General features: G+C 39.1%; 3 protein-coding genes and 2 long non-coding RNA genes across 30 annotated transcripts in view; 3 read left to right on the forward strand and 2 right to left on the reverse strand.

Annotated features, from left to right (window-relative positions):
- The window catches only part of TEX35 (testis expressed 35), a 9,504-nt gene extending 3,486 nt beyond the window's left edge, over positions 1-6,018 (reverse strand). For 5 of the 12 annotated variants that reach the window (XM_050783581.1, XM_050783610.1, XM_050783572.1 and 2 more), the window contains exons 1-6: positions 5,886-6,018; positions 5,277-5,342; positions 4,919-5,077; positions 4,362-4,430; positions 3,225-3,281; positions 2,471-2,530 (exon numbers count right to left, since the gene is read on the reverse strand). In XM_050783581.1, the coding sequence (XP_050639538.1) occupies positions 2,471-2,530; positions 3,225-3,281; positions 4,362-4,430; positions 4,919-5,077; positions 5,277-5,342; positions 5,886-5,924 (450 nt within the window). In that variant the 5' untranslated portion in view covers positions 5,925-6,018. The remainder of the gene's footprint in view (positions 1-2,470; positions 2,531-3,224; positions 3,282-4,361; positions 4,431-4,918; positions 5,078-5,276; positions 5,343-5,885) is intronic. The other 7 variants (XM_050783639.1, XM_050783649.1, XM_050783629.1 and 4 more) reach the window with 3 other exon arrangements.
- A 56-nt stretch (positions 6,019-6,074) lies between these two features.
- On the forward strand, positions 6,075-6,884 carry LOC126950337 (uncharacterized). The gene is made up of 2 exons (XR_007724166.1): positions 6,075-6,471; positions 6,825-6,884. It is a non-coding gene; the product is annotated as an uncharacterized LOC126950337 (long non-coding RNA).
- A 14,695-nt stretch (positions 6,885-21,579) lies between these two features.
- Positions 21,580-40,529, forward strand: CLEC20A (C-type lectin domain containing 20A). The gene is made up of 8 exons (XM_050766745.1): positions 21,580-21,642; positions 24,240-24,596; positions 26,484-26,549; positions 28,617-28,982; positions 30,423-30,530; positions 35,705-35,809; positions 36,586-36,671; positions 39,243-40,529. The coding sequence occupies exons 1-8, from the start codon at positions 21,603-21,605 to the stop codon at positions 39,321-39,323; spliced, it is 1,209 nt and encodes a 402-aa protein (XP_050622702.1). The 5' UTR covers positions 21,580-21,602; the 3' UTR covers positions 39,324-40,529.
- A 3,972-nt stretch (positions 40,530-44,501) lies between these two features.
- On the reverse strand, positions 44,502-413,358 carry RASAL2 (RAS protein activator like 2). Of its 10 annotated transcripts, none has more exons than XM_050766785.1 (19): positions 409,524-413,358; positions 221,571-221,698; positions 207,899-208,025; positions 131,130-131,236; positions 99,281-99,390; positions 79,591-79,744; positions 77,567-77,665; positions 75,963-76,517; positions 73,538-73,682; positions 67,530-67,674; positions 66,625-66,861; positions 64,633-64,834; positions 62,387-62,586; positions 60,745-61,606; positions 54,829-54,963; positions 53,132-53,334; positions 51,833-51,920; positions 48,220-48,250; positions 44,502-45,862 (listed from the first exon to the last, which is right to left on the reverse strand). In XM_050766785.1, the coding sequence occupies exons 1-19, from the start codon at positions 409,723-409,725 to the stop codon at positions 45,720-45,722; spliced, it is 3,873 nt and encodes a 1,290-aa protein (XP_050622742.1). In that variant the 5' UTR covers positions 409,726-413,358; the 3' UTR covers positions 44,502-45,719. The 10 variants fall into 10 exon arrangements, with proteins under 10 accessions (XP_050622742.1, XP_050622758.1, XP_050622777.1 ...); XM_050766801.1 differs by having other exon boundaries at positions 62,387-62,565; positions 409,524-413,357; XM_050766820.1 differs by having other exon boundaries at positions 409,217-413,357.
- A 53,341-nt stretch (positions 413,359-466,699) lies between these two features.
- LOC126940756 (uncharacterized) lies at positions 466,700-497,612 on the forward strand. Of its 6 annotated transcripts, XR_007720896.1 has the most exons (8): positions 466,700-466,811; positions 466,907-467,011; positions 469,922-470,018; positions 471,326-472,863; positions 473,743-473,826; positions 478,174-478,357; positions 481,564-481,792; positions 496,222-497,612. It is a non-coding gene; the product is annotated as an uncharacterized LOC126940756 (long non-coding RNA). The 6 variants fall into 6 exon arrangements; XR_007720895.1 differs by having other exon boundaries at positions 466,907-470,018; XR_007720899.1 differs by lacking the exon at positions 466,700-466,811 and having other exon boundaries at positions 466,874-470,018; positions 471,326-471,988; positions 472,754-472,863.
- Positions 497,613-533,259: the final 35,647 nt, after the last annotated feature.

Below are 533,259 nucleotides of genomic sequence, written 5' to 3' on the forward strand. Positions count from 1 at the left end.
CCCAGGCAGCCTTGCGAACAAACACCTGCTGGGCTAAGCTTTTTGAAGTGCTGCTCCCAGCATGTTCTTTGATTAAGAATCTCCAGAGGCCTCTTGCTGCTCACAGAACCAAGTCCTAGCTTGTCTGCGTGTCTTTCAAAAGCCATCATTACCTACAGCCTTTGTGCCCATTCATTTTTTTTCCCCTCAGTTTCCCCCAGTGGTCCCACTTCATGACTGATCCCCGTGCTGACCACCATATACAATAGCTCCTCCTGCCTCCTGCCCTGCTCAAGCTGTTCCCCTGCCTGAAATCGCCTCCTTTATGCCTTTCCATACCCAGCCTCCCCACCAACAAAACACTTACTTTGTTTGGATTTTAACAGAGAAATAATTAATGCATGTCCTTTGTAGAAAATTTGGACAACACAGAGGGATATAAAAGTATGAATATTCTCATCCAGAAATAACTGCTATGAACCCCTTTGGTATATTTTTTTCCAGTCTTTTTTCCGTATATTTACTTACTTTTTTTTTTTTTTTTAACCTAGCTGAGATCAGCCTATGTATATTACTTGCATCTTGTCTTTTTAGTTCTCATTATAAATATTCTTTCTAAACATTTTCTTTAATAGTTCCTAACTTTTATTATATAAATATTTCATAATTTATTAGGCTATTCCCCTACTGTTGAAAATTGAGGTTGTTTCCAAATTTTTATTATTACAAATAATCCTGTGATGAACGTCTTTTTATGTATACCCATGATGGCATTTCTGATTATTCTCATAGGTTAAATTCTGAGAAGTGAAATTGATAAATCAAGAGGTTGATTTTTTTATGTCTAGTATCTAACAATGTTCCAGTTTTGTACAAATTTGCACTCTAATTAACAGCATAAGAGCATTTATGTCTTGTACTATAATTGTCATAAATTAAAAATTTGCTTATTTGAGTGTAACAATAATTGTTCATTTGCATGTATTTAATTATGAGGTCAGGCCTTCGTTAATATGTTTATTGCTTTTTAGTTATATTCTCTTCTGTGGATTGTCTGTTCACACTCTTGTCTATTTTCCTACTTAGTTCTTATTGATTTGTGTGAACTTTACATGTTATGGATAAAAACCTTTTTTCTGTGCTTACATTTGTGGAAATATGTTCCCCCCAAACTGTTTTTTTAATTCTGTAAATATAAATGATTTTTGTGTCATAATTCTTTTAAAAAATCTTACATAGCTAAATATATCAATATTTCCTTTGTAATTGCTTCCATTGTATTTATATTTAGAACTTCCATTTACATATTTACTTAAAATTTCTTCTTATTGGTTTTTATTATTTAAAACCACTTCATAGACTATTTAACTTTACAGTGTTACGTGGCTTAAGGTTTTCCTTCATATAGTCAAACAATGTTTCTAATATTAATACCTAATCCTTTCCTTCTCACTAACATCAAAAAATCACCTTTATCATATTGTAAATTCTATAGAGCTGTGGTTCTCAACCTTGAGTATACACTGGAATCACCTGGGCAACTAAAAACCACTGGCGCCTGGACCTCATTCTAAGAGCTTTGACTTAATTGTTATGAGGTGTAGCCTGGACATGGGGAGGGCGTAGGTGAAAGCCTTTCCAGGTGATTCTAATGTGTAGCCAAGGTTAGTAACTGCTGCTAAAGTGTTTAGGACCTGGGTCTCATCCACGGGCAAGCATCTGAATCAAAACGGAGTTTTAAGCAACTCCGGCCCACCCTGGAGATGTTTATTCAGTTCCTCCGGGAAAGGGTGTCAGTAAATAGAGTTTTAAAATTCTCACAACTGATTCTCATTACATCCCAGGCAGAGAGGCTGTGGAGGCGTTATCTATCCCATTTCATTCATGTGTTTGGTTATCCTTGGACTGATTTAATAACTTTGTTTTTATAGTGAATTTTGATATCTGGTAAGGCTAGTGTCCCCTTACAGCTCTTGAAAAATGGGTACCTATTTGCTTTTGCCAGTTAATGCTTCTACATCAGTGCCTCTCAATCTTTCCCCTGGGAACTTGTCTAAAATACAAGGGCTCAGCACCATCTGAACATGAGCCCAGGCTCTGTTTTATTAGTGTTCCAGGCGATTCTGAAACACACCACATGTTGTGAATCACTGCTCTAGAATCTAGTTCATCCTAGTAATTTTTTGAGTTAAAAAAGAATCTTATTGGGCTCTTGATGAGATTTGCATTAAGCTTCCGATGCAGTCTTCAAGGCTTGAGACTTACTTTCTCTGTAAGGACTTCGCTGCTTACTCCAACTCTCATTCAGTTCTCACGCCTCTAAGCCCCTAACTAGCAAACAACCAATTAAGTATTTGGCTTGCAATTCTGTCTTGCAATGGAATTTGGGACTACTAGCAGATAATAAGCTCCTGGAGGGCAGGGTCTGCTGGTATCTCTTCCACAGTTTCCAGTATGACTGGTCCATGGAAGGCACTCAAGTAATGCTTACCTTCATAATTTCCACAAATTCGTGAAGTTTATCAAAATCCTTGTCCATTAGATCCTTTATCTAACAAGGAAGAAAGGCATGGCTTGACAAAGCACAGAGCGTGTTATTGAGGTTAGTTGTGGCGTCTTTGGGGCATTTTAAGCAAAGGGCAGCAGCTGCTCCTCTGGCATGGACTAATAACGGCCTGTTAGAGTCACTTTCTTCTCAAGGAGTCTGTGAAGGGACTAGGGTGCAAGCACCATCAAGTCAGCACCGCCACCAGCCTTGGCACCGCTTAGATCTGGCTACTGCAAGGCTGCATGTGGAGCTCAGACCACAGCTTCAATTACACTTTCTTGCTTGATTATTCCCTTTTTTCCTAAGGATGCTACAGGTGTTGGTTGTATCATAGAAATGAGAGGGTTCCTGCTTTGCAACTTGCTCGGGGGAGGCGCATAAGGAAGACGGGGTTGGTCCCTGACTACCCCTAAATTCACTTTCCAAATCAGCCCCTCTCACTCAACTTCATCACTAAGGTGACGTCACCCACCCTTATCAAAGGGACACTTTAGGGAGTCCTCAGTCACTCAAAAATTGGGTTTAGGCATCAAACAAGTAAGAAGTGAATAACCTAACACTGAAGCTCTCTGGGTATTAGGACTGAGTTACATTTTTCCATGCAATTCCTGCTTTCCTTCACTATTCAAAGTTAAGGATTGCATTTTTCCTGAAGCTACACTTTTCCTCCATGATATGGAAGGCCTCATCTCGTTACCTGTTTTATCTCCTCCATTTTCTCCTTGAGCTCTTCTCTCACTTCCCTGAGTTCATTCTGAGGAAATAAAATGGAGAAGAGAAGGAGGAAAGAAAGATCTAGGATGGAGGGGAAACTGTCAACAGGAGGAAAGAAAAGATCCCGGGGCATTGTCAGAGAAAAGCTTCCAACAGGGAGGAAACAAAGGATGTTGTTGAGACAATAGGATAGACCAGGTGCACTGGCTCACACCTGTAATCCCACCACTTTGGGAGGCCAAGGCTGGGGGATCCCTCGAAACAAGGAGTTTGAGACCAGCCTGGGCAACATTGCGAGACCCCCCCATCTCAAAATTAATTAATTAATTAATGTTTTAAAAAGACTATAAGTGGGACCTACAGGCATCATGTCTCTGCCAAAAAATGCACAGCCTGAATCTCATCATGAGGAATCCAACAGACAAAGCCAAATTGAGTGTTATCCCACAATGTAAGTGATCTGTAATCTGTAAAAATGTCAATGTCCCTAGACCAGGTGTGGTGGCTCAAACCTGTAATCCCAGCACTTCAGGAGGCCAAGGCCGACAGATCAGCTGAGGTCAGGAGTTCGAAACCAACATGGTGAAACCCCATGTCTACTAAAAATACAAAAATCAGCTGGGCGTGGGGGCAGGTGCCTATAGTCCCAGAAAGTCGGGAGGCTGAGGCAGGAGAACTGCTTGAACCTGGGAGGCAGAGGCTGCAGTGAGCCGAGATCGCACCACTGCACTCCAGCCTGGGTGACAGAGGGCAACCCTGTCTCAAAAAATAAAATAAAAATAAATAAATGTCAGTGTCCCCAAAGACAAAGAACTGTTCTGTTCCAGATTATCGAAAAGACTCCTGGTAATTAGAGGCAATGTGTGATCCTGGATCAGACCCTGGACCAGAAAACGTCTCCTTTCTGTTGTTAGGAAATACACGTGTGGGACAACTGGTGAAATTAGAACAAAGGCTATAGATGAGTCTTGTCTCTGAGTTAACTTCCAGATTTCGGTAATTGCACTGTGCCTACATAAGAGGATATTCTTGTATTTAGGAAATAGGCACTGAGGACTTGGAGAAAACTTACTCTCAAGTGGTTCGGAGTATAGACATGCCTCCGAGTTCACGCACTCACCTTTAGGTCCTGTGTCACTCCTGCTTTGGTAAACCGCCCTTCTTGTTTGACTGCTTTGTAATCAAATGTCTGCGGATTGAAACAGGAACACAGACTGTTGGGAATTGCAGAGGGGGTGGAAGTGCAGAGGCAGAAGAGATCCCCCGTGTTTCTGTTCCTCCCTTATGGTTAGGGCAAGGGGAAAGCTGGGGGCCCCACCTGTGCAGAAGGTTCCTCTCTCCTCCTCCCTCTTTCAGCTCATCTGGTTCCACTCCCCTGCTGGCCCACAGGGCCTCGGCTCCTTTTGTCCCAGGCTCATTCCTACCTTGGGCCTCAGTGCATGCTGCCTCCTCTGCCTAGAAGGCCTTTGCAAGGCCAGCGTCTTGTCCTTCAGCTCTCAGCTCAAAGGAAGGCCTTTCCCTACCACCCACTTTACGGCAGCCACTAGCCACGCCTCCTGTCTTCATTCCCAGAAGAGCAGGTGACACTGCTGAATGAGTCCTGGTTCATTTATGCATCTGATTGGTTACAGTGTGAAGTTCTATGAGAGCAAGAACTCTCAGTGCATCCCCCAGCACCTGGCACAGGTCTTGGCCACTAGGATCAGCAAATGACCCCTGACTCCAGGTCACTTCCCCATGGATCTCAGGCCTGGCTGCTGGCATGGCCTCAAAAGAGCTTCTTACTTTGGTCGGCTCTGGCTTCAATTCCAGGCAAACTGCCTTGTAGTTCTTGCTCTGCCAAAAGAGGAGACTGAGATTCAGCCTGGCAGGCATCAGGACTGGGGAGGAGAACATCTGGCCCTTGCACGGGAACCCTGCAGCCCCGCCCCCCTCCCCGGCACCCCCACCCCACCATGCAACCCTGCCTGCCCAACTGGCTTGAGCTCAGGCTCACAGACCCCGCAGCACCCGGATCCGATTCCTGACAACTCACATCTTGTGGTGCTGTCCTCTTCCTATGGGCGTGTGTCTGCCTGTTTCCCAGGCAGCCCTGTCCCTGCTGGAGGGGCCAGCGTGGAGACAGCACTTTAGGACAACTAGAAGCAAGCCCCAGAGTGTTGTTTCCAGAGCAAGGGCTTCGGCCACGGGCAGATTTGCGCTCTAATCTCAGCTGACCCCTCTACCAGCTCTGTCATTTTGGGTGAGTTGCTTAGCCTCTCTGAGCCCCCATTTCCTCATCTATAAAATCGAGGTGATGATCATACTTATCTAATAAGGTTATTGTGAGCCTTAGCCTTGCTGGTTAGATGCGGGCCTGGCAGGCCTGGCCTGGGCCGTGGTACCATGAGTGCTCCCTCAGCAGTGCTCCTCGTCCCCAGAGGGAGGCAGCAGAGGCCTCTGTCCTTCCCACCCCAGGGCCAGGGATTAATCTCACACCCTGTCCAGACAGAGAGGCTGCTTTATGCTCAGAACAGAGAAAAAAAACAAAAAAAACAAAAACCAGAGATTCATGGGAGTGTTCTCTGTATCCCCTGCCCTGCCACCATCTCCATTCAGTAGGAGCTCAGAGAGGACCCACACTGTCCAGCCATGTCTCTTTTACCAGATGTGTTTTCTTCAGTTCTGCCCTCTTGGCCGACATGATGGAGGAGGCCAGGGTGTTCTTCAACTCCCCACAATAGCCCCCGGGACCAGGCCACTGTCCTAGGCAACATACAGGTCAAGGTGAGGGCAGGGTGACCACCCCTTTGTGTACGGAACAGCTGAGGTCACAATGCCCAGGACCCACATGGTGGTCCAGAGTGTCACCACAGCTTCAGGCCTGGGGGGTTTTGGCCACTGAGATGAGGGGCTCAGGCCAGGTTTCAGAGTCCCACCAGGCCTCCCTCTTGCAACAGGAAGAAAGTCCACACTGAGGGGGACCATAGCCTGCTACGGCTGAAGTGCAAGGCACATGTCAGAAGCAGAGGCTCCTTCTGCAGCAGGACTCACCTACTTACTCAGAGGGACATCCTCCAGGGACAGCCACCTCCTCCTCTGAGTGCACAGCCATGTCCTCTGCTGTGCACTCCTCATGCGAATGGACCCCACCTCGGACTGGAAGCCACCTTGGGTTGGCGGATGCCCTGAAGTCGCTCTGGTTCAACGTGCATGCACTGTTTGACTTAACCTGGGATACTCTGTATGAGGTGGGGTAGCCAATCTCAGCAGGACGGTTTCTGATGCCTCTGACCTCACACTGCCCCTGTCCCACAACCACCCCCCGAGCCCTGCCCACCTAAAAAGTCTATTTTCCTTGTTCTTCTATCATCCTGGAAGAGAGCTGGGACAGAAGCTCAAGATAAGAAGCTTTTGGGGCAAATAAAGAAGAATACTAAAGAAAAGGCCATTCTGAGGGTAGCCATAGTTTGTGCTAAAGTAGACAGTCAGGGGAACATGTCACCCCATGGGATAAAAAATCACTGGGGATCTGGATTGGTGAAATTGATTTCTCTTTCCTCTTATCACTGGGCATTCACTTCCTTCTTCCCTCTCATTTCAGCTGCTAGTTGCACAGAAAAGGCCAGCATGGACATCTGAGGACAGACAGCACAGGAGTACAGGAACTAATGCAAATTGCATGTGAATGACATCTCCACACAGGCCGCTACTGATCACACTCACCCTCCCGTTTCACGTGCCTGCTTGGGCCTATCCTTCCTGGAGGCTGCTGGCACCTCTGGAGCCACTGCAGCGCTTCTGATGCATTTCCTCGGTGGTGATTTCCCAGCCCCGACACTGGTGACAGCTGTGGGTCTTACTCCACCGCAGCCAGAGGAGAATGTGTCTGCCACTGCATCAGGGGAAGGAGAGGGAGTTGGGGGTGGTCACCAGCTTCCCAGGCCTCACTTTCCCCACTTATAAATGAGGGGCTGGAACTTTTCAGTTTCCTTGGACCGTTTAATTCAGCCCTCCCAGATCTGATGGCTTCGTGGTAGGAATGCCCTTTCTCCAAGGGAATTACAGCGAAAACAACTGACTCCACCTCAACATCCACCAGCCCCGTGAAAATGGGCACCACCTCCTTCTGCTAGTTTTGGCTTGGGGGCCTCCTGGACCTGCAGCAGAGCTTCCCTTGCTTGGCTGAGCAGTTGTTAAATGAGCTGCCTTCTAGCCAAGCATAGGACATGAGCCCACTGGCCTATCTATTAGGAAAGAAGGTCTAAGAGAAATCAGTGTCTCAATGCAAAACCACTTTATAAAGCAAAAAATTATCTATGTATGTACACACGGTATTATCACTTGGGCAGAATTTTAACTACAGACCCACAGCTCTGGGCTTGTGCCTTCTCACAGCGTTTACTATTTATGTTTTCAAACATTGTACACCATTGTTTTATCAATATGTTCTGGAGGGACTGGGGAAATCCATGCGGCGATTCTGAATAATGATTATTTACTTATCAAGAGACAGGATCTTGCTCTTCCTCCCAGCCTGGAATGCAGTGGTATGATCATGGCTTATTGCCGTCTTGAACTCCTGGGCTCAAGAAATTCTCCTGCCTCAGCATCCTGTGTAGCTGGGACCACAGGCATGCATCACCCCACTCCCAGCTAATTTTTAAAAATTTTGGGAGATACAAGGTCTCACTATGTTGCCCAGGCTGGTCTCGAACTCCTGAGCTCAAGGGATCTTCCCACTTCGGCCTCCCAGAGCCACCATGCCCAGTCTGAATAATGATTCTCATATTCTTGCAAGAAGCTTTTGCACCTGCAAGAGAAACTAGGTTGAAGCAGTGTTGCAGTGTTGGTATTGCTGTGGTGTAACTTTGTTCTAGGTAAGCCATAGGACGTTCTTACTTGAAGAATGCCAGACACGCTTTTCCTAATCTCCCTTCAGAGCAAAACCCATCTGTACCAGGGCAAGCAGCGTAGAGCCCACTGCTGTTCCATCAGAGTTTGGGGGAAAAGGAATATTCACAACAGACAGAAAGAAGAGGCCACCTGTCTCTGTTCTCCAAGTTGATATCATTTGGGTTTCATTTTCTTTACCAGCGTCCTGCTTTGTTTTCAGTTTTATGGATACAGTGTTGTGTGGGGAGGGTGCGGTCGGGGGGAATTTTAAAATGGTCTTAGGCCTCTGAGTTTGGCCTCCTGTGATTCTGGGTCTGGCCCATGATGAGGTCCTGGCTCAGCCACTCCCCACATCAAGGCCCAGAGAACATGAAGAGAACGTCACGTGTGCCGAAGGGCCTATTTGACCACTGGGGGACCAATGTTCTAAAGCCCTTTGATTAGGGTGGAACATTTCATAAAGACCCAGAATCCCACAGGCTTTGCTGTCCAGCCAAACTCAAACAGACACGGCTCAATACATGTGACCTAGACGACTCACACTTAGAATGCCCTGGCTCTTTACATCCCAACGGACTGCAGTATCTGGGTGGCTGCCCTCAGCCAGAGAGGATCTCTGGCTCGCAGCCCCGAGAGAACCTCTTACATACCATTTTTAGAGATCTCACATGATAGATTCCTGTGTTGTCCTACTTGACTGATTTGTAGACACCTTGGAAAGCTTTACTCTGTGCAGGGTAGAGATAGCTTTTATCATTGGCACACTGATTACTACGCAATTTCTGATCATTTTGATCATAGTGTATCAGACCTTGGCTAGAATCATAATCCTATTATGTTGTTTCTTTGGGAAACTTATATCCAGTTTTTATCATATGAACTTCCCGGTACCTCCATTTCAGGAACAAAACAACATAACAGTCTGAACAGATCATTGTAAATCTCCGGCTATTTCAATACAGCCAATGACAAGTGAAAATTCTGAGCAAATGTATTGTGGAAGGATCTTATCTTCTGTAAGTTCACCATGAACTTACAGAAGATAAGCATGGCACATGCTTGCCAGGGCCTCCCAAGACCCAGGGGAACCTGTTACTCTTCCCACAACCAACCATCACAGGGCACCTGCCGTGTGAGATAAAGCCAACACCGCCAGCCAGCAGAGGCTCTCCCTGCTCCTGCCAAACAGGGCTCCTGAGGCCTCCTTACTTAGCCGGTTCCCTTTACCCTCTTTGGATGGAACCCAAAGAGAGTATGGCAATGATTTCACGCCTGTCTCTCTCAGCTTCCCTGCTGGAAGGTGCTCTGCAGTTGCAATTCCCTCCCCTAATAGCCTCCTCTCCATCTCTGACAGCTTCAAATTCCCATCCATCACCGAAACAATCAAACTGAGTGGCACAGTAGCCTCTTGGGACTTGCCTTGTTGGGGGACTGTACTTCACACGGGGTCCATGGAGAGTGGAACGTCTCAGATGGGAGGGCTCCTTGGGTTAGTCCTGGGAATAGCCCTCATCTCTCCCACTCACATTCCTTTGGCTGGAACATAATCGCAAGGCCGTATCTCACTGCAAAAAGGCTGGGAAATATGGCCAGTTTCTCCCAAGAATAAGAGGAGACAGGCTGATGGGGCAGGTAGCTAATCTCGGCCATGCTTTCCTGACACATTGCGTCTTCCTTATTCTACTCTAACATGTCTCCTCATAAAACAACTTGATTTAGAGTTCTTCCGCTCTTAGGGTAAAAGGGAGGTAGCTTACAAGGTCCAAAAGGGAAGCCAGTAGCTGCATGTGGTGGTGCATGCCTGTGGTCCCAGCTACTTCAGAGGCTTAGGTGGAAGGATCACTTGAGCCCAGGAGGTCAAGGCTGCAGTGAGCTAGGATCACACCACTGCACTCCAGCCTGGGCAACAGAATGAGACCCTGTCTAACTAAAAAAAAAAAAACAGGAAACTTACATTGGACACTCAAACAGAATGAAATCTCCCAGCAAATGTGAACTGGAAGAGTTAGGATTAGGGTTAGGGACTTGCTTCTGTGTCACCCGAATGACCAGTGGGCTGGAGCATTGAGACAGAGACTGGAATAATGATCCTGTTTGTCCAGGGCTTTCCCGTGCAATAGTTCCAGTATATCTCAGTCTCAGTCTAAGCCAGTCTCATTTTGTGGAAGGCCCTGCAAACCTCCCTCCCCACCACAGGCTTCTCCCCTCCTGCGGCACGGAATGTGGGTCTGGTCTACACTTCCCTTGCTGTTCTAAGCCCTCTGAGTAGCACTGAGGCCCAATCAAGTTGCCTCAGCTTTGCCGGCCCCTTCCTGGGGGTTGTGCCCTGCTGCTGTCCTCTTGGCTGAGAATCCATAATCTGCTTCAGCTGAACCTTTGTGTCCAGCCCCGTGAAGCCATCTGAACTTGATTCCTGCCCGGAGATGCCAAATGCTGGGCCCCACCCACCAAACATGGCAATGACTCCGATTGAGCCAAGTCTTTCAGAACCTGGAGATACTGACTGCTGATTGGCATCCGGTGGGGTCAGCCTGGCCATTGACTCTTTTACATCTGGTTTACATCTGGTTTCCCTCCTTCCCTTGAACGTTCTGCCCCAGAGGTCATTAGGACCTCAGAGCTGAGCCTATGTGAAGATTGGCCCAAGAAGTTTGAATCTTCTTCTCTTGGTAGGGGTTTGGGCCTGGGCTGGAGACAGAGCATCTTTTTTTTTTTTTTTTTAATTTGAGACAGAGTTTCACTCTTTTTACCCAGGCTGGAGTGCAGTGGCGTGATCTCAACTCACTGCAACTTCCACCTGCCAGGTTCAAGCTATTCTCCTGCTTCAGCCTCCCAAGTAGCTAGGATTACAGGAGCCCACCACTACGCCTGGCTAATTTTTTTGTATTTTTAGTACAGACAGAGTTTTACCATGTTGGCCAAACTGGTCACAAACTCCTGACCTCAGGTGATTCGCCCACATTGGCCTCCCAAAGTACTGAGATTATAAGCATGAGCCACCGTACCTGGCCTAGAGCATCTCTTACCTGGGGCTGTGGGGTGGTAAAAGTGAGGAAACTTGTAAAGCCAAGAGTCACGTAGAGAGCTGAGGTCAATGTACTAAAGAAAACTGGTTAAATGTGTCTCCAGAGGGGCCAAAGGCAGACCCTGAGAGCGCTGGTGAAGAGACTCAGGGGAGACGAGAGAAGTGAGGGAACTGATGCTGGCATAGACATGGCCAGCCTGGGAGGTTCTCATTGGTGACTGAGGGGTGAGTAGGGAGAATCCAGGTACATTTAAAGACGAAGAATTAAGCAGCTTCCGAGGGGGTTTGATCCTTTCTTCTTGTTGCATCACTGAGCCCCGTGTAGGGCTGTGGAAGAGGCGTAAGTGACATTACTCTTCTGGGTGGCAGCATGTATGAAAATTGCCCCCTAGGGAAAGACAACTTGAATTGAATCGAACACTAGAGTAAGCTGCACTCATTTGCCAAATCCCCTAAACACACATGTGAATTTATTTTTATCTAATTATTGATTAAACCCCATTGATCCCCTTCTTGATCTCCTTCTTCGAGGGATCCCCCATCCCTCGAAAGACCATGATGATCATCCAGAGAAACCCAGCCAGAGAAACACGGATCCTGGCGCCTGCCTGGCTCTCAGCCCCACAGCTCGCCGGCAGGCCCAGGCTCCGGGCCAGGCTGGTCTCAGCAAGCAGCTCTAGTTCAACATGCAGGTGACGCCACACCCACTCCCCTGTTCATTCAGCACAGGCTTCCTGAGCATTTACCTTGCACCGAGCACTCTGCAAGCCACCAGAGGCACACGGGTAATTAAGACACGGTGCTGGCTTCTGGGAACTCACCATCCATGAGGCTCACAGAGGCATCATTGGACCATTTTAGCACAAGATGGTGTGATGCTTGTGGTAGGCCCAGGGAACTGAGGGAGCCCAGAGGAGGGCACAGCCCAGCTATTGGGGCTGGGTCTCTGCCATGTTCATCTGGACCTCATTCCTGGCCTGGTGAGCTTCCCAATACCCTAGCTCCCTTAAATCCTAGCTCCTCTAAATCCTAGCTCCCCTAAATCCTAGCTCCCCTAAATCCCAGCTCCTCTAAATCCCAGCTCCTCTGAATCCTAGCTCCTCTAAATCCTAGCTCCCCTAAATCCTAACTCCTCTAAATCCTAATTCTTCTAAATCCTAGCTCCCCTAAATCTTAACTCCTCTAAATCCTAGCTCCCCTAAATCGTAACTCCTCTAAATCCTAGCTCCCCTAAATCCTAGCTCCCCTAAATCCTAGCTCCCCTAAATCCTAACTCCTCTAAATCCTAATTCTTCTAAATCCTAACTCCTCTAAATCCTAATTCTTCTAAATCCTAGCTCCTCTAAATCCTAGCTCCTCTAAATCCTAGCTCCCCTAAATCCTAGCTCCTCTGAATCCTAGCTCCCCTAAATCCTAACTACCCTAAATCCCAGCTCCTCTAAATTCTAGCTCCCCTAAATCCCAGCTCCCCTAAATCCCAGTTCCTCTAAATCCCAGCTCCCCTAAATCCCAGCTCCTCTAAATCCCAGCTCCCCCAAATCCTAGATCCCCTCAATCCTAGCTCCTGTGAATTCTAGTTCCCCTAAATCCTAACTCCCCTAAATCCTAGCTCCTCTAAATCCTAACTCCCCTAAATCCCAGATCCCCTAAATCCTAGCTCCCCTGAATCCTAGCTCCCCTAAATCCTAACTACCCTAAATCCCAGCTCCTCTAAATCCTAGCTCCCCTAAATCCCAGCTCCCCTAAATCCTAGCTCCCCTAAATCCTAGCTCCCCTAAATCCTAGCTCCTCTGAATCCTAGCTCCTCTAAATCCTAGTTCCCCTAGATCCTAACTCCTCTAAATCCCAGCTTCCCTAAATCCTAACTCCTCTAAATCCCACCTCCCCTAAATCCTAACTCCTCTAAATCCCACCTCCCCTAAATCCTAGCTCCCCTAAATCCCAGCTCCTCTAAATCCTAGCTCCCCTAGATCCTGACTCCTCTAAATCCTAGCTCCCCTAGATCCTAGCTTCTCTGAATCCCAGCTTCTCTGAATCCATTGCAGGAGCCAGGCTGGGCCACTGAATGCCAGGCTTTGCCAGTGCCAGCCCCTGCCTGAGCCTCTGAAGATGGCACACCCCCTCCGCTCATTACGGGGAGCTCCTGTCCACGCTGAGCCCTGGGGGGCAGTGTGCACTTGTCGTATCAAATGGCTCTTCCTTCCGGCAGAGACTGCTCACCTGTCCCAGCAGGCATGCTGCATACCAAATCAGGCCTCTGTCTGCTCCACGGGCCCAAGCGCACCTTTGCCTGGCCTTGTCACTGCACACAGCAGTTTGGATGGGACGGAAATCTACACATCCTCTAAGATTGTTGAACAAGAAGGTGTTCGCTGAGCTGTGTGTGTGTCAGACTGCTGTTTCACCACATGGGGGTCTGGGCAGCTAACATATTTTTGTTTTTGGAGGTCTTATCGTTCCTGCCTCAGGAAATGATGGGCTTTCATAAACACAGCAGCCCTTGGATTCCGAGTATTGTCTCCTTCAGCTCTCAGTGCTCAGAGAATAAGAAAAATGGGAGCCGGCTGGGCACAGTGGGTCACACCTATAATCCCAGCACTTTGGGAGGCCAAGGTGGGTCACCTGAGGACAGGAGTTTGAGACCAGCCTGGCCAACATGGTGAAACCCCATCTCTCCTAAAAATACAAAAATTAGCTGGGCATGGTGGCATGCACCTGTAAACCAGCTACTCAGGAGGCTGAGGCAGGAGAATGGCTTGAACCCAGCAGGCGGAGGTTGCAGTGGGCCGCGATTGTACCACTACACTCCAGCCTGGGCAACAGAGCGAAACTCTGTCTAAAAAAAGAAAGAAACAAAAAAAGAGAAATGGGGGCCACAGAAGTCCACATGAAGGACACTGTGCAGTGCCGGCCTGGCCTCCGTGAGACTCCTCTCACTGACGCAGTGACCTTACCTGGCCTTCCTCCTGCTGCTCCTCCGGCCTGGCCTCCGTGAGACTCCTCTCACTGACGCAGTGACCTTACCTGGCCTTCCTCCTGCTGCTCCTCCGGACATCCCACTGTGCCTCCCACTTGACCCGTCGCTTCATCTCCTGAGCAGAGCGCATCTCCTCCCTCAGCTGTGGCACTCACGGCCCGGCCTCAGGGTAGCTGACCACCGGGTGGACTACAGGACCCTCCTCTGCTGACCCTCCTTCCCGGGCAGTCCGAGCAGCAGCTCCGGGGCTCCCAGGCACCTCCACTCAGACCCTGTCCCCTGGCTGTTGGGATGCCAGCTCCTCTCTTCCTCCCTTTGTCCTTGCAGTTCCCCCAGCCCCATGGCTCCTGATACCAAGGCAAAGTCTCCCAGAAGGACATTTCTCCGGGCTCAGCGATAGGAATGGGCGCATTCAAAAGGCCCCACCTCCTCCTGCTTTCATTCATGGTGCTTCCTCCCCTGGCACCTGGCTCATATGAGGGTATTTGTCCAAACCTCACCCCCCACACTTTTTTCCAGGATGAAATATCCCGTTTTTCAGATTCCCTTGAGCAGCCCTCAGCCATAGCTGCACCCACCATGGTCCCTCCTGAGCTCACTCTCAGACGTTCTCTCGAGTGCAAACCCCAGCTCCAGGTACGGCCCCTCCCGGGGAAGCCCCCAGCCCCGCCTCTGCAGCCTCCTACCGCCCCTCAGTGCGTTTCCATAGCTTGGCTCACGCCAAATGAGAGAGCAGCTTAGGGGCCAGGGACACATGACACCATTTCCTTGTGGAAGGGCGGATGGCTCAGGCTTAAAGAGATGCTGATCTGTGCTGTTGCTTGATGAGGAGCTTGGGCTTGCATCCTCTGGTTCAGTGTGTTTCGGTGGCCCTGCCAGTCTTCTTGCTTGTGGCTCCCTAGAGTCAATGGTTTGTCTGCTGGGATACAGGGAACCACTGTCATAAACCACGTAGTGGCTTGAGCAAGCATTTTGTGTGTGTGTGTGTGTGTGTGTGTGTGTGTTTCTTGGAGACGGAGTCTCGCTCTGTCGCCCAGGCTGGAGTGTGGTGACATGATTTCAGCTCACTGCAGCCTCCGCCTCCCGGGTTCAAGCAATTCTCCTGCCCCAGCCTCCCAACTAGCTGGGACTACAGATGCACACCACCACACCTGGCAGTTTTTTGTATTTTAGTAGGGACGGGGTTTCACCGTGTTGCCCAGGCTGGTCTCGAACTTCTAATCTCAGGCAATCTGCCTGCCTCCGCCTCTCAAAGTGCTGAGATTACAGGCATGAGTCACCACGCCTGGCCTTGTGTGTGTTTATTTAACCCACATGACTACCCTAAGAAGTAAACACTGCTGCTCTTCCCATTTTGCAGGTGAGGAAACTGTTTAACTCAGAGGCTAACTTTTCTGAAGTCACAGCTCAATGGGGGAGGCATGGCTACACAGCCAGCACGTTTGCCCTGCACCCCAGACTCTCCCCGGAGGGGCACATACCCTCTGCCTTCCTTGCCTGGGGAGTAGAGGAGTGGACTGTGTTGACCGCTGCACCCTGTGACAGCATTTCCCACTTGACATTTGTAAAATTGTGGCTTAAAAAAATGAGTAAGTAGACACGATCCCTGCTTTCCCAGGCCATGCCCCGCTGCAGGAGGGTCGCCTGCACAGTGCAGACGGAGGGACTCCATTCTTTCCCCCTGATGACTCAGCTGCCCTGAGGTGGGGCCTGGAATAGCAGCCTTGAGAAATGAGCCTGGGCTGTAACATCACACAGCCCTGCTCTAAACTCCAGGTCCTTGCCATACCAGTTACATGGCCTTGGGCAGGTTTCTTAACCTCTCTGAACTTGTGTCCTCACTTGTAAAATGGGATATTATACAGTACCTACCTCATAGGGTTTTAACATTTTATTTATTAGAATTAAACAAGGCAAAGTATGTAGAGGGTGTGGCACACGCACCTTGTGAACCGTAACTGCCCCCACAGGCCCCTAGCTCTTGAGGATGATAGCGTCCAGTCCTTACTCCTGCGCCAGGATCTCTCAGGGTAGGAAGTCCACTTAGCAGAGACACCAGTGATTCCCTTTTTGAATGGCTCCACTCCCACACCCAGGGCTCTGGGCCCAGTTCAGAAGTATGTTGGGGTGGGGGTTGGGGGGTGGAGGAGGCTTCAGGGACAGGTGTTCATGTGGCAGTCCCTGCATTGTCCCTGAAGCCAGCTTTTTCAGAGGCACCCATCACATGTGGCATGTACCCAACCCATCCCCTCCTTCCCCCTTCATGACTACTTGAAATAAATAAAACATTGAGAGGAAAGTAATCATGTATCTACAAAGCTATTGGATGAAATACTTGCTGAAGAAAATTACATGAAGCAGAACAGAAAAGACCAAAACAGTTATATAAAACAAAAGGAATTTAGCAATTTGAAAGGCAGGAGGATCAGAATCAGAGATAATATACATATTAAGTTAATGGGAAGAAAAATAGTCAAATGAGGTAAGTAATATTAACTCAATATTTGGTTGTAAAGGAATCAAGTAGAATTGTTTGCATTTAAGACTAGTTATTAAAACAGCACTTAAACCAGGGGAAGGGAGTGGAATAAATGAAAGATACAAGCAGCAGTAGCTCAGAAGGCAAGAGTTCACCCTTCCTCTCCCTCCCCAACCGGCAAAAAGGGCTCTTCAGGTTGAAGGAAGCAGGGCTGGCTGCCCAGTACCGAGTGCTTGCCCCTAGGGGGCGCCCAAGAACAGAGGCTCTTGCCAAGGAATCCAAGTGTCCCAGAAATACCCCAGTGACCTGCCCCAGCTGCTCCCCCTGCTTTCCCTGCCAGCATAGGGATTTAGAGAAGAACTTTTCCCTCGGGCAGAACTGGCCCCACGAGGCACAGGTGACTTCACGGGTCATGTCCAAATCCACACAATCATCAGCAGTAAATCATTTTTATCCAACCATTCATTCAGTCAACATATACCGACTGCCCCTCCTTGCCAGGCACTGCAACCCACACTTACAACAGAGGATGTGGAAATAGATTTGGGTTATAAGCCGAATAAACAGTTCAGAGCAGGGAGCAGGAATAAAGGGAATGAGCTCCCCACCGCAGACACCCTACCTTTCAGGGTGGGCAGGAGCTCCTAAGAGCTGCCCCTCCATCCAACGGGACATGGCCTGTGGCTCTGCAGTGTCCACAAAATGAACAAAGTGCAGACGAGCTCGGGGTCCAGCGGTCCTTGAGGATGATCGCAGCCCACGCAGCTGACAGAGGCTTCTGAGGACACAGGTGCTGTCCCTGTACTGCCCTCAGAGCACAGTCCTGGTCTCCAGTTCACAGTGCCTCCCACAGGGAGAGGAGAAAACCTTCCTTTCTCTGAAGAAGTGGAAGGAAAGCTAGCTGAGCCTCTTCTATGGGTCTGGGATGAGGTTGAGTGCTTTATAGACATGAGGCAGGATAAGCTTGTTAGCCAGTGATTTGTGTTTTTCCCCAGAGCCCTAGGCAGGAGTAGGACCTCAGAAAGTAGCAGCCGTGTAGGGGTCCCAGATTCTCAGAACATCCTCCGTCACTGGGGTGGCTCATCCGTGGCAGAGCTGGCTGACCTGAAGTGACCCTAAGGACTGGAAATGGGTGTCTCAGTGGTGAGCAGTGCAGACAGGCCCAAGGCAAGACCCAGGCTCTTGTTCTTTCTCTACAGTCTGTGAGTGTGTGTGTAAGACAGTGTGTGTCGGGGGAACAGTCCTGAAAAAAGAGGGGCTCTAATTTCTTCCTTGCTTGGCAGGGTGAGCGCTCAGAATGAAAGCTAAGTTGCTTTACTTGTTACCAAGGTAGCAGAATAACTGGGATTCTCATACACTGGGGTAGGAGTAGAAAATGAGACAGCCACTCTAGAAAAGAAAGTGTTTCCTGCCCACTGGAGTTTGTAAAGTGCATCATAATCATAGCAAAGAATCCTCACGATACCATAACGCCATTGTCAAATAGCTATGATGACTCTCATCTTGTAGACGAAGAATCAAGGCTCAGAGAAAATCACTGACGCTGGCCACAGGGCTGTTTCTACTGTGCCTGCTCCAATGGTTGGCAGCGGTACTGCGGCCACGGTACACAACTTTAGCAAGAGCACTGTGGGAAACACAGCTCCCACGTTGGGAATGCAGATCTGGTGGTTCTGGGAGAAAAGGTGTGGACTGTAGGAAAGTGAAAGTTGTCTGTCTATAAAGAAGGGTTCCTTGAGCCTGGGTAAAAATGGCATTCCCATGTTAGGGGATAGGAAAAGAGCTGCTGGGAGTTTCCCTGAACCGTTTGGCTTCCTGTAGCTCATGCAAACCAAGTGTTTGTTCCTGGGCCGCTTAGGAAGCCTGCTCCTCCCTCACTCTTGGTTCCTTTGACCCTTGCCTAGATTTCCTGGCACAGCCACCAGTGAAACTCACATCCTGGGAGCCAGGGCTGCCCTCCCCCGCCCTCACCATTGGCCCTCTGTGTCTCATCCAAGCCATCGCCTTCATTCGTGTATTTAAGGTCTCTATGTACCAGGCAGAACACTGCGTAGGAGCTGCGATCCAAAGAGAATAATCATAGCAAATGCTACTGTAGTAGTCAGGGTTCTCTAGAGGGACAGGACTAATAGGATAGATGTATACATAAAGGGGAGTTTATTAAGGAGTATTGACTCACACGGTCACAAGGTGAGGTCCCACAATAGGTCGTCTGCAAGCTGAGGAAAAAGGAGGCCAGTCCAAATCCTAAAGCTGAAGAACTTGGAGTCCAGTGTTCGAGGGCAGGAGGCACCCAGCACGGGAGAACGACGCAGGTTGAGGCTAAGCCAGTCTAGTTTTCCACATTCTTCTGCCTGCTTTTATTCTGGCCGTGCTGGCAGCTGATTAGATTGTGCCCACCCAGATTGAGGGTGGCTCTGCCTTTCCCAGTTCCACTGACTCAAATGTCAGTCTCCTCTGGCAGCGCCCTCACAGACACAGCCAGGATCAATACTTTGTATCCTTCAATCCAGTCAAGTTGACACTAATGATAACCATAACGCTTGTCATTTACTGAAAGGTTTTGTTGGGCTTGTGAGGAGCGAGTGCTTTGTGACTTTGGCACAGTCCCTGCTCTCAAGGAGCTCACAGTCAGGAAGGAAAGAAACGCAGGTGGAATTTCAGCCTGGAGTTCCTGTGCTGCCCTCAGGGAGTGCTGGGCCTGAGCTGGCGTGAGGCTGCAGGGCCCTTCCTGGAGAGACTTGAGGGAGACGCCTGGGGGAGTGGCTCAATGGAAAGGTCGCTGGCAGGGCGGCATCTTCCACGTCAGGATTGTCAGGTTCTCTTCTGTCTCCAGAGAGTGGTCCTGGGAGGCCCTGGCCCAAGCAGGACCTGCTTCTGGGAGGAAGTCATTCAAGGCCACTGCTGCACAAGGGAAACTGTGGCAGGACATTTTTGTGGCTGCATGAACAATTTCTCCCCTCTTTCCCTTTTGCCCATTCAGAGGGGCCGTTTGCCCTTCCATCAGGGAAGGGTGAGAAGGGGTGGAGTGCAGGAAAAAAGAGCCTTCCAGACTGTGTTTCCGAAAGCTTTGCCCTTAGGGCAACAGAGAGGGTCTTGCCCTGTCTCCCGGGCTGGAGGGCAGTGGTACAATCACAACTCACTGCAGCCTCAACCTCCCAGGCTCAAGCGATCCTCCTACCTCAGCCTCCTGACTAGCTGAGACTACAGACGTGTACCACCATGCCCAGCTAATTTTTAATTTTTGTACAGATGGAGTCTCACTATGTTGCCCAGGCTGGTCTCAAATTCCTGGGCACAAGCGATCCTTCTGCCTTGGTTTCTCAAAGTGCTGGGACTATAGGTGCCTGCCACTGTGCCGGCCCAGTCCTGTGCTTAATTTTGGAGCCAGAGCCTCGATGGGGCGTGGGGGTCTCTGACCGTGCAGAAGCAGAATTGTTGGGGCCATCACCTCCCAACCTCATGTTTTTCAGTGTCCTAAGCTTGAATTGCTGTCTCACCACTGCCTGCGGGGTAGTCCTGAGCAGGCTTTCACTTCTCCGAGCCACAGTCTCTCCCCTGGGAACCAGGGAAAATGGCAGCCTCTCCCTCATGTGGTTGCTGTGAGGAGGGGTAGGAGGTGAGTCTAGCAAAGCGTGGTCCACAATTTCCAGCTCCTTCTCCCTCCTCACCTCCTTCTTCCCCTTCCTTCCTTTCTGCCCCTTGCTTCTCTGACCCTGAGGACGCAGGGGTCAAGCCTCAGCCTGCCCTCTGCTTCCCTACTCCCTTTCTCCCCCAGCAGCCAGCCCCAAGGATGCGTTCCTTCCGTCCCCGATCTGCTTATTAATTACCAGATCCATGTTGCCTTCCTTCTAAGTTGCAGGAGGACCTCTGAAGATGCTCTGAAAAATCAACTGGCAAAAGGCAGATTAATTGGAGGAAAATCATACAAATTTATTTAACATGTGTCCCCAGGAGCCTTCAGAAGGCAGACCCAAAGATAGAGGGAGAAATTGTTCATTTTTGTGCTTAGGTTCATCAAAGTGTGGGCAGCTGTGTAGAAACATGATTGGACAAAGGGTCTGATCTAATGTGAATAGACTGAGTGGGGAAACCCGGCCAGGCCTGTCTGTCTAGTTTCTTCTCGGTCTCTCTGAGCATGAAGTCCTTCCTTCTGGGCGTGGAGCAGGGTCCTCTCTGGAATGGGGGTTTCATGACCTACAGTCAAACGATGATCCCTTCAGATCATTTCTTTTTTTTTTTTTTTTTTTTTTTTTTTGAGACAGAGTCTGGCTCTGCCGCCCAGGCTGGAGTGCAGTGGCCGGATCTCAGCTCACTGCAAGCTCCGCCTCCCGGGTTCACGCCATTCTCCTGCCTCAGCCTCCCGAGTAGTTGGGACTACAGGCGCCCGCCACCGCGCCCGGCTAGTTTTTTGTATTTTTTTAGCAGAGACGGGGTTTCACCGTGTTAGCCAGGATGGTCTCGATCTCCTGACCTCGTGATCCTCCCATCTCGGCCTCCCAAAGTGCTGGGATTACAGGCTTGAGCCACCGCGCCCGGCCTCAGATCATTTCTTTACAGCCAGTTTCTACACAGCAAGGCAAGGGTAAGTTAGAGTAATATTTTTAGGTTTTATGGCTGACTTGGGGAAAAGGGGTTCTAGTTCCTATGACTGGCTTTGGGGAGAGTGGGGCTGAGAGCCAGGAAAGCAGGAGAAGGTCAGAGAAAAACTTTTGCTTCTGAGGCCTTCATTTTCGGGCACCGTTTTCTGAGTCCCCACACAGGCCTCTCTTCCGCATCCTCCAGGCTGCAGCTCCAGCACCTCACACCCTGCTGGCAGCAACAGACACTGGATAAGTATTTGTTTAGTAAAATCCAGCAGTTTGGGTTGCAAAGAGGAAGAGAGTAAAGAGCAAGGAATAAAAGGCCAGAAGGTCAGACGCAGCCTCTGCCACAGTCCCCGCCAGCTCCGGGGCTTGTCCCGTGCCCAGCCAACACCCAGTCATCGCCCAGCCAGTGCCCAGCCATGCTGCCCCAGGCGCTGCTGCTCTCCTTCTGTGCAGCAGGTGAGGCCCCCCGGCCTGGAGGAGGGTGCCTGGCTCCATGCTCCCCAGGGCTGGAGGCTGAGGGAAGGCGGCACTCCCCTGAAGTTCCCAGATTTCCAGGTTGGAGGGGAGGCAAGGTAGAAAGAAATGAAAACTTTTCAACCCTCAGAACAGGGGTGGGAAGGGAGCTTCGCCCTCATCACCCCTGACCAGACAGTACTCAGTCAGCACCCAGAAGGCAGCAGTCAGAAACAGTGCGGCTCCAGCAGCTTCCATTCTAGCGGGGCTAAGACATTCCTCAAGGAGACGGCCTCGCAGGCCACTTCAGAAGCGTGTGTGATGCAGGGAAGAACATCACCAGGGTGTGGACAGGGACGGGCATTGTGGGGGTCTGTGGACCAGGGGGCGGCAAGGGTTCTCGGAGGAAGGGAGCCGTGGGTGAGTCTGAGGGAGAGAAGGAGCCGCCAAGACAGCCAGGAAAAGCCCTGGCTGGGAGGGTGGCGGCTGCTGATGCGGGTGGGAGGGGAGGGCGAAGGGCCCCATGGCTGCGGCCCAGGTGGCAGTGGGCGGTCAGGTCTTAGGCCCTCTGGCTGCAGAGCGGGGGTGTGTGGGGACTGCCGAGGGTAGAGGGGCCTCGGGCCCAGGTGTCGGCAGGCACGCAGAGAAGGGCGAAGTTCAAGGCAATGGAACTGACTAGAGGCCACAGAGAGACAGAGGTTGCCACCAGGGCTCCCGGGTGGGGCTGGAGAGGCCGGTGGGAGGGGCACCCTGCATGGCGCTGGGGGGCGGGAGTGGACACCGCCCTAAAATCAATTATGTGGGCCACAGCCAGTCATTAAACAAAAAAATAAGCAGAATGCTTTTCTCAGCGACAGGAAGCATCCTCCGCTGTGGTGGGTGTGAGGAGCTGGTTCTCCTTGGCAAGTGCCTCCTCAGCTCTGGCCCCTGGCTTTGCTGCCACGGCCTGTGCCCAGCTCCTCATTCTCATTCTCCTCTCCTGGGGCATCTAGCTTGAAGGGTTCCTTGTGTCCCGGACCTCCAAGGTCCTAGCACCAAGCCTTTCATTCCTCTCTGCCTCCCTCCACAGGCAGACCCAGGGCAGAGCAGAGCAGCCTGGACCAACCACATTTACTGGGACCATGGAGTCAAGGAAGGAAGGAACACAGATCTTGGGGCTTAGGGTGGCTTCCTGGGAGACGTTTGATTTGCTCATTAGTTCCTCCCTCCCCTTCCTTCCTTCTTCCCTCCCTCCCTCCCCACCTCCCTTCCTTCCTTCCTTTCTTCCTTCCTTCCTTTCTTCCTCTCTCCCTTCTCCCTTCCTTCCTTCCTGTCTTCCTCTCTCCCTTCTGTCTTCCTTCCTTTCTTCCTCTCTCCCTTCTCCCTTCCTTCCTTCCTGTCTTCCTCTCTCCCTTCTCCCTTCCTTCCTTCCTTCCTGTCTTCCTCTCTCCCTTCTCCCTTCCTTCCTTCCTGTCTTCCTCTCTCCCTTCTGTCTTCCTTCCTTCCTTTCTTCCTCTTTCCCTTCCTTCCTTCTTTGCTTCCTTCCTTCCTTCCTGTCTTCCTCTCTCCCTTCTGTCTTCCTTTCTTCCTTTCTTCCTCTCTCCCTTCTCCCTTCCTTCTTTCTTTCCTTCCTTCCTTCCTTCGTCTTCGTCTCTCCCTCCTCCCTCCCTCCCTCCCTCCCTTCTTTCCTTCCTTCCTTCCTTCCTTCCTTCCTTCCTTCCTTCCTTCCTTCCTTCCTTCCTTCCTTCCTTCCTTCCTTCCTTCCCTCTTTTTCAATACATTGAGCCCTTGTGGTCAGCATTGTGCTTGGCCCTAGGAATATAATGATGAATACGGCTCGTTCTTTGCTCCTAAATTGCCTATACCAGGTGGTACAGATAGACAAACAAAAAGGTCTCTTCCCTGAAAGCTTTTAAAAAATTCTGATGCTAGTCCCAGCGGCAGATCTTTGCTCTAGGGTGGGTCTGGAAATTGGTGTATTTGAAAAGCTCCCTAGGTGATTCCAGGGTGCAGCTCTGGTTATGGGTCCCCGATGGAAGGGCAGTGCCCTGCCATGGATATGGGCCTGGAGCTGGGAGCCTGCCCAGGGTTCTTGAGTCTGGGCTGTATTCCTTCCCACTGGGTGGCCTTGGCTATGCCTCTTTAACTCTCTGTGACTTGGTTCCTTCATTTGTAAAACAGGCAGAGTGATGCCTTAGGCAGCTAGAAGAATCCCGTGAGCTGATGGCACATGGCGGGTACTCAGCAAGCTTTGTCTGTCGTTATCAAGCACTGACAAAGGTGCACTGCAGCATATAGGAAAGGCATCTCACCTTTTCTGTAGAAAGGATGGGGCAGAAGGGTGAGGAGTTAGCTGGGCAAAGGGACTGGGGAGATGAGGGAATGGGAGAATAGGAATTGTGGGTTGAGGGAGCTGGAGGAGGTGGCTGGCTCTTCAAGAACAAGAGAACAGCTCATGCCAAGGCTGGGAGGTAGAGCTGGATATGACTGATGGGCCAGCGACAAAGCACAGAGTGGGCAGGAAGAGGCCGGGAAGTCCCACCAGGGTGTGGCTGAAAGCTCTTTGAGGGCTAGGGGCTGGGCTGGGGACAGCCGTGCTGTGACAGCCTCTCCTGCTCCAGCCCTGCAGCTGGTGAGCAGTAAGAGGGACTTGGTTCTGGTGAAGGAGGCGCTGAGCTGGTACGACGCCCAGCAGCACTGCCGGCTGCACTACACAGACCTTGCTGACCTGCAGCCAAGTGACCTGTTGAATCTCTACTCCCTCATGACCAGCACCCAGGCTTGGATTGGCCTCTTCTTCGACGCAAGTACTTCTGGCCTGAGATGGTCCAGCGGCTCCACCTACACAGCCCTGGAGTGGGTTCAGACGCTGCCCGAATTCGGGGTGGGCATCTGTGCCACGCTGTACACTCGGCTGAAATTCCCCTCCATAGGGGCCAACTCCTGCACAGCCCAGAATCCCTTCTTCTGCTACTATGGTGTGTTCACATTCATATTTCAGGCTTGGTCTTCCCCCTAGGGGCCTCGCTCTGTTGCCCAGGCTGGAGAGCAGTGGCGGGATCATAGCTCACTGTAACCTCCAACCCCCGGACTCAAGTGATTCTCCTGCCCCAGGCTCCTGAGCAGCTGGGACTACAGGTGCCTGCCACCACACCTGGCTAATTAAAAAACAAACAAACAAACAAACAAACTTAATAGAGACAGGGTCTCACTATGTTGTCCAGGCTGGTCTCAAATTCTTGCCTTCAAGTGATCCTCCTGCCTCAAGTCTCCCAAAGTGCTGGGATTATAGGCATGAGCCATTGGGCCTGGCCCAGGGTTGCTTTTCAATAGCAAGTGATGGGGCAGGGAGAGAGAGAGAGAGAAGCGCCCTTTCAGAGGATAACTGGTCATGACTTTACTGTTTTTGCACCATCACTTTCTCTCTGCGGCCTCTGTTTCTATTTCCTCTGCATACCTACTCTGAACACCCCATTAGAAAAAATGGGTGTAAGTCAGGATAGAATAAAAATAAAATCTGGAAAGTTCCTTTCTTGCCAGTTAAGGATTTGGAGGAAGGAGAAAAAGAAAGGGAGCCAAGAGGGAAAGACAGGCTGGCGTTCGGGGGATGCATGTGTACCTATGCAGAAGCAAGAGCAGAATTCAGTGTCTCCTTCTCAGAAAGCACAGGTGGACGGTTAGGGTCTCAGAGCTGGGCAGGAGGGGAGCAGCCGTCCTCTGGGAGATCCCCTGCTTCCCGCTAAGTGGGGAGCGGGAGCCAACTCCTCGGGCATCGTTGCGGGAAATCCACCATCGGTACGCCATGCGCAAGGCTCCAGCTGTTGGAGAACAGCAGCCGCCTCCTTGTGTTCCACCGGGCCCCTCTCTGTCCCGGCTACCAGTGCCTCTGACTCCTGTCTTGTTGCTGTTGGGCAGATCATACGTGGGCTGGTTGTGGCATGCACAGCACTTGCCCGGTAAGAGTGTCACTTCCTGCTTTTCCCTCTGTCGGCCACGGCTCAATCCAACTCTGTGCCATCCTCACCTCTCAAATAGGGTTATGGAGGACCAACCTCACATATGCCCAACACAGCCACATGGCGCCTGCCCCGGGACCTTGAGAAGTAGCAAGTGGTGGCTGCCTAGATTTAAATGCTGGGTTCCCAAGGGAGCAAAGAGATTCCCACGGGTGGTAAGTGTGCCTCGGACCAGGAGGCCTGCAAAGGGAGGGGTGTGCCTATGGGGTTGTCCCCTGCTCCCCACACTGTCCCCACACTCCACCAAGATGGGTCCTGACCCCTCACCTCTCTCCAGTTCTGCACCTCTGCTGCTAGCACATGGGGTCAAGTCAGCGCTGTCTCTCCTCTGGGTCTGCCCTTGCCCCCTAAAGTCTGTTCTCTACACAGAGTGAGCTTTTAAAAAGGTTAATCAGATCACTTCCCTGTAAACAAAAGAATCAGTAGGCCCTGACAGCACTTAGAATCCTGTCCTTCTTTAGCCATCGGGCCTCGCCTCCCCTCTTTGGCCTCATCTCCTACTCCTGCCCCAGCCACATGACTTCCTTCGGCTCCTTCTCACTGCAGAAGCTTTGCTGTGCTCTGCTTGGGCAGCTCCTCCCACCTCTCTGCAAGATTTGCTCCCTCTCATATTCTCTTCAAGAGCAAGGACTCTGCTTGTCTTATTTCTGTCATTTTTCCCAGGGCGTAGAATAGCGTCTGCGACCCAGTAGGTGCCTAGTATTTATTGAATGGATTGAATCAATGTAGAAAGGGATGGACGAGCCTGTCTGCCCCCGAGCTAGGTTTTTCCCAGCGGTAACTGGGCAGCTCCTGCCTGCAGAGGATCCTGGGCCTCCCCGTAACTCATGGTCTGTTTCTGTTTTACAGACCCTGACGTCGGGCACCTCATCTCCACGAAGCCCTCTGTCGGCCTGACCACCTCTCCAAAGCCAGGTACACACCTGCTCCCCATTCCCTTTTCTGGGAATTTGGCTTGTTTTGCCTTGGACCTCTCCATCAGGACCAACCAGCAGGATCCCCACCCCCAGGGCCCCTCTGTTCCCCTGACTCCTGCCTGGCTGTCCAGGAGGGATTTCCAGGCTTTGCTGTCCCCTGACTGAACCCCACGGAGACAGTCATTGTCTTTATTTTGATTTTTTATTTTTTTAAGACATGGATGGTCTTACTCTGTCTCCCAGCCTGGTGTGCAGTGGCACACTCACAGCTCACTCAACATTCCTGGAGGGTGATCCTCCTGCCTCAGCCTCCTGAATAGCTGGGACTACAGGCACATGCCACCATGCCCAGCTAAGTTTTTGTATTTTTAGTAGAGATGGGGTTTTGTCATATTGCTCAGGCTGGTCTCGAACTCCTGGGCTCTAGCGATCCACCTGCCTTGGCCTCCCAAAATGCTGAGATTACAGGTATGAACCACACAGCTGGCCATTGTCTTTATTATTCTGATGGGCCCAGAGGGGAGGGTGACTGGCTCAAAGTCTCCAATCAGAGACTGAAATCAGAGAGTGCATGAGCCCTTGGCTGCAGCCCAGCTGTCACTCTGGGGTTGGGGACTGGGTGGTTTCTCTTCACAGCCCAAGTACTTGCTCATCCATCTGGGGGTGGGGGCGGCTTCTCTGAAATAGTCCCCTCCGGTATTACTGCCTTGGTATCTTTTAAAAAGTTTCGTCCTATCTGATACGGATAAGTTCTATGACAGAGGCGATATACTCACTCACTCTGCTCTGAGGAGTGGCTTTTCTGCATGGTACGGAGTACAGAGTTGTAGAGTGAAGATGGCGTGGGCTTCCCATGTTCGAATCTCTAGTATGGCCCGAGTTCGGGCAGGTTGTCGCCTCCCTCAGCCTCCTTCTCATCTGTGAACTGAGGTTAATGACACCAACTTCTCAGGATAGTAGTGGGGTTTTCAAAGATGACACAGGCCACATGCATAGCTCAGGGCTGGCACATACAAGGGGTTTAATCAAGAGTAACTTTAAAACATCAGTTGAGATAGGGAAAGTGTTAGGGAAATTGGAGGCAAATCTTGATGGGCTTAGGTGAAAGGCCCATGTCCAAGTTTGGGAGGCTCCATTTGAATCTGAGGATGTGACTCCCGTCTCGGCAAACAGGAGTGTTTCCTCTTCTGGGCCCCCAGAATCAATGCCTCAGGCCGAGTCCCAGCCACTCATATCGTTTCCAATCTTCCATTGTCTGGAATCTCAGATGTGTGGGCTCATGTGCTGCAAGATGGGACAGGCCCGGCGAGGAGCTGGGTAGGCTGGGCTTGTCCTACCTCAGGACCTGGCCCAGTCCAGCCTCGGGCAGGGACTGGCAGAGGTGGCTGTGGGAGGCCGGCATCTCAGTCTGTCCGGCTCCCCCGGAAGGCAAGGCCACTGAGCCTGCTCCGCCTCCTGTCTACCGGGCCCGTGCCTCCAGGCTGGCCTCTTCTCCCTGGCTCTCCAGGCACGGTGAGCCTAGGAAGATCACACTCTTCCTCTAGTCTGCTCAGTCCTGAATTCGCCTGAGAGCCAGTGGGGGCAGGCACAACCCCTAGAAATCATACTCGAGGGTGACCCCAAACCAAGATTATTCTGTCTTCCTCATAATCTCCCCCGAAATGGTCACTACCATCTTGCCAAGTGCTTACTATTAATATATCACTGTGCTAAACCATTTGTATATATGATTTCATGTAATCCTGACCTTAGGTACTATTATTACCCCATTGTATAGATGAAGAAATTAAGACTTAAACTGAACTTGTGAGGCCATGTAACTACACGAACTCTTAAGCCCTGCTTTCCCTAATGTCTTCCTCACCTGCCGCTATATCTCATCCATTCTTCCTACTTGGTATTTAGTCTACCTATAAAATTGTTGTTGTTTTGATCAAACCTAACACTCAAGGACGAGGGACAAGGGCCCATGTCAGACCAGAATTCTATCCCTAAGGATGATGAGGGCTGGGCTGTCAGAGACCCAGACCCTCAGGCCTGTGAGCTCCACATTCTCTGACCCCAGCTGTGGTCCAGATTGGTGGTCAGACCTTCACGCGATTTGACCAAGTGATGACATGGTCCTCGGCCCTGCTGTACTGCCGCAGCCACCACACGGACCTGGCCGACCTGCAGATGGTGACAGACAAGACAGGCAAGGAGGCCTTGAGATCCATCATGAGTGAGACTGAAGCCTGGATTGGCCTCTACCTCAATGCGAACTCTGGATCTCTGAGCTGGTCCAGTGACCTGGGGGCCAGCATCCCCTCCTGGCTGCAGGTGCCGATGATGGTGAGAGGACTGTGCGCAGCTCTCGGCATCTATATGACCTACTCCCCAAGAGTGTACTCAGTGAACTGCTCTTCCCCGCTGCCCTTCATCTGCTTCTATGGTGAGTGAGAGTCTGCTCTTGCTGGCCCTCGGCCCACTGAGGGTAAAACGAGGTGGGAAATGGGTTTATTTGGCAGCAGGTGATATTGAGGATAGTTCCAAGGAAGCACTTCTAGACTCTGAGGGAAACTGAGTTCTGGAGCAGGCTCCTGAGAACCTTGCATTATAAACTTGTGAGGAAGTTGTATTATTTTAATTCTGGGGATCTTTAAATAATGGAACAGACTCCATCCAGGCTGAGGGCACTGGCAATTAGCAAGAACAATTCATTATTGGACAATGAAGTTAAAAGTCTGAGCTTTGGAATCAGACAGTTTACCACTTGCTAGAAATAAGGTGGGCAGCATCTTGGAGCTTCCTTCTCCTTATCTGGGAAACCTATTGAACAAAATGAATTGAAGGCACCCACCTTATAGGATGGCTTTGAGGGCTGAGTGAGAAAGTGAATGTAAGGCGTAGAGTAGAAACCCTGGCACAGAGTGGGCCCCTGGTGGATGGGAGCCACTGTCATTGTTCTGTCCCTGTGAATGCATGGGAGCCCAAGCCTGCCTGGCACCCGCATCCTATGTGATGGGCGTCCTTCTGCCTTGCTCTTTCCTTCTCTCCTTTCCCCTTCCCCCACCTCTCTTTTTTGTAAGTTTTATTGAGCTATAGTTCCCATCTTAAAATTTACTTTTAATTTTTAAATTAATTAATTAATTAATTTTTGAGACAGAGTCTCACTCTGTCTCCCTGGTTGGAGTGCAGTGGCATGATCTCAGCTCACTGCAACCTCCACCTCCTGGGTTCAGGCAATTATCATGCCTCAGCGTCCTGAGTAGCTGGGATTACAGGTGCCGGCCACCACGCCTGGCTAATTTTTATATTTTTAGTAGAGATGGGGTTTCACCGTGTTGGCCAGGCTGGTCTTGAACTCCTGACCTCAGGTGATCCACCCGCCTTGGACTCCCAAGGTGTTGGGATTGCAGGCTCACGTGAGCCACCGCATCTGGCCAAAATTTACCTTTTTAAAGGGTACAATGCAGTGGCTTTTAATACATTCATCAGTAATCTAATTGTAGGACATTTTCATCACCCCCCACCCCAAAGAAACCCCTTACCTGGTAGCAGTCACCCCCTCCCCTCCCCGGCAATCACAGACCTACTTTCTGTTTCTGTGGATTTGCTTGTTCTTGGCTGTTTCTTTTTGTGTTTTGGATTTGATGAGACACATGATCCTTATCCATAAAGACACTCTTCCTCCCTGAGGGGCTGCTTGCTGTGAGGATTGGAGATGTGTCTCCTGCAGGGATTGGCACATGGCAGGTGTGCAACAACTGTGCCCTCCTGAGTTTGGCTACCATGATGGGTAACCAAATGCGGGGCCATCAGAGCCTGGGGTGGCTGCTCACCTGCTGGGTGTTGCAGACTCTGCCCTCACACTCACTCTGTTTTCTTGCAGACCCCTCCACTGGACACCGGGCATCAGCAGAGTTGCCTCCACTCTTCCGCACTTCCCCAACTTCCCCAACAGAAGTGACAGAGGAAACAACTTACAGGCCAGGCAGAGGTGTTTTGAGCCTGTCCTTGGCTGGATCTGGGTCTTCAGGGTCTGGGGAAGTGGCAAGGGTGGCTTGCAGGCTGCATAGGCCCCTCCTAGAAGGGCCAGTGAATGCCTAGAAAAGGGGTGAGCTAAGGGGGCAGCAGTCAAGGGCCACTTATACAGACGGGAGTTTCCCTCTGCTTCCCACCCTGCTGGTCCAGCCAGGGATGGGGGAAGGAGGACTGGGCCACATCAAACTCCCTTTTCTTGGAATTGGGCCACTGAATTTGCAGCTCCAGGGCCAAGAGACCCAGGAGAGGCTGTACAGTCTCCCAGGTGAGAGGATGAGATCCTGGCTTGGGAGACCGAGGGGAAGACACCCGAGCAGTACTCCTGAGGAGGAATCCTCAGAGAGGTCCTGAGGCTCAGCATCAGAGGGAAGCACTGCAAAGTCCCTCCGAATTGCAGGCTCCTCTGCAGGGAGAGGATGAGGGATGAGCTGTTGTCATTATGTGTGGGGAGGTGGCTGGGAAGGACAGTGACCGCATTCCTATAGCACTTTAAAATTCCTGAAACATCTTCACAGCTATTACCTCATTTTACTTCCCAAGAGTTCTGAGGCTAACTAGAATAATTGAGGGCAAAATCACCGTTTTCCTGGCCTTCTTACAGATTCCTGTGTCACACAAAGGGATTATTGCCTTTTTTGAGCACACAGAGAAGTGAGGGCACTTGATCAAGGTCGAGCAGAGCCTCGTTCATTCACTCGTTAAAAAGTGTGGATGGAATCTTGTGCTAGCTCAGGCACAGCCACCAGGCAAGATTTTGGGGAGGGAAGGCTTGTTCTGAAGCTTCTCACCGCCAGCTGGGAAGAGGCTGGTGCTTGGTATACTCACAGGTGTGGTGGGGACACTGAGAAGGGGAGCATCCCTCCCCTATAATTGTCCAGAGGATTTCCCGGAGGAGGTGACTTTATAACCATCGGAAGGATGAGGAGGATTTAACTTGCAGTGTTGTGGGGTGCGGGGCTGGGTGAGGACTGCAGGTGGAAGGAGCTGCAGGTGGGGTGGGGACAGTCAGCACTGGAGAGTGTGGGAACCCAGATCCTGCCGGCCGGGCCCTCTGTGAGTCGCCAGGGACCTCACCCTGAAAGCGATAGAGCCCAGGCCGGCCGTGGTCAGATTTGGGTCAGAAGCTGGGTGACAGCCTGTCTTCTTCTCATCTAAGTCTATCCTGGCACCTGCCTGGCTGCCCCAGGCTCACCGGCCACCTGGGCCGCGCTATGGGGTTCAGGAGGCCCTCCCTGCTCGCCCCTGTCTGCACTGGGTTGGGCAAGGCCAGGCACGGAAGAGGCACAGGCCCGGGGAGCCACCGCGCGACGCCACTCGTCACTCGTCGGCGCCCTCGGCTTTGGGAGGGGTCCTGGGCGCAGCGGACCCCACAGAAGTCTTCTCTCCGGCCCTAGGGACCAGCACCGGCCTCGTGGGCGCCTCGCGGGGCCCGGCTTCAGCCGCGCGGCTCACGCAGAGGGGCAGCCTGGAGCCCCGCGAGCCCGGCCCCCGCACCCCCTACCCGCGCGCTTCCGCCTCCGCGGGCTCCGCGGCCCTCCAGCCCCAGGGGGCGGTGACATCCGGCCCTCCAGACAATCTCGCGGCCCCGGGGAGCACCTTGGTTCCCGGGGAAGGACCCAGGAAGCCGGCGGTCACTGTCCAGAATGGGTCTTCGCACCCCGCACCCTCGGCGACCCAGCCCCCCAGCCCTGCTGCGGCCTCTTGGGGGAGCCTCTCTGTCTCCCAGGAAGTAGCTGCGACTCTTCTGGCCTCTGCTTCGAGCCCCACGCTCGACTCCACCCGCGATGCCCCAGCTACTCCCAGGATAGCAGCACCCCCTGGGTCTGCCACATCCAGCCGGACCAAAGAAAGCATTTCGGACTCATTTGGCTCAGGCAGCCCAGCTATGCCCCAAAGGACAACTGCACCCCCTGACTCTGCAGCCCTGAGTCAAAACACCCGCCCGGAGGCAGCTGGGAGCTCGCCAGAGACCCAAACAGGTGCCTGTACGCCTTGCTGTAAATTAGGACCTCCATCCCAGGCAGGCCCAAGCACCTCGGCGAGTTCCTCTTTTGGGGCAACCAGGCCTGCTTCCATGCATAGGGTGCAGGCCAGGGAGTTGAGGATGAGAGGTGGAGTGTGGTGTGGGGGCGTTGTGTGCTGGGACACAGTCTCCCCACTCCGGCTGCATTCCGGCGCATTCTACAGGGGTCCTGTCTGGCCAGAGCCAGCTCACTGTCTCGTCCTCCCTGGGTAATTTAGGATGGAGATGGAGGTGAAGTGGGGTGATCTGGGGGAGAAATAATCCATTTTGGTTCTAAAAGCGAGTCTGACAGTCAAGAGTGGGAATATATTGGCTCCAGTACCTACTGTGTGGTCTTACGCAATTTTCCTAACTTCTCTGAACCTTATTTTTCTCATCTCTCAGTGCCTGGCATCTGGCAGACACTCAATAAATGGTAGTTATTACCATTTTAATCTCAGTTCTCTAGTGAAATGTATAGTGACTCATTCCTTCTCCCACCTCTCTCCTTACCTTAATATATGGGGCTGGCCTCATTCTCATTTTATTAATTATAAATGATTACAATTATGAATTATTGAGATTGCAGAATCTCACAGGGCAGGGGCTGTTCTGTATTTCTTTGTATCTCTCTGGGGACTAGGATAGTGCACATTGGTAGATAATTTAATTTGACAATAATTTCCTGAGTACTTGTTTTGAAGAAGGCATTGAACTGTGGATACCAAGATGAGCAGGGCTGTTTCCTGTTTTTAGAAGCACATGGTCTCCTAGGAACTAATGGAGACCGTCAGGACAGTTTGGAAAGTGCTGCACCAGAAGTGTGAACCAAGAGCTGTGGCAGGAAAACAATTCATTTCATTCTGCCTGGAAGGTGGTAATAGGATAGAAGGTGTAACAATGGAGGATTTCATCTGGCAGAAAAGTATAGAAAGTTCTTCCTGGCAGAAGGAACAGCATGGGTAAAGACAGATGTCAAACTGTATGGTTTGCTAGGGAATGACAAGCAGTTTGATGTGACTGGTGTAGGCCACATATTGGGGAAGGGAGTGGTAGGGGATGAGGAGAAAGGGGTACACTGGGGGCAAAATCTGAAGGAGTTGATCCCCCAGCCAATGGAGCCATCAGAGGTTTACAGCAGGTGAGCAAAATGCTCAGATCTGCATTTCCAGAAGCAAGGTGCTTAGGATGATGTAGGACAATGCTTGTATTAGGGTGCTAAGGGAAAAAAGCATTATCAACATTATGTACATAATACAGTCACAACAAGGCTGAAAGGAAATGTCAATGCTTAGGAATCAAGTCTGGAAGAAGATGTGTGACAATGTTAACAGTGACTATATTCAGGGGATGAAAATACGGATGTTCCCTCCTCTTCTGTGTTTCTGAATTTTACACATTTATCACTTTATTAAAGAAATTAATGATGCTTTGGGTGGGGAAAGAGGCCTTTGAAGGCACAGCCAGTCAGAAAAGGAGAAACAGGAAACGTGTGTGTGGGGAAATAATATTGCACAGTCTGGGTAGGTGGAACCGAGGCCTGCTGTGGAGCACTGGAGTGGGAAGGGACATGACAGGGAATTGATTTTACATTGTTCACGAGTGACGTTAACTGAAGTACCAATACAAATACATTTTTAAAAATGCTCAGCTTTGTTCACTGAATCACACAAATGCAAAATTTATAAAGATGGTTACTTTTTATTGCTTTTTGTTTTGTTTTTGTTTTTAGAGACAAGGTCTCACTCTGTTGCCCAGGCTGGAGAGCAGTGGCATGATCATAGCTCACTGCAGCCTTGAACTCCTGGGTTCAAGCGATCCTCCTACCTCAGCCTCCCAAGTAGCTAGAACTATATGCATACACCACCATGCCTGGCAAATTTTTTTTTAAAGACAGGATCTCGTTATGTTGCACAGCTGGCCTTGAACTCCTGGCCTCAAGTGATCATCCTGCCTCACCCTCCCAGTGTTGAGATTACAGGTGTGAGATTACAGGTATCCAAAAGATGCAGTTTTAAAATTTATTTTTGTACTTACCAGTGTAGCAAAGATTTGAAAGGTGATAATGCTGAGAATGTGGGAAAAACAGTGATCTTGGCACAGTAGGTATGCCGACTGGGGCTATTACTCTGGTATCAGACTTTGTGTCAGTTTTAACATGTGCATAATCTTTCATACAGAAATTCTACCTTTGGAAATTGATTAAGGAAATAATAATATGAGGTACACACATACATATGCACCCTCCACACACAGGGCTGCTTGTTGCCGCATTGTTTATTACAGTGCAAAGGTGGAAACAACGTCATGTCCACTGAAAGCAGATTGGTTACATAAGTTATGGTACATTCAGTGAAATACTACTAAGCAGCCTTTAAAGCAAACAAGAGAGATCTTTACACATTCAAATTAACAAATTCGTGAGTGTGAAGGACCTTCTACAGCAAAGTGTTAATCATGGGTGTCCCTGGGTTGGGGAGGGGATAAATTTGCTTAAATATTTTACAATAATATAGTCCAAATAAAAGGATTATTTCCATACTTGAAAGAATGAAAAGACATCTGCAAGGCACTGACAGGACTTTGGTGACTGAACATGAGAGCAGGTGAGACGGAGCAAGGGAGCCACTGAGGACACCAGGGCCTCTGGCTGGAGCGCCTCCGGGCATGGCCAGCCATACAGGAAGAGAGGGGGTGCTGGGGGAGAGCCTACACTTGGTTTGGGATAGAGATGGCGATGTTCAGGGTCCCTGGGTGCCATGGTGGGGGCTTTGTGTAGCTGGCAGACAAAATAAGGACATTAGGCCCTTTGGAGCATAGGCTACTGAACAAAAAAAATTTGATGAGGAAAAACCTCCTAACATTGCCCAAGCCCCACAGATCCTGCTGCCAGGGGTGCTTTCTGAAAGATGATAGTGTAGCAGCTCAAGTGCTGGGTTACAAGAGCCTGTGGGGGTGAGTCAGGGATTGGCAGGAATTGAGCTTCCCACATCGCTGGCTTCTGCAGCAACTGTGTGCCTAGCAGTGGCTGTCCTTTCCTGTCTTGTAGCTCAGGGGCAATCACCAGCATCAGGCCACCTTACTCCTGGCTGTATTTGCAATAAATCTTCTATTTTCCTTTCCTGTAGCTGTGACCAGTGTAGGGAGTGGCACTGATAGAAGAGATACAGCCGCTGCCACAGAGGCCCAACATCTGAGTTCAGAATCTAAAAAAACATCAGCACAAAAATCAGGTAACTGCTTCTGTCTACCAAGTTCCTACTCTTACCAGAGGAGCAGTTAAATCTCGACAGTCACTCCTTGGCACAGGGCCCTTGAGACCTTTTCATGAAAGACAACACGAAATGTTGGGAATAGGGATAGGAATAAAGAGGTGGATTCTAGTTTATGCTCCGTGACTATTATGAAAATTTAGGGGACAAGTCTCTGAATTTCTATTTCTCTTCTGCGAAGGGGATGTGGAAAAAACGACCTTGCCTATACCATAGGGTTGTTGTGAGCACCCAATGAGATAATTATAAACTTCATAAACAATAAAATATAATGCACATACAGTCTTATTTTGAGATTGTAGTTCCTGTAATGATTATGGATGGCTCATGGGCAAAGGCTGAATTTATTTAAAGAGTCAGAGAACTTCTTTAGAATTTTCTGTGGTGGGGAGCTCAAGGAGAGGTGAGTATTTCCAGGATGGTGTGGAGTATCCACTTACTGGATTAAAATAAGGAGAAAAATACAGAGGAAACAAAAAAGAAAATAATTGCCTGACGGGTAGCCAGGCTGTGGAAGAGCCTGCATTACCCAAAGCCATGGGACTCTTTCTTCAGCCACTAATTGGTTGATCCTAATTGTGGCTAAGCATTCTTCTGCTCAGCAGTTTCTTTCTTCTTTTTGAAATCCCAAATCGGCATGTAGCATCTATGGTGTCCACTGGGTACTCCTGACTGTTAAGAGCTTGAAATGGCAATAGGATAATATTCCCCCGAACAGGCAGCACCTTCTTTTCCAGGGCACCCTTTTGGAATCCTGAAAGCAGACTTTACCATCTCAACTCTGATGGACCCAGAAGAGATGAAAGACCAATTTCTGAGACAGGTGAGACTTCTGCCCACTCTTCTAATTCTGATCAGTCAGATGATTTGACATTGCAAGACAATCTTAAAAAGCCAATATATTAAGGTGGAAAACCTGTGGAATATGACCTCATCTTGCTCCACTGCCATCACTTTGGCTCATGGTCACAAGTTGGTTATGTGGCACGATCTTTTTGGATCTTTTCTTACCCTCTCCAATGTCTTTCCTAAGCTTTTTTTTTTTGGTCAAGACAGCACAGAGGGATCTGAGTTTGGGTCTTAGTTTTGCCCTTATCCATTGTGTAGCTTTGGCCAACTTAGTCTTTCTGAGCCTCAGTTTCCTCATGAAACAGGAATGATAATGTCTAACTCATATGGTTGGTGTTATGATTAAATGATATATTCCATATAAAGTGCTTAGCCAATAATCTGACACATAGTTGGTGCTCAATAAACATTAGCTATTATTTTTGAGTCAGGGTCTTGTTTTGTCCACCTTGGCTGCAGTGCAATGGTGCGATTATAGCTCACTGAAACCTCAAAGTCCTGGGCTCAAGCAGTCCTCCTGCCTTAGTCTCTCAAAGGGCTGGGATTATAAGCGTGAGCCACTATGCCTGGCCGGCTATTATTATTATCAACATTATCACTGTAGTGTTCTGAATATATACTTATTCCAGACTTTTTTGGTTCTTAGAAACTATTGTGCCATGGGAGACTGTGAAGAGGAAGAATTGTTCCTAAATACTAAGAGAAAAGCTTCAAGCTGGTTTTTAAACATGGTCTAAGGACACATTTCTCAATTATATCAGATAATAACCACAGGATATCAGTGCTAGAGAGTACCCTATAGACTATTTAGCCACAATCTTAATTTTATAGAAAAGGAAACATTGGCATTTATCTGTTAGTTCATTGCAATTTATTCATAGGCCAAACAAATATCACCCTGGCAATTCATTCTAGAATTTCACAAAATCAAGTTTCTAGAAAGACCAGCAATATGTGTGTGTGAGTATATAATGTATATGTGTTTATTATAAATTTTACTGATATAAAGAATGTATAGCACACAATTTACAAATTATAATAAAATATACAATACTCTTTATTGTAATTTCATAGAACCAACTGAATCTTACAAAATACTCATGATTTTGGAAAATTCACATGAGCACATGACTGCATGCTTGCCAGGAGTGGAGGGGGGACTGGAGAGCTTTCAGTACATTTTGCTACTGAAAGGACAAGTACGAATGGTGTAATTTAGCATCTGATAACTTTCAAGTAATAAGACTTCAGTGCTGAATATTAGGTCAGAAAAGTTAAGAACCTTTTTTTTTTTTTGGTAGGGGTTGGTAAGGTAGACAAAGGAACTTTGAGTTCTCTATGTTGTTTACTTTTTTTTTTTTTGAGACGGAGTCTCCCTCTGTCGCCCAGGCTGGAGTGCAGTGGTACGATCTTGACTCACTACAAGCTCCGTCTCCCGGGTTCACGCCATCCTCCTGCCTCAGCCTCCTGAGCAGCTGGGACTACAGGTGCCCGCCACCACACCCGGCTAATTTTTTGTATTTTTAGTAAAGACGGGGTTTCACCCTGTTAGCCAGGATCTCCTGACCTCATGATCCGCCTGCCTTGGCCTCCTAAAGTGCTGGGATTACAGGCATGAGCCACCGCGCGCGGCCTGTTGTTTACTCTTTAAAAGTCAAATGTAGCATATTTGATTCTGGCCTGGGTCCTTCAGCACTCCTCAAGGGTATACTCATTGAAGCTTCTGACACCAAACTAGAAGCCATCTACCTTCTGCTTTAAATTGAAGCCAGTGGGGAAACTGAGGTCAAAATAGGGAATTCCGTCTTCTGGTCAGCTTTGTCAGAATGTATCTATTCCATAAATGGGATGACCATGTTAATGGAGAGAATTTCTACATCACAGACTTAAAGGACGGCTTGGTGGGGACAAGGCGTATGTGGGGGAAGGCTGAGTATATATTGTCAGTTTTAGTAGAATTTTAAATTCCAAATAGAAGGTAAGGAAACACCTGTAACCAGCTTACCCTAGTTTCAGGATTGGGGACAGAAAACATTTTCAGACACCGATACACAGTGCTCACAGCTTGATTTGGACTAGTGGTTCTTACCCCCTGGCTCTTCGGAATCCTCTGGCAAGGTTAAAAAGAAAAAAGAAAGAAAGAAAGAAAAAAAAAAGCCTAGCCTGGTCCAATCCTTAGAGAGATTCTATTTAATTGTTCAATGGTGGAGCTCAGGAGGTACTCCTGTTTTTTTTGTTTTTTATTTTTTATTTTTTAACTCCCCAGTGATTCTGATGAATAATCAGGATTGAAAACCACTAATGTAGTCATCTGTTTTAGTGTTCTGTCATTAAATATATATATATATTTTTTGCTAACAAAATTGATTTATGTATTTTCCTACTGGTAAAATGCTAATAAAAAAAGTCAGGCAGCTGGAGGGAGGCTAAAAACAATTACGGGGTATGGATATGCATAAAGCGTATATGGATGGATAGTTTATGGCTAAGAGGACCATGAGGTAAAAAGACCGCATCGACACTTTCTCTCTTTTTGATGTTTCAGATCCAGGAAGTCTTAAAGCTTACATTAGGTCACGAACAATTCAGACTGAAATGGGTCAGCTTCGAAGTGAACAAAAAATAGCACAGTTCTATGGATATGCGGTTTCCCTTTCATGAAATCTTCTCTGGATTTTGAGTAAATTTTAATTTTGTAATCCCTAGTAGAACAAGATTAGGAAGAACTCGAGATGTGCCAAAAAGCATAGAACTACAACTAACACAAAATAAGACTACACATGAAACCTGCATCCCTGGATTTTACAGAATGAAACAGGGATGCAGGAGAAGATGAGTGTATTTGGGAACAATAATCTTGGGAATGACAAACGAACTTCTATTAAGAATTTAAAATAAAAAACCTGAACCAAACACCAAAAATCCTGAAAACAAACTCCATTAATTTAACTAGAAAATTACAAGAGGATGGTAGCGGTCTAGGAAGCTAAGTGGGGCTACACTTCCTAATAAACCAAAGGAAACTTTCTTTACCTGTCACAAGTTATTAAAGAGATTTCAAATTCTGCAGAATTTGAAAGTAACAATTTTATCACAATACATGTTAATGCTAGTTATTTTTCCTAAATTGAAATCTTACTACATGGAAGTTGGAAAATTCTAAGACAGACTGTTCTTAATGTTAAAATATATTTTCAGAATAATATTCTGGCATACATTTCCTTTCTTGTTTCTCTCCAAGTGTCCTGGTCACCCAGGTGCACGCTAGAAGACAGCAATATGTCAAATATAGTAGCAACTTTAGTCTGAAATGTTTAAAGTTAAAGTTTATTTATATTCTTTGTAGGAATATCAATAAAAGACCTCAAACGTATCTATATCTGTACATGTACAAGAACCGTCAAAAATTATTCACAGAACAAAAATAAATCTTCTTTAGAACAAACCCAGGTAATGAAATGCAGATATGGATCTCACATACGGAACAATCTAAATGCTACTAGCACAAAAATATGGCTTTAAAAATAAAATAAAATCTTGGGTTTTGTTTTTCTAAGGTGTATTTCTCTTTCTTGAAATAAAAAATAAATTATTTAGAGCTATCATTGTAAAACAGTTGTGTGTTAACACACTCTTATTAAGGCCCTGGAGATGAAAAACAAAATCAAATTTAGAATGTAAATTCCTCACCGGTGTAACTCAGGTTAATGTGTTGCTGTCTGCTTAAGTTAATTTAACTAGGAAATGTCTAAGCACCAGTCAAAATTTAACCTAATTTACTATTTAACTTTTCTGAAGGTGGTCATTGAGTCAATTAGTATTTAACCTTTTGTTGAACTGGGAAATTGAAATGTTTCCCTTGAAAATTTGGAAATCACATAAAATGATATTTACACATAAATATCTGTACCCCCACAAAGATGATGGAGGTCCGTAAAACACAACTTCTGTGGAAATCTCTCTACAACAACAAATAAATCTGGTTTTAAGTCTCAAACTAAAAAAAAACCAAAAACTTTCTAGGGTCAAATGAGGGTATTTAAGTGGAAGATAGAACTGAGTAGGAAATGAAAATGCATGCTGAAATGCAGGCAAAGACTACCGCTTTCCTTTCCTCGGGAGCTCACTGCATTTCCCAAGTCTTGCTGTGTTGGTTACTCAAGCACTTGAGGCTTAACTGATCAGGAACTGAAACTACTTATTTCTGGATCCTACTCTCAGATCAGTGATATTCAACTTTATTTCTATGATTCCCCATGGTATCAATGATATCTAGGGTTCTTGAGACAATGCCAAACCAAGTCAATTTCAAGTCACTTTAACTTATATATACATATAACACATATACTACATTTTTAAGGATGATAGAATGACTGTCATAAAATCTAAAAAACGAGAGCACAAAATCTGAAAATCTCAAAGTTTGGGAATCATTGCTCAATAAAATGGATTAACATTCAGAAAAAGGAAGCGCCAGGAATTCTGTTTTGTGTGGGTGTGTGCATGTGTTGTCTACAGAGACTGCCTTTCTATGTATCTATGTATTTTAAGAGTGGGCAAGGGATATAAATCTTCCTGTTTCCTGGAAACTCTGGGCTACTGAGAAGGCTCTGCTTATGCATTCATTCCCTTATGGGTCATGTCTCTTCCTCAGGTTCTTTCACTCCTCCTAAGATGTTTATTCTATCTCATGCAAATTTCATCACTTTTGTCCTTCCTAAACCCAAGAGTGTACATAATTGGGTCATGACAATGAGAATGCTTCTAGAACTAGTAACAATCATTCAAACATGAAAAGAGACTCTAAATAGAAATTCAACACTCCAACACTTCTTGCTTTTAAGAAACTAAATCCTTCAACTGACGTATTGAAAAAACAAAGTATCTCAAATTATTGTAAAAAACAAAGTATCTCAAATTATCGGCCCCCAGGTAAGGGGTAGGAAGGCAACTATTTACTGCTCTATTTACTGCTGGGGTAAGCAGGAGATTTCACTATTAGACTTGAAAAAGGGAAGGGGAATGGAGAAGGGAGCCCTTTTGGCTTTCCACAGTTGATAGGAGAAGGTGGCCTCCAAAGGTGTAGCTGAAAATGCAGTGAAGCTGTGGCATGTGGCTGTTGGGTTTGGCCCTGTGACAAGTCTAGCCTGGTGTCAAGCATGTGTGGGGCTCAAGGTCACAATGGAGTAGACTGATGGGACTGAGGTAATGCTGAAGAGGGTTCCTTTCCCACGCTCAGTCCCATAACCAGCCTTCTCAGGAACTCCAAGCTAGAGATGACTAAAACTAACCCTTGATGGAAGGGGAAACAAATATGAATGCAAACTCACTTGATGGCAGTAATTTTGCTCTGGGACTTCCAAAGAAGAACTCTGTTCTCAATCTGGTGTACCTCTGAGAACACAGTGAAAGCCAGGGGTCTACAGAACCACAGACGCATAAACAAAGGCCCTGGGTAGACTAAGATCTGAAAAGCTGTACTTCCAAAGTCAAGCTCATTCTTAAGGGCATATAGTTAATGCTCATAGCAGTCTTAGGTAATCTTTCTTTTTCTTTCATAGTCTTAACACCATCACAGAGAAACACAGAAGCAGACCAGTCAGGGAAAGCTAATTCTGACCAACTTGATACCATATGAAAAAAAGCAAAAAGCTATAGCAGCATGATTACCTCACTTTACCACATTTTTCTTACCGTTAGACTGCCATAAATCCAAACAGTACCTTGGTGATAGTGCTTGGAACACGGTAAGTGCTCAAGTGCTTGTTATAGTTACCTAGTTATAATCTCTCCTCTGACATGGCTTTTATTGCAGAGACTCAGGGAATATGAGGACCTGATGGAAATGTGACTCTTTTTGCTGCTTCAGCTCAGATTGCTTATTGCTTCAGTAATATAAAAGGGGAACATGAAGCTCTTTTCTGACTCCTACCAACACTGTCCTCATTAATGGTCAAGTCTGTTGTCAGCTTGACATGCACTTTACAAGCACTTCACCTGAATTCCAAATTCCACTCAACCCTCATCTATCCTGCGACCCACAATGTGGTATTGTTTTGAGGGAAACAGGAAGTGCAAGACATTGCTATCTTAATCTATTTGCCCCTCTTCAGCCTTGTACCTCCTCCCAGCAAAACAAAGTTATTTGAACTGAGGGAAAGCCAATTAAGAAATAGCTCCATAAAAATTATCACCTGTTGGTGGCTTCTCTTCTTAAAAAATCCTTCAGAGTAAGTTCTACAGATTGCAGCATTCTCTAAAGAAATACTGAGAAAAATGTTTGGACAGGAGTAGGCTCACAGGATAACCTAACATTTAACATCTGTCAACAACTCTGAACTTTTAGTTTACTTGTAATGCTCTTACTATTATTATTTTTTGCTATTTCTTCTTCATTCAAGATAACCTGCTAGTAGAAGGCTGCATAATCTGTCCAAATGTTTTGGGCATTAAATCTTCCAGTGAAGACAGCCCTCTAAGGAGCTCCCATAATGCTAATAAGATACATTCTATCCATCAAAAGCACATTTGATTTTTTTTTTGGGCTTCTCTCAATTCCCAATATAGGTAATTTTATCAGCCCTCTGTAATCCATAATCAGCACTTAAGAGCTTCCAAACCTCAATGGCAAGACATCACCCACATTACATACTTAAGGCCAATGAAACTGACAATTCTCTTACCAGGTTTTCTGTGGCACAACTGAAGGCTTTTACAAAGAATGAATTAAACATGGCTTGAGCTGAGAATAGCCAGAAACAATAACAGATCTATGCTTACATCCCTCCTCCTTCAACAAAGGACACTACACTTTGCAAGTTAGCTCTTTTTCCTAATAAAGTAAGTGATTTTGACCACAGTGTGCCCTCCGCTTGGAGAGAAGGTGTAAGAATTTGCAAAACAAATACCAAAGGTGAAGAAAATGTAAAAGTGCCAAAACAGCTGGATATAAAGTGTGCAGATCAGATAAACACAGTGAGAAACTCCCATTTTAGATCTCTGTCTGGCAGAAACAGGGATTGCTATGAAATAAACAGTTTTAAAAGGTTGTGGCTTATGTGGCCATGGTGAGGTTGCTGAAACATAAAGTCCAACACAAAGATCCACCTGAGAGAGGGCAGAGATCAAGAGGTTGGAATGCAAGCCTGGGACTCGGTGAAAAGGAGGGCTTGGTGTCTGTCAGCATCACTCAAAAGAGGGCACTATACATGTTCCCTTATAAATAATCTGTTATGGGGAAACACTCACTTGATGCATATGGCTCCCTCAGGTCCTTTTTTTTCCATCCCCTTTTTCTAGAAAAAAAAATTCTTTAAAGCTTATAATTTAAAATCAACATCAACTTATTCGAGAAACATTGTTGCTTTCTCAATATTAAACAACTGCTTAGATCTTGCTTAAAGAGGTTCAGGACCCTTTTAACATTATATCTGAACAGCATAGAAGGCATGAACTTTTCCTATTTGTGCAGTTATATGTACATATGTATGAATATATATGTGTATATATATTTGTATATATAATGTCTGTTTAACATGTAACACGCCATACTTCTGGTAATCAAGGTTGCATTCAAGATGATATTTCACACCTTTGGAAAAAAGGAAATGAATTCATTTCCATGACTTTTTCTGTTCTATAATAATAAGGCTATAGATGACAAGTGTTGAAACTGGGTCATTATTGTCAGATCTACCAGCATGGGAATAACAATTGGAATGTGCCATCCTGACACTTTCAATTTTTTTCTTTTTCTTTTTTTAAACATGAGCAATCATCACTTTTAAGAGAGTGATGCTTCAAATTTGGATTTCCTTTCTTTATTGAGGGGATAAGGGGAAGAAGCACTTTAAAAGTTAAAGATGGAGATAAAATTACCCCCCATAGATTTGCTAGTACAATGGATAAAGTCTTTATCCCAAACAAAAATTATAACGTAACACACAGAAAAAAATTTTAATAGGAAATATTCAGAGATTCCAGCTATGGTATGGTTAGCCCTTTTCTGTATGGAAGAAAGGGTGTTGATTTGGATGGCTTATGGACAGCTATTTAAATAACCTCTCCAGGGGAGAGTAAACCCTGTTGGTGACGACAGCTCCCACCATGGGGAGGAAAGCGCAGTGAATGGGTGAAGATGAAGATGGTACGTGGAGAGACAAATATTTATAGCTTTGTAAACTCTAAAGAGGAAAAAGAACACCCTTTATTACCATTGGGGTTAAAAAAAAAAAGCCCCTATCTAAAAGAGAAGATTCCCATCTGCTGTAGACAGAGGAAATAAACATATTGACAGGAGTTCCATCGAAATTACTCCTAAAGTCCAGTTTTGATGCAACAGCTTTTGTCTGTGTCCTCTGAAACAGTGAATCCCCAAATCAGATTAGCTTCCAACCAGAACCAGTCTTGGGTGATCAGTGGAATAAATTATTGTTTTGTATGGATCTTGGTATTTGCATGTTTTCTGAAAGGACAAGGGGGCCAGAGTGGGGTTTTTAAACTAGTAGATGAATCCCTGAAAAATTCCTTCTCACAATGTCCTATTGCACTCCATGTGCTTCTATCAGATAGATGCTTGGTCTCTACCTACTGAACCTACAGGCTCGTGTCTCACTCACACAACAGTTCCTACTTTACTTCCTCTAACAACTGCAGTGCTTTCAACAAGAGGAAAATAATAATAAAAATAGCAATAATCAAAAAGGTAATCTACATTATTAACTTCCTTTTGGTATATTACAGTGATATTTTCTGTACATGGCCCAGAACTAAGTTCCCTATGTACATAGAGATGTGGGGGAAAAGCATTGACCTTGGAAGTCACTGCCTTATGCCCTGAAAGACAAGGTTCCTTTCTTCATTCAAGAGTTTCTCACCACATTGCCATTGTGAAGTAGCAACATTCTGTAAACCTGGAGGGGCTAGGTAAAGGTCTGGGGATAGGAGAGTGGATCAGTTTCCTTCTGTCTCCTTCCACAGTCTGTCTATTCACAAAGCCCGTCAGCAGCTGCTGTTTTTGAATTCACCATTCTCCGTGATGGAAAGCTTGGTGGGGTTGGTGGGGGAGATGCCATTGCGGACCTGCATGCTGTACCGCTCCTTCACTTGGGTCAGCGCGCTCATCAGTCTGGTGTTGGCTGAATCCAGGGACACGATCCGTTTTTCCTACAACACACCAATCATGCCTTTATTCAGGCTATAGGCAGGAGGTAACACGCTTTCTTTACTGAGTGACTAGTCCAGTGCTTTCTCTCAAAACAGCCGTATGCATGGTGCTTCCCAAATGGAACGTCTCTGCCTCTTTCTCCACACTGGTCAGGTTCAGCTTCCCCTGAGCCCAATGGGTCTGTTTATTTTTTGTCTCTCTCTCTCTCTTTTTCTTTCAGCATAGCAGGGCTTTTTATTAAAAATCTCTTGGGACATTAGACTTTCATGTAAAAGTGATACCATGTGTTACCTGAGACTATGCAACAGAGGTATCAAGCTGCCTTACTTACTATACTAAGTGCTTTAGGTCAAAATTGAAACATGGAAATTAGGTGGCAAAGAAAGAAGCACCAGAGGTTTCATTTCGTAGAGGAGAAGAGCATGTGATCTATGGGTTCTTAGCCCCCAAACAGGGCATATCAGTCACATTTGGAAAGAATTCACATTGTGCTCAAAATTAAAACAATACATGGTGGCAGTGTAGAGTCACCAACAAGGTGAGGATGCAACAGCAAGAGGGGAAAAAAGCAGCCAAAAAGCTCAGACCAAGGAGTTACTTGAATATGGGGAGGGAGATGTGGCCGAAAAGGGAATGCCATCAACATAACACATGAGAACAAACAGAGAACACAGGCTCCTAGACCCATTCCAGCTCAGAGTTACTCCAGGAGGGCTGCCCAATACGGAGATTGCTTTCATTTTACTTTTGAGTCTCTGAAAAAAAATGCTTTAGAAACAATATTTGGAAACCAAGCATTGGTGAATATACACACACAAAAACCAAGGGGGAAAAAAAGAGGGAAAAAAATAGGCAGTCTAACTAAAGGAAGTAGGACTACCTAAAATTTTTTAATAAAATCATTTAACCAAAACATTATCAGTCTGATAAAGATTAGGTTAGAAGAGATACCCTAATCTTAGCTTCAGCAGCTCAGCAAATCATTCCAGAACCTTTCTAACATGAAGTCTATAGTTTTCAGAAAACAACACAGGAAACAGTCTTTACCTATGCCTGTAAAATTAAAAAGAAAATAGCATATGGGGAATACCTCCAAAGCCAAAAGGAGCTTTACTACCTTAGGGGTCTTTTAAATTGACCCTGAGAAAAGCATGGTAAAGTTTAGTCATGGTAAAGTTCACAGAGGAGGTAGCAGGGCTGAGGGCTGGTGCTGCTCCTTGCTATTAAAACAGCAGCTACCCAGGGCTGTCACGCAGTGCTACACTTTGGGACACATGCTACTGGGAGCAAGAAGAGTGAAGACCACGGCCCTGGGGGAAAATCTAGGTAAAATCACGTACCACCTGGCATCAAATAATACTTCCCTTTACTCTCCTGCTTTCTAGGGGCAGGAAAGCAGGATCTGTAAGGTAGCAGTGCTGGTGGTCACAGTTTCAAAGTATATTAAAAAAAAGAAACAACAACAAACTAGCTCTTGCTTGTCATTATCACTTAAAAAAAAAATCTTTCTTTGCCTGATGGAGAACTCAAGTGGTAAGATATACAAAATCAGCATTATTAATGACCCCATGCATCTGGTATAAAATGCTTTTCATTTTGGGAAAGTAATTCATTTTAAGGATAGGCAAAACTAAAGGAAAGAGCTGCAAGGCTTCTAAAAAATAATAATTAAAAAAATTATAACCAAAGAAGTTTACTGGGATAACAAATACAGATCTTTGAAAAGCCAATAGGTAAGAACCGGCCAGTGAATACTAGAAAACAAGAGGTAAGAGCTAAATATGATATTCCCCCCTCCCTACCCGCATTATTAGGAATGATCTCTAAACTGAGTAACTGATAATTTCTTGAATGATTAAAGAAAAGATATTTCAGAATTGGGATAAATTATAAGGCCTCAATACTAAGGAAATTAGGATTCTCCAGGGTTCATCCAAAAATAAATCATTCATGAAAAACTTGATTTTTAAAGGGTCAAAAAGAAGGCTAAGAATGACTGTAATTATTTATTGCCTAAAAAGGTAACAACTGAAGACAAACAGCCCCACTACTAAACAGCAGAAAGTTTCCACATAAAGAAGCTCCCTTTGTATTTCCCCCTATTGCCAACCACTCAAAATAAAACAAAATAGTTAAAAAAAAATCAAATAGAGACTTATGAAAGTCAAGTTCAGTTGGCAAAAGATGCTCGGATATTTCAATTCTGCCTGGATTGTAAGGGAAAGCAATCTAGTCCACACCTGACAGGAAGGATTTCCATGTGGGGAGTGGCAGGAGCTGGAATGTGTAGGAGGCCAGTGCACTGGACCAGGGCTGGGAACTGCTCAGCTAGAGAACGGACGCGGGGTTTACTTGCCTGTTTGAATAATCTCATCTCCATTTATGACCTGTAATTTAACACAGCGGAGATATCACTTGCAACAGTAACTAGGCAGCTGCTTTGCTTCTCATAGGAGGAAGCCCTTCTCTGTTCTCCACCTGAGTCACATAGAGAGATCCTGGGAGCCACAGTGTCTCCTCATGCTCAGGGGTGAAAGGTAGCACATTCTCTGGTCTGATATTTAAGAAATGTATCCTTATTATCACCACTAGGATCCCTATGGCCCCTAAGCTACAAGGGGATAGGTGCTTCTGCCACTCACCAAAAGGAGGGCTCATCCTTTTGCAGTTCCTGTTAGAAAGCGGCTGATGCAGGCCTGTGCCTTGTAGCATGAAATGACTCAAGAAGAGGCAGACCTTGAATTCAGGGACAAGATTTTCCTGGTGGGAGCACAGGGCTGCTGACAGAGATGAAAACCAGTTTACTGGGCACCTGTCTGGTAGTGTTTTGGGAAGTGTTGACCTAAGAGTTACTTCTCTGGGAAGCTTTCACACCAAACATGTCTTCATTCTATTAAATGATGCCAGAAGGGCTGCTCTGCTCCATCATTCACTTAAGAGAGAAGATTTATCCTTACAAAAGAAAGGATCTGATACAAAAGTCATTCATTACAAAGAATGCCAAAAGATGTTTAAAGTCATTTGCTATAATAAGATTTTAATGTATCAATAAGCCAACAGTTGGAGTTGAGAAACCTTCCTTTTAAGGACATTATAATTTTTAAAAATTTAACTATAGTATTTAGGATTTGTGCTATGCATGGTGCAGAGGTTTTCCAAATATAGTTTAGTGAATTCTCCCAACTATTCTCTAGGGATCCACAGTGGGTTTCTGGTAGAATAATTTATTATATAGTAATATCTGTGTTTGGGTAGGTAATTTATTATATTTAACCAATCATAGTATGATTTGATTCATTAGTTGAGAGTGGTCCTTGCTGTTGAGTGGTCAGTGGAAGCAGCTGGATATTCATCTATGAAAGGTGCCTTGATTCTACCAAAATAGTCCAGAGAACCAAACCATTTCAAAACCACTGCCTTGAAGTATGGACGCAAAATATTAACTAGCTTAGCCAGACGACCAGTCTGACAGTGACTGATGGTTTGAGGATAACATTTCTCCCATTCCTGCACATGACACCCTCCTGGTTAACTGAGAGACAGTCCTTACTTCCCAGAGCATTTGAGTCCTAATAAATCAGATTCCCTCCCTGGCTTTTACCTCCTATGCCTAGCAGGTGACTTCTGCTCTGTACCCAGTCGCCTAGCCCTAATATAAAATTAGGGGGTGGGATAGAAATCTTCAGGAGCTAATCATGAGGCTGTCCTGTCAGCCCGTGTACAGAACCACAGCTGTGGCACACCCAAGCTCCCTCTGCTTAAGACTATTTTTTTTTTTTTTTCCAAGACAGGGTCTCACTTTGTCGCTCAGGCTGGAGTGCACTGGTGCAAATACGGCTCACCACATTTTGACCTCCTGGGCTCAAGCTATCCTCCCACCTCAGCCCCCCAAGTAGCTGGGACTACAGGCATGAGCCACCATGACTGACTAATTTTTGCATTTTTTGTAGAGATGGGTCTCACCATGTTACCCAGGCTGGTCTCGAAATCCTGAGCTCAAGCAATCTGCCTGCCTCAGCCTCCCAAAGTGCTGGGATTACAGGCATCAACCACCTTGCCTGGCCAAGAATGATACTTTTAAACCAGCTGAAATTATTTTTATTTTTATTTATTTATTTTTTTTGAGACGGAGTCTCACGCTGTTGCCCAGGCTGGAGTGCAGTGGCGCGATCTCGGCTCACTGCAAGCTCCGCCTCCTGGGTTCACGCCATTCTCCTGCCTCAGCCTCCTGAGTAGCTAGGACTACAGGCGCCCGCCACCGCGCCCGGCTAATTTTTTGTATTTTTAGTAGAGACGGGGTTTCACTGTGGTCTCGATCTCCTGACCTTGTGATCCGCCCGCCTCGGCCTCCCAAAGTGCTGGGATTACAGGCTTGAGCCACCGCGCCCGGCCTGAAATTATTTAAAAAGTATTTTATTGCTTAGCACTAACATCTCTCCTTGTGTGGTTATTGATAGAACTTTTCTTGCTTTATATTGCTATATTGAAATTTCCAAAGTGAAAACCTACCAACATTAGTTTTCCTGACTCAATTGCCTTATTTATCCAGGCAGTTTTTCTTAAGTCTCTGGGATGAATTTTTATAGTGTGAATAGTGAGACGGCCTAGTCTCCACTACCCTTACCTCACCTACCCTGGGGGCATCTAGAAAGATTTCTTTCAAAGGACCAAGTAAGATAATTACTACAGACCTTTCTTCTGATTCTCAGCATGTCTACGTATCCAGAAACAATAGAGTTCAAGAATCCAAAATATTTTAAGGAACTGTGCTGATTGAGACAGCATCCTCACAACTCTCACCTGACTTCCAAGTCTACTGTGTTTAAAGAAGTGTGAGGCCCATGAAGCATTCTTTCCATGACTGCGCTTTCAGCCTCACTCTCAATTTTGTTGAAAAATAAACCCCATTCCACATGGACTCTGTAAGGAATCTAGACTGTTAAGTACATGTTTAAGCATATGGGGGACTCTAAAATATGTTGATTACTAGCTGATACCTAGAGAAGGGAGTAGGCTATCTATGCATCAAATCCTTGCTCTCATTTTTTATTTCACAGCTTAGGGTTATGATATGGCATTTAAGGTTGAAAAATGCAAACCTAGATTGGCTATCTTCAGGGAAGCAACACATTCAGTGGCTAGATCAGCCACTATCAAAACTATCAAAACTGTACCTGCTTTTTGTTATTTGCTTCACCATAAGAAATACAACCATATTTTGCAATGATAAAATAAAAAGGAGTTAGAAACATTTCTTGCCTCCTGGATTTTGTTCTAATCATTGACATGTCCCTATGAGGTACTCTTGGCAGCCTTTATCTCATTGGTGTCACAGGTGTGAGCTACAGTGAGCGGAAGCCTAGGTTCTGATTTCAACAACCTTTTCTTTTTTTAAAGTTTTATCAAAAGATGCTCTCTAAGCACAGCACCAACAAAGAAGAGCGGCCAAGCACATTCCAAGCAGCAATGCCAAACCCTAAACCAAAACAACAACAAGGAAAGGTACCTTTTTACAACCTTGTCTTTCCCTGGCAATTCCATTACTGTCTGGGGCAAAAGGGTGATGGCAGTGGACGTGACTGACAAGACCATGAACAGCACAGCCAAGCAATGGTCAGTGGAGGTCACAAGCCAGACACATGCAGTGCACTTTTCACAACTACCCCCTTAGAAAATGCCGTCCTTTCCATAAGGAAAGAAGCAAACCGCATCATGCACTAGGTTGAGATTTGTCAAGCAACTGCACTAAACACGCTAATACTTTGCTGAGTAAACAGACTTCTCACCAGTGAAAGAAAGGAAAAGTAATGGAGGTCACATAGACACTCATTTAATCTTCAAAACGTAATGTCCAGAACTTTTCAACGACCCATTTTCTGGTACCTGCCTTGGCATTTGCAAGGGTGTGAAGTCAGGAAATAATAGTTATTATAAACAAGTGCCTTCTATTAGATTCAAAGCCTGCTTACCTGTGCATCAATTATTTTCTGCTTTGCATCAATAACTGCTTGCATCTCAGCATGATCCTTCTTCAGTTCTTCTTCCACAGCCATTAGCCTAGAATGTGGCAGGGAGGAAATATCAACATCTTCAAAGAGAGGGCTAACTAGTGTAGAGAACAGGAAAACTCAATATCCTCTGCCCTTCTTAATAAGACACCTGCAACCATCTTTTCTTTCTTCTCTGCCACCTTGGAATAAGACATCTAAGGTCAATTTTTCTCCTTGTGCCTGGATCCCACACATTTTCATCTCCTTTGGAACAGTAATCCCATAATCATTTCCTCCCTCATCTCTCTCAGATTCCTTCCTGAGCACAACTTATTTCATCTTAAAATATCAAATCAACAAAAACCAAACAACCCTCTCAATCTCAAGTTACCCTATACCTGGCCCACTTTCTCTTCCCTTGCACAGCTAAGTTTCCTCAATGAGTACTCTATACGTAGTATGTCTAGCTTGTTTCCCGTCCACCATTCACATCTTAACTCATTGATGTTTAATTCTGCCAGTCTACCCAAACACCTCTCAGTAAGATGGTCAAATTACCTCCACACTATTTAAACAACAAACAGTTCTGTTTACTTGACTTGTCCATAGCATTTTACAAATATTGAGGCATAGTGGTTATGAGCATGGAATCTGGAGTCCGGGGTTCAAATCCTGGTGCATCACTAACTATGTGACCTTGGGCAAGTGACTTAATGAATTTGTTGCCTGTTTCTTTATTTGTAAAACGAGAATAGTAATGCGTAGGTGGAGGCTGTGATAAAGATTAAACAAACTATTATGTGTAAAGTGCTTAGAAAGGTGTGTGTCCCATGGTGAGTGCTATACAAGTGTTTGGTAAACTTTACCCTCCCTTTTTCTCCCTTGGCATCTGCAGCACTCTCAAAAGAGGTCCTCTGGCCCCAAAGATATTCCATAAAATTCCTTTCCATATTTCTGGAGTCATTTTGAAAGATTAATTTAGTCTTGGGCATTGGATATTTACATTTTTAAAACCCAGTTCTCTAAGATTTCTCAAGTAAATCACCAAGTTTTAGTTTTTTCTAATTGTTATGGTTAAAGAAAAACAGATTACCTTCATAGGAAGTGCCCAAGGTCCCATATTTAGGATATTTTAAGAGATACAGTCAATCATCACATTTGTACTCAGTAAAACAAGGATAAAAATAGCTTTTGCTGCCATTCCTTCAAGGTTCTGTGGATCATCTCAATTCTTTGTCTCCCTAACTAGCCCACATCTGCTGCCAGGTGATGTCTAACCTGCTGATGATGCTTTTCATCTGGCTGTCCTTCTCTTCCTGCTGTCTTCGGAGCCGCTCCTCGCTGTCCTCCAGTCGGGCCTTGTATTCCAGCAGCAGCTTCTGCATCTGCTGCTCCTGCACCAGCAAGCGGCGTTCATATTCCTCCAGTCGCCGGCTGGACACTCTCAGGCGCTCCTTCAGTTTAGTAATTTCTTGTTCATACTAGGGCAGACGAGGCAAGGAGAGAAAAACTGGAGTTACATTGCTTTTAGAAATCAATGATTTTCTTTTCTTTCCTTTTTTTTTTTTTTTTTTTTTTTAACAAAAGAAACCCTAAGCAGTGTAGCTAGATGCTGGCTGTGCTGTCATTCCCTATACTGTTCTTAATATTCTTTAAAATTATCAACTGGCATAAATGTTAATGGAGCATTGCCTTCCTTACTAAAATTACATTTTAAATCTTAACTTGGCATTCCAAATTCTACATATGTATGTATCTCTCTCTACACTAGGCTACCATTGGTATAAGCCACATCCAATCTGTGACGGTATCAAATGAGAGAGGAAAAAAAAATAGATGAAGTACTTAAAAGTCTGACAAATCACTTAAAATAAGCCAAAAGTCAGTTGTCCATAAGAGAAAAAGATTCTGTGTCATCATCTGCACTGTAGGATCTCTGACGTGTCTTAGCTCATCAGACTGCCATTCCTTTGTTCTACTAGAATCACCCCTTTAGAGAACAAGCAACATTTCTATAATGTTAACCCTCTAAATCAATAAATAGACTTTCATGGCAGAGGTTATTGCTGCTTTCTTCCCAACTATAAAAGTGTAAAATATTCCAGTCACAGCACTAAACAAAGGCCTACATGTTCTCTAGGGCCAATTAATATTGCTTCTTGGCCCATTTTCATAATATGACTCACCTGCCCAATTTTGTACTGCCTGCTGGAACATACATGTCTGTGTTCTAAGAAGCTTCACATAAATTCAGTGACTCCATTAGTTACATGGCCCTTTCCTGTACTGTAGTTGCTGTGGCTGGGGTTTGAGTACACTGGAATCATCATGCTGATAAAAAGAAGCTAATTGTCTGGTTGTCAATTAAATAATACAATTCTATATATGATGTCAAGGTTCTTGTTTGATAACCCCTTTTCTCCTTGTCAACTTTTCTTTAAAAAACAAAAACAACAAAATCTAAACAACAGATAATATCCTTTTAACAATCATCTATAGAGTTATACATTCTTTATCCAGAAAAGGCAAAAACAAACAAACAAACAAACAAAAAAACGAAAACAAAACAAACTAAACTAAAATCAAAACCAAATTGTTACCAAGATTAAAAAAAAAGTCTTCCCCTAGGGTGATTTTGTCCTTGGGTGAAGACCAACAAGTTTATGGAAACATGAAATATTTACCTAAAATGACTAGAAATGAATAGCAAGAGTGTTCTCTAGATTAAGGCATCTACATTAAAAATAAAAATAGTAGCTGCCACCTCCCAGCAAGATGAACATTTTCCACGTATATTCACACACACACATCCACACACACCATGGACCTATTTTACATAGATATGTGTAGGATGATTAACATAAGGGGTAGAGGTGAAGATGGGGGTGGGAGGAGTTTATGTTCTTAGCTAGATAATCCTTTTAGAGGCCTGCCATTTTGGGATCAGTAAGTCAATGAAGCAGACTAGGTTCTACCTTCTCAGCATGCTTGGCTTCATCTTGATTTTGCTCAGTTTCTTCCACATCCTCTTCATACTGCCCATTGTTCAGAACCCAGGCTGCTGTCCTCTCTACTGGGGACATTGTGGCAGAGTCCACAGGTGACTGAACCTGCATCAGAAACAGTTATTAGCACTTCCCCTAACAGCTCACCCATGTGCTATGTTTCACAAACAGCTATTCTTGGAAGATGTTAACTGTGATCTCTCAGTTTTCTAATTAATGCTCTTAGCTTTAAGTATTATTTTACTAATGCCAAGGCTAGGGGTAGGGAAAGAGAATATACATTTATATAAGTGCAAACCATTCTGAATAGAAAGTTGTATATAACATATCCAAAAGGCATCCTTATTCTCCCTCTAAAGAAAGTCAAAGCCTTAAAATTGTTAATTTGCCCAGTGGTGCAAATACTGGTAGGTAACAAATTGCGTGCTGAAATTAATAAATGACCTCTACCATAAAAGTCTATTGATGATAAAATAACAGGAAGAAAGCATAACCTGATGGTCAAAACATCTGTTTAGCCTAGACACAATCAGAAACCAAAAAACTGATTAGTGCTAAACAAACTCACAAAGTGCCCATTTATAATCAGAATGGCAAATATTAGGTTGGTGCAAAAGTAATTGTGGGTTAAATGGCAAAACCCACAATTACTTTTGCACCAATCTACTTAGTTTTCATATTAATGATTTAGAGAAAAAGAAGGACAAGTGATGCTGGTTATCTTTACAGAACACTGACTTCATGATGGATTAAGACCACTCAAAGGTCCTTATACTGGAAAATTTCTTGAATACAGGATCAAAACGATGGATACTGGGTAGTCTATTTTCCTAATCTACTGAATAGAGATACCAACACTGTCACTACCACCTATCTCGATCATCTCATAGGGAGCTGTGAGGATAAGACAATATATATGAAAACTCTTTGGAAACTTCAGAGTGCTACAGAGAGGTTAGATGTCAGTCATTACTATATTTATGTTTCAAAAACTGGCACTAGATATTACAATTTATATTAGGCTACTGAACATTAGTACTTTCCCCACAAACAATGATGGAAACACACAATTTTTTCCCCATCTGTCCTGCCTCAGAAAGAGAGAGTAAGCTACAGAGAGAGTGCAAAACTTGGCATGTGAGTTAGCCTTTTATAATTAAATAGAGGGATTTGCATTTTGAGGACCAGAATTCTATAATTTCATAATTGAAGGGCATTTTCTCTCCCATCACAGCTATTACATCTTAAGGATCTTTATATCATTCTGAAATAGAACTCAGTTAAACTCTAAATAAATATTTTAAAAGAAGGGGTATTTTGATAAACTGGAGAGTGAGGAAGACCAGATTAAACAACTGACTGCAGAGACTAAAAGGTTATCAGAGATGGGTTGGGAGAGACTTTAAAACTTGCACATGCAAAAGTAACACAGGGACATTTCTTAAAGATGTGAAGAAGGATCTGGTTTAGCTGATTTACAGATTACTGATATATATCAATAAAAATAGCTTCATGTCTGAGGATGGATGTGCACAGTTTATATAAATAGACATGTACACACTAAGCAATTGTGAATGAACTTCTAGAAATTTCTACTATTTTATTGGTCAAATCTTATTTTCAGCCACTTCCTAATATATCCTAGCACTTTCCTTGGCATACAGTAGGTGGTCAAAATAATAAAAATAAAAGTGACAAAATAGATCAATCCTAACTATTCCTTCTATTAATGATAAAGTCTTCACAAAATTGTAAAAAGGCTAGAAATATTGAATAAATAAAAAATAGTTATTGTGCTGGATTGAAAGGAAACAGAGGTGATTTTTGTTTCATGATTTTTTTTTTGTTGTAATATGTTCTTCAAATGAAAAAACTATATACTATCTTTTATATATTCTTGGTCTTATAAGTGTTGCTCTTATTTTCCAATTAGTCAATCTAATGGGCATCATATCATACAGTTCTTTTAAATGATACTGACTAGTTAAATGCACAACAGATACTCAATAAAATATTATTCATTTATTATTCTGGATTATCTTTAGAATTAATTACTAAAATATAATTTATTACTAAGAGAATATTCTCTGTTTTTCCCCTAATCCTTTGGAAGGGCACCAAAGGATTCTTTTCAATGATTGTTCCATCTCCTTATAAGCCGGATAAACAGCAAAAAATATCTCTAGTTTATAGTCCAAGAAATTGAGGGAGGAGGTAAGTGGTTCAGATCCCATCTTGCCTAGGAATAGCCTTAGAAAGAGAATTTATATCCACTTTCAACATGATCATCAAAGATAACGAAACAAAAACAACAAAATCTAAACAACAGATAATATCCTTTTAACAATCATCTATAGAGCTATACAGCAGGAATTCCCATTAGGAATATCTTCCCTTTGAGATAAAGCTGCATAGGGTCTCCCTGGAAAAACAGTAATGCTTTAGGGCAAAAGAGCCTGACGCAGCAGTTTCACTGAGACTACAATTAGTCACAGCCTGGCTATGCTGAGGCCAGTTCCTTGCTCCTTGCTAGTATTTACTAGATATAAACAAGACCAATTGGTTTCAGCTTCAGAGTGTGAAATAGTCGGATTCCTATAAACGAATTTCTGCTATCAATACCAAAGAAAGGGCTGATTAAATTAATCCATAAACTTTGGGAGTTCTTGAAGAGGTTGGTTAGGAGACAGCTCAACAAATCCAAATGTGAAAACTGCAGCATCATATTAATAGACTTGTCAATTATCTATTTTAAAAGGTCTCTTCAAATTCAAATTTCTAAGATTAGGGTACATGATAAATCTGAATGACTCATATATTATACAAAAAGTCTATTATTTGTACAAAGTACATGATACATAAAAAACAAAATAGAGAGGAAAATAAGAAAAAAGCAATCCAAACAGAGGCTGAAATGGGTTAAAAAATTAAGACAGTTTCTTGAAAAAAAATTTATCTGTAAATTTTTTCACCAGGATTTTATTTCCTTCCTACTCATTAGACGTAGAAGACCGAAGCCAGTTACTGTGCAGACAATGGCCACTACTTTGTGCTGAGATATAAATGGAATTTGCAGGCACAAAGCTACTGATAATTACAGCCACCTACAGAACAATCCCCACAAAGAAATCCTCTAGTTTCTGGGAGAGAATTCCCCAACACAATTTGCAATTAAAATATGTAAAGGAATTTGCCTTAAAAATGTGCTGATTATATAGAACTTCAGAGGCTTCATGGGAGTGAGATGAACAAAGCAAGTAAGAAACAGAAAGATAAGAAATAAAAAACTATGCCAGGCGTGGTGGCTCATGCCTGTAATCCCAGCACTTTGGGAGGCCAAGGCAGGTGGATCACTTGAGGTCAGGAGTTCGAGACCAAGCTGGCCGATGTGGTGAAACTCTGCCACTACTAAAAATACAAAAATTAGCCAGGCGTAGGGGCGGGCACCTGTAATCCCAGCTACTCAGGAGGCTGAGACAGGAGAATTGCTTGAACCCGGGAGGCGGAGGTTACAGTGAGCTGAGATCGCGCCACTGCACTCCAGCCTAGGCAACAGAGCAAGACTCTGTTTTGAAAAAAAAACAAAAAACAAAAAACTAACGACGTAAGTTCAAAACAATGAACCAAAAGCCAGTGTAGGAAAAAAAAAAGAAACTTGAACAATCAAAATAAAGTGATTTATGCTTCAACTGATATGACAGTGGCACCACCAGCAAAAGTATAAACTAAGATTAATATTCAAAGCTGTACCTGGACATCTCACTGTGCCTGTACCCCACTTCATGCCAAAAAATATATATGTGACTCATTAATGGCTGTGACACAAAAACTAATTTTTATATTGGTTGTTTGGAGACTGTATGCATTTCCCACCTCCCATCCATCCAGGCAGTCCTCTATTTATAACCCACAGAAACATTTATTAAGTGCTTATGTGATAGCTATTACATTTTCCTAAAGAAAAAATGTTATAAATGACAATTGGCTCCAGATGACCACAAAAAAGGCTATGTAATTTATAATATTAATAAACAATCAGCCTGAGTCATGGGCCTTCATGGAGTCACAGAGGACTCCATGATACAGAAGGAAAGGGTAAGCAGAATAAAAAAAAGAATCTTTATTTTCCTTTTCTGTACAGGGCTGGGCCTAAGCACACTTTTGAAAAGCAGGTGGAGGACACTTTTCCTGTCCTGTCCCTCTCTGCCAGATCTCATGCCCTTCACTAATCTTATCTTCAGTGCCCTTGTGCTGCTTTAAGTCCCTGAGTAGATATGTGCTTCTACACAGTATTCTGATTTCTAAAATTATGTATTTTTCCTTTCTCCACCCAATGAACACCTTAATTTTCTGAAAGTAGTTGATCTCAACTAGAGTCTAGCACAAAAGTGATGGGAGGAAACTACTTCACAATAAGGTGGGCATGACTGATAGCCTCCTAACACATACATTTTATGTTTATATATACACACACATTTATGTATAAAAAATACATATGATACATATAAAAGATACATATTTTTCCTTTTCTTCAAATACAAATGCTTACTAAATCAAACAATTTGGTAAATCTTTGGGAAATATAACAAAATAAAAATGAAAAATTTAAGACTGTAGAAAAACTTTATTACTCAGTAAAAAATGACCAAGTAGGAGGTTTAGCCCAGGAAGTCTGCTTCCAGAAACAGTTTAAGTTAGTCATGCTTTTCATCCCTTCTTCTATTTCTGTATCCAAGGATTCTATAAATAATCCAATTAAAAAAATCAAAGTAGGTGTAAGGGGCTCTGATCATAGCAGACTGGAGGCAGACGCAGCCATATCAGTAAGTGCCTAAACTGTAAAAATGCAAATATATTACAGATACAAATTAGGATTTTATTGCAGTCTCCCTCCCCAGTTATTTTGCTGCATAAAAGGATTTGTCATAGAACTCTTTTAATCTCAAACTTTCTAGTACTATCATTAGGTTTCAAAAAAAATTCAACTAACACAATGCTTTTTCAGGAGAAAAATCTTTTTAGATGAAAGATATAAAAAGATATATATTATATATATGAAAAATTACATGAATGTGTATATATATATTTAACAGTAGTTTGTTTCAAAGGGAAAAATATGTATTGATGCTTCAAAATGTAATATGTGAAATGAAATTTCATTTCACAAAATGAAATTATGTATTAATTTCTGGGCAAAGCTTTTTATTTGTCAAGAAAAAAATCAGAAAATCTTATATTATGATTGGATGCGATGTTAGCTGGGCTTGTCCATGTAAATAGAAATGTAAGGGATCTGCAAATGTTCAGAATACTTCCTTTTCCACCTGTGCTTCTATCTTTTTAATCTTTCCTTTACCTTGACTCTCTATGTGTTCAAGTGTTTATTTTTCTAGCCATTTCCAGGAAAAGGCACATGGGACTTTGTATTTCCAGAGAGAGTTGAGGGATGGAATGGAGAGCAGTCACATTAAACTCTTGGCTCAGAATGCAAACCTTTATTCTGGAAGCTTAAGAAAAAAAATTAAGAGGGATTAATTTTCAGATTCCCAAAATAATAGTTGGTTTTGCCTACAGATTTTAAGTATCTAATTATTCATTCAACATCACCGATTTGTTCTAAGTGTAAACTGAGGTAGTAGCTCTGCTGCTTGAAGAGAAGGGGGCCCCTGCGTGTTTGTTAGACTTTTAAGGGTAATGAGTCAAACTTCATTCTGCAGTCTCACTTAGGCAGAAGCTTCCCCAAATTTTCCTTTCCTCTTTCCATTTAAAGGTTGCTTTTAAGTGGAAATATTGTTAACAATAGGATTTCTCAATGATTTACGTATAAAGAACCAAAGAAACAGATGGACCAAGTAGAAGCCACGCCCCTTCAGCACTCGTGCCTACCTGCTGTGTCTGTTGTCTCTGGATTGCTCTCACTTTGGGAACAGGGCTCTCTCTGGAGGAAGAGGACTGCTGCCGGGACCGGCTCCCATTCTGCACAGGTTCGGCCACCAGGGCTGCGGACACCACTGACATGCTCCCAGTGCTACGTAAGGAAGCACTATGTGGCAGGGATGGTGGGGCTTTGGCTCGGGCACCTAACCCACCCTGGTCCACTTTTCGGATCTGGGCCTGCCCAGTACTATTTTGTCGTGGCAAAGCAAGAGGTATGTGTCTATCTGGCACAGTGTGCCGCCTGGAGAAGTCCTCACTCTGAGTGCTACGTTTAGTGAAATCTTCCATGCTGCTATTGCTGGGTCCACTAAGCTTGAAGTCTTCACTGTTACTTTGGCTTCTGGAACTGGCAGTGCTTAGGTTCTCCAAACTGGAATCTATAGAGGCCTTTGGCATTGCTGGAATTGGGTTATTGAGGTGATAGACAGGGTTCTGGAATGACAAGGGCTGAAGGCCACCTGGCTGGTTCAAGGCTGGGTGCAGGGGCCTTCTCACTTGGGGTGCACTTTGGGGAGTGCTCTGGGTTTCCCGCAGCTGTTTGATGCTGGCCACCTGGGTTATGGAAAGCTGGCTTCCGGTCAAGCGTATAGGCACATCAAGCATGACAGATGCATGCTCCACTTGAGCAGCATGAGTGTCCTGGAGGTCCATGAGGGAGACGCTCCGACCATTAGGAAGGCTACTTTCCCTTTCATCCTTTTCAGAATAAGTCATGCTCTGAGAGGAGGCTTGCTGAACCAGCAATAATGTTTTCCCTCTGAAGTAGCTGTCTGTGTTGTCCTGGCTTGGAGATTTTAGTTTATGCAAATCACTGTGGAAAAGGAAAGGACACTTAATTTCTCTTGAGACAACTTCAACATGGCTAAGATGCCTCAATTCAGGCATGTGAACTCCTCTGAAGGTTCTTATGTGGATACATACATTTCTTTGGAAACTCAGATTTTATATAATTAGGGAATTATTACAATTGTTAGAATAAAATCCAGCATTTTAACTTTTTCCCCAAAAGTAGAGAATAACACTGTAGATACCAACCCATCACTGTCTTCAGTTTTAACCAGGATTCCAATAATTTCCTAGTTAGGTTTTAAACCTTCCTGAAATATTCCAATTCATACTTACTTATCTAAACCTTCAAGAGAAGTTCTAAGTACACAACTGCAAGGTCCCTGCTAAAGGCACAAGTCTTGCCAATCCATAACACAGTCTAAGCATCAACATTGTATCTACCTGTCCAGCTGACATAGCCAGCTATAAAATGGTTTTCACCGAGGTTCTCCATAGTTTTTGAATGCTATAACGTATAGAAACATGAATTTCATAAAGCCTTTGGTCTTCCACTAAGCAAGACAGAAATTTTTAAAATATGCTGGGGAATATATTATAGCTCTCTATACTACCATTCTAGAAAATAAGTTATCCCAGATCTTGTGCATTATAATGACAAATAATTGAACTGCTCTCAGGTCAGATGAGTCTTCAATTGCTCATGATTTTAAACTTGTAAATTCAAAAAACAGGTTGAATATACTTCTGCTAAATCTGAACATTATATTTCTCTGAGATATTGGTCACGTCCTCTCTTTCATACCTGTCAGTGGGGTCTTCAAATATTTTCTGCAGCCCAGAGGAGAGGCTTCCACTGACATTTGGACTGGAGTTATGTTCAGTGAAGCGTCTCAGTTGCTGTTGTATTGGCGTAGGATTAGTCAATGACTTGGTAATATCAGCAAGAACACGAGGGAGAGGCCCCAATTTTGCCACGGTCGCCTGTAGGAAGGAATTTTCACCCTAATTGGATAATAAGCATTGCGACATCCACCATAGATTGTTTTTGGCACAACGATGGCCATTGATGGAGGGGTGCAGGTTGGAGGGAAGGGTAGGTATTTGCATATGGGAGTGGCAGGTTCATAATGCATTGTTATGGAGCAGCAGAACCATGGCGTCGAGATGAATGGAGGAGGCGAAACAGGGTGCAGCAGACATCGAGGAAAGAAAGGAAATTGAAATCAGGATTATGCAAATAAAAATTAAAAGACATGCTCAAAACTACCAAACTAATGCCATTCCAACTAAAATAGACATGCGAAGCAAACTAAATCTCTGGGAGGCTAGTAGATCAAGGTGGGGGAGGGTAGAGGAAGAACCAAATTCCTTCTAACCAAAAGAACTTCAAGACCAGAGGATCAGCTAGTATGACAAACTTTCAAAGAAAAGGGATCATGTGAGAAAAGAAATGCATGCCAACATATAAGAAGGTGCTGCATTCAGGAATCCAGAGTACTGCAGGGCACACAGATGATACTGCCATCCACTATCCCAGTCAATCTCAGGAATCCCGACCCACTGCCAACTGAGTTTCCATCAGAAAGACAATTTTTGTTGTTAATTTAACAATAAAATCAGGTAAACTTTCTCTATGAGATATGTCTAGATGTATTCCTGGTTCCCAGGACCAAACACAGATTAAAAAGGAGAAAGTGTATTTACACAGCAAAGTGCGTTAAAAAGACCTTGATCCTGAATAAACCAAGCCCATTTCACAGGAAAACTGAACCTGCATCCCACTGAGATGCAGTTATTCAACAAAGACTAACTCTTTAATACTTGCTTTATCCATTTCAATCATTTTTTTCTTTAGGGAATTCTTACTCTCATGGGGTCTTAGGGGTCCCCTTCAACTGTCAGTCAGTTTGACATAGCTGCCTTTGGGTCTCTGCCTTCTCAACAATCAACAGACTCTTTCACCCTACTCAAACAGGTATAGATGCCACCAATGCCTTTACTTGCTCAACAATGTTGGGCTATGATTCATATGAAAAGGATTTACCTTTGGCATAGTTGCAACTTAAAACTCTAGCTAGCATTTCTAAAAGTGAAAAAAGGTCCTCAAGAATAAGGAACAGTTTACTGTTTCCCAAATGTTTTAAGCATTGGAGGACACACTACCACTTATGTTTCCTCAGCAAAATGGCCTTTGTTAATACGTTTTATTCCCCTTCAAATTTTACTGGTATATCACTTTTATTGATAGGAAAACAGAGGAAAACAAATCATTATCACAGAAAAATAACTGTCTTTTGAAGTTATTCTAACATACCACCACACATATTTATAAAATGCCTGTAGCAAACAAAAACATCAATAAATAATTATTGTAATAAGCCTAGCCAAAGTCTATTAGACTATTTTTTACTACCAAATCTATTCCTTTTTGTTAAATTCCAGAAGGAAGAAAATGATTGGCATGGTGTATATTTATTATTAATACGGTACATAATAAAATTCTTAGCAAACAAATGATTAAAAATAATTGTTTTCTGTATTCTTAATTCACATCTGTAAAGAAAAAAACAGTGATTTTTAGCACTAATAATTATATGAAACTCTATGACTTGTATAGTAAAAAAATTTGTTTCATGGGTAAAGTTACTTAAAACATGATAAACCTAGTACTTTCTTAGCTTAATCTACACTTTTATTAGAAGTTACTATATGAGGTTTCATCTTATCCTGTTAGACATGCATAAGGCTGTATATACCAATATATTAGTTTCTAATAAAGTTTTCAGATATGCACTCTGTATATATAAATTTAGAGAAATATACTCCATTAATTCAGATAAATATTAAAAACATATATTAATAATGTCATGGTTTTCTAGAATTTCACGGTTGTCGGTCCCATATTTTACTCAGAAATGATGACCACTCTCAGATTTCTAGGGTAAAAGGTTGCTTTCAATTAGCAGAAAGAGTGAGTGCTATCACTCCATAGGTACTTTCCAGAATTCAGGTACATTAAAGTCTCTATCTTCCGTCAACCTACTTTACCTTATCAAGTTGGGAAACTACTTCCCACAGTAAGGAATGCAAAACTGAAAGCTCTCGGCCCAGATCAATGTAACCATCAAAGCCTGGGGTGTTTGAGATGGTGTCTGGATTAGAGATCTCCAAAAGAAAGCGCTTCATTCCACCCCATTCATGTTCTAAAAAATCATTCATGAATGCCATGTATTCCTCTTTGTTACCAAACCTGAAGTAGAGGATGAGAAAATGAGAAAGAACATATTCAAGAGAGAGATGATCATTTTGCTTTGACTTTACACAGAATTATGACATTTTTTTTTAATTTTGTGGAGGGAATGACTAATTTTATTATCTATAAGTAATAAATGCTATAACATACTTTCTTAATATCACTTTAATATTCCAATGCTTTGAATAGCTTTCTATTCTCTAAAGGGTAAAGCCAAACCTTTTTTTTTTTTTTTTTTTTTTTACTTCTGGTATTTGAATTTCTCTGTAATATAGGCCTCACTTACCTACCAAATGCTCACCAGTACAAACCTTCAATACTGCTAGTTTCTTCAAAGTCTCCCAAATATATTATACATTTTTGTCTTCTCCAAGCTTTTGCCCATGCTATTTACTTGCACTAGAGAAAAACTTCTTTCCTTTGCCTATCTAGATTCTACCTATCTTCAGGGCCTAGTTTAAGTCCATAAAACCTGTTCCAAAATAAAATATAAATATTTTTTAGCTCAAATATGGATAAATATGTGTATTTCTGCATTGGCTTATATATAAATTATACAAAATTAAAATAGTACACCTCTAAAAAGCCACTATTTATACTAGAAAACAATCTGCTTGTTTTTTTCTTCTTCAATACATTGCTAATAGAAACTTGTTTTTAAGCATCAATATTGAATAAATCTTGGTCAATTTTGTAAATGTGAATTCCTTCCCAGACATTTCTTTAACTTATTTTCTATAAATTATAAAAATAACATAAACTTACTGAAAAAAGTTTGAAACAATGAAAAGTAGAAAGAAAAAAGTGTGGATGTCTCATTCAAGCTACCCAAATATATCTGCTGTTTATATTTTAGTACATTTCCTTCCCAACTGTTTTCTCCTAATTTTCTTTTGAAAAATTTTAAACCTACAGAAAAGTTGAAAGAATATACAATGAATACCCATATGCCTTTCATCTACATTAACCAACTGTTATTTTTGCCAAGTTTGCTTTCACACCCTCTCTTTCTATACAGATTTTTTTTTTTTTTCCTTTCTGGAACCATTTTAAACCAAGTTGCAGACATCACCTCTAAATAGTTTAGTGTCCATTTCTTCAGAATAAGGAATATCTCTTACATAAACCAATGCCATTATCACACTAAAACTTTTAAAAACACTATTCACGAATTATCTTATCTACAGTCTATATTTAAATTCCACCCATTGCCCCCAAAAGGACATATATTTTTTCCAACTTAAGATCCAAATAAGTTTCAAGTACTGCATTTGATCTCTTTTAATCTAGAACAGCCCCCCTCCATCTTTTGCATTTTTCATAAAATTGTCTTTTTTGAAGTGGTCAGGATAATTGTCTTAAGACAATGTAACCACATAATTTGTCTTTTCTTCCCAACTTTTTTTATAGTTAGATTTTTGTATTTTCATATTGCTGGGGTAACAGTATACATACCACTTTTTATTCTGCCCTTTTTTTCCCTACTAAAGCATTTTTATCAGCACTTTTCATTTAATTTTCTCTTAATGCTCTATATTATTGGATAGTCTTTGTAAGCAGCTTGTAGTACCTGCAAATATTCCATTGAATGCATGTATCATAGGTTACTTAACCACTCCTCTACGAAGTGATTATTTAACTTGTTTCCAATTTTTTTGCTATATTTATTAATATCACAGTGAAAATCTGGTAACATGAGTGATGAGGTTCCCAACCCTCATCCAAATTTTAGGCCTCGAGTATTTTTTAAACTGTGTTTTTAAAGTGGTTACAATAGTATCACCTACTTGGCAAAGTTGGCCAGGTTCTGAATGACCTTGGCAATAAGAGTTAGAGTCCGAGATGTGCGGTCATCAGGATACTCCTGCATAAGGTTGAAAAGACTGGGAGACATAATGGCTGGACACAAAAAACGGAGAAATAATGAGGCACTGATGAGCCTCTCGCTGATGTCTTGCTTGCCACGGTTCAGGCACTGCTGCTTCCATGATGCAAACACTTCTTTCAACTCACGAGGGAAAACACTAGGGAAGGAAAAAAGTACCAAAACCTCTAAACACAGTACCAGAACCCAAAGCACAAGTGATTCCACCCTGATCCAACATATCTCTGCTTAAGAGTCAGGCTGTGAGGAGGACCTAGTAGAAATTCTGGGATGAGGTTTTACCTGATTCATGGCTGAGAGGCGGTGGAAAAATTCACAGAGGCCAGATGGAGACTGGAAACCCAAGGCTACAAAACTCTGGATTAGTTTAAATTTAGTTTTGCAAAGTGGGAAAATGGCATGAGGCTCCTGACTAAACCATCTGGTTTAGTATAACTCACCATAGTCTCTCTAAAGACTGTTCATCAAAAATCTTCCAAAGTTTCACCAATTGCTAGAGTTAGTGCAATGATCAAAATTCATGAACACATCTGTTCAACACTAGTAAATATTTTAGAAATAAAAAGAAATACTTTTGATATTAGAGGCTATAGTACTAATATTCTGGGGAGAGATTATATTTATGTAGATAGCCAGTTAAAAAGTACTTCTGCTTACAATGGAGATTTCAATTTTAGATGGGACTGTATTCGGGAAACTTTCAATTTCTCTCCAAGACCCTCCCCTTTGGTTGTAAAATAATTGTTAACATTGTGATGACTTTTACATGAAAAGATGTTCCACAGGCAGAGGATGAGATAAGCTCACCAGTAAGAGTTGATGATCTTGCAGAAAGCCAGCTCACAGCACATTTTCAGGTTGCTCTGATGGTCTATCAGTTCACTAGATGAACATTTGCTGGGATCCACTTCACAGTTCTCATCTGACTCATACAAAGCTTTGATAAACTCCCCTATTAGAAGAGAGAAGATGAAAATATAGCTATAAACAGTGTCTTCCTGAATATAATAAAAGGACTTATGATTTCTGTCCTAAAATGTATAATGGGGAATTCTTTTCTAGATCTGACAGGGAGGGCACAAAAGATGGCCCATGAAGCCTCATTGCTTTGGAACCCAAGAGTTGTCACATCCTACATACCATGTTTATTTTTCTTATCCTGGAAGTGGAATAACAGCAATCACTAACATCATCGTCATAGTATTTATAAAAATGGTAATGATACTACTTAAAAAATGTATTAAACTAAATATATGTTTAATTAGTCATAAACTCGTTATTTGTTTTAAGGCTCGCTCTACTTAGGGGACTATTATTGTTATTGCAGAAGAACAAATGACCCAAGCTTGATTGAATAGTCCACTGAAGGTTTTAAGTGCTAATGTTGGTGCCAAATACAGATGCAAGTAAGGTTCTCTATGCTTACCTCTTGTAACGGAGACAGTCATTCAACACTGCACAATATTACAGCAGATCTCCTTACATAATCTGTATATGCTTTTCCATATAAATTTAGTTTAGAAGCCCTGTTCATATGGCCTATGTTCTAGAAAGATACACCCACTATTCCCTGAAAGAACAAATTCCTACCTTACCTGTTTATCCTCTAGTACACACCATAGCTTGTATATCTTCGACTACTTCGTATTTCATATTGTTTGTGTTTGTTTCATTTCTAGGATGAATACCTTTGGAGATTAGGTACTAGGTTTTATTCATGTTCAAATCTTGACTCTTCTGAATAGCTCCCAAAATGTTACAGGTGCTCAATAAATATTTATCAGAGATGGCAGTATGTATTCTTGGTTTTTTATAGGTCTTTATGAAAGAGGAGTGGATCTTTCAAAGATTCTCCTAAATATGCGTTTATTACTTGAGGTTCAGGCTAGTTATAACAGACTTCATGAAAGTGAACAATAATGCCTGCAAAACTAAGTAGCAGCAGCAGCAGCAGCAGCAGCAGCAGCAGAAAGAGCATTTCTATCAAAGCAGTTAGTTTTTAGATAAATGAAAGCTTTTAAAAATACCTGTGACAGGGGATGAGAAGTGATAATTTTGAGGAAAAATGCTTAGAGAACAGGAAACAATGTGGTATACAGAAAGGAAAGTGGTGCACAGAAAAATTAAAGGCACTGAGTTCAGACACACTGACTGTGGGCCTTGGAAAAGTCACTTAATTAGTCTGAGTTTCAGCTGTCTTATTTGTAAAACAGTGTTAATAGTAAACACCCTGCAGAGCTGTGGTGAAGAACAGACATAATGCATGGAAAGCATGTAATATGGCACCTGGCTCTTAGTAGGAGCACCATACAAAAAGTATTTTAATGTAAAAATCATGCAACTTTTGAATAATTTTTTGTCAAGTGAAATGGCCAAAACTAATAAGAGGCTTTTAAAAATGTTACCAATTCTCACCAGATATGTATTCAATATGTTCTCTATGTCTCCTGAGCTATGTTTCCACAAATGAACTTCATTTAAAGAGTACCTAAATTTAAAACTAAGAAATCAGTGTCAAATATCCCATGTAAAAACTGGCCAAACTCTACACCTGTATCCTAAATATTCTGTTTAGTGACTTCTTTTAGGTTATATGTATTCAAGGGAAAAAATACTAATATTAATAAAAAACATGAATATTAACAATATTTTTAATTCTTCAAGAAAAGCGCCAGATAGATAACTCCAGGGACCAGAAGTAAATTAATTGTCTATAGTACCAGCATAAAAAGTTTTTGTCCCTGATTATTACATATTTAAAATGCTCCAAAATAGAAAAATAATACTTTAACTGTTGAAACAATAACCAGTGTTTGAACATGTAGAATGTACCATATTGAAAGGAGAGGCTTTTATTGATTTGTAACTAGAAGGTGCTTAACTGAGAAAAATTACCAAGAGAGATTAAAAAACCCACTTGTTTGCCTTCTTGCATTTGAAAAAAACCAGAGCCAAAGGGGGTGCTCGTTATGTTGTTTACATGTTAAGTTTGTGCCCAGAATGTTCTATGACGTATTTTCTATGTAAATCATTAAGTCATTATTATCTAGCATAAAAATTACACATGTAGGAATAAGTCAACAAGGATGGACATATTACTGCTGAAAGGAATTTGCCTCCATTGCTAAAAGTGGAAATCAGGTCTTCTCAGGGCTTTCTTTTGTATATCTCACAGATAGTATTTCCTGTGTGTCACAGGATACCAAGGTGCAATCTGATTTCAAATGGAAAGGTAAAATAGGATAACAGATGGAAGATTTAAGTCTAAACAATGCAGAGTCTGTGCAGAAAGAGTAACGCTTTAATTAAGATAAGGACTGGCTAAGAAGCAGACAGATATTGTACAATATTACTGGCACCTTTTAAAATCAATTCTCTCTGAAAATTCTTCAAGCAGTCTGGAAACAGCATCTATTTTCTGCCCAAAGTATATGAAATATAGCAAAACTTTAATGAGAAGACAATACAGCCCCTGTCCTGAAGAAGCTTACCAATTAATTCTGTTTATGCTCTTAGAAGCAGCAGCCATTTTTACTACTGTGGCCCTTGCTCTTGGATTATAAATATTATTACAGAGATTTCTGAGGGGTTACTTGAATTTCTTCCCATATCCACTGAATTAATTTTCATGCCTCATTGAGCCCAACGGCCATTTAATCATTCACTGTCCTATCAAAGGACTGGTACCCACTTTTCGTTTTGGAAATTATTTCATTCAGAAATCCTGTTTAGCAGACTGAATTTTCAAATACGAATATTTGATTTCAAAGAAGCAGGTAGTCAATAAATATTCACTCCTATCTCCATAGAATGGAGAATACGGTTTGAGATGCTTTTTTGTTTTTTGGTGGACTTTTATAACAAAACACAAATCATTAAAGCAAATCATGAGATATAATTTATGACTGTAATAAGCTCTTTATGTAAATGACACTATAAACTTCTTTGTACTTTTCTTAAGCTCTTTATACCATTCTTAATGTCTATATGATTAGAGAAAAAATATGACGATAAACAGGAAGACAAAAAATCTACTTCAGAGCAGAAACTAATTGTAGTAGCTACTATAATGTGTCTGCTTCATGTAAACACACTGATCCTGTTTCTTGAATGGCGACTCACTCTATTCCTTACAGCCTGGCTCCTCTCCTCCTGAAACCAGTGTGAGCGACCAGCAGTGATATTTAAAGTGCCAAATGCAATATCCATTCTTTTTCTTTACCTTCCATAATTTTCTATTGATGCTTTCTTCTCTATTGGTGTCTAGACTCAGTATTTTCCTGTTTTCTTTCTTTTTGGATGCTCTCTCTTTCTCTGATCACTTCTCTGATTCCTCTTCTTCATTGTACACCATAAACCCAGGTGCACTCTAAGATCTATCCTTGGCCCGGTTCTCTTCCTGCTCTGGTAATCTTGCAGCTTCATTTAACCTCTCCACGTTTGTAAATTAGTCTCAAATTTCCAACAGCCAGCTAGACAGGTATCTTAGATTTCCTATCTAAAACCCCTGAGATTTCCTACTAGAACTTCAAATTGAATATATATGTAATTTCCCCTGTTTCACGCCTACTACTTCTGTGGTTTCTATTCCTGTTAAGAATCTCGTCATCCCCCTAGTCACTCACAAAACCCCACAATTCTCTGTAATATTTGTTCCCTCCTTCCTTCCTACAAACTGAAAAATTTGCCAAGTTCCATCAGTTCAACCTTACTATTTCTCATATCCATCTTCTTCTCTATTCTTACTTGCGTGATTACCCTCATTCAGAGTCTCATTCTTTCTTATTACAATGGCTTTTTTTTTTTTTTTTGAGAAGGAGTTTTGCTCTTGTCTCCCAGGCTGGAGTGCAATGGCATAATCTTGGCTTATGGCAACCTCCACCTCTCTGGTTCAAGCAATTCTTCTGCCTCAGCCTCTTTAGTAGTTGGAATTACAGGTGCCCACCACCATGCCTGGCTAATTTTTGTATTTTTAGTAGAGATGGGGTTTCAGCATGTTGGCCAGGCTGGTCTCGAACTCCTGACCTTGGGTGATCCGCCTACCTTGGCCTCCTAAAGTGTTGGGATTACAAGCGTGAGCCACCGCACCCAGCCTACAATGGCTTCTTAATTGATTGGCTTTCAGTAGGCTTTCTTCACCTTTTTTTTAAAGACAAGGTCTTTCTCTGTCACCCAGGCTGGAGGGCAGTGATGTGAACATAGCTCACTGCAGCCTCGAACTCCTGGGCTCAAGCAATCCTCTTACCTCGGCCTCCCAAGTAGCTGGGACTACAGACGTGAGCCACCATGCCTGGATACAACTCGTCTTAGTCTGCTAAGTTAATTCCACTGAAAACACCCTGCTCAAAACTTTCAGTGGCTCTCCAATGATTACTGTAAACTTTAAATCTTCACCCAGGCATTTGAGGTATTCACAAACTCGTTCTAATTATTGTTTAATCTTTTTGTTTATTGTTCACATGTTTCTTTCATGTCTTTTTCTAGCTAAATGGTTTTATTCCACACATTCCTGGTTCTGTTCCACCTCTATGTCTTTTTGTTCATGTGTCCTTTTCCCCATGCTACTTCTTATCTTATCTGCTCTTGCTCAATGTCTATTTTTAACCTTTCTATTCTTCAAACTACATACTAACATAAATGCATTTCACACAAAGTTTGACAATTCTATCAGCTGGATTCAATTTTTTAAAATTCTTTGCAAGAACACAGAATGTCTCTTTTTGGTACAGAGATATCCCTAATGTTATATCCTTATATTGCAAACTCCTTGAGGGTAAAAATCTCTCTAATCATTCAACATATTTTTACTTTCTACTCTTGATAGTCACACGTGGCTGCTGAGCATTAGAAATGGTTTATGCAAATTAAAATGTGTGATACATGTGAAATACACACTGATTTTCAAAAAGAATAAAAAAGTAAAACACCTAATTAATAACTTTTATTCTTTTAAGCCATTAAATAGTATTTGGATATACTGGGTCAAACGAATTATGTTATCAATTTCACCTGTTTCTCTTCATCCTTTTTAATACTGTGACTACTAGAAAATTTAAAATTACTCAAAAAATAAAAATAAATAAAATTACTCACACATGGGTCATATTATATTTCTATTGGACAGTGCTGCTCAACAGTCTGTGCAGGTAGTGGGGATATGGAGGTAAAACAAAGGGCTAGTTTCTTCAAGGAACTCACATCTGCTCTATCGGGATGTATATTAAAGTGACCAGCACAGTGCCTTACTCTAGTGGTTAATGCCTCAATTTCACGACCAAATCTGGAACTGCAAGTGTGTAGCCTAGTCAGCAAGAGCTACTGATTGGACAAAAATTAGTTATGTTAAAAATTCTAGAAACCTCAAAGGCAGAAATTTGTGGGGGAGTTGTGGGAAGTGGCAAGACTTTCTTCACTTTTGATTAGAGTTTTCCATGCATGATAACAAATGTCAGGGTAACACTCTCAAGCCTAGGTAATATCATCATCATATAAACACCCAACACTTTGGGGAAAACAGACCATCTCAGATCTATCAATGGACACTGCTGATATTACTGTGCATCCTGGAATCATGAGGCTGGGGACCCAGAGTAGCAGTGTATGCTGACAGGGTTTCTGTTTCTACATTTATTGTTATTTCTCCACTGGTGAGTACTGCAGAGACTTCTTATGGCCACGATTCAAACCTTAACACCTGAGTCAACTAGAACTAAATAACATGCAGAATTTGGGCTCAATTCATTTGTCTCATGGGGGTGAAATAACTTAAAATCGAAAGGTAAAGAAAAGAAAATAGATGTTTTTCTCTTTCATACCCAGTGCGTCATGAAGATACTGTTGTCCCACCAACTTGAGGTATTCCTCAATGGATTTGGTGGCAATAGTGTTCTCTCTGAAGATCAAGACATCATGTTCTCCACAACGATCCACCTCAGACATCACCAAGTCAGTCAGAAAATCCTGGTAGAATAATGTTCAATAAGGCAGAAAGCAACTGAATAAATAATATACATTAGAAGAGACTGCTGAAATATCAGACATCCTGGAAATGTTGCTTTAAAACTAAAGCTATCAGATTCATCTGAAAGGAAAAAAAGCAATCAGGATAAAATCTTAGGTGTTACTACCCCTACATTTAAAATTTCCTCAAAGATTTTCCATTGCACTTTTGATAAAGGCCATAATTCTCAATGTAGTCTACAAGTCCCTATATTTTCTGGTTTCTGTCTACCTTTCAAGACTTGTACCTTTTCTTTTTAGGTCCTTTAATACACCAAGCCCTTTCTAACACACACAATGTTCTCTATTTACCACAAAGCCTTTTTTTTTCCCCCCAAATACTGTTTTCAGTTCTGCTCTGCTCCCACCCTTGCTTCCACCCCTACTATCATGTAGCTCATTCCTGGGATCCTTTGGATTTTAATTCACACATCATTTCCTCAGTGAAGGCGTCCCTGACCAACATTGCCCCTGAACTCCATTAGTGAGCTGCACTTGCTCCATTTCATAGTATCATCTCTCTTTTTATCCTCTGCAGTTCTCACTGTAATCTTATTTATTTCTGTAATTACTTGATTAATATTTATTTTCCCCAGAAAACCAGTTTCTGTTTTTGTTTACCACCATATCTCCAGTACCTAACAGTTTCTGGCATATACTAGGTGTTCAATATATAATAGCTACAAATCGGTCCACAGTGTCAATGTAGAGTCTACTGAACTCATCACTTGAAGTCACTGTCTAGGCTATCTTTCTGTCTGCCCGCCCATCCATCCAACCAGAAGGACAGCATAAGGGGAAATAAAGGTGCAAAGAAACAGCTGCTTCATTCCTCAACAGTCTTAAATAACTTCTTGTAAAGCTCAATACTGGTTGTTCAGTTTGAAATGTGATAACATCGTATATTTTGAATGCTATATAATTATTGGATATTTCAAGGGCTGCAAATGCCAAAATAGGAGGAATATGCTGATTTACTTTTACTTTAAAATTAAGCATTTTAAACGTCAATGGGACTTACTCTGGGGCAGTTTGACAGTATAACAGAGTTGTAGACTTAGGAATCACTATTAAACTTAATGCTAAGAGACAGGAGGAAACTCTTGGGGGTAACGGTAACATTCTGTATCTTGATCATAGTGGTGGTTTCAATGGGTGCAAAATCAGTCAAAGCTTACTGAACTTTTCCACTTTAAATGGGTGTTTATTCTACCTAAAGTGTATGTAAATCAATATTGTTATTTAAAAAAGCCTTACATATATTCTGAACCTTGAGCAACTGAAAAGTAGAAACATATCCATACAATTCAAAATTTCAGTGACACCTCGCTCCAAACTTGTAAGTTTTTTAAATGACAGAATGCCCAAGATTATCATTAGTAGATTGAAACACAAAAGTTATAATCCATAGAAGCCAGATAAGAGACTAAATATTGAATATATCGATATATTCTGACATATCAAGAAATAGTAATAGTACTTTATTTTGTTTGGTTCTAAATACATTATTCTAGCTGTGAATTTCTTTGGATCTGAGATGTAATTTTATCATGACCAGTTTGCATACAGTATAATGGTAACTCTTCGTAGTTAAGTGAATATCCTTCATAGGTCAAAGACTCTCTCAACTGATTTTTGTTCTTCCTATAACCAGCACATTTCTCCTTTAAAAAAAAATATTCCCGAGTTTTTACTTCTATCCAACGTGAAGTAAGATAAGTGTATCATGAAACAGCTACCAATTGTATAATATCCCTTGGATTTTTATTCTAAATATAGATTTTAATCCCACAAAGACTCTTGCTAATACCCAATATGCTTCTGGAATACCTCCTTCTGTGCCTAAAGGATAGCGCCATCAGTTAATCTTAAACAAAATACAGTGAGGAAGAAAACCACCATACAACACTCTAGAACTAAATTAAAGGTAAGGAACCTTGAACATGCTGTAGGGTTATCATGCCAATTCTACTATTTATTTTGTCAGACAAGAAAGAGCTGGCTGTGTTGTCTATGTTTCATGCAAATGGACTTTAAGTATTTGTTGGTCTCTCCATTTTACTTGTTTAGTTTTCTAATCTTCGTCTTTTCTGGATCTAATAGGTTTTCTTCTTAATTCTTCTTGTTTTTACCAGTAGTAAAGCACATTTCTCTAATTTGGGTTTCTACAGTATCCATTATTTTGGTTTATGAAAGGTAGGGAAGAGATTTCAGGTACTGCAATCCCCCTTTTTTACTTACCTTGGCTCTGCCAGTACTTTGAAGAATGTGCACTAAGGCACAAGCCAACTCCTCTTTATTTCTCACACTAATTACTGGCTCAAGGACAGAACACAGCATGGTGTAGTTGCTGGTGACAAATTCTGCAAATTCTTTATATTGCTCCATAGGCAGAATGGTGATAGTTTGGAAACGTGATTTAATCCGAATAGAAGGTCCTCCTGTCTTTCCTTTGTTGGGTGTAGGTGTACTCACCGGATACCACTTTTCTACAAATTGGCGACCAGTCACACTGGCAGTGGGGATGTTGACTAGCCCTACATAATTATTCTTGTCTTTTTTTTTCTTTTTTTCCACATCCTTGTAAATGTGAACTGTGATACTATGAAGAGGTGGAAGGCTGAAGAATTCAAAATGTTCGCCCCAGAAAATATTGTCTGCTTTGGTCTTGCTGGTTGTACGAGCAAAGAGGGTATCATCAAGGCACAGTTCGCAGAAATATTTCTTTTTAGGGGCAAGGTCCTTGGCTTCAATGATCCATAAACGAAGAACATTTTCAGCTCGCCTGCAATTGTCCTATAAAGAAGCAACAAAGTTGAATTTCAGAGCTGACATTGCAGGAAAAAAAATGTTTTTTTCTTAAGTTGGCAATGTTCATTAGGTACTCTATTAAGGGGAGTCAACAAATAATGAAAGGGATTGCTATCTCATTGCTTAGGTTAACGGCAAGCTCTAAACAAGAATGCATTAGAATCTTGAAGAATTACATATAGTTCATTGTATATATTAGTTCATTACATATAGTTCATTCTATTTTATTTACTTGGGTTAAGAAAATATCATTTTGTAATGGTAAGTTTTCATACAACCAGCTTAATTTCTGCAAATAAAAGAGATAAATTGTTAAGAAGTTTGTATTCTAGTCCCTCTTCTATCATGTACTAGCTTCTGACATGGCTAATTCACCTAACTTTTCAGAGTCCTTTTATCCATGCTGGTAGAACCATGGCAATAATATTTGCCAATAATATCTGCAGTAAGACTATTTTTAGCTTAGAATGATAATACAGTTTGGATATTTGTCCCTGTCCAAATTTTATGTTGAATTGTAATCCCCAATGCTAGAGGTGGGGCTTGGTGGGAGGCGTTTGGATCATGGGGGCAGTTTCCACATGGCTTGGTTCCATCTTCCTGATACTGAGTTCCTGTGAAATCCGGTGGTTTAAAAGTGTGTAGCACCTTCCCCCCAAATCACTCACATACACATTGTCTCTCTCGCCTTGCTCTTGCTTTCACCATGTGATATGCCTGCTCCCCGTCTGCCTTCTGCCATGACTGTAAGCTTCCTGATGACTTCCTAGAGGCTGAGCAGATAACAGCACCATGCTTCCTATAAAGCCAGCAGAACTGTGAGCCAATTAAACTGCTTTTCTTGATAAATTACTCAGTCTCAGATATTTCTTTATAGCAATACAATAATGGCTTACTACAAATGGTGTAACATATAAATGTGCTTTAAAACTCTCAAGCTGTAGACAAATTAAGGTATTACTACCACACTTACCTGCTATTAACTAACTGCTTACAAAGTTATACATTTTTTTGATACTTGAAGCTACTATTACCTTATTAGGTTGAACTGTCCTGCGAAGGTTTTCCATCCACTTATCTCTCTCAGAAGCGGAGTTACAGCTGAAACATTTACTTCCACTTAAGTAGGTAACCTTCAACATAAAAATTAGACATAAGAAAAAGAAAACACTGGATTTCAGGGCTCTATCATTTGGGTTCATAGCATACCTCTAACTCTTAAATGATAAGGTCAAAATGTCCTGCAATTAGGATGGATAGATGGATGGATGGATAGATAAAAAAAACATGGTCTCAGATCCCGAACTACTCATGCTGTGGTTAGAAAAATAACATAATGAGCGACATCCTTACCAATACTAAAAAATTAATATACTAATTTAGTGTTATTGTTAGTCTCGTCCTCTGATGAAAATGTACTAAGAGTCCAATTTTATTGAAAGTAGACAGGCCAAAAGGAATGCAGAGCTGTGAGTTAGACATATGCTATGAACCCAAATCATACCATAAGAAACTAAGATGATCTTTACTAGTTTTTTGATACCTATATCTACCTCTACATCTGCTTTTTGGTTAGGTGGCATCCACATCCATTTCCAGGTATGAGAACAAAGGCCATTTTAAATTCAGCTGAGGAAATTAAAACTGGCCTATGGTTCAGAAAATCAAAATTAAAGGCCTTTTAGGCAATACCTTAAATTACATGTTCAACTTTTAGTTAATAAAAAATAGGTAATAAAGGATGAGAGTTTCTGAAACAGCTTATCAGATTTCTTGAGACTGTCTTCACTATATCATAGAAGGGTACTAAATGAAATCAAAGAGTTACTAATATTGAATTACTATCTTTGGAACCCATTTTTCCTCCACTAGGCAACCAGCCTGTTGATTTCTAGTCATTTATTAGGTTAAGCTGACCACTATTAACATAGTCCTTTAAAAATGAAATATGTTGTTATATACTTAGCACCTAACTCTGGGCTTGGTATACAGCCTAATGTACTGAGTTCCACAAACATGAGAAAGTTCAACTGATTTTTATAAAAAAGAACACCAATAAATGTCCTGCCTAAATTGCTGAAGTTTGCTCACTTATTAACTCAATCTCTGGTCACAACCTAATAAATCCAATCAGATTATATGTTCTGTCCAACACAGCAGCTACTAGCCTCACATGGCTATTCCAGTTGAGATGTGCTGTAAGTGTAAACACACATCAGATTTGAAGACTTAGTTTTAAAAAAAAGGAAACAATTTCTCTGATAGTGAACATGTTGAAATGATAATATTTTGGATATGCATGCAGCTTGTACTATATTTCATTTGGACAGTGCTGGTCCATCAGAAGAGGAACCAAACATCTTTTGACTTCTACAACATCTAGTATAGGACTCATCTCTAGTCACTTAGTAAGCTCTTATTAATTAATCAAGTCTCAGCCCTAATAATTCTATGTATGTATAAATATATGTATATATAGTTTTTAAATTTTACTTGTAACTGGCCAGTAGTATATATTTGAAAGGGAAAAATTACCTTATGATAGTTGGCAATTTTGTTTATCCAAAAATCAGGCACCTGCAATGTGCTGGGGTCTGGGTTAGGTACAGGGGATTTCAAAAATACATAAGACATTTAGGTCAAAATGTCCTGGATGGATGGATGGATAAATAAGAAAAACATGGTCTCAGATCTTGAACCACTCATGCTGTGGTTAGAAAAATAACATGATGAATGTCATTCTTACCAATACTAAAAATTAATATACTAATGTAATGTTATTGTTAGTCTTGTCCCCGATGAAAATGTACTAAGAATCAAATTTTACTGAAAGGAGACAAAGCCAAAATGAATGCAAAGCTATCTTCAATAACTTTAGCTGCAAATGTGATTAGATGAATAGATTTCTAACTTTTTCTCTGTAAGTAGATAATTTCTAGCAACTGAAAACCAGTTAATTAAATCATACAACTGCACAGTAATGAAATCGCAAAATTACTAGACAGAAAATCCAATTGTTGTTTAACTATTCTTCCTTTTTTCTACACTTTATTTTTACCTCAAAGCAGAAGTCTTGTCCAAGGATGCTACTATGAAGTGGTTTCACTGATACAGGTTCCCCTCTACCAAGATCTAGACATTCCACTGCGCTGCATGGGCTCAGCAAGGATTCATGGGAACGTGACTCTTTTAGTTTAGGCAGCCCACGAGACCTAAAAGTAGAAAAAGATATTTAAGATAGTGTAACTTGGCCAGCAAGGAAATGAAGGTCTAATGCAACGGAGGATAACAATAAATGTACAAATGCCTAAGGGAAGAAATAAAGGAGGAACAAATTAATAGTTAATCTACAGTTACAGTAATAGTAATCATATTTATGTGGCAAATATATTCTCTCTATAAAACTATGTGAGTACACACACACTTTTTTTCAATATGGCATAAAAATATACTATAATTTTACTAGTCTTAAGTGAGCTTCAAATCCCATTACAGACATTGTTTTTTATTCTCATTCCTACCTTGGAAGATGGAGAGACATACACTCTTTTTTTTTTGAGACGGAGTCTCACTCTGTTGCCCAGGCTGGCGTGCAGTGGCCGGATCTCAGCTCACTGCAAGCTCCGCCTCCCGGGTTTATGCCATTCTCCTGCCTCAGCCTCCCGAGTAGCTGGAACCACAGACGCCCGCCACCTTGCCCGGCTAGTTTTTTGTATTTTTTAGTAGAGACGGGGTTTCACCGGGAGGATGGTCTCGATCTCCTGACCTCGTGATCCACCTGTCTCGGCCTCCCAAAGTGCTGGGATTACAGGCTTGAGCCACCATGCCCAGCCGAAACATACACTCTTTAAGGTTATCTTATATATTCTTTCTTATGCAAAGGTATTGCCAAAAGACAAATTATTTCTTTTTGTTTTTCATGTTATAGCTTTATCCTCTTATATCACTGACAAAATAGTAGTGGCTGAATCTTCATTTTGTTTCTTTCTACTTTGGCAGAACACACACACACACAGAGTCAAAGCTAAGCTTTTTAGCACAAGACCTTGTCTTTCAAAAGTCCTGATTTCCCTCTCAATATAGAATTCTTTTCTGGCAGGCTTTTGGTTCTATACATGCTTTACTGTATAAGTATGAATAAAGAATAAAATGCCTTGAAGAAACCTCCCACCATGGAAAAAAAGGCCCAAATTCTCATCTAGAAGAGAGATCTTTGTCAGCACCGTTCAGTCATCCTGGCTGATTTTGTTTCCTAGTTGTTTATAAGAAGAATGCTAGGAATCATGACTCTTGGCACTACAAGAGCCAGTACTTCACTGCCTTCCTCTTGAAAGAATTAAAGGAGTCAAACATATGAAGTACAATATTCTTGAATGCCAAACTGGATGGCCATGCAGTTTGACTCAATAATTATAGTATCTGTTGCAGGAAACACCCAGAGTTACATACATATATTTCAAGCAGAAGTACTTAGTAATAAGGATAAAAAGAAATGCCTTGTGTAAAGACAATCGTTTTTATAAAACACAGTAAATAAGCAGCTTCATTAAATTCCTTGAAATAACTACATTAACACTAAAAGGAACTTAAATATTTAATGTCAGAATAGCTTTTGGTTAAATTACAAAGTAAAAAGATATAAGAAACTAGCACTAAGGCTGCTTTCTCCTTTCTACCTTTATTCTAACATTGTTTAATCAAATTTCATAAAATAAGAAAAATCTTAAGCTTACAAGGATTTTAGTTCTTCTTTCCACACACACACAAAAATAAGCCACCATTTAAAGTTTAGGCTGCAAAACATGTGTTCTGATATTTAGTAATTTTTAAAGTAAAAAAGTCAACATTTACATTTCTTGTTGATAGTACAAAGTATGCGCAAAAGGGACAAATGCTACCTAATGTTTTGTATTTTAAAATGACAATGTTTATTTTTCTGATATTGGTCAAGAACAAAAAATTAAAATATTTAAAAATAAAAAAACAAAAAAATTACAGTGTAAGCTCCATATTTATTTCCCTTTGTTCTATGTATAAGACAATGACATGTTATGTACTGCAAATATAGTACCTCAACTATAAATAATTAAATGTTAGAAAGATTATACTTTAATTATCATATAATCTTTCCCAATATGATATATGGGAAGCCTGATTCAGGAAACTGGACACTGCAATCTTTCTTAAACAAAACAACAATTCTAGCCCATTTTTCCCAGGAGGAGTTGCTGGACGGAAAAATCCTCTCATGCTCTGGGGTGAGCATTTCAACAGGAAAGATTAAGGCATGTTTAAAACAGAAGGAGGTATGACAAAGGCTTACTTTTATTTTTTAAATTCTCTAGGAAAAATTTCTAAAGCATAAATTAATTTTATTTCAAACAAAATAAATGTCTACCTACATGAAGCAATGGTAGAGCCACCTGGCAGTGCAACCCCAAATCATAGCGATGCCACATGTCCCGGTATACCAAGTCACTTTCTGAGCTATATGTCAGAAAACAATTCTCTGTTTAGAAGACGAGAACAAATAGAAGATGGCTTCTTTGTTGCCTTTGGTTACTGATAACATCTTTGAATAAATGTTTTCCAGGTGTTATTTCAAGCCTTCCATAGAAGCAGAAGAGAAACACAAACAACAGATCAAGACTTCATCTATCCAATTTGTAGGATAGGTAATATTCCTTCAGGCTGCACCTAGCCCCTCAGGTAACAAATAAGGCACCTGGGCTCTAGGCTGGGCCTGTTGCCATGGTGCTACACGTATAAGGAGATTAGAGCTGGAAGGCACCAAGGAGAAACTATGTTGAATAACGCAAGGGGCATGCTCTGCAAACGTGGCAAAGTTGACTACTTTAAGACAGGAAGGAATGGTGAGGCTTCTATCCATTTCTATGAACAAGTTCACAGTAAAAGGCAATAGAAAAGAGATGAGGCCAACTCTAGGAGTGGAAGATAATCTCTTATTAAAACCTCTACTAGGTGGCTCACGCCTGTAATCCCAGCACTTTGGGAAGCCGAGGTGGGCAGACCACTTGAGCTTAGGAATTCAAGATCAGCCTGGGCAACAAGGTGAAACTCCATCTCTACCAAAAATACAAAATAAATAAAAAATAAAAAGTAAAACCTCTGCTAGGAACTAACCTGAGAAACTTTAGCTTGCTTCATATACAATTCCCACGCCTTTACCAGAAGCTATTTCCTATATCTCATCTTGCAAGTACAAAGCTTTCTCTCACATGTGTTCTGTTTCCTTTACAGTGCCTACTGGTGGTTTAATGTTTCTAGGTATTATTTTACTGAAACTTACCTGGGTTATATATATTTTTTTCTTTTAGAGAAAGATGGTGAAAACTATTTTTTTTTCACTGCATTTCCAGTGCTGAACAAGTTTCATTTTGATACTTAGGTCTAACTTCAAATGTAGCCATAAGAGGATTTAAAACTAAGCCACTTGGAACTATAACTCCAAACTCCTCCTAGTTACCAAAATTTCAATTAATACATAGTTCAGAATCTCATATTTTTTAGCATTTTTATGTGTGTGTACTGAATTGAAAACCAAAGTTGCTAATATGTTCAACATTATTACTGAATAAATAAGCAAGCCCTCCCTGTATTGGGAAGAAAGTGTCTCCGAGAAGACAGAGTAACTCCCAGAGAAGCATAGTAAACAGGAAGATCAAACAGCCTGGGAATGGCTTGGGACAGGGGAGGCATTATTTATACAAATATTTCAATATAATAGCATTAGTAACCCCAAGTTTCTTCTAATTCATGTTTACCTCCTCCTGAATTGGTTTTTCTTAGATCTACTAACTACAGTTTTAGTAGTCCTGTGTGGCACCAGAGTTTACTCCTCTAATGGAAAGCAGAATGTGGATTTATTGGGAGAATAATGAGTTTAAAATAACGATTCCCAGTCCAATCTGACAATGGCCTTCATCAAAAAATCTAACCCATCCTTGAAAGTGGACTTTGTGAATCCCTTGACTACGGGCCAGGTTCTCTCCCTGACTATTTTCCATACTGCCCCATCATCCCAAACACCATGTAAGAATAATTCATGTATTGATTTAAATGAAAAAACTGCTTCCCAGAGGCAGTTTTACTTCTAATTAAGGAACACCATATTCTTTATATTCTTATCTTAAAGTGAGCAGACAATCTTGATTTGTGTGTAAACTTCAAGACCTCTAGCAATGTGATAGGTAATGGTTAAAATCTAATTGCTTTGCTGATGAAAATTACCTGCTGCTTCTGACTTATTTAAGAAATAAACTACAAGGCAGGTGAGGCTTTCTATTACTCACTAAAGTGAATGAGTATTATACTGCTTGAATCCTTACCACTATACGAATCTGTCTTAAAAGATAAAAGTGAAGGGCTGGGAGATGGGGAGCCAACATACACATAACAGCAAATACACTGGTGAAGAAAACGGGAATAAAATAACACTGATTAGTGCAATTTTAAGTAAAACACAGCTGGATTTTCTCAGCTTAACTGGCCAATTTTTCAAAATGCCACATTTCCCCCACAGCTCCAATGAGGCTTGGTGGTGCTAGCTCAATCTGCCACATGTTTACAGATTTAGTTCCAAATTTAGGAATTGGGAAACTTTTAATTAAAAATGCTTATTGCCACATAAAATCCTGGACTCCAGTGCAGGTGAGTTTCTGCTTGGCTTGGCAGTTATGATTCCAGACTGCTTCAGTGAATTCCTGATGAGACAGCTCAGCCAGTAAGCTGGGTGCAGCAACATACTGTTGTATTTATCAGCATGCATTTCTAAGGCACTCACCTTGTTTGAAAATGTCCTAGGTAGTAATTAACAAAATTGGGTATCCTAATACTCTATCAGCAAGTTTATATAGTGTCTAATCAGTTTTTTAAAAATTGAATTTGAGCTTTCACTTTGGGAAAAATGTAGCTTTACCTGCTCCCTGGATTTTATTATTTTCCAATTAAGTATTTTGTGAAAATATTCAACTGATGTTTGCCATTTGAAAGTGCAGATCCTTTCTTGTATCATAATTTTAAAGGTTTCCCTCCCTGGATTAAAAAAAAAGAAATTAGAACTCATTTACCAGAGCTCTACTTATGTGCAAAGACTTGTTCGCCCTGAGGATCCTGACAGCACCGGCTGAACTGGTTTACCTGCTGTAGTTAAAGCCAGTAGTCTCTACTGCTTATATTACTCACTGATTTTTATGTTAGCTTAAAAATACACACCACACCATTCACACTAGAAAGCTATTTATGGAAACATAACATATAGGTCCTACTTCTCCCTGCTCTCAACCTCTAGGACAGGATGGTCTAATGGGACCAGCTGGTAATGATGAAGAAGGATGTCAGCCTGAGTTGTCACTCAGAATGAGAAACTCATGGTAAAGAAATGTATCAGCATAGACAAAAATATCCTTACTTACTTTGTACTTGTTACATATACATGTAGATATACAGTGAAGGTGGATACAGAAGGAAGACTAGATTATAAACATTAAGACATGTTCTAGGGAGTAGAAAATCCAACTTGCCTCCAAGATGATAGACACTAGGGAATAATTCCTTTACAGAAACTATACCATGTTATAACACATCTTTTTGTCCTTAAATTGCAAATGTAATATAATCTACTAGTACCTATTAAACAAATTCAATATAAACACAACTATATTGAATTTTAAAAAACAGAAACTAAACCAAACCAAACCAAACTTGTAATCCAACTCAAGTAACATACCAGTAACAGTGGACAGACTATAGCTTTTATTTCCTTATTTCTGATTTCAGTTGCCAGACTTTTAGTCTCATAATTGCCATAAAAGTAATGGGTAAAAGAAGGATAAGAGAGGAAAAAAACTGGTGAAGTTCAATAACATTGACTTTTTTTTTTTTTGAGACATAGTCTCACTCTTGTCGTCCAGGCTAGAGTACAGTGGTGCAATCTCAGCTCACTGCAACTTCCGCCTCCTGGGTTCAAGTGATCTTCGTGCCTCAACTTCCCAAGTAGTTGGGATTACAGACGTGCACCACCTCTCCCAGCTAACTTTTGTATTTTTAGTAGAGACGGGGTTTTACCATGTTGGCCAGGCTGGTCTCGAACTCCTGACCTCAGGTGATCCTCCTGCCTCAGCCTTCCAAAGTGCTGGGATTACAGGTGTGAGCCAACATGCTTGGCAACATTGACTTTTTAATAATTCCTAAACTCATAAATGACTTGCTTTCCCATTAGTTTCTCATTTGGTTGTATACATGAATATATGTAAGAATCCATCAATCTAACCAATAATTAAGTGGTGTGCATTATGGGTCAGGCACTATACTAGAGGTAGATGCAAGGAATACAAAGGCGAAGACTTAAAGCATGGTCTGTGTACTCACACACAATTTATAATCTAGTGAGTTAACAATCCATTATAATACAATGTGACAAGACTTATGAAAAAGGATGCCAAAAAAGGCTCTATGAGCACTAAGTAGAGGATTTTAAGGTGGGGGTGGTTCAGAGAAGACTTCTTGGAGAAAACAGTAACATAAAGTTGTAACCATCTTCATGGGGAGGGGATGAATTTCATTATATGCAGGTGTGGAGATCTAGAGACAACGCATAGCATGTGAAAAGGCCTGTATGAGAGTATGCAAGGCTGTGGTGTTCAGACAGTGAAAGAAATTCAGCAGCGTGGTTCTACTATAGTATGGATGTTAGAAGGAGGAGGCTGGGGTGTTGCAGTGGGTGAGGCCTGGTGAATAATGAGGTTTGAGAGAGATCACAGACTTGTAGTCATGTGTGGGTATTTAAATTTGATCACAATACCAGTAGATGTACATCGGAAGGCTTTAGGTGGTAGAGGGGGAATTACATGGTAAGATGTGTGTCTCAGTAAAACTACCTTGGCTAAGGAGTGGAGAAAGAAAGGAGTACACAGAGAGTGGAGAGAAAAGAAATGAAAGACCTGGAAACCAGTTCATTGATTATGGTAGTAATCTGAGTAAAGATAATGAATTAGACTAACAGATATGGGGACGAAGTAGATGGCACAGAGAGAGATTTAAGAGGTAAATAGGCTTTGATGACTGGAATGCTAGAGGAACTGGGGAGAGGGTAGAGTCCAGGACAACTGCTCATTTCCAGCTTGAAATACTGGGTGAAAGACGATGATGTCCTTCACAGGGATAGGAAAGAGGAGGCAATGCTGGTTGAGATGACAGTACAAATAAAATCAAGTTTTATACAAGTTGAGTTTGAGGTTCCTGTGGGGGTAGATGTGAACGTGAAACAGAACACACATATTGAGAAGACAACCTAAAAACATAACCTGAGGCATGTTAACATTTAAAGCTACAAAACTGACAAAAGACACTGAAGAATTTGAGAGAGAAGAAAAACCACATGACAGAAGGCCCGGAAAGAGGGGTCTCAAGAAAGGTGGCCACTGAATTTGAGAATTGAATTTAGAGGTAATTGGAGACGCTGGCAAGAGCAGTTTCAGAAAAGAGGACAAAAATGAGATTTCAGTGGGTTGAGAAAATGAATGAAATATGAGGAAGTGAAGATTAACTCCACAAGTCTGATTGTAAAGGGGTGACAACAGTAAAATAAGTAGAGGGAGACATGGGTTTGAAACAGTTTTTTAAAAAAATTAATCATCTTTTAATTTTTCTCCTTAAACAATAAGTGATAAATACTCTTGGCAAAAAATTCCAGGAGTTCAGAAGGATAGAAGGTAAATAATAAAAAAAGGGTACCTCCCACAACCTCCTATAGAAAGGAGGCCATTAACAGTTTTTGTGAACCCAGAAATATTTTATACAAAGGTACCCATATATGTATATAATTATATAAATATATGTAATACATATTACATATATTTATATAACAATATATTTGTATGTATTTAAAAATATATATTTAAATATAAACATATATCTATATATACATATTCATTTACATAAATGGGATGGTACAATACTGTTTTTAAGAGAATATTTTGGACTTCTATCCATATTGGAACATACAGATATACTTTGTCTCTTTGTAATGACCACATAGTATTCCTTTACATGAACTTGTAATAATTTACAGTCCTTGACGACCATCTAAGTTTCCTTTTTTTGTGATTAGCAACAAAATTCAGAATATCTTAGTACATATTATCTTCATGCACATGTGCATATATTCATACTTTGAATTCTCAGATGTGAAATTGCTAGATCCAAGGGCATATGCATTTAAATTTCTGATACAGCTCAATTACCCTCCATAAACACAACACCAATTTAAGTGTCTATCAGCAGTGCATGTTTCTACATGCTATCTTCAACATGAGATGTGGCTGAACTTCAAAATCTCTTGCCTGTATAATTAGTAAAAAATGGTATTTGATTATGGGTTTAGTGTGCATTTCTTTAATTATGAGATTGAGGACATTTGTACATGTTTATTGGCAATCTCAGTTCCCTTTTCTGTGAATTATAAACTGCTATTCCATGTTCTTTTTTTTTTTTTTTTTTTTTTTTTTTTTGAGACGGAGTCTTGCTCTGTCACCCAGGCTGGAGTGCAGTGGCCGAATCTCAGCTCACTGCAAGCTCCTCCTCTCGGGTTCACGCCATTCTCCTGCCTCAGCCTCCCGAGTAGCTGGGACTACAGGCACCCGCCACTTCGCCCGGCTAGTTTTTTGTATTTTTAGTAGAGACGGGGTTCCACCTATGTTAACCAGGATGGTCTCGATCTCCTGACCTCGTGATCCGCCCGTCTCGGCCTCCCAAAGTGCTGGGATTACAGGCTTGAGCCACCGCGCCCGGCCGCTATTCCATGTTCTTAAACCATTTTCCTAATTGTTAAAATTAACTGATATGTAAACACTCTGTATATTAAGTAAATTAGTTCTTTTTCTGTCATATTTATAATTATTTCCCCCCAGTTTATGTTGACAAAGAGTTTTTAAATTCCAAGATCATAAGAAATAAGCTATATTTTCTTTTAGAGTTTTAAAGTTTTCATTCAATCCATTTGGATTTTTTGGCAGAGGAGGAGAGATAAAAAGAGTACAGTAAGGAGTCAGCTTTATATTTTTCCAAATTGCAAAAATATGATCATAAATTGGCTCAATTATTACTGTACAGTATTCTGCTGGTATAAGAGGGGTGTGTGTGTGTGTGTGTGCGTGTATGTGTGTGTAATTTTTTGCCTTTGTTTTCCCCTTCTTTCTTATTTTGTCAGCAAGTTAGGATTCCTATCAACACACACAACAAAGAGTATAATAGAAAAAAACACTCAAACTGAAGCCAAAAGCCCTACATATTCACATCAGCTCGAACCACTTATTAGCTATGTGACATACAGTAAATAATTTATTCTTTCTGAACCTTAGTTACCTCATTTAAGATATGTGTAGATAATGTGGATAATGATTTTTCTTCTTATATCTCACACAGTTGTGAGAATCAAATGCAGTAATCTATAATTTCACATCTATTTCATAAACTGCAGTACAATACAAATGTGAAGAAGTATGATTATAGACATAGACTTTTCTTGCAGTGATATGATATGCATTAGTTCATTTTATGTAAATTATTCATCTGGTTGAGATCAGGAAAGCTATTCTTGAATACACTCTTCACTGGAAGAATACAAAGATGGAGTAAATGTATAGAAATATTTTTTTCTATTAAGATAAAGCATTCTAATGAATTTAAAATGCTATCATGATGCAATTAGAAACTTCAATTGGGTTTTAGTTCATAAAAGTAAGGGATCCTTAATTGGCCCAAGGCTGTAAATCTGGAATAGGAAACTCTATAATCGATAGCTAGCCTGTATTGATTAATTAATGGCCTGGAGTCCAGTAATTTCTGAGAAGCTGTCATATCCACATAGACCATATTTTAAAAGATTGTAATTCTTTATTATCTGGAAGTCAGTTTTGACTCTCCTCTTCTGTTTCAGGCCAACAAATGTGTACTGAGTTCCTCAATAGGACAGCCATTGTGCTAGGGGATGAGGATACAAAGATTGTATCCTGGAGGATCTTTCAATCTGCTGCAGTAAGCAGACATATGAAAAGATAAATTCAATAGGAAGCAGTTAGTCCTAGAATAAAGGATGCAGAGTTGGCCACAGGTAGTTGGGGGGGTGGCGTAGGCACTTAGTCTAGGATGGTATGTGGGACGAATACCAAAAAGAAGGGAGGGAGCACGTAACTCCTGACTTGGGTACTGTTGCATGAGGATAAACTAGAAGTAAGCTTGACAAAGGACAGGGTACAGGAATAGGAAATGGCATTTGGGTTAGAGGAGACAGTAAGATCAAAAGCAGAGAAATAAGAAGCAGTACGGCAAGTATAATATTATAAAGAAGACTTTTGGCAGGAGTGACAGGACACAATATTGAGAGGGAAAGACTGAGCCATGCTGCATTTTGAAAGGTAGCTAAAGATTACAGATTTATAGAAGTATTACATACAAAGGCAATGAGATATGAAAATTGAAGTTTCAATTGAGACACCTAGATAAAACAGATTCTGTATACCAACGTCAAGTATCAGACAAACTGCAGCATTTACAAAGGAAATGTTTTAGAACCAGTTCCACTACCTTGATCCTCTCAGTTATGTCAAGACTATAAAAAGTGGTCAGAGAATGGAGAATGGGAAAGATTTTGTGAGAAACAATTTTTGAAAGAAGTTGTGAGGCGCATCCTCCTGCTACCTACAAGGAAGAAGATTTGTGGAGGTTTCCTGTGGACCGTAAGACTGTGTGATGAAGAAACTAAAGCATCAAGAACTCCTTGCTAGAAAGGATTCGCAAGTGAGCACTTTGAAGAGAAATGTATTTGTCAAAGTCAATAAAACCACAGGTGAGAGCTCCTCAGGGATAAATCTCTGAAAAAGTCCCCAAATCGCCCCATGAGAGAAAAGTCAGCTTTAAATTTCTGTTAGGCTCAGAGCATTATGGAAGGCTAAGATAGTAGTAGTAGGATTTTCTTCTCCTCTTTCTCATCTTTTTTTTTTTTTTTTTTTTTTTTTTTGCTTCTCCTTCCCCAAAACCTGGAGGGTACCTAAAAACATGGTTAGTAGGCTAGAGGGGAAAAGCAGATGAGAGAAGAAAGTAGTCTACCATACTTCCTTCTCCAAAGGCAGGCAGACTGCCTGTAAGTGGTTTGGCTGGGGCAAGTTTGTAGTTTTGATTGGAATCTTGTAATATCTTAAACTGGGCAGGGTGCCATGGCTCATGCCCATAATCCCAGCACTTTAGGAGGCTAAGGCAGGAGGCCTGCTTGAGCCCAGGAGTTCAAGGTTACAGTGAGCTATGATGGCACCACTGCACGCTAGCCTGAGCAACAGAGCAAGACCTTGTCTCTTAAAAAAAATATATATATATATTTAATATATATGTAGAATATATATATATTTAATATATATGTAGAATATATATATAGAGAGAGAACACCAATAAGTTCTGAATTAAGATCTTTTATTTAAAGCAATCACAGATGAACTCTAAATGGATCATAGACTTATATATAAAAATTAAAATCATAAAACTTCTAAAAGAAAACATAAGTGAAAATCTCTTGGGACACAAAAAATTCCCCTGCAAACATTGCTTATCAGGATGTAAAATGGCACAGCCTCTCTGGAAAATAGTTTGGTAGTTTCTTATAAACCTAAACATGTACATACCATAGAACCCAGCAATTATACTCTTGGGCATTTACCCCACAGAAGGGAAAACATGTTCACAAAAACCTGTATCTAACTGTTCACAGCAGCTTTATTCATATGAATAATAGCAAAAACTGGAAACAACCCGAGTCTTTCAATGGGTGAATGGTTAAACAAACCGTAGTACATCCATACAATGAAATACTACTCAGCAACAGAAGAAACAAACTACTGATACATGTAACAATTTGGATGGACCTCAAGGGTATATGTTTAGCAAAAAAAAGGCAATCTCAACCAATTATATACTATATGATTCTATTAAACACTATTCTTAAAATGATAGAACGATAGAGATGAGAAACAAATTAGTAGTTTTTTAAGAGATGTGATAGGTGTGGGGAGGTGGATATGATTATAAAGGGGTAGCAGAGGGAGTTCTTTCTTGGTAATGAAAGAGTTCTTTATCTTGATCACGGTAGTAGTTACACAAATCTATACATATGATTAAATTGGACAGAACTACACACACACACACACACACACAAATGAATGCATGTAAAATTGATGAAAACTGAATAAAGTCTGCAGTTTATTTAATATTACCATACCAATGTCCATTACCTGGTTTTGATATTATACTACAGTTATAAGACCTCACTATTGGGGAAAGCTGGGGGGAAGGGTCTGCAGAACTCTATGTACTATTTTTGCAACTTTCTTCATATAATTTCAAAATAAAAAGTTAAACAATTCTAATTAATAAGGAGAAACTCAAGAAGCAAAGAATATCGTTCCATAATTCCACCTACCAATGAACACCATACTTACTTTCAGGTATCTTTTGACAATAGAAAAAGTAGACTAGTTAAAACCATACTTTGTTAGCAGGCCTTAGAATTGAGAACATTACTGTGAAGGTTTTTATTTGAGGGAAGTTTGGAGTGGGTGAGAATATTCTATTCCATATGCTCATCTTTACCTTTAGTCTTTGGTAAATTTAAGTAGCACTTCCAAAGCAAGGCTGGCAAGAGGCATTTGGAATCTTGGAATGCCTGACAATATAGTACCACTGTTTTCAGTCATTTCCTAGTTTTAAGTGCATTTGAATGAAAGGCAGAAACATCATAGAGTCTTTTTGTGTCCCAACACCCTCCTACATGACATGGCTTTAATGTGGAAATGCTGCCAATATTGATTCTAGGAAATCACTTTACTGGCTTTTATCTGATTAGATGGCTTTGGAACAATGATGACTTTGTGACATCCTATTGATTTTGCCTTTAAAACGTTCCTCTTATCTTGTCTCTGCCTCTCCATTTCCACCGCTACTATTCGCCTAGGAGCCTTCAATATATCTTCTTATAGCTTTTTGTTAACTGGTCTCTCAAACTTAGTATCTGCAAACTAAGTTACCTGAAATTCCACTGCTGGATTAATCCATCCATAGCAAAACTCTGATTAGGCCATTTCCTTGATCAAAAATGTTTAAAAGGCTCTTTGTTGCTTATACGCTAAAATCCAAACTCCTCAGTTTGACATTCAAGATCTGCTCTGGGTGTGGAATACTGGATTGAAAATAATTTCCACTCAGAATTTTCAAGACATTGCTCCACTAACGTCTGGTTTTCATTATTTCTACTATGAATTCCAACATCATCCCCTGATCCCCAACATTCCTTTGTATGTAACCTATTTTTTCTTTCTAGAAGATTTTAATATATATTTTTTTAAACCTTAGCATTCAGATATTTCAAGGTGATACATATTTATTTGCCTATTCTTGGCATTTCCATTTCTTATACATGGAATCATACAATATGTAGTACTCTGTGACTGACTGGCTTATTATTATTATTATTATTATTATTGAGACATAATAATGTCTCCCAGGCTGGAGCGCAGTGGCACGATCATGGCTGACTGCAGCCTTGACCTCCTGGGCTCAAGCAGTCCTCCTACTTCAGTGTTTTCAAGGTTGAAAACATGTATACACATTGCAACATGTACCAGTACTCTTTTTATTGCTGATGAATATTCTATTGTATGGGTATATCATGTTTTTTTTTTTTTTTTTTTTTTTTTGAGACGGAGTCTCGCTCTGTCGCCCAGGCTGGGGTGCAGTGGCCGGATCTCAGCTCACTGCAAGCTCTGCCTCCCGGGTTCACGCCATTCTCCTGCCTCAGCCTCCCGAGTAGCTGGGACTACAGGCGCCCGCCACCTCGCCCGGCTAGTTTTTTGTATTTTTTAGTAGAGACGGGGTTTCACCGTGTTAGCCAGGATGGTCTCGATCTCCTGACCTCGTGATCCGCCCGTCTCGGCCTCCCAAAGTGCTGGGATTACAGGCGTGAGCCACCGCGCCCGGCCTATATCATGTTTTTGTATATCTATTGATCAGTTGATGGACATTTGGGTTGTTATCACTTTTTGCCTATTATGAATAATGTTGTTATGAACATTCACACACAAGTTTTTATATGAATATATATTTTTATTTCTCTTGGATCTACGTAGGAATGAATTTATCAGCTGGGATTTTAATAGGCAAAAAGGACCTACAGATACAAATGTAGCTATCTGTAGGTCCGTTTCTCCAGGGTGGTTCAATTTCTCCAAACTGCTATGTGACAGGGGTAAGTCTGGCTGCTGACTTTCTAGAGTTGGGTGGAAGCTGAACCTTTCCAGAGTAGGTGGGTAAATCAACTTCCTATGCAGAGACTGATAGCTGTCTTACCAATGTCCATCCCTCTCTCTTTCCTTAAGAACAGATTCCTATATTATTGGGCCCACCAATATATCCAGGTATAAAGTTTCCCAGGCTCCCTTAGAAAAAGGTGGCAATGAGACAAGAAGTCAAAGTCAACTAGGTATGGTTTCAGAGAGATTGCTTTAAAGGGAGATAACTCAGCTGGAAGGCATGTGTCTTTTTATGGGCCCATCTTTTCCGGTATCTAAAACAAATATGTTATGGTTGGAGCTCTAGTAGCTATCTTATGTCTATAAGGAGATTCTTGAATATCCTAAAGATGGCAGACTTGAACAGGACTGTCCACTTTCAGACAGAAGTGAAAAAAAATTTTTTTTACCTTGTTTCAGTCATTTCTATTTTGGGTATCTGTTAATTGGCAACTAAACTGAATCCTAAGTATAGACTTCTTTTTAGAATTTCCTTTTGTAGGTAACTAATCTGTTTGTCCTCTAAGTGAGAATTATAGATTAAATAATCTATCCCTCATATTTTTCCTAGTTTCATTAAAGATGGAGTTCATATTTATTTCTCATATTAAGTAATTTTTAAGACAAAAAAGCAGAACTGTTTTCACCTATTAAGTTAAAAACTGGAATTTTACCTTTCCAAACTTATTTCCTACCTTGCCCCTTTACATGTTAATACCTTGAACTATTCAGTAATTCTCTTCAAGCTCCATAATTTCCTACTTTCTACTTTTGCTCATTATTTCCATTCCAAGGAAAGCTCTGTGTGTGTCTATTTCTATGTTGAAAGTACATAGACCTGTAAGATCCAACTAACAGGCCACTGCCCTCTAAGGTCTCTCCTGATCCACTCAACAAGAAGTAATTTTATCTTCACCAATACCATTTCTTCCTTGACACTTACCTGTTTTACTGGACTCCTCGAGGTTGAGGCCTGTATCTTTGGTTCTCTATGCTATATTCTCTGTAGCATACGGCATAGTAGCTTGTACATAACTGTCACATACTGAATGTGTTACTGTATATCAACACATTTGGATTTTAGAAGCATTATTTGGTAAAACTATGGTATTTTCCACAGCTTGCTTTTTTAAGATAAAATTAACTGATTTAAAAATGTTTTTCTGCTATCTTAAAGTGGTAACTCAGACCTCCAAAGAATAATTTTATCTTTTAAAAATATGAGGGCTGTGCATGGTGGCTCATACTTATAATCCCAGACTCTGGGAGGCCAAGGCGGGCAAATCGCTTGAGCCCAGGAGTTTGAGACCAGCCTAGGGAACATGACAAAATCCCATCTCTACAAAAAGCATAAAAATAAGCCAGGGATGGTAGTGTGTGGCTGTAGTCCCAGCTACTCAGGAGCCTGAGGCAGGAGGATTAAGTAAGCTTGAGAAGTCCAAGCTGCAGTGAGCCGTGATTGTGCCACTGCACTCCAGCCTGGGTGACAGAAAAATACACTGTCTCGAAAAATAAAAATAAAAATGTTATGAGTGAAGATAAGCTTTGTGGTTTATCTCAAAAACCTTGAAGATTTCTGGCTGGAGGCAGTGGCTTATGCCTATAATCCCAGCTACTCAGGAGGCTAGGGCAGGAGAATTGCTTGAACCCAGGAGGTGGAGGTTGCAATAAGCTGAGATTGCACCACTGCACTCCAGCCTGGGCAACAGAGTGAGACTCTGTATCAAAAAAAACCAAAAAACAAAACAAAACAAAAAAAACAAAAACAAACAAAACCACACACACAACACTTTGAAAATTTCAAAATATCATGTCCACTATTTCATTATCCTCTGGATTGCTCCAGATAGAATATTTCTCCCTCTTGAAGAAGGGAAAAATAAAGTGATTTGCACATCATCATAAAGAAGAATGTAATAAGAAACAGGTCCCTCACCTCTTGAGTTCAGTGTTCTGATCAAATTTGATCAGATAAGCCCCGCTTCCCACCCAAAAAGACTGACATATCAGAGAAAGGAAAATTGAAAACTTCCATGTAACTTGAAGACATGATTTTAAAACACAAGAAACAGATGGGGAGAAAATTTTTAGCAACATGCATAGTAGTGGCTTACTATCCGTAGTAATAAAAAGTGCTATTCCAAATCATAAGAAATAGGATAAACAACTCAACAGAAAAATGGGCAAAGGAAACAGGTAAGTCACAGAAGAAGAAAACATATAACAGGATATTCAGTATACTAAGTATTATCAAAATACAAATTAAAACAAAGAAATTACCCCCCCGTCCCATGTTTTAGAGAGGTAATATACAGTAAAGGTTACATATACAGACTCTAAAGCCAATCTTCCTGGGTTTGAACCTCAGTTCTCTCATTATCCAAGCTCTATAACCTCAGGCAACTTATGAATTTCTCTGTGTCTCAGTTTTCTCATTTTCAAAATAGGAGTAATGACAGTGACTATCTCATAGGGTGGTTGTGATGATTAAATGAGTTAGCTTATATAAAGTACTTAGAATATATCTGTCACATAATAAATACTACATAAGTGTTTATTATTTCTATTCTTTCAATATATTGACAAAATGGAAAAGGTTGTCTGAAGGATAAAAGTAACCTTAATTTGTTGGTGGGAAAGGTCCTTTTTTGAAGGAAAATTTGATAACGTACATACTCTATACCAAGCAGTGCTACTTCTGAAATCCAACCCAGCCACTAGTACAAAAACGCACATGTTCAAAAATGTTCATGACATCTCTATTTTGTATCAAAAAAGGGAAACAATGTAAATATCCATCAATAGAGAAGTGACATACATTATTATAAAAACACTGTAGCATACAAATATTCAGTTGTTAAAAAGAATGATGTGGACTGACATTTACTGACATATGGAGAGTACAAAATATTTATACTAAAAAGGAAGTCACAAAGTAATATGCATAATATGATCCCATTTATATTAAAATATGGAAACATATACTTGGGTTCCCTTTATGTATGGAGTTTTAAAGAGGTTTGAAAATATAAAAATTGTTAATAAGGTTATTTATGTGGGGAGATAGGAAAGATAAAGAGGGTCTTTAGTTCTTTTTATTTATATACTGAAACATTTTCCCCTCCAAAACAACAAAGACAAGTGAGTATTTTAATTTATAATTTAAAAACAGAAAAAAAAAGAGCTGCTTACTACCTCTAACTGGAGGTTCCACAGATTGGATAAAAGAATAGAAATGTTTTGCTACTTAGATTTAGACACTGTATAACATTTTGAAAGAAGTGGCTGACTTCAGCAATTGATGCATCTGACCCAGGAAAATCAGAGGTCTTCAGAAAATACTTGGTCACACCTATAAGGGCACTAATTCAAAGAACTCAGCTGATGAGTATCTTGTACCTTAGCTCTATTTATCTGACTGTTCAAACGATCTGAAGGCAAGAGAGTCTTTTTTAAAACTGGAACACATTCAAATTACATTGAGTACATCCCTATACAAGAAAAAGTTTTTTGAAAAATTTCTGTATAGGAAATCTCTGCAATTCAAATGGAGTTGATAAATTAAAAGGGTTACTTAATATTTGAGATTTACTACCACTTTTTTATTGTGCTGTACTTAAGAAAGAAAGACTTTGCTATTGATTAAAGCATAACAGCATAAAAGTCACAAATAATACATTTCGATCACTGGAAAGGCTAAAAATACAGTAACCATATAATAGAAATACAAGAGACTCTGGGAGAAAATGATCTCTTGGTAATTCAGTCAAACAATTCCCATGAGCAACCTAAAACAAAATGAAATAGGAGAGAGCCCTTTGTTTGAAATAAAGAAGTTAATATTTAGTGCAAGGTTAAAAAATAAGGTAAACTTATAAAAAAAACTTGTCTCCCAAGTTTCTACATGATGCTACAGGATTTAAGAAAATGGCTATTGAATTGGGACTGTTTTATTTGCTGCACAACATCTTTGTTCTTAAGAATCAATAATCTGAAAAAAATTGTTATTCTATTTTTTGAGACATTAATAAAATGCTTTGAATTCCTGGAATGATGAAAATTATAGAATAATAGGAAACTAAGAAAAATATTTCAAAAATATTTTTTTATGATTACCTTAAAACAAAGAGGTATAAAAGAGATAATAAATATACTGCAAATTGGGCTGACTTGCAAATTTCACAGAGCACCTTTAATGTAGTTCAAGAAGGGCTAATAAAGCAGTAGTCCCCCATCAAGTTCCTTCATTTACAAGATAAAGACAGTAATCATCTGCTCGGCAAATCTATAATTTTATTTCTGTTTTCTAGGTAGATAAGTGAAAAACAGTCACTTACTAGAAAAAAAAAAAGTAAAACATAAATAAGAGTATCAAATATGAGAGGCAGACCTGAGTTCAAATCCCAGCTCTACTACTTACTAGCTGTGTGACCCTGGGCAAGTTTCTCAAACGTTTTATGCCTCAGTTTCTCATCTATAAAATGAGGATAATAATAATATCTAGGGTTGTTGTATTACATGAGACTACATTTAACATGTGTGGCACAGAATAGGTACTTAATAAATATTGGTGGTAGCGACGATGTGCTGATGCTGATACCACAAGCACTACTTCCAAAATTCTGAACATTATCGAGACATGACGTGTCAAAAATGTGTCAGCACACATTCAATGATTTTTGAAGGATATTATCCTTAGGGAGCTATATATTTGAGGTTTACTCAAGCTAATCGTCTTAATTATTGAAATCCATCCAGGCTTCCTTTTCAGCACACGTCTTCTAGATGTAATTGCAAACCAACAAGGCCAATTTCATATGCTTTACATACAGAACATAGCAGTAAAAAGCATAGACTATGGAGCCAAACTGCCCAAGTTCAAATACCATTTTTGCTATTTACTAGCTGTATGACCCTGGGCAAGATTATTTAACCTCTCTGTACTTCAGATTCTTCATCTATAAAATGGTGATAATAATAGTATTTATCATATAGAGTTATTATAAAGATGAAACAAGATAACATGTATGAAGCATTCTGTGACAGTGCTAAAACTGTTTAGCTATCATCATCATCATTCTTTATAGTCATTCTACCAAAAACAAAACAAAAGATACACCTCCGACCACTATAACTTGATTCTACAGAAACAGCTTAACTGACCCTGAAATTAGTTTTTATGTATCCACAAACTCTCCAATATTATAAGATTCTTAAACTGGTTGGGTATTTGAGTCAATATTTTGCATCTTGCCTTAATATGAACGTGACATAAAAGTCAATTTTTTATTGTATTTTTCTATTTGTCATTGATTGAAATTCAGAACAGACCAAAATGCCTTAACAAAATTCATTCTCAAACTGCTTTTTTTTGTTTTAAGAAAGTTAACTTCCTACCTGTCATCTGTACTGCGAAGGGATGGAAGCCGAAAGCTCGTGTTTCTGTCAAGCTTTGACTGACTTTTGGTCCTCTTGATGGAGCCTTTCAGGCGCTTGCTGAAGAATCCCTAGAAGGAAAGGCAGAAGGTGATGGGAGAGAGAACAAAAAGGGAACGTCACTCTTCCACACTGTCTCTGCAACAGGTATTTAGATTTGTACAATAAAGACCAGAAATAGAACTTAGCTTTTAAGCTCTTCAATTTTGTAAATAAGAGTTGCTTGAAACCACCTGGCAATGTGATGAGAAAATTTTCTTCTGTGAGAATTGGGATAATTAAACTTTCCAATAGCACCTAATTTCTTATTTCTTAATGTTTATATTAGTTATAGAAGAAAAAAAAAACTTCTAATTTTACTGGTAGATTTCCCAAAGCACAACAATATAACATAGACAAATATATTCCTTTCTATGAAGATGGTACCAACAATTTCAGTACAAATGACCTCTAGTGATTTCCCAAACTAAGGGAAAACAGGCAAAGAAAATGGCATGTGCAAAGGCCCCCAGGTGAGAAGGCACTTGGTGCACTGGAGAAATTAAAAGATACTGATAGAAGAAAAAAAGCTTTATTCTAAGATATGTAAAAAGGAGTTAACTAAGTTGTAAAATACAATGTATTGGTGGTCTCGGAAGTGTTAAAACTCGGTCTGTGTCACCTTGGATATGGCATTATAAAATTAAGTAATGAATGTGGATAAACTACTTTAAAATGAAGTATAGATAATTTATGAAATTGTTAAAGCTTCCAGACTTTAACAAAGTGCTTTACAGTCTTTGGCCCCTGCCTGCCTCCTGCCAGTTTTACCAAACTATCTAGAGTTCCCTGAACATCTTCCTTGACTCTGCACCTGGCAAATAATGAGCACTTAACAAAAGTTTGTTGAATAAAAGAATAAATGCAAAAATGAATGATGGTCACTACTTTCAAGAAATTTACAATTCTATCATTGGCAGGTGAAAGGAATCTTATAGAAGCATATTAAAATTTCTCAGTCAGACATGGTGGCTCATGCCTATAGTTCCAGCATTTTGAAAAGGCTGAGGTGAGAGTATAGCTTGAGGCCAGGAATTCAAGACCAGCCTGGGCAACATGGCGAGACCCCATCTCTACAAAAATAAAATAAAATAAAATAAAATTTAGCCAGCCATGGTAGCACATGCCTGTAGTCCCAGCCACTCAGGAGGATGAAGTGGGAGGATTGCTTGAGCTCAGGAGTTCAAGGCTGCAGTAAGTGACGACTGTACCACTGCACTCCAGCTGGGGCAATAGAATGAAACCCTAACTCAAAAACAAATAAAATAAAATAAAATAAAATATCTCAAGCAAAGATTCTAATTCAAAGAAAAATACTCTGACACATGGCGAATGACTCTAATCATCTTGAGATGAATTCATTTTATATAAGCTGTGTACAATAAACATTTCTGTAATGAAGAAAAAGAAATACTAGGCCAATATTAGCACATCGAATCTTTTATATTCCTTTAGTAACTACCAAAGCCCACTGTTTTGGGGTGAAGGCTATATTTATCAGGATAAGCTAGGTTATGCTTATCTAATTACTCCCCAATCTTAGTGGCATAAAATATGTTACATGTCCATGAGCAGGTCAACTGGCAGTTGGGGGAGTTCCTGTCTATGCTGTCCTCATTCAGGAACTTAGGCTAAGGGAGGCTCTCTATCTGGGCTTCTACAGTTTTTGCAGCAGGATAAAGGTAAAATAGCAAATTATGTACATGTACTAGCTCTTAAAGCTTCATGTCAATTTTGGTCTCATTTCACTGACAAAACAATCACATGACCATATCTAACTTTAATGGAGGAAGGGATATACAGTACTACCAGGTACTCAGAAAGGGAACTGAAAATACTTGGTGAACGTCAGTGTAGACTGCTACAGTGTTTTACCAAGCCAAGTTATTTTTTAAACATGCAGGCATTTGCTCCTTTGATTAGAGGAAAATGAAAACAAACATACCCAATCAGAAGCAGAACTATTTAGATTACTGAAAGGTAATACTTATAACGCTATATCCTATTGTTTTGGCCACCCAAGGAGAAAGTGTAAAAACTCCTAGTATATATCACACAGACCTAATACCCTAGAGGCTGTTTTTCACTCCAACTTATTATAGGTATGTAGAGATTGACTGAAGGCAAGGGAAAAAGGCTCAATGTGAAGATGATGAGGATGAAGATCTTTATGATGATTCACTTCCACCTAATAGTAAATAGTATATTTTCTCTTCCTTATGATTTTCTCAATAACACTTTCTTTTCTCTAGTTGACAACTTTAAGAATGCAACATACAATACATACATCATGCAAAATATGTGTTAATTGACTGTATATGTTATTGGCAAGGCTTCCAGTCAACAGTAGGCTAACACTAGTTAAGTTTTGGGAGAGTCAAAAGTTACATGAAAATTTTCAACTGCACAGCGGGTGGTGTCTCTAACCCCCATGTTGTTCAAGGGTCAACTGTACAATTTTGGTGTCATTAGGGAGAGTCACTGTCATTAGTCATAGTCATTAGTACATAAAGGCAAAGGCTTTATGTACTATTTTCTATGACTCAATCAGAATGAGTCACCACATCTGCTAATAAATGTAGTCAGCAAACCAGGCTTAAGTTTATAGAATTTTAATAGGATTGCTTAGTGTTGTTTCAAAAACCTAGGTTGAGATCCAGGCCAAGGAGTCGACCAAAAATGATACATACATTTCTAACAAAAATGCAGTTAAGCATTTGACTGAGACAGTATTAGTAGACGTTCACTTATCTAGTAATTTAATTCTACCTTTTTTGTGGCACTTTTTTTTTTTTGAGACGGAGTTTCACTCTTGTTGCCTGGGCTGGAATGCAATGGTGCAATCTCGGCTCGGCTCACTGCAACCTCCGCCTCCCAGGTTCAAGCTATTCTCCTGCCTCAGCCTCCCGAGTAGCTGGGATTACAGGCATGTGCCACCACACCTGGCTAATTTTGTATTTTTGATAGAGATGGGGTTTTCCCATGTTGGTCAGGCTGGTCTCGAACTCCCAACCTCAGGTGATCCACCTGCCTTGGCGCCCCAAAGTGCTGGGATTACAGGCGTGAGCCACCACATCCAGCCTTGTGGCACATATTATATCATACCTCATATGACAGAATATGATATACTGTATTTAATAAAATTTATGCCTATTTGTTGTAGAGAACTCTACTAGGAGTTGTAAGGAAATCAAAGATAAACACAAACTCTGCCCTCAAGGAACTTGTCATTTAATACAGAATTTAGACACTAAATATAAATTTATACACAGGCTTATTAGTAGACTGGACATGGCTGAGGAAAGAATCTCTAAGCATGAGGATATATCAATAGAAACATCCAAAACTGAAAAGCAAGCAAACAAAAATACCCAGAAAAGAATATCCAAAGACTACAGGACAACTACAAAAGGCATAACATGTGTAATGGGAATACCAAAAGGAGAAAAGAGAAATAAATAGCAGAAAATCAGAAACAATAATGACTGAGAATTTCCCCAAATTAATATACCAAACCAAAGATCCAGGAAGCTCAGAGAATACCAAGCAGCATAGATGTCAAAAAAACCCCTAAAAGAAAAAAAATCCCAACCCCCAAAACTACACTGAGGCATATCATTTTCAAACTGCAGAAAAACAAAGAGAAAGAAAAAATCCTAAAGAAGCCAGAAGGAAAAAACATCTTATGTACAGAGGAACAAAAATAAGCATTACATCTGGCTTCTCCTCAGAAACCATACAAACTAGAGAATGGAGTGAAATATTAAAGTGTTGAGAGGGAAAAAAAAGAACCCAGACTATCAACCTAGAATTCTATAACCTGCAAAACTATCCTTCAAAAGTGAAGGCGAAATAAAGCTTTCTCACATACATGAAAAAATTGAGGAAATTTGTTGCCAGTAGACCAGCCTTGCAAAAAATGTTTAAAGAAGTTCCTTAGAGAGAAAGAACAATATAGGTCAGAAATTGGACCTTCTTAAGAAAAGGAAGAGTATAGAAGCAATAAGTGAAAATAAAACAACCTTTTGCTTTTCTTCTTAATTGATTTAATATCAAAATAATAACAATAATGTATTTAATTATGCATGCTTATGTATGTATGCTTATGTATATATGATATATATGCTTATGTATACTTATATATAAGGGAAATGAATACTAATGATACAAATGACAAGATGGAAGAATTAAGATTATTTTATTATAAGGTGCTCATACTATCTAGGAAGCTGTATAGTGTTATGTGAAAATGGACTTGGGTTAGTTATAAACTTAAAAAACTGCAAGGGAAACCACTAATTTTTTTAAAAAATAAGCATAACTGATATGCTAAGAAAGGAGAGAAAATGGAATCATATAAGTCATTCAGTTACAATCGTGAAAGGTTATAACAGTGGAAGACAAAAATAAGGACACAGAACAAAGGCAACAAATAGAAAACAGTTAACAAATATGGTTAGAAACCCAACTAAATCAATAATCACTCTGAATGTCAATAGTCTAAATACACCAATTAAAAGAGACTGTCAGTGTGGATCAGAAAACAAGACCCAACTATATATCATCTACAAGAAACTCACTTTAAATATAAAAGCACATAAAGATTAATAGTAAATGGATGGAAAAAATATACTATGCCAACACTAATCAAAAGAAAGCAGGCATAGCTATATTAATTTCAGACAGAGCAGATATTAGAGCAAGAAAACTTAACAAGGATAAAGAAGGGCATTACATAATGATAAATGGGTCAATTCTCCAAGAAGACAGCCTTAATGTACACATGCCTAATAACGGAGTGTAAAGAGACATGAGGTAAAACTGGTAAGAGTTGCTAGGAGAAACAGATAAATCTATATAGTTGAAGACTGCAACACCTATCTATCAGAAATGGACAGATCTAGCAGGCAGAAAATCAGTGAGGACATAGCTGAACTCCAAAACACCATGTAATCAACTGAATATAATTGACATCTATAGACTACTTTATCCAACAACGCAGAATAGAGGTTCCTCAAGCTCATATGGAACATTCACCAAGACAGATCCAATTCTGGGCATAAAACACACATTAATAAATTTAAAGAAAAGAGATCATACAATGTCTTCTTTCAAACCATAATGGAATTAAACTAGAAATCAGTAATAGAAAGATGACTAGAAAACCCCAAAATATGTGGGAATTAAACAACATACTTCTAAACAACACATGACTCAAAAAAGAAATCTCAAGAGAAATTAAAAAACACTTTGAACTGAATGAAATAAAAATGAAAACACAACATCAAAATTTTGTGGTATGCAGTAAAAATAGTGCTTAGAGGAAAATTTATAGCATTGAATGCATATACTAGAAAAGAAGAAAGATCTAAACCCAATACTAAGTTTCTACCTTAGAAAACTAGAAAAAAAAGAGCAAATTAAATCCAAAGCAAACACAAGAAAAGAAATAAAAATTAGTGCAGAACCAATGAAATTGAAAACAATAAATCAATAGACAAAATCAATAAAATCAAAAGTTGGTTCCTCATGAAGAACAATAAAATTTGTAAGTCTCTAGCCAGGCTAAGAAAAAAATAGAGAGTACCCAAATGACTAATATTAGAAATAAAAGAGGGGACATCACAATGGGTCTTATGGACATTAAAATGGTGCAAAGGGATTTGATAATCTAGGTGAAACAGATCAATTCCTTGAAAGACACGATCTGCCAAACTTATACAGGAAGAAATAGACAATATGAATAGGGCTATATCTATTAAAGAAATTGAGTCAATAATTAATAACCTTACAAAACAAAAGCATTAGGCCCAGATGGGTTCCACTGGTGAATTCCATTAAATATTAAAGGAAGAAATGATACCAATTCTCTACAATGTCTTTCAGAAGATAGAAGCAGAGAGAATATTTCTTAACTTAGTTTTAGATTCACAGCAAAACTGAATAAAAGATATAAAGATTTCCAATGTTCCTCCCCTTCCCTCTACACATGCATAGCCACTCCTACTAACATCCCCTACCAAACTGGAATATTTGTCACAATTGACGAATTTACATTGACATCATCATCACCCATATTCCATAGTTTACTTTAGGGTTTCCTATTGGTGTTGTGCATTCTACAGGTTTGGACAAATGTATGGTGACATGTATCCACAATTACAGTATTATGCAGACCACATTTACTACTCAAAATCCTCTGTGCTCTGCCTCTTCATCCCGCAGCACCTCCCACACCCCAGCCCCTGGCAAACAGTGATCTTTTTACCGATTCTATAGTTTTACCTTTTCTAGAATGTCATACATTGATAGTCCCCCATTTAAGATGGTTTGAACAATTTTTTGATTTATGATGGGTTTATCAGGATGTTAAATACTTTCCAATTTAGGATATTTTTTACTTACAACGGGCTTATTTGGACATAACCCCATTGTAAGTCAAGGAGCATCTGTGGTTGGAATCATATTGCAGCCTTTTTAGATTGGCTTGTTTCACTTAGTAATACGTACTTAAGGTTCCTCTGGGTCTGTTCTGTTTTTTGTTTTTTGTTTATTCTGCAGTCTTCTTTTTCTTTGCTTTTCAGTCTTGTCAGTTTCTAGTGAGATGTCCTCAAACTCAGAAATTCTTTCCTCAATTGTGTCCTGTCTACTAATATGCACATAAAAGGCATTCTTCATTTCTGCTACAGTGTTTTTGATTTCCAGCATTTCCTTTTGTTTCTTTTTTATAATTTCTATCTCTCTTCCTACATTGTCCACCTGTTCTTGCATGCTATCTGCTTTATCCATTACAGCCCTTAGTATATTAATCATAATTGCATTAAATTTCTGATCTGATAATTTCAATATTATGTGAGGCTGGTTCTGATGCTTGCTCTGTCTCTTTAAACTGTTTTCTGCCTTTTAGTATGTTCAGTAATTTTTTTCTTGCTAGCTGTATATGCTGTACTAGGTGACAGGCACTGCAGTAAACAGGCTTTTAGTAATGCAGTAGTAAGGTGGGGGAAAACATTCTGAAGTCCTGTTAGATCTCAGTGTTTTAATGAGTCTGTGTTTCTGGACTGTGAACTTCGTAAGTGCTTCTCAGTGCCCCTCACCTCACCCACTCCACTTAGGTGGAAGGGGATGGCTAGAGAGGGCTGGAATTGGGGATTTTCCTTCCTTCGTATCAGTTAGGAACCTGGTAGGACTCCAGGAGGTAAAATTTTTTAAAATTGTGGCCTCTCCATTAATGAATACCCCTGCAGTTTTTATCTCTCAGACTTGGACACACAAAGCCTCCAGTATTTCATAAATTACAGTTGAGGTTTTCCTATCTGGAAACAAGAAGTCTTGCATTTAAACTTTTGAGGAGATGGCATAATGTTATATTTACGTTAACATCTACCACAATGTCTAAACTTTAGTAAGTCCTTGACAAATATATACATGAAATTATGGCTGATTTAGGAACACAGATAAGAAAAAGGTTAAGATTGTACAGAGTGGTCAGTAACACTTCTTGGAGGTAGTGAAACCTTTCAAAATTTTGTGGCCATCTCCTTGAGGTAAATGAAGCATTTTTTTGTTTGTTTGTTTTTTTGTTTTTTGAGACGAGTCTCGCTCTGTCGCCCAGGCTGGAGTGCGGTGGCCGGATCTCAGCTCACTGCAAGCTCCGCCTCCCGGGTTTACGCCATTCTCCTGCCTCAGCCTCCCGAGTAGCTGGGACTACAGGCGCCCGTCACCTCGCTCGGCTAGTTTTTTGTATTTTTTTAGTAGAGACGGGGCTTCACCGGGTTAGCCAGGATGGTCTCGATCTCCTGACCTCATGATCCGCCCGTCTCGGCCTCCCAAAGTGCTGGGATTACAGGCTTGAGCCACCGCGCCCGGTCGAAGCATGGTTTTAACCCGAGAAACTGTTTCTCTCAGAGCTCTAGTTAGTTGAAGTTTTTTCATTCTCCATTACCCAATATTCAGTGGTACCCAGGAAGAGGTAGCTGGACTTTACCTAGCTTACCATGACTGTTTCCAAATCGATCTTCCATGAAATAAATCATGGTTTGGAGTAAATGCATATTTTTTAAGGTACACACCATCTTGATTTAGTATTCTTCATCTCTCTTTGTTGCTCTCATGTTTCAATCTCTCTTTCACTTTCCTTTATTCATTAAGAACTTTAGCCCCTAGCTTGTAATATTTTTCTGTCTCTTAACACCATGCTAGAAAATAACCAAATAGTGATGTCTAGTACCCTAGCTTCATAATTCCTTGACTCCATTACTCAGTATCCTCCCCTTCAGCCACCCACTTTTTTTTTTTTTTTTAACACGATGGCAAATTATTAACAGAAAATAGTTTGAGGAGTCCTGTTCACAGACTGTGACCATGGCAACCCCACTTTCCATGGGTGCTGTCAGAGGGGATGGGGGTGACGTCCTCAATCCGCCCAATCTTCATACCCAAGTGGGCAAGGGCTCTGAAGGCCGACTGGCCCCAGGTCCAGGGGTCTTGGTCGTATTTCCTCCTGTGGCCCAGAGTTTGATGTGTAGGGCAGCGATACCTAGCTCCTTGCACCTCTGGGACACATCCTGGGCAGCCAACATAGCAGCACATGGCGAGGATTCATCTCGGTCTGCCTTCACCTTCATCCCACCAGTCACATAGCAGATGGTTTCTTTGCCAGAAAGATCAGTGACATGGACAAAAGTGTCACTGAAGGTTGCAAAAATATGGCAGACACCAAATACATTTCTCTCCTTCAGCCACCTGAGGTGTGCCATTTCTGCATGTCGTCTCTCCACCCACTCATTTTTTTAAATTCAATTTTTATTTTTATTCAATAGTTTTAGGGCAACAGATCGTGTTCGATTGCATGGAAAAGTTCTTTAGTGGTGATCTGTGAGATTTTGGGGCACCCATCACCTGAGCAGTATAGACCGTACCCAATGTGTAGTCTTTTTTTTTTTCTTTTTGAGATGGAGTCTTGCTCTGTCGCCCAGGCTGGAGTGCAGTGGCAGCATCTCAGCTCACTGCAACAATGTGTAGTCTTTTATCCCTCACCCATCTCCCACCCTTCCTCCCAAGTCCCCAGAGTCCATTATATCATTCTTATGCCTTTGTGTCCTCACAGCTTAGCTTCCACTTATAAGTGAGAACATACAATGTTTGGTTTTCCATTCCTGAGTTATTTCACTAAGAATAATGGTCTCCAACTCCATCCAGGCTGCTGCAAATGCCATTATTTCATTCTTTTATTTCATTCCTTGTGACTGAGTAGTATTCCACGGTGTGTGGAATACTTTTCTTTATCCACTCATTAGGTGATAGGCATTTAGACTGGTTCCATATTTTTGCAATTGTGAATTGTGCTACTATACACATGTGTGCAAGCGTCTTTTTCATATGACTTCTTTTCCTCTGGGTAGATATCTAGTAGTGGGATTGCTGGATCAAATGGCAGTTCTACTTTTAGTTCTTTAAGGAATCTGTATATTGTTTTCCATAGTGGTTGTACTAGTTTACATTCCCACTAGCAGTGTAAAAGTGTTCCCTTTTTACCACATCCATGTCAATATCTGTTATTTTTTTATTTTTAATTACGGTCATTCTTGCAGGAGTAAGGTGGTTATCTCATTGTGGTTTTGATTTGCATTTCCCTGATAATTTGTGATGCTGAGCATTTTTTTTTCACGTTTGTTGGCCATTTGTATATCTTCTTTTGAGAATTGTGTATTCATGTCCTTTGCTCACTTTTTGACGGGATTATTTGTTTTTTTTTTTGATTTAAGTTCCTGGTAGATTCTGGATATTAGTCGTTTGGCAGATGCAGTTTGCGAACATTTTCTCTCACTCTGTGGGTTGTCTGTTTACTGATTCTGATATCTTTTGCTGTGCAGAAGCTTTTTAGTTTTATTAGGTCCCATCTATTTATCATTGCTTTTGTTGCATTTGCTTTTGGGTTCTTGGTCATGAAGTCTTTGCCTAAGTCAATGTCTAGAAGAGTTTTTCCAATGTTATCTTCTAGAATTCTTATGGTTTCAGGTCTTAGATGTAAGTCTTTGATCCATCTTGAGTTGATTTTTGTATAACGTGAGAGATGAGGATCCAGCTTCATTCTTCTATATTTTAGCCACCCACTGTTCTATCTACACACTAGATTTTATCATCATTCAGAGATCCTCAGACATCTTAAACAGCAATTTTTTTTTCTCTGATTTCCTCCCTAATCACATGTCTTTCATATATCTCTTTCTCCACATTAATCTACTCTTGAACCTAACAGAAACCTTCACTTTCTGGACCACCTCATTTTCTCCCTGTCCCTTGTTTTTTCCTGCTCTCTTTTCCTTCTCCCTAGATTCCACAGCTAATCATCTGACGCTATTCAATTACCAACACCCTCTATTTTCTTAATGATTAGCTATCCAAAATAAAAGTTAAAACAATGTTTAAGTCAATCTTCCTGGTGCCATGACAAAGCTCTTTAGGAAGACCACACAGCTGTACAGGATGAAACCACAAAAAAATTCACTGTTTCCAAGCTTGGTTTGGCTTCTACTATCCCTCCATCCTGGACCAACCATGTAATGAGCCTTCCCGCATTATCCTCTTCTGTGAAACAACAAAGTACATGTCAAGCCCAGTTGCCCATTGCCCCCTTCTGAGCAATTCCTTACATATTTAGGTCACTGTGCTTTCTGCCATGCAATCTTTCTGCCCTGGATCCATCTGACTGGTGAAGGGATGGATAATTAACCCAAAGGTACCTAAAAGCAGCTAAGAATGGCCCTGGTAAGAGTTCTGCCTATATTAGAGTATCATCTGGTAACGACTTACTATTCCAGCCTGATCCCTGGTCATTCCACTTCATACTTCATCCTCCACTAACTTGAAATACCTGCAATTCTCTATATTCACCATGCATGTTTACCACTGCTCATATTCTCTTCCTTCTCCCTGGCTGAATCATTCTTTTTGATAGAGTTGAGGAAAGATCTCTTTTAGGGTGTCTTTTTTGACATTACCTGACCCTGCCCTAGATTACGTGCCCCTCTTCTGTGCTTTATAGAGAGACAGCCTTACATTTAGCACAGTGCATGCCCACTTATGTGTCATCCTCACTAAACCCTGCAATCTTTGTGTTCCCAGGGCAGGTCTGCTACCTGGTATTTAGTAGGGGCTCAAAAATTGCTTTCAGAACTGAAAAATCATATGCCGTGTGTCCTCAGATCATCTGAGAACTCACTCACTCACTATCATGAGAACAGCATAGGGGAAATCCTCTCCCATGACGCAATCTTCTCCCACCACCTCCCATGGTTTAAAAGTGTAGCACTTCCCAGCTTGCTCTCTCTTGCCTCCACTTGAAGAAGGTCCTTCTTCTCCTTCCGCTATAACTGTAAATTTCCTGAGGCCTCCTAGTCATGCTTCCTGTTAAGGCTGTGGAACTGTGAATCAATTAAACCTCTTTCCTCATAAATTACTCAGTCTCAGGTAGTTTTTTATAGTAGTGTGAAAACAGACTAATACAGAAGATACATGACTTTACCAAGGCCACACAGATGCTAAATGGCAGAGGAGAACTTTAAGTCTACGTAGCCCCACATTGGAACCCTTCCTTTCTAACCACTGTGCTATATGAATTCTCGACATTCTAATTCCACATCAAATACTTTAAGTACTATAACAACTTATTTTCTCCATATGTATTATATGTAACTTCTACACATACCTTATTATAGAATTATGTATCATAAACAGCCAGAAATGTAATATGACAATTCAAAATATGAGGGAAAAAAAGAAAAAAAAAAACCCCACAAAAAACCTAAAAAACAAAAAAACTGCTAGTGTGGCATTTGACTTACAAGAATTTGCCCCAAGGATTCCTAGCTATATAATTAAACTGAAGTAAAATCAAAACCTTATTGAAATGGCTTTTACATGTAACTGATTCTGTGGTCACTGAGTATAAAATTTTAAAATCCAAATATAAAATTTAAAAATAGATGGATACCAAGAGAAAAATGCTTTTTTCTCTTTCACAGTTATGAACGTAAATAAACTGATTTCATCCTTCTGACACCAACCTAATCTGAAAGCATACTAATCAAACACTCAAAACAAATCCTACTCTATCCAATTTTTTGAAATGCTGTTGCTACCATTTACAAGTCTTAAAAATAGTAAAAAGCTCATTTTTTTAAAAAAAGCTACATTGTCATAGCAATTGATACAACTAAAATGATTTAATTTTAGTTGTATTCATTATTAGTTGGTACTCATTATTTTCTTTCAAAATAAGGCTTAAAATTAGCAACAGTCAGTGAAAGAAAAAGCCAAATATTGCCTTTCTCTGGAGCTTGGTAAATGTTAAGACAATGATAACTGAAGTTGTTGGCCACCTGCAAACTGGAGTATTCCCTGAAGACTGAACTTGGCTAGCTGGGAATGACTGGTAACTGAAATAAAACTGCTGCTATGCAACTGCTCTCAGAAGCCTCAGTGGCGGTAATAAGGGACACTGCCTTGCCAGCATCCTAGCAGTGCTGTGTTCTCTTAAGACAGGGAGAAGTGGAGACAGAGAAACATGTTATCACCTTTCACATGAAAAATGTAGGGATATGCAACAAAACCCTGCTTTAATTCTGCTTGAGACTTTTTCACATCAGTGATCACACAGGGATTAGGGATAATGTTATAGCAATTCTAAGTGGTTAAGTATTTTTAAATGGCAATTTCTCAAAATGTTACCTGATTCACAGTACAAAAATGCCACCTTGTCAACTAGAAAGGACCCAGGTGAGAACTGTTTTCATTCTTGCTTTTCAAATTTTAGTTTATTAGTATATTAAAATCTCTATGTATTTTACATATTTTAGTTTGTTTTATTATGGATTGTAAATACCTGAGAAAAAAAGCTGTGTCATATATAAATAATTCCCTTCCTTGCTCTCTTAATATAACTTAGGAACTTGTAGATATTCACTAAATGTTGACTAAAATGTAATTCTAAAAAATTAACAAGGAAAAAGGAGAAGAGTAACTAAAAACGTTAAAGTTTACTTTCTAGTCTTTATATTTTACTTAGTTTGTCTTCTGGTTATTTGGAAGTCCAAACAGGAAGGGAAACTGTAGATGACAAGAATAACAAAACAAGAAATAGTTGCAAAGTGCATTATAGTTTAGTTTTAGTATGGGTAGTTTATCCTCTGGCAGGCTTTTTGTTTTTGTTTTTCAAATTTAAGCATCAAAAGGAAAGAGAAAAGGTTCTGTCATAAATCACAATTGTTTTTCTAGCCCAGATCTGATATATCGGAATCTTGGGGATTGGGGCACAGTGATCTACATTTTTAACAAGCATTCAATGTTATTTTTTTAATTAAGCTAACTAAAACTTTTACTATGAAACTTTTAAACATACAAAGCACAGAAATTAATAAACACATATCCATTAATCAGATATAACTGATGTTGACACATTGATGTCATTATGCTATATTACGTATAATTATTGTTAAAATATAAAACATATATTATATTATAGGTATTATGTTATAACATGTTAAAACACATATTGACATGTTAAGATCTGCTAGAGGGACCAATGGAAGATATCTAGCATACTTTATTAACTAACTACATTCTTAGAGATTCATTTTCATGCATGTGTCATGTCAGATTTTTATTACCTTCTTGTTACATTATTTCAAACCTTTTATGTCCAACTTTTTATGTATTTTGTTTTAAAACATTTCTTTTAAAACAGGTTTTTTGAGGTGTAATTTACAAAACACAAATCTCTATTTTTGCATGTACAGTTTGATGAGTTTTGATAAATGTATGCTGCACCAATACAAGTGAGATACGGAACATTTCCATCACCCCAAAAGTTTTCATGCCTTTCTGTAGCCAGTCAATCCCTTCTTCTCACCCTCAGCCCCTGGAAACCACTAATCTGACTTGTTCCTATAATTTTATCTTTTCCACAATGTCATATAAATGGAATTATGCACTATGTAGTCTTTCTTTACTTAGAATACTGTTTTTGAAATTTATGCATGCTGTTGCATGTATAGTTTCCTCCTTTTTATTCCACTGTAAGGGTATACCAAAATTTGTTTAACCATTTCTCAACTCATGGACATTCAAGTTGTTTCCAGTTTTGGGATATTAAAAATAAAGTTGCCATAAACATTTACAAACAAGTCTTTATGTGGACATATAGTTTGGGAACCACTGAGTTAAAAGCTTGGTTGGAAATTCACAAATAACAAGACGACATGGCAACTTTTTAAGGGGATGTTAATGAGGTAGAGTGGGGAAAGGACACTGAGGAGGGAAGGAATCCTTAGTTATTTTTCCTTTAGATATGAAGTAATTTCAGATTTACAAAAAATTTGGAAAAATAGTATAGAGTTTTCCCTTGCTGAGCTTCCCCTAATGTTATTATCTTATATAACCATAGTATGATTATGAAAACTAAGAAATTAACATAGGTACTATACTCACCTAAACACAGCCCTAATTCTAATTTCACCAGTTTTCCACTGTATCATTTTTCAACTGCCATTTTAACAAATTAAAACAAATGTGGTTTAAACAGTACAAATTTATGATCTTACAGTTCTGTAGGTTAGAATTCCAACACAGGTCTCATCCGGCTAAAATCAAAGTGTCAGCAGGTCTGCATTCCTTTCTGAAGCCTCTAGGGGAGAATCTGTCTTATGCCTTTTCAAGCTTTTAAGGCCACCCACATTCCTTGGCTCATGGCCTTTCCTCCATCTTCAAAGCCAGCAATGTTGCATCTCTATGAAAGCTTTTCAGCTTTTAAGGTCTCGTGATCAGACTGGATCCATCTGGATAATTTAGGATAATGTTCCTATCTCAAGGTCCTTAGTCTTAATCCTAATTACAGAAGTCCCTTTTGCCACGTAAGATAACATATTCACAATTTCCATGTATTAGGATGTGGACATCTTGGGAGATGGGGGAGGAACCACTATTCTACTTTCCACATATAGTTTAGTCACCCTCTTATGAATGTGCATATAGGCTGTTTACAATATTTTGCAATTAAAAAACAATGCTGCATAAATAACTTTGTGCATATGTATTTTCATAATGGTGGAGATGTACCTTCAGCTTGGATTCCTAGAAATGGGATGCTGGGTCAAAAGGTAAGTGTATATGTAATCTTGCCGAATCCCCTCTAGAAGGGTTGTACCAGTTTGCCTTCCCTTCAACAATGTATGAGAGTGTTTGTTTCCCACAACCTTGCCAACTGAATCGTTGTCATCCTTTATAGTCTGTGTTAGACTGAAAGGTGAAATAATATTTCTATGTTGTTTTAAATGTGCATTTAAACATTTAAATGTTTAAATGTTGTTTTAAAATGTGCATTTCTCGGCTGGGTGCTGTGGCTCATCCCTCTAATCCTAGCCCTTCAAGAGGATGAGGCAGGAGGATTGCTTGATCCTAGGAGTATGAAACCAGCCTGGCCAACATGGTGAGACCTTGTCTCTACAAACAATACAGAAATTAGCTGGGTGTGGTGGCGTGTACCTGTAGACCTGGCTACTCAGGAGGCTGAGGTGGGAAGATCCTTTGAACCTGGGAGGCGGAGGTTCCAGTGAGCTGAGGTTGTCCCACTGCACTCCAGCCTGGGCGACAGAGCGAGACTCCAAAAAAAAAAGGACCAGGCGAGGTCGCTCACGCCTGTACTCCCAGCACTTTGGGAGGCCAAGGCGGGCAGATCACGAGGTCAAGAGATTGAGACCATCCTGGCCAACATGGTGAAAATCTGTCTCTACTAAAAATACAAAAACTAGCTGGGCGTGGTGGTGCGTGCTTGTAGTCTCAGCTGCTGCAGAGGCTGAGGCAGGAGAATCGCTTGAACCCAGGAGGCAGAAGTTGCAGTGAGCCGAGATGTCACCACTGCACTCCAGCCTGGCGACAGAGCGAGATGCATCTCAAAAAACAAACACACAAACAAAAAATTGCATTTCTCCGATTATAAGTGAATTTGAACATTGTTTTCATATGTTCAGAAACATTTTTACCTATTACCTATTCATGTCTTTTCTTCAGGAAAACTTTTCTTCAGTGTTCCTATTGGGTCTTAGTCACTTGTACCTTAATTTTTTTTTTTTTTTTTTTTTTTTTTTTTGAGAAGGGGTCTCGCTCTGTCAACCAGGCTGGAGTGCAATGGCACGATCTCGGCTCACTGCAACCTCCACCTCCCAGGTTTAAGCAATTCTCCTGCCTCAGCCTCCCAAGTAGCTGGGATTACAGGTGCCCACCACCACGCCAGCTAATTTTTTGTATTTTTAGTAGAGATGGGGTTTCAGTATGTTGGACAGGGTGGTCTTGAACTCCTGACCTGGTGATCTGCCTGCTTCGGCCTCCCAAAATGCTGGGATTACAGGCATGAGCCACTGCGCCGGCCTTAATAGTTTCTTATATGTTGTAAATATTTTCTCCCAATTGATTCATTGGTTGTCTTTCAGCTTTAACCTTCTTATACTTTTTGTCATGCAATTATTTAAAAACTTTCTTTTGTGTAATCAAATTTATCAATCGATTTTTAAAAATTGCCTCTGGCTTTTCAGTAACCATCATAGAAAGTTTTTCCCTGCATTAAGGTTAGAGAATTCATCCATGTTTCCTAGTAGGTATACTTTTTTTTTTCACATTTTAGATCCCTAATCCATTTGGAGTTTACTCTTGTGTAAGGTATGAGATATACATCTAATATTACCTTTTTCCACATGGTTACTCAGTTGTCCTTATATTATTTATTTCAAATACCAATTCCTGAGAAAACCATTCCTGATTACTGTAATGTCTCTCACACTTGTGATTATGTAAACTTTTTATTTATACTACTGTTTTCCCCTATCTTGACCTATAATTAATTCTATTCCTGTTTTATATGCCCTATGAATCTTAACTCCTGAAGGCAAACAGAAAACAAACACATTGAGCTCATCTTTGTATTTCTGTAATGCTTTGCATACAGTGGACTAAATACGTATTTGCAGAATGCTGATAATGATTAACATGAATTATTAAGAAAAGTTGAATTCACTCAAGAAAGTAGGGAAATAACACACAGGAGGGAAAACCCCTTAAAATTATTAAAACAAAACTAAATCTGGTGGTTAAGGAAGAAAAGTTTAGTATCTGGAAAATTCACTTCTGTAGAACACTTCAGTTCCTGATAATGAGGTATACACTGATTTTTTAAAAATTTTATTGTAAATTGAATGTCATACTCTATAGAGTATAGTATGTTGATTTTCTTATGACTAACAGAGACTGTGCTAATCTCACTCAAGTTCACAAAGTATGAATATTAAGGATGATGGCTGTAATGAATATAATAATGAGAAATGATGGGTCAAAACAAAGACCTCAAAGTGAGGTCTATTAGCCTATTGGACAGTCTCTCAGAGGTTATCATGGAAGGCCTGAAAAAAGCATTAGATAACATAATGTGAAATACATTTTTTTCGTTGTCAGGGGAGATGGACTAGATGAATTTAATTGAAGTTTTCAATCTATCATTTATAGGACTCTAAGAATAACAGCATCAGAGAAGGAGGGGGGCTTTTGAGCCTATTAGTTATTGAAAAAGATAAAATTCTTACTGCCTCTGTTGAAACAAAATGTACCAAAAATCCACATTATGGATGGTCATGAGCAAAAGGTATAATGTGAAACAATGTAATTACTGTTACTAATGTCTATCAGGATAGGACTTTTTTTCCCTAAGGATATAAAATGAAGGGGAAAAGAAGTAGGGAAATGCATTACTGAAAAGACTGTATTAGACATATTTTATTACTTCTAGAGGCTATTTCCTAACTATACTCTTTGTACTGTTTGTAATACTGCAGTTTTTTCATCGTAAATTCGGCACCAAAATATTAACAAATTGGTCCTTAATATATATAATATATATGTTGGTCCTTTTTTTTTTTAGATGAAGTCTCGCTCTGTTGCCCAGGCTGGAGTGCAGTGGCGTTAGTTCAGCTCACTGCTCACTCCAGGTTCAAGTGATCCTACGGAGTAGCTGGGATTACAGGCGCATGCCACCACACCTGGCTAATTTTTTGTATTTTTAGTAGAGATGGTCTTTCAACATGTTGGCTAGGCTGGTCTTGAACTTCTGACCTCAAGTGATCTGCCCACCTTGGCCTCCCAAAGTGCTGGGATTACAGGCATCAGCCACCACATCCAGTTTATAGTATCTTTTTATCTGCAAACTTCCAAAGATCTTAAAATATTTGTATATTTCATTACTACAAAAAAATCATAGGTGTTAGAGGAAGTCAAACAATTTGCTCTCGATCATACAAGTGAGATGCTAGCTGAACAACAGTAAAAAATACAGTTCTTTTATCATTCCTTTGCCTATTCTAGGTACAAATCCTTGAAAGCTAATAATATGAAATCTTTGTTCTGACACTCTGACAGAGTTAAAAAGGCAGGGTGACGCAGGCCCTAAATCTTATGATCAGAAAAGCTCAGGGTCTTTTTCAACTGTAACCACCTTATTTTAATGAAAAAGTTTACGAATAACAACTGTCTCACTGACTGCATAATATGTAAGCCCAGGTAGCTAGGACAGATTATCAGGTTTTCATCTTCACTTCTGCTGACTGTATTGTCTTTTTTCCCCATTTACCTTAATTTATTTATTATTAGTATTAGTATTTTTTAGAGATGGGGTCTCGCTATGTTGCTCAAGCTGGAGTTCAGTGGCTATTCACAGAATGATCATCCGCACTACGGCCTTGAACTCCTGGGCTCAAGTGAACCTCTTGCCTCAGGCTCCCAAGCAGCTTGGGACTACTGGCATGTACCACCATGCCCAGCCCCATGGAACTTTTAAAGAGTTGAGAGGCAGACCACATTCTTACACATTCAATTATACCTTAAATGAGAAGCAAACTAAGATACTCTCCATGAGTTTCTCTATCATTATTCTCATAGGACTTCCAAAGAAGTTCTTGCTACACACTACATTCCATCCTTCTTAATTCTATTTCACTTAACAGATTTATTGTAGATCCTTTATAAAAACCAGTACACAATGTTGATTAATTAAAAACGACCAACTAATGATGAAGAAACTATGGCATAAGAGGTCAATATCTTTGCAATGTGCATACTTTCGGTAATCATGAATACCACCCATATATTAAATCAGTTTTCATAAACAGATTAGGAAAACTAAAAGGTCAGTGCTGAAGTTATGAGATGAATAAGATACAGTTCTTGTCTTCTAGGAGAGTGGTTTCTAAATTATTTTGACTATTGGCTGGGTGGGATGGCTCACGCCCGTAATTCCAGCACTTTGGGAGGCCGAGGTGGGTGGATCACCTGAGGTCAGGAGTTCAAGACCAGCCTGGCCAACACGGTGAAACCCCGTCTCTACTAAAAATAGAAAAATTAGCCAGGCATGGTGGCACGTACCTGTAATCCCAGTTACTCGGGAAGCTGAGGCAGGAGAATCGCTGGAACATGGGAGGCGGAGGTTGTAGTGAGCTGAGATTATACCACTGCATTCCAGCCTGAGTGACTGAGACTCCGTCTCAAAATTAATTAATTAATTTTGACTATGAAATAAATAAAATATTGTTGAGTGTGCCTTCCTAATAAAATATACTTATAAAATGATTTTCTGATGTATGACTATAAAACATTCAATAACATAAAATTTTTAAAGAGCAAATTAAAAAAAAAATCAAACATATATTTCCTTTCTGCATCCCCCTCAAATGAATTGTCTGTGTATCCTCTGAAGTATACACAACCTATTCTGGAGACCACCAACTAGAATATCACAGAGGAGGAAAGACAACCCTACCATATAATAGTATCGGTGCTATAATGGATAAACGTACACTCCTGTGGAAGGACAGAGACGGCCAAGGTTAATGCTGCCTAGAAGAGGTAAGGAAACACTGGAATTGAGTCTTAATGGATGAGAATACTTTTAGCAAGGATGGAAGGTGAACTTCCTAGGCAGAAATGTGTAAAGAGACCATAGAAAACTTGCTTGGGGAACTCTCAGATTTGGTAAAGATGGAACTCAGGACTGAAGAGAGTTGGGGGTGAAAATGAGGATACTGTGCATTAGGAAATGAGTCTGGAAGGGCAGTAAAAAATTAGACAATGAAAGCTCTCAGTGCCAATTTAACTTTGGTTTTATCATCCTGCAACACAAGTTCAACTCAAAAGCCTTCAGCAGGTGACTGACACTTTTTGAAGTAAAAGGTAGTTCTGTCTGAAGACATTCAAATGACGGGAAAGAGAAGGGGAAAGGAAGAGAGAGGAGGAAGAAACCACTGAGCAAGCCAAATAAAATGTATGAAACTAGTCTTGTTCATGGGCATGGAATCGTAGAGAGCTAAAAGACATCAAGCAAGGGAGGCCCAAGTAATGATGGAGTTTAGATTTTAGAGACCACTCTGGTAGCAGAGCGAAGGCTAAAGTTGATGAGTAGGAATTGGAGACCAGGAGATGAGTTAAGAATCTCTATTGCACTAGACAGGACCTGCAGCGTAATTAGAGGGGCTCAGTGCAAAATGAAAAGCTGGGGGTACTGTTCAAAAAGCAGGAAGACAATGTCATTAAACCTACTATTATAAATTAGGAAACTTTTCCCTTTCTTCAGTAGTTTTTGTCTCCACTTGCCATGCAGCCTTATATTTACTATTTAATGTCACATTTCCTCCAGTACCAGGAAAAACTACAGGTAAGTATAAACCTTCAGAGGTGCCAGGGGCCCCAGACTATGACTCAGCAGTGGGTGTCTACTGGCTACCAGGTTCCACCATGCCAGCCACCAAACCTGTGTGTCATACCATGCAGGGAGGCTGAGGCTTCTTCCCTTCCCGTGGCTGCCCCTGCAACTCACTAGGTACCTGGCTTGGAGATAGGCAAGAGGCTTGTCCCTTCACTCCCCCGCCCTACCCCCACTCCCCCAACACAGCTGTGGCTTCTGTCTACCTGTAAGACATCCCTGGAGATGACAGGCAGGGGCAAGGACTGCCCTTACCAAGCCCTGCTCCAAGACACCATGGGTTGTGCTGTCTAATCCCTATCTTTCTCGCACAGAGAGAGGGAGGTTGAATGAGATCGGGAGTGGGGAAGTGGGCAACAGATAATTCATTCCAGGAAGGCAGCAGGAGGTGGTACCATGCCCAAGGTCCCCACGAATGCTCCATTGTCCCATTTAACTTCACTTAGAAAATACAAATCCAGAGATCAATCACTAAGAACTTTGAGATGGCAACCATACAGCATTGAACTTCATGCATAGAGTCTTTCTAAGTGTAGGCCCTGTGTACTGCACTAGTCTCATGCTTACAAAGCTGACCCTGGTACTAGTTCAGGGAAGGAACCACAAGTACTGACAAGTGAAGTCAGTAAATGGCAGTGGGCTGGAAAAGGGAATGAATGAATTTGAAGAGAGGTAGACAAGATCTGGTGACAATATTTGAGAGAAAGGGAAGAGTATTTATGACTCTTAGGGTTTTGGCTCTCGGAACTGAAGAAATGTGCAGCTCTACAAAGGGAAATTCAAGGGAAAATTTTTTAAGAAAAACATAAAGTAAATACAGTTTGGGGCAAGCTGAGTTTAAATTACCATGGGACATTAGAACCAAGCCATAGTATAATACAGAGGACTGAATGAAAGAATGTTTGCCAAAACAGCATCCTTTTCTGTTTCCTGATTTGTTGATATTAATTTCATTGCTATACAAATATCATAAAAACACTCCTCTAATATGAAATCTCAGCATTATCCCATTAAACAAACCCATATATAAGACATCTTATAAGAATGCAGAGGCACAGGTGGACTATATTAAAAATACAAAAAATACAAAATAAATTTCAAACAATTTAACAGCTATGAATTTGTAGAAGAAACTATAACATATGCTATACAAATATGAAGACATAAAAATTTGTTGATAATTTGTAAAAATTAAAAAATATTCCACATATATTACACTACTGTAAATTAGCTTTTTTCTCTTTAAACATTATGCTTCTATTTCTACATCCTTGAGTAAAAGTAGATAGTACTATCTCCCTTATAGTAGGCCAAATTATGGTAGTTTGTATAAAAATGCAAATATGCAAAGTATCAGTAATGATTACCTAAAAAAAACTGTAGAAAATAAGCAGCCAATATGTAATATATTACATATCTAAAATATATCTAAAACATTATTTCAATTTATAATCAATAGTAAAGTGTTAATAATATTTTCAAATTTTTTATCCTAAGTCTTCTAGGCCTGGTGTTTTACTTTTTAAAAAGTTTTACTGAGATATAATTCATATACCATAAATTCACCCTTTTAAAGCGTGCAACTCTGTTGGGCATGGTGACTCATGCCTGTAATCCCAGCACTTTAGAAGACCAAAGCAGGACGACCGCTTGAGCCCAGGAGTTTGAGACAAACCTGGGCAACATAAGCAAGATCCCATCTCTCCAAAAGTTTAAAAAAAAAAAAAAATTAGCCAGGTGCAGTGGCATGCGCTTATGGTTCCAGCTTCACAGCTGAGGTGGGAGGTTCGTTTGAGCCTGGGTGGTTGAGGCTGCAGTGAGCCATGATCGTGCCATTGCAGTCCAACCTGGGTGACAGAGCGAGACCCTATCTAAAAAAAAATCAGTAAAAAATAAAAGATGCAACTCAGTGGTTTTTGTATATCCCCAAAGCTGTGCAACCATCACCACAGTCTAATTCCTGAACACTTTCATTACCTAAAAGGAAACCCTATGCCCATTAGCAGTCACTTCCCATTTCTCCCTCACCCAGCTCATGAGAAACACTAATCTCTTTTTTGGTCTGTATAGATTTGCCTATTCTGAACATCTCATATAAACGGAATCATATAACATGTGGCCTTTTGTGTATGGCTTCTTTCACTTAGCATAATATTTTCAAGGTTCATTCATGTTGTGGCATGTATCAGTATCTCATTCCTTTTTCATGGCTGAATAATAAGCCATTGTATGGTTAAATCATATTTTCTATATCTGTTCTTCTGTTGATAGACATTTGGGTTATGACTACTTTGTGGCTATCATAAATAATGCTGCTATAAACATCTATGTACATTTTATGTGGACATATATTTTCAATTTTCTTGTGTATATACCTGAAAGTAGAATTGCTACATCATATACAAACTCTATATGTAATGTTTTGAGGAGCTGTCAAAGTGGCCATACCATTTTACATTCCAATTTCTCCACATTCTCACCAATACTTATTATTGTCTCTCTTTTTGATTGTGGTCGTCCTAGTGGGCATCAAGTGGTGTTTCATTGTGGTTTTGATTTGTATTTTCTTAATGACTAATGATATTGACCATCTTTTCATGTGTGTATTGACAATTTGTATATTTTCTTTGGAGAAATGTCTATTCAAATTCTTCTACAGCCTTTTTTTTTTTTTTTTTTTTTTTTTTTTACCAGCTACTCAACAATCTGACAAAAAATTTTGTATTGATATTATAATCAAATAATACTGTTGGAATGAAGTTTCTTTAAATTGAAATTAGTAGATGTTCAATATAAAAGAAACAAAGCATTTAAAAATCCAGCGGAATGGTACCGGCATTGGTTATGAAATTAAAGGGCCTTATGGTAGAAAGGCACACCACAGGTATTATTGTTTACCAGCAATTCTCATACCTTGCTGAGTATAAGTACAGCTGAGAAGAGCAAAATATATATATATATTTTTGCATAGCTAACTCTAGCTTAATCATGAAGGTGGCAAATTTTATTTTCTACACTCTGGCTTCAGAACTTCTATAAAAGAGGTTATACTTAGTAGCTAATATATGCTCCCTTAAGTGGGCATTAGGCCTTCAAAGTGTTTATTTCTCATTGTGAAGTGAGAGGTCTTGTGTTTCCCCTTGCTCATTAAAGCTGAGGAGAAATATCTTTGCTTTGAGAGGAAAGGGGTTTATGGTACATCTTCTATAAGAATGAGCTGTAAGTGAGTATCATCCTCTCTCTCAAACAGCCCTCTTCTCCTGGGTAGGGTAAGTAGGAATCTCCAGTAGTTAGTGCTGCTGCAAGCCCATTTCTAGGAATTACCACAGATTGAGGAGGGCTTCCCTCATTCTTTAATTCTTTCAAGTTTAGAGTCTTAGCAGTATTTCCTAACCAAGACTGCTCTCTTTTCCTCCAGGTATTTGCCAGTTCCCACCCTGTTTCCTTAAGGAGTTGTATCTAGCCTTATTCTTTTTTTTTTTCTCTGCTCTGAGCCCCTTGGTTCTAAATTATATATTTTCTAAGATATTTATCATTAGAGGATTTTAAAATTATGCCCTTTCTGATTACAAAATGACTTAAAGATATAGTTAATATCTACAGGCCATAATTTTCTGACATCCCCATGATTATTATATGATTTCTACCTTTGGTAATAACATTTTCATAGACATACGATGAATATATTTATATTTATATATTCATACACGTGTGTGTGTGTATATGTGTATATATGTGTGTGTATGTGTATGTATATATATATATATATATATACACACACACACATACACATACACACACTGTTCATTAAAATAGGTCTCACTGGAGGGCAATCCTATTATGGATTTTAACTCCATGCAGATGATTAGTGAAAAGAGGGAAGAAACACGGATATAGAGTCTTTGAGCATCATGGAAAATAAGTTTTAAATATCCTCCTGGAATACAATAACACTGAGAATACGAAAGTTGAAATTGTATTGTAGCTTGGATGCTATGAATTGAATTTCAATATTTCACCCTAAAATCTGAGATTCTTAGGCTGGTCAGAGGTAAAGCAAGTATTTTGTAAATTTACATTGGTCATCTGAACTGATCATGGCAAACACAGAAGGGCAACTAATAGGCAATGCAGCAATTAGTATATCAGTAACAAAGGCCACTGAGAAAATACTGCTTCTTAGTTTCTTATGTCAGACTTGAAGGTAGCAAAGAAAGCACTGATATTCACAGGTAAGACACTGACTAAAATGAGTTCCTAATACTTTATCAATCATTTAGACAAATGGTTTACAACCCTAGCTGCATATTAGAATCATCTTGGACCTTTAAAAAAATACAGAAGACTGGGCTCTCATCTAGAAATTTTGATTTAACTGGTCTGAGGTGGAGTCTAAGCATCAGTATATTTTTTGAAGTTCCTTAGGTGATTTTTACATATGGCCAGAGTTGAAAACCCCTAGTTCGGACAATGGACACTTATTAGTCTTTATTAAATAGTGGACGTGAAGTTTTCTGTCTCTTTGTTTAACGTGGAAAAACACTTACATAGGATCTTATAGAGGATTCAAAACAGAAACCAATAGCAATTGAATCTGATCATCTCGATACTTAAGACACATTTCTTTTTACACAGGACTTTAGTCTATATCTTATTTCCCAGGGCTTTACTTTCTTCTAAAAACTATGTAAAGGTTTGGTTTTTTGACCAATGTTTTGTTTCTAGTATATTTATTTGATTGGGAATGCTTAGGTGTCACAGTGACAAGAGCACAAGGAGAGTTACACAGGAATACTCAGCTACTGCCTTAGTTCAGTTATGCTTTCTGGTTGTCTTGGCATAATTTTTGGTGCCTGAATTCTTTCAGAGCCAAGCTCAAAGCAAACACAAACGAAGCAGCTGCAACTGTATTATGTTATACTTACATGAAAGGCCAACTTAGACTATTGTGTTATGAAAATCAGAACACTAAACCTAGCACCTGGCCCAGAACACAAGCAGCTCCCCCTTAGCCAAAGCCAAACTGATGGTATCATATAAGTAGAAGTGATTTAAAAAATCATAAATATCAATAGTCACTTTATAAATAGAGTATAAAGAAAGAAGCCTGTTCCAAAATATCAGGCACTGTGAAACAAATATACACAATCACAAGACATAATCATTTTCTCTTTCCGAATTAAACTTAAGTATGTACCTGGATAACTTTTCATTATGTATTCAATTGTTCCTCATCATCCCAGTAATTTCATTTAAATGAAAGTCTAGCATGATATTAAAGAAAAAATGAAAAATGATCTTTCAAAGAGGAGAAAATGTCAAATGACTAAAGCTGTTTTTGAAGAACAGTCAAAACTCAGATGTGCAAAAACATTGTGAATTTATACATATGTATAACACCTGAAAGGTTCCAAGAAATAGCCACAGAAACAAATCATTAAATAATAAAGATTTCTATGTAGTTTCAGTTACCAATGTAAGTAGACAAAGTATACACTATATAACTAAAACACCATAGTTCTGAATTTCAAATATTAATTAAAATGTCTCTTTAAGGAAAAAAATCTATCCATTCTGCCGGGTATACTCTTATCCCACATGATCTCTTATTAAATGTTTATTAAATGTAATTAAATATTTAATATTCCATTTGACTAGAGACATTATCAGTAATATCAAGAGAATATATGTGAGATAAACTCATTTGATTCTGGTCTTTGATAATTCATGCATATTTTATCTATTCAACAATTATTTGTTGAATGTTTGCTCTGTGGGAGGTACTGTGTTAGGCACTGGGGTAGTTATGAAGATGACCGGAACAGATATCTGTTGTCTAATAAGGAACAGAGACCTACAAACAAATAATTGCAACTGGAATTACGGTATGTGTGAAGAAATATGAATGAGAATGAAGGAAAGAAGAAACTCTCCTGTAGACCAGGGGTCCTCAACCCCAGGGCCACGGACCAGTACTGGTCTGTGGCCTGTTAGGAAATGGGCAGCACAGCAGGAGGTGAGCGGCAGGTGAGTGAGTAAAACATCATCTGTATTTACAGCTGCTCCCCATCACTTGCAGCCTGAGCTCTGCCTCCTGCCAGATCAGCGGTGGCATTAGATTCTCGTAGAAGCACATACCCTATTGTGAACTGTGCATGTGAGGGATCTAGGTTGTGTGTTCCTGATGAGAATGTACTGCCTAAGGATCTGTCACTGTCTACCATCACCCCCAGATGGGACCATCTAGTTGCAGAAAAACAAACTCAGGGTTCCCACTGACTGTACGTTATGGTGAGTTGTATAATTATTTCATTATATATTACAACCTAATAATAACAAATAAAGTGCACAATAAAGGTAATGCATTTGAATCACCCCCAAACCATCCCCCACAATCCAACCCTGGTCCGTGGAAAAACTGTCTTCCACAAAACTGGTCCCTGGTGCCAGAAAGGTTGGGGACCACTGCTGTAGATCACTACTTTTTCTTACGGCTATGATAGATAAGAGTACAAATACATTTAAATATTGCTGAAAACCAAGACACTGCGTTAACTTATAGGTTCAGTAGCCAAATAAATTTCCTCTTCTTCCCTCATTTTGAATGTTACTATACATGAATACCCTGCTGTACCAGTTGCCTATTTTAAGTTTTTAAAAGCATAAATTTTTGTGAATGAGGAAGACTTACAAAGGTTTTTCGGGGTTCCCTGCTTTGAGCTCACTGTTATAGTTATTCTTCTTTCTGCCTTACTTGGCATCAACCAGCAGGATATGAGTGATCTTTACCCTCTGGCTTCTCCTTGATCTCCTTAAGGCTAAATATTATTCTAGAAAAATCAGTAGTATCAGCTGAAAGGCCAGGGGTGAGTGCTGGGCTGGCCTTCTATTGAATGATAGCCCCTTACCTATCACCCTGAGTTGGAATAGTGACAGTAAGAGGAAAAAAGACTCACTTAGGAGAAGAGTCAAGTAATTTACCCATATTTCACAGTATTCATGCCACTTTGTTTAGCTTTAGAGCCAAAGACAAATATTCCAGTAAACACATCTTTAATGCTTCAGCAGCAAGTATAATTTAGTTAAGTTTGATGAACAAACTCAATCACAGTCTTGCCCCCACCTACCTTTCCGGTCTTCTCACCTGCCATTTTTGCTCACATACTTTTCAATTCCTGTCTCACTGAGTTCTTTCTATAATCCCTGGAAGCACCAGTCATCCCATGACTGTGTGTCTATCAAAAAAGCCATTCCCGCAGCCTGGAGTACTTTCTTCCCCTGTCCATTAGTTTTTTTTCAGCCTTTGAAACTCTACTCAAATGCTGCTCCTTGTCAAAGCCTTAACTTACACATTGGGCTGCTAATAACTTGTGTTACCATGCTCACCTACCTCTTTATGAATCTGGTCATTTTTCTATCTCGTGCTACTAGGCTATACATAGGGTCTCAGAATGGAAAACTTTGTTGTACCAAGCACAATATGCCAAGAAGGTATCAATTGATGAATCGTCAATACTTTGCCCAAAGTAAGCATTCAATAAGTGTGTCATTGTAAATAATTTCATTTAGGACTTGTTAAAATCTATTTTATCTGCTCTCAGTAAGTCTGAAAATGGAGCTCGGAAGAATAAGGTCCTTTTTGAGGGTCCACTACTATAATTTTGGGGTCCAATTGATGAGTGGTAAACCTACTGCTCACCATAGTAATGACATCTGAATCCTGGAACCACTGGTACTTGTGGTAAAATACTGGTTCTGTCTCTTCATCAAGTTAACATAGAAACGATCTGAGATATTGTATAAACAACTCTAAGTTAAATATCTCAAAGTCTGACTCCTTTTTGTACTGCTTTCCCAAATTCGGAGAGTACACTGTGATATTAATTATAAATGTATTGTGTGTTGACCTGAAAATTAGACATTCTTCTAATTAGTAATATATATTTAAGTGATGTAAATCACACTACTATTGGTATTACATGAAAATTAAAAAAAAAATACAATGTATTTCTACAGATATCCAAGTACTGCAGTGCCTCATTTAGCCAGCATATTTTGATTTCTCTTTAAAAAACATATAAATTATTTATCTAGCATGATCAAGGAATGAGGTACTTCACAAACCACTTTTCTGGATAACAAGTTTTATAAACATCACATATCTTCAACATTTTAAATATTCTCAATGGACACATGTCATATAACACAGTTCCACTTTTTAAAAAAATAGCAAAATAAATATAATCTCACTTTTTCTTGATGACTCAGGATCATTATTATCAATGTTAATTTCTGCACTATAGACAACCCTGGAACACAGCAATATCCTTAAGGTCTAATTTAAATGTAAGGCTGTTTGCCTTTATCCTAAGTGAATTCGGATTGTTTTTATCATTCTCTGCTTTTCATTTTCCCTGCCTCGTCCTTTTACTTAGTGACATTTCTTTGTTGTTGTTGTAATCAGTGTGTTCTAATGGTTATTTTTCAGAAAACTCTTTAGGTGAGGTCCTGTGAATGGTTACATTCTCCTGGAGAGTTAAATGCATGGGTGCATGGGCTTTGTGACTGTCATTTGCTAGTCAGAGGCCCTTTTCTTCCCTCATTATTTCTAAATCTACAACATGGCTGAGACTGCCAGAAGAGTAAGTGGTTTGTAAGTAATGTTAGCTTTCATATGTGTTTATCATTATGTTTATAATTTTCACTCAAGAATTATTAGTCATATTATTAAGATACATCTTAAATTAGTCATCAACTTAAATAAAAATTATGGTTCTTAATTAATTCAGATTTTCAAAGCCTGGCCATGAACTTTAGACTCAATATAGGATATGCTTTGATGTTACCATATTGCAGAGGGATATTCATCCTGTTACCAACTTTTTCAAAAAAATTTAAGAGTCACCATTCCATTCTAGCATGATGGTGTGAAAACTTCAAATTCTAACTCAATCCTTTTCACCAAACTTTGCATACTGACAGTCAGTTTTACTCTATTCTTTCTGCATCATCAAAAAACAAGAGGAGGAGGTGAAAAATAAATGTTTTTCTTCATTCATGAGAAAAATAAAATAAAAAATAGGTAGCTATGTTTATGGAACAAAAAATTTAGTAAAAGACACTAAATCTGATATTTTAAAATTCCTGTCATAATTTGCTTAGAATATTAATCCAATACTTGCTTGTAATCTTTGAAAATGAGAACATTTGTAAAAATTTGAAAGGTGTCACAGTAACTGCTATTCATAAACTCTTCAAGGTCCTGAGATACAACAAGGGAAAATCTTGCTCCTCAGGGTTAACACAAAATAAAACACTCATTTTGGTTATCTTATGAATGAATGCCGATTTATATATGTCAAAAAATCAATTCCACTTAAAAGGTCATCCCAACTTTTAAAAAAGTATTAGAATAAAGACAGGCTATACCATATTAATTTGGCTGAATTAAGAGAAATCTTTTTTATTCCAAATAGAAAAGTCTATTTCTACCTTATACTGATTTTCATTGTGCCTAGAATAATGACTAATCTCATGAAGCAATTCTTTTCAAGTATAAAAATAATTAATTTTAATAAAATGATATGATTAGGAAATAAATATATTTCTTATCCAAGAAAATAGGTGATTTAAAATATTGGTTACTCACAGTTATATCAAAAAAGTCCAAAATAGGTCTGTAACTGATAGTCAGCTGACCTGATCACATATGACCCTTCCATCTTAGTGCTTTTTTTTCTTTAAAGAGATGGGGTCTTGTTTTGTGGCCCAGGCTTGAGTGCAGTGGCACAATTATGGCTCACTGCAGTCTTGACCTCTTAGGCACAAGCAATCCTCCTACCTTGGCCTCCCCTGGGACCACAAGCACACACTACTATGCCCAGCTAATTTTTTTTTTTTTTTCAGTTTTTATAGAGGCAGGGTCTCACTATGTTGCCTAGGCTGGTCTTGAACTCCTGGCCTCAAGCAATCCTCCCACCTCAGTCTCCCAAGATGCTAGGATTACAGTGTGAACCACTGAGCCCAGCCTCTTTTGTATTTAATGCTGATTCTCAATACTGCCTGGTCAATTTAAGCAGTTACTTTCTTTCAACGTATTTCTTAAGCACTTCCATGGTCATCTAAAAGATAGCTTAAGCAAAGCGCAGACCAAGTCTTAGGATTAGAATTCACAATTGTCTAATTCTCTGTGAATTTAGTCTGCAACTTTATGAGTCTCAGCACTCTCTGCTTATGCTCCAGCTTTGAAAAATAAAAAAAATTACATCCCATTCCTAAAAAAACCTCCCACCAGCTTATTTACAGCATTGTGATAGGTTTTTGCTAGCAACTTGATAAAAAAATGTCTGCAAGGATTTGAACTCTACAGTTGAAAGGAATATGAACTTATTCATATTTTGTGAATATTTTTACATATTTTGTGAGTACCCTGTGAGTAAAAATAATATTCCCTAAAACCTCATAAATATTATACTGAAAGTAGTGGACAGCCGGGCATGGTGGCTGAAGCCTGGAATCCCAACACTTTGGGAGGCCGAGGCGGGTGGATCACTTGAGGTTAGGAGTTTGAGACCAGCCTAGCCAACGTGGTAAAACCCTGCCTCTACTAAAAGCACAAAAATTAACTGGGCATGATGGCATGCGCCTGTAATCCCAGCTACTCTGGAGGCTGAGGCAGGAGAATTGTTTGAACTTGGCAGGTGGAGGCTGCAGTGAGTGTTATTGTGCCACAGCACTCCATCCTGGGTGACAGATTGAGACTCGGTCTCAAAAAAAAAAAAAAAAGAAAGAAAAAAAGAAAGTAGTTGATATTAACCACAGTTGATTTATACAAGTTGATGAGTCTGTCCTTTAATCACAGAATTATAAAGAAATTCTTGAAGAGAAAAATGTTTGGATTCCTTAGTAGCCTATGTCTCTAACTCTAAGAAGAAAGGAGAAAAGTAAAATATTCTTATAAAGAAGATAAACACTTACTGGTACTTTGAAGGGTGAGGTATTTGCAGTGTCCATGGAGTTGGGTTTCTCTGATGTACTGGTCCCTGAGATACTGCGTCTACGAGGGGACCTTTCTGCTGGTACCTCTGGAAGAAAGGAGGAAGGCTGAAACATCATTAAGAACTCCAAATTTAGGATATTCCACTAAACTGTAAAGTTATTGGTTTTTCACAACAAACCAGCATGCTTTAAAGGTACATTATATTCTATCTCACATAATTTGTCTATCTTTGAGGTGCTTAAACTATCAAGACACTAGAGAGACTTGGTCACAGTTAAGAATCTGCTTTAGTGTGACAGACTATATTTTCATCTGAGCACATATAAAAATAATTTTCTCTGAGCTATGTTTAATATCTTTAAGTTCACTTAGTAGTTGTATCTCACAGTATATAAATCTACTTCTCTATGTGTTAGCAATGTAGGGGTTAATAGAATAAAATGGAAATTCTAATATTCTTGTGAACAAAATAGAGTCTAATGTTGCATATGATTTGATGGTGTTTGCACAAAGGTCAAAGTTAGTTCTGTGCAGATAAGATGATTCACCAGACTGCAACAAAAGGGCCATGAGAAGACTGAAAGCTGCTGCCAAGATAAAATAACATATATGCCTATGCAGATATAAAAATAGATCAGCTTCTCCTTGTTCTGGCAATATGACCTTACTAAGATCTTACTCTGGAATCCTAAATCTGTTCAAACTGACCTAACAAGCTGAGGAATTTTGCAGATAATGTGATCTTCTCCCATTTAATTACTATATACTGTATTAAGGCTACATTTTTAAGATTTTTTCATAGTGATATATATATATACATGTGTATATATATATATACATACACACGCACACATAGATGATAGATATATAGGTATTATACCTTTATCACAACTGCTTCCCATCGCCACTTCAACTGACAGACATAAAGGAATCCAGCTTCTCAGATAACATTAGATAATCTCAACATGGACAAGGAAAAAAAAAGCCACATCCTAAAAAAAGTATTCTGTGTTATCTTCCAGATCTTAGAAAATAAGGAGTAAATTGTAACTCCGGAGACTGACATTTTGATTCCTGCTGTTCTCCCTTTAAAAGATAGATGCAGTTTAAACTTCCATTTCTGGCCTCCTGGCCCCTGGGATCCGTGCTACTTCCACTTAAGAGAGAGCGTTTTTTCTCTCGCTCCCTCTCTGTGTCTTGCTCTTCCCCCTCCCTCTCCACAGCTTGCAGAGAGAGCAAGCAAGAAAGAAACACACAGGACTGCAGCTATTCAATCAATCGTTCTGACTGCACATCCTCATTAGTTACTTTCGGGCTATTAACAGACGCCCAACCACTGCCTTCCCTCAGTTACTGAAAATTTCACTGTATTACACTAATCTGCAGCAAGCAAAAAAACATTTACTGAAATGTATATTCAGCTAGTGCCAAAAGGACACCATTTTACACAGACCCAGTAATGCACACAAATCAATTCCTCCTATGAAAATTTACTATCTTTGCATGCTGGACACTGATTTTCTTTTCCATGACTAAACATACCTTCTCTGTGACATCTTGACTGGTAAGGCATAAGCCAAATTGGAACATTCCTAAAGATTCAGAGGCTGACAACATAGCATCTTATATGCTTGCAGTACAAGAGAGTTCCATACTACTACTGTATTTTAAAATTAAGACCAGTAACTCTAAGTCCCTTAACTTCTCTCTAACCATCGCTAGTTAAATGAGCCTTAATGTACAAAGCCGTTTTCAGAATTAGGCACACATGACTTCTAATGCACATCTCTGAAAAATGGCAGCATAATTAGCTCAGATTCATGGGAATGGCACAAAGCACTGAATTTAAGTAAATCAGCTTGTTGGAGCACATTGAACAGAAAGACTTCCAGACTTCAGGAATATGACTTTACAGAGTAATTACCTAAGTTAGATGACTCTACGTGGCTAGGGGCAAGGCAGGCAGGGAATGGGGCTGGTGAAGGTAGAAAAAATATCTCACCTTTCCTCTAATAATTACCTATAAAGGTAACCTCATATCAAATTAGAAGATATTGGAGATTTAATATTACAATATAGTATGTTTTAATTTCTGAATAATTGACAGAGAAACCAAACTGGAAGAAAAATAAGTTTCATTAGCTGGGATAAAATGATCTAGTAAACCATTTCCTTAATTTGCAATGTTCTGGCTAAGGAAAAAAACTGAAATTAATTTCCTCACTTTCTTCCAAACATCCAAGTTTAGCTTTCGGGCATACAAACTCATTAAATGAATATGTTACAAAGCTTTTAATTATTTGAAATTATATTGACTAAAATTAGTGGCCACATTTCAAACTCCAATAAATATGGTATTGTTATACTTCTGTTTTTTTCTCTTTTTAAATTCTCTTTCTGTATCATGGGAAAAAAATACAATGCTGATGTAGCTTATAGGATGCATTATTGGGTCCAGAAAGAAGATATTAAATCATTTCTGAAGTTTGAACAATTTCCACTAAAGAGGGGAAAGAAAAGAAATAAGGTAAGCTAAATTACCTAACGAAAAGAAGTTTACAGCCGCTTTCTCAACCCCCACAAGAATACCACTCATCTGCTCGTGTAGAATAGGCCATTGGAGAATCCCAATTCTTTAGTTCTCAGAAGATTCATAACTACTTCAAAGCATACAGAAAAATAAATACCCCAAGTACCAATGTCCACTTAGAAGCAAGGTAGCAGCATTAGCAAGAGCGGAAGGAGCAACCTGCTGGATTAGTCACAGGATGGACTGCATATTAAACTTGTGCCTTTAACTTGAAATCTGTAAGCAGAAAGGAAAGTTGCTACTATGCTCTAAGAGCTGCATTTCTGCTCAGTTTGAAGGAAAATCTATACTAGTTCCAGTAGACCAAAATTAGACAGCTGTATCCTCTACCCTCACTCATGCTACATACTATTGCATTATTTTCACCTGCTGTAAAATTAATATTCTTTTCATAGTGACAATATTTAATTACAGTCATTTTAAAATATGCTCATTCTCTAAGACTGATGAGACAAGAGAGATACAATATTGTTTCAGATAAAGGCCTGAAACTGCCTCACTTTCTCATCTCTAAAAATAATATTTTTCATCTTCAGATTGAAAGGCAAAAAGAGTTATAAAAAGCCTGGTTAAGTTTTAAATTTATCTCTTCATTTCCTTTGCCATTGGATATGACCTCAGATGATGTGACGACTTATATTGATGAGAGATAACCTCCAATAGAGCCGCATATAGAATGATGTATTGAACAAAAAGAACATCTGGATGTTTTTCTTAGCAGCTCTACCAATGATATGTACGATTCTGTGTAAGCCATTTCACCTTTCCTGTCCTGGTCTTCACCATTTAATAAACTGGGTTATCCAGACCAAACAGAGATAAAGACAAGATTAATGAGTTTATATGCTTTGATGCAAAGTTAGCTTTCTGGGAGGAAGAACCTTTTAAAATCCAAAATAGAGTAGTATCATTTCCTCAACATACACATTTTCCTCTATGTCAATGCGCTTTCTTTGGAAAGTGTGGCAAAGAAATTGAAAACTGGATAATTATAGGGGCAAATGTACTTTTGGTGGAGGATATTCCTGCTCAACAAACAGGAGTCAATTTCTGCCTTAGAACCTAATAGTGTATACACTGCCTTTGGTTCACTTACCAGGGAATAAATGCCAAAAATTCCTATCATGTATTTCGGAGGACGCTAAGGAGTAAGTTAGAAGGTGACAAGTGTTTTGGGGGAAATAAAAAGTAGTCAGGGAGATGAAGAAGTAGAGTAATTTTAAATAGGTAGTTGCATTGCAAAAGTGAGGTATGAGTCAATACTTCAGGAGGTAAGAAGTCAGCCTTGCAGGTTTAACACGGAAGAAGACTACAGGTAGAGGGAGGCTAGCACAAAGCTTCTAAGGTAAAGTGCAGCAAAGAGGCCAGTGGGATTGATGCCAGTGAGTGGGAACAAATAGTAGGAGATAAAGTCTGAGAGGAACTGGGGCAGACGTGTTCAGATAATACTGGCCAATATAAGGACAGTGACAGAAGAAAATGTATATGCTAAGGAAATGACATTATAATACTATTACATTTTAGATTTAAAGAACCCCTTTCTTCCAGAAAGCTAATTTTGCACCAAAACACATAAACTCATTAGTCTTCTTTTGTAAGGTCTTTTTTTAACTCTAAAAGAAAAACCACTTGCTCAGACATGTGTCGCCAAAAGGTACTAATCATATTGAAAGTCCATAGATATACACTTACTGGTATTTCTTAACTCTTTTATTTGTCTTTCTTTTTTTTTGAGACAGTCGCCCAGGCTGGAGTGCAGTGGTATGATATGGGCTCACTACAACCTCCACCTCTGGGATTCAAGTGATACTCCCACCTCAGCCTCCTAAGTGGCTGGGACTATAAGTGTGTGCCACCATGCCCGTTTCTAGAGAGGTTGTTTCATCATCTTACCCAGGCTAGTCTCTAACTCCTGGGCTCAAATGATCCACCCGCCTTGGCCTCCCAAAGTGTGAGGGTTACAGGCTTGAGAGCACTGCACCAGGCCAATTTTCTCTTCAGGATTTTGAATAATGAATGTGATTCAGAATAAATCTGGAATATTATTATGTTTGGAAAGAGAGTAAAGTGAAATGTTTATCATATTAACTGAGGGTTAGGTTCCAAAAGCCTCTGAAAATATCTTAAATGAGAAAGGTATCTGCTATACAATGTCATTACTGTATGGTCAAATATCTATAGGCATCAATTACATTAATTACATTTACTTTTTGTTCAATCTTGTTTAACCGAAGTTCATATGCCATACAATATTTGCATATACTTAACTAATATAAATAACATAAATTTCTTATAATGTCTACCATTTTTAGAATTAGTTACCATAGTGTAAAAAACAGGTAAAGATAATAATTTACTTTTTTTCTTTTAAAAGAAAGTGTTATACTATAAAAGCTATTTAAGCACCTCTTTGTGAATAATTTGTCTAGGGAAAATATTTTTATTATAATTTTAGCTCGTATTGAGTTTGTGTGTGTGTGTGTGTGTGTGTGTGTTTTTAGACACGGACTCAGTCGCCCAAGCTGGAGTGGAATGGCGCAATCTCAGCTCATTGCAGCCTCTACCTCCCATGCTCAAATGATCCTCCCACTTCAGCCTCCTGACTAGCTGGGACCACAGGTGGGCACCACCACACCCAGCTAATTTTAGCTCATGTTGAGAATTTATGTGCTAAGTACTGCGTCTAGTATCTACCTTACTTAATCTTTACTTAGCCCCTGAGATAGTAACAATTATTACTCTCTATGAGGATGGAGGCAAAATTTAAAGGGGAATAAAGTAAGTTCAGATAATTCAGCAAGAAAGGTAAATAAAATGTAGAAATACATTTATAGCTTTAATTTGGTGAACAATTACATAAGAAACTAAAATATCATAGTAAAATTCTCAAGTTATAATAGAACAGAAAAATATTACATGTCACAGATGCAGTTTCTTTGGCATATATAGGATGTCTAAGCACTTCACATTAATGGCAACCCGAAACAATTCCTAGTAATTTTTTGCACAGAATTATAAAACATGAATAAATGTGAATACTTTTTCAATTATAATTATTCACATGCCTCTTTAACATTTTTGATATCTGTAGGTAGCAAACAAATTTCTAATGTTTTTCTCATAAAGCAAATTCTTCAGTTTACTTCAAAAGCCTTTTTAAAAATCAACATTTCAACAAAACATGATAAAACACTGAATACAAACCAAACTGTGTTTATGTACCCATTCAAGTCACTGAAATTTTGGCATATATAGTGTTGCTGTGAATGAGGCCACTTCACTATAATCTATTTTCCCTTGCATTGTGTAAATAATGACAACATTAAATAGGATGTGGTAAGTCGGTGGCTCAAGTTATTAATGAATGAGATAAGCAAATAACTTCTCTCTCCATGCTGTGAATTCTGAATTAGGAACATTCTTCTTCCATAGGATGCACAGAAGACATTTAAGAAACAGAATAGGACGGATGAAATAGGAGGAGGAAACGGGTTTGTAGCTCTTCAGTAAAGAGGGACTTTAATAACAAACGGCAAATTGTGAAACAAAAAAGGCTTTCATGAAAATGAGGTTTCATATTTTTTTGCTGGAGGACTCCTAAAGCTAATGGGAACTTAAAAGACAGAGTTAGAAAAATATTATAAAGAAAAAGTGACAAGAGCAAAGAGAAGAAAATCATATACTGCATTTATATGGCTGCTAACATGATAGCACCTGGGTGTTTTTATAAACTTCATCCACCATTTTCAGTAGGATACCTTCTGCTGTATCCCACTTTCATTGCCTTAAAGCCTATGCACTGTCAGCCACAAGCATTCAGCTGCTCTGAAATACAAATCCCCAGAGCCACTTTAATTCACCCAATTTGTATCACTCAGACTGCAGTACTTCACTCAAACAAGTAGTCCTTTCAAGTTTGCATGCCCCACACTTCAATATGCACAAATTGGTGCTAAGTACATAAATGTGGTAAATTCTTATAAAGTAAAGCCATCCAGTCTCCCCACCATTTCCTTGCTTCAGTAACTTTATTATTATTTTTTAAAAATATTTCTTCTTGTTAACATAATACAAAAACAATTTTTTTCCCGGTCAAGGAATCTGAACACCACCCACAAGTATTTCATTTCTTCAACTTAGGGCTTCACACGACAATATTGGATGAGATGGTAGAGAATACTTTCAGAGCAAACAACATTCTCAACTGAAAGGCCAAGAAAATAGCTCAGGGATGTTTATGTGTTATCTTAAGTTTCAGATAGAAACATATATCTAGTTCTTAGTGATGACAACTGGGCATCTTAATGATGATGATAAAAACATAACAATGATAAGTACAACACCAAATTGTCATGTTTGGTGCAAACGTAATTGTGGCTTTTAAAACTTAAAAAATGCGAAACCACAATTACTTTTGTACCAACCTTATATTATGCCTTATTATTTACTACATGTTTTATATAAGTTATCTCTTTAATCCTCAAAACAATCCTTTGGAGGTGGAACTATCAACCTTATTTTACAGATAAAGAAACAAGATGTTCTATTACTCTGCCCATGTTTGCACAGCTGGTAAAAACGGTAGGGGCAGGATAAGAATCCATGCAGTTTGGCTTTAGAGACTGCTTTTAATTGTCATGCATTCTATCCTGTTCTCCATGTGTTTTGTACAATGGGCTGCAATGGAGAAAAAAATAAGATGAATAATCACGGAGACTCCAGTTTTCTTCATATTTTAAAGAGAATTAAGTCATACTCTTAAGGTGTTTTCTGCACAAAAAACCTATAAAGAAAAACTCAATCCTTGAATGCTGATGTTGATAAAAACATTGTAGCCAAGAAACACAGAGAGGTGAGGCAAAACAATAACAAGGGACAAAAGTTTACTAACTTAATGACAAAAGTTAATGGTGAAAAAATGTGAACAAAACAGGAAACAACTTAAAAAGAATATCTACTACTGATCCCTTGAATAAAAAAGTGACGAGTCCTCCAAAATAAAGCATGTCTTTCAATGAGACTAATCTTCAGTATACCTATGTGGGGAGATAAGTACTTAGATAAGCTGTATGAGATGAACAGAGATAAAAAGCATTAAGATTTTAGGTTTTGCAAAGAACAATTACTAAACAACAAAGCTTTGCTCAGCATAAAACGACTATTTTGAACATGTCAGTCCAATTATTTATAAGGTATTAATCTCACAACTTCAGTTTGGTGAGTTTTATTTTGTCATCAGCTGTGGAAGATAATCTCTTCTAATCTATAGATAGGGTCTAACACCTTTAAACATTTTCTGTAACTGATTTAATAATATATACTCATTATTAATATGCTTCATATATAACTTTTCCTGTAACTGATTTAGTAATATATTCTCATTGTTAATATGCTTCATATATAATTGGGAGTATAATGATAGGTTTATTCATACCATCATTTTGGTATTTAGTGAACACTAAAAAAAAAAGATTTAGTCTTGATTATGCCAGAGCCTCTGTTTGGGTTTTATTTCCCAAACAAATATTAAGAGAAGACATTAAAAAGTGAAAACATACAAATATGTAAACCTGTAATATAAAGATGAAAACTTAATAATTTACCGAGAAGTAAATATGCACATGACACAGTACAAAAACAAAATCGTTTACATTCAACATCACCCATTTGTGAAGGTAATAAAAAAGAAAGGAGCCTATGATGTTATTTGCCCCCCTTTAGCCAACAAGCACTGCTAAGTGTCTCTTCGAAATGGCTGTTGGCTTCGTTTTGTCTTATTTCCACTACCACCCACCATCCTAATCTAGGGCTTTTTATCTTCTCATGCAGATTATGGCAGGAAGCTCCTAACTGCTCTTACTGACTGACTCCAGTCTCTCCCTGCTTAAAGCTAGCCTACTCATCATTACCAGATTAATCTCCCTAAAACATTACTTTCTTGATGAAATTTCCTTCCTAGAGATCTTTAGTCAGACATTAGAAAAAAATCACCTGGCCCTACTTTGCATATTTAGTCCTTTCTGCCAACAATTTTTAACAATTTGTCTCAGTCAGATGATCTCTAATCTCAAACTGGGATTCTCCCATGTCTACTTTTGCTAATGGTTTTCACTTACCTATCTGCCAACTCTTAGATGACCTTCAATATCAACTTCGATTCATCTACTTCCACAAAACCAGGCCTAATTACTCACATTTCTTTGATTTCCAATTAATACATTTATGTAAGTTTAAATTATTTGATTATATGTTTTCTAGTTTTGGGTACCAAACTAAACTATATTCCTGACTAATATTGATACTAGTGTTCCATAATGGAGGTCTTATGTCGTTGCAAGATTGGAATCATCTTGTGATCGTGTCTAAATTTTTAAACAAATTTTAACAGGTAGAATTCTCTCTGTTTTAAGTATTTCTCTCACAATGTTTTTTTTTTTTTTTTTTTTTTGAGACGGAGTCTCGCTCTGTCGCCCAGGCTGGAGTGCAGTGGCGCGATCTCGGCTCACTGCAAGCTCCGCCTCCCGGGTTCACGCCATTCTCCTGCCTCAGCCTCCCGAGTAGCTGGGACTACAGGCGCCCACAACCGCGCCCGGCTAATTTTATGTATTTTTAGTAGAGACGGGGTTTCACCGTGGTCTCGATCTCCTGACCTTGTGATCCGCCCGCCTCGGCCTCCCAAAGTGCTGGGATTACAGGCGTGAGCCACCGCGCCCGGCTCTCTCACAATGTTTTTATAAACCATTTGCACCCATTCTTGCTTGTCTGCAGGGAGTATTAAGATAGAATAAAAGATAATAAATAATGGTAAATACATTTTAACAACTAAAAAATAGTTAAGCGGCCCGGCGCGGTGGCTCACAGCTGTAATTCCAGCACTTCGGAAGGCCGAGGCGGGCGGATCACGAGGTCAGGCGATTGAGACCATCCTGGCTAACACGGTGAAACCCTGTCTCTGCCAAAAACACAAAAATTGGCCAGGCGTAATAGCGGGCACCTGCAGTCCCAGCTATTCGGAGGCTGAGGCAGGAGATTGGCACGAACCCGGGAGGCGGAGCTTGCAGTTAGTCGAGATCGCGCCACTGCACTCCAGCCTGGGCGACAGAGCAAGACTCCGTCTCAAAAAAAAAAAAAAAAAAAAAAAGCATACTTTGTCCGGACACTTTCCCCTACCCCCACTCAACAGACACATATGCTTATAATCATGACTCTATTAGGTAAAGCTATATGGAACTGCCTTTTTTTGGTAGATTAAAATGGTAAAATACCAGCAATTTCATATGGTTCAATTTAATACACAATACATTCATTTTCTAGTTACCTCTAACACATGGAATTAAATTCTACCATCTGGTTGAGTTTAAGACCACTCTCCTTTATGTATATTAAATTGATATTTTTTCTTCTAATTTTTTTCTTTTCATTTTGATCTTTCTATTGGTAGCAAGGCTATCAAAGAAAAATTGAGATTATGATAAATAAGCCTCATGGGAAATAGGTTTAAAAGTTTTGAGGATTTTCCTTCTATGCATCATTCTATTTTAAAAGGTCACAAATTGGCTGGGCACGGTGACTCATGCCTGTAATTCTAGCACTTTGGGAGGCTGAGGCGGGTGCATCACTTGAGTTCAGAGTTTGAGACCAGCCTGGGCAACCTGGTGAGAAACCCCATCTTTACAAAAAATACAAAAAATAGCTCCGCGTGGCGGCGTGCGCCCGCACCTGTAGTCCCAGCTACTACGGGTAGGGGGCGCTGAGGCTGGGGGGCAGGGCGCTGAGGTGGAAGAGGCAGGGCTTGACTGACAGAATGAGACCCTGTCTCAAATCGAGTCACAAATTTCCAAATTTTATTGAGAAGCACACTTAAAATATAATTACATTTAAGTCTTCATATTCATTTTCTTTCGATATCTGTTCAGCTTAATTTCCTTTAGTTTTTAAATTTTATATCCCTAAAAGGAAAATTTTTGCAAGAACATCTTCTGTTCTACACTTTTTCTGTTCTAAGGAAATCCCCTAAACAAAGGATGTAAGACTTAAAAACTCTAAGGGAACCATGTCCACCTGTGAGACTCAATATGGATTCAATAGCCATACTGAGGTACTTTCTGTTTTTAAATTTAGATATCAGAATGCTAATTTATTCACTTGCTATGAAAAACTGAATTATCACTGATTGGAAATATTAATGCAAGTGTGCTTTGACATTAATTACTTTTCTGAAGTCAAGCTGTATGAGAAATTAAAACATAAACAGTGGTAGTTTTAAACTACTGATTTCATTTCTCTTTCCCTTCCTTCCCTCACTTCCCTCCTCATCCTCCCCTCCCTCCCTCCCTCCCTCCCTCCCTTCCTCTCTCTCTCTCTCTCTCTCTCTCTCACCTCTCTCTCTCTCTCTTTCGAGACAGGGTCTTGCTCTGTCACTCCAGCTGGAGAGTAAAGTGGCAGGATCACAGCTCACTGCCTCAAACTTCTGGTCTCAAGTGATCCTCCCAACTCAGCCTCCCCAGTAGCTGGGACTACAGGTGTGCTCCACTATGTCTAGCCTCTATTTCTTTAACGGAGGTCGCAGGCCTAATTATTTTTTTTTATTGCTTCTACAATTTTAAGTTACATTTTTCTTAAAATGTCCACTTGTCTAAATTTCCAAATATATTATCAATAAGGTTTTTTTATTTTTATTTTTTCAATTCTCTATAATTATACCCTTTTTCATGTCAACATTGTTTATATATTTTCTTTTTAGCAAATCTTGTCTTTATTGAACAAGGAACAACTCTTGGCTTTATTGATTCTGTTTATTTCTATTTTCCATTTCATCATTATCTACTCTTATTTTCATTTTCTTTCCCTAAACTTTCTTTGGGTTTATTAGTTTTTTAACTTGTTGAGTTAAATGCTTAGCTCATTAATTTGTAGCCTTTGCCCTTTTCAATGTAAAAGACTATACATTTCATTTAAGAATTATTTTAGTAATATTCCACAAGTTTTGATATACACTATTTTCAGTATTGCTTAGTATTTTATAATTTCCATTATGTTTTCTTTTTGACTAACAAGTTATTTACAAGTAACTTTAAAACATTCCAAAAATAAAGGTTTTTAATGTAAATTTTTGTTACTAATTTCTAACTTAAACTGTTATTAGAGAATGCAATTTGTATAACTTTGAAATTTGTTGAGATTTGTTTTATGACCTGGTCTATTGCCAGTTTTTATAAAAATTCTGTATGTGCTTGAGAAGACTAATTGTTGGAGTCAGGTTTCTATATATGTCCATTAAACCAAGCTTACTGCGTTTTTGAATATTCTCTATATCCTTACTAATTTTTATAGATAAAGGATTGTAGAATTATCCATTTCTTTTTATATATCTGCCCATTTTTGCCATATAAAATTTGAGGTTTTGTTATTGGGTACATGTAAGATTGTTAGGTCTTCCCAGTGATTTTTATATTTTATCATTTTTAGGGACCTCCTTTATTCCAGTAACTTTTTTGATAGTCTTATTCTATTTCACTGGCTACACCAGCTTTCTTTTCCCAAGCCTTTACTTTTAACTTTCCTAGGTCCCTGTGTTTTAGATCTCTCTCTCATTCATAGCATTAAAAAAATCCAGTCTGACCATATTTATCTTTTAACATTTTCACATATAATTGATGATATAATTGGATTTTATTTTTACCATCTTACTGTATTTTCTATTTATTTTTTCCCATTTTTTTCCGATTTTCTTTTTTTAAAATCAGGTTAAAAAAATTCCATTTTCTTCTGTATTGCTTTTGAAAATATACACTCTATTTTTTATTCTTTTAGTAGTTGTCCTTAACATTTTAACACGTATACTTAAAGCCTAAAGTTAATCACGATTTCTATCCTTCTCTTGAATAATTCAACAATCTTAAAATACTTCAGTTCCAATTACCCACTTCCTATCTCTGACATATTAATGTTGTCCACTGTTTCAGTTTTACCTTATCAGGACTGTGATTATGAATTCTCAGGATGTTTTCCCCCTCCCACTTCACCTACCAGTCCAGGTTAAGATAAATAAGATTTGTCTATATTTGTCAATGAGATTTTTTTCTAACTTCCACTTTCACTGAAGGTGTAACTCATTCAGAGGCCCAGTCCTATGGGGAAGAATGACATAGGCCTTTCAGTTCCAATTCTTCACTTTGTTAGACCCTTGGCCCATCTCCTATATTATAGCCATTAAAACTTACTCTAAAATTCTAAAATTGGTAAATGCCCCCAGGAGAGTTTACTGTCTAGATTTTGAGGTTTTTTTTTTTTTTTCCCCCTCTCCTTAGGGACTTCCTTTCCTTCCTGAGAGTTCAGCCGTTTAGTTAAAAGTGTTTGTTACATTAATGTGACATTTCTAATTGTCTCTATATTATTTTTGAGGGTATCTAGTCTGGCATGTTACCAGAAATTAGAGTTTCAATTTTTGAATATGTTTCTCCCTTGATGTTAGGTGTAATTTTGGGAATCAGATAATAGTTGCCAATGCCAAATAATTAACTATAGTCAACAGAGTCATTTAGAAACTTAAAATGTTTAGGATTTGTCAAAATTACATTATTCGTTCATAGAACTATTCTATCACATAAATTACTTCACTTAATGAAGTAAAATGAAATCATTTAAATTCCATTTAGAAAAGGCAAAGTGGAAAAAAGTATACACTGAGTATTTTCCTTCTTATTCTAGAATTTGGAAAACGCAATCATTATCCACTGAATAATAATTTCAAATGTTATCAAAGTACCTGAAATGGTTATGAGAGTAGAGAATACTAGTAGAATAAGAGGGGAAAACAGCTGGCTCTGACAGAATAATTTCAATAATTTTGAAAAGGCCTGAGTCTCAAATCTTTGGGTATCTGGAGAGCATTCATTCATTCAAAAAGTATCTGTTAAGTACCTATTCGGTGCTATTCTGGAAGATGCCAAAATATTAAGAGAAGATCCTTCTCATCTGGCAGTAGCAGGGAAGTATTTGATGGGCACACAAATAACAACATAAATGGGTACACAAATAGCTAACTCTGCAAGACTGGGTGTGATAAATGGCAGAAGATTAATACAGTAGCTGTTATCTCCCCATCTCCCTACATTCCATTGCTAAATCTCGGCATGCATATTTGGTTCCTGTATGAGTTTTTCCTTTCTCCCTTCAAAAAGTTAATCCTATGCCTTTAATTCCACTCTCACCTCCAAACCCATATTTTGTTTTCTTAGTCTTTATCCTTGTAGGTTCAAGATCTTGCTCTCTCCTCCACTTAAAAATATGTACGAGTCTCCTCAATTTAGTTTTTAAAAGGGTACATGCTTCTGTCAGTCACAGATTTCTTCAGGCAAAAGGCTTAACCTGTGATTTCCACTCTCTCACCTCCTACTGTCATTCTCAGTATTATAAAATCTGACTTCTCCCTCTTCAACTTTACTCAAATAGCATTAACACTTTCACAGGTTATCAATAGTCTCTTACATTATCAAGCCCAGTGGTTTTTTTTCTGACTTCTCTTTGGCTTTTTTTCTGACTTCTCTTTGGCTTTTGTAACCACTGACACTACTGACCACATTGTTAACCTTTTCTACCTTAGCACCTGTGATATCGCACCATCCTGGCTTTCCTCCCACATTTACGGTCATTTGCTTTGTGTCTCCTCTTTTTCTCCACCCACCCCCAAATGTTGATATTCTTCAAGTTTCAGCTGCTGCCCTCTCTTTTTTCTTGACAAGCTCTCGATAGTAGATGACCTACAGATGCTCAGAATATCAACTATCTTTCTTCTCTAGATGAACAGCTCCTACCTGTGACTTCATTTCTAATTACCAGACCTGTTTTTTCTGTCTAGATGTGGATTAGTCTTCTAAAACTCAAAATATCTCAACAGAACTCATCTTACTAAAAAATTGGCTCCCTTTCTCAACTTATTTCTGCTAATAGTACCACTATTCTTCCAAGTTCAAAAATTATCTTTGATTCATTTTGTTCCCCATTCCTCTGCACAAACATTCATTTGCACAAGGAGTATTCCAGGTGCTGAAAAGACAGAGGATTAAGCCCTCCTTGTGAAGGCATTCACAGTCTGGTTTTAATACACAAACCAACAATTATAATACACAGGAATAAAAAAGTAGAGGCACTTATTTCATACTTTTACTATTGCAATAGCTTTCAAACCGATTTAACTGCTTCTAGCCTCTTTCCCTTTAGTGTCACTTTCAGATATCTAAAAAAATATTTTGATCATATCTTCCTCTTGCTCAAGGATCTTTCATTCTTCTTTATGGCTTTCAGGATAAAACTGTCACTTATTAGCCTGTCTCATTAGTCCTACACAGTGAGTTTCCAAATACCCTTCAAATGTTATCTCTTATTCCTTCTTTACATGAATTCTGAATTCTTCTTGAGACAGTTTGCTCATCGGACATGAAATTATTTAATATTCTTCATGACACTGCTTTCATACAGAAAACCCCACCATTTCCATAAAAATCTTTTAGGATTCAGATTAAATCCTATCTCTGTAAGGTAATTTTCAATGTTTTTAAATGTCCTTTCTTCAAACTCCCAAAGCAATTTTTACCTGGATAAATAATTTCACAATTAGGAACTGCCTTATATTCGTTTTCTCCATTGTTGTCTGAATTAACATTTAATTTTTCTCATTTAACTTGTTCATAGTTCATGTTTTCTCCCCAGCCAAACTCTATGCCTCTCACAAGCAGCTTTTTCCTACACTTCTCTGTATCCAGCCACAGCATCTAGCAGTGTCTAGAACATTGTATTTGTTTATAAGAAAGTTTTGAAACAAGGGCAGAGTTTTAAAAAGCTGAATTTAGAAAGCTGAGTTTGAACACTGCTGACAGAAGAAACAAGGTACGAAAGGGCAATATTTGTTCCAAGATAGGAAGGAAATCAATTTGGTTGGAAGGGAGGCTTGGAGATTTTCTCCTCTAAAATGAATAGAGAGTCAGGTGTGAAAGGCCAAACTAAGTTTCACACTAAGGTGTTTTAAATTTATCTGACAGGTGATGAAGAAACCATGGAGGGTTTTTGAACAGCTTAATAACAGTGCACAGTTGTATGAAGTTTCATCAAACTAGCAGTGAGCTACGTTATTAGGAAGGCCTGAATATCAGTTAGGTGGTTACTATACAGAAGTAAGTAGTAGATCCTAACCAGCACAAAGTACTTTTCTTGCATCGCTGGTTCTGGAGGGAAATCTGCCTTAAAATTCCTTAGGCAAACAAAGCATAATTTGAAAGGTACCAAAAGACACAGTGTCTCTTGTTTCTACTCATCCTAGATTCACCATAAAGTTGATTTAGTTTTCTTGTTTTTCTCTTGGCATCTTCATTGGGAAAAGCATATTGTCATTAATGGTAATTACATTAGCAAATGACTCAACACAAGGGTTTTACTTAATCCTCGAACTACCACAAGTTACATCTCAGATAGTTTTGATCCTCATTCCTGTGGAGGAGCTCAGTAAAATTCCTGTTTATCCACAGATGGAGGTGTTTGCTGCCTATGGTCAGGAGAGAGCTTCAATCCTAAAAATAAGATTTGCTGACTTTCACAGCTTAGCACTGCCACAGCAGAACATGGGATACATTGCTATCTATTCACTCAGCAACTAAACTTATTATGGTCCTTGAGCAGAATCAGGACTCTCACTTACTTATGTTTTTATCTATAATCTGAAGGTTCCATTAGGTGGATAATTGGGAATTGACTACCCAGAAGTCAACATCATAATTTATGGACATTTGCATTTTTTTCTTCTAAGCAAGTTCTAACATTCTTCGTCTTTATTACCTCCATTTATCCATCTGTGGATAAATAGGAATATACTAACTCCCCTAATCAGGGGACAGGAACAAGGATGGGTGGGGGCACTACTCATCTTTATTAACCAAATTCATTTCAGGTACAGTGGGATAATGCCCTCCCCACAAAAAAAGGATAGAAATAAATTAATCTTTAGGCTAGATAATTAGAATTCATAAAGGTATGCCAGAGCACAGAAAATATGTTTAATGATAACTCTGCCTTCCTTTCCCATGATGTAGTAGAGTCTAAGTGGTTGGTTTTACTTAGGGGTATCTGTATTTGTTTCTTCACTGATGTTTCTCTATGTGTATGTATGCGTGGGTCAGGGGAGAGGAATGGGAAGCAAGCAGAATGAGATAGACTTCAGAGAAATGAAGGCTTAAGAGGTACACATATTTCTTAAAGTCATCCAAATGCCCAAGATAAATAAGGCCATGGTAGACAAATTAAGAGTCGGATTAATATCTAAATATATGTACCTAGGAAGACTTAATTAGGATGAACCTTTACATCTAAACTGCAAAAAAAAAAAAAAAAAAAAAAAAAAAAAAGAAGCAGAATGCTAAGATTGACAAAGGAATTGAAAAAGAAACTTATGCTAACTACAAGAAAGATTTTCAAATAATAGTAGAGATATCTTTTGGACTGGCAGAAGACTATCCATAGGTCATACAGAATATTCATGAGGAATAAATTAGAAAATTAGAAGATCAACTGAATTTTGTCCATTTATAATAAAGGCATACTTATATCTAGGAAAATATAAGATAAAATTTATAAGAAAGATAAATTTGAAGGCTATAATTAATCTAACGAAAGTATTCACAAATAGGCTTTTAAATGAGTATCAAGCTCTTCTATCACATTTAAGATATGACTGGATTTACAACCTAACTTTCCTAATAATTTGTTTATTATATCAATAACCCCAAGACAAACAATTGCTTTACTTAGAAATTTATTAGAAAGCGTTCATAAACGCAAAGTTAAAGTAATCGGAGGTCCATGTGTCCTATTTTATATAGTCAGTAGAAATCATATATAAACATTACAAATATTTCACACCTTGCATAAAAGCTACTTCTCGATTTGTACATTGGCTTTTCATGCACACAAAGCCTATTCCCACTCTCACATAGCACGCCTCACCATCACTGTATTGAGAGTAAAGTAAAACAATAATATTATTTTGGTTGGCAGAAGTTGTCTAAATACCACGAACAGCTGGCCAGATGACATGGTAAGCCTTGAATGGAGCTAGCACTCTTTGTTAAGGCAAAGCAATCTCTCTCTTCTCATAGCGAGTGTTGGTGGCACTATTTCTATAGACAAGCAAAATTTGAAAAGCAAACGACTTAAACATATTCCCTTAATTCCTCTTCTCCTTTTAAAAATGCAAAAGTGAATTTAGAGAATTTGGGGTCCTATTCCCAAAAGTAAGAAAAGTTCAGACAATAAAGGGTTAAAAGAACAAGCAAGCCCTACCGTACCCAGAAATGACAGAAGGCTCTTCTCTTCTTCGGTGCTACTATCCAACCACTCCGCCACATCACCGGGGGAAAGGAGACTCATTCTCCAGCCAGAAAACTTTTCCATACAGAGCACAATTACTGAATGATGAAGTGAGAAAAAAAGGATACAGAGACTAAATTCTTGGGGGTCCAACACTTAAATTGCTGGCTAGGCAATAATGATGAAAGAGAAAATGTGATCCTCCCTCCACTCTGAATTCTGTCTCTGTGACATCAATCTAATACAACGGGGGTGGGGAGGGGGAAAGAAATAGGGTTAAAAGAGGGTGGTATAAGAGAAGAGAAGGGAGATTTGTCCTTCTGTCTCTTGGTGTTATGCTTCAGTCTGAAAGAAAAAGCCAGGATAACACTGAATAATGAAGTGTGTTTAATGACAGGAAAAAGCATACGAAAATAAAGAATAAAGACACTCAAAGAAAAAGAAACAGGTTCCTACACTGGAAGCAGCTTAGATAACCAGACAGCACAATAGCTAATCAGTTAAGTAAAGCATATCAAACAAAAACAAAGACAAAAGAACAAATTCAGCATTTTGTTTTGTTTTGAGGAGAAAGGTTTTCAAATTTCCTTCCAGTTCTCCACAAGAACTGAAGCCCCCTTCCCCTTCCTGCTTTAGCTATTTCAACAGCCCCCTTTACGAAGATTTCCTGCAAGAAAAGGCAGGTTGATAAATCTGTGAATAGGAAGCTCTCATCCCTCCTTTCTTCTCCTCCTCCCATTCCTCCCCCCACCTCGCATGGCGACTGCACTGATCGACAATAATGGAATCTGTAACTGACTGCCAACAGCAACATTAAGGATATTACAAGTCCACTTCATAAGAATTCGAGCTGGTGGTCGGAACTTGGGGGCAATTCTGGGCTTCTAGTCAATAGCTGTCTTTCTTTGCGAGGAAAGAAAGGAAGTGTGAGTGCGCGCGCGTGTGTGTGTGTGTGTGTGTGTGTGTGTGAAGGAAAGAAGGCTGAAATCTGAAAGAAGTAAGAGAAGTAAGCTTGTTGGGCTGAAGGTACAGAGATCAACATAGAGAATGACTGTTCTGCAACATCACTGTGAAGGAATCAGATTCAGATGAATTTTTTACATCATTTACATTACATATTTTCATGGTTTGACTTAAGATTATTTCACAGGTTTATATCTTATTACTAGGCAGAGAAAAATCAAGCAGAAGAGGTATGTTCACAGATCCATAAATCATTAATATCCTTGTTCTCTGGAGATTAATTAGGCTTGTTACTAAGAGAAAACAATATTCTTAATAAAAGATAGAGCTTTTTTCCCCCTGTATTAGCAAAACATTAGCTCTTTTCCTAAGAATCCGATCTTTGCTTCTATTCTAGTAGTCTGCTTTCAGTGAGAGATTCTCATTAAGAGTTACTACCTCCTTAACATATCCTGAATCTATACCCTTTTCTCCATGTTTACTTCAGTCTTATTTATTTTTAATCTAGACTCTAGTTCATTCTGACTGTAAGTTACCTGAGGACATGGACCTGGACCTAGTTTTATATGAATCTTTGTAATCCTAGTGGCTAGAGCAGTGCTTGGCACTTAGATGGCGCTCATCAAATACTAACTGAAGTTTTAGATGGCAGCTCTAGAAGTTTTACCAGGTTCAACACTGGCAGGAGATGCCAGGCTGAATATTTTAGGACCTCATTTAAAAAGTAATCATTTTGACAATTACTTAAAAGTAGTTACAGTGACAGTACCACACGATTGAGAAAATAAAAACTGTCGAAAAAGGTATTATGAATTCATATGTTTAAATGACTTTCTATTACTGAAAATAACTATAAAAAATTGAAAAGTAGTATAAAAATAGGTGTAAAAGACATTTTATTAAAATCCACAGGCTATGCATGCTTAATATCAAAGCATGAATTGCTAATTCCTTTGTAATAACTTCATGATGTACCAGTATCTCTGGAGCTCTGGGATTGGAAATCAGTAGCCTAAAGGATTACATTCAAACTTCCTGGTGTGACGGGGCTTCTGCTTTTTTCTTGTCAGGGACCCCCAGACTCCTCTCGACTCAGTCATTCTGTATTATTTACCTCACGAAAGTGGCAGGAAAAAAAGTCATGTGTGTTTTGTTCATTTGTCTAGAACAATTAGACAACGGTTTTGTTTTGTTCAACTGCCTAAAACATTCTCTGACACACAGTAGAAGCTCAAAGATTTTTGCTGAATGACTTTGGTACCTCTTGTGTGGTATCACTCTACCATACACATCTGACAATACTGAACTGTTCCCTTGAGACTCAGCTCAAACGTCACCTCTCCAGGTCTTCCCTGACATCTTAAAGTAGAATTAATGGCTCTCACGTCCGTACTTTCATTGTTACTACTATTATTTTATTAAAATTACTTGTTTACATGATGTTTTTCTCAACAATATCTCATACCTTTAGAAGACAAAATTTCTGTTCTACTAAGTTTTTAAAAAATTGTAATGCCTAGCATATAGTAGATTTACAACTGTTTACTAAATTATTATTGAAAGTGAGATTATAATTCCATGTATTGCAGATATCTTAATACTGAAGAATCACACATATTCCTGATTTAAGGATTCATACCATTGGTCTTCACATTTAACAACCAAAATAACTTTGTTAAGAAAAAATTAAATCTCTTATTTATTTTAACAAAGAAAACACTGTATAGTTAGAAAGGTCATCAAAATAATCCAGCCCTATGAATTTGCCTTCTGTATACTGACAGTTAGAAAATGAGGCACCTAGGCCAGGCGCTGTGGCTCACGCCTGTAATCCCAGCATTTTGGGAGGCTGAGGCAGGCAGATCACTTGAGGTCAGGAGTTCAAGGTGAGCCTGGCCAACATGGTGAAACACTGTTTCTACTAAAACTACAAAAAAACTAGCCAGGCATGGTGGTGCACGCCTGTAATCCCAGCTACTTGGGAGACTGAGGCAGGAGAATTGCTTGAACCCAGCAGGCAGAGGTTGCAGTGAGCCGAGATCGCGCCACTGCACCCCAGCCTGGGTGACACAGCGAGACTCCATCTCAAAAAAAAGAAAATGAGGCACCCAAGAAAAAGTTCTAGATTGAAATTTTGTCATAATATAATATATAAGGCATTACACTGTTTTCCTCTTTTTATAATCAGAACATAGCATGAATTAGTCCTTCCTTAAAAATAAAATATTGAAACTTACCTGAAAATGTAAAACTCTATAGTGGGCTGTACATTTTGCTAAAATGTGAGTCAAGGGCATCAAAATACTGTAAATAGGGCTGTTAGAAATAATGCTTGAAGGTTAGGCATGGTGGTTCATGCCTATAATCCCAGCATTTTGGGAGGCTGAAGAACCCAGGAGTTTGATAACACCATGGGCAACATAGTGAGACCCCACTTCTACGAAAAATACAAAAATTAGCTGGATGTGGTGACACATGCCTGTAGTCTCACTTACTTGGGAGGCTGAGGCAGGAGGATCGCTTGAGCCCAGGAGTTTGAGGCTGCAGTGAGGTATGACTGTGCTACTGTGCTGCAGCCTAGGTGATGGAGTGAGACCCTGTTTCTAAGGGGGTTAAAAAAAAAAGAAAAGAAAAAAAGAATGCTTGACTATAATTTTCTACATAAAAAACAAAATCCCATACATTTTGGCAGTTTATCATGGTGTCTTATGTGTAGTAAGTACTTACTATTTAACTTTATTCATTACTTACTTAAAAATATAGAAAGTGTCTGGAGAATGACTGGTGACTTACAGTTCCTATTTGAGGGCACATGCATTTCCTGTGTGTACACACATGTCTGTATATATGTATATACACATGTGCATGTGCTACTTACTGGGTTGTCATTTACTGTTTACTAGGCACTTCACTAAGTGCTTTATACACATTATCTCAGTTAAAATTCTTAAGCAACCATGTGAGAGAAGTATTCTATTCATTTTCAGATGAGAAACCGAAAATCATAGAACTTAACTTGTCCAACAGAACACAGCCAGTCCAGGAAATGAAATGTAAACTTCTGAAGGTTTGGTCATGATTCTCTACTGTATTCCACATTCCATATTCCACAAAGACCAATTTAGGCAGGGGTCAACAAATGCACTTTTTCTGTGGAGGGCCAGATAGTAAATATTTTAAATTTTGTGGGTCATATAATCTGTTGCAACTACTTTAACTCTGCTATTACAGCACAAAAGCAACCATAGAAAATACACAGACTAATGGGCATGGCTGTATTCCAATACAAATTTATTTACAAAAATAGGCATGGGCCATACCTACATGATCCCTGATTTATGTCAGCACTGCCCGTTCAGGCAACATATTTTCAGTACTTAATGTATGTCTGGATATCTACCAAGTCCTTATCATTGAAAAGTAAAATAACTATGATCTGCCTGGGTCAAATAAAGTTTTATTTTCATTTTAATAACTGAATGATTGTCTTTATTATTTTGCTTTCAAGACACAAATTATTGCTTTCCTTCTACTCCTTTAGTTTCATGGTCCCATGAGATACTTAATTTTTATTTTAATAAAGGGCATAAAATACGTAGCCCTTTCTTCAATTACTTAGTATTCCTGATTTTTGTTATAGCTGCCTGTACTTACACTTTCAGATTCATTCATTCAACAACATCAGTGCCAATATGTGCCAAGCATTATTTTAGGCCCTAACATACAGTTGTGAACAAAAGCAACAAAACCTCTGTCTTCATGGAGCTTATATTTTATGGGGAAGAGAAATAGCAAGATAAAAAAGTAAAATATATATTGTGTTACATGGTAAATAATGCCAAGGAGAAGGGTAAAGCAAATAGGTAATTTGGGGGAGGTTTACAATTTCAGAGAGGGTAGCCAGGGAAAGCCTTGCTGAGAGGTTGACATTTGACGAAACAGTTAAAGGTCGTGAGTTTTAGGAAGAAGGAACTACCAATAAAAAGGCTAGAGGCAAGAACAGCCGGGAGGCAGTGCAGCTAGACCGGAATGAGGAGGGAAAAAGTAAAAGGAGATCAGACTGTGGAGTAATAGGAAGCCAGATCACGTAATGTTAGGGGTCTTTGGCTTACCTTTAATTACACAGGAAGACTCCGAGGCAAGAGTGATGGGCAAGGTTTTACTTTTTAAAAATAAGAGCTATATTGAAATATAATTCACATACTATAAAATTCCTCCTTTTTAAGTGATTTTTAATACATCCACATTTATGTAGCCATTACTACTATTTAATCACAGAACATTTTCATGGCCCGTAAAAGAAACTCTGTGTCCATTAGCAGTCACTCTGTATACTCCCCAGCCCCTAAGCCCCTAACAAATACTCATCTAACTTTTGACACTATGCATTTGCCTATTCTGGACATTTTATACAACTGAAATCATATAATATGTGGTCTTTTATGCCTGGTTTCTTTTACTTAGGTTCATCCATGTTTTAGTGAGTACTTCATTCCTTTTTATGGCCGAAAATATTCCACTAATGGACATTTGGGTTGTTTCTACCTTTTAATATTATGAAGAATGCTGTCATGAACAATTTGTGTACAAGATTTTGTGTGGAAGCCTTATATTTCAAAAGGATGTCCAAATAAGATGTTTTCTATAATCTGTTTTTTTTTTTTGTCGGGGTGGGGGAGGTACCAAGTAATTTTAAAATGTGATAGCGGATCAGTGTTATCTTCTAATTTTACAATCAACATATTTTCTTCCTAACTCCTCTGGGATTTCCATCCTTCTTGAAGAAACCAAAACCATTAACTCAGTCTCTTTCCTCCTGCTTTAGTATTCTTGCACATAGGAAAATATTAATGCTAGATATTCAAGAATGAACAAAGGCAAGTAATACGTGATCTTTTCCTAAACTGGTAACTAAAGTTGAAGATTTTTTAGTAACTTTATATAAATAGTATAAGAAACTCCTGAATATCTTTTTTCCAGATTTACCAACGGTTTACATTTTGCCAACTTTGCTGAATCACTCTGTGTATATTTTTATTATATATATGCATTTTTCCTGACTCATTTGAGGAAGCTGGAGACATTATTCCCTTTACCAGCAACTGTTTCAGTGTGCATTTTCTAAAACAAAGGACATTCTCTTACAAAACCAAGAACAAAAATTATAATCGAGAAATTTAACTCTGATGTTGGTTGACATTTTAAGGATAAAATTAGGTATGCTACTCCATGCATAATCTACTATACAAATTATATTTCAGTATCATAAAAAGACATTTATTTGAACAACAAAGTGTCTTCAAGCAATGGTGACTGAGAAATCATGGGTACTGATTGCAAGTATAATTCAAAGTAATAATCTATATCATATTAAAATAATGTCTCAAATATTTGGAGGATTACTACTGAACTTATGGACATTCAATACACTATTGTGATAAAGGATTGGAAGCAAGAATAACTAGTTTTCTAAAAGGCAACTAGGCCGGGCACGGTGACTCATGCCTGTAATCCCAGCACTGTGGGAGGCTGAGGTGGGTGGATCACCTGAGGTCAGGAGATCGAGACTAGCCTGGCCAACATGGTGAAACCCCATCTCTACTAAAAATACAAAAAATTACCTGGGCATAGCGGTGTGTGCCTGTAGTCCCAGCTACTAGGGAGGCTGAGGCAGGAGAATCACTTGATCCCGGGAGACAGAGGTTGCAGTGAGCTGAGATCGCGCCACTGCACTCCAGCCTGGGTGACAGTGAGACTCCATCAACATAACATAACATAACATAACATAACATAACATAACATAACATAACAGGCAACTAGAGGATAGATACAATGATTGCATCCCTATCTTGATACTCCTTTGTACACATACAATATTTTTCCTCAAAGAAGCTTAAATATCAAACTATAACTTTCCTTGTATTTTAGTGAGGAGATACAGTATTGTATGATCATATAAGGTATTATATGATTAGAGCCGATGAAACTAATGAAGCTAAGATGAATTTTCATTTATCTAGATTTAGGAAGCAATACTTAGACATGCAGAGCCACAGTGTAACAAGGATGTTAGTATCAGAAGAAGTATTCCCATCATATGAATATTTAATATATACATAGAAGGTGCTTTGATTTCAGTGAAAAAGGGCATCAAGATGTAAAGTAATAAAAAAAAAAGCAAGGTAGTCAACAGTATTATAAAACATGTACTCAATAGAAATGTTCCATTCAAAGCTAAAGGCAGACTCTGAAGATGTTAATGACTATCTAAAATTAAAGATAATCAGATTCTTTAAATACTAAAGCTATTCTTCTAAGAAAAAACTGTAAATAAAGTGACAGCTGTTGTTAATGAACAGATAACTCCTTCTCAAGAAGACCCAGAAAGTAGCTAATGCAGAATTATTCTTGAAATATTTTTTCTCTAATATAAAGTTAAATTTTACATTTTACTCATAGTATATACAATTCTTGAAGCCTATCACTTTTAGCACCTAACAAAATACCAAGCAAATAGTAGCTAGCTAATATTTATTGAGTAGATGCGTAGATGGATATATAAACCCAATATATCTATGATTAGCACCGCTCTATAAGTAATTAGGGTAACATCTCCTGCAGTTTGTCTCTAGGCCTAGCAATAATTTGAATATTTGTATCAACAATAATAATAGATCAAATGTATTCTGCATTTACAATGTACTAGGTAGTACGTGAGGTGCTATTAACCTCTCATTTACTCCTCATAGCAACCCTATAAAGTTGTAGTAACATTTTTCCCATTTTATAAGTAAGTAAACTAAGGTTTAGAGAAAACAAAGGTTTAGAGAAGTGACGAAGTCATACAGCCAGTATTGGAGGTTGGGTGAAGACTTAGATATTCTTATTTCAGAGCCGACACTCAGAACCACATTCCATATTGGAGTTTCTTCTATAACATTTTTAGATATTTTGGGTGAGGTATGAAGGGTGAAGGTGAACAGTTATTTAATGAGAAGTAAAACTCTTCCTTGATCAGTGATCTGAGACACTACAACAGAGTTAAGTAAATTGTGTAGGAATCCAGAGTCAGTGGCAAAATAAAAAGGCCAGACCCCATAGTTTCTAATGTGAAGAAATGGAAAAATTAAGTTGAATTTTATAGCATATAGATGTTTGTTTTACTCCTTGCCACCAATAAATAACGTTTATAGTCTGTTTTTCACAAGTATCTCTTAACAAAAGGATTTCACTGAACATTAGTCAACGCTGGGCACATAGTAAGTGCTTAATATTTGTTAAATAAGCAAAATTTTTCCATACCTGATCAGGGTATTTGACACGGTTATTTGCTCCTATGAGCGTTTAATGAGGCTGTTTAATGCTTTGTCTAATTTTACATTGAAAACTATGTTAATTTAAATCTACCTTTGGATGTGTGGAACAGGATAAAAGTTAATAGCCTTTTGCACAGCAAAGGAAACAATCAACAAAATGAAAAGGAAGCCTACAGATTAGGAGAAAATATTTGCAAACCATATATCTGATAAGGGGTTAATATCAAAAATATATAACAATGCAATGCCAAACAATTGAATAACCTAATTAAAAAATGGGCAAAGAACCTGAATAAACATTTCTCAAAAGACATAAAAATGGCCAACAGGTATATGAAAAGATGCTCAACATCGTTAATCACCAGGGAAATGAAAATCAAAACCACGATGAGATATCACTTCACACCTTTTAGGATGGCTATTATCAAAGAGACAAGAGATAACAAGTGTTAGTAAGAGTGCAAGGAAAAGGGGACTCTTGTACACTGCTGGTGGAAATGCAGATTTGTGTAGCCAGTGTGGAAAACAGTATGGAGGTTTCTTAAGGAATTAAAAATAGAACTAGCAATATGACCCTGCAATCCCCCCTCTTCTGAGTATCTACTCAAAGGAAATGAAATCACAATCTTATAAAAATATCTGCATTCCCATATTTATTGCACCATTATTCACAACACAAGTTATGGAAGCAACTGAAATGCCTGTTAATGAATAAAGAAACTATGATGTGGGTGGGTGTGTACGTAATGAAATATTATTCATCCTTGAAAAAGAGAGAGATCCTGCCATTTGCAAAAACTTGAATGAACCTAGAGGACATTATGCTAAGTGAAATACGCCAGACACACTGCATGATCTCACTTATATGTGGAATTAAAAAAAAACAAAAACAAACGTAACAACGAACATACAGCAACAAAGAGCAGAATAGTGGTTACCTGAAGCAGAGAAAATGGGAAGAATTAGGTCAAAGGGTATAAAGTTGCAGCTATGTAGGCTAAATCTAGAGATCTAGTGTACAACATGAGGACTATGGTTAATAATATTTTATACTGGAAATTTCCAAGGGAGTAGATTTTAGATACTCTTACTACAAAGGAAAAGAGAGGGGAAGAGAGGGAGGGAGGGTGGGAGGGAGGGGGGAAGAGAGGGAAGGAGAGAAGGAGGGAGGGAGGGAGGGAAAGAGGGAAGGAGGGAGGGAGGAAGGCATATGAGATAACAGATATGTTAATTTGCTGGACTGTAGTAATCATTTCACTATGTATATCAAAACATCATGTTATAGACCTTAAGTCATATACAGTAATCCCTCTGTATCCATGGAGGATTGGTTCCAGGACCTCCTACAGATACCAATATCCATGGATGCTTAAATCCCTGATAAAAGAGGGCATAGTATTTGTACATAACCTATGCACAACCTTCCATATACTTTAAATCATCTCTAGATTACTTGTAATACCTAATACAATGTAAATCCTATGTAAATTGTTACTATACTGTATTATTTAGGGCAGGGATCCCCAACCCCCAGGCCACGGACTGGTACTGGTTTATGGCCTGGTAGGAAGTAGGTCACATAGCAGGAGGTGAGTGGCAGGTGAACAAGCATTACCGCTGGAGCTCCACCTCCTGTTAGATCAGTGGTGGCATCAGATTCTCATAGGAGCACATACCCTATTGTAAACTGTACATGTGAGGGATCTAGGGTTCGTGTTCCTTATGAGAATCTAATGCCTGATGATCTGTCACTGTTTCCCATCACCCCCAGATGGGACCATCTAGTTGCAGGGAAACGAGCTCAGGCTCCCACAGATTCTACATTACGGTGAGTTGTACAATTATTTCATTATATATTACAATGTAATAATAATAGAAATAAAATGCACAATAAGTATAATGTGCTTGAATTACACTAAAACCAACCCCCACACCCCACTCCCTCCTGTCCATGGAAAAATTATCTTCCGTGAAACCAGACCCTGGTGGCAAAAAGGTTGGGGACCACTGGTTTAAGGAATAGTGATGAGAACAAAAGTCTGTACATGTTCAGTACAGATGCATTTTTTTTTGGAAATTTTTGATACATGGTTGGTTGAATCCACACATGCAGAACCCAGGGATATGAAGGGCCAACTGTTCAATTAAAAAAAGCTAATGGGTACTAATGGCTATGGAAAATGTATACATTATTACAGAAATGTTTTGGCAAATCAAAAAAAAGTCAAGGGTTTTCATACCTTTCTTTTTTTACATTAAAAGCTGCAACTATCAAAAATGTTCAATACATTTATCACCTGGATTGTTGTAACACTATATCTGATGTATCCAGAAAACACCTCTGACTGAAAAACAAACACCACAATCAACTCATTAATTTCCTTCTGGTTAGTATTTGAATCTGTTGTAAATTGGGCTGTAGTTGGATAAAACAGTTGCACCAACAGATATGTAAAACATGCCCCATTTGATCTTGAATGAGTTTAAATGGCAGAACTATTTTACAGAACTACATTATTATCTACTTCAGAAATTCATTAACATTACAATAAAATACATTACATTTGTGGAATATAGAGACAAATTTGAAAAAGATTTGTTCTCAAGAAGCTCATGGTCTGTACTTCTTAAATATTATATCAATAGAAAATTTAACTTCATATCTCTAGTATATTTATTCATAAATGATATACATGGGCTCCAAATCTATAAAGCAAATATTAGTGAAGTATACTTTTCCTTATTTCAGATAAAAACCAAAGGGATAAAAGTTTCATTATTTTCTTCCCACCCATACCTACAAACCAATGAACACCAAACATTGCCAGCAACCCACTGAAAGCAAGGTGAAAAGGTATGCAACAGATTCGTTCTCACAGCCCTCTGAAGGAAACAACCCCGTTGACACCTTCTAATCTCCAGAACCATGAAACGATACATTTCTGTTGTCTAAGCCACCCAGTCAGTGGTTCTTTGTTATCGCAGCCCTGGTAAAATAAAACCCTGAACAAGGTACTACAGTGGAGCAGCCTGTAACCTTGGGCTGATTGGAAGAACAAGAATGCAAAGGAAAGATATAGTTGATTACTATGAGCTAAGTAGACACCAAAAAAGAGAACCAGGTCTATATCATGGATGCTGGATCTCCAACACCAAAGAACTATACAGTGGGGATGCTCCCTATGGGTCCCTCTGAAGAGTTTGCACCCTTCTACCTATAAGAGAACCAGCATTGGAACACACACAGAAGGCATTAAAATTCATGGCCAATGTTAGCTAGAAAAGCAGCAATAACCAACAGAGGCTTGTAATTTCATGTCTGGGTAAGTAAAAACTGTGGCATCAGACCAGAACGCCTTTTCTCCAATCCTGTCTCCCTACTCCAATGCCAGAAGGGTTAGAAGTTGAAGAGGGTAGAGCAGGGGTGGTGGAGTGAAAGAACTGGCTGGATATCTCCTACTCCATGGTGGGGGTGGGGGGTGGAGTTAAATAGGATATGAGACAAAATTTTAATCAAATAGATTAAATTAACTTTAATTATTGAAAGTAAAACAAAAAACTATTGGCTCCCCATCATAGAGATCAGCTTTCTAGTAGTGATAGCACAATTGTGGGCAAGAACTGGGGAAAATAAAACCCCCACTCTTCACCCCTTATACCCAGAGGCAGACTCATGTGTTGTGGGACCTGAAGCTTATACAATTTGTGAGTCCATATTTTAAAAAAAACCACAAAATTGCAAACACGAATCTTTTTTTTCTTCTATCATTGATTAAGGTCTCATATGCTAAAAAGATCTTAAGGTTTGTGGTCAACAGAGGCTGCTGTAAGAGAGAGGAGAAACTAATTCAACAACAGTAACATCAAAGGTTTATCAAAGATCTACAGTCATTTATAATAAAATCAGAGTTCACCATCATCATCTGATTACGGCATAGAATAAATGGTAGTAAGTTGCTGCCTTGCTTTCCTTAATTGCATCTTCATTTTTCAGCAGTCGTGTAATTAGTCGGCATGAAGAGAGACTCCAAGTTTTTCTGCACAGAGTTAATAAATAACAAAAATTTAAATATCTTAGGAAATTCCAAAATGATGTTTTGTAAAATGAAAGTAGATAAGCCGAGTAAAAGGATAAGCGCGAGGTCAGTGTGCTGGATGACAAAACACAAAAAATTCTAAGGCTTTGAGAATACTGCAAAGAACAAATTTGTATTTTCGATGACCTGCTATATTTAAGTTTCCTGGCTTTACTTTTGTGACTTGGGAGAAATGAACAAATATTTTAATACAATATCATTATGACACTGTATTAAGAGATTAAAACGTAAAAACAAAATGATTATATCAACACATGCTGAAAAGGCAACTGACAAGATCCTGTACCCTTTCTATTAAGAAATCTCAGAACATAGGAAGATTTTGTAAAGTATACAAAATTACAGCTAGATAAGAGGAGTTAAGTTCTAGTACTCTGTACCACTGTAGGATGACTGTAGTTAACAATAATATAATGTATAGTTCCAAATAGCTAGAAGGAGGATACTGAATGTTCCTAAGAGGAAGAAATAATAAACGTTTGAGATGATGGATATGTTAATTACCCTGATCTGATCACTACACATCTTATGTATCAAAACATCACTATGCACCCTGTAAATATGTATAATTATTACATGTCAATTTAAGAAATAAAATTAAAATTAAAAAAAGAAATCTTAGAATACAGGCATATGTGGCATACTGAACTGTATATAAGATGGTAGTCACATAAGATTATAAAATCATATTTTTACTGTACCTTTTCTGTGTTTCCATTCACAAATACTTATCATTGTGTTATACCTGCCTACTGTATTCAGTATAGTAACATATAGTACAGGTTTGCAGCCTAGGAGCAATAGGGGTTAGAACCCAAAGACGGTAGGGCAGGAGTGGAAGGACTGGCTGAATATCTGCCACCCCACCCAGGGTGGTGGGGATGGAGGTATATTATTATTGCCTTGACTATACCAAACTTTCTTAGCTTAAAGAAGAATACAGACCAGAAATCAATAGCAATATTATAGATAGATATAAAACATTAAAAACATTTTTGTTAAAGTTAGGAATAACATAAAGATATCCAACTCACCACTATTTTTCAACAGGATGTGGGTTCACCAGGGTTATATGTTACTGGTAGGAGGTCCTAGCCAAGGTGGTAAGACAAGATAAGGAGTAAGAGACATAGGTATTGAAAGAAGGAAACAAATGATAATTATTTGCAGAAAATAAGGTGTATCCCTAAGTGGGGATGGCAGAGGGAGACAAGACAAACAACTGAAAAACAATTAATAAAAGGATTTATTAAGATGGTTAGAGTAAATATAAATATACAGAAATTAAGAGTTTTCCTGTATACCGGTAGTTATCAATTAGGAAAAATTAATGGGAAAAATGATCCCATCCAAAAAGCAGTAAGAACTACAAACTAGGGACAAGCTTCATTAGAAAAATTAAGATATTTGCAGGAAACCATGAAACTATAGATAACAGGGTGCTGTTAGATCACTGAGGGAAAAGAAGGATTGTTCAATAAACATAGCAGGAAAGAGTCATCAATATGAAAAAAGTGTATAAACCAGCTCCTGGGATTACAGAGTTAAGTGTCAAGAAAAAAATTTTAAAATTAACAAAAAATATCTGGAGACACTGGAGATACGAAATGATTTTTTAAACAAGAAACAAGGCCAGGTGTGGTGCCTCACACCTGCAATCCCAGCACTTTGGGAGGCTAAGAAAGGCGGATCACTTGAGGTCTGGAGTTCAAGACCAGCCTGGCCAACATGGCAAAACCCAGTCTCTACTAAAAATATGAAAATTAGCCAGGCATGGTGGCATGTGCCTGTAATTCCAGCTACTCAGGAGGCTGAGGCACAAGAATTGCTGGAACCCAGGAGAAGGTTGCAGTGAGCCAAGAAGGCGCTACTATTCTCCAGCCTCAGTGACAGAGTAAGACTCTGTCTCTTACAAAAAAAAAGAAAAAGAAAAATAAACAAAAGGAAACAAACAAGAAGTATTGACTATAAAAGACTGGAGACGTTGGCCATTATATTAAAATTATAAACTTTTGTCCATCTGTAGACCTTAAATAAAGAAAGTAAAAAGACCAGTCAGAAATTGAGAAATGATATTCACAAGACCCACAATTTTTCACAGGATTACTATCAAGAACATAGAAAGAACTTCTATCTCTTAATAGGTTAAGCATGACCAACTCAATAGAAAAGTGGGCAAGAGATATAAAGAAGAGGTTCACAAAAGCATAACATATATAGCCATAGACTTATGAAAAATGTTCGGTACTACTGGTAGTCAGGATATGAAAAATCAACCATCTTATCTTCATCCCATGAGAAACACTAAAAATTCTGACAATACCAAGTATTAATATTGGGCAGAATGTAGACGACTCAAGATTTCATATATACTGCTGGTGGGAAACAGTTTGGCATTGCTGAAGTTGAACATTTATATACCCTAAGCCCAGAGATTCTACTCCTATGTACATACCAAAGAGGAACTTATAAAGGAGAAAAGAAGACATTTGCAAGGATGTTCGTAGCAGCACTGACACCAAGAGCAAAACTCTTAACAAAGGAAATACAATATACTTCAATAAGAGACTGAACCTGAATACCAACCCTAACCCCAACTCTTAATCTAAATTTGTTGTTACAGTTAAACAATGTAAAAATTATACAGTAGTCAAATAGATAAACTATAGCAAAAAATGGAGAGATGAGTAATATAATATTTAAATGGAAAAAGTTCAAAAGAATATATAAAATACGCTCTTTATATAAAGTTAAAAATGACTAGAATTTTAAAATGTTTATGAAAGTAAATTCTCTCCCAAATAATCTATACATTCATTGTAATTCCAACTGAAATCCCAACACACATTTTTTGTTTTTGGCTAGGAGTATAGAGGGACTTGATACTACCATTCATTTGGAAAAGGAAATACATGAATAAAAGGCCAAATACCTTTTGAAAGGAAGAACTAATTAGAATTTCCTATATCAGTAAGAGAAAAACATTATAATCATTAAAACACTGTGACACTGACATAGAAATAGATCAGCTTAATAGAAAAAGACATATGAACACTTAGCTGATCATAAAGGGTACCTTTTACATCACTGTGCAAAGAACTGACCATTCAAAAAAAAAAAAAAAAAAAAAAGGCACTGAGACAACTAGCTATGCGGCTGAAAAAAAAAAATCTCATTTAACATAACCAAAAATAAATTCCAGACAAAGACACAAACTGAAGTTGAAAAAGGCCTTTCTAAGCATGACACAAAAGCCAGAAATTACAATGGAAAAGAGAGAAAGATTGAACAATAAAAAATTAAAAGCTTCAAATAGAAAAGACAGGCTGAACAAATTTGCAAGGCTATTTAACAGCATCTATCAAAATATGAAATGCAAATTATCTTTTGATTCTATTTCTAGAAACCAATCCTACAGAAATACCAGCACAAGCAAATGAACATGGATATATGTACAAAGATGCTTAATTCAAAGTTGGCAACTGCAAAAAAACAAAAGCACTCCAAGTATTCAAAAGGAGGGGAACAGATAAATCTATGGTGGAATAAGATGCAGCATTTAAGGATAACAAGTATAGATATGATGAAATAAAAATGTCTTCAATATATGCCTTTATTTTTATTGTGAAATATGATACTCCACAGAGAATAGCATAAAACATAAATGTAGATTTTAATGAATTATAATACTGTCATAGCAAGAATTAGAACATTGTCTGCAACAAATAATTTCCCAAATACTCCATCCTGATCCCAATTCCCTTCACCCTATAGATAACCACTATACCTATTTCCAGAGTAAACACTCCTTGCTTTTATTTAGTTTTAGCACTGAAATGTGCATATCTCAACACATGATTTCTTTTTCCTTTTCTTGAATTTTATATAAATAGTATAATAAGACACATTTTTGATTTTGATTTACTAAATATTATATTTTAAAGATTTATTAATGTTGCTGTGTGTCACTGTAGTTTGTTCATTTTACTACATGATGATGTCACCTTTTTAAAACTCATTTTACTGATTTTTTTCCAGGTTATATCTATTTTGGGGCTATAATGGATGCTTGTTTATTCTTGTACATGCATCCTCATGTACATAAGCATGTATTTATGTTGAGTTAGCATTACTTTCAATTTTATTAGATAATGCTAAAGTGTTCTCCAATGTAACTGTACAAATTTTCACTCCCACTAGCAATGTAGGAGTTCCCATTGCTCTATATGCTTGACAACTTTAGTATCATCAGATTTTAAATTTTAGCCAATCTGGAGATTGTGTGGGGATATCTTGTGTGTGTGTGTGTGTCTGTGTGTGTGTTTGTCACCCAGGCTGGAGGAGTGCAGTGGCGCAATCTCGGCTCACTGCAGCCTCAGCCTCCTGGGATCAAGCGATTCTCTGCCTCAGCCTCCTGAGTAGCTGGGATTACAGGTGCCTGCCACCATCCTGGCTAATTTTTTTTGTATTTTTAGTAGAGATAGGGTTTCACCATCTTGGCCAGGCTGGTCTTGAACTCCTGACCTCGTGATCCACCTGCCTCGGCCCCCCAAAGTGTTGGGATTACAGGCATGAGCCACCGCGCCTGGCCCCTTTGTTGTGGTTTTAACTTGGGATTCCTTGGTAAGGCTGAGCACCTCTTTAAATGTATACAGCCATTTGGTTATATTCTTTTGTGAAGTGCCTATTAAGTCGCTGCCCATTTTTCTATTGGGTTTTGTCTTTCTTATCAATTTGTCGGGATGCTTGAAATATTCTGGTATAATTTCTTTGTTGGTTTATATAGCTTGACTTTTTGCATTTTCAGTAGTGTCTTTTGATGAACAGAAGTTATTAATATGAATAAACATTATCACCTTTTTCTTCTTTATAATTAGTGCTTTTTTCTATTTGATTTAATAATTACTTCTCTATCCTCAGGTCATGAAGATGCTATAATATATTCTAAAAGTGGTATTATTACTATTTGGTAGTTTACATGTAGGTCTATAATTTAGATGGAATTCATTTTTATGTAAATTGTTAAGAAATAATCCACTTCCACTTTATTTTTCCATATGGATCTCCAGATGAGCCAGGATCATTTATTGAAAAGACCTTAATTTCCCCACCACTCTGCAGTGTCAATTTTATCATAAGTAAAATGTACATATAGGCACAGGTCTGTTTCTGGACTCTTTACTCTGTTTCATTGGTCTATTTCTAACACTAATACCACTTTGTCTCAATTAATATAGTTTTACAAAAAGCCTTAATAGCTGACAGAGCAAGTGCTCCTAAATTATGTTTCTAAAAGAGTTTTTGGCTATCCTAATATATACAAATATATAGATAGCTAGAGAGAGAGAGAGAGAGAAAGACAGACAGACAGGGTCTTGCTCTGTCACCCAGGCTGGAGTGCAGGGGTGTGATCACAGCTCACTGCAATCTAGAATTCCTGGCTCAAGTGATCCTCCCTGCTTCAGTCTCCCAAGTAGCTGGGACCACAGGCATGTGCCACTACGTCCAGCTAATTTTCAATTTTTTTGTAGAGATGGGGTCTCATCATGTTGCCCAGGCATCATAAGATTTTTAAAATTGGAATTGCATTGAATCTATAAAGGAATTTAGGGTAAAAGTTAACACCACAAAAACCAGTTTTCCAACTCCAGAAGCATGGTATATATCTACTTTCAATTATTCTTAAATTTCTCCTAATAAAGCTTTATAGTTTACTTTTTAGATGTTTTACACATCTTTTAAATGATTTACTCCTAGGTTATTGACATTTTGTTACTGTAAACAGTATTTTTAAAAATTCGCTTTCAGTTTATTGTTGATCTATAGAAATGCAATTAGGTTTTGTTTCTGGATCTTGTTATCTAGCAACTTGCTAAACTCAATGCCTGTAAAGTTTTTAATGGATTTTCTAAACAATCACATCACTTGTAAAGTTTCTAATTTTCCAGTCCTTACATATTTTCTTGCCTTACTGTATTGATTGAGACCTTTACTACAATGTGGAATAGCAAGGGTGATAACGGACATCCTAGCCTTGGTCCTCATCTAAAAGGGAAAGCTTTTCACCATTACACATATTTGTTGAGGGGTTTTTGTACATATCACTAATCAGAGTAAAGAAATTCTTTTCTATTGTTGTTTGGCTAAGAGTTCTTATGAATAGTTGTTAAATTTTATTAAATGTCGTTTTTGCTCAATTGAGATGATTGTAAGATTTTTCTCCTTTAGTTCATTAATGGTAAACTATTCTAACTTTCTAATATTAAATCTACTTTGCATTTGTGTTATAAAGCCAATTTTAGTCATAATGTATTATTCCATTTGCTAATATTTTGTTTAGGATTTCTGGAACTATATTAATGAGTAATACTCTCTGTAATTGTCCTTTCATGATGTATCATTGCTAGGTGGTATAAAAGTAGGTGATGTGTATAGTCTCTTTTACTGAAAAAATTTTGTAATCTGAAAATGTATCTTTTTTTTTTTTGACAGGGCTTCATTTTTGTCACCCAAGCTGGAGTGCAGTGGCACAATCTTGGTTCACACTGTAGCCTTGACCTCCTAGGCTCCAGTGAACCACCCACCTCAGCCTCCTGAGTAGCTAGGACTACAGGCATAAGCCAACACACCCTTGTATAATTCTCTACCCTCAGGGCCTGGAATCTGTAATATGATGGGACAACCACGCCACTAGATTAGGTTATATTTTATGGCCAAGGTGATGGTACAGTCACTATCATGATTACAGTTGTGTTACACTGGATTACATCATAGCCAAAAAATTAGTACTGAAGAGTTGGGCATTGCTATAAAGATACCTTAAAATACGGAAGAAGCTTTGGAATTGGGTTAACTGGTAGAAGCTGGAAGAGTGTGGAGGGTTCAGAAGAAGACAGGAAGATGAGGAAAGTTTGGAACTCTCTAGAGACTGGTTAAATGGTTGTGACCAAAATGCTGATAGTGATATAAACAGTGAAGTCCAGGCTGAAGAAGTCTCAGATGGAGATGAGGAACTTACTGGGTACTGGAGCTAAGGTCACTTTTGTTATACATTAGCAAAGAACCTGGGGGCCTTCTGCCCCTGCTCTAGGGATCTATGGAACTTTGAACTTGAGCATGATGATTTAGTGTATCTGGCAGAAGAAATTTCTAAGCATCAAAGTAATCAAGATGTGGCCTGGTTGCTTCTAACAACCTATGCTCATATGCATGAGCAAAGACATGACGTAAAACTGGAACTTATATTTAAAAGGGAAATGGAGAGTAAAAGCTTGAAACATTTGCAGCCTGGCCATGTGGTAGAAGAGAAAAGCTCATTTTCAGGGGAGGAATTCAAGCAGGTTGCAGAAATTTGCATAAGTAAAAAGGAGCAAAGTACTAATGGCCAAGACACTAGGGAAAAGGCCTTGAGGGCATTTCTAAGACCTTGGTGGCAGCCCCTCCCATCACAGGCTTGTAAGCCTAAGAGAACAAAATGGTTCTGTGGGTCAGGCCCAGGGCCTGCTGCCCCAGGCAGCCTCAGGACACTGCTCTCTGTGTCCCAGCTGTCTAACTCCAGCCATGGCTCAAAGGGACCCAGGTACAGCTCAGGCTGCTGCTTCAGATAGTACAAGCTGAAAGCCTTAAATACATGGTGTTAAGCCTGTGGGTACACAGAGTTCAAGAGCTGAGGGTTGGGAGCCTGTGCCTAGATTTCAGAGAATGTATGGAAAAGCCTGGATGTCCAGGCAGAAGCCTAATGCTGGGGCAGAGCTCTCATGGAGAACCTCTACTAGGGCAGTGCAGAGGACAAATGTGGGGTTGGAGCCACTACAGTGAATCCCCACTGGGGTGCTACCTAGTGGAGCTGTAAGAAGAACCATCCTACAGACTCTGGAATGGTAGAGCCAGCAACAACTTATACCCTGCACCTGGAAAAACTGCCAGCACTCAACAACAGCCCATGAGAACAGCACAGGAGCTGACCCCTGAAAGGCCATAGGAGTGGATTGCCCAAGGCCTTAGGAGTCCATCTCTCACATCAGTGTGTCCTGGATGTAGGAAATAGAGTCAAAGATTATTTTGGAGCCTTAAGATTAAATTCTTCTCCCATTTGCCCCAAGAATACTTGTTGGCAGAGCCTGCAGTTTCACCATTTACCCCAAGATAACTTTGCCATGAAATATCTCATTTTTATTATTATTTTCATATTGCTCTAGTATATCAACTTTGAAAACAAAAGACATCATTCTATTTATAGCATTCTGTTTTTAGTACTGGTATTTCCATTTACAAAATATAGTAATTCTCGATTGCTAAAAATGTCAAATCCTAGAAAACGTAGCATTCCTATGTGTGATGTTAACGTCATTCTGCAACAGTTGTTGGCCAAAGATTCGTTTGATGAATTCAATTTTTCTGAAATAGACAATTCTGATGATTGAGATGATTCTGATGTTAGTTCTATTTAGAACTAACTCCAAGAACAGTTTTTATATTTTGTTTTCACATTGAAAATCAGTCAGATTTGCTTCAGCCTCAAAGAGTATGTTTATGCAAAATTAAATGAGCGCTGGCAGCGAGCTGCACTTCTTGTTTTCTAAATGGGAAAAGGGTTAATGGCTGCTCCGCTGGGTTTCAGACTTGTATGGGGCCTGTAGCCCCTTTCTTTTGGCCAATTTCTCCCTTTTGGAATGGGAGTATTTACCCAATGCCTATACTTTCATCGTATCTTGGAAGTAACTAACTTGTGTTTGATTATACAGGCTCATAGGCAAAAGGGACTACTAGCCTTCTCTAAGACTCTGGGCTTTGGACTTTTGAGTTAATACTGGAACGAGTCAAGACTTCAAGGATTGTTGGGAAGGCATGACTGTATTTTGAAATGTGAGAAGAACATGAGATTTGGGAGGGGCCAAGGGTGGAATGATATGGTTCGGATCTGTGTCCTTGCCCAAATCTCATGTCAAATTATAATCTCCAATGCGGGAAGTGGAGCCTGGTGGGAGGTGACTGGGTCATGGGGACAGTTTTTCATGGTTTAACACCATGCCACCTTGGTCCTGTCATCAGGATAGTGAGTTCTCATAAGATCTGGTTGTTTAAAAGTGTGTAGCACCTCCCCAACCCAAGTCTTGCTCCTGCCTACATGTAAGAAGCCTGATCTCGTTTTGCCTTCTGTCATGAATAAAAGCTCCCTGAAACTTCCCCAGAAGCAGATTCTGCCATGCTTCCTGTACAGCCTGCAGAACTATGAGCCAATTAAACCTCTTTTCTTTATAAATTACCCAGTCTCAGGTAATTCTTTTTAGCCATGCAAGAATGAACTCATACATCCAATCAGAGTAAGAGTCTCTCACTGGCTTTGAAGAAGTAAGTGCCAAGTAGTGAGGGGGCCATGGAAATGGGACATAACAGTGGCCTCTAGAAGCTGGGAGTGACTCCTTGCCAACAGCAAGGCAAAAAACAGGGATCTCAGCCCTACCACTGCAAGAAACTGAATTCTGCTGACAACCTGAACAAGTTTGAAAGAGGACTCTGAGCTCCAGATGCGAACGTGGTCTGACTGATATGTTTGTTTTGGCCCTGAGCAGAGAACTAGCTGCATTCTGCCTAGACTTCTGATGTATAGAAACTGAAATAGGCTGGGAGTCGTGGCTCACACCTGTAATCCCAGCCCTTTGGGAGGCCAAGATGGGAGGACTGTTTGAGGCCAGGAGTTTAAGACCAGTTTGGGCAAGATAGCAAGACCCCATCTCTACAAAAAAAATTTTTTTTAATTAGCCAGGTGTAGTCTTGTGTACCTATAGTCCCAGCTACTCAGAAGGCTGAGAGGTGGAAGGATCACTTGAGTCAAGGGGTTTGAGGTTACAATGAGCTATGATCAGTTGGGCCACTGCACTCCACCCTGGTTGACAGAGAAAGACCCTGTCTCAAGAGAAAAAGAGAAAGAAAGAAAAAAAGAACAGTGTACAAATAACATACATACAGGTCAATATGTTTTCACAAATGGAATTCATGCTAGTAACCAGCATCTGAACCAGAAAACACCACCACTACAGAACATTACCACCAGCCAGAGGCCTCTCTTATATATATCCTTGGCAGTCATTACCCCCATATGGATAATCACTATCCTGATTTCCATCACCCTAGATCAGTTTGAACTCTATATAAATGGAATCACTCAGTGAGTATTATTTTGAGACTTTTCATGCTCAACATACATTTGTAAGATTCATGCATTCTGTCACATGAAGTAGTGGTTTGTTCTTTTTCATTGCTGTATAGAATTCCATTTTATAAGCAAACCACAATTTATTCATTCTACTGCTGATGAGCATTTGGGTAGTTTCAAATTTTTAGCTGTTATAAATAGTGCTGTTATAAGCATTTTTGTACAGGTCTTCTGATGAACCTAGGTATACATTTCGATTGGGTACATAAATAGGAGTGTAATTGCTGGGTCACTAAGCATTGTTCAGCTTTAGGAGATACTGTCAAATAGCTGTTCAAAGTAATTGTACAAGTTTACACTCCCGTCAATATGGTATGAAAACTACTTTTGTTCCAGATACTTATCAACATTGGGTATTTTCTTTTTTCTCATTTCAGATATTTTGATGGGTATGTAATCCTATTTTGGTTTAAATTTGCATTTCCCTGATGACTAACAATAGCTGCACACCTTGTCATATACTAAATGGTAATCTGGATTGCCTCTTTTGTAAAATGAGCATTCCAGTCTTGCTTTTTTCTCACTGATGTGTAGGAGTCAGTTATATATTATGATCAAACGTTAAAATTTAAAACTTTATTTTTTCAGACTATCAGAGAAAATGTAACATAAGCAACATCTGAACTAAATCTGAAGAGCCTTAAGACAGTTTCTATTCTCCCGTAATACAGGTTTGATAGGGGGAAAGAGAAACAAAAATTCTACCTTTAAATATTTAATCCAAGAACAAAGTAAAATGAAAATGGGTTTCATGACACTGACCCTGGGAGAAACCTACTGGGAAGCTGTCATAAATCACAGCACTTTACAGCAATAGTCACACTCTTCAAGCTCACTATTTCTTGATAATTAAGATTTTACTGTTAAATACATTTTGCAGTTTGTTCACAGTAAGATAGTTTCTGAGAAAAACAGGTAAATCATTGTTTGGATATTCCTTTTAAAAAAGACCAGATCAAAGCCTGGCTTCTAGTTTTAAACACTCTTCCATTAAAAAAAATCAAATGAAACCAAAATAAAATAGTGTCACAAGTGTTGGACTAAACAGTTCTACTGAGGCACTGGGGACAAATAGCTATACTTCCAATAGACTTCTACCTTTTGTATTACAATAAATTTCCTCTGCCTAGTACATTTTGATCTTGTATAAGCTAAAAAATATTTCCAAGGGAGACTAGTTTTCATTCCTTGTAATGATAGCAGTAACTCCTAGGGTTTCTTCTTTATACTACATTTTTGGTTAATAAAAATGGTCTATACCATTTCTCAGAGATGAGAAGGGAATGGTAAGGGCTTTAGTTGATTTTTAAAAGCTACTTTAAAAAATTATCTTTAAAAGTTGATCATTAATCATTTTCCAAGTGCTGTTTTTTAATAATAGGGGAAGGAAATAAATAAAACTAAACATACTAAAAGCATATTTCAAAATTTTAGCAATTATACCCAGGCAAGTAAATGATGCTACTCATATAATAGCGTATTTATTGTTTCAGGAAACTACAGTGACATTTCACTGGACTTCAGGTGGAGGAAAAATGCTTCAAGGAAAACGTCAGGATGTATATAGCGATTTCTTTTCCCTTCCTTCTTTCTTTCTTTTTTTTTTTTTTTCTTCAAGGTTTTGCTCTGTCACCCAGGCTGGAGTACAGTGATGTGACCATAGCTCACTGCAGTCTTGATTCCTGGGCTCAAGCAATCCTCTCACCTCAGCCTTCTCAGTAGCTGGGACTAGAGGTGCATGCCACCCCGTCTGGCCGATTTTTAAATTTTCTGTAGAGAGGAAGTCTCGCTGTGTTGCCAGGCCTGGCCTCAAACAATCCTACTGATTCAGCCTCCCAAAGTGTTGAGATTACAGGTGTGAGCCACCAAACCTGGCTGATGTAGCAAATTATATGAAAGATAAAATATTTTAATTAATAAAAAAATCTCCTTAAATTTCAGCTGTACAAGAGAGATTCACAAATAAAGCAGACCAAATTCTGTGTGAAGAAATTCCTCTACCACATGTTGAAAGCATTTAAATAATCTATTTCCCCTTTGAGTGATTAGTTTCCCATACTTTGAGAAAATGCTGATAAGAAATATTCTATAACCATACTGGACACACTCTTAGAAATGAGCTCTTGGTACACAGAAGATGATTATCCTTCCCTGTTAATAGACTTATCACATTTTCCCTTGTCCTTTGACTGAATAAACTCAATTCTATGTACTCACACAAGCTAGATTTTTGGTGGCTCTTCTTGCACTCATTTTGACAAATCACTTCTCTTTTTTATTTCATTTTACTTATTTACTTGAAACTTCATATTCCAGGTATTCCTGGAAAGAAGAGCGATTGAAGTAGGGACTCAGACATCTTATCTTCTCCTATCTGACTCGAGAAGCACACACAACCCAATTGAAGTATTTCAGCAAAAAAGTTACAAACCAGAATCTTAAAAACGGAAAGAATACCCATTTTCCTAATCTTCATATAAACTAAAGGTAGTATTTATGAATAGTTACACAACAGTGCTGTTATAACATTTTTCAAAGGTACTCCGTAATCTCTGGAATTGGATTCAGGACATCAGTTAGCAACTTGTTTAACAGGCTAGCTATCCTAGGCAACACCTGATCCTGAACGACACCTGCTTTATTCCAGCAGCTCAAGTTGCTTACTTTCCAAGATCTGACATTAGAAAGAGGAAGCAGAACCAGCTATCTTCTCTTCTTCTAAGAACAGGTCTGCACAAACCTAAACTAATTTTCCAAGGTGCTTTTCAGCAACTCATTTACTCAAAAAATATTGCAAACCTGAGAATGACAGAAATGTGGAGTTCTATAGAGTCATATTATTAACAGGATCTCCTCAATGGTTCCCTCTTCATGTGCTTGAGCTAATAGTATTTCCAATTCAGCTTCATGACACGGTTTGAGTAGGGGCAAGGGGGTACCAGAGAGGACAAAGGCCTTCATCTGAATTTTAATCACTGACTTAGTAAGTCTCTCTTACTTGTCAAGTATGTACAAAGAAAGTATTCTGAGTGGCATTGCTTAAGGCTTCCAAACACAAGCTGAGATCATACCCACAATTAAATGTGGAATTTTGATAGATGGAATTCCTATCAGCACTTAAAAATAACCCCGGCTAAAAGAGAATTCATATTGCTGAGTCATGACTCATTTTCTTGAATCATTGTTCACTAGGAACAACAGGACAAAAATGTTTGCTTCTGATTCTGCACGTAAGAATCAGTTATTTTAAGAAAGTTTATGCAACTCAAATATAAGAATCCGGTGAACCTTATTTCACAATACAGCAGTCACCTCCTTCTCACTAAAACTGATATACAGGGAACTGAAAACAAGAATGATCATGAACAACCACTAGGGAGCGTGAAAGAACAGAAGAGAACAAAAAGAGTCTGTAACAAACACTTTTTCTCTTTAGAGACTGCAGAAGGTCAAGACTGGAGCAGAAGGGGAAACACAACCATGTTGTTTACATAAAAGGATTCTCAGAGTCTTGGGTGGATAACTGGGTAACTTTCATGAGTAAAAGAATTAACTTAACAGCTCAGAACAATTTATATGTCCAGCTTCAAGTCCCTGCCCCTGGCCCCTATCTTTTGCCTTCATTTTTCTTTGAAGATATTCCATTCTTGGGGATTTAACTGGGATACATAACATAGAATTATGCCCAAGAGGTAGAAAGAAATTGCAACAGCAAAGAGAGCAGTTTCTTTCAATGAGTCAAAAGTCTTGATCAACTATAGCCAAATCTTTTTCAGAAAATGTTGTCATTATATAGTAGAGCTCTTTACCTTCTTTGAAAATTTAATATACAAACAATATTTATATATAGATTGTTCATGGGAAAAATTTTAAAAGCAGTATCAAGGAGAAAATCATGAATAGTGAAAATAGGTCTGCCTTCAAGAAAACACTGGTCAAAAGAAAATTATTTCACATACATATGAGAGTTTCTTTTTCATGCCACTTATATTTCACTCTACTCACTCTATTCCCATTTAGAATTTGTCTTCATTTAAGGTGATGGGTATCCCAAGTATACTGATGTGATCTTTCCAAATTGTGTAAATGTATTAAATTATCAAATGAATCCCATAACTATCTACATGTATTATACACCAATAAAAACTTGTTTAAAAATAAAATTTGTCTTTAGCCACAAAGTGGGCACCTTTTTATTTTATTTTATTTTTAACACGGAAAGCATAAACCTGCATAATCTGACATTTGTTTTCAGAATTAAAAAAGAAGTGAATTTCCTTTGACTATTTTTCTCTTTGTAGTGCATGGTAGTGAGTTTTATCATGATTAGCTTGGTTAATAAAATAGTTTCTTTTAACTTAGATCAGTAAAATACCAGCAATAGATTAATGACTTCTGATCATTTCTGGCATCAGAAAATATACTCAGGTCAAAGGCCCATTTTACTCTCTCATTCTATCATATAATATACACACACAACATAATATACATAGATATATCATGGCAGTCTTTTCACATATTAAAAGCAGGATAAAAGCTGAGAGAAGAATCTAAGCTTTGTGTAATACAACATGAATACTGTTAAGTTGGATACAGCATTATGTCCTTATTCTCACAGCCATGGGTCCTCTTAAAAACAGTGTGCTTAAATAATGGATTCTCCAGTAAGACAAACAGTTTCTTCTTTCCTACTGGGTGGAGAATTCACTTGGTAATTTGGTTTCCGATATAGCCGAGAGGAGTAAGGAAACTATTCCTTATAACTTACTGCCCATCCTACACAGACTTGTAAATCAGAACTGCACTTACGTAGACCCAGCCAAAAACTGGAATGAGCAGGTCAGGCTTTAATACAAAAGGACAACATCCCTTTACTGTGCTTATAGCGAAATCAAGCTAACTTGTTCCCAGGAGTTGTAAAGAGCCATGACAGATTCTGTTGACAGTGGCTATCTTTACTATTTAGCTCACTAGAATAGTGTGGCCTCTCATCCCCACAATGGTTTCCAGAAAAATGGAAAGGGCAGCAACCTTTTTTAGGGACTAAATGAAAATGTATGAAGACAGATGTTCCCTGTCTGTTGTGGCTCTCAAATCTCTTCACTTAAATTATCCTCTAACACATAATTCAAGAGGTGAAATAACAGAAGATCCTTATAAGCAGAGAGAAACAGAAATTGACTTTGGATAAGGAAGCAATGGGTCAAAATAGTTGGATGATTTAAAAATATTATCTCATATTTTTCTTTGAGTAAACATAAGAAAGGCAGTGAATATAATTTGCTTTCAGTAAAATAGACACATTACAAAAATAGATATTTGCATACAGAAAAAAGTTTACTAACATTTACACAGAAAACTGACAAGTCCTAAAGTCTTTTAAAAAATTAAAAGCAGCATAATTAAATAAAAGCAGCATACAAACTATAGTAATTTTCCTTCACTGAAAGCCATTTTTTCCTCTTGATAAATATTTTGTTATATGTTTTTGGTTTTCGTCAAGAGTATGTATCAACAGTGATTTGACGACATCTATTCTCAATACCTCCTCCCCATAAGATTTCAATCTAGGTTTATGATATACCTGGTCTATTTAGGCAATAATTCATTGTACCTGAGGCTAGCAGATGTAGTATAGGTAAAATATAAGTCTGTATATAATTGGTTCTATGAAAAACACGTTAAACTCAGAATAAGGAGATCTGGGTTTTCATTTCAATTCTGTTCCTAATTCTGACCTTGCGCAAGTACCTTAGACCACAAAATTTTCATTGAAAATGGAGAGACTAGACTATAGATAATCTCCAAGTCTCTTTCAGATTTAACTTTCAATAAGTCAATAAACTTTTTTACTTGTCATCTTGGCAGAGGATATTAAAAGCCTACCTTGGGCAAAAGTAACAAAGTTTTCTTTCGAATGCTCTTACTGCTGTCTATCGATCAAACCTGTTGAACTTTTGAATGACACAGATTGATTATGTGTTACTGAGGTTCAAGCAAGGCTGTTAACATCTTGTTGATGGTCAATACATTCTGTCTCACTCAGAGAGAAATGAGCTTTACCTGTTCCCAGGTATCTTTATATTTCATAAAGAATTTTAGGAAAGATACAGAATAAGGATCCATTTCATATTATTAACAGAACAAGTACATGCTGCAGTGTTAATATTTTGCTGTGGTCATTATTCTTTTAATTTATCTGAGTTTATTAGATGGCTATTCTTGTGCTGGATTTTGTACTGGAATGCTAACAGACAGCTTCCACACAGTATTTCTGTGAACTCAAGGCAATAAAAACCAACCTATTTTTTTAAAGCCAATAATCATAAAGGTAAATAGTCACTGCATTTGTGTAATTTTTAAAAAGCCACATTCCCCTTAAATACGTGACTTTTCATTTCAGTCTCAGACTCTAGGGACTCTTACCTGGGGTCTGCATCCTGTGAAGTTTCTGGGTGAGCTAACATGATCTTTCCGGCACGCCAGTCAGAAACGCAAAACACTTTGTATACTGTACTCGCTCTCCTGTGCTCGCTCTCCTGCTCTCTCCCTTTTCGCTCTCACTTCGTGCCTCAGACAGTTTGGAATGCAGAAAAGCCAGAGCCAATGCCAGTTAAACTCAATCCTCGCCCCAACCCCACCCCCAATCCTGTTCTTTTGCTAGAGAGCACTAAACAATAGCCACCCTTCCTTACTCATTCACTGGGCTTTCTTTCGCAGCACTGGGTACAGTCAGTCTACTTCAGGAGAAGCAATGTGATTTACCAAGCTAAGTAATCATTTTTTCTATCACAAAGGATGGGAGGGTGGATGTGTGCATCTGTGCACTTTAAGAAGTGATTTTTTCATAAGCAGTCTAAAATAAAACTAAGTTCAGAGATTCTTATTTTGAATGTTTTATTACGTTAAATTTAAATATAAACTCTTCAGAGTATAAAAACCAGGTAAATCTTACAGTTGACGCAGAGATAGAAGTCTGTTAACACATACACATTACTATCTTAAACTACCTTATTATACCGATCACTTTAATTCCCTATATTACCATAAGGGAAATATCTAAAATTTAGAAAAGGAACAAAGTTTTATTTCCCTAAAGCCCTTCATTCAGGTCTTAAGCTATAACTTCATTTTTTAAAAGATACTTTTAAAAAATGTAATACTTTATTCATACAGAAATGCCCTGTATTGTATGGACGCTATAGTATATAGTCTGTAGCTGTGTTGAGGACAGTGTTGACTACTAAAGGCAAAGTTTTAAAATGAAAAGTTCATCTACTGTTAGGCAAGTCCCATTAAGTTAGGAAGTTACTAGATCCCTAGAAGTTGATGCTTGCTTTTCCTCCTCAAAAATTTTTTAAGTTATTGACAGATAAAAATCAGCTCTGCTATAATCAACAGATTTACTGTTGAGATTAAAACTGAGAATTTCATTTTTGAAATAAAGAATAATCAAAACAAACTGAGTGGCTCTGCAAAATTAATTTCCTACTAGATGCAATGGAATTATAGATAGTATTACTATTCTCAATCATCATTTTAGTTTGTTTTAAAATCAGTCATATTTCTAGGGTTTTTGTTTTTCTATATTCCCCCAATAAAAAGGCAAGTCAACTATGTAATCTTCATTATTAATATGATGACCTAACATATTATACAGGTGCTCAGTTGCTGAATTTAGCATATCAGAACTCATCAATGAAAAAATTCATAGTTTGAATCACAGTGGACTACACCTGCCACCTTAAAGCACTGGAATAGAAGAGACATGAAAACAACACAGTATTAATGTATCATCTACCTTTTAACAAACAGCTGATGGAAACACATACACTGTATCTATCATCTATCTACCCGTTTATATTTATGTATATATGTACTATGTATCTTACACATTAGCTACGTATTATACACATTAAGATGAGGAGCACATAGTCATCTAGTATAAAAATAGCTAAATCATTGTGATAAGTTCCGAGAAGGACAAGAACAAGGTGCTATGTTTGTGTATAATATGAATACCATGGTTTCATAAGTTGGTAACTAAGTATTGAAACTCACTGATGATGTTATTTATGTTTGAATTATAAGGTCATGGAATTCCAGAACCGGAAGACATCTTTAAAATCATCTGGTCCAACCACTCATTCACTGCTTGAATTTTTCTTATTATTCACTTGATCATTGCTAATATTTGACTATTTTTTGACTTACAAACACAGCATTTTATATAGTTCAACCTAACACAAACATTTATTGAGTGTAGTGCTGGGCTAGGACCACATAAGATGGATTAGTCAAGACAACCCTACCCAACTCTTTATACAGGGGAGAAATGTAAAACCAAATAATTATAACACAGTGATTATCTGTAGAAATAAAATGGCTAAAGTGGCCTCACCTATCCAAAATGAACAGGCTTGGTGCTGAGTTGAGTGGTCAAATTGTGTGATCTAATGCACCAATTCAAAACTCCATCAAACTCTGTGAGGCTATTCCTAACCAATGAGGGATTCAATGCATAGGCATGAATTTCAGCCACTTTCTAGCTTGAGCTCATGGCTAAATAGTGAAGCATTTACTTGTGCTTCTCCAGCTTCTTGGAGAACTTACTCACGCTGCAGGAGAAGATTAAAATTTTACCAGTCACTTCAGTCTCTATCCCAAAAGCTGCGTTTCCCTGGCCATGGTACCACAGCACATGGCTATGGGTTCATAGACATTGAAGGTTAAGTAGAAATTACTCTGAGAAGCAACTTCTATTGACCACGATCCCACCTGTTAGAAATAGGTCCTAACTGGGTAAATGATGAAAGGGCTATCTTTCCTTGGTGTTTAATTCTATTGGCTTCAGTTAGTTACTTGCAACTGCACAAAATGGAGATGAATTCCTTAACGTTCTTATTTCAGCACATAACATACACAGTGCTAGGCTCTGGCATAAGAAAATAGATATGCTATGGCCCCTGTCCTCAAGTTATGCTACAGTCCTCCTAAGTCTAAATACTTTAAAAAGGTTTGATGAGTGAAATATATTCATCCATCCATCTATCATTTATGAAATACTGACTAATGTCAGGCATTTTCCTAAACTCTGGGGATAAGTGGGAAATAAGACAAAGTCCCTGCTATCACCCCACCTTTACCATGTATATATTTATTGGAACAATATACTGGATTTTCAAAGGGACATTCCACTTATATGCTTTTTTCATTTGTTTCAGCAACTGGAGAGAACTGTATCACTCAGAATCTGAGTGGTGGCAGAGACTATAATTGCCTTGTTCGCTGCTATATCTGCAACGCTAAATACACTGTCTGCCACATAGTAAGTGCTTACTAAGTATCTGTTGAATAAATAAATGGTTTGAAAACAGGGATAAGTAAACTCCTGGAGGCTACATCTATGATAGTTTCAAAATTCAATATCAACAAATATTGTGTTTCTAAAAGGCTGTGAGATTTTTTTTCCTAGTTATGAATCAACCAAATAGTATACTTGCTGAATTTTGAAGAACGTAGATAATGTATTTTCCCTCCATCCCATATAAAAGTAATATTATGGGATTCTGACTTTGGTACAGGTATACAATTCCATATGCTAGCCATTAAGGAGTTCTGAAACCAGGCTGGGCGCGGTGGCTCACACCTGCAATCCCAGCACTTTGGGAGGCCGAGGTGGGTGATTGCTTGAGGTTAGGAGTTCGAGACCAGCCTGACCAACATGGTAAAACCCCAACTCTACTAAAAATACAATAATTAGCCAGGCATGGTGGCACATGCCTGTAATCCCACCTACTCAGGAGGCTGAGGCAAGAGAATCACTTGAACCCAGGAGGCAGATGTTGCAGTGAGCCGAGATCATGCCACTGCAATCCAGCCTGGGTAACAGCAAGACTCTGTCTCAAAAAATAAACAAACAAACAAATAATAAAAAAGAAATTCTGAAACCATAAATATACGATCTTTTTGAAAATCAATAGGCACAAAAATAATAAGATAGCTGTATATAATTAAAAATTACAGCTGGGCACAATGGCTCACGCCTGTAATCCCAGCACTTTGGGAGGCCCAGGCGGGTGGCTCGCCTGAGGTGATGAGTTCAAGACCAGCCTGGCCAACATGGTGAAACCCCGTCTCGACTAAAAATACAAAAATTAGCCAGGCGTGGTGGCAGGCGCCTATAATCCCAGCTACTCAGGAGGTTGAGGCAGGAGAATTGCTTGAACCTGCGAGAAGGAGGTTGCAGTGAGCCGAGATTGCGCCACTGCACTCCAGCCTGGGTGATAAGAGCAAAACTCTGTCTCAAAAAAAAAAAAAAAAAAAAAAAAATTACTTGCATATCAATTTTATTGCTTATCAAATAAATTAATGAACAACAAGCCACCCTGTTGACCCCCATATTCTCCTCCTCCAAGCAGAAAACATCTCAAAGCAAACCAACTGAGGTTATTTCAGGCTGTAAGTGCGCTGGCTCTTGTGCTTACATGTGCTTTCTCTTTTGAACAGCAGATGATCATAAACTCAGCTTCTTTTAACCATAAACACAGTGTCTTTTCATGTTTACCCATAAAAAAGATTGGCATTCTGATATGTGGGTCTTCCCACTACATTCTTTTGAGAGTTCATATTTAAAAAGAAAACCATTGTTTATAATTTGAATGACAAACACCAAAGTCACCCACTTATTCAGAAATGCCATTAAAAATTTATTTAATTTCATTTTTATATGATGGGATGCCAGCACAATATACAGACACACATACATACATACTTCTGCTCTCTGATAAAGAGGCATTATAAAGATCAGAAGACTTGTTAATTCATGTGGTTAGCAAAGTACTTACAAGTGTTTAGAAAGGGCCATGTCAAACAAGTAACAATTATGATAGTCACAAAATATTTTTAAAACTTCTGGCTAAGCATTAGAGCTTTACTTTGCTCTTCCCACTAAGATGACTTAGTAGACTGCATTTTTTTTTTTTTTCTGGAATGGCAATTGGCTAGGAGGAAGTATTATAGGGAGTAGGCAAAATTAAATATCAGTCCCCTGGTATTGAGTTGAGAAACTAAGGCTTTCATGTGAATAAGACCACAGTTCAAAAATAAATAAATAAATAAATAAATAAATAAATAAATAAATAATACTACTACTAATAAGCAAAATCTAAATGGGAAAACACAAGGAAATCTTTTCCTACTTTTATTTCATCATATGAGTAAGATTATACTAAAAGAACAAAACCAACACTTCTATTTCTACAAAAAAATTCATGAATAAACAATGAAAAGCAACTAAAAATATTTTGGGATAGTGTTGGATATTACTGGATACTATCTTTGAATGTGCTCAGAGAGCCAAGGACATGCCTGTGATATTGGATCTCATTTAAAAAGGGAGCTTAAACAAATTTATTTTCTTCAGTGGCTTTAAAAATATATATATATTTATTTATATATAATACATATATTTTTATATATATACATACATAATTATACATATACATACACATAATTATCTGTTAGGCTTATGGATTTCCTATTAAGCTAATGTGCTGTCACAACAAAAGCACTAGTCCATTTTTCTCATATAATGCAGATAACATTCAGTTTCAGTAAAAATAACTGTCATTAGGCATTTGGTTTCGCCTTCGTTTTAAAGAATATTTGCAACTATGGGCTACTGTTTTTATAAAATCTATTTAGAAAAAGCATAGACCTTATAGTACAATCAGTCCTTGGCTTACTGATACAAAGACATATATATGTACTATATAATTCAAAATACTACTGCAGGCAGTTAACTTCATCCAATTTCCATTATTTTCTTACAACTAACTGAAGCACACCAATATCCAGCAGGAGTCTAAAGACTGTCATCAAGCCTTAAAAAAAAAAAAGAAAAAGGAAAATTCTAACAGCAATTTCCTAGGGAAACAGAGTTCTAAAACATAAAACCTAAGAAGTAAATTATACTGTTTTTCCCATTTTACAGATGAGGAAATGGAGACACAAGTTAAGTGAGTAACTTGCCCAAGGTTACAAAGTGGTAGAGCCAGAATTCATGCTTTAGCTGGCTCTTGGAGTGCTTTCCCTTCACCACTATGGTACACTAAACTACTCCAAATTTATCTTTAATTGGCATTTTGGGTTCTTTTTTTCCTCTTCATAGCTTTCCATACTTTCCAAATTTTCTATAATATTATTAATTTTATAAAGGAGATTACATATTGTTCCAAATTAGGTTTATCAGAAGCTATTGCTCTTTTCCTCAGTGTGTATTCATCTAGATGTAGCAACATATATATTTATTGGAACAATGTATTGAATTTTCAAAAGGACATTCCACTTATGTGCTTTTTCATTTGTTTCAGCAACTGGAGAGGGCTGTATCACTCAGAATCTGAGAGGCAGCTCCTGACTTGAAAATGATCATTCTATGTAGTGTGTGAGCAGTTTCCAAACCTCTGTGTCCTAGAATATGGAAGGGCCAGGGAGAGGAAGATCTGTGTGTGTGTGTGTGTGTGTGTGTGTGTGTGTGTGTTTTAAGGGAGAAGGGAATAGATTGAGTAAGGAAAGGAGAGGAACATATTCTCAGTATCAGTAGTCTGGCACCAAATTTTGTGTTGTTTGGAAGAAATCAAATTCAAGAGAAAATTAGGGGCCCCTTTCCTCAGTTCAGTGGCTATTTTCCTCCTCCATTTAAAACATACTTAATATTAAATAGGCCAATGAATTTAATCAGACACTATCTTTTATATAAAGAAAGAAAGAGAAGAAAAACCAGTATTACAAATATATAGTCTTTGGTTTGTAGATATGCTATATTGTTTTTCTGTAGAATATTATCCTTTAGCCAAATCTTTGACAATTACGGTCCTGATTATTTTTTAAAAGAAAATAAATTCCCCAAAGGAAAATTTAAGTTAAGGAAAAAAAAAAAAATTAACCTGTGGTATTTCTACTTATTACTTCTGATCCATTAGGGTAGTGATAGTGACAAAAATAAGACTCTTTTATTCAATTATTTTTCAGGCTCCAAAAGGACAATCTTGTTCTATTTTATGATTCTGGTTATATTACATTTTTATTCCAAATATTATATTTTAAAATATATTGCCCTTTTTTTTTTTTTTAAAGACAGAGTCTCGCTCTGTCGCCACATTGTAGTGCAGTGGTGCGATCTCAGCTCACTGCAACCTCTGCCTCCCGGGTTCAAGTGATTCTCTTGCCTCAGCCTCCCTAGTAGCTGGGACTACAGGTGTGCAGCACCACACTCAGCTAATTCTTGTATTTTTAGTAGAGCGGGGGTTTCACCACATTGGCCAGGATGGTCTCGATTTCTTGACCTTGTGGGTCCGTCCCCCTTGACTTCCCAAAGTGCTGGGATTACAGGCATGAGCCACCGCACCCGGCCTGCCTCCTATTTTTTTAGAAGGATTATTTTTTAAAGTTCCTATACAATGACATGCATTTTTTTTTATCTTTTAAAAGTTGCGGCTGGGTGCAGTGGCTCACGCCTGTAATCCCAGCACTCTGGGAGGCCGAGGCAGGCAGATCACCGAAGGTCAGGAGTTTGAGACCAGCCTGGCTAACATGGTGAAACCCTGACTCTTATCTATTAAAAATACAAAAATCAGCCAGGCATGGTGGTGCATGCCTGTAATTCCAGCTACTTGGGAGGCTGAGGCAGGAGAATGGCTTGAACTCGGAAGCAGAGGTTGCAGTGACCCAAGATAATGCCATTGCACTCCGGCCTGGGTGACAAGAGCAAAACTCCATTTAAAAAAAAAAAAAAAAAAAAGTTGCAATAAATGAATGATCTTTTACCAAGTATAAGACATTGTGGACATGAGAAACAAACCAATAAATAATCATTTTTAGTTTTTGAAAATATCATTAAATAAGAAAAATAACTTTCAAGAGGTTAAAAATTCCCTCTAAATTTCTGCACATGCAGTAAAAAATTATTACTATTATTAAAAAAATTCAACACGATAAGAAATGAATTAGCTATTTTACCCAGAAAAGGCAAAAACAATGTTATAAAAAGCATGGAATTATGCAAGGCCTATAATCAATTCATGATCAATTCCAAAACAATGATCCCACAAAGAAAACACGATGTAGTTCAAAAACGCAACTACTACATTCAAAGATTGATTTACTGTTGCTTTAAAAACAAGCCAAGTTTTTCTGCCTACCACAATGGTTAACATATTTTCTCTTGGCAATAAAACATGATATCTAAATTTATTACTGCTGAAAATACAGACAAAATAAATTACTACTAATGAAAAACTGAAAAATCCTCTAAGAGAAGTTTGTTTCAGTGAGTAGAGAAGTAATTCTAAGAAAAGATAATTTGTTTTTTAATATAGTCAAGAATTATGATTATTTACTATTATGATTATATACTATTTTGTAACCTATCTTCAACAGTAGTTACTATCAACAGGTAAATGTGCCCCACGGGTAAAGTAAACTCAGCATATCGCTTGGGTTTTTGAATTCATTTAAAACTAAATAATGTATCTAACATGCTGGTCTTAATCCATTTATGCCACAGGCTGCAATTTTTTTTTTTTTTTTTGCAAAAAAATGAGATTTTGGTAATGACCTTGAACAATAGGATATAAATAACTCCCACAAGTTTAGTGTTCCAATAATGGAACACTAGGCATAAATGAGTTAAAACGTCATATTGACAAAAAACAAAAATAGGTGAAAAATAGTTTCATCTCAGTAAAGTCTAATATTTGAGTGATATTTTATGGATGACAAAATTCAGAGAATAAAAGAGATATTAATAAATCTGATAAGGAAATATTCATTAGTGACTAAAGGCAGATTCAAACAGCCACTATTAATTTCTCAAGGCCACACATGAGAAATTAGACAGGGATACCTTTGTATAAGAATTGGAGACAACTTTTTCTCCCTTATACAAGGAAATAAAGAGTGGTTTCCATGTGACTGGCAAAGTGTCAGGCCACAACATTGATTTTGAGAATATAGGTTTTTTGTTCTTTATTGCTGAGGCTAGAGTGCAGTGGCGCAATCTCGGCTCACCACAACTTCTGCCTCCTGGGTTCAAGTGATTCTCCTGCCTCAGCCTCCTGAGTAGCTGGGATTACAGGTGCCCACCACCGCCCCTGGCTAATTTTTGTGTGTGTGTTTAGTAGAGACGAGGTTTCACCACGTTGGCCAGGCTGGTCTTGAACTCCTGACCTCAGGTGATCTGCCCGCCTTGGCCTCCCAAAGTGCTGGGATTATAGGCATGAGCTACCGTGTCTGGCTGAGAATATAGGTTTTTCTGTAGAGAAAATCTAGGCTTGAATTAGAAAAATTCTATTATTATTGGGCTATGCTTTATCATATACCATCATTTATTGCACAATTAAAATCATAATCCAGAAAACATTTAAAATTTACTAAAATTTTTATGATGCGTGTTTTAAATTTTACATATCTATATATGTAAACATGAAATTAATGAGAATATAATCAATTGAATAATGTTGAAAGTATATTGTACACTCTTATTTGACATTTAACTGAACTCATTATTTATTGAATGCTATTAAATGCCAAAAATGTTCTTTGTATAGAAATTCTTTAAATGATGCATGAAGTGGCCAGGCATGGTGGCTCACACCTGTAATCCCAGCATTTTGGGAGGCCAAGGTGGGCAGATGATAAGGTCAGGAGTTTGAGACCAGCCTGGCCAACATAGTGAAACTCTGTCTCTACTAAAAACACAAAAAAAAATTAGCCAGGCATGGTGGCAGGCGCCTGTAATCCTAGCTATTTGGGAGGCTGAGGTAGGAGAATAGCTTGAACCGGGGAGGCAGAGGTTGCAGTCAGCTGAGATCGGCCACTGTACTCCAGCCTGGATGACAGTGCGAGACTCCGTCTCAAAAAAAAAAAAAAAAAAAAAAGATGCATGAAGTTACGTCTCTAATACACATGATTTCACTCATCACAGTTTGTCCTATGATTGCTAATAGCAACAAAAACCCTGTATAGTCTCTTTTTATATTTTTAAATAGATTACTACACATTTTTCCTCCACTAAATAACAGCAAAATAGACGACAAACAAATTGATTTTTATAAGGGCATAGGGATTCAACCACTGACAATATCAAGGACATGGGAGTATAGAACTCTGACTCTTAGTCACGTGTGGTGCTGCGCACCTGTGCTCCCAGCTACTCAGGAGGCTGAGGCAGGTGGATTGCTTGAGCCTAGGAGGTTGAGGCTGCAGTTTGCAGCACTGTACCTTGGCCTGGGTGACAAAGCAAAACCCTGTCTCAAAAAATAAAAATAAAAAATAAAACAGAACTCTGCCTCTTTTGTTCACCACTTGTAAGGTACTACGTTGGCAGATAGAAGAGCACAGTGGTTAAGAGGACTGACTTTAGAGCCAAATTCCTAGGTTCAAATACCAGCTATGTCATTTACTACTTATGATGTCTTGGACAAGCACTGTCTCAGTTTCACTAAGTGCTAGCAAACAAACAAACAAAGACGTATAATAACAGCATCCACCTTATAGGGTTATGTGAATAAATATTTGCAAAGTGCTTAGAACAGTACTTGGCACAAACCACTACATAAATATTTGTTAAGTAAAATAAAATAAAAACAGTATTCTGGGGGAGAGCCACTGTTATTAAATGCCAAACATAGTCATTGTATAGAAATTCTATAAATGAAGACGAAAGGCGAAAAAAAGGAAAATGAGAACAATTTTTATCATCTGCCCCTCATCTGACACAGTATTTTTTCCCTCAAAAACCTTACCTCTTTATAGACTGCTTCATTCACTAGGACCCACAAGCTATTATTGATCAGATTCTCCGAAATCTTTTTCTTTTCCTTCCATTTACAGAAATGTTTAATTCTTTTACCAGGGAACACTTCTAATCTGCTATTTCATGGCCCCGACTACAGCCCACTGCAACTACAATTATGTGAAAAAGTTTATAACTTGGTCAAAAAGAACTCCACTTTACCAAGAGTACCGTTCACTGTTTAGTCTTTTGTTCCATCCACAGAGAATATGTATTAGAAATAAGACACTACATACACTATGTTGTAATCACAGATACCTTGGTAAAAAAAATGCAGACATCATAAATCACCCAAGGAGAGATGTAAATAGAATACTTTTGTGAAATAATTTCTCAGGTATGCAGGACAGTAGCTTGCAGAATCTTAGATATATATTACAAGCAGAACCATTAGGACAAAATAATACATTACTTATGTTACTCATATTGTGATCTACCATTAGCCCAATCTTCCAAATTTATCCAATCAAACAATTTTGAGAAAAGATTTGTGCAGGGCTTACTAGTCATCTGGTAACACTGCTGTAACACAGGGGAACTATAATAAACTAGTACCTTAACTTGAGCATTCAATAATATTTATCCTTCCCCCTACCCCCACTAATGGCTCTGATTAAAACAACTTAGTCAACAATGTAATTAACCAAAATTTACTGAATGTATATTTATTACTAACTTATAATACTAATATATACCAGAGCCTTCCATCCTTTTACCCCAGTTTGGACTGGATGCTCACTCAGTCAGCTACATAGCTGCCATCCAGAGACTTCCTTTCACCAAGCTTCTGGGGATAACCCTTGTCTTTCTCTTGTCCCTTTTTTTAAGAGACAGGATCTCGCTCTGTCACCTAAGCTGGAGCACAGTGGTGTGATCATAGTTCACTGCAACCTCGAATTCCTAGGCTTAAGTGATCCTCCTGAGTAGCTGGAACTTCAGTCTGGTCCTTTAGTATAAGAAGTATAAGATTTACTTATAAGATTTACTTACACTTATACTTTAGTATTTACTTATATTTAGTATTTAGTATTTACTTATAAGATTTACTTATACTTATACTTTAGTATAAGAAGTATAAGATTTACCCCTTCTTATCCTTGACAGATACATTAGCTTGGAATATAATAACAGTTTAGGCATCATGTTCACTTGGAATTTTAAGGGCAGTGCTCCAACGTCTCAGCCTCTAATATTACTATCAAGAAGTCAGATGCTGCTCTTATTCAAATCCTTTATAGGGTATTTTTTGTTTCTGCTTTAAATCCCTGAAAACTTTTAGAAGGGTCTCTCCCATTGTGGATGTTCTGAAATTTCCTGAAGATGTGCCTTCAAGGGGGTCTGTATTTATTCACAATGTTGAGCACTTCACAGGCCTATTAAACTGGAATTTCATAGGCCTATTAAACTGGAAATTCAAGGAACTCAAATGTCAGTTCTGGGACATTTTCTTTCAGATCTTCATCAAATGTTCCTTAATCAGTGAGGCCTTCTCTGATGATCTCATATAAAAATAGCATTCCTTTGCTCCCTTCTCCACCCACAGCACTCCCTACATCTTTTACCTTACCTTTTTTCTCCATTGCATTTGTCACCATGTGGTATATTGTAAAGGTGTTTGCTTTGCCAGTCCAGTCCCACCAGAATGTAAGTTCCCTGAAGGCAGAGGCTTTTATCTGTACTGTTGGCTATTTTTGAATGCTTTGTTCAACAGGCCAGAACAGTGTGTGGCACATAATAGGAATTAAAAAATATATATTTGAGGAATGAAAGGCTGTACTCCCTAGGTTAGGCAATTTGCTAAGTCAATCACTCTGCGGGGCTCTGAATCAGGGAACAAATATAGCTGGGGAGAGGAAGAAAAGAGAGACAAGGTCTCACAGCTGCCTTTTAGTATTTATAAATCACTCATAACCAGAAATACCCTATTGGTAATTGTGATTTGTATAAAGTAGTAGGGAAATACCATGATGAGGTGGATTTAAAGTCATACAGACCTGGGTTTGAATTCTGGTTCTACCACTTATTTGGCATCAGTACTCTTCTCTATAAAATAAGGGTACTAATAATACTTGTTTCATAGGATGACTGCCAGGAATAAATGAGATAAAATATATCCAGAACTTAGCATTGTCACTGTTTTGTCATCATTATGTTTACCTAGTTACATCACTTATTGTTTCTTCACATTTATAACTATTCTTTATTTTTATTCTAAAAACATAGATGAATTTGAGATGGCAATCGGTGATACTAAGAAATAAGAATTACAGAATAAGTAAGATCTAATATATGATAGCACAACAAAGTAACTACAGTCAGCAACAATTTGTTGTACATTTTAGAATAACAATTGGAATGTTCATAACACAAATAAATGATTAATACTTGAGGTGACAGATACCACTTACCCTGATGTGATTATTACACATTATATGCCTGTATCAAAATATCTCACGTACCCCATAAATATATACACCTACTATGTACCCATACAAATTAAAAATAAAAAAAAGTAAAAAGAAATAGGAGTAAGAGACTCAATTAAAAGTAGCAGATTCATGGTACTGTATACTGGAAACGAGATAGGAGATGAGATAGTCTGTATAGCAGAAAAAATAACCAGATGTATCATCTCCCTAGTGCTACCATAACAAATTACCACAAACAGAGCGACTTAAAAACCATGGAAATTTATGCTCTCATAATTTTCTGGAAGTCAGAAGTCCAAAACCAAGGTATAGGCAGAGCCACCCTTCCTTGGAAGTCTGCAGGGGAGAAGACTTGCTTGCCTCCTCCAGTTTCTGGTGGCTTCCGGCATTCCCTGGCTTGTTTCTGCCTTACTCCAATCATTGCCTCTGTCTTCACAAGGCCTTCTTCTCCATGTCTATGTCTTCCCCTCTTCTGTCTCTTATGAGGAAATTTGTCACTGGATTAGGACCCACCTAGATATCCAGGATGTTCTTACCTTGAGATTTTTAATTATATCTACAAAGACCTTTTCTCTAAATAAGGTCACTCTCGGGACTGGCCATTTCTATACTGTTTTTCTAGGTACAAGAACCCACAAGGTTGTCTTTCTGCCAATTATGCTTTCTGATTCAACAATGAACTGTGGCTGGACACAGTGGCTCATGTCTGTAATCCCAGAACTTTGGAAGGCTGATGCGGGTGGATTGCTTGAGCCCAGGAATTTGAGACTAGCCTGGGCAACGTGAAGAAATACTGTCTCTATAAAAAAAATACAAAAAAATTAGCTAGGTGTGGTGGTGTGCGCCTGTAGTCCCAGCTACTCAGGAGGCTGAAGTGGGAGGATTGCTTGAACTCAAGAGGTCGAGGCTGCAGTGAGACAAGCTCATGCCACTGCACTCCAGCCAGGGTGACAGAGTAAGACCCTTTCTCGAAATATAAATAAATAAAGTAAAAATAAAATAAACTGTGTTTTATTAATTATATTCTCCCTGGTAAATTAATAATTTTCTGATATCTAAGATTCTAATTTAAAAATAGTTTATAGCCTGAAGAATGTTACTTATAATCTAAATGAATACTAGGAAATACTATAGTTTTAAAAAGCTACTTAAGAGGACCTCCATGGGAGCAACTAAATTTGGATATATACACATACTGACATTTTTTAAAGAGTTTGATAATTTTAATTTCATTCAAAATAGAAAAGAAATGCTAAGTTAGAATGAGATTGTTCTATTGACCTGGACAGTATTGCTACATGAAACTTGTCCTTTATTAAGAGCCTTTCAATATTTATATTGTAGCATGGTTTAAACCATAGGGATAATGCTATTTTTGGTTGTCTCCAGAAAGAACGAATCATCACTTAAAACGTGATAAAAAGTCTGTAAGACAAGATAACATAGGTAAAATGGGAGAAAAAGGGGGTTATAGAAAGGAAAACAAAATTGGTCGGGAGTGGTGGCTCACCACTGTAATCCTAGCACTTTGGGAGGCTGAGGCGGGTAGATCACCTGAGGTTGGGAGTTCGAGACCAGCCTGACCAACATGGAGAAACCCCATCTCTACTAAAAATAAAAAATTAGCCGGGCATGGTAGCACATGCCTGTAATCCCAGCTACTTGGGAGGCTGAAGCAGGAGAATTGCCTGAACCTGGGAGGCGGAGGTTGTGGTGAGATTGTACCATTGCACTCCAGCCTGGGCAACAAGAGCGAAACTCCACCTCAAAAATAAATAAAATGAAATAAAAAATTAATTAGATATTCTTTTCTGAGACATAAACTTTTAGTACAATAACCAATTCTGAAACAGCAGAGCATTATTACAAATAAAATGGAAATAGCATACCATAAATTTTGAGAGACAAATACATACTAAAAGGTGACTTCTTAGAGTCTAATAACATTTCTTTTGAAAATCCACTTATTATTCTCACTTATTAGCAGTAATTATGAGGGAGGTAGATTTCTGTTAATGAAATTTTGAACCTATTCTCATATTCCCTGATGAGAACCGATACCATATACCTTTGATCTATGATGAATTCTTTCTAACATGGAAAACATATAAGCCAGCCTTTTACGTGGGTACATGAGATTCTGCAAAATTAATTTTTCTTGGAAAAGTTTAAAAAATTCTTACTTATTTATTAATTCGTTTCTTTATTTTTAGAGGCAGGGTCTTGGTGTCACTCTGTCACCCAGGCTGGAGTGCAGCAGCATAATCATAGCTAGTGTAGACTATTTAATCATAGCTATATGTAGAATCAAACTCCTTGGCTCAAGTGATCCTCCCACCTCTGCCTCCCAAGTAGCTGGGTCTACAGGCACACACTAACATGCTTGGCTAATTTTTTCATTTTTTGTAGAGATGGGGTCTCATTATGTTTCCTAGGCTGGTCTCAAACACCTGACCTCAAGCAATCTTTCTGTTAAAGTGGTAGGATTACAGAGCCATGGTACCCAGCTAATTCTAACTTATTAACTTGAGTAACACATTTAGTTATAAAAGCTCATCTTTTACTGTAACTAACTGTATCACTGATGTCAAACCTTATTAGAAGAGGCCTAGTTTTCTCTTTTCTCCTATTCCACATACAGTTTCTTTCAGGGAGCCTATCTATCACTGTGAAACTTTCTAGCCTTTAGTGGCTACTCCAAGGCTATTTCTATCCAACTGTTATATGTACTGCTAATGATATTCTGCTTTTAAATGTATTGTTTTCTCTTCTTATTTTAAGTCACACCCAATGTATTATCTCATTAGCTCTATCCCTAGCTCATCTGGTTCCTAATACATATATCTGAATGAATACTTCTCTACAATTCCTACCTTTAAAAATTAATTACAAAAGATTTGTTTAAATACGTTTTTGACTCTTTGCTGGCACTACTCTGATTAAAGTGGGAGGGAAAAAACCTAAAGGCCTTTAAGGGGAAAAAATGAACTGATAATTATCTTTCCTCTATTACTGGTTCTCTTTCTAATTCAGTCGCGTTTACTTCCTTCTCATCCTGTGAATTCATGTTCTAGTCACTGTTTTCTACCTTGAATTTTTCCTATGTTATTCTCTACTCTTCAGAGTTAGAAAGAACATGTCAAACACAGACAAAATAGGAAGTTTGTAAGGAGAATGTTTTTAAAAAATGAAAAGAATGGAGGCTTCCTGTTGTGCTATATTAAATATCAATTAAAATGAGGAAAAATGTTAACATGCAAATATCTGAAGACAACTGGAAAGAAAATGGCTTTAAATTTTACAGAAATAAAAGTAACCAGAACAATCCAATGAACACAACAGCTTCATGAGAAACTAGGGAGCTTTCTTGGTTAAGCATTTTTACTATAGAGACCAGTTGGCAGGTGAGTGCCAAGGGGGTCATAACAAACCAAAAACTTCATCCCTCGAGACAGTTACAGTCTGTTTTGCATATAAAATTAAACTAGATTTTCCACCAATCTGATTTATAAATCCTTCTGCTTGAAATGTAAACTTAAAAGGCTTTGGTAAACAGCACAGCCAATCTTGGGCTACCTAAAAAGAGAGCATATGCACATGTACAATTAAACAATATTTAGCTAATTTTTCTCAACTTATCTAAATTACTTATTTTTCCTTTCAGAAAAGGTTCCGGGCAGTCAAGGGTCTAGGTCAAGTCTCCAAACATATTTCAAGATGCATTATAAACAAGCCCACTCCCATCTTTCTACTTTCATTACATAACAGACTGGTGAATTATGACTATACTTTAGAAGAAAGTAAGTGCAAGTGAAAATGGAAAAAACAAATGAGCAATGTGACAAGATATAGGGATAGAATGCTTTAAGAGATGCCACACCTCAAATTTCTTTTTTTCTTTTCTTTTCCTTTTTTTTTCTTTTTCTTTTTTTTTCTAGAGATCGGGTCTTGCTCTGTCACCCAGGCTGGAGTGCAGTGGTGCAATCTGCAGCCTCGAACTCCTGGACCAAATCAATCCTCCCACCTTAGCCTCCCAAGTAGTTGGGATTACAGGAGTGAGCTACTATGCCCAGTTTCAAATTTTTGTAGTAGGTTAAACCTGTCCAAGCAAGATGAGAAACATAACACCTAATCTATTATCTCACTGGTTCCATGATTTTATGAGTCAGAGTGAACTGAAGTTTGTCTCAAATCAAAGTTTATGTTACTGTTCCTGCATTGTTCTTTTGAATCATAATAAAAATCTCCTCCGACAAGGAAACTGAGGTTCAGGATTAATGATGAGAAGATACGGAATTTGATTTCAGATTAAGACAACTTCAAAGCTGGTGCCATTTTCCACTACCCAGCACTGTCACTGGTAAAGGTATCCTTCCAGACAGAATGTGTTCTAGTTACAGGTATGCATTTTCTTTCCTGAAACAGTAAACCCTCTATCTGTGAAATAACTGCTAAACCTTCTTGTGTGGTTTTTGTATACTAATTGATCTCTTAACAACCTAATACATGTTTTTGCTATAAATAACCTAATATTCATTTTGTGAAATGCAGCAAAAAGGATAAAATGGTCATTTCCTTTCATTAAGATAATTTATTTTCTCTTACCATTCTCTATAGGAATTAATAAAAGTGATTTACTATTAATAAAATCTTAAAAATAAACACAAATATCTTGCTCACTAACATAACTATGGTTACGATATTAACCAACAGCAAGGAGTTCAGATCTGACATTCACAACCATGTACACTTGATACTGTGACTTGTTAACTTGGACAATGGCATTTACCAAATTTGTATTTATCAAAACCAATAGTTGTGACTATATTGCTTATAGCCCTGTGGCTGTGCAATGATATTTAGTAATTCTCTAATTTCATTACTAAACAATTTTCTCTAAAGTGGGTATGGTTTTCCCTTCAGGATAAAAAAGAATTACCCACATCTAAGATTATTTTTCACTTTGACATGCTCCACCTGAAAGTCAAGAAAGTTTCTCTAATATGTCTAATATCAGTCATTTGCTCAATAACCAGTCATTCACTCAGCCTGCAATTATGTACAAAACAACCTGCTATGGTGATACCAAGGTGAGTAAGATACAATCTTGCCATCTAAGAGGTTCCAATCTAGTAAAGATGATACATACCAATAACTTACTGAAAATATAAGAACATACATCCAAACATCAGAAGTACGAAAAATACTGTTTATCACAGATAAAAATGCTAGTGAATTCCGATCAGTGAATGAAGAAAAAGATTGCCAAGAGGTGATATCTAATTGGGCCCTTAGGATAAATGGGATTTCTACATATGGAAGGTAGAAATGAAGGTGGAAGAACAGAGTAAGACATTACAGGTTTATGCCCTATGTGAAAAAAAGCCCACGTGTATTGAGAATGCCTAGTGAATCTGAAGCAGTCCTATGTGGCCAGAATCCATAATACGTACCTGTGGTGGGTTAAAAAAAAAAAAAAAAAAAAAAAGATGACCTTAAAGAGCTAAATCTTGGTCAGAATATATACGACCTTTAGTGTCACTGTAAATTTGAACCTCATCTTATAGATCAATGGAGACACAGTAAAAGTGTTTAAACAAGGAAAGTAGTATGATTCAATTAGTGCTCTAAGATAATGACAAATGAGCAGTAAAATGAGTTAATACAGAAGGATAAAAATAGAAACAGGAATAGGTAGATGAGTAGTTGTTATTTAGGTAGAAATAAAAGAGTAATGTAAAGTTAGAATGACTAAAAGGATATTAACAGAACCATATTATTAACATATTAACAGAACCAGTCATCACATGAGAACAGGTTTTGGGGAGGGAAGGAACAAACAAAGGAAACTAATCAAAGATAATGGCTTCAGTTTTGAACATTCTAGTACAGCTGTTCAGATGACCAACTGGGAATTCAGATCTGGAACTGAGAAGAAAAGTAGAAGCCAAAAATAGAGATTTAAAAGGTATTGGCCCAGGGATGACATTTGGAAACATGAATATAGGTGAAGTCAACTACCGAGAAAGGACAAAGCAAAAGAAGGCGGCTAAGGATAAGACATTTAAACATCTGCATTTAAAAGGTGGGAAATACTTTAAAAAGTACAGTGAGGCAGGACATAAGCAATAGAGGAAAAAATGTCACAGAAGTCAAGAAAGAGAAGCTTTAAAGGGAAGTTGATCATTAAAACCACGAAGAGAGTTAGAAGATGACGAGGACTAAAGTTATGAAACTTGGCCAGATGCGGTGGCTTGTACCTGTATTCCCAGCACTCTGGGAGGCCGAGGTGGGAGTATCACTTCAGGTGAGGAGTTTGAGACCAGCCTGGGCAACACAGTAAGACCCCATCTCTACCAAAAAAAATTTTTTTTTGAGATAGAGTTTCACTCTTGTTGCCCAGACTGGAGTGCAATGGCACGATCTCGGCTCACCACAACCTCCGCCTTCTGGGTTCAAGCAATTCTCCTGCCTCAGCCTCTGAGTAGTTGGGATTACAGGTATGCACCACCACACCCGGCTAATTTTGTATTTTTAGTAGAGATGGGGTTTCACCATGTTGGTAAGGCTGGTCTCAAACTCCCGACCTCAGGTGATCTGCCTGCCTTGGCCTCCCATAGTGCTGGGATTACAGGTGTGAGCCACTGCTTTATTGATATTTTAAATTTTTTCTATTTTACACATTATCTATTGACTTTCCACTATGAAAGATGAGAATGTGAATCTTTCCTCCTCTATCACCATCCCAGTAGGTGCATACATATTCCTATTCTCTCACCCTCCCTATATAGTTACATAGTAATTTTGGTAAGGGCAAACAATATTATGACTATATATGTTACTTAAACTCCAGCCACAGAGTAAATCCTATGTAGACTGTAGCATAGTGGTCAGGAGCATAGATCTTGAAGGCATACTTCCAGGGTTCAAATCCTATTTTTGCCACTTATTGGCTGTCTAGCTATTTAGGCAAGTTACTTCACCTCTCTATGCCTCAGTTTCCTTATCCATAAAATATTCATTGTAACATTATCTACCTCTTGGGTTTACAAGGATTAAAAAGTTCACATCTGTAAAGTGCCTAAAATGTTAAAAGGTGCTATAGAAGTATTCTCTTTGTCCTGAACTACTTTTTTGTTTCTCTTATAGTGTTCTCTTGTATTATTCATTTGCTCAGATATCTATGTGCTTATTGTTAATTCAACCACAAATGGGCTTCCTATTGTTTCCATTGATTGAGTTAATTTATCAATTTTGTGTTCTTGGAAAGTCTCACTACAGTCTTATCAGCTGCTCCAGTCTGAACTGGCTGTCTTCATTCTACATCTTGTACTGAGCTGTTCAACTTGGTTCTGTCTTTAGCATTCTACTAAAAGTTCCCTTTTTCTCTCCCCTGTGCTGAATCTCCTGTCCTCATTCTTAGTAAAACATATCTTTCATTAGCTTCAGGAAAAACGATGTGTAGGAGGCAACCTTTTTTAAGTCTTGCATGTCTGAAAATGTCTTTATGATATTCTCATACTTGACTAATGGTTTATAGCTAAATATACAATTCTGGACTGGAAAAAAATTTCCTTCAGAATTTTGAGGGCATTCCTCATCGTTCTCTAGCTTCCGATATTGCTTATTGTAAGTCCAAAGCCTTTCTGATCCTTTGTATGTACTCCGATTTCCCTTTCTTTGCAGGTTTGTAAGACTGTTTCTTTGTCATTAGAGACAATGTAAAATTTCATGAAATGTGCCTTGTCATGGGAACTCAGTAAGCCCTTTCAATCTGGAAACACATATCTTTCAGTGGTGGGAAATTTCCTGAAATTATTTCGCTACGGTTTTGCTCCCTTTCTTTGCCTTTTTCTGGAATTGTTGTTTCGATGTTCAGCTTCCTAGACTGGTACTCTCATTATTTTATTTATTTTTTTTCTCTCTACTTTCTATTTTCTCAATTCCATTTTCCAACCCTTCTATTGAGTTTTATATTCTAATTTTTTAATAGACAAAAGCTCAACTTTGTAAAACATTCTGTTCTTGTTTCATATATGTAATATCCTATCTTTCTGAGGATATCAATCATTTTTTTAAAGTTTTCTGTCCCCTGCCTAGTCTCTATACCTCCATGTTGCTTTTTTCCTTTTTTCTTTCTTTTCTTCTTCTTCTTCCTCTTCCTCCTCTTCTTCCTCTTCTTCCTTCTCCTCCTCCTTTTTTGTATGCTCTAGTCTCTCGCTTTCAGGCTTCTCTTCAGATGTCCACTAGTCTTCAGGCTTCTCTTCAGATGTCCACTAGTCTTGGGAAAGTTGGTATCCTTAAATCTTTCTTCTTGGGCTAAATACCCCAAGGAGTATTCTACTAATCTCCTGCCTGTAGGGTAAAGGCAGGTGAGAGAAGAAAGGTGGAGGAGTCCCATTATTCAGTGTGCACATATTCACCTAATTCCCTCATATGTGGTAAAATGCCCTGTTCTCAATTTTGCCTAGTATCTCCCAATCCAAAGATCCTTGGGCTTTTTTTTTTTTTTCCTCCAAAGAGTACACTTGGAGTCTTATACTAAGGTGGAGGTATAGGTAGGAAGAAAGTTGTTCAGTGGGATGGGGAAGAGGAGGAGACCTGGGGATCTGCTACCACATATGTCTGGCTCAATTCCTGAGCTATTTGAAGATTCTAGGGTAAAGGTCAGCTTCATTTTTGGCCTTCTTCATAGCCAGATTAAGATTTGGCTTTCTTAAGTAAGCTACGTCATTTGCCACACTCTGTTTGCTTTTCAGCTTTCAATTTGTGTGTGTGTGTGTGTGTGTGTGTGTGTGTGTGTGTGTGTGTGTGGCTGTTTTCTTCTTTCTCATTCTCCATATCCTTGACGGATCAAGTCTTTAAAATAAAATACCTTTACTAGGTTTGGTGGAGTTTCTGGGAGGAGTATAATTAGATGCTTGTGTTCAATCTGCCATTCATCTCCTCCAGATGTCCAGGCTGAAACTAAAAATCATTCCTACTTTCCACCTGATTCTCCAACCACCACAGTGGTTTACTAAGACTAACTTGGCCTTAGGGCTGATTAAGAGGAGCCTCTAGCGTGGGTATCACATTTTAGAGTACTCTACTCTGGTCTTCTTGGGCACCCATTTCCACAGAACTTGACTGTACAAACTGAGAACAGCAACCACAACAATAGCCTACACAAATGACTTCCACAAATTAGAAGGGGAATCCTTTATTGAAGAAACTTTACTGCCATCTACTGGAAATTTTATGAAACAGCTACAAATCAATGATAACAAGTGACAGGTAATAGGGTAACAGTTTGCGTAACCATTAAGTGGCTGCACTGCTTTGGAGCCACCTTCACAGAAGTTAACAAATCTCTACTGTGCTAAAATATGGACGATAAAAGAACAAATTCGGAATCCAAACTTCAAATTACAGCAGGAATTGTGGTCTAGCACCTCAACTTGGAATTGAGAACTGAAGTCCCAATCGAAAAAAATGTTACTGCTAATCAAAATCTAGCTCATAAAATCAAGCAGTAAAATTGATTTTACTAGGTTAGTTTGAGAACTTTTGGATTTTTTTCAAGGTAAAGTGTTTTATTCATTATAGTATTTGAAACCTAGTTTTATCTTTTTGTGTGTGTTACCATGTTTTCGAGAGTAGTGTCCCCAAACACTTTGTCTCCACTTGCATAGTGTACTGATTTTTAGGACTCCATATGTCACATTATAACAGATGGCTATTTTATCCCATAATCAAGCCAATTCTTCCAGAATATTATCATCAGTATTACCACGTACATCTTCCCGAATCTTGTTTCAAAGAATAAATATATAGTCACTCACGGTTTTTAAGAAAACCCAAAACTACTCAACCAAAACCTTGAGGAACATTTTTCCAGGGTTTTCTAGCTTAATTATTCATAATGATTCTGATAATTCTTGAGCTCATTTGAGTTCTCCTCAAATTACTTGCATATCACTGCAATCTATTAATGTGGAATACAAATATAATGCCTAGATATTATGCAGCTGTTTTAATGTGAGCTTTCTTATAGATAGTAGTGAAATAATCTTACTTTACAGGGGAGGAACAAGACATGACATTTTAAGGAAATTTCAAAGAAAATCACTGGCTACTATTATCCATTGAGCTCCAACTTTCAAAGCTAGAAATATCAGGATATTATTTTTATAAAGATTTTGATCATTTATATGTATTAATATATCACCAGAAAGTTCAAGGTCTGCTTCTGTTGGTTAAGTAAATATACACATTAATTTAACAGCCAATCTAAATATTGAGTACTACCATACACAGACATTTTTTATCAGTATTTTTACCCTATTTTTAAAAGGGAAGGATATATCTCTTATAATATTAAATCTTCATTACTCACATATCCCATCTGCCAATGCTATTACCATCCAGTAGTTTCATAGAAGATTCTAGCATCTTGAAAATATTTCATAAATTATCTAGATATTTTTAACAATGTCTTGGGAATAAAAACAGAGTCCTTACTAATTTACAAATAAAGTTAGAATTAAGGCTAATTTAACACAAAGGGCCAGGGTTAAAACCAAGGTTTCCCAGCCTGAGCAACATAGTGACACCCTGTCTCTACAATAAATTAAAAAAAAAAAAAAAAAGCCAGGCATGGTGGTGAGTGCCTATAGTACCAGTTACTTGGCAGGTGGAGATGGGAGAATCAGTTGAGCCTGGGAAGTTGAGGCTGCAGCGAGTCATGATTACACCACACCACTGTAATCTAGCCTGGGCAACAGAGTGAGACACTGTCTCAAAAACAAAACAAAGCAAAACAAACAAACAAAAAAAAACCCAGCTAATGTTTGAATAATCAATATCCTTTATTAATTTTGATCAAAAGCTTTAACCTTTATAATATTTTTATAAATACTCTAGAGAACATATTCTACTTTAATATTACTTTTCTTCAAAGTTTTCTCAAGTTTTTAGTCACTTAGAGGTCTATAAACTTAGGAAAAGATGGTACAAAGTAAAAGGTTGGCTTTTCCTCAGAGTTTTCCAACTTAATTTCCTTTTTTGGTCTTTATGCATATAAACATAAAAATTTTAGATAGCTAGCTTTGACTCTAAAAGACTTTCGATATATTATTTCCTAAGGCTTGCTAGAATATATCAGAGGCATACTATGTTAAATTATAATTTTAAATATATTTATCAAATGTTTATGGGTTTTGGAGGTCTCTAGGATAATAAAACAAATTTACTATCATAGGCACAGTTTTCATAAAAATCCAGACATTCTGTAAGTAAGATCATGGGATAACTTTAATATTCTATCATAATATATTAAAATAGAGGCATGAGATCTCTGCAGCCTTGAGTTACTAGATGTTCGGTTTTGAATTTACCAGCTCAATCCGAACTTTCTGCTTGAGAACTGAGAAAGCCTTGGACTTATGAATGTTTGGCATTTTCTAATTAAATCAGCTTTATGATCACGTTTATGATGTTACACGCAAACAAGTATCCTTGTTCATTTCAGGTTCATACTGCAGTTTGCCCATTTGGGCACGAAAACATGAACTTTACAGGAATGTCAAAGAAATACAACAAAAAGACTGGAGGGAGTTCCCGATTCACCTTGTACTATATACCAGCCAAGCAGTAAGCAATATGCAGTAGCAGAGATGAATTTTCTTCCGTAAATGCACAGTTCACAAAAATGTCCACTCTTCAGCTTTCACTTTTCCCCTTACTCAGAGTTCTAGCAAGATATTTCATAGCTTTGGTTTTTTTTAAAAAAGTTGAATTTGTAGGTTACATTGACATTGAAAATGACTATTTACTAATTCTAGTTCATACAGTCAACTAATATGCCTTCCAGTATTATTTGTATACAAAGAACCCTACTACCCGAAGAAATAATTTCCTTTTGAAAATTCAGCAAGCCATGCTTTGCATCATTTGAATTTAGATAATCTTTTGATGAATAAATTAAAACCTGGATACTGTTACCTGGGGAAAATAGTTTTTTCCTAGGTTTTCTAAATCTGGAAGTGGGTACTTTAGACATGATGCACACGTGCCTTAAGAAAACATCTCATTTTCAGTGGAAAAAAATTTGATGAATCAAAATCTATGTCAACTTTAGTCTCCTTGGTAACCTGTAAACTGCTGAATGCAACAGTCTGAGAACTCTTGTCAATAAGAAGTAAATTCTGTGCTTAAGTATTCCCTTCTTTTTCACCATACACATTTGTCTCAATTTGCTTATTTGGAACCAAAATTTTGGATTTTCATCTTTCCTCTGTTGACATACAGAAATGCCACTGATTTTTGTATGCTGATTTTGTATCCTGCAACTTTACTGACTTTGTTTATCAGTCCTAATAGCTTTTTGGTGGAGTCTTTAGGTTTTTCCAAATACAAGATCTTATCATCTGCAAACAAGGATAAGTTGGCTTCTTCCTTTCTAATTTGGTTGCCCTTTATTTCCTTCTCTTGTCTGATTGCTCTAGCTAGGACTTCCAGTACTATAATGAATAAGAGTGGTAAAAGTGCGCATCCTTGTCATATTCCAGATCTAAGAGGAAAGGCTTTCAGTTTTTCCATAGGCAAACGTTTAAAAAGAGCTGTCTTCATTTGCTGTTTTGATTTCCTTATCACACTGTCTTCGAAACCCATTTCAGTAGGGCTTCTGCTGCCACATACCATTAAAACTGCAGTTCCTAATCTTACCAAGAACCTTAATGTCACTAAATCAAATGTGTGGTTTTTGTTTTGTTTTATTTTTGAGACAAGGTCTCACTCTGTTGCCCAGGCTAGAGTGCAGTGGTGTGATCTCAGCTCACTGTAGGCTCAACCTCCCAGGCTCAAGAGATCCTCCCACATCAGCCTTCAGAGTAGCTGAGATTACAGATGTATGCCACCATACCTGGCTAATTTTTTTATTTTGTAGAGATAGGGTCTCACTGTGTTGTCTAGGCTGGTCTCATACTCCTAGATTTAAGTGATCCTCTGGCTTCAGCCTCCCAATGTGCTGGGATTATAGGTGTGAGCCATCATACCTGGCCTAATTATTTTCGTTAGTCCTCATCTTAGTGGCTCTTTTGGTAGCATACAACAGAGTTGGCTATGCAGTTCTTAATCATCCTTACTATGTACCTTGTAATAGTATAGACCACGTATGTGACAGCACAATTTAGCTTGTTTTTCTTCATCTTTTTAAAATTTTCTTTAAGTATAACACACATATGCTCAATGAATTATCACAAAGTGAACACATTTGTGTAATTCCTACCCAAGTCAACAAATAGAACACTACTGGCACTCCAGAACCCACCTTTATATTCCTCCCAATCACTATTCGTGCCTCCTCCTCAAAAGTAACCACCATCCTAATATCTAATACCATAGATTAGTTTTAACTGTTTTGGAACTTCATATAAATGGAATCAAACAGTATGTACTATTTTGTGTCTGTTCTTCAGTGAACTGTTCGTTAAAATATCTGTTCAAGCCTCTTGCTCATTTTCTATGAGGAAGCATTTATATATACTAGATAAAAGCCCTTTGTTCATTACAAGTGTTGCAAATATATTATTCTCCTCTGTGGTTTGCCTTTTCACTCTCTTAATGATGTATTGATTGATAGAATTCTTAATCTTAATATAGTCCAATGTATCAATTATTTCCATTATGAATAGCGTTTTTTGTATTGTTTAAGACAAATTTGTCCAAGCCACGGTCCATGGGCTCCATGCAGCCCAGGATGATTTTGAATGCAGTCCAACAAAATTCTTAAACTTTCTTAAAACATTATGAGATTTTCGCACAAAACATTTTTTTTTTTTTTTTAAGCTCATCAGCTATTGTTAGTGTTAGTGCATTTTGGGTGTGACCCAAGACAATTCTTCTTCTGATGTGGCCCAGGGAAGCCAAAAGATTGGACACTCCTGACTTAAGAAATCTTTCTTTATCCAAGATCATGAAAATATCCTACATTATTTCTACAAGTTTTATTTTATTTTATTTTTTATTTTTTATTTTGAGACAGAGTCTCGCTCTGTCTCTCAGGCTGGAATGCAGTGGCGCGATCTCGGCTCACTGCAAGCTCCGCCTCCTGGGTTCATGCCATTCTCCTGCCTCAGCCTCCTGAGTAGCTGGGACTACAAGCACCTGCCACCACGCCCGGCTGATTTTTTGTATTTTTAGTAGAGACAAGGTTTCACCATATTGACCAGGCTGGTCTTGAACTCCTGACCTCGTGATCTGCCCACCTCGGCCTCCCAAAGTGCTGGGATTACAGGCGTGAGCCACCATGCCTGGCCTATTATACTTTTAAAATAGATCTTGATACAAGTAGATTAAGTCTTCTCACCTTGTTTTCTTCTACTGTGGCTATACTTGGTCTATGGCATTTCAAGATGAATTTTAGAATCAACTTGCCAATTTTGTATGTGTATGTGGTGGTAAGATTGGGGTACAGAAATTTTGAAATTCATTGAAATTTTGATCTTAAAGAGAACCGACATTATATTAAGTCCTCTAAACCATCATCATGGTTATATAGCCCTCAATTTATTTAAATCTTTTTTTCTTTTATATTTTAAAGTTCTTTATGTACAAGTCTTTCACATCTCTTATTAGATCTTTTCCCCTAGGAATTTGTTATGATGCTATAATAAACAGGATATTTAAATTTTTTCATTTCCTGTTTATTGCTAGTATATAGAAATACAATCAATTTTTGTACACTAACTTACATTCTAGTTTCTATGTGTATTCATCCTATCTTGCTAACTACATAAAAAATGTTCTAAGAGCAGAAGTCTTATATCTCTTTTCACTCTTCGCGACTGGCATAGAATGTTACATATACAGCAATTATTCAATGAAATACTTGACAGCAGAAATTTTGACTAAAGACAAATCACTTGGCGATAATAATAAAAAAAAGAACAATTACCTAATTCAAGATTAGACTGGCATATAAGCAAGAATGGCTCTAGAAGTAGTGTTTTTCCCTATAATATTTATGACGATAGCCTTTAGTGCGAATTTAGGACATTTGCTCTGAAAACAATCATGGACTGTCATGAGTCAGAATGGCTACTGGACTTCTTGTTAAGCACAAAAGATAAGGACTGGCTCTACACCAGACACCTCTGTCACCTTATCTTAGTTTGTCTTTGGAGCCAGTACCTCGAACACTGTAGATATTTAACAATTTCCTATATAGTTCCCTCTTCTATAACATTATAATAATTCTTGAGACTATAGTTGTACTTCCTCAAAATCTATTGACTTTTATGGGTCAAAGATTGAAGAGCGAAAGGTTCCTAGAGAACTAGTGAAGACAATAGTCAGGCTGGGCACGGTGGCTCATGCTTTATTCCCAGCACTTTGGGAAGCCAAGGCAGGCAAATCATCAGTGGTCGGGAGCTCGAAACAAGCCTGGCAAACATGGTGAAACCCCGTCTCTATTAAATATACAAAAATTACCCAGGCATGACGGTGCATGCCTGTAATCCCAGCTACTTGGGAGGCTGAGGCAGGAGAATTGCTTGAACCAAGTAGATGGAGGCTGCAGTGAGCCGAGATTGCGCCATTGCACTCCAGCCTGGGCAACGGAGCAAGACTCCGTCTCAAAAAAAAAAAAGAAAAAAAGACAATAGTCAACATATCACTGCAAATAATGAAAGCAAAGGAACTGAAAGAAGGTGACTCTAAGCCAGTTCCATGTACATAGAAGTTGCATGTGAAATATAAACAGGCTATAAAATGGTTACACCCAGACAGGTTTTTAGTAGAATTTAGGCCCACACCTAAACTGGTTTCAACATATGTTAAAGAAGTACAGTGGAAATAAGATGAGAGAAAAATCTGACTTCTCCAAGGTGGCTCCTTGGAAAAAAGTGCTTGCTAACTCAACTAATTTCTAAGAAAACAGCAACTATTATACAATAAAAAGAAAAATAAAAGATTCAAATTCTGCCCAAAAGGATTCAAATTCCAGCCAAAAGTTCTGGGTTCCACTTAGAAATGAAGAAAAAGGCAACCCCCTTCAAAATCCCAAACCAAACCCTGATTTTAGAAAACATAACCAAAATTATAGAATTATCCATACTGATCACCATAGAGACAATAAATGATTCTACCTACTTATCAAATGTCAAAAGTCTAAGGTTCACTAAGCAAATAATAACACAACAATATAAAGCACCAAAACAATTCCTACCTTTCAAATTCCTTCATTATTCTATTTAATCTTACTTATGTTCTTTTAAAATTACCTGACCAGCCTGATTATTTAAATATCCATTATTAAAAATGAAAACAGTTAACAGAATACATGTGATAGGGAATGAGGGAAGAGCTAGCTGCTTTGATATTGACATTAACTCCTTTAGTATATAACAATGAAAGTAAGGTTTCTTTAGTAACCTTACTGGAAAAATGGAAGTAGGGTTTCTCCCTTTTGTCACCCACTCCAACCATAGTCCAGCATACGACTTTTGTGAGATATGCAAGATTAACTTAGCTGAATTAGCCTGATCTAATATTACATTGTACAAGATAACACCAGTAGCTATCTGAAGTTCCAACACATACTGCTCCCTTATGAACCTCAGTGCTTCAACAAGATCACCAAATACTCTCTCAAAATCTACAGCTGAGCAATAAACCCAGAAGCAACACATTATCCCATCTGCCTAGGACTAAACAGCAAGCTTACTAGTGCTCACATAAAGTCTACCTCCTTAAAATAACTTTGCTATCAGTTGGTTATAAAGAACAGAACTCTCTATTGACCTCTAACTCTCGCTTAATGTGCCATTGATTTCAACGCACTTAACAGGAAATGCAGGATGTTCTGTTTTACTCAGTAACAAGTCCATAAATTAAGGGATAAAGGCTAGGAATTTATTTCCTTTTCACAGTAGCTTACCCAGTTTAGTGGCGCCCTCTGGTGGGTACTCAGGAAACTGACCCTCGGAAGGGACGCTGACAGTTCTCCTCAGGCATCGCCCTTTGGTGGAATCTGTCTGCTGCTCCTGTCCCCCTTCCACAGGTATCTAGTTAATCAAAAGCAAAAGATGAAACTTAATAGTGAACTCACTATAACTACCTTCTGATTGAATAATGGTTTTAGTCAATGAAGACAGGAGTGTGTAACAAAGAGTAAGGTAAGAGAAATATAGAAATAAAGTATATACAATGGTAAGGTATTACCAACCCCTTCACAGGAAGTTTTCCTTTAAAAAGAAAACTGGGCCGAGTGCGGTGGCTTACGCCTGTAATCCCAGCACTTTGGGAGGCCAAGGTGGGTGGATAACGAGGTCAAAAGATCGAAATCATCCTGGCCAACATGGTGAAACCCCGTCTCTACTAAAAATACAAAAATTAGCTGGGCATGGTGGTGCCCACCTTCAGTCCCAGCTACTTCGGAGGCTGAGGCAGGAGAATTGCTTGAACCTGGGAGGCAGAGGTTGCAGTAAGCTGAGATCGCACCACTGCACTCCAGCCTGGCGACACAGCAAGACTGCATCTCAAAAAAAAAAAAAAAAAAAAAGAAAGAAAAAGAAAACTGAAACATCAGGAAAGGTGAGTATGTAAATTAGCAAACATGAAGTATGTACAAATCATATCCAGGTGTGTACTTGCTCCTGGAGCTCAGAACACAAAACACCCCCACAAATAAAAGGTCCTTCTATATCAGAAACTGGTTCACAAGCTCCAATTTTGCCCAATGTTTAATAAAATAAAAGGAAATAAAAGTTGATCAGAAAGATTTAGCCTCAAAATTACCTTTTTTTCTTTTATTTTTATTATACTTTAAGTTCTGGGGTACATGTGCACAACATACAGGTTTGTTACATATGTATACATGTGCCATGTTGGTGTGTCTCAAAATTATCTTAAAAGATTTCATTAAAGGTAGTAAAATCACCCAAATTTCCTTCAATTTTAGAATTGAGCACTTATACATAGTTAATAAATCACATTTTCAGTGGAAACTTATATAGATACCAACATAAAATGGCATATTTCTTCCAAAGGTAAGATTGTTTTTATAATCCTAATAAACATTTTTTCTGACATAATTTCAGAAACATATCAAGAGGTTATTTGCATATGTGGAATGAGAACTATGAATAGTAACAAAAAAAATCTCTAATGCCAATAACTATTTTAAAACTTACAAAGCAGGTTATCATTGTAGAGTAATGGGATGGTTCAAAGTTGTGTTTTTTTTTGGTTTTTGGGTTTTTCTTTTTCTGGTAATGCTAAGTATTCAGTAATGAAATTTTACTAGTAGCTTTTATCAGAATTAAGAATTGTAACATCCTAAATAGTTTGGCAAAGTATGTCATAATTAATCACGATTCCTAATTTATTATGGCTCTAATACTGTTTTCAATACATTTCAATAATGAAACACTGAGTTATTACATGTGTAAGTCTAATGAATTTATGTGTGTGACATTATGAAGGAGACATTATTATTATCTCCTTTTAAGAGATGGGGAATGAATGATTTATTTCTCCAAATGATTATAATGGACACGTATCACATCAATGGATCCAGCAAAAGTAGGACAGGTGTAGGCTTAAGTGTACATGCCTTCTGCTTTGCTTCCGTAATCCAACTCCTGTGACTCGGGTCAAGGAGATGATGGCAAGGAAAACTCTCTCTCTGTTACTGAGAATCCGAGGAGCAAATTCCTAATGCCTCCATAAGTATTTAAAATTTTCATACTCCTTATAGGACCCCCAATTCTCCCATTTCCTTATTACCATAACTATGGTTATTCTTTGCACATTGAGAAATTGAAGGGCAGAAGAAATAAAAAATTACAAAAATAAGCCAAGGCCAAAAAATAGCATCAATAAAGACATGAACTCTTCCAAAAGTACTCTGTAATACAAAACTTCACAAACAGTAATCTAAGTCATCTGTCCCTTACAGGATGGAAATTTTATTATCTCTACTTAAATAATTAAAAGAGTATCACTGATAGGTTTAAATGACTATCTCCTATTAAAAAAGGCAAAACATATCCTGTATCTGCCTTAAAAGTCAGAAGAATGAGAGTAAATTTGGAAAAAATAGTCTGGTTCTTTGAAGAAATAGTTGAATCTAAATAAACATAACTATTTGATAATAGTTCTAAAAATGCCTATTATCTTAAATAATAAAGGCCTAAACCATGCAGAAAAAAAGTAGTAGTTTCTTATGGTGTTTTAGGAGAAAATATTTTTTCTATGCAAATTTATGAAGGCCATATCCAGAAAAAGTAAAAATGACTTCTATGAGGACATACTTTGTCTCTGCTATATCAGAGGAGAGAATAAATACAATATATCAAACTTTTATTTGGGCCTAAAATTCATTCAATTATTTTCTCAAAGTTTTAATGTAGACACTTTATTTCCCAGTATTAAAACTTAAAATATGATAAAAGGTTGTATTCAAAGTATCACTCTTAAAGGTTAGGGCATTTTACTCCTCATTCAGGATACAAAGAACATAATGTAACCTTTATTCTAAACTGCATTTTTTTTTTTTTTGAGACAGGGTCTTGCTGTGTCGCCCAGGCTGGAGTGCAGTGGTGTGATCTCGGCTCACTGCAAGCTCCACCTCCTGGGTTCACGCCATTCTCCTGCCTCAGCCTCCCGAGTAGCTGGGACTACAGGCGCCTGCCACCACGCCCGGCTAATTTTTTGTATTTTTTAGTATAGATGGGGTTTCACCATGTTAGCCAGGATGGTCTCGATCTCCTGACCTTGTGATCCACCTGCCTCGGTCTCCCAAAGTGCTGGGACTACAGGCGTGAGCCACTGCTTCCGGCCTAAACTGTATTTCTTAAGAATTTTTTTTTTTTTTTTTGAGATGGAGTCTTGCTCTTGTTGCTCAGGCTGGAGTGCAATGGCGCGATCTCGGCTCACTGCAACCTCCGCCTCCCGAGTTCAAGCGATTCTCCTGCCTCAGCCTCCCAGCACTTTGGGAGGCTGAGGTGGGTGGATCACCAGAGGTCAAGAGTTCAAGATCAGCCTGACCAACATGGTGAAACCCCGTTTCTACTAAATACAAAAAAAATCAGTTGGGCGTGGTGGTGCATGCCTGTAATCCCAGCTACTTGGGAGGCTGAGGCAGGAGAACTGCTTGAACCTGCGAGGTGGAGGATACAATGAGCTGAGACTGCGCCACTGCACTCCTGCCTGGGCAACAAGAGCAGAACTCTGTCTCCAAAAAAAAAAAAAAAAAAAAAAAAAAATCAAGGCCAGGTACAGTGGGGCTCCCACCTGTAATCCCAGCACTTTGGGAGGCTGAGGTGGGAGAATCTCTTGAGGCCAAAAGTTCAGGACCCTGGGCAACAAAGTGAGATCCCCATCTCTAAAAAAATAAAAAATAAAAATTAGCCAGTTGTAGTGGCATGCACCTGTAGTCCCAGCTACTCGGGAGGCTGAGGCAAGAGGATCACTTAGGCACAGGAATCAAAGGCTGCCATGAGCTATGAACACATCACTGTACTCCAGCCTGCGTGACAGAGTGAGACCCTGTCTCTCAAAAACAAACAAACAAAATCAAGCACTTTAATTTCATTCCATTTTAGAGGAAGAAAGTATAAAAGCAGTAAATGACATCTCAGGTATCTAAGATGTGTTAGTAACAAAGCCAGACTCCCTGGCTCCCTGTCCTCTTTGTTAATTCCAAACCGTTCATCTCTGGCTCCCTGTCCTCTTTGTTAATTCCAAACCGTTCATGAAAATCAAAAAGTAATGTGGCACACATTTTACACACACACACACACACACACACACACACACACACTTATTTTCTGTAAAACTGCCTTTCATATTGTTTAGAATTGTATGGAAATTAATGCTGATTTCAATCTGAACTCATACAGATTAAACAAATAGTCAAGTACAAGAACTCAAGATTATGCTAACTAGCGTCAGAAAGCTCTTATTTCTTTTCCTAAAGAATGCTAAAAAGATGCTCAGGACTACTATGTGCTTAAGAGGACTTTTCAGTACTTTAAAGAAAAAAAATTCCTCAACTTTCTTATTTCCTTAAGGCACTGGTTCTCAAAACAAGTGGTCTAGGTACCAGCAGCAACAGCATAACCCAGGAACTTGTTAGAAAACCACATTCTCACTCCCCACCCCAGACCTACGGCATCAGAAACTCAGGGTAGAGCTGGGCAATCTGTGTTTTAACAAGCCTCCAACTGATTCTGATGCTCACTAAGGTTGCGAACCACTGCCTTAAGGTGTTGTTTTCTCTCCTTCCTGTCATGGATAAGCATCTCAAAGCGTCATGTATAACAGATGTTCCCAACCTTGGCTGCAACTTATAATTATATATGGGAACTTTAAAAAATACCAATGCTGTTCTCACTCATAAATGGGAGTTGAACAATGATGGACACAGAGAGGTGAACAACAGACACCACAGCCTGTTGGGGGGTGAGGGGTGATGAGAGGGAACTTAGAGGATGGGTGCAGCAAACCACCATGGCACACATGTACCTATGTAACAAACCTGCATGTTCTGCACATGTATCCTGTTTTCATTTTTTTTTTAGGAGAAAAAAATATGCCAATGCTTAGACCACTCCAGACATTCTAGACATGCAAAGTTGAGAACCACTGATCTATACTCTGTATCTCCAATTCTAATTATTCACTTATTAGTCCCTGGCTACCAGTACTAAGTGTGAAGGTATAAATAAATCATTTGGCTTTAATAAACCTCAATTTCCACAACTTTGAGATATGATCTTTCTGGTATCTCAGCTGGATTCCTGGAGTGGTCAGGTTTTAAACAGATTTCTCACTGGCAGGGTCAGATCTCTGTCATTGCTCAGCATGACCACTAGTATCTTTATTCTGTTTTCAATACTTCAGTTTCTCTCTGGAAAACCTATGTAGTCTTTCCCTCGATATGTGCACTTCAGCCATTGGCCAAAGACTGGTATCCTACCCAGCAGGTTCCAGCCCTTTCAGATGCAAAATTCTGTTCTGTGCCTCCTTAGCTCAGTGAGTCTACTGTATTCTGGCTGACCTGGCCTCCAGATTACAGCACCACAGCTGGGAAATAGTACGCAGCAGACACCTGGGCAATGGTGACCACCACAGTGGCTGCCTATTGTCCAATGCCTGAAAATAGCTGTGCTTGCACGCACATGCTCTCTTTCGATGGATGGATGGATGGATCGATCGATAGATAGAGAGGGGGTGGTGTCCTATTTTTTGTTTTTTACAGTGGGAGGGCCAGTCTTGTACCAGTCATTCTATCATAGCTGGTTCCAAAAGCCTCTATTTATCTCTTAACCAAACTCCTGCAAGAGTTTCTTCACTGGTATCTGCCTGGGACCTTCTGCTCCTTAAACCTATCCTTTACATAGTTATCATAATAGTTCCAAAATGCAAATATGATCATGTCATTCTGAGGTTTAAAGCCCTTCAGCAGTTCTTTGCCTCTAGTAGTGGTTTTCAAAGAAGTGGTGGTGTGTTTGTGTATGGAAGTGTGTGGGGGTAGGGGGGAGTATCTCTGCTTCAACCTGAACATCATTTTCAGTATATCTGTTGTACAGGGCTTCTGCATAAGCTTTTCTACAAAGAAAGTGTCCTTCTGTTTAAAAAAGGGTTTAAAAACTACTATCCTATAAAGTGGAAGCTCCCTAATACAGTATACTAGATTTTCTACATCTGGCCACTGTCTTTGTCTTTGTGCTCAGTTTTAGACTTCACTCTAGAAATACCAAATTGCTTGCAGTTTTTTTAGTACATTCCCTATTTTGTAGTTCAGTGCCATGGCTCAGTTTGTTCTCTTATCCTGAAATGCTTTCCCTCTTTCTTTTCTATTCTACATCTGTAAGGTAAACTCCTGTTCATCCTGAGGCTTAGGATAGGCATTGCCTTTCCCAGGAATCTTCCTCCTCTATCAGTCCCCTAAGGGAAGGTTAAGGTACACTTCCATTTAGTTCTCCAGTAACACATCTTTCTCTGTCATTACACTTATTGTGTTAAATTATAATTATTCATTCATGCAACTAATTCCATGTAAGTTAACCGCTTGTACTTTACCAGTAAATCCCCAAACCTTAAAAAAGTTCACAAATAAATCAATGAGAGGTAGAGATGGGGGGCATTTTAGGCAAAGGAAAAAGCATAACATCAGCCAAGAAATTGGTAAGTATATGACTTTTTTGTTTTGTTTTGGAATAGGGAGTAGGCCAATTTGGCTAGAGCCTCTTAAGAGGGAAAAAAGGGATAGAACACCAAAATATATTATGAACATGTTAGGGGGGGTGAAATACCAGACCATGCATGGGGAGCACTGAGAAGACACTCAAGCTTTTAGATCTGAGGAATGGCAGTCTCCTAATTGTTCTCTTTCCTGTGTCTTGCTCTTCCAATACATCCTACAGATTAATATTTATAACACCTAACTTGGATCAAATTGCTTCTTTTATTAAGCTTTCCTTTGGTAATTCCCCATTGCCAGTGGCATCTTAATGACATATTTAGTTAGGCCAAGGTTCTTTTTATAATAAATGGATTTCTTTCTCTTATTCTATCCATTTACTTGTGTTGTTTATCAAATGTCACTTTAAAATTGTCTTATTTTTACCACTAAATTTGTTATGGGGAAAAAGACGAAAGAAGATCTGTCTTGTTCTTTGTAACTCCTAACATAGTGAATAACATATAAGGGCATATTATATATCTATTGAATAATTTAAAAGTGGTTTTGAATGAAATATGCCATAGGTAGCTCACCCCAGAATAAACAACAGTTAATTTTTAGCTATTTGCACAAAGACTGATATTTTCATCAACATATCTGAGTGTAAACACTTTCAAAAGAAAAATGTTTTAAAATATTTAAAAGTGTCATTTTAAATGCCCTGCTGCCTATACACTAGAATCCAGCCTTAAACATTCCAAATATAGAAAGTAGAGTTTGCATTAAGAAAAACGGAGTCGAATGTACCCTGCCTAATAGACTGTTATTGTCAAAAGAAATAAACTCATAAATTCAGGTTTCTTTTGTATTTTTTATAATGGCTGTATCTCAGAGGGGTTTATGTTTGTCTTCTCTATCATCTCCCTCAACTCCTTAATCTCAAGTTTACTTGGTCTCATCTCTTGCAAGCAAAATGAAAGTCAAATGACCTCCGGTGCCCTCTTTGAACTGGGTTGGTATCAAGCCAGTCGGGGCCTTTCCTGGCACCCAGGCAAGGAAGTATATTTCATAGCACATAAGCAATGTCTATTTGGCACAATTTGCATGAAGCAGTTTACTGAACCAATAAGTTATTTCTCAAGGTGACACTCGCAGCAAGCTTCTCTTTCAGCATTCTGCCCCAATCTACCCTTCTGCTACATTCCCAGATTGGTAATTGGAATATTTAACACTCTTCCTATGTATACTCCTCAAATAGACTTTTCCCCAGTTCTGACAAGAAACATGTAGAGTTAAGAGAAAGCATTAAAAGATCCCACACACTGACTTAATACATAAGTGATACTAGACTAATATAATCCTCCCACATTCCAGCAGTGCCTGGCTAAGGATCAGTTTAAATCCTTACAGAATTCTTTTAATTAATCTTTTTAACACAGCAATAAACACCCCCATGATGATGTGATTAAAGTTTAAAATCACCTTTTTAGGTAATTTTAGCAGGAAATTCCTTAAACTCATTTTAAGAAATTCTAAATTATTCAATGCAAAAGTCCAAGGATAAGAGTTAAATTCTTTATAAATTTTTGGTTTTTTTTTTTTGAGACAAAGTCTCACCCAGTTGCCCAGGATGGAGTGCAATGGTGCGATCTCAACTCACTGCAACCTCCACCTCCCGAGTTTAAAGGATTTCTCCTGCCTCAGCCTCCCGAGTAGCTGGGATTACAGGCACCCGACACCACGCCCAGCTAATTTTTGTATTTTTAGTAGAGAAAGGGTATCACCATATTGGTCAGGCTGGTCTCAAACTCCTGACCTCGTGATCCGCCTGCCTTGGCCTCCCAAAGTGCTGGGATTACAGGCGTGAGCCACCACGCCCATCCCACATTCTTTATAATTCTTAAGTGTGGGTGAAAGGTAGAAGGGTGACAGCATATTCTGGTCCCTACACAAAAAATGGATTTATAATCTTTTCATGTAATGAAATTAACAGAAAGTTAAACTTATTCAAGTAAAGCAATGTAAAGCAATGGCTTTACATTTTCTTTTCCTAGAGATTTAATTCAATTTTCCCAATATAATAATGGCAGAACATAAACACCTGTCTGAGGGCATTAAACTGTTTTTGTAAACTGTTTTGTAAATTTATCCCTTCATTATTCCTCACCTGGTCTACTGCAACAATCTTGTAACTCATCTATTTGGTTCTAAACCCTTTCACTTCATTTTCCATATAATCAACAGAGTTACTTCTCTAAGAAGCAAATCTGATGATGTTATTACCTTGCTAAATACCCTTTCCCTGGTCCAGATCATTTCCGGAATAAAATCCAAATTCCTAATCATAGCCTTCAAGGTTCTTCATTACCTAGTTCCTGCTAGCTATCACTTTTCCTCTTGCAAACTATGTTTCATGAACTCTGAATGTTTTGCAGTTTGCCAAAGAGACATATGTTTCTTGACTTGGTATCATTATACACACTCCGAACGCCCTTCCCTTCTTTTTCTCCTCATGAGCCCCTATTTGTCCCTTAAGATACAGCCCAAGCATAAATTTCTCTGTAAAACACATGTATTGGCATTCTCCACTCCATACTATAATCCATCCTAGGCCATATCTCAGTTAATCTCTTATGGTTATATTACAATTAAAAAATAAACTTGGCTGGGTACGGTGGCTCACACCTATAATCCCAGCACTTTGGGAGGCCGAGGTGGGTGGATCACAAGGTCAGGAGATCAAGACCATCCTGGCTAACATGGTGAAACCCTATCTCTACTAAAAACACAAAAAAATTAGCAAAGTGTGGTGGCGGGCGCCTGTAGTCCCAGCTGCTTGGGAGGCTGAGGCAGGAGAATGGAGTGAACCCGGGTGGCGGAGCCTGCAGTGAGCTGAGATTGCGCCACTGCACTCCAGCCTGGATGACACAGTGAGACTCTGTCTCAAAAACAAAAAACAAACAAACAAAAAATAAAAATAAACTTACTGAAGCAAAATTTATATAACATAAAATGTACTATTTTAAAGTGAATAATTCATCGGCATTTAGTACGTTCACAATGTTGTGCAATTATCACTGCTATCTAATTTCAAATGGTTTTAACTTTATTTTACCTCAGTATGTCTCAACAAAACTGCATCTTTGTGACTACAATACTACACATAATGATAGGTGCTCAATAAATAAAGATGGAATCATGTATTCAACTGTGGAAAAGCACCCCATCAATTATTTTTCTCCTCTTTTTATTAGTTTTAGAAAAATAAAGAATTAAGCTGCATGTTCTGGGTAGATATATCATAGAAAGAAAGGATAGAATACATCTTCTATTCAACTTACATTAAGGAAATAGACATTCAGAAATAAAAGTTTATAATTTGGCTCTTGCAACATTCATTCAACAAATATTTATTGAGAGTTTCCTATGTTTCATCAGGAACTGTTTGAAGAACTGGTGGATACATCCTTGAACAAAATAGACAAAATATTTGCTCCAAAGCTTATATTCTAGTAGGAGATGAGGGACAGTAAACATAATAAATAAATTATATGGCATTTTAGCAGGTGGCAAGCACTATAAAACATATATTAGAGCCAGGTAATTAGGTCAGAAGTTCTAGATAGAGATGTGGGGAGCAGTAGTGATTTAAAATAGGTTAGTGAGGGTTGGCCTTACTACGTATGTGGTATGTAAGCAAAGAGATGAAGGAGGTGAGAAAATGAGCCATGCAAATATAAGAGGGAAGAATGTTCCATGCAAAGAAAAAGCCAAGACTAAGGCCTTTGGGAAGATGTACTCATGAAATAATGACAAAGACAGTACATCTGGAAAGTAGCAAGTTGGGGAAGCTTTTGGCCTTTGAAACTTGGAAGGATGGAGTTGCCATTAATGGAGATAACTTACCTCTGATAAGTTATGAAGTGAAGATTAGGGCTGAAGTGTGGGGCATGTTGGAAATGACTCTTACATATCCAAGTAGAGATGTGTAATGCACAGATGGATATACGAGTCTAGAGAAGAGAGATGGTCTGGTGCAGTGGCTCATGCCTGTAATTCCAGCACTTTGGGATGCTGAGGTGGGACGATCACTTGAGCCAAAGAGTTACAGACCAGCTTGGGCAACATAGTGAGACTCAATCTCTTTAAGAGAGAGAGAACAGTGCTATGTATTTTTAAGATATCAAATTAGGAATCGTCAGCATTAGAGGACATTTACAGTCTCAAGACGATAAATGAGATGAGATCCCTAAGGAAGTAAGGTCCCAGGACTGAACTCTATGGCACTTCCATGTGAAGATTTAGAGAGAAGAAGAGAAATCTGTAAAGATGACTCAAAAGAAACTTCCAGAGAGGCAGGAAAGAAAAAGAGCACAGTGTCATGGAAGCCAAATAAGAAAAGTAACTTTAGGAGAAGAAATGAGTGATCGACTACAATAAATGCCATTAACAGATTAAGATGAGAACTGAGAACTGACCTGTGAATTTAACAATGGGAAGGTCACTAGTGAGCTTAAGAAGCACAATTCTGGCAGGGATGTGGGTAAGAGTTTGATTGGAACAGATTTAAGGGAGAACAGGAATTAAAGACAATGAGCATAGAAGTTTTGAGAATTTTTGTTATAAAGGAGAGAAGAGAAAGGGATGGGATCTGGAGGTACAAGTGAGGTTAATACAGGCTTTATTTTTTTCAGATGAGAAAAAAAGCTAGGCTCGGAGGCTCACACCTGTGATCCCAGCACTTTGGAAAGCTGAGGCAGGTGGATCACCTGAGGTCAGGAGTTCGAGACCAGCCTGGCCAACATTGTGAAACCCCATCTCTACTAAAAATACAAAAAACTAGCTGGGCATGGTGGCAGGTGCCTGTAATCCCGGCTACTTGGGAGGCTGAGGCAGGAGAATCGCTTGAACTCAGGAGACGGAGGTTGCAGTGAGCCGAGATCATACCATTGCACTCCAGCCTGAGCAACAAGAAAGAGACTCCGTCTCAAAAAAATAAAAAAATAAAAATAAATAAATAAATAAATAAAGATAATTACAATGTGAGATGCAAAGTTTAGATTAAAGGGAAAACAAGGGAGAACAGACAGCAGCCATGAAAGAGGAAGGCACCTATCACAGACATTATAAGTACGAGGAAAAACAGCTATCCACTGACAAAACTTTATGGAAGGTAGTGTCCTCAGGGAAGATCTCAGTTCTTTTAAGACTAAGAAGTTAAGGGATCCCTTCAGAGAAGAGGTGGAAGAAACAGCTGGTTTTGCTGATGATGAACCTGGAATTGCAGTGGACATAGTGAAAGGATTTCAAGAGGTGGGGAAGCATGAGTGGAAGATAGTGTCAGAGAAGAGAATACACAGAGCCACAGGGAGAGTACATACAGCGTGGGGGATAAGGGTTCCCCAGGTGTTTAGGGTTACTCATGATGACTGGCATAAAAAGGGATAAAGTACATAAGATGTTGTTATAGAAAGTTATTTATCATGGAGAGTTATTTTATGAGACAAAAGGTGGCCCAAGCGCAGGTAACTCAATTGATTAATTTGCACCTTGGTTCTGGAAAAGGCATGCTTCTTGACTTTCTGTTATCTACACTTAAAGCTATTTCATCTCTTACATCTACATCTAAACTGAATAAAATGTAGGTAAGGGCAAAAAGATGGCAAACGATTTGTTTATATTACTCCTTATTAATAGCTCTGAGAAAAGACTGCTGACAGTACATTTGGTTAAAATGAAGATTTTGAATAGTTTGGATAATTAGAAATGTTCTATACTAATATTTTTACTTTACCAATTTTTATTATGTATCTACTTAATATAAACACAGCAACATAAACAACTTATTCTAGAAAAGTCTGACCTTTATTCAGTTATTTTAATAAAATTAAGTTTAAGAATATTAAAATACTGGAAAAGGGTTATAGGTAGGGAGATGATAACAAAAGTAAAAGATATTTTCAATGGCAAGAGAAAAAGAATAACAAGTTCTTCATGGAGGCATATTAACAAGGCCCTTGAAAGTAAGCAATGCCTATTAAAATACAAGAAGAAACTGAAATTGTTTTTATTGGTATTATCTTTACCACATCAAAAAATGCTGAGAAAGAGAAGGGACAGGTAAAAGAAGGGACAGGGAAGGAAGGAGGAGCAAGAGAAAAGAAAGGGGAGGTAGGGATCCACAGATGAGAATTAAGAAATGTGTTTCCTATTCTTTGCTTCTTTTGAACTCACCTTTCTGGAAGGTGACTTACTGAATGGATATTCTACCTACATCTTTCTAGTTATTTATATGGTTTTGGCAATTAATCTTTCTCCTTCATTGAATCATATCTTCTCCTTCCCTTTCATTATTCCTCTTCTTTGTCAATATTATATTCACTTATTTTTTTAAATGGTGGAAATTGGGAATTACGATGATTTTATGCATGATAACAATTATCTGATTAATCACCAATAAGCAAATAAATGAGATGGCTGTGGAAGGATTTGTAAACTGTAACAGTCGGAGAAATAAAATAGTAATAGCATGTGATAAGTTTAAGAGTTTTTTAATTTAGAAGAACAGAAAGTACACCTAGAACTAGACGTCTGTCATGGTTACATTCTGTCTACCTCGCCAGATCTATTCTACTCTCTACCCTTCTTGACCTTGCTATGTTTCAGGAAGCTGACCTCTACAGCATACATCAAAAAGCAATCTTTTTCTGCCTTTGAGTTCGATTTGGCCAACAGGTGACACTGGCAAGAAATCAGAAGGCAGAAGAAAAGAGCTGGAGTGTTTATTCTGTCTTACTTCCTCCCTGCTGGCCATTTTTGTTTGGTATAGATAGAGACTGTGTTCTTTTGTGCATAACCACAGCAACTGTCAAGCAGCTCTCTCATGCAGCTACAGTTCTCTAGGCTACAGAAACATCACTTTCTTCCCTTGCCTTGGAAGCCTAGGGTGATAACTGTTTTCTGCGATTGCTAGCTCGTGGGTGCTTCCTCATCCTTTGATAGGTCCTTTATGCTGCCCACACTCTGCAAATAGTCCCTTCGATAAACTCTTTCAATTAATCCAATTAATGACATTGGTTTTTGCTAGGAAGTAGACTGATGTAATTTCCAATGGCCCCTCTAGACCATTTTCAGGGCCAGGCCTATATAATCCAACCCCTTCCCATTCCAAACTCCTCAGTTTAACTCAGTGTCTCTTCCACTGTTTCTTAGTGAAAATCCAGCCCTATCTTGTGAAACCCACTCCTTCATGAAGATAACATATCTTTATGATATTAGCAGCCTTTTAGACTTACCTATATCTTCATCAAGCCTTTAATTTTATAATACAACTTATCAAAATGCAAACAAAAACTAAGTAATTTCAGGAATTTACTCAGAAAAGGAAAGTAACTTTCCTGAATAATATCCACCTCACCTCCTTCTCCTTGTTGAGCAATACCAACTGGCTGTCTGTGAGGATGCAATACTTCCGCTCCCATGTTGTTGTCTCTGTGTAGGGTGACTGACCACAAGACAGACGATGCGTGGGTGGCCCTTTCACATCTGCATGACAAAAGGGGGGAAAAAAGTGACAAATCATTATCTTGCTTAGTAAACCAGTACTTCAAATGTAAAATTCTTCCAAATCAAATAAAGAGGTGAGCCTAAACATGAATCTCAATGGTAAATTTAAAGTTTCCTCTGAAGAAAATGAAAACTGTTATATACAAAATAAGGAAAAAATAGCCCTACAACCTTCAGAGAAGAGGGCTGAAACACTCTGGGAAGAACTGTTAGTGCAAACTTTACACAGTAAGTACCACTGTATATAAACTATAATAATGAGAGGTTGCTTCAGAGCTTAACCAGTATCATTCAAAATACAGAGACAGAGTAACTCAGACACCTTCTCTAGTCTTTAGGAGAAAGATGATGTGACATGTACACTTTGAGAACACTGTTAACCCAGAACTCTGAGAGTAAATTTATCAGCAGACAAGGCCTTCCAAATGGCTTTACACTCATAAGAATTGAAAATGTTTAAACAACAGCATCATATTACCACTAGAGGCCAGCAAGATCTTAAAAACATAGAAAATAATTTTCTTAAGGAAAGATCTAAATATATTACCATAATGTTTCTTAAAGGTGGAGGTACCCGATATTAAAGCAAAATGTCTCAGCAATTCCCAACTGTCTCATTTCCTTATAAAATACCAAGTGGTTACTAACATCTTTGTCATTTTCAATTTTTTTTGATATAAAATGTTTGCTCATTTGGGCTGTTGGAACTGGGCACATATTTTAATGTATAAGTACACATTAAATCTATTTTAAAAAGCTTTTATGACAGTATGAAATATATTAAAAGTTCTTCAGGCATGAAGAACTAATTCTTCTCAGGAATATACTATAAAAACAACTTAACATGGATTATCACTACTTAGTTATTACGCTAAAGGAAAAACTCAAATTGAAATAATTAGAAAACCAACACCCAGGAGGGCAGGGAGTCGTAAATCATAAAAAAGCACATTATATCTATTATATGAGTATTTTTCAGTATCATTGCTTTCTATAGAATTTTTGTCTTCTGACACAGGATGATAGGTATATTACTGGCATTGGCTTGACTTCAAGGAAAGCCAAATAATTTCCTAGGTGTCTTATACTATAATTAACCAAATATGCCTAATTACAGCTGGAGCTCTGTAGAACGTCAGCAACAAGTCAGTTGCTATGTTTCTCTTCGTAGAACTATGTAGGTCTCTCTTTATAAATCCCTTTATGTGTTCAATATTGTCTTCATTGTTTCTTCTGGTTTAACTTCCTGTCCTCTCTAAGGCTACCTAAACTTACTGCACGGCATGTTTCGGGGTTCATCAACTCTCCCCAAAGATAATTCAAGGTCCAAGAACCAATAGTGTTATTAGGGCTTGTTTAGACATGTTATTAATTCTTAGAAGTTCACTGTTTTGTCTTTTCTTCCCTTATTTTCTGTTTGTATCTCCTCCGCACTATGCACAGCATTACATGCTACGTCTGTAGCATCTCCAATCCACACCAACCCTCTCTCCCCTATCCTCAACCCTCCCCTTGTAGTCTAAGCATCTTAAATTATTTTGTTAGAACTACATCTTCAGTTCTTCCAAAGTTTTCTTTTGACTTCAAAATCTCAAAATTATCACCAAAAAGCTCAATGAAACTGACTCTGAATACTTTTGTACACATATAGCATATTCTTGCCTACATGTAAAAGCCATGTCAAAACTGATTTTCTTCACATGATTTGGACAAAAATATGGGTTACAATTTTACCACATATAGGTCTATTTTTAGAGTCAAATACCAAGATGACTTCAACAGAAAGAGATGTACCTACTTTATGTGGAAATATGAATAGTTTTGTGGTCTAAACAATTAGAAACTTTGACAAAATTAGACAATTTATGGTCATTCAAATAACTAGCTTTATTATATAAGTTAGCCATGGGTGACCTAAACTGCCCACTGTAAGTTGTACTGTAAATTAACTTTAGCAAGAAGACACTGATAAACCCTGTCCATAAAAATTGTAATATAGGATACTGCATTAATAGTATAACCCAGGTTTCCTGACAAAATATAAATCTATATCAACACTGAATTAAAGAAAATCTAAATTCTCTTTTCTGTGAGAATATTCTCCCTTTGTCCAACCTGATCCTTTTTCTAATTTCTTCATGGTATTGTGAAAACAAGACAATGTCTCAAAAAAAAAAAATAACATTCTGGAACCCTGAACCACCCTCCTCTAGTGCTAAAGATAAGAAGAAATAGAGAGCAATGAAATAGGGAGCAATACTTCTATATTAAAAAAAAAATTCTGTCTGTCTAAACAGAGGGATTTATTAGCTATCCTATAGATTTTATTGCTTCTTTTTCTAATGCTCATTTTTGGCCTTTTTAAAGAATGTATACCAAGGAAAAAAAATAAGAAAAAAAAGTGATAGTTTCTGTTCCTTTTAGTACTTCTCTATTATCTGAAAGGCATTTTAAGTAATAAAGTGATATTTTTTAAAATAACCTATATTTAATTTATATAGGTTAAGTTATATCATGTCCTCATTTCCAGGGCTAAATGAAGGTTTAAAAGCACGTAAGCAAGGCCTGTATACTGAGACTATATGCATTACCAGGACAAGCTCAAATTTTTGCCCTATTTCACCTTGCCAATCCTATCAATCTTTATTTTTTGCTCTAGTGACTTACTTTTAATTTCTGACTTCCAATTATTTTTAGTATCTAAAATTCACCAAAGAAAAGAATAACTAACTTAAATATGCATTAGAAGAAATAAGTCCTGCTGGGATATCAGGGCATGCCTCTACAGTCCCAGCTACTCGGGAGCTGAGATCACTTGAGTTCAGAAGATCGAAGCTGTAGGGTGCATGCCTGTGCTCTCAATAGCCACTGCACTCAAACCTGGGCAACATAGTCCAACCCAGTCTCCTAAAAGAGATAAGTCCCTTAATTTATCTGTGCCTACAGCCTGAAAAATCAGGCTTTTGTTTGAAAGGATTCAACCAAGTACCCACCATAGCTGCCTGCCTGACCATTTTCTTCCTTTTTCCTCTCTCAATAGGTTCATGATTTTACCAATTGCATTTAACATATCATGTCAGAATTTTTAAAAACATGAGACTAGTAAATGAAGTGATTCAAAAGCGACTCAGATGAACTTCTAAGGAGCTGTAAGATACAAAAATAAAATTTCCCACAGCAATTTTTTCTTACACATTCTTCGTATTTTGGCCATAGACTTACTGTCCTTTCTCTCTTATCCCTATTTCTGCTTTCTATCAGATCCCTTTAATTACTCTCCTGCTATAAAATTTTTGAGGCACTTTTCCTAAGTATGGAAGACAAAAGTTGCTTATCCTCTAAGAAAAAAGTTGGAGTGTGTCTGTGTGTGTGTTCCTGTACTGAAATTTCCAGTTCTATCATATCATTCAGTTTGTCATTTTTGTCAAAGTCCCTTAATTTCCATACTGAGCCAAGTCTGCTTAAGCAACTATATGGCCTAGTTAACTGAATGGAGTCTTATGAATGGTGCCAACAGTAAGATGACAAATGGCAGTCCATCACAGCCTGTTCTTCAATCCCAATAGATCAGTCATATCTACAGTTCATACTAAACCTCTTAAACAGAAAAATATAAAATATTCAAAATAAGTCACTTACATACTAATCCTCTGAAGGAAATAAAGGCCTATCTACAATTTTTTCTTAAATAAATACTGTGCTAATTTAAGAAAAGTGTAGCTAAGCATGGTGGCTCACGCCTGTAATCCTAGCACTCTGGGAGCTCAGGAGGATCCTTTGAGCTCCATGGGCAACAAAGTGGGATACCTGGCTCTACAAAAAGACTACAAAAATCAGCCAGGTTTGGTGGCTTACACCTGTAGTCCCAACTACTCAGGAGGCTGTGGCAGGAGGACTGCTTGAGCCTGGGAGGTTAAGGCTGTGGTGAGTTGTGATTGTGTTACTGTATTCCAGCCCGGGCGACAGAGCAAGACCCTGTCTCAGAAAGAAAAGAAAGAGAAAAGCATAAGCAAAACTAGCATGGCACTTAAAATATGACCACAGTATTGTATTACTAAGTAATCAAAACTCAAGATCATTTTCATGTCTCATGTTTCTGTTAACAGAAAAATGAACTACACTAAGACTTAATCTCAAATACCATTTAATGCACATTCCTTTTGTTATATTTAGTATCTCTCCCTATATTAATATATCCTCATGCTTGTCTCTTTTTGAATTAGATCTCAACACTTTCCTTTAGGGGCAGCTGGTGTGGGAAAAGAATCAGAACTTTTCAAGGAATGTGATTCTTAGTGGAGAAGGTATAAAAGAGGGAACTCAGACACTAATTTCACTATTGAGAAATCAGTTTCTGAGTTTTTAGCCATTGGTTACACAACCAATGCTGTGATATCACCTCTCTATCTAAAAAAGCAGAAGAAGGCAGGCTACATTAGAAATAAAAGTTGTCAAGAGTATGGCAGCATTAAAAATCTTCAATAGCTCTATCTCTATTTATAATATCAAGTGCAATAGAATCCAGAACTACATATGCATCTTTTCTGAATTGGGACCCATTTGAATCACAAATCACTGAGCTTACAGTGAAAACTATCAAGGTGATAATACAAGCATCTCTAAAGAGCTCTTCTTAGAGCTCCAGTTTTCTCATCTTTAAAATGGAATAATGTGGTTTCTACTATGTAGGAATGTGGTGAAGATTAAATGAGAAATATCAAGCATTACAAACAGTGCTTGGCATACTGTAAAGCCCTCAATAAACAACAGCACTTATTATTATCTTAACTTCACACATCTGAAACAATGGGTTCATTTGTTACTCCTATTGAAAATTTTCAGATGCTAAAAATATTGTAATAAAATGTGATAGAAAAAACTGATTTAAACTGTGAATGATCTTCAGGATTATATGATGAATGTAAATAAACCTTTCCTTGGACATATTCTGGGGAAAAAAAATACTGCACAGGTTTGCTCTAACAAAAACATACTTCCATCTGATACCATCGGACAGACTCTAGTATATCGCTGTGCCAGAAATCTACATATTATTCTTAATACAAACTTTACAAAGGAAAAGACAACAAATCCAGAGCCTTTTGGCTAGAGAAACAGTTACAAGCAGAAATGAAATATAAGGGCCGAAACACATTCTTTTATTTAGGTCTATTTGTTCAGCTTAATGTACACCATTTAGGTCAGTCTACCAATTCCCTCTCGAATTAAAAAAAAAAAAAAATGAGTGGGGGGCGGGGGGGATGAGAAGAGAGAAAAAAATCTTTTTAGTGGCACTGTTTTATTCTAACCAGTTAGTTCAAACAGTCCCAGCTCTAAAAGTCTCTTACCACTCACAGTTGATGGCTAAACTTGAGAGGATTAATTGATCCTCTTCATCTATTTTTCTACAGGTTTCAATTGGGACAAAAATGTGTATATACTTCTCAAATGCAATCACAAGAATACAAAACAATGACAAATTTGATTGGTGACATATTTTGCTTTTTTAAAAAAAGTTGAATCCAAACTCATTAGTAAGGTTGTCACTCTTTCTTAAAATTAAACCCTGAGAAAATACACACACACAAATTAAGCCTTAAATCCTATGGGCATTCAGTTGCTTTTCCAAAACTATCTGAACTCCTCTGTAGGTCCGCAAACAAGACGTTCATTGTGTGGATCTGTAAATTGTATGATGTCATTGAAACACAAGCACCAATTGGTATTATAAACAGTTTGTGTTTCCAAGGATACTAGGAACTTTAAAGACCCTGCATTTATACAAAGCCCAAGAGCACGACCTTCCTAACAATACAAGGAGCCTTCCACTTTCTCTTTTTAGTCACTGTTTCCAGCAGAGAAAGGATACTGATTTTGCTCCTAATAATTCTTCCAAATAATATACTTGGAACATTCCTCAATTATTCATTATTCATTTTTATATTCTTAATATAATGACACCAAAAAAAGAGGATTAAGAATTTACATAGCCCTAGCAGGCCCCTAATAGACTCTCAAAAGGCTAGCTAGGCTGGAGTCCTTTAAGAAAACTTCATGATATAGATTTTTTGTAATGCAAGGCATATAAATACTTTCGTTGTTTTTTTTTTTTTTTCCTGAGACACAGTCTCATTCGCCCCGGCTAGAGTACAGTGGTGCAATCTCGACTCACTGCAACCTCTGCCTCCTGGGTTCATGCAATTCTCTGCCTCAGACTCCCGTGTAGCTGGGATTACAGGTGCCCACCACTATGCCCAGCTTCTTTTTTGTATTTTTAGTAGAGACTGGGTTTCACCATCTTAGCCAGGCTGGTCTTGAACTCCTGACCTCGTGATCCACCAGCCTCAGCCTCCCAAAATGCTGGGTTACAGGCGTGAGCCACTGCACCCATCTAACACTTCTAATTAATCCTTACAGTTATGTTCCTCTGTGTTATGGAGTACTCTTTTAGTAACACACAGCACTTGTGTGCATTTCCTGGAAAAATTACTTTTCTTTACCTACTATTCATCTTGAACTCACGTATAAAAATTCAGTATATAAACTTGTTTATGTTAGCCAGAGTAACTACTGCAACATAAAAACACAGGTTGAATATAAGGTGATTATGATTATATTATTGTTAAAAGTCAAAAAGGTTATATATGTCTTTATAAAGGTATATAAAAAAAGATATGTAGAGTTAAATTGTTATAAAAGGTCTGTAGCTAAGCTCTTCTCTAATATCTATTCAGAGGTAGGCCTAAATATTTATATTATGCTCACATCAAATTTATTTGTGGAATGTGTTTTCCATGAGTTACAAACATGAAGGTTTGGACAATTCCAGAGTTCTTATTTTTCTACTTAGGAGATAAATATTTTAATCAAGTATTTCTCAAAATACAGATTGGAAACTGACAAGGAAAAAAGGGAGAATTCACAGGGACTAAAATTAGAGAGCTCCAAAGAGCTGTTTAATAATGATGGCAGCAGCAAGGAACTCCACCCTAGGCGACAGAGCAAGACTCCATCTGAAAAGAATGACCTCCACACCTTCTGGCTTCTCTCCTTACTGCATTTCACATTCAGACTATCATAACGCCAAGATTATAGAACAACAACAATTTCTATTGAGCATTCATATTTCATCAATTTATAAAACACTGAATATCAGTCTAAGTACAACAACAAGAACAAACTGCCAACTTTGGGAACAAATCACCGATTTCTGATAAGCTTACAACTGATGGGTGCGGAAGTAAGTGGGCATGTTGGAGAGCAGTCCTCTCCAACATGTTCAATGCACCATGAGCATCAGTTAGTAGGTTTCACAGAAGGAGTGGAGAAATTTGGGGGAATTAATTACGTCAGTTAATTCAGCAAGTCTTATAAAATACTCTTGATATTTTAGTGAAGTTAGTTATTTAGGATATAGAGTTTGACTTAAGGAAATAAAATAATGGGAAATATTTTACCTGTAAGTGAATTTGTTTTTTCTTATTTGAAAGACTTTTTTAAAAACTTTGTATGAAGGATTCACCTAATAGTCTTAATGAGAACTCAACAATTGTTAACAAAAGTCAAGACTGTAGGGAAAAATAAAACTAGAAACACACATGAAATAAAAGGTGCCAGACTTTCTTGAATCTTCCAGTTTGCTAAAATTATTATCTCATACACACACACACACACACACACACACACACACATATATATATATATATATATATATTTTTTTTTTTTTTTTGAGACTAGTCTCGCTCTGTCACCCAGGCTGGAGTGCAGTGGCGCAATCTTGGCTCCACTGCAACCTACGCCTCCTGGGTTCAAGCAGTTCTGTCTCAGCCTCCCGAGTGGCTGGGATTACAGGCGCCAGCCACCACACCCAGCTAAGTTTTTTGTATTTTTAGTGGAGATGGGGTTTTACCATCTTGGCCAGGCTAGTCTTGAACTACTGACCTCGTGATCCACCCGCCTCAGCCTCCCAAAGTGGTGGGGTTACAGGCATGAGCCACCACGCCCAGCCTCAAATATAGTTTTAAAAGAAAATTTACATCTATTACTAAGGTAAAACAAACCTTACATTTCAGGTAATTTGTAAGATCATTAGGTCTAAAATAAAAGACTATTTTTCAGTAATTCAAACTGTTAAGGTTGTTTATGGCTGTACTCTATACCCTGAAGTCTAAATACAATGGTTAACAAAATAAACATCATTAGTGATATCAAAACATGCATGGGTGAGTGACTCATCCCTGTAATCTCAGCACTCTGAGAGGCCAAGGAGGGAGGACGACTTGGGCCTAGTATTTCAAGACCAGCATGGGCAACAAAGTGAGATCCCATCTCAACAAAAAAATCAAAATATTAGCTGGGCATGGGAGCACACACCTGTAGTCCCAGCTACTGAGGAGGCAGAGGCAGGCCTGGAGGCCAAGGCTACAATGAGCCATGTTCGTACCACTGCACTCCAGCCTGAGTTGCAGAGAGAGACCTGGCCTCTAAAAACAAAACAAAACATGTAGTTTACCTAGGAAGACAGGCATCGTTTAATAACAGCTTTATGAAGACATAACTCACATAGCACATAATTTAGCCATTTAAAGTGTACAATTCAACAGTCTGTACTTTATTCACAGATAGGTGCAATCAACATAGATGATTTTAGAACATTTGGTCACCTCAAAAAGAAGTTTCATTGCCCTTTACACATCCATCCAACCATCCCTATCAGCCCTAAGAAACTACTAATCTGCTTCCTGTCTCTAAATTTCCTTAGTCTGGATATTTCATATGAATGGAATCATATAATACATGTGATCTTTCACTTAACGTAATATAATCAAGATTCATTCATGTTTAGAAAGTGTTAGTACTACATTTTTTTTTTTTTTTGAGACAGAGTCTCGCTCTGTCACCCAGGCTGGAGTGCAGTGGCGCGATCTCGGCTCACTGCAAGCTCCTCCTCCCAGGTTCATGCCATTCTCCTGCCTCAGCCTCCCTAGTAGCTGGGACTACAGGCATCCACCACCGCACCCGGCTAATTTTTTTGTGTTTTTAGTAGAGATGGGGTTTCACCACGCTGGCCAGGATGGTGTCGATCTCCGGACCTCATGATCTGCCCGCCTCAGCCTCCCAAAGTGCTGGAATTACAGGCGTGAGCCACCGCGCCCAGCCCTAGTACTACATTCGTTTTAGGGCTATTATTCTATTGTATAGGTATACTACATTTTATTTATACATTCCTCAGTTGATGAACATTTCGGTTGTTTCCACCTTTTGGCAGTTATGAATAATGTGGCTATAAACATTCATGTATGAGTTTTTATGAGGACATACATTTTCATTTCTCTTGGTTATGTATCTTGGAGTGGAATTGCTGAGTCATTTAGAAATGCTATTTTAATTGTTTGAAGAGCTGCCAGGCAGTCTTTCAAAGCAGCTACACAATTTTATGTCAGCAATGTATAAGGGTTAAAATTTCTCCATATACAAGTCAACACTTATTATCTGACTTTTTGATTCTAGATATTCCTAATAGCAGGATGTGGTATCTCATTGATTTTTTTTTTTTTTTTTTTTTGAGAGGGAGTCTGGCTCTGTCGCCCAGACTGGAGTGCAGTGGTGTGATCTCAGCTCACTACAAGCTCCACCTCCCGGGTTCACGCCATTCTCCTGCCTCAGCCTCTTGAGTAGCTGGACTACAGGCGCCCGCCACCACGCCTGGCTAATTTATTTTATTTTTTTTTAGTAGAGACGGGGTTTCACCGTGTTAGCTAGGATGGTCTCGATCTCCTGACCTCGTGATCTGCCCACCTCGGCCTCCCAAAGTGCTGGGATTACAGGTGTGAGCCACTGCGCCCGGCAGTATCTCACTGTTGTATTGATTTGTATTTCCCTAATGATTAATGATGCTGAGCATCTTTTCATGTGCTTACTGGCTATTTGTATATCGTCCTTAGAGAACTATCTATTCAGACCATTTGCCTGTTTTTAAAATTGGCTTGTCTTTTTATTACTGAGATGTAAGAGTTTTTGTATGTTATAGAAACAAGTCCCAAATTAGGTAATTAATTTGCAAATATTTTCTTCCATTCTGTGGGGATGTCCTTTTACTGTCGTCTTTTTTTTTTTTTTTTTTTGCCATGGAGTCTTGCTCTGTCGCCCAGGGTGGGGTGCAGTGGCGCCATCTCGGCAAACTCCACCTCCCAGGTTCAAGTGATTCTTCTGCCTCAGCCTCCCGAGTAGCTGGGACTACAGGTGTGTGCCACCATGCCTGGCTAATTTTTAGTATTTTTAGTAGAGACAGGGTTTCACCGTTTAGCCAGCATCGTCTCCATCTCCTGACCTCATGATCCACCCACCTTGGCCTCCCAAAGTGCTGGGATTACAGGCGTGAGCCACAGCGCCCGGCCCTCCTTTCACTGTCTTGATGGTATCGTTTGGTTTTAAATATTGATGAAGTCCAATTATTTATTTTTTCTTTTGTTCTTCTTGCTTTTGATGTCACTTCTAGAAATACTTTGCCAATCCAAAGTCATGAAGATTTACCTATATATTAATTTTTTTTTTCTGTATTGAGACAGGGTCTCACTCTGTTGCCCAGGCTGGAGTGCAGTGGCATGTGGTTCATTGCAGCCTCAACTCACAGGCTCAGGTGGTTCTCCCATCTCAGCCTCCCGAGTACCTGGGACTACAAACACATGCCACCACACCTAATTTTTTGTATTTTTGGTAGAAGTGGGTTTTGCCATGTTGCCCAGGTTGTTCTTCAACTCCTGGGCTCAAGCAGGTGGGAAGCCACCTGCCTTGGTTTCCCAAAGTGCTGGGATTACAGGCAGGAGCCACCATGCCCAGCCTATATTAATTTTTATAAAGTTATTATAGTTTTACCTCTTATGATGAGTGGTCTTGATAACTTTGTCAAAAATTAGTTTTATTAGACACTTGATTTTGTTTCTAGACTTAATTCTATTTACACACACACACACACACACACAGACACACACAGACACACACATACATCCCTGAGCCAGTACCACACTGTCTTTATTCTTGATTGATTACTATTACTTTGTATTAAGTTGTAACACTGAAAAGTGTTCTTTTTATCCCCTAGGATTGTTGTGGCTATTCTGGGTCGCTTGCAATTTTAGAATCAGTTTGTCAATATCCACAAAAAAGTCAGCTGGGATTCTGACAGAGATTGTATTGAATCTGTAGATCATTTTGTGAGTATTGTTGCCATCTTAACAACACTATGTCTTCTAATCAATGAACACGGGATGTTTTTCCATTTATTTAAATGTAATTTCTTTCAACAGTGTTTTGTGGTTTTCAAAGGTTTTGCACTTCTTTTGTTAAATTCCTAAGTGTCTTATTCTCTTTGATATTTTATGAATAAAATTGTCTTAAATTTTTAGATTATTCATTGCAAGTATATAAAAATACCATTGGGCCAGGCACAGTGGCTCATGCCCGTAATCTAGCACTTTGGGAGGCAGAGGCATGTGGATCACCTGAGATCAGGAGTTCGAAACCAGCCTGGGAAACACGGTGAAACCCTGTCTCTACTAAAATACAAAAAATTAGCTCAGTGTGGTGGCGTATGCCTGTAGTCCCAGCTACTTCCAGGCAGGAGAATTGCTTGAACCCAGGAGGCAGAGGTTGCAATGAGCTGAGATCATGCCACAGCACTCCAGCCTGGGCGACAGAGCAAGACTCTGTCTCAAACAAAAACAAAAACATTGATTTTTCTATATACTGATTTTGTATCCCATAATCAAGCTGAAGTTGTATATTTACTGTATATTTTAGTGGATTTCTTAGGATATTACACACATGTGAATATGTCACTTGCAAACAGAGATAGTTTTACTTGTTGGTTTACAATCTGGATGCTTTTTATTACTTTACGTTGCCTAATTGCCCTGATTAGAATTTCCAAGAAGATGCTGGATAGAAGTAGTGAGAGCAAACATCCTTATCTTTTTCATGTTAGGAGGAAAGTATCTAATGTTTCCTCATTAAGTATGATATTAGCAGTGAATGTTTGTTGATGGCCTTTATGAGGCTGAGAAAGTTCCCATTTACTTGTTGAGTGTTTTTTTTATCATGAAAGGTGTTGAATCTCATCAAATGCTCTTTCTGTTTTTATTGGAAGAATCACATTTTTGTCCTTTATTCTATTAATATGATATATTACGCTCATTGATTTTCTTATGTTCAAACAATGTAGCATTCCTGGGATACATCCCACTTGGTCATAGTTTATAATACTTAGATGTTGCTGGATTCAATTTGTTAGTATTTTATTGAGGATGCTCCTCTATTTCCAATGAGAGGATTCCTTTGTTGTTATTGTTTAGTCTATTTTCTCTGATGTTAGAATAGCCAATTCAGCCTTCTTCTTGTTGCTTCTTGTATGATACATGTTTTTCCATCCTTTTACTTACAACCTATTTGCATTTCTTAAAGTGTGTCTCCTGTAGAAAACGTATGGTTGATTCCTATTTTTAATCCAGTCTCACAAGGGCTTTCTTTTGATTGGATTGTGTAACCCATTCACATTTCATATTATTGACATAACTGAATTTATATCTACTATTTTACCTTTTGTTTTCTATTTATCTCTTGTTTTGTTGTTGTTGTTCTATTTTTCTTTTACTGCTTTCTTTTGCATTAAGTGAATATTTTCTAATAAATTTAAATTAAGTTATTTTTCACTTTTTAAAAAAGTTATTGCTTCCTCATTTCTCTAGGGCTTACCATACATATCTCACCGGAATCATCTTCAGTTTTGTACTAATTTAATTCCAATGAGATATAGAAATGTTACTCCCATACAGCTCTATTCTCTTTTTCCACTTTATTGTTATACATATTACATGTATTAATATTATAAGCCCAGTAATATTAATAAATTGCTATAATTACTTTATAATCATTGCTTTAGTCCAATACAGCTTTATTCCCACCCATGTCTTTTGTGCTGTAATTGGCAAATATACTACAAATATATTACGTTTCTATATGTTATGAATCCAATAATAATAATATACATATTATTTTATGCAATTGCTTTTTCAATAGAAAAAGAAAGGAGAAAATAAGCATTTATATTATCTTTTAAAATGACATACTTAGCTTTATTGGAGCTCTTTGGTTTTTTTCATTTGGATTTGAATTACTGTCTGGAGTTACTTGCTTTCAGCCTGAAGAACTTCCTTTAGTATTTAATCTACAGCATGTCTGCTGGTGACAATTTATCTCAGTTTTTGTTTCTCTGGAGATATCTTTATATCATTCTGATTTTGCTTATATCTCAACAAAGATAGTTTTGTTACAGATAAGATGTTTGGTTGACAGTTTTTTTGTTCTTTTGGGATTTTTTCTGGAGTACTTTGAATATGTTATCGTATTGTCTTCTGGCCTCCTTTTTCTTCCCCCCACAGAGAAGACGCTAATCTCACTGGAGCTTCCTTGTAAATAATGAGTAGTTCTTCTGTAGCTGATTTCAAGATTTTCTCCTTGTACTTCACTGACAGTATTTTTACTATTATGTGCCTATGAATTTCTTTGTGTTTATCCTACTTGGAGTTCACTGAGCTATCTGGCTGTGCAGCTTATTGTTTTTCAATAAATTGGGGGAGTTTTCTGCTACTGTTTCTTTGAATATTTTTCTGTTTCTTTCTTTTTCTCCTCTCCTTCTGTACTCCTGTGAAGAAAGCATTCCAACAAGGAGCTGAGGAAAGAGGGAAGCTTGTGTTCTTGGCTTGGTTGCCAAGATTTGGTTGCAACAGTCTCAGTGAGCTCAGTAGTGGGAGGCCAGGAGCAGTTTCAAGTATTACAGACTCTTGCTTTTTCTTAGCATATTTGTGTAAGTTTTCTTGAATTTTTGTAGTTTTTCTTCATTTATTGTATGCCTTTATGACCATTTCCAAAGGCTTTAAAATAACTGTTTTCTTTATAAGTTTCAATGATTTCACTGAGAAACAGATTAGTAGGTATCCTCAGACTGCAATGCCAAAAGTTGATCTAATCCAGACATTAACTTTTAAAGACCCCCGGCATGTAATTACAGTTATGATACATGGAAATGTACAAAATATTGTGAATATATAATTTGGGGAGACAATCTAGTTTTGGGGATCAGGGAACATTTCTCTAAGAAAGTGACATTTCAATTGAGCTCTGAAGGATAAACAGACATTGCCTAGAAGAATAAAATAAGGGGGAAGAAGGAGCAGCAAAAGATCTCAGACAGAGACAACAGTATTTGACTTGAGGTGAAAAGGAACATGGCACATCTGGGAACTGAAAGTAGGCCAGTCACTGGAGCAGAAATATGAGGGAGACGAATGGCTCCAAGTAAAGCTGGAGAAACAGAGGCCAGAGTATGTTATAAATTTTAAGCCTAATTTCAAGAAGAATGGACAACCAATGGATAGTTTTGAACAGAAGAGCTACAGGATCAGATTTGTCTCTTTGAAAGATCATTCTGGCTACATGTCAGGCCTCTGAGCCCAAGCTAAGCCATCATATCCCGTGTGACATGCACGTATACGCCCAGATGGCCCAAAGCAAGTGAAGAATCACAGAAGAAGTGAAAATGGCCGGTCCTGCCTTAACTGATGACATTACCTTGTGAAATTCCTTCCCCTGGCTCATCCTGGCTCAAAAAGCTCCCCCACTGAGCACCTTGTGACCCCACCCCTGCCCGCCAGAGAACAACCCCTTTGACTGTAATTTTCCTTTACCCACCCAAATCTTATAAAACGGCCCCACCCCTATATCTCCCTTCACTGACTCTCTTTTCAGACTCAGCCAGCCTGCACACAGGTGAAATAAACAGCCTTGTTGCTCATACAAAGCCTGTTTGGTGGTTTCTTCACACTGACACGAATGAAACTACACATAGACAATTGACTCAAAAAAATCTCAAATGTAGGCACACTTTTGCTTAGAAGCTATCATAGGTTGAATTGTATGCCCTCCAAAAATATGTTAAAGTTACGGCCCTTGGTATCTGTGATTGTGACCCTATGGAAATATGGGTCATTGCAGATACAATCTAGTTAAGGTAAAGTCATATTGGAGTAGGATGAGTCTGAAATCTAATGATCCAAATCATTATAATAAAAGAAAAATTTGAAGTCACAGAAGAGACACACAAAGAAGGCAGCCATGGGACACTGGAGACAGAAACTGAGGAGATGAAGCTGAACGTCAAGAAACACCAAAGATTGTCAGTAACCACCAGAAGCAAGGAGTGGAGCATGGAACAGATTTTCCCTCAGAGTGTTCAAAAAGAACCAACCTTGCTGACACCTAGATTTTAAGCTTCTAGCCTCCTGAACTGAGAGAAGAAATTTCTATCGCTTTAAGCTACCTCTTTGTGGTAATTCCTTACAGTAGTCTTAGAAAACGAATACAGAGGCTATTACAGTAATCCAGGCAAGGATTACCAGTTACTGGTAGATTGAGTTGGGGGAGAGAGAAATGAAGGTTGTAATAGAGAAATATTTAGGTGGCAAAAAGGGCAAGAATTGCTGACGAACTGGATTTAGTGACAGGGAAAGCAAGGTGTTAAAGATGGCCACTTGATTTCTGGATTATCCAATCAGATGGTAGATTTTGATTTCAGGATTTTCTTGCATCAGACCCTTTTCTATCGTCGTAAACTTTTTCCCTTTAATTCATATCTAAAGATTCCTCCTTGAGCTTTACAGGCCAAAAACTGCATTCTGATCTTAATGATTTCATTTCTATTTCATTTCTCTTTATTTAGTAGCGTTTTAGAGATCCGCAACTGAAACAAAAAGATAAAGAACTAGACTGCCAATTCCAAAGCATCACACCATCAGCCTGAAAGTACTCTCTTCTTAAAAACAAAATAAATTTTTTATTTTCTAATCTCCATACAACTATAAACATGAAAACAGGGACTGTTCACATTTTACTTAAATATTAATGTTCATACTGCCATATTGCTGGGATAGATTATATCTCTTCCTATTCCAACATTTTCTTCCTAGTATAAGTGAATAGTGAGATTTCAGAGTGAGTATTCTATCTGAATAGTCATAATTTACCCCTGGATTTTTATTATTTCAATGTAAAATGCAAAATTAATAGGTTTAGAATATATTTTTCCACATAATTTTATTTTAAAATATTGAATTAAACTCCTCAGAATTAATTTTAAAATAAAACTCACTCAGGCTCAATCATAATCTCAAAGTGGATTATAAAGACATTAGAACAAAAAGTTCCTCCACCCCCAGATAAATTTTCTGTTGATAAAATTTTTCAAGCACTTTATTCTCTTAAATAATATAATTTTTCAATGTTTTTGAACCCCAACCAGAAATGAATTTGGCAAATCTGAAACCTTTATGTGTATGTCTTTTCTGATCTGACCATCTGACACTTAGAGCCTCATATAAAAACATTTAGTTAACTGTAGCTAATTTAAAATAGTTAAAATGTTATATAACATTCTATTTCAAGCACTGACTATATTTGCAACCACCTTTACAAGCTCAATTCATTATTGAGGATGAAAGAATAAAGTAAATAGTTATGTTTTTACTTTCCCTACTAGACTGATAATCATCTGAAGAAAAAGACTGTTTTACTTTTTTAATGTGCCATGCACATGGTAGCCACTTGATCAATAATTATTGAACTGAATTAACATACAATTCTACTGTGGCAGAAGGACAGGCTACATGATCGTTCAAGGTTCTAGCCCATGTTTTATCAATTAATTAATCAACCATTTCCTGTTCCCACTTTCATCCTTTTTCTTTCCTTTAAAAAGTACCAAAGCTCATTTCAATTAAAACTATATAGATAAATGAGGAATTATGTTCAGTCATTAACTATAATTTATACATACTTATTTTTACATATAGTTTTCGTATACTGTGGCAGCAAGTATCTACATTTCTTAAGTGATGAGGAAATCACAAAAGGGAGTGTTTTAACGGAAGCATCAACACTCCCACACTGCACATATATAGTAATTTTTGATTGCTAGTTAAGCAGATTTTTTAAAATTGTATGAGCAAATTATTGTCAATGGAGAGACGAATAAAGTTATAAGCTTACATTGTACCTTTCTCCCACAGACGTAAAGCATTTTCCAACATTTTCTTTACCATCTCCCATGAAGTAGGCAGATGGCAAGATTCTCCTAGCTTTAGATGGCTAGATTTAGACACAAAAAGGTTAACCAGTTTCCCAGAGTCCAAGTGAGTCAGGAACAAAACAGAAAAAGAACCCTAAATTCCTGATTCTTAGTTTCATACAAAAACTATCAGACCTCACTTAACTCTTGCTTTCTCTGATCTTAGAATTTTATTAAATAGTAACAAAAGTTATTAACAGTAGCAGCAAACATGACACTTACTAAATTCTACCCCTTGACTGTACTAAGAGGTTTACATCCTCCTGTAAGCCTCAAAGTACCCCTGTGACTTTATTTTACTCATCTGTGAAATAATTACTAGTCTTCTAGTACTAGTCTAGTACATTAGTACATTAGAAGACTTTATGGTCTTTCAATTTCAAAATAACGTGACTAAATAAATACAGTGTAAAGACATGTATATAGTAAGGTGTTTGCTTATAAGCATTCACTGCAGTCCCCATAGTTGTAAACTTTTATAAAGAAATAAGGTTTTCTGGATTTGGCAAGATGGCCTATAGAAACAGCTCTGGTCTGCAGCTCCCAGCGAGACCAACGCAGAAGGCGGGTGATTTCTGCATTTCCAACTGCGTGGTGCCTGGAACCCCAGCGAGAGAGCACTGTTCACTCCCCTGGAAAGGGGTCTAAAGCCAGGGAGCCAAGTGGTCTCCATCAGCGGGTCCCACTCCCAAGGAGCTCAGCAAGCTAAGAACCACTGGCTTGAAATTCTTGCTGCCAGGACAGCAGTCTGAAGTCCACCTGGGATGATCAAGCTCGGTGGGGTTGGGGGGCCTGCCATTGCTGAGGCTTGAGTAGGTGGTTTTCCCCTGACAGCGCTAAGGAGGCCTGGAAGTTTGGACTGGGCAGAACTCAACACAGCACAGCAAAGTGGCTGTGGCCTGACTGCCTCTCTAGATTCCTCTTCACTGGGCAGGGCATCTCTGAAAGAAAGGCAGCAGCCCCAGTAAGAGGCTTATTGATAAAACTCCCATCTCCCTGGGACAGAGCACCTGGGGGAAGGGGCGGCGGCTGTAGGCAGAGCTTCAGCAGACTTAAACTTTCCGGCCTACTGGCTCTGAAGAGAGCAAACGGATCCTGACAAGGAGGGCTCTTCCAGCACAATACTCGAGCTCTCCTAAGGGACAGACTGCCTCTTCAACTGGGTCCCTGACCCCCGAGCCTTCTGACTGGGAGAGACCTCACAACAGGGGTTGACAGACCCCTCATACAGGAGAGTCCCGGCATCAGGCCAGTGCCCCTCTGGGACAAAGCTTCCAGAGGAAGGAACAGGTGGCAATTTTTGCTGTTCTGCAGCTTCCACTGGTGACAGCCAGGCAAACAGGGTCTGGAGTGGACCTCCAGCAAACTGCAGCAGACCTGCAGAAGAGAGGCCTGACCGTCAGAAGAAACACTAACAAACGGGAAGCAATAACATCAAAATCAACAAAAAGGCCCCCATACAGAAAACCCATCCAAAGGTCATTGGCCTCAAAGATCAAAGGTAGATAAATCCATGAAAATGAGGAAAAACCAGGGCAAAAATGCTAAAAATTCCAAAAACCAAAATGCCTCTTCTCCAAATGATCACAACTCCTCTCCAGCAAGGGCACAAAACTGGACAGAGAATGAGTTTGATGAACTGACAGGAGTAGGCTTCAGAAGGTGGGTAATAACATATTCCTCTGAGCTAAAGGAGCTTGTTCTAATCCAATGCAAGGAAGCTAAGAACCTTGACAAAAGGTTACAGGAACTGCTAACCAGAATAACCAGTTTAGAGAAGAACATAAATGACCTGATGGAGCTGAAAAACACAGCATGAGAACTTCATGAAGCATACACAAGTTATCTACAGCTGAATCGATCAACCAGAAGAAAGGATATCAGAGATTGAAGACCAACTTAATGAAAAAAGACGTGAAGACAAGATTAGAGAAAAAAAAAATGAAAAGGAATGAACAAAGCCTCCAAGAAATATGGGACTACATGAAAAGGCCAAACCTATGATTGATTGGGGTCCCTGAAAGTGACAGACAGACTGGAACCAAGTTCGAAAACACACTTTAGGATATTATCCAGGAGAACTTCCCCAACCTAGGAAGACAGGCCAACATTCAAATTCAGGAAATACAGAGAACACCACTAAGATACTCCTCGAGAAGAGCAACCTCAAGACACATAATCAGATTCTCCAAAGTTGAAATGAAGGAAAAAATGTTAAGGGCAGCCAGAGAGAAGGGTCAGGTTACCTACAAAGGGAAGCCCATCAGACTAACAGCAGATCTCTCGGCAGAAACCCTGCAAGCCAGAAGACAGTGGGGGCCAATATTCAACATTCTTAAAGAAAAGAATTTTCAACCCAGATTTTCATATTCAGTCAAACTAAGCTTCATAAGTGAAGGAGAAATAAAATCCTTTACAGACAAGCAAATGCTGAGAAATTTTGTCACCATGAGGCCTTATAAGAGCGCCTGAAGGAAGCACTAAATATGGAAAGGAAAAACTGGTACCAATCACTGAAAAAACATATCAAAATATAAAGAACAACAGCACTATAAAGAAACTGCATCAACTAATGTGCAAAATAAACAGCTAGCATCATGATGACAGGATCAAATTCACACGCTGACGATATTAACCTTAAATGTAATGGGCTAAATGTCTCAATTAAAAGACACAAACTGGTAAACTAGATAAAGGGTCAAGACCCATTGATGTGCTGTATTCAAGAGACTCATCTCACATGCAAAGACACACATAGGCTCAAAATAAAGGGAGGGAGGAATATTTATCAAACAAATGGAAAGCAAAAAAAGCAGGGTTACAATCCTAGTCCCTGATAAAACAGACTTTAAACCAACAAAGATCAAAAAAGACAAAGAAGGGCATTACATAATGGTAAAGGGATCAATGCAACAAGAAGAACTGACTATTCTAAATATATAAGCACTCAATACTGGAGCACCCAGATTCATAAAGCAAGTTCTTAGAAATCTACAAAGAGACTTAGACTCCCACACAGTAATAGTTGCAGATTTTAACACCCCACTGTCAATATTAAGTAGATCAACAAGACAGAAAATTAACAAGGATATTCAGGACTTGAACTCAGCTCTGGACCAAGTGGAACTAATAGCTATCTACATAACTCTCCACCCCAACTCAACAGAATATACATTCTTCTAAGCACCACAAAGCACTTATTCTAAAATTGACCACATAATTGGAAGTAAAACGCTCCTCAGTAAATGCAAAAGAAAAAAAAATCATAACAAGCAGCCTCTAAGACCACTGTGCAATCAAATTAGAACTCAGGATTAAGAAATTCACTCAAAACCATACAACAACATGGAAACTGAACAACCTGCTCCTGGGTAAATAACGAAATTAAGGCAGAAATAATGCAGTTCTTTGAAACCAATGAGAACGAAGAGACAACATACCGGAATCTCTGGGATACGGCTAAGGCAGTGTTTAGAGGGAAATTTATATACTAAATGCCCATATCAGAAAGTGGGAAAGATCTAAAATCAATACCCTAATATCACAATTAAAAGAACTAGAAAAGCAAGAGGAAACCAATTCAAAAGCTAGCAGAAGGCAATAAATAACTAAGATCAGTGCAGAACTGAAGGAGATAGAGACACGAAAAACTCTCCAAAAAAATCAATGAATCCAGGAGCTGGTTTTTCGAAAAGATTAACAAAATAGACCACTAGACAGACGAATAAGAAAAGAGAGAAGAATCAAATAGACACAATAAAAAAATGATAAAGGGGATATCACCACTGATCCCACATAAATATAAGTGACCATCAGAGAATACTATGAATACCTCTATGCAAATAAACTAGAAAATCTAGAAGAAATGGATAAATTCCTGGACACATACAGCCTCCCAAGACTAAACCAGGAAGAAGTCAAATCTCTGAATAGACCAATAACAAGTTCTGAAACTGAGGCAGTAATTAATAGCTTACCAACCAAAAAAAGCCCAGGACCAGATGGATCCACAGCTGAATTCTACCAGAGGTACAAAGGGGAGCTGGTACCATTCCTTCTGAAACTATTCCAAACAATACAAAAAAAGGGACTTCCTCCTAACTCATTTTATGAGATCAGCATCATTCTGATTCCAAAACCTGGCCAAGACACAACAGAAAAAGAAAATTTCAGGCCAATATCCCTGATGAACAGGGATGTGATAATCCTCAGTAAATACTGGCAAACTGATTCAGCAGCACATCAAAAAGCTTATGCACCACGATCAAGGCAGCTTCATCCCTGGGATGCAAGGCTGGTTTAACATATACAAATCAATAAACATAATTCATCACATAAACAGAACCAATGACAAAAACCACATGATTATCTCAATAGATGCAGAAAAGGCCTTCGACAAAATTCAAAACCCCTTTATGCTAAAAACTCTCAATAAACTAAGTATTGATGGAACATATCTCAAAATAATAAGAGCTATTTATGACAAACTCATAGCCAATATTATACTGAATGGGCAAAAAGTGGAAGCATTTCCTTTGAAAACCAGCACAAGACAAGGATGCCCTTTCTCACCACTCCTATTCAACATAGTATTGGAAGTTCTGACCACAGCAATCAGGCAAGAGAAAGAAATAAAGTGTATTCAAAAAGGAAGAGAGGAAGTCAAATTGTCTGTTTGCAGATGACATGATTGTATATTTAGAAAACTCCATCGTCTCAGCTCCAAAACTCCTTAAGCTGATAAACAACTTCAGCAAATTCTCAGGATACAAAATCAATGTGCAAAAATCACAAGTATTCCTATACACTAATAACAGACAAGCAGAGAGCCAAATCATGAATGAACTCCCATTCACAACTGCTACAAAGAAAATAAAATACCTAGGAATACAACTTACAAGGGATGTGAAGGACCTCTTCAAGGAGAACTACGAACCACTGCTCAAGGAAATAAGGGAAGACAAAAACAAATGAAAAAAAAAAATTCCGTGCTCATGGATAGGAACAATCAATATCGTGAAAATGACCATAATGCCCAAAGTAATTTATAAATTCAATGCTATTCCTATCAAGCTACCATTGACTTTCTTCACAGAACTAGAAAAAACAACTTTAAATTTCATATGGAACCAACAAGAGCCTGTATAGCCAAGACAATCTTAAGCAAAAAGAACAATGCTGGAGGCATCATGCTACCCAACACTATACTACAAGGCTACAGTAACCAAACACCATGGTACTGTTACCAAAACAGATATACAGTCCAATGGAACAGAACAGAGGCCTCAGAAATGACACCACACATCTACAACCATCTGATCTTTGACAAACCTGACCAAAAAAAGCAATGGGGAAAGGATTCCACATTTAATAAATGGTGCTGGGAAAACTGGCTAGCCATATGTAGAAAACAGAAACTGGACCCCTTCATTACACCTCACACAAAAATTAACTCAAGATAGATTAAATAATTAAATGTAAAACCTAAAACCATAAAAACCCTAGAAGAAAACCTAGGCAATACCATTCAGGATAGAGGAATTGGGCAAAGACTTCATGACTAAAACACAAAAAGCAACTGCAACAAAAGCCAATTGACAAATGGGATCTAATTAAACTAAAGAGCTTCTGCTTAGCACAAGAAACTATCATCAGAGTAAACAGGCAACCTACAGAACAGGAGACAATTTTTTTTGCAATCTATCCATCTGACAAAGAACTAATATCCAGAATCTACAAGGAACTTAAACAAATTTACAAGAAAAAAACAACCTCATCAAAAAGTGGGCGAAGGATATGAACAGACACTTCTCAAAAGAAGACATTAATGCAGCTGACAAACATACGAAAAAAAGCTCATCACCACTGGTCATTAGAGAAATGCAAATCACAACCACAGTGAAATACCATTTCATGGCAGTTAGCATGGTGATCATTCAAAAGTCTGGAAACAACACATGCTGGTGAGGGTGCGGAGAAATAAGAACGCTTTTACATTGTTGGTGGGGGTGTAAATTAGTTCAGCCACTGTGGATGATGGTGTGGCGATTCCTCAAGGATCTAGAACCAGAAATACCATTTGACCCAGGAATCCCATTACTGGGCATATACCCAAAGGATTATAAATCATTCTACTATAAAGACACATGCACATATATGTTTATTGCAGCACCACTTACAATAGCAAAGACTTGGAACCAACCCAAATGCCCATCAATGATAGACTGGATAAAGAAAATGTGGCACATATACAATGGAATACTATGCAGCCATAAAGAAGAATAAGTTCGTGTCCTTTGGAGGGACATGGATGAAGCTGGAAACCATCATCCTCAGCAAACTAACACAGGAACAGAAAACCAAACACTGCAAGTTCTCACTCATAAGTGGGAGTTGAATAATGAGAACACATGGACACAGGGAGGGGATCATCACACACTAGGGCCTGTCAGGAGATGAGGGGAAAGGGGAAGGAGAGCATTAGGACAAATATCTAATGCATATGGGGCTTAAAACCTAGATGACGGGTTGATGGGTGCAGCAAACCACCATGGCACATGTATACCTATGTAACAAACCTGCACGTTCAGCACATATATCCCAGAACTTAAAGTACAATAAAAACAAAAAGAAATTTTAAAAAAGAAAAAGAAACAGGCCGGGCACAGTGGCTCATACCTGTAATCCCAGCACTTTGGGAGGCCAAGGCTGGTGGACTACGAGGTCAGAAGTTCAAGACCAGCCTGACCAATACGGTGAAACCCCATCTCTACTAAAAATACAAAAATTAGCCGGGTGTGGTGGCGGGTGCCTGTAGTCCCAGGTACTCGGGAAGCTGAGGTAGGGGAATCACTTGAATTCGGCAGGCAGAGGTTGCAGTGAGCCAAGATCACGCCACTGCAGTCCAGTCTGGGTGACAGAGCGAAAAAGGAAGGAAGGAAGGAAGGAAGGAAGGAAGGAAGGAAGGAAGGAAGGAAGGAAGGAAGGAAGGAAGGAAGGAAGGAAGGAGGGAGGGAGGGAGGGAGGGAGGGAGAGGGGGAGGGAGGGGGGAGGGAGGGAGGGAGGGAGGGAAGGTAGGAAGGAAGGAAGGAAGGAAGGAAGGAAGGAAGGAAGGAAGGAAGGAAGGAAGGAAGGAAGGAAGGAAGGAAGGAAGGAAGGAGAAACAAAAGTTTACCAAGTACAAAAATATTCCTTAGTGAACTGACCCCTTATACAACTTAATCCCCACTTGAATACTATCCATCCCTGTGCCTTTTTTTATCATTGTTGAATATTGCATAAGTGCAAACTGATTGAAGGGTCAAACTGCTAATCTTGCAAAAAGATAAAATTTCACAGAGCCGATGACTGATGCTGGAAAGTGCTCAGATTCCATGTAAAAAGCACTAATAAGTGAGGAATAGAAGAGTTATACCATTTAACAACTGCAGACATTTGACATGGATGATGACAAGCTAGGCACTCTAAATGAAAATGATATGAATAACGAAAGATTAAGAAAAAGTCTTGGGCCAGACAAGATGGTGCAGACTCGTTTCTCCTGACTGTTCCTCACTAAATACAGCAAAATTTTGAAATAATACAAAAGACAGTCATAGAAGAACTCTGTAAAAAGAAAAATGACTGATTTGCTAGGGGCCCTAGGACAAGGAGGACCAAAATTGTGGCAGGACACCTGAGGACCCTGCCTCCCAATGCATTAAAAGACAGCAACCCAGGCCTGACCTCAAACCCAGGAACAGAAAATAGCCTACCTGCGGCTATGCATTTTGGTGTTGTCTTTTTTTTTTTTTTTTTTTGACAACAACAAGCAAGCCCAGCATCACTAACAAGGGGTAATGATGGGGAGGCCAACAGACAATAAGCAGCCAGGGAAAGCATTCTTCTTCCCCTCCAGATCTGGGACTCTCCTTCCCCAGTGAGAGACTCGGGTAGCCAGGTAGATATCAGAAAGGGGGATGCACCATAACCAGGGCTCGGGCTGGGAAGTGTTCCTCATTTTCACAGGCTGGGAGATCCTGCCAAAACGGCCCAGCCCGAGAAGCCTCATTTTCCCCAGTGGGCCAGAGATTCCCTTCTGCCTCCTAGAGGCACCAGATGGCCTATCCTGGGGAAGCTCATTCCCTGCTTTGGGCAGCACCAGTAGGGACCAGTAGGAACTCCAGATAAACTAAGCAGACAAAAATAGTACTGCAAAATCTCTGCAAATTAAATTGTCATTGGAACCACAGCTCACTAATATAAGCTTGGAGCTGCAGGCTAAACTTGAGTAGGGCAATTCCCTGCTAAAATAAAAGATTTAAATAAAACCCAGAGTTCCCTAGCATCATAACCAAAATGTTCAAGATTCAATAAATTTTTAAAAAATCAACACAACAAGAACCAGGAAAATCTCAACTTGAATGAAAAAAGACAATCAACTGAGAAAAACCAGATATTAAAATTATCTGACAAGTTTAAATTGGATGTCATAAAATGCTTCACAATCAATTAGAAATTATCTGGAAACAAATTAAGAAAAAAGAAAACCTTATAAAAGAAATAGAAGTTATAGAGCTACTCGGGAGGGTGAGGTGTGAGGATCACTTGAGCCTGGAAGGTCCTAAGGCTGCAGTGAGCTTTGATGGCACCACTGCACTCCAGCCTGGGTGGCAGAGTGAGGTCCTGTCTCAAACATAAATAAATAAGATCCAACACCTGTATCACCAGAGATCTAGGAGAGAAGAAAGTAGAACTAAAAGAGTATTCAAAGAAATAATGGTGAAAACCTCCCAAATTGGGCAAAAGACATAAACCTACAGATTCAAGAACATAAGTGGGCCAGGCACGGTGGCTTACACCTGTAATCCCATCACAGCACTTTAAGAAGCCGAGGGTGGAGGACTGCTTGAGCACAGGAGTGGGGGGGTGGGGGGTGGGGGGGGAGGGAAGGGGGGGTAAGAGAGAGAGAGAGAGAGAGAGGAGAGAGAGAGATGAAAGAGAGAGAGAGGGAGAGAGGAGAGGGAGAGGGGGAGAGAGAGAGAGAGAGAGAGAGAGAGAGAGAGAGAGAGAGAGAATGAATTATAAAAATTGTCATTAGCAGACCTATGCATAAAGAATGGCTAAAGGGATTTCTTCAAAGAGAAAAGATATGTTAAAAGATATGTTAAAATCTTAAGAGTATCAGGAAGGAAGCAGAAATATGGGAACATATAACTATCCTCATGAGTTTTATAAACCATATATATTGATTGAAGCAATAATTAGAATACCATCTGATATTCAAGATAGTGATACTTAAAAGTGGGGAAAGGCAGAGGGTCTAAATGGAGAGTTTACTACCTGTCATTCACTCAAAGTAGTAAAATGTTGATAACAATAAACTGTGATGTCACATACGAATACTGTAATACCTATAGCAACCACTAAGAAAACTATCCAAAGAGATACACTCAAAAATACTATAAATAAATCAAGAAACAAACCTGTGGGTGAAAAAAAGCAGTTCTCCATCCTTGTGCTCTGACCAGTGCTCCCTGCATGAGTGAAAAATTGAATTGAAGAGAGAGCTAGAGGTAAACACCACCACAGCAAGAGAAGACAGAGCCTCCAGATTGAAAAAAGTTTCCAGACTAAGCAACAGCCATTGCCTCTGCATATACTTCTTTGCATGCATATATGTATGTGTTTGTGGAAGGGGGAGAAATTAATCTGTACTATTATTTCCTGCATTTAACAGCCAAATGAAGAGTAAGTTTTTCCAAGATAACACACTGATAAGTTGGTATGTTATCTCCACACCTTTGCACACCTTTCTGAGTGCAATACTTTGGTCATCCATTTCTGAGAGAGGAAGGTGAAGTATTATGTAAATGTTATTTAATCCTGATGCTCATGATCAAGGCTCAATGTATTCTAGTTAAAGTAAAGATGGATAGAGATATCAGATCAGTGGAGGATTGAAGTCTGATTCTCAGACTAACTCTCCATTTCCAAATCCACAGCTGCCTAAAAGACGAAAAAAGAGCTTACCTATGGAAATTTAATATGTATCCCTAAAGTATTTCTCCTCACACATAAACCTATTACTTTCTCCACAATACACTATCAACACATGTGAAAGGGATTGAAAATTACAAAGAACCAAAACAAACATAGTACTTTTGTAGCTTATTTCCTAACACAGCTTGGAGAGCTTTCCATATCTGTACATATACAGCTCTTCATTCTTTCATTCTTTCATACAGTGACTCAACATTCTGTGTACTTATCTCAAGTATATGAATCACATATATAATACTCATTTAGGGTATATAAGTTCTAATTATATAGCACACCAGAAGGAAGCATAAATATCAAAACCTAAATATTCATGTATATTCATAAATTCATCCTATTTTAAAATTTTATTTATAAATCATTTTCCTCAAAATTCCACCTCATACTTTATGTTCTGCACTCTTATTTAAAAGCCATACTGGTCAATTAGAACAATGTGACAGTAAGCTACACCAGAGGGCTTATGTTTCTAATCAATAAAAAGGTCATGAATAAAAATATAAATATGTATAAATGAAATAATTATAATAGAAACAAAAAGGAATCTTAAAAACTAACAAAGTTTTCTAATAATATTCCTAAAAAACATTGTAATAAAATAATTATCCAAAGTAAAATATGAAGTGAAGGATATCAATTTGCAGTCACACAATTTTGTTCAGGAAAAAAATACTCCAAAAAGTTGTTTAATAATAAGCTTAACAAATTCATTTTAATAACTAGTACATAGTTACAATTATAAAGTAAATTTTGTTTAAAAAACCAAAAAGTTTATTTTCATAAATTTTCGTTTAAGATAAATTCCCAATATCCTCTCCAGCAACACATGTAAAATTTTGACACTTGCTTTAAATAATTTAAAGTGGTCTTTTTCCAATGCCATTTGCTCTTGGATAAAACATCCCTTTATATTCTCGTATTTAAAATAAAGTCTAATGCTAAGAAAAAAAAATGATAAAAATAAGAAAATGGACCTATTGTGTTTAAATGAATGTTCTTTATTAAATAGGTAAAGAAATACAATAAACACTAACATCTGAAGTGACAGGGTTGGTATTTATTGATAAAGAAATACAATAAACAGTAACATCTGAAGTGACAGAGTTTACAAGAAAGTATTAAGTTCCTTTTGTCTAAAATGATACATCTAGAATTCTATGAACAGGAAAACATTATTCAAAGAAATACTGTCTACGTCTAGGGACTAATAGCAATATCTGAGGTATCACTAACAGTCCAATAAATTGAAATAACAGGCTAGAGAGGATTAATAAGCCAGCAACTCCATAATTTCCACTAGCAACTGACCTTGTTAACTGTGGACAAAATATGTTCATAAAACACTATGCTTGAAAAGCAATGCCCTAATGTGACATCGCAGGACAAAAAACAATTACAAAAGTTTATATTAAATACAAAATAATCAAATATAAAAGTCTGTGTAAAGGCAAATATTTTATGTTTTATTATAGGCTAAGGAATAGCAAGGCAACACAATGTTAAAATAATTTATAAAATAAAAATTCTAAATAAAAATACCATTCATCTGTTTTTAATAAGCTAGGAAAATGCCTTTATTACCTTATTTTAGGGGCAGAACACCTCTATCCAGCTCAAGGGCCAGTCATATTACAAAAGGGCTTGTTTTTAAGAACCATGGTTTAGGATGCCATCAAGAGGATAGAGGTAAATAAAACTTAAATACTACAGTATCAGTGCCTAATGTGTCCACACATTAGAATCATCACACAATCTTAAACATATTCCTTACTCTGAGATTCTGGCATGTACTACTGTGATATGGATGGTGTCCATGAGATAGAGTCCTCAAAAGTCCCTTGGATAGAGAGTACTATCTAATCACTTTGAATTAAAAATGTTTACTGTAAGTAGCTTAAAATACCACACTACTACTTGGAAATAGTAATCATGCCTTTCTCAAAGAAAGATTTATTAAAGAACAGAATCACTAAGTACCGGTGACAACTATCACTCAGATGTATTTTGAGTGATTTATTGCATATTATTCTGTCAGTTGTATAACATCTTCACTAGTAATTACAATACATCTACAGTATGTAAAGCATTGCACTAAACATATAACAGGCATGGATTCGGACTTTCCTTTTAAAAAAGCTTGGATCTGGGAAGAAAACCCACAAATGCTGACAGTAACTCTTATGTTCTAACCACCAGATACCACTTTACTTCAGAACAACAAACCACACACATAGCATTCAAAATACTCTTTACTTTGACCAAGGTTCTGGTTATATACTATGCTAAATTATAACTGAATCAATATCCCTTAAGCTTCAAACTATTTTGACATTTTGGTGACAAAATCTAAAAACATGGATAGAATAGGGTTTCTACTTTGTAAAGGTGAATAAGTAATCATCATCAAATCCAAAAATTAAGGGCAAAATTTTTTAAAGAAATTTCAATGAAAATTCCACATGAGAATGACAGGAAAAATGCCTGTGGTTTACTGACTCAAGCTCAGTCACTAAGAACCTGTGTACTCACAAGGATACGGTTTCATAATCATAGATCCAGAGTCATTACTCATCTTACTCTTCTCTTTGCTTCCTCACAAAGACAAACTGGCTTTGAGCGTGAGAAATTGACTAAAAACCTGCCTGAGGCAGATAAAAATATGACAATCATCCTGGAAATGCAGACAAATCGTACTGTTCACTGCAATCAAGCTACCAGTTGAAAACTCTAGATCACATTGAGCTATATTTATATTTTGAGCAGAGGTGTGGGAAATTACTAACTACAGAAGGTATTTCACTAAGATTACAATTTTATTTACATATATATATAGTGATTGCTAATAGGTACTTGATGTGATCAAAGTCTGTGTGTGTGTATATATATACACACATACACACAGAAATATTTTACTGAATACATCGATATAAAACTATAATAAAATAGCAACACCATTATATGTTCAGATAACAAATGGAAAATTTAATGTGACTTAAGGTCACAAAACACCAAATCATTATTCTGGAGGTAGAATACACTGTTTGCAAAATACAAGGTTAAATACCCAGGCAAAATTAAAACATATATTCATGTAAAAATTTGTTCATGAATGTTCATAGTAGCATAATTCATAATAGCACAAACATGGAAACAATCCAAATGTCCACCAAATGATGAACATATAAATAAAATATAGTATATCCAAGCAATAGAATGTCAGTGATAAAAATAAAGTACTGCTGCTATAACATGGAGGAGCCATGAAACCATTATGCTAAGTAAAAGAAGCTAGACACAAAATGTCACATATTGTACAATTCCATTTATATATCATCTATAGGCAAATCTGTAGAGACAGTGCATTACTGGTTGCCTAGGTCTGATGGATGGGACCTTTAAGAGTAAACAGGAAGTGCCTGCTAATAGGTAATTGGTGTGATGAAATGTTCTAAAATTGTGGTGTGGTTATACAGCTTTGTAAAAGTACTAAAAATAAACTGTACAAAAGAGCAAATACTGTAATTCCACTTATATGAGATACCTAGGAGTCAAATTCTTAGAGACAGAAAGTAGAATGGTGGTTACCAGGGTCTAGGGTGAGGCAAGAATGGAGAGTTAGTGTTTAATGGGTACAGAGTTTCAGTACGGGAAGATAAAATAGTCTGGAGATGGATGATGGTGATGGTTGCACAACAATGTGAATCTATCTACTTATAGCCACTGAACTGTATACTTAAAAATGGTTAAAGTGGTAAATTTTTTGGTATGTGCATGCTATCACAATAAAAAGGTAATTGAATTGTGTATATTAATTAGATGAACTGTATGTTATGTAAATTATATCTCAAAAAAGCTGTTAAATAAAAATAAATATGGTGTGTATGTATGTATATGTAAAAGTAAGACTATTAAACTTACCATCACTATTGGTAAACACCAAGTCTATACTCGTAAACCAGTGGCTCTGCTAACAGACACTGGTTAGACTGGAATAAGATGTCCAGATATGTTGAGGCTGGGATGCTAGTCTCAACATTCTCATTACTCTCCCACTACATCCCTAGCCTGTATGATTTCACCCACTCCGGTGGCTTCAATGTCCATGTGCTGATGGCTTCCAAATGTATATCCTCATATGGGAACTAACCTCTGCTGCTAAACTCCTGTCCCTTTATTCCTCAATACTGCTTGGAGCGATGTTCCCAAGTTCCTGAAAACCTCTCAAACATCATGTGCTCAAAGTGGGCCCCCAAATGGAGGAAGATAGAATCATAAGAGACCTGGGACCCACAACTTACTAGCTGTGTAGTCTTGGAGAAGTAACTGAAACTTTCTGAGGCTCTAATTCCTTACTTTAAAAATGAGAATAACACTACCTCACAGGATTATTTGGAGGATTAAACCAGATAAAATGCATTTAAAGTACTCAGGGAGGCTGGGCACAGTGGCTCACACCCGTAATTCCAGCATTTACGGAGGCTGAGGCAGGTGGATCACTTGAGATCAGGAGTTTGAGACCAGCCTGACCAACATGGTGAAAACCCGACTCTACTAAAAATACAAAAATTAGCTGGGCTTGGTGCTGCACACCTGTAATCCCAGCTACTCAGGAGGCTGAGGCAGGAGAACCGCTTGAACCTGGGAGGTGGAGGTTGCAGTGAGCCAAGATTGCACCACTGTACTCCAGCCTAGGCAACAAAGCGAGACTCTGTCTCAAAAAAATAAATAAATAAATAAAAAGTAGTGTCCAATATAAAATATCACAGATTAATTTTTGCTCATAAGTAAAAGCTACAGAAGCCTAGTGTTTTCTGCAAGTCATACCCTAAAGTTTTTTTTTTGTTTTTTTTTTGAGACGGAGTCTCGCTCTGTTCCCCAGGCTAGAATGCAGTGACTGGATCTCAGCTCACTCCAAGCTCCACCTCCCAGGTTCATACCATTCTCCTGCCTCAGCCTCCCTAGTAGCTGGGACTTACAGGCACCTGCCACCACACCTGGCTAATTTTTTGTATTTTTAGTAGAGACGGGGTTTCACGGAGTTAGCCAGGATGCTCTCGATCGCCTGACCTCGTGATCCGTCCATCTCGGCCTCCCAAAGTGCTGGGATTACAGGTGTGAGCCACCGCACCCGGCCTACCCTAAAGTTTTAAACAGTGAAATAAACTACCAATCATAATGCTTAAAGCAAACCTTTTCTGTTATTTGTTTTCCTTTGTTTGTGAAGACTTCACTGGAAAACAATGAGCAACTGAAAACCAAAGAATTACTAATCTGTATAGGCTTGAGGAGCAAAGAAATGACCCAGTTGCCACATGGATAAAAAAATAACACTTAGTGGCTAGTCTAAGCCCTTAAAATCCAGAATCTCTGATTTTTGGAGGCTCAGTGTAACTGCAAATTCTAAAGCTGAGAGACAGGTACAAGGTTATTATAGTATCATACTATGAAGAGATAAATTCTCTTATAGGTTAAGGGTAGCTTAGCCCTCAAGATTATTAGGCATAACATAAAAAAACAACAACTATGCAGCTGATGTAACAATTAGCTACCATGACCACACTCGGTCAGATCCTTTGCAACTAATATCTGAACAAAAGAGACTATCTTCTGGTTATCTGAAGGTTTGGTAATCAATAGCTTTCCAATTCCAATATCTGGAAAATGGATATTAAAAAAATACTAGCAGGCAGGAGAAAGTAGGGTAACAGCTAAATAATCTTTTTTGGAAAATTATTTCCAAATAATCTTTTATGGAAAATTGGGATATTTTAGAGAAATAATAAATCGGCTAGGAAACTTTATTCATTAGGATACTAGCTCTTGCCTATAAATTTACTTCTTAATTTGTTAACTTAGTGAATTTAACTTTAATTACTTTCTCTTAGATAAGAAAATCAAACTAGTCATTTATTTGGTAGTCTTTTGTTGTGGGAAATGAGGGATGAAGAAAGGCTCACAACTGCAAAAGGTCAGAAAACCAGTGATGTAGACACTAGGCCAGAAAGAAGTTACTGCCAAAAGAGAAAAGGAGACCTCTGCATAGGCACTTGATCCAGTCTTTATAATAAACAGTACATTTCAGTCTTAAGAGCTTAATCCTCCTCTCAAACACACACACACACACACACACATACACACACACACACACACACGAAGCACTTAGGAGATAGCAGAGGAACTGTTTTATAAATATTGTTATATGACTGGTAGGACGCTATGCACTGTTTTTTAGTTATTAGAATCTAAATTCCTTGAAACAGCACCTTAAATTTAAACTCTGTATGTGCTTCCACATACATATTATTCCATGACTAGAAGGATAAGATAGTAGGAAACAATACAGAACATTTTATATTTCCTTAAGCAGACCATATATGCATAAAATGCAGGGACACCAACCACCTCACAGCACCTCACACATCGTAGACCATCAAAAATAGCTTGGTATATTTGCTAAAAACTGAAAGTTTGCACTACGAAAGTCCAAAAATGATTATAAATGCAAAAATTTAAAGTATTGCTTCTTTTATCAAATGCACACATGCTAACCATTTAGAGGAACTGACTGTAAGATTTTAAACTCTTAACTTCCTTTGACATTCTTTTACTTTGATCACCTTATGATCACCTGGCAAGGAAACAGACATTACAAATATCCAAGAAAGTGAAACAACCAAGTCTTTCAAAAATTTTACTGGAATGTTAATAATGGCACATTAAGGAGGAAGATTTTCCTCTAGGTAATTATCTATTTGCCAAGAGTAAGGAGAAAATATATATGTTTAAGAGCATCATTAAAATTCACTGAGCAAAGGAACATCTAGGGAGGGCAGGGTTTACAGGAAATACTGAATTTTTGGCATACATTAATTTGGAAAATTACTTAAGTTTTCACTGAAATGATCTCATTAGCATTCTTCAACTTTATTTTAAAATAAATTAAATTATATTTCAATAACAAAATTCTTCAACAGTTCTCAGTTTTAGAAAGGGTTTAAACCTTTGATGATACGTTCAATCTCCTAATAATGAGAGGCTGAAATTTTCTTAATGGTAAGAGCTTGTCAGAAAATGATCTCAACTGGTCATGAAGATACTACCAAGCTTCTAGTGTTAAGGTTTTTTAAAAACCATAGGCCTCAAGTCATAACCAAAATTGTTCACCAGATACGGTCAACCATTTTTAAGGCAATCAGTTAAAAAAATTAAGCATTGTGGGCTTTTTGGCTTTAACAATGCTATAATCAATATGAAATACATTTAAAAATTTTAAACAGCCCCAAATGAGATTTTTAAAAATTTGAAAATCCTATTATCTTAACACAAATTTCTATTTTGTCACCTAAACAGATATTCAGGATTTGCATGCTTGGCTTCCATATTCAAATGGAGTATTTTTATGATATAAGCAAATTAAAATCCCAACTTTTTAAGAGCTATCAGTGTAATTCTGTTCCACATTTCTCACTAATAACATTAATTTAAAAATAATATTTATGAAGAGATAATAGTAGAAATACATTTTAAATTCTCAATTGTCATGAAAAATTATTTGAATATTTTCCCCTCCAAATTGCACTTAAACTGGAAAAGTAGATCAGTGGAGACAAATGAGCATTAAAAATAATTTTTTCACATGGGTCCCAAAATTGAGTTCAAGAATTAACATCATAAAAAAATTCCTTAATTAACCAAATTCGTTAACTTCTTGCTATTACTATAAGTCATTAAAAGGTTTCTAAAGCAGTGATGATCACTTTTTAAAAATTGTGCTAATATATTTGTTTTATAATGAGAAAATGAAAAGCTTCACCTGATTATAAAACAAATAATTAAAATTTCAACAGTAACTAAATCTGAGCCATCCCACTTTTCCCCTTATTCATTTCAATATACCTTCTCTTACTGGCTCATTGGTTGATTCTCCTTTTAGACTCAGCATCCTGGAGAAGCCATTGGAAAGAGTAGAGAAAATGCCACGGATGAAATATCCCTGCTGTTCAGACTCCACTGACCCAACTGAAGTTGGCCACAGTCTAACAAATCGGATACTGCAGCGGGGTTCTGGTTCTGAAACAGATCTGGTGAATGGTGCTCGAAGTGACCGACTGTTGACCAGGTGTGGCTTCTCTGTTGATGTTCCAAGGACCTCATTAGCAGAGGAGGAAGCATTATTACTAACCATCTTTGGCAGGATGACCTTCTGTTGTTGTCGTTCAAACAGGTCTACTTTATTACTCTGCAATCTCTCCCTTTTGTTCCCTTTCCACATAAAACTCGGATGTCTCTGCCACCGATAAGCACCCAGTGGCTCTCCTAGATTGGAAACAGCAGATTCATTTTTCTTCCTCTTGCTTTTCACTGGACCACACCATGGATAACTCTTTAAACTTGTTCCTATCTCTGAATCTGCATAAGCAGGTTCTGACAAAGATCTTCGATAGCCTGGAGGACAAGGTGATGTTTGTTTCTTAAAGATGCTCATCTTCCCCAACTCCAGTCTTTAACAGCCTTAAGCTTCCTCTACTATGCAGTCTTTGCAGTTGAACCACACATGTCTGTGTAGTCCAAAACATCTGACTGCTTAAGCAGCTTTCTTTGTGTGGCTTTGAACCACAGCAGATGTTGCTGCTTAAGAGCTGGTGTCATGTTATTACGCCATTTTCCCAGATCTCAAAAACTTTAGCAGCACCTAAAAGCCTCTTGCCTGAAGCAAAGTATCATCGGAATAGAGAGAAAGTCAAGATTTTCAAAAGATCACCTCACTTCCTGCAGTAGGTTACATTTCTGTAATAGGCTTTCAGCAAATGATTTTTTTTTTAAGTGAAATAACAACAACCCACTAACACCTTTATGGACCAGTAGTAGTTAAGTGTTCACCATGCAAATGATAGTAAGTTAAAAACAGATTGTGAAGAAAATCAAATTACTCAAGCTGATATCGACACTTTCCAGAAGAAGAAAAAAAAACTTGCCTAGTCTTGGAGTGACAACTCTTCAGAAGAGTTTTGATGGTCTGCATTTTAGAAGTTTAATTTTAAGTAAATCAATGCTATTTATTTTACATCTCTCAAAGTTAATATTGTTTTACAACCAATAGATAAAATTCAAGCTGGTATTGTAAGAGGAGGAAAAAAGCCAAAAGAAAGCCAACACCATTTTTAGTGTAAATACATTATAGTATGAAGAATTTAAAAAGCATAAATAGGAAGAAAAAGAGCAGAGGCAGAAGGTATTTGCTATAAACTATAGCAAAGGAAAAGGAAAATCTTGAGGCAAGATCTTGTGGCAACTGGAACATAGGAACGTACATACTTTAAAAATTTCTGGGAGAGGAAAGTTTGCTATATAAATCTAATTGGGATAAGTTGGCTGGAAAAATATTCCCTATCTGTTTAACCAAAGAAATTCCTTTATTCCTCTTTGTGCTCCTTACAACTTTAAGAAAGAGCTGACTACTTAAAATTTGTTAAAGCAAGTACCTTATACTGAACCAAGATCACGAATGCCAAGTTTTTGCTGGTTAAGTTCTTTTCAACTGTCTGCTCATAAACCCCTGAAAGTAAGGGTTTCAAATGGAAAGCCTGACAGACTTCAGACTACCAATAAAACAGATATAACAGGGCAATCAAACTCACCCTGCAAGATGTTTTAAAAAATGATTTCATCTGGCAAACTAAAAAAAAAGATCCACTTATTTGTAGAATGTTTTACAATGAAAAACAGTTCTCACACTAAGTCTTTTTCTTATTATGGTCGAAATCGTAATGAAAACCAACACACTTGTTGCTTTAAACATATTACAATGTTCTATTTATCACTATTATCATCAACCAATAACTGCATTTGATTTGTTTATATAGTCTCTAAATTTACATATTTGTATATTAAAGAAATGAAGTATTTGGCTTTCTCAAAAACATATCAAATTAGAGAATCTTACAATCGTACATTTTCCCCTTATTTAAAAGAAAACTTAGAAATGTGAAAATGCACAAGGAAAAAAACAATAAATATCAAGTTCTAATTTCTATTTATGGCACATCACATCATTCACAAAAAATAATCTGTGAGGAGAAAAAAAGACGTAAATGTAGAGTATAAAATTATAAAGCTTGTAAAAAAAAACTGAGTGAATATTTCTGTGACCTGAGGGTGAGCAAAGATTTCTTAGGGCACAGAAAGCAAAACCATGACAGGAAAATGGTAATAAGTATGATTTCATAAATTTAACAGCTTCTGTTCAATAGAAGACATCATTAAGAAAATCAACATGCAAGCCACAAAATGAGAAAAAATATTCACAATACAAAAATTTCAAATAATTTATACCAGAATATACAAAGCACTTCTACAACTTACTGGTAAAAAGAAAAACCAATTTTTAAGAAGTCGATAAGAGTTGAACAAACTCTTCACACACACACACACACAAAATTAATGGCGGACAAGCATATGAAAAAAGAATTAATCTTATCACAGTAGGTAAAAAGTCAGGCATGAACAGGACAGAAGAGGGCCCACCCCCTACCAGGAATGTCAGGTGACCACCAGGTGATGGTCAGGCAGTTGTTAACTGTCTCTCCAAAATAGTAATTGGTTGCAGCCAGCACCAGGGAAAGGCAGTTTCCCAACAGATAGAAACACATGAAATTGGTGATCAGCAGCTTCCCGATAAGATATCAAGAACTGGGTGAATGGGCTCAAGCATGCACACTAAAAGGCAAAATGGCAGAGTTTAACTGGTATATGACCTTCTGGGGACATTCCACCGGTAAAGGGAAGAATGCCTCAGGTAAGCATGTGTACAACTCCAGTAAACACACTTCCCAAGTGCTAGCAGGCCCCTGTGCAGGCGGGCAGCCTACCCCAAGGGAAGAATCAAGGGGAAAGGGACGCAAGACCCCAGAAGCATGCCAACATATAAAATCCTAAGTCCATGATCGAATGGGGGCACTTGTCCTCCAAGATGTCCACTTGGCCCTCTTCCAAGTATATTTTACTTTCTTTTCATCATTGCTCTAAAGCTTTTTAATAAACTTTCACTCCTGCTCTAAAACTTGCCTCAGTCTCCTCTTCTGCCTTATGCCCCTCAAATTCTTTCTTCTGAGGAGGCAAGAATTAAGGTTGCTGCAGACCTATATGGGTGCCCCGCCAGTAACTCAGACACCCACCACTGATAACAATCTCATTAGTAATTGGGGAAATGCAAATTAAAGCCATAATGAGATATTACTCACATCCACTAGAATGGCTAACACTTAAAAGGCTGATAAAACCACATGTTGGTGAAGAAAGGAGTAAATACATTGAAGAGAATGAATGAATGAATGAATGAATGAATGAATGAACCAATCGATCAATCAATCAATGAGCAAGTGACTAAATGGTGATATTGGAACAAACTGACAGAACTCTCATGATTGGTAATGGGAGCACAAAATGGTACAATTTCTATGGAATATGTTTGCAGTTTTTAAAAAAAAAAAAGTATACATCTGCCCTATGAACTAACAATTCCACTTACAGGTATTTACTCAAGAGAAATTAAAAATAGACATACTTGTACCTAAATGTTCACAGCAGCTTTATTTATAATAGTCATAAAATAAAACAACCCAAATGTACATCACAAAAGAATGGATACATTGCGGTGTTTTCATACAATGGAATACTACTCAGCCGTAAAAAGAATAAACTACTACTCATTCGCAAAACAATGAGGATGCATCTCACAGATATTATGCCAAAAAAAGATCCTAGACACAACAGTATACACTATATGATTCTATTTATACAAAGTTCTAAACCAAACAAAACTAATCTATTATAGAAAAAAAAGAAAATCAGAAAAGCAGTTCTCAGTGGTAGATGGCATTATTATTAACCAGAAAGGAGAACCAGGAAGCTTTTCGTGAAGGAAACTTTCTAAGCTTTGATAGGGATCTGGATTACGAGGGTTTATGTATTTTCAAAACCCATCCAATGTTCCCTTAAAGTTTACCATTTCATCATAATTAAATTTTACCTTGAAAACTATACGCAACACTGAACTCTATCTAGTTAGGAGATTTGCTTAATCAGTGTTATACATTAGCCACTCAGAAACCACTTTCTGTGTATTATTGGCTTGAAGAAAGGAGTAAATACATTGAAGAGAATGAATGAATGAATGAATGAATGAATGAATGAACCAATCGATCAATCAATCAATGAGCAAGTGACTAAATGGTGATATGGGAACAAACTGACATTATGTGCCTCCTGATATGATGAACAGTGAGGGATACAACATCATTTGTGTGTCATTCCTGCAAAAAAATGCATAGCCTACATCTAATCATGAGCAAAGTCAGACAATCCCCTCCCCCCTCCCCCCCCCCAAAAAAGTTCTACAAAATAACCATCCTCCTCCCTTCAGAAATGTCAGGATCAGAACAAAGAAAGATCACGGAATTGTTTCAGTTTCAGAGACTAATGACAGACAATTTAAAGCAATGCATGATTTTGGACTGGATCATGAACTTGGGAAAAATAGTTATGAAAGACATTATTGGGACAACTGTCAAATTTTGAATGTGGATTATGGGTCAGGCTATTATATAACTACAAAAATCTTAAAATTCTCATTTTGATAATTTTACTATGGTTATGTAAGAGAAAGTTATCATGTTCTTAATGTACTCACAGAAGGATTTAGGGATAGAGGGTCACAATGTTTCCAACTTATTCTCAAAATGACTCAGGAAAAACTGCATATAAAGGTAGATAAAATATGATAAAGCAAAAGGGGCAAACTGTACACAGTTGTTGAATCTAAGTAAAGGATTTATGGGAGTTTCTTGTACTGTTGCAAATTTCTACAGGTTTGAAATTACATCGAAATAAAACAATACACAAATATTTTTAAATTTCACAACCTCTTGGAGTCTATAATATAGATTTTTATAATTAATACTGTAATGTTCCCTCTTTGAGAGTATCTTTCAAGTAGTATAACAAAATATCTTGCTTCATAGATTTTATGAGGCAGAGAAGTTAATCAAGATCACGCTATTAACTTATCTTAGTGGAAAATTAAATTAGAGCTATAATTTTGAGAAAAGTTGCAAAGTGGGAAAAGAATTTGAGTCCTGAAATCCACATTGTAAAATTCAGAGACTCATTGTTAAATGAAAAACTATTCTTATATACCAAGAGGTATGGTTAAAGGTAACAAGGATTATGGTAGTTTGTAAACCATCAACTCAATTGTTTTGAAAAACTACTAAAATTGTTTCCCCCCACCCCCCGCGGGATGGAGTTTTATCCTGTTGTCCAGGAGTGCAGTGGCACGCTTGGCTCACTGCAACCTCCGTCTCCCGGGTTCAAGCAATTCTCTGCCCCAGCCTCCCAAGTAGCTGGGATTACAGGCACCCACAACCATGCCCGGCCAATTTTTTTTTTTTTTTTTTTTTTGAGACGGAGTCTCGCTCTGTCGCCCAGGCTGGGGTGCAGTGGCCGGATCTCAGCTCACTGCAAGCTCTGCCTCCCGGGTTTATGCCATTCTCCTGCCTCAGTCTCCCGAGTAGCTGGGACTACAGGCGCCCGCCACCTCGCCCGGCTAGTTTTTTTTGTATTTTTTAGTAGAGATGGGGTTTCACCATCTTGGCCAGGCTGGTCTTGAACTCCTGACCTTGTGATTCACCCACCTCGGCCTCCCAAAGTGCTGGGTTTACAGGCATGAGCCACCGTACCCGGCCCACAATTCTTTTTACCATAAGCTTCCCTATTTAATTCAGGAATATGGAGATGAAAAATATTAAATAACAGGAAAAGAATCAAATAAAATTAGAAGGCAGAAAGAACCATGGACTGAGGAAGAGACACACTATACAAGCAAGAACCAAAGAAATAAAGGTGAAGATTCAGATCTCTCACAGCTAGTTAAAATTTAATTTGACAAGTGCTCAAAATTATCTTTTATTATTAACAAAAGCCTAATATCACTTACGTTAGTTATTTCTCCAAGTTTTATCCTTAATCTGACTTTAAAACAATAACTTGACACTTTGTTTTCCGAATTTTCTCAAATATATATAATGAATTTAGGAATTTAAAAAAAAACATTCACAGGATGTATAATCTCTTAGAAACAATGATACTAGAACCACTGGATTACTACATTCATTAAGAATTCTTTCTACTATAAAAGTTGGCTGCTGACTGAAATGTCAGAACTAGAACATTTCTGCCACTTCCAATAGCAACTAATTACTTTTACATTTTTCCAATAACAATTTATAACATTTAAAGCACAGCTTTAAGAATCATTCTGGTTGCTATGTCAAAATGACATTTAAATTCTCTAAATAAATATGCAACTACTTAAGTTCACAGAGAGTCATGTATTTCAAATAGTTATTAAGCACCTATCAGGCACTATATTAGGACGAGAGGAACAACAACAACAAAACAACCAGACACTGTCCCTGCCTTCCCGGAACTTCCCATTATCAGGAAAGGCTGACATTAGGAAGGCGAAAATGTAAGGTGTTAGGGAAGTGTGCAGCAAGGGGATTTTTACGGAGTATAAAGTGTAAAGGATGGAGCCAATGTCTTGTGATCCACAGTCAGTTCTGCCATAATGTAATATGAATTCCTTAAAATTCCCTGCACTAAGCAAAACTGCACACTAAAACCACAGGGCTTATGGGGAAGATGGAGTTAGGGGAATAACCGTTCAGAAACTTAGACGACATGTAAGACAAGACGCTAATAAAAACTGTAGCACCATTTTAAATGGCTAAGAAACACATAAATACAAAAATAGAGTGTTTTTTTTTTTAACCAGAAGTTTGCTTGTGAAAGTAGGCATCAGAATGGTTACAGTTTTTTATATTTTCTGAGGTGGTAGAAGGAGGGTTACCTGAAGTGTACAGCAAGTAAAGCTGTAACACCACAGTGGGCAGGTGTGGCTTGTAACGTGTGGAGAACTCAGGCAGCTGGTAGTTGTTTCAGATGTATGTATTTTGAGTATTCCTATGTGGCTTGCTTCAGCTGGATACAGTTGTGGGGTTTTTTTTGTTTTTGTTTTTTTGGTTTTTTTGAGACAGTCTCACTCTGTCACCTAGGCTGGAGTGCAGTGGCATGATCTCGGCTCACTGCAACCTCCACCTCCTGGGTTCAAGTGATTCTTCTGCTTCAGCCTCCTAAAAAGCTGGGATTACAGGCATGTGCCACCATACCTGGCTAATTTTTGTGTTTTTGCAGGGACGGGGTTTCACCATGTTGGCCAGGCTGGTCTTGAACTCCTGGCCTTAGGTGATCCGCCTGCCTTGGCCTCCCAAAGTGGTGGGATTATAGGCGTAAGCCACTGCATCTGGCCCTGGATACAGTTTTCTGTATTCAGTTAGTGATTCTTAAAGACAAATGGCATATAAGTCAACACAAAATTCACATAATGCTTAAATTCTTCCTTAATATCAATTGTGTAGTACAAATCTGTGCTTTCAAAGCAAGTATTACAACACAACCAACTGTATTTTCTCTTTTCTTCCACATAGCTGGTGTGGTAAAAACCAGGTAAAAATCAACAAAAGACCCTACCATTGCAAGGCACAATAAAAACAGTGAAAATGGCTTTTATCCTTAGTAAATTCAGCTCTTTAGTTCAAACATTTGTACGTTTTTCTTTTCTTCCTCTTCTCTTAATCAAAACAAGAAACAAAGGACCAAACTCATGATGTGGGCACAAAGAAACACGCCTCCAAAAACAATGCAACAAATCTTCTTCCAGACCAGGGCTTCTCACATTATAATGTGTGAATCAATTACTAGGAGATCGTATTAAGATGCAGATTTCAATTTACTACTTGTGGAGTAGGGCCTGAGATTCTACATTTCTAAGCTCCTAAATGATAACTACGCTACTGGTCCATGGACCAAATTGTGAATAACAAGCTGTAGATAGATTTTAAACTAAAAGAACTAAGTTTTCAAGGCTCCTCTATAATCAGTCCAGTTCACCAAAAGAGAAAACTGTATCAAGATTTCAGGGCAAAATGAGAACATTTGCCTGAAATGTCTGTCAGATTGTAGAGACCTATGCAGTGCTCATGATAGTGTGCTACGAAAGAATCGAAGATGGAGTAATCCTAGCCAAACCTCCTTGAAGACAAAGATTATCTATAGCATATAAATAAAGCACAATAAAAAGTCCAACAATCTTTTGCACTTACATTCTTATCAATGAGCATATACATATATACAGGTTATATGTGTGTGTGTGTACAGTATGAAAGGAAAGAAGGCAAATGCTAATGACCATCAACAGAAAAGTGACTAAATAAATCATAGTGCATATACATACATACAACAAGAAACACACATATATTTATACATGCTACAGAGACACACATGCTTTTATAACAGTGATTACTTGTGGGGAGTGCAGCTGAGAAATCACCTTAGACCTTTAAAGTTTTAACCACGACTATATACTACATTCATAATAGTGACAAGAAAAAAATGTAAGAGATAAATTTATATGGAAAGGAATCCAAGAGATAAGATAGAAAAGCAAAATATACCATAAAAAGTAGAACATGATCCTATTTTTATTTAAAAGAATAACATATCAGTATGTGCATGGTAGAACCATATGCATCAAGAGAAAATGTGTTGTTATTTTCTTTTAGGGTAGAATTTCATTTTGTATATTATTAATTTCTATCACATATCAAATTTTATAAATATGTGCTTTCATTCCTTTTGAAAGCAGAAAAGTTAAGTAAAAAAATATATATATTTAAAATCTACCCACAGCAAAAATAAAAGCCTTAACACTAATCTACAGAATCAGAATTACGGAACAGAGAACTGGACAAGTCATCACAGACCAGCTTCACTAAGTCTCTCATATTATAAATAATCCAACAAAGCCAGACAAAAGGGGCTTGTGCCTTACAAGTTAACAGCTAAAAGAGAAAAACACAGGTATATCCTAATTTCCAGTTCAGGATTCCATGCCTGCTTAAATTAGCATTTTCTAAACTATGATCTACAGAATTTAATTGAGAAATTCAGGCTTAAAGAGTATAGTTATGGCACTAAATCTTAGCTATTCTAGGATTAGTGTAAATGCTAAAAGTCTTTTAAAAAGTTTAAAATAGGATATCAGTTTCTCATTAGAATGTGTTTATTAGGGAAACAAGTACAGATGAAAAGGCAAAATGTGAGCTTTCTCAGCTTAGAAATAGTCTGCTGCCACTTCCTATTTTATGACACACCTTTTCTATAGGAATATTCTATTGTATTATACATATCACACTTGCTCTTTCGTATTAGAATACATGATGGATGCTACAATTAACAAAGAGCATTCTAGAATTCTGTTACTAGAAGAGACTACATATCTCTTAGATCAACTCATAAAGATCTTTAAAAATAGGACTCATTTCTATTAACCAGAAGACGACATCTTTCAAAAGTACAAAGTCCTTGTCTATACGAAGCTAAATAATTAATAACAAAACATCCTCTTCCCATTTCCTATCACTGGAGCACATGTGCTTCCCAATCAAACACTTCCTGCAGCAAAAACTACCTTTCTTCTAAGTATTAGAGGTGAAAGGCACACCTGACATGTACACAACCGCTTCTCATTTAAGAGACAAAGACATGTGTAGAAGGGCCAAATAAAGATTTTTTAAGTGTTGGAATAAATGATTTATTTGAATAAGAAAAAATTTTTAAACAAACAAACAAACAAAAAACAGGTGACTCCTAAAGCCATAATGAACACCTATAAAAAAAAAAAATTCTAGTTTTCCCCTAACCTCTGAACACACTTCTGATTCTTTTGAGGTTCAATATTTTCTATCTAGTCTCTAAGTGTTGGGAGACTTTCAAAGCTGGGTCCTTGACATCCTCTGTCCATATTCTCATCAGGCACATCATCATTCACAATTAACACATCTACTTATACCTCCAGTTCAGACTTTGTCTTCTTTGAGCAACATACTCATATATTCAATATAACACTTAACAGCTATCTCAAGTTCAAAATGTATAAAACCTAAACTAGGATCTTTCTTTTTAAAATCTGGTCTTATTCTAGTATTGCTTATCCTAATAAATGGGACCACATTCATCTAGCTGTACAAGCCCCAAACCTTAGTTATCACCATCTCTCACCACTCAATATCCAATGAATCTTATTGATTTCCCCTCCTGAGTATTATCTAACCTATCTACTTCTCACCATTCTCCCCTAAATAAATCTACCATCATCCCTCACCTGGATTACAAGAGCCTCCTAAATTTATCAACCCACATCTACTAGGACCACCAAAAAACATTTTTCCTATTGTAGTCAGAATAATCTTTTCAAAATACAAATTTATCTCATCTTGTCTGGAACTATTCAATGGTTTCCCACTTACAATCAAGACAAAATTTCTTAATATAGCCTACTCATACCCAGTCTACCCCTTTAAGACTCCCTCATAAGGACATACTTGAATTATTTCAGTTCTTCATACCTGTCACTCTCCTTCCCACCACAGGGCTCTTGCTCATCCTGTTCTCTAACTGGAAGGTATACGATCTTCCTTCTATCATTATCATGCTTCAGATTTCAGTTCAAATGTCACTTCCTTGGGGAAGTCTTTCCTTACCCCACTGACCAGGTCAAATCTCCCTATTACAGGCCTTTACAGCCCAATGCATCTCTCCATCACAGCTGTAGCACTGTAATTGTGTATTTCCTCGTGAAATTATTAATCAATGCCTGTTTTACCCACTAGGCTATAACATCCATGTTTGTTTTGATTCTTCGTAGTGTCTCAGGTGCTTAGCAAATTGTAAGCACACAATAAATATTTGTTGAATTAATTAATAAAAAAAGAGAGAGATCTAAAATAAAAGTACCTAACTTCAGAGTAGTAATGAGAAAATCAGTAAGCACTTATTTGAGTTTAACATTATCTCTGATACCAGGAAGATTACATCAAAATACAGATCATGGATGAGGAGGCAGTTAAATGCACTACAGGGAGTCGTTTTCCCTATACCAAGTAATTTTTTGTTTCTTAAAGGATATGGACAGAATATTAAAAGAGGAAAAAAGAATAATGTAAAACAGGAGGATAAGGAGATGGCAAGAAATACTACTAAAATTTTCTTCCCAGAAATGCCCATTTAGTAGATGTACAAACTATTATCTGACCTGTTCAAGTTTTTTATAAATTTTTTTAACATTAGCATCACAATTTAGGGAAAATTTTAGAGCATAGATACCTACAAGCTCCTAACAAGCTTTATATGTTCTTTAATGAATATACACTTAGAAAATAAATATTCTCATAATCTGAAACAAATATCAACATTGGACATCTGATAAATAATCAAGCAATTGGTTCTAAGGTAGAACCTTAGCTAAGCACCAAAAATTGAGGATTCCAGAGACAGAGAGATTAGGAATATTTTCTTATTATAAGATACATGTACTATCTGTAAAATGATATAGTATTACTTGAAAGTAGACTTGAATTAATTGTAAATGTATACTGCAAACTCAAAAGGAAACAATTTTAAAAGTTAAAAAAAAAAGATAATTGACATGCTAAGAAACAAACAAAATGGACTCAAACAAAATGCTCAATTAAAACCAGAAAAAGAGTGGAAGACATATAAGGAAAAAAGAACAAAGACAATGAATACAAATAGGAAGTAATAGGGTAGATATTAATAATCCAAATACATCAATAATCACTTTTACACACTGATAATCTAAATCCAATTTAAAAATAGAGATTGTTAGAGTAAATCACAAAACAAAACCTAACTATATGTTATCTACGAGAAATACATTTTAAATATAAAGACACACATAGATTAAAAGTTAATGGAGAAAGCTATACTGTGCTAACACAAATCAAAAGCTGGAGTCACTATATTAACTTCAGCCCAGCAGACTACAGAGAAAGAAAAATTATCAGAGGTAAAGAAAGGATAAAGGAGTCAATTCTCCAAGAAAACAATCTTTAATGTGTATGCACTTAACAACAGAGCACCAAGAGACAGAAAGCAAAAATTAAGAGATGCAACGAGAAATACATGAATCCACTATTATACTTGGAAATTTCAAAAGCCCTCTTATCAGAAATGAACAGATCCAGTGGGCAGAAAATTAGTGAGAATATAGTTGACCTCAACAGCACCAGCAATTCATTGAAGGTACCTGACATCTATAGACTACTTCATTCAACAACAGCAGAACACACATTCTTCTCAAGCTCACATGGAACATTCATCAAGATAGGCCACATTCTAGGTCATAAAACACACCTTAACAAATTTAAAGTAGAAATCATACAATGTCTGCTCTCAGACTACACCAGAATTAAACTAGAAATCAATAACACAAAGACAGCTGATAAATCCTCCAACACATAAAGATAAAGCAACATACTTTCAAGTACATGTTATCAAAGAAATCTCAAGAGAAATTTAAATATATTGCAAACTAAGTAAAAATGATGATACATCTTATCAGAATTTGTGGAATGCAGTGAAAACTGTACTTATAGGGAAGTCTATAACATTGAAATGCATATCCTAAAAAAAGGTCTAAAATCAATAATTGAAGCTTCTACCTTAGGATACTAGAAAAAGAAAAGCAAATTAAATACAAAGTAAGTAGAATAAATAAAATTAGAGGAGCAATCAATGAAATCAATTAAAAATGGGCAAAAATCTCAACAGCCCCCTAACCAAACAAGACATACAAATGGTAAATAAGCATATGAAAAAATGCTCCACAAAGTATTTCATTAGGGAATCAATTACAAGTTCAAACAATGACGTACCATTACAAACCTATTAAAATGACAACAATCTTAAACACTAAAACCACCAAATGCTGGCAAGGATGTGAAGCAACAGGAACTCTCATGCACTGCTGGTGGGAACACAAAAATGGTACAGCTACTTTAAAAGACGATTTGGCAGTTTCTTTAAAAACTAAACATACTCTTAACGTACAATTCAGCAATCGTACTCTTTGGTGTTTACCCAAATGAGCTGAAAGCTTATGTCCACACAAAAACCTCCACATGAATGTTTATAGCAACTTTATTCATAATTGCCAAAACTTGGAAGCAACCAAGATGTCTTTCAGTAGACAAATGGCTAAATAAACCTTGGTACATCCAGACAACTGAATATTATTCAGTGCTAAAAAGAAATGAGCCATCAAGCTATGAAAAGACATGGAAGAACCTTAAATACATACTACTAAGTGAAAAAAGCCAATCTGAAAAGGCTACATACTGTATGATTCCAACTACAGGCATATCTTAATTTTTTTTTTAGCACTTTGCAGATACTGCATTTTGTATAAAATTAAGGTTTGTGGCAACCCTGTGTCAATCAAGTCTGTTGGCACCATTTTTCCAGCAGCACGTGCTCGCTTTGTATCTCTGTATTACCTGTGGTAATTCTCATATTACTTCAAATATTTTCATTATTATTGTATCCATTATGGTAATCTTTGATGTTACTACTGTAATTGTTTGGGGGCACCACAAACCTACACAAGATAGCAAACATAACCAAAAAACCCTTTTGTGTTCTGACTGCTCCATCAACTGGCCATTCCTTGCCTCTTTTCTTCCCCTTGGGCCTCCCTATTTGCTGAGACATGACGATGTGGAAATTAGGGCAATTAGTCAACCTACATGTTAGTCTAATTTGTGTCTCTATAAAGGAATACCTCAGGTTGAGTAATTTATTAAAAAAAGAAGTCTGTTCAGCTCACAGTTCTGCAGCCTATACAGGCATGGCACAGCATCTGTTCTGCTTCTGGTGACAGCCTCAGGAAGCTTTACAATCATGGTGGAAGGCAAAGGTGGAACAGACATATCACATGATGAGAGAGAGAAAGAGAGGAGAGGACATGCCATACTCTTTTAAACAACCATATCTCATGTGAACTCAGAGCGAGAACTCACTCATAACTGAGACAAGGGTACCAGCCATTCATGAGGTATCCACCCGCTCCTATTAATCAAACACCTCCTGCTAGGCCTCACCTCCAACATTGGAGGTCACATGTTAACACAATATTTGGAGGGGATGAAATATCGAAACCATATCACCCCTACAATGGTATCTAAGTGTTCACGTGAAAGGAAGAGTCACATATCTCACTTTAAATCAAAAGTTAGAAATGATTAAGCTTAGTAAGGAAGGCAAATCAAAAGCCAAGATAGGCCTCTTACACCAAATAGCCAGGTTGTGAATTAAATGGAAACATTTTTCTTTTTTTTTTTTTTTTTTTCCTGAGGCAGAGTCTTACTCTGTCACTTAGGCTGGAGTGTTATGGTGCAATCACAGCTCACTGTAGCCTTGACCAATGACGCTCCCACCACAGCCTCCTGGTAGCTGGGACTACGTGTGTGCACTGCCAAGCCTGGCTAATTTTTCTACTTTTTGTAGAAATAGGGTTTGTTGCCCAGGCTGGTCTCAAACCCTGAGCTCAAGCGATCCACCAGCCTCAGCCTCCCAAAGTACTGGGATTACAGGTGTGAGCCACCACACCTGGCCTGAAAAGTTTTTGAAGGAAATTAAAAGTGCTACTCTACAGGGATCACATGAAAGATAAGAAAGCAAAACAACAAAGTTTGGGTGGTCTGGATAGAAGATAAAACCAGCTACATTTCCTTAAACCAAAGCCTAATCCAGAGCAAGGCCCTAACTCTCTTCAATTCTATGTAGGTTGAAAGAAGTTAAGAAGCTACAGAAGAAAAGTTTGAAGCTAGCAGAAGTTGGCTTATAAGGTTTAAAGAAAGAAGCCATCTCCAGAACATAAAAGTACAAGGTGAAGCAGCAAGTGCTAATGCAGAAACTGTACCAAGTTATCCAGAAGATCTAAGACCACTGATGAACACTAAGAACACTGATGAACATTGTACACTAAACAGATTTTCAACATAGATGAAACAGCCTGCTATTGGAAGAAAATACCATCTAGGACTTTTCATAGCTAGAGAAGTCAGTGCCTAGCTTAAAAGCTTCAAAGGATAGGCTGATTCTGTTGTTAGGGGCTAATACAGCTGGTGACTTTAAGTTGAAGCCAATGCTCATTTCCTATTCCAAAAAATCCTAGGGCCTGTATGAATTATGCTAAGTCTACTCTGCCTTTGCTCTATCAATAAAATAACAAAGCCTGGGTGACCGCACATCTGTTTTAAGCATGACATACTGAATTTTGTTGTGTGTGTGTGTTTTTTTTTTTTTTTTTTTTGAGACAGAGTCTTGCTCTTGTCGCCCAGGCTGGAGTGTTATGGCGCTATCTTAACTCACTGCAACCTCCTCCTCCCGGATTCAAGCAATTCTCCTGCCTCAGCCTCTCGAGTAGCGGGGATTATAGGAGTGTGCCACTATGTCCAGCTAACTTTGTATTTTTAGTAGAGATGGGGTTTCACCATGTTGGCCAGACTGGTCTCCAACTCCTGACCTCAGGTGATCCGCCCACCTCAGCCTTCCAAAGTGCTAGCATTACAGGCATGAGCCACCACACCTGGCTGCATACTGAATATTTTAAGCCCCACTGTTGAGACCTGTTGCTCAGAGAAAAAGATTCCTTTAAAAATATTACTGCTCACTGACAATGTACTTAGTTACCCCAAGAGCTCTGATGGAGATATACAAGTAGATTAATGTTGTTTTCATGACTGCTAATATGACATCCATAATATCAACATTAACAGGTATCTGGAAGAAGTTGATTCCAACTTTCATGGATGACTTTGAAAGGTTTAAGACTTCAGTGAAGGACATAATGCAGATGTGTTAGAAACAGCAAGAGAACAGGAATTAAAGTGGAGCCTGAAGGTGTGACTGAATTGCTATAATCTCAAAACTTGAACAGATGAGGAGTTGCTTCTTGTGGATAAGCAAAGAAAGTGGTTTCTTGAGATGGAAGTTTATTCCACCTTGAGATAGAAGTTTATTACATAAACTTAGTTGATATAGCAGTGGAAGAGTTTGAAGGGATTGATTCCAGTTTTGAAAGAAATTCTGTGGGTACAATGCTATCAAACAGTACTACATACTAAAGAGAAATCTTTCATAAAGGAAAGGTTGATCAATAGGGCAAACTTCATTGTCATCTTAAGAAATTGCCACAGCCAAAGATGGCCGAATAGGAACAGCTCCAGTCTCCAACTCCCAGCGCGAGCGACACAGAAGACCGGTGATTTCTGCATCTTCAACTGAGGTACTGGGTTAATCTCACTAGGGAGAGCCGGACAATCCGTGCTGGTCAGCTGCTGCAGCCCGACCAGCGAGAGCTGAAGCAGGGCGAGGCATCGCCTCACCTGGGAAGCGCGAGGAGAAAGGGAATCCGTTTTCCTAGCCTGGGGAACTGAGACACACAACACCTGGAAAATCGGGTAACTCCCACTCCAATACTCCGCTTTAAGCAAACAGGCACACCAGGAGATTATATCCCACACCTGGCCGGGAGGGTCCCACGCCCAGGAAGCCTCCCTCATTGCTAGCACAGCAGTCTGAGATCTAACTGCAAGGCAGCAGCGAGGCTGGGGGAGGGGCGCCCGCCATTGCTGAGGCTTAAGTAGGTAAACAAAGCCTCTGGGAAGCGCAAACTGGGTGGAGCTCACAGCAGCTCAAGGAAACCTGCCTGTCTCTGTAGACTCCACCTCTGGGGACAGGGCACAGTAAACAACAACAAAAGCCAAAAGCAGCAGAAACCTCTGCAGACACAAACGACTCTGTCTGACAGCTTTGAAGAGAGCAGTGGATCTCCCAACACGGAGATTGAGATCTGAGAAGGGACAGACTGCCTGCTCAAGTGGGTCCCTGACCCCTGAGTAGCCTAACTGGGAGACATCCCCCACTAGGGGCAGTCTGACACCCCACACCTCACAGGGTGGAGTACACCCCTGAGAGGAAGCCTCCAAAGCAAGAATCAGACAGGTACACTCGCTGTTCAGCAATACTCTATCTTCTGCAGCCTCTGCTGCTGACACCCAGGCAAACAGGGTCTCGAGTGGACCTCAAGCAATCTCCAACAGACCTACAGCTGAGGGTCCTGACTGTTAGAAGGAAAACTATCAAACAGGAAGGACACCTACACCAAAACCCCATCAGTACATCACCATCATCATCAAAGACCAGAGGCAGATAAAACCACAAAGATGGGGAAAAAGCAGGGCAGAAAAGCTGGAAATTCAAAAACTAAGAGCGCATCTCCCCCGGCAAAGGAGCGCAGCTCATCGCCAGCAACGGATCAAAGCTTGACGGAGAATGACTTTGACGAGATGAGAGAAGAAGGCTTCAGTCCATCAAACTTCTCAGAGCTAAAGGAGGAATTACGTACCCAGCGCAAAGAAACTAAAAATCTTGAAAAAAAAGTGGAAGAATTGATGGCTAGAGTAATTATTGCAGAGAAGGTCATAAATGAAATGAAAGAGATGAAAACCATGACACGAGAAATACGTGACAAATGCACATGCTTCAGTAACTTACTCGATCAACTGGAAGAAAGAGTATCAGTGATTGAGGATCAAATGAACGAAATGAAGCGAGAAGAGAAACCAAAAGAAAAAAGAAGAAAAAGAAATGAACAAAGCCTGCAAGAAGTATGGGATTATGTAAAAAGACCAAATCTACGTCTGATTGGGGTGCGTGAAAGTGAGGGGGAAAATGGAACCAAGTTGGAAAACACTCTTCAGGATATCATCCAGGAGAACTTCCCCAACCTAGTAGGGCAGGCCAACATTCAAATCCAGGAAATACAGAGAATGCCACAAAGATACTCCTCGAGAAGAGCAACTCCAAGACACATAATTGCCAGATTCACCAAAGTTGAAACGAAGGAAAAAATCTTAAGGGCAGCCAGAGAGAAAGGTCAGGTTACCCACAAAGGGAAGCCCATCAGACTAACAGCAGATCTCTCGGCAGAAACTCTCCAAGCCAGAAGAGAGTGGGGGCCAATATTCAACATTCTTAAAGAAAAGAATTTTCAACCCAGAATTTCATATCCAGCCAAAAACTAAGTTTCATAAGTGAAGGAGAAATAAAATCCTTTACAGATAAGCAAATGCTTAGAGATTTTGTCACCACTAGGCCTGCCTTACAAGAGACCCTGAAGGAAGCACTAAACATGGAAAGGAACAACCGGTACCAGCCATTGCAAAACCATGCCAAAATGTAAAGACCATCAAGGCTAGGAAGAAACTGCATCAACTAACGAGCAAAATAACCAGTTAATATCATAATGGCAGGATCAAGTTCACACATAACAATATTAACCTTAAATGTAAATGGACTAAATGCTCCAATTAAAAGACACAGACTGGCAAACTGGATAAAGAGTCAAGACCCATCAGTCTGCTGTATTCAGGAGACCCATCTCACATGCAGAGACATACATAGACTCAAAATAAAGGGATGGAGGAAGGTCTACCAAGCAAATGGAGAACAAAAAAAAGCAGGGGTTGCAATACTAGTCTCTGATAAAACAGACTTTAAACCATCAAAGATCAAAAGAGACAAAGAAAGCCATTATATAATGGTAAAGGGATCAATTCAACAGGAAGAGATAACTATCCTAAATATATATGCACCCAATACAGGAGAACCCAGATTCATAAAGCAAGTCCTTAGAGATTTACAAGACACTTAGACTCCCATACAATAATAATGGGAGACTTTAACACCCCACTGCCAACATTAGACAGATCAACGAGACAGAAAGTTAATAAGGATATCCAGGAATTGAACTCAACTCTGCACCAAGCAGACCTAATAGACATCTACAGAACTCTCCACCCCAAATCAACAGAATATACATTCTTCTCAGCACCACATCGCACTTATTCCAAAATTGACCACATAGTTGGAAGTAAAGCACTCCTCAGCAAATGTAAAAGAACAGAAATTATAACAAACTGTCTCTCAGACCACAGTGCAATCAAACTAGAACTCAGGACTAAGAAACTCAATCAAAACCGCTAAACTACATGGAAACTGAACAACCTGCTCCTGAATGACTACTGGGTACATAATGAAATGAAGGCAGAAATAAAGATGTTCTTTGAAACCAATGAGAACAAAGATGCAACATGCCAGAATCTCTGGGACACATTTAAAGCAGTGTGTAGAGGGAAAATTATAGCACTAAATGACCACAAGAGAAAGCAGGAAAGATCTAAAATTGACACCCTACCATCACAATTAAAAGAACTAGAGAAGCAAGAGCAAACACATTCAAAAGCTAGCAGAAGGCAAGAAATAACTAAGACCAGAGCAGAATTGAAGGAGATAGAGACACAAAAAACCCTCAAGAACCCACAAGAACAGAAAACCAAACACTGCATGTTGTCACTCATAGGTGGGAACTGAACAATGAGATCACTTGGACTCGGGAAGGGGAACATCACACACCGGGGCCTATCTTGGGGAGGGGGGAGGGGGGAGGGATTGCATTGGGAGTTATACCTGATGTAAATGACGAGTTGATGGGTGCTGACAAGTTGATGGGTGCAGCACAGCAACATGGCACAAGTATACATATGTAACAAACCTGCACATTATCCACATGTACCCTAGAACTTAAAGTATAATAATAAAAAATAATTAAAAAAAAATGTTAAGCAACCTAAAAAAAAAAAAAAGAAATTGCCACAGCCATCCCAATGTTCAGCAACCATTACCCTGAGCAGCTAGCAGCCATCAACATTGAGGAAAGAACCTTCAACAAAAAGATTACAACTCTCTGAAGGCTCAGACGATCATTAGCAGTTTTTACCAGTTAAAAAAATTTTTAATTCAGGTATGTACATTTTTTAGACATAATGCACAACTTTTATATGGACTGAGAAACAAAAAAATTCATGTGACTCACTTTATTGGGACATTTGCTTTACTGCAGTGGTCTGGAACTGAACATACAATGTCTGCAGTATGCCTGCAGCTTGTCAAAACTCATAAACGTACAAGACCAAGAGTGAACCCTTATAGAATCTTAAGAACTTTGGGTGGTGATGATGTGTCGATGTGGGTTCATCTGTTTTAACAAATGTACCACTCTACTGTGAGAAGTTCTAGTAGGAGGGCTTTGGGGAGGCAGCAGGGGTTATATGAGACTTCTTTGTATTTTCTGCTCATTTTTTCTGTCAACCAAATAACATTCTAAAAAATAAAGTCTACTTTAAAAAAACTGAGGGTGCAACTTCTTACTTGCTGCTTCATGGTTCCCACAGAACACTTTTATAATTAGTATAGCCTCCACATTTGCTTCAACCTTGAACACTATCTTCTTCAACTTCTGATTTCAAAAAAGTGGTTCAAAACCAATAACCGTCCAGGAACAGTGGCATGCACCTGTAATCCCAGCTACTCAGGAGGCTGAGGCAAGAGAATCGCTTGGACCCAGGAGGCAGAGGCTGCAGTGAGCCAAGATTGTGCCACTGCACTTCAGCCTGGGCGACAGAGTGAGACTCTGTCTTAAACAAACAAACAAACTGATAACCAATATAATTATTTAAATTAGTTATCCTGAATTCAGCAACCAAAAAAACAAAAGAGTCAATGGATGGCTGGATAGGTAAGGAACATTATTTTTACTCTAACTGGTTGCTTAGACTAGATAAAACAGTCTTCCTTAAACCAAAAATAATAGTAAATCCAAATAATTGCATTCTGTAATTTTACAGCTGCAGTTATACATACATCTAGAAATGTCTTTCTGAATCATTAAAGTTAAGAAAGTAAACACAGGCATAAGGAATAGAACATAAAATGTCACAAATTTCTTCTCTTCCTTATGAAATCAGTCTCATTATAAAGCACTGTAAATTAACGACAAGATCGAGCCTTTTTAAAAATCTCACAGTGGATTTTCATATGATTTATAACTCTTCATATTTAACACAAATTGAAGACATGAAGTAAAAAACACAAAATGAGTTTGATGATATGTTATCAAGACTAGAAAATTCTGTAACTAACATCTGAGATCCAGTCTTTCCTAAGGACTTCTAAATCAACCCAATCTTTTCCTCTCATTGTCAACCTCTAAAATGATTATTAGAGCAAAAAGTCTCAAGAGCATTTTAATTCTCTTCTAAGCTACTATTTATTATTATCAGTTGAGAGAACAGAAAATATGTTCCACTGAATAGATTTAGTTACTTTGCTGAAATTATTCTGTAAAAGGACAAATCTTTATTTTCTTGGACCTTTTTTCTCATATAAGTAATATATTCATAATTTGAACTTTAAGTAAGGCTAGATGGATATTGCAAAGGTCTTCTGGTCTAATTATTCCTAATCACTGATTCACTGATAATTCTTTGTGTCTTCAGCTTGTTTAGGCATTAAATGAAATTACCCCTAAATTGTCAAAGCTGACATATTTAAACAAAATAAACATTCATAATACTTTTTCTCCTTTTCTGAGGAGAGGAGTAGAGCTAGGGAGAAGAAACTATCTTTATGACCTATTAAGACTTTCTAATCCTGCTACCTATTAGAAAAGTGCCTGGTACCCTGAGATAATGAGTATAACTTTTATAGTCACACAGACATAGTGTATTCATAAGTAATACTAGTTGGTATAATGAACGCTCAAGTCTTAGCAAAGATTTAGTTGAACAAAACAGAAGCTTATTTTCCACCCACATAAAGTCCAATGGAGTATTCAGGATCCAGGGTTCTTCCATGCCCTAGGACTTCCCACTCTTTCACAGCATCTTCTCCATCCAACAAGTATACCAGAGAAGAAGAGAGAGAACCCATGGGAGGTTTTGTGGTGCCAGCTTCAAAATGGCTTACATCAGTTCCACCCAAGTTCCCTTGGTTAGATCTCAGACACATGGCCACTGCTAATGAAAGACAGACTAAGAAATGTAGCTTAGCTATATGCCCAGAGTGAAGAAACAAAGAAACAAACAAAAAGCAGATTTGGTGAGCGCCTAATCCATCTCTGCCACACTTGAATACAAATACTGGCCTGCTATGTACCAGTTGGGTGATTTAATGCAAGTTAACTGTTACACATGAGATACTGAACTTACACATGAGATAACATTTGAAGAAAAAGTTCCACAGCTAAAACAAAGTTTGAAAACATCTGTACTACAGCAACAGCAAAGTTCCCCTTACAGAAAACGTTAGACACCCATAAATTCATGACGCCAACAGTTAGTACGTCCCATTTAATATGCTATCTTCTTGGAGACCAGATAACCTTACTAGGGATAAATGCAAAATAAAAATACATAGTCGAGGTGATATTACTGATTAAAATGTGTGAGTTTCAGCCAATGGCATCTACTACGAGAAACACACTTGGGTGCCCAAAAGGTATTTGTTTTTATCTTTGGCTTAGCATTCAGGTATTTTCTATGATCTGGTTAAGTAAGGTTTCCAAATATCTAAGTCCCAAATAAGTCAAGTTACATGTATGGCTACAGTAACTACTACTACAAGACACATGTTAATCTTCTTATCTTCCTGAAATTACTTATTTATTCATTCATTCATTCATTCATTCATTCATTCATTCATTCTAAGGTTCTCGCTCAGTCACCCAGGCTGGAGAGCAGTGGCATGATGATAGTTCATTCACTACAGCCTTGAACTCCTAGACTCAAGTGATCTACCTGCCTCAGCCTCCCAAGTAGCTAGGACTACAGACATGGATTACCATGCCCAGCTAGTTTTTGTTTTGTTTTGTCCTGTCTTGCTTTTGTAGAGGTAGTCGTATGATGTGGTCCAGACTGGTCTTGAACTTCTGGCCTCAAGCAATCCCAAAGTGTTGGAATTACAGGTATGACCTACCAGGCCCAACCTCTTTCTGAATTCAGATAGAAATATATTCTTTTCAGGGTTTGTGTTTGGGGTTTTTTTTTTCCCCCTATATAAAGTCCTCATATATATAGTAAAAAGTTCAGTGAGTTCTCATGTATTTGTATTTACCACTCAATTCAGCACATAGATTTCCAGGATCCCAGAAGGTTCCCTTATACTCTTTTTCAGTTTTTTGTTGCTCCTTCTCCCCTACTCCCCCAGGAACCTACAGGTAACTTATTTTCACTTCTGTCATACAGATTAGTTTTACTCTTTTTAAATATTAATTCATATAAATAAAATTCATTTATCATTTATAGATAAAATTATACATTATGTACTCCTTTGCCTTGCTTCTTATGCTTATCATTATGTCTGAGATTCATCCACATTGTTGTATATAAGTTGATTATTTTGTTGCCATGTATTTCACTGTACCATGATTTAACTGTTCTACTGTTGATGAACATTTGATCATATCCAGTTCTTATCTATGATAAAGCTGCCATTAATATTCCTATACAGACTTTTGGTAGATGTCTACTTTCTCATAGTTATGTTCCTAGACATGGAGTTGCTGGTCATAGGGTAGTCACATGTGTAATTTTAGTGAATATGGCTAGGTACAGTGGCTCATGCCTATAATCCCTGCACTTTGGGAAGCCGAGGCAGGAGAATCGCTCGCACCCAGGAGTTTGAGATTGGCCTGGAGAATATAGTGAGACCTCGTTTCTATAGCAAATGAAAGAAAAAGAAATTGAACTGGGCATGGTAGCATGCACCTGTAGTCCCAGCTACTCTGGAGACTGAGGTGGCAGTATTGCTTAAGCCAGGGAGGTCAAGGCTGTGGTGAGCTGAGATCACCCCACTGCACTCCAGTCTGGGCAACAGAGTGAGACTCTGTCTCTTAAAAAAAAAAAGATAGTGCATAATACCAGTTTTCCAAAGTGGGTGCACCTAGTTGGGGATACAATTAAACCATCTTGGAGACAGACTGCTTTGTACTTTCAAAAGTCAGGAAAGTACACACAGCTTTTCTCAGAAAATCATTTCATTGTCTGGTGATTATGCCTAAATATAATTCTTTATTGATTGAATACAGTGGGCACCAATGAGACTCAAATACCTTCAATGTTATGATATTTAAAGACTTAGACAGAAGTGGCCAGGCATGGTGGCTCATGGCTCACGCCTGTAATCCCAACACTTTGGGAGGCTGAGGTGGATGGATCACGAGGTCAGAAGTTTGAGACCAGCCTGGCCAATATGGTGAAACCCTGTCTCTCTAAAAATACAAAAATTAGTTGGGTGTGGTGGTGCATACCTGTAGTCCCACCTACTCGGAAGGCTGAGGCAGAAGAATCGTTTGAACCTAGGAGGCGGAGGTTGCAGTGAGCCAAGATCGTGCCACTGCACTTCAGCCTAGGTGACAGAGTGAGAGACTCCGTCTCAAAAAAAAAAAGGAGTTAGAAATCTATATTATTTCACTGTTTCGTGTTGTTTATTATACCGCCGCCTCTTACCAGTTCCTTCCTGTCAGCTGGCATGATCATGAAAAGATCGCAAAGCTCACATATGATGAGGACCTTTGCAATCTGAAAATTTTATATTTGTTTCAGTTATTTATGCTTGTTATAGTTCATTACATTTTGTGTTTGGGAATTCTTTGTAATTCATTCCTTAAACAAATATATATTGAATGCATACTGCCTTGTAATGGAACGAACGAGCTGAACTGTTTATTCTGCCATTTTTTGGGGCAACTTTTACAATTTTTCAGGGTCACTTTCACTTTAGACATTCTTTCCCAAAGTGTAGACCATATCTACATCTCCTAGAATCCTAGAAGTACAGAAAAGAAGGGACCTCATAAACTATATACTATACCTCCTCATTTTATAGCTCATTTGAACATTAAGTGGGATAGAATAAAAAATACTGCTCAAGCCACAACATTCATTCAGTGACCTCAACTGACATTTTTAAAAGCATTTATTGTATTATCGAATTCATGCTAAGGATGAGGGATAAATAACAACGCATTCTATATTCCCTAAATGGCCTCCATTTAGTTAGGGAAAGCAGACATGGACACAAATAACTGTTATGATGGTTGGTTTGTGCAAAAATATAAAGTACATACAGAATTCACTGGGGACAAAATGGAAACCATAGTCTACCCTGTGGGGAATGAGAGAAAGGGAGAGTAAATGAAGAAAGCTCTATAGAAAAAAAAAAAGTCAATTTTCCTAGGTTTTATAGGATGAGGGTTTTTTTAGGTTAAGGGGATAGAGTTTGAGGGTAGAAGAAAAGCTTTACCAGCAAAGAGAACAGCATGGGCAAATACATGAAGACATAAAACAGCATGATCCATTTCAGGTACTGATATAAGAATTCAGAGTACGGGGTGAGAAGCAATGGGAGACAACACTGTAGAGGCAGATCAAGGGAGGAATAGTGAGTTTCTTCCTTACTGAAGAATTTGGACTTCATCTTATAAATAATGAAGAGCTACTGAAAAGTTTAAATAGGCTAGTAATGTGATCATGTTTGTGCTTTTTAAAGAAAGCTCTTTCTGGCAATGAGCAGGAAATTTGATTGGAAAGGGATAAGGATCAAGACAGGGAGGTGAGCTAGGAAGCAATCAGAAGTGAAATGATGAGAACCTGAACTAAGAGTGGGGTCAGAGCTGGCTCCAAGACCTATCAAAGACTCCACATATGCAACAACTAACCACGTGGTGAAGAAGTTCTTGGCTGAAAAGTCAACAATCCGGAGAAGTGAGCATGGTATCAGAAGCAGTTCTTGCTTGGGGGCTTTTGTTACCTAGAAGAGGTCCTCAGAAACTGAGCTGTGTCTTTAATAGGCACATGGAGCTAAAGGGATAAAAGCCAGAGACCAGGCTTGACAAGGTTCAAACCCCAGGTGACCAATCCCTGTCCCTTTAGCCCATGTTAGACTGGGACTCTACAGAGCTACACCCGAGGACTATAGGTTAACCATAAGTAAATGAGATTTCTAAAGAGGCTACCTTCAAGTCTTCTAGGTAGTTCATCAAAAATCTCCAGCCCCAAAACTGAATTATGTTCTACAGCACTAGAACCTTTGGTGTTTGGACAGAGCAAACAAAAATTTTATTAAGAGAAATGCATTATCCTAAGCCCAAAATGATTTCTTGATATAAATTTTCAAATAGGTCCACAGGTCTTTATCTAAACTTTCAGGCCAAATATGTTTCAGAATTCAGAAGATTTTAGATTTTAGAAAGGTAATATGGCACACACACCATAATACTATGTTGTATCACCAATGGAATGTTTGGCGGCACCTGTTATCAGTCTGAAGCAAACTTTAACAACATTCCCACAAAGTAGGATAAGACTAAACAACTCTGTGTCACTTCACAGCAGGTTTGGCCAACAAATGAGTCACAAAAAACTTTTAAGTTATTTGAACTTTTTTGACTTTGAAATTGTAGATAAGGGACTATAATTCTGTATAATGTTCAACACACAATCAAAGATAAGGAAGTCCCCAAGGATAAAAGAAATCATAAGTACTAACAAGTAAAATCAACAGGCAACAAAAACATATTAACAGAAACATTAACAGAGATATGATGTGTTTGAATTACAAGGCCAGGTCAATATAATTATATGCTTACAATATATAAAACAATAAAATCCAAGCTTGAAAGTTTGGCAGAAAACTAAAAATTATAAAGTGTCAAAGTAGATGAGAAAAAGAACTAAATACAAATCCTAGAAGTAAGAAAAACCATTAGATACTGCTAAAGAGAGAATAAGGTCACAGGAAACTATCTAGAATAAAGCATGAAAAGACAAAAACATGAAAAATACAAATATAGGAGAGTAAAGTGACCTAACAGTCACAGGGAGAAAATTTAACATGTTAAATTGAATTACCAAAAGAAAAGGAGAGAAAGAATGGAGAAGGGGTGTCATTTAAAAAGACAATGACTAATAATTTTCCACATTTGATAAAAGATACCAATCCATAGTTTCAAGAAACCCAAAGAATTCAAATAGAAATAAATAAAAAGAAATCCAGAAAATGAAGATGAAGAAAGAAAGAGAAAGAAGGCTCCTAAAACAGGCAGAAATTAGAAAAACAAAATATACACAGATCAGTCTAGGTCTAATATCTGATTAATAAGAGTCCGAGAAACAGAGAATGGAAAAATGGATGTTAGCATATGAGAGAGAAAAAGAGAGAAAAGGAGATATAAACAGATGAATTATCCAGAAATGAAACACAAGTCTTCAGACTAAAAGCCCATGAATGAAAAAAGAACCAACCAGAGCACATTATCATGCTATTTCAAAACAATGGGAATAAAGACATGAGCTTAAAACTTCAGAAGAGAGGTGAATATTAAGGTCACCTATATAGGAATGGAAAAAGATGAGAAGACACTGACTACTTGGGAGTTACACTGAATGCCTCTAAAATATTGAAAGCCTATTATACCAAAACAACATGCAAGGATTCAGAAATATTGATCCCAGTGCACTATTTCTTAGGAAGCTACTTGATAATATGCCTCAGCAAAATGAAAATTAATTCAAGAAAGAGAAAGAAATGAGATCCAGGACAAAATCATCCAATCCATAAAAGCAGATATGGGAAGTCTCATGGCTAAGTCATATAGCAGGTCTGGAGAGCAACCAATGGAGACAAAAGATAATGGACACAAACTCCAGAATATCTCCAAAAACAGCAAAATGTGTGTGGGGTGGGATAATTTAATATAAAATTATATAAGAGCACTTGATGTCATGGCATACTTGAAAAAATGAGAATATGAAAGACAATACGAAAAGACAATTAAAAATTTAAGGAAAAATTGAATAAGATGCACCAGGAAAAAAATATAACCAAAGTACCATACAATTATTTAAAAAAAAAAATCTTTTTTTCCCTGATTTTATTGGGGGAACCTACCCCCAATATTTCAATGTAAGTTCTTTCTATTCTCCGTAAGTGTCGGCCGGCTGAGAAATAAAGAGAAAGAGTACAAAGAGAGGAATTTTACAGCTGGGCCACCGAGGGTGATATCACATATCGGTAGGACCGTGATGCCCACCTGAGCCTCAAACCAGCAAGTTTTTTATTAAGGGTTTCAAAAGGGGAGGGAGTATAACAACAGAGAGTAGGTACAAAGATCACATGCTTCAAAGCACAAAAAGCAGAACGAAGATCACATGCTTCTGAGGGAACAGGACAAAAGGCAAAAACAGAACTACTGACAAGGGTCCAACAAAGATCACAAGTCAAAGGGCAAAAGCAGAACTACTGATAACAGTCTATGTTCAGCAGTGCATGTATTGTCTTGATAAACATCTTAAACAACAGAAAACAGGGTCAAGAACAGAGAACCAGTCTGACCACAAATTTACCAGGGCGGAGTTTTTTCCCCCACCCTAGTAAGCCTGAGGGTACTGCAGGAGACCAGGGAGTATCTCAATCCTTATCTCAACCTCATAAGACAGATACTCTCAGAGCGGCCGTTTATAGACCTCCCCTCAGGAATGCATTCCTTTCCCAGGGTATTAATATTAATATTAATATTCCTTGCTAGCAAAAGAATTTAGCGATATCTCTCCTACTTGCACACCCATTTATAGGCTCTCTGCAAGAAGAAAAATAGGGCTCTTTTTGCCCGACCCCGCAGGTAGTCAGACCTTATGGCTGTCTTCCCTTGTTCCCTAAAAATCACTGTTATTCTGTTCTTTTTCAAGGTGCACTGATTTCATATTGTTCAAACACACATGTTTTACAATCAATCTGTACAGTTAACACAGTTATCACAGTGGTCCTGAGGTGACATACATCCTCAGCTTATGAAGATAACAAGATTAAGAGATTGAAGTAAAGATAGGCATAAGAAATTATGAAAGTATTATTTGGGAACTGATAAATGTCCATGAAATCTTCACAACTGATGTTCCTCTGCCATGGCTCCAGCCGGTCCCTCCGTTTGGGGTCCCTGACTTACAACAACATGATTTGACTAAAATGTGTGCTATAGCTATATGGGGGATGCTACAGGGGAACTTTCTGGTATAAGAGTTCTAATGTTTTTATCATGAGAGAAAATAAATAGATAATACCTAAAATGAATAAGTTTAAAAGTAGAGGATATTATCAGGTTATTTATGCATGTGGGGGTGGGGAGAGGACTGTTTTTTATTATAAGCTGTATGATATAAGTTATTAACCATGTGCATTTTTGAGTCTGATAAAACTTGTTTTAATAACAAAAAGGTATCATCCAAAAATTCCACCACTCAATACCTTAGCCCATTTCTTTCTAGCATATTTGTCCCTCATTATCCATGGGGAATCGGTTTCAGGATTCCCTTCAATACCAAAATATGAGGATGCTCGAGTCTTTTACATAAAATGTTGTAGTATTTGCACATAATCTGTACCCATGCACCTGTATGTTTTACATCATCTCCAGATTACTTATAATGTCTAACACAATATAAATGCTACATCAATAGTTGTTATACTGTATTTTGTATTTGTGTTATTTGTATTGTTATTATTACATTTTCTAATATCTTCAATCCATAGTTGATTGAATCTGCAGATGTGGGACCTGAGGATACAGAGGACCAACTGTATTTATTTTTTCCCGTATGTGTGTGTATATTTCTTTAGATTTAAGGTCAGAATGTTTTTCTTTTTACATAACATCAGTATTTCCAATCATCATTTAAATGCTTTAAAATCATTACTTTTTTTTTTTTTTTTTTTTTTTTTTTTTGAGACAGGGTCTCGCTCTGTCACCCACTGCAGCCTCAAACTCCTGACCTCAAACAATCCTCTTGCCTCAGCCTCCCGAGTAGCTGGGACTACAGGCGTGTACCACCATGCCCAGCTAATACTTTTTTTTTATTTTTAGGAGAGACAAGGTCTTGCTACATAGTGCAGGCTGGTCTCAAACTCCTAAGCTTAAGCAATTCCACTGGCTTGGCCTCCCAAAGTGCTAGGACTACAGGAGTAAGCCACCTTGTCTGGCTGAGATCATTACTTTTAATGTCTGAATTACATTACATTGAGTGGAGTACTATAATTTATTCAGCCATTCCACTATTGATGAACTTTTTTTTAAAGGATACTCCAAGTTTTTCATTTGTTTGCTTTGTTTTTACTGTTAGAAGTAACATTATAAAAATTTTTAATATAGATCTTTGTCAAATCTTTACTTTTCTCAGGTATATTGTTAGAATTACTGGTTCAAGGGACATAAAAAAGTTTAAGGCTTTCACCAAAGAGTAGTAACTAGGATGGAAAAACTGATAAAGAAGACAGTGATGAACTGTAAAGAACAAGGACTGGCCGGGTGCGGTGACTCATGTCTGTAACCCCAGCACTTTGGGAAGCTGAAGTGGGCTGATCACAAGGTCAGGAGATCGAGACCATCCTGGCTAACACGGTGAAACCCCATCTCTACTAAAAATACAAAAAATTAGCCAGGCGTGATGGTGGGCACCCATCGTCCCAGCTACTCAGGAGGCTGAGGCAGGAGAATGGCGTGAACCCGGGAGGCGGAGCTTGCAGTGAGCCAAGATCGCGCCATTGCACTCCAGCCTGGGCAACAGAGCGAGACCTCGTCTGAAAAAAAAAAAAAAAAAAAAAAAAAAGAACAAGGACCTTGTAGCCAGGAAGCTTTCTATGTCCAGTATTAGTTCTATTCCTTATTAGCCATGCAACTATATTTTGACTTGTCACTTAACTTTCTTCCTCATCTGGAAGATGAAAATACTTTTCTCATAGAGTTATTATAAACATTGATTGAGATAACATAGCAAGGCCAGGCGCGGTGGCTCAAGCCTGTAATCCCAGCACTGTGGGAGGCCGAGACGGGTGGATCACGAGGTCAGGAGATCAAAACCATCCTGGCTCACACAGTGAAACCCCGTCTCTACTAAAAAAAATACCGAAAAACTAGCCGGGCGAGGTGGCAGGCGCCTGTAGTCCCAGCTACTCGGGAGGCTGAGGCAGGAGAATGGCCTAAACCCGGGAGGCGGAGCTTGCAGTGAGCCGAGATCCAGCCACCGCGCTCCAGCTTGGGCGACAGAGGGAGACTCGGTCTCAAAAAAAAAAAAAAAGAGATAACATAGCAAATATCAAGTGTCACATCTATTATCAATAATCCTTAGCTGAGAGTTTTAACTAGTAGAAAGGGAAAGCTTGATTATACAAGACAGAAAAGATCAGTGTAGCAAGACCTGGTAGTGGATGGGAAGGTGAAGGAAATTCTAGAAAGGAATATAATTTAGCCATTTGGTCTCTCAAATGGGATCTTTCTGTAAGAGCAAAACAGAATGCTACTCCTCTTTCCTGTCTGGCTTTCTTTACCCCTATCTTTCCTGAAACTTTCTTCTCAAGATGGCTTTTCTCGGTAGACAGGAGTTCAGAGAGGACAGAGTACATAGAGCAAGAGAAATACACCAAAAAGAATTATCCATTTAAGAGAAGGGCAAAGAACTAGAGCTAAGGAGAAAGCGGAAGGAGAACAGAGTGTCAGGATAACAATGTCAAGGAAACGAGAGGAAAAAAGAATTTCAAGGAGAGAATGGTCCATAATGTCACACAGAAGAAGTCAATAATGTTGTAGAGTTAAAAGTTGCCATTAGATTTATCAGCTAGGAAATTTGTAATTTCAATAAAACGGTAAGTATGGGTGGCAAGTTCCTATAGGCTAAGAAGTAAGTGGTTGGTGAGGATGTATACATCTAAAGTGATCTAACGTAAAGCAGCAAAGGTGTGAACATGAGTTTTTTTTTTTGAGACGGAGTCTCACTCTGTCACCCAGGCTGGAGTGCAGTGGTGCGATCTTAGCTCACTGCAAGCTCCGCCTCCCGGGTTCCTGCCTTTCTCCTGCCTCAGCCTCCCGAGTAGCTGAGACTACAGGTGTCCGCTACCATGCCTGGCTAATTTTTTTTTTTTGAGACGGAGTCTCGCTCTGTCGCCCAGGCTGGAGTGCAGTGGCCAGATCTCAGCTCACTGCAAGCTCCGCCACCCGGGTTCACGCCATTCTCCTGCCTCAGCCTCCCGAGTAGCTGGGACTACAGGCGCCCGCCACCTCGCCGGGCTAGTTTTCGGTATTTTTTAGTACAGACGGGGTTTCACCGGGTTAGCCAAGATGGTCTCGATCTCCTGACCTCGTGATCCGCCCGTCTCGGCCTCCCAAAGTGCTGGGATTACAGGCTTGAGCCACCGCGCCCGGCCTTCCTGGCTAATTTTTTGTATTCTTTAGTAGAGATGGGGTTTCACCATGTTGGCCAGGATGGTCTCGATCTCCTGACCTTGTGATCAGCCTGCCTCGTCCTCCCAAAGTGCTGGGATTATAGGCATGAGCCACCGCACCTGATCCATTAGAGTCTTTTTGGAAATTATTGGTTAACAAGGTTGGTGACCCATGACTCTGCTTTTGGTTTTTAATTAAAGCACTCAAGAAAAAGTCACTTTATAAAAATTTCTCTAAGATCTGGTATAGCCTGTTAATTCACACAAGCATGTATTTTTCTATAAACAATTTTCTGGGCTGGCACTGTGCCTTACACCTATAATCACAGCACTTTGGGAGGCTGAGGCGGGCAAATCACCTGAGGTCAGGAGTTCGAGACCAGCCTGGCCAACATGGTGAAACCCAGTCTCTACCAAAAATACAAAAATTAGCTGGGTGTGGTAGTGTACACCTATAATCCCAGATACTCGAGAGGCTGAGGCACGAGAATTGCTTGAACCTGGGAGATGGAGGATGCACTGAGCCAAGATCACACCACTGCACTCCAGCCTCGGCAACAGAGCAAGACTCCGTCTCAGTTTATGAATGACAGCAAAGATACTTTGACTTTATTGTTTAAACACCAGATGATATTTTCAGCTAGCAATTCTAATAATTCTTTTCTCTTTTTTACGATGGATATATGGTAGATCCTAGTTATGGTCAAGGAATGAATTTGGAAGCCTTAACATGTTCCTCTGATTATGAAATACCATTGTATTTCATTTTCTGGAAGAAAGCACATGCTAAATCACAACTGAAATTAAATGGCAAATGATTCACCTTTAACTTTATAAGCATTTTGTACATAATTGAAAAAACCCATGAAACAATTTCATACATTGCTTTTCTGTACAGAATACAGGATGGATTTACTCAAATCTTAAAGTCAAGGTGCTTCAGATTTCAATGTTTCGCTTTTTAATTTATACAAAATTTCAATATTTGGTTTACAAACCATCTCTTACTTTCAATTATTTAATTCCATCATCAACATCAGCAAGTAGTTTTGTTTTGGGTATCACTTTTAAAATACAAAATACTCCAGTTTGTGTAACTGCCTAAGAAGGGTAGGCCATACTATGTATCCTTGAGGAACGGGGTCAAACTATCAAAGATGCAGAGATGAACAGTGTTGGTATAAGGCTTCACTTACTTAGTGCAGCATCTGGATTCTTCTCATGAACGTCCTAGTATGTATTAACCATCAATATTAACTATCGCAAGTTCACCCCTTGTCAACTTGAACCCATATGCATCTCCTGAGATCATAACCTTCAAATAAAGACAAGGTCATAATTATGCCTAACATAATACAACTATCCTTTGTACAACCAGAGATGCACCAATCCCCAACCCAAATGTTATTACGAAAAGTTAACAACACTTAAATGCTGATACAATGAAGATATTTTCTTAATACAAGTGTATACATGTACAAATATGATTTTAGCAAAAGGAGAAAATATTCATGACAATTATGGTCCTCATTTCTGCAACTGGCCACGTGGTCGTAGCTGGTATTGATAACCTTGTTCTACTACTACCAATTCTGTATTCCCTTTGCCTTCAGCAAGCACCTCAGGAGGTTGTGGTTTTTTTTCCTGGTGGAGTGACCCAAACCTTCACTCCTGAAGGGCCTGGGCCATTTGTAGTCTTGCCTGGATTGGGCTGTTGTAGTTTCCCATTCACCTTAATCACACAGTATGATAATACTAAGAGATGCCCCAAGGGATCTCCTGTATTCTACACATACTCTTCCTTACCTACATTGTGGAGTAGTAGACTAATTTCATCTTGATAGTCCAGTCAATCACAGTAATTACCAGCCAACACAGTAACTTCCTTCTTAGCCTATTAACTTAAAGGTAGGAGGAACCCAAAGTGTCCAGGTGGCAATCTTAACTTCCAGTTTAATGGAATCATTGTTGTGCCTTCTGGTGGCAGTGTTCTTCCCTCTGGAACTAAGACCTCTAGGCCAGCAGAATATAATGCTGCTGGAATAGGAAGCAAAAAATTGTGCTAGTGGATCACTAGGGATGACAGTGAATGGTGCCACTTCCATTTCCACCCCTTGATTCCTGGATCTGTGAATCCTGGCTATGCAAGAAACAGTACCATACATTAGATGCTGATTCAGAGCATGCACGGCCTTCTGGAGAACTCTGCCCCAGCCCTGCAAAGTATTCTCATCTAGATGGCATTGTAATTGTGACTTCAAAAGGCCATTCCACCATTCTGTCAATCCAGCTGCTTCCGGATGATGAGGAACATGGTAAGACCAGTGAATTCCATGAGCATAAGCCCACTGTCACACATCCTTAGCCATAAAGTGAGTGCCTTGGTCAGAGGCAATGCTGTGTTGAATGCATGATGGTGGATAAGGCATTCCTTGAGTCCACATATGGTAATCTTGGCAGAAGCATTATGTGCAGATAGGCAAGCCCATATCCAGAGTGTCTATTCCAGTGAGGACAAACCTCTGCCCTTTCCATGATGGAAGAGGTCCAATATAATCAACTTACTACCAACTAGCTGGCTGATCACCCAGAGGAATGGTGCCATTTTGAGGGCTCAGTTTTGGTCTCTGCTGCTGGTAAACTGGGCACTCAGCAGTGGCCATAGCCAAGTCAGCCTTGGTGAGTGGAAGTCCATGTTGCTGAGCCCATGCACAACCTCCATCCGTCACCATGCCCACTTTGTTCATGGGCCCATTGGGCAATGTCACAGGTGGCTGAGGAAACAGGCTGAGTGGTGCATACAGAACGAGTCATCCCATCCACTTGATTATGAAAACCCTCCTCTACTGAGGTCACCCTTTGGTAAGCACTCACATGGGATACAAATATCTTCAGTTCTTGACCACTCAGAGAGGCCCTCTTCCCCAGATTTCTTTGTCACCAATTTTCCAATCATGCTTCTTCCAAGTCCATGACCATCCGGCCAAACCACTGACTACAGCCCATGAATCAGTATATAATCACACATCTGACCATTTCTCCTTCCATGCAAAGTGCACAACCAGGTGCACTGCTCGAAGTTCTGCCCACTGGGAAGATTGACCTTCACCGCTATCCTTCAGGGATGTCCTAGAAAGGGGCTGGAGTGCTGTAGCTGTCCACTTTCAGGTGGTGCCTGCATATCATGCAGAACCATCTGTGAACCAGGCCCTAGTCTTCGCTTCCTCTGTCAACTGATCATAGGGAACTCCCCATGAGGCCATCAGTGCAGGCTGAGGGAGAGAAAGTAGGGTGGCAGGAGTGAAAACCATGGGCATTTGAGCCACTTCCTCATGTAACTTACTTGTGCCTTCAGGACCTGCTCGAGCCCGATCACGTATATACCACTTCCATTTGATGATGGAATGCTGCTATGCATGACCCACGTTATAGCGAGATGGGTCAGAAAGCACCCAGTTCATGACAGGCAGTTCAGGTCACATGGTGACTTGATGACCCCCAGTCAAATGTTCAGTTTCCACCAAAGCCCAGTAACACGCCAAGAGCTGTCTCTCAAAAGGAGAGTAGTTATCTGCAGAAGATGGCAGGGCCATGCTCCAAAATCCTAGAGGCCTCTGCTGTAATTCACCTATGGGGCCTTCCAAAGGCTCACAAACAGCATCCCTATCTGCCACTGACACCTCAAGCACCACTGGATCTGTTGGGTCATATGGCCCAAGTGGCAGAGCAGCTTCCACAGCAGCCTGGACCTGTTGCAGAGCCTTCTCCTGTTCCGGACCCCACTCAAAACTGGCAGCCATTTGGGTCATTCGATAAATGGGCCAGAGTAACACACCCAAATGAGGAATATGTTGCCTCCAAAATCCAAATATGCCCACTAGGCATTGTGCCTCTTTCTTGGTTGTAGGAGGGGCCAAATGCAGCAACTTATCCTTCACCTCAGAAAGAATATCTCGACAAGCCCCACACCACCTGACCTCTAGAAATTTCACTGAGGTAGAAAGTCCCTGAATTTTAGTCGGATTTATTTCCCATCTTCTGGCATGCAAATGTCTCACCAATAAGTCCAGTGTGTTTGCTAATTCTCGCTCACTGGATCCAATCAGCATAATGTCATCAATGTAATGGACCAGTGTAACATCTTGTGGAAGATAAAATTGATCAAGGTCGGGAGAACAAGATTATGAAACAAAGCCAGAGAGTTGATATACCCCTGAGGTAGGACAGTAAAGGTATACTGCTGGCCTTGCCAACTGAAGGCAAATTGCTTCTAGTGGGCCTTATGGACAGAAATAGAGAAAAAGGCATTTGTCGAATCAATGGCTACATACCAGGTACCAGAAGATGTGCTAATTTGCTAAAGCAATGAAATCACATCTGGCACAGCAGCTGCAACTGGAGTCAGCACTTGGTTAAGCTTGATAATCCACTGTCATTCTCCAAGATCCATCTGTCTTCTGCACCGGCCAAACAGGAGAGTTGAACAGGGATGTGGTGGGAATCACCACCCCTGTGTCTTTCAAGTCCATGACAGTGGCACTCTCTGCAATCCCTCCAGGGATGCGATATTGTTTTTGATTTATTATTTTTCTAGGTAGAGGCAGCTCTAACGGCTTCCATTTGGCCTTTCGCACCAAAATAGCCCTCACCCTACCAGTCATGGAGCCAATGTGGGGGTTCTGCCAGCTGCTAAGTATGTCTATGCCAATTATGCATTCTGGCACTGGGGAAATGACCACATGATGAGTCCAGGGACCCACTGAACCCACTGTTAAGTCAAACCTGAGCTAAAACTCCATTAATTACCTGACCTCCATAAGGCACTACTTTAACTGGAGGACCACAATGATGTTTTAGGTCCCCTGGAATCAACATCAGCTCAGAGCCAGTATCCAGTAGTCCCTGAAATGTCTGATCATTTCCCTTTCTCCAATGCACAGTTACCCTGGTAAAAGGCCAGAGGTCTCTTTGGGGAAGCAGGGAGAAAGATTTATAGCATAAATTGTCAGTAGAGGGATCCTTCTTCAAGGGGACCTGGCCTCCCCTTCATTCAAGGGATCCTGGGTCTGTAAACTAGCTCAAGTCTGGAAACTGAGGAGCCATGATTCTGTTTTTATTATTCAAATTCTTCTTTTGTCCACTTGACCTGGATGTTTTCTGCTTATATAAATTAAATAGGAATGCAGTAGGCTTTTATCAGTTTCACTTCTAGAAACACCATGATTAATTAGCTAATGGCAGAGCTCTACACGAGTCAAACTATTCTGATTGCTGCTTTGCCTCTGCTGTCCATTATGATAGCTATGCTCACCTTGCTTTTGACAGCTGAGTGCTGCCACTTGGCCCCTGCCACATTGGAATCCAATTATTCCCATTGCATTAAATTTTGTAGTTGAGCGACTGCAGTTCCCACAGTTAGATCTGGCATACCGAGAAAAGCAATCCATATGGAGCTCTTCAAAGATGCAGACGCTGCCCTCACAAATCCATGTCACAAATAATTGGTCAAAGGTATATCTTCTGGACTCTTCCAGCTGGGACGAGTAGGTCTAAAGTGACTAATCCACTCCAGTATCCCAATCTCCCTAATACCTTGGATCCCTTCCTCTACATTAAACCAAGGGAGATTAGGCATTTTCAGCTCACTCACAGTGGGCCATCTTTTAATTCACATTTCACCTAACCAAGCAAATGAACTATTAGAATCTTTTTTTTAACTCCCCAAGCTGCCACATAAATGCAGGATCCCTACTTAGTGGGCCCAAATCAATAAATTCAGCCTGATCCAACTCTACGTTCCTTCCATCATCACCCCACACCCTTAATAACCATTCCCATGCCTGTTCTCCAGATTTCTGCTTATATAAATTAGAGAACTCAACAGTTTTTTTCAAGTGTAACACACCTCCTTGTGGGTCACACTCTGAACCTTACCTCTAGAAGCTTATTGGAACTTTAATTAGAGATCTGGAAGCAAACAGGGTGTTGGAAGTGGGTCCTGAGGAGAATCAACATTGTCTTGCCAGGCACTGGTCTCAGAGGAAGCCATCACTGTTGCCTTAGGCAGCGCATCTCCTCAAACAAAGGTGGAAAGGATGATGGCATGGGTTGGGGAACAGATGCTGTCACTATTGGGGTTGAGGAAGCTGTTTCTTCTGGTAAAAAGGGTTCCTCAGAATTTACAAGGTCAGTGTCCCCAGCTTCATCAGGGTCCTCCCACACATCCCCATTCCAAGTTGGAGGGTACCATTCTTTTCCAGTCAATGCCCTCACTTTAACAGTAGACACCTGGCGAGGCTGTGAATGCACCTTTTCTTGCAGGTCAGTCACTCGCATAAGAGCTTCTGTCTGTTTTCCCACAATTTCAACTATTTCTCTACAGGAGATAAGACTCTCAATCACAGCAATCTTAACAGATTTGAGGCTCAGTATCTGCTTCTGAAGCCGAGAGTTAGAAGCCCCGTGTTCATTATTTTCTTTCATCACTTTGCCCAGTTAGAAGCAACTAACCAACTTCATTATGTTCTTTGGTTCCCCGTATATGGTCAAACGTATTATGTATAAAGTCACTAAACTCTTTGCCCCTCATGAGCAGTGCATCAGGAATGCCAAATGGATTTATCTTGCATAACTCTCTAAACAGTTCACACCAAGGACTATCAGTTCTCCGTATTATTAGAAGCAGTGTCCTTAGCATTTTTGGGTCTAATCATAATAAGCAGCCAACTCCAGAAACTCCAGAACCGACAAAAGAACTCCATCCTTAATATTCTGATCCTCTAGAACCACTCTTGGTACCAAAATTTGTATCAGTCAGGGTTCCCTAGAGGAACAGAGCTAATAGGACAGATGTATATATAAAGGGGAGTATATTAAGGAGTATTAACTCACCCAATCACAAGGTACCACAATAGGCTGTCTGCAAGCTGAGGAGCAAGGAAGCTGGTCCAAGTCCCAAAGCTCGAGAACCTCGAGCCAACGTTTGAGGGCAGGAAGCATGCAGCACAGGAGAAAAATGTAGGATGGGAGGCTAAGCCAGTCTAATCTCTCCACGTTCTTCTGCCTGCTTTTTATTCTGGCCATGCTGGCAGCTGATTAGATGGTGCCCACCCATGTTAAGCGTTGGTCTGCCTCTCCCAGTCCACTGACTCAAATGTTAATCTCCTTTGGCAACACCCTCACAGATACACCTGGGAACAATACTTTGCATCCTTCAATCCAATTAAGTTGACACTATTAACCATCACATGGTGGTTGTGGCTAAAATTTTTGTCTCCAAAAAAAATCACAGAAGATTGGTTGTCATGAAACACACATATTCACATGTGCACATATTCAATGTTGTATGTATCTGCAGTTCATTTTTACTATTGTAAAATATATTCCAATTTATGAATTTATCAGCATTTAACCAATCTACTGATAATGAACATTTGAGTTATCTCCAATTTTTTGGTATTATGAACAATGTTCCTGTGAACTTTCTTATATATGTCTCTTGGTACACATATTTAAGAATTTCTCGGGGGGTCCATTCCAAGATGGCCAAATAGGAACAGCTCTTGACTGCAGCTCCCAGCATGATTGATGCAGAAGATGGGTGATTTCTGCATTTCCAACTGAGGTACCTGGTTCATCTCATTGGGACTGGTCGGAAAGTGGGCACAGCCCATGGAGGGCAAGCTGAAGCAGGGCGGGGCATCACCTAACCCAGGAAGTGCAAGGGGTCAGGGAATTTCCCTTTCCTAGCCACTGGAAGCCTTGACAGACCGCACTGGGAAAACCAGAACACTGTCACCTACACATTGCACTTTTCCAACGGTCTTAGCAAAGGACACACCAGGACATTATATCCCGCACCTGGCTTAGCAGGTCGCATGCCCACAGAGCCTTGCTCACTGCTAGTCCCAGATCGAACTGCAGGGCAGCAAGCCTGGCTGGTGGAGGGGCATCCACCATTGCTGAGGCTTGAGTAGGTAAACAAAGCAGCCTGGAAGCTCGAACTGGGTGGAGCCCACCACAGCTCAATGAGGCCTGCTTGCCTCTGTAGACGCCACCTCTGGGGGAAGGGCATAGCTGAACAAAATGCAACAGAAACTTCTGTAGACTTAAAGGTCCCTGTCTGACAGCCCTGAAGAGATCAGTGGTTATCCCAGCACAGTGTTTGAGCTCTGGGAATGGCAGACTGCCCCCTCAAGTGGGTCCCTGACTCCCGTGTAGCCTAACTGGGAGACACCTCCCAGTAGGGGCTGACTGACACCTCATACAGCCAGGTGCCCCTCTGAGACGAAGCTTCCAGAGAAAGCATCAGACAGCAATATTTGCTGTTGTGCAACATGTGCTGTTCTGCAGCCACCACTGGTGATACCCAGATAAACACGGTCTGGAGTGGACCTCCAGCAAACTCCAACAGACCTGCAGCTGAGGGACCTGACTGTTAGAAGGAAAACTAACAAACAGAAAGGAATAGCATCAACATCAACAAAAAGGACATCCACAGCAAAACCCCATCTGTAGGTCACCATGATCAAAGACCAAAGGTAGTAGATAAAACCACAAAGATGAGGAGAAACCAGAGCAGAAAAGCTGAAAATTCTAAAAACCACAATGCCCATTCACCTCCAAAGGATTGCAGCTCCTCACCAGCAACAGAACAAAGCAGGACAGAGAATGACTTTTGACGAGTTGACAAAAGTAAGCTTTGGAAAGTCAGTAATAACAAACTTCTCTGAGCTAAAGGAGGATGTCTGAAGGTATCGCAAGAAAGCTAAAAACCTTGAAAAAAGATTAGATGAATGGCTAACTAGAATAAACAGTGTAGAAAAGACCTTAAATGACCTGATGGAGCTGAAAACCATGGCATGAGAACTACATGACGCATACAGAAGCTTCAGTAGTCGATTCAATCAAGTGGAAGAAAGGGTATCAGCGATTGAAGATCAAATTAATGAAATGAAGTGAGAAGAGAAGTTTAGAGAAAAAAGAGTAAAAAGAAATGAACAAAGCCTTGAAGAAATATGGGACTATGTGAAAAGACCAAATCTACATTTGATTGGTGTACCCGAAAGTGACAGGGAGAATGGAACCAAGCTGGAAAATCTACATTTGATTTGCGTACCCAAAAGTGACAGGGAGAATGGAACCAAGCTGGAAAATCTGCATTTGATTTGCGTACCCGAAAGTGACAGGGAGAATGGAACCAAGCTGGAAAACACTCTTCAGGATATTATCCAGGAGAACTTCCCCAACCTAGCAAGGCAGGCCAACATTCAAATTCAGGAAATACAGAGAACACCACAAAGATACTCCTCGAGCAACCCCAAGACACAAAATTATCAGATTCACCAAGATTGAAATGAAGGAAAACATGCTAAGGGCAGCCAGAAAGAAAGGTTGGGTTACTCACAAAGGGAAGCCCATTAGACTAACAGCGGATCTCTCGGCAGAAACCCTACAAGCCAGAAGAGTGGAAGCCAATATTCAACATTCTTAAAGAAAAGAATTTTCAACCCAGAATTTCATATTCAGCCAAACTAAACTTCCTAAGTGAAGGAGAAATAAAATCCTTTACAGACAAGCAAATGCTGAGAGATTCTGTCACCACCAGGCCTGCTTTACAAGAGCTCCTGAAGGAAGCACAGAACATGGAAAGGAACAACCGATACCAGCCACTGCAAAAACATGCCAAATTGTAAAGACCATCAACATTAGGAAGAAAGTGCATCAACTAATGGGCAAAATAACCAGCTAACATCATAATCCAGGAGCTGGTTTTTTGAAAAGATCAACAAAATTGATAGAATGCTAGCAAAACTAATAAAGAAGAAAAGACAGAAGAATCAAATACATGCAATAAAATATGATAAACGGGATATCACCACAGATCCCACAGAAATACAAACTACCATCAGGGAATACTATAAACACCTCTACGCTAATAAACTAGAAAATCTAGAAGAAATGGATAAATTCCTGGAAACATACACCCTCCCAAGACTAAATCAGGAAGAAGTTGAATCCCTGAATAGACCAATAGCAGGCTCTGAAATTGAGGCAATAATTAATAGCCTACCAACCAAAAAAAGTCCAGGACCAGACAGATTCACAGCCAAATTCTACCAGTGGTACAAAGAGGAGCTGGTACCATTCCTTCTGAAACTATTCCAATCAATAGAAAAAGAGGGAATCCTGCCTAATTCATTTTACGAGTCCAGCATCATCCAGATACCAAAGCCTGGCAGAGACACAACAAAAAAAGAGAATTTTAGACCAATATCCCTGATGAACATCGATGCAAAAATCCTCAATAAAATACTGGCAAACCGAATCCAGCAGCACATCAAAAAGCTTATCCACCACGATCAAGTTGGCTTCATCCTTGGGATGCAAGGCTGGTTCAACATATGCAAATCAATAAATGTAATCCATCACATAAACAGAACCAAAGACAAAAACCACATGATTATCTAAATAGATGCAGAAAAGGCCTTTGACAAAATTCAACAGCCCTTCATGCTAAAAACTCTCAATAAACTAGGTATTGATGGAAGGAATCTCAAAATAATAAGAGTTATTTATGACAAACCCACAGCCAGTAGCATACTGAATGGGCAAAAAGCTACAAGCATTCCTTTTGAAAACCGGCACAAGACAGGGATGCTCTCTCTCACCACTCCTGTTCAACATAGTGTTGAATAGTTTGGTCTGGCCAGGGCAATTAGGCAAAAGAAAGAAAGATGCAGATGACATGGCTGTATACTTAGAAAACCCCATTGTCTCAGCCCAAAATCTCCTTAAGCTGATTAGCAACTTCAGCAAAGTCTCAGGATACAAAATCAATGTGCAAAAATTACAAGCATTCTTATACACCAGTAACAGACAAACAGAGAGCCAAATCATGAGTGAACTCCCATTCACAATTGCTACAAAGAGAATAAAATACCTAGGAATCCAACTTACAAAGGATGTGAAGGATCTCTTCAAGGAGAACTACAAACCACTGCTCAACGAAATAAAAGAGGACACAAAGAAATGGAAGAACATTCCATGCTCATGGACAGGAAGAATCAATATCATGAAAATGGCTATATGTCCAAGGTAATTTATAGATTCAATGCCATCCCTGTCAAGCTACCAATGACTTTCTTCACAGAATTGGAAAAAAATACTTTAAAGTTCATATGGAACCAAAAAAGAGCCCGCATTGCCAAGACAATCCTAAGTCAAAAGAACAAAGCTGGAGGCATCATGCTACCTGACTTCAAACTACTACAGGGCTACAGTAACCAAAACAGCATGGTACTGGTACCAAAACAGAGCTATAGACCAATGGAACAGAACAGAGGTCTCAGAAATAACACCACGCATCTACAACCATCTGATCTTTGGCAAACTTGGCAAAAACAAGAAATAGGGAAAGGATTCCCTATTTAATAAATGGTGCTGGGAAAATTGGCTAGCCATAAGTAGAATGCTGAAACTGGATCCCTTCCTTATACTTTATACAAAAATCAATTCAAGATGGATTAAAGACTTAAATGTTAGACCTAAAACCATAAAAACCCTAGAAGAAAACCTAGGCAATACCATTCAGGACATAGGCATGGGCAAAGACTTCATGACTAAAACACCAAAAGCAATGGCAACAAAAGCCAAAATTGACAATGGGATCTAATTAAACTAAAGAGCTTCTACACAGCAAAAGAAACTACCATCAGAGTGAACAGGCAACCTACAGAATGAGAGAAAATTTATGCAATCTACTCTTCTGACAAAGGTCTAATATCTAGAATCTACAAAGAACTTACACAAATTTACAAGAAAAAGCCAAACAACCCCATCAAAATGTGGGCAAAGGATATGAACAACCACTTTTCAAAAGAAGACATTTATGCAGGTAACAGACACATGAAAAAACGCTCATTATCACTGGTCATCAGAGAAATGGAAATCAAAACCACAATGAGATACCATCTCACACCAGTTAGAATGGCGATCATTAAAAAGTAGGGAAATAACAGGTGCTAGAGAGGATGTGGAGAAATATGAATGCTTTTACACTGTTGGTGGGAGTGTAAACTAGTTCAACCATTGTGGAAGACAGTGTGGTGATTCCTCAAGGATCTAGAACTAGAAATACCATTTGGCCGAGCAATCCCATCACTGGGTATATACCCAAAGGATTATAAATCATGCTACTATAAAGACACGTGCACATGTACGTTTATTGTGGCACTATTCACAATAGCAAAGACTTGGAACCAACCCAAATGTCCATCAATGATAGACTGGATTAAGAAAATGTGGCACATATATACCATGGAATACTATACAGCCATAAAAAAAGGATAAGTTCATGTCCTTTGTAGTGACACGGATGAAGCTGGAAACCATCATTCTGAGCAAACTATTGCAAGGACAGAAAACCAAACACAGCATGTTCTCACTCATAGGTGGGAACTGAACAATGAGAATACTTGGACACAGGGCAGGGAACATCACACACTGGGGCCTGTCATTGGGTGGGGGAATGGGGCACAGATAATATTAGGAGAAATAACTAATGTAAATGACGAGTTAATGGGTGCAGCAAACCAAAATGGCAGATGTATACATATGTAACAAACCTGCACATTGTGCACATGTACCCTAGAACTTAAAGTATAATAATAAAAAAAAAAAAGAATTTCTCTAGGATAAATAGGCACAAATAAAATTGCCGAGTCTTAAGCTATGAGCATGTTTCACCTTTTTTTTTTTTTTTTTTTTTTTTTTTTTTTGAGACAGAGCCTCGCTCTGTTGCCCAGGCTGGGTGCAGTGGCACAATCTTGGCTCACTGCTGCCTCCCTTTCCCGGGTTCAAACGATCCTCCTGTCTCAGCCTCCCGAGTAGCTGGGACTACAGGTATGCACCACCGCACCTGGCTAATTTTTTTTTTTTTTTTTGAGACAGAGTCTCGCTCTGTCACTCATGCTGGAGTGCAATGGCACAATCTCGGCTCACTGCAACCTCTGCCTTCCAGGTTCAAGCAATTCTCCTGCCCCAGTCTCCTGAGTAGCTAGGATTACAGACGTATGCCACCAAGCCCAGCTAATTTTTGTGTTTTTAGTAGAGACGAAGTTTCACCATGTTGGTCACGCTAGTCTTGAACTGACCTCATGATCCACCCACCTCGGCCTCCCAAAGTTCTGGGATTGCAGGCGTGAGCCACCACGCCCGGCCACACCTTGCTAATTTTTGTATTTTAGTAGTGACAACGTTTCATCATGTTGGCCAGGCTGCCTGACCTCAAGTGATCTGCCCATCTCGGCCTCCCAAAGTGCTGGTATTACAGGTGTGAGCCACTGTGCCTGGCCGAGCATGTTTAATAGGAATGTCAAGGTATTTTTCAAAGGGCTTGTACCAATTTGCAGTCCTATAAGATAAAAATGAATTCCTATTGTTTTACACATCCTTCATCACTAATGTCAACATTTTTTAATGTTTACTCTTCAGATGGTATATGAGAGTATTTCTTTGTGGTTTAAAGTTGCATTTTTCTAATTACTAATGAAGGTGAACATCTTCTGTTGTAGTTACCAGTAAGCTGTGTTTCCTTTCTTATGAGGTCTCACTTGAAGTCCTTTACAGTAATCCCTTAGTATCTGTGGTTCCAAGATCTGTACATCCACATACCAGAATCCAAGGATGCTTAAGTCTCTTATATAAGATGGTGTAGTATTTGCATACAGCCCAGGCACATCCTCCTGTATATTTTAAATTATCTCTAGGTTACTTATAGTACCTCATACAATGCTTTCATATCACTTCACTGGCATGTATTCAAGGTAGTACTCAGCATGCAGCAAATTCAAGTTTTGATTTTTGGAACTTTCTGGAATTTTTTCCCCTAATATTTTCAATCCATGGTTGGTTGACTCCAAGGATGAGGAACCCATGGATACAGAAGGCTGACGACACTCATTTTCCATTGATTGGTTTGCCTTTCTCTCTTAAAAGTTCTTTATTCTGAATTTTAATCTTTTGTTTTATATGTTGCAAATATCTTCTCACTTTGTACCTTGACTTTCCCCTTTCTTTATAGTATCAGTTATTTTAAACATGTTTTTAATTTATATGAATGGTCCCCAAATTTGTAAAGCAATATATTTTTAGGTATATATAATACCATTAGCAACTATTTATTTTTTTAAATTAATGAGAAGAAGCACCCCAAGGAGAGGGTAGAACTTTTGAGAATTTAAGACCCTACCTTATCTCTTAAATATAACACCTATAACATTCTACATTTGTTCTTCTTTCATTTATATTTTCATTTAATAATATTATATAATATCCTCAAATATTTATGAGATATAGAATTTTCACGTCTTTGGTCTCAGGGTAGTAGATTTGTATCTTTACTAGGATATGGAATCCAAAGATTTCCACAGGTCTCTAGAATAGTATGGGAAATATATATGAATAGTATGGCTAGAAGGATGACTGTCAATAACTATTATCCTTTTATGATTACAATAACAGCCTTGAGATAGTAGATTCAGTGTCTTTAATTCCAAGCTCATCATAATTAGCTTATTTTTCTTAAGTGTCATGCTTTCAATAGATCTAGAAAATGTGTAGTTTGATGAGTAATTTTGTTTAGTTCTGATGTCATAAAAAATGATCCACCTTCTATATCAGTATTTTTGAGAGGAAAAATATCAAGTATGCTAAAGGAAAATAATATCTACCATTTATCAAATACTACATAGTGACATCTTATATTTATTATTTTTAATTCTCACAGAACTCTAAGAGGTAGGCTTTACAAATGAGGAAAGTGAAGCTTTTTCTTCATTTATATTCTTATATACTTCATTCTATTGTGTGGCTTTGGGAGCCATACAATAAGTACCAGAGCAATAGTTATTAAGTGGTACAGCAATATTTAGCAAGACGTAGAGAACAATTCAAACACAAGCCTAGTAACTGCCAACCTTACTCTAATTCACATTGCATATTATTGAAAAGATCACTAACAATTAGCTATTCAAATGCAGTTAATTAAATAGGAAATATTTAATAAACACCTACTATGGAAAAAATACTATATTGACTGCCGGCAAATTAGAAGTAATCTAGATTGTATGCTAGAATATAACCTTTAAAATCAGGAAAATATTAGGTCTCACTGGTCCCACCCACACCTGTCTAGTTGACTGCCTTTGAGCAAGTCATTTAATACCTCTTAGCCCCACTTTACTTAAATATAAATGAAACTACAGTGGAAATGCACTGTGTATGTTTATCTATGCTGAGTGAAATAGAAGCAGGAATTGAATTAGGCTTTAAAGTAAATGAGGAAAGCAAAATTAGATACATTCAAAATAACCCTTCAAAATTCTTAAATCACTCAAACTACAGTTTCAAAGATACCATCCCTTACTGGATCCTATACAACTATTTTTATTTTTATGTTTCATCATTTGAACATGGCAAGTTGAACAGTAAAAATGGTTGGGCATGTTATACCAAAACTATCTACATTTAAAATCATTCTTTGTGTCAGGTGCAGAGTAGTTAGGTTATTCATTGGAGGAGCATCTTTTCTTTGCTTGGTGACAGCGGAAGCAGTGCAGCAGTTGGAGAAGTGGCCTAAGACTTCGGCGCTGGGTAACAGAAGATGGCCCAAACCAAGTAGATTGCTAGTAAATCCACTGGTGAGGAAACCTCCTGCAAACAGCTAGCCACTAAAGTTGCCAGGAAGAGCAGCCCCTCTATCAATGATAAAAACAAAACAACACAACAAAAACAAAACAACAACAACAACAACAAAAACCATAAAAACATCACTACAGGCCCAGGACCTTGGTGCTTGGAGAAATTCATCATTACCGGAAATTCACCAAGCTTCTCCTGTACTTCCAGAGGCAAGTGAGGCATAGTTGGTGGATGTGTTGGAAGACGCTACTCTGTGTGCTATCCACGCTAAGAAATGCCCAAAGACATACAGTTGGTTTGCTGCATATGGGGAGAGTGAGTTTAAGTGAAGGCAGTTTTAATGGAGTTTTGTAGTAAACGCTGTAAAATAATTTGTGACATTTTTGTAAGAAATGACATATAATATGCTGCATTTATACTTAAGTCATTCCATATTTCACTCAGGATAAATGCGAAAAGTGATTGTTCACAGGCCTCAGTAATGAGACATTGCTCAGGAATTATAATAAGTTGCTAATATACAGAAGGGACGGGTGATAGTTCTTGCTTCTCATGATGTATGTTTCTATATGTTAATGAGCTGCTGGGTAGATATTAAGACACTAAAATTGACAAATAAATGTGTACAGTCCTTTGGTAATAAAATTAGTTATGGCCGGGCGCGGTGGCTCAAGCCTGTAATCCCAGCACTTTGGGAGGCCGAGATGGGCGGATCACGAGGTCAGGAGATCGAGACCATCCTGGCTAACATGGTGAAACCCCGTCTCTACTAAGAAATACAAAAAATAGCCGGGCGAGGTGGCAGCGCCTGTAGTCCCAGCTACTCGGGAGGCTGAGGCCGGAGAATGGCGTGAACCCGGGAGGCGGAGCTTGCAGTGAGCTGAGATCCGGCCACTGCACTCCAGCCTGGGCTACAGAGCGAGACTCCGTCTCAAAAAAAAAAAAAAAAAAAAAAAAAAAAAAAAAAAAACATTAGTTATGATCTGATCCAAGTGTTTAATGATTGGGCCTCAGTCTGACCGTACATCACTGTGATTGAATGTGGGCTTTTTCAAGGGTGAAGATATGTCTTAACCATAGTGTAACTTACAGTTTCCTAAAACAAAAAAAGTCAAGTTGGTATCTACAGAATACACCAGGTGCATTTGTAATAGCTATTTTATATATCATAGTGTCAATATTTTAAAATTAAATGTTTTATATTCACCCCAAAAAAAATTCTTTGTGTCAAGTACTTGTGGTAAATTATGTTTAAGTTTCATGTATTATGAGGCAATCTAAGTGTTTAGGTACAAGGAAAAAAAGAATAACTCCGTTCCAAACAGGGCATTTAAATCTAGGTAGGGAAATAATATATCAACTATCTGTGCCAGCTGCTAAGAAAGAACAGGGTGAAGGAGGGAAAGAAAGAAAAGGAAGGCAAAGAAAAGAAAAAACTTTTTTAAAAAGAAACTTTAAAGAATTTCCAAATAGAATTAAGTTTTACAAAGCATCATGTCATAAAATCATGTCCTCAGTTTTTCAACAGTGCTGATTTAATTTTTATTATTTTCAATATAAAAATTCATTATCTTATGAACAAAAGTAATTTATTTTACTGTTGTAAGGCTTTCCCAAAAATAATTTTCCAATCAGAAAAAGGGGGGTTGGGGCAGAAAAGAAAGTTTGTTATTTATTGTGGTCTTTAACATTCAATAACCTGACCTGCATTTATCATATGATCCATATTTAAAGAGCATTATGCTGCTAGGAGATAGAGATAAAATACACCAGACGATTATCAGTCAATGTTTGTGAAGGAAAATCAACAGATATAACTGTCACACGAATCCACACTGATTTATTTGTCATGGCAGAAAAACCTGAAAATTTTGGGATGAGTTCCCTCAAACGTGATCCAGATTTAAATATATTTTTTCAGTGCTTCCTGTTTGGTTATGTAAAAATTTGACCATACCAAGAGCCTTCGTTTTTTAAAAAAATATAATTTCCCTGATTCTCTAATTGTGACTCAGTCTGGCTGTCTCTATCTGCCTTCTACCAGGGATCGGCTTCTCTGTGGGAACTGGAAAAGTGCACATACCCAAGAAGCAATGCAAGATCTCACTTTCTCCAGGGGCAGTGCCAACACCCTAGGACTTTAGACTTCTGTACTTCCTCCTCCTAAACCAGCGCCTTGGAGACAGAATGCAAAGGAAATAGTTGACCAGACTCAGAGGAGGAAGTACTGCAAGAAATAAATTCATTTGCCTACTTAGATACAGATCAAAAACTGAAGAAGACTGTAGGCTGCTAAATTCCTTATCATCTTCTTCCCTTTTAGAAACTCGTTTCTACCTTTAGAAGCTAAATGTGTCCGTTTATTGAGAAGTTGATGAAGCTAGCTCAACATCATATGCACGTGTGTGTGTGTATATACACACATACACTAATGGTTTTATTGTTTAAAGAAAATAAATCTACTTCACATTTATATAGATGTGTCTTCTACAACTGCTGTCCTAAGCATTTCCATAGATTGCCTCAGAAGAAGCAAAGATTTGAAAAGCATTCTGTATTTGAACACTTTTAATTTTAAAATAATTTATTCACATTTTTAAAAGTTCTTCTTTGTTCATGCTGCTATTGCACTTCTACCTAATGCATTGTTTTTGTCTTTTAGTTAATTTTATGTATTTCTCTTCGCATTCTCCAAGGTGCCTAACAGAGTAGACAATAGACTGTCATCAAATATATAGTGAAATAAAGTAGTATGATAAGATATCAAATATCTACAGTTGGAGGGGCAGGGAAAAGAAAAAAGATAGCACAGAGTACCATGAAACTCTGGGGGCATTAGTTTTCAACTCCCTTTCCCATCCCCACCTCCTACCCCCTCATTGTTAAAAATTATTTAAATCAGCATTGCTAGCAAGTTCTCTTAAGTGGTTTTGAGTTTTTATTTAGGTCCATATGTTCCTTCACCTCCACAGTCTGTGTTACACAGTTATGAAATGTATGCATGTGTTCAGTTGTCTATCAAGGGTTATTTTTATAATAATTAGATTCACATAAGTCTAACTTATGTGAAAAGACTGAGAAACTGTCTTTTCTTTCTGCAAAATGAAGCTTTCCTTTATCCAGTGTATGCTGTTATTAAAGCCTCAGGATTTTGCTACAATTCATTCGTTTTTTATTTCATTCATTTAATAGACATTTACTTATTGTCTGTGTGCCACAAAGCTTTCTAGGTCTTAAGGACTATTTTTACATTTTCTTTAAATGAAATTAATGAATTTACATCATAGTTGCTACACTAGAGGCCCTTTGGGGATACTGCAAGAGTATAGGCTAGGAATTACCCAAGTCAGCTTGGCAAAGTCAAGGAAAGCTTTAAAGACCAGACAGCATTTGAGAGTAAGCAGAAATCTATACTGAGCAAAAGCTAGTGTGTAAACGGCAGAAAAATAAATTATATTTCATATAATTTCTACTGAAATTTGTGCTACCCAAAGTTTGGTTCACAGGCTTCTGATGATCCACAAACTGTTACTAGGCTATGTCAAGATGGATACAAAAATAGACGAAGAGTATTTAGAAACCTTTATTGCAATTTGACAGTAATATTATATCTGTTGAATCTAATTTTTAAAATTACAGCTTGTTTTTGTATGTGTTTTTTTTCATTTATCTATTCATTTATATTATATTTAACAAAATTATTGGCTCACAACATACTGAAATTTTTTAAAAGCACATACAGTTTGAGAAGTGCTACTATTAACTGCATCAAATTCTGCCTGTAACTCTAAGGTTGTTCCCACTTTTAAGCTCCTTTTGAGTTCTAGAGTGTACGCTAAGAGGTTTTTCCACTGACTTCAGGAAGAACCTTATATCATTTGGATGATTTTAATTAAGGATCATGCTAACAATTCAGCTAGGCTGACCAAAAGCATCCTAAGTATCTCAGTGGAGTTAGCAGTAGCTGATTCACATTCTGTGGCACAGATTATCAAAAGAAAAAGCAACTAGATGGTGACAGAATACTATTCTATTTAATTCTCCTAATACCTGAAGCCATTAATCCTTACTATTCTTTTGAGAGACAAGTCTTACATCTCTTGGTATCATCTTTATTTAAAGAACTCAAGAGAATTCTTATAAAAATAAGAGTTTAATTCACATACAAATTCAACTAAGGATAGGTCTTCACCACGTAAAAACCTATGATCTAAAATGGACAACTCACAGTGACTGTTTATTCCGGCTATATATAGGGGAATTTTTTTTTTTTTTTGCAAACTATGAAATTACAACAAAGTTTAACATGCATAAGATCATGCATATGAGAAGCACACCAATTTGGAAATGAAACACTCAAGTCAGAATCTCTTACAAAAATCATTAGATCATGGACTCCTTGTTCTTTACTTTGCACATAGTTTATTCTAGCTACATAGATTCCTTCCTGTCAGTCTCATCAGTAGCAGCTTTCTTTTTAGATTTCAATGAATCAGGACGCCACCACAATTCATAAAATATCAAAAGATTTGGTAGGAATTATGAAACAAAAATTAGAACTTAACATATTCAGATAATCTCAAGTGTAAAACCACACACAAATATTTTAGATACTACCCTGTGGTAAGGCCTTACACATTTTCTTACCTCTTTTCCTCTAACTGTTCAGAGTACTCTTTTGGTTTTATAAAATTAAGTACCTTCAGTTCTCTTAGTGCCTATTTTTGAGATATTGGAAAATATAGACATATACATAAGAAAACCAGGTAGTCAGCCAACAGTGAGATGAAAAAGAAAATAAACAGGCTAGACTCACTTCTTTGCGATCCATCCTTCAAGGAAAAAGAAATACACAGTATATACCTGTGTTTCTCAAAATCATTTTAGACCAGATAATTCTTTCTGTGGAAGGTGGGGTAGGGGGCTGAAGGAAAGCTGCCCTGTGAACTCTAGGATGTTTATTTAGCAGCATCCCTGGCGTCTACCCACTAGATGTCAGTAGCATACCCTTGCCCCCTTGCCATGACACTCAACATGCCCCCAGTTGAGAACCACTGGTTCACAGCACAAAGTAGTAGTTTCAATTTTGTTCTTCCCAACATGTACCATCAGTTTAAAAAAAAAATTGGACATGCATCTCTATCTAGGCGTATTTATAAGTTACATTCGTGGACTGCTGTAAATATACATTGCAAAAGATAGAAACATAAATTTAAACACAATGAGATAAAAACATATAAATAGATGTGCTAATACTTTTATCCTGAACCCCAGAGGGATTATCTTTGTACACCCAGGGATGTATACACCATATTTTTGAGACAACTGGTACAGATTATTTTCAGATTTGATTATTTTATTGGCTCAGTTACTGTTATTTACAGTGAGACTTTGAAGTCATTGGGTTGTGTAGAACACATTCGTGCCATTTATAAACTAGATAAGATCACTCCAATATACAATGTAACAGAAATGCTGTGGCCTTTCACTGAAGAGTGAAATAACTCTAAAGCTTCCAGAAAAAATGTATTAGTTAAATATTTGGTTCTACTGATAAGTATTCTCATAAGACCAATGACTCAGGATGAATTCTCTGGTTTACTCTGGTCTGTCTTTCTCCTGTATCTAGTACTTATATTCAAAAAAGGACAGAGAGATGTCGGCATTTCTATCACAAAGTCCTACAACCCTATTTACAAATGGACCCCACTAATGTAGCAAGAATTGGTTATCATATTCTCACATGACAATCAAGGAATATCATATTCCTTGACAATCAAGGTTATCATATTCTCACATGACAATCAAGGAATATAAGAACAGTAATTATGGCTGTTGCTGAAGGTCTCTTATTTTATGCCATAATGATTAGCCATGAAACAGTAGTTTGGGAGAATATTATCAATCATTCATGTAGTAACTCATGGTTGACAATGATGGAGCTGGGATCTGTGTCATCACTCCAGATTTTACACAGGTAACATAAATCAATATTTGAAGCAAATCACAATAATTGCTATTGTTATTTGCCTTTATCTTGAATGCTTCTAACTACCATATGGGTCTCAATTTTATAACTGGCACCAGTGAATATGGCTCTACATTAAGCAAACTCAGTGGTCCCATCAGAGAAATAGTATTCATAGCTTTTTAGAGGGTATAAAATTTAGAAATTAGGTACTTTTAGTGACTTCTGTGGTTCATCACTCTCAAGCAAAACAATTTAAGCTAATATACAGATATCTGTAAATAATGAAAAGTATAATTTGCCTTCTAAATAGTAACACTCATTCAATAAATGTTGAATTAGGATCACAGAATTTAAGCTTAAGAATCACAGAATCTGAATGTAAGCTTAAGAATTTTACTACTTCTAAGTTTTATTTGAACATGCCTTTGACAGGAAATACTTTAAATAATCTGCAAAGTAAAATTACTTTAGTGGCAGACCTTTTGGTGATGTAATTAATATTGTACTAAAAATGAAACTGCCATCATCCATTTCCTACTGTGACCAAGTGACTGATACTGAACTTGCCCTCCTATAAACATCTAGAAAACCAGACAAAATACATGAAACAACTTTTTTTCAGATACTAACACAGAGAGCACAGGACTGTGATCTCTAAGAAAAGGAAAACCTATTAATAAACCCTATGATAATCCCAGATTTTAAGCAGGAGGCATGTTTTAAAAACTGGTACAAGGAGACAAACACAGGCAGAAAACAATGTCCTCAATAAATTTGAGGAGACAGAAATGGGAGTTCAGGGAGACTGAGACTGGTAGAATTTTCAGGGTAAAATACCAAAGAAAAGGGAGTTACAAATACACAATGATCCAGAAATGTATAGAAATCCCCTTGGGTTATTGGTTGAATATTAAAGTGCATGTGAGTTGGATTAAACTTCATGACTAAAGGCAAAGAAAACTGCTAGAGAGATATAAGCTGAAAACTTCCATAACTTACTCAAGGCTGGAGGTCATTTGGGATCCTTCAAGTCAAAGAGGAAGAGACTTTGTTGAATACCCAGAGCATTGTATAGCTATCTTCCAAAAGATTACACATTGGTATTAATAGTAAGAGTAAATAAGCCCCAGAAAAAAAAGCATACTTTGGGGCCAGGTGCTATGGCTCACACCTGTAATTCTAGTGCTTTGAGATGCCAAGGTGGAAGGACTCCTTGAGGCCAGGAGTTCAAGGTTACAGTGGAGCTATGACCATATTTCTGCAGAGTGAGACTCTGCCTCTTAGGAAAAAAAAAGTAAAAAGGGTACTTTAGATCCACCCTAATAAAGCTTTCAATCAAGCCTCAAAACTAGCAAGCTGATTCTCAAGAAGTTTAAACCCAGTCATAATTAAAGAAAGACAACAAAAACCAAACCATCAACAATGTAAAAACTGTTACCCATGTAACAGTTTTTCTGGTTGTGGTTCACAAAAGGTGAAAACAAAAGTCCACAACCAGAAAAAAGAAAATCAGTTAGTAGGTACAATACCTACTGAAATGACAGACATGATAGAATTAGGAAAGACTATAGAACAGCTATTATAAACACATTAAATGATTTAAATGAAGGTGCTAACAAGGAGAGAAGTGAAAGATATTTTTTAGAGGACCAAATAAAAGTTCTAGAATTTAAAAATACAGTATCTAACATGAAACATTTGCTTAATGAATAGAACAATACATTAAATACCACAAAAGAAAATATCAGTAAACAATAAGATATAGCAACCTAAAATACACCAATTGAAAAACAGAGTGGGGGAAAAAGGGCTGAAAACAGTGGCCAGTGGCCTATGGAGGTTATCAAGTAATCCCTGGTGAGAAAAATAGAAAGGGAGGAGAAACAAATATAGTTGAAGAAATAAGCCGGGTACAGTGGATCACGCCTACAATCCCAGCACTTTGGGAGGCCGAGGCAGGAGAATTGCTGTAGGCCAGAAGTTCGAGACCAACCTGGGCAACACAGAGACCCTTGTCTCCACAAAAAATAAAAATGAAAAATTGGTAAGACATGGTGGCACATGCTTGTAGTCCTAACTACTCAGAAAGTTGAGACATGAGGATCACTTGAGCCCAGGAGTTGAGGCTGAAGTGAACTATGATTGTACCACTGTTACCTAGCATGGGTGACACAGAGAGACCCTGCCCACCTAACCCCTCAAAAAAAGAAAGAAAGAAAAAAGAAAAAGGAAGAAAGAAAGCTGAAATGTTGTTGAAATTTGAACTAAAAATCCATAAAACCAGCAACAAATCCCAAGCAGGATAAAACCAAGAAAACCACATCAAGACACATAACATTAAATTGCTGAAAACTGGTTATAAAGAAACAAAATAATAATAGACAGAGGAGGGTAAGTATTACATGCAGGGGAACAAATAGGAGAATGACTGCTGATTACTACTCATCGGAAGGAATCAAGCCTCAAGATGATGGAACAAGACTTTAAATGTACAGAAAGAAAAGAAATGAAATTCCATAATTAGTAAAACATGCCATTCCCTTCAAAAATGAAGGCAAAGTACTTTTTTTAAAAGCTGAGTGAATTCACTTCCAATACCTTATTTAAGCCTAATGTAAGCAGAAGTAAAAAATAACAGAGTAGAAATCAATGGAAATGAAAACGGAAAATCAACAGAGAAAAATAAACAAAACCAGAAGCTGGTTCTTTGAATAGATCAACAAAATTGGTAAATCTCTATGCAGTATAACAAAATATAAAGGAGAGAAGATAAATTGTCAGTATCAGAAAAAACAAAGAGAAAAGTCATCACTACTGATCACATGGACATTACGAGGACAATAATGAATGTTACAAACAACTCTTTGTCCATAAATTTGATAATTTAAATGAAAAATTCCTTAAAAGATGTAATTTACCAAAATTCACACAAAAAGAAATAGATAACTTTAATAGCTGTATATTTATTAATGAAATTGAATAAATAATAAACTTTCAAAAAACAAAGTACCAGGTCCAGAGAGTTTCAATGGTAAATTCTACTGAACATTTAAGGAATAAGCAACAACAGTTCTCCACAATCTCTTCCAGAAAACAGAAGCAGATGGAACACTCTTAACTCAATCTATGAAGCCAGCATTACCCTAATACCAAAACCAGAGAGAGACATTACAAGAAAGGAAAACAATAGAACAATCTCTCTCATAAACATGAATATAAAGACCCTCAACAAAATATTAGCAAATCATATCCAACATTTTATAAAAAGAATTATATAACATAACCAAGTGAGATTCTAGGTATGCAAGGCTGGTTCAACAGTTCAAATCAATAAATGTTATCTACCATATAAACAGGATAAAGAAGAAAAATAATAGAATCATATCAACTGAAGACCAAAAAGGGAGCTGGGAAAAAAGTCCAACACCCATTCATGATTTAACAAACCCCCTCACTCCCCATGACAAGAGTACATCTATGTTAACAAACCTTCTTATATACCCCCGAGCCAAAAAAAATTTTTTTTAAACCTTCTCAGCAAATTTCCTCAACTTTGTAAAAAACATATACAAAAAACCTCTAACTAACATACTTAATGATGAGAGACTGGCCACTTTCTCTCTAAGATGGAGAACAAGACAAAGATGTTATCCATCTCTCACCATTCCTCTAACCATTCCTCTTTAGCATCCTACCATAAGTCCTAACTAGAGCAATAGTTAGGAAAAGAAATAAACCTGCCTTTATTTGCAAATGACATGACTGTCTGTAGAAAAAAAATGTAAAGAATCTACTAAAAACCTCTTGGAACCAATAAGCAGTTATAGCAAGGTCACAGGATACAATGTTAATAAGCAAAAGTCTAGTGATTTCCTTTATGCCAGCAACAAACAATTACAATCTGAAAACTTAAAAAAGAAAAAAAAAACCATTTACAATGGCACCCCCACACACACAACAAAAAGAGAATAGAAAATACTTCAGTATAAACCTAAAAAAATATGTACAGAATCTGTATGCAAAAGCTACGGAACATCGATGAAAGAAATCAAAGAAGATCTAAATAAGAGAAATTCTAAATTCATGGATTGGAAGACTCAATTTTGAAAAGATGTCAATTCTTACCAATGTGTTCTAAATATTCAACACAATCTCAATTACATTTCCAGCAAGTTATTTTGTGGATAACAAACTATCCCTAAAGTTTATATGAAAAAAGAAAAGACCTAGAATAACCAACACAATACTGAAAAAGAACAAAGTTGAAGAATCACACTGAAGTAGATCTTAAGACCTACTACAAAGCTACAGTAATCAAGAGAGCATAGTATTGACAAAAAAAGAAAAAGCAATGAAACAGAATAGAGACTGGAAAAAGATACACACTTATATAGTTAACTGGTTTTTGACAAAAGGAAACGAGTAATTCAATGGAGAAATAATAGTATTTCAACAAATAATGCTGAAACATTGGATGCCTGTATGTAAAACAATAAAAATAAACACAAACTGGCCGGGCGCAGTGGCTCACGCCTGTAATCCCAGCACTTTGGGAGGCCGAGGCGGGCGGATCACAAGGTCAGGAGATCGAGACCACGGTGAAACCCCGTCTCTACTAAAAATACAAAAAATTAGCCGGGCGCGGTGGCGGGCGCCTGTAGTCCCAGCTACTCAGGAGGCTGAGGCAGGAGAATGGCGTAAACCCAGGAGGCGGAGCTTGCAGTGAGCCGAGATCGCGCCACTGCACTCCAGCCTGGGCGACAGAGAGACTCCGTCTCAAAAAAAAAAAAAAACAAACAAAAAAAAACAAACCACAAACCTAACATCCTTCACAAAAATAAACTAAAAATGGAACATAGATCTAAACGTAAAATGTAAAAGTATAAAACTTATTAAAAAAAAAAAACAAACAAAAAACAAGGCAGGGCGCGCCCAAGATGGCCGAATAGGAACAGCTCTAGCCTCCAGCTCCCAGCAGGAGCGACACAGAAGACGGGTGATTTCTGCATTTTCAACTGAGGTACCCTGTTCATCTCACTGGGGCGTGTCAGACACTTGGCGCTGGTCCGCGGGTGCAGCCGGACCAGCAAGGGCTGAAGCAGGGTGAGGCATCGCCCCACCTGGGAAGTGCAAGGGGGAAGGGAATTCCTTTTCCTAGCCAAAGGAAATTGAGACACACAACACCTGGAAAATCGCGTAACTCCCACCCTAATACTGCACTTTACCAAGGGTCATAGGAAACAGCACACCAGGAGATTATATCCCACACCTGGCCCAGAGGGTCCCATGCCCAGGAAGCCTCCCTCATTGCTAGCACAGCAGTCTGAGATCTAACTGCAAGGCGGCAGCGAGGCTGGGGGAGGGGCACCCGCCATTGCTGAGGCTTAAGTAGGTAAACAAAGCCACTGGGAAGCTCGAATTCTGTGGAGCCCACCACAGCTCAAGCAGGCCAGCCTGCCTCTGTAGACTCCTCCTCTGGGGACAGGGCAAAGCTAAACAAGCAGCAGCAGAAACCTCAGCAGAGGTAAAGGCCCCTGTCTGGCAGCTTTGAAGAGAGCAGTGGATCTCCCAGCACGGAGGCTGAAATCTGAGAACCGACAGACTGCCTGCTCAAGTGGGTCCCTGACCCCTGAGTAGCCTAAATGGGAGACATACCCCCACTAGGTGCAGACCTACACCTCACACCTCACACAGTGGGGTACGCCCCTGAGACGAAGCTTCCAGAGCAAGAATCAGACAGCAACACTCGCTGTTCAGCAATATTCTATCTTCTGCAGCCTCCACTGCTGATACCCAGGCAAACAGGGTCTGGAGTGGACCTCAAGCAAACTCCAACAGACCTACAGCTAAGGGTCCTGACTGTCAGAAGGAAAACTAACAAACAGAAAGGATACCCACACCAAAACCCCATCAGTACATCACCATCATCAAAGACCAAAGGCAGATAAAACCGCAAAGATGAGGAAAAAGCAGTGCAGAAAAGCTGGAAATTCAAAAAATCAGAGAGCATCTCCCCCTCCAAAGGAACGCAGCTCATCGCCAGCAACAGAACAAAGCTGGACGGAGAATGACTTTGACGAGTTGAGAGAAGAAAGTTTCAATCGATCAAATATCTCAGAGCAAAAGGAGGAACTACGCAACCAGCGCAAAGAAACTAAAAATCTTGAAAAAAGAATGGATGAATGGATAACTAGAATAATCAATGCAGAGAAGACCTTAAAAGAACTGACAGAGATGAAAACCATAACATGAGAACTACGTGACAAATGTACAAGCTTCAGTAACCGACTCAATCAACTAGAAGAAAGAGTATCAGCGACTGAAGATCAAAAGAATGAAATGAAGCGAGAAGAGAAGTGTACAGAAAAAAGAGTAAAAAGAAATGAACAAAGGCTCCAAGAAATATGGGATTATGTGAAAAGACTAGATCTACATCTGATTGGTGTGCCTGAAAGTGACGGGGAAAATGGAACCAAGTTGGAAAACACTCTGCAGGGTATCATTCAGGAGAACTTCCCCAACCTAGTAAGGCAGGCCAACATTCAAATTCAGGAAATACAGAGAATGCCACAAAGACACTCCTCGAGAAGAGCAACTCCAAGACACACAATTGTCAGATTCACCAAAGTTGAAATGAAGGAATAAATGTTAAGGGCAGCCAGAGAGAAAGGTCGGGTTACCCACAAAGGGAAGCCCATCAGACTAACAGCAGATCTCTCAGCAGAAACTCTACAAGCCAGAAGGGAGTGGGGGCCAATATTCAACATTCTTAAAGAAAAGAATTTTCAACCCAGAATTTCATATCCAGCCAAACTAAGTTTCATAAGTGAAGGAGAAATAAAATCCTTTACAGACAAGCAAATGCTTAGAGATTCTGACACCACCAGGCCTGCCCTACAAGAGATCCTGAAGGAAGCACTAAACATGGGAAGGAACAATAGGTACCAGCCATTGCAAAAACATGTCAAAATGTAAAGTCCATCGATGCTAGGAAGAAACTGCATCAATTAGTGAGCAAAATAACCAGCTAATATCATAATGGCAGGATCAAGTTCACACATAACAATATTAACCTTAAATGTAAATGGACTAAACAGTCCAATTCAAAGACACAGACTGTCAAATTGGGTAAAGAGTCAAGACCCATCAGTTTGCTGTATTCAGGAGACCCATCTCACATGCAGAGACACACATAGGCTCAAAATAAAGGGATGGAGGAAGCTCTACCAAGCAAATGGAAAAAAAAAAAAAAAAAAAAAAAAAAACAGGGGTTGCAATACTAGTCTCTGATAAAACAGACTTTAAACCATCAAAGATCAAAAGAGACAACGCCATTACATAATGGTAAAGGGATCAATTCATCAGGAAGAGCTAACTGTCCTAAATATATATGCACCCAATACAGGAGAACCCAGATTCATAAAGCAAGTCCTTAGAGATTTACAAGACACTTAGACTCCCATACAATAATAATGGGAGACTTTAACACCCCACTGCCAACATTAGACAGATCAACGAGACAGAAAGTTAATAAGGATATCCAGGAATTGAACTCAACTCTGCACCAAGCAGACCTAATAGACATCTACAGAACTCTCCACCCCAAATCAACAGAATATACATTCTTCTCAGCACCACATCGCACTTATTCCAAAATTGACCACATAGTTGGAAGTAAAGCACTCCTCAGCAAATGTAAAAGAACAGAAATTATAACAAACTGTCTCTCAGACCACAGTGCAATCAAACTAGAACTCAGGACTAAGAAACTCAATCAAAACCGCTAAACTACATGGAAACTGAACAACCTGCTCCTGAATGACTACTGGGTACATAATGAAATGAAGGCAGAAATAAAGATGTTCTTTGAAACCAATGAGAACAAAGATGCAACATGCCAGAATCTCTGGGACACATTTAAAGCAGTGTGTAGAGGGAAAATTATAGCACTAAATGACCACAAGAGAAAGCAGGAAAGATCTAAAATTGACACCCTACCATCACAATTAAAAGAACTAGAGAAGCAAGAGCAAACACATTCAAAAGCTAGCAGAAGGCAAGAAATAACTAAGACCAGAGCAGAATTGAAGGAGATAGAGACACAAAAAACCCTCCAAAAAAATCAATGAATCCAGGAGCTGGTTTTTTGAAAAACTGAAAGACCGCTAGCAAGACTAATAAATAAGAAAAGAGAGAAGAATCAAATAGACGCAATTAAAAATGATAAAGGGGATATCACCACCGACCATAAGAAATACAAACTACCATCAGAGAATACTATAAACATCTCTACGCAAATAAACTAGAAAGCCTATAAGAAATGGATAATTTCCTGGACACTTACAGTCTCCCAGGACTAAACCAGGAAGAAGCTGAATCCCTGAATAGACAAATAACAGACTCTGAAATTGAGGCAATAATTAATAGCCTACCATCCAAAAACAGTCCAGGACCAGACGGATTCATAGCCAAATTCTACCAGAGGTACAAGGAGGAGTTGGTACCATCCCTTCTGAAACTATTCCAATCAATAGAAAAAGAGGGAATCCTCCCTAACTCATTTTATGAGGCCAACATCATCCTGATACCAAAGCCTGACAGAGACACAACAAAAAAAGAATTTTAGACCAATATCCTTGATAAACATTGATGCAAAAATCCTCAATAAAATACTGGCAAACCGAATTTAGCAGCACATCAAAAAGTTTATCCACCATGATCAAGTGGGCTTCATCCCTGGGATGCAAGGCTGGTTCAACATACGCAAATCGATAAACGTAATCCAGCATATAAACAGAACCAAAGACAAAAACCACCTGATTATCTCAATAGATGCAGAAAAGGCCTTTGACAAAATTCAACAGCCCTTCATGCTGAAAACTCTCAATAAATTTGGTATTGATGGAACGTATCTCAGAATAATAAGAGCTATTTATGACAAATCCACAGCCAATATCATACTGAATGGGGAAAAACTGAAAGCATTCCCTTTGAAAACTGGCACAAGACAGGGATGCCCTCTCTCACCACTCCTATTCAACATAGTGTTGGAAATTCTGGCCAGGGCAATCAGGCAAGAGAAAGAAATAAAGGGTATTCAATTAGGAAAAGAAGAAGTCAAATTGTCCCTGTTCGCAGATGACGTGATTGTATATTTTGAAAACCCCATCATCTCAGGCCAAAATCTCCTTAAGCTGATAAGCAACTTCAGCAAAGTCTCAGGATACAAAATCAACATGCAAAACTCACAAGCATTCTTATACACCAGTAACAAACAGCCAAATCATGAATGAACTCCCATTCACAACAGCTTCAAAGAGAATAAAATACCTAGGAATCCAACTGACAAGGGATGTAAAGGACCTCTTCAAGGAGAACTACAAACCACTGCTCAGTGAAATAAAAGAGGACACAAACAAATGGAAGAACATACCATGCTCATGGATAGGAAGAATCAATATTGTGAAAATGGCCATACTGCCAAAGGTAATTTGTAGATTCAATGCCATTCCCATTAAGCTACCAATGACTTTCTTCACAGAATTGGAAAAAACTGCTTTAAAGTTCATATGCAACCAAAAAAGACCCCGCATTGCCAAGACAATCCTAAGCCAAAAGAACAAAGCTGGAGGCATCACGTTACCTGACTTCAAACTATACTACAAGGCTACAGTAACCAAAACAGCATGGTACTGGTACCAAAACAGAGATATAGACCAATGGAACAGAACAGAAGTCTCAGAAATAATACTACACATCTACAGCCATCTGATCTTTGACAAACCTGACAAAAACAGAAATGGGGAAAGCATTCCCTATTTAATAAATGGTGCTGGGAAAATTGGCTAGCCATAAGTAGAAAGCTGAAACTGGATCCTTTCCTTACTCCTTATACAAAAATTTATTCAAGATGGATTCGAGACTTAAATGTTAGACCTAAAACCATAAAAACCCTAGAAGAAAACCTAGGTAATACCATTCAGGACATAGGCATGGGCAAGGACTTCATGTCTAAAACACCAAAAGCAATGGCAACAAAAGCCAAAATTGACAAATGGGATCTAATTAAACTAAAGAGCTTCTACACAGCAAAAGAAACTACCATCAGAGTGAACAGGCAACCTACAGAATGGGAGAAAATTTTTGCAATCTACTTATCTGACAAAGGGCTAATATCCAGAACCCATAAAGAAATCAATCAAATTTACAAGAAAAAAACAAACAACCCCATCAAAAAGTGGGCAAAGGATATGAACAGACACTTCTCAAAAGAAGACATTCATACAGCCAACAGACACATGAAAAAATGCTCATCATCACTCGCCATCAAAGAAATACAAATCAAGACCACAATGAGATACCATCTCACACCAGTTAGGATGGCAATCATTAAAAAATCAGGAAACGACAGGTGCTGGAGAGGATGTGGAGAAACAGGAACACTTTTACACTGTCGGTGGGACTGTAAACTAGTTCAACCATTGTGGAAAACCGTGTGGCGATTCCTCAAGGATCTAGAACTCAAAATACCATTTGACCCAGCCATTCCATTACTGGGAATATACCCAAAGGATTATAAATCATGTTGCTATAAAGACACATGCACATGTATGTTTATTGCAGCACTATTCACAATAGCAAAGACTTGGAATCAACCCAAATGTCCATCAGTGACAGACTGGATTAAGAAAATGTGGCACATATACACCATGGAATACTATGCAGCCAGCCATAAAAAAGGATGAGTTCGCGTCCTTTGTAGGGACATGGATGCAGCTGGAAACCATCATTCTCAGCAAACTTCGCAAGAACAGAAAACCAAACACCGCATGTTCTCACTCATAGGTGGGAATTGAACAATGAGATTGCTTGGACACAGGAAGGGGAACATCACACTCCGTATCCTATTGTGGGGAGGGGGGAGGGGGGAGGGATAGCATTAGGAGATATACCTAATGTAAATGACAAGTTAATGGGTGCAGCATACCAACATGGCACATGTATACATATGTAACAAACTTGCACATTGTGCACATGTACCCTAGAACTTAAAGTATTAAAAAAAAAGAAACAGGAAAAATTCTACGTGACCTGGATTTTGATGAGTTTTTAGATGTAACATCAAAAGCACACTCCATGAAAAAAATAATTTGCAGGATTTAATTAAAATTAAATTCTTTGCAAAACACGCTGGTAAGAGAATCAAAAGACAAGATATAAACCGGAAGAAAATATCTGCAAAACACATATCTGACAAAGGACTTGTATCCAAAATATACAAAGACTATAAAGTTCACCAATATAAAAACAGATAACTCAATTTTTAAAATGTGCAAAAGGTCTGACACAGATAGCAAATATGCATATAAAAAATGATCAACATCATCTTTCATTAGGGGAATGCAACAATGAGATTTGTTGTTTTAACACTACATACCTATTTGAATGGCTAAAATCAAAACTACTAACCAATTGCTGGTGAGGATACGGAGCAATAAGAACTCTCATTCATTGCTGGTAGTAATGCAAAATGGTACATTTTGGAGTACAGTTTGGCAATTTCAGAAAAAGTTAAACACAGTCTTACTATATAATCCAGCAATCATGCTCCTAGGTATTTACGTAACTGTTTGAAAACTTATGTCCACACAAAAACCAACACATGAATGTATTTTATACCAACTTTATTAATAATCACCAAAAACTAGAAGCAACAAAAATGTCCCTCAATAGGTACATAAATACTATTCAGTGATGCAAAGGAGTGAGATATTAAGCCACATAAAGACATGGATAAATCCTAAAGGCATATTACTACATGAAAGAAGTCAGTTTGAGCAGTCTATATACTCTACGATTTTCCAGAATGTGATATTCTGGAAAAGGCAAAACTGGAGAGATGGTAAACATATAAGTTGGTTGCCAAAAGAAGGGAGTGGGTCGAGGGTACTGAACAGGTGAAGTACAGGATATTCTTGCCAGTGGAACTATTCCCTATGATACAGTAATCATGGATATATTATACTATATATTTGTTACAATCCATAGAACTTCGCAGCACAAAGTGTGAATCTTAAAGGATACAAATTTAAAATAAATTCTTTAGGAGGTCTGGGAAGCCTAGGATTGAATGCAGAATGTGACAAAACAATCTATCTGTAATACAAATGTGTGAAACAATCTTACTGAAGATGGTGGGTGGGAAAGGGTGCTGTCCTAAAATCCCTGGAAACTAGTGAAGTCTGTAAGATTAAATATGAAAGACATTATATGTAAGCACCATACTCTAGTTCAGGGGTCCCTAACCGGTACCAGTCCATGGCCTGTTAGGGCCTGTTAACAACTGGGCCACACAGCAGGAGGTGAGCAGTGGGTGTGTGAGCAATACTGCCTGAGCTCCACCTCCTGTCAGATCAGTGGCGGCATTCGATTCTCATGGGATTGCAAACCCCGTTGTGAACTGCTCATGCAAGGGTTCTAGGCTGCACACTCCTTACAAGAATCTAATGCCTGACGACCTGAGGTGGAACAGTTTGATCCCGAAACCATTCCCCCCACCTAACCACCCCCACCCCAGTCCATGGAAAAATTGTCTTCCATAAAACAAAAAGATACCCTCAAGGAGGTGGAACATAATACATCACTCATTAAGTGTGCTCAGCACAGTGACTTCCAAAGAATACAGAATGGAAATAAGAGGGAAAAAAGTAACTTTACAGCAGAGAAACCTAGCAAACACTATCTCAACAAGGTGATCAACATCAACAATGTTAAGTCATGTTGAGAATGTGTACCCTTGACATGATGTAATGAAAATGGCACTTTACCTCTGTCTCCATCTAAATAAAAACCTTAAACTGAATCTAACTATGATTCAAAAAAAAAAAAAAAAAAAACCCTGCAAATCCCAGTTGAGACAAAATCTTATCAATACTTCTCAAAACTGTCAAGGTCATAAAAAATAAAGAACATCTGAGAGACTATCACAGCCAAGATGGATCTGATCTCAGAAGATATGACAACCAAAGTTAATGTGGTATCCTAGATGGAATCCTGAAACAGAAAAAGAATGTTAAGTAAAAATCTGAATCAAATAGGAACTTTATTTAATAATAATTGTTAATATTGTTTCATTAAGTGTGATGAATGCACCATATTAATGAGGATGTTAATATAAGTAACAGGGAAATTGGGTGTGAAGTATATGGGAACTCTCTGTACTATCTCTTGGTAATTTTTCTATAAATCAAAAACTATTCTACCATTAATATTTATTTTTAAATATCATAAAAACATCAGTAACACAAAAAACTGGTTCTTTGAAAAGATTAACAAAACTGAAAAATCTTTAGCCAGATTAATTAAGGAAAAAAGAGACAAGTTACAAAGTATCAATGTCATAAATGAAATGGGGACATTACTACAGATTCCATAAACACTAAAAGGTTAAGAAAATAGTAAGAATAGCATTATGTCATTAGGTCGAACAACTTAGAAGAAATATGTATCTGTTTCTTATGTGATATGAAACCTGAGAAGCAGAATTAAATTTCAGTAGTTTCTTCTCCCCAGCTTCAATTATGTCTTTAATAAATTGTGGGTTGTTTTTTTTTTTAATAAAGTAACTTTTCAGGATTATTATAGTATTTTTGTGCATAAACATCCTAGATACTACTAGCTGAGAGGCTAATTAAAAACTGTGGTTAGAGTAGCAATAATGCCTTTTCTTCTCAGAATTTTTTTTTCTTTTTTCTTTTTTTTGTGAGACAAGAGTCTCACTCCATCGCCCAGGCTGGAATGTAATGCTGTTATCTCAGCTCACTGAAACCTCCACCTTCTGGGCTCAAGCGATTCTCTCACCTCAGCCTCCCGAGAAGCTGGTACTATAGATGTGCCACTATGCTTGGCTACTTTTTGTGGGTTTTTGTTGTTGTTGTTGTTGTTTTGTGGGGGGGTAGAGATGGGGTTTCACCATGTTGCCTGGGCTGGTTTTGAATTCCTGGACTCAAGGGATCCATCCACCTGCCTTGGCCTCTCAAAATGCAGGTATTACAGGAATGAGCCACCATGCCCAGCCTCTCAGTATCATATTTTAGTACCAGATTAATTCTGCAAGAATGGTAAAGGGAAAGAATTATTTCTAAAATTAATAATGTATTATCTTCCCTGTGTGTCCTGCTACTTAGCTCAACTGTGACTATATGCCTTATGAAAGAAGCTAAGTATCATTAAGATAACTCAAAACATTTCAGTAAAATACATGACCTTTATGTGACTGCTTATAAACATATGGAAAGACTTTTTAATCTGGAACCTTATGTATCTCAAAACTACATAGAGTGACAGGGTTATACTGTAGATTAGAGAATCCAGATTAATAGGTATTCTATAATCAAACTCTAAAAAATTCCAGTGAATGATCTTTCATTCTAGATGTCCTCTGGAACTAGCTTCCTCTCCTCTTGTTATTTATAACAACAAGCAATTTCGTAAACGTTGAATGTACAATGGCATATTTGGCTTTCTTTTCTATCCCCAGAAAATTATGGTTATTTTCTATTTCATATGAATAAGAGATTGTTATTTATTATCTAGATTAGCTACTTTGTTGGGCTGCTTTGTGTGCAGCAGCGTTGTCATTAGTTGAAGTTGTATGAATGAGGGTGATAAGAATAGATCATCAGTTGCAGGAAGTTTGTCAAAACACAATTCCCCTTAAGATGTGGTAGTCATTATTATCATTTCTATATACTGAGTGTCCTCTTGAAAGTGATAAAAACACAGCCGACTGCTGCCTATTTTGATAAAACTTGTGTTATCACTTTATAAGACTTGTTTTTCTTCCTCCACCTCCAAACAATCTACATCAGTTGCTCTCAATTTTCAATCTTAAAGCTCCTTTCTTCCTCCCCCAACTTTGCTCACTACCTGTCCTCTCTCCTTTCTCTTATCCTGTCTCTTCTAAGTTCTTTCTTTCCTTCTCAAGTTGAAGAGGTGGACTCTTTGCTACTCTTTTATCCAGTAAAGAAAAGGAGTATTGCAGAAAAAGCACAGGCTTTAGAATTAGACTGATACGAGTGTGAATGTCAGCATTATCAAAGAAAAGTTACTTCATTTTTATGTGCCTCAGTCAGTGATGTTTCAGAACCAGATCACACTGGCTGGAGAACCAATTGTGCTCATCTCTTCTTCCCAAATCCCCTTCACTGACTTCACGCTGGTAGCTTGAAATCAGCCATAATAGGAATATTTACACCACAGAAATCAGCAAACACTACAAATCAGAACTTTTACCCCAGTTTTTAAAACATTCACCAACATATCATCAGCTTCAGTTTCCACCTCTCTCAAATAGGGCTAATAACACCAACCCTGCAAATATGTCGTAAGGACTTCAAATAGTATCAGTAAAACGCCTAGCAAAATTCTAGCCACATAAAAGGCACTTAGCATGTGGTATATAGCAAAAAGTTATGGCACTATAAATGAAGTCTGGCTATATGAAAGTACAGCATAAATAATAAGTAATGAAGTCAATCATGTAAAAGTATAATAAAGCAGCTGAACTTTATTTTAGTAGAGGTGCTGAGTCCTTTAGGATTTTTAAATGGAAAGAATTAATACAGAATTCCATATACTGTTCCTCAATTAATGAGAACAATTTTTTTGCATCTTCTCCTGTTTTTCAGGTTTCTTTTTATTATGATCTCTTGTGTTCAGCTTGTCAGCCACTACTACATATCCCATAAATACAAACTGTTTGAGTACTAGTAGCTGGCACAAATTCAGAAAAGCACAAGACCCGTGGAAAAAGCACTGCAAAGGAGAAATCATACATATAGGTAACTTAGTAATACAATTTAGTAATATATGTTTGAGGCTTTCACAATTCTTTTTATTTATGGTTTCAGAAATTTGAGCAAAATTCCTCAACTATAATTTATGTGTAATAAATTGACTTGCAATATCTCATATAAAAATTACCTGGAGGCTTCCAAAATGTCTCAGAGAAAAAAAGTAGTTATGAATCTGTCTAGAAATATATTATTTTTCCTCCCTTCACTAAGTAATGATTTGAATGATTTTTTTTATCTTGGCCCCCATAAATGAATGTGAGGTCTTCATTTCAGATTATCATCATGTTGCTAACATCACATAAATGGAATAAATTATTTAATTAATTTTTAAATTTTCAATTTCTTTGTTTTAAGTTGGTATACACATTTCCCACTTAGACCCTTATATCCTCTGATACTGATTTATTATTCCTATTGAATTTTTTTACGGTGATCTTATGTCTAAATGTTTGGACTATTGTTAAGAAGCACTCAAACTGCATTTTTACTAATGACACAAGTCTTATGATAACTGATGATTCTAAAGCCAATTCAATAAGCAACACTCAATACAAAATTTGAAAACTATAATCACAAAAGAGAAATAATCCCTACAATATAGAGGTTCAAGTTTCTCCACTGAATAGTTTGAAACTTCATCAAGAGGGGAAATGCTTTTCTAGTCTAAAACATAACTGTGATGTAGGGCATTATCCATTATTAATCACAAAAACTATTTACAGAATGTTTCACAATTATCATTTTCTGTAGTCATTTAAGTTAGTTATTTATACTATAGTTGTAGGTCTACTCCTTGCATACCTCTCTGGAATCATCTTACACTGCCCAGTCTCCTTACTTTCCTGGCTCTGAATTATCCCCTTCCTTCAGTTTTTCTAATACACCCTCTTTCCTCACTCCATGGGGACCTTCCCATGCTATTCCCTCAAACTGGAATGTTCTTCCAGTGCTTTCTCCACTTTAATCCCAACTCAAAGATCAATTTCTCAGAGTTTTCCTGTATTTCTCAGTGAAGGTATTGTTCCTTTTTAATATATTTGTTCTATTAGAAGCATGTTTCTTTCCTTTACAGTACTTACCAGTTTATATTTATGCATTTGTCTGTTTAACTTAAACTTTAGGCTCCTTGAGAGCAATAACCTTGTCAATCCCTCCTTACCATTATCACATCAGCAAGTAGCACGGTCTCTGGCACATAATAGGTGAATATTTAATGAATTATATACATAGATTACTACAAATTAAGCTGCGAGGTATACAAATCAACATTAGATGCAATTTAAGATCACAGCATAATTGCTGAATCCCAAGTAACACTGATCTAGATAACTTAAGATCATACTGAGACCTACAGCTACCATTCAAAAGTATTAAACTCCAAATATGTAATTCAGGCCTTATGTTTTTTCAAACAGCATGGAAATTTTAATTCTCAGGCAGTATCACACACTGAACTCATGGTACTGTCCTCACAACTATTCATGTTACCCACTGTTCCTTTAAACAACTAAAGAAAATATTCAGCTGAAGAATATTCTGGAACTAGCAAAATTTAGACTAATTTTCTGTATAAAGGCCTATACCGGTAGAATCCCTGAAATAGAATTTTGAAATTGCACTTGATAGCCAGGCATGGTGCTCACACCTGTAATCCCAGCACTTTGGGAGGCTGTGGTGGGAGGACAGTTTGAGGCCAATAGTTCAGTATCAGCCTAAGCAACATAGTGAAACCCTCTCTCCACAAAATAATAAAAAAAGAATTAGCCAGGTATGGTGGCATAGGCCTGTAGTCCCAGCTGCTCAGGAGGCTAAGGTGGGAGGATCACTTGAGCATGGGAGTTTGAGGCCACAGTGAGCTATGATCACACCAATGCACTCCAGCCTGGACAAATGAGGGAGGGAGTCTGTCTGTCTGTCTCTCTCTCTCTCCCTCTTCCTCAAAAAAAAAAAAAATGGCTTAATATATAGTTACTAACTCTGATGAGTTGGTTATGTCTGTCTGAAGCAAGTATTAAGAAGATTCTGAGGCTGCGTCTAAGCTCGGTGAAACAGAACTATGAGAATGGGAGAAAATATTTGCAAGCTATGCATCTGACAAACAACTAATATCCAGTATCTACAAACAACTCAAATCAGCAAGAAAAATAAAATAAAATAAAATAATCCCATCAAAAAGTGGGCAAAAGACAGGAACAGACATTTCTCAAAAGAAGATATACAAATGGCCAAGAAACATGAAAAAATGCTCAACATCACTAATCATCAGGGAAATGCAATTTAAAACCACAAGGGGACACCACCTTACTCCTGCAAGAATGCCTACAACTAAAAAGTCAAAAAACAATAGATGTTGGCATGGATGTGGTGACAGGGGAATGCTTAAACACTGCTGGTTGGAATGTAAATTAGTAGTACAACCTCTATGGTAAACAGTATGGAGATTTCTTAAAGAACTAAAAGTAGATCTACCATTCCATCCAGCAATAGCATTAACTGGATATCTACCCAAAGGAAAGGAAGTCATTACATCAAAAGACACCTGCATATGTATGTTTATTGTTGCATAATTCACAATTGCAAAGATATGGCACTAACCTAAGTGCCCATCGACCAATGAGTGAATAAAGAAAATGTGGTATATATACACCATGGAATACTACTCAGCCATTAAAACAACAACAACAAAATAATGTCTTCTGCAGCAACCTGGATGAAACTGGAGGACATTATTCTAAATGAAGTTAACTCAGGGATGGAAAACCAAATACCATATGTTCTCTCTTATAACTGGGACCTAAACAATGGGTACACAAAGGCATTCACAGTGATATAATGGACTCTGGAAACTCAGAAGTGGGAGGTTGGGAGTGGGGAGAGAGACAAAAAAAAACCCTACATATAGGGTACAATGTACACCACTTGGGTGATGGGTGCACTAAAATCTCAGACTTCACCACTATATAATTCATCTATGTAGCCAAAAACCACTTGTACCCTAAAAGTTGTTGAAATTTAAAAGAAAAAAGTTTAAAAGAAATAAATTAAATAAGTATGTTTAATTGGTGAAAAAAGGGCATAGTTATCACACACTCACACACACACACACACATAACGACGTGTATACATAGAATACTTCTGGATGGATGTAGTTCCAACAGTTGTTAGCTCTGGGAGAGTCCTGTGAAATTTCGAAGTCTAGGTTAGAAGAAGTAGGTCTCCCTTTCATCATAAACCCTTGCAGGTATCACAATGTTTTCTACTCTCATATATGACTTTTCCCCCAAAAAAAGTTAATGAAAATGTTCAAAGTTAAATTAACAGCATTAATCATTCCCATAACTTAACTATAAGGGAAAAAAACACATGTCAAAATCATGGCAATGAAAGGGACCTAAGATAATACTTTCCTATTTTATTAATGAGAAAACTAAAATAGTTAAGATAATTTTGTTGTTAAGATAATTCCAAAGGCAATAGTCAATTCAGTGACATTAGCTCTAAAATCTACGACCTCCTTATTCCCAGTAATCTGCCATGTACTATATGATTCTATCTCATCTTAGTAAGTTACAGTAAAACTTGTCTAAAAGCTTCTTGCAGCCTAGATAAGCAATACATAGCAATCACAATTTGACAATAATTTATACCAACTTGAAAACAGGTAGCTCAGAAGCTGCAATCTGGCAAGGATGATTATTTTTTAAAGCAAGCTCAGGAAAGAGCTGAATTTAGCACATGGAGGAACTAGCTATTGCCTTCAATTGTCCTTGGAAAGTAAATGCCAAAGTCAAAGGGTTCGTGCATGAACACTCTACACTGTTTAAATCCAGAGGCAGAAGCAGGAAATTAATTAGCCTCTCATTTGTTATCTGTGGCCTTCTTGACTGACCTAATAATAACTCATCTCCAACATTTAGAGAATTTGGTCTAGAAACAGTTTAAACTTCATCTAACCTATGCAACTCATTTTATCAGGTGCTAACCTGATAAGAAAAGTACCCATTACTCTTCTTCTTCCACAATATTCTTGGAAGTGTATGTTAGGCCATCATTCGATTACATGTGTTAGAAAAGTACAGCATTTGTTTCTGCAAAAGTTGATGACAGTTTTTAAAATTTTCCAGCTTAATAGAGCAGAAACTGTATTACCATGCAAACTTTAATCTTGGACAGTAAATAAAAAGAAAAAATGACAAATATTTAAAGAATTCTGAAACCAGCTTCCAAATAATTAGGATATAGAAAGACGTAAGATGAGGGACACAGACAAAGTATCCTAAAAAGACTACTAGGAAAAGAACTATAAGACCTAAATTAAGCATTTAGAGAAAGGTCTAAGTATATTGCTGACATTTTCCAAGGACAGAAAAAGATTATATGCTAATATGTTTTTCATGTCATGCTAAATTATTAGGGGACAAAGGTTCTTCTTGAAAACTTTTTGGAATAAGTAACAAGCAAAAGGAAGAGGCTGTATCAACTAAGTAAAATCTGTCCTAATGTCAACTGCCTCACTTAAAAGTAATTTGCACAGAGTATGAATTACAGTCTTAAATACGGAAATAACTAATAGTGGGGAGGGGAAAGTTAAGAAGCAAAGTGTTGATTACAATATGAACCTTTAAAAAAAAAAAAAAAAAGCTTGTTTTTCATAACTGATATCCTAGAAAGCTTTACCCAACCATTAAAATTCCTCTCATGTCATGTGAAAGGATAAAGACCCAATGACAATATGTTAGCTTTCCTTCTGCATTTTAATGCCACAGTTTCAAAACATCTACATTTTTCAAAAATGTATTTCAGGATTTGAATCCTTACTTCTGTGAAAAAGGAAAGAAGCAGTGGTAAAGGTAAGGCTACTCTAATCTTAGTCAATCTCAGGGTGTGCCACCAAGGTTCACAGAAAGAGAACAGGCTCCTTCCATACATGTTAGACTCCATCATGACCTGAGGCACTCCTTTACAGATCTACTGAAAATCATCTCCCCAGAAAAATGTACCCAAGAACACACATATGAAATGTGTAATATCAGGAAATACCCAAACACCAAATTAGGACCTTTGCCCTAAAAAACAACAACAGGCAAATGTTATATTTAGATGTACATTACAATGTGATGGTAGCCTTTTATGTTTCACTTATTCTATGCATTCTATGACAAAGGCCATTATCTCAGGAAACATGAATACCAAGAATAGGCCACACTGCCTTACTGGAGACACACTGGACTGTTAAAACCATTTTCCCATTGATCATTCCTCCGGGGCAGTGGTTCAAAATAGGGGCTATGCACCCCTGTAGGTGGCACACTGGCATTTGTGTGTGTTTGGTTACTACAGTAACTAGAGGTTGCTATGGAAATGCAGAGTTCTCTCCTCCCCAAAACACTGGGGAGGAAGGGATGGAGAAAAGGACACGTATGTTAGAATGGAATGCATGGATATTCCCACAAAGTGAAAAACGTCCTACCACACACGCATGTAGGTGAAAACCCATTTATAATTATCTAAGTCTGAAACTAAAATCTGTTTTACACATAAATATAAGATATTTTTACACAATTTTAAGATACACTGAATTTCTAAGAATGCAATTACCAGATAAATGGATGAATACTGTATTTTGTTTTGTTTGGAACTTTACCAAGGTTGTTGACCTTTTTGAAAAATCATGTCACCAATGACAACACTATTTGTGGTATTTGAGCTGCCAGTGAAAGATACCTTTTTTAATCTGCATTTGGAAATATTGCAATTATGATGATTCTACATATAGGTGCAAGGACTTCACTACCTCATTATGTCTCCTAGTGTATATGCTTAAGCATTTACATACTGAAATACAAATTATTTTATTCTAAATTATTTTCCTTATTATTTCTCATTTATATTACTTAGGTATTACTGTATAATCACTTTTGACTTATGTTCGCGTGGTTTTCACTATATGTCAATTTTACTTCAGGATAGGCTAAAGAGAGCATCACAAAATATTGGCTACAACAAATGGGCAATAGGTCCGATAGGATTGAGAACCACTGATCTAGGGAAAACAATATTAGATTTAAATGAAAAAGCTGTCAAATGTCTTTACAAACAGAATATTAAATGGTAGCTTATAGGATTAATCTGTAGAATATTTTTATCTAACTCATTATGCTAGAGGTGGGGATTACAGCTAGTTTCTCTACTGAGACCACCACCATTTCTACACATTACTTAGGCCACAGTCAGAGGCAGCCATTCCCCTCACATTAACCTTTGACAAACTATTATCTGGGCCAATTTGTAGATATAATTGATTTTACAAAACTGAATGTGAAAAAGATGGCATGGTAAAACGGTATGAAGGACTCGCAAATTCATGAAATAGAATGTCTTTTATTTCATGATGAAATAGATGAAATGTCTTTCATCTCCTATTTTCATTGACAACCTCTCCACACAGGTAACAGTCAGTAACAGTTTCAAACTTTGTTAGGCCTTGTCCTGGTCCAAGGTTTGAAAAGGACTATCATGAATGAATGAATGGAACGAAAGGAAGAATAGAGAGCGAAAAAAGGAAAGGGAAACGTTGGTAAGGCAACATATGAAATAGAGCATGAAAAAGCTCTCCAGGAACATATCAAGTTTATATACCCATAAACTTATTAATTCAAAACATATTAGCCATGATAAATCCTTTTGAAAATACTTGAATGACAGACCCAAGTAAGAAGGCAAATTTATAGAGATGGTTACTCATGGTATATTCCCATAAGAGACTGTGAAACAGAAAGCAATGAAAACTTGGGAAGGTTACTACTCCTAGCACTTTAGTCTTAAATCTCTCTCCTCCAACCTCATCCCTTAGGCCAAAGCTTCATAAAACATCTCCAAACAGGCCACCTCATTAAAATAGCTTATATTAAGTACTGGACAAAGAACTTTGCCACAGAAACTATTTATAACCTATTCTCTATAGCAGGAATATGATCCACACCAAGCTGTTCACCCCATCTATACAAGTAAAATATTGTCTGAATAGGCTCACTTTCAAAATGGTTAGTCCTTTTCTCCCTCAAAACTACTAACTACTAGGGCTTCAAAACTATGAATTTCCCAGTATTTTAAACAGGCAACTCAAGTATCAATTACTTTCATTCTTTTGTGGGGAAAGCTACTCAGAATATATATGACTGTCTGCAGTTAGCCTTTATTCTGATTACAGGAACCAGTTACTGGTTAAATTGCCTGAACTACCGGTGTCTCTTTCTGAAAACAAAACCAGCACCCTTGTGAAAATAAGAGTGAGCAGGTACAATGTGCTGAAAGATCATATTATTTAAAAGGCCTAATGTTTCATTCCTCTTCTTTTCAACTCATGTCTTAAGGAGGAGAAATTACTTTTGGATGGCACAGACATAATATAGATAAAAATATTCCATATATTCTGTGGGATTTTCCAAGGAAAACCAATGTGGAATGGTGTATAAGTTTACTGACTGTTGATTAATAATTATTGATTAACTTAAGGACATAAAGACAAGCAAACTTACACTGAATTAAGAGCATGTGCCAAGAAATTGAAATGAAATGAATTCGCTGCCCCCATTTAAACCAGCTGAGACAAAGCTCCATAAAAAATAAGTGAGAAATGACAAAGGAAGAAATGAAATCACGAACAACTCAAATCAACAAAACTAAAAAACAAAAAAGAAACTGATAACTTTAAATTAAAGCACCTGGGCTGGTATGTATGTGCCTCATGTTTGTGACTACATTCATTTGTGTTTAATTGCAAAGAATTGTTGATGAATAAATGTTTAATATTTAAAACCTAAAAAACTGAAAAAGAGTTACAGATAGATAAGAACTTATGGATATATAATATATATATAAAAAGACCATGAAATATGAATAAATAGAATGTCCTTCAGAGAAAAAAAGCAAATAAGACAACTTTAAGAAATGAACAACCACCTCCAAGTAAAAACCACCAAAGAATTCCTCTTGAAAAATATGCTATAAAAAGGAGAAAATATTTAGTTATACATATGAATAAATATTAAAAATAGTTTAATCCTCCTAAAAATTGTTTCCAATTACATATCCCCTCTCTGATTATATATTTTATTAAAATGAAAGAAAAAACTATGACTTAGCTCTTCCCACATTAGCAGCATCCTCTATTATGCTACTACCAAAATATATATATATTAAAAAAATATATCTTTACATACTTCCTCCAGGAAAAGACCACAGAATTTCTCTATCTCAATTTAGCTAGTGACTGGGACAATTTGCTGTATCTTATAAATACTAAAATAGGGAGAGGAAACTTTTTCATTTACTTCATAAACATTTGGTTCTCCAGTCAACAATGTATTTTCTATAAAATGCAGGTCAAGAATCCACTTTCAAATGTCTTGATCTTTCTCAGCAACCAAGTAACAAGAACTGCCTATTTTCAATGTATCCTATTAAGAAATAAAGAGCAATTTAAACTAAACAAGAAAAGATAAATCTAAAATAAATGAGAAAGGGGAGGACAGAGAAGGATATAGTCATACACTGAAGAAATTAAGTGGAAATAAATGTATTCATAATCACTTAGCCAAACTGTTAATGTTTTAAACCTTCCCATTATTCCATGATGTGTATCTCTTTAAAGTATAAACTAGAATGTTAAGAAGGCAGCTCTCTGGCAAGTGTAAACACCCTAATAATTTTTACAAGTTGCTTTTGGTAAGGCCCATACACCTAACTCCACCCTCATTTTAAAACTGTATTGTCACATAATTAAATACCACAGCCTTCATTTTAAAGGCTCTATGTAGAATTGCAACTGTGGTCTACATTCAGAACTCAGCATATAGGTTACATACTCTGAAGGATAATTTCAACAATAAATAGAATGACTGGGAAAGGTACAAACTTGAAAAATGTGAAGAGGACTCTTCAATTAATAAACGTGACCCAAGTAGGACCAATAAGACTTCTTCATATCTCTTGGCTTGTACCTCCTCAAAGGGTAATGATCTCTTGGATTATTTAATAGTTAGCATCCTTATGATGTACCCAAAGGTAAGCAATTAGTGTCAATTGTAATGATTAAAAAGAACATCTTTAAAAAATAAACTCAACTGAGTAAATGAAGCCACTTGAAAAGTCAACCAGATATATTTTACCTAAAAGAGATGTAAAAATAAATGAACACTTCCTCAAAATAAAATCTTCTAATAAGAAGTGTCGCCAAAGATCCCTTGGGGTTTTTCTAAGTTGTGTGAATACAATTTGTCAATCATAGAGGGAAGAAAGAGTAACCACCACAATTAAATAAGACTTGGAAATATTCAAATATAAAGACTATACATTAGGAGTATTTTTCCTATACTTGGTAAGTAGGTAGTCATAAAAATGTCAGAAAATTGACAAATGGTACATTTTTAAAGGAAAAGTAGGCAACTGTGCATATCGACGTTAAAAAGTTTCATAATTAAAGATTATATCTTCTATTGCTCTCATACACAATAAATATTGCCTCAATAAAAGATGAAAACTAAGTTTAACTTCATTGATCTTTCTTCATTGTCTTGGAAATCTTCAATGTTACATAAAAACAGTTTTGCAGTTAAAAAATGAATAAATCTATAGAACTACAATTAACTGGAACATTATCAAATATGTTCAAAAACATATTAAAATTAGACTTCGGTGTATATATAGGAGCTGCAAAACACTCGGTGACAAACTCTAAAATTCCACACGGTAAAGAACAGGAATAAGAGTGGCTATAAAGAGTTCATTCTGTGTGACTCACAACCCACCCCTCATGTGATGGTGCAGACAGTCCCACTGACTGCTGTGAGATTGAACATAAGCCTGCAAGCAAAAGCCTTGCAAACACACAGCCCAGTGTGCATTTCAACTAGCCTATAGAGCTAGCAGTGCTATTGTTGAGACTCTGCAGGCCACAAAAAGATGGAACATACCACAATTTCAACTTTTAAAATGAGACTCTGGTTCTAGAGAATATCATACTCAAAATAGGAGTGCCCTCATAGATTACTAGTAAAAACTTCTGATTACAAACTTCAAATCTTTATAAAGTACTTTACAAAAAACAATCCTCTAGAAATTAAGCTAAAGGTATAAAATGGAAACAAAAGAGTTATAGTAGTAATATTTCTGATAAACTTTTCTTCTTGGGGATATGTATCTATATTTACATATAATAGATGCAGTATTTTTGCAGTCATAAAATACTCTATTTTCTGGTCTACAGTTTTTTTTTGGCTTCTCACAGGGTCTAAAACAAGACTAAATCTCAGCTATTTGTGTGTTATCTTCAATTTCAACTTTAATAAATGTTTGTTAAAACTGGGGAGAGTATTTAAGTTTAAAAGTGTACAGGATTTTATAAAGACTAGAACATATGCAGGTGGGTGCTAAAAGAATTTTCTGCCTGTTTTGCCAGAAGCAGGATGCCATCTGCTTGTGCCATGAATCAAGCTAACCTTCAGCAGTTTCTGAAGTTGAGAGGAAAATCTGGTTGTTAGTTAATATTGAAAACACACTCTAATCCAAGAAGAACTGTTATTTTTGTAAATGCTCTTAGATCCAGTTAAAACCTTGCACTGCCCCTTAAAAGCAGTGATCTGTTTATCCTTTTCTCATACAACAACATCTGATCCTTGAGCAACACAGGTTATAATCACACAGGTCCACATACATGTGAATTTCTTTCAATAAATGTATTTGAAAATTTTTGGAGATTTGTGACAATTTGAAAAAACGTGCAGGCAAACCATGTAGCCTAGAAATTTTAAAAAAAGAAGAAGAAGAAAGAAAAGAAAATGTTAGGCATGTCATCAGTGGGTAAAATATATGTAAATACTAGTCTATTTGTATATTAATCAATCGTTTACGTTATCAGTAAGGTTTCCAGTCAACCGTAGGTTATTAGTAGTTAAGTTTTGGAAGAGTCAAAAGTTACATGCAAATTTTTGACTGCAAGGCAGGGAGCATTATAGACACCCCAATACCCATTTCGTCCAAGGATCAACTATACTTTAAAAAGAAAAATCAAATTAATGCAAATCCCTGCTTTCTAAATAGTATTCTGTATTAACTGAAATTTTATTATTTTGATTCATTACCTGAAAAGTAAGCACAGCTTTATATTTGAAACTATTTCTGTCTTGTATAGTACAGATATCAACAAATAAGACAAGTAAAATCATTTATATGAAGAAGTTTCACAGTAGCCAATTAGAAAACATGATTCTCTGATTCTGTTATTGCTTTATCTGTCTGTCTCTCTAATTTAAACTTAAAGTCCACAGTCATTATGTGCTATGTTTAAATAGTATAAGACACAAAAAACTAGTGGTTTATGAACATTCTAACTTACTGTACATATTATTAAAGCCTAAAGAAAACTGTGAAAATGGAAAACATCCTGCCAGATCTTGTTACGGGAAGAAAGTCTCATTGGATTTATCAGTTAGGAATTTTTTTGTTTGTTTGAACATTTTAAGTAATAACCTTCCTCAGACTAGGGGCTAGAAAGAACTTTAATAAAATTCTGTGAAAATCCATGTAAATGACTGAAAGTTAACTTGAAAATGACTCCTAATAATTGATTTTTAAAATTTAATTCCGCAGTTTTCCTTTTGAATAAGCATAACAACAGGGGACTTTTAAAACTATGCAGAACTTTCAGCCACATCCTAATCATATTAGTCACCTACAACCTAACATAAATTAGGCACCATTTGTCAATTTTCTGACATTTTTATGACTACCTACTTACCTAGTGTAGGAAAAAATACTCCTAATGTATATAGTCTATATATTTGAGTATTTCCAAGTCTTATTTAATTGTGATGGTTACTCTTTCTTCCCTCTATGATTGACAAGTTGTATTCACACAGCTTAGAAAAATCCCAAGGGATCTTTGGCGACATTTCTTATTAGAAGATTTTATTTTGAGGAAGTGTTCATTTATTTTTACATCTCTTTTAGATAAGATATACAAAATATATCTGGTTGACTTTTCAAGAGGCTTCATTTACTCTGATGAGTTTATTTTTTAAAGATGTTCTTTTTAATCATTACAATTGACACTAATTGCTTACCTTTGGGTATATCATAAGGATGCTAACTATTAAATAATCCAAAAGATCATTACCCTTTGAGGAGGTACAAGCCAAGAGACATTAGCTCCATGAGGATTTTAGTTCCATGAGGATATCTATCATTTCATAGAAAACTTTCACCTGAAAACTGTTGCCACTTGGATGGCATGCCTTGAATTTTAAGTTAAATGATCACATTAATATTGTGTTACACAGCTATTATTTTCACATTTTGCAACAGTGAGATTGATCACAAACACACAATCCATTTAAAAAAATTCCTCTGATCTCCCTTATTTATAGCACAAGGAACAGGTCTCGTTTTACTTTCAGGAAGCCGAAAACAATCAATTTGGCTTTGGTGAGATCAGGGAACACTTATGGGAAAACTGGTTTTGTTGATACCAGGAGTGGAGGTGGGTAAAGTGAGTTTGGTGAGTATGTATGTGCACATATGTACAAAGATGGGGGGAAAATGCAGCTTATAAATGTACTTCCCACTATGTATTCATCTATGACTAACGCCTTTAAAATACACCACACCACCAAGTATTAGGTTTATGTTGGTCATGGTTAAAAGACGGTGAGCAGGGTAACTTTGGACAAGAGACATTAACTTTCTCTAGACCTCAGCTTCTTTATCTGTAAAATCAGCAGTAAGATCTACTTTAGCTTGTAAGGTTCCTTTCAGTTCTGAAACTCAAACATTCATTGAATATCAATTTTTAGAACATAAAGATGAATAAAACATAGCTCTGGCTCTAAAAGTTGACTCAGTAAAAAAACTCAATCACCATGTCCACCATTCCTAAATAAAATATATTGTGTTTGCATTTGTGTGTACATGTGTACATGTATATGTACAGTCATCCCTTAGCATCCTTGAAGGATTAGTTCCAGGACTTCCCTTGAAGACCCAAATCCACAAATGCTCAAGTCTCTGACATAAAATGGCATAGAATTTGCTGTATAACCTACGGCACATCTTCTTGTATACTTCAAATCATCTCTGGATTACTTATAATATCTAACACAATGTAAATGTTATGTAATAGTTACATTGTTTAGGGAATAATGAGAAGAAAAAAGTGCATACGTGATAAGTACAGATGCAACTTTTTTCCTGAATACTTGCTCTTTGGTTGGTTGAATCCACAGATGCAGAACTCACAGATGCAGAGGGCTAACTGTATATATACATTCATATGTAACTATAGACATATATACACATATATGTGTAACTACAGATACACACACACATATATATGTATACACACGCACGTACAGTTGTACTTTGATATCTGTGGGTGATTGGCTCCAGGATGTCTCTCAGATAACAAAATCCATGTGCTCAAGACCCTTATATAAATTGGCACAGTATTTGCATGTAACCTACATCTTCCTGTATACTTTAAGTCATCTCTAGATTACTTATAACTAATATAATATAAATGCAATGTAAATAGTTATATAATTTTTTCTGTATTATTTTTTAGTGTTATAACGTTTTCTTTTTATTGTTTTTTTTCCAATTCATAGTTGGTTGAATCCACAGACTCAGAATCTGCAGCAGATACAGAGGGCCCACTGTACACACACACACACACACACACACACACACACACGTTTGAAGAACAAAGTATGTGTTCTGAAAAACTTAAAACTGTGGTCTCAAGAAATGGAAAAAAATCAGTGAAAATTGACAACATATCATTCCACCAAAATAGGTAATTTATCAACTATATCACCACTCAAGAAAGCTTTTAATACCATGCTTAATATCCAGCAATATATATTTCTCCCTCCTTTAAAACAAAGAAAAAAATTCTTTATGCACAGAAGAAAATGACATCCAGAAATTTACTGATAGTTTATTTTCAGGAAACCATTTAGAGCAAGGAAGGGGAAATACAGTTTAAAACACGCACGCACACGCACACACACACACACACACGCACACAAATGCTAATTATCATTGTAATTCTTGCTGAGATGCTTAAAAATTAAATACATTTCCCCTGAAGATTTTGGGCCTGTTCCATTTGGAATTAACCAGCTTTTTCAATAATAGGAATTAAAAAACATTAATCTGTCTGATTGCTGGCATAATGATGATTGCAAAAATGGAAATAACATGTTATAATTGGAGTCCTGAACTCAGAAAAGTACCGCATTTCTGACCACCCCTAGAAATAAAAATTGATGTCAGTAATGAGTATTGGGAGTCCTAGAGCTAATTTCTATGTCTATCAGTCGTCCTACCTTCCTTTTATACAGTTTTTTAACTTTTTATTTTGAAACAGTTTCAGACACATAAAAAAGTTGAAAGAATTGTACAAATAATTCCTGTACACTCTTCATCCAGATTCCCCAAATGTTCACATTTTGCCATATATGCTTTATTACTTTCCCTTTTTTAAACAAAAACAAGAAAATGAATAAAATACTTAGGAATAAACAAAACAAGTGAAAGACTTGTATCCTGAAAACTACTAAACATTGCAAGAAAAACCTAAATAAATGAAAAGACATCTCTATTTATGGATTACTAGGTTTAATGTTGTTATAAAGGCAATATTCCCTAAATTGATCTACAAATTAAACAAAATCTCTATTAAAATCTCAAATTGTTTTATTATGCACAAATTGATAAGCTTATAGGGAATGACAAGGGCCTCCGAATAGCTAAAACAACCTAGAAAAAGAAAAACAAAGTTAGAGTGCTCACATTTTTCCAATCTCAAAACTTAACACAAAGTTACAATAATTAACATTATATGGTACAAACATAGGATAGACATATAGATCATAAAAATAAAAGTAAACTCATACATTTGTGAGCAATCGATTTTGACACAGGCGCCAAGACAAATTTGGGAACAGTCTTTTCAATAAATGATGTTGGGTTAATAGGATATCCACATGCAGAAGTATAAAGTTAGATCCTACTTCACACCATATACAAAAACCGACTTATCACAGGATCAAAGACCTAAATATATATGCTAAAACTAGAACACTTTCAGAAGAAAACATAAGCACAATTCTGTTTGACCTTGGAATAGGTAACGGTTTACTGGCTATGACACAAAAAAGCTCATGTAAGAAAAAAGAAAAAAGAAACTGGACTTCATAAAAATTTAAAATATATCCTTCAAAAGCTAACATCAAGAAAGTGTAAAGAAAGATACAGTGGCTCATGCCTGTAATCCTAGCATTTTGGGAGGCTGACGTAGGCAGATCACGAGGTCAGGAGTTCAAGACTAGCCTGCCAACATGGTGAAACCCCGCCTCTACTAAAAATACAAAAATTAGCCGGGTGTGGTGTGCGCCTGTAATCCCAGCTACTCGGGAGGCTGAGGCAGAAGAATTGCTTGAACCCAGGAGGTGGAGGTTTCAGTGAGCCGAGACCTCACCACTGCACTCCAGCTGAGGCAACAGAGCAAGACTCCATCTAGGAAAATAAAAAACAAAGATAGTGTAAAAATCTGCAAAAGGGAGGAAATGTTTTTCAAATCATGTATCTGATAAGGTTCTAGTATCAAGTATATATAAAGAAATCTCAGCTGGGCACAGTGGCTCATAATCCCAGCACATTGGAAGGCTGAGGCGGGTGGATCACCTAAGGTCAGGAGTTCAAGACCTGCCTGGCCAACATGGTAAAACGCTGTCTCTACTAAAAATGCAGAAATTAGCTGAGCATGGTGGCTCATGCTTGTAATCCTAGTTACTTGAGAGGCTGAGGCAGGAAGATCACTTGAACCCAGGAGGCGGAGGTTGTGGTAAGCTGAGATTGCGCCACTGCACTCCAGCCTGAGTGACAGAAAGAGACTCAGTCTCAAAATATATATATATATATAATATATACATATATAAAATATACATATTATATATACATATATATAAATAAATCTTATAAATCAACAATCAGGCCAGGCGCGGTGACTCACGCCTGTAGTCCCAGCACTCTGGGAGTCCGAGGCAGGCGGATCATGAGGTCAGGAGATCAAGACCATCCTGGCTAACACAGTGAAACCCTATCTCTACTAAAAAATACAAAATATTAGCCGGCCGTGGTGGCGGGCACCTGTAGTCCCAGCTAATCGGGAGGCTAAGGCAGGAGAATGGCACGAACCCGGGGGCGGAGCTTGCAGGGAGCCGAGATCACACCACTGCACTCCAGCCTCGGCAACAGAGCGAGACTACATCTAAAAATAAATAAATAAATAAATAAATAAATAAATAAATAAATAAATAAAATAAATCAACAATCAAAAGACAAATAACCCAATTTAAATATGGCAAACAATCTGAACAGACATTTCTTCAAAGAAGACACCCAGTGTCTCAAACACATGAAAAGATACACAGCACTATTAGTCACCAAGGAAATACAAAATCAAAACCACAAAGAGATGCCACTTCACACCCACTAGGAAGGCTATAATAAAAAAGACAGATGATAAGAAGTGTTGACAAGGATGTGGAAAAAGTGGAATCCTTATTCATTGCTGGTGGGAATATAAAATGGTGCATTTGGCAGTTCTTCAAAATGTTAAGTCCAGAGTTACCACATGACCCAGACATTTCATTCCTAGGCATACACCCAAGAAAACTGAAAATGTGTCAACAACAAACTTGTTCACAAATGTTCATATCAGTATTATTCATAATAGTCAAATGGTAGAAAAAACCCAAATGTTCATCAACTGATGAAAGTGTAATATTCAAATAATGACTGGAATGATATTCAGCCATAAAATGAAATAATATGGATGAATCTTGAAAATATTATGCTAAGTGAAAGAAGCCAGGCACAAAGGCCATACTGTATGATTCTATTTATATGAAAAGTACAGAGTAGGTAGGCAACTCCATAAAGACAGAAAGTAAATTAGTGGTTGCCAGGGCCTGGTGGAGGGGAAATGAACAATGACAATGCACAAGGGGTTTCCCTTCAGGGTGATCAAAGTTCTGGAACTAGACGGTAGTGATTGTTGCAAAAGATATTGTACAAAGTACTAAAAACTACTTAATTGTACATTTTAAAAGAAAAAAAGGTACTATATTTATATCTTTTTTTTAAGTATTTGAGGGAAAAAAAGTGTTAGAAAACTCTGTGAGTAAAAAGAGAAAGAAAAGAGAAAATAGCAAGACAGACACTTGGGAGAACTCTCACCTATGTGGAATAAAGAGGAAGAAGAGGCCAGAGAAGCAATCAGAGAGAAAACGGAGTTTATAAAATCAAATGGAACACTATTAGGGTCAGAAGTCTCAAAATCTTTTGGAAAATCATTCTGAGTGATGAGCATGCTTAATACAAGTCTCACCCAGTTTAAATTCGCTCTCTTAAAAAGAAGCCTGCTTACTACTCCATCCTGCTTCTCCGGTTGGAGACCAATCCTGAACATTATTAAAAATAATTAAGCTACGTTTCTTTCACACTGTTCCATAAGTCAGGCTTTCAATATCTGTCTGATCTTTTCTTCATTAGATAGGATTAATAAAGATTGACTCAATAGATTTATTTGTTTTCATTATTATTTTTTTTTGAGACAGAGTTTTGCTCTTATAGTCCAGGCTGGAGTATAGTGGCTCAATCTCAGCTCACTACAACCTCTGCCTCCCGAGTTCAAGCGATTCTCCTGCCTCAGTCTCCCAAGTAGCTGGGATTACAGACACCCGCCACCACACCCAGCTAATTTTTGTATTTTTAGTAGAAACCAGGTTTCACCATGTTGGCCAGGCTGGTCTCGAACTCCTGACCTCAGGTGATCCACCCACCTCGGCCTCCCAAAGTACTGGGATTACAGGCGTGAGCCAACGTGCCCGGCCCACAGTAGTATTTTATGGAATATATGCAGAAGAGCAAAAACAAAAACAAAAGTTTCTTGTTTTTCAAAAATAGTCTAATAAGCGAGAGCATTTTAGAAAAGAACAAGTGGATGTATAAATCAGTTTGTTTTCAAACACTTTCCCTGTACCATTTTGTGTTATGTTATTTTCTAGGGCATCAGAAACTGCTATGCTGTAAGCAGACTGGACAGCCAAGAGATAGTCTTGGCACTACTCTGAAATAAGATATGTCAGGTCTACCCTTCTATACTGCGTGACCGGCCTAGTTAAGAGTAGATATATACATGACAGTAAAGAGATACAGCATCAACATGGATGCTAGGTGTTATCACCTCATTAGCAATGTTTCTTGTGTCAATGATATGCATGCTAAATAAAAAAGACTAACATATGAAAAGATAAAGAATTCAAAAATAAAACCAAGCTAAGCAGTATGATACCAATTTGCACAATTAAGTTGGAAAGACCAAACAGTACAAGCTTACACATTCACTTTTAAAACTATTTTATTTTCTAAAAATAATTCCTAAATTATTTGTTATTTCTATTCTAAAATTCAAATTATATTTTACCTTATTGGTTCCAAAGTAATCAAAACCTCTGTAAGACTGTATTTTGAGCTCTCAGGGTAATATTATCCAGTAATCTGGATTTAAGCCTGAGCATCTAGAAGTCATCAAGAAACATTTCTATCACAATACTTTAATATTTGCATAAAGTATATTTGTCTCATGCCCTTTAGCCTCACAAATATCAGAGTGATTGATACCTATTAAAAGAAAGTTACAAGGCACATATTTTTCTCCTAAGAAGAATAAGCATCAAATAAATTTTAAGAGAGAAGTCCATTTACATATTTCAACAAAGAGCAACTTAGGGATTTGAATTACAAGGGGAGAAAACATGAGGGATCAAAATAATAGGTGCTTCCAATATTTTAAGAAAACTGCCATAATACTAACGATTCTTCTATTAGCTTTGTCTACAATAAGAATCACTACCATTTATGGAGTACTTGCTATGTGCTAGATGCTACATATAAATTATCTCATTTAATCCTCAAAAATAATATTTTCCCTATTTTACAAATTAGGTAAATGAGACTTAGTCAACTACTTTGTTGAAGGACACACAAGGTATGAGGCAGAACAGGATTCTGAACCCAAGTTGGTCTAAGAATCACTACCATTTATGGAGTACTTACTACATGCTAGGTGCTTCATATAAATTGTCCCACTTAATCCTCAAAAATAATATTTTCCCTATTTTGCAAATTAGGTAAATAAGACTTGGTCAACTACTTTGTTGAAGGACACACAAGGTATGAGACAGAACAGGATTTTGAACCCAAGTTGATCTAATTCCAAAGCCTATTCCTTTGCTATACTATGATGCACATCCTCCATTCTTTTAAAGGAAGGCTGCAAACTCAAAAATGCAAATGGGGCCTTGTAATTAAAATAAAATACATGCTGTGAGTTAAATAGAGAATAAAGTGGTTTTGCAACCAAGTATATACCTGCCTACCTAACCCGGTCTCTTGATATATATTGTAAAAACATAACAAAGCAGTCAAACAAAATACATCCACTGGCCACTAATCTGCTGAACCCATTTTTTAAAATCACCAACTGATAATCAATAGAAGATGAAGAGCAATCCTAGCAAGAAGGTGTTTTTTTAAATGTCATTTTCACATGAGATGTGTAGGGTTGAAACCAGTTACCAATGAGCAAGTGAATAAAATACTGATATTTTTTATGGTAACTCCTTTACTTTTGCCCCTTATATACAAACCTTGTAGCAATAATAAACTCTGTAGAAAAGTATCATTTAATATTGACTGTTTTCTACTTTTATACTTAGTATTTCCAAAGATGCACTTGAAGGGTGAATGTACGCAAGTGTAAAAACAGACTTCTTACCTAACAGATTTACATGCAATAATGGTCGTTATGTACTCAGGGAGTTAAAAGATATAATCAAATCCCTAATTATTGCTCTGAGAGCACTATTAACTACCTGAACACCACCCCTACTCTAAACCAGCAACCCAGGGAGCAGCAGATAACCCTCATAGGCACCCCAACTCCCTGTAGCCTTGGGAATTAGAATCAGGTATTTCTCCTTCCTACAGCCTACAGTCCTCCCACTGACAATTCCCCACTCCACACAAGGGCAAAACCTAGGTGGTAAAATGGCAGAGGTGTGACAGAAAAGGAAGGGCATGGGGAAAGTCTGAGTAGATGGACACCACTGTTAAATTCCAAGCTCTGGCTGGGCAGTGGTCCACAGAAGCATTTGGCAATCTAGGATTCCCAGGAGGCTCCTCCATAAGGCACAGCACAGTAAAAATACTTAGACTACTGCCAGACCAAGTCCCTACTCTAAAAAACACTGTCAGTGGTCTAGGGCTGAAGTGCCAAAATGCAATAGATCAAAATTATCAAGACTCAGGAAATAGAACATAGAAAATTCAGTTCCATATGCAGAAGAGAGTTCAGGAAGTCAATATATGTTTAAAAATATTATTTTTATGACAGTCAAGGCCCACCAAATGTGTACAAACACTAAACAAAAGAGGTTACCCATAATGTCAGGTATTATAAGAATAAGTTATACAACTAAGTAGGTATTTAGACTAAATAAAACTGCTGATTTATAGACTGAATAATACATTATTGATCTGGGCACTCACTAAATGACACTGCCAAACACTGCCAAGGATTTTATACATAACCACATTTTCAACCTATCCTAATATCATATTTGCTTCTATTTTAATGAGTATTATGTACCTAAGTATATCACTGTATCAGGCTTTTAACACTGACCTTAATCACTGTGTTTTTAAAAAAATATTTATTAGAAAGTGGAATAATATTTCATGTCTTTAGCTCATTTTCTCCGTTCTCTATCTACTCAACAGGTCACGTTAAATGTCTGCCATCTAAAAATCCATCACTAGAATTATTGAGTGGTTCAAAAAGAAGTATATACTTTAGTTGAAGTTTGTGACTCATATATACACTTTCATGTGTATTTCTTTCAAATAAAAAAATATGCATCTGAGCACAGCTGACATTCTGACACAGAAAATATACATCTTCCCTAGTCTCACCCATAACTTACTATTATAACAACCAAAGTGTCACATTGACACTCATATCATATTCATAGTTTATTGTTTATAAGGAATCCATTAAACCAACACATTACTCCTATGTATTCTAGAACTACCTGATATAATGTGAAGGGGGAAAGGGTAGAAATCACACAATTAATCCTTATTTAGAGATAATTTTTATAGCATATAAAGTGAAAAATAAATTCAAATAAATGAGAGAGAATTCTAAAAACAATAATTTAAATCACCATTGTTCCTAAAGCAATAGCTTGATTTCTTTGCATTCAAGTATAAGCTTTCAGCAGCAAATACTGAATAATATGGTAGCTTAATTTATCTTTAATCTGCTTCAAATTAAATCATTTTTAAACTTCCAGTTAGAAATTCTCGAGCTGTGAGTTTCTATTACTGCATAGCAATTATAAGCTCCCAGCTGTGCAATAAATATTACCTGAACAGAACTTCTTAAAATACCCTTTACAATTAAATACCTAGTAATCATTAAACAAGGCAAGAAATAGAAGGTTTGGGGTTTCGGGGGGAGATGAGCGAGCAAACATTGTTTTACAACAGGTTTCTGGAAACTATAAACTCAAATAGCAAATTACTAATTACTGGGAAGGAGATGGGATCTTGGTTCTAAGAATCTCTGTAACAACTTGGATATAGATGTTATAGAGCCTAACTAAATTATTCCTTGCAAAGACAGAGGTGTAATATTCTCAGCAAAGTCCTGTAGAGTACACCCAGTCAGTTGACAGTCATCTATGGTAAAGTCATTCATGGGGGCTTTCAGTAGAACAGAGGGAGAAATTCCAACATATTCGGCATGCTCTCTAAAGAAAAAGGAAAAAAAAAAAAAAAGACTGGCAAGACGACAGTAATCCAGCAAGATATGTCTCCTACATCACAAAAGATGTAGGAGGCTGCTTTAGAACTGGCTAAAAAAGTTCCCTGGAAGACAGTAACAGATTTTTTTTTTAAGGCAACATAAATTATAACAATAGGATGTCAACATCATACTTTTTTTTTTCTTGCTGGTTTATAAAGTACTGAGTGAGCTATGTTCTTCAGGGGTAAAAAAAAAACTTTCTAAAAATGTCTTAAATTTTTAAAATAAAGGGTAAGTTTATCAGGGGAAATGTACATAAATAATAATTTAAAATTTTTATTAGAAGACAAACAGCATGAAACTTGATGATACTCAGAATTTAGTCTAGATCAGAATGATATGTATGTCCAAGAATTTTGGAATATTAGAGTATTTTCTAATGACCCCGGGGGCAATAGAAGAATACAGAATCAAAATCCTATTTCCTGGTACTATAGCTAGATTATATACCCAAACTCTCCTTTAATTAATAATTATTAATCTGGCCGGGCATGGTGGCTCACACTTGTAATCCCAGCACTTTGGGAAGCCGAGGCGGGTGGATCACCTGAGGTCAGGAGTTCAAGACCAGGCTGACCAACATGGAGAAACCCCGTCTCTACTAAAAATACAAAATTAGCTGGGCACGGTGGCGCATGCCTGTAATCTCAGGTACTCAGGAGGTTGAGGCAGGAGAATCGCTTGAATGCGGGAGGTGGAGGTTGCGGTGAGCCGAGATGGCACCCTTGCACTCCAGCCTGGGCAACAAGAGTGAAACTCCGTCTCAAATAATAATAATAATAATAAATCTATTATACCAATGGCTGATATCCCAATAAAAAGAGACAAGCATACACTATGTGCCCCCTAACAGAAGTACACAATAACTTAAGATGTGCTCTTGCAATGTTTTTTCAAAGAAGATATATGAATGGCCAACATGCACATGCAAAGATGTTCAACTTAATTAGTCATCAGGGAAATGCAAATTAAAGCAACAATTTAATATCATTCTTCACCCAAAAGAATGGTTATAATAAAAGTTATACATTAACAAATGTTGTCACAGATGTGGAGAAAGTAAAGCACTCATACATTGCTGATAGGAGTGTAAAACAGTGCAACCACTTTGGAAACAGTTTGGCAGATCCTTAAAAAAATTTATCATAGGCCAGGCAGTATGGCTCACTGCTGTAATCCCAGCACTTTGGGAAGCCAAGACCAGAGGATTGCTTGAGCCCAGGAGGTCAACACCAGCCTGGGCAACACAGGGAGACCCGTCTCCACAAAAAATTTTAAAAATTAGCTAAATGTGGTGACGCATGGTTGTAGTCCCAGCTACTTAAAAGGCTGAGATGGGAGGATCACTGGAGCCAAGGAGTTCAAGGCTGCAGTGAGCCATGACAGTGCCACTGTACTCCAGCCTGAAGTACAGAGCAAGACCCCATCTCTTTAAAAAAACAAACAAAAACATTAATCAGGCCATGCATAGTGGCTCACACCTGTAATCCCAGCACTTTGGGAGGCTGAGGCAGGTGGATCACCTGAGGTCAGGAGTTCGAGACCAGCCTGACCAACATGGTGAAACCCCGTCTCTACTAAAGTACAAAAATTAGCCGGGCATGGTGGCGGGCGCCTGTAATCCCAGCTACTCAGGAGACTGAGGCAGGAGAATTGCTTGCATCCGGGAGGTGGAGGTTGCAGTAAGCCAAGATCACACCATTGCATTCCAGCCTGGATAACAAGAACGAAACTCCATCTCAAAAAAAAAAAAATGTTAATCATAGAATTACATTATCTAGCAATTCAATTCCTTGATGTCTATATACACAAGAAAAATAAAAACTTGTGTTGCACAAAAATTTGTACACCAAAGTTTACAGTAGCATTATTCTTAGCCAAAAACATATATTAATTGGTGAAAGGCCAAACAAAATACGGTGTATTCATACAATGGAATACTATTCAGCATTAAGAAAGAACCAGTCATTGACACATGCTACAACATGGATGAACCTCAAAACTATGCTCAGTGAAAGAAGCCAGATACAACAGAACACATATTGTATGATTCCATCTATATTAAGAATCCCCAAAAAGCCAATTTATAAAGACAGAAGTAGATTAGTGGTTGTCTAGGTCTGAGGGTGAGTATAAGGACTTACTATAAATAGGCACAAAGTTTATTTTCAGAGTAATCAAAATGTTCTATTGAATTAGACTGCTGTAACAGTTGTAAAACTGTAACTATAGTAACTATACATAGTTCACTTAAAACCAGTGTATTTTATATTAAATATTATGTACATTTCACCTCAATAAAGCTTATTTTTTTTAAAGTCATCTTACCAAAAAATGTCTAAATCAGATTAAGCTTGCAGATCTAACTACAGAGAGAACGTGCAGGGAGCAAGATGAACATATTAATGATACCACAAGGATAAAATAAGCAAAATCTAGACTATGGGAAACTATACAAGATAATCAACCCTGTTTCTTTGACAAAACATTGCAAAAAGGGGGTTGGGAGAGAGAAAGATTCTATAAATTAAGAGAGATCTAGAAATATAACAATTACCAAAATATATGAAATTAATCTGCATCACATTCAAATACATTAAACTGTAAGACAATAGGGGAAATAAATATTTATTGGATATTATTTTTAAGAAATGATTATTAATTTGGAGGGATAGAATAAATATGTTGTGCTGAGTCCTTATCTTTTAGATATATATACTGAATTATTTACTGAAATAATGTCTGAGATTTGCTTCAAAATAATCTGAAAGGGTGTGACTAGAAAGTAAACAGTTCAAATGAATCAAGACTGGCCATGAGTTGACCACCGTGGAAGCTGAGTAATGGTTACATAGGACTTATTATTTTCTCCACTTTTGTGTATGTATAAAATTTTCTACCAAAAAAGGTGTTTGTTTTGTTTTGATTTTTTAAGAAGGAGTCTAGCTCTGTTGCCAGGCTAGAGTGCAGTGGCGCAATCTCGGCTCACTGCAACCTCCGCCTCCCAAGCTCAAGTGATTCTCCTGCCTCAGCCTCCCAAGTAGCTGGGACTACAGGTGCCTGCCATCATGCTTGGCTAATTGCAGGCACCAGTCGCAAGTCCTGGAGAGGCTACCCATACTTCTGACTGACCAGCTATAAATCAGGGGTCTCCACAACAACCTCTTCATGCTCAGTAGTTTGCTAGAAAGACTCACAAAATACTGTACTTATATTTACGGTTTATTATAAGAGATACAACCCAAGAACAGTCAAGTGAAGGAGATGCATAGGGCAAGTTAAGATAGGGAAGAGGGACACACAGTTCCCATGCCCTCTCCATGTGAACGAACCTCCCAGTACCTCCATGTGTTCAATCCAGTTCACCCAACACTGCTGCTTAAGGAAGAGCTCCTATAGGACTCAATCTCCAGCTTCTACTTCCCCAAGAGGTTGGTTAGTGAAACTGAAAATTTCCATCCTCTAATCACATGGTCTGTCTGGTGACCAACCACTCCTGAGGCAATTCAGTGGCTCCACTCTAAGTCACCTCACCAGCATAAATTTAGGTGTAATCAAAAGGAACTTCTTATGACTAACAAAACACTCTCCTAACACTCAGGAAACTCCATGAGTCCGAGGAACTCTGTGCCAGGAACACAGACAAAGACCAAACATAAAATTTACTATACCTCAGCCAGGATATTAAGTTCCTCTCCAGGTGGGCCTTTCCACAGGACTATACAGACATCCTCTGGGTACAGTGGAACAGCTGGCTTCCTCCAGAAAGAACAATCCAAGTACCAAGGCAGAAGTTTGTAATTCTTTTCATGACCCAGCCTCAGAAGTCACAAATCATCACCATCCACTGTATTCTATTGCTGACATAGAGTCAACCAGCCATAATTCAGTGTGGAAGGGGACTACACTAGCATGGAAATACCAGGAGCCTTGGCTCATTGGAGGCCATTTTGGAGATTAGCTACCACGATATACAATTGATTCTGGTTACAGCAATAGTTATGTTCTACCATGTCACTGCAAACACTGAATTAGCCAATACTGAACCACTTAGCGAATATGAGAAATACAAGGTTAGGTTCCTGTAAGCCTCTGGTCACAACATTTTCATCAACTGATCAATATATAATCTTGTTTAATGTGTGTTTCTCTTTAAAGTACCTTCTTTTATTTTATTTTATTTTTGAGATGAAGTCTCGCTCTGTCGCCCAGGCTGGAGTGAAGTGGTGAGATCTCGGCTCACTGCAACCTCCGTTTACTGGGTTCAAGCAATTTTCCTGCCTCAGCCTCTGAGTAGCTAGGACCACAGGCACAAGCCACCACACCCGGCTAATTTTTGTATTTTTAGTAGAGACAGGGTTTCACCATGTTGGCCAGGCTGTTCTCAAACTCCTGAACTCAAGTGATGCACCTACCTCGGTCTTCCAAAGTGCTGGGATTACTTACAGGTGTAAGCTAACATGCCCGGCTGCTAAAGTACCTTATTTTATATTATTGATTCATTAACATTGAACTCATGGTCAACAGTCTAAATAAGGCTTATTCAAAACACATATTTTCTCCAAAAGGTACAGCGTAGCCTTCTTGCACTTACAAACACTAGACAACACTTCAGCACTTCATATGGTACCATTTAAACAGCCATACCACCAAGAAAAAGCACAAAAAAAGTGAAAAAATCATGCCACTAAATAGCAAAAAGGATGCTTATTTACTGTATAACAGCTGGAACAGGAAGGCAGAGTGTTGCTTTTTTCCCACCTCATCTGGGAAGATGAATGACTGGTAACTCAAATTTTTTGCTGCTCTGCAAGTAGCCACAAAAACAACACAAGTGTTAATCTGGGGGTTAAAAATATAATTCAACAAGTAGGTGAATTTGCAAACACAGAATCCATGAATAATGATGAATAACGAGGATCCAATGAATATACAAACAGACAATCCCAGAGAAGCAACAGGTTTTAGAAGTGTTCAATATTTTTATATTGAAATACTTGAATTAAATTCCTAAAGTCCACATCAATATAACAGCAGGTAACATTTTATCTTCTATGGAGAAAACCAGTAGATTCTTATTTTGGTTTAAAAAAGACCTAACAGGCAAGAGCACAGTGGATCACGCCTATAATCCCAGCAATTTGGGAGGCCAAGGCAGGTGGATCACCTGAGGTCAGGATTTTGAGACCGGTCTGCCCAACATGGTGAAACCCTGTCTCTACTAAAAATACAAAAATTAGCCAGGCGTGAGGGCTAATCCCCGCTACTTGGGAGTCTAAGGTGGGAGAATCGCTTGAATCCAGGAGGCGGAGGTTGCAGTGAGCCGAGATCGTGCTGCTGCACTCCAGCCTGGACGACAAAGTAAGACTCTGTCTCAAATAAATCAATAAATAACTTAACAGTTAAGTCCAATATACTGTAATTTCTTAATTTAATCAGTCAACAATACAGATAATTTTATTTTTAAAAACATCACAGAAAATCTATTAAAAGATGAAAAGCTTCATAATCGAGCTTATCTAATAAATTGACAAGGAACTCATTTACAATTCTAGCTCTCCTAAAATAGGATGGTACCTTTAAAAATGGAAAAAGTAGAAGTTGAACCATCTAAAGCAGAAACCAATACTAATAAGAACTCACAATACTTACATACTGGGGGTTGTGGCAGTTTCTAAATCTGGTACAGTAACAATCATTCCTAGTCTAATTGTTTCCGTTAGTTAATGAAGGAGGATCAATGGTCAAATAACAGATAATTAAGTATCACAGTGATCCTATTTGCATGTTAAATGTAATTTATTTTTAAGTACAACAGAGAATCATTCAGACTGCATTATTTGATCAAATCTGCCTTCCATCTAGAAAGGTGGTAGAACGAAAGATGATAGGAAACATATTTAAACAGAATACAGGACAGTTTTGATTTCACACAAAGAAGAAAGAACATTCTTGACTACTTTCTTCCAATTTGGCTCACAGAGAAGACATGGACTCTGTGACAGTCAAAGTTTGGCAAAAAGGTAAATTAAAAATTAATGCACAATACAGAAAAAGACAAAGACAGCAACTACTATGAGGTAAATAACAGAAAATTACGAGATGACAAGCAGAAAGAAAGAATACAATGATTAAAGAGGTACTGGCAAAAATATTGAGGTTAAGAAAAAAATGAATTAAACCCACAACAATTTTAGAGTATTTTATACTGACAATTTATACAACCAGAAACAAAAAAAAAAATCTACCTTTGTTATGGTTTAACTTAATCAGATTTTGGCATACTCCTTAAGATAACAGATTAAAATTCCTACAAATGCCTAGTATATTCCCTTTTATAGAGTAAACACATACATACAAAAATCTAAGAACATAAACTCTTCTTATATTATCTGTAAATTTAGAATCTCTAAAAGGCTTAATTTTCATATCATTAATACCCAAATTAGTGAGTAATTTGGAGACAGTTTATGTCCTAGAATAATCTAACTCAACAAGGGTATTTTTACATGGGTTTGGATCATTCATATGGTACAATCCTCCTTAATAAAATACTTTTGTCATCTATACTCAGGAAAAAAGAAGGGAGGGAAGGGGAAAAGAGAGGAAGAAAGAGAGAGAATTAGAACAGGAACCCAGCTGTCACAGTCATGTAAGTGTACAGTAACAACTTTGAGTAGCCATGGACAACTGTCCAAATCTCCAAATCTAATTCAGTTAATAGTAAAGGGGTTGGGCGAGGTGTCTCATGCCTGTAATCCTAACAATTGGGGAGGCTGAGGTGGTGTATTGCTCGAGCTCGGAAGTTTGAGACCAGCCTGGGCAACATGGCAATCCTGTCTCTACAAAAAATACAAAGTAGCCACGCATGCTGGTCCACACCTGCAGTCCAAGCTGCTTGGGGGCTAAGGCGGGAAGATCACCTGAGCCCAGGAGGTTGAAGCTGCAGTGGGCCAAGATCACATCACTGCACTCTAGCCTAGCTGACAAAGTGAGACTCTATCTCAAAAAATAAACAAATAAATAAATAAATAAGAATGAAATATATTAACCACATTAAGCCTGTTGACTATGCGTTTAACAAAATTACTGTGCTTAAATTCACCACTTAAGAGATGTTAACCAAATGGCTTTCCTCCAGACATTACATAGTGTATAAATAAAACTTGCACCGCAGGGGTCAAAACCGAAAGTCAAAGCACTTTACCAAGCCTTATTACTTCTTTAATCCCTTACTCATGGTTAAGCCCCCTTTAAAAAAAAAAAAAGTGAGCAAAGAAAATAAATGAACACAGGAGAAATGTCAGTTACTCCAGTGTAGATGCTTACAGTCAACTAACATCTCAATCACTCATTTAATTTTTTTAAATTAATTAATTTATTTATTTTGAGATGGAGTCTCACTCTGCTGCCGAGGCTGGAGTGCAGTGGCGTTCTCAGCTCACTGCAACCTCCGCCTCCTGGATTCAAGTGATTCTCCTGCCTCCGCCTCCGCCTTCCAAGCAGCTGGGATGACAGGCATGTACCACCGTGCCTGGCTAATTTTTTGTATTTTTAGTAGAGGCGGGTTTTCACCATGCTGGCCAGACTGGTCTCGAACCCCTGACCTCAGGTGATCCACCCGCTTTGGCCTCCCAAAGTGCTGGGATTACAGGCGTGAGCCACCAAGCCCAGCCCAATCACTCAATCATTTTATAGTAAAGCTGGAAAGTGAAATCCACACAACTTTGGGAATAAGTTGCTCCGTAAGGTGAACTTCCTCCTGTTGCACATATGTATACAACCTAGTTATATTACTATTACTGAAGGCATCTCAGACAACCAACGAAAGATCAGCTTGCCTCGTATAATCCCATTTATTTGCCAAAGGGAGCCTATGTGCTCATATATATTTTAATGGTTTGTTCATATTCACTTACCACTTTACTGTTTATATAAACTAGCTTTTCTTTACTTGACTTTTTTTTTTTTGAGACGGAGTCTCATTATGTAGCCCAAGCCAGAGTGCAGTGGTACAACTGCAACCTCCACCTCAAGCGATCCCCCTGCCTCAGCCTCCCAAGTAGCTGGGACTATAGGGACGCCCCACCACGCCCAGCTAAGTTTTTGTATTTTTAGTAGAGGCGGGGTTCCGCCATGTTGCCCAGGGAGGTCTGTAACTCCTGAGCTCAGGCGATCCGCCCACCTCGGCCTCCCTAAGTGCTGGAATTACAGGCATGAGCTACCGCGCCCAGCCATAAATTAGCTTTAAAAGGGCAGAATAGGAGATAGAGATGAAGACAATTAGAATATTCAATCCTCCGAATATAAAAGTTCAAAATAAAACGATTGTGTTGTCTACCAAAAGTATCTACATTGACAAAACCAATTTTAAGAAAGACTTAATTACAGCTAAAATTTGTAACCTCATAAATTATTCAAGTTGTATGAAATAAATGAACCGATCTTAAAGATGGAAACAGCCAAAGGCTACTGCTAAAAGGAAACATTTCATGCTATTAAGTAATTTTGGCATTCATGCCAACCCTTTATATAGACATCTCCACCTGCGGGTTAGCCTGACATACACCTGCTGAGACCAAGTTGATGTGGAAAAGGTTACTGCCATCCATCACAGTGAAAATTAATAGCTTTATAATAGTTGAAGAAATAATGGCATGGCACAGCAATCTTGTAGCAAATATAATTTGTTACCAAAAAAAGCGTAGGCAAAGTCCATCCATAACATTCCCTTCTCATGGCCACCTACATGTTAATTCATTATTCAAATGCCAAAGACAGCAGCAGGCACACAAACTCAGCCAATAAGTCACCATTATAAAAGCTGCATAAACATTTCCTGTTCAATCACCTAAGAATAATAGAATGAGACAAGAAGATGTTTTCCAAGTATCTCAGTAATAAAACCTGTAACAGCTTTGAAAACAGCATGATTACATGCAAAAATGGCCGCAACCAGTATTTTTTGAGCATCTCATGGAATAATTTATATATCCCAAATTTTCTCTAATTATTTTTGAACATAAGAAAACAAAGAATGCAATCTGACTATAAGTGGTAAGCATTATATAGCTAAATAAAGACTGCAAGACTTCACCTACATCAATTTGCAAAGGATAAACTCAAAATCCTCTTAGGACTACAGAGCTTGAATATAACAAGTAAATAAATAACAAACAAATAATATAACAACCATTCCTCTCTGTTGTGAAAAATCAAAGTATAATCTGTATTATTTTCTGGAAGTACCTTTTTAAAGCCCTCTGAATATAACTCCATGGCAAATGTCTGTGTTTTTTCCAATAGGAACTTACAAAAGAAATCTTGCTAATGGAAAATATACTGAAAATTTGCAATAATCAATAAAATTTGCAGAATTACCTATCTTATCTCAGTAGAAACAAAAACTATTACTTCTCTCACTATAGAAAAGAATGCTATTTTCCTATCCAATATACACTCTCTCTTCCTTCCTCAATAATGGATCCCCAATTTTATTTGGAGTAGCAATTCATCTAGGTTAGTTTCCCGGTTTCCCTTATAGTTAGGTATGACCGTGTGTGTGTTTTGGCTAATGGGTGCAAATGTGTGGGACTTTCTGGGAAAGTCACTTATAGGTAGTTGGCTTAACTGAAGCGTGGAGTCACTGGTCTATTTCCTCTTTGCTGCTACCTAAGAATACTGATGTAATGGCAGAAGGTCCTGTAGGCACAGTTGTCCATAAGGTCAACTGGCCATGCCAGAGGATGATAGGAAGAAGAGAAAACTGGTCCCTAATGACTACCTGTTCCTGTCTCCAGTCTTCTTTTACAAACTTCTATTTTGTTTAAGTCACTTTTATTTTTGGTTTTTGTTTTATGCTGTCTAACTTAAAACTAATACACTCCCTTTTTTATTCTTTTTTTAATCAAAGTCACAATTTGGACCCTAACGTAATCCTGCTCAGAGCGAGGGAAAAAAGGCAAGCCTTTTCAAACATAACTCTGTCTACCAGCCAGCTATTATGGCAAGGGAAAAAAGAAAGCATCTAGATAAATATCTATCAAAATTAACTATAAGAGAAATATTCTCTTTCCTTATTAGCCCTTATTTTTTAAGATACTAGAAAATAAGTTACTATAAAAAGTGGTGGTCTGGGGGCTGAAAACAAAACAAAACAAAATCCTCTTTTCTACATTTTTTAGTTTTCTGGCATATTTTTGAAGATTTTACAGTCCATAATGAGTCAAATGCCTATTTGTTTTTTGAATAAACAATGGACTTGTCATCTGATATATGTTTTTAAACTTAAGTATTACAGAAAACATCACTATCCATTTGTAAAAAACTCATTCTGGAAAATACCTTTCCCTTGTGTTTGCTATAAAATAACTTTCCATAGAGCTTTTTGGTAATTTTGGCATGAAAAACGACAGCATTCATTTATTTCGACTTCAAAATCAATGGCCCAGAACTTAAAACATATTTTTACAAAGATGTTAAACTTACTATATCAGGTAATAACAAAAGGATACTAAATAATAACAGTTCTAAGCTAACTCCTGTTGTATGAGTATGCAATTATTCTAGCTGACAGCTCTGAAGAAGCACTAAATTTTTCAGGTCATCTAAAATATGTGTGTATAGTTGCTATGTATAAATCCATGGGCAAATCTCCTAGAATGATTTAGAAAAAGACTAAAGCACATTTCTTCTAAAAACTCAATAGTGATTATTTAAACTGATAACCATTAACTGCATTATTCCAAAGTTACATTACATAACCATTTATAAACAACGGTTTACTCACTGGTCATTTAATAGTTCCTCTACAATTCTTTTACCGCATTCCCAAAATGGGATGTCAAAAATACTTAAATAACCTTAAAAAGTCAAAAAAGCAAATATTAATTAATTCACTGCTTCTCAAATATTTAGAGATTACCTAGTATGTGTCAAGCACAGTGATGACACACAGTATTAGGCAACAGACAGAAATTCTTCTTTCATAAAGCTTTCAAAGTGGAGGAAAGATAAACAATTTTAAAATAGTTTTAAAAATCAATACAGAATGTGAAGAGCTGTAAATGAAACAGAATAACACGGTTTTTAAAAAGGGGAAATTGTAATATATGTTGAACTCATTCCACAGAATGTTTTGTTGGCCCACAAAGAGTCTTAAAAATCAAGATTAGCCAGCCAAGGGGGTAGCAGAAAAATACAGGACTGGTGTCAGAGAAGCTGAGAGAAGAGAGGAAGTGATGAACTTTCTCTCTGTACAGAACCTATCTGTGCAGAGAGGTTTAAGTAGGAAGACAGAAAGTGTCCACTGGGCTCAGCAACATGGAGTTCATGGTGACTTTGTCAAGAGCATATTAGAGCATTAGTCACACTGGAGTCAGTAAATGAGAGAGAAAGGAAAATAGAAACTGACCACACAGACAACTCTTGAGACATTCGACAGTGACAAGAATAATAACGAGAGTGAAAAGAAATTATTCTTGGTAGTAGGTAATAATGATACTATAACACCACCTATGATATAACACCTATGACATAACCACCTATAAGGAAACTTCATTTCTTTCATTTCATCATAGGCTCAATGATAGGTGTTTTTGGTTTTGCTTTAGATACCTGTCTCCATTTCAGGTTTCCCTTTCTCTTTTGAAAATTTATATTTAATTGCATAAGTAATACATGAATGTATTCTACTTGTCAAAAAAAAAAAATAGAGATAAAGCAAAGTTATCCTTTAACCACCCCACTTCCCAATCCCAGTTGCATCAGAGGGCTTACACTTACCAATCTCATGTATATCTTTTTCTATATATTTGCATACACTGATACATATGTAGAATCATATATTTGGTTCTTTAGGTATAATTTGTTTACATAAATGTTAACATATTCTATCGATCATTCTGCAATTTGCTTTAGTCCCCTAAAGTATCTTGGGAATCTTTCCATATAAATGCATATAGATCTAGAATAGCAAGTTAATTTAATGATTTGGGTTTTTTTTTAAATCTGCTTCAAAAAACTGCAGCAAGGGCCTGCATAAAAAACACCCTTTTAAAAAATCTGTCTTCCACTCATTCTCAATGAAGGTAGTATCACTCACAATAGGGCAAATGGAATGCAAAAATCTTAGCTATGAAAATGGCTTATGACCCTCCAAAGGCCATAAATATAAATACATTACATCTATGATATTATAGATATACACTACATCTATATTAAAATTATCATAATTAAATATACATTACATCTATATAAAAATAATATACATTATAAATAAATATACATCTATGATATTAAAATTTAATGTTGGGTGATATGGTTTGAATATGTGTTCCTTCCAAATCTCATGTTGAAATGTGGTCTCCAGTCAGGCCTTTTCAAAACTATGAAGCAGATAGTCAGGGCCTGTGAAGTGTGCCAAAGAAATAATCTCCTGCCTTATCGCCAAGCAGGAGAACAAAGAACAGGCCATTACCCAGGAGAAGACTGGCAACTAGATTTTTACCCACATGCCCAAAACTCAAGGATTTCAGTATCTACTAGTCTGGGTAGACATTTTCACTGGTTGGGCAGAGGCCTTCCCTTGTAGGACAGAAAAGGCCCAAGAGGTAATAAAGGCACTAATCCATGAAATAATTCCCAGATTTGGACTTCCCGAGGTTTCCAAATGGCCCCGCTTTCAAGGCTGCAGTAACCCAGGGAGTATCCTAGGCATTAGGCATACAGTATTACTTACACTGTGCCTGGAGGCCGCAATCCTCAGGAAAAGTCGAAAAAATGAAAGAAACAAACAACATCTAAAAAAGCTAACCCAAGAAACCCACCTTACATGGCCTGCTCTGTGGCCTATAGCCTGACTAAGAATCCGAAACTCTCCCCAAAAAGCAGGACTTAGCCCACATGAAAAGCTGTATGGACGGTCCTTCCTAACCAATGACCTTGTGCTTGACTGAGAGATAGCCAACTTAGTTGCAGACATCACCTCCTTAGCCAAATATCAACAAGTTCTTAAAACATTACAGGGAACCTGTTCCTGAGAGGAGGAAAAGGAACTATTCCACCCTGGTGACATTGTATTAGTCAAGTCCCTTCCCTCTAACTCCCCATCCCTAGACACATCCCGGGAAGGACCCTACCCAGTCATTTTATCTACCCCAACAGTGATTAAAGTGGCTGGAGTGGAGTCCTGGATACATCACACTGGAGTCAAACCCTGGATACTGCCAAAGGAACCCAAAAACCCAGGAGACAACGCTAGCTATTCCTGTGAACCTCTAGAGGATCTGAGCCTGCTCTGCAAGCGACAACTGTGAGGAAATAACTAGAATCATAGATCCTCATGGCCCTCCCTTGTCGTATTTTTCCTTTTACTGTTCTCTTACCCGCTTTCACTCTCACTGCACCTCCTCCATGCTGCTGTACTACCAGTAGCTCCCCTTACCAAGTGCTTCTGTGGAGAATGTAGCTTCCTGGAAATATTGATGCCCCACCACATAACGGTTTTTCTAAAGGAAACCCCACTTTCACCACCCACACCCATATGCCCCTGCATTTCAGCCCATACATTTCAATCCCTGTATCTTTAACCTCCTCGTTAAGTTTGTCTCTTCCAGAATCAAAGCTGTAAAACTACAAATCGTTTTCAAATGGAGTCCCAGATGCAGTCCATTACTAAGATCTACCGCAGACCCCTGGACCAGCCTGCTAGCCCATGCTCCGACGTTAATGGCATTGAAGGCACCTCTCCGCACCCCGAGGAAATCTCAAATGCATGACCCCTACTACGCCCCAGTTCAGCAGGAAGCAGTTAGAGCGGTTGTTGGCCAACTTCCCCAATAGCACCTGGGTTTTTCTGTTGAGAGCAGGGACTGAGAGACAGGATTAGCCGGATTTCCTAGGCCGACTAAGAATTCCTAAACCTAGCCGGGGAACGTGATCGCACCTACCTTTAAACACGGGGCTTGTAACTCAGCTCACATCCGACCAATCAAGTAGTAAAGAGAGCTCATTAAAATACCAATTAGTCTAAAAACAGGAGATAAAGAAATAATCAAATCATCTATCACCTGAGAGCACAGGGGAAGGGACAGTGATTGGGATATAAACCCCAGGCATTCGAGCAGAGAGTGGGCAACCTCCTTTGGGTCCCCTCCCATTGTATGGGAGCTCTGTTTTCACTCTATTAAATTTTACAACTGCAAAAAAAAAAAAAAAAAAAAAGGTGGTCTCCAGTGTTGGAGGTGGGGCCTGGTCAGAGGTGTCTGGATCACAGGGGTGGATCCTCATGAATGGCTTGGCACCATTCCCTCAGTGATAAGTGAGCTCTCGCTCTGAGTTCACATAAGACCTGGTTGTTTAAAAAGTATGTAGTGCCTCCCCCACTCTTTCTTGCTCCTACTCTGGCCATGTGATGTGCCTGCTGCCCTTTTGCCTTCTGCTTCCTGAGGCCCTCACCAGAATCTGATGCAGGTGCCATGCTTGTATAGCCTACAGAACCATGAGCCAATTAAACCTCTTTTCTTTATAAATTAACAGTCTCAGGTATTTCTTTATAGCAATGTAAGAAAGACCTAATACACTGGAGGTCTAAAGGACTTCTTAGGATTTCGCTTTTCAAGTAAAATATGTGAGGAGTTCACAAATTTAAAATTATGAAAAACTGGAAGCAAACAAGATGTCCTTTAACAGGTAAATGTATAAACTGTGGTACATCCAATACAATGGAGATTCACTGATTTTTTTAAATGAGCTATCAAGCCACAAAAAGTTATGGAGGAACCTTTTAATTGCATATTGCTAAATGAAAAAGGCCAGTTTGAACAGGCTACATACTGTCTGACTCCAACCATATGACATTCTGGAAAAGGCAAAACTATAGAGACAATAAACATATCCATGATTGACAGGGTTTCAGGCAGAGGAGAGAATGGATGAAGAGGAGAAACACAGGGTATTTTTAGGGCAGTAAGCTATCCTATATAATACTCTAATGGTAAAGTATTATGCGTTTGTCAAAACCATAGAACTGTATAATACAAAGAGAGAAACCTAATGTAAACTGATAATGTATCAATACTGGTTCATCAACTGTAACAAATGTACCACACTAAGATAGAAGAAATTGTGCGTGTTTGGGGGAGAGTGGTACTTGGAAACTCTCTGTACTTTCTGCAAAATTTTTCTGTAAACCTCAAACTGCTCTAAAAAAATAAAGTCTATTTTAAAAAACAAAAAGGGTCATTGGAGGAGCAATAACAAAAAAAAGATTGAGAAACACTGCTCTAGTCTTAAAAGATAATTATTCAAATTTTAAACTTCCAATCTGCTTTCATAGGTAATAAAATAATGAAGAACTGGGTTCAAATTCTGACATTTACAATTAAGGTGACAAGTTCTTTCACCTCTTAGCATTAAAAAGTAGAGGAAAGAATAAGACAGACTTTTAAAAGGGTATTTGTAACAAGAAAAATATGTATAGCAAATACAAGTGCACATATAAAGTGCTCTGGTTTTCACAAAGAGGAGCTCAATAAAAGGTACCCTGACTTTTCATCATGAAATATCAAGATTTGTGTACATTTCATTCCCATAAAAGGTAACAGGGTGTTTAGATAATTTTATCACTAATTTACTACAAAGGAAATCACCCTGGAAAAATACACATTAAAAAAAAAACTTATGACAACTGACAATTTCATATAATTTCAACATAGAGTTCATGTGGTATAGTATCAATAAATGAATAAATAAATAAATAAATAAATAACTTCCCTGCAGATTCTTCACCAATCATAGGTAACTTTCCAACTTGGTAAAAACTGGAAAATATTTTATCAATAACTCTGTGCTATACTGGGAATTAAAGTGAAGAATATGGAGTAATAGTAAGGAGCAACTTTTAAAAATTCAAAAACACTGTTATCACTCTGAAATTTTCTACTTTTAAGTCAGAAACAGTATATATATCAGTGAAAAGGTCAGTAAAAAGTTTATAGCTATAATCAGACAATGAACAATTATAACACTAATCTATTAGATTTAGTGTAGATCATCTGGAAATCACAATTAGAGCAAAAACTGAAATGTTCCATTTTTCACAAATATGGTCCTCTCAGAAAAAAATGTTCCCTTATTCCCATGAGAGAAAGAAATCTAAACAGAAAGTATATACCGCTAGAGATTAACAATTCTTCCAAAAAGTTGAGATCCACTAGATATTTTTATTAAAATCCACTCCCTAATATTAATACCAGAAATACATAATATAAGATATAGTAGAAACTTACATCTTAAATACAGAAGACATTCTGCTTTTACCACCCTCAATTACCTCTTCTACCCAATTACTGGGTAGAAGTAAAGTAATCTTCTCTACTTTGCATTTATTATATATCTATAATAAGGAATTTACCTTTCTTTTTCAAAATGTCCAATAAAACATGCTTTGTGGTCCACAGATAGAGGGTATTATATAATCTTAAAGTTATAAATAAATCAGCCAATCACTGCTATATTTCTAATAGATATTAAAAATAGCTAACACATATAGCATTTACTAGGTAGAAGGAACTGTTCTAAGTACCTTATATATATTAATTGATTTGATCCTCACAAAAGTTCTTTGAGGTATGGGTCGGGCACGGTGGCTCACGCCTGTAATTCCAGCCCTTTGGGAGGCCAAGGCGGGTAGATCACGAGGTCAGGAGATCGAGACCATCCTGGCTAACACGGTGAAACCCCGTCTCTACTAAAAATACATTTAAAAAATTAGCCAGGCATGGTGGCGGGCGCCTGTAGTCCCAGCTACTCAGGAGGCTGAGGCAGGAGAATGGCGTGAACCCGGCAGGCGGAGGTTGCAGTGAGCTGAGATCACGCCACTGCACTCCAGCCTGGGCGACAGACCGAGACTCCATCTCAAAAAAAAAGTCCTTTGAGGTATGTACTATCACCAACTCCATTAGGATGATCAGATGCAGTGACCTTACCAAAAGGTATAAATTAAGAATTTTCATATAATTTCAAGTCTACTGTCACGTGACTGATAGTAAAATACAGCAATCACAAACATGTGTCCTGATTTCAGAGCCCTTAGAATGTGAAAAAAAATGTATGCAGCTCAGAATCAAATTAAATAGGGCATTTTCATACCATTTTAGAGATGAGAGAAATGAGAAAGAGGTTATACAGCTCACTCAAGATTATATGGCTCATACATATAATCTCTCTGTTATGAAGAGAGACCAGCACAGTGATGTCTATGATGCCTTAGTGTATATGATAAAATCAGTTCTAATTCATGAAACTATTCTGAAAAAGTATTTTATGTAAAACTTTTATATTTGAGATATACTCATATGTGGCATAAAAGAATCACCATTATGATAACAATGTACAAAAGTATACGATATCATTCATCTGACTATTTCAGGGAACTTCAGGAGAATCAGTTCATCACTTTAGCATGGTTATCAATTTTTATTCTTTTTTATAAAGGTGGCCAAAAGATCTTCAGATTCCAAACAATTCTCTCCCTGTGCAGTCAAATAAAGACATCCTTCACCATTTTTCTATTCCCATAATAATCTGAATTCTTAACTCAAGTATCCAAAAATATAATATTTTTCTTCTTCTTCCTTCTGCATAGCTAACAGAAGGTAGAAAATACATGTGGCACTTCTCCTGACAGCTTCTGGAAAGCACTGAGCAGGACAGAAGTGAGAGCATCTCTGTTTCCTCAGTGCCTTTGGCAATCCAGAACACCTGCCCTTATTCATTGGAGTAAGAACAATCTCTATAAAATATGAAGCAGAAATGGCAACTAAAAACAGTACCAATGTTAGATTCTTTATATATTCTTCTACAGTTTAAAAAAAGTTATTTGGTATACATTTAACTAAATCATCTGAGTCACAATCATGATTTCTTTGGCCAAAAATAAATCATTTCACAAAATCTTTAAGTCTACTTTTTGTTGACTATTTGAAAGCATCAGAAAGCATCTGAGGCTTTCTTCCTAAAACCACTGACAAAACTTTTCATTCTGTGAAATGAAATTCCAAAACTTTTAAAAAGTCATTTAAAAGTTAACAGCAGCTAATAAATTAGTGTCCAATATTATGCCCTAGTATATACCTCAGATGACAGAAGCATAGGCAATAGACTTCTCTTAGCACCAACAGAAAAAAAGGTGCTGGGGCTGTATGTGCCTTAGAAGTGTTCCAGAAAATCTGCTTCAGCAACAGTAAAAATGATGCCACACTCCACAGAAAAACAACAGAGGGAGACAGTAGAACTAACTTCAAATGCTCAGTCCCCAACTTCCTTAAAAATGCAGTAATTGGGAGAGAGAGGACAGAGGAAAATATAACTTCAACTCCATGAGCAGAAGCAAAACAGAGAAGGGAAAGTTCTATCTCAGTCCCTGCAGCTATTTTTAAGTTTCTTACTGAGAAAGGATCATAGATCTACATGGATCTTTTCTACTCAAGTTTATTCTATGGCTTTTGAAAAGAGAATAAAATCCTGAAACTCAGTAATAAACATTAGATTCTAAGACTCTGAATAACAAGAGAAAAATAAATTCCTCCATGGAAGTTAACTGCAGCTTACTGTCTCAAAATTTGGGAAAGCAGAATTATAGCCCTTGTGGATTTAAACTCTCCAGTGGTTTCAACTACATTAAAAATTAAATACAAATAAATGTTTGTCACAACCTCAAAGGCCCTTAAGATCTGGCTCCTACTTACCTCTCCAATCTTATCCCCACTACATCTGATTAAAGGACAAAAGCCTTCAATTAGTTCTCAAAATTGTCAAGCTTTTCTTTTTCTAAAGCTCTGAACGTATTATTCTCACTGCAGGGATAGGACTAGACCTTTATGTCACAGTTTAGATATATCTCGTGAGGGACACCTTTTCTTTTCTGGTTGTCTTATATTTTCATCTTTTTTTTTTTTTTTTTTTTTTTTTTTTTGAGATAGAGTCTCACTTTGTCACCCAGGCTAGAGTATAGTGGTGCAATCTTGGCTCACTGTAACCTCCCTGCTATGGGTTCAAGGAATTCTCCTTCCTCAGCCTCCTGAGTAGCTGGGATTACTGGCACCCACCACCACCCCCCAGTAATTTTTGTATTTTTTGGTAGAGACAGGGTTTTACCCTGTTGGTCAGGCTGGTCTCGAACTCCTGACCTCAAGTGATCCTCCCGCCTCAGCCTCCAAAATGCTGGGACTACAGGCACGAGCCACCACACCTGGCCAAATCCTTTAAGGGGAAAAAACAGAGTATCTAAGAAATACTGAGAAACCCTTCACATAATTTCTTTTAATCTTCACAAGAAACCTTAGATACTATTCTTATAGATGAGGAAATAGATTTGATATGAAGATTAAGCAGCTGGTCCATGGTCCCATAGGTAAAGCAAAGATTCAAGCCCAAATGTGTCTAATTCCAAGTCTACAAAATTTCTGCTACATTATATTGCCTCTCTGTTTGAAAGAAAACTATCTTCCCAGAAGGAAATGCTTAATTAAATACAGAGCTACAAAAGGACAGTGGTTTACATAAAAATCTATAAACTGAAAATCTGGATAATTAATTTCATATTCACTATCTGTATTTCTTTTAACATTCGCAATCCTAGCTAACTGGGATTATGCTAGATTTAAGAAACAATGGTTACTTATTCTACAGACCCAAAGAGTTCATGTGGCTGATATAGTTTGTCTCTGAATCCCCACCCAAATCTCATCTTGAATTGGACTCCCATAATTCCCAAGTGTTGTGGGAGGTACCTGGTGGGAGATAACTGAATCATGGGGGCGGTTTCCCCATACTGTTCTCATGTTAGTGCGTAAGTCTCACGAGATCTGATGGTTTTATCAGGGGTTTCTGCTTTTGCGTCCTCATTCTCTCTGCGCCTACTGCCATCATGTAAGATAGGACTTCCTCCTCTTTGCCTTCTGCCATTATTGTGAGGCTTCCCCAGCCACGTGGAACTGTAAGTCCAATTAAATCTCTTTCTTTTTTAAATTGCCCAGTCTCTGGTATGTGTTTATCAGCAGCATGAAAATGGACTGATACAATGGTGTACATAAAATGCTATTTCTTTTCTATACTTTATATAGTTGCTATAATAGGTAAATCAAGTAGTTAAACTATAGCATTTCTCAGTTTACCCTTAGGAATTCAGCTAATACGTATTCGGGAATGGCTTTTTTTTTTTTTTTTTTTTAAATGAAGAGACAAGATTTTTAACATTCTCCAATTAAGGTTAATAAATTGGGATAATATTTAGGCCAAATTAATTTGAAAAAGCCATTCACAAGTATCTGGAAATACAAGGGGACTCCAAAAAGTTTGTGGAAAAATGGAATTAGATGAAAATAAAAAGTATAAACTTTATTTCTCAACATAAGCTCCATCAAGGTCAAGACACCTGCAGGCAATAATAACACACATTTAGTCCATCCTTAAAGAACTGAGGGTCCTGCGTTAACCATGTCAATGCAGTCTTTTTACATTTTTAACTGAAGAAAAATGGATACGCTTTATAGATGTTTTAAGATTAGGAAACAAAAAAGCCAGAAAGAGCCAAATCAGGACTGTAGGGTGGATGCCTAATACATGTGCATCAAAACTATCCCAAAATTGACCTTGCTTGATGAGAAGAATGAGCAAGAGCACTGTCATGGTGGAGGAGGACTCTCTGGCAAAGCTTTCCTGGGCATTTTTCTGCTCAAGCTTTAGCTAACTTTCTTAAAATACTCTTATAATAAGCAGATGTTGGCATTCATTGACCCTCCCAAAAGTCAATAAGCAAAATGCCTTGAGTATCCCAAAAAAAGTATTGCCATGACCTTTGTTCTTGATCAGCCTGCTTCTGCTCTGACTTCCACCTCCTGGTAGCCAGTGATTTGATTGTACTTTGTCTTCAAGATGTACCGGTAAAATCATGTTCATTTATTGTAACAATTCTGCAAAGAAATCCTTCAGAATGTTGATCCCACCTGTTTGAAATTTCCAGTGAAAGCTCTGCTCTTGTCTGCAATCGATCTGGGAGCAACAGTTTTGGCACCCATTGAGCAGAGTCAGAATTGTGTAAAACAAACCAGCTGAAATGTCTATGGTGTTGGCTATTGTTTTTGCTGTTAATCATCGGTCTCCTTCAACTAGAACATGAAAAAGATTAATTGATGTCAATTGTCTGCCCCTATAGCAGGCTTCACCTTTAACATCTTCTTATCCTTCTTTTTTTTTTTTTTTTTTTTTGAGACAGGGTCTCACTTTGCCACCCAGGCTGGAGTGCTGTGCCACGATCACGGCTCACTACAGCCTCAACCTTCCAGGCTCAAGCAATCCTCCCACCTCAGCCTCCCAAGCAGCTGGGACTACTCACTCTAGGCCATGTCCTGAGATTACTCGAACAGCTCTATAGAGAGGTCCACATGATTAACAACTAAGGCTTTCTGCCAACAGCCAGTGAGGAAGTAAAGTCTCCTGACAATAGCCATCCTCCCACCCCAAAGAGGCCTTCGGATGACTTCAGCCTTGCCAACATGTTGCCTACAATGTTAGGAGGAATCCCTGAGCCAGAACAACTCTGCTAACTGGCTCCTAAATTTCTGATGCACAAAACTATGTGAGATAATAGATAAATGTTCATTGTTTTAAGCTGCTAAGTTTGGGGGTAGTTTGCTATACAGCAATAGATAAAAAATTTAAGTATCTCTCAATTATCAAATTTCTCACATTGTTTGTACCTCAACTTTTTTCCTTTCCCAACATTCATTAGAATCTTGAGGAGCAAGGCAGCTATTAATTAGAAAAGGTATCTCCACATGATCCTGTCACACCCTTCCCTGATTTGACAGTCACTCATAAAGAACATAATTAGCTGAAAAGAAATGAGGTGCCCTTTAGATGTTAAGTACAGTAAGAAAGAGTGGCACGGACAAACTTAGCACTCAGGCTCTCCTATTACTTACTGGTTTGACTTACTTAAACCTCAGGGGGATTCCCTCTACTCTCTCTTTTACATTTGTCCTGTGGAAATGCTTTCACTGGGAGCAGGGCAAGAGCCCTAACCAGAATTTTTATGAAAACCTAATAACCCTAAAGTACCTAATTACATATCAGACAAATTTTCAAAACTTTGTTAGACAGTGAGTTATAAAGCAACTTACATTACTTCCCTGCCGCCACACATTCCCCCACTCCTTACCACAAAACAAAGTAATTGAAAAAAAAAAAAAAAGGAGTAACAGGGAGCAGAATGTTTTCTGGTGACATTTAAGATAAAGAAAGTTAAATAACTTCCTTGCTCACATACCTATCCTGCTATTCATAGAGTTGCTAGGTTTACCTGTGGCTGACACAGTGTCACCAAAGTGATCATGGAAAGGCAGATAACAGGCTTTTTGTTTCATGCCATGATAATATTTATGACAAAAAAGCAGGGGGAGCAAAATGTATAAGAGTAACACTAATGCCTCAGACAAGTTTACTAAAGGGTTGAAGTGAGGAGAGGAAGAAAGGGATGCAGTAGAAGCAGGACAGAGGACAAAGCACTGAGCTCTAAAACATACCAAACTGCACTCTTAATTCATGGATTTCACTTCCCTGCCTCAAACTCTTCTAAAAGTATCATTTAAATTTCTGAATTGTAGGCTGGGCACAGTGGCTCATGCCTATAATCCCAGCACTCTAGGAGGCCAACGCGGGTGGATCACCTGAGGTTAGAAGTTTGAGACCAGCCTAGCCGACATGGTGAAACCTTATCTCTACTAAAAATACAAAAATTAGCTAGATATGGTGGCGTGTACCTGTGGTCCCAACTACTTGGGAGGGTGAGGCAGGAGAATCGCTTGAACACGGGAGGCAGAGGTTGCAGAAAGCCAAGATCACGCCACTGCACTCCATCCCGGGCAACAGAGCAAGACTCCGTCTCAAAAAAAAAAAAAAAAAATCTGAATTGTAAAAGGTGAAACAAAACAACAAAAATGACGTAAAAATCAGTTATAGTACACATCCTCCAAACCTAAAAAAAAAAAAAAGAATCCACCTTGCTATTCAAATTCCACCTCCAAGTTAAATACCCAAACAGATTTCTCCTCAACTTTAAAAAGGTGTCATTCATAATTGCAAAACCACCATTACTTTTGCACCAACCTAGTAACTACTTTGTATAACTACAGGTAAATTACTGGGTGATTTATGTTCTCCTCATATATGACCCTATTCACTTCTAGATTAGAAACTATACTAACAAGCTTCCTTCTATGATCTTCAAGCCCACAGAAGATCAGAAAGAAATAAGAAAACAGGTAACAAGTATGGTACACCAACAGTAGTAAATTATTTTTTTAAGAAAACAGAGGCCAGTCACAGTGGCTCACACCTATAATCCCAGCACTTTAGGAGGCCAAGGCAGGAGGATCACTTGAGACCAAAAGCTCAGGAACAGCCTTGGCAACATAGTAAGACTCTGTCTTTACAAAAAAAAAAAAAAAAATTAATGTTTTAAATTAGCCAGGCATAGTGGTGTACACTTGTAGTCCCAGCTACTCAGGAGGCTGAGGTAGGAAGATCGCTTGAGCCCAGGAGTTTGAGGCTACACTTCAGTGTGGGTGGCAGAGCAAGACTCTAAAGAGAAGGGGAAAGAAAAGGGGGAAAGGAGGAAGAGAAAGAGGGAAAGGAAGAGGGAGGGGAAGGGAGGAAGAAAAGAGGCCTGACAATGAGGAAGGAAACAAAAATCATAAAACATGGCTATAAAGACTCAAAACAAAATAGCCTAATTGGAATTTTAGTATAGGGATAAACAGTTGCACCATGTTCAAAACTACTGAGGGCATTCAGGTAGCATGTAATTGTTACTTTTATAAACATGTCAAGTTAATACAATGTAATATTTAAGAGTTCAGGCTCTGTGGTCGGACTGCCCAGAATTCACAGTAGCATTCAGCTACTCATATTTCATGTGGCCTCAAGAAAATTAACATCATTTTACTTCCTTGGGGATAACTAACCCACCCCCTAGTCTAACATTTAACTTGTGCATGATGAGGAAATAAGACAGTTGACACAGAATGTTCAGCTAAGTGTCAGGTTTTTGGAAAAACCACCACCACCTCACAAGAGTTACTAAAAGAATGTTAAATTAAGTTTGGTGGATACTTTCCAAGAGGGAAGAGAATGAACTGAAATATATCCTAGCTGGGTGTAGTAGCTCACATCTGTAATCTCAGCATTTTGGGAAGCCAAGGCAGGAGGACTGCTTGAGATCAGGAGTTTGAGACCAGCCTCGGCAATAAAGACGTACCCTGTCTCCTAAAAAAAAAAAAAAAAAAATTAGCCAGGCTTGGTACTGCATGACTATAGTGCCAGATACTCAGGAGGCTGAGGCGGGAGGATCACTTGAGCCTGGGAGTTCAAGCCTGAAGCCTGCAGTGAGCTATAATTGTGCCACTGCAGTCCAGTCTGGGCCACAGAGTGAAACCCTGTCTATACCTAAATAAATAAATATTTCCATCTAAGAGGCTTGCCATTAAAGGGCTCTTGGCACTTACTGGGTTTTATTCTAATTATTTGGAATTTTAAAATATAGTGAAAGGAATATACGATAGGAAAAGCCAAGTCAGAAGACCAAGATTAATATTTGATTACATCTGCCAAACAAGGTGAAGAAAAACAAATCTTTAGTCTAGAGGTTTATTCTGTTTCCCCCTAAAGTTAGCATCTAACGACCAGGACTAAATCAAAGATACTAGATGTTACATATGGTTTCTTTACATTTTCCATATGATAAACTATTCAATATATACTGTAGTCAAGATCGCATTAGAGAACTAACTTGTACACAATATATAATAAGTAAAATAATAAATTCTCTCCCCCACACAGAGGTGGTATAGTTGAGATTATGTAAGATTTTCTAGGGGGGAAAAAAGTGCTCCTTCAAACATCAGATGTCAAAACAAATAGAGTGGCCCAGGGGGATATTTCAGAGCAACTTAAGATAAAACAGAAAAGAAACTTAATTGAGCATTTTTCTTTTAACCTTCATCCTCCAAATGTCCAAAGTCATATGACCTGCCAATTGTCAATCACATATTACATCTCCATGTGTTGAAATCTGGGTAGAAGTCAATGACCACAGGCCCAGTGACAATGAAATAAAGACATGGCAATTGGCTTTTTAAAAAATCAAGTTTGAGACATTATCTGAAATGCGCTATACAGTAATTGTTTTACAAATTGCCCTGCTGAATTTGAATATGATATGGAAAAGACCTGTTCTATACTTGAAATGAAGATTTTCCTTAATTATGCAAATGTCTGTATATCATAAAAAGGGAAAGTCTGTACTACTAACACTTATGTTAATTCTAAAATATAAATCTGGCCAATGAGTCTTGGTGTTTTAATTATTCTAATTTAATGTGCTAGTGTCAAAAAGAAAAAAACATGTTTCCGTATGCATACATGTATCAAACATTCATTTTCAACAAAGATGCCAAGACCACTCAATGAGGAAAGGAAAATCTTTTCTAACAATGATGCCAGGATAACTGGATACCCACATGCTAAAAAGTAATCTTATGGGCTCTTACCTCATAACCATACACACAAATTAACTTAAAATGGATCACGGATCTAAATTTAAAAACTAAAACTGTAAAATTTCTTTAAAAAAAAAAAAACAAGAGAACATGTTCATGACCTTCAATTAAGCTGTGTTCTTAGATATGATACTAAAACTGTGAATCATAAAAGAAAAACTTGACAAACTGAATTTCATCAAAATTTTAAACTTTTACACTCCAAAACACATCAAGAAATAAACAGGCCACAGACTAAAAGAAAACATATTAAAATCACCTATCTTTATAAAGATCTTTTATTCAGAATATAAAGAATTAATACAACTCATTAAGCAGACAGACAGCCCAATTTAAAAATGGGCAAAACATATGAAGTGCTACTTCACTAAAGAAGATATACAAATATCTAGTAAGCACACAACGAGGTGTTCAACATCATTAGTAATCACAAAAAAAATGCAAGTTAAAATCACAGTGAAATGCCACTTTACATACATTAGGATGGCTATTAGAAAATGAAAAAAGTAACAGAAAAATAAGTGTTGGGGAGGATATGGAGAACTCAGAGCCCTTATACAATACTGGAGGAAATGCAGAATGGTGCAGCTGCTATAGAAAACAATTCGGCATTTCTTCAAAAGGTTAAACATAGAGTGACTATATGACCCAGCCATTCCAGTCTTAGGTATATGCCAAAGAGAACTGAAGCCTATGTATCTTTACCTATAAAACATATGTATGTTCATACTGTATAAAGCATATGTATGTTAACATAAAAACTTGTACATGAATGTTCATAGTAACATTATTCATAATAGCCAAACAACCCAAATGTCCATCTACTAATGAATGAATTAATTAATAAACAAAGTATGGTATATCTATACAATAGAATCTTATTCAGCCAAAAAAAAGAATGAAGTACTAATTCATGTTACAACATAGGTGAACCCTGAAAACACTATGGTGAAAGAACCCAGTCACAAAAAGCCACATATTTTACGATTCTACGTATTGAAATGTCCAGAAATGGCACACTTAGGGGAATCAGAAAGCAGATCAGTGGTTGCCTAGGGCTGGGAGTGGGGATTAACTGCAAACAGATACAAAGGAATTTGTGGGAATAATGGAAATGTTCTAAAACTGGACTGAAATGATGGTTATACGACTTTATAAATTTACTAATAAGCAGTGAATTGTACAATTATCAATGAATTTTATGGTACATAAATTACACCTCAATAAAGTTACTTAACAAAAAAAGATGTACAGACTATTATGTTTCAAATAACGACGACAAAATCATTTCCTTCTCTCTGTTGTAACATCACCAATGTGAGATTCTGAGTAACTCATTTAATTTTCACAACAAACTAACAAGTAGAATTCTATTACTACCTTCATATCACAAACCAGGGAACTGAGACAGGGAGATTAAGTAATATGTTATTCAGTTAATATATGGCATGACCAGAATTAGAACTCCTATTTATCTGACTTCAAATAATAAAAATTGATAGGCACTTCATTTGTTTACAAAAAGCATAAGCATTTTTTTCTACAGATCAATTTTTTGAATTCTGAGGTTTTAAAGGAAAGAAATTCTTCAGACACCAAAGAGATCATAAATACTTGGATAGTGATGTAGAAAGAACACTTCACGGAGGCCAGAAGAACCATAATTACTAAATCAGTAATTTAGTCACTAGAGCAATCATTTCCTATTCTTAATTTTTTATATTTAGAGGCAATGCTCTTTATCTGGCTCTCTCTTCTTCTACTAGTCATTTACAGTAAACTTCTATTCTTTAAAAAGAAATTAACAATGACAAAATTCAACTGAAATAATGTACAATTCTCCTGATCAGAGATTGAGAGGGAAATGTATAGGCTATGGGGGTACATGTATGAAAACTAGATTCTAGAATAAGTATGCAGATACTAGATATTAAAGGTGATCTTTTAAAGATCATCACTAGAGGAATATATCTCCAGCCTAAAAGTAACAAAGTTAAAAAATGTAATGTTCACTCCATGTCCTCTGTAAGCCTTGAGTTTTCTTTCTATCAGGTAATTCTCTCAAATACAAGGTTTCAAAAAAGATAGGCTCTTTCCAGATAATTTATCCCTGAAATTTAAAAAATCAGAGAAAACACTATCAATGACAAAGGAATGATGTATTATGATTAGTTACTATGAAAAACGGCAAAGAAAGAGTTAATGCTGTTCTTGCTATTCTCATAGGGAAAAAGAGGATTGCAATTACCATTTCCTTGTGCCTTTAAATGCTTCTATTTCAGAATAGAAAATATTTTTTTCCTGCTGCCTAATTTTTAACAGGCTTTGTATTTCTCTAAAACTCAAGAATAATTCGAAGCCAAGAGAAAACACTGAACTTAATAAATATACTATAATTAAGTACCGGGTAATAACAAATATTAAAAGGAATGCTAATTAAAAACCAGGTATAACCTTTGATAAGTCTCTGTCTTCAAGCCACTATACTGTGACACATTCCAAACATTCTGGAAATATTAAAATTAATCATTATAGATTGAGTCAACTCAACCTATAGTTTGTGGGTCACAAGATGACTGAGGCGAAAGAAGCTACAAAATGAAGGACAAAAAATTAGACAGCAATCCTACCTTAAGTATTTCAGAAAGAAAGACAGTATTAATCTAGCTGCTGTAAGTGGGTGTTTGCTTCTTTTCTGCTGAAGGCCAGGCCTCAAACCACTGACTGAGTCAGTTTTACTCAGAGAAGTCATGAGGCAGCAGACTGGACACGACAGCATGCTGTGTAAGGAATGACATACCACATTTCTGAGCACAAACCTGAAGCATCACAACAATGTTAATGAAAGTCATTTACAGGAATCGAATGAACGTCACTGCTCCCTTCTTATCTTCCCCGCCCCCCCATCATCTCCCATGGAATATGAATATCAACTTCCAAACAGTAATGCAAGTAGAAATCTGAAAAGGGCAGCTAGGCTGTAAAGTGTACTCACTCTTGAGCTTTCCCACATTTTTATTTAAATAGGTTTCAGAAATAAGTGACAGAATTTTAATAAACTATTCAATGTAACTACCTGTAAATGGCTAACAGTGTTTTTTAAAAGGTAATGACTAAAATAAGTGTTCCTTTAAATCTTACTCATGTAGGGTGCAAATGCACAGTGCACAGCCCATCCCAGCTGTTCAATATTATGCAACAATATGGCCAGAGTCTAGAATCCTGATTATGCCAGTCAGGATTGCCTTGCTAGTCAACCTAGTCAAATAAATAGATGAATATTTCTACTTGTAGCATTTATTTACTATCTACAACCTTAAAAAATATACATTATATATCTTTACATGTGTTTGAGACTTGTCATTGCAACTAGACAACAGGCTATTTGAGGGCAGAAACCAGGTCTTCTGCTTTCTAGTATTGAGTACGGGAAAATAACATAGGCTCCAGAGCCATATCACCTGGTTTCAAATCCAAACTCCTCCACCAGCTTTTTGACCTTGGCCAAGATACTTATCCTCCCTATGTCTCAGTTTTCTTATTTGCAAAATAGAGGTAAAAGCATATGACTGCTGTAAAATTTATACAAGTAATAAGTTTATACAAGTAATAATACTAGAAAGTGTCTGGCACATAGTAAGCATTATAAAATATCAGTTATTATAACTATCTGTATCCCTACAATGCCTACCTAGCACCAGCCCTTGCTCCTTAAGTAGGTGTTCAAGTATCTGCCAACTGGCCAAAAATACGTACAACTGTATCAATACAATACAATTTCTCTCATTGTCACCATCTAATTTATGAAAAATGAGCTCTCTGCTATTCTGAATATCTTCTTTAATTCTTCAAGATGTTTTATGCAATTAGTCTAAAATGTAGGTTTATATGTCCCTACTTTTCAATCTAGTTGAAAAGGAAATTAAAAATAACAAAACAAGTTCTTCACCTGTTTGTTCTCCATCTGTTTGACAGTCTCAGATACTAAATGTGAGAAAGCAGAAGCCTTGTCAATGTAATTTTAAGCTGCTTAAAATATCACGTCAATTATCAGAATACAGGAAAGTATAATGTCATTCTTCTGAAAAATAATTAAGTTCTTAATTTCAATAGCAAAAAATAAAATACCATGATTGTAAGCTTTCTGAGGCCCTTACCAGAAGCAGATGCTGGCACCACATGTCCTGTACAGCCTGAAGAACTCTGAGACAATTAAACTTCTTTTCTTTATAAATTACCCAGCCTTAGGTATTCCTTCATAGCAACACAAAGTGGACTAATATAGTAAGCATATATTCTACGTTGCATATGAAGAGATGACATTCCAATGCCCTAGGAAATAATTTACTGAAAGAAATTTAAAATAAGGTAGTAAAATATATTCTGAACAATCACCACCAGATAATTCAATGTCCCCTAAAATATAAAGCAAAAATGATCTGAAATGTAAAACATTTACTAAACATATGCCACAGAAATTGGCCAAAATGCTGCATATTTGCTGGAGGAAATAAGATTTAAGGAAGCATTTGGAGTGACCAAACTTCCTTGACATACTTTTTCTAACTGATGTTTGGGCATTAATTCTCCCAGGATATTTGTATGACTGACAATTCGTGAGAACCTAAAAATGATAGGAGATAATTTCTCAAAGTCTGAGATAAAACATTTTCAAACCCAAGATTTTTACCTCGCTATAACATTTCTTTGGTGATGAATTAACAGAAAAAAAGCTTATGGAGAAAGGAAATTCTACCACTGAAATATTACCACATTTCAAAAGTTAACCCATTTTAATAAAGCTGATTAAAAATGTGTTTTTTAAAAAACCAAAACAACTGATAGAAGCTGGTAACAAAATTAGAGAGTCTCTCCCAAAAGGAAGGCGGCACAATTCTGAAAGAGAGGCTATTGTCTCATACCAGATATGTCAAATAGGTTATCATACATAAAATACAAATAACATTTTTTTATTAAAAATCTTGCTAAAGCTGTTGACAGAAAACTTACGTTTAATCAGAATGTCTTTGCAAAATAAACATCCTAATAAAAGAGTAACCTAACGGTAAAATAACCACAACTTACTAAGCTACTCATTTATAAAAACATTTGCCTCTTGTCCACTAAACTCTTATCTACAGAGAATATGGACTGCAAACTAAATTACATTTTAGAAAACATTTCTCTAAGGCAGAGTTTTTCAGCCTAGGTACCCTTGATATTTAGGACAGGATAAGTCCTCGGTATGAGGGGCCCCGTGCACTGTAGCATGTTTAGCAGTACTCTGGGCTCCACCCACAAGATATCAATGGCTCCCCACTCCCCCATTCCAGTTGTGACAACCAAAAATGTCTGCAGATTTTGTCAAATGTCCCCTGGAGGGCAAAACTCCCCTAGGCTGAGAACTACTACTCTAAGGATTGAACAGCTTTGACAGAACTTCAGACTCTCTCCTATTCTCTCTACATAAAATTTAATAAAAATTAGCTACCACTTCTTCCAGTGATTTTCACATTTTATGCCTAAAGCCCTGGAGTTCCTAGGAAATGTCTCAGGAACACTTACGGGGTATGTAACCAGAGCAGGTTTACTTTCATTTTCTGGGGTTCTGGATATTTCCTTTGGGTGGGAAAAAGTTTGGAAATCCTGACATAGATAAGTATGTCATTAATAGTGTATTTTGGGCCAGGCAAGGTGGCTCATGCCTGTAATCCCAGCACTTTGGAAGGCCGAAGCAGGAGGATCGCTTGAGCCCAGGAGTTCAAGGAGTTCAGCCTAGGCAACATGGCAAAATCCCACCTCTACAAAAAATACAAAAATTAGTGGGGCATCATGGCATGCACCTGTAGTCCCAGCTACTCAGAAGGCTGAGGCAAGAGGATTAATTGAGCCAAGAGGTTGAGGCTACAGTGAGCCATGACTGCACCACTGCATTCCAGCCTGGGTGACAGAAAAAACAAAACTATTACATTTTATACAACATTGAATTTAAAACCTCACTTTTTTTTTCTGTCACGTCTCTTTATTTTTAAATTCAGGACCAAGTTCAGAAAACCTGACATCTGGAAGAGCTCTAGGAGAGAGGACAGTGCAGTGGGGACCACAAGGCAAGTTTGAACATGTAGCTTATCTATATTTCCTTAGCTCAACAGGAACTGTAAATGTACTTTTTAGAAGCATTACAGTACTTTCCACTTTGGTTAAACAAAAATTAGATATTCAAAGCCCTGAATTATAAAATTCAAGACCAAGTTTCCTCCTCAGGAGAAACTAATAAATGAAATTAATGCTGTAATTATGTGTTAGCTTTTAAAACTCCAAAAATTCATTCAATTCATAAATTGAAAACAGATACCCTTGCTCTCTCTTGGCCTTCGAAGATCTCATAATTTAATCATCTTAAACAGGAGAGCAATATATATAACATGTTGAATGTTCTATGTCAGGAGATCTCAACTTTTAATGTATATCCAAATTACCTGGGTGCTTGTTAAATGCAATTCCTAGGCAGTTCCCAGATACTCTGATTGGTGAGAGATCGGGGCAGGAAGGGTCCAAGGATCTGAATTTTTAACAAGCATTCCAGGTGATTTTTACACAGATGATCTGAAAAACTCATTTTGTAAAATACTGGTCAATATGCTGAATTTGGTACACACATTATATAGTGTTATCATGAAATTATATCCTTTTCTATCCCTAGACTGTACCATACTTGGTATTACCACTAGTCTCTGGTCAACTCATCTAAGATCTAAAAATTAATTTTAAATACTATATAATTAAAATCAGAGTAGTGTGTGAGCAAAAAAAAAAAAAAAAAAAAGGAAAGTAAATATTACAGATTCATTGTATGATGAATAGCTAGGCTATAAAATTTGACAAATCCAAACCATTAATCTTTCCCTTGTGAAAAAAACATTTATCCCAGCTATAATTTTATATATTATAAGACATTCCAAAAAAAACAAAAACTGTACTGGTTATGAAAATCCTAGCTCCTTGATAAAGGTTTTCATGCACCACAAACATACTTGGCTCTAACAAATAGTACAGTCAGTTCATGAATCAGTCTTTTGATTTATTTTCTTCCTGGACACACATTAAGTTGATGTTCTAGGATGCAAATAGATAAATGACTTCTAGTGTCATTTCTGAAATCCAGTCATCATTACTGCATTCCTACATTAGTCTGAACACCTGAAAATATTTCAGCAAATGGCCATGTCAATTTCATCTTCTCCATTTCTGACCCAAACACAGTCAAAGCAGGCAGCATCATTTTCTTTTTGACTTAATGTGTATTCCCAAACACTCAATTTTTTCCACTCCAATGTTGGCTTTATAAGACATATAAACAATCCCACAGTTGTCATATTTTTTCTTACACCAGACAAAAATCAGATTGGTGATAAAGCACACTGATGCTTTCACATTTCACCTAACATTCCAAACTGATTTTAATGCACATTTCATGAATCTCAGGCTGGTGGTACATTCAGTCATTGATTATTTCAGCAGTAACAACAAGAGTCAGCTCCATAGATTCCATGCTCCTTTGAAAAGACTCAGCATGTCCTTTGTTTTCAAGATACAGAATACCATAAATAAAAACGAGGCAGTCTAACAATGACTTGGTCCTAGATGAAGGACCAAGCCAAGCTGAGCCAGGCTGAGCTCTTAAAGAGCCTCCAAAAGCCTCCAAAAAAACCCCAGGAAACAGTTAATTAGGAAGACTAAAACCAAAAATGAGGTGATTGCATTGAAAAATGGCAAATAAAAAAAAAAGTGGGGATAGGTTTTTTCTATTTGTTCTTGTTTTGTTTTAAGCTATACACAGAGTAACATGAAAGAAACTCAGAGAGGTTCAGGGTTGGGGGAAAAGAGGGTAATAACCACAAAAAGGCTGGGCATGGTGGCTCGTGCCTGTAATCCCAGCACTTTGGGAGGCCAACTGGGCAGATTACCTGAGGTCAGGAAATTCAAGACCAGCCTGGCCAACATGGCAAAACCTCAGCTCTACTAAAAATACAAAACTTTGCCAGGTATGGTGGTGCGCACCTGTAATCCCAGCTACTTAGGAAGCTGAGGCAGGAGAATCACCTGAACCTAGGAGATGGAGGTTGCCGTGAGCCGAGATTGCACTACTGCACTCCAGCCTGGGCAACAGAGTGAGACTCTGTCCCCCTCCGACCAAAAAAAAAAAAAAGAAAGAAAACAACCAATGATGAAGAGAAAGCAGAAACACTTTATTTCAATTAGAAGAGAGGTTGAGAAATCAAACAGTGGACTAGTTTCTAACTGAGCAAATCACAGCCTATTTTAGCCTCAGTTTCTTCATCTATAACCTTGTGTATTTCACAAAGTTGCTATGAGGAATACTGAGGAAAATGTATATCATGTACATCAAAGTAATACATAAATACAACTTTCTAATACCTTAGTGAACAAAATACATTTTTAAAGGAAACATTAAGAGAAAACTGGAACAAGAGATAAGAAAGAATTTATTCACAAAACCTTTGAAAGTGATCTTGTAAAAGGAAAATGTACTGATTTTTATAAAGCAGTTGGGGTAGATTTCAAAAGCTAGAAACCAGTAAGTCTGACGATACTCACCTGGAAAAACTTGAAAATGTATTATGAAAACTTGAGGAAAAGGAAATTACTGGGACCCTGCAACTGATTCTCTAAAACAGGAGTCCCTAAACCCTGGTTCCTGTTAGGAACTGGGCCACACAGGAGGAGATGAGCAGCAGGCAAGCAAGCGCAAGCACAGCTGTTCCCCATGGTTCACATTCCTGCCTGAGCTTCACCTCCTGTCAGATCAGCAGCAACATTAGATTCCCATAGGAGCACGAACCCTACTGTGAACTGAACATGCAAGGGATCTAGGTTGTGTTCGCCTTATAAGAATCTAATGCCTGATGATCTGAAGTGGAGCTGAGGTAGTAATGCCAGTGCTGGGGAGTGGCTGCAAATACAGACTAACCTCAGCAGAGAGGTTTGACTGCACAGGGACCATAATAAATCAACTGCTTGCAGACTCATATCAAAACCCTATCAGTCAGTGGCAAGTGACAATTAAGTTACATCTGGTGGCAGGCATTATACTGGCAGTGAGTTGATGTACTTCAATGGTACAGCCGCATCCGGTGGAAGGCTTTAAGTCAGAATCTGACACTTATTTTAGTCCGCGTGTAGCCCATCATTATTTTATTTACCACTTCCATCTATGCCTCTTTCCTGCACTGTGCACTTGTCTCAGTCACAGTTTTGGTAAGCCCACAAGCTAACCCTAGCCAAAATGAGTAAAAATAAACATTACTGGAGAGCTTCTCTGAAAACAGGAAAAGACCCAATGGTGAAACAGCAGGGGACTCTAAGATTGCCAACAAAAAAGAAATCTGCACTTAAAACACCAAGAGTCCTACTTAAATTATGAGTTCATTGCAACAGGTGATTCACATTCTCCAAGTCACTTTGTATAATATTTGGTGAGTAGCTATCAAATAAAGCCGTGAAACCTTCAAAACTGCTTCGCCACATGGAGACCAAGCGCCCTGCATTAAAAAACAAGACTTTGGAGATTTTCAAAAGAAAAAAATGTGAATATCAAGTACAGAAGCAATTACTGAAGGCTACCACTTCATCAAATGTGTCTGCACTGAGAGCATCTTTCTTAGTAGCTAACGGCATTGCTAAAGGTGAGAAATCCTTTAATACTGGTGAAGAGCTGATCCTGTCTGCTGTTAAGGACAGTTGTCATGAACTTTCAGGAGAGGCTGCAGTTCAAAGGGTGGCACATGTTCCTCTTTTGGCTAGCACCATAACTAGATGAACTGATGAAATAGTAGAGGATATTGAGGCACAATTGTTAGAGAGGATTAATGAGTCACCATGGTAGGAACTCCAGATTGACAAGTCTACCGATGTTGACAACAAGGCAACAGTGCTTGTTTTTGTGTGATGTATTTTTCAGGAGGATATCCATGAAAATATGTTATATGTACTTCTGTTGCCACCCAACACCATAGCTGCAGAACTATTCAAGTCTTTGAATGATTACATATCAGGAAAACTGAACTGATCACTTTGTGTTGGTATATGCAAGGATGGAGTGGCTGCCATGACAGGGCGACTTTATGGTTTCACTAGTTGGGTTAAAGAGGTCACTTCTGAATGTTGAGTCTATGCACTGTGTCATCCATGGAGAAATGCTGGCTAGCTGAAAAATGTCACCTGAACTTAACAACATTTTGCAGGATGTGATTAAAATGATCAACCACATTAACGTACATGCCCTTAACTCACGCCTGCTCACGCAACTTTGTGAGGGAATGGACACAGAACACACGCATCTTCTTTTACACACAGAAGTGAGATGGCTTTCTAAAGGTAGATGCCTGGCCAAAGTTTTTGAGTTATAAGAGCTGCTCCAGAGATTTCTCTTAGAAAAACAGTCACCAGTGGCAGCACATTTCAGTGAAACACAATGGGTCACAAAACTTGCTCACTTGGCTGGGCACGGTGGCTCACGCCTGTAATCCCAGCACTTTGGGAGGCCGAGGTGGGTGGATCACCTGAGGTCTGGAGTTCGAGACCAGCCTGGCCAACATGGTGAAACCCTATCTCTACTAAAAATACAAAAATTAGCTGGGCCTGGTGGCGGGTGCCTGTAATCCTAGCTACTTGGAAGGCTGAGACAGAAAAATCGCTTGAACCAGGGAGGTGGAGGCTGCAGTGAGCCGAGATCACAAAACTGCACTGCAGCCTGGGCAACAAGAGCGAAACTCCGTCTCAAAAAATACACAACAACAACCAAAAAAAAACTTGCTCAATTGTGTGACATATTCAACCTGCTCAACAAACTCAATCTGTCATTTCGGGAGAGAACGACAACTGTGTTCAAGTCAACAGATAAAGTGGCTGCATTCAAAGCCAAACTGGAATTATGGGATTTCTGAAATGTTTCAAACATTAGCAGAGATTTTGAAAGACACTAAGCCAGGGCCTTCTTTCTCCCAGTTGGTGCATGATCACCTATCTCAGCTTTCAAAAGAGTTGAAGTATTACTTCCCAACCACAAAAGATCCCCAAACTGGGAAGGAATAGATCCACAACCCATTTGTGAATAAGCCAAGTGAACTGACTTTGTCCATGCTAGAATAGGATCAATTGCTAGAGACTGCAAATGACGGTGACCTTAAAAGTATGTTTGAGACAACTTCAAATTTCCATTCCTCTGGATTAAAATCAAAGCAGAATATTCTGAAATTGCCACAAAAGCGCTGAAAAGTCTGCTTCCATTTCTAACTTCCTATCTTTGTGAAGCAGGGTTTTCTGCAGTGACAGCAACCAAAACCAGATTACAGAGTAGACTAAAGATAAGCAACACGCTGTGTGTGTCACTGTCTCCCATCACCCCCAGATGAGACCATCTAGTTGCAGGACAACAAGCTCAGGGCTTCCACTAATTCTACATTATGGTGAGTTGTATAATTATTTCATTATATATTACAATGTAATAATAATGGAAATAAAGTACACAATAAATGTAATGTGCCTGAATCGTTCCCACTCACCCCCTCCCCATCCGTGGAGAGGAGGTCTCTTCCATGAAACCAGTCCCTGGAGCCAAAAAGGTTGAAAACCACTGCTCTTTAAAATAAGTTAAAAGAACATGAAAGAATATATATATATATATATTTTTTGAGACAGAGTCTTGTTCTTATCGCCCAGGCTGGAGCGCAATGGCACAATCTCAGCTACTGCAACCTCCACCTCCTGGGTTCAAGCACTTCTCCTGCCTCAACCTCCCAAGTAGCTGGGATTACAGAGGCCAGCCACCACGCCCAGCTAATTTTTTGTATTTAGTCGAGACGGAGTTTCACCATGTTGGTCAGGCTGGTCTCAAACTCCTGACCTCAGGTGATCCACCCATCTTGGCCTCTCAAAGTACTGGGATTACAGGTTTGAGTCACCACTCCTGGCCAAGAATATTATTATATTCTATCTTAGTCTATTTGGGTCACTATAACAAAATATCTTAGACTGCATAATTTACAAATAATAGAAATTTATTTCTCACATTTCTGGAGGCCTGGAAGTCCAAGATCAAGACCCCATTAGATTCAGTGTCTGGTGAAGGTTCACTTTCTGTTTCATGGACAGTGCCTCTTGCTGCATTCTCACATGGCAGAAAAGTCCAAACAGCTAGCTCCTTTGCTTGCTTTTTATAAGGGCACTAATCCCATTCACAAGGATTAAGTCACCCTCTACCTCCAAAGGCCCCACCTCTTAACACTATCACAATGGTGATTAACTTTCAACATATGAATTTGGAGGGGGACATCAGCATTCAGACCGTAGCATATTCCAAATTCTAACTGTGCTTTATTTATAAGATCACACTATTTCCTTCAAAGTACATTTTAAACGTAAGTAAACCTATTTGAAAATGCATCTTTACTAGTTACTTCAAAGACAAATTTAAAGTCTGTTTTAAACTAAAATATTAAAACATCATAAAATGCTTAAACAGAATGGTTAGAGTTGAGTTCATCTCAGAAATTGAACCTGATTGAGATGCTAGCCCCAAAAGCTACTCAGGTTAAATCATAAAAAAAACTACTATTTACATCGTATCAATCACTTTATTACTCAAATGCTTCCAGTTAACTCTATTAGAGAAAGTATAAGGGAATATTTTGATTTTTGTAAACACAAAATAGCCTCATTCCAACATCTTAATAAGTGTTCTTCAATGTATGGCATAAATCTGTAAATTAAGAACAACAATACCTTTCTTACCCATCTAACAGGTCTGTTATGAAAACAGAATGATATATATTATGTATGAATGTTTTAAGTAGTTATTAAGCCCTATAAAAGTGTTAGGCATTATTTAAGTCTATGTTTGGCTCTTCGCTTTCAGACTGATAAAAATTATAAAATTTAGCTATCTAGGCCGGACACAGTGGCGCACGCCTGTAATCTGTAACCACAGCACTTTGGGAGGCCGAGCGGGTGGATCACGAGGTCAGGAGATCAAGACCATCCTGGCTAACATGGTGAAACCCCATCTCTACTAAAAATACAAAAAAATTAGCCAGGCTTGGCAGCGGGTGCCTTTAATCCCAGCTACTCACGAGGCTGACGTAGGAGAATGGCGTGAACTCGGGAGGTGGAGCTTGCAGAGAGCCAAGATCACACCACTGCACTCTAGCCTGGGCAACAGAGCAAGACTCTGTCTCAAAAAAATAAATAAATAAAAATTAAAATGTAAAAAAATAAAAAAATTAACAATCTACTTTATTAAGAAACTTCAAGCAAAGATTCATATATAACTGAAGTAGTTCCCCTTTAAAAAAAAAAGTAATGTTTAATAATGGTTAATAATCTAAATAATGGAATCATAAGAAATTTTCCTACTATTATACTACTCTAGTGATTCTTCTTGTTTGTAGATACCTCAATGTGCATAACAGTTCTGATATACTGAACTAGGTATACTCTTTCATAGACTACCCATCTCCATAAGGCTATAGCATGTGTTCATTAAAGAAACCATTACTTTTAGTTGTGAACTATTAAAATGAATAAAGCTCCCTTTCAACGAGTAGTTTCTACTACAATAAAGAAAATAAAACATATATACAAATAAGAATACAACAAGTTAGATAATAAAAAAGCACCATAATAGAAATATAAACGAAGTTTAATAGAAATTCAGAAAAGGGAAAGGTTTTTTCTAGCCATGAGGGAAAAGCAAGCAAAGAGACGTCAAGAAAGACTCCAGGGAAGAAGTTCTATTTGTGCTGGGTACTAACAGATGAATACGATTTTAAAACATCCCTAAATAAAATGCACATTCCCCTGGAAGAAAAATGTTTCCAGTTTAGGGAAAAAACTCTCAGTAAATAGTACCAACATCCCTCTAGTTTTCATTCACCATTAAATCAAAAGTTACCCTTCACACATCTCTCTATCTCTCCCCATATTTGCCTGCCCCCATAACCGTTCCTCATTGAGTCTTATTAATATTAACCTTCAAAATATTTTTCAAATTCTGTCCACTTCTCTTTTCTCTACCATCTCCCTAGCCCAAATTACCACCATGTTTTACCCAGTCTACAAAGCAGCCTTCTGGCTGATCTTCCTGCTCCACAGGAATCTATTTTCTACACCACAACCAGAGTGGTCTTTTTGAAAACAAAGACATTAGGCATCACCTTCCAGACCCAAATCTTTGGCACAGCTGTATTCCTCTAGCCTTATATTATACCAGGTACCATCTCACTATCTGTGCTCCAGGCTTTACTCAGAGTTCCTCAAAGCTGCCATGCTGGCTAACACCAGAACCTTTGCAGGTGTTATCCCCTTCATCTGAAATACTTACCCACTATTAACTCCCACTACCTAGTTAACTCCTATTCACCCTTTTGGTCTTAGTACAAATGTCACTTCCTCAAGAAGGTCTTCCCTACTCTCCCACACTAAATTAGATCTCCCACACAAATAAATAAAATTGATAAACCAGACTGATTGGGGACAAAACAGGGAAAACATAAACTAACAATATCAGGAATGAAAGAGGTAACATCATTAAGGATTCTAAAGATAAGGAAATATTACGAACAATTTTACGTTAATACATTTGACAATTTAGACAAAATAGACATATTCCTTCAAAGACACAGACAATAAAAGAACACTCAAGAAGAAACAAATAACCTAAATAGCCCTATATCTATTAAGGAAATTGGATTTGAAGTGAATTACCCTCCAACAAAGAAAAGTCCGGCTCTAGATGGCTTCTCTGATAAACTGTACCAAATATATAAGGAAAAAATAATACTAATACTACACAAACTCTTCCAGAAAGTGGAAAAAAGTAATATTTTATAATGTATACTATGAAGTTAGCATATTCTGAAACCAAAGACATAAGAAGAAAACTAAAAACCAATATTCTTCATGAATATAGGTACAAAAATCTTAACATAATTTTAGCAAATCAAATCAACACATAAAAAGAATAATAACACATCAAGACCAAGTAAGGTTTATGCCAGGACTGTAAATTGTTTTAAAACTCAAAAATCAAGGTTATTCACAATATTAACGAACAAAAAAGAGAAACCATATGTTCTTCTCCATAGATACAGGAAATGCATTTGACAAAAATCCAACATCCACTCCTAATTTAAAATTGAAAAAAGCTCTCAGAAACTAAAAATAGGAGGGAACATCTTTAAACTAATAAAGGAGATCTGTATTTTTTAACAAACAACAAAAAAAACCTAAGGCTAACATCATACTTAAATGGCAAAAAACTGACTGCTTTTTACCTACGATCAGGTTGATGGCAAGGATGTCTACTCTCACCACTTCTATTAAACATTATACTGGAAGTTCTAGCCAATGTAATCAAGCAAGAAATAAAAGGCATCCTGATGGCAAAAAGAAATAATCTACCTTTATTTGCAGACAACATGACCCTCCGTTTAGAAAAGTCAATGGAATCCACACACACACACAAAAATACTAGAAATAATAAATGAGTTTAGCAAGGTACAAGATAAAAATGTAAAAAATTATTGTATGCCTATATACTAGCAAAAAATAATTGGAAATTCAAAATTTTAAACCATACATTATAATATTATCAAAAATTGTGAAATACTTAAGGGTAAATCCAACAAAAGATATACCAGATCTATATACTGAAATCTTTGTAGTAAGAAATCAAAGACAAACCACATGGAGAAATGCATTGTGCTCCCAGACTGAAAGACTTAATATTGTTAAGATAGTAAGTCTCCCCAAAATTGACCTATAGATTTAACACAATCCCAATCAAAATCTTGCAGGCTCTTTTTCTGTAAAAGTGACAAAGTGATTCTAAAATTTCTGGCCAGGTGTGGTGGCTCACAGCTATAATTCCAGCATGTTTGGAGGCCAAGGTTGGGGGTTCACTTGAGGCCAGGAGTTTCAGACCAGCCTGGGCAACACAGCAAGACTCTACCTCTAAACACACACACACACACTCGCGGGCACGCGCACGCACATACACACACACAAAATCAGCCTGGTATGGTGGTGCACGCCTGCAGTCCTAGCAACTCAGGAATCTGAGGTGGGAAGATTGCTTGAGCCCAGGAGTTCAAAGCTACAGTAATGATCACACCACTGAGCTCCAGCCTGGGTGACAGAACAAGACCTATGGGTACGCAAATGACTTAAGAGTACAAAGTAACTTTGAAAAAAAAGTCAGGATTGTATATCTCACCTTAATTTATTATTAATCTATAGTAATCAAAACAGTATGCTTGTAAATCAAGATAGACAACAGACCAATGGAACAGAATAGTCCAGATATAAACCCACACATATATTTCATTTTCAACAAAGATACAAAGGCACCTGAGTGCTGAAAGGACTTTTCAACAAATGGTGCTACAACAATCAGATATCCACTTAAAAAAAGAATTTCAATTCTTATTCTGTACCATACACAAAAATACAATCAAAATGGATCACAGGACAAAAATTATAAAACTTTTAAAGAAAAAACTAGAAGGAAATCTTTGTGAAATTGGGCTAGACCCTGATTTCTTTTCCTTTTCTTTTTTTTTTTTTTCTGAGATGGAGTCTTGCTCTGTCACCCAGGCTGGAGTGCAATAGCACAATTTCGGCTCACTGCAACCTCCACCTTCTGGGTTCAAGCAATTCTCCTGCCTCAGCCTCCTGAGTACTTGGGATTATAAGCGCACACCACCACGCCCAGCTAACTTTTGTATTTTCAGTAGAGACGGGGTTTCACCATGTCGGTCAGGCTGGTCTCGAACTCCTGACCTCATGATCCACCTGCCTCGGCCTCCTAAAGTGCTGGGATTACAGGCATGAGCCACTGTGCCCAGCCACCAACGATTTCTTAAATAAAATAGCAAAAGTACAATCCAGGAAAGCAAAAGAAAATAGGGATAAATCAACCTCATCAAAATTAAGAATTAAAATTCTTAGAAAGGTATTTTTAAGAGAATAAGACCAGCCACAGAATGAGGAAAAAAATAATTACAGATCACATATCTGACAAATGACATATCCAAAATATATGAGGAATTCATACAATAGATAAGACAAAACCAATTTTAAAATAGACAAAAGAGGCCAGGCGCGGTAGCTCACACCTGTAATTCCAGCACTTTGGGAGGTGGAGGCAGGCAGATCACCTGAGGTCAGGAGTTCAAGACCAGCCTGGCCAACATGGTGAAACTGTCTCTACAATACAAAAATTAGCTGGGCATGATGGCAGGTGCCTGTAATCCCAGCTACTCGGGAGGCTGAGGTGGGAGAATCGCTTGAACCTGGGAGGCAGAGGTTGCAGTGAACGGAAATCATGCCATCGCACTCCAGCCTGGGTGACAGAGCAAGACTCCATCTTAAAATAAAATAAAAGAAAATAGACAAAAGATTGAACATTTTACTAAAGATATATGAATATCCAATAAGCATATGAAAAGATGCTCAACAGTATTAGTCATTAGGGAAATGCAAATTGAAACCACAATGGCTATTGAAATGGCTAAAATTAAGTATCGATGAGGATGTGGAAATGGAACTTACATACACTGCTGGAAGGAAAACGTAGAAATGGAACCTACGTACACTGTTGGCAGGAAAATGTGATAATGGAACCTGCCATACACTGCTAGTGGGAAAATGGTACATGGGAAAACGGTACAACCACTTAGGAAAACAATTCAGCAGTTTCTTAAAATATTAAACAAGGCCAGGTGTGATGGCTCATGCATGTAATCCCAGTACTTCGGGAGGCCGAGGCTGAAGGATCACTTGAGCCCAGGAGTTTGAGATCAGCCCGGGCAACATGGCAAAACTATGCCTCTACAAAAAAATACAAAACAATTAGCCAGGTGTGGTGGTGTGTGCAAAGACTAGCACACAAATGTTCACAACAACTTTATCTGTCATAGTCAAAAACTAAAAACAACCCAAATGTTCACCAAAGGTGAACTGGCAAATAATTGTAGAATATCAATGGGATACTATCAGCAATACAAAAGAATTAACTATTGATACATGCAACAATATGAATGAATCTCAAAATATGCTGAAAGAAGCCAAACAAAAAATTAGTATATATCATACAATTCCACCTACAGTTGATCTTCCATAAATTCCACATCCATGGATTGAACCAACTGCAAATCAAAAATACTCCGTAAAAAGAAAAAAATACAACTATAAAAAATGTAGATACAAATTTTAAAAAACAATACAGTATGGCCAGGTGTAGTGGCTCAACCCTGTAATCCCAGCAAATCCCAAATTTGGGAGGCTGAGGCAGACAGATTACCTGAGCTCGGGAGTTCAAGACCAGCCTGGGCAACATTATGAAACCACATCTCTACAAAAAATACAAAAAATTAGCCAGGCATGGTAGTGTGTGCTTTAATCCCAGCTACTCAGGAGGCTGAGGCATAAGAATAGCATGAACCTGGAAGGTGGAGGTTGCAGTGAGCCAGGATCATACCACTATACTCCCTGGGTGACAGAGCGAGATTCTGTCTCAAAAAAAGATATATATATACACATACACACACACACAAATATATATATATATATAGAAAAAAATATATATATATAGAGTATAAAAACTATTCACAAAGAATGTACATTGTATTAGGTATTTTATGTAATCTAGGAATGGTTTAAAGTATATGGAAGGATAAGCCTAAACTATATGCAAATAGTATGCCATTTTATATATGGAACTTGAGCATCTGAGGATTTTGGTACCTGTTGGGACCCTGGAACCAATCCCCTGGTAAATACTGAAGGATGAATGTACATAAAATTCTTCAAAATCCAAACTAATCTGTACAGATAGAAAGGAGATTAGTAGCTGTCCAGTGTTAGGCTGGGGAAAGGGGGGAATTACAAAGGGATGCAAATAAACTTTTTAGACAAAGTAAGTGTTCATTTTCTTGATTGTGGTAATGGTTTCATGGTTACTTATTTCAAATACATCAAATTACACTTTAAAGATGTGTAGTTTGTTGTTTCAATTATCTTAATGAATCCGTTTTTTTGTTTGTTTGTTTTAGAGATGGTGTCTCACTCTGTAGCTCAGGCTGAAGTGCAGTAGCATGATCACAGTTCACTGTAGACTTGAACTCCTGGGCTCAAGCAATCCTCCTGCTTCAGCGTCCCAAGTAGCTAGGACTACAAGTGCAGGCCACGACACCTGGCTAATTTATTTTTTGTAGAGACAGGTTTTCACTATGTTGCCCAGGCTGGTCTCCAACTCCTGGCCTAAGAGATTCTTCAGCCTTAGCCTCCCACAATACTAGGATTATAGTCGTGAGCCAACCAGGCCTCACCAAAATCTGGTTTCTAAAAAGATATATGAATTGGTCAGAATGAAATACTGTAACTCACTTCCTGTTGCTACATTGGCCAAAACAGAATCGCAGATTTTTAAGAACTGCAACCTATTTGTAAGAAATTGAGTTAAATTTCAAAACTGATTCACAGTTTTGTGTGTATGAATCATGCTTTAAGTTTCTGAGTCCTTGAAATCCAAACCCTGGGATATAAATTATGAATTATAAAGCATATGTACCGTAAGTATAGTCAGGCTCAAGAGGAACTTAAAGAGAACTAGGCTCACTAAGAGCCCACAGTGTTCCTGAGCTTTCAGAAAAGAACATGTGAAGGTGAGTAGACAAGCATGCACCTATAATCCCAGCTCTCTGGGAGACTAAGGCAAGAGAATTGCTTGACTTCAGGAGTTTAAGACCAGCCTGGGCAACACAGCAAGATCCTCATCTAGGAAAAAACAAAACAAAACAAAAAACCTGTGAATTCTATCAATGTCCTAAAATATCTCCCATAGGGCCAAGCTCTGAACAACATTTTGGCTGACCTGCTTCTGTGAAAGTGAATTCTCTTTCCTAGAATTACTAATATTAAAGTAGGGAGCCACCTGAATAAATCCTGGAGTAAATAAAGGTATGTCCCAGATGAATACAACTTGTGGTTCTTAAGATTGTGTGGTTTCTTAACTATCAGTAGTTTCACTGGCTTGATCAAACATAAGTAATAGGCCTAGAAAGGTATGGTTTTATAGAAAAAAAAAGTTCATATTTTATATTACTGCTAAAAATATATGAATTTTAGAGAGCTAACAGACTTTGTTTAACCTTTTTAAAATAAAGAACTATTCAAATGGCTCACCCACATAGAGCTTCCTCATATTATCTACAGTTAATAAAACTTACACAACTCGATGAAGACATTCTGTAAAATCATGACATCCAAAGCGTATCAAGCATCACAAATGTAATTATTTTACAGTCATGGTGCTAATATAAAACTCATAAGTAAACTACAGGATTGGGATACAAATTAACAAACATCATACTGAATACTTTTTATAATAACTACTAGCATTCTTTATTTGTGAGAAGTCAAATTATATAGTGATTAAGAGCACAGATTTGAAAGGAACTGTCTAGATTTGAATCCCACATCAGCCACTTGCTTTCTGTATGATGCTGGACAAGTTCCTCTACATCTTTATGCCTCCAATTTCTCATCTATAAAATGATAAAAACAACAGTATTTACCTGATAGTGTAGTTATAAAGATTAAATAAGTTAACAGGCATAAAGCACTTAGAACTGTGCCAGGTTCACAGTAAACACTTAACAAGTTTTCTCATTATCATCATTATTATCATGCTCATGACTGTCACAGTTATGAGAGTTAAGATTAATATGTAGAATTAACACCATCAGTGACAATCTAAAAAATACCAATATATCTACTGAGAATTCATGCAAAAAAATAAGGGCTTGAATAGACATGTCTCCAAAGAAGATATACAAATGGCCAATAAGCAATTAAAAAGATGCTCAATATCATTAATCATTATGTAAATACAAATAAAAACCACAATGGAATATCACTTCACACCTACTAGGATGGTTAAACCAAAAATGAATAATAAATGTTGGCAAGGAAGTGGAGTAATTGGAACCCTTGTGCATTGCTGGTAAGGATGTAAAAGGGTACATACAGCTGCTGTACCAAAACAGTTTGGCAGTTTCTCAAAAGGCTAAATATAGAACAACCATATGCCCAGCATTTCCACCCCTAGGTATATAAGAATGAAAAGCAGAGACTCAAACAGATATTTGTATACCAAAGCTCATAGCAGCATTATTCAAAACAGACAAAATGTGGAAACAACCCAAATGTCCATCAACAGATGAATGGATAAAAAATGTAGTTTACGCATACAAAGGAATATTTATTTAGCCATAAAAAATGAAATTTTTATACATATTACAAGAATGGACCTTGAGGCCATTAAGCTTAGTGAATAAGTCAGACATAGGAGGACAAATGTATGATTTCACCTATATGAGGTACCAAGAATAGGCAAATTCATGGAGACAGAAAGAATAGAGGTTACCAGCTGCTAAGAGGAGGGGAAAGGGAGAGTCATTGTTTAATGGGAAGTTTGAAGACGATGAAAACATTTGGGGTATAGGTAGTGGTGATGGTTACACAACACTGTGAATGTATTTAATGTCATTAAATTGTACACTTATGAGGGGTTAAAATGAAAGTTTGCTATATTTACCATAATAAAAAAAAAAAACACAAAATAATTTATTGGTTACTCTATCTAACATCCTCACTTTTATTCCTGCAGTTCACCAAAGAACTCAACATCTGTTGTTATCCACATGGGTCTCAAAGAGGCAGAGAAGATACGATAAGACATACTGTTAAATTCTAAGACAACTTAGAAAAGCACAAAAATACCTGTAATACATTTTAACACAAATATGTTAAATTTAAAACAGTAAATGTGAACTTCAATAATAGAGAAAACTACTGGATTGGGAGCCAAATAGTAATCATCTCACTTCCCCAAGAATCATTAGGAGTCACTAACTTTTTCACAATTATTTCCCTGATAAAATGGAGAAATGACTTATCATGTTTAATAAGTTTGTTGGGAGAAAAAAATGCAAGGTTTTTCAAGATTGTAGGGAAAAAGCAACTCTAAAAACATATAATTTCATACAATATGCTCACAGGTAAACAGAATAATATTACTGGATATATATGGGGAAATTTATTACGCTGGTTAAGCTACAGGAAAAGAAAGATGATCAGCTAATAGATATTTCAAAGTCAAGCCTCTCTCAAGGTGACACTCTGGCATGACAATCTCAGTATAGACCACAACTACAACCTAAAATGCAAATAACTGAAAATATTCTCTTAAGCTTATTTTGGCTGAACTTGCAAAAGAATGACTGAAGACTTTCTGACCTGAACAAAACAGGAAGAAATCTGACTATATCTGGGGTATCTTTCTATTTCAACAGAAATCACCATATGATATTGTTCTTTCTTAACCATGTTATCAAGCTAGATTCAAAAACAGGAATATAAATTTTATTTTCTATAAAAAGGAAAACTACTATGAAGTCTTTGTGAAACTAGACAACATTAAAAGTAAAGTTGTTGTTTTAGACATTACAACATATCTTTTGTTAGTTGGTAGCTACTGTACTGACCATCTTATTCAAGGTCCATACATTGATACAGAGTAATCACCAACCACTTGGACAAAAAGCAGCCATTTCAAAATAGGAACATGCAATAGAAAGGCCTTGGGTTTCCTCACTCAAGGGCATTCTTGAAATTTACAAATACACATAAAGTTGTACACAGTCAAGCCTAAGGGAACCATGGAGGGAAATCTGTAATTGTGGATATGCTATACTTGAGCACAAACTGGAACATGCAAATATAGATTATAGCCAGGCAAAGAGATTTTTAATGCTGACAGTCACTACCCTGGAGATGGTGTAAAGGCTATCCTTTCTGGAAAATTATTACATAAAATATGACAGTAAAAAATTTTCATTACAAGAACTGAAAAACAAAACAAGAATAATCTTCACCTTGTCAGTGTATCCCTCAGATCAACAGAGTTATAGATTAACTCCTAACAATAATGTCATCTACAGCGATTTCATGTTTCCATGAACTAAATTAGTAAAATGCTTTAAAACTACAATTGATTTTTACTGAGTTCAAAAAGAAAATGTGGCCAAGTATAGCAGCTCATGCCTATAACCATAGCACTTTGGAAGGCTGGGGCAGGAGGATTGCTTGAGCTCAGGAGTTTGGAACCAGCCTGAGCAACATAGTGAGACCTCGTCTCTAAAAAAAGTAAACAAAAAACTAGCTGGGTGCGGTGGTGCATACCTGAAGTACCAGCTACTTAGTAGAAGGTAGGAGGATCCCTTGAGCCTGGGAGGTCCAGGCTACAGTGAGCCAAGATAGTGCCACAGGACTCCAGCGTGAGTGACTGAACAAGACTCTGTCTCAAAAAAAAAAAAAAAAAAAAAAAAAAACCCAAAAAACAAAAAGAGAATGTGTCTAGTAATTTCATACACTTCAAAAACTGACAAAAATACTGCCATACTTTCCCATTATATCATATCCTTCATATGTCTTCATTATTTAGTACTTATTTATGGAGCAAGATATTTGCATATTCTATCCTGCCTGAATTAAACAAATTTTTCTACAAACCTCCAGAGTATTAACTGGATAAGGAATCATTTTTTCATTTCACTTTCAAACCACTCTAAGTCATTGTTAAAAGTTAAACAGTTCGTTCTTTTTCTAAGTATGCTCCTTTCTGGCCTAGCAAGACAAGCTTATGCTTATGTATTACATGCTAAACAGCTAACTGGTAAAAGAAAATTTGGTTAACTTTGTTAATGGTCTATATAAAATATGATTTTTTTCCATAGTCTAATTCCTATTCCCGTCATTGTTTTTTCTGAAGAAAAGATTTTAAATTACTTTAGTCATTAATATTAGTTCTTGTTGCCATTACTTGGATTCAGCTTTGTTTAACATTATGATAAACTTTCCTCAGAACATACCTAAATTAATCCCATGCTATAAAACTGGCTCATTTACACAGTATTATAGAAGACATACAACTCAATCACTCATCCAGGTAAAACTAAATGAAACCATATTCAAACCATGTTCAAAAGAACTTTCATGAATGTCAACTCCTTCTAGCTGAGATAAGTGACCAACTGTGTGCTTCTTGGAATACCTAAAACATATGTCTGCATCAAGTTATTTCAGTTGGAGGGTCTGACATACTACAAATAAGTCCATGGTCATGGATTTGACCTTTTGCAGACCAATTGCTTTGAGTCTATACTCCTGCCCTTCCCTCATTCACTTGGAAATATGCCATTAATCAAAAGGAGTACCATTTGAACAACAACTAAGTTTTTGAAGGACAGTCTTAAAGGCATAAGGACTCAAGGCATTTAATATGCGCTAAGAAACGTTTAAGGTATTATATAAAATTTATGTAAAAAGATTTTAATACCTTTAATACATTGAAGGTAGCAACACAGCAGTAGAACTTAAAATTATAAGCTATATTTCACATACTAGAGGCAGGAATTACTTTCCAGGAAGTCTTCACCAATTTGGCACTAAGTCTCAGGCCTTTAAAAACATTTCATATTCTTCTAGGAATTCAGCGTAAGAAAACATTCAGAAGTTTGGTTCAAAGATTTGTGGACAAGGACAAATCAGTAAAGTGTTAAAATTTTTGAAAAATGTTAACATCTAAAATAGAATAATGGTTAAATGTTAGTCATTAAAAATTATATTTTCATATTATAAAGTCTCAATAATAAAGCTGTGTGATACTGGCACATGAATATAAACAGACCAATAGAAGAGAATAGAAAATCTTGAAATAAACCAAAATATAAATGCCAATCTTGTATTGAACAAAGAAGTCTTCTTAAATCAGTAGGAAAAAGTTGGATTCTTCAACAAATGATGGTAGGACAACTGGAAAGCCATCTTTTAAAAAATGAAATTGGATCCATATCTCATATTTAATACCAGACTGGATCAAAGATTTGAATGTAAAAAATAAAACCAAAGAAATACTAGATAAACCAAGAGATAATTATTTTATAACCTTAGAATAGGAAAACCCATTCCTTTTTTTGTCCCCCAAGGGTATTTAGGTACTTAGGGTATATAGAGGGGGAAAAAAAAAGAATGGGCTTTTTTTCATGTGTCTGTTGGCTGTATGAATGTCTTCTTTTGAGAAATGTCTGTTCATGTCCTTTGCCCACTTTTTGATGGGGTTGTTTGTTTTTTTCTTGTAAATTTGTTTGAGTTCTTTGTAGGTTCTGGATATTAGCCCTTTGTCAGATGAGTAGATTGCAAAAATTTTCTCCCATTCTGTAGGTTGCCTGTTCACTCTGATGGTAGTTTCTTTCGCTGTGCAGAAGCTCTTTAGTTTAATGAGATCCCATTTGTCAATTTTGGCTTTTGCTGCCGTTGCTTTTGGTGTTTAAATTATGCTGCTATAAAGACACATGCACACGTATGTTTATTGCAGCACTATTCACAATAGCAAAGACTTGGAATCAACCCAAATGTCCATCAGTGACAGATTGGATTAAGAAAATGTGGCACATATACACCATGGAATACTATGCAGCCATCAAAAAGGATGAGTTTGAGTCCTTTGTAGGGACTTGGATGCAGCTGGAATCCATCATTCTTAGCAAACTATCACAAGAACAGAAAACCAAACACTGCATGTTCTCACTCATAGGTGGGAACTGAACAATGAGATCACTCGGACTCAGGAAGGGGAACATCACACACCGGGGCCTATCATGGGGAGGGGGGAGGGGGGAGGGATTGCATTGGGAGTTATACCTGATGTAAATGACGAGTTGATGGGTGCAGCACAGCAACATGGCACAAGTATACATATGTAACAAACCTGCATGTTATGCACATGTACCCTACAACTTAAAGTATAATAATAATAAATAAATTAAAAAAAAAAAATAAATAAAGTACAAATATGTTAAAAAAAAAAAAAAAAAAAAAAAAAAGAATGGGCTTTCCTATTCTGAGGTTATAAAATAAAGGTCCAGAGAACTCCTAGGAAAGGCCATTCTAACTATGACATAAAACCAAAAAGCCATAAAAGAAAAACCTGATACATTCAATTGTATAAGAATCATTTCTTCATAAGGGTGGGGGGAATACCATAAGAAAAATGAAAATACTGACAACTGTTGCAGATAAAAGGTTCTTTACTTAAATACTAAGAGTACCTTAGCATGCTTTAATATACTTATAGTTCCTACAAATCACTACGAAAAAGATCCAAGAACCCAATAAAAATGGGCAAAAGGTATGTACAGTTCACAGAAAAGGTTATATTTAAATGGCTCTTAAAAATGAAAAGATGTTCAATCACGCTTAATGTAAGAGATATTAAAAAATTAAATTAAGACACCATTTTTACCTGTCAGATTGCCTGATTCAAAATTTCGTGATAATTCACTGTGTGTGGGGAGACAGGCACTCTCATATGTTGCGGGCGAAGTACAGATAGGTAGGGCAATTTGGCAATATCTTTCAAAATTACAAATACATGCACGTACCTTTGACCTAGCTATTCTATGAATTTTTCTTACCAATATACTCATACACAAGCAAAATGGCTTATACTCAAGATTATTCACTTCAGAATCATGTGTACTAGCAAAACTTGGGGAATAACTAAATGAGTTATGGTTAATTCAGGCATTATGCAGCCATAAAAAGAATGAGTGACCTCTTTACAAAATGAAAGGAAAATATGTCTGAGATACATTAATAAGAGACGGGCAGAGGAGGAAGGAAGAAGGAATCTCAAAGTGCAGATAAAAATTAATTCTAATGAGTTATCATATGTGTAAAAATAGAGAAAAATGCATATATACAGTAAAAACCTATGATATCACTTCAGATATAAAGCAATTTACTGGCTCCAGACCCCCAGAACTCATGGCCAACTTCATTTGCAGGTTTGTTCTGGTCATTTCACTAACCTTACAGAAATACAATCCTGAATTTTTTGTTATGGCAGGATTTTACATAACTATCTATCTCTATATTTGTTTCTATGCACATGGAATAGGTATGGAAAGATACATAACAATTCCAAGTATTTGTTGATTGGGAAGAGGGATAATGCCTGCCAGATGGCAAGTTGTAGAGGCAAGGAGGAAAGGTAAGAGAGATCGCATGGAATATCTTTTTATACTCTGAATTTTGGAACAAAGGAATGTATTACCTATTTTTTAAAATAAATTAATAAAAATATATTTGGAAAAATGTGTTAATGTTTTCAATAACATGAGAAAATACACTTAAGAGAAAAAAGTAGAATGTAAAATATATACAGTATGATACCAAATATGTATTAATACAAAAAAATCTGTACACAAAAAAGACTGGAATAAAACACAATAAAATATTAAAAGAATAATTATCTCAGCCAGGTATGGTAGCACAGTCATGTAGTCCCAGCTATTCGGGAAGCTGAGGTGGAAGGATCCCCTGAGCCCAGGCAACGGAGATTACGTAAGCTAGGACTGCGCCACTGCACTCTAACCCAGGCATGAGCTGTGACTGGCCCACTGCATTACTCTGGGCAACAGAATGAGACCCTGTCTCTAAAACACAATATTAAAAAAAAAAAATAGTTATCTCTAAGAGGTGGAATTATAAATCATTTTAAGTTTGGCTTTTCCTAAAATTCTAATTCTTTATATTAAGCACAAATTATATTCATAATCAGAAAAAGGGTATTAATTTTTAATGACAGGAATCAGAGGTTAGAAATTCAAGTGGAAGGTACAAAGTTATTAGGCATTATTCAGGGTTCTAAGCATCATACATGAAATTCAAATTTCCTTCAGACATCACTTCCAATCACAGCACCAAAAAAAGTACGGATAATGAGCTTAGGAAAAATATGAAAAAAAAATCTCATCTGTCCTCTGGTCTATCTCTTAAGGATTATTATGAAATTATTCTCATCCTCCTACTTTATGGATGTTTTGTCCATTTTTGTTTTCTGTTACCTAGGTAATGGTATTTCCAGCATTTCCCTTAAAAGGCTGTGAAACGAACAATCTGGTATTTCTCACTGTCGAGTTTTCCTGACCTTCAGCTTTCAGAGGCCATCTCCCTAAGGGAAAGCAGTAAGATCTAGAAGCTAAATCAGGAGGCTCAGGAATCTGAAGTTAAGAGTTCCAATCCTGACAAACTGTAGAGTCTGTCTCCAATTTTGGGAATAAGCTAAACTTCCTGAGCCAGTTTCTTTAATGAGAAAACCTAAAGGTTTGCTTTGAAAAATATCAAAACCTATTGACTTCAAGGTTTCATTTTAACTTTTCAGACTATTCGTCTGAATTTTGTTTTCTTTTCTATGTTGAATATTTTCCTCTCACTAAATTTTTCACTCTCTCAATCAGTATCTGTAAGTATTACCAATCCCTTAGACTCAGGGATGGAAGTAAGGAGTACTTTTAGAAAGTCTGCTACAAGTGACACAATGTGAACGGAACTTGAGCAATGTTGAAGATAATTTATGGAGGGGTAAAAATAAAATCAGGATCTAAATTGAACCCTTATGAGCAAAGCCAACAAAGACAATTAATTGATATTACTAACACCCAGTAAGGGAAGGTAAAATTCAGACGTCTCATATCTGAACCCAGCTGTAGAGATTAGGAAAACGATAACTTCCGTATCATAGTCTAGTAGCAAAGGAAATGTTGTTATGCCTTCAAGGGTTCAATTTTTATTTCTTTTGTTTACTGTATACTCACTAACACCACTGCACTGGGCCGCAAGACTTCTCTTTTTCCTTCTATTTGTGTACCACATTACTTCTTGATGGGCTGCCCTCTCACTATAAAATCAACTACACAAAATTTGCAAAATTTGCAAAATCAACTACAGAAAATTTGCAGGGTTTTCTACATACTAGCCTTAGAAGTACTTGACAGCCTTTGGGAAGAAAGGAATTTTTACAAACATCAGACAGCAATCATCCCTCTGCCAAGACAGGGTGAAGCAATTTTAGTAGTGCCCTTAGCACACTTCAAACTCCTCCTCCTGGTTAACAAGACCAAACAACTCTCTAGTTGGTTAAAAGTTTTTCCAATAGGGAGGGACAACGGAGCAAACAGGTGAAGTTTTTCTGAATTAACTGTCATTAGTTGAATGCTTTTTTGTGGTTCACCTACTTAAAAGGTGATCAAATCTCTTTGTGCTACTGAAGAAAGCAACTGCAAAGAACAATTACATAAACCCTCTATTTCAACTTACCTCATCCTTCCTTCTAATGAAACAAAGGATCAGAAACCACTACCTTGCCACCATTTCCTTAGTAATCTTAGTAAAGCCTACTATGTCATGTGACTCTCATCTTTTTCTTAGCAAACCACAGAAATTTCATTCAATATAGTAGGACACAACTGTATATACCAATTTTTTTTTTTTTTTTTTTTTTTTTTGAGACTGAGTCTCACTCTGTTGCCCAGGCTGGAGTGCAGGACACAATCTCGGCTCACTGCCAGCTCCACCTCCCATGTTCATGCCATTCTCCTGCCTCAGCCTCCTGAGTAGCTGGGATTACAGGCACGTGCCACCATGCCCTGCTAATTTTTGTTTTTTTTTGTTTTTTGTATTTTTAGTAGACACAAAGTTTCACCATGTTGGCCAGGCTGGTCTCAAACTCCTGACCTCAGGTGATCCGCCCACCTTGGCCTCCTAAAGTGTTGGAATTATGGGCATGAGCCACTGTGCCCAGCCCATTTTTTAAAATGTGTTCAGTAAATGTTATTACCTGAAAAAGATAAAGGATATCCACACAAACTATTCTCAAAGAGGGGTGTTCTAGAACTTTATATTATTTATGTCCGAAGATGTGTACAGATCCTCAATTCCATATCTGCAATTCCTAAATCAAAAAAGCTCTGAAAAGCAAAAGATTTTATGAAACTTTTCTTGCAGTAAAGTCTGACCTGCACTGACATAAGGCTATTTATAGTCTTTATACCACTTGGTATGAATTTTTTTTTTTTTTTTTGAGACAGTCTCACTTTGTCGCCCAGGCTGGAGTACAATGGCGCAATCACAGCTCACTGCAATCTCCGCCTCCTGGGTTCAAGCTGTTCTCCTGCCTCAGCCTCCTAAGTAGCTGGGATTACAGGTGCATGCCACCATGCCTGGCTAATTTCTTTGTACCTTAGTGGAAATGGGGTTTCACCATGTTGGCCAGGCTGGTCTTGAACTCCTAATCTCAAGCGATCCACCTGTCTTGGCCTCCCAAAGTGCTGGGATTACAGGCATGAGCCACCACGCCCGGCCTATTCATTTGTTTACCTGCAGAAATGTTAACTAACTGTCTAGTCCAAATGGTTGTGGAAAAGAGATTGTGGATGTATAATTCTATTCCCCAAAAATATTTTCACTGTTTGAAAATCAAATAGCAATAAACCAACATGATAGAGGGTAGAACAATACTAAGATGTTATAAATGAAACTATCATCTACATTAATAGAGCACACAATTTATATAAGACATACAAATTTTCTCTCAAAAGAAGAAAAAAGGGAGCCATTTAAAGTCACTTAAACAGTACATGCCTAGGCATTCTTAGAAGTTCTTTCTGATTTCAATGAAAAACTGTCTACTCTTAATGTGTTTTAAGGTATTTGGAAATCACTGGAAACTAATAACATCAACAAGCCCATGCCACATCCTAAGTATTGAATTCAAGCTTAAGATTCCAAACATTTCTAAAATATGACTACTCAGGTATAAAGATTCAATCAATAGTACCTGAAGAAATTAAAACATTTAAGTAACATGAACATGTTTGGGGATGTATTTTATACACATTCACTGATTTTCTTCTAGCAATACTAGTTGCAACATTTTAAATAAATTTAGAGACATACCCTCCAGAAATGTAACTTTTAAAAATCTCATCCTGTGTCGTAATTGGTGAGGCATAAGCAGTATCACATAATACAACCAGATAAGACTTCTGTCTCATCAGCTCATATTCACTTCATGAACTTTTATTAATTCTTACCAAATTCCCGCTACCACATTTCTGGAATTAAAAGGTACTTAATGATGTATGACTAATTCCCTTTTTCTTCTGTTTGCTTAAATAGTACTAGCCCTTTGAAATTTTCCAGCAGGTCCCTACGTTGTTATCAATAAACAATGAGCTGCATACACGCTTAATGCTAATAATGTTGATGCTATTCATTTTCTTAACAGAATATTTTACCTAATTCCTTCTGATAATATTAAAATGTAAAGTACAAGATTTCTTGTTGATCCCTTTCTTGTGCTGATTATATTTCCCTTCTAACTCTCCAAGAGCATATCTGAACACATACTTGCAGATCTGTCACACTGATGAGTGCAGAGCTCCACCGCAAGGAGTCCTAGAGATTGGGATCTTAAATTTCTCCCAGAGTGTCCTACACTCCCCACCCATTCATGGTAAAGTATTTAATTTTAATGTTCTCATTGTTTACCAGAAAGCACAGACAGTGAGGCTGGCTTCGCCACTCCCGTTTCCTTTCGCTATGCTGCTGAGCTTTTTCAGCCAATTGACTTTGCTTTGAGGCTATAAATATCTGAAAAATGTTCTGCATTTGATGCTCTTGGATTCTGTATCCATATTTAGCTGTTTGTGGCATGCCTTTGTTTAAGCTACTCTACCACCCATACAATCTGTCAGGTTGAGATCTGGATGGTCAAAGGACAAATGGATCAACATTCAACAGACATTGACTTACTATGAGCAAGGTACCAATCTGGCAGACAAGTTGACAATGAAGGGGGTGGCAAGATAGGAATACAAAGATAAACAAGGCTCCCTGATGTCAAAAATTGTATAGTCTTGACAAGGCATGGGCACAATTTATAATACTGGAATACAACAAATGAAACATTTTACAACTAAAAGAAAATGAAGATTAGGACAGACAGCATAAATATTTTTCTCTCAGCCACGTCTCAAAAATGTGCATTAGTTTGTGTTCTAAATATAGATCCACCTATTATAAAGCTCTGAACATATTCCAGAAAAGTTTTCCAAATCATGGCAATACACAAAACCCTGAGTATATGTATTATGACAATATATACATATGTACACAATATATATGTATTATCAACCAAGGAGCCAAACCTATCAACAACAAACTCAAAATAGTCCCTAGTCTTCAAACTTTGTGAGGCAAACTAATAAAATATTGTTTCTAAAGGTTCCTGTTAAGATGTTCTTTGGGGGGTTACTTCTGTTGTTGTTTGTTCCCATCATGATTTGAAACAGAAGTATACTGCAGGAGATGTAAACTGCACTTAATAAAGCTCCTAATTATTACCCTATCTTTAGAACCCACATGGCTATGTAGGTTAGGTCTCAAAACTGGATGAGCTAGACCTAAGCAACATCCCCATACTTACTTCCTATCTTGTGAAAACATTCCAAATAAACAAACATCTGCCTTCAATATATCTTCTTTGAAAATTCAGTTCACTGACCTTTTGATAAAACTGCTCCCCAGAATCTCCTGACAATCATGATTTAAATACATAAGTTAAGGGCTTGGTTAATGCCTGGCCCCAAGAGCCAAGATAAAGATTATAGGCCAACCTGTAGGTAAAATAAAGGGCCAAGCCACAGAATCAGACAACTTTAAAACTAAAAGGAACCACAGACACCAATTACTCCAGATTCCACTTTTAAGCTGAAACCTAGAGATTATGAGTTAAAACTACTTGCCCAGAGTTAGACAACCAATCTGTGGCAAAGCCAGAATGAAACCAGGTTCTCCATGCCCAATTATATACTCTAAGTTTCTAGTTGTGTCCTCTAGACTAGGTTCCCAATTTGTAGATTTCCCTAAAACATGTTAGACTACACTCATCAAAGTCTCTTTAAATTGTGAGAACCTAGATGATCCAAGACAATGAAGGTTTTGAACACACAGACAAGAAACAAGAAAAACAAAACTAGTGTATTCTCCAAATTGTTTTTCTACATTCTATTATTTTTATTTCAAAGTTTTTACTTCAAAGTTTTCAAACATACACGCTGTTCATACAATAAGCAACTTAAAACTAGCTAAGGACATAGCCAAGAGTCATCCAATAGTTCTGAAATATTTACATCAAACTAAAGACAACAAAATAGTATCCAGGATGCACTGCCTCAAAGGAAGGAAAGTAGCAACACTAAACAATAAATAAAAACAACTTCTGTTTAATTGAGAAAACAAAGTTACAATGCAGTGGAAAGTGTGCATTAGGTCACAGAAATGCAAGGCATGGTATGTATGTGTGTGTGTGATGTCTGATATGATGTCTTGAAATCAACTGAACTATGCAGAAAGAAAACTTCTAAGTCGTGGTCACTCTTGAATAACAAACATATATCCTGTTCACAAGGACGAAAGAAAAAAACATAATGTAAACTTGCTCTCTGTCTCTCTCTCTCTCACACACACACACAATATACAATATATATTTCACAAATCAACCCCTAGGAATGAACTACAAAACAACATACGTTTATAGACGTTTATGTCCTTACAAACGAAGAACGATAGTTAACACCAGGTCCAGAGAACCCAGATAGTTTTGGATACTGAAATACTGAATTATCATATAAACGTATTCTTAGAGTAGCATGGCCCTATTTCTAACATCACACAAAAAAACAGTATGCCAAACAAGTGCGTAAGGAGAGGAAGATGATAGAATGAGAAAACGTTGTAACTACAATATACTCTAATTCATATGCACTTTCAGATTCTCATCAACCTTTGTTATAAATGACCAGCTAAGTGGGATTAGCAGGCAGACCGAAAATAGGGCACCAAAGTTTGTAATATAATTTGCTGAGAACAAACTGGGCGACCTTGCATCGTCTTCCACTCCTTTGCTTCAAGTCTTCCGGTAAGTAGAGTAACATCAAGAAACAACCAGCAAAATACAGAGTGGTACAGAAATAAATCCTTAAGACCTAGTTATAAGAAGAATTGCTCGATTTTTATGATTAAAAGGGCCACTAGTGATGATTTAATCCAATCCGCTCACTTTACAGATGAGGAATCACAAGCCAAAAATGTGACTCGATCTGCCGCAAATCACACAGCCATTTAGTGGTAGAACTGAGGCAAGAACTTGGATCTCTGGACTCCTAGTTCTATGATCTTTCTAACAGTGATGGACATGAAGTCTTGAAATCAACTGAACTATGCAGAAAGAAACCTTCTAAGTCTTGGTCACTCTTGAACAGTAAGCATATACTCTGTTCAGAAAGATGAAAGAAAAAAACATAAGGTACTTGATCACTAAAGGCTTAGATGCACACGACTGCACGATAACATCTTAACATTGTGTTTGATCCCAGGTGCTTCAAATTTGCCATCTTATACTCAGCCACATTACTAATGTCTTTTGTAGTCACGTGAGCTAGGCGATAAACATCTTGCCGTTTCAATATTTTGGAAAGCCACAGCTCAGTCCTGAATGCCAGGCTATAAATCCTTAAGCTATGAGTTTTCAAAACCAGCATGGTTTTAGTGCTGCCACAAGGCTCACACTAATAGAATCTCATCATTCAGTTTTAATTAAAGAGGTGGTTACCAGGAATGCAGAAAGGGAAAGTTTTAGTGTGTTCATCACTTTTAACCTGCTGAGTGGCAACCCAGTCACTTTACAACGAGATTCAGAAACAATAGTGTAATCTGAAACAATCCACACCCGTTGGAATAAGTGGTTGCTTTTAGAGAGTGAGGTTCAGGCAGAGGTTATAGATTAGTCTGCTCCCATCAAATACATAGTTTGGATTTTTTTTCATTCATTAGCTTATTCTCTGCTTTTTCATAATATCTTGGCTTCCAGTCTTGCCTCATTCAACAAGAAAAAGAGACGAAAACCCATTCACTTGGTTTCAAGGAGTTTTCCATCATACCTTCTTGAAGACTGATTGCCTGGCAGTTCCGCTGGAGTAATCGCCTAAGCATTACGTCTTGGATAGCCCAACTCCCGCATTAAACTTACTGCAGGTGTCTGAAAAGGTCCAAAGACCATACTGAGTCACATCCCTGCCCAAGTGAGTCTGAAGAAACTTGTCAGAAATGCACCCCCAGAACAAAAGGGATGTGGAAAACTGACCTAGCACGGATGATGACTGGGAATGAGCCTGAGACTTAGGGAATGAATTTCAGCCCAAGCAAAAATAGGAAACACCAGCCTGTAAGACGGCCTGTGATCCTTACCGTACACCCGGACCCAGCTCTGTTGTTGGCACACGGACTCCAGAAGGATCCGATCCAACATGCCACCGGCCACGGCTCCACTGACTGGGACAACCGCGTCCAGTTCCTCCGGGGGCAGCGGCGAGTCGGACTCCAACGCCGGGAACATCTCCGGCCAGGACAGCGCCTCCGCGGCTCCTCCGGACGACGGAGAGAGCTCCATGGTGCCCCGGGGCGGGGGGGGGTGGGGGGACGAGGCGGCGGCTTCGGGGCGGGCGGGCGCGCGGCTCCGCGTCCTGCCTGCGGGAAGGGGAGGAGGAGGAGAGCGCGCCGCGAGGGCAGGGACCCGAGCGGCAGCCGAAGCAGACACCTCTCACCTCCTTCCCGGTTGCCCACTGCCCAAGGCTCGGGCGCTGCAGCCCACCTGCAGCCGGCGGGCGGGACCCAGGCCGGGAGGAGGATCCAGCGTGGCCCCGACCAAGGGTGGGTCCGGGCTCAGGTGTGTGTGGGTCTCTCCCGGGAGAGGACGCAGAAGAACCCGGGAGGGGAGGCTCGCCCTCCCACCTCCTCGGAGCCGCCTTCTTCAGCCCCGCTGGCGTCTCTCGCGGTCAGACCAAGCTCTGGCTGGGGATGGAGCGGGGCCGGGCAGGGCTGGGCTTGGGGGCGTCGCCGCCAGGGGCCGCCCCCTCTGACCGGCTCCCGCCGCCGCCGCCGCCTCAGAAGCTCCGAGTGCCAGTTCCCTCAGCCTGAGGAGGGATGGGGGGCGATGGCTCCGGGTTCTAGCCCGCCTGTCCTCAGCCCCCACTTCTGGAATGAGCCGGCCCGCCCCCTAACTCTCAGGCCACAGCTCCGGCCGCAGCTCTGGCTCCGGCTCCGCGGCGGATCCCACAAGCCCGGCAGCCGCGGCGGTGGCGGTGGCAGTGGCGGCGGCAGGCGGCATCCCAGGGTGATAGGCTGAAGCAATCGAGCGCCGAGAGCCCGGCCGCGTGTGCACTCGAGTAACGAAGCGGGGGAGGGACTGCGCCAAAGGCAGGAAAAGTCGGACACCGAATTATTCATCCGGCCTGTCCCGCCTACTTTCCAAATACCCTCCCGGGGAGAGCAGGGTATTGAGCGGTCCGGGTCTCTGCAAAGTAAAGACCGTTTGAGAAGGCGGGGAGGTAAAGGGATGCGGGAAATTTAAACAGAAAAGAAAGGAGCTTCCCTTCCTTCTCACACCTTTCCTATTTGTTTCTTTCTTTCTTTATGGGCCAACGTTTCTTTCTTATTGGACGAAGAGATGGAAGAAGCTGCTTTATCTTACAGTCACCCAAGGGGGACCGCCGCCTTCCTTCCCAGAGTGGAGTGGCAGTGGGTCCGGGATTCTGGGATATGCACAGGGTCTGCACCCTGCGCCCTGTCCGCGCTGAAGCTGGACTTGTCATTGGTTTACAACAGCATGGTGAAGAAGTGTGGTGTGGATGGATGGACGGGCCTCGCAGGCACATGAAATGCTCAAAAGCCCAGTATTAACCAAACATGTTTCTCCGTTTTGTCTTTGATCTTTGTGCAGTGTGTTGGCTTTTTTCCTTTAATGATGTCACTTGTATTTTATTTTTGGTTTATTTGTAGACTGTCCCTGTCCTTGGCCGTGGCTTTACTTTTATGTCCACCCAAGGCGAGATTCACCAGTTTAGGTTTAAGAAATTTCTGACAAGTTAACAATAATTTCAAACTTGAACAATAATAACTTAAACCGTGCCTTGCACATAGTAGATCTCCAACAGTGTTTCTTGTATGTGGCTACCTAATGTGGAACGAGATTTTTCGTAACGCTATTTTTAATACTTTTTGGGAGGTTCTTTAGTCCCCCCCTCCCTACTTTGCACAAAGAGACTGATCTACAAGGGGTCCTGTTAATTTTCTGGTTTTGTGATGTCCTGGCATATTGTTTGGGCTTACTGAGAGTTAACAAGGATGTATTTTGTGAGTTTCTTCGAACTCTTATTTAGAGTAATAGTATTTCAAAGCAAGAAATGTTTTAGAGATAACCTCATTCTGCCTCTTGTTTAACAGGTGAGGAAACTGAGGAAAAACCAGCTTACCTGGCAAATCAACCACAAGTACAGATAGTTCCACAATGACTTGATGGATATTACTTCAACTTTGTTCCCTCAAGAACCTTTTGTGATTAAGCTTGTTGATCTGTGGCTTGATGGTTTACTGGAATGGTCATTTTTAATATCTAGGACCCTGCTTCCTTGCTTACTAGACTGGCTGCATAGTCAGTCTTCCATGTGTAAACAATAGTGTGTGCTTTAGTGGATAAGAGATGTTGAAGTCAGGAGATTGCCGAGCTCAGCACTGAGCAGACCTAGAGCATTTGTATTTATACTAAATTAATGCCATGGTAACATAAGTTAGAGAGCAAGTGAAAATGGCATCAAATGTACAAAGTTGAGTATCTCTTTACTAGTCAATGTATAAGGAATTTATTTACCCAAGCAATTATCTTAAAAACAGCATTACAAGTGGTATGCGAAACATTTCCAGGATTTATTTCCACATTTGCTCTTTCCGTGGCATCATCCATTCCTGAGCTCAAGAAAAGGCCTCTGCCAACCCGCAGTGATCCTGCTTTTTTAGCTGTAAGTTCTGGGATACATGTGCAGAACATGCAGGTTTGTTACATAGGTAGACATGTGCCATGGTGGTTTGCTGCACCCATCAACCTATCATCTAGGTTTTAAGCCCTGCATTCGTTAGGTATTTGTCCTGATGCTCTTCCTCCACTTTCCCCCATCCCCCGACAGGACCCAGTATGTGATATTACCCTTCCTGTGTCCATGTGTTCTCATTGTTCAACTCCCACTTATGAGTGAGAACAGGCAGAGTTTGGTTTTCTGTCGTGTTACTTTGCTGAGAATGATGGCTTCCAGCTTCATCCACGTCCCCGCAAAGGACATGAACTCATTCCTTTTTATGGCTGCATAGTATTCCATGGTGTATATGTGCCACATTTTCTTTATCCAGTCTATCATCAGTGGGCATTTGGGTTGGTTCCAAGTCTTTGCTATTGTAAATAGCGCTGCAATAAACAGATGTTTGCATGTGTCTTTATAGTAGAATGATTTATAATCCTTTGGGTATATACCCAGTAATGGGATTGCTGAGTCAAATGGTATCTCTGGTTCTAGATCCTTGAGGAATTGCCACACTGTCTTCCACAATGGTTGAACTAATTTACACTCCCACCAACAGTGTAAAAGCGTTCCTATTTCTCCATAGCCTTGGCAGAATCTGTTGTTTCCTGACTTTTTAATAATCACCATTCTCACTGGCGTGAGATGGTATCTCATTGTGGTTTTGATTTGCATTTCTCTAATGACCAATGATGATGAGCTTTTTTTCATGTTTATTGGCTGCATAAATGTCTTCTTTTGAGAAGTGTCTGTTCATATCCTTTGCCCACTTTTTGATGTTTTTTTTTTTTCTTGTAAATGTAAGTTCCTTGTAGATTCTGGATATTGGCCCTTTGTCAGATGGGTAGATTGCAAAAACTTTCTCCCATTCTGTAGGTTGCCTGTTCGCTCTGATGATAGTTTCTTTTGCTATGCAGAAGCTCTTTGGTTTAATTAGATCCCATTTGTCAATTTTGGCTTTTGTTGCAATTGATTTTGGTGTTTTAGTCATGAAGTCTTTGCCTATGCCTATGTCCTGAATGGTATTGCCTAGATTTTCTTCTAGGGTTTTTATGGTTTGGGGTTTTACATTTAAGTCTTTAATCCATCATGAATAATCTTACTTTTTAAATCCAAACCCTCCAGATACTGGTCCCTGCTTCACCTCTCTATCCTGACCCTAGACTAGCAGCAGGTTATTATCTAATTGCCTAAGTAGTAGTATGTCTGAAATTTGTCTAATGTTCATAACTTAAAAATAGAATACTTTCACAGGCCAGGCACAGTGGCTGACACCTATAATCCTAGTGCTTTTGGAGGCTGAGGCAGGAGGACCACTTGAGCCCCAAGAGTTTGTGACCAGCCTGGACAACATAGTGAGACCCTCATCTCTACAAAAAAATAGAAAAAAAATTAGCTGGGCCTGGTGGAAAACACCTGTAGTCCCAGCTACTCAGGAAGCTGAGGCAGGAGAATCACTTGAGGCCAGGAGTTTGAGACTCCCGTGAACCATAATGGCACCACTATACTCCAGCCGGGGCAACAGCATGAGACCCTCTCTCAAAAAAAAAGAAAAAGAAAAGAAAGAAAATCCTTTCACAACCTGAACAATAATTATGTGAGATAAGTAGAACCAGTATTTTAAAATCACCATTTAGAAAATTAAAAAAAAAAAATTAAGCATAGAATTTTATTAAGCAACCTACCTAAACGTGGCTACTTAGGAGATTGAGATTAAAACTCAACTCTCCTAATTTTTAATTTCATTAATGGATCTGGATTCCTGAAGAGGAGTTTTCTTTGGTGTTCTGACGTTTGTGGAACCACAAATAATATTTCATGGTTTTTGCAAATTATCATTTAAGAAAAATATTGAAGAAACACTGTAGTTTACAAACAGCCCTTTATGTGTGAACAAGAAAGCTAAAGTCTCACTCCCCTGCCTGCCTTCTCCCCTCCTTTTTCCTCCAGGTTCTATAGCTTTGAACACTAAGCTCCCAGAGGTGATCTACATATTTACTATCATTGGAATTCATAACATCAAGAATCAAACCTAAGTCCCCGGATAAGTGGGAACTCAAAATTGGGTAACTATTGAGGGGAAGAAGTAATAGGTTTCCTCTGTCTAAAAAACAAATGCTGGCACAAATCTGAGGTTTCTAAAAGACAGAACGAGGCCTTTGGTTCTGAATACACATTGCCAGTAATAAAGAGAAATATACACTACCAATAGTCAATATAAGGGGAGATGAGGGTTTGGAATCTTGGCTGTCATAAAACAGGACCGGGTGTGGGTCCGGTTTTCTTCTTCATTCACTTGTTAGTGCGCGCGCGCGCGCGCGCACACACACACACACAGACACACACATACACAGACACACACACACACACACACACACACAAGGTTCCCTCTTCACTAATGCTGTTAAGTATTTTCTTTCCTTAATTAGGCAGGGTCTTGCTCTGTCGCCCAGGCTGGAGTGCAGTAGCGTGATCTTGGCTCACTGCAACTTCCACCTCCCAGGCTCAAGTAATTCTCCGACCTCAACCTCCCAAGTAGCTGGGACTACAGGTGTGTGCCACCATGCCTGGCTAATTTTGCATTTTTTGTAGAGATGGGGTTGCCCCATGTTGCCCAGGCTGGTCTCGAACTCCTGGGCTCAAGTGATCCACCTGCCTTGACTTCCCAAAATGCTGGGATTACAGGAGTGAGCCACCGAGCCCGGCCAGCTATTTTCTTAGAGCCATTCCCTTCTAGACTATGTAGGCACCACCTCTAAGCAGCTAATCCCCAAAACAGTAATGCAATTTTTAAACTGTGATTAGCCAGCTCCTCCCTTTCAATATCCCCTCTCCCTTTAGACACAGTGATGCAACACTCTCCTGATTATATTCTATAACACTGACTACGCCCAGTCTATCATAAGGAAGAATTCAGACATTTCCCAAGATTCTGCCATCTGTCTTCCTCTCACCTCACTCCCTAATTCCCTGGAGATCTACCCACTTATGTGATTTCAGCTGTCACTTGGATAGTGTTGACTTTGAGAAACTCATCTTCAGCTTTATCCACAGTACTAGGGTCCTATCAGGAGTTTGTAAATGTTGAACACCTCAACCAAGATATGCTTCCTGGACTTCCAACTCGATGCGTGGAAAGTGACATCTTCATGATCTCCTTATCCCTTGCCCAAACACCCTTGCCTTCTTGAATTGGTTTTTTATGCTAGTAAAACTAGTGGGTTCTGCCTCAAACTTGCTTATACATGGAGTTACCTTTGAGTCCTCTCCTCCATCCTAGCTTGCATAAATCCAACCTGTGCTTTGCATTCGTATTGACCTAGTTAGCTTTCACCAGGATTATCGCATTAGCTTGTTAGCTGTCCTCCTTCCCCTGCCACCTTTCCATCTCCAATACTTTCTACTTTCTGTTGTAGGTGAATTATTCTACAGCACAGTTCAGACCAAATCACATCCAAGCTCAAAAAAAAACAGCTCCTTATTGCCTACTAAGTAAAATATATGCTTTACAGAGCTTAAAAGGGCCTTCCAAATGTAGTCCCAAACCACTGTTGCTGCCTCGCTCATTGCATGTGCTCAGCGAACCCAATAGGCTCTCTGTTCTACAAATACATCCAACACTTTCCTTGCCCCTTGCCTCTGCTTGAGTGTTTCTTCCACCTGGAATGGGAGTTTCTAGGGTCCCCATCAAATACCACTGTCCTCCTCCATCAAGTCATTCCCTATTCTCCAAGCTGGCAATTAGCCTCCTCTGAGTTCCTGTAGCATTTGTTTCTGTCTTCTGGAACCAATCACAGTATATATTATGGAATAGTCCTTTGTATCACTCTTTTTTTTTTTTTTTTGAGATGAAGTCTCGCTGTCTTGCCCAGGCTGAAGTGCAGTGGCACGATCTCGGCTCACTACAAGCTCTGCCTCCCGGGTTCACGCCATTCTCCTGCCTCAGCCTCCTGAGTAGCTGGGACTACAGGTGCCCGCCACCATGCCCAGCTAATTTTTTTTATTTTTTTATTTTTTTGTATTTTTAGTAGAGACAGGGTTTCACTGTGTTAGCCAGGATGATCTCGATCTCCTGACCTCGTGATCTGCCCTCCTCGGCCTCCCAAAGTGCTGGGATTACAGGAGTGAGCCACCGCGCCCGGCCTGTATAACTCTTACTATCTGCTATTAGGTTATAGGCACCTTGAGGACAGAAACCTTGTTTCTGCCCCACAATGTCTTTCATAAATTAACCCCTCAATGAAACCAGAAGCCAAGAAACAAGAAATTATACTAAGGGTTTTTTCATAGATGTTTGGGGCTGCAAAAGATACTAAAGTACCCGTTTAATAAGTCTAATCATGCAACTCTCATTTTCTCTCCTGCCCCTCTCCATTTTAAAAAGAAACATTCCTAGGCCCAGGAAAATGACATGATTGTGCTCACAAAACTAATGACAGAGGAAGGATTAGAATTCGGATCTCCTGAATCTCAATTCATTAGCCCCATCAAAAGATTCATTCCTTTCCATCCTTTTCTGTCCTTTAAATGGATATTTTTCTTGTTAATAAAGGTTTTCTCAGTAAAGTAATTTTATTCTTTTATATATTATTTAAGCTTAAAGCATTTGTGCCATATTCCTGGCCCCACATATAACTTTAGCAAAATTATACTTATTTTTTTTTAAACCAAAGGACCAAACAGAGACATCAGAGAAACATCTGGTCTGATTCATCAGGGTAGCAGCAACATTGCTATTTATACACGAGCACAGCCCTATCTTTGTAGCTCTCAGCTGTTCCTCATTGCTCAGTATGTTCCCCTTTTCAACCTTGTCTGTCCCTCATCACGATAGCATCCTGCATCCTGAGTCTTAAGCAGAATCTAATGCAATCATAGAGACTATATTTCCTACTCCCTAGAAGGGGTCTGTCTTGAAAAGGAAATATTTTTCTACTTTCTCAGTCTCTTTATTGAGGCGTATAGGACAACAAGCCTCAAGTGGTTGGGTGGCTGCCATTCATTCCACAGCATTCTGGGTAGAAAGAAATTGGATAGAAACCAAAGCTGTGGCATAAGTCAAATTTGGAAGCAGGTCAGGTAGAAAGGAAGTGAGTATTCTAAATGGGGAAACTGAGGTCAATGAGGAGAATTTAAGGAGCACTGATTCTCCTCATAGCAATTAGAAACTCCATGATCTTAGGGAGTCATCAGGACCGAAGGAAGGCTTAGGAATCTTCTTGGGTTTTGTGAGTACCCTTTTATATCTGGCCCATGTCCTCTAAGAGAAGGCCACTGTTTGTACTAACCAATGACAATATTGTTTGGAAAAGCAGTGGAACAGTCCAGAGACAAACAGATATCTACCAGTCACTTCTGGGAAAAACTCCTCCAAAATCATGACCTCACTTCAGCATTCAATTACAGGCATGCAAAAAAAGTAAAAATACTCAGATGGAATCACAATGGCCCCTGACATCAGGGCCTAATTAAAACCTTAGAGGTCCTAAGCACTGAAAATAATAAGGTGCCTCAACCCACCTAAAAATTTCTTTTGCAAAGTGTTAGGAAGAGCAACAAAGTTCTGTTTTATTTTTTCAGTGATAACCACTACAGAATTTACTTCAGAAATGGCAGATACCAAACTCTTAAAAGTTTTGTATGTATCTTAGTGTATTCCTACTTTTCCAGTGCCCTAAACGCCATATCTGTTGAGTAATCCAGCTCTTCTTGGAATATCCCAAGCCAACCATCTATTAATAAACACTGTCTATGAAGAGTGTAATCTTTAGCAAATTAATGTCTGTGTTTTTCTATTAACTATAGAGACACCAAGTTAGGTAACCTTAGCCAAAGAAAATGATCACTTCCTTAGCTTTGTTATTCTAATGAGTCCTCAAAAATGTGATTAAAAATCAGAACCAAATGATTCTAAAGAAGAGATTTAAAAAAATTATTCCACTGTCCTCCTATTACTCTGAGAGAAATATTAATTGGTCAATATGTGGAGGCTACACAACCATTTTCATTTTTCTCTCATATCTTAAAGATGTCAAGACATTGGTTATAATAGCTAGAGCCTATTTAAGACTTGTGAATAAAGACAAAAATACCCAAAATATATCTTTTGTAAGCTGTCATCTAAATATGGATGAAGAATCTCTTCCCAGTGTTGATCATGATTAATCATTAGTATTGAGAAATAAGAAACCTGGAAGATTTTGTTTTTTTGGTCATTTTTCCATTAGTTTATAACAGGAAATTATTAGCAGGATAACCAGGGAGGAGCTGGAAGGTTAGAAGCAAGTAGTCAGAAGGTGGGATATCAGAATCTGAGATTGCTAAGGTGTAATGTCTGAGTGATGACAAGATACAAAATGTGGTCCTGAGAGGTGGATGACTAGAGTAGATTGGAGGAGAAGGTCAGAAGGGTTAAGAAGATACGAAAACTAGAAAGCTAAGTTAGTGGAACAGTTGTTAACACCAACTCCTAGGATGGTACTAGGAGGTAAGATAAAGATAAAAACTATTAGGGAGTTAAGTCGCCAAATTTTTGGAGAATGAAGGGAACCAACCAGGAGGGTGGTTAGTGACAAAAAAGAAGAAAGGGTAGAGGGAACCCTTAAGAAAAGAATGAGCATTTACATGAGATTTAAAGAGTGGTGGTCTGGAAGTAGCAATGGACCGTCAGCCAAATGCTAACCCCTGCATCCCAACTCCCTCTACAGCACAACAGAACAAAGCGTGTGGGAGAATGAACAGCCTCAACTAGAGGATGTTGCAAGGTAAATCCTAGCCTTGAAGTGGGTCCCTCAGTTCAAGACAAGTGAAGAGTACATTTCCAAGAAAAAATATTCAGAATGTAGAATATCTTATTTATAATGGGATAATCGTTCCAGATGGCTCAGTGCAAGGATAATTAAGGGGTTTGTAGTGATAGCCACAAGAGGTGAGAAAGAGGGGTTTCATAGTGATAGGCAGATGTGAGAAAGTACTGAACCATTCATTAAGGGGATGAAGGCAACAGAGAGCACAGGTGACTAGAAACATTGCCCATTCAATCAATGACTGGGGATTAGGGGAATGAAGGAAAGATGGGCTTCAAATATTATAGTTTGGCTCATGGTGAAGCCTGTCACAAAGTTTTTGGAAAGGCCACAAGGACCTTGTTCTTATCCAGGCTATCTCTCTGTGTCTGGAGCTGAAGCAATGAGCCTAGTGAAGACAGGGCTCTCTCAAGGTTTGTGGCTCAACAGAGGAGTTGTTTTTTCCATTTCATGAGAATTCTACTGTGTAGATACCTTCATTTTATTCCAGTCGATCAGCCTTTCCTAGACCCTCTTAGTTCCATGCTCTGCCTGAGACTAATGATTGATCATCTAAAATACACCAGTCCTGGGCCAGGAGTGGTGGCTCACGCCTGTAATCCCAGGACTTTGGGAGACTGAGGCCGTTGGATCACTTGAGTTCAGGAGTTCAAGACCAGCCTGGCCAACATGGCGAAACCCCATCTCTACTAAAAATACAAAAATTAGCCAGGCGCGGTGGCACATGCCTGTAATCCCAGCTATTTGGGAGACTGAGGCATGAGAACCGCTTGAGCCTGGGAGGTGGAGGTTGCAGTGAGCTAAGATTGTACCAAGACATTCTGGCCTGGGTGACAGAGCAAGACCTTTTCTCAAAATAAAATAAAATTGAATAAAATTTAAAAAAAATAAAATACACTAGTACCTCTGTTCCCTTGCACCCTGCCCACTGCATCAACTCTGTATCAGTCTCACAGTCTGTTTTTCCTGCTCCTCCTTTGTTTTAGTCTGTTCTCACACTGCTATAAAGATACTACCTGAGACTGGGTAATTTATAAAGAGAAGAGGTTTAATTGACTTACAGTTCCACATGGCTAGGGAGGCCTCAGGAAGTGTACAATCATGGCGAAAGGTGAAGGGGAAGCAAGGCACGTCTTACATGATGATAGAAGAGGGAGAGAGAGAGAGTGCAGAGGAAACTACCACTTTTAAACCATCAGATCCTGTGGGAACTCCCTCACTATCACAAGAACAGCACGGGGGAAACCGCTACAGTGATTCAGTCACCTCCTACCATGTCCCTCCCTCAACAAGTGGGGATTACAATTTGAGTTTAGATTTGGGTGGGGACACAGAGCCAAACCATATCATCCTTCTCAAACAGTGGAGGCCTGGAGAAAATCCCATAACCTGGAGTCTTCTGCTGCTACAGATTCAAGCTCAACTGGGCCCTCAAAGATTCCACCAACCCCTTAATTTGTCTTTGATCAGTTCCCTCTCCCATTCTGCTCAGTGAATAGACCTAACCTTTGTCTTCCCTCCTCAAGACCTTGTCAACTCCCAACTCTCATTCTCAACAAATGTTTCCACCTCCTATTTCAAGGAGAAAGATTGGGGCACTAAGTAAGGTCTCCTTCAACATCTCCATCCCTCCAGTCTTTTCTTTCAGGCCCAGGGGATGAGAGGTCCCTCCTCTTTTTCAAAGGCCAGACACTCCCACCTCTTTTAGGGCTTAAGCAATTATTTTCTCTTTTTTCCTTCAGCCACACCCTCAACACTGACTCCTTTCGATTCATGTATTCATCTCTCCCATCTAATCAAAAAGTTGGCTGGGCGTGGTGACTCATGCCTGTAATCCCAGCACTTTGGGAGGCCGAGGTGGGTGGATCACTTGAGGTCAGGAGTTCGAGACCAGCCTGGCCAACATAGTGAAACCCCATCTCTACCAAAAATACAAAAATGGCTGGGCATGATGATGGGCACCTGTAATCCCAGCTACTCAGGAAGGCTGAGGCAGAAGAATCACTTGAACCTAGGAGACGGTGGTCGCAGTAAGCCAAGATCATGCCACTGCACTCCAGCCTGGGTGACAGAGCGAGACTCTCAAGAAAAACAAAACAAAACGCTACTGACTGATGAAGTGCACTGATGTCTACAACTCTTTCTTTGAAATGCATCTAAAAAAATAGGCTGGATTGATGGATGGATGGATAGATGTAGAATAAACCAAATAAAGCAAAATGCTCTTTTTGGAATCTAGGAGGTGGGTAAATGAGTGTTCACTGTACAATTCTTTCAACTTTTCTGTGTATTTAAAAATTGTCATAGCTGGGCATGCTGGCTCACGCCTGTAATCCCATCTACTTGGAAGGCTGGGCCAGTAGGATAGCTTGAGCCCAGAAGTTCGAGGCTGCAGTGAGCTATGACTGTGCCACTGCACTCCACTGTTGGCAGTAGAGCAAAATCCTCTTTTTCTTTTTTTTTTTTTTTGAGACGGAGTCTCGCTCTGTCGCCCAGGCTGGAATGCAGTGGCCGAATCTCAGCTCACTGCAAGCTCCGCCTCCCGGGTTCACGCCATTCTCCTGCCTCAGCCTCCCCAGTAGCTGGGACTACAGGTGCCCGCCACCTCGCCCGGCTAGTTTTTTTTTTTTTTTTTTTTTTTTTTGTATTTTTTTAGTAGAGACGGGGTTTCACCGTGTTAGCCAGGATGGTCTTGATCTCCTGACCTTGTGATCCGCCCGTCTCGGCCTCCCAAAGTGCTGGGATTACAGGCTTGAGCCACTGCGCCTGGCTGCAAAATCCTCTTTTAAAAAATTATCATAATAAGAGTATTGGGATACACAACATTTTTGTGGAAAGGTGGCTTCCAATCCAGCATCTTCCTCAAGCCACCATCCAATCTTTCTTCCTTTCTCTACCTGAACTTTTCTAAAGGGTAGATAATACTCACTATCTTCACTACTTCCTTACCTCCCAGTCGCTAGTTTTCTTCAGATCTTTTAAAAAAGAGATAAAATTGTTTTGTGTCTTTATAAAATTTATATATATATATATCTCCTAGACTTTACCTTTTGCACTCAGTATTGTTTCATGATTTATCTGCATTGATACTTGTGATTCTATTCCATTCATTTTAACTGCTGTATAGTTGCGTATCATATAGTCCACCCATTAGTTTACATATTCCACAGAAATGGTTGCTTCCAACTTTTTTATTGCAAACAATAAAGCAGTGATCATCCTTAAGGCACTTCTCCTTATGTATGTGTGCATTTCTCTAGACATATGTTCAGAAATTGAATTGCTATGTGTAGGGAATACACATATTCAACTCTACAAATAATTGGAAAATTGCTTTTCATAGTGGTTGTACCAATTTACTTTCCCATCAGAAGATACAAAAGTTTCTTTCTTCACGTTCTTGCCAAGATTTAGCATTATCAGATTTTTAGATTTTGCCATTCTTATGTATATGAAAAGCAATCCAATATTAATTCTGAATTTTCCTCTTTAGAAGAGAGGTTAAACATCTTTTGATGTGCTTGAGAATTTGAGTTTTACTTCTCTGAATTGCCTATTCACATTCTTTTTATTTATTTTTAATTTTTTTGAGACTGAGTCTCGCTCTGTTGCCTATGCTGGAGTACAGTGGCTCAATCATACAACCTTAAACTCCTGAGCTCAAGTGATCCTCCCACCTCAACCTCCCAAGTAGCTGGGACTACAGGTGTGCAGCACCACGCCTGGCTATTTTTAATGTTTTGTACAAATGGAGTCTCACTATGTTGACTTGGCTCGTCTCAGACTTCTGGCCTCAAGTAATCCTCCTGCCTTGGCCTCTCAAAGTGCTGGAATTACAGGCATGAGCCACTGTGCCTGGCCAATTCACATTCTTTAATAATTTTTTTTCCATTGCATTTTTGTCTTTTCCTTAATGGTTTTCCCCATATATATGCCTTACTCTAATCTTTTGAAAGTTTTTTGAATTGTAAACATTTTCTCTTGGTCTTTTAACATAGTTTATGGCATTTTTTCTCACATAGGAATTTATTTTAGGCTGGGTGCAGTGGTTCATGCCTGTAATCCCAGCACTGTGAAAGGCCAAGGCAGGTGGGCGGATCACTTGAGCCCGGGAGTTCAAGACCAGCCTGGGTAACATGGCAAAACCCTGTTTCTATTAAAAATGCAAAAAACTTAGCCTGGTGTGGTGGCATGTGCTTGTAGTCCCAGCTACTAGGGAAGCTGAGGTGGGAGGATGGCTTCAGCCTGGAAAGTGGAGGTTACAGTGAGCTGAGATTGCACCACTGCACTTCAGCCTGGGCAACAGAGTGAAGAGTGAGACCCTGTCTCACAAGAAGGAAGGAAGGAAGGGAGGAAGCAAAGAAAGGGAGGGAGGGAAGGAAATTTTAATTTATCATCTTTATGTTCATTTATGATGTAAGTTTTTCATGCCTTAAAATCGCCTTCCCTCCTCCAAAGTTATAAATGTATTCTCCTCTACTATATTCCAAAATCTTTATTATTCTGCCTTTCACATTGATAAGTTTAATCCACCTGATATGTATTTATGTATATAGTGAGAAATAAAGATCTAATTTTTCTCTATATGGTAACTAATTGACCTAGCACCACCTATTGAATAGTCCAGCTATTTCCTGCTGCTTTGTGTGTTCTATCACATACCAAGCTCTCCTATGTGTTGCTCTCTGTTCCATTGAACTTTAGATTTATTTATGCTCTAATACCATACCGTCTTAATTCCTCCTCATTCTTATTTTCTTTTTTCAAATTTGTTTTGCCTATTTTTGGCCCTGAACTCTTCAATGGGCATTTTATAATCAAATGTCAAATTCCACAAAGCACTCATTGAGATTCTGATTGTAAAATGTTAACTTTACACATTAGTTAGGGAGCATCACCTGGTTATAATATTGAGTTTCCCTTCAAGAACATGATTTATTTCTTCTATTTTGTATTCATTGATAAAGTCTCATAATTTTTTTCCATATAAGTCTTAGACATATTTTGTTAAATCTATTTCTGGGTACATTATGGCTTTTGTTGGGACTACAATTTAGATATTCTTATTATATTTTCTAACTGGTTATTGCTGACACAGAAAAGCACTATATTTTATTTTTTTTAATTTTTTTTTAATTTTTTTTATTTTATTTTTTTATTTTATTTTTTTGAGACGGAGTCTTGCTCTGTCGCCCAAGCTGGAGTGCAGTGGCCGGATCTCAGCTACCTGCAAGCTCCGCCTCCCGGGTTTACGCCATTCTCCTGCCTCAGCCTCCCGAGTAGCTGGGACTACAGGCGCCCACCACCGCGCCCAGCTAATTTTTTGTATTTTTTAGTAGAGACGGGGTTTCACCGTGTTAGCCAGGATGGTCTCGATCTCCTGACCTCGTGATCCGCCCGTCTCGGCCTCCCAAAGTGCTGGGATTACAGGCTTGAGCCACCGCGCCCAGCCCACTATATTTTATTTTATTTTGTTTTATTTTATTTTGAGATGGAGTCTTTCTGTGATGCCCAAGCTGGAGTGCAATGGTGTGATCTCAGCTCACTGCAATCTCTGCCTCCCAGGTTCAAGTGATTCTCCTGCTCCAGCCTCCCGAGTAGCTGGGACTACATGCGTGCACCACCACGCCCAGCTGATTTTTGTGCTTTTAGTAGAGACGGGGTTTCACCATATTGGCCAGGCTGGTCTCAAACTCCTGACCTCAAGTGATCCGCCCGCCTTGGCCTTCCAAAGCACTGGGATTACAGGCGCGAGCCACCGTGCCAGGCCAGAAAACACTATTGATTCTTGAACATTGAGTTTGTGTCCATCAGTCCTGAAGAACTCTCTTATAAGTATTGATAGGCTGGGCACAGTAGAGCACACCTGTAATCCCAGTACTTTGGGAGGCCAAGGTGGGCGGATCACAAGATCAAGAAATAGAGACCATCCTGGCCAACATGGTGAAACCCCGTCTCTACTAAAAATACAAAAATTAGCTGGGTGTAGTGGTGTGTGCCTGTAATCCCAGCTACTCAGAAGGCTGAGGCAAGAGAATTGCTTGAACCTGGGAGGCGGAGGTTGCAGTGAGCCGAGATTGCACCACTGTACTCCAGCCTGGTGTCAAAGTGAGACTCTGTCCCAAAAAAAAAAAAAAAGTGTTGATAAAATGTCAAAAGATGCCGGGCGCGGTGGCTCAAGCCTGTAATCCCAGCACTTTGGGAGGCCGAGGCGGGTGGATCACGAGGTCAGGAGATCGAGACCATCCTGGCTAACATGGTGAAACCCCGTCTCTACTAAAAATACAAAAAACTAGCCGGGCGTGGTGGCGGGCGCCTGTAGTCCCAGCTACTCGGAGGCTGAGGCGGGAGAATGGCGTGAACCCGGGAGGCGGAGGTTGCAGTGAGCCGAGATCGCGCCACTGCACTCCAGCCTGGGCGACACAGCGAGACTCCGTCTCAAAAAAAAAAAAAAAAAAATGTCAAAAGATTGTCTTGAATATCCTCTGTAGACAATTATGTTATTTGCATATAATTATTATTTTATTTATTTCTTTTCAATTCCTATGCTTTTATTCCTTATCTTACTGCATTGTTTAGGACCCCCAGAACAATGTGGAATGGATATAATATCATGTCTTGTTCTTGACTTTGAAGAAAGTGTTTCCATCTTTTTCACCATTAAGTACAATATTTGCTGTAGGTTTTTGATATTTAGGATGATCTGATCTATTTCTGGTTTTCTAAGAAGAATATTTTAAAATAAATGAGGGCCAGGCTTGGTGGCTCACACCTGTAATCCCAGCACTTTGGGAGGCCAAGGCGGGTGGATCACAAGGTCAGGGGATCAAGACCAGCCTGGCCAACATGGTGAAACCCTGTCTCTACTAAAAATACAAAAATTAGCCAGGTGTGGTGGTGCGCACCTGTAATCCCAGCTACCTGGGAGGATGAGGCTGGAGAATCGCTTGAAGCTGGGAGGCAGAGGTTGAAGTGAGCCAAGATCGTGCTACTGCACTCCAGCCTGGCGACAGAGTGAGATTCCATCTCAAAAAAAAAAGAATGTTTTCCTATAGTTATTGAGGTGATCATTTAAGTTCCTCCATTAATTGGATATGATAGTGAATTACACTAATAGATTTCAAAAAATAAAGTATCATTCACTTCTGGGATTAACACCCCTTGATTATACTGTATTTTCAACGAACTTCAAATATTGTGTTTAGTTTTTGTATATCTATATTTATATGTGAGACAAGTCAGTAACTTTCTGTTCTGGTCCTGCCCTTGTTTGGTTTGAATATCCTCTTTTGATATTCAAGGGAGTTGCCTCCCTACTCATTCTTTAGCTCCTTACAACTCTATGACAACAGCTCTCAAAATGACATCTAAGTGAATAAATTGACATCTAAGTGAATATATTTATTTTCCTCTAAGCCCTATGTTACAACACCTGTTGTAATCATTTGACACAATTGATCACTTCCTTCTTAAATTGCATTCTTTATTTTAATACACCACTCTCCTTTTCTTATACATCTCTGATTATTCCTTCTCTACCTTCCTTGTGGGCTCATCTTCTCCCTGGACTCTCCCTTATCTATCACTCTACAGATGTTCCTTAAGTGATCCGAGGCATCTTCAATGTTTCAACTACCACCTGTACAGAGATGAATTCCGGTGCTGTACTTTCAGACCTCTCCCCTCAGTTCTAGTATTTTCTGGCTCATTCTGGCTGTCCCAAAGGCACCCAGAACTTCACGTTTAGAATGAAATTTATCATCTTCTCCATTAAAAAAGTTTTACCTCCTGTTGACACAATCTTAGCTCATGACCCCATTATCCATACTTGTCATCTGAAAGAGAGTTGTTTGGTAGTGTCTCTCCTTCATCTCTGAAATCTAATCGGTTACCATGCCCTGAGAGTTTAACTTCCTAAACATTGCTTGACCTGTTCCCACTTCTCCATCTTCACCATCCACACCTCAGAAAGGCCTCTCTTCGTCTTTCACCTGGTCTAGAACAATTTGCTAACAAATTTCCTTTGTTTTGTCTACCTTAAATACAGATATAACAACAGGTGCAACTACAACCCCTTTCTAACTGTTCTCTCTCTAAACACTGAAGCAATTTAGTTAAAACTCTACTCTTGCCCTTCCACTTTTCTGCCTCAAAACCCGTTAGCCTTTCCACATCACAGACAAGATGGTCTACACTTTTTAGAGATAATACTCAGAGTCACCACCATCTACCTTTTACCCCTTTCTGTAGCACATTTATAACTGTTTCCAGCAAATCAAAACTTGTAGTTTCCTATGTAGTCTTTGCACTTTTCCCCTTCTATGTCTTTGCCTATGCTGTTCCTTCTGGAAGCCACATCTGCTTCTATTTCCCTCTCCTACATCTAACCTCAATCCAGTTTCCTTCCCATCAAGAATCTGTCTTGACTAATTCTTCATATCCTTAAAGATCCAACTCAGCTGTCAGCTTATTAAAAAGGCCATTCCTGGATGGGCACAGTGGCTCACATCTGTAATCCCAGTGCTTTGCGAGGAATGAGACAGGAGGATCGCTTGAGCCCGAGAGTTCAGGGTTACAGTGAGCTATGATTGCACCACTTTATTTCAGCCTGGACTTCAGCCTGGGCAATAGAGCAAGACCCTGTCTCAAGAAAAAACAAAAACAAAAACAAAAAAAGTCACTCCTAACTCTGATCTCTTCCAAAGACTTCACTAAGTGCCTCTCTCTTCAGTGATCTCATAAAAGCCATGATTCTTTTTATATTTTGCACTTCCTACATTGTATTCCTACATTGTATCATAAGTATTTGCTTTTGTATCCCCACTGAACCGTGAACTCATGGAGAGGAACAACTGGGTTTTTTCATAGTCAAAGTTCCAGAACCTAGCAGAGTATTTGGCAGAGTATTTGTTGAATTCAATGAATAAGTGATTTAGCTGAATTGGATATGTTCTTTGCAGAAAACTTTTGGTTTTTCTATTATTTAAATTTTGGTTTTCACTAGCCTGCTCATACTACATAGATTTGATAAATTTAATTTTTATTGTTCTGGCTAACCAACTCTAAAAATAATAAAAAACAGTGATCTATCACTGTGGCCAGTATGGTCTACGTTGGAGTATGGAACCACAGGGGAAAACAGAAACAAATAAAGCAGGATAGAATGATCAAAGGAGAGGATCAAAATCAAAACACACACCACCTATTGTTTTAGTCATTTGGGGCTGGTATGACAAAGCACCACAGACTCGATGGCTTATACACAAATGAGAAATTTATTTCTCACAGTTTGGAAGGCTGGAAATCCTACATCAGCATGCTGGCAAGGTTGCATTCTGGTGAGGGTCCTCTTCTGGATTGCAGACTACTGTCTTCTCATTGAATCCTCACATGGCAGAAAGAGGGCAAGGAAGCTTCTGGGGTTCTTTTTATAGGGGCACTAATTCCACTCATTAGGGCACCACCCTCATGACCTAATTAACTCCCAAAGACACTACCATCTAATACCATCGCACTGGGGGATGACATACGAATTTGTCAGGGAGAGGACATAGACATTGTCTGTTGCACCTATCATCTCTAACGAGAGTTTTCACTGATACTATGGTGAGGAGTGATTAATATTTGTCAGCAGAATCCTATTGTCAGTGGCTCTTAGATTATTTGTGAAGTCAAATACCACCTTGCAGTTTAATAAACTCACCTGGAAACCTCATCCCAGGTCTTACGGGAAGTCGATTCTCTCCCAAACTCCCTGAGATTTTTCTGGGCTTCCCATTCTCTTGGTACCTCTGGGTTTGATTTCTGGCTTCTGCTGAATTACCATTCTTCACTCTGCAGTATCTTGCAGCTGTTCCTTTATCTTCTTTTGGCACTGACCCAAGAATGGGTTACAGCTCCTCCTCTTTGATTTCCCATCCCAAATTCATGAGAGGCAGCTGTGTGTGGTAGACTGTTCCTGGCAATTCAAAGATAATGTTTGCCATATAGGGAGGCTACATGGCAAATATGCAATACTCTTTAGCAGCCAATTTAAAACTGAAAACTTGATTTCCTTGTTCTATTTCCACCAACCCAAATGTAAGCTTCCTGACATTTTGCTCAGCCTCCTCTCCCACTCTGCCTCCTGCCTTACCACTTCTCTCTTCTTCCCATACCTCCCAATAATTGCTTATACAGAATGATTTTGTGATTTTTTTTCTGCTCTTGGCGCTGCAGAATATGATTTTGTGATCTTTCTATTGTTTTTTCCCCCAACCTATACAGAGCCTCACCTACCACCCCTTAGGCATCTCTCAATATATTATTCTAAATAAAGACAATTACTTACCTAAAAAGAACTCATGTACCAGTTTGCAAAATCATAATTTCTATTTCCCACTACATTTCTATTTAGAGTGTGTATATATTTATGTTTCAGCTAACTATTTAATAAAATCAACATTGATCATTTTAATCCATGTGATTATTTCTTCTCATCTAAATATTTTGTTTTGTCATAAGATCTTAACACTTTAAGTCCAGGCACAGTGGCATATACTTGTAATCTTAGCACTTTGGGAAGCCAAGGTGGGAGAATTGCTTAAACCCAGGAGTTTGAAACTAGCCTGTGCAACATGTTGAGACTCCTGTCTCTACAAAAATAAAAATCAGCTGAGCATGGTGGCACATACCTGTAGTCCTAGCTACTTGGGAGGCTGAGGCAGGAGGATCACTTGAGCCCAGGAGGTTGAGGCTGCAGTAAGCTATGATGGCACTGCTGCACTGCAGCCTGGGTGACAGAGCAAGACTCCATCTCTAAACAAAACAAACCAAAACAAAACACTTTTAGTTATAGCTAATGATTGGTGCCCAAATGAGGTGATACTAAGCAACATAGATTGTCACCCCAGTGTTCAGGTTGGGACAATCAAACAAAATAGTAGTTTTTAAGAATTATGTCTGAACTGGGCCTCAAAATATTCTCAGCTCATTCCTTTTAAATAATACATGTATTTTATACGTGTATATGTGGCCAATCTGAATGGAATACTTCTGAACAACAGCAAATATTGATGGTGCCTAAACTTTTAGAATCCCAGAAATACCCCCTTTTGCAAATACCTGAATTCATTCCTTCCGGCAAATATTTGTTAAGAGCCTACTGTGGGTCAGGCACTATGGTAAACCCTGAGGACTAATGGAGAAGAAAAGAGTTGAACTCTCTGCTCTTGTGGAGCTTATATTCTAGAGGGAAACATGGTCAATAGGAAGGAAATAGGAAGTTACATATAGTGGTAAGTTCTATGAAGAAAGTCAACACGGTGAGTTAATAAAGAACAGGTCGGGGGCGGTAGCTCATGCCTGTAATCCCAACACTTTGGGAGGCTGAGGCAGGCCCGCCTCAGCTTACAATATAACTTTACTGTAAAAATACAATAAAGTTAGCCGGGCGTAGTGGCATGCGCCTGTAGTCCCAGCTGCTTGGGAGACCGAGGCAGGAGAATCACTTGAACCTGGGAGGCAGAGATTAAGTGAGCTGAGATTGTGCCAGGGCACCTCCAGCCTGGGCGACAGAGTGAGACTCTGTCTCAAAAAAAAAAAAAAAAAAAAAAAAACAAGTAGTGGGTGGAGGGAGGTACTCTTGATAGGGTAGTTTCAGATGTCTTCCTTGAGCTTTGCTTGATCTGCTGAGAACTAAAAAACAAAAAGAGAGGGGGAAATCAGTTAAGATTGCATACGCATTCATTGAATTGACTGAAAAAAGAAAAGAGGCAATAGTCCTGGAAAAAGATGGTGGCTTGGACTAGGGTTGTGGCATTTGAAAGAGAAGAAAAAAGATATAGTCAAGATATATTTGGGAGGTAGATCCATAGTAATATTTGCTGGTGGATTATATATGTGGGATGTGAAAAACAAAATCAGGGATAACTTCTATGTATGTGGCCTGGGAGACTATATAGTTCATTTTGACACTAAGATGAAGAAGACTAGAAGAAGAACAGGTTTGAGTCAGTGTTCCATTATGAACCTATAGGTTTGAAATGTCTCTTGGACTTTCAAATAGAAATATTGGTTTTATGGGGAATGGTTAGTGTGTGTGATATGGTTTGGCTCTGTGTCCCCACCCAAATCTCATCTTGTAGCTCTCATAATTCTCACGTTTTGTGGGAGGGACCCAGTGGGAGATGACTGAATCACGGAGCTGGGTCTTTCCCATACTGTTCTTGTGATAGTGAATGGATCTCATGAGATCTGATGGTTTTTAAAATGGGAGTTTCTCTTCACAAGCTCTCTCTCTTTGCCTGCTACCATCCACGTAAGATGCAACTTGTTCCTCCTTGCATTCTGCCATGATGGTGAGGCCTCCCTAGCCATGTGGAACTGTAAGTCCAATAAACCTCTTTCTTTTGTAAATTGCCCAGTCTCGGGTATGTCTTTATCAGCAGCGTGCAAATGGACTAATGCGGGCTGGAAATACATGTTTGGAGTAGTCAGCACACAGATGCTATTTAAAGTGTCAGAATTGAATGTGCTGTCTTAAAGAGAGCGATATACTTAGAGAAGAAGGCCCAAGACTGAGCACAGAGGCACTCCAACATATAGAGGTCAGGTAGAAAAATAGGAGACAGAAAAGGACTGAGAAGGAGTAGACAGTGAGGCAGGATAAAGCCAAGAGAGTGTGGTGCCTTGAAAGTCAAGGAAGAGTTGGTCAGTAATTAAGTTAGAACAGAGAGGCATGTCCACTACGTATTGTATACCCAGAGCAAGAATCTCCCTAGTCTATAAGCTTTCTTAGCCTGAAAATACAGGTTAGAAAGGGTTTATCACATCAACCCTTTCAGGAAAGATTTTGCATCCTAATTGGGTGCCTGAAGAGGCATCAGGTCAGGGCATGATCATGTATTATGGGTTTTTCCAGGCTTGTGATTGAACATGCAGTGGTAGTCAGTGAACATGTGACTCTGAGCTGCCTCAATGCTGACATAAATGTGTTGGCTGATTGTTAGTAGATAATTCCAAAAGATCTCTGTGATGAGAACAAAGTGTAAAGACATGATTATAAAATTAGTATGGAAGTTTCACAATTTTCATGGTGAAAGCAGGATTGTCTTTGTCAAATTGTATCCAATTCTTTTTTGCAGAAGACATTGATCATTAGGAGTAAGGAGTGGGTACCTCTTTATCATCTTTGTGGGGTCCCTGTGGGTAAATCTAGCTCCCAATTGAAAGCAGAAGCATTGGTGGTGGAAAGAAACACAACTTTTCATTTTTACGTTACTATAAACAGTAATGACATTCTAGAAACCATTCCTGTCATTTCAAGTCCTGTGCCAATGTAGGATACAGCCATTTTGATAAAGGCTGTTTTATCATAGTCAAGTTTGCTGACACACAGCTTTGGCACAGCCATTTTGATGCCAAGAACATCTTGATGTGGCTGCCTTGATGTGGTTGTTTTGATATGGGAACATTTTGACTCTGCCTAAAAACAAATGAATAAACTTTCGCTTAGAAAAAAAGTATGTTTAAGTAATGCGCCTGAGAAATATCTTTATCTACTCCCTGAGCCCCTCTCACCCTTCAGCCCCCACGAATAGAAGCCAGACTGCAGAGGTAAACAGTAGGACCCTTGAAAGGAAAAAAAAATCATCACTGTAGGGGAGAGAAGAGACTGGAACAGGGGACCTGACCCAGCAACACAACCTGAAGGAAAAGAAAGATGGTTCTGGTAAAGCCTAACCGTTTTTTTTTTTTTTTTTTTTTTTTTTTTTTTGAGGCGGAGTTTCGCTCTGTCTCCCAGGCTGGAGTGCAGTGGCCGGATCTCAGCTCACTGCAAGCTCCGCCTCCCGGGTTCACGCCATTCTCCTGCCTCAGCCTCCCGAGTAGCTGGGACTACAGGCGCCCGCCACCTCGCCCGGCTAGTTTTTTTTGTATTTTTTAGTAGAGACGGGGTTTCACCATGTTAGCCAGGATGGTCTCGATCTCCTGACCTCGTGATCCGCCCGTCTCGGCCTCCCAAAGTGCTGGGATTACAGGCTTGAGCCACCGCGCCCGGCCGCCTAACCGTTTTCAAACCCATCCTGACACAGCTCCTTGAAGAAGTCATCCAACACATTCATACAACACCGAAAGGGGATCAAGGGGCTCTGCTGTAAGACAAACCTCACTCCCATTCAAGAGCTCACAGGAGCTGTGCAGGACTAGGCATTTCTCTGACAAGACATGTACCATTGAATGAAGAACAGCACCACTGAGCAGAAAGATTTAAAAAGCCACAGCACTGCACACCCAAACAGTAGGCAGCAACCACAGACTGCCAAGTGACAGAGTTGGCGGGGGGCGCATGGAGAAATCAGATGATTGAGTTTGGGGTTGATCTACGGTTGACATTTTGTCATTTGGGTGTAACTAGACACTAGAGCGAGGGAAGCAAAATGCCTCAGGCTTGTTGTCCCACTCACACCATTAGGGATCTAAAGTGTCCTATCTTGTTGCCTCTAGTAGTTGAAAAGAGAATATAAATTGCCTTCCTCTAAAGTAAATCCTTTTCCTCTCTAATAATTCTCTCTTTAAGCAACAATAGAACTGAAACATTTACTCTGGGAAGCCAATTAAATCATTAATATGATTAATGGTATAATTTATCCAGTACCAGGTATTCATATCACTTAAGCTCATGAAATAAAATATTAAATATTTTTAAAAAGATGAATCTGTCTATTTCTGTCATCATTATCTCTTTAAATATTTGAAATGTCATTTAATTGAATTTTTAAATGTTCATGGAGAGTATTGAATGATATGTAATAGGAAAATCTATATGGTGCATGTGATTTGTTTCGTGGAAATATTAATTTCTCCTATCTCCAATGCCATTTACTTCATCTTCCACTGCAAGGATTTTCTGTTTTCTTTTCATTTCAGTCTGTTCTAAATACTCTGATTTTAATTTAGGTCAGCAAATACATATTAAATACTACTATTACCAGTCACTTTGCTAGGTACTATAGAGGAAAAAAAATATATAAATATGAATCAGAAATATTCCCTGCCTTCAGGGAATATATTGAGGGAGACAGGTTTGACTTTTCGCAAAATACAAAATAAATAAAGATATCATTGGGCACTTTTCTTATGCATTTAAATAGCATCTGATACATTTCAGGTGTGGTAAGCTAGCACAATCAAAGTTATTGGGACCACAATGACTGGAGCAATTAAACCCTGTCTGAAGGAAGAAAAGGAAAATGACATTTAACTCTATGAGCCTACTCTGTCATAAGCACTGTGCTAAATATTTTATGTAAATTATCTCATTTAGTCCTCCCAACAACCCAGTTTTACAAAGGATGAAAGAACAGCTCAGTAACATTAGGTAACTTTCCTAAGTCACACAGCTTGTTTGGTATGAAGACCAAATTCAAACCTAGCAGAAGCCATACTCTTTTCAGTCACCTCAAGGAAGGTAGTGGTATGGGTTACAGTTGAGTTAAGAGGACAACTGGCAGCTTCTGATTTAGACCAGACTGTAATGTCTGAAAGAAAGACTTTGGGTTAATAAAACTTTATGAAAAGGAGTAAAACAAATAGTAGTCATAATCAATCTAGATCCACCGCTGGGCAATTGGTGGGCACGTGATCACAGGGATCAAAATGACAATTTGTACACATGAATAAAGTGTCCAAGTTGTTGATGAAAGTAACAAAAGAGAGTAATAAAAACATAATGTTTACCTTTCAAAATGACTGTACCCATCCTTTAGCTTCTTGAATCTATAATGGAAGGTTACCTTTTGTTCCAATGAGAAAAATTAATAATAATAATAACATCTATTGAACACTTACCAATGCTGGGCTTCATGCTAAATACATGTGCCCTACATACATGTAGAATAGAGATTAAGATTTACAACAAGATTCAGCAGGTTCAAATCTTGTTTTCACCGCATGTTAGTTATTACCCGCTACAAGTTACTCAACCTCTCTGGGCCTCAATTCCTTCATCTAAAAAGCGAGGATGTGATAAATAAACACCTGGTAAAAGTTAGCGATTACGCAGGTGGGATATGTTTAACTACTGCACCAGTTGGAAAGGGAGTTTTCTTAGTACACTGGCCCATCAATAAGTCCAGGCTTTCTTCTTTGGGGCTCTCTGCACATAGGGTAAGCAGGACCAAGCAAAGTCTCAGAGCATGGTTGCCATCACTCCTGCTGGAAGGTCCTTGTGTGATGAGAGGATGTCTGTTGTAGAAGAGACACCCTCCACTAATGCCAAAGGCAAGTTGAGAGCCACAGGTGCCGAACAAAGCTCAGGGAAGTGAGGCAGACTGCTCCCACTTGTGCCTGGCTGCTCCAACAATACCCATCATGATATCTGTGATAGCCAGCCTCTGAAATAATTCCCAATGATCACCATCTCCTAGTATTCTCATTCTCATGCAAACCCCTTCCATATTGTACCAGAGATGGTTATATAATAAGACAGAAGAATGTGGCAGAAATGATGGTATGACATCTAAGATTAAGTAATAAAAGATACTGTTGCTTTCATCTTGGTCTCTTTCTCTTTTCTCTCCTTGTCTTTCCTCTCCTCTCTCTTAGATCACTCACTAAAAGGAAAGCCAGTTACTATGTCTTGAACGTCCCTACGGAGAGGCCCATGTGGTGAGAAACTGAAGCCTCCTGCTAATAGCCATGTAAATGAGCTTGAAGCAGGTCCTACAGCTCCAATCAAGCCTGTAGATGACTGCAACCCAGCCAGTGGCTTGACTGCAATCTCACGAGAGGCTCAGAGCCACAAATACCCAGTTAAGCCCCTTTTTGACTCCTGCCCCTGAAACTGTGATATAATAAATGTTTGTTTTCTTTGACTACTAAGTTTTGGGGTAAATTGTTACAGAGCAATAGATAACTAATAGAATATCCCCTTTGCTGAGCTGTCCCTTATTCTTACGGGCTTGGTTCTGATTAAGTCTGGACTTCTCTCCAGTGACTCAGACACACACACACACACACTTCTCTCAGCTTCTTTCTTTTCTCTCCAGAAAGGAGAGAGTCTTTTCTACTCTTCAGGGCCCATCAGTTGTCTCAGAGACAATTCCTCCCTTGCTATTGGCTTAAAATACATCCCCTGACATCCTTTTCTTAATGGATTTAGGGGGTGTCAAATTAGGAAGATACTTTTTGTTTTTTTTCCCCCACCAGTTCCACTCCCTGCTCTGCCCCATTTTCCTTCAAAGAATATACCACAAAGAACAGTTCCAGAAAGAGAATTAGTTAATAACTTAAAAGTTAATATATCAAAAAACATTATTACACCAAATATGTTACCTCCTTTAACAACCCTATGAGATAAGTGTTCTTATCATGACCATTTTACAGGTAAAAAGTTACCTTGCTTTTGATCACATGGATGGCGGGTGGCCCAACCGGGATTGAACCCCCAGGGTGACCACGTCCAGAGTCTGTGCTTTTAACTATCAAGTAATTCTACCTCCTTATACTAGTTATACTGATATAGTGACTATAGATTCTAAAGAAAAAATGATAGGCCAGGCACGGTGGCTCCCGCCTGTAATCCCAGCACTTTGGGAGGCTGAGGCGAGCAGATCATGAGGTCAGGAGATCGAGACCATCCTGGCTAACACGGTGAAACCCCGTCTCTACTAAAAATACAAAAAATTAGCCAGGCGTGGTGGCATGAACCTGTAGTCCCAGCTACTCAGGAGGCTGAGGCAGGAGAATCACTTGAACCTGGGAGGCGGAGGGTGCAGTGAGCTGAGGTCGTGTCACTACACTCCAGCCTGGGTGACAGAGCAAGACTCTGCATCAAAAAAAAAAAAAAGGAAAAAATGATATTTGTGGAGTCTGCATATTTACTGTAAATATATCACTTATAATGAATCATTAATTAATATTAATTTCAAGAAATTTTTTTAGGCTATGTCCCAACAAAGAGCTGATATGTCTACGTATATTTCAAACTTAGCCGTGGAACAGGATAAAGTGCTTTCCCAGGCAAGCTTCTGGGTCTCATACAAAGCAAGGAATTTGTCTAAAAGTCTATGTCACAGTGAAGGAAGTCCTCCTACTTTACTCCAGACCCAGCTGGACCCCTTGTAATATGTTCCCTTTCTTTCTCCAAAGCAGCATTCTCCCATCTTCTCCACTCTTCAGAAATCTTCAACCATCCCTCCCACCCACAAACATCAATCATGTCCCCATCACTCTCATGACTCAACACCCACTAATAGGGAAAATACAAGCCACCCGATGATAACCACTTCAACTTCCCACCACATGCTAAAGCCTGGCCTCCCACCAGACTATGGAAACACTCCTCTTTTCTGCAGCTAAGGCCCCTGCCTGTTCTTTGGATCTCAAACTCTTACTTTCTCAGGAATCTTGCCCTATTGATTTCTCCCTCTCTTCCTTCTCCACGTTTCCCTCTCCTACAACATTATTTCAATATTTAAAATGTTCAAATCTCTGCTTAGTAAATGCAAAACAAACAAAAGCCCTCCCATGGCCTCTGCTCTTTCTTTCTTCCCCTTTTCAACCAGTTTTCAGAAATTGTCTACACTTGGCGTCACTACTTTCCTACCTCCCACTCACTCCTCACCCCACCACATTTCAGCTTATGCCATCAACACTTCTCTCAATCTGCTATCACCAAGGGCACCGATAAACTCCCTGTTGCAAAATCCCAGGGACACTGTTTACTCCGTTTATTTCTTCGCCTCTCAATGTTTGACACTACTGTTTCTTTTGAGCTGCTCTCTTTGCTTGGCTGGATTTTCTTTCTACCTCTCTGGCTCTGCTTTTCTTGTGTGCTCCTCTTCCCCTGGCCATCTTTTCCCCTTGGTGTTCTGTACTGGGGCATCTTCATTTCTCAATCTACACACTTTCCCTGGGTGGGATTATCTATTCCTTTGGCCTAGATTACCATCTATTTGCCTATGACTCCCATATATATAATTCTGGCCTAGATCTCCCTTGTGAGCTTATATACCTCAAATATGTACATACCTAAAATATGTACATATCAACCTGCCTCCTGGACATTTCCACTTAGATATCCTACAGCAGGGGCCCCCAACCACTGGGCCTTGGACTGGTTGCGGTTTGTGGCCTGTTAGGAACCGGGCCACACAGCAGAAGGTGAGCAGCACCATGAGCTCCCGTTACTGCCTGAGCTCCATCTTCTGTCAGAGTAGTGTGGAAATTAGATTCTCACAGGAGCACCCACCCTATTGTGAACTGCACATGCGAGGGTTGTATGCTCTTTATGAGAATCTAACTAATGCGTGATGATGTGAGGTAGAACAGTTTCATCCTGAAACCATCCCTCCATCCCACCAATGAAACGCGGTCCCTGGTGCCAAAAAAGCTGGGGCTGTCATATAGGCACTTCAAACTCAATTGCTCCAAATTCACCTGCTTTTGCCTCCTAACCTGCTCTTTCTCTTGGGTTTCCACACAACCAGTTGCCTAAGCCTAAAATGTGGGTGTCCTTCCTAAATTATTCTCCCTCATATGTGCCCCATTCCTTTTTTTTTTTTTTTTTTTTTTTTGAAATAGGGTCTCTCTGTCACTTAGGGTGGAGTGCAGTGGCACAATCATCGCTCACGGCAGCCGTGACCTCCTGGGCTCACATGATCCTCCCACCTCAGCCTCCAGAGTAGCTGGGACTATGGGTGTATGCCACTACCCCCAGCTAATTTTCTTTTTTTTTTTTTTTTTTTTAGGAGATGAGGTCTCTTGCTATGTTGCCCCAGCTGGTCTGAAACTCCTGGCCTCAGGTGATCCTTCCACCTTGGCCTCCCAAAGTGCTGGAATTAGAGGTGTGAGCCACCACCCCATTTCTAATCAAGTTTGACAATATCTCTTAAATATACCTGGAATCCATCCACTATTTCCATGTTTACTACCACTGTCCAGACCAAGTCCCCATCTCCTCTACCCAGAATTACTACAGGCATCTCCCAACTGATCTTGCCTCCAGTTTTCCCTTCCCTAATTCATTCTACATCCTGCAGCCAGAGTGATCTTTTCTTGAGATAGGGTCTTGCTCTGTCATCCAGGCTGAAGTGCAGTGGTGTGATCATGGCCTACTGCAACCTTGACATCCCGGATTCAAACAATCCTCCCACGTCAGCCCCCGAGTAGCTGGAACTACAGGTGCACAACATCACACTTGGCTAATTTTTAATTTTTTTTTGTAGAGACAGAGTCTTGTTATGTTGCCCAGACTGGTCTTGAACTCTTGGGCTCAAGTGGTCCTCGTGCCTTGGCCTCCCAAAATGCTGGGATTACAAGCATGAGCCACTTCATCTGGCCCAGAATGATCTTTATAAAGTGTAAATCCTTCAGGATGGAGCTCTGATTTCCTGGTGTGGCATGTGTGGCCTCTCATGACCCAGTCATCTTTTAGCAAGCTCTCCTTTGTTCCCTTCCCACTCCAGCCTTCTATCCAGCCTTGATGAACTGATTCTGGATTTTCTGCTAGAAAGCTGTCCTTAGTCTCAATAAGATAAAGTCTTACTAACGCTTCCTCTGGGGTACCTCCTCTTCTCTATCAATCTCCATGTTGTCTATGTTTCTGCCTACTGTGGATGAAGTTAAAGTACTTTCTCAGACAGGCTCTTGAGTCTCACACAAAACAGGCAACTTGTCTAAAAATGTATGTCATGATGGTGGGTAGCTTGGGTCAATATATCTTTTAAATGTTTCCTGCTTTTCTACACCTCCTTCTCTCATAGTTCATATTTTTCTTCTCTCTTTGCCTCAAGGCATGTGAGGCCATGGTAATCAAATATAGCTGGTCCTCAAACAACATTGTTTCATTCAACATCATTCATTACAATGTTGATGAGAAAAATAATTGATTCTCAGACCAGGTGACTGTCTGTGTGGAGTGTGCATACTCTCCCATGTCTTCCTGAGTTTCTCTAGGTACTCCAGTTTCCTGCCATATCCCAAAAATGTGCATGCTAGGTGAACTGGCATGTTTTTAGTAAAGACAGGGTCCCCCTATGTTGCCCAGGCTGGTCTCAAATTCCTGAGCTCAATCTATCCTACCACTCAGTCTCCCAAAGTGCTGAGATTACAGGCTTGAGCCACCATGCCCAGCCTGCTGTTATTACTTCTAAAGTCAGATACTGTATCATTTATCCCCATACGGTTATTTACTCATTATTTATAAAATGAATATTTGTGTCTTAAACCAAAATTCTTAACATTAACCAGTAAGTGAACATTAAATCTATTACACTAAGCACTTTGCATAAAAATTATACCACCTTGGTTGCTGGTCACTCGGAGCTTTTTGAAAATGAGGTCATTCTATTTCTACCCAAGCACTCAGGGAATTATATTCCCTTGAGGAAGGAGGTCTGAATCAAACAGGACACCTCAAGGTTCCTGAAGGCGTCATGACTGAGACTGAGGTAATGTCTTCTTTACATAAACGTGACTGTTTAAAGCAAGTAAACATCAAGATAACTGTTTTAACTTGTTTTCCAGTAATTTAAGAGGACTGGGCCCTCGGTTCTTCCAGTGTCACAGACACCTGCAATCTCACGCATCCTGCCTTAGGAGAGGGCTGAGTTCTGCAGGTGCTTTCCTTTTCCAGAGTTACAGAAGCCAGGCCTTAAGTTCAAGCTTCACAAGCTTGGGATTTAAAAGTCAAGTTTTTGGCTCACGCCTGTAATCCCAGCACTTTGGGAGGCCGAGGCGGGCGGATCACAAGGTCAGGAGATCGAGACCACGGTGAAACCCCGTCTCTACTAAAAATACAAAAAATTAGCCGGGCACGGTGGCGGGCGCCTGTAGCCCCAGCTACTCAGGAGGCTGAGGCAGGAGAATGGCGTAAACCCAGGAGGCGGAGCTTGCAGTGAGCCGAGATCGCGCCACTGCACTCCAGCCTGGGCGACAGAGTGAGACTCCGTCTCAAAAAAAAAAAACAAAACAAAACAAAAAAAAAAAAAAAGAAAAAAAAAGTCAAGTTTTAATAACAGAAGTAGTGCCTCTAGATGCTTAGTTTGTTTGGTCAGGGGAGAGAAAGAAACAGAATAGTATTGTATAACAGCGTTGGATTTGTTTCCAAGGACACAATGTAAGAGGGAACTGAGGTGACTTAAGAGAAGTTTCAGAGTAGGAGGAAAAGCTGGAACAGGCATATTTATAGCACCAACCTGCCATGTATATATGTAAATAAATAAATGTGCATCCTACTCTTTTTACTGCTTGTCTTCCTTATTGGCCTCCTACCTCTTGAGGGGTTAGACAGACACCGACACAGTATTTCTGTCTCCACAAAGAAAGGCTGGCGTCTAGGGAAATGACCTTGATAGACAACTACAAACACAATATCAATCAGAGCAATGTGCTCTTCACTGTGCCCCGTTCCCAATATTCCAAAACAACCCCAGAAGAGAGGCAAAAAAAAAAAAAAAAGCACAATCACTGGCCATCTAACAAGTGTGCATATACAGGTAAAATATTCTAACACGGTCCAAAAATGACCCAACTCCTGCCTCCAAAGAAAGTGATTTTTAAAGATCGGCTAACTCCTAACAGATTTCACAGGCAGTGCTTCTCCGCCAAATGGTTTCTGTCTTGGTATCATAGAACAAGGTGTTAAGGAAGATAAGTCAGGGATTTAATCCACATATAACTAGACACCTTTACTCTTTGTAAATAGTGACACAACCTTTACTCCTAGGACAGCTGTCTTGCAAAGAGCTGTGCTCCAGAGAGTCTGGGGCAGAAAGGGAAAATGAAAAATGAGTACCAGCCTATTGTCAGTAATGGGAAAAGAAAGTACCAACTCACAATCACAGCCTATTGGCAATAAGAGTGGCACATTACATTACTTTGTCCCACACTCTCATTGGACCTGAGCATTATTTTTTAAGTCAAGTGAATACTTGATTTCAAAAAGACCAGTATTCTAAATGTTGCCCAAATAAATGTCCTCAAACAGACGTTCCTGCCAGTGCAAAAAATATTTTCTGTGTGAAGGTTGAACACGGAAAGGGGAGCCCCTTGTTGCTGCTTGCATAAGAGCCTCTGTGGACAATTTAGCTGCTGTTTTACAAGTCAAAGCTGGCCTTTCACAGGCAGCATTGGTGCCTCCATGTGAGACTGGAAAATTGAGCTGCTCTTTCTCCGCCTCTAGTGACCTGCTGAGTAATAAAGGTTTGTGGAGTTGCTTTGTTTCTTTCTCTTTTTTGTTGTTTTAAAATCAGAGCTAAGCTGACAGTCTTCATGAGGATGGTGGGGAGGGCAAGGGCAAGTTAAAATCCACCTCCAGCTCCCCGGGGAAGGAAGAAGCTGAGAGGCTCATTCCTGTCAGCAGGTGTGAGTCAGACACACAGGGAGCAGCAAAATTGAGTAAGAAGGTGCCATTTTGTCGTCAATGTTTCCACCACCACCGCACAGAAATAAATAGTTTGAGAAAATGATCCAGCATGAAAGAAAGATGTGGTTGGGAGTCAGACAGAATAGAAAGTCCCCATGGAATGCTGCTTCATTACGCAATCCTTCCTTTCACCGAGGGATTCCAACTTTTGGCGGAACCAATTTGACAAGCAAGGGCTGACAGCCTGGGAACCAGCAAAGCTGGTCTCCAAAGTGATTAGTCACTTTGAAGCTTGGTCCTACCATTGAATTGTTACTTGGTATAAGAAGGAGAACTCGGTTAGCCTTGAGTCTCGGTTTTTAAGTCTGGAAACTGGGATCAGTAATCTTCACCAACAGATGAATGTTTCTAAGTAATGCTTGGGTTGGAGACACCATCATTCCCCTTTTTAACTATTCCCCCAAATGTTCCTGGAGACACTCTTTTTCTCTTCCTGTGTATTTTACACTGAAGGTTTGCCTTTCCCTCTCTGCTCACTGCTGGAGGGATGGTGAATGGCTCGATGTTTAGATATCCCACACTAACTTAGCTTCAAAGGAACCTAAATATACTCAGGACAGAATTGTCCCATAAATGGCTATGAATGTTACCAATTTCATAATGGAAAAGACTGGAAATTAACCTGGCAGTTTTCTTCTATTATTCTTCATTTTTGTATGCTTCAGCTTTAACTGTTTAGTAAGTTATGCATAGTTTATTTGGAAGATATTTTGAAAGGAGGACCTAAAATATAGTTCATCCCAGACAGTGGGAGGGTTATCTATAATTCCTTCCACTTGTTTCATTATAAAATCCAGAATTTTAAACACAGAACTCTACCAACTATTATTTTACAATTTAGCGGCTCTCCATTGAATATATATTTTTGGATGCCTACTCCAGACTTACTAAAGAAGAATCTCTTAGGATCTTGGGCAAGTATAATTGTGAAGGCGTCCCATGTGATTCTGATCCACACACTTGGATAAGAACCATGGATAAGTTACTTGGATCAAATGCACCCCAAGTGACCCTGGTGCACCCTTCCCTTTCTCCGCTGATGCTTTTTCCTTCCTCTCGGTTGCTCAGGCCAAATGCTTTGCAGTTGTCCTTGATGTAACTCTTATTCTTGCATTCCACATCTAATCTATCAGCAAATCTTGTTGGCTCTACTTTCAAAATATATCCAGAAAAAAATATATATGTTTACATACCTAGGATTAATCACTTTTGCTGATACACTGTCCTAGTCTATTTTCTACAAGGCAGCCGGTATGGTTCTGTAAAAATTTAAATGAGATCCCTTCATTCCTTTGCTCAAAAATCTCCCATGGTTCCCTCTTTTGCTCAGAGTCAAAGGCAAAGTCCTTACCATGGCACACAGGGCTCTGCTGAGCTGGAGTCTGCCACCTCTCTCCACTCTCCTCCTATGCTCTCCTACTCCAATCATAGCAGCCTCTTTGTTGTTCTAGGCACATTTTCTTCTCAAGTCATCTACATTGGCTCTTCTCTCTTTTGGAAAAGTTCTTCTCCATAGATGTCTACATGGCGAACTCCATCACTTCATTCATTCATTCATTCATTCATTAGAAACAGGGTCTTGTTACCCAGACTGGTCTTGAACTTCTAGCCTCAAGTGACCATCTCACCTCTGTCTCCTGAGTTGCTGGGATTACGGGTGCAAGCCACTGCACCCAGCTTTCCATCACTTCCATCAAGTCTTTTTCAACTGTCACCTCAATGACCACCTCATGGTTACCCTAACCACCCTAATTGAATTGCAACCTGCCTCCTTCACCACAACTCTTCCCAGTTGCCCTTATTTTTATCTATATTTTCCCCCCAAAGCCCTTATCAGCTTTCAATATATTATATAACCTACTTATTGTTCTTTATCTTCCTCAGCTAGACTATAAGCCCCACAAGGGCAGGAATCTGTGTTTGTTTCATCCACGAATATATCTGAATCACCCAGAATACTACCTAGCATGTACTCAATAAATATTTGTAGAATTCGATACATAAAGATTTTTAAATCCAGAGAGAGCAAACCAGGTAAGTGATACACCTTACAGAATGCTGCCTCAACACGTTTGCTCCTAATTGGGTTTGCTGCTATGGGGACAATCATAGCTTATATATTTTAAGACTTTTGTGGTGCTATATCTTACAAATGCCATAAAATATGCTACTCCTGTTTTGGAGGTCAAGAACTAAGAGTTGTTGAACTACTTCTACAAGAACAGCTCACAACCAAATCTATATCGTTGCTGGAAATTTCACTTTAGCAGCACACCCGCATGTTCAGAGTGAAATAGAATAAGGCATTAGTCCTGTGACCTCCAGTCTCTACCAAGTCAGTGGGAGTTAAAAGCCAAATTGTCGGAGCGTCCTTTTCTGAAGTGAGTTAGTACTGGAAACTCAAATGCCAAAAAAGAGAGAGAGAAAGAGAGAGGGAGGAAGGGAGAGAGAGATTATACTTCACATATCTATTTTTATGTTATCGGGCTTCATCACAATCTCCCCCTAAAACTGTTAACCCAGCAGGACAGAGAGATCTCAGCAGCCCTCACTTACCTGGTGGAAACCACGGTCTCAGAAAGCCCTCCGCCTTCCCCCCTCACAGGACAATGCTCCTAATTAGCTTCACCATATTTCCCAGAGAACAAAAGCTCCCCACCCCTTACAGGAAAAGCTTTTGCAGGAGATATCTCACTGGGGAAGCGCCAGGCACACAACAGGGAGAGGAGAACATACAGGCTGTTCTGAGCTCTGCAAAGAGACACAAACTCTGGATTCTCTAGGGAGTCTCAGAGGTTAGCCCAGCACATTTTTTCTCCACGTGACAAGCACATGCTTCACATACCCTGAGGTGGCCAACTTCAGAGGGTCCCTTTCTTCCTCTCTCTCCTTCAGTCACTAGCTGGGGGGCTGGGGTTAGAAACCTTGGGGGTGGCAAAATAAGCTGGAATAATCTTTAGAATTGAGTATCTGAGAAGCAGTAGGAGAGGAACAGGGAGTTTATTTCAGGTGACAGACATAGAGCAGGCCCCTATTTTTTTTTTTTTTTTTCCTGAGACTAATAATATTTCTGGAATGAGGATGCTTGAATCATATGTCTCTTCATACCACTGTGTGGGAAGTCTCAGTTATGAGCCCAATAATCAAAGACATGGTGGTGCTTTGAAGACTTGGTGGGGGGCTTGCAAAGGCGTCTAGAAGCATGCTGGGGGGAGTCCTGGGCGGGGGGGGGGGGGGGCGGGCAATGTGTTTACAAGTAAAAAGGGCGATTAAGGAAGAAAAAGACTGCTTCACCTTAGCCTGTTTGGGGCCAAAGAAGACGGGGCTGAAAAGTCTCCTCTCAACAGTTTTGTTCCTCCCATTAAACGTGTTTTTTGAAAAACAGAGGGAAAAAAATCTTGTTTCAGTGCCTCTTCCTGAGTAAGTTCACTGTCAGGAAAGGAAAATCCAAACGCTCAAATATTCTATTTTTGTGTCCAGAGGCTCCAGCCCCTGCACACAGACTCTTCCTCACTCTGAAGGAAAGGAAACTGGGCGGGAGAGCCCTCTGTCACAGAGGCCGGAATTGAGGAACCTGTGTCCCTCCAAGGCCTGTTCTCCATACACACGGCTTCCATTTTAGGAAATGAGGATATAGTGCAGGCTGCTTTGGGATTGGCCTGAGGGTGGAGTCAGTGGTTTTAAAAAAAAAAAAAAAAAAAAAAGTTCTCCTTTGACTATTCTCCAGGCAAGCAGCAAGCGTGGAACTAGACTTTAATTAAATTGGGAGGTTTAAATGGCCGCATTAGTATTACACTTCCTCTGGTCATTAAAGTTTACTGCCATCACCTGCTTCTCAGCTACCATGTAGATAAGGACGTGAGGCCTGATTAAGAGTTTTACATTTTGATGTGTGAGCAAAGCGAAAGCCGTAAGTCAGTCATAGCAGTAATAAAACAGCAGTTACCTAGGAAGATAAAGCCCCTCTTTGTACATTCCACATTAATTTTGTGCACTGATCCGTACATTTGTCTGTAGTTTTCCCCTCTGCATTGCCTTTATTTAATTAATTTTTTTAAACAGACACATAATAATTGTGTATATTTATAGGATACATAGGAATATTGCAATACATATAATGTACAGTGATCAGATCAGGATAATCAGCATCTCCATCATCTCAGATATTCATCACTTCTTTGTGTTGGGAACATTCAATAGGCACTGCCTTTAAACGGTGACAAGTGCCAAGGGCGTCCAACCTGGGGACTGGGGTTTGGACCACTCTCCCTCACAATCCAGTGTGACTCTGCTTCCTTCTGCACTTTACTAGAAATGGCCTTTTTCAAGGACCTTAAGGGACACAGAGGAGGGCAGTCCAGCTTGTGACAGTCACATTTTTAAGCTATTCCTGCTTCCTCTGCTATCCAGCATGGGAAGCAGACCTTAAAAACAGACCTCAGTTTGAAAAGGTTTCAAGGGAAGCTGGTGAATGGGGATGGAGGAAGGAAACCGGAAAGGTCCAATTAAAGAGAGACTGATTCCTATGACTTTGCTTGTTTACTACTACTCCAAGGTAGCACTGATCCTGGCGTAGGCAGGTCCTCCTAAAATGCAGATCTCATTAGGGAACCACCATGCTCTTAATCCTTCAGTGGTTCCCCAGGGCCCAGAGGATGATGTCTAGGTAGCCCAGTTATGATTTACAAGACTCCTCATGAGTTGGCCCCAGTCTACTGTGTGCTCTCCATGCTGTTCAGCACACCCCCAATACCACTGGGCCAGCCCTACTGCCTTTCTTTCGGTTCCTCAAATATGCTGTTTCCTATCTTCCCCAGCCTTCAAACATGCTCTTTCTCCCTCTGCTCCTAACTCTTCCTTCCTTCCATTGGACATTTCTACCCCAGGGAAGCCTTCCATTACCACCCTGGCTCTGGATTAGGCTTCTCTCCTGTGAACTCCCATAAATCTCCTGCTTTACCTACCACACAACACACTGCTCTGGAATCATTATGCTTACCGGCCTGTCTCTCCAGCTGAACTGTACACACATGAGGGCAGCACTAAGCATTTGCCTTGTCCAGCGTTGTATGGTAGTGCTGTGCAAGTATTTGTTGAATAAATGGTACTGTGCCAATATGACAATTGAAAGCCCAGTGGTACTTCCCAGATTTGCATTCCACATGTTTATTTAAGTCACTGCTGAGACACAGGAAGGGCCCTGAATTAGACATGTGTTGTAATTAGGCTGCCCTGACCTCCTCTTATCCCTTTCACTTTATTCCAAGGCCCTCTCTCATCCCACCTTTTCCACGATGCCTTCTCAGGGATCCTGGTTTGCAGTTATCCCAGTCAGCTTAGGGGCTACTCCCTATGTGTACATTTACTGGCAAATGTCTGTGTCAGATTTTGTAATTAAAAAAAATTTTTTTTACTGTTCATTTGAAAATTACTATTAATTATAATTACTTTTAAATGATTTTACAATTTTGTCTTATCTTTTCCAGGTTTTTCTTGATAGTAGGAAGGATGTTTTCTTTTATTAATCCTGTTGATACCTAATGCTTTTGTAGTACACAATTTGTGTTTAATGAATAAACACGAGATAACTTAAACCCTAATTTTTCTTTAGAAATTGAATTTATTATAGTGCCATTGTGGAAATGAACACTAGATCTGTTTGGTGATGTGGCAACTGGACTAAGTTTCTTAAAGGAAACTGTGGTTCCAGGATGGGCTTGGAAGCTGTAGCCCAGAACTATGTGGGCGCCGCAGCCCTGGTGGGTTGGCAGGAACAGGAAGCCCACAGTCAGAAAAAACATTGTTCCATGGTGCCCTCTAGTGAGCCAAGGCACCACCAGGTCAGAAGTCAGGGCCGGAGGCTCTTGAATTTCAGCAGGAAGCAGGATCATTCGGGGAGCGTGACAAAACTATAGACTTCAGTGCTCCTTCCCAGAATGCCAAGCCAGCGGGGAGATCAAGCCCTTCAATCAGCATCTTCAGGGATCCGATGCACACAGTCCTCAGGTCACACTTTGTGAAATACTGACTAGGTGATGCTCATCAGAAAAAAAACTCTCCAGGTATGTAATCTGAGAACACCCACGCCCATTCTTCTGCTCCTAGAGATGGATCACTTACTCCTTGCTTACTACTCAAGGATGCATTTGGGTGAGAAAGACAGAGAGAGGGGAGAGAGAGAGAGAGGGAAGAAACAGTGGCTACATCTCTGGTATGAGTCCAGTACACACAAGAATGTTGAGTAGCAAAAACTGGATGGAAACACTGAGCGAATATTTTAGGGAGGATTGTGTCACCCTCTTTTGACATCTATCTCCAATCCAATAAAGCACTAATGAAGAGCGCTGCTTTCCTCATTTTGTACTCTTCCTGGAACAAGGGTCGGGAGGTGCCTGGCTTTTATCAAGCAAACAGTCCACGGCCACCACTATGTCAGACTTTTAAAGTACATTATCTCTAGAAGTCCCTGGAATCATAGAGAGTGAGGCATTCTTTGTACTATACAGAGGGAAGGCTTGCCGAACAACTGGTTCAAGCATAGGCAACAGAAAGAATTCACTTTCATGTGTCTGTATTTATGTTCTGTTAACAAACTCACTGGAAAGATAAATACAGTAACAACTGCATCACTTTCTCAATCATAAAAAGGGCCGATTCATGGTCAGAAACCCAATATACAGTGTTCATCAATGACAAAAAAACAAAAAACAAAAAAAACAAAAAACACTTCAAATCCCCACCAGTACTTTTCTTCCTTCCTCTTGATAACTTTTTTTTTTAATCATTATTTTTTATCTTTTTTCAGACAGGGTCTCGCTCTGTCGCCCAGGCTGGAGACAGTGGCACAATCTCAGCTCACTGAAGCCTCCACCTCCTGGGTTCAAGCGATTTTTGTGCATCAGCCTTCTGAGTAGCTGGGATTATAGGCATGTACCACCACATCCAGTTAATTTTTGTATTTTTAGTAGAGATGGGGTTTCACCATGTTGTTCATGCTGGTCTCTAACTTCTGGCCTCAGGTGATCTGCCCGCCTCGGCCTCCCAAAGTGCCAGGGTTACAGGGGTAAGCCATCACGCCTGGCCTCCCTCTTGATAATTTTAAATGAAGGCTGCCGCTTTACTAAGGGGTTGTTCGGAAACTAAAATGTTTGTTGAACCTTTCGAGGTGATAAATTACTCTGACGTGAAGTCTACTACTCAAGTCTAAGTCTTTTATGTACTTGTTCATGTATTAATTGTACCTAATGAATTCATTTAAATGACAAAGCTACATTTATTGAGTGTCTACTATATGTCTGGACACTGTGTTGGGCTCAAGAAGTATAAAGGAGGACTGGGTAAGGCTGACTGCCTATACAGGGGTCAGCGTCTACAAGGGACATTTTCTGATGCAATGTGATGGGTACTCTACCAGAAATATGAACCCAGGGCTAGGATAGCACAGGACAATTACCTCTCTCCATGGGAACCAGCTGAATAGAGAAATGCTATCACAGACACACTCTAAAATTCTAATACTTGATGAACGTTGGAATTTTCATGGGGATTGGTTAAGACCACATTATTAATTTTCAAATGTTTTAAAGACAAAAGAGTTATCAAATCTCTGTTCTCACAAATAATGTTGTTTTAAGCTCCCCCATTCCCCGTGACTGTAGCTTTGAAACAAACTATGAGGTGCTGGGCTGATGCCATCTGATTTCAGTCTTGCTTATTTGCTTGTCCAGAAAACTTTAAGCGTAGACTCACAGAGCCCTTAATGAGAAAGCTCATTAAAAAGCCGTCTGAAATGGCGAAACAAATTACATGCACAACACGGCCCACTCTTTTCCTCTTCATTTCCTTCTTTCCCTCCCAGGCTGCAGCATTATAAATGACAAGGTGAAGTGAATCATCAGGTCAAGAAAAGGCACTGCCGAATGGGTCTATCAGTACCTCTTCGCTTTGACGACATTTCTCTTGCTTCACTGCAGCACTAAAATGTTGCCCAAACAGCAGGAGGGCCCTGCACAAGTAATGATGGCCTTGGTTAAAGCCTTTGATTGTGTGTATTTGGGTGGAACTTCAACTTGTAATTGCTGAATGCACACATTATCTGATTTCAGAGCCTCTCCCTGGAAGGCTTGTTTATTCCTGGTAAAGGCAAAATTTCCTTCCTTGCAGGTGTATCTTTGACCACTTTATGAAGGTTTCTTCAGGAGTATTACTTCAGGATGGTAGAGATCATATTCAGGGCAAGCCTGGCTACAAGGCGTCTTATTAAAACACTCTCCACCCCTGAGTCTGTGAGGAAATGTGAGGGAAATCGGGAGTTTCAGGAGCTAGGATATGTTTCCTGCCTCCTGGCTTAACAGGAAGTGATGGTGACGGCTGTCCACTGGGAGGAAGAGAGGGGAGGTGGGTCTTTTTTTTTTTTTTCTTTTCTTCTCTTATCCTGGGGTATGCAAAAGGAAGGCTACAAATGCCAAACAATCCTTCCACACCTGGTAGCTGGGGCAGTATCTGTGGGGAAAAGGAAATCCTTCCCTCCATCTTGCCCCTTAATTTATAGAATTCACTGGGGTTGAGGTAGAGAGACTGGGGTTTAGGCCCTGACATTTTATCAATTGCTCTTGGGTTGACTCTTAAGAATTCACCAAACACCTCTAAATCTGTGTCTACCATGTGCCAGGTACCTAGCCAGGCACCGAGAATACAGAAATAGCGAAGTCACAGTCTTGACCCTGAAGTTTTTCATAATCTCCTGGGGAAGGCATATACACAAACAGTCACAGCACAGTGTGATGTGAGCTTTACTGAAGCTAGGAAGGAGCCACTGAAAGCAAGAGAAAGGGGAATGCACGTGTTTTCAAGGTGGGGCAGCAGAGCGAGAAGGTGAGAGGTGGTCGGACTGCCGCTAGGCAGGGTTTCACAAATCAGAAGCCTGAGCAGGATTTTAAAGAAAACCTGTTCACTGGGAGAGAGGGAGACACACACACACACACACACACACACACACACACACACACGGAAGGGTGGCAGAAAGAACCCCGATCGACAGCATTAAGGTGTGGCAGAGGAGAAGAAGCTGAGGACAAGACCGAGAAGGAGCAGGCTCGGAAGCAGGAGGAAAAAGAGCAGAGAATGGCTTTGAATGCTAAAGAAGCCAACTATCATCGTGACCAATGGGCATCCCTTGGACTGGGCATATGGGAAGTCACAACAATTTCAGTGGCCTTTGGGGGTCGATCACAGTAGGATGAGTAAATGGAAGGGGAGCAATGGAGCTAACAAGCATATTGTTAATGTTTGGTGGACTTGGCTGTGAGGAGGAGATGATGGCTAGACAGGGATAAGGAATGAAGGAAGCCTTTTGTTGTTTTTGTTTATGACTGAAATGCGGGCATCGTTATATGCCACAATGGAGAGGGAGGAGTTAACCTACAGGAGAGAGACGGGATTAAATGGGGTTAATTCCTACTTCACAGAGTCTTTCTGAGGATTAAATGAGATCCCCTTGGTGAACCCTTTCTCTAAGGAGATACACACATGTGAAGATGATTATCCTGCTGTTGAAATGAAACCTCCGTGCATCATCACCAGGCATTTGAGCTCACTTATCACTTGGCTACTGAGATAGGCAAATCTCCCTCTCCATAGCCTTTTTGTGTGCGCTGCTTTCCTATTTCCTCTTGCCATCGCTTTAGACACTAGAGCCCAATAATGACTTGAGCTCTCCTTGACATTTCTTCCTGACAAACAACACAACTCACCAGTTCCCCCGGATCACAACAGGAAGCTGGGGGTTGATAAGTGAGAAGCGATTAAGGGAGAGGATGAGAGCCTCCTCATTGTTATTATGAAGTGGAATTAACATCCAGACCTCTTGGCAAGTTTGCCTTGTCAGTTTATTAGCTTTTCATCACAGAATCATAAAGACACAGGGACCATGAAGTACACTGTCCCCTCACGGACACCTGTGTCCCCTTTCCCATCTCAATTCATGAACTGTAAGTCCCACCGCGGCAGAGACTTTTGTCTGTTTTGTTAGCTGCTGTGTCCCCATTGCCTAGAACAGTGACTGGCATACGGAGAGTGTCTAAAAAATATGCAGTAAGTGAATGATTCACCCATTCCCCCTTCAACTGATTCAATAAAAAATGAGTGTATACTATGGACCAACCACCAAATGTATCCTAGATAAACACAGTTAAAGAGTGCTTGTTATCATTTAAACAATGTATATTCTGTGCCAAGTACTTTACATACATTAGTTCATATAATCACCATCATTTTACAAATGGGGAAACTGAGACTGAGAAAGAAGTCACTTGGTTGAGGATATGTGGTTGGAGAGTGAAGAAGCTGGAATTCCTGACTGCTGGAACTCCAAAACCTATGCTCTTTCTACATCAGCCTCATCCCTCATCATTCTCCAGCTCGAACCATAACTTCAATTGTAAATGACCGCTTGCAATTCCTTGACCATGCCACGTTCTGTCATGTGTACTCCTTTGCCTGGGACACATTTAGCTGTGGCCTCTGGCTGGGTAATTCTTCATTCTTCTTTTCTGAGGATTTCCTGAAATGATGTTCTCTGGCTGGGGTAGGCTGACCTTCCTCTCTGCTCCCATATCCCCTCTTGCAGCCCTTCACCACAGAACACATCACAGGCATTTGAGATGCCTCTTTATGCAAACTTCGCTCCACTAGACAGTGAGAGGCTCAAGGGCAGGAACAGTGTCTTCATAACAAAAGCTGCTGTAGATTGGGTGTTGCCACAAATGTGCTTACTTTGTGTAATTCTCACAGCCACCACCTGAGGTGGGAATTATTATGCTGCTTCTTTTTTTTTTTTTTTTTTTTTGAGATGGAGTTTCGCTCTTGTTGTCCAGGCTGGAGTATAATAGCGTGATCTCGGCTCACTGCAACCTCTGCCTCCTGGGTTCAAGTGATTCTCCTGCCTCAGCCTCCTGAGTAGCTGGGATTACAGGCACCCACCACCACACCCAGCTAATTTTGTATTTTTAGTAGAGATGGGATTTCTCCATGTTGGTCAGGGTGGTCTCAAACTCCCGACCTCAGATGATCTACCCACCTTGGCCTCCAAAAGTGCTGGGATTACAGGCGTGAGTCACTGTGCCCAGACTCTCATGCCTTTTTTTTTTTTTTTTGGTGAGACAGAGTCTCACTGTCGCCCAGGCTGGAGTGCAATGGCACAATATCAGCCCACTGCAACTTCCGCCTCCCAGGTTCGAGCAATTCTCCTGCCTCAGCCTCCTAAGTGGTTGGGATTACAGGCACACACCACCACGCCCAGCTAATTTTTGTATTTTTAGTAGAGACTGGGTTTTACCATGTTGGTCAGGCTGGTCTTGAACTCCTGACCTTGTGATCCACCCGCCTCGGCCTCCCAAAGTGCTGGGATTACAGGCATGAGCCACTGTGCCAGGCTTATTATGCCTCTTTTAAAGATGAGGAAATGGAGGCTCAGAGAAGCTACATAACTTTTACAAGGTCACAGTGAGTAAGCAGCTAACTCAGGAATTAAACATAGGTACATCTTATTCCAAAGCCCAAATTCTTTTCACTTCATTATGCTGCCATTGGAATTATCTACAATGCTCACAGCTTAGCTGTGGGGGTAAATAGATAAATACCACCTGAACGTTGAGATTAGCAAGCTACTACAGGTTGGTACAAAGTTCTTTGGAGTGACATATGGAAGGGAATAATTTGTTCCCTTTGTGGGAGGTGGGAGCTGGAAGAGCTTCATAAGGTTGCCAGAATGCTTGGGAATTTGTCGACTGAATTAATAATGATGGTTCAAGGTGGAAGACAGTTCCCTGCATTTAATCCTGGTGGTTGGTTTTAAGGGCCACGACAGCCATTGCCCAGGTCACTACTGCTTCCAAATTGGCCCATCTGGTGCCAGGAATGCAGCCCAAATGCCTGCTGGTACCTGCTTAAGTGATGACGGGTAACCAGGCAACCCTGTCAGCACATTGTTTCATTGAAATTATGTTTGTGAGTGTGTGAATATGAAAACAACTTTACATAATCACAATTTTAATCTTGCACAATATACTTTACATTTAAATGAAATAAGTGTATTTTCAAGCTTATGGCTATATGGAATACTGTAGCAACCCCTAATTACACGTTAGCTTCTCTTCCTGCTCTTGTCCCTTAACTACAGGCGTCCCTGGAGGCTGCTTTCTCTATTCTCTCCTCCAGGGAATTAATCTATTTTCTAGGCTTGAATGACTGTAAAATTCCTATAAAATGAGGCTTAAAACGGCAAAGCAAAGGATTGCTTTAAAATATATTGTATAATACCTTCTTTGTCTGCTCTCGGGGGCGTTTGTCAGGGAAAGCACAGTAGGCAGCCGGATACTGTTGTAGGGGCTCTGGTACCAGGCAATTAGGATGATTCTAAACTGCTCCATTTTCGAGCTATGTGGCCTTGGGCAAGTTACTTAACCTCCTTAAGCCTACATTCCTGATGTATAAAAGAGCAAAAATAATAGTATCCTAGTCATAGAACTATTGGGTGGATTAATGAAATCATGCAAAAGCACTTAGTGACTGGTTTGTCAGAAATAACCAGTAAGTGCTACTGTTTATTTACATATTTACTTATTTATTTTTCTTAGAGACAGGGTCTCTCTGTTGCTCAGGCTGGAGTGCAGGGACACAATCATGGCTCACTGCAACCTTGAACTCCTAGACTCAAGCGATTCTCTTTCCTCAGCCTTTCTAGTAGCTGGGACTTCAGGCGCATGTCACCATGCCTGGCACTAATTTTTCTAGTTTTTTGTTTTTTTAAATAGAGGTGGGGATCTCACTATGTTGCCCAGGGTGGTCTCAAACTCCTGGCCTCAAGTGATCCTCCTGCCATGACCTCCCAAAGTGCTGGAATTATAGGTGTGAGTCACCATGCCTAGCCAGTGCTACTTGTGATGATTATTATTACTCTCATGGTTAGCAGGATGAACAAATTTGGGTGACAGTGATTTGAAACCTATGAAGCACTATAAAAATGTGAAATATTATCACTATTATGGATACTGTTGAGGAGTGAGATCCAAAGAGCATGGTATTAAGAGCAGTGAATAGGAAGTCAGGAAAGCCAGATCCCAGTGCTATTCCCATCACTAATCAGCAGTGTGACCTTGGGCCAGCCTCTCCCCTCACCTCAGTTTTTTTTACTTATAAATGAAGTGGTTTGATTAGATTATCTTGAAGACCCATTCTAGCTCCAAAATTCTATGATTCCATGACTTTTGGAGCTAATAACTTACGTAGAAATCTTACACATTTCCTGGAATAGAGTAGGTCAATATGCATTATATATTAATGGCCAAAGTACATTTCTGAAGTTGATAAAAGTTAACCCCAACTGCAACAATCAGAAAGAGCATTCCTAGGGGAATGCAGTGAAAAAGCAAACTACTCCTACCCACCTCAGGAATTTTGGAGGACATCATTGTGGCAGAAGAGAATTTATACCTAAAATGGCAATACTGAACTAGTCATAAAGAAGATGAGATTATGTTCAGCATCTGTATACTTAGCTAAGGAAGTGGGTGCAATAACCCTTAAAATTGTCTGGATTCAGGCTTTGGATAGTTATGTTGTGGCTGGCAGCTCCTCACACCTTCCTACCATTTACTGAGTACCTGCCATGTTCCCGGAGTGGTGGTAGGCTCTGAGGCTACTGAGACAGTCTCTATTCTCAAGGGACTGACAATTTATTGGGTAAAGTATTTTAACTGTGGAGGATACTTTTGCAGTTTCTGCATAGTCCTTCATGATGCTTACATTGTTTATATATTGTTTGTCTATTATTCTGTGAAAACATAGCTGTTTGTGTATTCAGCTTTGGCTTGCTTCCCCACCCTCAGCCCTCCACCAGCTTCTGGATGTTAAATATTATCTCTTCATGTGAGCTATACCAGAAGGAAGAGTCATCTGTTACTCTTTTACTTCCTTAATGAGCCCTCAAGCTGGTTTGCAGGGCAGATATCTATCCTTTCTTTCTTTTTTTCCAGAGGACAGATGGGTTCAGATATAGCTGCTTGGTCTTATTCTCTCCCATGACTCAAATTTTATTCTTCTTGTCCCCTTTCCATCTTCCCCTCAAATAAAATAAAATAATCAGAAACAATCACCAAAACTAGATAGCAGGGTGTGGTGGTGGCACTTTGATGGATAGACCAAATATTTCTTTTGCTACTATAGCAACTACCATTAAATGCCTTGTCACAGGCCGGGCGCGGTGGCTCAAGCCTGTAATCCCAGCACTTTGGGAGGCCGAGACGGGTGGATCACGAGGTCAGGAGATCGAGACCATCCTGGCTAACACGGTGAAACCCCGTCTCTACTAAGAAATACAAAAAAAAACTAGCCGGGCGAGGTGGCGGGCGCCTGTAGTCCCAGCTACTGGGGAGGCTGAGGCCGGAGAATGGCGTGAACCCGGGAGGCGGAGCTTGCAGTGAGCTGAGATCCGGCCACTGCACTCCAGCCTGGGCTACAGAGCGAGACTCCGTCTCAAAAAAAAAAAAAAAATAAAATAAATAAATAAATAAATAAATAAATAAATGCCTTGTCACATACCTTTGATTCTCTTTGGAAATGTGAAAGTTATTTTGCATATGTGATTAAAATCACCTCAATTACCAAAAATACTTTCATTTCCCTCCAGGATTATTCTTAATGGGGCTTTTACTATTTTCTTCAGATATTGTTATAAATGCAGAATGCAGTCTTGACCAATTTCTCCAAACTATTTGATTTCTCTAAATATTCTCATCCCAAATATTTTCATATTATCTGAGAATGACAAGGATTTTATGAAAATCATAATTGAAAATTTTTCCACAAAAACACTTAATTAAAAAGTTTGATTCTTAAAGATACTTTTTGTTATCTAGAAAATTTATAAGAGATAACTCAATGTTTATTGAACAATTCGTTAGATAAACCTGTATTAAATGGCTGTGTCAGGTATTATGCAACGTACTGCAAACATAAAGGAGATTAAGAAATGATTGCCACTTTCAAGGAGCTCAATTAAGAGTCACTTGCTTTCTACCTTGTATAAATAGTTAATATTTTACAAAACCCTTTCCATGTGTAATAACTCATTTCATCCTCAGAACAATAAATCCTGGTTTCATACTTAATAAACTTGCAGTTTCTTGTTGCTCACTGTTTTTTCTTTTTTTTTTTTTAGACGAGGTCTCACTCTGATACCCAGGCTGGAGTGCAGTGGGGAAATTCTGGCTCACTGCAGTCTCCACCTCCCGGATTCAAGCAATTCTCATGCCTCAGCCTCCCAAGTAGCTGGGACTACAGGCATGTGCTACCACGGCTGGCTAAGTTTTTGTATTTTTGGTAGAGATGGGGTCTCATTATTGTCACACATGTTCATGTGAAGAGACCACCAAACGGGCTTTGTGTGAGCAACAAGGCTGTTTATTTCACCTGGGTGCAGGCGGGCTGAGTCTGAAAAGAGAGTCAGCAAAGGGTGGTGGGATTATCATTAGTTCTTATAGGTTTTGGGATAGGTGGTGGAGTTAGGAGCAATGTTTTGCCGGCAGGGGGTGGATCTCACAAAGTACATTCTCAAGGGCGGGGAGAATTACAAAGAACCTTCTTAAGGGTGGGGGAGATTATGAAGAACCTTCTTAAGGGTGGGGGAGATTACAAAGTACATTGATCAGTTAGGCTGGGGCAGAAACAAATCACAATGGTGGGATGTCATCAGTTAAGGCTATTTTCACTTCTTTTGTAGATCTTCAGTTGCTTCAGGCCATCTGCATGTATATGTGCAGGTCACAGGGTATATGATGGCTTAGCTTGGGCTCAGAGGCCTGACATTCCTGTGTTCTTATATTAATAAGAAAAACAAAACAAAATAGTGGTGAAGTGTTGGAGTGGCAAAAAAATTTTGGGGGTGGTATGGAGAAATAATGGGTGATGTTTCTCAGGCCTGCTTCGAGTGGTATTAGGGGCGGCGTGGGAACCTAAAGTGGGAGAAATTAAGTTGAAGGAAGGTTTTGTGGTCAGGGGTGATATTGTGGGGTTGTTAGAAGGAGCATTTGTCATATAGAATGATTGGTGATGGCCTGGATATGGTTTTGGATGAATTGAGAAACTAAATGGAAGATACAAGGTCTGAATAAAAGAAGGAGAAAAATAGGTATTAAAGGACTAAGAATTGGGAGGACCCAGGACATCCAATTAGAGAGTGCCCAAGGGGGTTCAGTGTAATTACTTGTTTGGTTGGGAAGTTTTTGGGAAAAGACCATTAGTTCATTTTACCTTTCCTGAAGATTGAGGATGGTAAGGGGTATGAAGTTTCCCCTGAATACCAAGAGCCTAAGAAACTGCTTGGGTGGTTTGACTAGTAAAGGCCGGTCTGTTATTGGACTGTATAGAGGCAAGAAGGCCAAACTGAGGAATTATGTCTGACAAAAGGGAAGAAATGATCACAGTGACCTTCTCAGACCCTGTGGGAAAGGCCTCTACCCGTCCAGTGAAAGTGTCTACCCAGACCAAGAGGTATTTTAGTTTCCTGACTCAAGGCATGTGAGTAAAGTCAATTTACCAGTCCTGGGTGGGGGCAAATCCCTGAGCTTGATGTTTAGGGAAGGGAGGGGGCCTGAATAATCCCTGAGGAGTAGTAGAATAGCAGATGGAACCCTGAGAAGTGATTTCCTTAAGGACAAATTTCCATGATGGAAAGGAAATTAGAGGTTCTAAGAGGCGGGTTAGTGGCTTGTAACCTACATGGAAGAGGTTATGAAATGACGATAGAATAGAATGGGCCTGTGAGGCTAGAAGATATTTTCCTTGGTCCAAGAACCATTTGCTTGTGTGGGAAGAGATTGATAGGTGGAAGTTTAAGTGGGAGAGTAGGTGGGAGTGACCGATGAGAAGGAGAAAAACTGGCCATGAGGGACAGAAGTTGGAATGCTAGCTGCTCCTTTAGTTACCTTATCAGCATAAGCATTGCCCTGAGCAATGGGATCTGATGCCTTTCAGTGGCCCTTGCAGTGTATGACTCCAGCTTCCTTTGGAAGTAAAGCAGCCTTCAGAAGAGTTTTTATTAAAGAGGCATTAATGGTGGAGGACCCTTGCGTAGTGAGCAAATCTCTTTTAGCCCACATAACAGCATGGTGGTGCAGGATATGGAAGGCATATTTAGAGTCAATATAAATATTGACGTGTAATTCCTTTGTAAGAGTGACGGCTCAAGTTAAGGCAATTAGTTCAGCTTACTGAGAGGTAGGGGAGGGGGGCAGAGTGGTAATCTCAATGATAGATGTGAAAGATACTATAGCATAGCCTGCCTTTGCTGGTGAGTGGTGATTAGGCCTGGTGGAACTGCCATCAATAAATCAAGTGTGATCAGGGTGAGGAAGAGGAAAGAAGGAAGTATGGGGAAATGGAGTGAATGTCAGGTAAATCAGAGAGATACAGTCATGGGGGTCAGGTGTGGTATCAGGAATAATGTGGGGGCTAGCCTAAAACAGTAAGATCAATTTGTTTGGACAGAAAGGCTACAGGGCATGGTCCTGGCTCTTGTGTAAGAATTTTGACCACACAGCCCTGTACTTTGGCTGTGTATAATGAAAAGGGTTGGGATGAGTTAGGGAGAGCTAGTGTGGGAGCAGCTTCTAGGGCTGTTTTTAAGGAATAGAAAGAGGAGTGGCAAAGGGATTTAGGATCTATGCAGTCAGCTAGGTTTGCTTTTGTGAGTTTATACAATGGTTTAGTCAGGATGGTAAAACTAGGTATCCAAAGGCGGAAGTACCTAACCATGCATAGGAAGGAAAGGAGTTGTTTTGTAGAAGGGGTTGGGGTTTAGAAGATTAGCCGGACACAATCAGCAGGGGGAGCACGTGTGTTTTCATGAAGAATTATGCCGAGATAGGTAATGGATGAGGAAGAAATTTGGGCTTGACTGAAGTAATGAGAGCTGTCTGTGAAGCCTTGCAGCAGTACAGCCCAGGTAATTTGCTGAGCGTAATGGATGTCAGGGTCAGTCCAAGTGAAAGCGAAGAGAGGCTGTGATGAAGGGTGCAAAGGAATAGTAAAGAAAGCAAGTTTGAGATACAGAACAGAACAATGGGTTATGGAGGGGTTGTGAAGGGAGGTATTGAGGATAGGAGAGTGTATGGCTTTGGCACTACGGGGTGGATAGGCAAGACAATTTGGTTGCTAAGGCGCAGATGCTGAACTAACCTGTAAGACTTGTCCGTTTTTTTGACAGGTAAAATGGGGGAATTTTACGGAGAGTTTATAGACTTTAAAAGGCCATGCTGTAACAGGCAACTGATAACAGGGTTTAATCCTTTTAAAGTGTGCTGTGGGATGGGATATTGGCATTGAGTGGGGGTAAGGGTGATTAGGTTTTAATGGGATGGTAAGGGGTGCATAATGGGTCACCAAGGAGGGAGTAGAGGTGTCCTATACTTGTGGATTAAGGTGGGGAGATACAAGGGGAGGATGTGAAGGAGGCTTTGAACTGGGGAAAAGGGTGGCAATGAGGTGTGACTATAGCCTAGGAATAGTCAGGGAAGGAGATAATTTAGTTAAAATGTCTTGACCTAATAAGGGAGCTGGGCAGGTGGGGATAACTAAAAAGGAGTGCATAATAGAATGTTGTCCAAGTTGGCACCAGAGTTGGGGAGTATTAAGGGGTCTAGAAGCCTGGCTGTCAATACCCACAACAGTTATGGAGGCAAAGGAAACAGGCCCTTGAAAAGAAGGTAATGTGGAGTGGGTAGCCTCCATATTGATTAAGAAGTGGACAGACTTACCCTCCACTGTAAGAGTTACTCAAAGCGTCTGTGATGGTCCAGGAGGCTTTCAAGGTGATTGGGCTGCATCAGTCTTCAGCTGCTAAGCCCAGAAGATCTGGGAAGGAGTCAGTCAGAGAGCCTCGGGCCAGAGTTCCAGGGGCTCTGGGAGTGGTTGCCGGGTGAGTTGGACAGTCCAATTTCCAGTGGGGTCCTGCACAGATGGACATGGCTTAGGAGGAATCCCGGGCTGTGGGCATTTCTTGGCCCAGTGGCCAGATTCCTGGAACTAAAGCAAGATCCTGGGGCAGGCTGTCCTGGAGGAATGCCTGGTCATGGCGGTTCAGGCGTTTGGAGTTCTTGTATGCTGGAGATGTGGCTGGGATTTGTCTCACAGTGGAGGCAAGGAATTGCAATTCAGAAATACGTTGCTACTTGGCTGCCTCTACTCTATTATTGTATACCTTGAAGGCAAGGTTAATTAGGTCCTGTTGTGGTCCTGTTTGAGGGCTGGAATCTAATTTTTGGAGCTTTTTCTAATGTTGGGAGCAGACTGGGTAATAAAATGCATATTGAGAATAAGACGGCCTTCTGGCCCTTCTGGGTCTATAGTGGTAAACCGTCTAAGTGTTGTTGCCAAACAGGCCATGAGCTGGGTTGAGTTTTTATATTTGATGAAAAAGAGCTTAAACACTAACTGATTTGGGAGAGGTCAGACAAAGAAAAAGGAGCATTAACCTTGGCTATGCCTTCACTCTAGCCACCTCTTTAAGAAGAAATTGTTGGGCAGGTGGGGGAGGGCTAGTCGCAGAACGAAACTGTAAGCCAGACCGGGTGTGAGTAGGGGAGGTGATAAAAGGATTATAGGGTGGGGGAGTGGAGGCTGAGGAAGAATTGGTACCTGGCTTGGCCTGGTAAGGAGCAGGCTGGGGAGGAGGGGAGGGGTCAGATGGGTCTGGAGAAAAGGAGCATTCAAATAACTCAGAGCTTGGGGTGGAGACTGAAGGAACAGACAGGAGAGAAAGGAGAAAGATTTGGGATGAGTCACATTGGGAGCAGAGACTAGGGAGGGACCAATGTGTAAAAGGGTGCCTGGATGTCAGGCACCTCAGACCCATTTGCCCATCTTTTGACAAAAATCATACAGGTATTGTAAAATGGAGAAATCAAATATGTCATTTTCTTTTTTTTTTTTTTTTTTTTTTTTTTTTTTTGAGACAGAGTCTTGCTCTGTCGCCCAGGCTGGAGCGCAGTGGCCGGATCTCGGCTCACTGCAAGCTCCGCCTCCCGGGTTTACGCCATTCTTGCCTCAGCCTCCCGAGTAGCTGGGACTACAGGCGCCCGCCACCTCGCCCGGCTAGTTTTTTGTATTTTTTAGTAGAGACGGGGTTTCACTGTGTTAGCCAGGATGGTCTCGATCTCCTGACCTCGTGATCCGCCCGTCTCGGCCTCCCAAAGTGCTGGGATTAAGGCTTGAGCCACCGCGCCCAAATATGTCATTTTCTAGCTATTTACAATCACTATTGAGTTTGTATTGGGGCCAAGCAGTGTTGCAGAAGAAAATAAGACACTTAGGTTTTAGGTCAGGCGAGAGTTGAAGAGGTTTAAGTTTTTGAGAACACAGGCTAAGGGAGAAGATGGGGGAATGGAGGGTGGAAGTTTGCCCATAGTGAAGGAGGTAAGTTTAAAGAGAAAGGTAGAGACACGGAGAAGGGGGTGGGTGAGCAGCCCTGGGCTGCAATGTGGGTGAGCAGCCAAAGCAGGCATCCCCACAATTGACTTGCCACCAAGGAAATGTGGGTGAATGACCAAGGCAGGCGTCCACACGGTGATTAGACACCAATGGATTGTGGGTGAATAATAATCAAGCAAGTGTCCCTGCAGTGATTAAACACCAAGGGAAGACTGTCTTCCTGAGTCCATGACCGGTGCTGGAGTTTTGGGTTCACTGATAAAATGTGTCTCCTCTGTCTCTAGTAGAGAGGAAAAAGAACTGGAGTTGGAAGAACAAGGAGATTGAAGGGTAGCGAGAGAGGGAGATTGAAGGGTAGCAAGAGAGGCTGGAGAAGAGAGTGAAACGACTGCTTATCCGATTTGAAATTCATGAGATGTGGCCAGGCGTGGTGGCTCACGACTATAATCCCAGCACTTTGGGAGGCCGAGGCGGGTGGATCACAAGGTCAGGAGTTCGAGACCACCCTGGCTAACATGGTGAAACCCTGTCTCTACTAAAAACAGAAAAAATTAGCTAGGCATGGTGGCGGGCGCCTATAGTTCCAGCTATTTGGGAGGCTGAGGCAGGAGAATGGTGTGAACCCTGGAGGCCAAGCCTGCAGTGAGCTGAGATCGCACCACCGCACTCCAGCCTGGGTGACAGAGCAGACTCCATCTCAAAAAAAAAAAAAAAAAAAAAGAAATTCATGAGGTGTTCCTTGGGCTCGTTGGTCTGAGGACCCAAGGTCATAGGTGGATCTTCTGACGGAGTGAGGCCGAGGACAGGGGAGCAGTCTACCAAAGGAGTCCTCCTGTCCTGGGTTTCAGGACCAAATGTCACACACATCCATGTGAAGAGACCACCAAACAGGCTTAGTGTGAGCAACAAGGCTGTTTATTTCACCTGGGTGCAGGCGGGCTGAGTCCAAAAAGAGAGTCAGCAAAGGGTGGTGGGATTATCATTAGTTTTTTTTTTTTTTTGAGACGGAGTCTCACTCTGTTGCCCAGGCTGGAGTGCAGTGGCACTATCTCAGCTTACTGCAAGCTCCGCCTCCCGGGTTCACGCCATTCTCCTGCCTCAGCCTTCCAAGCAGCTGGGCTACAGGCGCCCACTACAGCGCCTGGCTAATTTTTTGTATTTTTAGTAGAGACGTGGTTTCACCATATTAGCCAGGATGGTGTCGATCTCCTGACCTCGTGATCTGCCCGCCTCGGCCTCCCAAAGTGCTGGGATTACAGGCGTGAGTCACCGTGCCCCACCTATCATTAGTTCTTACAGGTTTTGGGATAGGCGGTGGAGTTAGGAGCAATGTTTTGCCGGCAGGGGGTGGATCTCACAAAGTACATTCTCAGTGGTGGGGAGAATTACAAAGAACCTTCTTAAGGGTGGGGGAGATTTCAAAGAACCTTCTTAAGGGTAGGGGAGATTGCAAAGTACATTGATCAGTTAGGGTGGGGCAGAAACAAATCACAATGGTGGGATGTCATCAGTTAAGGCTATTTTTACTTCTTTTGTAGATCTTCAGTTGCTTCAGGCCATCTGGATGTATACGTGCAGGTCATAGGGGATATGATGGCTTAGCTTGGGCTCAGAGGCCTGACAATTATCTTGCCCAGGTTGGTCTTGAGCTCCTGGCCTCAAGCGATCCACCTCTCTCCGCCTCTCAAAGTGCTGAGATTACAGGCAGGAGCCAGTGCCCCCAGCCACTCACTGTTATTTGCAACCAGAATGTTCACTTTGATGATAACATTATATATTTCTCCAGTTCACAAAGTGCTTTCTTGTCTTGTTGGAAACACAAGTTTTTTCATCTTCTCAGCTTCTAGTCATTGTTCTAGTCTTCCTCTTGTGGGAAGGGGAGAGGACTAAAATGACTTCTCGAATTCCTTGTAAGTGCTCTTAAAATAACAGTAAGCTCTATTGTATATCCAAGGTGAGGACCTTGCTGTTGGATTTCTGTCCCTCAGAGCCTTTAGGCTATAATCTCAGAAGTTCATTCCTACTTCATTTTTGCTCTCCATTTTCCCTTTATTCCATTCCTGATCATGCCTTCCAGGTCATGCTCTATTTGGGATTTCTGTTTTTGTCAAAAAAATAGAAGGAATTTAGCAACTTAAGGATTATTCTGCCCAACGTGTTCACTTTACAGAGGAGTTCACTGAAGCAGAGAGCCAACAAGTGTCAATGTTAAACCCACAAATAAGTGGTAGAGCTGGGCCTGAACCTGAGACTACCCTTCTGCCAGATATCTTTTAAAGACATTGAGCTGTCTTTAAAAGTTACCTGTCAAATGAAATATTCTCTCCAACATGTGTGCTTCTCTTATATAGCTAGCCTATAAATATTTGGTTGCTGTTGCAGTAGAGATCTACCCCATTTTATAATATTTCACAGATTATATTGTATATTTTCAATTCTTCCAGAGTGTGCTTATTCACCTAATGTGAATGGTCTGTGTTGGTCTTCGAATCAACAAACATTTATTGAGCATCTACTATGTGTCAAGCATAATATAGGCATTGGGGACATAAGAACCAATGCCCTTCCACTGTCCCCATGGTGGGTTTTGGCCTGATTTTAACTGGAAGTATTATTTGGATTTCTGTAGTTTCATTCAACATTGGATCATTAGTAACTCTTTAGATTTAGTGTAAATGGTCCTGTAAATGTGAGAAAATTAGTAACAAGAATTGAACTCTAACAAGGTGTTCAAATGCTGACTTTAAAGCCTTTACCTAGGCAGGCGTGGTGGCTCACACTTGTAATCCTAGCACTTTGGAAGGCTGAGGCGGGCAGGGCGCTTGAGGCCAGGAGTTCGAGACCAGCCTGGGCAACATGGTGAAACCCCCTTTCTAAAAAAATACAAAAATTAGCCTGATGTGGTGGCGCACAACTATTAGTACCAGCTACATGGGAGGCTGAGGCAGGGGGATGGTTTGACCCTGAGTGGCGGAGGTTGCAGTGAGCCGAAATAGTGCCGCTGCACTCCAGCCTGGCTGACAGAGCATGACCCTGTCTCTAAATAAATAAATAAATAAATAAATAAAGACTTTACCTGTGCATTTAGGATTTTTTTGCACTGCAGAGGACCCAAGGACCTTTATGTATCATCTGTCTGTCTGTCTATCTAATCTGTAGAGAAGGTCTCACTCTGTCGCTCAGGGTGGTGCGATCATAGCTCACCGCAGCCTCCAACTCCTGCCCTCAAGCGACCCTCCCGCCTCAGCCTCCCGAGTAGCTGAGCCCACAGACACTGGCCACCACCGCCTTGGCTTTCCAAAGTGCTGGGATTACAGGCGTGAGCCACCCAGCCAAGAACCACTATTTAAATGTCGCCAAGCGTGGTTTAAAAAGTCTCCCAATTCTGAGGGGGGCAAGGTTTGAAAAACTATTGGATCCTATGTTCAGCACCGAAGTGACAGGATGATTCGTACCCTGAACCTCAGCATCATGCAGTATACCCAGATCACATCTGCACAGCCCCCGAATCTAAAAGAAAAGTTGAAACTATATAAAAAAAAAAAAAGTCTCCCAAATTTGTTACAAAAATGCCAACGAAGGTTAATCTCGGGTAATCTAATTCCGTTTCCTGGTGTTTTCTTTTTTCTTTTTTTCTTCCAGTCGGCTCCACCTACAGAGAGGCCCAACAGGGGGCTCGCGCGCTCGTTTGGGCTCGGCGGCCGGAGAAGACGGGCGCACTGGGCCGGAGCCGCCCCGCCAGGGTTGGGTAGTGGCTGCCGGGGCTCGTCGCCAGAAGGCCTCCTGGGCCGCCCTTCCGCTCTCCCGGGGCTGGGCGGCGCTGTCTGGCTCTTCCTGCCGCGCTCCGGCCACTCCCCCTCCGCCCCTCGCTTGGCCCAGCCGTGGCGGCCGTGCTCTGCACGCAGTGCCTCCCTCGGGCGTGGGTCTGCAGGTGCAACCCCGACTCCTCCCTGAGCCCCGCAAGGCAGCCCTGGGGTGCTCCCGGCAGGGTTGCCCGACTGACCCTGCCCTTGTTTTGTGTTGCAGGAGACCCGGACAGGGCAGCGGCCGGCACTACCGCGCCGCGATTTGCGCAGAGTTGAAGACCCTGACCATTGAAGAGGTGGCCCCCCGCCCCGTCGGGCTCACGAGGTAGGGGGCTGGCTTATCCCCTTCTACTCTCCCTTTCTCCTCGCCACCACACACTCCCCGCTGGCTTCCTTCTTGAATCAAGTTCCCAGTTCCCAAGCGAGGGGGCGACTGGAGGGCAACTTCGTCCTGGTCTAGGAGGTTGAAGTCCTTTCCAAGGTCTAAAGTGCTAAAGGAAGATTGTTCCCCCAAAACACGCTTATAGGCCTCTTTCTCAATGCTCAGAGTTGTTGCCTTAGAAACAGAGAATTTTGATTTGCACATGACTTTGTATGTGCAAGTTATTGGTTTAACACAGGTACATAGACCTCATCCTCTGCTTCGTTCCACCTCAGTGCCGGAATCGAATTATTCGGTCTCTGCCTCCCTGAAACCAGCCCGGCAACCCCCGTGTTTCCATGTGAACATACGCCTCTGGTGTATTGCAGAGATTTGGGATTGGATTCTTTTAGGGATGTGGGCAGCTGGTCCACTGAAATGTGGAAGTCACTTTGGCCCTGCCTGTTGACCACTCTGGTAACACAGTGTCATCTGGTGTGGAGATGAGAACCTCAGACAGTGTGAAGCAGGCAGTGGGTCTCAGTGTTGGAGACCTCCAGGGAGAGGGAGAAAGGCAGCCGTAACCCTGAAGTGTTACCAGCATGGAACCTGTTAACTAACATGGCTAACACGGATTATTTGGATGAGCACTACTTCCTGGGATTCACATGCTGAATGACATTCATCCTCAAATCATCCTTCAATCTAGGTGGAGTGGCTGGAGAACACATGTGTACCCTGTGTATACTTGTCAATAACCGATGTGCTCTGCACGGAATGGGTCCAGGCTGAGGGCTAGGCTCCTTTGTTTTGTTATTTGTCTAGACATTGTGTTGTAAGGAATTAGCCCATGAGAGCTGTGACTATGTAGTTTTACTCACTGCTAAATCCCTGAAGTCTCAAATGGTTCCTGGCATGTGGCAGAAGCTTAAAAAATTGTTGAATGAATGAATTTTGTAGATAAAAATGTCTTCTCACCAATATGGCCACCTCTGTACAAACAAATCAATATCATCCCTTTGGCATCTCAGCTTTCATTTCTTCCAGTGATTCCAACCCCTGTTGGGATGTGTTGGTCTATGACAGTGGTTGTCTAGCACAGCGGTCCGCAACCTTTTTGGCACCAGGGACCAGTTCTGTGGAAGACAGTTTTTCCATGGATCGATGGGGGTTGGAGGGGATGGTTTTGGAATGAAACTGTTCCACCTCAGATCCTCAGGCATTAGATTCTCATAAGTAGTGCACAACCTAGATCCCTTGCCTGTGCATTTCACGATAGGGTTTGCACTTCTATGAGAGTCTGATGCCACCCCTGATCTGACAGGAGGCAGAGCTGGGCAGTATGCTTGCTTTGTCTGCTCACCTCCTGCTGTGCAGCCAGATTCCTGACAGGCTACCAGTCTTTGGCCCCAGGGTAGGGAACCCCTGGTCTGGCATGCATCAGAATCAGTTGGGGTTTGTTAAAAAAGAATGCTAGGCTTTATCTTCAGAGTTTCTGATTCAGTCAGCCTGGGTTGGGGCTTGATAATTTGAATTTCTTTCTTTTTTTTTTTTTGTTCTTGAGATAGGGTCTCACTCTGTCACCCAGGCTGGAGTGCAGTGGCATGATCATGGCTCACTGCAACCTTGACCTTCCAGGCTCAAGCGGTTCTCTTACCCCAGGCTCCCAAGTAGCTGAGACCACAGGTACATGCCGCCATTCCTAGATAATTTTTTAATTTTTATTTTTGTAGAGATGGTTGCCCAGGCTGGTCTTGAACTCCTGGGCTCAAGTGATTCTCCTGCTTTGGCCTCTGGAAGTGCTAGGATTATAGGCGTGAGCCATTGTGCCTGGCCTATGCCAGGTGATACTGATGCTAGTGGTCTGGGGCCACATTTTGAGAACCACGGGCTTACAGGGCCTGGCTACACTGCTGGCTACACTGCTGTTGGTCTGCCTCAGCTATGGCACTATCGCAAAACATAGAGGTTGGGGATCTGGGACTAGACTAAAGGAGTCCAGATTCCCCAAACAGCTGATCATTTTACCCTTCTGTTTAAAATTCATTAATGACTTCCTATTGTTTATAGCATGAAAATTAAGATCCTCAGAAAGGAGGCCAGACGCGTAGCTCACGCCTGTAATTCCAGCACTTTGGGAGCCTGAGGCAGGTGGATCATGAAGTCAGGAGTTCGAGACCAGCCTGGCTAATATGGTGAAACCCCACCTCTTCTAAAAATACAAAAAAAATTAGCTGGGCATGGTGGTACATGCCTGTAATCCCAAAAACTTGGGAGGCTGAGGCAGAAGAATTGCTTGAACCTGGGAGGCGGAGGTTGCCGTGAGCCAAGATCACGCCACTGCACTCCACCCGGGGCGACAGTGTGAGAGTCCGTCTCAAAAAAAAAAAAAAACAGTCCTCAGTAAGGCTTCAAAGTCTCTTGTGTCCCCACTGTAGTGTCTTTGTAGGTCTTTGTAGATGCCATTGCTTTTGTCTGTGCCAAGCCTTTTGCCTCCTACTTTGAATAGTTAACTCTTACTTGTTAGTTCAAGTGTTGCTTACTTAGGAATGCTTTTTCTGACTTCCCCAAGTGGTCAAATCCTTCCATTATGTGCTTTCATAGCACCATATATTTATATCATTAACACTTGGTACTGGAGTTATAACTTAATATATGTATCTTAATTATTACCTGGTTAATATCTGTTTTCTCTACTATACTTTAGCTTCATGAAGGCAGAGACCTTGCCCATTTTGCCTCCTGAGTGTATGCCGGCTCTTACTTTAGTACCTGGCATGTCGTTGTCATTCAGTAACTATTTTGGTATGATTGAATGAACATTGTCTCCATGGATGTGTACTGTTCTGCTTTGCAGCTCTATTTCCTTTGTAGGTCAGAGTTGATGTCCATTTCTGTGGAGTTAACTTTGGTGATATTTTGATCTGCCATGGTCAATATCAGAAAAGGCCCCATCTTCCCTTCATACCTGGTGAGTATGGGGAGACCAAGTGACTGCTTCAGGAAAAAAAGATACAGGGAGTTTTCCGAATCATGCCCTTGGTCTCAGGCAGTGCTCTGTTGGTGTCTGCCTGCCATCAGTGATGGTTCAGTTAGATGTGTCCATCTCACTGTGAATTGGGATCACTAGATTGTGAGCCCCATGAGGGCAAAGTCTGTGCCTGTCTTGTTCAATATTATATCCCCCAGCTTAGCATTGTACGTGGCTCTTAGTAGGTGCTCAGTAAATACTCTAAAAATGAAGAAATGAACAAATGAATTTTCACCAAAATTCTGTTCACCAGAATTATCGTTGGTCCTAGTCATTCATTCCCTTTCCTTGCTTGATATTGCCCCAATTTTGTTTCTTCACTGAAGGATCACAGACTTCTGTGTGCAGCTAAAACTTCAGCCTCACAGACACATTCCCAATAAAACATAATGCCAGAGGATCAGACAGAAGAAAAGGGTGTGGATTTCTTAGCAGCCCTCTGTCCGATTTTTGTTCCCAATCTACTTCTAGATTCTGAACATGTGGACAAGTGACTGATTTTTGTTGTTGAAATGTGTTTAAAGGGATATAAGTATAGCTTAGCATGTATATAGTACATGTATATTTTATACAGATCTATATTATTAAAGACAGAGTGATTGCAAATAGTTACCGTGTTTTGGTCTCAGGGTATTTGATTGTATCTCAACAGTTGGAACCATTTCCTTCTGTTTATATTTGCTGAAATACTGGTTGGGGGGAAGATGTCATACTCAATTGAGTTATTCCCCTGGCAGCTCAAGTAGGAAACATTATAATTACTTCAGAAATTTCAGAGGTGAAAGAGGAAAGGGCAGACATCAGTTCATCCAGTTGAGCCAAGTACTGTCTGAATAAACACAGTTCATGTCCTTGAGGGAGGGCCCTATAGTCCAGCAGAAGAGACTTGAAAACAGATAAATAGGATGAACATTGTCATTGGGGTGCTATAGGAGGTCCCAGTGATTAGGGTCAAAAGTATCTGTGTACCTGTGATTCTCTGTGCTTTTGCACAGTCTTGAAATTTTCATTTGTGTCATGGTAAGATTGGAACTGCTATAGCTTCCCAGGTTGTGATTGTGAAATCTTATGTTTACTTTCATCTGCTTTGGGTATAACACCCTTATCTCTCTGCCTGCATATGGAGAGGGGGAAGGGCACCTAAACTCCCTCAGCTCCAAAAGCTGTTGGACTAGTCTGTCGATCAGTGTTTTCTCCATGGTGTTGTGTTTTACAGATAACCTAATCTTTAAACAGTATGTTTTCAGGAATGGAGTTTTCTGGGACAGTGTTGGAGACAGGCACAGATGTCAGCACAGTTAAAGAGGTAAATTAGTTGAAGTCTAGGGAATCAATATACATGGAGCTATGAAAAACGTGCTAACTTCATTTGTAGCCGAAGGGTCTTGCTTCTACTGGCTTTTGCCTGCAGACACCAAAGGGAAACCTAAATAGAAAGGTAAGAAAGAAATTCTGAATTGGGGAAAGGAAGTCATTGGAAGTTCCTGGCTGCATTAAACTTTTTATTATGAATAAAAGGCGGCACCTCAGTCTTTAACTGAGAGGACAGAGAACTTGAGCCTCTTGTGAAGTTAAGACTGGGCTTCTAATTCAAATCAACCTTTGCCTTACTCTATCTCATCGTCTCCAATGTGCTCCCTTAAATTGGCGTGACAATCTGGTGGTGGTATTGAGAGAATTACTATTTTATTTACTAAACATTAACTCTGAATAGATAATTAAGACCAACCTGTGTCTTTTGGAGTCAGAGATGTGCATTTTTTTTCTTTTTTGATTAACTCAGGAAAAGGAATGCAAGGTCATGCATTTGCACATATCTTTAATGGTATGTTTCCTTTAGGGAGATAGAGATACAATTAAAGATAAGAAACTTTAATTGTATGGTTGAAGAATGCGTCACTGACCAGAAGGTATCTGTACCACTCAAGATTAATGGTTGAAGATGTTTTTTCTCCTTTGTTTTTCTTTAATTTCCACCTATCCCTCGTTCCTGTCTTCCCCTCTCCTTCTTTTTCTTTGTGTTTGTTTGGTCATGTCTTGTTTCTGAGCTAAGCACTTCATTTTTTCAAATGTTTAACTCCTTCTCTTCATTAACGTGACACTTTGCACAGAGCTTTGTTTGCGTTGAGTGTTTTAATGAAGAACAACATTTTGTTTTCTGAGTCCTTGAGCTGGCTGTTCATTTGGACTAGGTAGTTTTAGTAGAAAAACTGGTTTTGGGCATTGAGCTGGATGTAATGGGCTACTCCCGGACACAAAGCTTGTGAAACAGAGAGCCCTGGGAATGGAGCCAGCCAGGGTAGTCTAGTATGGTTGTGCCGGGTGTGAATGGTGCCCCCTGGTGGTGGACTGTACATAATTGTTCCCCCCAGCTTTATTGAGGTAAAACTGACATATTAGACCATTCACCCATCACAGTACCGTGATCTGTGTTCAGTTCTCTACCTGTTGGCTCCTTCCTGAGCCAGATGCTAGCCTTGGGGTTGTGAAGTCTGATGCATTCAAGTCCTGAAATCTGCTACAGCTTGCTTAGTTTTGACTTCCACTGGGCTTGGTTATGGGCAGGTGTTTCCCTTTGCCAATCAGTCACTGAATCAAATCCTAATATTTACTGAGCAGCCTTTATGACTAGGTGCATACACTCAATCTGTAAGTCACTATTATCTCTTTTATAGGACCTGTGGCAGATTCCAAAAAAGGTCTCCCTACAAGAAGCTGCTGTCCTCCCTATAACTTATGGCACTGCAATTTTTGCTCTTGAGCATCGGGCCCATTCCCAGCCTGGGTAAGGACTGTGTAGGTGACAGAAGGCTAGAAGGTACTCATCTCTTGGTTTCAGAAGTGTCCAACAAGGCCGTGCCCCACCTCTTCCCTTCCTTTCCCTTCCTTTTGGCTGACGACAGGCCAAAGGGAGGTAGCCACTTGAGATTGGGGTTTTTTGACTGTGAGGACATCCCTCTGTCTGAGAGGAAATGATAGACTGTGAACTTGGCCAGTGTGAATTGGAGAAATACCTCTCTCAAATGTGACCACTCTGGAGATCTCATAACAAATACTAAAGTATGAGAGTTGGTTTATTTAAGCCCATTTCACTCTGAGTTTATTAGAGGCCGATGGTATTTGTTTCTGTGAGGCCTTGTTGAGTGTGCCAGATGGGACATTTCAGAAGAAAAGGTGCTGAAGTTTGACTCTTTACCTGGAGCATCCATACTGCTTCTTGATCTTTTTAGAGAGCTGAGACCCAGAATTGCTTCAGAGAGGTGGGTTTAGTTGAGCTGTGGCTCAACTCATCTTCTAACATGCTCATCACCTTGTAACATTGGGCAGTATCTAATATGAGAAGGATTTTAAGATAGAATTTCTGAAGAATAAATTGGAGTGGTAGCTCAAAGGAAAGGTTGCCACTGATATGAGGGAGAGGCTACCTAGAGAGATTTAGGAATCTTTTTCCTAGCAAGTCTTCAAAACTGAACCAAATTAACGCTAATCTAGAAGTCACATCCGTAAGCTTACAGGGTAGAGAACAGATGTACACGAAGGTTTGAATGAAACAACCTCTAACATTCTTGCTTTAAAATGTTCTGTTCCTAAACTATTTGTGAAATCATATTACTGGTTGACTTTTGAAGGTTTCTGAAGTAGCATTCATCTTTCGTTGGCACAGAGAAATTGAAATTGTTTTAGTGATGGCAGCAGCTGGAGCCACAGGCCTTGCGGTGATGTGACAACAAACGTTCTTCAGGCCAAGGTATTTGTATGTTAAAGTCACCATTTAAAAAAATCCTAACTCCAGTTTTCAAGCACATATTTATTCAAACAGTATATTCATTCATTGATTAAAAACCACGTGCAAGGCATTGGGGATATAAAGTAACCCAGAGCAGGGTCTTGCCATCTATTCGCTTACAGACTAGGGAGGGGGCCTAGAAGCAAATCACTCATCCTTCCAGCTACTAGACCCTGGCAAGGACTGACCCACTTCATGCCTTCTGCACATGCTGTTTTCTCTACCTGTAATGCTCAGAGCTGTCGTTCAGATTTAAACTCAAATGTCACTTTTTCAGAGAAGTATTCTCTGTCCCTCAGTCTAGGTGAGTCCCCTCTCCCTCCTCTGTGTATGTGATTTCGCAGCACCCTCTACTTCTCTTTCATAATACATAGCTCAGGGTGTGGTTATTTGTGTCATTATCGGGTTATTGGCTCCCTCTTACTGGACTGTAATCCCCATAAAGGCAGTGACAGTGTCTCTGTGGTTCATCCCTATAGTCCTGCACCTAGCATGGTACCTAGAACATAGTAGGCCCTCAAGAACTATTTCTTAAATGAATGAATGAATGAATAAAATAATGAAAAAAGACTTAGGTCTCTTCAGAAGTATCTTTCTGAGGTTGTGAGTGTTGGAAAAGGGGGATTTCTTAGAGAAGGTGGACATTTAAGCTGACTTTTAAATAATTGGTAGCTGTTGAATAGAGGAAGAAGGGAAGTGAAGGCCATTTTAGTGGTGGGAAGACTTATTAGAAGATAGAGAACTAGGAACTAGCATGGTGCATTCAGAGAATTGCAAATAGCATCTTTGGAGCCAAGGACCTTGGGGGGAAATGGTGGAAGGTGACTCTAGAGAGGAAGGCAGAGATAAGATCACGAGGGGCCTTGTGTGGGGCTGAAGAATTTGAACATTTATTGGAAGCTATTGAGAGCAGTTGAGGATTTAAAGTAGGGAAGTGACATGATATTTTTGCATTTGGAAAAGTTCACTCTGGTAGCCATGGGAATAAGGGATAGGGGAAAGGTCAAGGGTAGTCTGGAAGCAACAGGACAGGCTCTTGGAGCAATCCAAGCCAGGATTAGGATAGGCTACCTGAACCAAGGCAGTGGAAGCAATGCATTGAGAGATACTGAAGTGGAAAAAAAGAGAGAATTTGGAACCTGGAGAGCATCCTGCTCTAGTCAAAAGAACAAGGACTTTAAAGTTAGCCTGACGTAGGTTCAGATTCCAGCTCTGCCTCCAGCTTAATATCGTCAGTTTTCTCACTTGTAAAAGAATGCTTTCTCCATGGAGTTGTTGTGGGAATACTGAGATTACACGTGCAGTGCCTATTAGAGGGCGGGGCATGTCAGTAAGAATCTCTTTAAAAAGAATCCTGTTATTATTAGACATTGAGTGGGAAGGAGCAAACTAAGTTAACTCGAGGAGTTGCCATCTTACTGAGATTGAGAACACAAGCAGGAATAGTGAGTTGGGTTTTCTGTGTGTTGAATGTGAGGTTCCTGTGGAGCATGCAATCGGATAGCCAGAGGGCAGCTAGGTATATAGGTCTGGAGATAATTGGATTGGTCTGGAATTCCTTTAGGGGACATCTCTCCTTTCTCATATTAAGTTCCATTTGGGAAGGACTTGTGAGTTCTGAAAGTAATCAGAGATACCAGGAGGCTCCTCAAGTAATAGGAACACATTTCATGTTAAAAGGATTGGCTTTTAGCTCCTGTTTGGGGGAGAGACTGTAATTGGTTTTATTGTCTAGAGCTATTGGTTATTTAACATTTTGAGAAAGATAAAATTGTACAAATTGTTTTAAATAGTTCTAAATTGTTATAAATAGTAGAGAGAAAAGCTCACTTTAATATATTAAAATTAACCTAATCTGTTTTTTCTTGAACAGCAATAATGGTTTTAAACAAAAGCAAGCAAAAATAGAAATGTTACCATGCCACCTATGTGGAACAGGTCATGTTGATTACACCCTGAATCCACGGCATTTCATATTGCTTCCAAAGTGCCTCCACAGCAATTATCTTACCCTTGATCCTCACAAAGCCCCTGAGAGATGGGTAGTGTACGTGTTTATTATCCCTATTTCACAGATCAAGAAAGCGAGGCACCAAGAGAGAAAATGGTTCACTGCAGGTCTCATGCAGATCTAGGGAGAATCTTGGGATTCAATTCAGGTGCCTGACCCTAGAGCAGTGTATACCCACTGTGGCACTGTGTGCTAATAGCCCTCAGGGAACTGCAACTATTTCAGGGTTCCACCAGGGAATATTTGAGGGAAGCATTCAGTTTCAAATAGTTATGAGTAAGTTTGGAATCTTTTAAGGGCACCAGTGTTCTTGGAGTATTTCATTGCAAATTCACTTTGAGACTAAAGGGCTTGGGCTGGTGGGTGCTGCCCCGTGGTGAGGCATGTCTAGGCAATGCTTGAGTGTTTGCAGCTTTTCTGGAGACTTCCAAACCCCAAACTTCCCCATAGTATTGCTCACCACCATCTATGCCGTCTGTTTCAGGCTTTAGGTATGGCTTTCTGCTAGGGTGATGGAGTGGAAAAGCATGGGCTTTGGAGTAACGCAGCAGTGGGCTTGAGTAGTTGTTCTAACACCTGCTACCTGAACGACCTTGGTTGATTGCTTTAGCCCTCTGAGTCTATGTCTCTGTCTATAAACTGGGAGTAATTATATCTCCTCAATAATGTTCTTCTCAGGCTCAAATAGAATAAATGATTGCATGGTGTTACAGTGGCTTCAGTTTATCTAACATTTTGTTTTCCAAGTGCTTTATATACAGTGTCCCATTTAATTCTTTTTCCTTTCTCTTTAGACTGGAGATTTTTTTTTTTTTTTAAACAGAGTCTTGCTCTGTCACCCAGGCTGGAGTGCAGTGGCACGATCTTGGCTCACTGCAACCTCTACCTCCCAGGTTCAAGCAATTTTTCTGCCTCAGCCTCCCGAGTAGCTGGGACTACAGGTGCATGCCACCACACCCAGCTAATTTTTGTATTTTCAGTAGAGACGGGGTTTCACGATATTGGCCAGGCTGGTCTCGAACTCCTGACCTTGTGATCTGCCCACCTTGGCCTCTCAAAGTACTGGGATTACAGGCGTGAGCCACCGCGCCCAACCCCTGTTTTTTTTTTTTTTTTTTTTTGAGATAGAGTCTCGCTCTGTCACCCAGGCTGGAGTGCAGTGGCACATCTCGGCTCACTGCAGCCTCTACTTCCCAGGTTCAAGCGATTCTCTTGCCTCAGCCTCCCGAGTAACTGAGTAGCTGGGACTACAGGCGCGTGCCACCACGCCCAGCTAATTTTTGTATTTTTAGTAGAGATGGAGGATTCACCATATTGTCTAGGCTCGTCTTGAACTCCCGACCTTGTGATCTGCCCACCTGGGCCTCCCAAAGTGCTGGGATTATAGGCATGAGCCACCGTGCCCGGCCTCCGATAATTTTTTAAATGTCTTACTTTACTGATGAGGTAACTGAAACCTTGAGAAGCTGGCAGGTAGTATGGAGATTAAATGCATGGACTCTGGAGATGAATTACTTGGGTTTGCGCCCCAGCTCTGTCTCCCATTTGCTGTGCGACCTTCCTTGGGCAACAAGTTACTTAACTTCTTCTGCCTCAGTTTCTTCATCTATAAAACAAGGATAATAATACTGTATATTTCATTGGGCTATTATAATTAAATGAGTTATTCATATATGTAAAACGTTTAGAATGTTAACTGGCAAATAGTAACAAAATGTATTAATTCTTACTAAGTATTTCGCCTAGGTTAACACAGCTAGTGAGTGGCAAAGCCAGGATTTGGACTAAGGTCTCTCTAACCTCAAGATCTTTCTATTGAATCATGTTTTACCCTCTAGGAAGTCTTTCCTGATCCTCTAGATTTAGGTAGGGTACCTCTTGTTTACATTTCTGGGCCCCTCTTTATTTTCCCCATCACTCTGATGTATCTTGCTTTCTTGGCTCTAAAGGATCCATCTTGTGTCCTTACTGCTTGATTCATAGTAGATGCTCAATAAATGGTGGTTTTCATTTGCATTTGAGAAGACTTTCTGAGTGCCTCTTGAACCACCTTCTAGCTATCCCTGTTAGGGTTCCAGGATTACTAGAAATGTGGACCTCATGGCTAGTAGGGCATGGAGGGGCCAGTGAGATTGTCTGTGTGTTGGGCCTGATGTGTGGGCTCAAGACCAATGCCAGGGCAGCAAGGTCACAATGATTTCCTTGAATAGCACCCTTTGGCTGGAGATGGGGTAGGTGGGGTACCCCTTTCTTGAGACATGTTCTGGATAATCAGATATCTTGTGTTCTTGATGCAGGTAATATAGCTGCTGCCGGAAGTGACGAGAAGTGCAAGGTGGCGGTGCAGAGGGGTGCGCAGTCCAGCGTGAACTACAGTTAGAGCAGGCTGAAGGAGGCAGCGAGGAAGCTGGTGGACTAGGGCGGGGTGAATGTGGCCATCGACGTGGTGGGAGGAGACATCTGCCCGAAGGCTGTCCTCAGGTACGTGATGGTCTGTCTAGAGTGGACTAGAGCTGAAACCTTTCCTGATCTCTGCCTTCCTTCTGGCCTTGCTTCTCTCTCATCTTCGCTGTTCACTTCTCCTGTAGGCATCAGCATCAACGAGAACAGCGAGTGGGTGGGTGAAAAGGAATAGAAGCAGAGAAAATCAGGAAATGCTTATATATAGCAAAAACAAAATACCCAACTGGAAAATATCCAAAAAAATGACTGCAGACTCTCTAGTTGGCAATGCCAAATGCTTTAGAAATTATTCATGTGTTAAATACAGCTATGCCAGTTCCCACTAACAACTTTATATCCATGTCTGTGGGGAATTCTTGCAGAGGGCATTGTTCAGCTGTTAGAATTACTGGGGTGGCAGTTCCCTTTTTCCCAGGTCACTGTGGACCAAGGTACAGGCTCTTCTGATCTTACTGCTTTCTGAAGCAGCCAGCAGCGTAGGTAATTCCTTGACTTGTTTTATTTAAAAAATATCACTGGAGATTTAGTAGGAGTGTTGTATCACACCAATTCTCATTCCATTTTCAACCAAGGATTCTGGAGTACTCTGATAGCGTTGGTTTCATTTCTTATGTCATCCTGGCAAGCATAATTTTGTAGTTTATCTCTTGATCTCAGTTTCAGGTAGAAGTCGCAGAAGCAGAGACAGTAGCCTACCCACAAAAGAGATCCAGTTGGTTCTGTAGCCCCTGAGCTGGGTGGTAGGCAGTCTATATGTTTGCTCACCTCTGCACCATGCCTGGTGCTGTGCTTAGAGAAGAAGCAAAGGAAGGAGTGTGTAGTCCAAGTGGAAAGCCAGGATAGAGAGCTGGTAAAACTTGCTCATCTCTTACCTTTCTCTTTGCCTTCTGGATAATTGCGTTTTAGCAATAGCTTCTCATTGCCCTTCTAAAGAAGAAAAGCAAAAAACAAAAGCCAAGCAAATATACACATATTTTATATACAAGGTGTTTGCAAAAGTTGTTTCTGTAACTCATTGCTTAGCAATAGTACTGTAGGGGACTTTTCATACTGGGCTGCAGAATACTTATGAATTTTTGTAGATTATTTAAAATTCTCTAAAGAGGCACGTGTTAAAGGAATCCTAAAGTAAGTCTTTGTATGAAGCAAATGGTCCTTCCCTCATTAAAGTGTATGTCTTCTTATTCCTGCTTCCTAAGTTCATCATCTTCAAACTGAGTTGTCTCAGTACAACTCAGACATTTGGAAACAAATGGAATGACATTTGTTTATATGTCCAATTTTCTTCCACAAAGTGGTTGAGGTAGTTAAATAGATAGTCTTGATTCTCTCTCTCTTTTTTTTTTTTTTCCTGAGACAGGGTCTCACTCTGTTGCACAGGCTGGAGCACAGTGGTGCAATCATGGCTGCATGGCTCACTGTAGCCTTGACATCCTGGGCTCAAGCAGTCCTCCTGCCTCAGCCTCCTGAGTAGCTGGGTGTATTAGTCTGTTCTTACACTGCTAATAAAGACATACCTGAGACTGGGTAATTTATAAAGGAAAAAGGTTTAATTGACTCACAGTTCAGCATGGCTGGGGAGGCCTTAGGAAACGCACAATCATGGTGGAAGGGGAAGCAAACATGTCCTTCTTCACGTGGCAGCAGCAAGGAGAAGTGCTGGGGAAAAGCCCCTTATAAAACCATCAGATCTTTGGAGAACCTACTCACTATCGTGAGAACAGCATGAGGGTAACTGTCTCCATGAGTAAATTACCTCCCACTGGGTCCCTTCCACGACATGTGGGGATTATGGGAACTACAATTCAAGATGAGATTTGGATGGGGACACAGCCAAACCGTATCACTGGGACTACAGGCATGTGCCACAATGCCTGGCTAATATTTTTATATTTTGTAGAGACAAGGTCTCACTATGTTGCCGAGGCTGGTCTTGACCTCCTGGGCTCAAGTGATCCTCTTGCCTTGGCCTCCGAAGGTGCTTGGATTATAAGTTTAAGCCACGGCACCTGGCTCAACAGCCTTGATTCTAAAGTGGGCCCCCTTATAAAATTATCTAGTTCCTTTGGTTCCCTAATACCTTGCTTATGGCATATATAACATATGGCATATAAAATGGCATATATGGCATTTTTTTTTTTTTTTTACTGAGAAGCCCAAAGTAATAAATGATGGTTCACTCCTGCCACTTTGCAAGGTCAAGAGGAGTGCCCAGCTGTGGATATAATACATGTTGGTTTTTAAAATGTTGGTAAAATATACTATAACCTAATATTTATCATTTTAATGATTTGTAAGTATGCAATTCACTGGCATTAAATACAGTCATAATGTTGCATAATCATCCCCAACAAAACTCTATACTTGTTAAACATTAGCTACTTCTTTTCCCTTCCCCAACCTCTGGTAACCTCTGTCCTACTTTCTGTCTCTGTGAATTAATGTACATTGCTCTTTTTTTCATTCTCCTTTTTTTGTATTGTGGTAAAAAACAGATAACATAAAATTTATCATCTTAACCATTTTCAAGTGTACAGTTCTGTAGTGTTAATTATATTCACATTGTTGTGTGACAGATCTCAAGAGCTTTTTCATCTTGTAAACCTGAAACTCTATAGCCATTAAACAACAACTGTCCTTTCCTCCCTTTCCCTAGCCCTTGGTAACCACCATTCAGTTTCTGTTTCTATGAGTTGACTGCTTTAGATACCTCATATAAGTGGAATCATACAGTAATTTGTCTTTTTGTGTTTGGCTTATTTCACTTAGCATAATGTTCTCAAGGATCATCTATGTTATTGCATGTGACAGGATTTCCTTCCTTTTTAGGGCAGAATAGTATTTCATTGTATGTATATACCACATTTTGTTTCTCATTTGTCTGTTGATGGACACTTGGGTTGCTTCTACCTCTTGGCTGCTGTGAATAGTGCTGCTGTGAATATGGCTGTGCAAACATCTCTTTGAGACCATGCTTTTAATTCTTTTCGATATATATCAGAAGTGGAATTGCTGAACCTATTTTTAAGTTTTTGAGGAACCTTCATACTGTTTTCTGTAGTAGTTGCACTATTTTATAATCCCACCAACAGTGCACAGGGGCTTACATTTCTTCACATCCTCGCCATTTGTCACTTGTTATTTTATGAGACTAGCCTTCTTAATGGGTGTGAAATGTATGCTGCTTTTTTATAATTTCTTTTTCTTCTTCTCTTTGTCCTCAGCCTGGCCTGGGAGGGCAGGATTGTGGTGGTGGGATTTGCTGGAGGAAACATTGCTTCTGTACCAGCCAAGCTTCTGCTCCTGAAGAATGTCTTTGCCATGGGCCTGTACTGTGATTGATACAAAGAAATGAACTTTCCCGTCTTCTCTAAGAGCCTATCTTCGGTGCTTCAGTACTGCCAGCAAGGGCACATCCAACCATATGTTGGAATGGTTTCCAAGCTGGAGGAGGTGAGACACACTTAAGGGATGTGATGCAGGTGAGGCCAGGAAATAATTTATGCAAGCTACTGGGCAGTTTATCTCTGGAAGCTATAAATCCTTTTTTTTTATAAAAGGAAAAGATGAAAATGCAACACAGAATAGTGGGATTGCACAGGTGTCAGGGTCACAGGATTTTTCCCAGCCTTCGGGTTGTATGGATGTAGACTCAGGCCCAATGTGAATCTGAATCCGTGAAGGCCACGTGAAGCCGAAATTTGAGGGCTCTGTCTGCATCACTGCTCGCTCAGATAGAGGAAAGTTATGCTTCTTTAGAAAATGATTTACACGTGTTGATATGAACTTTGAACTCTACAACATACAAGCCTAAGAAGAAAGTGCTTGGCTTGACCTTTGGTTTTAAAATATAGATGCTTTAAAGCACAACCAGATGATCTAAGTTGGAGTTCTGTGAGGAGAACACTAAATCATGCCTGGCATCATAAGACTATAATTCATCCATTAGTCACTGTAGTTAATTTTGTTGGCTATTCACTCCCTTTTTTCATTCCCCCCCATCTCATTAATGTGGCTTAAACTTCCTCCAAAGTGTACTTGTGAGCATGCATATGCAATATAGTTGTAAATGTGAATCTGTTAGGCATTCACTGTGAAGTCTATTATTTTTTTGACTTAATTTGTTTTAATGTTCAAAAAACTGTCGTGGTAACTCTTGTCAGCCATAGATGGAGGTGATATTTTGTTCAAATGCAGATTAGTGGAGCCCAAGCTGTTGGTGCCAGACTTCATTGCTAACCAGCCTTCCATGGTTGTTTCTTCCTGTGAGGAGACACATTCTTTTCAAACATGGCTTATTTTCTTTCTCTGTTTAGTATGTACGTCGGGAAGATGGTGTTCAATGGTGAAGAGAACCTGACTGGCCAGTAGAAAACTGGTTGGATGCCAGTCACAGCTTCATCCCTCCAGCCATGTCATTTTGTGGAAGTCCCCTTGCTTTTCTGACTTTAGTTTCCGCCTCTCTAAATAAGCAGGAGGATGTGACGAGTGGTTTTTAGACTGTGCTGCAGGAGCCACAGCAGGGATGTGGGGCTAGGGCAGCAGGTGTTGATGTGAGCTGCCTAGGCTGTGGAACCCCATCGCTGCTGGGGTTTGAGTAGCTGCACATTTTAACTACTTTTCTCAAACTTTTAAGAAAAGGTCTTGTGGCTTAAAAACTTGAAAATCCCAAGTTCTGGGTCCCCTTCCATCCTGTGGCTTTTATCATGTGACTTCTAACCTGAGGCTATACCTGTTGATAAGGGATAAGGACAAGTAGGCATACAGAAGTGGAAACAAGTATCCACTTGAACTGTCTCTTCTCTCTCAAGGTCTTTTAGGTGCCGTTTAGGCAGGAAGGAAAGCCAGAGGTGGATTATTGTTTTAATTATCCTCGTTGAAATTCTCTCTCCTCTGTAAACATGAATTGACTATGTAATTACTAACCACCTGTCAGCTTCCATATGCCCTTCTCCTTTCCAGTGAGGGCTCTGCATGTGGGATTTATAGAGTTGTTCTCACTCTGCTGCCCTTGGTGTAATCGAGTGGATCTCTAGGCCATGCTCCCTAACACATTTCGAGCATCTCATTCATATACCATCCATTTACCATGTCTTCTTTTTCTGTTTCTTTCAATATGCAAACCATTTAGAGGATTCATAATAGGAATGAAAGCTCATATACATTAGGTGCTTACTGTGGGTCAAGAACTATGCTAAACACTTTACATGCATTATCTCCTTTAACCTTCACAACAACCCTTTGAGGTATGCCAACTTGATTATATTTTACAGATGAAAGAATCAGGACTTATAGAGGCTAGGAGCCCTGCCCAGTGATAGGTAGGAAGTAAATGTAGTCTTGGTCCATCTGATGCCAGAATCTGGGCTCCTTATGACTGTGTCAAACTCCCTCCTCAAATAAGCCAAGAAGTCACTTCCAAGAAGCCTTATTCTATAGGGTTTAGTTTTATCTATTTATCATAGAATTATCTGTGTGAAAGACATTATTTTAACTATGTTATAGTTATACTCTTATATTTTCCTGAGCAGTACCAGAATTTATATATTTTGTTCTTTTGTTCTTTGTTCTTTTGAAAATGAAGATGGTTAAATGAATATATAATTAATTTCACTGAAGCCTGGGTAAGAAAAATATTAAATGAGTAAATCAGTAAACGTGTAAATTAGTTAACATACTGGAAAAAATTGTTTGTCAGGACCTGTTTGGGTTTGGAAAATGACCACTGTGCTGTATATAGAGAAAATACAAACTAAAAAGCACTAGTATTTCTGACTGGCTTGCATTTTCTCCTGAATGTGTGTGCTTGCAGATTTAACCTTGATAGTTGATACTAATATGACCACAAACTTTGCACCATAGATTTTTGAGTAGGCACAGGGTATGAACTTCTGTAGGACTCTGCTTCTCCTTTATTTACCTGTGATTACTTCTTTAATGCCTGTCTTTCCCATACAGCATAAACTCTGTGCAAGCAGGGCCATGTGCTGTCTGCACCTCTCTATCTCCAGCTTCTGGCAGGCGCTCACATACCTGTTAAATGACTGTGAGTGTGGGGCTCTGGGCTCAGACCAACAGCATTCGGACGCTGGCTGTGGGCAGATTACACATCTTTGTGCCTTAGTTTTCTCAGCTGTAACGGGGCAGTAATATACCCTGCCTCCTAGGGTGATTATGAGGATTAAGTAACATGATACATGTAAAAGCACATAACGGATATGGCAACTTTTAAAAAGCATAATATATTTCCATGATAAAATATGGAGTTGAACTTTTTTCAGTTCCCCTCAACTATAGCACTTTCGCTTTGATGTCTCAGAGGGAAGGATTATAAGACAGTCTTTAGATTTTGAATTCTACCTAGAATGTATTATTTTCTGAAGGATGATGTCTATGCTGTGGTGAGTGGATCACGAATTGGTCCTGTGATCTGTCCAGAGGAGGGCATTATTTTGATGTGCAGTGTGTTTTCTGTAGGAAGCTGTCCCTGAATGTGTCAGTCTGACATGGTATTTAACCACACAGATCTGAACTTATTTATTATTTAAAGGTCAGGTGAGATCATCACATGAACAGATGGACAGAAATTGTTAATGGATAGAAATTGCTTGAAATTTTCTCAGTGTATCTGTGGCATATTCTTAAAAATGAAACTACTCTTTTAGTTTAGAAGGTCTATTAGTTATAGCCCATTGTTCTAGATCCAGTTTGTGGAACTCCTCGTATCTGCTGGCCCCACCTGCCCCAGGCCTTGGCCACTTGTCATGCTTTTCCAGTGATGACTCCTATAGCTCATCCTATAATTCATACAGCCCAGACCACTATCCCTAGGATGCATCTCCTAACATCGTTGATTGCCTTGTGCTTTCCTGGGTTGGGAGCTGATCCTAGAGGCAAGGCCGCCATTGTGTTAATCATACAGGAGCATCTGCAGCTCTGGTATGGAGGTTTGATCCAAATGGACCTGTTGAAGCTTCTGGCTTCCCCAGAAACTATGCAGGGTCTGGGAAATGCAGTCCAGAAGTACGGGTATTTCATTCCATTGGGCAAGCTTTTCCCTGGGAGGAATGAAAAGAGATAAATTGTTTGCCTTTTCTCCTCCCTGTTGACTGTTTCATATGGCTGCTTTATTTATTTATTTATTTATTTATTTGAGATGGAGTTTCATTCTTGCTGCTCAGGGTGGAGTGCAGTGGCACGATCTCGGTCACTGCAACCTCTGCTTCCCGGGTTCAAGTGATTCTCCTGCCTCAGCCTCCCGAGTAGCTGGGATTATAGGCACCTGCCACCACTCATGGCTAATTTTGTATTTTTAGTAGAGTTGGGGTTTCACCATGTTGGTCAGTGTGGTCTCAAACTCCTGACCTCAGGTGATCCACCTGCTTCGGCCTCCCAAAGTGTTGGGACAATAGGCATGAGCCACTCCACCCAGACTTTTTTCTTTTTTTTTCTTTTTCTTTTCTTTTCTTTTCTTTTCTTTCTTTCTTTTTTTACAACCATTGCCACTATCCAATGGCTTCTCTATAGCGGTCCCATGTGAAAAACAGCCAACTACATGTCCCCCTAAAGCTACAGCCAATTCAAAATCAGTAACACAATGCCCTGTAGTTTCTCTCCTTCTTTCCTTCGTTTGCTTTACTTTTTCTGTTACCCTTGCCTCCCTGGGATTGCAACCCTCTGACGCATTAGGGCATAACTTTTGATTAGGTTCTATTTTCTAAGGGCTCATGCTGATCAACTTCAAAAATTTATTTATTTTTATGTTTAGTACCGCATTGTCTGACTTTTTTTTTAAAAAAGTTAAGTTTGTTGAGATATAATTTACATATAATAAAATTCACGCTTTTTAGGTGTACAGTTCTCTGAGTTTTGACAAACCTACACGGCATGTAGCTAGCCCACCACAGTCAAGATGTAAGAACATTTCTGTCACCCCCAAAAGTTCCCTTATGTGCCTTGTAATCAGTCTCCTTTTCCTGCTCCACGGCTACTGGTAGTCACTGACCTGTTTTCTTCCCACTTAATTTTTCCTTTTCCAGAGTGTCATATAAATGAAATCATACAGCATACAGCCTTTCGAGTTTGGTTTCTTTCTCTTTGTGTAATGCTTCTGAGGTGCACCGTGTTGCTGCATGTGTCGGTAGTCCATTCCTTTTTATTGCTGAGTAGTATTTCATTGTATGGATGTACCACAGTCTTTTTCATTCACCAGTATGCAGACATTCAATTATTTTCAGTTTTTGATGACTATGAATATATCTTCTATAAACATTCATGACAGGTATAGACATATGGTTTTATATATTTTAGGACTGAGATTTCTAGGTTATATGCTAAATGTATGTTTAACTTAAGACAATTTACACAGATGTGTAATTGGTTTTACTTTTCTCCTCATTCTCCATTGTTGCCTAGATAACATCATGAAGCAAGAATGATATAAGGCAAGGACTGAATTGTAGCTGCTTCTGAATGATAACTTTAAAGTAAATCTGTGCAGAATTCTAAAAAAGAACAAATGTTGATACCCCTTCAAAAAGAGGCAGCTTCGATTATATCAGCAGCTCTTTATTTCTCGGGTATTCAGAAACAATTCTGTTTCAGTTTCTATATTCTGTGATTTTGAAGAGAAGGCTGTTGTTACTATATTTCTATCAAAGCCCGTATCACACAGGTTTTCCATTTCTTTGGCTGTATTCTGGATTAGAAACTGGTGCTCTGGCATACAAATGTGCCCAAAGGTGAGCTCTGTGTTTTAACATTTTGGGATTTTGCTTGTACTGGTTTGCTAGTACACATTTAGCTTTTAATAAATTGGCAAACTGTCTTCCAAAGTGCTTGTGCCATTTTGCATTCCCTGTGTATGAGAGTTCCAGTTGCTCTGCATCTGCCAAAACTTAGTCTTGTCAGTTGTTACCTTGAATGTTAGCCATTTCATTAGGTTTGTAGTGGTATCTAAGATTTAGATAAACTTAGATCAATAATGTTATGAATATAATTCACCTATAACAACGTACTGCTAACCAAGTTTTTGCCTTTTAGAAACTATCCCAATTCTGTAGGCCAGGGTTGAACCTCCTTAAAGCATAAGTCTCACAGGGCCTGAAAAAACAATAGCACAATGGAAAAAAAAAGTATCTAGGTAACAACTAACATGATGAATATGAATATGAACTAACATGATGAATAGCATGATAATAACATGATAATAGATAATAGCATGATAATAACATGATAATAGATGTACCTCACATCTCAATATTAACATTGAATGTAAATGGCCTAAATGCTCTACTTAAAAGACACAGAATGGCAGAATGGATAAAGAACCACCAATCAAATATTTGCTATCTTCAAGAGACTCACCTAACACAAAAGGATTCATGTAAATTCAAGGTAAAGGGGTGGAAAAGGATGTTCCACACAAATGGAAACCAAAAGCGTGCAGGAGTAGCTGTTCTTACAGACAAAACAGACTTTAAAGCAGCAACAGTTAAAAAAAAATACAAAGAAGGACATTATATAATGATAAAAGGATCAGTCCAACAATAAGATATTATAATCCTATAGTTGTATGAATCTAAAACTGGAGCTTCCAGAGTTATAAAGCAATTACTACTAGACCTAAGTAATGATATAGTGACACAATAATAGTGGGGGACTTCAATACTTCACTGACAGCACTAGACAGATCATCAGGACAGAAAGTCAACAAGGAAACAATGGACTTAAATTATACCCTAGAACAATTGGACTTAATAGATACTTACAGAAATTCTTCCCAGCAACTGTAGTATTCTATATTCTTCACATCAGCACATGGAACGTTCTCCAAGATAAACCATATGAAGACCACAAAACAAGTCTCAATAAATTTAAGAAAATCAAAATTATATCAAGTATCTTCTTAGACCACAGTGGAATAAAACTGGAAATCAACATCAGAAAAAACCCTCAAAACTATACAAATACATGGAAATTAAATAATCTGCTCTTGAATGATTTTTGGGTTAACAATGAAATCAAGATGGAAGTTAAAAAATTCTTTGAAATGAATGATAATAGTGACACAACTTATCAAAACCTCTGGGATACAGCAAAAGTAGTGCTATGAGAAAAGTTCATAGCATTAAATGCCTACATGAAAAAGCATGAAAGAGCACAAATTGACAACATAATGTCACACATCAAGGAACTAGAGAAACAAGAACAAACTAAACCAAAACCCAGAAGAAGAAAAGAAATAACAGAGATCAGAGTAGAGCCAAATGAAATTGAAACAACAACAACAACAACAACAACAAAATACAAGGACAAATGAAACAAAAGCTGGTTATTTGAAAAGATAAACAAAGTTGATAGATCATTGGTGAGATTAACCAAAGAAAGAAGAGAGAAAATCCAAATAAGCTCAATTTGAAATGAAACTGGAGATACTACAACTGATACCACATAAATACAAAAGATCATACAAGGCTACTACAAACACCTTTACGAGTACAAACTAGAAAATCTAGAGGAAATGGATAAATTCCTAGAAACATACAACCCTCCTAGATTAAATCAGGAAGAAATAGAATCCATGAACAGACCAATAACAAGCAGAGAGATTGAATCCGTAACAAAAAAATTGCCAACAACAAAAAAAAAGGTCCAGGACCAGATAGATTCACAGCTGATTTCTACCAGACATTCAAAGAAGGATTGGTACCAATCCCACTGAAACCATTCCAAAAGATAGAGAAGGAGATAATGCTCCCTAAGTCATTCTGTGAAGCCAATGTTGCCCTAATTCCCAAACCAGGAAAGGACATAACAAAAAAAGAAAACTACAGACCCATTTCCCTGATGAATATAGATGCAAAAATCCGTAACAAAATACTAGATAACCAAATCCAACAGCCCATCAAAAAAATAACATATGATCAAGTGGGTTTCATCCCAGGGATGCAGGGATGGTTTAACATATGCAAGTCAATAAATATGGTACATCACATAAAAAAATTAAAAACTATATGATCATTTCAATAGGTGCAGAGAAAGCATTTGATAAAATCCAGCATCCTTTTATGATAAAAACCCTCAATAAAATAGGCATAGAAGGGACTTACCTCAAAGTAATAAAAGCCATATATGACAAACCCACTGCCAACATCATACTGAATGGGGAAAAGTTGAAAGCATTCCCCTTGAGAACTGGGACAAGACAAGGATGCTCACTTTCACCACTTCTATTTAACATAGTACTGGAAGTCCTAGAGCAATCAGGTGAAAGGAAGAAATAAAGGTATCCAAATTGGAAAAGAGGAGGTCAAACTGTCGCCATTTGCTGATATGATTGTATACCTAGAAACCCCTGAGACTCATCCAAAAAGCTCCCAGATCTAAGAAGTGAATTCAGTAAAGTCTCTGGATGCAAAATCATTATACACAAATCAGTAGCACTACTGTACACCAACAGCGACTAAGCTGAGAATCAAATCAAGAACGCAACGCTTTTTACAATAACTGCAAAAAACAAACCAAAAACCCCTCCCAAAAACCTAGGAATGTACTTAACCAAGGAGGTGAAAGATCTCTACAAGGAAAACTGCAAAACACTGCTGAAAGAAATCATAGATAACACAAACAAATGGAAATACATCCCATGCTCATGGATGGGAACAATCAATATAGTGAAAATGACCATGCTGCCCAAAGCAATGTACAGAGTCAATGCAATTGCCATCCGAATACCAGCGTCATTCTTCACATAACTAGAAAAAAAAATCCTAAAATTCATATGGAGCCAAAAAAGAGCCCACATAGCCAAAGCAATACTAAGCAAAAAGAACAGATCTGGAGGAATCACATTACCCAACTTCAAATTATACCACAAGGCCATAATTACCAAAACAGCGTGCTACTGGTTTAAAAATAGATATATAGACCAATGGAACAGAATAGAGAACACAGAAATAAAGCCCAATTCTTACAGCCAACTGCCCTTCAACAAATCACACAAAAACATAAATTGGGGAAAGGACACCCCATTCAATAAATGGTGCTGGGAAAACTGTCAGGCACATGTAGAAGAAACAAACTGGATCCCCATCTCTTAGCTTATACAAAAATCAACTCAAGAACTCAAGATGGATCAAAGACTTAAATCTAAGACCTGAAACCATAAAAATTCTAGAAGACAACATCAGAAAAACTCTTCTAGACATTGCCTTAGGCAAAGAATGCATGACTAAGACCCCAAAAGCAAATGCAACAAAAATGAAAAATAGATGGGACCTAATTAAGCTAGAAAGCTTCTGCACAGCAAAAGAAATAATCAGCAGAGTAAACAGACAACCCACAGAGTGGGAGAAAATATTTGCAAACTATGCATCTGACAAAGGACTAGTATCCAGAATCTACAAGGATCTCAAAACAAATCAGCAAGAAAAAAAAACAAAAAACAAATAATTCCATCAAAAGTGGGGGAAGGACATGAATAGACATTTCTCAAAAGGAGATATACAAACAGCCAACAAACTTGAAAAAATGCTCAATATCACTAATCGGGGAAATGCAAATTAAAATCACAGTGAGATTCCATGTTAGTCCTGCAAGAATGGCCATAATTAAAAAGTTAAAAAACAATAGATGTTGGTGTGGATGTGGTCGAAAGGGAACGCTTCTACACTGCTGGTGGGAATGTAAATTAGCATAACCATTATGGAAAACAGTATGGAGATTCCTTAAAGAACTAAAAGTAAAACTATCATTCAATCCAGCAATCCCATTACTGGGTATCTACCCAAAGGAAAACGAAGGAAAAGAAGTCATTATATGAAAAAGACATGTACACACGTTTATAGTGGCACAATTTGCAATTGCAAAGGTATGGAACCCACCTAAGTGCCCAATGGCCAACGAGTGGATAAAGAAAATGTGGTATATGTACACCATGGAATTCTACTCAGCCATAAAAAGAAACAAACAAACAAAAAAATGCCTTTTGCAGCATCCTGGATGAAGCTGGAGGTCATTATTCTAAATGAAGTAACTCAGGAATGGAAAATCAAATATCGTATGTTCTCACTTATCAGTGGGAGCTAAGCTATGAGGACTCAAAGGCATGAGTGATATTAATGAACTTTGGGGTCTCAGTGTGGGGGAAGATTTGGGGGATGGATAAAAGGCTACATATTGGGTACCATGTATACTGCTGGGTGATGGGTACACTAAAATCTCAGAAATCACAACTAAGTAACTTATCCATGTAACCAAAAGCCACCTGTACTCCAAAAACTATTAGAAAAAAACCCAGTCCCATTCATCTCAGATATATTCATTCATTCATGATTTTATTCACCAAACATTTACTGTATGTCAGTCAATAAAAAGTAAGATTTAGTCTTGCCCATGAGGAGTTTGTTTTTTAATTGGGAAGATCTCAGGACAGTGCTGTGATAGGGGGAGAGCCCGTTTCTAATGAATGCACACATCAATATGATATATTTAGAAAACTCTATGTTACTTTGGTTATTCCTGATTGATGAACTAGTTAAAAATTCCAACAGCAGAAACTTCATATCCCAAAACAAAAGCAATGTTTTTATCTTGCTGCAAATTCCAGGTTGCATATCTCCAGAGACAAATTTAATTATGGCTTCATCCACCTGAAGGCAGAAAACCAGGGTGCTGGGAACAGCCTGTGTATCTATTATACCTAGGCATCAGTATTGTGCAGTCTTCCTCTCTGTAACACAGCCTGTAGAATCCAGGAGGAAAGCGTCCCTCGGCCATCTGAAGTAGCTATCAAAAGAATCTGGTCTAAAGCCGTGCATTTTACTTTTTAGTTTCTCACTCAGAGCCCTATCACTTTTATTAAATTTCCAGTTCTTAACACCACCAAGAGTCTGTTTTCCCGGCCCAGACAGAGACCACCAAGTAGAAAGGGACACAGTTGGGTTATTTTTAGAAGTAGCTACAGTTACAACAGAAGTGGCAACTGGACATGGAGAGGTGACAGAATATCGGAAAAACAGAAGGTAAAATAATGGATGTTCAAAATTTTGAAATGCTCAAGTCATGGAACAAGAAGATGATGCTTTCCCCCAGTATTCTCTGTGACAGAAGTCACGGAAATATGTGATACATTTTAATAAAGACTTATATGCAAAATGATTAAAATTAGCTTGAGCATTTGAAGGGACAGCTTTCTTTTTATGTTAACATTTATTTGCAGAAGATCCTTGACTCCCTTAGGATGCCAGGTGAAAAGTATCACTAGCTTTAATAATATTTATTTTCTCATGTATTTTCTATTGTTGGGCTATGACACATCTCTGGGAACAAGTGACTTCTAACTGACAGGGAGAGTGATGCAGCTGTGAGTCACCTGGAAATGACTGACGGGGGGATGAGTGTTTCAAACATCTGTCTTAGACCTCTTCCACCTCCTCGTCGAGAGTCTCAATTTGCTTAGACGGGAAAGGTCTCTGTAAGGCACAGGGCTCTGAAAGACAGATGTTTTTGAAACCAGGAATCTCATGCGGCAGAGAGATTGCCATGATTGATTTGTTCCTGTACTTCTTTTAGTTTATTTTATTTATTTATTTATTTATTTTTGGAGAATCTCAAATGGAAAGGGTTGATTAATCATAATCTTCATTTCAAAGTACATTTTCATTGTTGGGCCATGGAAAGCTGATCTTTTGTTTTTTATGTCTGTATATTTATGAATGTCTGTATTTACTTATTCCCTTTACCCTCATTTCCCACTGCCTCTCCCCACTTTTTCCTACCTTCTGAGCCAGTCTGTGATGAGTTGGGTATGTATCTTTTGATTCACATTTCCTTGTAAAACAAATAGAGTTAATTTGTGTGTTAATTTCTTTTTAAGTTACATAAATGGCGTTTTGCACTAGACCTTGTTCTGTTTCATACATGAAACTCACTCAGTGAGTTTTAAAGTCTTTTAAAGATCCATCTGTGTTGCCGTTCCTGGATCCAGTTCATTGCTTCCCACTGCTACATCATGGTGCGTGGTATGCATCCACCACAGTTTACAGATTCATTCTGTACTGATAAACTTTGAGGTTGACTTGGTGCCCTAGTCAAGTCATAATAATCAGTATGGTGGTAAACAGCCTTATTGCACAACCTTAAGGACTTGTGCAAAGGTCACTTTGGGGTTATTTTCCCAGGTGTAGATTGTTGGGTCATAGGATGGATGTGTACTTAATTTGACTGCCAGTTACTCTCCAGAATGACTCGACCAGTTTATGCCTCTATTAGCAGTACATGAGAATTCTTGTTTATTTGTCACTCTGTTGATATGTCCAACATTCAGAATTTTGCCAAACTGATAAGGTGTAAAGTGGCATTTTACTATTTTAATTTGAATTTTCCTGATTTCTAATATATTTAAGTATCTCTTTATATATTTGGTATCCATTCAGGTTTCCAGTGCTTTGAATTGCAATTTAAGCTCTTTGTGTAGTTTCCTATTTGGCTTCCTGTCTTTGGGTTTTGTTCTTGTTTTTTGAGATGAGGTCTTGCTCTGTCGCCTAGGCTGGAGTGCAGTGGCACAATCATGGTCCACTGAAGCCTACCTCTGGGCCTCAAGCAATCCTCCCAAATTCAAATGACTTCCCACCTCAGCCTCCTGAGTAGCTGGGACTATAGGCATGTGCCACCTTGCCTGGCTGAGTAAAAAAAAACTTTTTAATAGAGATGGGGTCTCCCTGTGTTGCCCAGGCTGGTCTCCAATTCCTGGGCTCAAGCGATCCTCCTAGCGTGGCCTCCTAAAATGCCGGGGTTACGGATATGAATCACCATGCCTGGCCTTCCTGTCTTTTTCTTACTAAGTTGCAAACGTTCCTTGTGTAATCTGTGACTCTCAAACTTTGATGTGCATACAAACCACCTGGGAATCTTATTAAGTTTCAGATTATGATTCAACAAAGACAGGATGGGACTCAAGCTTGTGCATTTCTTATAAGCTCCCAGATGATGCAGAAGACTGGGGTTCTTGAACCACCCTTTGAGCAGCAAAGTGCTAGTTGTTAGTTTGAGACTTTGCAAAAGTCTCCTTCCACATTTGTCATGCTACTATTACTTTTGTCTAGATTTAATTGCTTTTTGTCTAGATTTAATTGCTTCACAGCTCTAAAAAAATCCTCTGGGCTCCACATAGTCATCTTTACCCCCAGTCCCTGAATCCCTGGCAGCCACTGATCTTTTTACTGTCTCTACAGTTTTGCTTTTTCCCGAATGTCATATGGTTGGATTTAGACTGCATGTAGCCTTTTCACACTGGCTCCTTTCACTTAGAAATATGCATTTGAGGTTCCTCCACGTCTTTTCTTGGCTTGATAGATCATTTCTTCTTATCACAGAATGATGTTTCACTGTATAGATGTACCACTGGTTGTTTTTCCATTCACCTATTGAAGGACATTTTGGTTGCTTCCAAGTTTTGGCAATTGTGAATAAAGGTGCTATAAACATTTATGTACAGGTTTTTATATGGACATAAGTTTTCAGATCATTTGGGTAAATACCTAGGAGTGAAATTGCTGGATTGTATGGTAAGGATATGTTTAGTTGTGTAAGAAACTGCTAAACTGTTTTCCAAAGTGGCTATACCATTTTGTATTCCCTCTAGCAGCAAATGGGAGTTTCTATTGTTCCATATCCTCACCAGCATTTGCTGTTAGTGTTTTGGATTTTAGCCATTCTGGTCGGTATGTAGTGGTATCTCATTGTTGTTTTAATTTGCAATTCCCTAGTGACATATGATGTTGCGCATCTTTTGATATGGTTATTTGCCATCTGTATATCTTCTTTGGTGAAGTGTCTGTTCAGATCTTTTGCCTGCTTTTTATTGTTAAGTTTTAAAAATTCTGTGTATATTTTATATTTTAGATACAAGTCCTTTATCAGATATGTGTTTGCAGAGATTTTTCTCCCAGACTATGGCTTGTCTTTTTATTCTTTTAACAGTGTCTTTTGCAGAGCATAAGTTTTTAACTTTAATGAAGACTACTTACCCATTTTTTTTTTTTTTCATGGATTGTGCTTTTTTGGTGCTATATCTAAAAACGCATTGCTAAACCAAGGTGACCTAGATTTTTCCCTATATTTTCTTCTGGAAGTTTTATAGTTTTGCATTTTACATTTAAGGTCTATGATCCATTTTAAGGTGGTTTTTGTGAAGAGTATAAGGTCTGTATCTAGATTCATATTTTTGCATGTGGCTATCCAGTTTTTCCAGCACCATTGGTTGAGAGACTGTTCTGTCTCCACTGAATTGCTTTGCCCTTTTGTCAAAGATCAGTTAACTGTATTTGTATGGGTCTATTTTTGGGCTCTCTATTCTATTCCATTGATCTGTTTGTCTATTCTTTCACCAATATCACACTGCCTTGATTACTGTAGCTGCTTTTAAATATATGTTTTGTAACCTTGTACTTCCTTAAAAAAGATTCAAGATAGATTACAATTTCAGTTACATAGGAAGTAGGATAATTTTAATAAAAAAACAAAAATTATTAATCATAAAGATACGGATTCTTCTGCCAGTGGCTCTATTCTTTCAAAAGCTGGAAAACAGAGCTCTCTTACAGTGGCGTATGGACAGGCCTAGGGCTTTTTACCATCTGGCATTTATCTGACAACACTGATAATTATACATTTAGACAGAGAGAAATACTGAGGTTATTCTTCAATGTTATTGTTTTCCTTTGCATTTGTGATAACTAGTTAGTGTTGCATAGTTATTTATGGTTCATTGGAGATACATCTTAATACTTTAGTTATTTTATTAATTGATACTGCATCAAATGTTTGTTGAAATATCCATATATGCAAATCTGACCACATTCTTTTGCATTTTGTTTTAGGTCAATGATGCCTTCCTTCATGTGAAACAGGGGAAATCTATGGGCAAGGTGCTTCTCGCTGTTAAATAAATCCTCGCCTGAGCAGCAAAGTTAACATGTCCAGATCAAAACTCCACATCTTTCCCCAAAACCTGATTTCCCTTCTGTGTTTCCAAAGGTGTTACCACTTTCCTTACTAATCCAGGTTTAAAATCTTGGCGTCACCTCTGATTCTGTTACAACAGAATCAACTCTTAACTAGTATGATTATATAGTTTATTGTCCAAACCTTTTTGAGAGTAAAAGGGTGCCATTAGTAATTACATCAGGAAAACATATCCCAGGCAAACCAGGGTGTATGGTCAGTCTACTCAATGCATTATGAAATGCAGTGATTGCCGAGTTCTGTCATTCCCACCTCTAAGATATCTCTCATGTCCATATCCTCTTCTCCATTCTGACTAATTAAGCCTGAACTGCTATCACCAGTGACCTTCTAACTGCTTTTCCTACCTTTAAACTACTCTCACCCCCTCCATCCTTGTGATGCATTATTGCCATGGTGATCGTCCCGAAGCATAGCTCTGACTATGGCCCATTTCAGAAAACTACAGTGGCTCACCATTGCCTGATGGTGGAGTTCAGACCCCTTGAGCTAGCATTTCATTATGACTGTGATTTTTCCCCGCACCACTTTCCAGCCTTAAGTATGTACTGAACTTTCCTGCCTCCCTCATTTTGCCCTGCTTGTGCAATTTTTTCCACCCTCCATCTCTGTCAAACATAAGCCTTCCTGACCTCTAAGACCTGCCTTTGTCATGTGCCTTTACCCTCAGGCAAGGAGCAGTCTCTTCTCTTCCTCTTCTACCTTCCTGTAGCTTCCCTAGGATTTGTCACATTCTGCCTTGAATCATAGGGAACGACATGTGTAGTGGAGTGAACACAGGCCTCTGAATCCAAGATATGAGTTTAAATCCCAGCTTTGGAGGTGGTTACTTAAGGTCTCAGTGCCTTCATTCTTCTCCCTATATAAAGTAGATATTACAATATCTAACTTAGAGAGTCATTGGGAGCTATACATGCAGTGATTGGGTAAAGCACCTGGCATATGGCAAGCAATTAGCAAATGCTGGTTACTTCTACTTCTTTCTCTTCTCTTTTCCCAATGTATCATAAGTTCCTTGAGAGCAGGCACCATGTCTGATTTACCCTTGTATTTCCCACAGTACTTCCCATAGTGAGTTACCCTTAATAAACAGTAAGTTGAATTGAATTTAAATTACCTGTAAGTTTTAAAATGCGGGATTAAATTAAGAATATGTTGCTTTGGAAACACCCAAATGTCTATCGATGGATGAATGGATAAACAAAATGTGGTATACACATAATGGAATATTATTCAGCCTTAAAAAGGAATGAAATTCTGACATGTACTACAATATGATGAACCTGGAAGACATTATATGTGAAATAAGCCAGACAGAAAAGGACAAATACTATATGATTCCACTTATATGAAGTACCTAGAATAGTGAAATTCATAGAAACAGAAAGTACAGGTTGACATCCAAAATCTGAAATGGGAAACGCTCCAAAATCTGAAACTTTTTGAATGCTGACGTGATGCTCAAAGAAAATGCTCATCGGAGCATTTCAGATTTTGGATTTTTGGATTTGGGATGCTCAACTGGCATAATGTGAATATTCCAAACTCTGAAAAAATCTGAAGTCTAAAACACTTCTGGTCTCAAGAATTTTGGATAAAGGATACTCAACGTGCAACATGTAGAATGTTGGTTGCAAGGTGGGAGGGGAGAACGGAGAGTTATTGTTTAATGTACAATGTTTCCGTTTGGGAAGATGGAAAGTTTTGGAGGTGTGTGATGGTTATGGTTGTGCAACAGTGGGAAGGTACTTAGTACTGCTCAACTGTGTACACTTAAAAATGGTAAAAATGATAAATTTCATGTATGTCTTACAATAATAAAAGAAGTTTTAAAAAAATCATGTTATCCTGTTTTCTAAGTGAATCCATTCAGGGAGGAGAACAGGGAGTGTGTGTAGCGTGCCTAGCTTAGGTTGGAGTCAGCTCCAGTCTCTGCCGGAGTCCTGGTTTGTTGGGAGAGGTCCTGTACTTTTGCTGGGTGCTAAGCATTGTGCTGTATTCCTCCTACTGCATGAGTGATAATTCTCAGAAAGGAGGAGGTGGCATGAGGATAAAAACAGGCACCTGACACAACAGGGAGATGTGGGTACTTCCACTTATTCTTGATGAAGTCCGCTTCCAATAAATGTGGTAAGAGGCTTTGTTTAGGAAAAAATATATGTTTTTTGAAGAATAGAATGATAAAATAGGATTAACATTTGAGGAAAGAATTTGAAACGGAGAAATTAGCAGAAGGAAGGGGGAGGAGAAAGATGTCAGGGAAATCACCCACGTGTGTGTTGTGGGCCACGTGATGCCTCCATGAGGGCCAGCACACTTGCTGCCGCCTCTTCCGAATCTCAGCGGGTGTGTTTCAGCCTTCTGGGAGCTTCATGCCCTGTGATTCCATTTCATAATAGGCTTCTTCTCACCTCCCTTCCCCCAACCCCATTTCATCTTAATATGAACTACTTTTATATTTAAATGAAAGTTGGTTTTCAAAAATATTAAGAAAGTAAAGTTTGAGCCATATTTTAGAGTTTCCTAACACCCTTTGGCATAACTGAAGACACGCTGGATAGATCGTGGGAGAGAAGACAAATCAGGATTGGGAAAAGTGTATGAGCCCGGCCAGGAGCTGCCTTTTCCGCTGCTGACAGCTGATCAGTAGGTGTCACAAATAATAAAGATCTATTGTCCACAGTTCACTAACATCAAAATGACTTAAATAGAAAGAGACAGTCATTTAGGAGAATGAGTTTTTTCCGATTTAACAAGTTTTGGTTAGAACCCCTAATGACCTGTTCTCTGCTTGCCTCTGTTCCTGTTTCATTGGAGTGATTTGATTTGAAAGCATTTGAGTCATATTTTAGTCATCGTTTGGTTATTCTACCATCTGAGCCATTAGTTAGTCTGAAAAAAGAATCAATGCAGCTCCAAGTGACAGTATTTATTCTATATTCACAGACTTTTCCCAGCTCTTCCTCGTAGGCTGCTGCTGGAAGAATCATGCCCACACGCCCACCTCCCCTTTTTCAGTAACTGTGGGTCTCTCCACCTGCACATACTTCTCTCCAAACCAAAACGAGGTTTTCTGCCATTAGCTGTGAAATGATCCTATTTATGCATCACCAGTATATTTGTCCCTGCTCCTTCCTCTGTAATCTGTGTGAATTTAGAAAACGACCTTTTCTATTTGAGTTATGGTAAAGATAATAAGGGCTGTTATTTGAGAAGCAGAGGATAGTGAAGTGCCTTCATGTATTCAATTGTATTTAATTTAAAACAATTGGAGTAAACTAAGAAAAATTCATTCTATTATTTCGTTTTCTTATTTTTTTTTCCAAGTTTATATAAAGGAATCAAGGAGCAATGACTGTTTTTTTCTTTTCTTCAGATGGAGTCTCACTCTGTCACCCAGGCTGGAGTGCAGTGGCATGATTGCAGCTCACTTCAACCTCCGCCTCCCAGGTTCAAGAGACTCTTCTGTCTCAGCCTCCTGAGTAGCTGGGACTACAGGTGCACACCACCACGCCTGGATAAATTTTGTATTTTTAGTAGAGACAGGGTTTCACCACGTTGGCCAGGCTGGTCTTGAACTCCTGACCTCAAATGATCAATCCTGGCCTCCCAAAGTGCTAGGATTACAGGTGTGAGCCACCGCGCCAGGCCAGCAATGACTTTTCAAATCTCTTTTGTTTGTAAAAGTGATGTGAGGGGAAGACCTAATTAAAGAAACAAATTCTGGCATTTCCATTTGTTCTCTTCCATTTTGCTTCTTCATCAGAGCTTATTGGTAGATTGAAGGTCTGACTTGGAAATTAACTTGTTTCTAGAACTGTATCCTTGTTGAGGAATCATGTAAAAAGTGACTTTTTCACCTCTTTCTCTCTGTATTTAAAAACGGTCATTTTCTTGAACTTTGGTGAACTACATCATCATTTAAAAAATGGCACTGTTAAAATAATTACAACAATACCATATGGTAACTGGAAAAAGTCAAACAACCCAGAAATTTGTAAGTAGAAATTGTTATCCTATTTTTCCTCTTTCTTTTTTCATTTCCATTCTCCAGGGAAAGTACTGCAAGCAATTTGTTGTTAGTCTTGAGTCTTGCAAACCTTTTTAAATACAGCCCCCACAACCCCCCATAAACAGAGATTTTTAAAAAATAAAGATATACATATATAAGCTTTAAAAATAGTATGCATACTGTTCTGTAATGTGCTGTTATAAATTAAAAATATAGACATTCATATTAGTATAAAGAGTTATCTTTTTAGCAGCTGCTTAGTATTCCATAGTGAGGAAATATATAATACATAATCATTTCCTTATTAGTGAACTTATTCACATAAGCATTTATCAATGTGCCTCTATGTGAGCAAAAGTTTACAAATCTAGTGGGGGAGACAGACATTAATCAAATATATAAAATCATGCTAAACTGGTGCCATCCGAGGTCTAATGGAGGAATTCAACTCAGGAAGGTCAAGAAACATTCCCTGAGGAAAGACCTTTGAGCCTCTATCTGAAGATGGAAGCTTCTAGGAATTTAATCCTAGCGATTTAGATATGGAAGAAAGGGAAGAATATTCCCGGACCCTGTGGGTAGTGAAAGCACAGTGAATAAAGGGAGCTGAAAGAAGGCTGGTGGGGCTGAAGCTTGAGAAGCGAAGGCAACTGTTGTGAGATGAGGCTGGCAGTGGGGACCAGGTTAGGCAGGGATGTGCAAACAAGTTATGGGAGTTTTGACTTTACCCTATAAGCAAGGGCTGCCACTGAAGTGCTGTAAGCAGAGGGGGAACAGGGGCAGCATGACTAAAATGGCCTTTTGGAATCCCTTCAACTATAGTGGGGAGAAGGGATTGGAGAGGAAAGGACAGCTAGGAGTTCATTAAAGTCCAAATGAAAGATGTTGTATCTTGGACTAAGGTGGTAGTGATGGGGAAGGAGATAAATGGACAGAAGGGAGAGCTGTGCAGGAGATGAAAATGAAAGGATTTGATGTTAGATTGGATATAGGGCTAAGGAGGAGGAAAGGAGAGGGAAATGTCAAGATGACTCCTAGCTCCTAGATGTTTGAGAAGAGGGACATCAAAATTGGGTTTTGGCAGTGGAGAGGGGCTATGATGGGGCAAAAGGTTAAGTTTTGTAAATACTGAGATTTACGGGACATGTTAAATACCTGTCCGGGGTTCAGAAGAGAGATGTGGCCTCGAGATACAACTTTGGGAATCATTTGCATGAAGGTAATATTGATGTCTGTGGTGTGGCTGAGATTATCCACGGAGAGTGTGTAGAGTGAGAAAAGAGTAGGGTATAGACTAGCCTTGAACATGTTTCCTTTCAATAGAACCATGGAATGAATATTTCATAACTGTGCTGTTTACCACTAAAAGTCTTAGAAGGGGTAGTTTGGTGATTTAAAATAAGTGCCAAGTGAACACAAGGAAGGATGCATTGCACAGTTGCAAAAGCACCATCCTCTTAATGAAGGGCCAGGGACTGGGGCTCTAATTCCAGCTCTTTGATCTTGGTCTAGTTACCTTTTTTACTTTTTTCATGTGAAAAATAAGGATCACATGTTTTCTCTACCTTGCGTGGTTCATGTGAGGGTCAAATGAGATAAGGTATGTAAAAGTGCTTTGCGAGTTATTTTCATAATAGATTACAAGGTTGACTTTTACCAGTGTATTTAAATTCATTTCAGAGTTCATTTCATTTTATTAGAGCAAAAGATGTATATTTCTTTCAGCATATGCTGGGCTGACATGGAGCAAAAGAATTGTTTGATTTTTAAAATGGTACCTCAAATATTTTTACATTTTAGCTAAAGTCATTGTGCTCTTTTATACAGAAGAATAGACAGAGTGATGGGAGCCCAGTGATCTGATGTACCTCAAAGAATTACAGAGCCAGACAAGGTCTAGAGAAGGACATGTAAGTTGATCAAGAGGGTAGAGAGCATTCTTTGTGAGCGATGATAAAAGAATTAGAACTTTTCATTCTGGAAAGAAAGACACAGGCTGAGGGGGGAATATGATTGAGATTTATAAGATAATGAAAACCTAGTATAAAAATATGAACGTATTAAATCCCAGAGCATAAGAACTAAGGACAACTTTAACATTTTAAAGCAATAGTTTTAGGGCAAAGCAAAAATAGCACTTTTTAACAGAAGAAGAGTAAACATATAGAACATATACAACAAAAGCAAATTTTGTAAGAGATTTATATTGTTAGAGGATAGATCCATAGGAGATTATAAAATGAAACCAAAACTATTTGGTTAAATCTCGCTAATCTGTTAGGATGATGATAGGGAATGACTATTAAACTTTCCTGCCTCTATCTGGCATCCTTATCTAAATCAAGATTCCTGAGTGTACTTGCTGGAGAGCAGAGAGCACAGAATTTGGGCTCAGGGGCCTGGCTACAAGTATTACCTCTGTGACCTTAGAGAATCATTTCTCTTCTATGTACCTCAGTTTACTCATCTATTAACAAAAGGAGGAGGGAAGGTAGTATCAACTAACTATTATGAGAGATTCAAATGAAGTGATGTTTCTGAAAGTGTTTTGTCATTGATAAATAGGTTTATCCTTTAAATTTAAGAATTTCCTCTTTTATTGTATCATTTCCAGTTCTATGCCCTTCAGGTAGGATGAGCTTTACTGTGCCCTTCCTGACTGTAGCCTAGTGAGGGAGCAGTACTCACAACTCAGAAATAGAGAGGATGGAGGGCAGGGAAGAATCCCTGGTCCTCTAGGGAGGTGGAGAAAGTACAGACACCCCTTTTCTGATACCCCTTTCCCTTTCTGGGAAGATCTGGTGGGTAAACTAAAGAACTAAAGGTAGGGAGAACTTTGCAAACATCTTTCTTGTCCTTTAGATGTTTTGGGTGATAAGATGCCACTTAAAAGATGGGGAGTGTTTGATCTTGGGTAACTTCCAGGAGCTTAGGAACCCTGAAAAAGGCCAGTACAGGAGCTGGATGAGAAAAACCATGGGTACTTGTTTCCTATGGCTATCATTGGTTTAGGATTTAAGGGAGAGAGAAAAATATTGTAGTTCACTAAGGTGGGAAAGCTGATGGAGATCTGGGAGCAGGGGAAGCATGTCTTACCAGGAGGATCCTTTAAGCTCCATGTGTATCTCTTGGGAATATGACTTTGACAGAGGGGGTACACAGTCGCAGGAAGCGAGAACTGATAACAGATAACTTCCTATCTCTTCCATAGCAGATACGAATTACTTCACCTGACTTTCAAGCACTACTTCATACAATCCCATCTGATCTTATTTCCCATGTGGTGTAGTGGAAAGAGAATGGCTCATGAGCTAGGAAACCTTGGATTTGAATTTTCGCTTCACCACTAATTAGGTCTGTGAGCTCAGTTTCCCATGCATAAAGTGATGATAATAGTAATGGCCTTATCATTGGGTTGCTATGAGGATCAAATAAGATTATATTTGTGAAGCACTTAGCATAATGCCTGGCACATCATAGACCCTAGATAAGTGCCAGCTTTTGTCATGACCCACCAGTACCCTCTTGTCTAAGGAGACTGCTAGACTATGAATTCTATGAAAGTGGGGATTGGGATGCATCTTGTCCACCGTGGTGTCTGTGGTGCATGCCAGAGCCTGGAGGAACAAGTTTCCCTGTACCAAGATTCTGTCATTCCCTTTCTGTGCAAGTTGTATCCATTCAGGGCCCATTTGAAGGCTCATTTCCTCAGTGAAACCAGCCTATATTGATCTTTCTTTCCTCAGAACTCCCATAGCAATTCAGTCCTCAGATCACCATAGATTCACATATTTGACTTGCTGCATTGTGTGTGTTAGTCCTTTCCTTCAATGATGCTCAGCAAACGGTGAAACTTGCTATAATCCAGGTCTTGGATTAGAGATGTGACCAAGGAGTCAATTCCTTAGATGCTGGACTTCTATTATATCTGATACTTTTTCCCCGGCGTGGGATTCAGTGCAGGAAAGTGCCTGTCTTACCTCAGACCTGAGGGAAACCTACTGTTTTCATGTGCTGCCTTTGACATGTGACACAGTGGGGTGCTTTGCAGGAACCTCTCCCTTTGATGGAAACATATTTTCTGGCGCTTACAACTAGAGTTCCTTCCTCATTCCTAGAACCTTTGACTTGATGGAAAAGCTGTGCAGGGCGTTCATGTTATTGCTAATTTGTCACAATAAACATAAAACAGTGCTCAGAATATTTTTCTCAATATTAACACAGCATTTACATGTCAGAATATTTTTCTCAATATTAAACAGCATTTACATGTCAATTAGTGCCACTTTCACGTAACATACCACGCTTGCTTAAAAGATTCCCCTTCCTTTCCTTTTGTTCTGAAAATTGCGAGAGCTAGTGGTAGAAGGTGCAGGTTTGCTGAATTTCTTCGCCCCTTTCTTCTCTCAAGAAAGGGTGAAGGGCAGTGCCTTTCTGGAGGCAGTGTGAGGAAGTGGCACTAGCCCTTGCACATCTCCTGCTTTGCATTTCTGCTCATGTCTCAGGTCCATTTTCTGATTCCAGGCCACCCTTTACAGATCTGATGGAGCCAGGAACCACTGTGATCCACCAGGGATACCTCCCTACAGCTTCCAAGTCAGGGTCAATAACCTGCTCTTCCTATAGAACAGTTCTCTTTTGACTTCAGCTTGTAAAAATTCTGATGTATTTATTAATTTCATTTTTATCCTCTCTTTTGCTTCAAAGGTTATCTTTTTTAAGTTAAAAATAACCACAAGGAGACCTTGTGATCCTCTTCTCACTGACCCAGATATTTTAAGAGCAGTTATTTTAAGAGACTGACAGCCGCTTCTCATCTGGGGATTCAGGCCAGCTCTCAGGAGCTGATGAGCTAAATGTAATAATAAAATATTAATCCTATTTCCCATACATGAACTACTCTTCTTGTTTTCCCTTACCTATCCAGACCCTACTCATCCTTCAGGGCATTGTAGAAAAAGCCTTGGAGTTGGGGATAAAGACTTGTGCTCAATTCTCGACTTGGAAATTTTTGCTATCTGACCTTGGGCAAGTCACTTCATGTCCGTGATTCTTGGTTTCTTCACCTGTAAAACAGGAATGCTGAGACTCTCACAGGGTGAATGTAGAGGGTTTAGGGTCCAGCCAGCCTGGTGACTGGAATATACAGAATGGAAATACTTACCAAACTCCAGAAAGCCCAATTTGAGTAATCCTCAATCTTTGATCTCTCCTATTTTTGTATTTCTGTGTTGTTGAGTCTATCTACATCATGCAATTTAACAATTAACTATACCGTGTCTTTAACATGTGGCTCTAGTTTCTTCACATCCCCAACTAGTGGCTAAGCACAGGAGGGCGCTGTGCATTTTATTTTTCTTGTGCTAACATTGCAATATTAGGCACTTAATTCTTGATAACTGATGGATGGAGTACATTACCCATTTAACGAAATTTGGGTTCTGCCATACAACACACGTTATTTTTGTTGTCTTGATGGATTCAATTTCACTGATTGTTGCTAATGATGAGCTAGCAGGACATTTTTTAGGCTTTCATTCTCTTGTCAAATTGTGGTTTCTCATCAAATATATGCAATACGTGTATTCAAAGACACTGCTGACCTGCTATGAACAGAGAGTTGACTTGTTTACCCACTGTGGGGATGCGTTTTCCTGGTGGAGCTTTGTTTTCTCTCTCAAGCGGGTTTGAGGAGGCCCATGGAGCTGTGTGTGTGCCTGCTGAGACTGTCTTTCCCCTGCCCTGACACACAGGGCCAGAAAGGAGGCCTATGGCTGACCCTCTTCTGGTTGTGACACGTTCTCAGTGGAATTCACAGTGGCCCAAAGAGCCGGTGTCATTCAGGTGGGAACCCCATTCCCGGATGTCACATTGCTTTCACCAACTGCCTGCTGTGGGTTGAATTGTGTCCCGCAAAAGATATGCTGAAGTCCTAGCCTGTGGCATATGGGAATGTGACCTTATTTGGAAATAGAGTATTTGCAAATGTAATCAAGTTAAGATGAGGCCATACTGGATTGGGGCGAGGCCTAAATCCAGTGTCTGCCGTCTTCGTGAGGAGAGAGAGGGATGTGGCTGCACAGAGGGAAGATGGCCGTGTGAAGATGGAGGCAGAAAGTGGGCTGATGCAGCTACAAGCCAGGGAATGTCAAGGCTGGCTGGGAGCCACCCGAAGCCAGAAGAGGCAGCGAAGGGTTCTCCTCTAGAGGCTGCAGAGGGAGCGTGACCCTGCCCACACCTCAATTCCAGACTTCCAGGCTTCAGAACCGTGGGAGAATATATTTCTGTTGTTTTAAGCCACAAAGTTTGTGGTAATTTGTTATGGCAACCACAGAAAACTAATACGCTGCCCAAGAGTCTAAATAAAATACAAAAGAGAAGCTCTAATTAGAATAGGTTACCTACCTTCCCCTGAAAGGCCTTGATCCTAGTCCCTTTGTGCCCTACCTGGTGATTACCTGAGTATAAGGTTCCCGGGCCTTTCCCCTACACAGCTCTGTATGGTTCCTTATTTGACTTCATCTCCCAGGTGCCTGAGCCCCCGCCCCTTCCTCTATATCCTCAACCTCACTGTTATGCTCTAAATGATGCCTGACTAGCTCCTGGAGACAGGGGGATACCCCTTAAATGTACCGGGGCCCGATGGTGGGGTAGGTATCCACATTGCTCCTCGTGGCCACTCCCAGGCTATTGCTTCTCCCTAACCCTCCCCCAAGCTTGGAAGCACAGGCCATGGGAATCTGTGTAAGCCTCTTGTGCTGTGGCCTCCCACCAGCCTGCTGTCACTCTTCCCACTGAGTGAAGCTTTGAGCCCCTGCCGGCTCTCCTTTGCTCTTTTCACCTCTTCTCTTGGTGATTGCATTGTCCACAAGTCAGTCAGTCCCACCCCTAGCTGCACTTTACAATTATCTGGAATTATCTGGGTTAAAAATGCCCACCATTAAACTTCTCTCCTCCTCTTTCCCTGTTTCTACCCAATTAAGCCCGAATCTTTGGGGAGTTGGAGGCATGTGTATTTTTATTTTATTTTATTTTTTGAGACAGGGTCTCACTCTGTCACCTAGGCTGGAGTGCAGTGGCACCATCTTGGCTTACTGCAACCTCTGCCTCCTGGGTTCAAGCAATTCACCACCTCAGCCTTCCGAGCAGCTGGGACTATAGGAGCACACCACCATGCCCGGCTAATTTTTGTATTTTTTGGTAGAAACGGGATTTCACTGTTGGCCAGGCTGGTCTCAAACTCCTGACCTCAAGTGATCCACCTGCCTCAGCTGCCCAAAGTGCTGGGATTACAGGTGTGAGAACCCATGCCCAGATGGCACATGTATTTTTTAAGAGTTCCCAGGTCATTCTAGAATGTGGCCAGGTTTGAGAAGCTGGTGATGCAAGTAGTATTCTGGCCTCTTGATTTCTTACCCTCCTTAGTGCCAGCAGCCCTTCCTCCTGCCTCAGCTACCCACTCTCAGTCATGCTGTGGTGACTGGCTTTCCTAGTACTTGCTCCAACCTCAAAAATGTTGATTTCTGGCATCCCAGTCTGACCACCACCTCCTCACTTCCAGTTCCCCCACTCTAGAACCCCAACTCTGCCCATCGTCTGGCATCCCCAGGTTCCCTAATCCATATACTTTTTCATTGTCCATCATGACCCTCAGGCTCCCCTTTTTTCCTTCCTTTCCCAGCCTGAGTCTGTGGTCCCTGTTCAACTCCCTGGCTCTCATGTTTCTCTGATGCTTTCCCCTGGCAAACCTCAGACCTGATAAAAATCTACTCACCAATTCAGGTCTGCATCCAGGCACCAAATCTCAGAGTGTGGCTGGATAAAAATACATAGCTGGCTTACTGGTCTTAATTTTATGCACAGAGTGCAAGTGGATTCTCAGTGGTGCCTGGCAGTGCTGCCTTATTTCCCTAGTTAATTCACTTTCCTATTCTTTGAGAGGCTATTTTACACCTTCTCTCTCCAAACCAACTCCCTCTAGTATCTCTGCCTCCTCACTCTTCCAAAAGGCCCAGCTCATTTCTGCCTCCAGACGTTTGCACTTACAGTCACTCTGTCTTCCACATTTCCCCCTGCCATTCTTGCCATGAAAAACCCCTCACTGGATTCATTTCCACTTCTCAAAGAAGTATTCCCTGACTCCTCTGCCTAAAATAGCCTCCCATTCGGGCCCTAATGCTCTCTATCCTCTGACCCTTCCTTATGCACTTACCCTCGCTGGCATTACATGATGGGTTTATTTTTGTTCACTTGTCTCCCTCCTTCCCTGGCGCCTAGGCTCCATGCAGGCAGTGCCCTTCTGGTCTGTTTCACCTCTACGCCAGGGACAGTGTCTGGCACACTGCCAGCTCTCAGCGAATGAACCAGTGAATGGATCAGCACAGGAAAGGGTCTATGTTGTATATTTTTGAACTTCTGACTTGGTTGGAAGTATCAACAGGGATTAAAAGTTCAGGCTCTTGATCCATACTAGACCTGGACTCAAAGTCTGGTTCTTTTTTTTTTTTTTTTTGAGACGGAGTCTTGCTCTGTCACCCAGGCTGGAGTGCAGCGGCGCAATCTCAGCTCACTGCAAGCTCCGCCTCCCGGGTTACCCATTCTCCTGCCTCAGCCTCCTGAGAAGCTAGGACTACCGGTACCTGCCACCTTGCCCGGCTAATTTTTTGTATTTTTAGTAGAGACAGGGTTTCACCGTGTTAGCCAGGATGGTCTCGATCTCCTGACCTTGTGATCTGCCCGCCTCAGCCTCCCAAAGTGCTGGGATTACAGGCATGAGCCACTGCGCCTGGTCGACTCAAAGTCTGGTTCTATCCTTGCTAGCTGTGGGCCATTGAGCAAATTACCCACCTTCTCTGAGCTTCAGTTTTCTCACCTGTAATAGAAGGGGCTGGATGACAATAGCTACATCAAAAGGCTACTGTGTGTATTGCATAAAGTTATATACATATAAAAAACAGCACAAAGCCGACAAAGTGTAAACACTCAACAATTGTTAAATAATGGCATAACAATTTACTAATTACTATTAGGTTAGAGCTATAGGCCATAGGCTGCAGCAATTGTCTAAATGCTTTACTGGTAATGATTCAATCACTCTTCACAACAACCTTTGAGGTAGTTACTACTAACCTCATTTCACAGATAAGGAAGCTGAGGCCCAGAGATTTTCAATGATTTACCTGATAACATGGAACTAGAGAGTGGCAGAACCAGGACCCAGCCTGGCAGTGTGGCTTCAGAGCCCGCACACATAACCATTGTGATATACTGCCTTCGCTCTAAAAAGGAGTTTTTCACATTTTACATAGTCACTCCTGGGGAGTTCAAGATGTTTTCCCAATACTTGACTCAGTCTTGTGATGGGTAAACCTGAGATTTCTCATCTATTGTAAATAAGTAATTTAGCTTAAGTAGTGGAGCTTACCGTTCTTTCAAGAAGAAACAATTACACTTATTATTTTCTGCCAAGGGTTTTGGTTTAGTGAAGTCTGAGCTAATACTTCCAATCTGCTGGTGATATGGGAAAGGATGTGCCTATGAGACCCAAAAGGTATGTATTTAGGAGTACATCAGTTATTGCATTGTTTTTTGTCTGTTTTTGAGATGGAGTCTGCTCTGTCACTAGGCTTCAGTGCAGTGGTACAATCTTGGCTCACTGCAACCTCCGCCACCTGGGTTCGAGCAATTCTCCTGCCTCAGCCTCCCGAGTAGCTGGGACTACAGGCCTGCGTCACCACGCCCAGCTAATTTTTGTATTTTTAGTACAGACAGGGTTTCACCATGCTGGCCAGGATGGTCTCGATCTCTTGACAGCCCGCCTCTGCCTCCCAAAGTGCTGGGATTACAGGCGTGAGCCACCGCGTCTGGTCCATTTATTGCATTTTTCACTTTGATTTTGGTTTGTTTTTGTTTTAGAAATGGGGGTCTTGTTATATTCCTCAGGCTGGTCTCAAACTTCTGGCCTCAAGCAATCCTCCTGCTTTGGCCTCCCAAAGTGTTGGGGTTACAGGTGCGAGTCACTGTGCCTGGCCTTTATTTTTTTTTTTTTTTTTTTTTTTTGAGACGGAGTCTCGCTCTGCCGCCCAAGCTGGAGTGCAGTGGCCGGATCTCAGCTCACTGCAAGCTCCGCCTCCCGGGTTCACGCCATTCTCCTGCCTCAGCCTCCCGAGTAGCTGGGACTACAGGCGCCCGCCACCGCGCCCGGCTAGTTTTTTTTTGTATTTTTTAGTAGAGACGGGGTTTCACCGTGTTAGCCAGGATGGTCTCGATCTCCTGATCTCGTGATCCGCCCGTCTCGGCCTCCTAAAGTGCTGGGATTACAGGCTTGAGCCACTGCGCCCGGCCTTCTTTTTGTTTTTTGAGATGAAGTCTCGTTCTGTTGCCCAGGCTGGAGTGCAATGGCACGATCTTGACTCACTGCAACCTCTGCCTCCCAGGTTCAAGTGATTCTCCTGCCTCAGCCTCCTGCTTTCATTTTTATTCTTTTGTTTAGTTACATGCAGACAAGTCTAGTAACCTCCCTAATTTATCCAAGCTGTCTGAACCAAAGAAAATGCAGGTTTATGAGTATGTGGATGTACGCTTTTTGCACATATTCCAAATGTATCTCTTTTTAAGTAGGGGAAATATTTGGGAAATGAGACTGCAATATTCTCTCAGGATTGGTGGTCACAAGTTCCATGTAAACTAAAGCTCAATATTATCAATAAGAGCCTGTGTAGTACACATGTTCTTAAATATGTGCAGCATTCACAGATAACAAATCTTTTAATATTCCTTCTTATTTCTTTTTTCACTAACCTTTTTTTCTCCACCACGCCAAGTTAATTTGAATTCATCTCCCACTGCTGACCTCTCGTAGCACTTAATGTTGATATCACACACTTGGCATTTGTTTACATTGTGCTCTTTATGGAGATCTACTTGCATCCTTAATTTCATCTAGTTGAGTAATTATTAACAACCTAAAGGAGAATAAACTAATTGCAAGACAAGATAGCAAATGCAGGCCATATTTAATTATTCTTTGCATAAATCTCAGGAAGTGCTCTTTGCATACAAAGCAAGAATATGGTAATTATGAGTGTCTTTTCTAATTATAACAAGCCACTTTCCACAAGATCTGTTTTTAATATTTGCAGCACGATGTTTTGGGATCTTTGAGAGCCAAAAGTCCTGAGTTCTACTGTGCGACCTTGGTAAGTTATTTAACCTTTCTGAATCTGTAATTTATTTAATTTTTTGAGACAGGGTTTCATTTTGTTGCCCAGAATGGAGTGCACTGGTGTGATCACAGCTCACTGTAGCCTCAACCTCTTGGGTCCAAGTGATCCTCCCACCTCATCCTCCCAAGTAGCTGGGACAATAGGCACACCACCATGTCCGGTTAATTTTTGTATTTTTTATAGAGAGAGGGTTTCGCCATGTTGCCCAGGCTGAACTCCTGAGCTCAAGTGATCCGCCTGCCTCAGCCTCCCAAAGTGCTAGGATTACAGGTAAAAGCCACCGTGCCTGGCCTGAGTCTCTAATTATTTCTATCTAAAATTATGGGTTGAATTAGAGATAAATGCTATGGTTTGATTGTTTGTTTCCCCCCACATTTAATATGTTGAAATCCTAACCCCCAAGGTGATGGTATTAGGAGGTGGCGACTTTGGGATGTGATTAAGTTATCTGGGCGGAACCCTTTTGAATGGGATTAATACCCTTACAAAAGAGGCCTGAGGGATCTCAGTCATCCTTTCCACCATGTGAGGTTACAGTGAGATGTCTGCATATGAGGAACAGGTCTTCATGAAAGACTCAATTTGCCATCCTCTTGAGCTTGGTCTTTTGAGACTCCAGAACTGTGAGGACTAAACAGCTGTTTGTAAGCCACACAACCTATGATATTTTGTTATAGCAGCCCATACAAACTGAGACAAGATCCTTTAGGATTATAAAAAATTTTTAGGACTCTACTTTGAATTATTTTTATAGTGGAAGTAAAAGAACATTTCTTTTTAAAAAGTTATTTCTTTTTCTTTTTTTTTTGTTATTATACTTTAAGTTCTAGCATACACGTGCACAACGTTCAGGTTTGATACATTGGTATACATGTGTCATGTTGGTTTGCTGCACCCATCAACTCATCATTTACATTAGGTATTTCTCCTAATGCTATCCCTCCCCCAGACCCCCAACCCCTGATAGGCCCTGGTGTGTGATGTTTCCCACCCTGTGTCCGAGTGATCTCATTGTTCAATTCTCACCTGTGAGCGAGAACATGCGGTGTTTGGTTTTCTGTCTTTGTGATAGTTTGCTGAGAATGATGGTTTCCAGCTTCATCCATGTCCCTACAAAGGGCATGAACTCATCCTTTTTTATGGCTGCATAGTATTCCATGGTGTATATGTGCCACATTTTCTTAATCCAGTCTATCCTTGATGGAAATTTGGGTTGGTTCCAAGTCTTTGCTGTTGTGAGTAGTGCCACAATAAACATACGTGTGCATGTATCTTTATAGCAGCATGATTTATAATCCTTTGGATATATACCCAGTAATGGGATTACTGGGTCAAATAGTATTTCTAATTCTAGATCCTTGAGGAATTACCACACTGTCTTCCATAATGGTTGAACTAGTTTAGACTCCCACAAACAGTGTAAAACCATTCCTATTTCTCCACATCCTCTCCAGCATCTGTTGTTTCCTGACTTTTTAATGATTGCCAATCTAATGGGCGTGAGATAGTATCTCATTGTGGTTTTGATTTGCATTTCTCCGATGACCAGTGATGATGAGCATTTTTTCACGTGTCTGTTGGCTGCATAAATGTCTTCTTTTGAGAAGTGTCTGTTCATATCCTTTGCCCACTTTTTGATGGTATTGGTTGTTTTTTTTCTTGTTAATTTGTTTGAGTTCTTTGTAGATTCTGGATATTAGACTTTTGTCAGAAGGGTAGATTGCAAAAATTTTCTCCCATTCTGTAGGTTGCCTGTTCACTCTGATGGTAGTTTCTTTTGCTATGCAGAAGCTCTTTAGTTTAATTAGATCCCATTTGTCTATTTTGGCTTATGTTGCCATTACTTTTGGGGTTTTAGTCATGAAGTCCTTGCCCATGCCTATCTCCTGAAAGGTATTGCCTAAGTTTTCTTTTAGGGTTTTTATGGTTTTAGGTCTAACATTTAAGTCTTTAATCCATCTTGAATTAATTTTTGTATAAGATGTAAAGAAGGGATCCAGTTTCAGCTTGCTACACATGGCTAGCCAGTTTTCCCAGTACTGTTTATTAAACAGGGAATCCTTTCCCCATTTCTTGTTTTTGTCAGGTTTGTCAAAGATCAGATGGTTGTAGATGCGTGGTGTTATTTCTGAGGACTCTGTTATGTTCCATTGGTCTATGTATCTATTTTGGTACCAGTACCATGCTGTTTTGGTTATTGTAGCCTTGTAGTATAGTCTGAAGTCAGGTAGCATGATGCCTCTAGCTTTGTTCTTTTTGCTTAGGATTGTCTTGGCAATGTGGGCTCTTTTTTGGTTCCAAACGAACTTTAAAGTAGTTTTTTTTCAATTCTGTGAAGAAAGTCATTGGTAGCTCGATGGGGATGGCATTGAATCTATAAATTACCTTGGACAGTATGGCCATTTTCACGATATTAACTCTTCCTGTCCATGAGCATGGAATGTTCTTCCATTTGTTTGTGTCCTCTTTTATTTCGCTGAGCAGTGGTTTGTAGTTCTCCTTGAAGAGATCCTTCACATCCTTTGTAAGTTGGATTCCTAGGTATTTTATTCTCTTTGTAGCAATTGTGAATGGGAGTTCATTCATGATTTGACTCTCTGTCTGTCTATTATTGGTGTATAGGAATGCTTATGATTTTTGCACATTGATTTTGTATCCTGAGACTTTGCTGAAGTTGTTTATCAACTTAAGGAGAGTTTGGGCTGAGACGATGGAGTTTTCTAAATACAATCATGTCATCTGCAAACAGGGACAATTTGTCTTCCTCTTTTCCTAATTGAATTTGCTTTATTTCTTTCTCTTGCTTGAATGCCCCGGCCAGACCAAACTATTCAACACTATGTTGAATAGGAGTGGTAAGAGAGGGCATCCTTGTCTTGTGCCAGTTTTCAAAAGGAATGCTTCCAGTTTTTGCCCATTCAGTATGATATTGGCTGTGGGTTTGTCATAAATAGCTCTTATTATTTTGAGATATGTTCCATCAATACCTAGTTTATTGAGAGTTTTTAGCATGAAGCGCTGTTGAATTTTGTCAAAGGTCTTTTCTGCATCCATTGAGATAATCATGTGTTTTTTGTTGTTGTTTCTGTTTATGTGATGGATTACATTTTTTGATTTGCGTATGTTGAACCAGCCTTGCATCCCAGGGATGAAGCCCACTTGATCATGGTGGATAAGCTTTTTGATGTGCTGCTGGATTCAGTTTGCCAGTATTTTATTGAGGATTTTTGCATGAGGGATATTGGTCTAAAATTCTCTTTTTTTTTGGTTGTGGTCTCTGGCTTTGGTATCAGGATGATGTTGGTCTCATAAAATGAGGTAGGATTCCCTCTTTTTCTATTGATTGGAATAGTTTCAGAAGGAATGGTACCAGCTCCTCTTTGTACCTCTGGTAGAATTCAGCTGTGAATCTGTCTGGTCCTGGACTTTTTTTGGTTATTAATTAGTGCCTCAATTCTAGAGCCTGTTACTTGTCTATTCAGCAATTCAACTTCTTCCTGGTTTAGTCTTGGGAGGGTATATGTGTCCAGGAATTTATCCATTTCTTCTAGATTTTCTAGGTTATTTGTGTAGAGGTTTTTATAGTATTCTCTGATGGTAGTTTGTATTTCTGTGGCATCAGTGGTGATATCCCCTGTATCATTTTTTATTGCATCGATTTGATTCTTCTCTCTTTTCTTCTCTATTAGTCTTGCTAGCATTCTATCAATTTTGTTGATCTTTTCAAAAAACCAGTTCCTGGAATCATTAATTTTTTGAAGGGTTTTTTGTGTCTCTATCTCCTTCAGTTCTGCTCTTATCTTAGTTATTTCTTCTTTCTGCTAGCTTTTGAATTTGTTTGCTCTTGCTTCTCTAGTTCTTTCAATTGTGATGTTAGGGTGCTGATTTTAGATCTTTCCTGCTTTCTCTTGTGGTCATTTAGTGCTATAAATTTCCCTCTACACACTGCTTTAAATGTGTCCCAGAGATTCTGGTACATTGTGTCTTTGTTCTCACTGGTTTCAAAGAACATCTTTATTTCTGCCTTCTTTTCATTATTTACCCAGTAGTCATTCAGGAGCAGGTTGCTCAGTTTCCATGTAGTATTGTGGTTTTGAGTGAGTTTCTTAATCCTGAGTTCTAATTTGATTGCACTGTGGTCTGCGAGGCAGTTTGTTGTGATTTCTGTTCTTTTACATTTGCTGAGGAGTGCTTTACTTGTAACTATGTGGTCAACTTTGGAATAAGTGCAATGTGGTGCTGAGAAGAATATATATTCTGTTGACTTGGGATGGAGAGTTCTGTAGATGTCTATTAGGTCTGCTTGGTGCAGAGCTGAATTAAAGTCCTGGGTATCCTTTTTAACCTTCCGTCTCGTTGATCTGTCTAATATTGACAGTGGGGTGTTAAAGTCTCTCATTATTATTGTGTGGGAGTCTAAGTCTCTTTTTTTTTTTTTTTTTTTTTGAGACGGAGTCTCGCTCTGTCGCCCAGGCTGGAGTGCAGTGGCACGATCTCGGCTCACTGCAAGCTCCGCCTCCCGGGTTCACGCCATTCTCCTGCCTCAGCCTCCCGAGTAGCTGGGACTACAGGCGCCCACAACCGCGCCCGGCTAATTTTTTGTATTTTTAGTAGAGACGGGGTTTCACCGTGGTCTCGATCTCCTGACCTTGTGATCCGCCCGCCTCGGCCTCCCAAAGTGCTGGGATTACAGGCGTGAGCCACTGCGCCCGGCCGAGTCTAAGTCTCTTTGTAGGTCTCTCAGGACTTGCTTTATGAGTGTGGGTGCTCCCGTATTGGGTGCATATGTATTTAGTCTCATATTTCTTCACATTAACATAGTCTCCTATTTCTTGGAGGCTTTGTTCATTTCTTTTTATTGTTTTTTCTCTAACCTCGTCTTCTCGCTTTTTTTCATTCATTTGATCTTCAATCATTGATACCCTTTCTTCTAGTTGATCGAATCGGCTGTTGAAGCTTGTGCATATGTCACGTAGTTCTCGTGCCATAGTTTTCAGCTCCATCAGGTCATTTAAGATCTTCTCTACATTGTTTATTCTAGTTGGCCATTCGTCTAGCCTTTTTTCAAGGTTTTTAGCTTCCTTATGATGGGTCTGAACATGCTCCTTTAGCTCAGAAAAGTTTGTTATTACTGACCTTCTGAAGCTTCTGTCAACTCGTCAAAGTCATTCTCCGTTCAGCTTTGTTCCATCGCTGGCAAAGATCTGCGATCCTTTGGAGGAGAAGAGGCGCTCTGGTTTTTAGAATTTCCTGAATTTCTGTTCTGGTTTCTCCCCATCTTTGTGGTTTTATCTACCTTTGGTCTTTGATGTTGGTGACCTCCAGATGGGGTTTTGCTGTGGATGTCCTTTTTGTTGATGTTGATGTTGATGCTATTCCTTTCTGTTTGTTAGTTTTCCTTCTAACAGTTAGGTCCCTCAACTGCAGGTCTGTTGGAGTTTGCTGGAGGTCCACTCCAGACCGTGTTTGCCTGCCAGTGGAGGCTGCAGAACAGCAAATATTGCTGCCTGATCCTTCCTCTGGAAGCTTTGTCTCAGAAGGGCACCTGCATATATGAGGTGTCTGTTGGCCCCTACTGGGAGCTGTCTCCCAGTTAGGCTACACGGGGGTCAGGGACCCAGTTGAGGAGGCAGTCTGTCCATTCTCAGAGCTCAAATGCCATGCTGGGAGAACTGCTGCTCTCTTCAGAGCTGTCAGACAGGGACATTTATGTCTGCAGAAGCTGTCTGCTGCCTTTTGTTCAGCTATGCCCACAAAGGTGGAGTCTATAGAGGCAGAAGCCTTGCTGAGCTGTGGTAGGCTTTGCCCAGTTCGAGCTTCCTGGCTGCTTTATTTACCTACTCAAGCCTCAGAAATGGCAGACACCCCTCCCGCAGCCAGGCCGCCACCTCACAGTTTGATCTCAGACTGCTGTGCTAGCAGTGAGTAAGTCTCTGTGGGTGTGGGATCCACCGAGTCAGGCACAGGAGAGAATATCCTTGCCTGCCAGTTGCTAAGACCTTGGGAAAAGTGCAATATTGGGGCAATAGTGTCCCGTTTTTCCAGGTATAGTCTCTTACGGCTTCCCTTGGTTAGGAAAAGGAAATCCTCTGACCCTTTGTGCTTCCCAGGTGAGGTGATGCCCCCCTTGCTTTGGCTCACCCTCTGTGGGCTGCACCCACTGTCCAACCAGTCCCAGTGAGATGAACCAGGTACCTCAGTTGGAAATGCAGAAATCACCTGTCTTCTGCATTGATCATGCTGGGAGCTGCAGACTGGAGCTGTTCCTATTTGGCCATCTTGGAATGGTTCCTAAAAAGCTATTTTTGAAACAGTTCTACAATTCTGAAATTTTATCAAAAATCAGGCCTTTTCCATATTTAACATTGAGAACTTCCTCCATTCCAGGGTAATAAATACCTAATACATATGTGCCTTCTGCTTCATACTTGTATGTACTTCATACACAGCCATTAAGGTGACTGAAAACTTGAATTTTCTATAATTTTCCCCGTTAAAAAAAAGCTTATGTTGTCTATATAATTAAGATAATTTAACATCCAAGTACATTCATATGCCTCACATAATTTTTTTTTTTTTTTTTTTTTTTTTGAGACAAGGTCTCACTCTGTCACCCAGGCTGGAGTGTAGTGGTGTGATCTTGGCTCACTGAATTCTTGACCTCATACCTCTCAACCTCAGCCCCCCAGGTAGCTGGGAGCACAGGAGCACACCATCACACAGGGCTAATTTTTATAATTTTAGTATAGATGGAGTTTCGCCATATTGCCCAGGGTGATCTCAAACTCCTGGGCTCAACTGATCTGCATGGCTCGGCCTCCCAAAGTGCTGGGATTACAGGCATGAACCACCTTGCCCAGCTCACTTCATTTTAATTCAAAAAAGTGGCTGAGAAATACATAGTGAACTCTCTTGTGTTCTAATCATGTAAGATGCATTGGTTATTTGGTCATTGATCAATAAGTGCTTATTTCCCAGTTTTTGACTGGTGCTAAAATGCAGGGATTGGTTGATCAATTCTAAGTCTCCTCTTTTCTGCAATTGGTAGTTTTTAAAATAATCTCTGAGTCACCCCTGGGGGCACTATCTGAGACAGTATGGATTGAACAGCACTGTCAGCAACATGCTCTGGGATCCCTCCCTCTGTAGAAAGGACGTGAAAAGTTGACCTGCCTTTGACAACAATCTCAAAGGAGGGAAGGGCTGTGTGAGGTCTGGGCTGGAAGAGGATTTTATATTTTCTCTTTTGCATGGCTTGTCTTTTCCAAATAAGCAGGAGACATCTTTAGGGTTCTTTTGTGTGTTTGGAACAGAGAGAGGAAAAACCCAGATCCATTTAAGATTCAGCAGAGGGCTTGGAAGCATAAGAGTTCAGGCAAGTTACCACTTGTCAATGATTCTTACATAATAAAGACAGCTTTATTATTTCTTCTGATTACATAGTCTTCTTTGATACCTACACACTCAAAAATAATCTGAAATAATTCTGTATATGCATATATAACGGCATGTGGGATAATATACCTTTTCACTCAATAATATGTCATAGACACCCTTCCAAGTCAACTGGCATAGCTTTATTATTTGTTATTAGATATCCTAATGCTTCCCAACATACGTATCTCATTATTTATCCAACTATTTCTTTATTCATGAGCATTCACATTTTCAGTTTTTTGCTACTCCAAACTAACACTTTTATAATGAACTAACATCTGTAATGCTGAGTCCCTAATTTTCACTTTTTCAATGTCCAATCCTGATGGAATTTTTTCCCAATTATTCACCTGCTGTCCTGATTGTTTAGGAATTCAATGTAATAGTTAGGCTCTCTGTGGAATTCTCATTCAGAAATACAAAGGGGAGTGTGTGGTTTCTTTCTGTAATTTCAGAGAGTGGCCTCTTTTATTCGGACCTTCTCAATATGGTGGTCAGATCATGTTTCCAGCCTCAGGAGCTGCATATTAAGCCATTCCGATGGGAAACTGCTGCTGAAGCAGAAAGGTTCTGGGCAGCTGACGTGGCAACACAGTTTACAGTATCTGCCAGCTGTGAGTAACAGCAGGCTGTCATGATGGGATATAGCAGAAGCAGCAGCAGCAACTCCTGATTTAGGGGCAATCGATGTAAGTACTTATTTTCACCATTAACCAATTAACCCAAACCAAATGGAAACTGAAGAATGCTAAGAGGGGATACAGTTCTCACTAGGGACCCCTTCTAGCAGACTCATTTGAGAAGCATTTGGTCTCAACCAGAATAAGAAGGCATTAAGCCAGCACATGGTTTTCAGCAAAATGAAGAACTTCACAGGGTTCTGTTTGAAAAAACTAATTTCAGCTGTGGCTAATGCCAGTTTCCAACCCTAACTCCTTGGAGCTCCTTCATACTCTGGCAAAGGCTGTTCCCTGGGGGCTGGAATGGATTGTTAATGTGCAAAAGAACACGTGATTTCAACTTACCAAAAAACTTTAGGCAGGTTTGATTACGGGAAGATGAAAGGAAGCTTAGCAATTACAGCGTTTGGGGAAAGGAGAGAGCCTGTTAAATATTTTAAGGAGGATTCAAGTTGGTTAAAACTGACTTAGAGGCAATGTGGAAACTTTTGTTCTCAAGCTATATAGATGACTAGGGGTGTGGTGCCTGCCAACCCCATGACAATGAAACTCTGGCTTGGATTTCTTTACGAGAGGTGGCTCTGTGGCTGCTGTTCCCAAGGCTTCCACCCTGGAAGTCATGTTTACAGTTTCTAGTATTTTCAGAGTTCATAAACCATGTATTTACGGGTTGGTGATTTTTTTTTTCTTTCTGTTGAGACCTTTTACTCTGATGTTCGGCTCTGCATAAAACCTAAGTGACCAACAGCGGCTTAACCTGAGTGTGGTTAACTTATTGATAAACAGGTATTTTTGATTGTCACCTCTCTATGTGGGGTGAACAAGATGGAAGAGGTGGGTCACTGCCCCTGAGGAGTCTGCTGCCTAGCAGGAGTAACAGATATTATAAGAGGAGAAATGAACTTTGGGCTGGGAGTCGGGGGACCTGGATTCGGATCCTGGCACTGATCCCAGTGAACCATATGGCACTCTGGGCTTCAGTTTATGTGCTATAAAATGAATGCATTGGGATGGATAACCTCTTCAGTAATTGATTGCTCACCTAATGTGAATTTTCCCCTTGCTGAACAGCTTCTCACACAGCATTACCTTAGCTCCACATCCAATTCAGGGACAGGCGCTTTATTTCTAAAATGAATCTCACATGTCACCAGCCAGGCCTCATCAGATTGAGATATTCTATAACAGAAACTTGAAGGATTCTCCTAGATGGGCCCATTTACAGTGTAATGTTGATAGGTAGAAAGGTTGCTTTTGAGAAAGATGTCTTAAAGGGAGCAATTCCACAGACTCATCTTAAATATCTATTTCTGTTTTTAAATGGTTATTGATTGGAACAAGTACCTTTTCAACTGCTGCTGGCTTTTGAGAGGCAAAGACACAACAGCCTGACTCTTAAGAAAATGAAATTGCTTGAAATAAGTGTGACCCATAGACTTAAGGTTTGAAATAAATTTAACTGAGTCAAAAAAAAAAAAAAAAAAAAAAAAAAAATCAGCCAGGCTGTGGTTTCAAGTACAACGGAAAATACCCACCATTGGCGGCCATGCAGTGCAGCCTCAGCTTCCCGGAACTCCTCACCATCAGTTCAGTCCTTTTTGACTTTGGAAGTTGTGGGAGATTCATAACATGTTAGTAGAATGATGGATCAAATCCATTTTTTAAAAGCACAATTTTTATGTAGACTTATTGTCCATCAGCCCTGCTAGCCTAGCTCACAAAATTATCTGCATGGGCATTCATACCCTTGCTGCCTCCCTCCCTTCCCCAAGACAGAGGTGTACTTCCTGACCCAGAACAAATCCCTTCTCTTGGATTACGTATCCCCATAAGCCTCCTCTGGAACCACCACACTCATCACTTAGTTCCTTTATTCTGGCGGTGTCTTCAGTCTTTCCACTGGCTTTCTACCGGCTTTCCACCACAAGTAAAAACATCTTTAAGTCTCTCCCATTTTATAATACACCAACTGACTACCCACCAAACCAGCCAATGAGCAAACACAATCCCTCCTTACTGTTCTCTCCCTTTTCTGACCCTTTCACCAACCCCACTGGCGTCCTCCAGTGGGCACTTTCGAGTTCTTATGTAATTTGATGTCTTACTGTGTTTGTGGTCTTTATGCCTTTCTTGACAGCCTCTCCTCCCTTGGTTGCCTTTGATGCTGTTCTGACTTTGCCTTCTTAGTCTTCATTGACTTCTCTTCCTCTGCTTTTTACCTTAAAGTATTATTTTCTTATTTTGAAGTATGTGCTCTTCCTTGACAATCTCATTCATATCTGAGATTTTAATTATGGTTTGTATGCTGATAATGCCTAAATCAAAGCACATACAAATCTTCAGGAAAGAAGCAAAGTATAAATAAATGAACACCGCCCAGCACAGATGCGTGTCTCTGCAGATTTCTCTTGGGAGCTCTTGACTCATATTTACTGCCTAAGACACCTCCAGTACATTGTCCTGCAGGCACCTCAACTCAGCATGGCCCCTCCTGAACGTAGCTTTCTCTTAGTTGGCTGCCTTTCCCTCTGTGTATAATAATGTATGTAACTTCTACCCTAACACTTACCACATTTTATTAAAGTGATTAGTTTACTTTATTTGTCTCTCCAGTTAATGGTGAAAACTTGAGAAATAGAATTATGTCTTTATTTTTGTATTCCTAATGCCTACAACATGAGGCACATAATAGTTATTCAGTCATTAATTATTGAATGAATAAATGGTGGACAGATGGCTGCTTGCTGCAGTAGGTTGACATTCTGTGTCAGTCAACCCAGTCAGTGAGAAACATTGCTCTTTCACAGTAGTTCATGCATAAGTTCTGGGTGCATGCTTTTTGGAATGTCTCTGGACATGTGCTGACTGCTGGGTTAATCACCATGGCCAGGGAGATGCAAGACTCTTACTGTCCAGGTCTAAATTTTGTACCCATTCTTAGAGCAAGAGATGGGGTCAGTCTCACACATGACAGATAAACTGAGAGGGGGTAGGGAAGTTCATAAAAGTAAAATTGATAATTTATTACCAGAAGCCAGAGTACAGGATGCTGGCAGAAATGGCAGGTATTCATCATAACTGTGTGCAAACCCCCTGGCTTTTATCATATAACTGCTATGATAAAAGCTAAACATTGGGGGTTTGCACATACTTATGATGAGTACCTGCCATTTCTACACTCCACTCTCCTTGTCCAGGTGCCAAGCAGGGACAGTCTTCCGTACCAACTCTCAACTTTTCTTTGCATTCTAAGCTCAAATCACATTAAGCATAAAACCCATTATGATGCTGCAAATGTACCAGGTCTTCCTTCACCTTCTAGCCTTTATCGTGTCTGTTCTGCCCAGAATACGTTCTCTCTTGCTCTCCTTTCTCTCTTTCCAGGATAATGCACTCTCATCCTTCAGGTCTCAGTTGAGACAGATTTTTTTTTTTTTTTTTTCCAGAGAAACCTTCTCTGGTGAGGGTTGATACCTTTGTTGTGCATTACATCTGCTTCTCATTGTCATCCTCTCCTAGCACTTATCATTGGAATTGCCTGTCACCTAGGCTGTGTCCCCATTAGGCGCTAAACTCCAAGAAGAGAAGAAACAAGTTCACCTTGCCCATTTAGTGTGGCCTGAATTTAACACCTAAAATGATTATTGGCACATAGTAGATAAGAAATACACAATAATGAAGTACTCCTGGGTTCCCACCCATTTCTTGGTTAAGAAAAGGCTTTTCTCCCATATGAACTGAATAAATGAAGGTCTTCATTTATTATTTCATAAATAAATGAATTAATATTGTCTAAAATATTATTTGGTGAATGGAGATAATTAAAAAAAAATTATCCCAGGGATGAAATTATACCGCAGTTGGATTCATTTAGCAACATTATTTATTTAATGAATGACATCTGGATCAGAACTAGGACATGGTGTCACAGTGTCATAATGTTATGGGGCATACAGAATATTGCATCCTAAGTGTAAAAGGGAATACGTCTAGCAAGCTTGTACAGAAACTACATTGCAGGAACAGTGTTGCATGCAGAGAATCTACAACATTCATTTATGGGATGCTCCCAGAAAATAGTGAACTTTAGCCATCTCCCTTGTAATGACTGCAGACACATATGCTTAGTGATATGCTTTGGCTGTGTCCCCACCCAAATCTCATCTTGAATTCCCACATGTTGTGGGAGGGACCCAGTGGAAGGTAACTGAATCATGGGGGCAGGTCTTTCCCATGCTGTTCTCATGATAGTGAGTAAGTCTCACGAGATCTGATGGTTCTATTAGGAGGTGTTTCTCTACTGAAGCTGTCTCTTTGCCTGCTGCCATAAGATGTGACTTGCTCCTCCTTGCCTTCTGCCATGATTGTGAGGCCTCCTTTGCCATGTGGGACTGTAAGTCCATTAAACTGCTTTCTTTTGTAAATTGCCCAGGCTTGGGTATGTCTTTATCAGCAGCATGAAAATGGACAAATACACTTAGAAAATCATCTTGTTGTGCCCTTCAGTGTCCTCCAGAACCTGAAATTTGAACTTGGTTTTTTGGCATCATAAGGGACTTCTATGGAAATTGCCCTGCTGTGATAAATTTAGCATTAGCACTGCTGGGGAGCTTTGCTATATTTGCAGTCACTCATTCCAGACTGGTAGAGCACGGGATGTGAGTGCCATTTAAACACATGTATGCATCCACACTGTACACACGCATGGGCCATTTCTGTACATGGAGCAGTGGGCAGAGCAGTAGAACCTGCAAAATGGTATGTACCTTTATTAGCTGACAAATGGGACAAGGAGAAATTGTCCCATTATTTACTATCTATCTATCTGTCATCAGGTTGAATGAATCTATTTACACTGACTGATAATTTTGAAGGTTATAGTTATTATATTCACATGAAATAGATTTTATTTTATTTATTTTTTTTGTTGTTGTTTTTTTTTTTTTTTTGAGACGGAGTCTTGCTTTGTCACCCAGGCTGGAGTGCGGTGGCGCGATCTCCACTCACTGCAAGCTCCGCTTCCCGGGTTCACACCATTCTCCTGCCTCAGCCTCCCGTGTAGCTGGGACTACAGGCGCCCGCCACCACGCCCGGCTCATTTTTTTAAATGTATTTTTAGTAGAGACGGGGTTTCACCGTGTTAGCCAGGATGGTCTCGATCTCCTGACTTCGTGATCCACCTGTCTCGGCCTCCCAAAGTGCTGGGATTACAGGCGTGAGCCACTGCGCCCGGTCATAGATTTTAAACAATTGCATTTTTGTGTTAAATATATTACATGGCTATTACTAAGCCATATGCTCTTTTGAGCAAAAGCATTCCACTAGAAGACCTGCGGTTGATTTTCCTCTACTTGATGACTGATATTGACACACTCTGTGAATTTGGTAAAAGTATCACTTTTATTGCCTCTAAAATGGACGTTCTACTGATGCCACTGGGTAAGGAAAATAATGAGCTAAGGATAGGCATCTCTGGGAAAGATAAGCTATGACTGCAGTGGATTATTATGATGACAGACAGGGCAGAATAAAAATTAAAAACAATAACTTCTGATTAGATTATGTCAATAATAAAGAATAGCTAATATAAAATTTAAATATGAACTGCTATGATAAAAGCTAAATAAGAACATATACTCTGAACAGCCTATAAATTAACTCTTCTGCTATGCTCTTTATTTATTTATCTATTTGAGACAGGGTCTTACTTTGTTACCCAGGCTGGAGTGCAATATGTTCATAGTTCCTTGCAACTTTGAACTCCTGGGCTCAGTGATCCTTCCACCCAAGCTTCCCAATTAAGTAAGACTGCAGGTGTTAGCCACCATGTCCAACTATTTTTTTTCTTTTTTGTAGAGACAGGGTCTTACTATGTTGACTAGGGTTTCTTGAGCTCTTGGCCTCAACAATCCTCCTGCCTCATTCTCCCAAATTCCTGGGATTGCAGGCATGAGCCACCATGCCCAGTTAGAAATAGTGCTATGCTCTTTTAAACAACATTGACAACAACCATTTGTTGGACACTTACCAAGGTGCAGGGACTGTGCGGAGTGCTTTTCCTAGATCATGCATTCATTTATTTATCAAATGCTAATTGTGCACCTCCTACAGGCCATGCACAGTACATTATCTCATTTATTCTATAACAACCTTGTGAAGATACTCATCATTACATACTCATTTAGCAAATGGGGACACTTAGGCTGAGAGGTTAAATAACTTGCCTGAAGGCTCACAGCTAATCAGCGGAGGCATTGGAACCCAAATCCAATTCTAACTGCAAAGCCTGAGCTCTCAATTCCCATAGTGTACCAAAGTCATGAGCTTTGTATATAGTTTAGCTTCTCACACCTTTAACAGAATGTAAGGAACCTGAAAGAGAGAAAAGCAAAGATTTATGGAAAACCCACTCCTGTAATTAAAAGGCACTTTCTATGGTGTTTTTCCATATATCATTTCATCTACCTCACAGCCCTTTTAAATGAGATTTCATTTTTAAAATATAATTTAAAAATTTAATTTTAAAGATGGGCTCATAGAGATTAGGCAATTCTTCCAAAGGCACATGACTAGCAAATGGTGTAGTTAAAACCAAATCCAGGTTTCATTTTCTATTTTCTTTCCTTTGGACCTTGCTACTTCCCAAAATGACTAAGGAAAGGACAGGTTTTAAGGAGATATAAACAAGATCGCAGCTCTGTACCCAGAGAGGAGCAGACTTCTGAGTATGGGGGTGGTCTATGCTATTCAGCAGCTGCAATGAGGGTCTGAGTCACGTATGGGACTGTAAAATAATGGGGTGTGTTTCTGTACGGAGCCTGACGACCTACCTTCCTTGAAGGACAAATACTACCCATCTCAGGTAAACTGAGAGTGTCACTAGCCCCCTGGGTACCCGGGTACCCTGTGGTGTCTTATATAATATGGTATTTTTTATCCAGCAATAGAGAGTAGTTGAAGTTCTATGACTGTAAATGAAAGAGCTGTGTGTGCATGAGCGCCTTGGCTTGAGTCTCTGGCTTAGACGCTGCTTCACCTGCAGGGATGGAGACTTTCCACAGATCCTTTCCAGCTCATTGGCTCTGTGCGTCTGAATGTCTGCTTCTGGTTGGAGTGCATCTCTCAAAATTTTCCAACAAATGGCAGGGAGTGACTTCTAGGGGTACAGGATATGTGTGTGTGTATCTGTATCTGTCCCATTGCACATGTAAAATTTCTTTGAAGTATCATGCTTCATCTTAAAAATTAAGGTAAATTTGAATGTCATTCAAAACCATTTGTATTTGTTTTAAATGAAGATACTATTAAAATTGTTTAGAAAAGAAAATTGATGAGTATCCCATGGCATCCTGCATTGTTCCTGAAACAACAAGTACTCCAGTGTGAGAAGCACTGGGCTACATTTTCTTAAAGTTTCTAATTTTGTTGTTTTCACCTTAGCCCATTATTTTTTTCTTGTGTCATTGTATGACACATGTTCTCTGTTTCTTCTTGATCTCATGGCTCAATGGGGGCACTGGATTATGTGTCAAGGAGTTGTAGATTTCACAGCAGTGATGAATAATCAATTAATCCCTTACTGATGACTTGTGCAGAATACTTCTTTGGCAATTTATGCTATTTCCAGGGAAATAATAACAGTTAACATTTATTGTGCATTTTGTGATTTGCCAAACACTTTGTAGGGTTTTAATCTAATTTTACCCTCATAATAACTCTGTGAGGTAGGAGGTTCCATTATTATCCCTATTTTACAGATGAAGAAAAGGAGATGCAGAGTAGCTTGCCCAAGTTCATGTAGCCAGCATAGTAGGGCTGGGATTCACTGCTGGACAGCTTTATTCCAGGACCACCAAGTTGTCTTGCTCCTTTGGGGAATTTACATCCTATCGGCCTGCAGCTGAGAGAACATTCCACGAATATTCCAGTCCCACTTCATTTGGTGGGTTTATGCGTCACCTCTGCCTGCTGGAGCTTGACATGGGGTCAGAAGTCACAGCAGCATCCATCTGCTGCCCACTGTTCTTGATTCAGGGCGCATCAATCAAATGGGAGGGGTGAAGAGAGGAGGAGGTTGGGCCACCTCTGCCAGCCTAGGGCTAATAAAGAAGCATAGAGTCATTCTTCTTGAGTAATAGACTGCCTTTCCAGCTCTTGGCAGCAGAGGTGGATGCATATTGGGCAGGTTTGCAGGCAGCCACGTAGGTGGCATTTGAAGGAGTCCTTTGCGGGTGCACCCACAGGGTGCCTTGGTCCTGTAGGAAGTCTGCATTGTGCCTAAACCTTCACTTCTAAGGTTGTGGTAAGAGTAACAATCCCAGGACTGGCACTGGTAGCTTATGGTACCTGTGCCAGGCTAATTGTCTTTGGCACAGGCACCATCTTTTCTTGGCACACACCCTCCTAATAACTAGAACAGCTGAGCAGCACAGGATGTGCTGCATCTTGTCTGCCACTCAGCTCACCTGAAGCAAGGGGCTGAAGTCTTGGCAGCAAACACTGGCTGAGGCCGTGACCTCCATATCCCAAGACTGTTTCCAGGGGGTAGCTTAGCTGGAGTCAAGAGGCTGCTCTGCACGAAACCGTCACCCCCTGATTCATTCTTGGAGTCAGAAATATGAGATGCTTGCTGACTAAAAAGAGCCACGACGTTGTGGCTGGAAATACATGTGTGGCCATTATCCCATCGTTCCCACCTTGGTTAAGAATTTAAAAAAAATTATTGTAATGTAATGTTTTTCTTTCACTGTCTTGTTGGAGTGGGTCTCTTAAGATTAGCTAGGGACCTCATTTTAATAAAGTATGCAGATAATTTGTGTCTGTTTTTGTCTCATTTATATCCCACGCAGCATCCCTTTATCCACACTTAGATCAGCTCCCTAGACTCACTGACTGCCTCAGCCTTCTCTTTTACTTTCTCTGGAAACTCTCTTTCAATATTTAATTCTATACTCAGGCTATGAAAACTATTGGGTACAGTCATACAGTATAAGCTGTTGCTGGTATACATTTAAGGTGTCCATTCATTTATAAATAAAATGTTTTTGAGCTCTTGTCATATGCCAGGCACTGTGCAAGGCACTGCAAATATAGCACGGAACAAAGCACAGAAGGCTGACATCCCCATGGAGCTTGATGTCAGCCTAGGTGTCCAATGACAGATGCATTTCCAGCCCACTTGTTACTCTGAGCACACGTTCTTAGTGAAAGCCCACTCCTGTATTCCACAGTGGCCATTCCAAACCGTCGTAATGTTTCTCAAGTCTCTTACCAAATGCTCACCCTAGAGATGGCCAGTAGAACTTGGCATTCTACTCCACAGGGAATTCTTGGTTTCTGTCCCCTTATGTTCAAACTTGTCTCCACCTATGCCCATCTTCACCTCTTTTTCCCTGTCTTAGAGGAAGAGGTGCCCTTCCTTGGCTAGGTTTAACTTTTGCTCCTGTGCTCTGGATCCCATGTGACCCATTTTCTCTGAGATTTGTTCCTTCCGTAAATGTTTTTTCAGTCTCTCCATATGAATCAGCAGAAACTCTCTCTTGGCTAGTCCACCCTAAACCAATTCTTCAAATCTGAGTGCCTCATGGTAGCCCTAGCCCTTTTCTTCACATCTAGGGTTCTGGAAAGAGTCATTTTACTTGCTGCCTCCTCTTCCTTAATTTCCATGTGCTGTAGATGTGATTTTTATGTCTAATCCCTCACTCCCTTGACCATGGCCCTACTGAAATTGTTCCTGTTAAGATCATCAAACCTCTTAATTGTCAAATCCAGTGATTCAGAGAACACACTTTTACTTGTTGTCTTTCTCAATATTCCTCCTAGTTTGGCATTGTTGACCACTATCCTGCTTTTAAAGCCATCACCTCTGACTTCTGGGATACCATCCTCTTCTGGTTCTCTGCTCATCTTTCTGGCACCTCCATGTTATCTTTCATAGGCTCCTCTTTCTGTGTCCAGTTCTTCTGTGTCCACCTCAGAGCTCCTTCCTCAGACTTATCTTCTAAGCTTTTCTCCAGTGATCCTATCTGTGTCTGTGGCTTCAACCACCATGTCTTTCCTCCATCCTTTCTCTTGAGCTCATTACAGCCAACTACTTATTGACCACACTCACCTCTGTGTCCCACAGGCCCCTCACAGTCAGCATGTGCAAAACTGAACATATCATCTTCCCCACCAAACTGGCTCCTCTTCTAAGATGATTAGCCAAAAATTAAAAAAAAGGTAACATGATCTCATCTCCACAGCCTGAAAACTTGGATCATTCTTGACTTTTCCTTCTCCCTCATCTTCTACAGTCAACAGACCATCAATGCATGTTGATTATATTTTATAAACATATATGTATTCTATATGTCCCTTCTCCTCCAGTCTCTTCACAGCTGCTCTTGTTCAGGCATTCATCTGTCCTGCTTGATTTGTGGAATAGCCTTGAATAGCACACTTACTGTTTCTAGTCTCCTGCTTTCCCCTGTGCTTCTTCTATTAGAAAAATCAGTGATATATCCATTAGAATGATGATTGCATTGTATTACGATTGCACTATACTGTGACTGATTGTATTATGATTCAATGTCTACTGCTCTACTGAATTGAGAGCTTCTTTGGGGGCAGATATTGCATGTTATTTATCTTTGTATCCCCAGTGCATGTGATAATGATGGGCATATAGTAGGTGCTCAATAAACACTTGTTCAGTGAATAAATGACTCAACCTCTATCAAGAAGAGCAGACTGAGCACAATTAATCAATCTTGGAAGCTTTGAGCACTGTCCCATTTTAGCAGCTTGAATGCCTAATTAGTTACTGATGTGACAATAACACATTTGGTGGTTGAACTAATACTATTGATTAAAAATAATGTTAGTTAATTTTGCCTTTTAAAATAATATACACTTATTGTAGAAAAGTTAGAAAATATGGATAAGCAAGAGGAAGAAAATAAAATCATCCATCATTCCATTACCCAGTGGATAACTACTGATAACACATTGATGCAGATCTTCTCAGCTTGTTTTCTAAATTGTTACTTTCAGTAAAGGAATAGGATGAAGCCTGGGGGATGTCTTAAATGATGAGCTGCCCTTTGCAAGAGTAACCAGTCATTAAATCACAGTGCTCAAGGATTCATGGCAAACCTGACCTGGATCTAGGTGGGTGTTCACATCCATCAGCACTAATCCGGTGGCTAGACATTAGCAGCATCATTAACAGTGATAATACTTTTGCTAGACAGGTGTCAAACTAGGGTAGTGTCTTAGTCAGTTCGGGTTACTGTAACAGAAAACCATAAACTAGGTGGCTTAAACAACATAAATTTATTTCTCACCCTTCTGGAGGCTGGGAAGTCCAAGATCAAGATTCCAGCAGATCTGGTGTCTGGTGAGGGCCACTTCCTGGTTTGCAGGTGGCTATCTTTTGTTTGTATTCTTACATATCAGAGAGCAGAGAGAGAGAGGAGAAGCAAACCCTTTTGTGTCTTTTTTATAAGGGAACTAATTCCATTGACAAGGGCTCCACTCTCACGGCCTTTCAGAGGCCTACCTCCTAATACATTGGGGGTTAGGATTTCAACATACGAATTTTGGGAAGAAACAAACATTCAGTTCACAGCAGGCAGTTACTCTTGTTTGAAGCTAGACCCTAGACAGTGCTGTCTGGCATTTGGAAAGGAGGACGGAGACTGGGAAAGGAAATTCACATAAATTAGTACACTTCTAGGATTCCAATCCTGGTACATAGTTGGGATGCAGAGCAGGAATCAGGTATGAGGACAGAGCACCTGGGGCAGGATAATATGAAGACTGTAGCCATTTGGGCATGAGGGAGGCTACTGGATTATCCAAGAACACTGCAGCCAGGACTTGGGGTGGCAAGACTCATTCTGGTCCACCTCCTGGTGGGGACTGAACTCCTAGTATATTGTCAATCTGGGTCAATTTGGTTTAGAAATCAGGAATAATTGAGCTGCCGGGCTGAAAGACTTAGTAGTTGTAGTTATGTAGGGCTGGCAAGGTAGGAAATGATAAATCCCAAACCCTTTGGAGCGGTGAGATCCCACCACAATCTACTTAATTTTGTGACCCATGTAACTGTTGTATGCCATATGTCTATATAGAATAATTAAAGCTAATTAGAATTAATTGTGGTTGGTGAGTGTTTGAAGAGTTTCATAATAACTCTAGAGATAATTAGAGATACTTTGGGATGTCACAAAAGAAGGATTTGGAATAATTTGACTAGATGTTTAAGCCAGCGTTGTGCACTGAAGGCTAGTAACAGAAGGACAATTCTATAATTGCAAGAACACTGAATCAGGAAGTAAGAGTTTGGGGTTAAAATCAGTATGCTGCTAAACAGGTTCTCTGAAAAAAACCAACAACCCACCAACAACCTCGCTTTGTAGCATTTGCCAATTTCTGTGGTGTAAATACTCCCACCATGGTGGATTTCAAGTTTTCCATGGTTTAACAACTGGCTCACATAATTCCTGAATATTTAATAATCAGCTCTTATTAACCTTGTGCAAGGCAGCTAGAGCACACCAGTGTAATTTTCACTGGACTTCTAGTTAACTTTGTGATCTTGGGTAAGTCATTTCACTTCTTTGGATCTTGGTTTTATCATCAAAAAAGCAAAGTTGCTAAAATAACCTCTAAGGTCCTTTTCAAAGTTAACATTCCGATAATGTAGCTGGTGTTATAGGGCAAGACTAATGTCACATTATATGCCAAAAGAGTGACATCAAGAACTTTTATGAATGTTATTGTGATATATCAGAACATATAATTTGATATCAAGTCAGTGTAATCATCACCCACGTTCTGATTCCTGCTGTCGATGTGTGTGTCCTTCTCTAGTTCCTCTTCCCAGAAGGATTAAAAACAACAGTGCAGCCATTAGAGAGCCAAACTTCACAGACCAAGAGTGAGGTAAGAAACCATTAACGGCTGGGCACGGTGGCTCATGCCTGTAATCCCAGCACTTTGGGAGGCTGAGGCGGGTGGATCACAAGGTCAGGAGTTTGAGACCAGCCTGGCCAACATGATGAAACCCCGTCTTTACTAAAAATACAAAAATTAGCCAGGCGTGGTGGCACGTGCCTGTAATCCCAGCTACTTGGGAGGCTGAGGCAGGAGAATTGCTTAAACCCGGGAGGTGGAGGTTGCAGTGAGCCGAGATTGCGCCACTGCACTACAGCCTGGGTGACAGAGGAAGGCTCTGTCTTGGAAAAAAAAAAAAATAAACCATTAGCTGCAGTCAGAGAATTCTACACTCAGTTGCTGGGTTCTAGAGTCAGCTGAGGGGCTGAGAGAAAATCCTGTAGCTTAGATACATGACCCTATACGACCATGAGACCCAAGAGGGTGGTTTTCCCTGGACTAGTAATGACAGATATGAGAGACTAATTTGTGTCTTTTATATTTATGTGTGTCAAATCCTGGCCCTTAATAGGAACACAGTAAGTATTTGTTGAGAGAAAGAATAAACCATTTGGGATTTTTTAAAATTCAGAATTTTAAAATATTAATTCAGAAGTA

This window comes from Macaca thibetana, chromosome 1 (genome assembly GCF_024542745.1).
Source record: "Macaca thibetana thibetana isolate TM-01 chromosome 1, ASM2454274v1, whole genome shotgun sequence".
In the NCBI taxonomy this organism is placed as follows: Eukaryota; Metazoa; Chordata; class Mammalia; order Primates; family Cercopithecidae; genus Macaca; species Macaca thibetana.

Excerpts from the sequence above, each read along its gene's own strand:
- RASAL2 (XM_050766785.1), bottom strand. The coding sequence starts at position 409,725 with ATGGAGCTCTCTCCGTCGTCCGGAGGAGCCGCGGAGGCGCTGTCCTGG. Across the intron at positions 79,745-99,280 it reads CTTCGCAGTACAGATGACAG|GTCTCGTGGGCTGCCTAAAC; the intron begins GTAGGAAGTTAA and ends TTCTACTTTTAG. Across the intron at positions 67,675-73,537 it reads GTATCTTCATGACGCACTGG|GGGAGTTTATCAAAGCTTTG; the intron begins GTATGAAAGAGA and ends CTCTTCTAATAG.
- CLEC20A (XM_050766745.1), top strand. The coding sequence starts at position 21,603 with ATGCTGCCCCAGGCGCTGCTGCTCTCCTTCTGTGCAGCAG. Across the intron at positions 28,983-30,422 it reads GCCCTTCATCTGCTTCTATG|ACCCCTCCACTGGACACCGG; the intron begins GTGAGTGAGAGT and ends GTTTTCTTGCAG. Across the intron at positions 30,531-35,704 it reads AACTTACAGGCCAGGCAGAG|CTGTGACCAGTGTAGGGAGT; the intron begins GTGTTTTGAGCC and ends CCTTTCCTGTAG.